The sequence below is a fragment of the Stegostoma tigrinum genome, chromosome 6 (genome assembly GCF_030684315.1).
Source record: "Stegostoma tigrinum isolate sSteTig4 chromosome 6, sSteTig4.hap1, whole genome shotgun sequence".
NCBI lineage: Eukaryota > Metazoa > Chordata > Chondrichthyes > Orectolobiformes > Stegostomatidae > Stegostoma > Stegostoma tigrinum.
The window spans coordinates 101,096,594-101,627,112 of NC_081359.1; the positions used below are offsets into that span (position 1 = coordinate 101,096,594).

General features: G+C 42.8%; 3 protein-coding genes and 1 pseudogene across 9 annotated transcripts; 1 reads left to right on the top strand and 3 right to left on the bottom strand.

The window, feature by feature from the left end:
• Window positions 1-55,333: 55,333 nt before the first annotated feature.
• Window positions 55,334-388,900, bottom strand: dhrsx (dehydrogenase/reductase (SDR family) X-linked). 6 transcript variants are annotated; one of them, XM_059646809.1, is made up of 9 exons: window positions 388,797-388,900; window positions 346,349-346,410; window positions 321,107-321,207; window positions 220,600-220,707; window positions 214,123-214,191; window positions 143,344-143,445; window positions 119,169-119,376; window positions 78,504-78,711; window positions 55,334-57,227 (listed from the first exon to the last, which is right to left on the bottom strand). In XM_059646809.1, the coding sequence occupies exons 2-9, from the start codon at window positions 346,408-346,410 to the stop codon at window positions 57,030-57,032; spliced, it is 1,056 nt and encodes a 351-aa protein (XP_059502792.1). In that variant the 5' UTR covers window positions 388,797-388,900; the 3' UTR covers window positions 55,334-57,029. The 6 variants fall into 6 exon arrangements, with proteins under 6 accessions (XP_059502792.1, XP_059502790.1, XP_059502789.1 ...); XM_059646807.1 differs by lacking the exon at window positions 388,797-388,900 and adding an exon at window positions 368,342-369,295; XM_059646806.1 differs by lacking the exons at window positions 346,349-346,410; window positions 388,797-388,900 and adding exons at window positions 352,194-352,299; window positions 368,342-369,295.
• LOC125453189 (E3 SUMO-protein ligase ZBED1-like) lies at window positions 288,256-321,208 on the bottom strand. 2 transcript variants are annotated; one of them, XM_048532418.2, is made up of 2 exons: window positions 321,107-321,208; window positions 288,256-290,930 (listed from the first exon to the last, which is right to left on the bottom strand). In XM_048532418.2, the coding sequence occupies exon 2, from the start codon at window positions 290,876-290,878 to the stop codon at window positions 288,887-288,889; it is 1,992 nt and encodes a 663-aa protein (XP_048388375.1). In that variant the 5' UTR covers window positions 290,879-290,930; window positions 321,107-321,208; the 3' UTR covers window positions 288,256-288,886. The 2 variants fall into 2 exon arrangements, with proteins under 2 accessions (XP_048388375.1, XP_048388374.1); XM_048532417.2 differs by lacking the exon at window positions 321,107-321,208 and adding an exon at window positions 318,316-318,429 and having other exon boundaries at window positions 288,257-290,930.
• Window positions 388,901-412,312: 23,412 nt separating the features above from the next.
• LOC125453586 (small ribosomal subunit protein uS9-like) lies at window positions 412,313-426,850 on the top strand (annotated as a pseudogene).
• A 4,135-nt stretch (window positions 426,851-430,985) lies between these two features.
• Window positions 430,986-484,726, bottom strand: LOC125453317 (CD99 antigen-like protein 2). The gene is made up of 10 exons (XM_048532722.2): window positions 484,511-484,726; window positions 473,296-473,355; window positions 470,438-470,497; window positions 466,669-466,728; window positions 459,701-459,760; window positions 450,663-450,719; window positions 449,699-449,776; window positions 446,832-446,933; window positions 440,721-440,775; window positions 430,986-433,089 (listed from the first exon to the last, which is right to left on the bottom strand). Exons 1-9 carry the CDS (start codon window positions 484,569-484,571, stop codon window positions 440,735-440,737), a joined length of 579 nt encoding a protein of 192 aa, XP_048388679.2. The 5' UTR covers window positions 484,572-484,726; the 3' UTR covers window positions 430,986-433,089; window positions 440,721-440,734.
• Window positions 484,727-530,519: the final 45,793 nt, after the last annotated feature.

The window sequence follows — 530,519 nt, forward strand, 5'->3', positions numbered from 1 at the left end:
GAATTGGAAGAAGTGGCTTTTACAGGACTATGGGGAAAGAACACTGGAGTGCGACCAACCTCAAAAAGGGCTGGCATAGATGCCATAGCTCATATTCACCCTGCACTGCATCATTCCTTGATTTTTCTTCATATAGTCATGGGACATGGGCATCACTGACTGGAACAGCCGCCTCTAGTTGCCTTGAGAAGGTGGTGGTGAGCTGCCTTTTAGAGCCACTGCAGTCCACATGCTGTAGATAGACCCACAATGTAATTGGAGGGAGGTGCAAGATCTTGTCACAACAACACTGCAGGGATAGCAATATATGTCCAAATCAGAATGGCAGCGTTATACTGTGAGCATTTGAACAGAAAGTGCAGAACTCTCTCAATACTGCGCAGTAACGTCAGCCTTGATCTTGTGAACCAGTCTCTGGGATGGTATAACAATCCCAAAACATTCTGATTCAGAGACAGAAGTACCATCCACAGCTTTTACATTGCCAACATGATGTTGTAATTTGAATTTACCTAAGAATAATCTGAACTAGAGAGCTAACCTAATAACCATCATGTAACCACTCTCAATTTTCATAAAAAATCCATCTGGTTCACTAATGCCTTTCAGTGAAGGAAATCTTTATCTGGCCTGGCCTACATGTGGCTTCAGCTCCACCCCAATGTGATTGATTCTTAACTGCCCTCTGGGCAATGGAGGATGGACATTAAATGCTGGCCTAGCCAATGATCCCCACATCTGATGAACAAATTGTTCAAATAGTAAATTCTTGGTTCCTGTTGGATAATGTGCAGCTCTATCAAGAGTTAAAGAAAGTAAAAGGTTTTAATATTTACGTATAATTCTCAGTGAATAGATCTTCTGCTTTTAGGCTCAATGACCTTCAGAGCTTATATTAACAATGTGCAATTGCAGTGAAAAATCCCACACAGAAACAATAGCCTGCGGTTTCTATCCAATAATTTTTAAAAAATTATACAAATTTATTCAATGGAGCACAACACCATTCTATATTCTTGTGCTGTCCTATACAGCAAGGAGTGGAAAACAATGTTCATGTATTTTAGAATGTAAAATAGTTCTTCAATGCATCTTCGCATTAGGGAGGCTTCACATCACTGTTGTGACCCAAGGGTTGCTGGTTTCATATAAATGATTAATGAGCTGGTTTCCATCCAGACTCAACTTTTGTTGAAAAAGGAGCCTTTGCCCTTACATCTATTCTATTTCCGAGACCTACTTTTGGGCATGTCAGAATAAGAACACATTTTAGCAAATAAATACACCACACAATGTAATACCAAGCCACAAGCTGCAATGAATTTGTCAGGGTCAATTCGTATTCTATGGCAGAGTTGGCTGATCCCAGCTGTTGAAGACAATGAGGAAATTCCATCACAATGGTTGATGCTGAGGACAACTTTGACCCCTTCCTTAAATAAGGACAGTATCAGGACCGTGACAAAATCACTCATTGCTCCAACCCCGAACCGAGGCTGCATTGTAAGGCTGTGAGTAACAGGTGGTAGCAGGAAGACATTGGTTCAGCACTGCAACACCATCAAGTCCATCTCCGACATTAGGAAAGGTCTCTCCTGAAATCTCCCTCCCACTGCTTTAAAGTACAATTAACAGGCAATTGACCTTGTTAAAGGCCCAGTCATCAGGGATTTCCCAATGTCCAGCTCATCTCTTGTTAGGTTCAAGGAAAAAACATTAGGATTGAGCCATGTCAGTGATGAGTTGGCAGCACTAGAGTAGGTAGGAAAACCTCCTTGTGGGGCTGGCAGCAGAGCTGATGGTGGTGCCATTTTCATGTATACAGGCAGCATGGGTTCAATTCCTGCACCAGTTGAATTCACGTTGAAGGACTCTCCTTCTCAAACTTGCCCCTTAGCTGAGCTGCGCTAACCTTCAGGTTAAACTCACCACTACAAAAAATCTTGAAGGAGTGAACAGTCCTGTGGTCTTCTGAGACGACGGTGACTTTAAAAAAACACTTTATTTATTCACTCTGCCTGAATTAATAAGGGGAGATGGACAGAGGGCAGGGGACCTTTACCTTGGTTGGTGCTGCTTGCCCTCTGGTTCATCATAGAATCCCTACAGTGTGGAAACAGGCCCTTCAACCCAACAAACCCACACCGACCCACACAGCATCCCACCCAGACGCATCCCCCTAATCTATACATCCCTGAACACTACGGGCAATTTAGCATGGCCAATCCACCTAACCTGCACATCTTTGGACTGTGAGAGGAAACCGGAGCACCCAGTAGAAACCCACGCACACACGGGGAGAATGTGCAAACTCCACACAGCAGTCACCTGAGGGTGGAGTCAAACCTGGGTCCCTGGCACTGTGAGGCAGCAGCGCCAACCACTGAACCACCATGCTCCCCATATTTTAAATTGTATGTCCTAGTTCTAGTCTCCTCCACAAGGGGAAACATCCTTTAAACATTCAACTTGCCAAGTGCTGTCAGGATGATATATGTTTTAACAAGATCACCTCCCATTTTTCTCAATGCCTATGGATATATGTCCAATCCACTCAATATTTCATCTTAAAATAACAGCTAATCTCACCAGTCCAGGAATCAGCTGAGTGAACTTTTTCTACATGGTTTCCAATGGAATAATATTCGCTCTTAAATGAAGCAACAAAGTACCCGTGAAATATCATCACTGTGGTAAGGTATTCAAGTATCAAAATGGATAATTCATGAGGAGAAGCAAGACTGACTTCATTAATTGCTTAACAAAAAGCCAAAAGAACTGCTGATGTTGGAAATCAGAAACAAAAACAGAAATTACTGGAAAAACCCATCAACGGAGAGAAATCAGAGTTAACATTTTTGGTCAAGTGACTCTTTAGAAATCAGAAGTTCTGAAGAAGGGTCACTGGATCCAAAACATTAATTCTGCTTTCTCTCCATAGATATGAACAGACTTGGTGAGTTTTTCCAGCAATTTATGTATTTTGTTGTATATGGATTGTTTCTCTGTTGCCCCTAAAACCCTAACTGATTTGAGCCTATGTTGGCTATGCTGCTACATTAATGCAACGTGTAACCATAATCTGAGAAAAAGTGACCAAAGTAATTGAATAATAAAAGCTGCATAGATTCTAAAATGTGAAGACTTCCTTTTCTTCAATCTCTATTATTATTTCCCGTCATAAGTCTTTATAACAGATACAGATTTTCACCATGGTGCAATAATCCTGTCTTAACATGGGAGAGATCTTTATATTGTTCTAAAATCATGTATTAGGGCCTGTTTGAAATCAGTTTCGCACTTCGGAGTCTGTATGTTTAGGGAGTGTTTCTGTAAAAGTAACAACTTATGTAGAAGTCCAGAGTGCCAGAGAGAGAGCACTGCAGGGATGTGAAAGACGAGTTTCTTAAGACGTGATGAGAATACTCACTAGACCCACAGAGAGAAAGTCCGCCATGAAACTCCACAAAACTGGCAATTAGCCAAAAGATATTAAGATTCAAGCCTTTGAATCAGCCCTACTTTACGGGATTTTATTCAGACGACAAATAACACCACTCATCAATACTGACTCTCAGTTCAAAGGTACTATTATTTTGAAATTCTCACATTTGTTTTCAAATTCCTCTCTATCTCTGTTACCTTCTCCTGTTCTACAGTCCTTCAACAGATCAGCACTCCACCAATTCTGTCCTCTTGCACTACCCTAGTTTTCACCACTCTGCCATTGGTAGGAGTGTTTTCAGCTGCCCAAGCCGTTAGCCCTGGAAATTCCTCCTAAAACTGAGATGCTGCTTGGCCTGCTGTGTTCATCCAGCCTCACATTTTATTATCTTGGAATCTCCAGCATCTGCAGTTCCCATTATCTCCTCCTAAAACCTGTCAGCTTTTACATTGTGATTACAATGGATGTAAACGGGACGATAAAAACGAGAAAGTCCCTCAGCCTGAATGGCCTAATCTTTTCTCCCCACACTAGCCTCCCCCAAATATCTCATCTAACTCTGTCAGCCTATCATTCTATTTCAATGCCCCTCACGTGTTTAGCCACCTTTTTTAGGTTATTTGTTGCAACTATTTCTTGTAAAATTGATATCCTCATTCTTAGAACATACTGGATAAATGATTTGTTTGCAACTTCCCTTTTGGCTTATTCCATCTGCCCTAATGTCCTCTGAAGTGGTTTAGTTCCAAAGTTTGCATAAAATAGCTCGTGTGAATAATCTTGAGTCATTTTACTGCATTAAAGATCGCGCATAAATGCAAATTGTTGTCAATTAAAGAAAACTGCAATGTTTTGATTCTTTATACAATGTTCATCAGCTACAAACCTCAGACAATTGAACTGTAGTCACATTCTCCAGTCAACCTTTCTCAATGTCATAATTTCCCATGAGAAAGTAGGCAAAGGAACTTGTCTCCTGGTATGGAAATTCCAGAATTTGAAATATAGTCCTCTACGTATGTAAAGCGGCAGGATTTTCTTATCAATGTAAAAGGAAAATTGGACAGCTTGCAATAGCATGGCTTTTCACAAGTAATTGCTGAGATTGTCACCTAAATCTTTTTAACACTTGTATTGCATTCCACCCTGCTAGATTAATGAAGCATTTAGAATAAATACACGAATTTCCCATTAGCATAGCCATGAGGGGTTTGCTATGAGTAAGGTAAACAGTTGTCTTCTTAAATACAACCAGGTTTTCACCTCAATGACTTTGTATGGTAGGAAATTCCACATGGTAATCATGCTCTGTATAAAGCTGCTTTCCTGTATGTTAATTGGATTCATTTGTAAAGAGCAAATCTTGAAATTATCCAGAACACAGCTTCAACAGCTTAGGTAAGGATTTGATCAAAGAAACAGAAACACTGAAAATACTCAGTAAGCCATGCAGTATCTATGGAGAAAGAAACAGAGTTAATTGTTTCAGATTGTTGACCATTCATTTGAGATGGAGCAGAGGTCACAGAAACAGGTTTTAGCCCCTCGAGTATGTTCTATCATTCAATGATAGTGTTACTTCTCTGTTATCTACCTCCATAACAGCGTTTGTTAGCTTTGGTTAACAAAAATCTGTCAAACTCAGATTTTAAAATTCACAGTTGATCAAATGCTGGAAAAGGTTAGGGTTGCAACAAGATGTAACACAGTCAAGGTATATTCCCATGACAGAGAATGGCAAGGAAAACAAATTCAAGAGCTCCCCGGATGATAAAAGAGGTAGCGATTAAGATGAAGGAGAAAAAGCTGTCTTATGATGGATGTCAGGTAAATAAGACAACTGAGAATCAGGCTGAATATAGAAAGTTTAGACAGGAAGTGTAAAAAGGAGAGAATCACAGAGAATATGACAAGAAACTGGCATGATATAAGGTGTGCAATTTATATGTAAAGATCTTTTAATGCAATTTATTTTGGATTTTTGGATTTAACTGCTGGTATATGGTTTTCTATATATCTAAAGAAGTTTAATGATTAGTTTGGAAATAGACCTGTACCCTGCATGATTTTTAAAATCAGTGTGAGAGACTTAGGGGCTAATAGGAATTTGTTTATATTGGGAGAGTGTATGAACAAAGTAAATAAACAGTGTATTGCATTGTCTTTCAAACAGAAGATATTGGAATTTGTGGGGGATTTAGGGGTGACACCCATGGCTTGAAAAAAGGGTTTGGGGTTTCAGTTGGGCAATTTTGTATAAGTCTTGGCTAAAGCTGAATGTGTAAAGCAGTTGCTCTTGAGAAAAAAAGGCAACCTAAGGTTGTTTAGAAATAGGTTACCTTGATGTAAGAAGCTAGTTTAAAGTTTCCAGGCCAGAAGTGTTTGGTTCAAACCCTGAAAGAGCTAACTGAAGCTGAGAAAATCTGAACTCAGTTGTATAAAAGTTCCACAAAAGTCTGTCTGATTCTCATGTCATGGAATTGAAAACAGTTATATTTAACCATATTAATGTGAAAGACAAGGGAATTCTCTCTGGTGTGGGTACGGCAAAAAGAATGTTTTTGAGACGAATGAGATTGTATTTGAATGTGTATTTCAAAATCTTTAACTTAAATTTAACTTTAAATACCTTGGTTTATTCTACTCCATTCTTTGCTTCTTCTACGTAATAAACATTTTTTAAAAACTTGAATCAACAGCATTATATGTTTGTGTCTGAATGAAAGTACACCTTAATTATCTATCAAGCCAGATTTCAACTGAGATCTGACTTGTCAGTAATAACATCAGCTAAGATTGCAACACTGACAATTCTTGCAACTGGGAATTTGGAAGTCTCCTACAGGTGTAAAAAGAGTAAAAACGGAGAAGTGGGACTAATTACAGACTAACACTCTGTATCTGTCTTTATCAAGGCAAAATCTATACCCTCTCATGCTTGTTGTTTTTATGAGCAGGGATAGCTTCTCAGACTTGGAGACTTTTTGGAGCTTCCCAGGATGTAGAGGAATTGTCTATCAGAAGTCCAAAAGTCCTGGGAAATCCCTGCAGAGCTAATGCATCAGGCCATCTGGTAAATGCCATAGTGCATCCTGGAGGCACATCCAGTCTGTGACAATCTGGAGATCAAAAGATCTGTATCAAATTTTCCCCAAATGAAAAGGAGATTTGAACCTAGTCTGTGTGGTTGCCAGACTTAATGTGTAATGGAGAATATTCTCGACATATTTGAACGTTTTTGGGCTTCTAGTTAATATTGCAGCAAACATCTCTAGTAGCATGCAAGAATTGCTGTTCATGTTTAACTTCTCTATCAAAATTACAAGAGTGTTTGCATATCAAAAATAAGAGGTAGCTGTATTAGAGGCTGTAAAATGTTCTGTTCTTTTGTAACCCTCCCTTTTTTCCAATGAATTGACATTCAGATAATAATCTGTCTTCCTTTTTTACTAAAAGTGATAGCCTCACATTTATCAATATTATACTTCATCTGCTACTCATTTGCCCACTCGCACAATTTGTCCAAATGAGGTACAAAATAGGCACAGGGCATAGGTAATGTTGTGAGTTTTGGAAATAAGATGAGAACTCTGTCTAGACCTCATGGAGAGAAACCTTTCATGAAAACAGGCAAAATTGACACTTAGATAATAGAATGTGAGGCTGGATGAACACAGCAGGCCAAGCAGCATCTCAGGAGCACAAAAGCTGACGTTTCGGGCCTAGACCCTTCATCAGAGAGGGGGATGGGGGGAGGGAACTGGAATAAATAGGGAGAGAGGGGGAGGCGGACCGAAGATGGAGAGTAAAGAAGATAGGTGGAGAGGGTGTAGGTGGGGAGGTAGGGAGGGGATAGGTCAGTCCAGGGAAGACGGACAGGTCAAGGAGGTGGGATGAGGTTAGTAGGTAGCTGGGGGTGCGGCTTGGGGTGGGAGGAAGGGATGGGTGAGAGGAAGAACCGGTTAGGGAGGCAGAGACAGGTTGGACTGGTTTTGGGATGCAGTGGGTGGGGGGGAAGAGCTGGGCTGGTTGTGTGGTGCAGTGGGGGGAGGGGATGAACTGGGCTGGCTTAGGGATGCAGTGGGGGAAGGGGAGATTTTGAAACTGGTGAAGTCCACATTGATACCATATGGCTGCAGGGTTCCCAGGCGGAATATGAGTTGCTGTTCCTGCAACCTTCGGGTGGCATCATTGTGGCAGTGCAGGAGGCCCATGATGGACATGTCATCAAGAGAATGGGAGGGGGAGTGGAAATGGTTTGCGACTGGGAGGTGCAGTTGTTTGTTGCGAACTGAGCGGAGGTGTTCTGCAAAGCGGTCCCCAAGCCTCCGCTTGGTTTCCCCAATGTAGAGAAAGCCGCACCGGGTACAGTGGATACAGTATACCACATTGGCAGATGTGCAGGTGAACCTCTGCTTAATGTGGAATGTCATCTTGGGGCCTGGGATGGGGGTGAGGGAGGAGGTGTGGGGACAAGTGTAGCATTTCCTGCGGTTGCAGGGGAAGGTGCCGGGTGTGGTGGGGTTGGAGGGCAGTGTGGAGCGAACAAGGGAGTCACAGAGAGAGTGGTCTCTCCGGAAAGCAGACAGGGGTGGGGATGGAAAAATGTCTTGGGTGGTGGGGTCGGATTGTAAATGGCGGAAGTGTCGGAGGATAATGCGTTGTATCCGGAGGTTGGTAGGGTGGTGTGTGAGAACGAGGGGGATCCTCTTGGGGCGGTTGTGGCGGGGGCGGGGTGTGAGGGATGTGTCGCGGGAAATGCGGGAGACGCGGTCAAGGGCGTTCTCAATCACCGTGGGGGGGAAGTTGCGGTCCTTAAAGAACTTGGACATCTGGGATGTGCGGGAGTGGAATGTCTTATCGTGGGAGCAGATGCGGCGGAGGCGGAGGAATTGGGAATAGGGGATGGAATTTTTGCAGGAGGGTGGGTGGGAGGAGGTGTATTCTAGGTAGCTGTGGGAGTCGGTGGGCTTGAAATGGACATCAGTTACAAGCTGGTTGCCTGAGATGGAGACTGAGAGGTCCAGGAAGGTGAGGGATGTGCTGGAGATGGCCCAGGTGAACTGAAGGTTGGGGTGGAAGGTGTTGGTGAAGTGGATGAACTGTTCGAGCTCCTCTGGGGAGCAAGAGGCAGCGCCAGAGGAGCTCGAACAGTTCATCCACTTCACCAACACCTTCCACCCCAACCTTCAGTTCACCTGGGCCATCTCCAGCACATCCCTCACCTTCCTGGACTTCTCAGTCTCCATCTCAGGCAACCAGCTTGTAACTGATGTCCATTTCAACCCCACCGACTCCCACAGCTACCTAGAATACACCTCCTCCCACCCACCCTCCTGCAAAAATTCCATCCCCTATTCCCAATTCCTCCGCCTCCGCCGCATCTGCTCCCACGATAAGACATTCCACTCCCGCACATCCCAGATGTCCAAGTTCTTTAAGGACCGCAACTTCCCCCCCACGGTGATTGAGAACGCCCTTGACCGCGTCTCCCGCATTTCCCGCGACACATCCCTCACACCCCGCCCCCGCCACAACCGCCCCAAGAGGATCCCCCTCGTTCTCACACACCACCCTACCAACCTCCGGATACAACGCATTATCCTCCGACACTTCCGCCATTTACAATCCGACCCCACCACCCAAGACATTTTTCCATCCCCACCCCTGTCTGCTTTCCGGAGAGACCACTCTCTCTGTGACTCCCTTGTTCGCTCCACACTGCCCTCCAACCCCACCACACCCGGCACCTTCCCCTGCAACCGCAGGAAATGCTACACTTGTCCCCACACCTCCTCCCTCACCCCCATCCCAGGCCCCAAGATGACATTCCACATTAAGCAGAGGTTCACCTGCACATCTGCCAATGTGGTATACTGTATCCACTGTACCCGGTGCGGCTTTCTCTACATTGGGGAAACCAAGCGGAGGCTTGGGGACCGCTTTGCAGAACACCTCCGCTCAGTTCGCAACAAACAACTGCACCTCCCAGTCGCAAACCATTTCCACTCCCCCTCCCATTCTCTTGATGACATGTCCATCATGGGCCTCCTGCACTGCCACAATGATGCCACCCGAAGGTTGCAGGAACAGCAACTCATATTCCGCCTGGGAACCCTGCAGCCATATGGTATCAATGTGGACTTCACCAGTTTCAAAATCTCCCCTTCCCCCACTGCATCCCTAAGCCAGCCCAGTTCATCCCCTCCCCCCACTGCACCACACAACCAGCCCAGCTCTTCCCCCCCACCCACTGCATCCCAAAACCAGTCCAACCTGTCTCTGCCTCCCTAACCGGTTCTTCCTCTCACCCATCCCTTCCTCCCACCCCAAGCCGCACCCCCAGCTACCTACTAACCTCATCCCACCTCCTTGACCTGTCCGTCTTCCCTGGACTGACCTATCCCCTCCCTACCTCCCCACCTACACCCTCTCCACCTATCTTCTTTACTCTCCATCTTCGGTCCGCCTCCCCCTCTCTCCCTATTTATTCCAGTTCCCTCCCCCCATCCCCCTCTCTGATGAAGGGTCTAGGCCCGAAACGTCAGCTTTTGTGCTCCTGAGATGCTGCTTGGCCTGCTGTGTTCATCCAGCCTCACATTCTATTATCTTGGAATCTCCAGCATCTGCAGTTCCCATTATCTCTGATAAAATTGACACTTAACTGGTTTGTGTTCAATTTCAGCCTGTGTTTCTGCTTTCTTAACACACAAAATACGAAACGTGAGTTAAATTGAAATTTGTAAATTGTTCCTAACAAATGTCAATAGGTTGCATGGCTATCATTTGTCCCTGGATATTCTTGCTGTTTAACAAATCCTTTTCAATAAGACATGTAGAATGTACTTAAGATTCTTATTTATATGCAAATATCAATGATTTCCAAAAAAAACCTTTTGAATTGTGATAAACGTCAAGAAGGAAAATGTGTGAAATACAAATCATAAAATGTGACAAGTTTCTGAACAATATCTTCAAATTAGAGTTTCCTTTGGTTTAACCCATTCGTGGGATGTGGGCATCACTGGCTACACCAACATTTAATATCTATTGGTACGATCGTAGAATCATAGAATCCCTACATTGTGGAAACAGGCCACCCGGCCCAACAAATCCACACGAACCCTCCAAAGAGCATCCCACCAAGACCCAGACCCCCACCACATCCCCCAAACCCTGCATTTCCCATGGTTAACCCAACTAATCTACACAACTTGGCCAATTTAGCATTGCCAATCCACCTAACCTGCACACCTTTGGACTGTGGGTGGAAACCGGAGCACCCAAGGGAAACCCATGCAGACACAGGGAGAAGGTGCAAAATCTACACAGACAGTCGCCCAAGAGAGGAATTGAACCCAGATGTCTGGTACTGTGTCATTCCTTGAGAAGCTGGCGGTGAATTACCTTGTTAAACCCACATAGTTTCCTGTAAGTTTCCTGATTGGATATACGCTGTGGAAAGGTAAGTCTATGATCAATAAGTCATCAAAGCGGTTCTTGATTGTCTAGAGTCTCCTAGTGGTAAATAGATGACAATCACTACTGGTTCTCAGAAGGACCTGATGTACCACTGACACATTGACTAACCAAAGGACCAATATGAGTCCCACTTTTGTATAGAGGCTGGGATGGTAGACTTTTATAAATGCCTTTAATGCAAGAAAAAGTGCTCCACATGTTGTTTAGGAACAAAATATGACTCTGTCCCATATTAGGCAGATAATTAAAAGTTTGGTCAAAGTGATGTGTAGAATTGGGTTTTATGATTATGTAAATAGGTCTGTGAGATTAGCAGGAATGTTACTGTCACCTCAAAGGTTAAATATTAGAGTTCTAATAATAAGTACATTCCAAAACCTCTTCTTCTATAACCCTACTATTGTGTACATTGTAATAATACACATACATTCATATTTCCTCAGTCTGGTTTGAGCTCTTATCAACACATGATGATACCATACATGCAACATTTATCAAATCTCTTAAAAAGGGGGGGGGAGAGGCAGAGAGTCTCATAGCCCAGACGGCTGAAGGCATGGCCACCAATTGTGGTGTGATGAAAATTGGGAGAATGGAACTTAATACTTAAATGTAGTATTCACTTACTTATAAGTGGAGCAGTTTAAACCTTGTTGAGGAGTGAGGGGGAAGGGAACCCAGCAACTCTCCATCACTTCAACACTGGAAAGCTTTGAGAGATGTAATAAGGCTGACATATGGTTGTGAGTTCACTGCTATAAGTGCTTACCATTCCTGTGCAATGTAAAGAAGCTCCTTCTGATTCTGAAAACTGTACAGGAGTCACCTGCAGAGATCCTGGGTACCAGACTGCATGGTAATAGGCTCAGTCCATGCTGTCTTTCCCCAAGTGATGCTTCTGTTATGTGGCTAATCAGAAGGCCCACTTAATTAAAACATTTATGCTATAAACTTTGTCACATAGTTGGAACCTCCCTCCCCAATTATTCTTACAAAAGACATTCATCAGTTCTTTTCCTGAGACTAGAGTAGTTGTGTTATAGAATCACTCCCAGGGTAGACAGGCCTGATCCACTCAGCAATTATAAAGTTAACCACTCAGTCTGCAGTCACTTTCTCTATATGGAGTCAACTAAAAGTGTATGAAAATAGCAGTAAAATGAGTAAGCATTGAACACAGACTATGTGTACAGTCATGATATTGTGGTCCTGTAAATAATATTACAAACAAACTTCAGATATCTGACCTCAAAAAATGCCTGACAGTCTCTGTTCGGTAATGTGGAGTAACTGGTAGACCATAGCTGACGTCAAGGTTTAACGATAGGAACTGAACTTATCTTTCAGATAAGGTCAGAAATCACACAACACCAGGTTAAACAGGTTTATTTGAAGACACAAGTTTTTGGAGACTTACTCCATCTTCAGGTGTTACTGAGAGAAGTAGTATCAGACGCAGAATTTATAAGATCAAAGGGTCAACCATTGATAAGGATGTACTAAACAAACACAAGATGCTGTTCAATCTTTAATCAGTTAGAAGGTTTTAATTGATTAATATGTATACGTAAATCCTCGAATTCCTTTCACCAGTCCAACACCGGCACCTCCACATCATGGCTTCTTTCAGGCAGTCACTTTATAGCTTTCTGGTCTCAATATTGAGTTCAACAGCTTCAAGCCAAAACCCCCATCCCAATTTTGTTTCTTTATCTTTCTTCATTTTGTTTTTCTGTCAACAGCACACACATCTCTGTTTCTTTGTTATATTTGTGCTTCATTTCCATTTCTTTTGGCCCTGAGGGATTAAGGTTTCTATCTCACTTATCTTCTATCCTGTCACAGACCTTCTTTTGGTCTTTAAATCCCACCCAGCCCTTGCTCAAAACCTATGAAATTTCTAACATTTCCCAGTCCTGTTGAAAATAACAGACCTGAAACATTTACTTTTTTTTTGCACTTTCTGTACAGGTGCTGCCCTAACCTGCTGAAATTTGTCCACACCATTTGCTGCTTTTATTTCAGATTTCCAGTATCTGGAGTATTCTGCTTTTCAACATAGTTATCCATGCATTTTCAGGACGTTAATGAACAGAGTATTAATTGCCACCTCCAGGAGTCTATTTCATATCACCACAATATCATTTGGGAACAATAAATCCCTTTAGCCCAAAGTCTTGCTTGAGGCCTATCAATTACTTATCAGCCTCTATATTCTGTGCCTACGAGATGAAGATTAATAACCTGCTGCATCTGGATTAACAATTGTCCCACCCCCCCAGCTGTTTATATGTTTGATCACACACCCAATCAATTTTCTTTTCTCCTCTGAAACCCATTGCCATTCTGTGATTTTGCCTTTGTAAATCAGAGTATACATTGTCTCTGAGACTGCCACCAATGTGCTTTTGCAGGGATGCTTCAAAGAATTTTGTATAATCGTTCCAAGCCTTGCCTCACCCTTTACTGATGGTCAAGTTTTTTTTCAGGCTAGGATTCATCACTGGCCGTCCCCTGATTCCAGGACGACATCTGCTCAAGTTTCTGCCTTAGGTCTTCCTGTGCGACGAGTTCCAAGTGTCGTTTGGTTCCCCTGATGTTTGAAATTCTCACAGTCCAATATTGGAAAATGGAGTTTATTTTGTTTATTATTGACCATGCTGCTTTGTAGAAACAAACACCTTTCAGTTTCTCATGCAGCACATCATATGATTCTCTCGTGCAGCCGTGATTGTGAACCCCGCCCTCTCCCCGAACACTTGTACGCTTATAAATACATTATCTGACCAGAGTGAACAAAACAGCTGGAGAATAAACATACATCAGTATTATTGCTCAATTTCTTATCAATCTAAACAATATATTTTCACCACTCTTAATTCAATATACCCTGGTATATTGATACCAGGAAAGAAAGCTTCCAATTTTGATTCTGAGTAGAATTTGAGAATTATGAATGCAGCATTAATACATTTCACACAGTCTTGCGATTAGATGTAAATTTCTTACCCCCATGAGATGTGAAGATGAAAAGTACAGCATCACCTAAAGACACAAGTGCTATGCAATCTGCAAGAGGTACTGCAGTAATTCTCCACAGTCTGGCGAAGAAGACACAGTCAGCCACAGTGGCCACTCGATTAAAGTTGATTTTGCAGGGATTTTGCCTGAATGTAGTACGTGGCTTCACCAGGGACTACCTCCATCATTCAGTGGAAAGGCTTGTGTGTTTCACTGATCCTTTGAACTATCATGTTGGTAGCTCTGCGTTCCTAAGAGACGCATTTATTTTGGCAAGGACTGAGGGGACAGTGCCAGACATAGTGTCATTCTTAAAAGTTCTCACCAGCAAAGCAAATGAAGAAAGGCAGTGTGCTTCACTCATTGTGAAAATAGAAGAAAGATGCCGTAGCGAAGTTGTGCGGTCATTGTGCTTTGACATATTACCAATATCTGGCTACTAGCCCATCAATTACGTGTAAATGATCATGGTTTCTACAAGATTCACACCTTAATAAAGTCACACACTAGACTAGTGTTCCAGGCACTGATATGTGAACCTGGGAATCCTTAGTCAAGAGTCTACAAATTGGCAAGAGATGCATGATAGCCCTTGGACAACTGGACATGGACAGAGGTGCATTTAGGCAGCAGGATCAGTGATTGAGCAGCCCTCTTCAGAATTCCCTCCACTCACTCCAAAGGAGAGAATGGATGGGAAAGAAATAGGCTTTACAGCCATATGATCACCATATTTGTGGTCAAAGGAAGAAAACTCTACACATTGTATCTTGAAATCTCAGAATGACAGAATTATTACAATTCAGAAGAACGCCATTCAGCCCATCATGCTTGCACCTGCTCTTTTAACTAGCATAGCTACCGAAAGCCAATCTCTTGCTTTATCCCATACCTTGACACACCATTTCCATCAAATAATCATCCAATGCCCTCTGGGATGCCTCAATTCAACCTATCTCCACTACATTTCCTGCATGAAAGAGATTTTTCTCGTATCACCCTTGCTTCCATTACACATAATTTTAAATCTATGTCCTCTTATTTTTGTTCTTTTGAATTTAATCACCTTCTTTCATGTTGGCCATGAAGACCTCATCCAAGAAAGAGAAAAAAATTCCAAATTTCCTTAACATTGTTATCTGAGTCAAGGGTCAGGGCATAAGCACTGAAGTCTATGGGTAAAGTATCATGAGCCTTTCATTTATGCAGTCACTGCTCTGACATTGCATTAAATTTCCTACTTTGGCTGACAAAGCCAATTGGAAGCTGCTGTCTAAGGAACCTTGGTGAATTACTGCAGTACCTCCTGAGGATTGCACAGCACTTGTCTCTTTAGGCGGTGCTGTACTGTTCATCTTCACATCTCATGGCGGTAAGAAATTCACATCTAATCTCAAGCCTGCAAGGGGCTTAATAATGTGGAAAGTATAGAGGGGATGTCAGAGGCAGGTTCTTTACGCAGAGAGTTGTGAGAGCATGGAATGCGTTGCCAGCAGCAGTTGTGGAAGCAAGGTCATTGGGGTCATTTAAGAGACTGCTGGACATGTATATGGTCACAGAAATTTGAGGGTGCATACATGAGGATCAATGGTCGGCACAACATTGTGGGCTGAAGGGCCTGTTCTGTGCTGTACTGTTCTATGTTCTATGTTCTATGTTCTAATGTTGCCCTCATAATTCTCAAAGTCTGCTCAGAATCAAAATTGGAAACTTCCTCTCTTACTGTAAATATACCAGGGAATTTTAAATTGAAAGTGGTGGAGATATGTCATTCATATTGATAAGAAATTGAATAATAATGCTGATGTTTGCTCATTCTGTAGCTCTTTTGTTCATTCTGGTCAGATAATGTATTTGTTTTACATTATCAGATACAGTAGAGTATCATTATACGGCATCTTGAGATCGCATGCTTTCTACTTTTGCTTATCATTTATCAGAAAATTCCTCGAATGGTCTATAACAGGAGGCCAATATAATTGAAATGAATAAGCGATAGGATGAGATAAATCATTAGACTAATTAAAAATTAGTCCTTGAGTGGTGCTTAAAATTATCTTTCAAAAGATTGTAGACTCAAAGTTACTGTTGGTCAATGTATTAAAAAGGAAAATGTTATGCATCTGGTTAGAAAGAAAGAAGTAGCAATTATACAGCATGCATACAGGACATTACAAAATACTTCACAGCCAATTAGTTACTTTGGGCATGCAATTGCTATTGCTGTCTAGGAAAATACACCAATCAATTTGCGCACAGCCAGATCCTACAAGCAGTATTTTTTTAAAAAATTACAATTTGCCCATAGATTTCAGTTTAGGGAAGAATGTTAGTCAAAACTACAGGTGGAAGCCCTAGTCTTTTTTTTCCAATATTTTATTGGATTTCATATATGCATTTGCATTTCCTTTTATTTGTATGGTCAGGCATTTATCTCTGATCCCCAATTACTTTTCAGGAAGTGGAGATAAGCAGCTTTGTAAGTACAATGGGGTGGCTTGTCAAGCTATTTCAGAGGACAGTTAAGATCCAATTATATGACTATAGAGTGTTTGAAGATAGAAAATTTCTCTCTGTATAAAACCTGAGTAATTTATTAAGTTTTCTTATAAAGTAAACCTGTTCTGAAGGAGAGTCACAACACTGTCTAAGTTCTTTGTCTCCTCAAGTCAGCCAAAATGTAGGAAGCGCCTTCTCATCTTCTAGGCAAGAATTGGTAAACAGCTGTTTCTTTTAGAGTCATAGAGTTCTTGTAGCACCGAAAGAGGCCCTTCAGCCCATTGTGTCCATAATGGCCATCAAGTACTAATCTATTCCAATTCCACAGATGCATTGTCTTTCCAATTTGTTGTCTTCAAATCCCAATGCATTGGTTTCAGTCTGCTTAAAGCAGCTGAACGATTGGTGGATGCTTACATTAGTCACTTTGGTAAAGCTGTCCTCTATTTAAAGTCTTCTTGAACTTACTGAGATGTTGGGCTACAGTCAGCAGTTTTTTTTCTTATTTCAGACGTGTGCATATTGCTGGATGGACCAGCATTTATTACCAATCTCTAATTGCCTTTGGGAAAATGGTGGTGAGCAGCCTTCTCGAACTTCAGTTGTTTTCTTGTGGTGTAGACTCACCCCCATTGCTGTAATGGGAAGAGGTCCAAGATTTTGACCCAACGACAGTGAGGGAATAATGATTCAGTTCCAAGTAAGTGTCATGTTAATGATACTGATTTAACAATCAATTGATGAAGACTGTGGCTTAGTTGTTTAAAGACATCAAAACTTATTTTAAAAAAAGTTCAGATCAACAGCCAATTTCTACAGGTGCTGGTTTCCAAGTTTAATGCACTTGAAAACAATGTACATATATAATAGAATAATGACTGGCTTGGAGGAGAACTTGCAGGTAGGGGTGTTCCCATGTATCTACTGTGCTTAACCTTCTAGGGGATAAGGGTCTCATGTTTTAAAGGCACTGTTAAGAAACCTTGGTGAGTTTTTGCAGTGCATCTTGCCAATGGTACACATTGTTGCCAGTGTCCATTAAATAAAAGGACTTTTCCATCGAAGAGAATTTATCACTTTCAAGAATTTGTTTATTGGTGGGAGGCTTTTGCTTCTTATTTATTTAATTGTCAATTCAAGGTGAGCCATCCTATTTCTGGCCCAGGCCCATTGGATGCCCTGTTTAGAACATAAGAACATAAGAACTAGGAGCAGGAGTAGGCCATTCGGCCCTTTGAGCCTGCTCTGCCATTCAATAAGATGATGGCTGATCTTTTTGTGTACTCAGATCCACTTAGCCACGTTCTCACCCTATCCCTTAATTCCTTTATTGTTCAAAACAAATCTACCTTAGCTTTAAAAACGATTACTGAAGTAGTGTCCAAGATAACAAAGTGTGGGGCTGGATGAACACAGCAGGCCAAGCAGCATCTTAGGAGCATAAAAGCTGATGTTTTGGGCCTAGACCCTTTCCTGAGGAAGGGTCTAGGCCCGAAATGTCAGCTTTTATGCTCGTAAGATGCTGCTTGTCCTTCTGTGTTCATCCAGCCCCACACTTTGTTATCATGAATTCTCCAGCATCTGCAGTTCCCATTATCTATTGAAGTAGTGTCAACTACTTCACTGGGCAAGTAATTCCATTGATTAACAACCCTCTGAGTGAAGAAGTTCCTTCTCAATTCAGTCCTAAATCTGTTCCCTCTAATCTTGAGGCTATGCCCTCTTGTCCTAGCTTCATTTGCCAGTGGCAACATCCTCTCTACTTCTTTCTTATCCATTCCCTTCATAATTTTGTATGTTTCTATAAGATCCCCCTTCAATCTTCTGAATTCCAATGAATATAGTCCCACTCTACTCAGTCTCTCCTCATAAGCCAACCCCGTCAACTCTGGAATCAACCTAATGAACCTCCTCTGCACCCCCTCCTTGCCAGTACATCCTTCCTCAAATAAGGAGACAAAACTGCACACAGTACTCCAGGTGTGGCCTCACCAGCACCTTGTACAGCTGCAACATAACCTCTCTGCTTTTAAACTCAATCCCTTTGGCAATAAAGGACAAAATTCCATTTGCCTTCCTAATTATTTGTTGTGCCTGCAGACCAACCTTCTGAGATTCATGGATAAGGACACCCAGGTCCCTCTGAATAGCAGCATGCTGCAACTTTTAACCATTCAAGTAATAATCCAATAATAATAATTTAACCTTCAGGCAAACAATTCATATGTGACATCAATGGTCTTTTTGCTCCAGCTCACTCTCCCACCCAGCTTTCTATCAGTATTACCAATTTCCTGTTTCAGTCTTGATGTGGAGGCGCCAGCATTGGATTGGGGTGAACAAAATCAGAAGTCACGCAACACCAGGTTACAGTCCAACAGGTTTATTTGAAATCACAAGCTTTCTAAGCGCTGCCCCTTCATCAGCTGTTGGACTATAAACTGGTGTCATATAATGTCAGCTCTTGTTTCAGTCTGCCAGTGCCACAAAATGTTCTTGACATTATGTTGGTTTACATAATATAAGAACTATTTGTGGGAGACATGATATTGAAAGAGTCCTAGTCATACAGCACAGAAACAGATCCTTCAGTCCAACTCATACACACCAACCAGATATCCAAAATAAATCTAGTCCCTTTTGCCAGAGTTTCACCCATATCCCTCTAAACCCTTCCTATTCATGTACCCATTCAGAAGCCTTTTAATTATAGTCAGTTCCATCACTTCCTCTGGCAGCCAGTTCCATACATGCACCACCCTCTGCATGAAAAATGTTGCCCTTCAGGTCCCTTCTAAATCTTTCCCTTCTCACCATAAATCTGTCTCCTTTAGTGATGGACTTCCACACCCTGAGAAAAAAGACTTTGACCATTCAAACCTATCTGTGCCTCTCATAATTTTAGTAATCTCTATAATATTATCCTTTACCATCCAATGATTCAGAGGAAATTGCCCCAGCCTCTCTCTATATCTCAAACCCTCCAATCCCGGCAAAATCCTTGTAAATCTTTTCTGCACCCTTTCAAGTTTAATAACATCTTTCCATTAGCAGGGTGACCAGAATTGTATACAGTATTCTAAAAGTGGCCTAACCAATGTCCTGTACAGCCATAGTAATGACATCCTGACTCCTATACTCAATGCACTGGCCAATAATAGCAAGTGTGCCAAATACTTTCTTCACTACCCTGTATACCTGAGACTCCACTTTCGAGGAACTATGCATCTGCACCCCTAAGTCTCTTTGTTCAGCAACACTCCCCAGGGCCTTACAATTAACTGTATAAGTCCTGCCCTGGTTTGCCTTAACAAACACCTCACATTTGTCTAAATTAAACTCTATCTGCTGCTCCTTTGCCAATTGGTCCAGGTGATCAAGGTCCCATTGTACTTTGAGTTAACTTCCTTCACTGCCCACTACACCTTCTAATTTGGTGTCATCTGCAAACTTACTAACCTTACCTCCCATATTCACATAGAAATGATGAAAAGCCAAGTTACCCTGGATTACATGTGCTTTTACCTCCCTTATGGAACCTCGTTGAAGACTTTGCTGAAATGCACATAAATTACATCAAATGCACTACCCTCATGAACATAACTCATCACATTTTCGACAAATTCCAGCTGATTTGTAAGGTGTGGCTTTTCTCTGGCAAAGCTACGCTAATTATACCTGAGCAAGCCTTGCTTCTCCATGTTGAGACCAAATCTCTGCTTCAGAATTTCCTCTAATATTTTCCCTATTACTGATGTGAGGTTCACTCATCTGCAATTTCCTTGTTTTATTGTCACGTGTACTCAAGTTTGGGAATACAGGAGTACAGTGAAAAGTGGACAAAATTGCCATTCTCCAGCACCATCTTGGTTACAAAATCAGAATCTCTAAAAAAAAGCAGAAATAAAAAAAACCAAAAGGTTAAAAAAACCATCCTGACCTCAAAGTTTAAGTCATATTCCAATAAAGGTGTTTTGAACCACAGATGTAGGCACCTGCTGTCTATGTAGGCTGACACTCCAGTGTAGCACTGCTGGTAGTGCCATCTTCCAGATGAGATATTAAACTGAAGCAATGTCTGCATTTAGGAGCCTTCATGTTACAACAAACTTTTTATTAACTGGTCCCCTTAGGACCAGGAGTCAATCAAATACTCCAGTTGATCATGAGGTCCACATAATTAATGTAAAAACATGCCTTAGTAATAGAAATGTAACGCAGGAGGCATACATATTACTGTTCTACTGTTATTTGCAGCATAAATCATTTAAATAATAATGCAACTTTGTTTTAATAATACTTGCCAACAGAGAGCCTTCAAAAAAGGAGGTAGAGACAAAACAGGGAATGGTAGACCAGTGAGCATCAGCAGTAGGGAAAATTCTCAAATCCACTGTCAAGGATTTTATAGCAGAGCATTTAGTAAACAGGATCAGATGGAGTCAGCATGGGTTTATGAAGGGGAAATCATGCTTGACAAATCTGTTGCAATTCTATGAAGATGTAACTAGTAGAGTTGACAAGGGAGAACCAGTCAATATAGTACACTTGGGCTTTCAGAAAGCATTTGACAAAGTTCCACATAAGAGATTAATGTGCAATATGAGGTTGGGGGAAGTGTATTGAGATAGACAGAAAACTGGTTGGCAGAGTGGAAACAAAAAGTAGGAATTAATAGGTCAATTTCAAATTGGCAGGTAGAAACTAATAGGGTACCACAGGGATCGGTGCTGGGAGCCCAGTTATTTATAATACATATTAATGATTTGGATGAGGGAACGAAATATAACATCACCAAATTTACAAATGATACTAATTTGGGTGAGAGGATGAACTGTGACGAGGATGCAGAGATTCTTCAGCATGATCTCAACAGGTTGGGTGAGTGCAGTATTATTTGGATAAACGTGAAGTTCTTTGATTCGGAAACAAAAACAAGAAGGCAGATTATATCCTGAATGGCTATAAATTGGGTGAGAGGAGTGTTTAGCAGGACCTGGGTGTCCCTGTGCACCAGATGCTAAAGGTAAGCATTCAGGTCCAGCAGGCGGTAAAGAAGGCAAATGGTATGTTGGCCTTCATTGCAACAAGTTTTGAGTACAGTAGCAGGCATGTGTTGTTGCAGTTATGCAGGGGATTGGTGAGACCACACCTAGAATATTGTGTGCAGTTTTGGTCTCCTTTGCTGAGGAAGGATGCTCTTGCTCTCGAGGGAGTGCAGCAAAGGTTTACCAGGCAGATTCCGGGGATGGTGGGTCTGATGTATGAGAAGAGATTGACTAGGTTGGGATTGTTTTCGCTGGAGTTCAGACGAATGAGGGAGGATCTCATAGAGGCTTATAAAATTCTAATAGGACCAGACAGGGTAGATGCAGGGAGTGTGTTCCCATTGGTGCGTGTCCAGAACCAGGGAACACAGTATGAGGATTCTGGGTAGACCATTTGGGACGGAGATGAAGAGACATTTCTTCACCCAAAGAGTGCTGAGCTTGTGGAATTCATTACCACGGGAAATAGCTGATGCCAAAGCATTGAAAGTATTAAAGAGGTGTCTAGATCTAGCAACTGGGGCAAATGGGGTCAAAGATGATGGGGAGAAAGCAGGATTAGGCTATTGAGTTGGATGATCAGCCATGATCATGAAGAGTGGTGAAACAGGCTTGAAGGGCCAAATGACCTCCTCCTGCACCTACCTTCTATGTTCCTTTGAGCCTTCTCACTTGCACCCTTAACTGGCTACTCAGACATTGTCGAGATCATGATTATACAGTAAACTTCCGGTATTTGAGGTATATAGTCTTCATTGATTTATGGGGAGCGCTGGTTCATAATGTGCCCATTAAAACAAGGTTTGCTATACTATTCTTGACGCAGGGTAGGGGAGACCCGCCCAATATGCTGGCTAATGTTTACCCTGTAATCAGCATTGTGAAAACAGATTATCAGATCATTATCATATTGTTTTGTGTGGCATTGCACTGCATCCAAATTTACTGTCCTCTTGACTGTAATCTGCACTTGGGCATCTGTAAATCATGAAAGGCTCTGTACAAATACGGTAAAATTCATTTTGTTTTCTTTCCTCCAAAACTAACATAATTTCTTCTGGATTACATCCATTTTGCATCTGTTAAGCAATTTGGGGCATTTAGAATCATGGAATTATACAGTACAGAAGACACCCTTTAGCTCATTGAATCTCTACTGTGCACTAGTCTCACTTTCCCACGCTAGGCCCATAGTCTTGAAAGTAATGACGCTTCAAGTGCTTATCTAAGTACATTTGAGTTCAGCAGGTAAAACACTATATATAATCCATTTTGTTGTTCTTGAAAGAGGTAAGCAATTCTGTAGTTTTGGAATCATTGCAGAAAATGAATTAGATTTGGAAAAGGCAGGATGCATTTTGATTTCCCATCAGTCAGTAGGCAGGGAGGAGAAAGAATATTTTCAACACAGGATGAATGGGAGAGGAAACATTGCAAGGAATAACGGACAGTGCAATGTGGAGGAAATACAGAGAAGCAACTCGTACAAAGAGGGAGAAATTGAAAGGGGTAGATGACAGAATAATCAGCCACACAAAATTGTTTGCAAAACTGCTCACAAGACAGAACCTGCTGGGGCTCAGCTGAAGAATTGTCGTGCATTTTCTGGAAGGTTATTTACATCTGTTTGCAAAATATGTCTTAATAAAGTTCATGCTACAGTGTGAAATGTTCCTGGCAATCTGAATTTTTTCGTGGAACAGACTGCTTCCCATAGCTGAGAATCCTCCCCCTCTACCCCTACTAATATACTTCTGGAACATGTTATTTCATAGAATGCATACTGTGAATACACACAGAGTTAACAAATACATATCCAGCCGTGATGTTATCACCATTTTGAAATAAAACGTGCACAAATAATGTGAAATGATATGGTTTGAACCTTGTACAAAAATACAGAAAAACAAACAAAGGAAGGTCACCACCACCTTCTCAAGGGCCACTAGGGATGAGTAATAAATACTGGCCCAGTCAGTGATGCCCATATTCCATGAGTTAATAAATAAAGCTGGTGAAAATACCAGGGATGGAGATGATTGGTGTTATATTTAATCCACTCTTTGTGGAATGAATGCCTACATTCCCCTGCAGCAGTTATTGGTCCTAAATCAAGGGGAGAGTGCAGGGAAGTGGAGTTGAAATGCCCATCAGCCATGATTTAAATGGTGGAGTGGACTTGATGGGCCAAATGGCCTTACTTCCACTCCTATGTCTTATGGTCTTATGGTCTAAATCAAATAAGTTTGAGAGTCCCTGTTTAGTTTCCATTAAGTGAATTTGGATATCTCAACTCTGTGAAATGGTCACTCAACCCAGAACATTAACTCTGATTTCTCTCCACAGATGCTGCCAGACCTGCTGAGCTTTTCCAGCAATTTCTGTTTTTGTTTCTGATTTACAGCATTCGCAAATCTTTCAGTAGGTATCTCAAAACTATTCCTACTTTCCCACTATTTACAAAGGCAGAAAAACATATTAAATCATTAATTCAGCCTCAATTGATGTATTGTGCCCAATTTTGCCAGAATAAAATGTAAGGGGAAAACCAACACTCATAGACATAAGGGGAAAGTGATGATTGGTTGGCGAGTGAACCATGTTTTGTTGGGATGGTGCCATAACAATGCAACCATTAATGTTGTTATAAGTGAACGCTTGTTTCTTTTTTAAACTGAACAGTTTGACTCTGATTCATCAGGCCCTGAGGATTGAACCAACAAATGGTTGCTGCCTGTTTTGTTGGGTTGAAAGAGGTGCAGTGTGTGTACATGTTTTTCCCGTCTGCAAAGAACAGTGCTCCTTTAATGTATGTACCTTCAGCTGCATGCCACACCGCAAACCCGACTAGCAAACTAATTTGATTGCCAGCGAAATGCCTCACACATTCAGGATTAACCAGCAAATGTTCAGTTGTGACATTGCATCTAATGTTGGGCACCGCTTTGCAAGTTGCACAAATTCAATCATTCACTTCCAGAAAATGCACAGAAGCAGGTCACAGTTACAAAGCAGCAAGAAAACAGGCGGGTACTTCCAAAAAGTGTATAATGCAACAGAGGAAAGTGCAATGGAAGAGATAAACAATGCATTCCTCCAGGAAATTGGTGATCCAACAGCTCAAGTATGACAGAACCTGTTAATGTCAATGATTATCTTAACAGTTTTAAATTCAATACAGGGAGAAGTGTCACTGTCTTGTTAGATTGTATACAATGGCTAAAAACAAAGATGCCACAGCCTATGAGTGTGAAACAGCATGATCCAGGTTGAAAATCTTCTAAAGATACATAGGAGCATGCAAAATATGAGAAGAAGCAGATCATTCAGCCTCCTGAAACTGCTGTGCCATTCAGTAAGATCATTAGTGATCTCTCTAAATTCCACATTCCTATCTACATTCAAAAATTCATGATTCAGCTGCCTCTTATGAATCTATCCACTTCTGTGTTAAAAATATTCAATGTCCTTGCTTTTGAGACGTAGAGTTTAAAGTCACACCATCCTCTGAGAGAAAAAAATTGTTCACTTTGATAAAAGTACAGTATGACTTGAACAGAGAGTGACTAGAATTCACAGAGCCATAGGAGGCCAAAGTTTTACCCAATATTTGAGATGTGCTAAATGACCTCTTTCCCTAAAACATAGTGTGCTTACTCATATGTTCAATTCCTCATATGATTTGGGGTAGCAACACATTAGCTTCTTAATTATGTGCTGTGCCCTTGCAGTAACGGTTTGTGACCCATGCACCAAAACACTTGAGTTCTTTTTCTCAAATTTTGCAATCATTTTTCATTTAAGTCTGCATTTTCCCATCAAAATAAACAATTTTATGGTTTCCCACATTATACTTCACCTTCCAAATTTTTGCCCCCTCACTAAACCTTTCTGTAGCCTACCTGTAACTTTTTGTGGCTTCCTAGCTCTTCTTCATGACATAGAAGCATCAAAACCAGAAGCAGACATAGGCCATTCAGCACTTAAAAGCCTGCTCTGCCATTCAACACAATCATGGTTGAATCCATATCATATTCACGTTTTCTTTCTTAATATTTTATGCCTTTAAAATCTAAAAATTGACAATACCACATTCTTTCCAGGCAGAGATAGTAGGAACTGTCAATGCTGGAGTCTGAGATAACAAGATGTGGAGCTGGATGAACATAGCAGGCCAGGCAGCATCAGAGGAGCAGGAAGGCTGACGTTTCAGGTCTTGTTTTTGGGTCATCAGATTTTGTTGGTTCTCCAAATTTCATGCCAGACCCTTAAAAAGAATAAAAAATTGATGAGTTTACTGACATGCCAACCAGATTTTGTTCATACTTTCAACTGGAAGAAAATCACAACTGTACAGGAGTGTTAGAAATAATTCCCAGTCTTATCATCAATGAGTGTCATGTTAAATGTAATTATATACATGAATGTACAAATGTTAACTAGGGAAAAAAATCTCGGAGATGATTTCTAAACCAATGGTTCTAAAAGGGCTAATGTTAGAGATTGCGTTAAGCTTCATTGAATCTGATATGTCTTAAAGACTTGGGTGGAAAAAGGCAGAACACCTTAGGTTTGTGGGGAATGAAGATCTATACCCAAAGCTCTACCAAAAGTCTTAGTAACCATGTCTAACTTACTAAAGCAACCATTATCTGATTGTTATCTTGCAAAGAATGTGTCTTTTTAAGACAAGAACCACTTTGCATTAAGACTTTATGACAATACTATGGCTTTAAGAGATAGTAGGAACTGCAGATGCTGGAGAATCTGAGATAACAAGGCGTAGAGCTGGATGAACACAGTAGGCCAAGATAATAAAATGTGAAGCTGGATGAACACAGCAGGCCAAGGAGCATCTCAGGAGCACAAAAGCTGACGTTTCGGGCCTAGACCCTTCATCAGAGAGGGTCTGATGAAGGGTCTAGGCCCGAAACGTCAGCTTTTGTGCTCCTGAGATGCTGCTTGGCCTGCTGTGTTCATCCAGCTTCACATTTTATTATCTTGGAATCTCCAGCATCTGCAGTTCCCATTATCTCTGATACAGTAGGCCAAGCAGCATCATAGGAGCAGGAAGGCTGCTGTTTCAGGCCTAGACCCTTCAAGGATTTTTTAATGTATTTTTTTTAAAGAAAAGGTTTTAAGACAGAGGTGAAGAGATGACTAATGGAAACTTGTAAAGTAAACAGCTTGTGAGATCTTGGTGTGTTTTAAAAGTTGGATTATTAGAAATAGCCTGAATGGGCATGATGAAGCTCCCACATAACCTGGATTTTTCATTTCTTTGTTTTTCAGTGGCAGTTGTTGCTGGGTATGTTGCTGCAGTACATGTCTCTCTGCTACACTGTCTCCGAGTTCTTTTGATGTTTGTTCCTCCTGGGTTGCTGGAGATACATGTGAGACAATTTGTTTTCTGAATTTTCTTTTGCCAATGTATGCTTATGGAATATTACTATATTGGAAGTTACTGTTTAGTGGTTAACTAATCTATTATTCTGTGAAATTTTCCAATGAAATTACAGCTAAACCATTTCTTTTCTTTTACTCTTTTCTTTCATTGCATTTTAACTCGGGCCATGTGGATAAATTGTGTTTTAGAGTCATTGTGTCATGGAGACGTCTTGCTTACCGCTGAGTAGTTTGGCCGATTGAATTGTATCTGGAATGCAGCACCTACACCTACCTTTAAAATAAGAAATGCTAAGGGCTAGGCTACCTTCTTAATATATTTGCAGGGCATCTGATCTGGTTCATAACACCTTACCGGTAGTTTTCTTCTTCCATTGTAAATGAAGTGGGCCCTTAAACTCATCAAAGGGAAAAGGAGGAGAAGCAAGAGCTTACCTCAACCATTAGTGGTTGGAATGACTAGACATATTACACGGCAAAATGAAATACAGACTACAACAACTCGATTAATATTTTCCATTTGTGATAAAAAATGATTTTTTTTCCAACACCATTTCATCCTGGAAAGTTCTAATGCAGCATAACAGCTTCTGGTTGAAAAAATATCTTTATAAGAATGTATGCTTTCATTTGATGTGGGTATCACTAGCTAAGCATTACTTGCCTGCCTTTAAACACCCTAAAGAAGACAGTGCTAAGGTGCTTTCCTGAATGTTTATAGATGTCTGGTGCCAGTACACACACACGCATGCACTCACACAGAGACAGACACTGACACACACGCGCACGCGCGCACACACACAGAGACACAGACACACACTCGCACACAGACACAGACTTGCACACAGACGCACACACAGACACACACAGACACAGACACACACACACCCTATCTCACACACACACACAGACTCACACTCGCACACTCTCTCACACACACAGACACAGACACAGACTCCCACACAGACACACAAACGTACGCAGACACAGACTTGCACACAGACACACACACACACACACACACACAGACACACACACACGTGCACACATACACACACTGACACACACAGACACACACTTGCACACAGACACACACTCGCACACAGACACACAGACATGCAAACACACACAAACACAGGCATGCACACAGACAGACACACAGACACACACACACTCAGGCATACACAGGCACAGGCACACACTTACATAAACACACAGACACACACAAGCTCACGCACACAGACACAGACACATAGACACAGACACACACACAGCCACATACACATGCAGAAAGTCACACACACACTCAAACACACACACACACACACACACACACACACACACACACACACACACACACACACACACACACACACACACACACAGCTAAAGGGATAAAAGTTCGATGATTTAGAGCTAGCGACACTGAAGGAGTGGCAATATATTTCCAGATCATAAATGTTGAGTGCCTTGGACGGAAAACTTGCAAATGGTGTTGTTTTCATGTACCTGTTGCCCTTGTCCCTCAAGCTAGCAAAGATTGCTGGTTTGAAAGGTGCTGGTGAAGGAGTCTTGGAGAGTTTGGTCAGTGTCTTTTATGGATAGTACTCCATGCTACCACTATACATCTCAACACCATACCCCTCTCTTTCTACATTACCTGTGGACTCATTTAGTGGTGAGAAATCATTTTATTTCTTTTTTGAATATACTCAGTGGTGGATGAATGTCAGTCAAGAGGTCTGCTTTTGACTAAATGGTACCAGGTTTCCTGAATATTACTGGAGCTGTGCTCATCCATCAGCTGGAGAGTAATGCATCACACACCTGACCAGTGCCTGGTAGGTTAGGAATCAAGAGGTGAGTTACATAGAAACATATAAGAAAGGAGTAGGATTAGGGCATTGGACCCATTGAATCTGCTCTCGAATCATGTGATCAACAAGCTCAATACCCGAATCCAACCCTCCCCCCCATATCCCTTAATGTCTTTAGCCACAAGAGCTATATTTAATGTAGCATATAACGCTGTAGCCTCAACCACTTTCCATGGCAGTAAAGTCCACAGGTTCACACTCTCTGAGTGAGAAGATTTCCTCTCATCTCAGTCCTAAAACTTTTAGCCCTTATCCTTAAGCTATGGTCCCTGGTTCTGCACTCCCACACCATCAGGGACTTTCTTCCCGCATCTACTGTCTAGTCATGTTAGACATTTATAGGTTTCTATGAGGACACACCCTCCCCTCCATTCTTCTAAATTCAACTGAATAAATTTCAAATGGACTCAGTCTCTCCTTGCACATCAGTTCTACCATCGAAGCGATCAATTTGGTAAATTTTCACTGTACTCCTTCTATAAGAAGAGCACCCTTCCTCAGATAAGGAGGCCAAACTTGCAATCAATATTCCAGGAGTTACTCATTGTAGAATTCCTAGTATCTGCAGAATTTACAGCAAAATCTCTCTGCCTTACAACCGATGCCCCACATTGCACAGCAGTTCAGTTTCTCATATTATCCTCTGTGAGGTGTATGGTTTGGCTTTAATTTCTAGCCAGACAAATTGAATTGTTCCGATATCTGTTTTCCTTGGGTTCTGAAATCATTTTCTTACAACTCAGTTACCAATTGTGAAAGAAGTGAAATTATCGTTAAGTTGTCAAAAGTGTTTAAAGTATTTTGCCTGGTTGTGTTTTGCATGCGTGTGTGTGTGAGAGAGAGAGAGACATTGCTTCTCTCAGAGAGTAAGCAATCAACCAGAAAGGAACGTTCACATCCAGCAATGCTCCATGAAAGCTATTATCGTTCTCTCATCGTGTCTGATGTGAATTTCAATTCTCTCATCACTGTGGAATACATTGCCCAGCTGTTTCCACAGACTGCACCAATCATCCCTCCTGCTTACTGCCATCATGACAATTGCTCTCTCCATTGTTAACTCTTAATGCAGTCACAATGGGATACGCTAGGTGCTCGTGGTTTGAATTTTAAATTTCATGCTCAGGTGAAAGTCACGGATGAACAGTGGGGCAGTGTTTGAAAGTGCAAGACAGGGAAATAATGGAAGAATTAAATAGGAAGAAGCAACAACAGGGAGCTACAGGGAGTTCCTGTGGTGATCTGCATTGGTGTTGAACAAGTAGCTCGAGTCATCTATTCCACCTTGACTTTCTCATGGGCACTCTGTGAATCTTTATACAGGACCCCGCTGCACTTCCAGAGCCTCCCAGGGGACTAGTGGGTGTTTGGGTGGTAAGTGGTCAGGATCCTTGTGTAGGGGAGGGACTGGGGGCCATAGTGGGGTAAAGCGGGAGTTTCAGAGATGAGATATGCAGGGAGGCCAAGGGGTGGAATTCAGAGGCCAAGTAGGGAATGACTAATAGGTCTCCAAGGAATGGAGGTTTTGTGGAGGAGCAGCTAGAGGAATTTGGAGTTGGAAGTGATTTCTGAGTTGTTGGAGTTACTCAAAGACCTTGAGAAGGACAGGTTTAGGTCAGAGGGCGATTCCAAGGCCTTCAAATCCTGCGGAGTTGCAGAATGTTTGACTGGTAGGTTTGAAGCAGCAAGTATACTGGACACCAAAGGTAAGTTGAAAGGCCCTTTCTTTAGCTGGTGGATCTCCTGAAGCCGAGTAAACAAGAGGCACAGGGACTCAGTATAGTACTCCAGTCATTAAACCTCTTCCTGACACTGGGTCGGCTGCCAACCCAAACACTGCACCCCATTACCATATCACACCCACCCTTCCTCCACTAAAACCAGAATGGGTAGGTTGGAGGTGATTCAGGTTGAGGATGCAGAGTTTTAACACCTCAGCCAACAGTTTTTCTGGGGTTCATATTCTGCTTGCAGAGTCTGAAGCAAGAGGCCAGGTTGGTAAAGTGCCAGGTGGGTAGGAGTAAGGTGCTAGGTAAGTAGGGTCTCGGGTAGGTAGGCAGCGAGGTAACAAGGAGGTGAGGTACCAAGTGGGGAATGCTACCAACACAGGAGTTGGCCATTCACTCCCTCATACTCGCAGCAGCTTACTGAAAGCACAATCCACATAGTCCTGGCTTGCCAATAATATTTACTTCGCTTTCAAATATTTAATCATCTTTGCTTTAAAAACTGTGATGGCGTTTGCTGATTCTGCTAAGTACTCAAAAGTCCTAAAAACTGTATGCATTAAAAAAATTCTTGCTTATCTAGGTAATGCAATACAAAATTAAATGCAACTGGCCACATATTAAATAAAGTAGGGGTCATGGGGGAGGGTGGTGACTGTGCCATGGAGCCACCAGTTCAAGGTTCGAGTCCCACGCCACACCACAGATAGCATATTTGCAACATGGGTAAACTGGTTGAGTATCAGCCTGCTAATCCTTCCAATCTGGTTTTAACAGGCAGAGCTTCCTGGTCAGCTATGCTCGATGCAAAGTGGTGCCCATCCATGACATAGCCTCTGGTGACAGAGGATGTGTGTTTCTCTGAGATGGAAAAAGGCCTGTCAACTCTTCAACATGACATTTGCCATTCAACATTCGACATTGACCAATCCAATATGTGAGCACCATATCTTGATTTTCTCCCAGCACACCTCGCTGCCTTTATGATCTAAAAATTGAAATGGCATGACATGTTGAGGGAAAGAAATCCAAGGAATCTGGCACGAGGCTGAGATGATGAGGAATTTCTTCTCCCAGAGGGTTTGGAAAATTCTTTGGCACAGAGCTATGGAGGGGGGAGTCGTTGTATACGTTTAAGGCTGAGACAGATAGATTCTGGTTCAGTCGGGGAATCAAGGGTTATGGGGAAAAGGGCAGGAGAGTGGACATAAGGAGTGTCAGAACAGCCATTGAACATAGAACAGCACAGCACAGTACAGGCCCTTTGGCCCACGATGTTGTGTTGAACTTTTACCCCAATCCGAAGGTCTATCTAAACCCCACCCCTACCTCATCCATATGCCTATCTAATAGCCGCTTAAGTGCTCCGAATGAGGCTGACTCCACTACCCTCTCCAGCAATGCATTCCACGCCCCGACCGCTCTCTGAGTAAAGAATCTACCTCTGATGCCTCTCCTATTTCTACTTCCACTCACTTTAAAACTATACCCCCTTGTAATAGCTACCTCCACCCTAGGAAAAAGTCTCTGGCTGTCTACTCTATCTATACCTCTGATCATTTTGTACAACTCTATCAAGTTTCATTTCATCCTTTGTCGTTATAAAGAGAAAAGCCATAGCTCTTTCAAGCTTTCCACGTAAGACCTTCCCTCCAATCCAGGCAATGTCCTGGTAAATCTCCTCTGCACCTTTTCCAATGCTTCCACATCTTTCCTGTAATGAGGTGACCAGAACTGAACACAATACTCCATATGTGGCCAAACCAGGCTTTTGTACAGCTGGAGCATAAGTTCACGGCTCTTGAACTCAATCCCTCTATTAATGAAAGCTAACACACCATATGCCTTCTTAACATCTAGGTGGCAGCTCTCAGGGAACTGTGGACATGAACTCCAAGATCTATCTGTTCCTCCGCACTGCCAGGATCTTTCTGTTAGCCCTGTATTCTGCTTTTAAGTTTGCCCTTCCAAGATGAAGCACCTCACACTTTTCAGGGTTAAACTCCATCTGCCACTTCTCAGCCCAGCTCTGCATCCTATCAATGTTCCTTTGTAACCTAGAACTCTGCACTACCCACTACTTGACCCGCCTTCGTATCATCCATGAATTTGCCTATCCATCCTTCCACTCCTTCATCCAAATCACTCACAAAAATCACAAATAGAAGAGGACCCAGAACAGATCCTTGTGGCACACCACTCGTAACTGAGCACCATGTTGAATATTTTCCATCACCTACCACCCTTAGTCTTCTAAGGGTCAGCCAATTCTGAATTCAATCTGCCACATTTCCCCATATCCCATGCCTCCTTACCTTCTGCATGAGCCTACCATGCGGAACCTTATCAAACGCCTTACATAAATACCACATCCACTGCTCCGCCTTCATCCACGTGTTTGGTCGCCTCTTCAAAGAATTGAATAAGGTTTATGAGGCATGATCTACCCCTTGCAATTCCATACTGACTATCACAAAACTGTGCCTATCCAAGTCATCGTAAATCCTATCTCTCGGAGCCCTTTCCAGTAATATGCCCACCACTGATATAAGGCTAACTAGCCTGTAATTTCCGGGGTTATCCCAATTCCCCTTTTTTTGAACAAGGGAATGATGTTTGCCTCTCTCCAATCTTCCGGCACTATACCCGTGGACAGTGAGGACAAAAAGATCATTGCCAAAGGCCCTGCAATCTCTTCCCTCGCTTCCCATGGAATCCTTGGATAAATCCCAGCAGGCCCAGGGGACTTCTCTATCTTTGACTTCCTCAAAATTTCTAGCACATCTTCCATACTAACTTCCACCTACTCTAGCCTACCAGCCTGTTTCACACTGTCCTCCTTTACAACTAGGTCCCTCTCATTTGTGAATATCGAAGTATTCATTAAGGACCTCTCCTTTCTCTTTCGGCTCCATGCACAAATTCCCTTTACAGTCCTTGATCAGCCCGACCCTTTCTCTGGTCATTCTCTTATTCTTCACGCGCATGTAAAAAGCCTTGGCATTTTCCTTGATCCTATCTGCCAAGGTTTTCTCATGCCCCATTATAGCTCTACGAAGCCCTTTCTTCAGCTCCTTCCTGGATAACTTGTATCCCTCTACAGCCTTTTCCAATCCTTGTTTCCTAAACGTTATGTAAGCATCCTTCTTTCTCTTAACCAGTCATTTGACCTATATTGAGAACCAAGGCTCCCTCACTCGACCGCAGCTTCTCTACCTGTGAGGAACAAACATATCAAGCACACACAGTATGCATTCCTTAAACAATCTCCGCATTTCAATAGTGCTCTTCCCTGACAGCATCTGTTCCCATTTTATGTTACCCAGTTCTTGTCTAACAGAATGGTAACTACCCTTCTCCCATTTATAAAACTTACCCTGCTGTATGTACCTACCCTTTTCCATGACTATTGTAAAAGTAACAGGGCTTTGATTGCTACTGCCAAAATGCTCTCCTACCAACAGGTCTAACACTTGGCACGATTCATTGCCAAGCACCAAATCCAAAGTGGCCTCTCCTTGTGTTGGTCTACCTACGTATTTTGTCAGGAATCCTTCCTGAATGCACTGGACAAAATCCATTCCATCTAAACTATTACAACTAAAACGTTTCCAATCAATATTTGGAAAGTTGAAATCACATGACTACAACCCTGTGATTTCTGCATCTTTCCAGTATCTGCCTCCCAATCTGCTCCTCTACTTCTCTGCAACTATTAGGGGGTCTGCAAAAAAAACTCCAACAAAACTCCAAAGAAGAGCACTATTGAAATGCGGAGATTGTTTAAGGAATGCATACTGTGTGTGCTTGATATGTTTGTTCCTCACAGGTAGAGAAGCTGCGGTCGAGTGAGGGAGCCTTGGTTCTCAATATAGCTCCTTTCTTGTTCCTGACCTCAATCCAAACTGACTCTGTAAACATATCATTCTTGAACTGCCTTTCAGTAGCTGCTATACTCTTCCTGACTAGCAATGCCACTCCCCCACCTCCTTTATTACGCTCCCTATTTCTTTTAAAGCATCTAAATCCCAGAACTTCCGACAACTATTCCTCTCCCTGAGTTATCCAAGTTTCTGTAATGGCCACAACATTTTAGTTCCAAGTACCGACCCATGCTCTAAGTTTATCCACCTTATTTCTGAGATTTCTAGTGTTGAAGTATACACACCTCAAACCATCCCTGTGTCCACAATTACACTCCATTGACGCATTTCTTTATTAACAATCTCACCCCGATCCTATTGAATGGCAAAGCAGGCTCGAGGGGACGAATAGTCTGCTCCCACACATATTTCTCATGGTTTTATGACCTAAACATCTGTTTGGTGTGCTTCCTGTGCAATTAGGTAAGAAAAAAATGTCAGAAAATTATTTCTAAACATCTTGGTTCTGAAGATGCTGCATGTTTAAAATCAGGTGATTCTTTACTCCTGCAAAGCTCAGTCCATCCAGGTGGTTTGTTGCTGAGTCCTGAGAGTCAGTAACAATATAATCTTCAGTCTGTGATAGAGATAATGGGAACTGCAGATGCTGGAGAATTCCAGGATAATAAAATGTGAGGCTGGATGAACACAGCAGGCCAAGCAGCATCTCAGGTGCTCCTGAGATGCTGCTTGGCCTGCTGTGTTCATCCAGCCTCACATTCTAATCTTCAGTCTGTGTTGCTTTAGCTGCTTTCAGCCATGGCAGGGCAGTGTAGGAAATACATTCCTGGGCACCTGGTCTAATTCAGGGACCTGCACACTCAGTCCAGTCTTTCTCCAGGCTGGCCTGTCCTGTTCAAAAGAACATGGTTCGCAACTCTGATGGAGGCAGAATCAGGCTCCATTGGGTTCGTCCACAAACACTGTCCAAGATGGGCAATTGTTACAGGGTCAGAGATCAGCTGGTGCCTGCAGTCTCCAAGAATTATTGGTGTTGAGCAGAAAACAGCAAAGAGACGAGAAAACAATATAATCAGGTCGAAAATAAAACCTTGAAAACGAAACAACAATAATAGAAAGAGAGCCATGTCGCAGAGGATTGGAAGAATTCTGAAGAAGGGCCCCAACCCAAAACATCAGCTTTCCTGCTCCTCTGATGCTGCTTGGCCTGCTGTGTCCATCCAGCTTCACACCGTGTTACCTCAGATTCTCTAGCATCAGCAGTTCCAACAGTCTCTAGAGAATTGGAAGACATTGATTTACGGTGGATGGCAATAGAACCAAAGGTGGCAGGAGGAAAAAGAACCCTTCATACAGCATGTGGTTAGGATCGGGAGCATGTCATCTGAGAATATGGTGGAGGCAGAGTCATTTATGCACTTCAAAAGGGGACTACATTACTGTCAGAAAAACATTTTGTGGTGCTACAGGAAACGGGTTGGAGTGTGGGATTAGTTACATTACTCTTGCAAAGAATGGGCAGTGATGAATATAGCCAAAATCTGTGCTTTAATTGTTCCATAATTCTGTGACATGAAATGCATAATATCTCTCACACGTACGAATATGCTGGAGAACTTCATATGAAAAAGGGAATGCTTTGCCCAAGCTTTTAAATTTTCCAGACACCTTCTAATATGGCTTGGTGTCAAATTTTGGTCATTCAGTCTTTGAAGCAACAAGTGAAATTTAACCACTTTTCGGCTGGTGTATGAATTCAGGTTGTTGTTGGCATTATTAGGCAAGAGGAAAGATGAGTTAAGAAAAAGACAAGAAAATAGTTAAGGGATTGTTAGAGGCCTTTGATGGAAGTCAAATGGGTTCGAGACTAAAATGCAAAAGTCATGATCCTGAAGCTGAAAACATCAGCTTCCAATCAATACATGTTATTATGTTAGATACATACACTATACCTATAAGCTTATGTTCACTATACACTGCTATATATTGTAACTATTATATAACTCCAATAAAGTTGGTATAAGAACGACCAACTTTAAATTTCAAGAATAACCTGCAATTAATAATAACAGTGACAACAATCACCTCATGTATAGATAATAAAATGTGAGGCTGGATGAACACAGCAGGCCAAGCAGCATCTCAGGAGCACAAAAGCTGACGTTTCGGGCCTAGACCCTTCATCTCTGATGAAGGGTCTAGGCCCGAAACGTCAGCTTTTGTGCTCCTGAGATGCTGCTTGGCCTGCTGTGTTCATCCAGCCTCACATTTTATTATCTTGGAATCTCCAGCATCTGCAGTTCCCATTATCTCATCACCTCATGTATGTCGCCATGCAATAAGGTGTTGAATGCAATCACATTGCTGGCTATGTGCAGCCAAAATTCTTGCGTTATTAAGCTGAGCGTGATTGAAACAGCAGGGAATAGGAGGATAAATGAAGTGATGGAAAGCAATCAGTGAAATAGTCCTCCCTAAGTTTAGATCTGGGATACATACTGTGTATGGCATTCTGCTGTGTCTTCTGCAAGAAGTTTACAAGATACTGCATACCCTCATATTTTATCCCCGTGGCCTCTGCGCTTATTCAATCCTTGCCTCTTAGACACTCTGAATTTCCTTTGCCATGGGTGGTATTTGCATTTTTAGTGGTTTGGACCCAACTTTCTGGAATTTCTCCCTCAATATCTTTGCTTCTTTAGAGATAATGGGAACTGCAGATGCTGGAGAATTCCAAGATAATAAAATGTGAGGCTGGATGAACACAGCAGGCCAAGCAGCATCTCAGGAGCACAAAAGCTGACGTTTCGGGCCTAGACCCTTCATCAGAGAGGGGGATGGGGGGAGGGAACTGGAATAAATAGGGAGAGAGGGGGAGGCGGACCGAAGATGGAGAGTAAAGAAGATAGGTGGAGAGAGTGTAGGTGGGGAGGTAGGGAGGGGATAGGTCAGTCCAGGGAAGTCGGACAGGTCAAGGAGGTGGGCTGCTCCCACGATAAGACATTCCACTCCCACACATCCCAGATGTCCAAGTTCTTCAAGGACCGCAACTTTCCCCCCACAGTGATCGAGAACGTCCTTGACCGCGTCTCCCGTATTTCCCGCAACACATCCCTCACACCCCGCCCCCGCCACAACCGCCCCAAGAGGATCCCCCTCGTTCTCACACACCACCCTACCAACCTCCGGATACAACGCATTATCCTCCGACACTTCCGCCATTTACAATCCGACCCCACCACCCAAGACATTTTTCCATCCCCTCCCCTGTCTGCTTTCCGGAGAGACCACTCTCTCCGTGACTCCCTTGTTCGCTCCACACTGCCCTCCAACCCCACCACACCCGGCACCTTCCCCTGCAACCGCAGGAAATGCTACACTTGTCCCCACACCTCCTCCTTCACCCCCATCCCAGGCCCCAAGATGACATTCCACATTAAGCAGAGGTTCACCTGCACATCTGCCAATGTGGTATACTGCATCCACTGTACCCGGTGCGGCTTCCTCTACATTGGGGAAACCAAGCGGAGGCTTGGGAACCGCTTTGCAGAACACCTCCGCTCAGTCCGCAACAAACAACTGCACCTCCCAGTCGCAAACCATTTCCACTCCCCCTCCCATTCTCTAGATGACATGTCCATCATGGGCCTCCTGCACTGCCACAATGATGCCACCCGAAGGTTGCAGGAACAGCAACTCATATTCCGCCTGGGAACCCTGCAGCCATATGGTATCAATGTGGACTTCACCAGTTTCAAAATCTCCCCTTCTCCTACTGCATCCCTAAACCAGCCCAATTCGTCCCCTCCCCCCACTGCACCACACAACCAGCCCAGCTCTTCCCCTCCACCCACTGCATCCCAAAACCAGTCCAACCTGTCTCTGCCTCCCTAACCGGTTCTTCCTCTCACCCATCCCTTCCTCCCACCCCAAGCCGCACCCCCAGCTACCTACTAACCTCATCCCACCTCCTTGACCTGTCCGTCTTCCCTGGACTGACCTATCCCCTCCCTACCTCCCCACCTACACTCTCTCCACCTATCTTCTTTACTCTCCATCTTCGGTCCGCCTCCCCCTCTCTCCCTATTTATTCCAGTTCCCTCCCCCCATCCCCCTCTCTGATGAAGGGTTTAGGCCCGAAACGTCAGCTTTTGTGCTCCTGAGATGCTGCTTGGCCTGCTGTGTTCATCCAGCCTCACATTTTATTATCTTTGCTTCTTTTTTGTCTTTTAACCTGTTTACTCAAATTTACATCTTTGATCACATTTTGTCCTAATATGGATCGCTGTTAAAGTTTGTCTAACTGCTCTCCTGAGAAGCATTTTAGGACAATTTGGTATGTGTATGATGCTATCTAAATGTAAGTTGTTCTTGTTGAGGGATGGTTTCTAAGGAATTGCTAGGAGGCTGGTCCCAGGCACTGAAGGATGTCATGAAACTGTGAGGATGACCATCAAAGTTCATAATTGGCATAAGAAATAAAATTGGATCAATGTCTCAGATGCAGAAAGGCCTGTACTTTTTTTTCTGTAAATACACCTCAGTTACTTTGCTGTTTATATTTTCAATTTTATTTAGGGATGCATCACAGTGCTGCAATCTGAACACGCATTCATTTTGTAGGGCCGAAGGGATATCAACCAATTTTAAAGAACTTTTCGCTTTCTATTTTTCCCCATTCATTTCTTCAAAACATTATCTCTGGTTGGGTCTGACCACCCTCAGTATCGTACCGATATCATCATCTTCAGATATAAACTGTAGTGATTGGAACGAGGTGGATCTTGTTGACTATCACATCCTTGATTGGAGTTGTTAGCCTGGGACCCATTTAAACAGGAGATTCATAATCTCAGTTTAGGGACTTGCACACAGAAATAAAGCATGACTTGATGGCAGGATATTGGCCTTTGTGCAGTTATTTTATGAACAAAGTTCGACTGGAAAATATTAGCATGGGAAATCTTAACTGATCTTCTTTCTTCCTGCTTAACTTCTCTATTACCCATTAGATTACCGTAGCTTTACTTATTTGCTCATGGGACTTGAGAATTGTTTCTTAAGCCCTTTAATACCCATCCCTAATTGTCCTTGAGAGGGTGGTTGTGAGCTGCCTTAATGTCAATAATATGGGAAGGGTGCCCACTGTTTGTTAAGGGAGAGCTTCTGGGTATCAACACAGCAATAGTGATGGTACAGCAATATATTTCCAAGTCTAGATGGTGAGTCCTAAGAATGGAACTTGCAGTTGGTGGCATTCCCTTACAACTCCAGTCCTTGTTTGTCTTGGTGATGCAGTTTGTGAAATTTGCATTACGATACAGCCTTTCACAACCATTGGTCATCCCAAACTTCACCTCAGCCAAAAAAGTACTTTTATAGAGTAGCCTTTGACATAGTATAGGAAATATGATAGCCAACTTGTATACAGCAATTCCTACCAACAGCAATGTAGTGTTGGCTGAGGAATAAGTATTAGCTAGACCAACAAGAATAATTCCCTTGCTTTTCATCAAAATGATACAATGCGATCTTTACATCCAAGGTAAGTTGACTTGATGAATGGTTTGTGATGCTGAGCGATGCCAACAGTGTGGGTTCAATTCCTGCACCAGCTAAGCCTACCATGAGGGATTCTCCTTTTCAAGCTCTCCCTTCACCTAAGTGGTGATCCACAGGTTAAACCACCATCAGCCACCTCCCTCTAATGAGCTTGCAGCTTTTATTATACTTCTAGTACTTTTATTATATCTACCTGAAAAAGTAGTAAGAACCGTGGTCTAATGTCTCATCTAACAGTGCAACACCTACCCAGCAGTTCACTAGAGAACTTGTCTGGATTTTTTTGTATTCAGCTTAAGGTCATAGAGTCATACAGCACAGAGACACACCCTTCGGTCCAACCAGTCTATACCAAATATAATCTCAAACTAAACTAGTGCCTGCTCCTGGCCAACATCCCTCTAAATTTTCTTATTCATGTACATATCTAAGTGTTGTTCAAACATTGTAACTGAGCCCGTGTCTACCACTTTCATGAGTATGAGATTTGGGAAATCATGTTGAGGTTGTAGAGGACACTGGTGAGGCCTCTCCTGGCGTACTGTGTGCATTTCTGGTCACCCTGTTATAACAAAGATGTTACTAAGCTAGAGAGGGTTCAGAAGGTGTTGCCAGGTACAGAGAGTTTGAGTTACAAAGAAAGGTTGGATAGGCTGGGAGATTTTTCCATGGAGCAGAGGAGGTTGAGAGGTAAGCTTACAGAAATCGTGAAATCATCAGGGGTACAGGTTGGGTTAATGGTATGTGTCGATTCCCTAAGGTGGGGGATTTCAAGACTAGGGGAGACATTTTTAGGGTGAGAGGAGAGAGATTTAAAAAAGATGAGAGGCAAATTTTTTACACAGAGAGTGTTTTGTGTCCTGTTAATTATTTAATAAAAGCAATCCTCAGTAAGTATTCCAACACTGATCTCATGGCAAAGCATAGTGTTAGGTATGAAACAGACACTTGCAATAATTTTTGCCAGTTTTTCATTTCCCCTCCTGAACACATTAATGAGCGACTGAGCTACAGATCCATGGACATGGCACTGTCCTTAACACAAATAGCCATTTTCACAGGGCAGTCTAGACAGCTCTTTCAGTCTACTTCATCATGTTGGTCTTTTAGTGGAAACATTGACCAAATCAAAATGTGTCTGAGGAGACAAGGGGCTGCATGACAGTGTTGGAAGGTAGATAGATGAGGTTCAGATCTATAAGAATAAATGAGTTTTGTTCAACTAAATATCTTGTTTCTCCTCTTTGCAAAAATGTAATATAAAATTCATAGCGCCATCAATCTCTTGATCTTTAATGCCTTTTTTTTTCTCCTCTATTCAGCTTCTAGCAAAGGCCATCTCAACAAAATGGTAGATAGGAATGAATGCAACAAAACACATTTAGCTGAAGGGCTGGCCAATGTTTGAAGCTAGGCTGCGGTACTCTGACTGTAAATCATTGATTTTTCACTTACAACAAAGAACCCAATGGAGGGAGACATAAAGACAGACAACAGCAGCAGGCTGAGCATCAAGCTGCAATATGCTTTCGAGGATCAATAGGTTGATCCACCTGATATCTTTAAGGTTGCAATTAAATTATCCACAGATGTTACATGCATGAGGGTTTTAAAGGGGATAGGTTGCACATCAATTCGCTGCATGCGTGAATGACAATAAGAAGTAGTAATTTCTGGTTTACTCCCAATGCCAAACTCAAACAAGGGAATAAACAAAAAAGTTAAGGGCGATAAATCAATGGCTGAAGAGCTGGTTAATGAAATGTGAGGCTGGATGAACACAGCAGGCCCAGCAGCATCTCAGGAGCACAAAAGCTGACGTTTCGGGCCTAGACCCTTTATCAGAAAAGGGGGATGGGGTGAGGGTTCTAGAATAAATAGGGAGAGAGGGGGAGGCAGACCGAAGATGGAGAGAAAAGAAGATAGGTGGAGAGAGTATAGGTGGGGAGGTAGGGAGGGAATAGGTCAGTCCAGGGAAGACGGACATGTCAAGGAGGTGGGATGAGGTTAGTCGGTAGGAAATGGAGGTGCGGCTTGGGGTGGAAGGAAGGGATGGGTGAGAGGAAGTACAGGTTAGGGAGGCAGAGACAAGTTGGACTGGTTTTGGGATGCAGTGGGGGGAGGGGAAGAGCTGGGCTGGTTGTGTGGTGCAGTGGGGGGAGGGGACGAACTGGGCTGGTTTAGGGATGCAGTAGGGGAAGGGGAGATTTTGAAGCTGGTGAAGTCCACATTGATACCATTAGGCTGCAGGGTTCCCAGGCGGAATATGAGTTGCTGTTCCTGCAACCTTCGGGTGGCATCACTGTGGCACTGCAGGAGGCCCATGATGGACATGTCATCTAAAGAATGGGAGGGGGAGTGGAAATGGTTTGCGACTGGGAGGTGCAGTTGTTTATTGTGAACCGAGCGGAGGTGTTCTGCAAAGCGGTCCCCAAGCTTCCGCTTGGTTTCCCCAATGTAGAGGAAGCCACACCAGGTACAGTGGATGCAGTATACCACATTGGCAGATGTGCAGATGAACGCCGCACCTCCATCTCCTACCTACTAATCTCATCCCGCCTCCTTGACCTGTCCATCTTCTCTGGACTGACCTATCCTCTCCCTACCTCCCCACCTATACTATCCTCTCCACCTATCTTCTTTTCTCTCCATCTTCGGTCCGCCTCCCCCTCTCTCCCTATTTATTCGAGAACCCTCACCCCATCCCCCTCTCTGATGAAGGTTCTAGGCCCGAAACGTCAGCTTTTGTGCTCCTGAGATGCTGCTGGGCCTGATGTGTTCATCCAGCCTCACATTTCATTATCTTGGATTCTCCAGCATCTGCAGTTCCCATTATCATTGAAGAGCTGGTGTATTGTCCAGGGATTCGGGATTTTTGGACAATTGGAACGTCTTTTGGCATAGAAATGACCTGTTCAAAAAGGATGGCCCAACCTAAACTGGAAAGGGACCAATATCTTAGTAGGGAGGTTTTGCTTATTCTATTAAGGGAGACTTTATGCTAATAGAGAAGGTGAGTTGAGGAATTCTAAGTAACAGTGTAAATGGAAGGATTGATGGGGTAGGTTCTGAATATGAGGAGAGTACATCGATTTGAAAAGAAAGTCAAGAGAGTCAGAGTATGTAGTAACTCTGAAGAACGAAATTACATTTATTTCAATGCAAGGGGTCTTACAGATAAGGCTGATGGAACTCGGGGCGTGCATGGGAGTATGGGATTAGGACATCATAGCTATTACAGAAACTTGGCTGAGAGATGTACAAGACTGACAGCTAAATGTTCCAGGTTTTTGATGCTATTGGAAGGATAGAAAAAAAGACAAGAAAAGAGAGAGTTGGTGTTTTTGATTAAGGAATACATTTCTGCTGTAACTAGGAACAATGTTTCAGAATAATCGTCCAATTAAAATATATGGGTAGAAATTATAAATAAAAAAGGAAAGTCACGTTGAAGGAATTGTATTATAGGCCCCTCCAACAGTAAGAGAGAAATTGAGAAACAAATATGTGGCGAGACCTCAGATATATGTAAGCAAAATAAGGTTTTAATAATGGGGAATTTTAATTTTCCAAACATTGACTGGGACTATCATAGTGTTAAAAGTTTGGATGCGAAAAATTTGTCAAATATGCTCAAGAAAATTTTCTTTATCAATATGTGTGGATGTTCCTACTAGAAAGTGAGCAAAACTAGACCTACTTTTGGGCAACAAGACAGTGTAAGTGACTGAAGTAAAATTGGGAGGACATGTCGGGTCTAGCAATCATAGTTCTATTAGTTTCAAAATGGTAACGGAAAAAGATAAGCCTTCCATAAAAGTTAAAGTTTTTTTTTAATTGGAGTAAGGCAAATTTTAATGGTATGAGACAAAAACTTTCAAAAGTTGATTGGAGTAGACTATTTGCAGGTAAAAGGACGTCTGGCAACTGGGAGGCATTGAAGAATGTGATGCCAAGAGTTCAGAGGCATTTCGTTCCTGTTAGAATGATGGATAAGACTCTTATTTTAAGGAAAATTGGATGAATAAAGATGTTGAGGTTCTAGTGAACAATAAAATCGAATTGTTTTTGGATATAGACAACTTGGTTCAATTGAATCTCTTAATCAATATAAGGAGTGTAGGGGCATTGTTAAGCGAGAAATCAGGAAGGCAAAAGAGAAATATGAGATAGCATTGGCAGGTAAGTTTAAGGATAATCCAAAGAGATTCTACAAATACATTAAGAGTAAGAAGGTAAGTAGAGACAGGGTAGGCCGTCTTAAAAATCAAGGAGGTTGTTTTTGTGTTGAACCCCAGGAGTTGGGAGAGATTCTAAAATGAATATTTTGCAACAGTTTTTACTGTGGAGAAAGAAATGGAGTCTAGAGAATGAAAAGAAATAAACTTTGAAGTTTGAAAAACAGTTCACACTACAGGAGACAAAGTTCGGGAGGCCTTAGAGAATATAAAAGTGGCTAAATCTCCAGAACATGATCTAATGTATCCCAGAATATTGTGAAAAGTAAGGAAGGAAATTATGAGGCCCTTTGCAGAAATATTTGCATCAGCTATAACTGCAGGTGAGGTGCCTGATGACTAGAGAGTGGCTGATGATGTATCTTTGTCTCAGAAAGGTTGTAAAGAGAATGCGGGAAACTATAGACCTGTGAGTCTAACTTTTGTTGTGGGTAAATTGCTGGAGGTGATTATAAAAAATAGGATTGATGGACATTTAGAGAGGCAAAAATGGATTAGGGATAGTCAGCATGGTTTTGTGAGAGGAAAATCATGTCTCACAAACATAAGTGAGTTTTTGAGGATGATACCAAAAAGATCGATATTAGCAGAGCAGTGGACATTGTTTATTTGGACTTTAAAGCCTTTGACAAGCTTCCGTATGGTAGACTATATTAGTAAAGTTAGGTCAAATGGGATTCAGGGTGAGCTTGCCATTTGGATACATAATAGGCTTAACAGCAGGATACAGAGAGTGATGGTGGAGGGTTGCATTTCGGAAAGGATGCCTGTAACCAGCGGTGTTCCACAGGGGTCCGTTTTCATTTGTCATTTATATAAATGATTTGGATGAGAATATGGAAGGCATAGTTAGTAAATTTGCAGATGACACCAAAAATGGTGACTTTGTAGACAGTTAAAAAGGTTTTCGAAGATTACAAAGGGATCTTGTTCAAATGGGCCAATGGGCTGACAAATGGAAATAGAGTTCAATCTAGATAAATGCGAGGTATTGGATTTTGGTACAACAAACAAGGTTGGGGCTTATACAATTAACGGTAGGTCCTTGGGGAGTGTTGGAGAACAGAGGGACCTAGGGGTGAAGATACATAATTCTTTAAAGTTTGCATCACAAGTCGACAGGATGGTTAAAAAGGCATTTGGAACTCTTGTCTTCATTGCTCAATCTTTTGAGTATAGGAGTTGGGATATTATACTGAGGTTGTATAGAACTTGGTGAAGCCTATTCTGGAATACTGTGTCCAGTTCTGGTCGCCCATTCATAGGAAGGATATTATCAAACTACAGAGGAGTCAGAACAGATTCACCAGGAGAAATAGTAGGAACTGCTGATGCTGGAATCTGAGATAACAAAGTCTGGAGCTGGATGAACACAATAAGCCAAGCAGCATCAGAGGAGTAGGAAAGCTGATGTTTTGGGTCTGGGCCCTTTTTCAGAATTTACCAGGATGTTCCTGGGTATAGAAGGTTTGAGTTATGAAGCAAGGCTGGATAGACTGGGATTTTCTTCATTGGAGTGTAGGAGGTTGAGAGGTGATCTGATAGATGTCTATAAAATAATGAGAGGAATAGATAGAGTTAATGGTAGTTGTCTTTTCCCTTACATGGGGAATTTCAAGACTAAGGGGCACATTTTTAGGGTGAGAGGAGAGGGATTTAAAAAAGACATTAGGGGAAAATTTTTACACAGAGGGTGGTTTGTGTGGTGGAAGTGAGTACAATGATAACATTTAAAAGACATTTGGATGGAAACATAAATAGGAAAGGTTTGGAGGGATATGTGCCAGGAGTAGGAAGTAGAACTAGTTTAGTTTGGAATTATGGTCAGCATGGACTGGTTGGACCAAAGGGTCTGTATCCATGCTGCAGGATTCTCTGACTCTATGAGATGGTAATTGTAAAGTCATGGACAAATAAAATAGAGCAAAAAGAAAAAGACATTTAATCAACCCATTCACAACCTTGAGTTGTCCCAAAGTGTTTTACAGCCACAAAAATACTTTTGAAGTGTAGTCACCATCCTGACTTGGAAATATATTGCTGTTCCTTCACTATCACTGTGAAAAATGTCCTCCCTAATGGCATTTTGAGTCTACTTACAGCACATAGATCAGAGTAGTTCAAGAAGAGAGCTCACATTCACCTTCTCAAGGGCAGCTAGGGATGACAGTAAATACTGGCCCAGTCAGCAACACTCACATCCCGCGAGCGAATTAAATAAAATGGCAGGAAATGTAGCAACTAATTTGTAAACTCCCACCAAAAACAATGTGATAACAGGTTGAGGGATAAATATTAGCTAAGTCATCAGGGAGAGCTGCCTTTTGGTTCTTCAAATTTGGATTATCGCATCCAACTAAAAGGGTACATATGACCTTGATTTGGCTTCTCATCTACAAAACAGCACCCCAAAGCCTGCAGAACTGCACTGGGATATCACACAGGATTGTGCATCAAAGTCCTCACAGCAATGCTTTAATATTACAACGCCCTGATTCAGAGGTGAGATTGCTACCTGCAGGTTCATGGGGAATGATCCAACATGCTGAGTGGATGCCTTCAATCTCAATGAATAACTCTTCATCGCAATGTCAAGCTGTTGAAAGGCAAACTTCAAAATCAAATGACAGGCACAGAGACTGGGGGAAAAAATTGCCCATTGCTTTGTATTTTTAAATGAATTTCTAAAATATGATTCAACTGAGCGTTAGAATATAAGTTAACACTGGAATATGAAAGTCTTTTCTGAAGTACCAAAACCATAATTATATTAAATACTGCAGATGCAACACCCCACAGAGAAAAGGGAGGTACACATTTTGAATAATCTGATGACTGGCCATTCCTAAAGCTCAGGTTTGATCTCTGAACCCAGGTGTCCTAATAGGGAGCACCACAGTGGTCAATTTGATGCTTAACACTGGACTAGCTTTAAGTCTATATTTTTAAATTTATTTCAAATTTCACCAGTTGTCAGGGTGGAACCTGAACTGCCATACCCCAACAGCATTAGTCTGGCTTTCTATATTGCCTAACCCAGTGTTAATGCCCCTATGGCACTATATTCCTCTAGTGGGAATTAAAGCAAACATATTATCCCAGGATACTACACTATTGAATATCTTTGCTTCCCTGAATTCCTCCCAACTGCATACAATCCATAGGCCGTGATGCTGAGCTTATATTTGTTAAGCACTACTTCAGTCTGGTGTTTCATTTGGCAGCATTGTCATTTTTAGGCATAGCAATTTAAGTAACAACCACGTAATTCAGGCTGACACTTTGATGCAATATGGGGAAAGCGCTGTATTGTCAAAGATGCCATTAATCATTCAAAGAATTAGATTTCTTCCCAAAGATGAGGAACATGCAGCCCTCAAATCGTAAAGGGAGGTTTAGAGTGACACTGCTACTTTAAGATTTTCATTTAGATGTAATTCACTTCAACTCTTATCATTGTGCCATTTTTGTGTCTTCTACACACCCAGCACAATAATGTGCCAACTTTCTGTGAAGGTCCATTATAAAATCCCGATCATTCATTTGTATTTTGGCACTATAGATTACCTCGTGGATTAGTGTTAGTAAGGGGAAATGTTATCACTGCCTATCATCAAACTTCACTGCGTCTTCATTGTGTTCATCCCATATCTCAGGAGATACTTTTAATAAAGACCAAAGCCATAGTATTGGGTGTGAGAAAGTAATTTATGGAGATATGATGGATAATGTTACAAAGACAAGTTTGAACAAGGGCACATTGGAACACAGACAAAAATAGACAATTATCCATCTCATTCTTTTTCTACAATCGTCATACAACACAATGAGAATGGAGTTATTGACTAATCTTAGCAATCATAAGCCAAAAGATGCAACTAAATCTTTAAGGTGGACAGCTTGGGTCCAAATTCACCTTCTCCCCATCCCCTCCAAAAGCATTCTACCTAGCATGTATCATGTCTCTAATTGTTCACATGTTATATCACAAAATGTTGTTCAAAAATCAGCTCAGTTATGATGCTTGCCTATGGCTGAGTGAATTATCTTGATTCATTATTTAGGTTCAGGCTTGAAAAATGGTCACTTCACTAAGGCAATGTAGGCACTTGTGGAACTAAGTGTGCATCAGAAAGTCAAAGGGACAATGGATTGTTTAAAAAAAAGCAGAATTGGTAAAACCTGTTCTAACTTTACCACTTTATCAGTATCTTTCTCTTAGCCCTTTTGATTTTGGCGGTGAATCTATCTTCTTGTCTTGGACCACTTCAGCTTCTCCAACCTTCTCAGCAGCTTTGTCCGCATAGTGCAGATTTTGCTATATGAAATGGTGAAGTGGTTTTACAGTCATAGAGATCTACAACACCAGAAAGAAAGCCCCTCAGCTCATCACATCCACACCAGAACATTGTGTTAAATATTTGAGTAAAGTTGGCCTTGAAGCTATCAGATTGCCATAAAAACCTAACTGGTTCACTAATGTTCTTCAGCGAAGGAAAACTACCAAATCTACGTGCTAATCATCCCTACATCTCTCTTCTCATAGCAATGTGGTTCTCCTTTAAAGGAGCCATTTAATTAAGGGCAAAAAGGGATAGACAATTAACAATGACATCACTGGGATTAGTATTTTTTGCTAAAATAAAAACAAGAGTTGAATTTTACATAATGCTTCATGAGCTCAGTATGTCCAAAAGTACTTCATATCCAATGAAGGGGAGTCTTTGATAGTGTAGGGAGCACAGCAACCATTGTGCACACAATAATGTGATACAGACCAGGTAATCTGTTTTAGGCATGTAGTTGAAAGATAAATATTGGCCAAAGTTCCGGAGAAAACTTCTCTCCTCTTCTTCAATACATGGCTATGGGGTCCCTGACTTTATTTAATATACAGCATTAAGCAAGGACTTATGGTAACATAAAAACTTTTGTAAATCACTGGTTAGATTGCAATGAGAGCATTGTGAACAATATGATCACTACAATTTAGGAAGGCCCTTGAGAAGTTGCAAAGGGGATTTACTTGAATAACACCAGCAAGGTGGAAAATTCAGCAATGTGGAAAGAAAAGCGAAACTGCGATTATTGTCTTTTGAGCACAAAGAAAACGGAAAGACTTGCGTTTATACAGCGCCTTTCATGAACATAATGTTTATTGAAGTCTCATCAACGGGGCAAAAGTAATCTTTTTCATGCATCCTCTTGCAAATTTTCCAAGGGCTACTTTTTGATTTTTTGGGCCAATTTTTATTTTTCATTTTTGGGGGTTCCATTCTCATTCTCATTAACCTAATCATTCGGTTGTATACTGATGTGGTAACAATACTATCTGTACTTGTGTTGCAATATGGGGGATTCTGACTCACATAAAAACAGAATTAGAAGAATTCATCAACATCCTCAATAATCATCACTGCTGCATGAAACTTAAAGCCACAACACACAAGGAAAACATTAATTTTCTAGACACCACGGAATTTAAACGTGCACAAGACAACTGACATATGTTAGCAACAATTTTTTTCATGGATAAATAACTGATGCACACACTTCGAGACAGAAAAAGCATTACCCTAAACACACTTTCTGCCAATACTTGAGGACACAGGTTGTATGATTGTCTCTAACACAGTCATTGCACCTCAAGTAATTCACAGTATTTGAGATACTTTGTGATGTGGTAACACACAAATGCAAATCTTTATGAAATACAACTGTTCAGTATTAATTTATCCAGTGACACAGTTCATTGCAATAGTGTCATGATATTTATCCTTGATTCTATAGCTGTTGAACTCCTGCTGCTTAAAGCTAGAGAGTTCGTATTGATTGGTAAGAAATTCATTACCTCAGTATTTCTTGTTCCTAGTGAGTTTTTTTTTGTTAAAATGTTTAACACTATTCACTGTCTTTGCTGGCCCCTTTACATTTTGTAGATTTTGCTCTCACAATCTACTCTCACTCTCCTTTGCATCCCATCTCTTTTTATCTCCTCACTCTCCTTCAAAGCTCCTTTCTTCCTATGAAGGCCCTCTCCCTTCATTTGCAGCTCCCCACTCCCTTTTGCAGCCCTCACGCTCTTTGCTGCCCCTCCTTTTGAGACACCTTTGTCCTAGTTTGGAGTCCCTCTCCGCATGCTAAATTCCACCCAGGTCCCCAGCCCCATGATGCCATCCGAGCCCCAATCTCCCTTCATTTCTTTGTCCAGATCTTGAATTCTATCAGTTACTCATCAGCCTGTGATCCTACTACCCCCAGCCACAGCAGCCTTGCTCACTGCCACTACCTACCTTCTTCCTGCTGCTCCAATCACCCTCTACCTCTCTTATATGATCATTGCTGATAGGCTCACGATGGATGGATCTATCAATGACAGAGCTTGTGAGAGAGATTGAGCTTGTGAATGGAGGAGGAGCTCGTCACAGATTCTGATGTTTCCTTGTCTGGTGTCAATTCTTTTCTCATTGGTTATGCTCATGAATTAATTTTGCTGCATGTTTTGGTAACTTGTGGGGAGAATATGCCCATGTCCCACTGTATTATGACAGTATGGTAATCAACATTGTAATGTTGGAAATGTGGAAGACTGCACGCAGTGAGTTCCCATAAACAACAACGACCAGATAACCTGCTCTCATGATGTTTACTGAGTGACAAATATCGGCCAGGACACTGGTGATAAGACTCCTGCTGTTTTTCAAAATAGTGCCATGGGATCTTCCACAAGCATTGGAGAGACCGGGTGGAGCCTTGGTTTTAATTTTCACCTGAAATTATGAGCCTTTGGATCGCTTAGTACTGCACTTCCAACCTAGATTGTTGCGTTCAAATCTCTGGCTTAAAGCTTAAAACCCACAACCTTCTGCCTCAGAGGTACTGAGAATGCTACCAACTGGACTAAAGCTCAATAAAGGCTAACAGAAGATGTAGGAAAGGGTGTTAAAATTATTTAGGGTTTTAATGGAGTTAGTAAAATGAAACTGTTTCTACTGACATGAGTCATAATTAGAGCACATAAGAACTAAGGGAAGCACCGACTTAAAACCTTAATTCTACTTCTCACGGATGCGGACTGATGTTTTAAGTATTTTCAACATTTTCTGTTCACTTCAGTTTTCCAGAACCTGCAGCATTTTAACACAAGATGGAAGGTGGTCACTGTACAAGCTGGGAGTGAAATAAGAGAAAAATGTTTAAATTGAGCAGTGCAATGTATGATTTGGATTGCATTATGCTTGAAAGCAGATTGAATAGTATGTAGGTAGTTCACCAGGGAATTGGTAAGAATGAGAAGGGGAAATCATTAAAGGGGTCTGGGGAACGATCCATGGAGTACTTTATAAAGGTGCTGGCACTAGGTGGAATCTTCCTTCTATTTAGTAACTGCTACACCAGGCAGCACATTAACCTATGGATCAATAATCCCTACTTGCAGCTATTCTGTGACAACCTCATCTTTTATTTTTATAACACTAGCATCAGCCACAAACTCTGCTTGAGCAGGTGTGATGCCGAGTTTACAGATAATAAAATATATTCAGTGCGAGAATTTACCTTGATAAAAGCAAAACAACAAATAATCTGCTTAGAACAGATGACCCATCAATTCAGAATAGTCTCAAATATTCCCCATATTATTTTACACTGCCAATTGCTTGAAGTCTCACTAAGCATCATGTCAGGCTTCCCTATCAAGCTTAAGGCTCATTGTGAGGTTAGAAACCATTGCAATAACCAGTCCATCAGCTAATTAGCTTTTTTTAAACCACTGACCTGGGAGAGGCAGCCACCATTGCTCCCCTTTTACCAAAGTTGGCCTCCCAATTGGGACAGCACAGTGGTTAGCACGACTATGTCACAGAGCCAGGGGCTCGGATTCAATTCTACCCTCGGGCCACTGTCTGTGCAGAGTTTGTACATCCTGCCAGCGTCTGTGTAGGTTTCCCCCCACAGTCCAAAGACATGCAGATTAGGTGGATTGACCATCTTAAATTACCTACAGTGTCCTGGGAAGTGCAGACTAGGTGGATTAGCTATGGGAATTGGCTGCCACATTTCTTACTTGGCTTGGGTTGTGCTGGGGTACTTGAAAGGCACTATATAAATGCAAGTCACTGTTCATTCTGCAGAGATACGAGCTAAAGAAGGTGTGCATTCATGTCCTACATTCTCTCCAATAACCTCCATGACAGCACTGTCAGAGATCAAATCATTTCCAAACTATGTACACTGAAATTAGGGGTAACAATGTAAACTTTTTTAGCACTCAACCATGTCATTGTGTTCAGGTACTTGGTGAAGTAGGTCCTTTGTGACCATGTCACTTGGGTCTACATAGAGTCATCTATAGAAGTGCTGTATGGAGTAACCTTAATCAAACAGTTCTTGCAGCAACTGTTATGCACCGAATCCAAAGATAAAAGCCGCCAACTGTCCTGGCATTGATCCCTGAGCATTCAGAAAAATTCTTATCTTTGGACTTGAGAAAGTAACACTGTTTCTCTCTTCACAGAAGCTGCCAGGCCTGCAGAGTTTGTCCAGCATTCACTATGTTTGTTTAAGATTTCAAATGTTTGCAGCATCTTGCATTTATTCAAATAATTTTGCAGTATGATTATCAATTAGAAAATAGGGAACCAATTTCTGCACAGCCTATGAACAACAATGAGGCAGAAGACCAGATAATACGTCCCGACTGGCATCAGTTCAGGAATGAGAATTGATCAGGGCACTGTGGCCTCACTTTTGTGTCTCATTTCAAAGATGATACCTCCACTAGCGCAGTACACCCACAGTACTGCACAGAAATGCATGACTATGTAATCGAAGAACAAGTGTTCTTTATCTGAAATACAGCTGGAAAACTGGGAACAGTTTGATCGAATTCAGAAGTACGCCTTGGGAATCAGTGATGCTGGAATTTGTCATGCTATTCCATTCTGCAAGATGTTACCAACATTCAGGAAAGGAAGCTCAAATAAGTCATTGATTGGGCTTTTTGATAAAGTGGTTAAATGGGACGTAAGGGGTAAAAAAGTGAAACTGAAAAATATTATGTCAGGTGATAAACTAATGGCACTTTATTTCCTTTGGTGTTAACCGCCTGTTCTGTTCTAACTATCAATTTATCAATTCTCAAAACTGTGTGATGACAAGATTTTTAATTGTGGTTCAGTTTCCTCATGTATTATTCAACATCTTTGATCATCAGACTGAGAGAAAGACAAGATAAAATGTAAGCTCTTATGGGTTGCCTTGATCAAATTACTGTATGACATTGTTTTATATATAAAAATACAGCATCCCACCTGGGTGAATGGTCAACATTCACAAAGGAAGTTTGAGGGAGGAGTAAAAAGGGAAGGAAAGAAAACTTGCATTTACATAGCACTTTTCGCAACTACAGAATCTCTCGGAGTGTTTTATAGTCAAGTAAGTGAATTTGACCTGCAGTTGTTAACTGTGCTCAGGATAGTACCATACAGCATTGCAATAATGATTGGGAAACCTGTTAGTGGAGATACAAATACTGGCCTCGATACAGGAGGAGGTGAACTCTCTTGCTCTTCTTTGAAATAATGTCATGTATATCTTGAGTCCACCTGAATAGGAAGACTAGACTGCTGCATGGGCCTAGATGATGTGCTACGGAATAGAATTTAATGGTTGTAGTGGCAGCCTGTAAAGTTCGTGGAAACACCACCGTGGTCAATTCAGAAGACCTGATGGGTCTTAATACAAACCTGGCAACTATCTAGCCAGCTAAAATAAAAGCAAAGTGCTGCGGATGCTAAAGATCTGAAATAGAAACCGAAAACAGTGGAGGAACTCAGCAGGTCTGGTTGCAGGGAGAGAGAAACAGAGTTATTCTTCCAACATGACTCGTCTTTGGTTTCTCTGTCCCTTGATGTTACTAGACACGATGAGTTTCCCCAGCCTATTATTACCTACCTAGTCAGCATTGGGATTCCTGGGTGCAGTGAGAGGAACTTTCTACCGAAGGCTAAATGTCCCATTCACTGTCAGCACCAGCAGTAGCTGGTGGTCACCACTGGTACTGACAGGTGTGTGGTCTGCACGACAGACAATCAATGGGGCCTCAGGATAAACATTATTGGTAGCTTTGCTGGTGCCAGATACGCGGCCCAATGAGGGAACGGAGGCGAATGTTGTGTGGGCTGTTTGGTGGGAAAGAGAGAGCTAGAGAGAGAAAAATTGATTTAAAGGGCAGAGGAAGGTTTAATCTAGATGCTTCTGTTACCACCTACGGAGTGCCCCAAAAGGTCAGATCCCTCTACCAGGCTCCACATACATCGCTCAAAGGTTTCCTGGCATAAGAACAGAAAATATTGGAGAAACTCAGCAGACCTGCAGTATTTATGGCAAGAGAAACAAAGTCTGATAGGACTTCTTCAGAACTCCCTTGCTCCTGTCGCCCTTGTCTTTCTCAACAGTAGGTTGCTTAAGAAGAATCGTTGATAAATTTAACAGCAAGACTTCACTGCAATTATGATTCCAAAAGACAGAAATTGCTGGAGAAGCTCAGCAGAGCAGGCAGCATCTATAGGAAGAAAGCAGAGTCAATGTTTCGAGCCCGGTGACTCTTTGTTGAATAAATTCTGATGAAGAGTCACCAGATTTGAAACATTAACTCTGCTTTCTTCCCACAGAAGCTGCCCGACCAGCAATTTTTGCTTTTGTTTTAGATCTTAGTGAGCACAGTTTTTTGTTTTATGATTCCAGAAGATCTTTATGTGGAGGAAAATCCAATTTTAACATTCAATGAACAAGTCTCTCCTCACTGTAATGACTGTTGATGCATTTAAGAAAACAGATCCCATTGGTAGGAACCCAGTTTTATAATCTTTATACTGATATTTAAATCCCTCCTTGGCTTTCCACACTCTCTACCTTTTTAAAAGTTTGTCTGTGCAATGTGGGGATCCTTACAAGGTTATGCCTAATTCTCCTGAGTTAGTTGCTGTCTTCTTGAGCAGTTGCAGTCCATGCGGTAACACAGTGGGGAGCTGGAGGAACACAGCAGGCCAGGCAGCAACAGAGAAGCAGGAACGTTAACGTTTCTGGTCAGGACCCGTCTTCAGAAATTGCTGAAGAAGGGTCCCAACTTGAAATGTGAACGTTCCTGCCCCTCTGATGCTGCCTGGAGTGCTGTATTCCTCCAGCTCCACATTGTGTTATCTCTGACTCCAGCATCAGCAGTTCTTACTATCTCATAGTGCAATCCATGTGGTGATGGGTACACCTATTGTGCTGTTAGGAAATGAGTCTAGGAGTTTGGCTAAACAATGAAGAAGTCAGCATAGAGTGTATACTACAGAGGAAATTTAACACCACTTCCTTGAGACTGTTTCCTTCATTGTTCCAAATAGTAGGGATTGCAGGTTTGAGTAATGTAATTGAAGCTTCCTTGATGGGTTCCTGCAGTGTATCTTGTCAATGGCGCATGCAAACAGCAAAGTGCACCATGGGTGGAGGAAATTAAAGTAGTGTGGATGGGGTACCTGTGAAATGGGGAAGTTTGTTCAGGACACTATTAAGCTTCTTAAATGTTGTTTGAGTTACATCCCAAGCAAGTGTCGAGTGTTCTCATGCCCTCCTGGCTTGTGCCTTACAGATTTTGGAAAGGCTTTGGGGAAGGAGAATTTACTCACTGCAGACGATCTATTCTCCTAACAACAGTGTTTGTAGAACTAGACCAATTTTAAAAAAATGTTCAGGGGGTTTGGGTGTCACTGGCTAAGGGAGCACTAATTGTCTAGAGGGCAGTTAAGAGTCAATCACATTGCTGTGGGTCTGAGTCACATGTAGGCCAGACCAGGGAAGAGTGGGTGGTTTCCTTTCTTATAGGCCATTGATGAATCAGATAGGTTCTAAAACATAATTGTACTGACATGACTCCAGATTTTCTAAATTGAATTCAGGTTTCACCATCTGCCTATTGCCCACACCCTCAGGGCATCAGATGGGGTTCTGGACTACTAGTCCAGGAACATTACTAACTACACCGCCACATCCCCTAATTAGTCACTTATCTTTAGAATTCTCTCCCAAAATCTGTCCACCTCTCTCTGCCCTCTTTTAAGAAATTCCTTAAAAGCAATTTTGTTGACTGAGCTTTTGGATTTGGCCTGTGCTAGTATTTCCTCTGCTGGTGACAATTTCATTTTAGTAGCATGTCTGTGAGGAATCTGGAAATTTTTTTTCTAGGTTAAACATGCTTAATTAGACTTAAATTATTGCAGTACGGGTTTCAGCCATCAGAAACTGATGAAGTAGCCAGATGGTAATGGAAATGTGCAAATCTGGAAACCTACATCTTGAAAAGATAGGAGGCAGACTGATGAGCAGCTCAGGCAGAAGGATGGGTCATTATTCTGGATAGGACTTTTTATCTCAACTGATGGTGTCTAACAAAAGGTATCTCCTTAGCATAAGCAAAATAATTAAATAGGCCACCAGTGGCCTCTACAGGTAATAATTAAGTACTGGAACACCGCAGTACCAAAGTGCATATGTGGATATATCTTTTTCTCTCTCTAAATCTGAACAGTTTGACATGTTTCGTATAATCATATATTATCAACTCGGAAATTTTGTCAATATACTGAATTGAACCAAACATCCAAAATAAGTTTTCGGTTTCCTGATGAACACAAACACCATGAGTAATTGAATTCATTGTGATTTTAGCTTCGGTTTTAAGCTTGCAGTTTCCCATGAGTAGGCTTGTTATTCCTGGTGCCAGCTTAATGAGAGGAAGTGACTGAACCACATAGCTCACACACTCAGCCTTTGTGTCACAGCCTCCTCCTTCCTTCAAACATTGGACTGGCGCCACTCCGGAATCCCAACAAGCTTGCAGCTTTGAGTCCAAAGTTTTTTTTGAAGGTCTGCATCATATGAAATGTCCGCAGATTTTGTCTTCTGGCCATTAGCAAGGTAGGAACCTCCCACTCCTTCCAAGTCTGGAGAAACTGCTGCGTATATCACAGTGGAAGCTCCCTGGGCTGCAGTCTGTAGGAAGAGAAGAAACAGTGAAAGGAATGAAAGCTGCCAAAAGTAATGAATCATTCGCTGTCAAATTATTAGTGTCTAAATGATCTTGTGGTGATGAACAAATGGACAGCGAGTTGCAGATGGCCTCAAGCTTCAGGACAGCTTGCATGGCACCACTGTTAGCAAAAATGGCAGCTGACTGTTAAACTCTCCGCTAATTTCAGGAAATTGTTGCATCCTCACATTCACAACCTGGTCAACTGGTCACAGAAAGTTAGAGCTGTTACTTAGCAGGGCAAGGGCTCTTTCAATGACAAGTTGGACATTCCAACAACAACACACTACCGACTCCAGTCTCTTAGTTTTGGTTTCTGGATTACTAATTCCAATGACATTACCACTATGTGACCACTTCCCTTAATTAGTCACTTACCTTTAGAATTCTCTCCCTAAACCTGTCCAACTCTTTCTCCTTTCCTTTAAGATGCTCCTTAAAACCGATTTTGTTGACTAAGCTTTTGCATTTGGTTTGTGCTAGTGTTGACCATAAGATATAGGAGCAGAATTAGGCCTTTTGGCCAATCGAGTCTGCGCCACCATTTGATCAGAACTGATATGTTTTTCAGACCCATTCTCCTGAATTCTCCCCTTAACCCTTGATCCCCTTATCATTCAAGAACCTCCCTACTTCTGCCTGAATTACACTCAAATACATAGCCATCTGCAGCAATGAGTTCTAAAAGTTCACCACTCTCTGACTGAAGAGATCTCTCGGCTCAGTTCTGAAGGGTTCTCTCTTCACTATGAGGTCATGCCCTTGGGTCTCCTACTAATGGAAACATCAAATGTAGCAGCATTACAATTGAGTAAAGGTAACTTCAAAGACACGAGGAGGAGCTAGGCAGGTTTGATTGGAAGGGGAGCCTAGCGGGGAAGACAGTGAAGCAGCAACGGCAGGGGATTCTGGGAGTAATTCGGTAGGCATAGCTGAAATTCATCCCAAGGAAGAAGAAACATACTAAGGGGAGGACAAGACTACCTTGGCTGACATGGGAAGTCATGGACATGGGAAGACCCATGACAAAGTCAGCATAAAAGCACAATAAAAAGCATATAATGTGGTGAATATTAGTGGGAAATCAGAGAATTGGGAAGATTTAAAAGCCAGCAGAGAGTATCTAAAAAGCAACAAGGAGTAAGAAGATGAAATATAAGGTTAAGCTAACTAGTAAAGTAAAAGCGGATTAAAAAAAAATTTTTTTGATATCAAAAAGGTAAGGGAGGTGCAAGAGTGGACATTGGGCTTCTAGAAAATGAGGCTGGAGAAGTCGTAATGGGGAACAAAAAAAAGACAGAGGAATTAAATCGGTACTTTACATCAATCTTCATGGTGGAAGACACCAGCAATATGCCTGAAAGAGAACAACTGGAACTGAGTTGTCTCATTCTTGAAGGGAGTAACTTGCTCTTGGAGGTTCTTGCAAGTTATATTTTTCTTTATTGTTATCTTTTATTTCTGTATCATTTTCTCCCTCTCTCTTGATCCAATACCTCTTTCCCTTTCTTTATTTCTCTTTGAGGCTGATTAGAATCTAATCAATCCTAATTCCTTCTTCATAGTACCTTTGTTTCCTTCTAAATTCCTAACTTCCAATTTTCTTATTGTTCATCAAGATTCCAGATAGCCTCTTACCCTTGTCTCTCTGTTACAGCTCCTACTGCTAGCAACTTACAGTGTAAGAATTTACATAAATGAGGTACGAGGAAGAGCAAAAGGCTAAATAATGACACTTGCTGTGAGATTATCCCAATCCAGCACATTCCATACCAAGAGCTAAAAGTTACACTTTTGTGAAACACAGTATAAATTCTCTGATTATGGTGCACTTAAAGAAGTATAGGCCAGAGAAAAGACACATTAATCCATGCCACCTTGGAGTATGACTTTCTGTCCTGCATAGGAAGAGTGAATTCATTTTTATACATGGCAAAAATCAAAACTTTATAAACACCATTGTAATTCTGACATGAAACCAGGTTGATAAACCTACCTGTTGTAAAGCCACTTTTCATGTAAACCACCAACTTCTGCAATAGATGGGGCAGGATTTATTGCCTACTCCTAATTGACCAGAGTCAACCGCATTGCTATGGATCTGAAGTCACATGTAGGCCAGACCAGCCAGATTTCCTTCCTTAAATGACTATTATGAGGGTCATAATTTTAAGGTGATTGGAGGAAGGTATAGGGAAGATGTCAGAGGTAGGTCCTTTACACAGAGAGTGCTGGGTGCGTGGAATGCGCTGCTGGCAGTTGTAGTGGAGTGAGATGCATTACACACATTGAAGCGACTCTTGGACAGGCACATGGAGGACAGTAAAATGTAGGGTATGCAGAGTAGTTTGATCTTAGAGTGCGATGATAGATTGGCACAACATCGTAGGCTGAAGGGTCTGCACTGTGCTGTACTGTTCTATGTTCTAAAAGGATATGACTGAACCAAATGGGGATTAAGGGCAAATGACAGTGGGACTTGTCAGTCGACTGGCTTTTAATTCTAGATTTAATTCAATTCAAATATCATCATCTGCCAAGGTGGGATTCAAACCCTTGTCTCCAGAACATTGACCTGGGGTTCTGGATTGCTAGACCAGTGATATTAGTGGAACACCACCACCTTCCAATATCAATATGTTGATGCGGTTAGGTGCAGAAAAGTGGAAGGAGGGTCCTGTTGAGCATAAACACTAACATAACCGAGTCAGGTTGAATGGTCTGTTTCTGTGCTGTACACCAGAATGTGGGGCCAAGTGAACAGAAATCCCTGCCATTGATAATGGAATGGAAGAGGAAAAGTCAAAATGTTGGAGTGGTTGGTCAGGGGTAAGGGTTAGATGGACACTGACAAATATCACTGACAGAAACTCTTGCTGACTCAATCAGTACTGGAAATAGAACAACCAGTTCTGTACTGTTTGACTGTTCGTCCCAAATGATGTCATCACAATGGTACTGGTGTTGCCTGGGCAACTTCTACAGTCTTCATTTCAGTCTGGCTCAGGGTAAAACCCCACTGTCTCTAACAAAGTAACTTTGAGCAGTCTCACCTCTACTCCAGCACAGCACAAAATGGCCAGGGACCTGATAATAATTGGTATTATGTTGATAATCTCAAGCAGAGGGGCGCATTGCAGAGTTAAAATGGCAATTTCACAAATCAGAATGATGCACTATGGTACACTAAAATGCATGAGCTTGGAAATAGGGTTCTTTGAATATTAATAAAGAAATGTTTAACAAGAATTTGCATTTATATGGCATCATTAACATATTAAATCTTCTAAAATATTTTACAGGGACAAAATTAAATGCTGAGCATCAGAAGGAACAGGGTAGAAAGAGGTTATGACATAGCCTTTCAACTCTCAGTAAAAACTAAACTCCAATATGAGATCTACTTAGATATTGTTGAATTAATTCTGACATCTCTCCTTAATTGAGGCTATTTGTTAAGATTAACATAACAGAGAGGGGACAAAAAAATGACCAAGAAAAGTGAAGAAATCTTTTTTGGTTACAAGTTACATTGAATTTGTTGGAAAGTTTCTCACCAGAGGGCCTGGCATAATTATTCATTCTATCCTATCAAACTTGCCTCACAAATTACCCATCTTAGTATTAAGTTGTGTCTTGCACCTGATTTCCTACCCCATTGTACTACATGTCACCCCCACAACAACTACCCACTCCCCCCAATAAATGGCATATGCCATGTGAATCCACCATCTTTGCAAGGCCACAGTGCACCCACACAAGTGTTGGCAAATCTTCGTTACCCCTCACCAGCAACCTTGTGGCACAGCAGCCACAAAACCGCGCTGCCCATGGCATACATGGACACTCTCTTACACAGACAATCCCATTCTCTCACCTTAGGTACCGTTTAGCCACCATCTGTCTTTAGATTGTCTTTAGCTACATGACATCAGAACACCCTCTTAAGTCAGTGCTACACTGTCCCCAATGCCCACTGAAGAACCAAAAAATGCAGTAGGACAGCATCACATACAATCAGTAAATGCAAACACAAATGTGAGATTTTATTTACACAAAGCGAAACGGAGCAAAAATGAAGACAATAGAAGCTGAATGTTACCCCAACAATACCAACGAGATTTCGGCATCATGGCCCATAGATTAACAGCATCAGGGTCGTACCTGGCACCAGGTATTCCCTGAGAGATTCCATGTTCCCCTCAACTCACACTATGCCAACAGCCTATTTCGACCATTCAAACCCATACCCAGTGTGGACGTCCACTAGACTGAACTTTATCTAACTGTCTGCACAGCCCCCGAAAGTCTAAATTATATCTTGATGATGTGCTCCTTGATGGTCTCCCTTTGGAGGCCATGCTGGTTCTCATGGTCAATGGCTCCCTCTGTCATAGCCCACCAAGCCTGCAGATGCTGTTCCACATTCTGTCTATTCGTCTTGATTTACCCTGTCACTGTCCTTGACCCCACTTCTTCAAGTTCCTCTGCTTTTCCCAGCCTCCTCAGCTTGGCATCACGACCATCCTCTGTCCCCAAAGGGCACCCCCCCCCCACCAAACCAAACCCCCTGCATAATCAATGGGCAAGCCCTACGACTGTAATTGCTCTAAATCTTGGCAAACCCCTCCTAGGCACATCTGACCATACCCGTGACGAGTGTCTTTGCAGCGTCCTGACTGACAACACATGAGTCCCCTAACTGCTGCTCTGGCCCTTCAGGGCTGACTGCTCCTCACTGCCCAGACACTATGGGGACAGATTCCCAGACGATGAACATCCCAAGCAGATGACTGACACCATTAAGCTCCTGCACTGCGTATGGACTGTGGCAGTGACTGACCACACCATGACCCTCTGACCATCTGTAGTCCCCCACTGTACAGAGGACTAGGGCCCACCAGGTTTCCGACATGGCCATGAGTTTGATGTGTTTACCATGCAGGCAGCTGACACATGCTGTAGGTGTTCGACTGATGTCTCAGCGTGCTGTATGTCAAGAGATGCCCACACCCCACTCACAGAAGTTCCATGCTGACAAGCAGTTGGTATATGTATGAACATAAGAGCACCTCAAAACAGCAGTACTGAGTGCCTTTAGCTCTAGCTGAATCGCCAATGTGCCAACAGGCATGGCAATGCAAAGCATGAATGTTGTGGGCATGCAGGTAGGCACTAAGTGAGTGAGCAAGCAGCCCCAAGATGCAGCCTGCTGCATTCCATGAGCTGGGAGCCTGTCCCTGTTGCAGCCTTTCAATGCTAGAGCTCTACATTCCACATCTGTGCTTCATGAGCAACCTGCCAGTGTAACTGAAAATGTCATGATGGTCATGGTGTGTTGGCAGATGTCAGATGAAGGATGCATTTGGCTGTTGAACGTTGCTCTTACCCTGGTGTTTTTTCCAGAGTAAAAATGTCAATCGTAATGTCAATAATTTCAAATGTAAAAATGTTTTCCCAGGGCAGAAATCTCAATTACTAGGGGACATATGTTTAAAGTTAAAGGGGATATGTTTAAAGGAGATGTGTCACGCAAGGCTTTTATACAGAAGGTGGCAAATGCCTGGAATGCACTGCCAGAGGAGGTGGTGGAGGCCGATATAAGAGCAACATTTAAGAGGCATCTTGACAGATAAATGAATAGAGGGATACAGGCCGTGTAGAGCAAAAGAGTTTTAGTTTAGAAAGGGGTCATGTGTTGGTGCATTCTTGGTGGGCTGAATGGCCTGTTCCTGTGCTGTACTGTTTTTTGTTCTCTTTGCTGTTTGTTGTTGAGGTCGCTTGGAGCTGGCAGCAAGTTGAATCTGCCAGGTACATGCTCTGGTTCCCTGGTCGTGTTTTGCCAACATCGAAATTTTTCCAAGAGTTTCCTAAGATGGGAGATTGTTAGGAAGTCAAGCTGCTCACCAAGAACTTCACTATGGTGCTTGTGAAAACCATGAAAAATGGAATGAGATCATCTCAACATGAGGACAGGCTTTGTCAATTTTTTTTTATTCATTTGTGGGATGTGGGTGTTGCTGGCTGGCCAGCATTTATTGCTCATCCCTAGTTGCCCTTGAGACGGTGGTGGTGAGCTGCCTTCTTGAACCACAGCAGTCCCCCTGCTGTGGGTTGACCCACAATGCCATTAGGGAGGGGATTCCAGAATCTTGACCCGGTGACAATGAAGGGACAGCGATATATTTTCAAATCAGGACGGTGAGTGGCTTGGAGGGGAGCTTGAAGGTGGTGATGTTCCCATATATCTGCTGTCCTTGTTTTTCTAGATGGAAGTGGTTGTAGGTTTGGAAGATGCTGTCTGAGGATCTTTGGTGAATTCCTGTACTGCACCTTGTCGATAGTATACACCGCTGCTACTGAAGTCGGTGGTGGAGGGAGTGGACGTTTGTGGATGTAATGCCAATCAAGTGGGCTGCTTTGTCCTAGATAGTGTCAAGCTTCTGGTGGACTAGGAGTTGCAGAGCCCCACCCGAGGCCCAACGAAGGATCATTGGGCCCCTGGACATCCCTCCTCTTCCTTAAGTTCCAAATGAATACATTTCTTGATTTCTTCTCTTCATGCTAGGACACTTGTGCTCCAGCTCCCTGCCTTTTTGCCATGTGGAACCTGACTCCTGACTAGCCAGGGGTAATGCAGAGTTACACGAATAGGGTGGAGGCACTAAGTCTGGTTGGGATGTTCTTCAGAGGGTCGGTGTGGATTCAATGGGCCAAATAGCCTGCTTCCACACTATAGGGATGCGAGGCCTTGGAACAGTTCCCTGGAATTAAAATGCTTCTTATCACCTGCCTTGCCTAGTACCCACTCATCCGAGTCAATTACACTTTGGCCTCAAATTCTTAAAACAATGAGTTAACAAAACTCTTGTCACTTGCTAATGACAGAAGGTAGGGTTGGCCTGACAGGAAACTGCATTCCTGCCACCGACTCACACTAATGTAATTTAGCATCGGTACGACAGCTGTAAAAATCAGGCCCCAGATGTTTAAAAACAATTTACTGATATCTAATTAGAAACTCATTTCAACCCTTCATTTCACAGTCAAGTGATGAAAAGCTTTCAATATTGGGCTGCAGGGAATAAGAGAGGAATGAAGCCTTAGTTCAGCGGCAGAAAAGCAAAATCTGCCATGCTACCAGGTAACAGCTTGTCATTCAAAGGGCATTTGTGCAAATATTAAAAAAGTCCCAAATTTTTACCATTGCACAGGACCAGACTTTGTAGTTCTGATGGATTGGAGATGACAAACATAGAACTTAGAACATAGAACAAGCCGTAAAATACCTTGCTCCAATATAAAGGACATATTCAGTTTCAAAGAAGGGGCTTTTCTCTCCGCAGATACTGCCAGACCTGCAGTTACCCTGTTTTCATTTCTTTTCATCCAGTACAAGATGTTGGATAAGTCATCTCATACCCTGCAAAGCTGTGGACCAACAGCTGCAATTTGGGATTAAACAGTGTCATTCTCTTTTGAACAGAATGGGAATGATGGGCTCAAGGGCCGCCTCTGTGCTGTAAATTTTCTATTTTAAGCCTGAGTGGCCTAAAACACTGCACACGTGGAAAGGACAGGGAACAACATGAATACTCAAAAATATCAGCGTTACCTTTCACGTTCCTTCCTTCGATTAATGAATATTTGTGGAATAACTACTTTAAACAGTCGTTGTTCGTTTATTGGACCGCACGTTACGCAGTCATTTTGCCTCCGAGTGCCCATGCTGACTCTATGGCTGGATTTTTGGGACTGAAAGTTGACGTGGCCGGAACTTTGTCCCACTGGCCAGTACGCTAGTTCCCTGCTTCTGCCCCACATCTGGGTCACCCACAAATATGTGAACCGGCTTATTCAGAGCAACTTGAGGGCTACATAAAGGCGAGCAGGTGGAAGTGTGCTGGGAGCATCCAGGTTCTGGTGGGTATTGGAGGCTAACTTAGGTGCATAGACACAGGAGCCTGGTGGCAAGTGAACAGTCCAGGACTTTTGTGAGGCTCAATGGCTCTCCATGCTTGGCAGGAGCAGTGGCAGTCGGTCTGTAGAAGGAATACCCCCCTCTCCCAGCTCCTCCTCCTACCTAGAGTGGTGGCCTTCAAAGTCTATACATCCATGCAATTCTGGTCTCCTCACTGTAGGAAGGATGTTGTGAAACTTGAAAATGTTCAGAAAAGATTTACAAGGATGTTGCCCGGTTTGGAGAGTTTGAGCTGTAGGGAGAGACTGGGGCAATGTTCCCTGGGGTGTCAGAGGCTGAGGGAAAATCTTCCTAGTTATTCTCACTCTGAAGACGTCTCTTTTTTAAATAAGTATCCAAATCCCTTTTGAAAGCTATCAATAAATCTGCTTTCACACTTATCAAGCAGCACATTCGTGATTGTAATAAGTTGTGTCTCAAACAAAATACTGACCTCACTTTTAGTTCTTCTGGCAGTCATGCTAAATCTGCATCTTCTGGTGACACTGATACTTGCATGATTTTGCTATTTGGGACTCCATATAGAACTTTCATTACATTTCAAAGCAATTCGTTTTAACTGAGACAGTTTTACAGATTTGTTTCTACAATTGGATGAATAGTTAATGCATTCATCTGAAATTTCTCTCTGCTTTATTATTGCCTATCTAAAGTAGATGGTGTAATAAAATGCACATAATTTAAAAATGATTGCATTAAGTTATTGCTCCATGAATATCCCAAGGGTCAAATGCAAATGTGATACAATATTTTCTTATACATATGTCTCCAACGGCATTCTTACAGCCTAGACATTTCCATAATAGATAGATGCAAGTAGAGCCACTGAATTTTGCAAAATATTTCTATTTGTTGCCTGCAAAGCAAGATGCCCTTGTCTGTCAACATACCTGGTCAACTATGGCAGTTCAAGCCACTATTAGATTGAGGTTGATTTGTTGACCAGCATGTGGTTTTCGCAGCATTGGTCATCCTGGGGTTCTTTCTGCATTAAGGATTTATGCAGGTACAGCTAGTTGAAAGTTGCCAAATATAATCTGAATCAACCTGGCAATACTAAACAATGAAGATTAAGATCAACCAGAAACTCTACTGCATTAAACAATGGCTCACACTGCATAAAGGTCCACAATTAGTTCATGTCCTGTGATGCGTGAATTGGAGTCTGAGGAAAGAGGCAGGGAGGAAGATAATAACTTGTGAAACGTGGCGGCTGCTCAGAAACAGATGGACATAAAGGCAAATGAGTGGGCTCGAACCAAAAAAGAAGTTTGGGATTAGAAGGGATGCTAAGCATATTTGAGAGAGAAAGATCGCTAAACAGGCATTACATTAAATCGATAATAAATAATATTTAACTGCTCTTTACTTCCTCACATTTTTTACATCATATTCCATCTGCCAAGTTTGTGTGCACTTGCTTATCCCCCTGCAGATTCTGTCATCCACACTGCCATACATTACATTTTGAAATGGCCAGTCCTGGCACTTAAACAATGTTTTGATATAAATTATCTTTAGGCAGAGGTTTTGAAGCAAAAGTAGAACGGATTCCATTTCTATCATAGCCTCAGGAATTATGAATTTGGCCATTTCCCAATGTGATGTTCCTGTCTTCTGACTGAATGCACATGCACATGTTGCTTTCCACCAGGGAACGCAAAGGTGGAAATAACTTGTAGCTGTATCTTCCTAATGCAGGCCCAGGTGGAATCAGAAGTGGGCAGATGCTCAGATAACAAGGTGTAGAGCTGGACGAACACAACAAGCCTAGCAGCATCAGAAGAGCAGGATGGCTGATGTTTCAGGCGATGACCCTTCTGCTTGGCCTGCTGTGTTCATCCAGCTTGACACTTTGTCATCTCAGATGCTCCAGCTATGTCCGGGCAGATGCTGATGCCTGCAGGTCAGAAAGGCCACCTCCACTCACTGGGACATCAGCCCAGTTCTCTTGACCCTTGTCCTTGGGTCTCAGCTCCTTCCTCTTTTTGCATCCTCCATACCTGTTTTCATTTACTCACAGGATATGGGCATCGCTGGCAAGGCCAACATTGAATGCCTGTTCCTATTGCCTTTGAGAAGGCGATGGTGAGTTGCCTTCTTGAACCACTGCAGTCCTTGAGCTGTAGGTACACTCACAAAATCAGTAGGGAGGGATTTCCATGACTTCGATCCAGTGACAGTGAAAGAACAGCAATACATTTCCAAGTCAACATGGTAAGTGGCTTGGAGGGGAACTCGAAAGTGGTGATGTATCTGCCGTCCTTATCCTTCTTGATGGAAGTGGTTGTGGGTTTTTGAAGTATTGTCTAAGAAGATTTGGTGAATTTCTGTAGTACATCTTGTAGATAGTGCACACTGCTGCTACTGAACATCAGTGGTGGAGGGAATAGATGTGGTACCAACAAAGTAGGCTGCTTTAAACTGGACGGTGCCAAGCATCCTAAGCATTGTTGGAGCTGCACCAATCCAGGAAAGTGGGAAGTATTCCATCGTGCTCTTACTTCTGCATTGTAGATATGGAACAGGATTTAGGGAGTCTAGAGGTATTTTAGCTAAAGGACTCCTAGTCCCTGCTCTGCTTTTACAGCTACTGTATTTATATGATGAGTTCCGTTCAGTTTCTAATTAAGGGTAACTACCAAGATGGTGACAGTGGAGGATCCAGTGTTGGCAATGTCAATGAAAATCATGGGCTGGTGGTTAAGTTGTCTCTTATTGGAGATGGTCATTGCCTGATATTTATGAGGTATGAACGTTACTTGCCACTTTCTAGATCAAACCTAGTATTGTCCAGGTCCTGCTGAATTTGGTAGATAGACTGTTTCAGTATCTGAGGAGTCGTGAATGGTGCTAAACATTGTGCAATCATTCCCACTTCTGACCTTGTGATGGAAAAAAGGTCTTTGATGAATCAAATGGTGATGATTGGGCGTAGGAAACAAAAGTTCTTGAGGTGCAGTGTTCATTTCCCCGTGTCTGAGCCAGGAGGCCCAGATTCAAGTCCCACCTGCCTTAGAGGCATGTAGTTATAGCTCTGAACTAGTTGATTAGAAAATATCAACCTCAATGAATGCCTACAGCGATATCCTGGAGTTGAAATGGCTGACATACAAGAACCACATCAACTTTCTTTGAGCCAGATATGATTCAAAGCATTGGCCAGCTTTTCCCTGATTCTCATTGGTCCAATTTAGCTTAGACTTCTTGATGTCAAGGGTAGTCACTCTCACCTCACCTCTGGAATTCAGCTCTTTAGTCCATGCTTGTACCAAGGCTGAAATGAGGTCAGGAGCTGTGTGACCCTGCAAAAGCCAAACAGGGCATCAGGGAGCAAGTAGTTATTAAACAAGTACACCTTTATTGTACAGATAAAAAGCCCTTTTGTCCATGTTTGAACCAAGGTTGCAATGAAGCAGCCCTGGTGGAACCCAACTTGATGTCACTGAGCAGGTTATTGCTGAGTAAGTGCTAACACCTTTGATTACACCTTTCGTCACTTGCCTGACGATCGAGAGTAGATTGGAACGTCTTTCATATTCCCAGGAAGTCCCAAAACAATTTGCAACTAGATAATTACATTTGAATTACAGCACAAAAAACAGATCATTCAGCTCAACTGGTCTATTGGCAAAACACATCATTAACCTAGCCACACAGGCAGATGAATGATCAGTTTAAGTAAAAGAAAGACTTGCATTTATATTGCAAACTACTAAAAGAACATATTTTGTAGGTTACTGTGTCCTTTTTTGGTTCAGAGGTTTATTCGCGGTATCGACAACTCAACTCAAGATTCCCAAATTATTGTTTGCGCATAATGTGTCCACTCAGCGTTCAAAAATAAACTTGTACTCAATTAAACTTTTCCTAACCTGTCAACATGTGCAAGGTTGTGTGGGAGATAATGGGAACTGCAGATGTTGGAGAATTCCAAGATAATAAAATGTGAGGCTGGATGAACACAGCAGGCCAAGCAGCATCTCAGGAGCACAAAAGCTGACGTTTCGGGCCTAGACCCTTCATCAGAGGCTTGTCTGAAAGTTGGTATGAGAAAAATGATCAGTTTTCTCCTTCTGGCCTCCAAGTATGGTTGATCAGCCTACTTTACTCTGAAGCACCCCCAGTGGAAAAAAAAAGACTGCAGAAGCTGAAAATCTGGGATGGGCCTAGGTTGGATGCTCTTTGGAGGTTCAATGGCACATGATGGGCTGAATGGCCACTATCTACACTGTAGAGATTCTATGATTCTTCAGAACTGATTATGGCGAGGAAAAGGTTGGTAAACATTTTCTGCTTGGAGACCCTGCAGCCTTCAGGACTCAATATCGAGTTCAATAATTTTTGGGCCTGACCACCCTCTTCTATGTCAATCACCCAATTCCTACACATCAGACCTTGACATCCCACTGGGCTGTTACCATGACCAACCCATCTTCAGTTACTAATGGTCCCCATCAGCAGCTACTGATTCTCCCAGGCTGACCTTTACCCACTTTTTGTCTGCCCAGTTGCTGTTCTCTTTTACTGGGTTCTATCCCATTTACCACTTACTCCTCCCTTGCCCTCTCACTCAATTTTCAGCATATGTGCCAACATTTTCCTGAAAAAGTGTCAATGGACCCGAAATATTAACTCTGCTTTCTCTCCAAAGATACCATGAGACCTTCTGAGTTTCTCCTGCAATGTCTGTTTTTGTAGCTAGCTAGTATTTGGGGGCACAGTCCCTATACCCTGGTCAGCGTTTGCTATCCACATGATACTTTCTGAATAGAGCAAACTTGTCTTCTTAAGACTCATTGATTGGCCAGGCTTGAGCTACATGGAGAGACTGGATAGGCTGGGACCTTTTTTTACTGGAGCCATGGAGGTTGAGGTTAAACCTTTTCAACGTTTATAAAATCATGACGGTTCTGGATAGGGTAAATGGGAGAGACCTTTTTCCTTAGGGTGGGGGATTTCAAGACTAAAAGGCATTTTTTTTATGGTGAAAGAAGAAAGATTAAAAAAAGGCATGAGGGACAATTTTTTTTACACAGAGGGCAATTTCTGTGTGGAATGAACTTCCAGAGGAAGTGGTGGGTACAGGGACAGTTGCAACGTTTAAAAGACATTTGGGTAAGTTCATGAATAAATGTTTGGAAGGATATGTGCCAAGCACAGGCAGGTGGGACTAGTTTAGTCTGAGATCGTGGCCGGCATGGATTAGTCGAACCGAAGGGTGCGTTCCTGTGCTGTATGTTTCTATGATTCTATGGCCAGTTGACGGAACCTGCCTTACCATCAGGTTTCTTTTTACCAATCTTACATAGGTATGGTTTAGATTTTACAGGTGTGATAAGAGGGGTGTAGAAGGTCTAGGGGAGTTGTATTGATGATTAGGGAGATTGCCGTAGCTGTATAAAGGGAGAATGTCAGATGGTGGAATTTTGAATTCAACAAGGAATTTGGAATTAAGGATCTGATGATCACTGTGACACCACTGACAATTGTCGGAAAAACCCATCTGAATTCAGTAATGCCCTTTAAAGAAGGAAACTACCTTCCTCACCACATGTGACTCAGGCCCACAGCAGTGTGTTGACTCTTAACTGCTCTCTGGGTGATTAGGAATGGGCAATAAATGCTGCCGATCCACATCCCGTGAGTGAATTTAAAAAAAAGCTGGAGGGCTTATCCATTGAGGCTGGAAGAGTAGAACTTAGGAATAAGGAAGGTACAATCACTATGATGGAGTTACACGATTTACCTCCAGTAACCAGCAGGAAATAGAGGAATGGACACGTAAGCAGATCATGGCAAGGTCTAGGTGCAACAGGGTTGTGGTCCTGCATGATTTTAATTTCACTAGTATCAGGTGAGACTCCCATACTGCCAGTGGCTTAGATGGTACAGAATTTGTTAGGTGTATGCAGAAGGGACTCTTGAAACCATGTGTCGATTCAGATATTAGACCTTGTACTGGGGAATGACCCTGGCCAGGTCACTGAAGTTTCAGTGGGGGCGGTGCCTTTTGGGAACAGTTATCATAATTTTAAAACAGTTATGGAAAATAATAAAACTGGCCCTTGGGTGAAAGTGCTAAATTGGGCAAAGGTTAATTACAACAGTATTAGGCAGGAACTGGAAACGTTGAAATGAGGGCAACTGTTTTAAGGTAAATCAACATCTGACATGTTGGGTTTTTAAAAACTAGTTGACCAGAGTTCAGGACCAGCATGTTTCTGTTAGGATGACGGATAAGGACGGCAAGATTTGGGTAACTTGGATGATGATAAATGCTGTAAGTTTAGTTAAAAAGAACAAAGAAGAATACATAACAAACAAAGAACAAAGAAAATTACAGCACAGGAACAGGCCCTTCGGTCCTCCAAGGCTGTGCCGATCCAGATCCTCCATCTAAATCTGTCGCCTATTTGCTAAGGATCTGTATCCCTCTGCTCTCTGCCCATTCATGTGTCTGTCTAGATACATCTTAAATGACGCTATCGTGCCCGCCTCTACCAACTCCGCTGGCAATGCGGCACCCACCACCCTCTGCGTAAAGGACTTTCCACGCATATCTCCCTTAAACTTTTTTCCTCTCACCTTAAAATCATGATCCCTAGTAATTGAGTCCCCCACTCTGGGAAAAGGCTTCTTGCTATCCACCCTGCCTATACCTCTCATGATTTTGAGGACCTCAATCAGATCCCTCCTCAACCTCCATCTTTCTAATGTAAATAATTCTAATCTACTCAACCTCTCTTCATAGCCAGTGCCCTCCATACCCGGCAACATCCTGGTGAACCTCCTTTTCACCATCTCCAAAGCCTCTACATCCTCTTCGTAATGTGGCAACCAGAACTGTACACAGTATTCCAACGCTTAGGAAACAGAAATCAAATCAGACCCTTGAGGAAATGCCCTTGGCAAATAGGGTTAAATAAGAACCCCAAGTCATTTTTACCATATATGAGGAGCAAGAGAGTATCTAGGGAAAAGGCAGGTCCACTCAAGGACAAAGGAGGGAAATTATGTGTGCAGCCAGAGGATGTGGGTGAAATCTACGGGTATTCACCAAGGAGGAAGACATGAATGATGTTAAGTTTAGAGAGGGGTTTGTTGTTATTGTGGGGCATGTCAATATTAAGGAGGAGGAAGTGTTGGATGTCTTGAAAAAACATTAAGGTAAATAAGTCTCCTGGATATGATGGAATCTGCCACAGCATATTGAAGGAGGCAAGGGAGGAAGTTGCAGGGGCCTTGACAGAGAGCTTTGTATCCTCTTTAGCCCCAAGCAAGGTCCAAAAAGATTACAGAATAGTGAATGGTGTTCCTTTGATCAAGCAGGTCAACTGGGAATTGGAATTGGTCCAGGAAATTATTGACCATTGAGCCTTTCATCGTGGTAGGGAAATCATTGAAGAAGATTCTTAAGGACGGGATTTATATACATAGAGTAGAATGGACTTATTAGGGATAGTCAGCATGGCTTTGTGCAGGGGAGGTCTTGCTTCGCAAACTTGATTGAGTTGTTTTAGGAAATGACAAAGATGATTGATGACGGTAAGGCAGTGGATGTTGTGTACATAGACTTTGCTAAAGCATTTGACAATGTCCTTCACGGTAGGCTGGTTCAGATTATCAAATTGTATGGAATCCATAATGAGTTGGAAAATTGGATACAAAATTGGTTTGGCCATAGAAGACAGAAGTTAGTTGTGGAATTTATTACTCTGACTGGAGGTCTGTGACCATTGGAATTCTATAGAGATCGGTGCTAGGACCTCTGTTGTTTGTAAGGTATATAAATGATTTTCATGAAAATATTTGTGGTCTGGTTAATCAGTTTGTAGGTGACATGAACACTGGAGTTGTGGATAGTCAGGAAGGATATCAAAAGATGCAACAGGTAGTGTAGGTAGTAGTACACTTCTGGCAGTACTGACTCGATGGGCCGTAGGGCGGCTTTTGCATTGTACGATTCTATGATGTAGATCAACTGGAAAGTTTGGCACAGAAATGGCAGCTAGAGTTTAATGCCGTCAAGCGTGAGGTGATGGATGTTTTAGCAGGTCAAATGCAAGCGAATTGGCCAGGGCTATAGGAGCACTGATATACAGAGGGATCTTGGAGTCTAAGAGCATAGCTTCTTGAAAGTGGCAACACAGGTAGATAAGCTAGTAAAGAAGGTTTTATCAGTCAGGGCATTGAGTATAAAAGTTGGAAAGTCATGCTTCAATTGTATAAAACTTTGGCCAGGCCACATTTGGAATGATGTGTGCAGTTCTGATTGCCACACTATAGGAAGGAAGTGGAGGCTTTACAGTAGGTGCAGAAGGGGTTTGCCAGGAAGTTGCCTGGACTGGAGTGCTATAAGGAGAGGCTGGACGAACTTGAAATGTTTTCACGAGAGCGTCACAGACTGAAGGGTGACCGGATAGAAGTGCAGTCATTCCTCCATATCTGCGACGGTTCCAATCCTTAGAAACCCCAAGAATGATGAAATCTGCAAGTGCGGAGCTCGTTAAAAATAGGTTAAAAACAGATTCAAATGGTTAAATATTTCATGGATACTCAAACTTTTGCCTGTAGATTTTGCTTTGTGCTATTACTTAATTTTTGGCACGGCTAGGAGAATTCATGATTTTGCGGAAACAGATAACTTATTGAATATAAAGTTAAGAAAGGCATGAATAGGATGGACAGTCAGAGTCTCTTCCCGAGAGTGTAAATGTCAAATACAAGGAGGCATAGGTTTAAAGTGTGAGGGGTATGTTTAAAGGAGATGTGTGATGCGAGTCTTTTACACAGAGAGTAGTAGGTATCGGGAACATGCTACTAGTGAAGGTGGTAGAAGTAGATACAATAGCAAATTTTAAAAGCCATTTAGACAGACAAATGAACAGGCAGAGAACACAGCAGTGAGGATCACGAGCAGGCAGATGGGATTAGTTTAGAATAGTATCATGTTTGGCGCAGACATGGTGGGCCAAATTCATTGTATGTCATGCAAGAAGAGGAGGAAGCTAGGTAAAGGCAGAGGGGTAGCACCCCTAATCAAAGATGGCATTGGTTCAATAGAAGTAGATGGTTTAGGAGGTCAGGTTTGATCAGAATGTTTTTGGGTGGAGTTCAGATATAGCAGAGGAAATAAAGCTACTTTTGGAACTGATCCACAGGCTGCCAAACAGTAATTACAATGTAGGATGAATCCTGCAAGAGAAATTGGATGCTTATGACAAAAGGAAAGCAATAATTGTGAGTGATCTTAATCTGCATATACACCGGAAAAATCAGATTGGTTATAGTAGCCTCAATGAGGAACTCAGACAATGATTTTGAGATGGTTCCCATGCTGATCTGTGTTCTATGTTCTAATTCACCAATCTCTAGCCCTCACATGACTAACAGAACACCAATCCCATCTCTGTCAACTTTTTGGTTTCCAAGCAATCAGCCAATAAGATGTTTTTGCTACAAATTTAACAATAACTTTGACTTCATTAATATACTTTTTATTCCCATCTAAAGCCACCCTTGAGAATTTTCAGCCTTTGAGATTTCTTTTTAACACTGGCTGAGTTACAGCACATTAATCACGTTACAGGCTTGGAAACAAGAAGGCGAGGCCTTAGGGGTTAAAAATCACTTAAACTTCAATTGCTGCAAAGAAACTTCATGCCAATCCCTAAATGCTAGTGGGATCACGGAAGTCCGCATTACAGACTGAGCATGGTCCTGACCACTTCTAGTTTGTTTGCCTCAGTTATCTGTTATGCAAATAGAGGCAATGGGTAAAGGAAAAGGTTGCTTACAGTATAGCACCCGTCACAATTACAAGATTTCCCAAGGAACTTTACAATCCAGTAGTGCTTTCAAAGTCGTGTAACTGTTGCAATGTAAGAAAAATGGTCGCAAACCTGCTCATAGCAAGCCGCAGTTTGATAATGACCAAATAATCTGTTTAAACAATGCTGATTGAGGGATAAGCATTGGCCAGAGCATTATAAGTGAGTCTCCTGTTCCTCTTTGAAACAACATCATGATATATTTTGCCCTTGAGAGAACAGAAGAGGCAGCAATTTAATTTGAAGTACCGTATCTCAGAGCATGCAGCACTCACTTAGTACCACCTTTGAGTGTCAGCCGTTTGAATTATGCATTGACAGATCCAATATGACTCAGGAAAGAATGCCAGCTACTGAACCACAGCTGCCACATAGCATGCTGAGGCTGATACGTAAAGAATGGTCAAATGGACAAGATACCAGAGGAAAAACAGCACAGCAGCAGTCAGATCCCAGCCAAAATTACTGCCTTCAGGAAAGGAAAGGAAAATATCAGAATGAAAAAGGCTAACCATGTGTTCTGCATGGGTTGTATTGCTTCAGGGTGGGTTACTGATGCCCTTAGTCGAACTGAAGCTCTAAGCTGTCATATAATGGTTACAATTCAGAGGACCAGAACTGGTAGCAACAACATTGAAAAAGATCCTGAAGGACATCCATCACTTAGAATTCAGGGCATGATCTCAGAATCTGTCATTCGTTCACCCGTCCTGCTCTTCGCAATTGACAAAGCTCTTTGAATACTCTTTATTGTGTAAGCGATAAGATGTCACAGATCTGTCATTTTATTTACTGCCGACAATAATGAATAGGAAAATGTGGCACACATTAAGAGATAAAAGGTCACATCACGAGGAGAAGCTGGAGTTTAAACACAGCTAATTAATACTGTCTGCTTCAAATGATCACAACAATATCATAATCTAACTCTTTGGTGCCTTTTGCACTAACCTGCAGAGAGTGATATTTAACAGTCTGGTGAATGTGAAACTTTACCATCAAAGCAAGGAAGGAATAAACAAGACTTTTGTGGGCATTGCAATCATACAATTGCAAGCTTTTATAACATTCTGATGTTTAGGTACTGTTTTCAGTTTAGAGTAAAATAGAGGAATGAATAGGGTCATGCAATCCATCTAAGTAAACTTAGATGGTGCTGTTCTTAAGGACAAGACGCGGTGGCAAACAGGTCATTTTAATTGGAAGAAGGTGCAAAGTGTTCACAGTCATAGACAATGGCAAAAGCATCTGGGCTGAAAGGGGACAGAATGTTCATCTCCAAAGTCCCAGGATTGTATTAAGAAAGCCAGGTTTTACAAATCTAATAATTTAAAAAAAATGTGCATGCTCAATGTCCTTTAGAAGGAAGTGGTGAGATGTCTTCATCAACTACTGTAATCCCGGAATTTCACTATCGGGGCAGTCTGCCCATTTCCCTAAATGTTGATGTAAAACATGGATTCTAATTAAAACATAACTAGTGTTAAACTATTTTGCCACTGCTTGTCCTTGACGTGTGTCATTTTAATAGGGATTGTCTTTCTGCAGTGTTTAATTCTTGCTCAGGATGACATATCTATTAAAATGTGAATGATTAATACATTTTTTTGACATAATCACAAATCCCGTAACCTGGAGGTGCAGTTTCAAACTAGAGGAAGGAATTTATGTAGAATGTCACAGCAAAGAAACAGCCCATTTGACTCAACAGGTCCATGACAGTGTTTATACTACACTCAAGCCTCCTCCTACAAATTCACACATCTCAACTTGTCAACAGAATATCTATTACTTTCTCCATTAAGTCTTTATCTAGCGTCATCTTGAAAGCATCCATGTGAGTCATGTAAGTCACTCCTTTTGGTAGTGAGCTCCACATCCTAGCAACTTGTCATTGTAAAGAAATTTCTCCTGAATTTTTTCTGGAATTGATTAGTGATTATCTAATATTTACAATGCATGGCCTAGTCCCCTGTGCAAATAGAAAATTCTTGTCTTTCCTACCAATCAAATTCTTTCCAAATCTTAATGAAGTCTATCAGGTATTCTCCTTTTCTAGAGAAAAGTGTGTGCTTTCTCGATGGGTATGATTTCTCCATTCTGATTGGACAGCATAGAAGGTTATTTATGAGTACAGCGGGACCTTGATGAAATGGGCCAATGGTATGGCAAATGGAATTTAATTTAGATAAATGTGGGGTGTTGCATTTTGTTAAGACAAACCAGGACAAGACTTATACAGGTAATGGTAGGGCTTTGGGAGTGTTGTCAAACAGAGAGTCCTAGGGGTGTGTATTTCCCTGAAAATGGAGTTGTTGGTAGGCAGAGTGGTGAAGAGGAATTTGGTATTCTTGCCTTCATTGGTCAGTGTGTTGAGTATAGGAGTTGGGACTCATGTTGTGCCTGTACAGGACATTTGTTAGGCGACTTTTGCAATACTGTGTTCAATTCTGGTCTCCCTGCTAAAGGAAAGATGTTGTGAAACTTGAAAAGGTTCAGAAAAGATTTACAAGGATGTTGCCAGTGTTGGAGGGTTTGAACAATAGGGAGAGGCCGAATAGGCTGGGTTTTTTCCCCTGGACCATCAGAGGCTGAGGGTTGACTTTATAGAGGTTAATCAGATCATGAGGGGCATGGATAGGGTGAACAGTCTAGGTCTTTTTCCCAGGGTAGAGGAGTCCAAAACTGGAGGGCATAGATTTAAGGTGAGAGGGGAAAGATTTAAAAGAGACCTAAGGGGTAACTTTTTCTCACAGAGGGTGGTGCGTGTCTGGAATGAGCTGCCAGAGGAAGTGGTAGAGACGAATACAATTACAACATTTAAAAGGCATCTGGATGGTTACATGAAGAGGAGGGGTTTAGAGAAATATGGGCCAAATGCTAGCAAATAAGCCTGGATTAATCTAAATCATTCAGGTTGGCATTGAGGAGTTTGACCATAGGATCTGTTTCTGTGCTGTACATCTCTGTGACTCTAAGTAAGAGCATGCTTCATCTCACTCTATTTTCTCACCCCTACAATTTCAGTCCTCTCTGAAAGCACACCTGAATGTGATTTTATATGGTCAATCGCAGTTGTATCCCCAGGTAACTCTCTATGAAATCCATCAGCTGTAGGATGAAAATATTCTGCCTGGTTTTTCGATTTATTTCAAACAGTTTCATTTTTGACCTGTCTGTTGGTTGTTGAAACTTCCCCATCAACAGCAATATAGCCTGGTTAATAAAATGTGAGGCTGGATGAACACAGCAGGCCCAGCAGCATCTCAGGGGCACAAAAGCTGACGTTTCGGGCCTAGACCCTTCATCAGAGAGGGGGGTGGGGTGAGGGTTCTGGAATAAAAACCCATTTGGACTGGCTTGTCGTAAAAAGTGACTGAGAACTGAATTCCTAAAGTACAATTTTTAATGAAAACATTCGATACCTTGAAGAACAGCCAGGATGTTAACGACTTGCACAGTTTGAAGAGCCAGCAGGTGTGCTTGTAGAGATCAGTGTTGACAACTCCTGGGTCCACTACGTTTGACGTCACATAGCTCCCCTCAGCTGTCAAGCGCTGCTGCAGTTCGTATGAGAAGAGGACAAGGGCAAGCTTGCTCTGGGCATATGCTCCATGGGGAGAATAATGGTGTCTGTATATTGAAAAATGAAAAATTCTTAAAGGTTGATGCTTCGGCATTGATTAGTTAATACAATACATTTCATGAATAAAAGTCAAACACATTACTTTCCTGCTACAATCGTAGCAACGCACATTATTTTTGCATTATTTTATTTTATGCAATCCTCCTCTGCACTCTCTTGAGTTGCATGGTCCCACTGGTATACTGAAACATGACACAGCAATTATATAAAAACCGAAAGAACAGTGGACGCGGTAAATCAGAAATAAAACAGAAATTTCTGGAAAAGCTAAGCAGGTCTGGCAGCATCTGTGAGGAGAAATCAGAGTCAACTGAGGAAGGGTCACCGGACCCAAAACGTTAACTCTGATTTCTCTTCACAGATGCTGCCAGGCCTCCTGAGCTTTTCCAACAATTTCTGCTTTTGTTTCGAACATTAATTGTATACAAATCCGCACTGCAATTGCTAGCAAAGTAATCCACCATGGAGAATGTCATAACCAACTCCAACCTGGTTCTCATTCAGCAATGTACTCCCAACATCACCACTGCACCCCTCCAACCCCAAGATTTATCAAGAAGAGTCACTACTGATTCTTTCTCTCTTATGCAAATAGAGTTGGATTGAAGCTGAAGCTAGCTGCAAGGCTGTAAATGCTTCAGATCATGAGGCTTAATGAGCATTATCTTAAAGTATTGTCACTTTTATTCTCTGTGCTTTTACATGATGCTGGCAAGGCAGGATTTGTTGCAGTTTCCTAATTGTGCTTAGTTGCGCCGATTGCTTGCTAGAGCCACTTCAGAGGGCAATTCAGAGTCAACCACATGTCTATGGATCTGGAGTCACCTGAAGATGTGACTGGATAAGAATGACAGATTTCCTTCATGGGAGGATAGGTTGTTCAAAAATCAACAAAGGTTTCATGGTCATCGTGATTGAGACTACCTTTCAATTCCATGTTTATTAATTGAAATTAAATTCCACCTGCTGCTGTGGTGGGATGTGAATCCACATTCTGACAAAATTAGGCCTCCAGCAGAATACCAATATGCCTCTAAGTCAGATACATGGGCTTTTGGGACATATCTTAAAAGATAGCTAGGGCTTTCATGATGCACTGCTTTACATAAACAGCAGTGGAAATTTGGAACATCCTTCTACAAAAGACAATTGAGCTTGGGTAGGTGAACAGAAAATTTTAAAATTGCAATTGTTAGATTTTTGCCCGACAAGTGCAGTAAGAGTTAGAAACTCCAGTGGGGAGGGATGGTAGAAGGGAGTTAAGACACAGATCATCAGTGAACTAACTAAAACGTGGAACAAGTTCTGGATGCTGAATGAATTACTGCTCCAATGTTCCTCAACTAATAAAGTAAAAACATAAATTATCAATACTACATTCGTGCCTTGCAATTAAATGTCTGAAAACTCTGCAGTTGGAAATCTTATTTTTAATGGGTACTGAGCCAGCTGACTGCAGTCTTTGTGATAAATCTTTATGCTGTGAATTAGTTTAACTGTCTCGGCCATCCTAAATTAAATCCTTAGACAATAAAGTCATAGCAAGTAAACTGATTTACATTTAAAATAGTCCAGCCTCCTTTGCATTGTGTGGTATGCACAATCTAAAGATTTCACACTACACAGATCTCCCCTCCCCGCAGTGCATCCCAAAACCAGTCCAGCTCATCCCCGCCTCCTTGACCTGTTCTTCATCTCGCCTATCCCCTCCTCCCACCTCAAGCCGCACCCCCATTTCTTACCTACTAACCTCATCCCGCCCCCTTGGCTTGTCCATCCTCCCCGGACTGACCTATCCCCTCCCCACCTCCCCACCTATACTCTCCTCTCCACTTATCTTCTCCTCTATCCATCTTCGATCCGCCTCCCCCTTCTCTCCCTATTTATTTCAGAACCCTCTCCCCATCCCCCTTTTCTGATGAAGGGTCTAGGCCCGAAACATCAGCTTTTGTGCTCCTAAGATGCTGCTTGGCCTGCTGTGTTCATCCAGCTCCACACTTTGTTATCTCAGATTATCCACCATCTGCAGTTCCCAATATCTCTGAACACAATTCAAACAACGTGGCTTTATATATCCTACTTCGCATGCTGTAGCCATGATGTGGAGGTTGGGCTGGGCTGGACAAAGTCAGAAGAAAGGTTTATTTGAAATCACAAACTTTTGTAGAGCTGCTCCTTTGTCAGGTGACATCATTTCACTCTGAAAGCTTGTGATTTTAAACACACCTGTTGGACCATAACCTGGCGTTGTGTGACTACTGACATTGTCCTCATGCTGTCGCGATTACTTGAACCTCCTCTCTTTAATCATCCATGCCCTAAAATAAAGCCAGTAAGTTCTAGACAAGCTCAGCGAGTCTGCCACCACCTCTGGGGAGGAAAAGAGTTAATGGGCTGTATTTTCGAGTCAGAGGTGGTGGGCCTGGAAGTATAAAGGCAAATTTATTAGACAGGGTGGCAGCTTTTCAGAACTTGCTTGTGCCCAATTGATGGATTGGACACAGAGTTTAGGAGTGCCTGCTGAAAGCCAACACCACCTTGCATCCGATCTAAGTCAGACCACACCTACACGCCCATCCGCTAACACCCCAGAACACTGCCACAAAATGCTTTCATGCAGACTTGTGTTCACTATTGTCCTTCTGGCGCTGTCATGGGAGAGAGATGCCAGCTTCTGATAGGCTGGCAGCTTTCACTGGCTGAAACCCCATCTCACTAGGAGTTGATTTCAGAGAAAGGCCCACCATTAGCCCCTAAACTGCCTGACTGGGAGAAGGTACAGGAGTCCTTCTGATCAGTCAGCTTGCGGGTCTCGGCAACTTTGAGTTAGTGAACGAAATGTCCAGAAATGGCTCGGTGTTTAGCACTGCTGCCCCATAGCGCCGGGGACCCGGGTTCGAGCCCAGCCTCGGGTGACTGTCTGTGTGGAGTTGGCACATTCTCCCCGCGTCTGCATGGTTTTCTTCTGGGTGCTCCAGTTTCTTGCCACAATCCAAAGATGTGTAGGCTAGGTGGATTGGTCATGCTAAATTGCCCGTGGTGTTCAGGGAGGTTTAGATTAGGTGGATTATAGGGGGATGGGTCAGGGCGGGATGCTCCTATGGTCAGTATGGATTTGTTGGGCCGCAGGGCCTGTTTCCACACTGTAGGGGTTCTATCCTATTCCATGAAGAAGATTCAACCCAATATTTCAGGGCAAAGACTTTTTCTTTTGTCAGCACTGGAAATGTTTTGAAATTTAACAGTTTTTAAGCAGTTGTAAAGTCAGGGGAAAGTGGAAGTTGAGGGGGGTGGTACAGGAGGTGGTGTCTGAAAAGCAAAAGGGGAGTTCTGTGCTTAGGTAGAAGGTGCTATTGATCAAATGGCAAAAGGAATGATAATAATGCTAAGGCTCAAAGGCAGTGGTACATATAAAAGGATGTACTTCAAAGAAGTGTAAATGACAACAGCAGAACATTACCAGCACTCACTGTCTGCAAAAACAAGGGTCACTGGTTACAATCTGAAACCGCTGAGTTCAACATCGAAGCAGGGCAGTTGTAAATTGCTTAATCAAAAAGAAAATGAGATGCTCTTTCTTGAGCTTGTATTGAGCAATTTTAGCATTGGCTAGTAGGGCAAAGTTGCCAGGGGATTGGATTAAAGAATTAAAGAGTTATTTGGCTGAAGGGTCAAGGTCATGTCTGTGGCCCGTGCAGATTTTATTTTCCATAGTATGTCAGTACCACTGGCAAGGTGAGCATTTATTGCTGATATAGCAAGGTGTAGAGCTGGAAGAACACAGGAGGCCAAGCAGCATCATAGGAGTGGGAAGGCTGACGTTTCGGGCCTAGACCCTTCTTCCGAAATTCTAGGCCCGAAACGTCAGCCTTCCTGCTCCTATGATGCTGCTTGGCCTGCTGTGTTCATCCAGCTCCACACCTTGTTATCTCAGATTCTCCAGCATCTGCAGTTCCTACGATCCCTGGAGCATTTATTGCTCATCCTCATTTGCTGCCAAAGATTTTATGACACAGCAACCACTCAGCACTTTTTTCTTCAAAGTAGAGGACACATACCATCGCTATTTGGTACATAATCTGAATATTGCAGAAAAAGAGAGATGGGTGGCCAAAGCTTTTCATCTTGCACTCATCAGGACAAGCACAAGAATGCCAATTTATAATTAAGTGCAACAATGTATATTATAGGAAAACGCTGACTTGCCAACAATTCTTGCACTTGTCCTGATGAGTGCAGGATGAAAAACTTTGGCCACAGATCTATTGCCCAGAAAAACGAGACAAGTTAAATCTCTAACTTTTGCCAGTTCTGATAAAAGATCATCATTGGCCTGAACCAATTACTTGGCTTCTCTCTGCTGTCTGACTGGCAAAGTATTTCCGGCAGTTTCTGGATTAACTTCAGAATTTCTGGTTTCTTGCTGCGTATCAGTCACACACACACACTGCCACATCCAGTGTCCACACACCATTATATGCAGCATTCAGCACTATGTTAGATATTAGATAGTTTCACAACACCAAACATGAGAGAACATTCACAGATTAATTAGCTTTGTTAGTGGAACAATTTACCAGTGTTGTTTGATGAGTTAGCTCTTATACTTGTAATTAGTGACAAAATAATTAACAATGAATGGAACTGATATGTTGGATTTTGCTACAAGAATCTAATCCAAGGATTTGGATGGGCCTCTGAGAAGAATTTAGAAGCAGTAATTTAGTCAGCAGGGTTTAGACATCCTAAATGGTGATTGATTGAACCTGGAAGGTATTATAGATTGATATTCCAAATTGGTTGCTAATTTATTGTTTTGTACTGGGTAAGATCCACCAATGCTACAGCTTGACATTTCCTCTGTCTCCTTGCTAAATATTCACCATTAACAATATTACCAGGATATGGGTAGGGTATTATGTTGGGCTCCTCCTGCACCCGAACAGACAACTTTGAAGTTTATTTCTCAGCAGTTTACTGCATCAGCAGACATGGTAAATTACCATAATTATGATGCCACTGATAGAAGTTGGGTGTTGTTTCGGACACTTTCCAAATATTACAACTTTTGGAAGATTTTAGTAATATAGCCTCAGGCCCAGGCACATAGATCAATGTAAATATGAACAAAAAGGGTAAGGGAATCTACTCACAGCATGAGGTATTCCCCAACCTGGAGCAACTTCACAAATTTAAATAATATTCAACAATTCCCAATACGTCAACGTCATATTCCTTATTAGCACCGACAGGACCTAGGTCTACCTTGCCACATGTCTTTTAAATTCATCCATACAATCTGGATATCACTATTGCCTACAGGACAGTTAAGAGTCAACCATGTTGCTGTGGGTCTGGAGTCATACGTTAGCCAGATGAGGTAAAAATGGGAGGTTCCCTTCCCTAAAGGTCATTAGTAAACCAGGTGGACTTTTATAACAATTGACAATTTTTCCACGGTCATTATTAGGCTCTTGATTCCAGAATTTGTTGAATTTAAACTCCACCATCCACCAATGATTCAAACCTGGGTCCCCAGAACATTAAAGATAAGAAACTGTGGAGCTGGATGAACACAGCAGGCCAAGCAGCATCTTGGGAACACAAAAGCTGACGTTTTGGGCCTGGACACTTCTTCAGAAATTCTAGGCCTGAAACGTCAACTTGTTATCTCGGATTCTCCAGCATCTGTAGTTCCCATTATCTCTCCCCAGAGCAATACCTGGGTCTCTGGATTAATAGTCTGTCAAAAAAATGACTAGGTCACTGCCTTCCCCAGGCAGTTTTTCTCAATCTTTCTCATACTCAGATTTGTCAGGCTATGATCTGAATTCGCATAGTGAATCAGTATAAATTTTGTACAATTAAATATCCTTCTCCAGGTTGTTGTTTCACTTTTGCAATCTGTGTGTCCTGTTCGGCCCCAAACTGAAATTTTATTCCTACATCTGTACAGACAGGACGCAGTGGTTTAGCAATAATACTACTGGACTAGTAATTCAGATCCTCAGGCTAATGCTCTAGGAACATGGTTTGAATCCTAGTACAGGAAATGGTGGAACTTGAATCCAGCAAAAAGAAATCTGGAATTAAAACTAGCCTAATAGTGACTGGGTAACAACTGCTGATTGTTGAAAAACCCATCTGATTTACAAATGTTCTTTAGACAGGAAAATCTGCCATTATTTTCTGGTCTACACATGACTCCAAATCTATAGCAATTAGCAACCCTCTCGATGATTCGCGATTGGCAGAAAGAAATGATCCAGCCTGCAATGCCCAGAAAAATAAAAAAGCATTTTAAAAAGATGCAATTAGTGGAAGGACTTCCTCCTGTCCTCTCCATCACTCAGAGTTTCAAGGTAATATAGTCTGGAAAGCAAGCTTTCACCCAGGTTTTTGATGCTACGTCTTCCTTGTCAGTCTGTCAACTTGTACCGACTGTAAACCTGAATTAATCCAAACTCCTGCTGTCACTTTCACCTGTGACCTCTACTGACTCCCAGTCCTATATAAAATTTATTTTAAAATTTCTTCCGTGAACTCAATTTTCTTTGCTAAAGGCGCTACACAAACACCAGTTGTTGTTATTGTCTCTCTGTGGGATTGTCCTAGTTTTCCTACTTAACAGGAATCAATGCAAATCAAAGGAGTTTATTGTGTGCAAAAGATTTTGAGATATCCACAAAAAGTAGGACAAATCCATCCTGGCTAATTACTACATTTTCATTATGTTCTTGATCATCAGCAAAGTGATGGAAGGGATTGTCGACTGTGCAGTCAAGTGGCACATATTTAACAACTACTTGCTCACTGATGCTCAGTTTTGGTTTTTCCAAGGCCACTCAGTTCCCAGCCTCATCACAGCCTTGGTAAAAACATGGACAAAAGAGATAAATTCCAAAGATGACTGGTCCCGACATTAAGGTAGCATTTGACTGAATGTGGTTTCAATGAGCAAAGTAAAATTCAGGCCAGTTGGAATTGGGAGCAATGTCCCCACTGGCTAGAGTCAAGCTAAACACAAAAGAAGTTGATACAGTGTGAGCTGGAGGAACACAGCAGGTCAGGCAGCATCAAACGAACAGCAGAGTCGATTTGCAGGTCTGGACCCTTCATCAGGACCTGATGAAGTGTCCAGACCCGAAATGTCAACTCTCCTGTTCCTCTGAAGTTGCCTGGCCTGCTGTGTTCCTCCAGCTCCACACTGTGTCGACTCTGACTCCAGCATCTGCAGTTCTTACTATCTCTAAACACAAAAGAAGATAGTCTGAGGCCAACCATCTCAGCCACTGCATATCATTGCAGGAATTCTTCAAAGTAGTTCCTAAACATTCTGCTGCTTCATTACAAACCTTGCCTGTCTCTTGAGGCATGAAAAAAGGGTGCTCATGAATGATTGCACAGTGTTCAGCATTATTCCCAGTCTCTCACATTGGCAAGAAATGGTGCTGCCAAATAATTGGTGAACAACGACAATTTCTAACAGGGTGGAAGCTAACCCTTTGACTGTCCACCATGTCTGCACCAAAAATCAGGGTTGTGGTGCAATACCTGCATTTGCTTGGATGAGCAAAGCTCTGACAACACTCAAGAATTTTGATAAAATCCAGGAAATGCATCTTGTCCGATCAGCATTTCATTCACTAACTTAGAACATCAGTCCTCCACTACAGGGGTAAGGTGGCAGCACTATGTAATGTATACAACTTGCACTGCCACAGTTTATCAGGAGTCCATCCACAGCATTTTCTAAACCTTAACTAGCATCATTTGGAAGAACAAACACAAAAGAAACATGGGTTCACCACCCTTTGCAATTTGCCTCCAAGTCACACAGCAAATTGACTTACAAATATAGTGCTAGATAACAAAGTGTAGAGCTCGATGAACATAGCAGGCCAAGCAGCATCTTAGGAGCACAAAAGCTGACGTTTCGGGCCTAGACCCTTCATCAGAAAGAGGGGATGGGGAGAGGGTTGTGAATTAAATAGGGAGGGAGGGGGAGGCAGACTGTAGATGGATAGAGGAGAAGATAGGTGAGAGAAGAGTATAGGTGGGGTGGTAGGGAGGGGATAGGTCAGTCTGGGACGGACGGACGGACAGGTCAAGGGGGCGGGATAAGGTTAGTAGGGAGGAAATGGAGGTGTGGCTTGAGGTGGGAGGAGGGGACAGGTGAGAGGAAGAACAGGTTAGGGAGGCGGGGACGAGCTGGGCTGGTTTTGGGATGCAGTAGGGGGAGAGGAGATTTTGAAGCCTGTGAAATCCACATTGATACCATTGGGCTGCAGGGTTCCCAAGCAGAATATGAGTTGCTGTTCCTGCAACCGTTGGGTGGCATCACTATGGCACTGCAGGAGGCCCAGGATAGACATGTCGTCTAATGGGAGGGGGAAGTTAAAATGGTTCGTGACTGGGAAGTGCAGTTTTTTATTGTGAACCGAGTGTAGGTGTTCTGCAAAGCAGTCCCCAAGCCTCCGCTTGGTTTCCCCAATGTAGAGGAAACCACACGGGTACAGTGGATGCAGTTGCTTCACAGTCAAATCCTGGAAATACCAACACTGTTAATGTACCTAAGCCACACAAATGCAGTAGTTCGAGGAGGCAGCTCACCATCACTTTTTCAGGGGCAATTAAGGAACTGCCAGCAAACGCTGGAGATACTCACTTCCCACAAACACATTTTTTAAACAAATTCACTATGAGTTGGGGCTGAACACCGCATTGTTTTTAATGAAGTGAACCCCTTCCCTCAAATTCTCCATTGTTTGGGAATTAAATTTTGTACTGAAATTTCAGTTGGGTGATTATGTAATGTACGGAACTGGCTCACTAAAGATACCGTCAAAGAAGCACTTGAATGCAAATTAGACAGATTCCTCTCAATAAATAAGATTTGGGAGTACAGTAAGTGATCTAAGGGCATGAAAGCGTTAGGCGTAGCAGGTCACTGCAGAGAAAGGACTGGTTCTGATGCTGATAAATTGGTAGAGATTATGGTGGATAGTCAGCATTTCCACTAGCATTGTGCTAATGGATGATGAAAGGGGCAGTACTAGTTCCATCAGGCAAATCCCTCAATTGGCATTATTGTGTAAACACACTTGGAAAGATTTAGCAGTACCTGAGCCCTGCACAACATCTCTACCCCTCATCTCTCAGCAGGAAGCCACAAGGATATGCTACGTGCATCGTTTCACCAAAGACTTTTCCCAGTAAGCTTACTTAGATGGCATCACTAGTCGGTGATCCAGCTGCTTTGATGCTTAAATGACTAAAGTTAAATCGCTCCCGAATTTTTAAACCATTGAGCAGATTGTCCATAAGCTGGCATGTTTTATGATTGTATTGGTATGCATTATAGCATTTATCAAAGTGAAATCACTTCCTGTACTTAAATACTGTTGTACTCTGTGAAAACATACTCTGAACTTGACTCTTCAGATCACGTTTTAGGTTTGTGACATTAAAGGAACAGAACCAAACATCAACATGAGTTGTGATAATTTTGCAAGAGAAAGCAGTTGAGCTATGAGAATTCCATTATGGAGTACATCCAAATCAGAACTGGGAATAAAGAAACTAGGAAATTGGGTTATTTGTTATAAATTTTTCAGATACACTCAGAAGTAAAATTTATCCCAGTCTGAAAAGAAAAGGAAGAACTCATAAGTGTCAAGGATAGAAGATTGGCTGGCTGGCTGGCAGAAAACAGATGGTACGCATAATTGTGTCTTTGTCTGATGAGCAGAATGTAAAAGTAGAGTCCTACAGAAGTCTGTTGGAGCCTCTACCTTTTTACAACTTACATCAATGACTTAGATTTGGGGAACAAAGGTATTTGACAGTAAGATAGGTGGATAGCATATTGTGAAATCATCAGGAAGTTAAAGACAGATATGGACTAGTAAATTGAGTGGGCAAGAATCTGACAGATAGAGTGTAATATGGGAAAATGTGTAGTTGTTTACTTTGGCAGAAAAAAAATAACCAGCAGAGTGTGGAGAGTGATGGCAGAATTGCAAGGTTTAGAGAACACTGTACTTACTGTACGACTGTGGCAAAGTCATTGGATAAGCAACTGAAGATGGTTGGGCCAAGGACACATCTCTGAGGAACTTCTGCAGTGATGTCCTGAGGCTGACTGACCTCCAACAATGACCAATATCTTCCTTTGTGCAAGGTATAATTCCATCAGTGGAGATTTTTCCCCTGATTCTCATTGATCTAATTTTGCTAGGAGTCCTTGATGCCATCCTCAGCCAAATGCTTTCAATGTCTAATGCAGGACACTACTGGGAGGTTTGCAAGTGGCAGACTGTATGAGTACAGTCAGTACTTTGCTTGTTGCGAACAAAGACCTGAGTGGCAACTTTTCATGCAGAGAGCAGTGCGTGTAAGGAATAAGCTGCCTGAGGAAGTAGTGGCAGCAGTACAATTACAACATTTACAAGGCATCTGAATGGGTAAGTGAATAGGGAAGCTTTAGAAGAATATGGGTCAAACGCAGGCAAATTGGACTAGATCTGTTTCCGTGCTATATGACTCCATGACTCGATGACATACCTCGAGTCATGCTGGCACCGATAGCAATCTGCTTTGTCTGACTGGTGCTCATCCTGCTTCTGCTTGATAAATGGGAAGAATAAAACAAAAAAAGATTGTCATTCAGCTCCCCACCTCTGTTTATATTAAACGGTTAAAAACAACATTCCACGAAGATAGTTGGAGGCAAATAATTTCAAATAACAAACAAACCATAAAATGAGGCTTTGGTCCCCAAAGACAACCGAGATGAATTTTCCTGGGCAGCAGTTAACAATATTCAGCCTGAATGCCTTCCTTGAAAGAAAGGAATTTTCAAGTTCCTAATGCAAAAGGAACGACTGGAAATGTACAGAGAAACAGAGGGACCTGTATAGCCATAGATTTCTCAAGATAGCAGGGCAGGTCGTTAAGATGGTCAAGAAGGCATATGTGATCCTTTGCTTTATTGAACAAAAACAAAGTTGCCGGAAATGCTCAGCAGATCTGGCAGCATCTGCGAAGGGAAAAAACAGTGTTAACGTTTTGGGTCTGGTGACCCTTCTTCAGAGAGAAGGGCTTCATGGACCCAGGCTTAGACTATAAGAACCGGGGTGGCATTACACCACAATTATATAAGACACCAGTTAGACTATGTCTACAGTATTACATACAGTTTTAGTCACAGAAAAGATGTGATCAGACGAGAATGTGTAGGAAAAAGATTTGAAGACTGTCGCTTGGAATGGAGAATTTTAGCAACGGGAAAGATCGGAAAGGCTGGATTTGTTTTTGTTTGAACGTAGGAACCTGATGGGGGAATTTATTTAAGTTATTCAAAATTAACAGGGCCTTAAAATGGTATGAATTAGGAGGAACCATGCTCCTTAACAAGCAAGCTAATAATAAATAAACATAGCTCCAGAGTAACACACATACAGTGAAAGGGAAATTGAGAACAGATTTCATTATCCAGACTGTAGTAAGGATCTGAAATTCATTACTAAATAGAGTCTTGCAGGTAAGAATCACCATTACATTAAAAAAAACACTTCAAAATACATTTGTGATTCCAACCGAGCCAGGGACCAAGAGTTGAAAAGTAAAAAGAGACCCAATCATCCTTTAATAACTGGTGAGGAAGTGATGGTTTGAACGGCTCCTCTATGTCCTAATTTTTTCTAGGTCTCTATTAGCAACAAAATATTATAATGTTTCTCATCAGCCGCAGTTCCTTGCTTGAAATGTTACAATTTACTGAATAATACATTAAAAGGCTTCAGAAAATTATCAACACAAAGACAGAATTGTGAATACTGAGAATAAATATTTCATGCTTCTGAAGTAAAATGGGCCAACAACCGCACAAGAAACAGACAAGTGAGAGTTAGAAAAATATTTGGCACACAAAACAGAACCCAAAGTTCTCCAAGGGCACTGTAATGATAATGGCGTCAAAAATGGTCACAGATGAAGGCCTAAGAGTGAAGCCATCGGAGGTAATGCTTGTTAGTTGGGTTTGCAAGAGACATGAAAAAAACTGTGTCTTTGAAGCATCAAAAGGAACAAAATTTCCTTTTCTACATGAAAGGCTTCACTGGAAATCAAAATATGGCAATTAAGCATGTGCAATGTAAGAGGGGTAGGTGCTGTGAGCACAGAGGGCATTCTGAACAAAATTCACAACTGCAAAGTGAATCATTAGTAAAGAGGAACAAACAGAGTGGGAGAGAGAACAGAGCCCTAGGGTTCAGCTGGCATGTTGCAAAAGTAGAATGATGAACTGTAAATTACAGGCATTAGATAAGGAAATTGCTGTTCTTCTTTGAATGAACACCATAGGATCCTTTACATCCTTCTTGGACGAGAAACAGAGCCTCCGTTTAATATCACATTCAAAAAATACATCCAACAGTGCAGCAAGCTTTCAGTATTAATGGCAGTCTGGATTATACACTGGAGTCTCTAGAGTGGGATCCACAATCTCCTGACAGACGTGAATGCTCCCCACTGAGACACGGCTGACCTTATTAACAGCGAGTCTCATGATGCCGCTGCCAATGGGTTAGATAGAGCAGGAGATAATTTACAACAGGGCTTACTGCCATCAAGTGTTCTCTACAGCATATACAGTAAACTGCAAAGCAGACAACAAAACCAAATCTATTTAATGAGTCTGTTTTAAACAATGTCTTTATAAGCTGTGACAAACTGAGCCCTTGAAAGACTGAAACTGCGTGGTGATAACACAAAGGACATCATTGAACTAGTAAACAGGAACCCCAAATTAATAAGACCATAAGAAGTAGGAACAGAAGTTGGTGATTCGGCTCAACAAGGATACTCTAATAATCCTCAATTCCACTTTCCTACCTTTGCCCAATAATCCTTGATCCCCTTGCTAATTATGATAGAATCCCTACAGTATGGAAACAGGCTATTCAGCCCAACATGTCCACACTGCCCCACCGAAGAGCATCCCATCCAGACTCATTCCCCTACCCTTGCATTTTCTCACATCTAACCCACCTAAACATTTGGCAATTTGGTATGGCCAGTCTGCCTACTTGCACATCTTTGGACTGAGGGAAGCAAAAACAGCACCCGGAGGAAACCCACGCAGACACGGAGAGAATGTGCAAACTCCCTACAGACACTATCCCAAGGATGGAATCAAACATGGGTCCCTGGTGCTGTGAGGTAGCAGTGCTAACCACTGAGCCACCGTGCCATGACTAAAAATCTGTCTGTCTGAATACACATAATGACCCAGTCTCTACAGCCCTCTGTGGTAAAGAATCCCACAGATTCACTACCTTCTGAGAGAAGAAATTCCTCTTCATCTCCAAGTTAAGTGAATGACCCACTGCCTATTGCCTCTGGTCCTGGATTCTCTCACAAGGGGAAACAAACTGCATGCATATCAAGTCCCCAAGAATTTTGATATGCTTCAATAAGGTCACCCCCCGATTTTCTGGGTCTAGGGTTATAGATTCAAATCCTACCACTGCAGATGATGGTATTTACATTTTATAAGAATCTAGAATTATAAGAAACCTCGTCTAATGGTGACCATGCAACCACTGCTGATTGTCATATAATCCCATTTGATCACCAATGTCCTTTAGGGAAGGTAATCTGCCATCCTTGCCTGGTCTGGCCTACATGTGACTCCAGACCCACAACAATGGTTGACTGTTAACTGCCCTCTGGGCAAACTGGAGATAAGTAATTCATGCTGGCTCTGCCAGCGATGCCCACATCCCATGAACAAACATTTTAAAAAAACTCCCTCCAATAAAAACAGGGCTATTTTTCCAGCAGGGAGCAGTGAAGGAAAGATATTCAGTGTTAGTAACATCAATCTACATCACTTATATGCTACGTATGATCGATGGGAAAATGAACCAATCATTGCCATGTTGTCTGGGAGTATAGTCTGATGAAATGTAACACATAGATAAAGTAATCTTATAAACAGTAAGCTCTTTCAGAGATAGTAGGAACTACAGAGGCTGGAGAATCTCAGATAACAAGGTGTAGAGCTGGATGAACACAGTAAGCAAAGCAGCATCATAGGAGCAGGAAGACTGCCATTTCAGGCCTAGACCCTTCTTCAGAAATGGTCAACTCTCCTGCTCAAATGATGCTGCTTGGCCAACAGTAAGCTGTTAGTGGTTTGTGCAGGAATACAGGGAATCACTATATCAGGAAATAATACTGTAGTCCTGTTTACAACCTAGATGGTCCTGAATTCAGTTTCTTTACTGGGAAACATTTTTTTTTAACTGTCCCAATGATTTTTCCTGTGAGTTGCTGAAGCTTAGAGCGAGAACAAGCAGAGTTGTTATCTCTGGTTTGTTAACCATGCTACATGCTAGCGAGGTGAGGAATAGGGAGAGAGAGCAGTTGAACACGTGACTACAGGGATGGTGCAGGAGGGAGGGATTCAGATACCTGGATAATTGGGGCTCATTCTGGGGCAGGTCAGACCTCTACAAGTGGGATAGTCTACACTTGAACCAGAGGGGTACCAATATCCTGGGTGGTAAATTTGCTAATGCTCTTCAGGAGGGTTTAAACTAATTCAGCAGGGGAGTGGGAACCTGAATTGTAGCTCCAGTGAACAGGAGGTTGAGGATAGTGAGGTCATGAATAAGGTTTCAAGGTTACAGGAGTGTACCAGCAGGCAGGAAGGTGGTTAGAAGTATGTCTACTTCAATGCCAGGAGCAGCCAGAATAAGGTGGGTGAACTTGCAGCATGGGTTAGTACCTGGGATTTCGATGTCGTGGCCATTTTGGAGACATGGACAGAGCAGGGACAGGAATGGTTGTTGCAGGTTCTGGGTTTTAGATGTTTCAGTAAGATTAGGGAAGGTGTTAAAAGAGGTGGAGGTGTGTCATTGTTAGTCAAGGACAGTATTACGGTGGCAGAAAAGATGTTTGATGAGGACTCGTCTACTGAGGTAGTATGGGCTGAGGTTAGAAACAAGAAAGGAGAGGTCACCCTGTTGGGACTTTTCTACAGGCCTCTGAAAAGTTCCAGAGATGCAGAGGAAAGGACTGCAAAGATGATTCTGCATAGGAGCGACAGTAGTTGTTATAGGAGACTTTAACTTTCCAAATATTGACTGGAGACACTATAGCTCGAGTACTTTAGATGGGTCAGTTTTTGTCCAATGTGTGCAGGAGGGCTTCCTGACACAGTATGTAGATAGGCCAACAAGAGGCGAGGCAACATTGGATTTGGTACTGGGTAATGAACTAGGCCAGGAGTCGGAATTGGAAGTAGGTCAGCACTTAGGTGATAGTGACCACAATTCGGTTACATTTACTTTAGCAATGGAAAGGGATAGGTATATGCCGCTGAGCAAGAGTTATAGCTGGGGGGAAAGGCAGTTATGAGGTGATTAGGTAAGATTTAGGATGTATAGGATGGGGAAGGGAACTGCAGGGGCTGGGCACAATTGAAATGTGGAGCTTGCTCAAGGAACAGCTGCTGTGTGTCCTTGATAAGTATGTACCTGTCAGGCAGGGAGGAAGTGGTCGAGCGAGGGAACCGTGGTTTACTAAAGAAGTTGAATCTCTTGTCAACAGGAAGAAGGAGGCTTATGTAAAGCTGAGGTGTGAAGGCTCAGTTAGGGCACTTGAGAGTTACAAGTTAGCCAGGAAGGACCTAAAGAGAGAACAAAGAAGAGCCAAGAGAGGGAGCATGAGAAGTCTGTGGCAGGTAGGATCAAGGAAAACCCTAAAGCTTTCTATAGGTATGTCAGGAATAAAAGAATGACTAGAGTAAGATTAGGGCCAGTCACGGACAATAGTGGGAATTTTGAGTGGAGTCCAAAGAGATAGGAGGGGTACTAAATGAATATTTTTTGTCAGAATTCACACATGAAAAAGACAATGTCATCGAGGAGAATACTGAGATACAGGCTATTAGACTAGCCGGGATTGAGGTTCATAAGGAGGAGGTGTTAGCAATTCTGCAAAGTGTGAAAATAGTTAAGACCCCTGGGCCAGATGGGATTTATCCTAAGATTCTCTGGGAAGCTAGGGAGGAGATTGCAGAGCCTTTGACTTTGACCTTTATGTCGACATTGTCTACAGGAAGAGTGCCAGAAGACTGGAGGATAGCAAATGTTGTCCCCTTGTTCAAGAAGGGGAGTAGAGACAACCCTGGTAATTATAGAAGACTGAACCTTACTTCGATTGTGGGTAAAGTGTTGGAAAAGGATTATAAGAGATTGGATTTATAATTATTGAGAAAGGAATAATTTGATTAGGGACAGTCAACACGGTTTTGTGAAGGGTAGGTCGTGCCTCACAAACCTTACTGAGTTCTTTGAGAAGGTGACAAAACAGGTGGATGAGGATAAAGCGGTTGATGTGGTATATATGGATTTCAGTAAAGCGTTTGATAAGGTTCCCCACATTAGGCTATTGCAGAAAATACGGAGGCATGGGATTGAGGATGATTTAGCTATTTGGATCCGACATTGGCTAGCTGTAAGAAGACAGAGGGTGGTGGTTGATGGGAAATGTTCATCCTGGAGTTCAGTTACTAGTGGTCTACCGCAAGGATCTCTTTTGGGGCCACCGCTGTTTGTCATTTTTATAAATGACCTGGATTAGGGCATAGAAGGATGGGTTAGTAAATTTGCGGAATGACACTAAAGTCGGTAGAGTTGTGGATAGTTCGGAAGGATGTTGCACGTTACAGAGGGACATAGATAAGCTGCAGAGCTAAGCTAAGAGGTGGCAAATTGAGTTAAATATGGAAAAGTGTGAGGTGATTCACTTTGGAAGGAGTAACAGGAATATTGAGTACTGGGCTAATGGTAAGATTCTTGGTAGTGTGGATGAGCAGAGAGATCTCAGTGTCCATGGGCATAGATTCCTGAAAGTTGCCACCCAGGTTGATAGGGTTGTTAAGAAGGTGTATGGTGTGTTCAGTTTTATTGGTAGTGGGATTGAGTTTCAGAGCCATGAGGTCACGTTGCAGCCGCAAAAAATTCTGGTGCGGCCGCACTCGGAGTATTGCATACAGTTATGGCCACCGCATTATAGGAAGGATGTGGAAACATTGGAAAGGGTGCAGAGGACATTTACCAGGATGCTGCCTGGTATGGAGGGAAAGTCTTATGAGGAAAGGCTTAGGGACTTGAGGCTGTTTTCATTAGAGAGAAGATGATTAAGAGGTGACTTAATAGAGGCATACAAGATGATCAGAGGATTAGATAAGGTGGACAGTGAGAGCCTTTTTCCTCAGATGGTGATGGTTAGCATGAGGGGACATAGCTTTAAATTGAGGGGTAATAGATATAGGACAGATGTCAGAGGTAGGCTCTTTACTCAGACAGTAGTAAGGGTGTTGAATGTCCTGCCTGCAGCAGTAGTAGACACGCCAAATTTAAGGGTATTTAAATGGTCATTGGATAAACGTTTGGATGATAATGGAATAGTGTAGGTTAGATGGGATTCAGATTGGTTTCACAGGTCGGCGCAACATCGAGGGTCGAAGGGCCTGTACTGCGCTGTAGTGATCTATGTTCTGTGTTCTAGTGGCTGAGAATTAATCCTTAATCTCTGGTGCGGGCATTGGCGATCCTGTCTAGAATGTTAATTTCTCTTAAAAGTGCAGAATGTCAGAGTCTGTACATCGGGCATTAGCTGGCGTAACACTGGGATGATGAACTAAGAAATTTTCAGCTGAGATCAATTAATACGACATAGTCTGGCAAGTGAGCATAGCACTTCAGTGTGTCGTTCAATATTATTTCTTCAGAAATGGGGGAGGGATGGGGGTTCTGAAATAAATAGGTAGAGAAGGGGAGGCAATCTTGGCCTGAAACGTCAGCCTTCCTGCTCCTCTGATGCTGCTGTGTTCATCCAGCTCTACACCTTGTTATCACACCTTCCAGAGACCTTGCAGAAGCCCTGCAGCTGTGCCTGAGGCCAAATTTGAACAGAAGATGAACTCTTATTTAAGTAATTGCTTTTTTCTCATAACTCTAATTGGTGTCAGATTGTGGCAACAAGATACTTTTGACTGTATCTTCAAGATATATGTGACAGCAAAATCAGTCATTCATTCATTCTATGGTCACAAAGTTCTTATTTACAACAACGACAAAAATAAAGTTGTTGGGAAAGCTCAGCAGGTCTGGCAGCATCTGTGAAGGAAAAAACAGAGTTAACGTTTCGGTCTGGTGACCAGTTCTGAGGAAGGGTCACCGGACCCGAAATGTTAACTCTGTTTTTTCCTGAACAGATGCTGCCAGGCCTGCTGAGTTTTTCCAGCAACTTTGTTTTTGTTCCTGATTTATAGCATCCACAATTCTTTTGATTCATATTTACAAGGCTCACTAGGTAAAGAGTTTTCTTCAAAGTTCCTTATTCTGTAATATTAGCTGCAGAAGTCAGCAATACTGCTCAAGATGGAAATGTTTGGATCAACTTCTTTCTCATGGGTTGTGTCAACTGACTGTTATATTGGCAGGGATTTGCAGAACACTCTGAAAGCTTGGGCCATGTGCAAAGAGCTGCCATCAGTCAGTGTCATTTTCAATTCCTGCAGACCAGCTCAGGTCTTATAATCCATCCACACAGTCAGTTTAAATTCAACTGATCAATCTTTCAGTAAGTGTTACAAGGTTTGTATGATTTCCACCACGAAAACCAATTATCTCTGAGGTTGCTGGCAAGGTGTTTCATGGAGATACCATGAGCAATTACATTTAACAGCTCACGGGCAATACCAGAGGCAATGTTTAAATCGAATTTGGAAAGCAAATTTGCACAAATTGAAATGGATTGTTCTTGAGTAAGTGAGATAATTCAACCAAGAGTGCGGGGCATGATCAGTGGAGAATTGAGGCCTAACTTTGTTACTCTAGCAGGAACAACAGCCATATAGACTATCAAGCCATTTATTGAGTTCAATTATCACTGGCTCTGAGCCATACGGGAAGAATTCAGCCTCCTTTCCCAGTTTGCACTGAGTTATCTGACCTCAGCTTGCTCCTTACAACCAGCCTCTGTATTCTCAAGGTCATGATCCTAGACCAGACTGCATTCAGAAATTTGCTGGAAGAGAGCAGAACGTCTATGTGGGAACATTCCAGGAGCACAGTAGTAGAGAGATCTTAGATAATCGGTCGCCAAAAGATTGATGCCATTTATCTAATGTGCCTGAGAGATACAGAAGGGAGACAAAAAGGGCAATGTAACAGAAGCTAGTAATTCTGAATCAAAAGGCCTTAAGTTGGCTTACACTCTTCACAAGGCAATATACACCAGCATTCCTTGCACCCAGCTTTAAAAGGTGGCTCTCCGAGCTTTGTTACCTTAGTATGAGCATAGAAAATAGAATAGGCCCTTGATAGCTATGTCCTAGCTGAACACCCTCTAAAGTCAGTGCTACCTGTCCCTTCTGTAGTCTGACGTCTTGAACTGCCTATTACGGGACCATCACATACAGGCAAGCAATGAAACAAATACAAACATGAGTTTTCATTTACAGACAATAAAAATGAACATAAACAGAACCAACTGAGGCTGAAGTTTGCTTTCAGAATGCAAGCTGTATTTTGGCATCAAGGCTAAAGAAAGAATCATTTACAATCATTGGCGCTCTGCTGCACCCAGGTCTCACCGGTTCAGAGCAGCAGTCACCTTCAGAGCATCTGGGAGATGATGATCTTCTATTCCTGTTGCCCTTATGGCCCATTCTAGCATCTGGCACAGTTCAATCACAGGGATGTATGCAGCGTGCAGTGACACTCTGCCTTGAAATGGACTCGGGGCTGATAAGCTCTGGTTCTTCTGTAGACCCCAAGCATCCTGAAGGGCCCTGAAATTGTGACCTCTCCTGGTGCCTGGTGCTTCTCAGACTCCACAGCAATCTGCTGCTGCTGCGCCAATGCCCTGCTTCTTCCCTGCTCCTCCTGCACCTACCTTCTCCTTTTGAGGAGGCTAAAAGACCAACATACCTGCAGTGGCCAAGTACAGGACTCTCAGTGGAAAACTTTGGTAACACAAGGACAGAAAGAGTTTCTTCAAACTCAGAAGCAATAGTGTGTGAGTCCAACAGCACCTTTGAAAGTTGCATAAATAATGTTTTGCTTTTGGTTAGCACTGGCCTTTGGTAATGTTTTTGCTGCTAACTTCAACATCGTTTCGATGTCCATGTTCAACCTGCACACTTTCAGACTTATTACTGGATTTCAGGGCCTGCAAAAATATACAAAAGGCTTTTGGACCAAATTTTATGTTCATTACATCTCATCTCAAATATCTGAAGTGTATTCTCATATAAGCCTCCTGGGTGACAGTAAACATTTTTAAAAATTCTTAGCATTAATGCAGTGGTTGTTACATCTCAATTTTCACATGAATGGAGACTTGATGGAAATAAAACTGCAGGGATAGAGAGTGTAATGGGACTGCCTGGACTGCTCCATGGAGAGCCAGCACAGACTCAATGATCTGTGACATCACAAGAGCCCACAGGCACTACAGATCTGAAGACATAATTTTGAAATTCAGGTGCCCGTTATATGTCTAGCATCCAGCAGAATCTTTCAAACAGCAAGAAGATGAATGGCCAGTTAATGTGCTTTTTATTGATTCTGGCTGAATGAGGAAGTTTGGCCAAGGAAGCTGGACATTCTCATTGTGAATTATGCCATGGGATCAATGACATCCAGCAGAACCAGTGTGAATGGTGTAGTATCTCATCAGCATTTAAAACAATTAGGACTGCTTCAGTGCAGCACTAAGATAATCAACCTAGATTATGCGCTGAAGCCTTGGAATGAGGCCAACTGAATTATCTATTGGGGCAACGTATCAAGAGTTGTCACATCTGAGGTACCTGAGGCCCATATCCATTAGGAATTGCAATGAGACTACCTACCTCATCTCACATTGGGCTTAATAGCCAGCATAAAGAGAACTTTCCATTAGTTTCTGAAGTACAACTTTATTAAATGCATTCTGTCCTATGCAATGAGCAGGAGAGTTTTATTACTGTCAGTAGAGTTGATTTCCTTCAAGCCACTGAAGCACATCTGTTCAGAGATAATGGGAACTGCAGATGCTGGAGAATTCCAAGATAATAAAATGTGAGGCTGGATGAACACAGCAGGCCAAGCAATGTGCTCCTGAGATGTTGCTTGGCCTGCTGTGTTCATCCAGCCTCACATTTTATTATCTTGAAGCACATCTGTTCATGTTGTTCTGGGTGTCTACTGAGTATTGGTTATTCTCTTAAGCCTTGTCAGCCATCAACAAGAGATTTCTGACCATTTAACAGCATTCACCCGGTTGCTTCTTTCAAAAGATTTTATGTCATTTAATCCTGACGGATGGAAAAATGTTAAGGGGCAAAATGTTGGGAGAAGGGTGCCAAGCAAACCGTTTCAAATCACAGAGATCATGAATAAGGATTTCAAAAGCTAGTTAACAAAATGTGAGGCTGGATGAACACAGCAGGCCAAGCAGCATCTCAGGAGCACAAAAGCTGACGTTTCGGGCCTAGACCCTTCATCAGAGAGCCCGAAACATCAGCTTTTGTGCTCCTGAGATGCTGCTTGGCCTGCTGTGTTCATCCAGCCTCACACTTTATTATCTTGGAATTCTCCAGCATCTGCAGCTCCCATTATCTCTGATAATATTTCAAAAGCTGGTCCCGTCTTGCTTGTAGGTGCTAAATGTTTTTGTGAGAAATCAATTTAGAAAAATTCCTAGCAAGCTTATCATAGATAGTTGATGAAATATAAATCTATTTGGCAGTGACTATATCTTCATTCTGAAACTTGAAGCTGCCTTTCTTGTTGCCCTCCACTTTGGCCACATTACTATGAAGTTTACTTATCTACACCTGTCACTCCTAGGACTATGGTTCTTTCTATGCCCTGAGTTTTCATGGTATAGGAATTATGGCTATCCTTGTTTAGTTATGGGATGTCAGCATTACTGACAAAAGGCTAGTATATTTGATCATCCTTAATTGTCCTTGGTGGTGCAGTAATCCACTTTCTTGAACTGCTGCAGTCCATGTGGTGGAGGAACATTTACAATGTTGTTTGGAAGGGATTGCCATGATATTGATCAATTGACACTAAAGGAACATTGATAGAGTCAGGATGGTGTGAGACTTGGAGTGGAATGTGTGGTGTCTGCTGCCTTTGTCCTTCAGGTTGCAGATTGGAAGGTGCTGTCAAAGGAGTCTTAGTGAGTTGTTATTCTCAGAAATAATCTGAATTACAAAACTGTTCTTGGTTTTTATTACGTTTGACAAGCAACCTTCTGCAACCCAAGAATAGAATTAACCAAGTATTACTGCATCATATATTTTTACCCTAGGTCATTAGCAACGTTGAACCTTCACCCATGATTTCCTCAAATAAAAATAATTACTGATTCGTGTACGAATAACGAAGTCTCATCATTGAAAGGCAACAGATATGATTATTTTGGTCAACCTGTTTTCTGACAAGCTGGGACACACACCCGAAGCACTATGGCTTAGTCATAAAGAACTACATACAGCACAGAAAAAAAGCCTTTCAGCCCATTAAGTCTGTGCCAGTAAAGAACAATCACCTAACTTTTCTAATCCCATTTTTCAGCACTTAGCCCGTAGCCTTGTATAACTTGACAAGTGATTAACCCAGAGTTTCTGTTTAAGTGGTAAGGATATTACAACTATGCCACAAAACCACCAAGAAGAAAGGCAATCAATTAATATCAACTCCAACTTTGAGGGAAGTGACAAACAAGCAAATAAGCCCTCATTGGGAGCTAAACCAACACAGATAATTCTGAAAATAACTGAGTGAATTGTGATAACCTGAAATGTCAACATTTTTTTCCACAGATACTGCCAGAGCTGGAATATTTCCAGCATTATCGGTTTTTATTTCAGATTTCCAACTTCTGCAGTATTTTATTTTTGTATTCAAATTGCTATAAATGGAAATTAAACAAAGTGGCTCAGCAGTGATAACATCTTGGGGGTAAAACTGCCGGATGTCAGCAGTGCTGGAGAATTGGAAGCAGTTTTTATACCACGTCAGTTTCCATTTGACTTGGACTTGTCAAGTTTTTCCAAGCCTTTCTTCATTAACACAAAATGAAAGTGACAATGAGTCTCCAAAAAGAGTACAGGCCATTCTTCTGTGAACTTCAGCAGAAAGAAGATGGGCTAATTTGCAACAGGGGTAAAGTCTTGCTTCAACTGCTGTGGAACACTGGTAACACTATAGCTGGAGTGTTGTGTGCAATCCTGGTCCCTTTCCCTAAAGAAGGATATACTTACCACAGAGAGGCTGCAAAAGAGGTTCACCAAATTGATTCCTGGCATGGTGGGACTGTCTTATGAGGAGACGTTGAAGAGATTGGGGCTGCTTTTTTTTCTGGAGTTCAGAAGAATGACAGGTGATCCCATTAGAAAATTATATACTTCTTAATGGAATAGACAAAGTAGATGCAGAAAGGAGATTTCTGTTTCTTGCCGCTAATAAGCACTATTTTCATCCTCATTATCTAGAAAGTCGCCCATAGTACGTTTCTTGGGCAATGAATGAATAAAACTTCAGCAACAAAAACAGAAATTGCTGCAAAAGCTCAGCAGGTCTGGCAGCATCCATGGAGAGAAATTGCAGTCAAAGTCTCAGGTCCAGTCACCCTTCCTCAGAATCCTTAGAAAATGTTAGCAAGTTTGGTATAGGTTGAAACCAACAGTCAAAGTACTACAATAGAAACTAATTATTCCTCACTCTACAAGAATCCGAGGTAATAAAATTCAAAAGGCCAGATGAGGAGATTTCACATAGCCCATGCAGTCAGCGCATTCATGTGCATAACGGGATCCAGCTCAACTTAAACAAAACAGAAACAGAATAAATACAAAAATTGTTAGCAACTGTGCATGCAGGATGGCACGGGTCAGTGAACCCAAAAGAATGGCACAGTTGCTTAGTGGTTAGTACTGCTGCCTCATAGCGCCAGGGATCCGGGTTCAATTCTAGCCTCGAGTGACTGGCTGTGTAGAGTTTGTACATTCTCCCCATGACTGGATTCTCTGCAGTTTCCTCATACTCTCCAAAATGTGTGGGTTAGATAGATTGGCCACGCTAAATTGCCCATAGTGTCCAGGGAATTGTAAGCTAGATGGATTCGCCATGGGAAATGCAGGGTTACAGGGATGGGGTGGATGTGGGTGAGATGCTCTTCAGCGAGCCAGTATGGGCTTGTTGGGACAAATGGCCTCTCTCCACACTGTAGGGATTGTATGAAGATGTTAGTATTGAGCAGGCCACTAAAACTCAAAGCCCAAATGTTGAAGGACAGGCTTTTTCACAAGATATATTATTTCAATTATTTTAAAATCAATGGCAATTTTGCTGAAAAGAACATAATTTATGAATGGATTGTTCTTTCCTGAAAACTTCACATTAAATACTGCAACCATACTTGGAAGCCCAGCAGGTAGCTACAGGAAACATACTCAAACAGTTTTAAAGTTTTTTCCACGAGTTTCCCCAACTTGTCTTCAAGATGTTCATGAATTGTGTATATTGGCTCCGCATTGGAAATATGTTTTACCTGTTTTAGCTATTCAGTAATATTTGAGGCAACTGGTATTATTAACTGAGGAGTGATTGTGGCTTATGCCACGTTTTTAACAAATGCGATGACAGTCAATCAAATTTGACATACCCTTTGCACACCTGAAACTTTCCAGTGCGGTGGGTAATGCAAATGTCCAATGTACAGCTGACTTAATTAGATCAATGGTTCAATACCTAGTAGTTACACAGAATCATAGCAAATGGAAGGTATTGAATAGCTTGTGCTGTTACTTACTAGTTCAATTGTCAATAGGATCCTTCAGGCATCACTGAAGACCACAGACAGCTATAAACAGCACTTAGGAAAGGACATTTTGCTCAATATTAAATCACAGTTCATTGCAGCCTGCACTCAATGGTACTAATAAACATTTCTTCAATATCCCTCTAGGAAGCTGCTTTGCGATCTATATTTAAACCTAACTGGCAAGGTTTACAGACAAGCGTTGTTACCCAGTGAAGAGGATCTGATGGAGTTTACTGCAACCTTAGTCAAACTAGATGACATTATCTCAAAGATGCAAAGGGGTGGCTCAACCATCTGCAAGCCTCTGAGGGGCCCTGTGTCACCCCTTTTTAGGAAAGCCTGCTGAATCAAGCTATTAAACTGGGCGGAACAGTTTCATTTATATTTGACATATCCTTTTCCATGTCACTTAATTAATAAATCACAATTTCTTTTCACATATTATTGTTAAATAAATATTAATAAAAAGGAAAACTAATTTGAAGTCTATAATGTACTAGTCAACTCACTGTTACCTTGTGTGTACAATTCTACGGGGAAGATACTTATGTAATAGTAACATCAAGAGTCCCCTAGTCCTGGCAGCGGTTATCAGTATCTGCCCTTGAGTCGGGAGCCTGGGCCTGGGGCCGCTGCTGAGTCCGACATCAGGGAGAGGCTGCAGGAATTGCGACTTTATCTCCCTGAAGCACCAGCGGACAGTGACAAGGAGGAGGAAGAGGGAGCAACTCCAAGCAGTCGGCAGTCTATATCCATGGACCCAGAACATGTGGAATCGGTGAAGAGGACCATGGCTGCAATCAAGATCCCAAGCCTGGGAGTCCCATCACGGGCCCAAGAATTCTCTAATGAACAATGGCAGTCTGTCATTCAACAAATAATAGAAACCAGGCGCTCAACATTGGCAGTAAACGAGGGGGGTCAGCAATGACCCTGGTTCTATTCTGCAGAATTCATATGATGACAAACCTGCAATTGTTATGCTGCCAGGCCTGAGTTTCTCCAGAAATCTGTTCCATTGTTACACCTGTCCTGGGAGTGTTTGATGGGGGAGATGCAGTGGAAGTTTTGCTTCAGTGTAAAATAGGTATCAAGCCCATGTGTATCTTTCCAGCATTACCAGCCTTGCAGTCTTGTGTAAACAAAGAATGTAAAACATTTGTTACATTTTTAATAAAATGCTGTTGAGACTATTTCTTAAAAAAAGAGGGGCGGCACGGTGGCTCAGTGGTTTGCACTGCAGCCTCACAGCACAAGGGACCCGGGTTCGATTCCAGCCTCGGGCGACTGTCTGTGTGGAGTTTGCACATTCTCCCCGTGTCTGCGTGGGTTTCCTCCGGCAGCTCCGGTTTCTTCCCACTGTCCAAAAATGTACAGGCTAGGTGGATTGGCCACGTTAAATTGCCCATAGTATTTAGGGGTATGTGGGTTATAGGGGGATGGGTCTGAGTGGGATCTATCAAGGGGCGGTGTGGACTTGTTGAGCCGAAGGGCCTGTTTCCACGCTGTAGGGAATCTGAATCTGAATCTAAACAGTGCCAAGGGGCAGAGGCTCCATCCACTGAAAGCTCCCAGCTGCTTCGGGGGTGGGGGGGGTGTGGTGGTGTGCAGGTCTTTATTGCTCAGCAGCGCCACCCAGGAGGCTGTGGTTGCTGCCAGCAGTGCACCCGCCTAATTGTTAATGGACTCACCTAGAACGAGTAAAGAAAATGAGTAAAACTGGCAAATAATGCATACTGGTCTCACTCGTCCTGCATTTCAAAATGGACGATCAGTACATTAATTTTAAGATATACCTGAATGTTTTTCTCCTCCTGACTTCTACCTCTGGGCAAGCAGAAGTAGGAAGAGGATTGTAGGATGTAAATTGAGGGAGCTGAGATTGACATCAAACACCTCTCCTTCCTGGTGCAAGGTCACTCGTACACCAACTAAATGCCTTTAAATAAGGGGCTCCCTAGAGTTAGCAAATAACCCTGACATGTTTTACTTTACACACTTCCTGCATAGTGAGTCTCTCACCCTGTGCCGAGCTTAGTCTCTGCTCACACATTTAAAAAGTCTCAACTGACATTAAGCACAGTCGGATTTTCAATCAGTACCTTATTAAGATGCAATTACCTCAGTGTCAAGCTTCTGGGCACAACAGCTAAGCTTAGGAATTTTGGAGTTCCTGGGGAAGCTTTGTTTACAAATATGTTTGTCTCTTTGCTTTCTGATTTTAGCATCCCCTGTTTGCAGTCAACAATCTGTGTTAACATTAATATACTGTCTGTCTGTGATGGCAATTGTCCTTGTTGATAAAATTGCATTCTGAAAGAACTAAGTAGTTATTGAATTTGAGAATACAGTCGACCCCATAAATTGACTGGGGTTAATTCATTAGCCTTCTAGGCTGGGGTGATTGGGGAAAGAAAAAATGTCAATGACCACTTTGACACATGTGGACGGCAGCTGAAGGTTGGCTGCTGTCTTGATTCCCATGATTCACCAGTGAAGTGCAGTCAGTTGAGGTACCAGAAAGTGAACACTGAGTGTGGAAACTGTTTCCAATGTATAGGAGTTTTAATGGGAAGAAATTAGATTTGACTTCGATCTAAGCTCAGCCAGAACCAGGGTTGGCATGGTGGCTCAGTGGTTAACACTGCCGTCTCACAGAGCCAGGGACCCGGGTTTAATTCCAGTCTCGGGTAACTGTCTGTGAGGAGTTTGCACATTCTCCCCATGTCTGCGTGGGTTTCCTCCAGGTGCTCCAGTTTCCTCCCACAACTCCAAAGATGTGCAGGCTAGGTGGATCGACTATGCTAAATTGTCTGTAGTGTTCAGGGGTGTGTGGGTTATTGGGTTATTGGGGGATGGGTCTGGGTGGGATGCTTCAAGGGGTGGTGTGGACTTGTTGGGCCGAAGGGCCTGTTTCCACACTGTAGGGAATCTAATCTAATCTAATCTAATAATACCATAAGAAATAGGAGCAGGAGTAGGTTGCTTGGCCTATCAAGCTTGCTCCACTGTTCAACAGGATCATGGCTGATCTAATACTACTCATGTCCACTGGCCTGCTGTTTCTTAATAATCCTTGATTCCCCATCTGATCAAGAATCTATCTCAGTATTAAACATTCACAAGATCTCTGCTCCCAAACCCTACTGTTTACTGAGGCACTAGGAAAGAGAACGATGGATGGATTTCGAAATGTCCTGCTCTCTCGCATCTGCCCAGATGTAATTGGTGAGCAGGCCTCAAAATACCCAAGGCATGGTTCTCACCTCAAATATTGAGATATTGAAGTCAGGGTAGAATCTCCAATGGGCGGTGAGTCAACCAGAGGGTGTTGATTTAAAATGACTGACTAAAGTAGAAAAAAAAAGGTTTCTCATACAACGACCAGATAGGATTGTGAAAGGTGCTGTTTGATATAGTGGTGGATACAGATTCAATTATAGCCTTGAAAAGATAAATACTGGAGAAAATGCTGCGGGGTGTGGAGAAAGAATAAAGCAAGTGAGTTTAACCGGGTTTTCTTTCAAAGGAATTGGTATAGATTTGATTATTTGAGTAACCTCTTTTTGTGTGATAACAGGCCATGGCGCTAAGTGATTGTTAATGGAAGATATATTGGCCTTAACCATAGTGGTATAATAAAAATCTGCTAATCCTCAATCTATGTCACATTAAGAATGTTGTAACTTCTATGAAAACCTTACCTCAGCGGGAAAGAAAATGTTGTGAAGACAACATACGGAAGTGACAGACAGATAGGTTGACTGAGTGGGCACAAATCTGGCAGAGTGAATATATGTGGGAAAATGTGAAGTAATTCATTTTGTCAGAAAGAATAAAAAAAAGCACAGTTTTACTTAAATGGAGAACAAATGCAGAATTCTGAGGTGTTCGGGTACATGAGTCACAAGTTAGAATGTAATCAAAAAGGCTAATCAAATGCTATCCTTTATGATGAGAGGAATTGAACATAAAAATAAGGGTGTTATATTTCAATTATAAAGGGAACTGGTCAGATTACATCTGAAACACTACGTACCGCTTTGATCTCCTTATTTAAGGAAGAATTGAAATGCATTGGAAGGGTTCGGAGGAGATATATTGGGTTAACACCCGGATGAGCGGGAGGTCTCTCATGAGGATAGGTTAGACAGGTTGGGATTGTCTCCACTGGAGTTTGGAACTGGAGGGTGGGTGACGTGATTGAGGTGTTTCAGGTCCTGCAAAATGTTCTTGACAATGTGGATATGGAAAGAATGTTTCCTCTTGTGGGTCAGTCAGCATGAAAAGTGCTGTTTAAAAATTAGGGTCACCATTTCAGGACTGAGATGAAGAGAATTTATTTTCTCTTAGAGGCCTGTGTGATGTTGGCACTCTCTGCTTCAGTGGATGATGGAGGCTGGATCATTGAATACTTTTCAGATAGAGGTGGATACATTCTTAGGAACATAGGAACAGGAGTAGACCATTCAACCTCTTGAGCACAGTCTACTATTCTAATAAGACCAAGGCTGATCTGTGGCCTAACTCCAAATACCCGTGTTTGGCTCATATACTTCTGCTTAACAAAAAAATTATCTATCTCAGATTTAAAATTAAATACTAATGCAACATCCATTGCCATTTGTGGATGAGAATTCTAAACATCTACCACCTTTGTTTGTAGAAGTGCTTCTCAACATCTATCCAGAACAGTCTGGTCCAAATTCTTGGTCTATGTCCGTGAGTTCTCGAATCCCCAGCAAGTGCAAACAGTTTACCTGTATCTACTCTGTCTTTTCCTGTTAATTTCTTTTAAGCAGGGGAGTCAAAGATTGTCTAACATAAATGGAAATGTGAATTCAAAACACAACAGCTGAGCCACAATGGTGTAGCAGGCTTGAAGGGCTGAATGGTCTATTCCTGCTCCCATATCACACATTTGCAAACATTAGTTTTAAAAGAGTGAATCACGACCTTAAGTGGAATGATAGTTCTTAACATTAACACTTTCTAAGCAACACTTTTCACTGTATTTTATAACAAGATACATGTGACAATAATTAAATAATTATTAATTGACAGTGCCAATAAAAATCTAGAGATTACATAGTCATTTATGAAACATGATCCCCAGCCAGAGACACAGTGGCCCAGATTTTCTTGTAAGATCAGGAAAATGAGATCTGGGTACATTTGTTCCTCTGAATTGCATATTGTGCCCTGTGTGTGATTTTACCCTGGATTGTTGCTTTCTTTCCGAACAGGATTTGCTTTGCAGTGCAGTTTATGGGATGATTTGGAGTGTGAGCTGACTGTCAGTGCAGAGGCAAGCTGTTTAGAAGGCCTTTCTCTAAGCTCAATCATATCTACCCAGCTGATCAATATTGCTTGTCGGTCTGTAAATCTCGTCTGAAGGCTCTTGTGGTGCAGTGGTAGCATCCGTACATCTGAGCCAGGAGGCACAGGTTCAAGTCCCAGCTGGCCCAATGGTGTTAATACCATCGCTGATCAGGTTGATTAAAAATATCGCTAAGCAGACTGAAGGACATGAGAAAACATGAAGTACACCTCACCTACATTCAGACTCCATGCCACTTCTATAATCCTTCAGATATTACCTGCAACCTCCATGTCCTCATGTATGCACCATAGCCACTGACTCTGTCCCTACAAAGTACAGTCCTCATGAGCCATTCAATAGCAATGAGAAATATTTTAAACGCAGGTATAAAAATAAGCCTGCAATAATGTAACAAAACTGTCTTTCCACAGTGCATCATTGATAGTCAACACAGACATAGGTCTATAGCATAGAACATAGAACATAGAACATAGAACAGTACAGCACAGAACAGGCCCTTCAGCCCACAATGTTGTGCCGACCATTGATCCTCATGGATGCACCCTCAAATTTCTGTGACCATATGCATGTCCAGCAGTCTCTTAAATGACCCCAATGACCTTGCTTCCACAACTGCTGCTGGCAACGCATTCCATGCTCTCACAACTCTCTGCGTAAAGAACCTGCCTCTGACATCCCCTCTATACTTTCCACCAACCAGCTTAAAACTATGACCCCTCGTGCTAGCCATTTCTGCCCTGGGAAATAGTCTCTGGCTATCGACTCTATCTATGCCTCTCATTATCTTGTATACCTCAATTAGGTCCCCTCTCCTCCTCCTTTTCTCCAATGAAAAGAGACCGAGCTCAGTCAACCTCTCTTCATAAGATAAGCCCTCCAGTCCAGGCAGCATCCTGGTAAACCTCCTCTGAACCCTCTCCAAAGCATCCACATCTTTCCTATAATAGGGCGCCCAGAACTGGACGCAGTATTCCAAGTGCGGTCTAACCAAAGTTTTATAGAGCTGCAACAAGATCTCACGACTCTTAAACTCAATCCCCCTGTTAATGAAAGCCAAAACACCATATGCTTTCTTAACAACCCTGTCCACTTGGGTGGCCATTTTAAGGGATCTATGTATCTGCACACCAAGATCCCTCTGTTCCTCCACGCTGCCAAGAATCCTATCCTTAATCCTGTACTCAGCTTTCAAATTCAACCTTCCAAAATGCATCACCTCGCATTTATCCAGGTTGAACTCCATCTGCCACCTCTCAGCCCATCTCTGCATCCTGTCAATGTCCCGCTGCAGCCTACAACAGCCCTCTACACTGTCAACGACACCTCCGACCTTTGTGTCGTCTGCAAACTTGCTGACCCATCCTTCAATTCCCTCGTCCAAGTCATTAATAAAAATTACAAACAGTAGAGGCCCAAGGACAGAGCCCTGTGGAACCCCACTCACCACTGACTTCCAGGCAGAATATTTTCCTTCTACTACCACTCGCTGTCTTCTGTTGGCCAGCCAATTCTGTATCCAAGCAGCTAAGTTCCCCTGTATCCCATTCCTCCTGACCTTCTGAATGAGCCTTCCATGGGGAACCTTATCAAATGCCTTACTGAAGTCCATATACACCACATCCACAGCTTGACCCTCATCAACCTTACTAGTCACATCCTCAAAAAACTCGATAAGGTTTGTAAGGCATGACCTACCCCTCACAAAGCCGTGTTGACTGTATTTGATCAAGCCATGCTCTTCCAGATGGTCATAAATCTTATCCCTCAGAATCCTTTCTAACACCTTGCAGACGACAGACGTGAGACTTACCGGTCTATAATTGCCGGGGATTTCCCTATTTCCTTTCTTGAAGAGAGGAATTACATTTGCCTCTCTCCAGTCCTCAGGTACGACTCCAGTGGAGAGCGAGGATGCAAAGATCTTCGCAAGTGGCGAAGCAATTGCATTTCTCGCTTCCCAAAGCAGCCGAGGACAAATCTGATCCGGATAGAAAAATACCCTTCAGCCTTTTGAGTTTGCACTAAGCAAAAACAGCCACCAACTATTCCAATCCCCTTTATAGCCTTGGCCCATAGCCTTGCATGCCTTGACATTGCACCTGTATATCTAAATGCATCTTAACTGTTATGAAGGTTTCTGCCCTTACCACCCTTACAGGCAGTGAGTTCCAGAATCCTCCCACCTGTGAATGAAAACCAGTTTCCTCACATTCCCTCTAAAACCCCTGCCCCCTTACTTGAAATCTATTCCTCCTGGTCATCAGTTCCTCCATCAAAAAGAAATCTTCCCTCCTGTCTATGTCCCCCTATAATTTTATATATTTTAATCATGTCTTCCCTCAGTCTCCTCTCCTCTAGGGAAAAAAAAGGCTATCCAATCTCTTGTCAGAACTAAACTCGCCAGCCCAGGCATATTGCTAAAACAGTTCTTACAGGAAAAAATGTTAATCCTTTATGTAACGATTCACTTCTGTCAGCAAATAGTCATACACTCAGAAACTACCTCAAAGGCTGATTATGTTATTATAGGATCATAAAATCCCTGTGGTGTAGAAGCAGGCTATTTGGTTCATCGAGTCCACTTGACAGCATTCCACATAGACCCACCCCATCCCTGTAACCTTGCATTTCCTATGACTAACCCACCTAGCTCACTCATCCCTGAGCACCATGATGCAACTTAGAATAGACAATCAGACATGGGGATAATGTGCAAACTCCACACAGATGGTTGCAAGAGGTTGGAACTGAACCCTGGGTCACCAGCACTGTGAGGCAGCAGTGCTAACCACTCAGGCACCGTGCTGCTCTCCGGCCTGATAAAACTGTCAGACATTTCCCTGACAGCTGTGTCAGCAGCACTGAATATGTTATTACATTTTTGGAATTCTGATACATATTTATAATGGCCACAATTATCAAAGTCTTATTGCAACTGTAAGAGCTGAGGTTAAAAGAATACATGTCCTGTTCATTTCAAAGAAATTGAGGAGAGTAGGTACTCAGAATTTTGGGAAACTCCTAATTTTGAGTAGTCAGTATTGAATGGATATTCTGTGCAATAAATTCCCAAAGCCAAACATAACAATAAGAGTTTACCATCACAAATTGCTACAATTTTTAAATGTATTATGGCATTTTCTCCAAAGATAAAAGGGCTGCATTGCATATTAAATGTACACAATGGTGGTTTATGTAATGGCTAACTTACCTTCACTGACAGCCCTACCATGAATTACCATATAAAAATGCGTTGAATTTCAATACAGTGTCTAACCATAATATTTTACACTTAATCTTTCAGAATATTGTACATATATTATAGGCTTCTCCAGTGCTCCTGAAGGAGGTGGCTTTTAAAACCCACACCAGCACACAACACCAGCGGATGACAGGAAAGTCAATTTCCAGTGGTCCTCACAATAGAGTTCTATACTCAGAAGAAATTCCTCTAAATTTTATACTTGAGGTTTTTCTAACCAACAAGGCGACACAAGAGTGGTACGGGAGAATGTTTCTTGACTGCATAAAAAGCAAATTCTGCAATTCGCAACCTGATTCCTAACTCTAATGGGAAACAATCCAAACCAATAAATCAGTGGACGTCTTTGAACATGAAGCTTACTTTCAATGTCATTGCACTGGCTCCATTCCCAACTTGAAGAGAACTATTGACAATATTGTCATGAATGAAAAAGCAAACCTACAACCTTTGAACAGAATGTCCTTCTTTTCACAGGCAGCACCTGCCATCTGTATTATTTTGGCCAGCCTAATCTTGACTATTTACACTGTAAGTTAAGAGACTATCAGGTGCATTAATTGTATGAAGTTAGACAGCAATAATTAAATTGTTGACTTCCTTCAGCTCCCATTGGGTCCTATTAGTCTCTGCAAATGGTGCCCATGTTTAGCATGTCTGGTCTAAGATAATTGTTTAGCTAACCATAACGGTCTACCATGAAAGTACTGTTTATGACTATGGTATATGCTTATGAAAGTGAAACTGTGCAAAAATTCCCCAAGGGCTAATATTTAAAGCTTATAAAAATCAATGCTGAGGAATCAGACAGTTTTGATTTTAGGCAACCAGTTATGACTGCAGTTAAGTGTAAATTGTTTCAGAGATAGTAGGAAATGCAGATGCTGGAGAATCTGAGATAACAAGGTGTACAGCTGGATGAACACTGCAGGCCAAGCAGCATCGGAGGAGCAGGAAGGCTGACATTTCGGGCCGAGACCCTTCTTCAGATCTAGGCCTGAAACGTCAGCCTTCTTGCTCCTCAGCCTGCTGTGCTCATCCAGCTCTACTCCTTGTTATCTCAGTTATGACTGCATGTGCCTTTAGTTGAAATACAGCAAGCAGGTTTCTCTCACACTGCTCCATTTATAAACGAGTCCTCACTATAGCATCCTTGCTCTGTTTTGCATTTTTTGCCCAGCCAGCTGAACCTCTCTTAAGTGAGATCAGTTCCAGATTATGGGAGCATTGTTATGGGCCTTGATCATGGATTTGGATTTTCCTTTACATAAGACCCATAATAGTAAATAAAAGGGAACTTGCTTCTTGCTTTTGTTTGAAAGCAATTTTTAACCCAGAGTCACTCAGTGTGACCACTTGACTTGGTTTGATTCGTTTGACTGCAGGTGATCAACATATTCCTTAAGGAGAAAGCCTTTTTGAAAAATATTTAGGAAAAGCAAAAAATTGTTTTGGAGATTCAGTTCCAATACCTGCTTTATCAACACTTCTTTTAATAGCTTCCATCTACAGAAACCAATGTGATATATCTCTTAGATATATTTCTATTTCCTATATTTCTCCAATAAACCAACATTCGACTCCACTACTCCTTTAGTCCTTCTGTCTCTGAGCTTCCAAGTTCTGAATTGCAATGTAGTGAACAATCAGGTGTATTTTCAACTGCCAGCTATTCAGCTGTGACAATTTCCAATTATTCCATTAAGCCTGAATTTCAACCTGTAACAAATTAGGGCATTTGAGTATCAATGTTATATTGCCTATTTTCACTCACTTTCTCTTTATATTTGAAGCTGGACGCAAGATTAAATTTCAGCGTTAATTAATCCGTTTTGTAATTTTAATTGCCTGCTCCAGTACCAGGCTGACCTCTCCATCCTTCACTGGTCTGATCAAATTGAGTGGAAGTCCAACCAACAACACCACATCTTTTAATAAGGAGCTTTACAAGCTTCTAGACTTTTGAGATTATTTCCAGGACATAACCATTGCAGGCATGGAGAAATAAGCAGAGGACTTGCCCTAACTATCAAATATTCTTCTTCTGGTTTTGGATTGTTGCTGTTACTTATGACGCTTGACTGCCTTTTGTTTCTCCACTTGTTCCCATTACATCTCACTATCAGCTTCTTGTTATTTATCTTTGCTGCCTCCATTCTATAACAGCCCATGCCTTTTATTCTTTCAGTTGTAGACTTGCTTGTCGCACCAGCGTGTTTGGTTGCAGATGTTTTGTCACCTTGCTAGGTAACATTGACAGTGCACTTCTGGTAAAGTGTTGGTGTTCTGTCCCGTTTGTTATTTATATGCCTCAGTTTTGCTTCATTTTGGGCAGTTCTGTAAGGTCCTAGCTTGGAGATGCACTTCTAAAGCAGCACTCCTGAGAAGAGGAAAATATAGTGAATTTGGATTATCTTAGAGTAAGGACTTAGTGATATCCCCAGACTTGGGCACTTTGGGATAAAACCCTGAGCAGGACTTGAAGCTAAGTTTGTTTTAACTCAAATGTATGATAGATCCAGAAATAAGCTATCAGAGGTTCCAGGAGTCAAAGTCATAGTTACCTTAAACCTGTTAAAGTTTAGAGGAAGGGTGTGAGAAAAATACAGGGTTGCTCTTGGGTACTGGAGAACTTTTCTCAGTTTGACAGCACCATATTAAAACAAAAACACAGCAGACTATTATCCATTAAGGTAGATTTCAATTTGGGATTGGATTTGTCTGGTAATAGCATCTTCTGAGTTCATAACCCAGTCTGGTATCTGGAGTCCTATTTCAGCTACTTCATACAAAATATTGGTCAGGCCACATTTGGTGTACTGTGTACAATTCTGGTGGCCATGCTATAGGAAGGATGTTATTAAACTGGAAAAAGTGTGATAAGGATTTACAAGGATTTTACTGAGATGGGAGGCTGGTGAATCATAAGGACAGGCTGGATAGGCTGGGACTTTTTTCCCTGGAGCATAGGAGGCTGAGGGGTGACCTTTTAGATGTTTACAAAATCATGAGGGACACAGATAAGGTGAATAGCCAAAGTCTCTTCGCTAGGGCAGGGGAGTTCACAGGCTGACAGTTATCTGACCTTCTCAAACCGTATTTCTTTTGCTTTCATGAGCTCAGATTTATTGGGCAAAACTTCTTTTTTAATCTCTGCAGGAAGAAATCCACTTACTGTCCCTTTTCCCTGGCATGTGTGGTTGCATTTTGTACGTTTTATGACCTATTCAGTTGGGTAAATATTTGTATTTTCGTATTAGAAACTGAGTGTGTTGACCAGCTTTCAATCTTAGTATAATGATTATTTGATAATAAAACAATAATTTTGTGTTTATTGAAACAAACTGGTTGGTGTACCTGTTTATTCTAAGACTAATTTAGAGAAAGCTTATTGAGGGAACCTGATTAAACAATTAAATTTATGCACTAACACATGGAGCAGTGAGGCCAGAGGACATTTGTCCCATTTCAGTGAAAACAGTTTCTCCCCCTCTCAGTTTCAACAGTGGCTTGAAAGCTGCTGCATCTCAAACCTTCTTCCATTTTCAAGGAAAGGTCAACAATGCAAAACTTTGTTTCTCTTGACAGAGGCTTCCTGAGCTGCTGAATATTTCCAGTATTTATGGCTATATCTCGGGTTTCTACATCCCTGGCATTTTGCTCTTGAACTAGAATGAAAATGGAGCAGAGAGGGTTAAGGATATGAAGCTTATTCCGATTTAAAGCTCGCAGTACAACTCCTGCCAGTAAATATGACAACAGCTGTCTTACATCATGTGTTACTGGGACAGAATACACAAGAGGGGTGCAGACTAGTCCCTACATCAAAACAGCTTTGTTCCTGTGGGTTTATACTGAATGTGGAGCACGTTTGCAGCTTTGTAAGACACGAACACAGACAGCCAATCTTCTTTTAAATTATAATCTGAAGTAATTTAATAGATGTCTCCTGCTCCTTACCATTTACTGAGGTCTAAGTAGAGAATTCAGATACCTGCACTTGTTGTCAGGAAAGGCAATGGCATATCAGAATGACACAGATGATTTTCATTTGAAACTAAAAGTAATGTACTAAAGCTAGGTGATTATATAAGTATTTCAAATCAACTGGCATGAAGTTGGGTTCACTTTATTTGGAGTGGATTATGTGGATTTTAAAGTGACGTCACTAACTTGGAATGGAATTGACAGTGCTGATGGAGTAATAGTGATAAAGTGGAAATGATATTCAGCCAGCAGCCCAGAACCTCAAGCTAATGTCCTGAGGGTTCAAATCCTACCATGACAGATGGTACAATTTGAATTCAATAAAATCTGGAATTAAACACTCGTCTCATGGTAACCATGTAACCACTATTGATGATTGTAAAAATCCATCTGATTCACTAATATGGGAATAAAATCTACCATCCTTACCTGGTCTGCTGTACCTGCAACTCCAGACTCATAGCTTTGACTGACACTAATTGCCCTCTGGCAATAGAGATGGGTAATAAATGCTGACCCAGACAGCAGCCCCAAATTTCATGAATGAATAAAAAAAGTTACAAATTGAAAGACTCAGGTAGTAGGGGGCCCAAGACAACAGTCATTGACAACAGTTGGCATTAATAGAGTCTTTAATACAGTGAACATAGTGCTTCACAGCAGCATGAGCTTAGAAATGTTGACTTACATAAGGAAACAGGACAGATGACTGAAAGGTTAGACAAAGACTTGGACTAGAAGAAAAGTCTTAATGGGGCAAAAAGAAATATAGAGGCAGACATTTAGGGAGATACTTCCAGAAGTAATCTAAAGACCAGACACTGAAGGGTGGAGATTTTAAAATGAGGTTTGTTCATGAAGCCAAGCTTGGATAGAAGCAGGCACCTTACAATGTTGTGGACTAGGAAAACTACAGAGATTGCGAGGAATGAGGAAATGGAGGAGTTTGAAAGCCAGGATGAGAATTTTAACATGTAGAACAGGGCCAGGATTTAATGTGGGTGACAGGGGCCTGACTCACTGTGAAGAACCATAACAGTCTCGTGTCAGTCATCTCCATGAGACTTGGTGCTATTTCATTCCAATCAGCCACTCAACTGGCCAATGCCGGACCTCCCTTTCGATTGAGACCACAGTGATGTAGAAATGCTGCCCCTGTGAGTTGCTGGTTAATCTGAGTCATCACCAGTATCCAGCACAGCCAGCTGGTGCTTCTACAGTGCAGACTAACAGGAGGATGACTGATGGGCCCCACAGAGAACTGACTGTAGGTGAATGAGCCCTGTGGAGGAGAGGGGGCCAGCAAAGTGAGAAAGTGGAAGTTGGAAGTAAAGACTGGGATCTGACTGCTGCCTGCCAACCATGTAAAAGTTCTCCTTGCTGAGATCCAGTAGGGTTTTCCAGGTGGCCTTCCCAGATGACAAGACCTGTGCCAGCCCATTGGTTCAATACCAGTGGCAGGGACAGGGGCAGGAGATCCTTGGGGGTTTCAACTGGTTTCTGGACATGAAGGTCACATGAAAGCCTTCCCACTTGGAATTAATCAGGTGGAGGCAGGAAGGCAGTGGGATCACTATCCTGCATCCTTCCTTCCGATCTCCTGACTCCAAAGTCACCCGAAGGGAAAGGGTGACATTCCATGCCAATGCTCGAACAGGGGATTTCTTTTCCTGGAAAGCCAATGCAGCTAGGTGATGAGTTAACAAGAAAGCCCAATGGCATGGTCAATTCAAATTAGGATGCTAGGTAATTGAGAGAGGAAGGATTAAAAATGAGAAGAGAAAGCTGAGGTTGTACATCAACAGCTTTGGAGATACTGAGCTTTTTACCCTCTTCCATTTTGTTCAAATTCCTCTGCTTTTATTTTGGAGAGCTCGGGAGATTCATTTTAAAAAATTCTGATTCATTTGTGTTTTGCAATTGCTTCACTGCGGTCTAAATATTCACGGAGAGATAGATTGAAATTGTTATTCTACAAGCACTTGCAGTTCCCCAACGCTCACAAAATGACACTCTGATTATTTGTGCTGTGACTTGAATACACTAAGACCTATGGGGTAACACTTGCAAAGCAACCACTATGAGAGCAAACACCTCCTGAGTGTAACATAATGGAATCAGCTTACACCTTATTAAAGTAGTAAGTGGCGCAGAGGCTGGGTGGAAATTATGGTATAATTTATCTTTCGTGTACTCTGTTCTGTCGTCCATTCTTGCTGTCAAGTCATTCCCTGTTCGGACATGAAAGACAGAACGCACACAGCTCCGTGACAAAGACTGTATTGTTGTTTTATAAGAGTGTGTGTAAAATATTAACTCATCTATATTCATCAAACGTCTCCAGTCTGCTTTACAGCTGCTCTGTTCAAGCTGTAACAGGTAAACAACATGCTGGTAGAAATCCTCCACAGTCACATTAAGAATTCTTGTGCAGCAATTTTGTAAATGCCTTTGCGTTGTTCTTTCCATTTGCTTTTTCTAGCAAACTAGAGGAGACATCTACCACTGGAAATAGTGACCATAAGAAACCATCAAAGATACATTCAGGAATATTGGAATGGGAGTCAGTCACTCAGCCTCTTGAACCTTGTCCACCCATTGCATTAGACAATGGCCAATCCGTTCCTTAATTCCATCTGCTTGCTTCTGTAACCTTGCCCAACAAAAATTCACTAATCTCAGTTTTCACATTCCCAACTGACCACTCTAGCCTCGACATCATTTAGTGATTTACATAAGGAAGGGATTTCTAACACCATTCCTAGGTCTAATCTTTTGCTATCCCATACATACAAACAAATAATTACATTGGGAGGAAATGATGCACTATGATGGACAGCTCTAAGTTTCAAGTGCACGCCTACTGAATCATCCACTGAAGTATATTCCAAATAAACCCATTCAGCAGCAAAGGCAGAAATACAAATGCACCGTATTCATACCTGCTTTGCAAATCATTGAAGTTTAGCTCGCCAATGTAATGGGTGGCTGAAGAAACAGTGATAATTCGAGCGTTACGATCATGGCTCCCAGATTCCCTCAGGGTATCCAGAAGAAGACGGGTCAGCAAGAAGTGTCCAAGGTAGTTCACACCAAAGTGCTCTTCAAATCCATCTGCAGTGCTTCTCTGAGGCACCAGCATCACTGCTGCTGAAACCGAAAGGTGAAACATGTTGAGTAACAAAAGAACTATCACAGGAATGTCATGTTTGGTCCATTCTTGGAAACTGGGCTGTGGATTTGGGGAAGGGGTGGTGGGTGGTAACAGAGGAGCTGGCCATGTAGCTCAGAGCACAGGGCAAGGTGCATCATGGACACTGTTTGTGTATTTAAGGTTAAGGGCAACATCCCCTCTAACCTCCTAGAATCCGCTCTGAGGGACCACGCACTGCATTTGGTGTGCTGACACCACTCAGCATTGATTCCCATTCCAGAGGTTGCTGTTGTACACGGACAGACAGAGGAATTACAAAGTAGTTGGAACACCAGCTGAGGGGAGAGGAATATTCCGGAATTGTTCATTCCCTCAGTGATTTTTTTTGCTTCTCCCAGGATAAATTATCCCTGATCAGGAGTAGGCCATTCATCCCAGTAAATTTAAGGCCATTCATTTATCCCAATGTCCCTTACCACACTCTTTCTGTATTCCCCATTGTCATTGGTATCCATATATCTATTGATTTCTGTCTTGTACATGCTCAATGTTTTAACTCCATAATCCTGTGGGGGAGGGAATTCTAAACATTCACCAATCTCAGAGTGAATAAATTCCAACTTATCTTGCTTTTAAATGCCTATGCTTCATTCAAAGATCATAACTCCTGGTTCTGGACTGAACTTTCAGGATAAACATCTTACCTACACACACCCTGAAATGTCCTCTAAGTATTCTCCATGTTTCAATAAGATCACTTCTCATTCATCAAAATTCTAGACACAATGGTGACCTTAGCTGTTTCAGGAATCAAAACTGTGCTTTTGGCATCTCTCTGCATTGCAAAGCAACGATCCGATCAACCGAGCTAATCCTCTACGGTTCGCTATGGCAAGTATATCCTACTTTAGATAAGAAGTCCAAATCTGTACACAATACTGCAGATGTGTTCTCACAATGGTGATACACAATGGCTATGCAGCAAGGTTCCTTTGCCTCAGAACTCGGATTATGTTATATGAAGACCAACTTACCATTAGCCTTCCCTCACTAATTATTGCACCTGCATACTAGCTTTTAATGGCTCATCAACCCAGGTCACTTTGGACAAAAAAATTCCCAACCTCTGGCCATCTAAGAAATATTCTCTCTTTCCTCTGGACCAAGGTGGATAACTTCATGCTTATTCATATTATAGCTGATCTGCCAAGTTCTTGCACAGTATTTGTCAAGAACCACTGAGCCATCTTCCCCACAAATTATATTCTCAACTACTTTTGCATATGCGAACTGTGAAATATTATATTTGTTTCCCACATCCAGATAATTATTATGGAACAAACCAGACACCTCTCAAAACATATTAAAAAGGTAGCCTCGACTCTCATTTTTCCTTACAATAAAGATAAATATGAGGTGCTGTGTTCCAGATGCAATTCATTTGGTCAAACAACTTGACATTAAGCAAAACACAATTTATTCAAATACCACAGTTAAAATACAACAAAAGAAACAGGAACTTGGAATAACTTAGTTCTAACAGAAAACTTATCAGAATAATACATAGAGTAACTGTTACTAATTAACTTTTCCAATATAGTAACATCCCATAACCACACCCTTGGAAAATTCAGAACACAGATTGTTGCACATGCAACTCCCGCAGAGAGTTTATGGCTGTAACCAAGCAAAGAAAAGAATAGCTTTCACTTCTTCAAGACCCCAACAGCAACTCCTGAAAGCTAAACCTGTCAGCCCTGGTTCTGAGGGTGGGAGCTTAACCACACCCGTTCAGGTTGCTTCTATTGTTTCAGCTTTGAAAAAGAAGCCCAAGGCTTCACAAGTTGGTTATGTTTCCATCTATCCCCCAATCTATCCCTAAAAGAAACCAGGACAAAACACACCTCTTGAAGTCACAGCATTATCGCATCATGTTTACAGACTGTGAACGGCTATGGCCCTAACACTGATTCTTACAATATCCCAATAGTAACTGCTTTACATGCTGAGAATGATCCATTTATCCCTGCTTCTTCATTCCCTTCCATCAATCAATCCTCAATTTATGCTAGTGATAATAAAGCATCATAGATCACTGTTCCCTTATTAGATGTCTAATGGGTTAGCCTAGTAGACACAGAGAAGTGTAAAATGAGGTGACAATTTGATATTCCTCTCACACCACTGCCCAAAATTAACTTCATTCCCCACCTTTTGATTCCAGCATATGGCAAACAATTTTAAGATTCTGGTCAGGATTTGGAGATTGAATATCAAAGGAGAACAAGTTTCAGATCTCCAATTTGCAAGTATAGGCTCCAAGCATCAGAGTTCTTTCAGAGAAATCCACAGGGTTTTTTTTTCATAATGTAATGTAAATGCAGGCAGAGAGGATGTTTGAAATATTTAGATTAGAAAGGATCCAAGTAAACATTACTGAAAATAGATAGGGATGATTGGATTTGTGGATGTGGCATTAGATGTAGAAATATTTAATTCATACTGTATTGTCTGCAACAAGTTGCATGGACATGGTAAGTGTGAAGTCATCACATTCATTTTAGAAAGCACTTGAAACGTTTGGACAGAATAAGAATTTTCTATTTATAAAGTTGCTAGCTCCTTGTGATTGTGATGTGTCATCAACAGCCATGAATCTTGAGCTGGCTTGGTTTATGGATGGAGAGAGGAATTTTCTGAACTATTTTAGGAAATAGATCCAGCATTTTGTTTATATTTTTTGCCTTTTCCAGGAGATAGTATGGTTTAGGAGTTGGTGAGTTGCAATCCCTTCCTTCATTTATTGATGTTGTAAATTAGAAACAGAATGTTAGGGTTAGCTTTACCATGGAAATGGGCCGCCATGGACATCATTTACAAACAGGAAGACTTTTACCCAAATGGTAACCCAGAATGCAAGGCTAATGTTCTGAGGATATGGGTCTAAGTCCCACCATGGCATATTTTACAATTTGAATCCAGTAAGTATCTAGAATGAAAACAAAATTAAAATTGAATAAAAGAAAAACTACTGCAATGGTGATCATGTGACCCGCTATTGATTGTAGTGAAGTCATGTGATTCTACAGTATTGTTCAGGAAACCTGCCATCCTTACCTAGTCTGGCCTATGTGACTCCGGACCCACAGCAACATGGCCGACTCTTAATTGCCCTCTGGGAAAACAGGGATGGGTAATAAATTCTAGCAGGACCAGTGACACCCAGATCCCATGAATGAATGAAGAGTTGTATACCAACTGCTTTCTACAGAGGAGGAAAGTCCATATCCATTACACTCTCACCCGATGACTAACCCCACGCCCATTCCCAGAGCCCCACAGCCACCGCCTTGGGAATGAAAGTATGGTGAATGGGCAGCCTTTTTAAATGACCAGGTCTGTCAAGTTGGCAAATATACCAGTTCAATCATTCCAAGAAATTCAGCTCTCAGTGTCTGGTCCTTGATGCATTGTGAGTAAATGTTGAAGATTACTTGATTGCTGTAATGTGGTTTGGGACATCCAGGGAACGTGAGGATTTTACAGAAATGCCAGTGCTTCTTTCTTTGCTTTCTAATCAAGAATGCCCAACTCAAAACTGGTCAGGTGATTATCTGAAGTCAATACTGCCACCAGCTAAATTGAAATAAACAAAGAATTATCGATCCACCTCTCAGAAGACAGAACTGATCAGACAAAGAAGCATTATCTCAGCCAATGTAGGTGCAGAGCTGGCAAACAGACCACGGTGGTGACAACTATGCCCTCACATGAACCAAGAAATACCCCAGCAATTCTCAACCAACTGCTTGGGAGTCAACCGAAGGGTGACACAGGTCAAAGCCTTCACTCTCTCCCTCTCTCTTTTCACAGCATGGTATCTACCTGACAATGTGGAAATTGCCAGGATGTAAGCAGGAAAAATCTAAACTAGTCAATTGCAGTCTACTCTCAATCATCAGCAAACTGTTAGAAGGGATGGGCTGAAGGGCTGTACTGTATGATTCCACAGATCATCTGTAACGTCAATATAGCAACAACAGGCTCAGTCTGAGTTATAGATTCTGAGTCACCCTAGGTAAAGCCCTACTGGAAGTGCCTTATTTTTAATCAATGTCTTCAGGGATGTAATTATCCACCTCCGAAGCAGGTGGGACTTGAACCTAGGCCTTCTACTAAAAGCTAGTGACACTAATACTGCAAAAGCTGTGTCCTGTTGGAAAAGGAAAGAGAGGACAGGATTGGGTTCAGTTGTGAACAGATTCACGATTTAAGTTTAGTGATGAAGAATGTCTGTTTGGTGAGTGAATGGACAGTTCCTACTGTTTAACTAAAGAGTAGGCATAAATGCATCAAAGCAAACCTTCAACTTTGTTAGTACAAACTATTGCCCAACTTATCTTTTTTTAACTCCTTTCCATCTTTTAACAGTTAGACAAAGCTGAAACTCACAAATCCTCCAGTATAACCGATAGACTTTGGCTACATTGTGCTAAACCATGTAGCTACATAGAAACAGTCATTTCTATCATTTGTATTATCGCTGCTGTTATAATGGCAAAAGTCTTTCTATGCTTGATTATTCCTATAACACTTTCACCATCTGCAAACTTAATATCATTCAGAGCTCAGGTGCTTATTCCTAGCTCACAGCAAGTCACCCATCATCCTTTCACTCACTAACCTTCTTCTTATTACATACATAACAATAAAGAGTAGGCCATTCAGCCCCTTGACCGTGCTCTTCCATTTGATAAGATCGGGCTGATCTGACAGCGGTCTCAATTCTGCTTTCTTGGCTACTGCTATAATCTTCGATTCCCTTGATAATCAAAACCTGTCCAACTCAGTTTTTAAAATATTCAGAATCCTTGCCTCCAGTGATTTCTGGTGAAGAGAATTTCAAATTCCTGCTTTTGTTGATCCTGATGAACAGACGCTGTCATAATTAACAACATTGTTGCTTTTAATCACTGTGCCTTCAGCTGTCAAAGCTTTGGAATTCTTTCCCTAAACCAAACCCTTGCTAATTCTTTATCCTCCTTTAACACACACCTTACTCTCAAGCTTTTGGCCATCTGCTCTATAATCGCCTTTTGTAGCTCAGTTTTATGCCCACCAGTGAAAGATCTTAGAATACTTTATCATATTAAAGATGCTGTTTAAATACATGTTTTGTGGTAAAAAGGTTCTGAATCATTCAGCTCTTCCCAGAAAATCTAATGGAATTCAATGCTCTGTGGGTGGCAAAACAATATTATACTGTATCTCCAGATCACTTAGCACCAAATGTAATATATAGTTATAAAATACTGATCAATTTCTTACTGGGTACAGAAATTGTAGGCCGAGAGAGGAAAGAAAACAGAAATGCTCAACAGGTCAGGCAGAGAGAAGTAAAGTTAGCACTTCAGGTCAATGAACTTTTTATTAGACTGGAAAATGTTAGACGTTCAATAGATTTGACTTCTGTTAAGTGTTGTGGCTGTGTATACCGGAGCCATCTGAGATGCTTTGTAAAGGTTTCTTCTGATCAGTATCAGTTTCAGATACCAACTGGAGAGGGATGTCCAGACAAAGACTTTGGCAGAAGAGAGGCTCAGTCTGAATAAACAGAGTGGGTTTATTAAATAGTACTTAACAGCTGGTTACATTACATCTGGGTTACATGAGAGTGTCTAGTGAGAGCTCAGGCTTTGTGAGAGTTCAGGCTTTATTTAACAATATGTATGCATTATTGTCTAGCTTTGTTGAACTTAGCAGTGAAAAACAGGTTAGTTTCCTCCAGCAGCAGTCTTTTATATCCTAATACAACTTGAACAACGTCAGAATATTATCATTGCCCATTTTAAAAGTTATAGTTAATGATTCTGTTGTTCAAATAGTCGTTTGGCAACAGAGAACTTGATTATTGTTAGAAAATGATACTTTTTTGACCATTTTTGTCATTTACTCACCAGGTCAATTTGTAAAAGAAAATCATGAAAGAAATATTCAAATTGTATGACAGGAGGGCATTGACTGGTCAGCATCCTTCATAAAATCCCTACATTGAGGAAGCAGGCCATTCAGCCCATCAAATCCACACCAAGCCTCCAAAGAGTATCTCACCCATTCGCAGCCACCTACCCCTATGCCCGTAACCTCATGTTTCTCATGGCCAATCCACCAAACCTGCACATCTTTGGACTATGGGAGGAAACCTATAATGACACGACAGAGTGTACAGACTCCACACAGACAGTCACCCAAGGGTGGGATCGAAGCCGGATCCCTGGCGCTGTGAGGCAGCAGTGCTAACCACTGAGTCACCGTGCAGCCCCAACGTTTGGTTGGAAACATTAATTAAATGCGACTTTTATCAGCATTACTCAGATTCTGCCACTGTCATCATCCCATTTGCCATTTAATCTTGAATACTTCAATCTTATTATAAGTATTAGCTTTTGAACTTTTCACTACTCCCTTTCCTTCTCACTTTCATCTTGGTTAAAACAGACTCCATCTCCAACTTCTTCCACATCCGATGTAACATGAAATGCTGACTTATTTTGTCCCCCCAACAGAATCTTCTCTTCCATCAGGGTTATCCAGCACTTCCGTTTCTTTTTTTTTCAGATTCCCATAATCCTCAATTGTAAGCTTTACGCTTCAGAATATCTTCTGTTCCATGCAATAGGGCATTTGCTTAGCAAAACCCTAGTGCATTTTTTTTTTACTTCAGGGCCAAGGTTCAGTAATTTAAAGAAAAACTATAAATAGTTCAGAAGAAAGAAAGAGGAAATAATAAATCAGAAAGTGGAGCTGAGATGATCACAACCCTAACAACCTGATGCTCTGAGAAGAGCATAATCTAATCATTGGGGGCGGCACGGTGGCTGAGTGGTTAGCACTGCAGCCTCACAGTGCCAGGGTCCTGGGTTCGATTCCAGTCTCAGGTGGCTGTCTGTGTGGAGTTTGCACATTCTCCCCCTGTCTGCGTGGGTTTCCTGCGGGTGCTCCGGTTTCCTCCCACAGTCCAAAGATGTGCAGGCTAGGTGGATTGGCCATGCTAAAATTGCCCGTAGTGTTCAGGTGTATGTGGGTTATATGGGGATGGGGATGGGGATGGGTGGGGTGCTTCAAAGGGCAGTGTGGACTTGTTGGGTTGAAGGGCCTGTTTCCACACTGTAGGGAATCTAATCTAATCACCACAGGGTAAGTAATTTTCAATTTTATGAATTCTGCTCTGCTTTAGATCCCATTACCTCAGCATGGGTTTTCACACTTTTTTAACATTCTTTTTTGGGATGTAACAGCCGCAGGCAAAGTAGGCATCAATTGTCCATCTCTGACAGCCTTTGAAAGGGTGGTGGTGAGCTACTTACTTGAACTGTCGTTGTCCAGACAGAGTGAGTAGCTTCATGGTATTGTATTCCTGTGGCAGGTTGATAGAACTGAGTGGCTTGCTGGGCTAACTTCATTGGGCAGTTAGGACTAAAACACAGAGCAGTGCATCTGGAATCACATGGAAGCCAGACTAGCTAAGGGTGGCAGATTCTACCGAATACATTGCCCACCACCCCCTGGGGTGAACCAGGTGCAACTTTTACAACAAACTATTAGGTTTCACCGTCATTGTTACCAAGGCAAGCATTTTTCTATTCCAGATTTATTACATTGACAGAGTTTAAATTAATTTGAAATTATGTCCACAGATCATTAGGTCAGGCTGCTGGATTACACGTCCAGTAATTTTACCACTTCGCAAAAGACAACTAGGCTCTTCTTCAACCTCCAGTTTCAAACAGAACCACTTCTGTTTATCTGAGCTTCCACCTTCCCAGCTCTATTTTTGAACACTACTGCCCAAACTCCAGGTTTAACGAAATCAGGAAGAATAAGAATCAGAGGAAGACTGATGGTTACAGTGCTCAGTGGCAAAGGAATCTGAAACATTAACTGTGTGCTACATGCTGCATAATTTGTGTTCTTAACCTTTGTGTGCGAGTCTGCAGTTGCACCTGGAAAGCTTCCTGATCTTTTTCTTGGTGTTACTTCAGTGAAAGGGGAAAGTTTGACAGTTATGCTAATGGCCTTGGTATACATTGGTTTGCCTTTAAGACATAATGGCAATCAATTAAATCTGATTAAGCTGCGTCATCTCTTCTATCCCTGTGGCTATTATGCTCCCTGCGTAGTGCTAAATCAATGCAGAAAATGAGCTTGAATAATGTTTAAATTACTAAATTTGCAAGCTACGATGTGTTCATGTATCCACCTGTGACAGGAATTCAAAATGTTACTATCGAGTTCAATCCCATTCTATGATAAGCCTGCAGTGCAGATGTAAATATGAATCACTTTACTAGGGAAAAAGAAAACTAAGCTAGTGGTGACCATGTAAGCAGCGTTGATTGTTGGCAAAATTTATCTGATTACTCCTACCCTTTAGGGAAGGAAATCTACACTCCTTACCTGAGATAATAGGAACTGCAGATGCTGGAGAATCCAAGATAATGAAATGTGAGGCTGGATGAACACAGCAGGCCAAGCAGCATCTCAGGAGCACAAAAGCTGACGTTTCAGGACTAGACCCTTCATCAGAGAGGGGGATTGGGTGAGGGTTCTGGAATAAATAGGGAGAGAGGGGGAGGCGGACAAAAGATGGAGAGAAAAGAAGATAGGTGGAGAGAGTATAGGTGGGGAGGTAGGGAGGGGATAGGTCAGTCCAGGGAAGACGGACAGGTCAAGGAGGTGGGATGAGGTTAGTAGGTAGATGGGGGTGCGGCTTGGGGTGGGAGGAAGGGATGGGTGAGAGGAAGAACCAGTTAGGGAGGCAGAGACAGGTTGGACTGGTTTTGGGATGCAGTGGGTGGGGGGGAAGAGCTGGGCTGGTTGTGTGGTGCAGTGGGGGGAGGGGACGAACTGGGCTGGTTTTGGGATGCGGTGGGGGAAGGGGAGATTTTGAAACTGGTGAAGTCCACATTGATACCATTAGGCTGCAGGGTTCCCACGCGGAATATGAGTTGCTGTTCCTGCAACCTTCGGGTGGCATCATTGTGACACCGCAGGAGGCCCATGATGGACATGTCATCTAAAGAATGGGAGGGGGAGTGGAAATGGTTTGCGACAGGTGGAGTTGTTTGTTGCGAACTGAGCGGAGGTGTTCTGCAAAGCGGTCTCCAAGCCTCCGCTTGGTTTCCCCAATGTAGAGGAAGCCACACCGGGTACAGTGGATGCAGTATACCACATTGGCAGATGTGCAGGTGAACCTCTGCTTAATGTGGAAAGTCATCTTGGGGCCTGGGATAGGGGTGAGGGAGGAGGTGTGGGGGCAAGTGTAGCATTTCCTGCGGTTGCAGGGGAAGGTACCGGGTGTGGTGGGGTTGGAGGGCAGTATGGAGCGAACAAGGGAGTCACGGAGAGAGTGGTCTCTCCGGAAAGCAGACAGGGGTGGGGATGGAAAAATGTCTTGGGTGGTGGGGTCGGATTGTAGATGGCGGAAGTGTTGGAGGATGATGCGTTGTATCCGGAGGTTGGTGGGGTGGTGTGTGAGAACGAGGGGGATCCTCTTGGGGCGGTTGTGGCGGGAGCGGGGTGTGAGGGATTTGATGCGGGAAATGTGGGAGACGCGGTCAAGGGCGTTCTCGATAACTGTGGGGGGAAGGTTGCAGTCCTTGAAGAACTTGGACATCTGGGATGTGCGGGAGTGGAATGTCTTATCGTGGGAGCAGATACGGCGGAGGCGGAGGCATTGGGAATAGGGGATGGAATTTTTGCAGGAGGGTGGGTGGGAGGAGGTGTATTCTAGGTAGCTGTGGGAGTCGGTGGGCTTGAAAAGGACATCAGTTACAAGCTGGTTGCCTGAGATGGAGACTGAGAGGTCCAAGAAGGTGAGGGATGTGCTGGAGATGGCTCAGGTGAACTGAAGGTTGGGGTGGAAGGTGTTGGTGAAGTGGATGAACTGTTCGAGCTCCTCTGGGGAGCAAGAGGCGGCGCCGATACAGTCATCAATGTACCGGAGGAAGAGGTGGGGTTTGGGGCCTGTGTAGGTGCGGAAGAGGGACTGTTCCACGTAAACTACAAAGACGCAGGCATAGCTGGGGCCCATGCGGGTGCCCATGGCCACCCCCTTAGTCTGTAGGAAGTGGGAGGAGTCAAAAGAGAAGTTGTTGAGGGTGAGGACGTGTACACCTCCTCCCACCCACCCTCCTGCAAAAATTCCATCCCCTATTCCCAATTCCTCCGCCTCCGCCGCATCTGCTCCCACGATAAGACATTCCACTCCTGCACATCCCAGATGTCCAAGTTCTTCAAGGACCGCAACTTTCCCCCCCACAGTTATCGAGAACGCCCTTGACCGCGTCTCCCGCATTTCCCGCTACACATCCCTCACACCCCGCCCCCGCCACAACCGCCCTAAGAGGATCCCCCTAGTCCTCACATACCACCCCACCAACCTCCGGATACAACGCATCATCCTCCGACACTTCCGCCATCTACAATCCGACCCCACCACCCAAGACATTTTTCCATCCCCACCCCTGTCTGCTTTCCGGAGAGACCACTCTCTCCGTGACTCCTTTGTTCGCTCCACACTGCCCTCCAACCCCACCACACCCGGCACCTTCCCCTGCAACTGCAGGAAATGCTACACTTGCCCCACACCTCCTCCCTCACCCCTATCCCAGGCCCCAAGATGACATTCCACATTAAGCAGAGGTTCACCTGCACATCTGCCAATGTGGTATACTGCATCCACTGTACCCAGTGTGGCTTCCTCTACATTGGGGAAACCAAGCGGAGGCTTGGAGACCGCTTTGCAGAACACCTCCGCTCAGTTCGCAACAAACAACTGCAACTCCCAGTCGCAAACCATTTCCACTCCCCCTCCCATTTTTTAGATGACATGTCCATCATGGGTCTCCTGCGGTGCCACAATGATGCCACCCGAAGGTTGCAGGAACAGCAACTCATATTCCGCCTGGGAACCCTGCAGCCTAATGGTATCAATGTGGACTTCACCAGTTTCAAAATCTCCCCTTCCCCCACCGCATCCCAAAACCAGCCCAGTTCGTCCCCTCCCCCCACTGCACCACACAACCAGCCCAGCTCTTCCCCTCCACCCACTGCATCCCAAAACCAGTCCAACCTGTCTCTGCCTCCCTAACCTGTTCTTCCTCTCACCCATCCCTTCCTCCCACCCCAAGCCGCACCCCCATCTACCTACTAACCTCATCCCACCTCCTTGACCTGTCCGTCTTCCCTGGACTGACCTATCCCCTCCCTACCTCCCCACCTATACTCTCTCCACCTATCTTCTTTTCTCTCCATCTTTTGTCCGCCTCCCCCTCTCTCCCTATTTATTCCAGAACCCTCACCCCATCCCCCTCTCTGATGAAGGGTCTAGGCCCGAAGCGTCAGCTTTTGTGCTCCTGAGATGCTGCTTGGCCTGCTGTGTTCATCCAGCCTCACATTTTATTATCTAACATCCTGATAAACCTCTTTTGCACTCTCTCCAAAGTCTCCGCATCCTTTCTAAAGTCTGGCAATCAGAACTGCACACGATACTCCAAATGTGGCCTAACTAATAGTTTATACAGCTGCAATAAATCTGGTCAACATTCATACAGAAAGCCTCAATTAATGAAGGCAAGCATGCTGTACGCCTTATTTACCACCTTAACCATTTGAGTTGCCACTTTCAGGGAGCTGTGAAATTGCACCCCAACATCCCTCTGTACATCAATACACCTAGGGTTATTATTTATAACCTATAAACATGCGGTGTTTACATCATCGCAACTTTAAGTTCAACACTAGCAATGTTAACTTCCAGCATTGAGACATTCATCAGTCTGTAGTGCTTGGAACCAGCCGGATCTTGTTGACTACGAGATCCTTGTCAACCCAAGTCAATCAGGAAGTACATAAAAAGTGATTTAGAATCTCCTCAGTTCAGGGGTCTGACTCTGTGCTGGCTGGGGACAATAAATAGTACTGTGCACAAGTAGATAAAGGATGACTTGGTGATGGATTACTGGTCTCTGTGCAGTTATTTCAAGTTCATATTCTAAAATATTAAGCATCCTCTTCAGCTTTTGCTTTACTCTCTGACAGCATAACTCTGTAGTAAGGATTTACACAACTGTGTTAAAAGATCATGAATTCAAGTCTATCTCCAGCCACTTGAGCACCAAATCTAAGCTGGTACTCAAGAAATGAAGAAGCTCCACACTGTTGGAGGTTACATCTTTCTGACAAGTTATTAAAACAAGGCTCTGTTCATCTGCTCAGATGGATGAACTAGATCCCAAAGGACAATTTTGAAGCAAGACAGTTCTTCAAAGTGTTTTGGCCAGCATTTACCTGTTAATATCACTGCAAATCAGATCATTTGTCTCATAGTTAGTGGTATATGGTGGCAGACCGCATTGAGAAGTAAGTTAGTGAGTCCTTGTGTGCAACGTTCTCTCAAATTTCTCCAGCCATTGTGCACATCTCTGCAGTCTGAATGCAGCAGGGGCTGCAGAAACTGTAAGTGAATGTGTTGGCATGGTTTTGGCATACCGATTGACATGCATGAACCTTCGGAATGGCTATATGGCCATGAAGCTTAGAGGGAACGTGACTGATTCATCAGTATGTGAAATCAGCCTTGATTCCAGAAATTGGCAGATTATTTTGCCAATGTTTTTGCTTGGGGATATTCAGCTGTTGTGCCACTTCTCGCCTCCTCTCAGTTTGATGGATGTCGCCAGTTTGGCGAAGATGGTCGTCAAAACAGCATTGAGCCCAATTTCAGTGCTTGCCTGCATGTGGGCTGCCAGCTGCACTGTCTTCCCAAGACATGTGTCGTCATGCAATGCAGAAGGTTCTAATTCTGCCTATCTTTGGGTGTCTTTGTGTCATTTACTGATCACCTCTGCTCTGAGACAGTGTTTCTTGGGGATAATACAGGGAGGTGTAGCCAGCCCTCCTAAGTGAATGTCTTGGAGGGCAGTCTCCATGCCTCTGAGTCAGCATGATGAAGGACTAAGTGATTTGTGTCCTGCCATCAAACTCTCATGAAGCAGGTGTCTTTGGTGGGAACATTCCTGAGCTTTGAATTACCATAGAATCCCATAGAAACAGGATTCAACCCAACAAGTCCACGCTGACTCTCCAGAAAGCATTCCACTCATATTCGCCCCCTTATGCTATTCCTGTAACCCTCAATCTTCCCATGGCTAATCTACCTAATCTGTGGGAGGAAACCAGAGCACCCGGAGAAAACCCACACAGACACAGGGAGAATGTGCAAACTCCACACAGTCACTCGAGGCTGGAATTGAACCTGGGTCCCTGGTGCTGTAAGGCTGCAGTGACAACCATTGAGCCACCGTATTACCTGAAGGCGACCCAGAACTCTATGCCCTACGGCAAGATAGTATGGATAATGGCCTGGTTGTGTTAAATGCAGTTTTCAAAGTAAGCTACCATATTTCCTACATCTCAGAAATTCTTAATCCATTGTAAAGTGCTTTGAGAAGCCCTGAGTGCATAAGGGCACTATCGAGATGCAAGACTTTCTTAGCCTTTAAGCAGATTATAGTAGAAACAGGGGAGCAGTTTACACTTGTCACATAAAGTCGACATCTGTAATTCATAGGGTGAATAATCTGATTGTAATGGTGAAAATTGCCTTTGTGTTAGAAGTGTTAAAATGAAAGTGAAGTGGGATTTTAATCAATAAGATTTTAGAGCTGATTAACCCGATTAAAAAAATTGAAGACAAACACACCGTAATTTCAAACTGTGATGGGGTAATGAAGACAAGTTGACTCTGTGTTTAATAAACAGTGCCACAAAATCATTAGTAATATGGCTTAATGCCTCATTGTAAATTCAATTAATAACATTTTCTGCACAGAATAACAGTAACAAACACTTTACTCCAGGGACTGCACATACAACAAACACTGACACGGCCTGGTGAGGTGATCGACCAGCTGGTTGCAGAATGAGGGTGTTTCTTGAAGTTATGTTTGTCATCTCTCACAATGATCAAAAGATAGCAAGCTGCAGTACAGAGATTGCCTGCTTTGTGATCACCAGAGAGCCAGTGTCTGTACCAGGCTGTGTCCAATGAATGTACTTAAATGATGGAGCAGATTGCTGGACTGGGCTAAACAAGGTAATTTTTTACAGTGAGTGTTTGCAGCAGAACAGAATCTGAAGCTGTGGAGCAAGTATGACAAAAACAGTTATACCTATTTCTATTTTATGTAGAATTAGGATAAGGCTGATTATTTTTTAGAAGACCATGTTTCTTAAAGAGGCAGGCTGAGTAATGGTGGTGGGATATGGCAGGGAAGGTTATGTTGAAATTCCAATTGTTCCTTAACAACAGTGTTTATTTGGTAGGTCAGTGGCTGGTGCAAGCAATGTTGTATGACAAATGCCAGACAACCCATTCAATAGTTGATGACTGCCTTCAATGTTTCGAAAAGCGTCTTGGCCCACACAAAGTGAATTCACTGTGGCTTCTTGATAATGCATTCCTCTGTGAATTCCGTTTTGTGAATGGCTGTTTGAAACATAATCTTCTTCATAGCACATGGACAACCGTGGAAGAGGACGTATCAACATGAGTGGCATAAGGCTAGTTATGTTTGTGTGCTCTTTCACTTTTTCTTGATCCTGGATATTTTCAGTTTCTCTGTGTTCAGCCTGCATTTGCAGGTAACCCCAATTTCTCTTTGTTCCTGGGTGTTTCCACTTGCTCCAACATCCAGGAGTACATTTGGTGTGAGTCGGAACAATGAACAGATGCCGTTTTTCACATTATCTCAGCCTAGTTCTGTCTTTCACTCATAAACGATGGCAGGACAATAAAATAGTAACGATTGCCAAAGGTCCAAACATGGTGCCCAGGTTCTGCACTGGTACATCAGAGTTTCTGTTCCAGCCAGTGGCATCATGGAATCACAGAATCCCTACAGTGTGGAAGCAGGCCACTTGGCCCACCGAGTCCTTACTAACCCTCCAAAGAGCATCCCACCCTCTACACTGACCCTGGAACCCTGCATTTCCCATGGTTATTCCACCTAGCCTGCACATTCCTTGACACCACATCACAATTTACCATGACCAATCCACTTAATCTGCACATCTTTGAAATATGGAAGGAAACCAGAGCACCTGGAGAAAACCCACGCAGACATGGGGAGAATGTGCAAACCCCACACAGACAGTCAACTGAGGATAGAACTGAACCCAGGTCCCGAGCGCTGCAAGGCTGCAGTGCTAAACACTGAGCCACAGTGTCTCAGGCAAGAGATAGATCCACAGTGGTTTTAAAATTCACTGGCATCCCTGTCAACACCATGCTTTGAGGCCCATGTTTTGAACGTAGCAGGTGGAAGAGCACAGTGATCTCCTCCTTTCTTACAGAGAGGGGTGCAAGGCACTGCTCCACAGTTTAAAATAAAGCAGGAGGACTCGAGATTCACCCTAAGTACGATCTCTGTGGATATGCAACCCTTCCTCCTGCTCTGTCATGCACATATGGCTTGTCCCCTTGGTCATCAATGATTGGGGTGAAACTCCTTCGAAAGCAATTAGAAACAGTGGACTAGCACAATTAACCACACGAACGTGCACTACCAATGTTTGGCTTGCAAGTTGAAGATCGTGATTCTAGCTGAGAAAAGGCATGTTTTGTCAAAGCCTTTCATCTTGCACTCATCTGGCATATCCACAAGAATACTAATTTAGGGGGAAAAGCAACATTTATGCTGAATGAGGGTTCTAATTGGTTGGCAGGCTTTCCCCTTAAATTTGTATTCTTGCAAATCCTGATTAGTGCCAGACAAAATACTTCGAAAAAATGTGCCTTTTCCAGTAATAGTCATGTTGGGGGCTGCCAAGCAAGTAGGTAGAGATCGGTTGTTGAAGAGAGAAAACAGACCAAGAAAGCAGACCACACTTAATCAGTGAAATAAAAGGACAAATTGGCAGCCAGCTTGTTGACAGTGAATAAGAACTTTAAAAATTATGGCTCCAGGGTCTTCAATTGTTATTGGAAAAGAGTTGCAGGAAGAGTTTCTCGCATGGAAAGAAATGCAAGTGCTGCTCAATGTCAAAATTAGGTCAAACAAACATGGGATCCATGTTAGCACTTTTTGGAGGTTTTGTATTTGTGAAGCCTAGTGGGTTCTCTCACTGCATCTTGTCATACTTGCCTCTTTAATTACAGACTATCTCCCTATGATATCTCTCACAACCAATTCTCATCACATACTGCTCCTGGAACAACTCAGCACTGAGCAGATATCTGCCAAAAGGCCAGTAATCCTTGCACTGCAAGCCCATGGTGCTTCTGGAAAAGTACCATCAGTCCAGTGTAGTCATTCGGGCCTCCTTTCAATATAAAGGAGAGAGCAACACAGCGACAGTTGCGGGACTGCGTGAACTCAAAGTCCTAAAGGAAATTGAAAATTTCCAACCCAACAGCCGCGGCAACGGTGAGGGGGAAATAGACCTGATGACTGACATCCAGGACATGATGCCGGTACTACAGAAGGCAAACGCGGGGCGACCGAAACCACCCAATAGGTATGCAGGCTGGAGGGAGTGGGAATTCGAAAAGTGGCAAAAGCTGGAATGTCAGGGAACGGGCATCCAGTACTTTAGAGATGACAAGATCTCTAACTCTTGGACTAAGGCTGGAGTACAACAAAAATCCTCTAGATTCATTAACAGCGTGCTCTTGCGGTGTAATCTATACCTGACGAGAACCACATTATCTAGAGGTAGGCCCCACAGAAACAAGCTATGCCGTAGGTGTGAGATGGCAAATGAGACCCTGCCACACATCTCAGGATACTGCCCATTCGTTAAGAACGCTCGAATCAAACGCCATAACAAGATCGCTGACCAGTTGCAGAAACACGTCAGTAAGTACGGCTGGACATCGTACGTGGAGCCCAGACTATTCGACAAACACGGCTCCCTATGGAAACCCGATCTCATATTTAAGAAAGACAAGAAGATCGCGGTCGTAGATGTCACAGCGCGGTACGAAAATGACAATAAAGCACTGGAAACAGTATGGCGAGAAAAAGTAGAAAAATATAAACACCTGAATGCCGAGATCACGGAATCTCTGATGAAGGGTCTAGGCCCGAAACATCAGCTTTTGTGCTCCTGAGATGCTGCTGGGCCTGCTGTGTTCATCCAGCTCCACATTTTATTATCTTGGAATTCTCCAGCATCTGCAGTTCCCATTATCAAAGAGCTCAGAGATGCAGCCTGGTCCAGTCTATGAACTGGGTGCATGTCCTTGGGCACAAAATGTCTTTGCAGCAGCCCGAGATGCAACGCTGAAGTGCAGAAGTGGATTGGAGATGTGCCACAAGGTTCCTAAGAGGCTGGTACATGTCAAATGCCAATGTCTATGGACATGTGGTGCATGCGGCCCATGCCCATGGATTGTGCCTGGAGACTTTGATGCCTAATTTATAATATGGAAGTCACCACCCTATTCAGCGGTGAGCTAAATCTCCCAGGTCCTCGTTCTGGGTTCTTTTTCAGATTTTCCCCAATGTCGAGCTTGTTTAACAAGATGGGAGGCTGAATATTCACCAGGTGTTTTGGGCCATTTACAAGGAGGTTTAACAAGTGTCAGTCACCATCAATGTTTAACTCGCTGCTGCTTTTGACCACTGCTCATGAAAAGCATAAAATTCTGGTGTTAGTTACTCCCATTTAGTTGATTGGAAATCTGTGTGGATTACTTAATATTTGCACTATTCCAAAATTACACATCACTACACATTCTTAACCTGGTGAATACTAACAGTCATAAGACTGAGAAAGAGCTCTCGGGTTTGTTTCAGTCCGTAACAGATTTGGTAAGGAGTAAGGGGTGCATGGTGGTTCAGCAGTTAACACTGTTGTCTTACAGCACCAGGTGTCCAGTTTCGATTCCAGCCTTGGGGCGACTATGTGGAGCTACACATTCTGCCCAAGTCTGCGTGACCAAAGTACTTCATGGTTGTCAGACTATTTTCTTTACACTGCATATACCTGTCACATGACTGCAATGGTTCTTGTTATTAATTTCACCTTCAAACTTTCAAGAATCAATTTGTATGTGAAAAGGAAGTTGGTGAAAGAATACGAAATTAACAAGAAGCCAGGTCAATAAGTAAGGAATCTTAAGGGACTGACAGATTGTTTTGAGTTTTGGATAGCACTGAATGCAAGAGACAAATTAATAGCTTTGAAAGTAATCCCCTGATATTATTCCAAAATATCAATTTCTTTTCTCGTTATTCCACCAACCATAAACTTCGATGAAATAGCTTTTAGCTGCAACTCGGTGAATGGCTATGTGTGAAGACAGCAGCAACTGAATGTTCTGGGAGCTCAGATTTTAAATTTGTCTGCAAAGTGAGGCCAACAGTGCGACTTCAATTCTGGTGCCGGCAGAGGTGGCCATGAAGGGCTCACATTCTCAACCTGTCCTTGGCTTTGGCACCGTGACCTTTAGGTGAAACGACGACCATTCATCTCTCTCATATGAGAATGCAGCCCTATTGTCCTCTGGCACGACAGGAACTTTTCCTTACTTTTACCCAGAAATGAGTGCAAACAAAATCAAGATTGTGTCCTTGACTTATGTGTCTGTTCTGACTCCATCATCATCTTTGTCTTTCTACTGGGTAGCCTAGTCACCAACACATTGGAACATCCAAAACCCGCTCTTAATGCCTTCAAATTTCACAACACACTGTGTCCCTTTTACAGAGCTATTCAATTTATCCTCCACCTTGCTATATGCCTATCGGTTTAACATTTTCCTTTCTAGACATACAGATATATAATCTGCAATGGATATACTTGCAGTATAGAAAAAGTGCAATGCAAGTACCTGACCTACCTCAGAATAAGGGGCTGCATGTTTAAGACTGAGATGAAGAGGAACTGAGCGTATCTGTAGAGTTCTTTACTGACAGCCGTTGAGGTTGGGCCATTAAGTATAATATAGGCTAAGATAAACAGATTTTTAATCAGTAAGGGAATCAAGGTTATGTGAATAGGTAGGAAAGTGGAGCTGAGGATGATCAGAGCAGCCATGATCACCTTGAATGGCAAAGCAGACGTAATGGGCTGAATGGCAATTCTGCTCATAAACCATAGAGTCCTAGAGAGTGACACGGCAACAGACCCCTTGATCCAACTCATCCGTGGCTACCAGATATCCTAAACAAATCTAGTCCCATTTACCAACATTTGGTCCTTATCCCCCTAAACCTTTCCTATTCATATACCCATCCAGATGCCTTTTAAATGTTGTAATCGTGTCAGACTCCACCACTTCCTCTGGGTGCTCATTTCATACACGCATCACCTTCTGTATGAAAATGTTGCCCCTTAGGTCCCTTTTAAATCTTTCCGCTCTCACCTTAAACCTATGTCCTCTAGTTTTGGACTCCCTCACTTTGGGTAAAAGACCTTGTCTATTTACTCTATCCATGCCCCTCATGATTTTATAAACCTCTGTAAGGTCACCCCTCAGCCTCTGACATTCTAGGGAAAATAGCCCCAACATATTCAGCCTCTCCTTAAAGCTCAAACCCTCCAATCCTGGCAATGTCCTTGTACATCGTTTCTGAATACTTTCTAGTTTCACAACGTCCTTCCCATAGCAGGGAGACCAGAATTGCACACAATACTCCAAGAGTGGTCAACCCAATGCCCTGTACAGCCTCAAAATGATCTCCCAACTCCTATACTCAATGTATTGGCCAATAAAGGCAAGCATACCAAACGACTTCTTCACTATCTACCTGCGACTCAACTTTAAAGGAACTGTGAACCTGTATGCCAAGGTCTCTTTGTTCACCAACAGTCCCCAGGCCTTACCATTAAGTGTATAAGTCCTGCCCTGATTTGCCTTTCCAAAATGCAGCACCTTACATTTATCAAACTTAAACTCCATCTGCCACTCCTCGGCCCATTGACCCATCTGATCAAGATCCATTGTACTCTGAGGTAACCTTCCTCGCTGTCCACTACACCCCCAATTTTTCTGTCATCTGCAAACTTATTAACCATACCTCATATATTCGGATCCAAATAATTTATATAAATGACAAAAAGCAGTGGACCCAGGACCAATTCTTGTGGCACACCGCTAGTGACAGGCCTCCAGCCTGAAAAGTAACACTCCGCCACCCTTTGTCTTCTACGTTTGAACCAGTTCTGTAGTTAAATAGCTCGTTCTCCTTGTATTCCTGTGTGATCTAACTTTGCTAACCAGTCTAGCATGAAAATTCTACTATGTTGAATGCCTTACTGAAGTCCATAAGGTGGACATAGTCCACTGCTCTGCCCTCATCAATCCTCTTTATTAGTTATTCAAAAAAGTCAATGAAGTTAGTCTGAAATAATTTCCCAAACACAAAGCTATGTTAACTATCCCTGATCAGTTTTTGCCTTTCCAAATACATGTAAATCCGAATCTTTCAGATTCTCTCCAACAACCTACCCATCACCAATATCAGGCTCACCAGTCAACAGTTCCTGCTTTTCTCTTATTACCTTTCTTAAATACTGGCACCATGTTAGCCAAACTCCGGTCTTCTGGCACCTCACCTGTGGCTATCGATGATACAAATATCTCAGCAAGGGGCCCAGGAAACATTTCCCTCGCTTCCCACAAAGTTCTTGGGTTCAACTGGTCAGGTCCTGGGGACTTGTCTACCTTTATGTGTTTAAAGACGTTCAGCACCTCCTCCTCTGAAATATGGACACTTTTCATGACATCGCTATTTATTACCCCACATTCTCTACCTTCCATATCCATCTCCACAGTAAACCCTGATGTGAAATGCTTGTTTAGTTTCGCCCCCATCTCCTGCAGTTCCATGCATGGGTGGCCTTGCTGGTCTTTAAGTGTCCCTATTCTCTTCCTAGTTACTCTTTTGTCCTTAATGTATTTGTAGAATCCCTTTGACATTGAGGGACATGGGGATAGTGGAGAAAAATAGGCTCATGAACAGCCCAAGTCTCTCTGGATGCTTGATGACATGAATGGCTTACTCCTGTCCCTATTTTCTATGTTTAAATGTACAATTCATTTTTGAACTTTATTAAATCTTCTTTCACCTGTCTTTGAGACAGAAAGAACAATTTCAAACAAACACTAAAAGAGATCACATCAATTTTGACCCCTTTATTACACATTCTGCAAATATCCCTTCCTCCCTCAAATTGCTTAGTTTATTATTTAAAAATTTTATCTGCTTGTGCTTTAACCTTCGCTTTTATAATATTGCTATATTGCAGCATATTTTACTTTTCTTTTATCTCTCCAACTCAGCTGTCTCGTCCCTCTGTTAATTCACTCTGAATGTCTTCCTTTCAGATGTTCTTTCTTCCAAACATCTTGGAACAGCAATTTAAAAAAAATAAGAATTTACATCAGGAATAATCCCAGATTACCACACCTCCGTGTTCAGTATTAAACTAAAAGACATAAAGCAAAAAATACATGAATTTCAGTTTAAAGCTACATGACTCTCCCTGCCCCCAACATATTTATTTTTCATTTCGGACTTTGTTCTAACTTTTAGCTTGACTTTTACATTAAGTTTCAAGAAAATCTGGCCAGTCTGGATGGAGGCATACAGAAAAGTAAGGCATCGCTTTGATACTTGGTCTACACTAGGATCAGTAGAAACAGAAAGAATTTGCAACGATATAGCGTATTTCATGACCTCAGGATGTTCACCTGCCTTTTCCAGTGAGCCTTGTTTTGATGTGTAGTCATTGTCACAATTCAGGGAAACACACAGCAAGGTTCCACAAACTGCAATGACATGATGGCTAGATCATCAATTTCAGCGCTGTTCATTGAGAGATAAATAATGACTTGTAGTAGTCTTATTATTCTTTCAGCGGCATGGAGTCTTACTGTGTGACCATGAGACATAGAAGCAGAAGCAGATCATTCAGCCCATTGGGTCTGCTCTGCCATTCAATGAGATTGTGACTGATCTGAACATCCTCAGCTCCACTATCCTGCCTTCGCCACTTGATTCCCTCACTGATTAAAGTCGATCTATCACAGCCTTGAATATAATTAATTACTCATACTCTACAGCCTCTGCAGTAAAGAATTCCAGAGAGAATGAATTCCTCTGCATCACCTCCTAACTGGGAAGTCCCTTATTCTGAGATCAGTGGTTAGCATTGGTGCCTCACAGCGGCAGGGACACACGTTCGATTCCAGCCTTGCGTGATTGTCTGTGTGGGATTTATGCATTCTCCCCATGTCTGTGTGGGTTTCCTCTGGGTGCTGTGGTTCCCTCCCACAGTCCAAAGATGTGCCTGTTAAGATTGGCCTTGCTAAATTGTCCATAGTGCCAGGGATGCACAGGTTAGGTGGATTAGCCATAGGAAATGCAGAGTTACAGAGATAGGGTAATGGGGTGGGTCTGATGGGATGCTCTTCAGAGGGATGGTGTGGTCTCGTTGGGTTGAATGGCCTGCTTCCACACTGTAGGGACTCTATAGCTCAATGAGATGATGACATCTGGTGCTCTCTGAAAGACCTGTGGGCTTTCCCAGAAGGGGAAATAACCTTGCCCATTTTTGATGAAGGGACTAGGCTCGAAACGTCAGCCTTCTTGTTCCTATGATACTGCTTGGCCTGCTGTGTTCATCTAGCTCTACAAATCATTACCAAAGTCACTGATCTGTATCAAAAAGGCAGTCATCGACGTACCAACTTTTTGGTGAGGGCGGGGCATCCCATCTGAAAGATGGCACTTCGCACATTGCAGCACTCTGTCACTCCTGCACTGAACTGCCAGCCTGGATTATTCGTTCAAGTCTCTGGAAGGAACTTGAACCCAAAGTTATCTGAGTTGAGGAGGTGAAAATGCTACAAATGAGCCAAAGTTGCCACAATAAACCAGTTGGTAAGGCAACCAAATCTGCATCGAATACTTCTGTGCTCTTCAGTTGGCAAGCACCGCACCCCCTTTCCCCCATTTCAGTCAACAATTTATATCCAACATCTTTTCCCAACTCTGATATATCAATGAGAAACTCATCAGACTACAAAATATTTCACAGCTCAGTACAACATGGAAAAGATTCTTGTACTTTCAAATGTTCCTCACCACCAACAATGTAGCACAATTTGAATATTTAGCAAGCATATTTTCAAATCAGTAAATCAAAGATATAAGGTACTTATAATATCTTCAATAGAATAATTAAACTTCTGAGTTTGCTTCCTGGCTGCTGTTTGATGGCAGGGGATTTGTGGATTTTTCCAAACTATTTGTGTTAAAAAAATGACCATTGTGTAGGCTTCTGTTGACTTATCCCTGAACGGATAGTGAGATCAAGGTGGCAGAAGAAAAGAAAGGAAATTAATACATTCTGTCCTTCCCAAAGATAGGGCAATAATTGGCAATGGGTACATTAATAGAATCGGTAAGAATAGATAAAATTCAGATAGAATGAGATCAGAAAAAAAGGAACAAATGTTCATGCAGGGTGACAAAAGGAAACTGCAAAGTACAGCAGATATTTTCAATTTTGATGCAAAATTGTCTTTTCTGATGTTAAACGTATGACTAAAATTATAGTCTTATCTATGTCCCCTGATGTTTCAGCCATGTGTACCATTTCTGAAATATTAAAAAAAACATTCAATTAAGTCACCCCACCTTTGCCTGAACTTGCCAAAATTATAAATGCATGATTTTTAAAATGGCTCGCGTTGAGCAGTGAAGTGTCTCTTTTGTAAACAGCTCAGTTGCTGCTGCAGTACCCATATTATAACAAGGGCATGTTCTGGACTCTTTCAAAGTTTAAAATAACAGTTCTACATACGGACAAGCAGATCCTTTACAGGTAACCCGAAGACTATGAACTATCAATCTGTAGTGTGAGCAAAAATAATTTAAACTCACCGTTATCTACCAAAACATGCAGTAAGAGGTTCTTTGCTTTGAAGTTTTGGGCAAACTGCTGTATGGACTGCATCGAAGCAAGCTCTAGGAACATAAACTCCACTGGGGGAAAAAAAGGGAAAAAAAATCCATTATTAAATTGCTGCTAATTATAATTCTAACCATGGATACAAGGAACTTTTCACAAGCGAATACATTTGATTTTGTTTGTGTTATCAACCGCTCCAAAGACCGAACATATCAAAGTCACCAAACCTACTGCTCTCTCGACTCGAAACGTTAGCTTGCTCTCTCTCCATGGATGTTGCCTGATCTACTGCGATTTCCAACATTTTCTGTTTTCTATACTGTCAAATACTGATTTATTTTTGCTTAGATTATGGGGCAAGTGTTTTGATCACCATCCAACATCTAAAATAAACTACTCCCACACAATAAGATGATAAGATAATAATCAGCAGTTTCTGTTTAGGGTAGATTTGGGGCTAGACGCTCCAACTTTTTATCATTTATCAATGAACAGCATCATGCCAGTCAAGACCTGCAAAATGCAAGTTTGTCACATGTTGGAGAAGCATATCACATTACCTAAGTAGAATGGGATGAAACTTCAGCAGTCTTCTAGTGTTGACTAACAAAATCTTGGCTCGTGCTTTGAAACAGTGTCACAGAATCTTTAATGGGAAAATGAGTCCTTGGTTAATGAATAATCCAAAGGTAGCATCTGCAACAGTGTAGCGCTCACTCAGTACTGTACTGGAATGACAGCCTTGATGTATGCTCACGTCCTAGAATGAGACTTGATCCCATAACCTTCTGATTTGCAGGTGAGAGAGTTACCAACTGAACCGTGGCTGATACCTTAAGGAAATATACATGTGCAGAGGACACTTCCATACTCTTTCATGCTGGCACACGGACAAACACACATTAGCATTTAAGGTTCTTTTAGTCTCAAATTCTATCGCACTTTAAGCAGTGAATTACGAAGCTGGCAAATAGTGCTGAACTTGACATCACCCAAATGCAAATGGTTATGAAATGACAATATTAGACAATGGCCGAAGGTGTAGCATTTACTTGCTTAGGCTGTGTAGAGCAGAACATAAATATTATTTCTACCACTAGAAAATCAGTATATTGTGTTCACAGATTGGGCCACAAAATGCTCCCGAGTTGAGGCAGCAGTTAACTTGGCTTCCTCGTACTATTACAAAGTGTTAGAAACAGGCTGTGCTAAGAAAAAATGCTAAAGAATTTATTTTTAAAAAACAGAAATCTCCAGTGGCTTTGTTCAAAATTAATCAGATGATAAGCTGCTTTGCATTGACAAGAGCACAATGCCAAGTAACCACACAGATTATTCAGAGGCTGAAGCAAAGCTGTAATTAATCTGGCCTGTTTAATTTACAGTTGATGATTGTTGGGTATTTGCAAAACAGAAATATCCAGTGCCAGCTTTTCTTTCCCTTCATTTTTTTTAACATATTTCACTTTTTGAAGTGTGGCAAAAAATGTGAGCTGTAAGACTTTAACTCAAGGTTATATTTTTAGGAAAAGGGTTTGGACTTTTCATCATATTTTTAAAATATCTCTACGCTTCTCATCCAATGACTTCTCTTTGTCGTTTAAAGGTTGCTCGTTGTCAGAATTTGGGTACAGATGATTTTGCAAATTAATGTGAACTCAGGTTGACTCTCCACAGATGTAGCCTTACGTGGATGTGTTTACCTTTTCTATATTTTTACCACTATAGTGCAGATTTGTAACACTTGGTAACATTCTGCTAGTAATGGTATTTCACTCACTGCAAGTTCTCATCTAAGGAGGACATGTAACTTGAAAAGGTTCTGCTCCTCTTTCCAACAGCATTTCCATTTGGCTTTTTATTTCACCTTTTTAATCTTCATTACTTTCTGTTTTCTTTCTCTTTATCCTTGATCCATTAAAATCTGTCACAGCCCAAACATTTTTCAGTTCTGATGGAGAATCATCAATCTGATACATTAACTCTGCTTCTTTCTTCATGAAGATTACCTGACTGCTAAGCATTTTCCGTTTTTACATCAGATTTCCAGAACCTGCAGTATATTGTTTGTGTTGTGCCAAACACGGTTATGTTACTGGACTGGTACTCTATAAAATGGAGATTCTCATTCTACCGTTTAAGAATTCAAATATATTTAAATGAATAAATGAATAAAAACAGTCAGTTAGCTGGCCATAAAAAAAACTCACCTGGTTCAGTTGAGCCCTTCTGGCATCCTAATTGTGTAACTCCAGCCTCACAGCTGATGTGGTTATAGAGTCACAGTGCCCTAAAACAGACTCTTCATTCCAACTCAAACATGCTGACCAGGTTTCCCAAACTGAACTAGTCCCATTTGTTAGCATTTGACCCATTTCCCTCTAAACGCTTCCTACCCATGTACCTCTCCAAATGACTTTAAATGTTGTAATTGGACCCAGCTCTACCACTTCCGCTGGCAGCTTGTTACATAAACGAGCTTCTGTGCTCCTAAGATGCTGCTTGGCCTGCTGTGTTCATCCAGCTCCACACTTTGTTATCTCGGATTCTCCAGCATCTGCAGCTCCCATTATCTTTGCGTGAAAGTTGCCTCTCAAGGCCCCTTTCACCTTAGACCTATACCCCCTAGTTTTGGACTCCACTACCCTAGAGAAAAGACCATGGCTATCTACCTTATCTATACCCCTCATGATTTTATAAACCTCTATAAGGTTATCCCTCAGCCCCCTATGCTCTAGGGATAAAAAGGCCCAGCCTGTCCAGTGTCCACTTATAACGCAAACCTTCAAGTCCTTATTACATCCTCGTAGATCTATTTTTCACCCCTTCCAGTTTAATAACATCCTTCCTATATCAGGGCAACCGGAATGGCACGCAGTACTCCAAATGTGGCCTTACTAAAGTCAGAAAGTCAAAAAGATATGTAGCACAGAAACAGACACTTCAGTACAACTCGTCTACGCTGATCAGCTGTCCTCGTAAATCTAATCCCACTCGCCAGCAATTGCCCCATAGCCCTCTAAACCCTTCCTATTAATTTACCCATCCAGATATCTTTTAAATGCTGTAATTGTATCAACCTCCACCACTTTCTCTGGTTGCTCATTCCATAGATTCACCACCCTCTGCATGAAAAAGTTGCCCTTTAAGTCCCTTTTATATCTTTCCCTCTCATCTTAAAACCTAGCACTCTAGTTCTGGTCTCCCCCACCCCGTGGTAAAGACATTGTCTATTTACCCTACCCATGCCCCTCATGATTTTATAAACCTCTACAAGGCCACCTCTCAGCTTTGAAACTCCAGGAAAAATAGCCCCAACCCATTCAGCATCTCCCTATAGTTCAAACCCTCCAACCCCAGCAACATCCTCGTAAATCTTTTCTGAAAACTTTCTATTTTCACAACCTCTTTCCTATACCAGGGAGACCAGAATTACTAATGTCATGTACCGCTCTAACATCCCGGCTACAGCATTTAATACTCTGACCAATGAAGGAAAGCATGCCAAATGCCTTCTTCACCACTCTGTCTACATGTAACACCACTATCAAGGAGCTATGTACATGAACTGTTAGGTCTCCATTTTTGACGACACTCCCAGGGCTGTACTATTAATTGTGCAAGTCCAGCCCTGGTTTGTTTTACCAAATGCAAACCTCATATTTATCTCAATTAAACTCCATCTGCCATTCCTTGGCCCACTGACGCAGTTGATCAAGATCTGTAGTGCTTTTAGAAAACTTTCTTCGCTGTCCACTATGCCACCAATTAAGATGTCATTCACAACCTTACTAACCCTCTCTCCTAAATTTTCATCAAAACTGTTCCTATAAATGACAAAGAACAGTGGTCCCCGCAGCAACCTTTGCAGCACCCCGCCGGTCACAGGCCTCCACTGTGGAAAAAAAAACCCTCAACCACCACGTTCCATCTCCTACCGTCAAGCCAATTTAGTAACCAATTGGCTGGCTCTCCATGGCATCTATTTGATCCAACCTTACTAACCAGTCTACCATACAGACCCTTGTCAAAGGCCTTGCTAAAATCCATGCAGACAATGTCTACCATTCTGCCTTCATCTGTCTTCTTGGTTACCTCTTCAAAAAACTCAACCAAATTTCCCAGGCACAAAGCCATACTGACTATCCCTGATTAGTCCTTGCCTTTCCAAATGCACATCAATCCTGTGTCTCAGAATCCTCTCCAACAACTTGTCTATCACTGATCAGTCTGTAGTTCCCCGGCTTTTCCTTGCAACCTTTCTTAAATAATGGCACAACATCAGTCATCGTCCACCTCACCTACAGCTGTTGATGGTACAAATATCTCTGTCAGGAGCCTCTCAATTTCTTCCCTAGACTCCCACAACATCAGGGCGGCACGGTGGCTCAGTGGTTAGCACTGCAGCCTCAAAGCACCAGGGACTGGGTTCAATCCCAGCCTCGGATGACTGCCTGTGTAGAGTTTGCATGTTCTCCCCGTGTCTGCAGGGTTTCCTCCGGGGGCTCCGGTTTCCTCCCACAGTCCAAAGATGTGCAGGCTAGGTGGATCAGCTAAGCTAAATTGCCCGTAGTGTTCAGGGATGTGTGGGTTATAGGAGGATGGGTCTGGGTGGGATGTTCAAAAGGGCGGTGCGGACTCGTTGGGCCGAAGGGCCTGTTTCCACACTGTAGGAGAATCCTGCAAGACATTTCATCAGGTCCTGGGATTTATCTATTTATATGCATTTTCAGGCCTCCAGCACCTCCTCTTTCATTATATGGACTCTTTTCAAGACATCACTATTTATTTCTGAAGAAAAATCGGAGTTAATGTTTCAGATCAGTGGCCCTCCCTCTGACTTTTCTTCATAAATGCTGCCAGACCTACTGAGCTTTCCCAGGTAAGTTGCGCTGCACCAGGACTCGCTTCCCCTCGCTCTGCACCAGGACTTGCTTCCCCTCACACTGCTCCAGGATTCGCTTCCCCTCGCACTGCACCGGGACTCGCTTCCCCTCACGCTGCTCCAGGATCCGTTTCCCCTCATACTGCACTGGGACTCATTTCCCCTCGCTCTGTTCCAGAACTTTTTTCCTCTCGCTCTGCACTGGACTAGCTTCCCCTCACTCTGTTCCAGGACTTGCTTCCCCTCATACTACACCGGGACTCACTTCCCCTCGCACTACACCAGGACTCACTTCCCCTAACGCTGCACAAAAACACCATTCCCCCTCCTCTCTTGCCTACCCTTCTATCCTTCCTAGGGAATCTGTATCCCAGAACACTGAGCTGCCAGTCTTGCCCCTCTCTCAGCCATGTTTCTGTAATAGTTATGATCCCAATCCCATGTTCCCATCCATGCCCTGAGTTAATCTGCCTTACCTATCAGGCCTCTTGCATTGGAATGAATGCCGTTCAATTCATCAGTCTTCCCTCCTACCCTGCAGTGCTCTTGTCTGCTTTGCCTGTTTAACTTGTTCTCTTTTAACTAATGAACCAGCCTCAATCTTCTCTCTTAATGCTTAGGGTCCTACACCTTTGCCAGACTAATTCAAACTCACAAATAGCTCTAGCAAATCTCCCCACCAGGATCCTGTTCTCCCTCTAGTTCAGGTGCAATCTGTCCCAGAAGCGATCCTAATGATCCACAAATCTCAACCTCTGCATCAGCTCCTCAGCTACGCTTGCCTAAACTGCCCCCTAAGCAATTCAGAAGCAATGAAAAATGAACAAACAAAATAGAAATAAACTTATAACAATACATGGACAGAAAACAGCTACTTTCTCTTCAGTTTTCACCTCTTACTTGCTGCCCTGACTGCATGAGCTATTTCACTATGTTAAAGGAGAGATATACAAAGCGATGGTACTGCTCTATCTGATGCAGAGTTCCCATGCAAACATAGATCATTATTCTCAGTGAGCAGTTTGACTGTAGACATAACACCATTAACAAGACCAGCACAGACACAAAAAATTCCTTCTGTGTCATATATTTTCCATAATTTCTGATCTGACTCGCAGTCTCCACATGGTAGTTGCTAGTGGTGCAGGGTGTGAGATGGGAACTCAGGATGGGGTCTCTGGTTGATATCTCAGCATCTTCTAGCTCTGAGATCAACGCACAGATCTCAATGGAAATATGCCAATTATACACAGGCTGAGGATACATGCCCTGGAACCTTGCAATCCATCTCTTTTGATGCCAAATCACAGGCAATAGATTTGCCCAGTAGGCTAGTGAAAGAGTTCTGATCAGCATATCTATGACAGTCCTTTCAATTATATAATCTAATCATAGTGGCTAGTTATTTCATTCCAAAATTCCTATGGAAGTTCTGAAGAAGGGTCACAGGACCTGAAACGTTAACTCTGATTTTTTTCTTCAAAGATGTTGCCAGACCTGCTGGGCTTTTCCAGCAACTTCTGTTTTTGTTCCTGATTTACAGCATCTGCAGCTCTTTCTGTTTTTACTTTGACAAACTACAGTGACCTTGTTCAAGAACTCTGGCCAGGTCCACCACTGACAAGTAATAATTACACGAGGTTGTGTGTCCTATGCTTTGCTTTGCTTGATTTGTATTAGTAGCTGTAGTTCAGTTTGTTAATCAGTTGTAACCAGAATAAAGGATAACTGAATTAACTGACTAACCAGACTGAGTGATTTCTATCGGTATTGAGATACAACATCACCTCTAAAATATTAACAATTGGACTATAAGATGTAAATTCTTTTATCGCCAGGGTAACAGCAGATACAGAGCTATTGGACAGATTCGTGATTAAGGATTTACTCCTGTAAAGGATAATTGTAAAACTCTCTTTAATTGTACATATTTAACAATCAAAAATGTGATACCAAAATTACTGCTGGCTCAATTTAGTTTATTTTATCCCTTAATTATAGGTCAAAATGCTGATTTTCGTGGTTGGGAATTAAGGCTGGAGCTTAAGTTACAGGATTGAAAATGACTCTCTGTTATTACGAAGTGAATCTTAATGCCTGAAACACTCAATTCTTAACTGAATGCTTTTAGCCACCTGGTCAATTAAAGAATTGTTGGCTCTGGATGGTTCAATAGACTGCATGGCTGTAATATTCCAATTTCAGAAGGATGAATAATATTTCTAATATTTCAGAGTTTCAGTGGCATTGATTATTTGTTGTTCCATTATTTGTATTCTCTATCATTCACAAGATCCTTCATGGGAGTTGGGGTTTCATTTCTTGTAAGAACATACAAGCTGGAAGAAGACAGCCCCTTGAGCTGTTCAGGAATATCATAGGATCACAAGATACAGTAGTATAATTAGGCCATTCAGCCCATTGAGTTCTCTTCCACCATTCAATAATGACTGATATACTTCTGAATCCCATTCTCTTGAACCCCTTACTTGTCAAGAAAGTATCTATCTCTTCTCAATACTTGGTCTCCACAGTCTTCTGTGGCAACAAGTTTCATAGATTCACCACCATCTGGTTGAAGAAATTCCTCCTCAACTCAGCTCTAAAGAGTCATCACTTCACTCTGAGGCTACATCTTCAGGTTCTGGCTTCTCCTACAAGTGGAAACATCTTTACCACGTCCACTTTATCCAGGCCTCCCAATAGAACATAGCACATTATAGCGCAGTACAGGCCCTTTAGCCCTCGATGCTGCGCTGACCTGTGAAACCAATCTGAAGCCCATCTAACCTACACTATTCCTTTATCATCCAAATGTTTATCCAATGACCATCCAAATGCCCTTAAATTTGGCGAGTCTACTACTGTTGCAGGCAGGGCATTCAACACCCTTACTACTGTCTGAGTAAAGAGCCTACCTCTGACATGTGTCCTATATCAGTTACCCCTCAATTTAAAGCTATGTCCCCTCGTGCTAACCATCACCATCCGAGGAAAAAGGCTCTCACTGTCCACCCTATCTAATCTTCTGATCATCTTGTATGCCTCTATTAAGTCACCTCTTAACCTTCTTCTCTCTAATGAAAACAGCCTCAAGTCCCTAAGCCTTTCCTCATAAGACCTTCTCTCCATACCAGGCAACATCCTGGTAAACCTCCTCTGCACCCTTTCCAATGCTTCCACATCCTTCCTATAATGCGGTGACCAGAACTGTATGCAAAACTCCACGTGCGGCTGCACCAGAGTTTTCTACAGCTGCAACATGACCTCATGGCTCTGAAACTCAACCCCTCTACCAATAAAGCCTAACATACTGTACGCCTTCTTAACAACCCTATCAACCTGGGTGGCAACTTTCAGGGATCTATGCCCATGGACACTGAGATCTCTCTGCTCATCCACCCTACCAAGAATCTCACCATTAGCCCAGTATTCAATATTCCTGTTACTCCTTCCAAAGTGAATCACCTCACATTTTTCCGCATTAAACACCATTTGCCACCTCTCAGCCCAGCTCTGCAGCTTATCTATGTCCCTCTGTAACGTGCAACATCGTTCCGCACTATCCACAACTCCACCCACCTTAGTGTCATCCGCAAATTTACTAATCCATCCTTCTATGCCCTAATCCAGGTCATTTATAAAAATGATAAACAGCAGTGGCCCCAAAACAGATCCTTGCTCTAGAATTTCACTTTCCAGAATTGCTAACACCTCCTCCTTATGAACCTCAATAACGACTAGTCTAATAGCCCGTATCTCAGTATTCTCCTCAACAGCATTATCTTTTTCATGTGTGAATTCTGATGAAAAATATTCATTTAGGGCCTCTCCTATCTCTTCAGACTCCATGCTCAACTTCACACTACTGTCGTTAATGGCCCTAACCTTACTCTGTAAGTATTCAATATTCTGTATAATATTCTGTAAGTTTCAATGAGATTCCCCCCTTATCCTTCTAAACTCTATCAAATACAGACCAGAGTCCTCAACCGCTCTTCATGTGAAATGTCCTTCATCCAGAGATCTTTCTTGCAAACCTCCTCTGCACTCCTTCCAATGCTAGCACATCCTTCCTTAAAAATAAGGCCCAAAACTGCTCACAATTCTCCAAAAGCAGCCTGACCAGAGCCACACACAACCTCAGCATTACACCTCCCATCTTGTATTCTAGCCTTCTTGAAATTAATGTTAAGATTGCATTTGCCTTCCTTGCCTTAAGAGAATCCTAAGCTAGGACTTTGTACTTCAGATTTCTGAAGCCTTTCCCCATTTAGAAAATAGTCCATGCCTCTATTCTTTCTACCAAAGTGCATGACCTCACACTTTCCCACATTGTATTCCATCTGCCACTTATTTGCCTACTCTCCTAACTGGTTCAAGTCCTTCTGCAGCCTCCCCGCTTCCTCAACACTACCTGCCCGTCCACCTATCTTTGTGTCGTATGCAAAGATCGCAAGGGTGTCCTCAGTTCCTTCGTCCAGATTATTAACGTATAACCTGAATATTTGTGGAAGCAATACTGACCCCTGTGAACCTGCACTTGTCATCACCTGCCATCCAGCTTAGTGTTGGAAACTGAGACTGCAGACAGCATTCAAGTGTGGTCTCACCAAAACTTTTGACAAATACAGCAAGACTTTCCTATCCTTCAGCTCCAAAACCTTTGCAATAATGGCAAGTATGCCATTTGTCTTTTGAATTGCTTGTACTGGCAGCAGGCTGACTTTCTGTGTTCTTTGTATTTGTACACCCAAGTCCCTCTGAACATCAGCAGTTCCAAATTTCACACCTTTTAACAAATGTTGTATTCTTCCATTCTCACTTACAAAGTGTATAAATCCACACCTCCCAACACGATATACCACCTGCCACATTGTCGCAATAACCAATCAATGTGTAGCTGAGTTGCACAACACAAGGATGAAATAGGTGTATGCGGACTTCCTGATCGCCACTTACAGGGCTCTCAAATCCTGCAATCAATGAAGGCTACGAATTTACCCTGCAGCTTTAAACATATGAAGATTTCACTGCCCCCAAAACTGATAAATTGGTAATGCCTATTTCTGTTAAAGCTAATCGTGAACCATCTGTCCGCAGCTGAAATGAACAAGGAACTAGCTATAAAGCACACAACAGGAATTTTCTCCTAGTTATATAAGGTAAGATTTGTTTATCCACAGAATTCACTCCAATAGAAACAGGTTATTTTATCCAAAAGCTCCTTGCTGCGTTGACATGCCAAGCAAGTCATGGCCTATTTTCACAGTTTCCCCTCAGAATCACTTTCGCCAAAAGCTTCTTTCCAGTTTGACAATGTTTTCTTTTGTCATGCTGATTCATGCTGAGGTACAATTCCATGTGAGGAATGGCCATTTGGGCAAAGTCTGCCCCATGTCACGTACCAGAGCCCTATCCCCATACACTAAATACAAAATATGAAATCAGTCATGTTTTGTCTGTAGTGAGGATTGGTTAGGTCAGTAGGCTGGATGGCTGGTTTGCAATGGAGATGAATGCCAACTACACAAGTTCAATTCCTGGGCCAGCTGAGGTCACCATGAAGGCCCTGTGTTCTCAAACCCGTTCCTCACCTGAAGAGAGGAGGCTGTCAGGTTAAACCTAACACTAGTTGTCTCTCCCTAATGAGGGAGCAGCCTGTGGGACTATGGTGATCTTGACTTTCATCTCACAATGATAAAGACAGAGGCAAGTTATGGTCAAAGCAGCTATGATTCAAAATGAATGGTACAACACATCAATTTCTGTTTGTGTGGCACCGTCCTAACTTGGGAATAAATTGCCATTCTTCCAGAGTCATTGTTCAAACTCCTTAACAACATTTTAAGTCTACAATGGACTGCGACAGTTCAAAAAGGCAGCTTATTGCTACCCTCTGAAGGCAACTACAAATGGGCAACAAATACGGGCTCAGCCAGTGATTGCCCATGTCTCCTGAGTAAATGAAAAATATCATTAATGTAACAAACACCCCAACAGTGGCTCAGCAACACCACTACTGGCTGAACTGGTCAAGTCTGATAGGGCATACCTGCTGGATTGGATCTGCACCAGGTGGTAAAATAAAGGGAAAAATATACTTGAGCTTCTTCTCAACACACAACTGACCTCAGATGCATTTGGTCAGTAGATTATCCGTGAGTGTTCACAATTCTGTTCTCACAGAGATCAAGTCCTGTCTTTACATTGAGTAGAGTTTCTATCATGTCGTGTGGCGCTATCAGTGTGTCAAATGGGATAGATCTCAAACAGACCGAGAAGGTCAAAAATGGGCATCCATGAGATGCTATGGGCTATCAGTAATAAGAAAATTGTACTCCAACACTACCTGAAACCTCGTGACTTTGTGTATCATCCAAGACACATTAGTGTCAAGCTAGGAGAATCAACCATGGTCCAATGAAGAGTGCAGAAGGATATGTCAGGACTTGCCAGTATGCGAACTGAACCCACATTGTTATCACACTGCATTGCAAATCATCCGTCCAGTCAACTAAGCTAAAAGTGAGGAGTTAGTTTGAAGCTACAGAAATGGTATGAACAGGATTCCACAACCAATGGATCAGATCTAAGCTCTGCAGTCCTGTCAGAACCAGTCCTGAATGGCGGTGGACAATCAAACATTTCGGATCAAGTGACCCTTCCTCAGAAGTGATCCTTCCTCTGGGGGTCACTCGACCTGCAACATTAACTCTGATTTCTCTCCACAGATGCTGCCAGACCTGCTGAGCTTTTCCAGCAGTTTCTGTTTTTGTTTCTGACTTGCATCTGCAGTTCTTTCAGTTTCTATTTGGTCTTTAAAACAGCTCTTTTTTGGCTTAAGATAATCAGCTGCTGTTCTTTTGCAGATTATGAGATAACTGTAAAATTTGAACCATTTTTTAAAAAATTTAACATTTGAAGCTATTGTAACAAAATTCTGAAGATAATTGTTTTGGAAAATGTTTAGAAATTACCATTACCATCATTTGCATGCAGCACGTTGCCACACCCATAGAAATTAGCTTCAGGGGTTAATTACCTGGGTTTAACACAGACAGTAAGATTAGTTGAGATAATAAGGTACAGAGCTGGATGAACACAGCAGGCCAAGCAGCATCAGAGGAGCAGGAAAGCTGACGTTTCGGGCCTAGGCCCTTCTTCAGAAAACTGCTATCTCTGAAACAGTAAGATTAGTTGTAAGGTGTAACCAACATTTTACTAATAGCTGGGATAGGCATAGTAGCTTTCTCCCATGTAGTGTCATTTGATGATCATCTAAAGTCTGCATTTGTCTTTCCAATCTCACCTTTTTTACAGCAGGTGTCACACCATGAGTTAACACCTACAGTTAAACAACAGATGAGGACCGCTAAATTAGGATAGCCATCAGTGGGTATGTGATGTCAGTAATCTTCTTCACACCAGTCCTGAAATCTCATAAGAATACAACTATTCATTAATGTTTTACAATTTGTTGTACAAATCCATTTTCACTTTTTTTTCCAAGGTACTCAGTAGTCTGTTTGGTCCAAATCGGAGAAGCTGTCTGAAGATCTTAGAGGACAAAGTATTCATGTCAGATAGCTTATGTAGATAGTGAGTATAAAGGAAACCACTCTTTCAAGGTTCAGTGCAGCAGTCACAAATGATCAGAAATCTAAAAAGTATTACTGCCAGTATTGTTTCTCGCTAGTCCTACACACAGGCATCTCCTCAGCATGGTCTGTGCATGAAGAACTTGTATAAGCTCATATGGAGCCCCATTTTAATTTGAGTGTTTCAACTTAAAAATAATCAGCAGCAAAGCTTTAGTCTGAAACAAGATAAAGATTATTTTTATTGCAAAGCTACTGGTCAAGTTATTCAAGTAAAAGAGATAAGGTTATCAGCTTAAAAAAATCAAATGCGAAGATTAAAAATAGGTCGGGATAATATAAAGATGAAAATAAAATCAGTCTCTGAAATTGTTGTAAGCCTTTGATTTTGAAGTTTTTCTTTCCAAAGTGAAGTGATTGGAACTGAATATCAGATTTGGCCATTGAAGTGCCATCTATAGTTGAATAGTCAGGGGTTGCTCTGTACAGATGGACTCAGCAGCATCGGGGGAATGGGAGAGAGAGGTAGAGAGAGAGGGAGGTAGAGAGAGAGAGAGAGAGAGAGAGAGAGACAAAGAGAGATGGATGGATGGAGAAGATTTTGTGTTCCTCGCTAGCTCTGCAGTTAGGATATTTGGACATTGCCTATACATTTTTGGCAGAGCAGCAGTTGATTTCTGAATACCTTCCTCCTTATGTTCACTATGGCCAAGAATCTTTTGTGCTGATGTATTTCATAGAATCTCTACAGTGTGGAAACAGGCCCTTCAGCCCAACAAGTCCACACTGACCCTTGGAGCATTTTACCCAGACCTATCCCCCGATAACCCACCTAAGCTACATGTCCTTGAACACTCTGGGCAATGTAGCATGGCCAATCCACCTAGCCTGCACATCTTTGGACTGTGGGAGGAAACCGGAGCACCCAGAGGAAACCCACACAGACGCGGGGAGAATGTGCAAACTCGACACAGGCAGTCGCCCGAAAGTGGAATTGAACCTGGGTTCCTGGCGCTGTGAGGCAGCAGTGCTAACCACTGAGCCACCGTGCCGCCTTTAAATGATGTCTCAGACTTCTCCCTGGGAAATCTGCATGAAATGTTTTTCTCGACCTGTCTTTGTTACAACCAAATCAAAATGGCTGCTGCACTAACGTTAATTGAACCATTGTTCCATAAGGTAAAGAAATTAGTTACTTTTGAGATAATAGGAACTGCAGATGCTGGATAATCTGGCATAACAAAGTGTAGAGCTGGACGAACACAGCAGGCCAAGCAGCATCAGAGGAGCAGGAAAGCTGACGTGTCAGGCCGAGACCCTTCTTCAGAAATGAAGAAAGATCTATGCCCAAAATAATCAGCTTTCCTCCTCCTCTGATGCTGCTTTTCCTGCTGTGTTCATCCAGCTCTACATCTTGTTATCTTAATTACTTTTGACTCCCTCCACTGTATTTTGCAGAAGCTTTACTTTTTTCCATCTTTAGAAAGACCCATTGTGTAGGCTAAGGGTCACTCAAGCCTCTAAATTTCTTCCTTTCTGATTGATACTGACAGAAGTCGAGCAGGGGGTTTAAAACAAGCTAAATTTGAAGATGATAAAGTGTGAAGCCGGATGAACACAGCAGGCCAAGCAGCATCTCAGGAGCACAAAAGCTGACGTTTCGGGCCTAGACCCTTCATCAGAGAGGGGGATGGGGTGAGGGTTCTGGAATAAATAGGGAGAGAGGGGGAGGCGGACCGAAGATGGAGAGAAAAGAAGATAGGTGGAGAGTAGAGTATAGGTGGGGAGGTAGGGAGGGGATAGGTCAGTCCAGGGAAGACGGACAGGTCAAGGAGGTGGGATGAGGTTAGTAGGTAGGAGATGGAGGTGCGGCTTGGGGTGGGCGGAAGGGATGGGTGAGAGGAAGAACAGGTTACAGAGGCAGAGACAGGCTGGACTGGTTTTGGGATGCAGTGGGGGGAGGGGAAGAGTTGGGCTGGTTGTGTGGTGCAGTGGGGGTAGGGGATGAACTGGGCTGGTTTTGGGATGCAGTGGGGGAAGGGGAGATTTTGAAGCTGGTGAAGTCCACATTGATACCATTGGGCTGCAGGGTTCCCAAGCGAAATATGAGTTTCTGTTCCTGCAACCTTCGGGTGACATCATTGTGGCAGTGCAGGACGCCCATGATGGACATGTCATCTAAAGAATGGGAGGGGGAGTTGAAATGGTTCGTGACTGGGAGGTGCAGTTGTTTGTTGCGAACCGAGAGGAGGTGTTCTGCAAAGCGGTCCCCAAGCCTCTGCTTGGTTTCCCCAGTGTAGAGGAAGCCACACCGGGTGCAATGAGTACTGTATACCACGTTGGCAGATGTGCAGGTGAACCTCTGCTTAATATGGAAAGTCATCTTGGGGCCTGGGATAGGGGTGAGGGAGGAGGTGTGGGGGCAAGTGTAGCGCTTCCTGCGGTTGCAGGGGAGAGTGACTCCCCTCCGTGACTCCCTTGTTCGTTCCACACTGCCCTCCAACCCCACCACACCCGGCACCTTCCCCTGCAACCGCAGGAAGTGCTACACTTGCCCCCACACCTCCTCCCTCACCCCTATCCCAGGCCCCAAGATGACTTTCCATATTAAGCAGAGGTTCACCTGCACATCTGCCAACGTGGTATACCGTATCCATTGTACCCGGTGTGGCTTCCTCTACACTGGGGAAACCAAGCGGAGGCTTGGGGACTGCTTTGCAGAACACCTCCGCTCGGTTCGCAATAAACAACTGCACCTCCCAGTCGCGAACCATTTCAACTCCCCCTCCCATTCCTCAGACGACATGTCCATCATGGGCCTCCTGCAGTGCCAGAATGATGTCACCCGAAGGTTGCAGGAACAGCAATTCATATTCCACTTGGGAACCCTGCAGCCCAATGGTATCAATGTGGACTTCACCAGCTTCAAAATCTCCCCTTCCCCCACTGCATCCCAAAACCAGCCCAGCTCTTTCCCTCCCCCCACTGCATCCCAAAACCAGCCCAGCCTGTCTCTGCGTCCCTAACCTGTTCTTCCTCTCACCCATCCCTTCCTCCCACCCCAAGCCGCACCTCCACTTCCTACTTACTAAAGTCATCCCACCTCCTTGACCTGTCCATCTTCCCTGGACTGACCTATCCTCTCCCTACCTCCCCACCTATACTCTACTCTCCACCTATCTTCTTTTCTCTCCATCTTCGGTCCGCCTCCCCCTCTCTCCCTATTTATTCCAGAACTCTCACCCCATCCCCCTCTCTGATGAAGGGTCTAGGCCCGAAACGTCAGCTTTTGTGCTCCTGAGATGCTGCTTGGCCTGCTGTGTTCATTCAGCTTCACACTTTATTATCTTGGATTCTCCAGCATCTGCAGTTCCCATTATCACTGATAAATTTGAAGATGTTTGTCTGTCACAACATCTTGAAAGGGCTTTTAAAACTTAATAGTGCTATTTTCTAAAAGTTACAGGTTTTTAAACAGAAATGTTTTTTCACCAGTTTTTTACTTAAAATTCTACAATATTACAATGGCATGACCATGACATTAGTTTGCTCTCATGTTCTAATTTATCTCTTCCTTTAAGTTTTTATTTATTCATTCATTGGTGATGGGGATTTTTAGCATTTGTTGCCCATCCGTAACTGCCCATGAACTGAGTGGCTCAGTAGGTTTGACAGGGCAGTTAAAAGTCAACCACACTGCCATGGGTCTGAAGTCTCATCTTGATAAAGATAGAAGATTTTCTTCACTTATGAACATGCGTGAACAAGATGGGTTTTATGGCTACGTGATCACCATTAGACTCGCTGATTATTCCAGACTTTTTAAAATTTGAATTCCAATATCTGTCATGGCAGGATTTGAACTTATATCTACAGTAGCTTGTTCTGGACGTCTGAAATACTAATCCAGTGACAATATCACTGCAGCACTGCCTCCCTTCCATCCTTCGTTGACTTGTAAGAGTTTCCCAATCTCCTGGTGTACCATTCATTTACTGGCGGAGCGGAGCACAGTGATGCCTGGAAGGTGTATTCAATTATTCAAATCTATCAAATGCATAGGGCTGAATTTCTGGGCGATGATGGACCAGACAGAGAAGCAGACAGTTTCCCATCTACAGTATAATATTTAAAAATGTGAAGCTGTAAATTTTGAAAGAAAGAGCAGAAGACCAGCACATTATTTAAGTGGAGAAAAATTGTAGAACGATACAACACAGAGTGACTTGGGGGCGCTTGTACACAGACAGAAGAAGCCAGCACACAGGGGCAGCAGGTAATCAGAAAGGTTAATGAAATGTTGGCCCTTATTTCAGAGGGGTTGGAGTATAAGAGTAGGGAAGTTTTACTGTGAGTGTACAAGTGCTGAGACCACATTTAGAGATCTGTGAGCATTTTTGGTCTCCTTATTTAAGGAAAGGTATCATTTCATTGGAAGTAATTCAGAGAAGGCCCAGAATGGAGACGTTATCTTAGGAGCAAAGGTTAAACAGGTTGTTACTCTACTCCCTGGAGTTCAGGAGAATGAGAGATGATCTCATTGAAACATATCAAATTTTTAACAGGCTTGACAGGAATGCTGAGTGGATGTTTTCCCTCATGGGAGAGTCTAGGTTCAGAGAGAACAGTCTCAGAACTTTTGGATGCCCATTTAAGACTGAGTAGAGGAGGATTTATTTTGTCTCAAAAGGTTGTGTCTCTTTGGAACTCCTTGCCACAGACAGCTGTGGGGGCAATGTGTATATTTAGAGCTGAGATCGAAAGATTCTTGATCAGTCAGAGAATCAAGGATTATAGAGAAAGGTTAGAAAGTGGGCATGAGGAATGTTAGATAGCCATTATCATACTGAATGGTGAGCAGGCTTGAGGGGGTGAACGGCCTACTCCTGTTCCTGCTTCTTATGGCCTTATCCTATTGCAAACTGTCTCCCAGAGACAGGATAGGATCAGGGAAATGCAGTAGCAAGTCTGTTCAACTAGAACTACAACTGTTCATCTATTCACTCACATTCAGAAGATAGTTGCTTAACCTTTTTCAAGGGCCTATAGTGATGGTCTTTGCAGAGGCCAGTACAGTGTGTTTTAAAATCCAAAATCCCAGGTTTTTACTACACAACAGTTTTACTGCACCTAAACATAAACAACATTAATCTTATTAACTAAGTTCTATTTCAAATTGTCAGGTATATTGGAAACATAAAGTATAATAAACTCAGTTACATATAATCTAAACCAAACTTGTTTAATTCACTTGGCTCCTATATTCATTGGACACACATTCCAAAAGTTGAATCAAATAATAATAAAAAATAGAAAGATTAACCACTTGAACTGTGCTTTTTTTTATTCATTCATGAGATGTGGGCGTTGCCAGCTGGGCATGTCTTACCTATTCCTAGTTACCCTTGAGAAGGTGGTGGTGAGCTGTCTTCTTGAACTGCTGCAGGCCATTTGCTGTAGGAACACTCACAATACCCTTAGGGAGGGAATTTCAGGATTTTGACTCTGCAACAATGAAGGAATGGTGATATATTTCCAATTCAGGATGGCAAGTGGCTTGGAGTGGAACTTGTGGGTGGTGGTGTTTCCATGTATCTGCTACTACATTTTGCAGGTATCTTTCAGGCCTCTTTGATCCAAGCATAACAATTGGTTATATTCCTGGTAGGATTGTGAGGATTGTGGTGGAACAGTTTCCTTATCATAACTAGTTCATATTTAACCAATGGTGTAATGACAGAACAGTCTGCAGGACTGTATGCAGAGCTGCGAAATGTCTCGTGAAACAAACTCCACCTGCAACAAACAAATTACCCTCTTGAGAGAATTCTCAAGAATGTGGAGCTCATTGCCACAGAGGGCTGTGGAGGCCAAGTCACTGAGTATCTTGAAGACAGGGATAGATAGGTTCTTGATTAGTAGCAGCTTTAGAGGTTCAGGGAGAAAGTAGGAGAATGGGATTAAGAAACATGTCAGCCATGACTGAATGGTGGAGCAGACTCAATAGGCTGAATGCCCTAACTCTGCTTCTAAATCTTACGGTCGAAATAGTCTTAAGATTTGGATAGCACGAAAATATGTAATTTAGCAGTTCAGGATACAGTTTCGATCCTTAAAGAGGTGAACCAGGTACTCTCCATATAAAGACTGAAAGTACAGCATAATCTCATTTGGTAAGCTCTCAACCCAAATACAGACAATTATAGAGAATGGGATAGTCACAGAAGGACGACAGAGATATTGCATGCCTCTAGCCATGAGATAACATAGCAGCAACAACTCATGTTTCTGTAGCACTTTTCACTTAGGAAAGCATCTCAAGTTGCTTCATGACGGGAAAGAACAGCCACCGAATATACAATAAATACTGAACTAATGATGACAATAAAGCTAAAGGCTAGACCATTTAAGTCACTATAAAGTGACAAAATAAGAATTTTATATTTAAGTTGTTCAGGAACTAGAAGCCGATTGATGTTCATGACAGTGAGAGGCAGAGATCTGATGCAGGCTAGAAGATAGGCTGCAGAAGTTCAGATATGCTGAAATTACATGAATGGGAGGTTGGCCAGGAGAGCATCAGATTAATTGAGCTTGCTTGTGAGAAAGGCATCTGGACAATTGGGTTGGGGTGGGGTGCAGTGGGGGGGGGAAGAGAGGAAGAGAGAGAGAGAGAGAAAGGTTGAATATAGGCAGGTAAATGGTACCAGAGTAAAAACTGATGGAAAAATTATCGGGTCAAGCAGCTCACAGATATATTAGAGGTGGGCATCAAAGAAATAGGTTCAGCCATACCTCTCTCTTCTATGTACAGGTCGACCTATTACAGCAGGGAAACAAATTATAATTTACGGAGTACAATACCAGCCAAGTGAGAAAGAGAATGGGGAAGCTCATAAGAATGGGTACGATTAATATTAGAATATACCACAAAGTACAAAGAATAAGGTGAACTATTATTTTATGACAAGTCATGAAGATGCATCTGTACTTCCCTAACCACAGTTAAATCCCTGAAAGCCATCTGCTAAAACAACCTGGTGCCAACATGCCTGGAAAAGGAGGATGCTGTAAACAGTTTCAGATTACTGAGATTGTTGATCCTGGGCTCCAAGCGAACTTCAATTTAATTGGAGAAAACGCAAAGGAATAGCTTGGGCTCATGAACAACGGTGAGCTTAACCCCCTTCGAAATCACAGCTTACCAGAAACAAAGAAAGTGAGAATTCACCTGACCTCCTCAGTGGGATTCCAGAATCATGTTACTATGTCTTCAGTACAACATTAACATTTTTTAATCAATTCTCTTACAAATTTCAGCCTGATGGAGTATCTACAATTGCAGAGTCGACACTGTGTAAGAACAGACCTATTCTGCAAGACTAGGATTCGATAGCCTAATCATATTCTGACATACCCTCTTCCAGAATTAAGCTACGAAATACAATTTAGCCAGTCAAACATTAGTCTAACTTAGCATTTTACGAGATTAGAAGGTGGCTGAGAAAATTATGAGTTTAATGTTTGAAAAACTGCTTTAAAATTGTAGATAAGGTTGATGTGAATTTGGGAGAAGTGCTCAGAATGATGAGAGTCTAAGAGACGGTAGTTGGGAGATAAATTGGTCTATTAGTGAAAGTATCAAGAAACGAAGGACACTAATATATGGTAAATGACAAAAGAGCCATTGGCAAAATGAGGTTTAAAGACTCAATTCTGAAAAGTCATAATGATTACATTTTAAAGGAAAGTTATACACAGACACATTTATAAAATGCCATACATTACAATAAAGGATTGGGCGCAGACTTGCCATTACAATTAGCAATGGCAGGGGCAGGAGGATGGAATGATGTGAAGTGTCAAAAATACCCCAAGAAATGGGTTGGGAGAGGGCTTAGGAGTTAGCTGCGGTGAAGAACTTAGGGCTTGCAGGTGTGAGAGAAGCCAATGGTTGGGATCTGGAATGCATTGGTCTGGTGGAAGAAGATTTAATCACAGTCATAGAATCCTGTCTCTGACCGCTGACTAAATATGAACAGCGTAGCCTAAGGGAGTACCTCCTGATATACAGTGTTCAGGTGATTTTCCTGCTCCTTAATGTGCCACAGTGTCTGCAGCTTGGCCTCCAATTCAACAACTCTGAATCAAAATTCCGGCAGCACAAATATTCACTGCGGATATGTTTGCCTGGTCTTCAATAAAAAAAATTGGATACAGAATTGAAGTAAAATTATTTGCAAGGTTAGGAAGGGGACTCAGGCCAGCTCGATTGATCTTGCTGAGAGTCAGCATGAACACAACAGGTCGAATAGTCTCTTTCTATGCTTCTTCGATGAAATTTCTATACAGAGAATGTGCAGAATTAAGACACAGATGAAGCCCTTTCTTCCTGTGCCCATGAGAAATTATCTCTCTTAATCCTTCTCAATCTGATCAACCAGACCTCCACCAAAGTTTCTCCTCCACCAACCAACTAGACGAGGTTGCTCTGATTTGGTATCATACCTATCTTTTCTGGTAGCTACTCAGGTAAACATCGTCTTCTCACTTCAGCACCATTACTTCTGTCATTAGCCAAGGATCGATTCTTTGTCACCTCCTAGGTGATGTGCTGCAGCCACAGAATGTGGGAGCTTCTGGAAGTTGATGTGATCTAAGGCAAACACATCTACAGAAAGTGCTAAAGCTGCAAGAATTTTGGTTTAAAGTTATCAGATTAGAGGCCAAACTGCACATTAAGGAGCAGGAAATTCACCTGGACACTTTATTCAGGATACAGGAGGGTATGACTGCAATTGGGTATGACTGCAATTTAAATAGATAAGGGAACCCAGAGATCAGGAGTGCAGGCGCTTCATTTTCTTTGCAGAATGACGCTTTCTCAGTTTGTTTGGATAAGGGTGTGGGCTTAAGGATAAGTGAGCAACTGGCCGTGGCATCGTGGTACAGGAAGCCATTCAAGTGGGTGAAGTAAGAAGTTTAAAAAGTGGTAGTACGGGATGGCACTGTCAGGGGAAATTTACACTGTTCTGTGCAGCAAAGGATGTGAGTCCAGACAGATGTTGCCTGCCTGCTGAAAGGGTTTGAGACAGGTGGGCTGGGCAGGGGCTGGAGAGTAGCACTTGTAGTGGAATCGGAGGATCTAGCAGTTGTGGTCCATGTCATAACAATGACATAAGTAGAACTACGAAAGAGGTTCTACTGAGGAATTACAAGAAATTAGGAGATATCTTAAAACGTCAGAAGCTTAAAAGTAATGAACTCTGGTTTGCTGCCTGAGCCACAAGCAAACTGTCACAGGATGTTCCCCATAACTCTTAATTTCCCTACTGATCAAAAATCTAATTACCTCAGCCTTAAATATACAAAAGGACTTGTCCCATGGCTCTTGGTGTCAAGGAGTTCCAAAGACTCTCAACTCTCTGAGAAAAGAAATTTCTCCTCATTTCAGTCTTAAATTGGCTCAGTCTTAAACTTTATGCTGAGATTATGCATTCTGGTCTTGTGCTTTCTTATGAGGGACATCAACCCATTTAAGAATTCTACAAATTTCAATGAAATCACGTCTCATTCTTCTAAATTCTCAGTGAGTAGAGTGTTAAGCTGTTTAGCTTTCGCTCAGATCAAAGAAGTGAATGCATGGTTCAAAGACTTGTGGATTCCAGTTCATGGGGCACTAACACTGATATTGGGTAACACAATCTGCATTAACGGTCCACACCTTGCTTGGATGGGTGTTCTTGCCAGCTATTGCAGCAGTGCTATCTTTGATTAGGAGTGCTACCCCTCTGCCTTTACTTAGATTCCTCTTCTCAACCTGATTAGCAAGGACCATTGTCACCACATAAATTCTAAGTGTGCTATTCAACAGGTCCAGTCAGCAATTAAATTGCTCCCAGTTGCATTATTTGGGAGATAACTTTTGTCCAGATCACATAACACAGCAGTCACTTTGTTTCCTGATAACAATATAGAAGACAAAACGATATACAAAACTCTACATCAGGGAGAGAGGGCTAAAAGAAAGTCATCTATGGCCATCAGCCTGTGGTATTCAACCAAGCTGTAAAACGACCACAACTGCAGTTCCATGAAACAGAATTAGAACCTTCCATCTCTCCTTCCTATCTTGTTCTATCTTCAGGCTTAATCTGTGACCCAACTTGCGTCATCAACGGCAGGAATTATCACAACTGCTGAGACATCAGTGTAATTTCAAAGTCTTTACTTCAGACAATGTATCAACTAGACTGTGAAACACCAAGCCTGCACTGAAATAGACACTGAGCTAGATTCAATGTTTACAAGTATTGTTTTAAAATCCCTCTGTCCCTATAATTGTGTCTGCATTGGAGGGTGCGACTGAAATAGTGCATGAGATGTAACTTCTCTTTAGCAATGTCCAGACCAAAGGTGTGAAAAATAAAGTAACCTTATTTTTAACCTTTTTGAAAACAAAAGACTTCCAAGAGGCATTTGATATGGTGACGCACAACAGGCTTGTGAGGAAAGTTAAAGCTCACAGAACAGAGGCAGTTCTGTGAAAGAAAATAAGCACTGGGAACGTTTTCCTGAAATATACAAGTGATTTAGACCTTGGTGTGCAGGAGGCCAGTTTCAAAGTTTGTAGTCAATACAAAACTTGGGAGCGTTGTAAACTGTGCACCTACGAAAGGATATTAAATAGTTGAGGGAAAGGCTGGATAGTTGGCAGGTGAAGTGATACATTTTGGTGCAAAGAACAAGGAGAGACAGTTTAGAATAAAGGGTATGCAGGAGTGCAGACACCTGGGTGTATATTTGCACAAATCATGAAAGATGGCAGGACCAGCGGGGAGAGCAATCAGTGTGTTGTGTTTTAGTTTTACAACTAGAGGCAGAGAGCACAGGCATAGGGAGGTTTTCATGGATTTATGTAGGACACTGGTTGGACCTCAACTGGGCTACTGTGTACATTTGTGGGCACCACGTTATCAGAAGAATATGACCTCAGTGAAGCTACGGCAGAGGAAATTGACAAGAAACATTCCAGGAATGAGAAACTTCAGCTATGAGAATAGATTGAAGAAGTTGGGGTTGCTTTCATTGGAGATGAGCAGGCTAAGGGAAGATTTGATGGAACTTTTGAAAATCATGAGGGATTTGGTCAGATTAGATAGGGAGAAACAGTTCCTACCTGTAAGAATCAATACTCATGAATCAGTAAGAATCAGATTTGAAGTGTTTCCTAACAGAGGCAAATGTCTGGAAGTGTGGTGGAGGCAAGTTCAACTGAAGCATTCAAGAGGGTATTAGATGATTATTTCAATAGGTACAATGTGCAGGTTGAGTATAGGGAAAAGGCAGGAGATTGGTACTAAGACAAATGCTCAGAAGGCAGGCATGATGGCCAATTGGCTTTCTGCTGCACTGTAACAATTCTGTGCATGCTGCTGAGATACTTAAAATTGACTTACTCTCTCCAAGGGTAGAAAAAAAAACACATCCACATTCAAATACATTGATCACTGACAAATTTCAGGAAACACCTTTAAATTTTCCATGACATTCTTCAATAATTTTTGTTTCTTTATTTAACCTACTTTTCTAATCAACCTGTACAGAGATGTAGTTACACGCCTCTGGAGCAGGTGGGACTTGAACTAAGGCCTCCTGGTTCAGGAATAGGGACACTACCACTGTGGCACAAGAAGGCTATAAAGACACGGCAGGACAAGCTACCAGCCCAGATCAGCACATTCCACCTGTTGCTAGTGATATAGAACAGAGAACATAGAACATAGAACATTACAGCGCAGAACAGGCCCTTCAGCCCTCGATGTGGCGCCGACCTGTGAACTAATCCAAGCCAATTCCCCTACACTATACCATCATCATTCATATGCTTATCCAAGGACTGTTTAAATGCTCTTAACGTGGCTGAGTTAACTGACACCCAGCTCTACCTCACTAGTACATCTCCCACACAAGATAAGCACAAATTTCCTCCAGTTACTGAAAGGATTGACGCCATATTTCGTGGGTACCTGTGCAAGCTCTTTTCCTTTGATACCAATTCCAATCCTCTCATTGGTTGCTTTCCTCATAACATTGGCATTCAACTTGACCCTAAGTTGATCATATAAGCTCATATCCTCTGTCTGCCTACCTCTACTTCAATAAAATCACGTCATTACTCTAGTCTCAGCTCAAAAGTGGATGAAATAATTACTTCTTTTATCTTCTAAACTTATTAATTTCAATGGTCTCCTGGATGGCCTCCCACTTTGCACCCTCTGTGAACTTCACCCCTGAGCCAGAAAGCTGTGGGCTCACATCCCACATTCCCTGACAGGAAGCAAAGAGTAGTGATAAACGGGTCCCTTTTGGAATGGCAGGCGGTGACCAGTGGGGTACCACAAGGTTCGGTGCTGGGACCACAGCTGTTTACAATATACATTAATGATATAGACGAAGGCATTAAAAGTAATATTAGCAAATTTGCTGATGGCACAAAGCTGGGTGGCAGGGTGAAATGTGAGGAAGATGTTATGAGAATACAGGGTGACTTGGACAGGCTAGGTGAGTGGACGGATGCAATGCAGATGCAGTTTAATGTGGATAAATGTGCGGTTATACACTTTGGTGGCAAGAAAAGGAAGGCAGATTACTATCTCAATGGAGTTCATTTAGGTAAAGGGGAAGCACAACGAGATCTAGGTGTTCTTGTACATCAGTCAATGAAAGCAAGCATGCAGGTACAGCAGGCAGTGAAGAAAGCTAATGGCATGCTGGCCTTCATAACAAGAGGAATTGAGTATAAGAGCAAAGGGTCCTTCTAGAGCTGTACAGGGCCCTGGTGAGACCGCACCTGGAGTATTGTGTGCAGTTTTGGTCTCCAAATTTGAGGAAGGACATTCTGGCTATTGAGGAAGTGTGGCATAGGTTCACAAGGTCAATTCCCAGAATGGCGGGACTATCATATGTTGAAAGATTGGAGTGACTGGGCTTGTATACACTTGAGTTCAGAAGGATGAGAGGGGATCTGATTGAGACGTATAAGATTATTAATAGATTGGACACTCTGGAGGCAGGAAGCATATTTCTGCTGATGGGTGAGTCCAGAACCAGAGGACACAGTTTAAAAATAAGGGGTAAGCTATTTAGAACAGAGTTGAGGAAAAACTTCTTGACCCAGAGAGTGGTGAATATATGGAATGCTCTTCCCCAGAAGGCAGTGGAGGCCAACTCTCTGGATAATTTCAAGAAAGAGAAGGATAGAGCTCTTAAAGATAGTATAATCAAGGGTTTGGGGATAAGGCAGGAACAGGATACTGATTGTGGATGATTAGCCATGATCATAATGAATGGTGGTACTGGTTCGAAGGGCCAAATAGCCTACTCCAGCACCTATTGTCTATTGTCTGAGCATGCACAACTGACTCTATTGTGCAACACCCAGGGTATGTCACACTGCCAGAATGTTATCTCCTCTGTGGATCCAGCGACTTGATATTCTAAAGCAAAGCAGGGGCATTATCCCTCGTTGCCTGGCCAATATTTACGCCATAATGAACATCATAAAATTATCTAGTCAGTATCACATTGCTGTCAGAGCTAATTTTCCACAAATTAGTGTTTTTTAACCTTACAGTAGTAACTCAACTTTGAACATCTTGACTTCCAAAGCACTTGTCTTACTTGCAAAGTGCTTGGGAAAGGTGCTACATAACTGCAAGTCTTTTTTTTGGTTTTTATTTGCATGCAGTGGTAACTGCAGTAGTATTTTGGGCTTGTGCACTCCATATATAGCATCTCATTCCACAAGATAAACCTTAAGGCTGCATACTGTTTAACAAGGGACAACAGAAGGCACATTAGATTCATCCAAAAATAAAACAGCATTTCAAGCAGGATGGATTAACACCTTGTGGGCCATTTTGGATTATTTTATAAATATATTATGCTAACATTTTTATCAAATTTGTTTGACTTCTCTATACCATTTTAATTGTGAACAAATGTATTCAATGCATGACCTATACAAAGTAGTCTAGGTTTTTGATCTTTCCAGTCCTTAGTCTCCTGCTTGATCTGCTACATTTATTCTTGTACGGGAAGTGGGCATTACTGGCGAGGCTAGTATTTGCTTTCTGTGCCTAGCTGTCCCTGAACTGAGTGACTTGCTAGGCCATTTCAGAGGACAATCCAGAATCAACCACACAGCTGTGGTTCTGGAGTCACAGTTAGGCCAGATCAGGTAAGCATGGCAGAGTTCCTTCCTTAAAGGGTATTAGTGAATCAGATGGGCTTTTTAAAGACAATCGACAACTGTGGCATCATTGCCATTAGACGAGATTTCAATTCAACTTTTTCTTGATAAAATTCAAATTTCATCATCTCCCATGATGGGACTCAAAGCTATGTCCCCAAAAACTAGCCTAGGACTCTTACCAGTCCAATGATAGTAACATCACACCAACACCTACTTCTAATTAGCCAAACCTGAAAATCTTCACTAGCACTGTCCCATGGTTTTTTTCAATCACTCATGAGGTGCAGGTATCGCTGGTTAGTCATTTATTCCCCATCCTTAGTTGCCCTTGAGAAGGTAATGATGAACTGGCTTCTTAAACTGTCACAATCCATATGCTGTAGGTGGACCACAATGCCATGAGTGGGAGAATTTGAGGATTTTAGCTCAGCAATGACAAAGGATTGGCAATATACTTCCATGTAAGGAGAATGCATTGGAGGGCAACTCTGAAGTGGAAATGTTCCCATGTATCTGCTGCCACTGTCATTATACCTGGAAGTGGTCATTGGTTTGGAAGGTACTATCCAAGGATTTTTGGCAAATTTCTGCAAAGTACTTTGTAGATGGTACACACTGCTGCTACAGAGTATTAGTTGTGGAGGGGGATGTTGTTTGTGGATGTGGTGTCTATCAAACTGGCTATTTTATCCTGGATGGTGTCAAGCTTCTTGAATGTTATGGAAGGTGCACCCATCCAGACCAGTGGGGAGAATTCCATCACACTCTTGACTTGTGCCTTGTAGATGGTGGACAGGCTATGGAAAGTCAGGAAGTGGTTACTTGCTGCAGTATTCCTAGCTTCTGACCTGCTTTTATACTCACAGTATTTATAAAGTGAGTCTAGTTGAGTTTCTTGTCATTAGTAACCCCCAGGATGATGAAAGTGGAGGATTCAGTGATTACAAGAGTGGTGGTAATGTCTGTGTGTAGTAGTTAGATTGTCTCTTATTGGAGATGGTCATTGCCTGGCGTTTGTGTGGCACGAATGTTAATTCAGACTAAGCCTGGACTAGTTGTATTTGAACATGGATTGTTTTCAATACCTGAGGAGGTATGAGCTGTACTGAACAGTTTGCAATTATCAGAGCACATCCCTACTTCCAAACTGACTTTGGAGGGAAGGTCATTGATAAAACAGCTGAAGATGTTTGGGTCTCAGACGCAGCCTTGTGAAACTGATGTGGAAATATCCTGACGCTGAGATGACTGATCTCCAGGAACCATAACCACCATAACCATCTTCCAATGTGCCAGGTATGATTCCAAGCAGCAGGTAAATTTTCTCCAGATCTTCCCATTGATTCCAGTTTTACAATGATTCCTCGATGCCACATTCTGTAACATGCGGCCTTGATGTCAAGCACTGTAACTCTCACCTCACTTCTGGAATTCAGTTCTACTGTCCAGGTTTGAACCAAGGCTGTGATTGTTATACACATGCAATCATACTAAAGGAGTGTCTACCACATACATGTCTGAAAATTAGGCATAGTATTCTCTCAACATTATCATTGAAAGACTGTGGGATCACTCACACGACAGGCTGATACCTGGATATTACTATATCGCATCCAATATGCAAGCTGTGAAGGCATTTTTACATCTAAACTTAGGATGCTACAATTGTGATTTGCCTTACTTAGCTGGCTGTTGAGCACTGCCTTTCCTCTGCATGCATCTTTCATGCAAACCACATGACTGACACAGTGAAACTCAGCTTTAATGAACTTACTCCCAATGCCAGGTTTGCAGCACTCTGCAAGGACCTCAGCGTTGGCATTTTACCCTGCTACCTGACGATCTAAATAGATCTCAGGCAATGAAGATGAAACGCTTTGAGTTGCTTTACGCTATGCTGGTAGGTTGTCCAAATATCTCAACTACAAAGAATTGATAAAGAATTACAGCCAGACAGGCTTTGAACTTTATTTTGAGACTAACTCCGTGCTTTTGTGTGTAGGCATGCACACACAGACAGGAACATAGATGGTCAACTATTACTGACAATGCCTCCTCCATTTGGGCATCGCTCTGCATAAAACGTCATGTAGTAATGTGCATATGGTACTAAGTTTCAGCCAACATGTTTCCAGAACAGGATAATTTGCTTCTACACTCATTGTTCTCATATCACAAAACTAAAGGCACTTGCTCCTGTGACTCTTGCATCTTCCCAAATGTTGCTGTAATTTTTTTCCAACAAATCATCACCTGTTTCTCCTGTTTGTTTGTTTTAAATGTTTGTTTTAGATCTGGTGATCTTGCATTTGTCTTGACACGAGCAAGACAAAAAGTTTTCACACATATGTCTCTCATTTCAGCAGTACTTGAAACTTTTGGCGGTACTGATCTACTGGAGAAGGCTGGAACTATCTCCCTGGGTAATGTACAATTCCAAGAAATCACTGTAGTTTGTTTTGTTTTGTCGTGCAATTCATCATGTTAATTGTGGCATCAACATTTCTGCTGTCAGGTTTAACCTGTTTGGCTGCCCACTCTAATGAAAATGAATGCATTCATATTGTGTTTAATAGATATTAGGTTTATCTTCTGGTTACCTTCACAGATTGTCCCCAGCCTACCTGTACTTTTCTGTCAGTCCCAACATTGTTTGTGTCGAAATTGGTTCATTACTCAACAAATCAATTGTTCAGGCGCGGTGCACTACAGACCTCTTCCACTAAGATGCACTTACCAACACTGCCCATGATTTAGAATGCAGTTTATCCCCTGGTAACACTGACATAATTTCATTCTGTGCATAAAATTCTCTAGTGACCTGGCTAATCTGTTTGAAGCAGTCAATAGCAAATCCCACTAAGGAAACCCACCAAATTATGCAATCTTGCAAAGTAATTCCACACACTCCAGTTTTGTTGGGGTTATAATAACTTTCTTCGAGGTTCAATCACTGACGCTACCTTGTTTACCTGCATTGATACGATGTCCTTCAGACTACCATCAAAGACCATCTCACAAATCACTGTTTTAGGCTCTGAATCTGAAGCAGCCTTCTGGTCTCGCTCTGGTCCAGATTTCCTACAGTCAGGATCGGCTTCCCCAGCTGCAACCTTTCATACTTTTGAATACAGGAACATATCAGGCTGCAGGCCAGTTTTCAGTGAAGAATTCTCCATGTTTCAGTGGTTGAGTATGGAACTGACATCCTTAGGCAGAAGCCATCGGCTTCGATTTACTCAACAGCAAGTTTGATAAGATTTAAGAAAATAACCTTTCAGGATACCGTATATGTGTAACTTGAGAAATGTTGTAAGTTTAGCAGTCACTGAGGAAAAAAGAATGTGTTTGGACTGCGACTCACAAAACTCTCTAGCACCAGGTTTTTGACTCAGTCTGTTACAGACTGATAGAAGGACATAGTTTACAATTAAATATTGTCAGTATACCAAGCGATGACCATGATTATTAAACTAAACTACATGAACCTGGGCTAAAAATTGTTACAGAGATAGTAGGAACTGCCGATGCTGGAGAATCTGAGATAACAAGGCGTAGAGCTGGATGAACACAGCAGGCCAAGCAGCATCAGACAGTTTTCTTTTCTCTGAATCCCTGTGTTCTTACTTCTTTTATTATTTATGGGACATGGGTATCACTAGCAAACATTTATTGCTGATCCCTTGAGATGACAGTGAGCTGTCTTCTTGAACCGCTACTGTCCACGTGCTGTAGGTAGAGCCACAACTAAGGAGGGAGTTCCAGGATTTTGAGCCAGCGACACAAAGCAACAGCGAAGTAACACCAAGTTAATATTGTGACAGTATTATAGCTTTAAGAGGTGCATTTTATCCTGGTAATTTTTAGCAAAGAAATGCTGAGATAGAGGCACTGAGCGGCCTGCTCAAAGCCAATAAAGTAAACAGCTTGTGAAGTCTTGGGGGTCAGAGATAATGGGAACTGCAGATGCTGGAGAATCCAAGATAACAAAGTGTGAAGCTAGATAAAGGGTCTAGGCCCGAAACGTCAGCTTTTGTGCTCCTGAGATGCTGTTTGGCCTGCTGTGTTCATCCAACTTCACACTTTGTTATCTTGTGAAGTCTTGGGTTTTTTTTAAAGTTGGAACAATAGAAGCAGCCTGAATAGGTGGGGTCAAGCTCCCACAGAACTAGGATTTTTAATTTTAATTTTTTGCAATTGCTGAATTCTTGAAGCTGGATGTTTAAGCTCTTTCTCCTCCCTCTGTTACAGTTAAAAGCTGGGATTGTCTTCCTGCTGCTAGAATTACTTGCGAGACAACCTGTTTTCCTGAATTTGCCATTGATAAGGTGTATCTATGGGATGTTACTACATTGGAACTGTCAATTAGCAGTAATTAATAGATATTATTTTATTCAATATCTTGATGGAATTACAGCTAAGCTAATTCCTCTATTTTTGTCTGCATTTTAACTATAATGTAAAAGTAAAGTGTTCTACTTAAATTGAGTAGTTTGTCCAATTGAATTGCATCTGAAATGCAATGCCTTGCACTTATATTTAAAACAAGAAAAAGTTAGGGTCGAGGCTACCGTTTCTATTTTTATATATTTTGAAGGGGTTTGGCCTGGTCCAATACAAGATGGCGAGTCAATTGGAAGAGAACTTACAGGCAGTGGTATTCACATCTTTGTCTTTTTAGAGACTAATGGTCATAGTTTGCAAGGTGCTGTCTGAGGAGCCTTGGAGAATCTCTAATGTGTATCTTTTAGATGATGATGTACTAAGTGAATATTTGAGGATGTAGTGCCAAACAAGTGGGCTGCTTTGTCCTGGATGTTGTTAAGCTTCTTGAGTGTTGTTTGAGCTGTACTCATCCAGAAAAGTAGAGAATACTCCATCACACTCCTGAGTTGTGCCTTGTGGATGGGAGGCAGGCTTTGGGGAATCAAGAGGTGAGGTACTCACCACAAATGTAGGAACAGAAGTAGAATTTTCAGTCCATGGAATCTGCTCCACCATTCAATGAGAACATGGCCGGTTTGATAATCCTCAACTCCACTTCCCTGCCTTCTCCTATTTGATTCCCTTACTGAGTAAACATCTGTCAATGTCAGCCATGAATATACTTAATCATCCAGCCTCAATAGTGCTCTGTGGTAAAGAATTCCATAGATTCACTATGCTCTAAGAGAAGAAATTTCTTCTCATTTCTGTCTTAAATGTGTGACGCCTTATTCTGAAATAATACCCTCTGGCCCGAAACTTTTCCAAAAGGGGAAACATCTACCTTATCAACAGCTTCTAAGAGACTTGTGCATTTCAACAAGGTCACCTCTCAAATGTCTAACTTCCAATGTCCAAACTACTCAACCTCTCCTCATAAGATAGTCTCTGCCTACCTCTTTTTGATTTTTTCATTCATGGGGTTGAGGACGTTGCTGGTTAGGCAGCATTTATTACCCATCCCTAATTGCTCAGAGGCCAGTTAAGAGTCACCACATTGCTGTGGGTCTGGAGTCACATGTAGGCCAGACCAGGTAAGGATGGCAGTTTCCTTCCTTCGAGGACATTAGTCAAACAAATGGGTTTTGCTAACAATCAACAATGGATTCACGTTCATCATTAGACTCTTAATTCCTGACATTTATTGAATTCAAATTCCACTATCTGCAATGGCAGGATACAAACATGCCAGTCAAATTCAGTCCCCAGAACACTATTGGGTCTCTGGATTAACAGTACAGCGATAATACCACTAGGCCAATGCCTTCCTCTGGTATCAGCCTGGTGAACTTTCTTTGTATTGCCTCCAATTTCAACATACCTTTCCTTAAATAAAGGTCTCCAAACTGTTCTTCATATTCCAATACAGTGAGAAGGTGTTTAGCATGCTTGCCTTCATACTTAAGACCACTGAATAGGGGAATTGGATCATTATGTTGACGTTGTAAAGGGCATTGGCAACTTTTGGAGTACTGTGTAGGAACTGGACAGGAAAGGTTTTGAGAGATATAGGCCAAAATACAGGCAGGTGGGATTAGTTTAGTTTTGGAAACTTGGTCGGCACTATCGGGATGTACCGAAGGATCTGTTTCCGTGCTGTATAACTCTATGACTCTACCGTGTAAAGGGTAGATGTTTCCACTCTATCATGCCATGTATAGTTTTAACAAAACTTCCCTACTTTTAAACTCTAATCCCTTTGAAATAAAGGCCAATATTCCATCTGTCTTCCCTATTACCTGCTGAGCTTGGATGCTAGCTTTATGCAATTCATAGACAGGGTCCTCCAGAGCCCTCTGTTCAGTAGTTTTCTGTAGTTTTTCTCCATTAAAATAATATTAAGCTTCTCTATTCTTCCTGCCAAATTACATAATCTCCCATTTCCCCACATTATATTCCATCTATCAAATTTTTGCCCACTCATTTAACCTGGCTGTACCCCTCTGCAGACTCTGTGTCCACCTCACCACTTGCCTTCTCTCCCATTATTGTGTTATCCACAAACTTGGCCATAGTACATTTGTTACCTTCGTACAAGTCATTCATACATATTGTAAATAACTGCACATCTTACCCCAATTCTCTGTCTTTTATTAGAACATAGAGACATAGAACATAGAACAGTACAGAACTGTACAGGGCCTTCGGCCCCCAATGTTGTGCCAACCTATATTTCTACTAAAATCAATCTTTCCTGCATACCCTACATTTTACTATCCTCCACGTGCCTATCCGACAGTCGCTTAAAAGTCTCCAAAGTATCTGACTCCACTATCACTGCCAGCAGCGCATTCCACATGCCCACCACTCTCTGTGTGAAGAACCTACCTCTGACATCTCCCCTATACCTTCCTCCAATCACCTTAAAATTACACCCCCTCGTAATTACCTAACCAATTCTCTATCTATGCTAATACACTACTTCCATACCACTGAATTTGTGTTTATTAAGTAGTTTAACATGTGGTAATTTATCAAACATTATCATAAAATCCAAATATATTACATCCACTGTTTCCCCTTGATCTATCCTGCTGATTAACTTGTCAAAGAAATCTAATAAATTTATTAGGCATGCTAATTCTGCGAGATCATATTGAATATTTCTAAATGTCCTGCTATTACATTATAATTCCTAGCCCCAGACCTAGTTTCAAAGTCATAGTATTTATACGGCTGGTCTACTTTAGTATCTATCAATGGTAACATTTTAGTTTTGCGTCTTCAAATTGTAGCCTGGTTAAGTGTGTTTAGTAAGCTACCATGTAGTGTTCCATTTATGTTTGTTTACACTGAAGCTCCTATGGATGATTGCCTGAATAACCTCCATACCGATGACCCTGATTGCAATTCTGAGGTATGAGGTAATAGATTATATAGGCTCTATCCATTTGCAGTACAACTGAGTGTCTAATTAGCAACTCCCGATGAGGCTGTTGGATCCCACTCAGAGAATGACCAGAGGCTTGTTTTAAACCTTTAGTTTTGTTTAGATGGAAGGAAGCTGCCTATTTCACAAACGCTCAACACAGGAACAAAAATCACAGTTCCGCTGCTGATTCATGAAAGGATCCTGCCCCACTCCAAACTTCATACCGCGCTATGCAAATCCAAAGCATACAATAAATATCAGAGAGGAAAAGATAAGCTACTCCATCCTTAATGCTTCATGCATCTTGATTAACACATTACATGTTTACCTGGCCCCATTTAAACTCCTATGAGAGATGGAAAACCAAATAAAAATCCAAAGCCAATTCATCGTGCATCACCAGAAGGCAAAGGGGCATACAACAATCCAATTCAATGCTTCTCAAATATTTTCAGTAGATCATCTTTTTTAAATGAATCAGTAATTAAAGACCGCACTTTTCCCATATAAATTATAGTATAACACAATAATCGAAACACAAAACATTTTCAAGTAAAGAGTGGATTAATAATACATTTAAGACAACAGGTTCTCAAGTTCGTTATCGGTGAAATGGATTTTACTGCTTCCAATGTGCACTCTGTCTGTCCTTGGTGCACTGTTTGACAGCACCACCTCATAAATCATTCTACATAAAAGCCAACGTTTTTTTTCGTTTTTCAGGAAAAGGTGGATAGATTTGCAGCTTGTGGTTCAAAGCACCCGTAAAAATCCCATCTAATTAAAAACTGAACTTGATTTACTCCATCTGGTGAAGCAATGGCCCTGCAGAGCGTTGAGACAGAGCTGGCTGAAGGATTGTCTGAGATTAGTCTGGCAGCTTTGTGCTAGAGTGACAGTGCATCAGTTCAAATGGCTGTGAACCATCTTCACACGAGCCACATCCAATTGGCCTTTTAACCCAAAAGCTTAGCACTTTAAGTAGCACATGTGGCCCTGAGCATGTGGATGGTAGCAAGTGGGGATGCAAGCACTGACTACATGTTCACATTAGCTATCCATACTACCAATATTACTCAATGAGCCCTTTCACCTTACTGAATGGACTCTCTGGAATGCTTATACAACTATCTGTTTGTGAACTTACATCCCTTTGTTAATTGTACCATTTTAAGGAATTCTACTCATTTTGAGCTGGAATTCAACTCATTTTGGGCCCAAATTCCACTCATTTAGAGCTGCGAGCATACTTTTCGAAACAAATGGGTTTTTCAAAGAATTAAAATGACATCCTGCAGCGGGAGTTTTTCCATTTTGTTAAAATGTGGTATCAAAGCCAACCCCATCACTGGAATAACTCCATAATGCCATAAGACATAAGAGTAGAATTAGGCTGTTCGGCCCATCGATTCTGGTCTACCATTCAATCAAGGCTGATATGTTCCTCAACCCTGTTCTCTTACGTTCAGACCATAACCCTTGATCCCCTTACCAATCAAGAACCTGTCTATATGTGTCTTAAAATTCCGTCCAATTGCGCACCAATTTGAACACAGAACAGTACAGCAGAGGAATGGGCCCTGCAGCTCACCAATGCTGCACAAATTAGCTCATTAAGAGCTGACAAATGAACACAGGCAATTTTTTCATCAAATCACAGGCCTCCAAACTGGCCCCCAAGGTCACCAGAAGCTGCCAGCCAATCAAAGGCTTAAGATTTGCCAGTTGAGCCTGGTCCGCAGGGAATCCAATGGCGAGAAAGCATCTTCTAACTTCTTGCTGGATGGAGTTTGTGAGGAAAGGAGACCAGGGTGGCTTTCAGAAGGCACTCCTTGACTGCACATTCATGTCAATGATTCTTCCCAGATTGGGACAATTAGAGGCAGCCTAATCCCTCGTCAGGAAAATAGCTACTTCTACCACTCGCTCGGATGGCAGCTGCCTGGGGAGGTGCCAGACTGAAACCTTTAATGGCCATTAGTTGACCAATGAAGATGCTTAATTGGTGACAAGTCAAGAAGACTGCCCATGGACCTCCTTGTTCAAAATTCAATTAATGAGATGGCGAGCAATGGGCAGCTAGCTCCCCACAGCCAAATCACAGATAATTTTGCCTATCATAACCTTTCACAACTTCAGGAGCCAGTATTTCACACCTTTCGTATTTGCTTGTCAGAGAATGATGAGCCTGTTGAATTCTCTGCTACCAAAAGCGGTTAAATCCAAAATATTGGATGCTTTTAAGAAGGAGTTAGATGTAGTTCTTTTTAAGGCAAGTTGAGCAGAAGGATCTGCTTCTATGACTCAATGGTATGGGGGAGAAAGTGGGAACAGGGCACCGAGTTGGATGATCAGCCATGATCATAGGGAATGGCGGAGCAGGCTCAAAAGCTTGTGAAATAACTCCACAGAAGATGGTATCCCTTTACAAAGTCACCCCTTATTTATACTCCCACAGATCATTGTGGTGACAGTTGAGGCTTTTCACTGTATTTTATTGTATTATTCACTGTAAAATGCAAGTGACAATAATAAATCATTCATTCAGAGCCAGTTGTCACAGTGAACAAGATGTTAAACTCTCTTGTTTCTATCTGAGAGCCAGGGATCCCTGCTTGAACCAGGTTAACATCCCCAATCAGGGAACTCTTATCGCATGAGGTCAACCTGACTGACCTCATTCCAATCACTACAGGCTGTAATAGCCCATTCTTATTCTCTAGGTTTTAAAAACCTGATGAAAGGACAGTCTGCACTGGCTTTGTGAACAGTCTCAGCAATGCTGTTTTACTTTGACCCCTGGGAAGGTGGAGACAGCATAATTATCAGCATCATTGTATAAAGCTTTGCCTTGACTATGCCACTGAGTGTCAAAATTGACTATTAGGAATTTACATTCCAGAGGATGGGACAGAACAGCAAGAACAGTTTTGTGCCCTGTAACTCAGAATTTGCAGCAAGAAAGGCCGGAGAGCAAAATGTTGATTGGCATCATGATCAGTGTCAAGAAGTTAATGACTAACCTTGATTTATAATGATTCAAGAACAACATTGGAGAAAGTCTTCCAATGATTGCTGCAGGTAAAACTCGTGCTTTAATGCAGCCTGTTATTTACACCCATCACCCGCTATTTCCGCAAACATCAAATAATTCAGTAACTGTCTTATTTATTGATGAGCCTCGGTCACTATATGAATATTTCACCACATTGCCACAGACAAGGAAAAATACATTTGCAAAATACTGTTGACTTAAACTTTTATATTTAAATGTGGAAGTTTACCTGCATTAAAATCATGAACAGAAATGAGACAAGGAATATTTGCATTCATAAAGCACCATTTGTAACTTCACGATGTCCCAAGTGTCTTACAACAAATTAAGTCTATTGAAGTACAATGTAGGAATAAGTTATGCACAAAATGCTGCCTCAAACTACATGTGATCATCTTGCGATCTTGGTGGAAGGAATATATATTAATTACTGCTGAGAAAGGATACGTTTCGTTGAAGATTTTCATTTTGACCTCAGCAGGAGAATTCATAAGAATGCTAAAGTAAAGGGAAAACAACATTAAACTGCATAAGAGAGTGCTGATGGGTTGGCGTGTAGACTCTGTTTGGCAGATGTGCTCCATGCAGAATGCACAAATTAATGATCACTGACAGTTAACTGCCAAGCTTTGTTTAAATTTAAAACAAATACAGTTACTCTGATTGGTCAAAACATTTGAAATATTTGAAACAGAGAACGGCTATCACACTACTTCCTTGCCCACATTTTTGTACTTGTTCCAACTTAGGCAACAATGTTGGCTTTGCCAATGACACCCACATCCCATGTACAAATAAAACAAAAATTACCCTTGAGAAAATGAGCTGCCTTCTTGAGCCGCTGCAGTCCATTGAACATAAGTATGCCTACCAGCAGTTAGGAAGGGAGTTCCAGGATGCTGATTCCCATTGTTTCTGAATTTCACATTGATTCACTGCACTATGTCCAGCTTAAAAGAAGAAATGTAATTCCTGCTTAGAGTGGACTCACTTCCTTAAGATGTACAGGTTGCTGAAGAAGAGGTTTCATCAGCTCAACACATGGGTCAGTCTCTCACTGACAGTGAGATGTGGCATGTGTATAACGTCACAGATCGTAAAGCACCAGGCCATTTTAAGGAAAAGTCAGTTGACACTGTGGACATTTCAGTGTTGTTTCTCATTGACGCAAACATGCAAGTATTTACATTGAACAGCACATTTCTTTCACTCTTGTAACAAACACACTTCATGCTTATGGCTGTCTGATCATTCTGGCATTGGGAATGATAACAGTTCCACTAAGTTAAAAAACAGTCACCCTGTACAGGTTCACATTCTACGTAACAAAGGCAGAAGGCTTTTTGATAAGCTTGGATTCAAAATGAAAGATCCCACCAGGGCAAATGCTTCAGTGATGACTGCTGCAGATTATATATGCCAGCAATCTTCCTTACTTTACTACGCTTCAGGGGTTTAAGGGGTACTGTCACACTCCACATTTCAACATGTCAATTCTGATAGAATTCTAAAATTTGACACTGTTGTCATTTGTTACCATCACAGTGCTATCATTCCAGATAAGTGTTCACTGTCACTGACCCCAGCTAGAATATTGCTCCAGAAAGCCGCCTCATCGCCACTGATATTCCAGCCGCTGCCATAGGCAGAAGACTGTCACAACCTTCAAGGACTGACAGACCACCCAAATTAACTCTCAACGATCAAAGGATCATGCTCTCAATTGCTGGAGGTACCTTTTCAAAAATGTCAATAAAATTCGTCTGACAAATCCGCGCTGACTACACCTGATCAATTATTTTATTGACTGATCCTGTCCTTTCCCAATTGCTGATGTGAAATTAACTGGTTTGTAATTACCTGGCCTGTATGATTCTACGATTCTATGCTCCCTGCCCCCTTCTTTGACAAAAGAACCACATGAGTATTCCTCCAGTCATCTGGCACTTCACCTGTGGCCAGAGAAGTTTTAGATAACTAGGGCCCCAAGCAAGCTCTTCATTTGTCTCTCATAGCAGCTTTGGATACAGCTCATCAGGCTCCAGAGATTTATGTGCCTTCATGCCCATTAAAACATAGAATACCTGCTCTTTATTAATCTTAACATGTTCCAGAACATCACCAACCCAACTGAAATCCCTGGCTACAATATCTTCCTCCTTTGTGAAGATAAATAAAAAATATTCATTTAAGACCACATCCACGTCCACTGGCTCCATACACGGGTTGCCTCTTTGGTCTCTAATGGTCCCACTCTTTTCCCTGGTAATTCTTCTACACCTAAAATACTAATAAAATGCCTTGAAGTTTTTCTTAATCCTATCTGCCAAATATATTTCATTGCCCCTCTTTGCCCTCCTAATTTCTTTTTTAAGCACCCACTGAACTCTCAATATTTGAAGCCCCCCACCCCCCAACCTAACATATGTTTCCTGTGTTTTCTTTAACAAACTCCTGATATTTCTTGACATTCAGGACTCCCTGGACTTGATGTTCTTGTCTTTCACTCTTAGAGGAGCATGCTGGCTCTAAATTCCACTACACTACTTTTAAAAGACTCCCACTTTCCCAATGTCGACTTACCTGAAAGTAACTGCTCCCAGGCTATGTTCGCCAGATCCTGTCTAATGATATCAGAAATTGCCACCCCTGAACCCTCCCACCACCCCAATTTTGACACAATTCTGCAATACCCTTATCGCTTTCCATAATGACTTTGAAACTTAAAGTGTTATGATCACTATACCCAAAATGCACCTTTACTGAAACTTCAACCACTTAACATGCTTCATTCCCAAGGATTAGGTCCAGCACTGCCCGATGTCGTGTAGGACTATCTATGTACTGGCACAAAAAGCTGTCCTGGATACACTTTTTAAAAATCCACCGTCTAATCTTCTCAGTCTGAGGCGAGCCCCATTTATAGCAAAGTTGAAATCCCCTATAATTACGACCCTGTTCTTCTCATAACTTTCTGTGACTTTCCCACATACCTCCTTCTCTTTCTCCCTCTGCTTGTTGGGGGGCCTGCAGTATAATCCCAACAAAGTGATTGTCCCTTTTTTTATTAATAAGCTCTATCCAGATGGCCTCGCTTGAAGAATCTTCTAGGACATCCTCCTTCATTACTGCATTGATGGTTTCCTGGTGGTCATCCAATGCTTTTCTGCCTGTGTAGCCCTTACTTATGGAGTGGCCAGCTCACCAAATGTGAAATCCATGATAATTTCAGCCATGGATGCTCCATACTGAATCCATAGCTGCACAGCTCCAGCCTATCTATGCAGTCATTCAGGAGCTGCAGGTGAACACATTTCAGGTATACATTCTTGTACAGATTATAGAAGCAGCATTTCACAGGGCCAGGTCCTCCTGCCATTGTGAATCTTACCAACTACAAGCTATAGACTTGGAAAAAATTTCTCAACCTTAACTACTACTCAATAAATCAGATCTCTCTACCTCTCTCTCAAACTACAAATCATTTCAACAGGCACTTTACACTCTGTTTTCCTCCCAGCACTACTCTCTCAGTTCCAAAAGCTGGTTCCAAAGATTGTAAAATACAATTGCCCCTCATTCTTATCGAACCCAGCAAATATAGTCCTAATTGATTCAATCTCTCCTCATACGTCAGTCCTGCTATCCCAGAAATTAGTCTACAGTCTAACTCTAATATTATCACAGAGCTTCTTTGCATGCTATTGCACAAAGATGCAGAAGAGGTACGGACAAGTGCACAGCAAACAGCATTTGACAAGATAAAAGTGTAAAGGTGAAGCTTCTCCACCAGTCCTTACAGAATTCAACACTCAACAGATGATTTTGAAAATATGACAGAAGCTGTACTTTCATAGTGGACTGACGGAAGTGAATGACCAATTGCTTACACACCACACCACTGTCAGAAACTGAATGCAAAATATACACTGGACAGCCGGAAGCGCGAGCTTGCATCTTTGCATGTGAGCATTGGCACATATAACTCTGCAGTAGAAAATTCACTCTCCACATAGATCACCAAGTGCTAACCACATAGATGGCCACATTGACTTGACGTATCAGCAGCTGATCAGATTGTCTATACAAGTATAACTTCACGTCGACGATCTCACAGGTTTGTGCAACTGAGTGACTAACAAGCTGAGCTAAATTTACCATCACAGGCAGCAAAGCAATATCAGGGATCAGCAACTGCATAATTGCAACTACTTCACAAGCATTCACGAATCCTGGTTTACAGACAGAATGCTGCAGAACATATGCCAATACATAAAAACTGTTAGCCTCATGAAATAAAGGAAGAACCAGTCTTGTAGTACAAGCTAAGAAATGAGTTTAGATTTGATGACAACTGGATGCTCATAGAACTCAAGCAGTTATCTAAAAAGTCCGACAACAATGTGTATTGCATCTTGCCCATGATGGGCATCCAAGTCTTAAGAAGGATCAACAATCTTGTGATAACAAAGTGTGGAGCTGGCTGAACACAACAGGCCAAGCAGCATCTCAGGAGCACAAAAGCTGACATTTCAGGCCTAGATCCTTCATCAGAAAAGCGGAATGGGGAGAGGGTTCTGAAATAAATAGGGAGAGAGGGGGAGGCGAATTGAAGATAGAGGAGAAGATAGGTGGAGAGGAGAGTATAGGTGAGGAGGTAGGGAGGGATAGGTCAGTCCGAGGAGGACAGACAGGTCAAGGGGGCGGGATGAAGTTAGTAGATAGGAAATGGAGGTGCGGTTTGAGGTGGGAGGGGGGATAGGTGAGAGGAAGAACAGGTTAGGGAGGCGGGGACGAGCTGGGCTGGTTTTGGGATGCAGTGGGGGGAGGTAAGATTTTGAAGCTTGTGAAATCCACATTGATACCATTGGGCTGCAGGGTTCCCAATTGGAATATGAGTTGCTGTTCCTGCAACCTACGGATGGCATCATTATGGCACTGCAGGAGGCCCAGGATGGACATGTCTTCTAAGGAATGGAGGGGGAGTTGAAAGCAGGCTACTGGCAGGTACAGATTGAAGAGAAGTTGGATAAGGCACTGCACAGGAGTTCATTACAAACCACATAGCTTGGACAGTGAAAAACGTGTTCAACCCTGTGAAACATCACCAGAAGCAATCTTGTCACCAAAATACCATGGCTAAATCTCCAAACAGATCTTTTTGGAGAAGTGCAAGGAACAATGTGTAAAGGATGATGGTGACATGCTGGTCATATCACTGAATCAGTAAACCAGAGGCTCAGGCTAATGCTGTGGGGTCATGGATTAAATTCAATTAACAAATCTAGAATATAAAGCTGGACTCAGCGATGCTCACCATTATAACCATCCTTGATTATTGTGATACTCATTCCATCTACTAAAGCCCTTTAGTGAGAGAAATATGTTGCCGTTATGCACTCTGGCCTACATGACTCCAGACCTACAGCAACACAGTATACTCTCACCTGCACACTGAAATGGCCGAGCAATCCACTCACTCAGTTCAAGGGAAATTGGGGATGAGTGACAAATGTTGGGAGATGCCCACACCAGCTCTTTGCCAACGCTGATCAGTTAGACGACAATACAACGTGAACCACATGATGCTTGATAGCCAGCAGATTTTAAAATTACAAGGACAGCGATTATGAGGATACATTTTTTTCCAATGAATGACTATAGTGTTGATCATTTGCCTCAACAAGGCTGTCAAGGAAACCACAATCTTGCGTCTGAAAGTTCTCAACACCAGTAAAAACAATCCTCATATCTCAAAGGCTATTATTGTAATTGGAGAAAATAGACACTCTGAACCCTAAGAAATGACACATGTTTGTTGATTAGAATAATTTAATTTAAAATAAGGCCTTTTACTTGACAGGGAAGAAATGATGCAATATTTAATTATTCAGCTTTCGGTAATATGCATCTATTGACTTTCTGTGCTGAGAGTCAAACCTGGACGTAGTGACTGGGAAACCTGACTTAAAACAAGAATCTGCAAGCATGAGAACAGACATCTTAGAAACACTGTAAATAAAGTTCTTATACACAGAGAAATGATGTTCCATCTTTACATATCTCCAAGGCATAAATTCCAACATCAAGGTCAATTTGGAGGGAAGAGGAGCAACACGATATCGGTGTAAGCAAGACCCATGGATGAAACAGGCATCATGCCCTTTGTATATGCAAATAAGGAGATGAAGCTTGCAATTTCAGGCCATCACTGCAAATTTGGGCTTCCCCAGGAATAAAGGACCTACATGGGAGAAAACTAGCAGTTCTTAAAAGGATTACTGTGCACCATTATCAAAATATAATTTGTGATACAAAATCTCCCTCTACTCTCTCAAAATTGAGATGAAAAAATGTTTTTGCAGGAGAAAAACTAATTAATTCCCATGTATTTCATTTATACAACTCCTGACTGAAAGAAGCACAGGATTCATGTGATCGTGATAAATCCAACACACTGCCCTTGTAGGTTTAAAAAAAAAGTCTTGACTTAGCTGTGGCATGGCGGAATAAATCTTTTTATCCCAGACCTAAGGAGAAAAGAAAGCTGTAGCCATTTGAAAATAAAGAGAAAAGGCAGGGAACAACAAAGGCCATTGATTAATGAATGTGACATGTTTAGAAAGAGAACACTCTGGATTACACAGCCTGGAGATAACAACATTTCAGGTTCTGGAAATTGCCTTATATTTTGGTAATACCCATTCATATATCAAAATTTGGGCCAAGGACAATGTCTAAGCCATTTGAAATATCATTCAGAAATCACCATTATATTTTCTCAATTCTGAAAATAATTTTGCCCAAAGCATTAGGACATTTTTTTGAAAAATCATTCTAAGAGGCAAAGTAGGTGGTTACCCTGTCAATCATTGCCATATGTTTGTAACAACATTAGGTTACCAACTGAAGATATCAAAGCGTGGGGCTGGATGAACACAGCAGGCCAAGCAGCATCTTAGGAGCACAAAAGTAGATGTTTCAGGCTAGGCCCTTCATCAGAAAAGGGGGATGGGGAGAGGACTCTGAAATAAATAGGGAGAGAGGGGGAGGCGGACTGAAGATGGATAGAGAGAAGATAGGTGGAGAGGAGAGTATGGGTGTGGAGGTAGGGAGGGGATAGGTCAGTCTGGGGAGGACGGACTGGTCAAGGGGGCGGGATGAGGTTAGGAGGTAGGAAATGGAGGTGTGGTTTGAGGTGGGAGGAGGGGATAGGTGAGAGGAAGAACAGTTTAGGGAGGCGAGGATGGGCTGGGCTGGTTTTGGGATGCAGTGGGGGGAGGGGAGATTTTGAAGCTGGTGAAATCCACATTGATACCATTGGGCTGCAGGGTTCCCAAGCGGAATATGAGTTGCTGTTCCTGCAACCTACGGATGGCATCATTATGGCACTGCAGGAGGCCCATGATGGACATGTCGTGTAAGGAATGGGAGGGGGAGTTGAAATGGTTCGCAACTGGGAGGTGTAGTCGTTTATTGCGAACTGAGCGGAGGTGTTCTGCAAAGCGGTCTCCAAGCCTCCGCTTGGTTTCCCCAGTGTAGAGGCAGCCACACCATGTACAGTGGATGCAGTATACCACATTGGCAGATGTGCAGGTGAACTTCTGCTTTATGTGGAAAGTCATCTTGGGGCCTGGGATGGGGGTGAGGGAGGAGGTGTGGGGGCAAGTGTAGCACTTCCTGCGGTTGCAGAGGAAGATGCTGTGTGTGGTGGGGTTAGAGGGGAGTAGTTACCAACTGCCCAGGTTTACCCTGGAATCTTCAGAAATATTCAGAGAAATCATTGAGGCATTAAAACAATTGTTTTTTTTCATTTACTTTCAAGATTTTTGTTCATTAACTGTTAAAGCATTGGTGGTTGGGCAGGAAAAGGCTGTTTGACAAGATGGAGTGCTGGAGTTTGGAAGGTTATTTGACAAAACTTTCACACCCAACCAGAAATGGCTACCTTACTGTGCTGCAGCATTAATTATTGGTATTTTGGGATAAGAAACATGGTGTTGTACATGTAAATGTGTTAGCTCTCCTGAGCTGATTTATCTACTTTTTAACTCAGTTTAGTTCATGCAAAGTCAGACTTGCACACTGTGAAGGAGAATGTTCAGAAAAGATTTACCAGGATGGTGCTGGGAACGGAGGGTTTGAGTTATAAAAGTAGGCTGGATAGGGTGGGAATTCTCACTGCAATGTGGGAAGTTGAGGGAAGACCTTATAGAGATTTCTAAAATCACGAGAGGCATAGATAAGGTGCATAACAAAAGTCATTTCCCTATAGAGGGGAATTTCAAAACTAAGGGGAAAATTTTTAAGATGACAGGAGAAAGTTTTAAAAAGGACATATGGCAAAGTTTTTACACAGAGTGGTTTGTGTATAGAATGAACTCCCAGGGGAAGTGGTGGATGCAGGTACAGTTACAACATTTAAAAGACATTTGGATAAACACATGAATAGAAATGGTTTGGTGGCATATGGGGCAAATGTAGGCAAATGGGACTAGTTTAGTTTCGGGACATGGTCAGTGTGGAGATGTTGGACCTAAGGGTCTGTTTCCAAGCTGTGTGACTCTATGAGTCTATGAATCTCCCCTAAACTGCCTCCATTATAATTCCTCAAGTGAGGAAACCAAAACAACACAATACTCCAGGTACAATATCTGTTGCAACAACATTTCCTTACTTTTCTACTTTAATCCTTTGGCAATAAATGCCAAAATTCTACTTGCCTTCTTTCTTACCTGTTGTAAATGCATATTCGTTTTATCTAATTCATACAAGAGGATCTCAGATCCATCTGCATTGAAGTACTCTGATGTTTCTCCGCCATGTAAATTTTGCAACTTACGTGGAATGCCCTGCCTGCAACAGTAATAGACTCGCCAAGTCTCAGAGTATTAAATGGTCATTGGATAAACATATGGATGATAATGGAATAGTGCAGATTAGGTGGGCTCCAGCTTGGTTTCACAGGTCGGCGCAACATCAAGGGCCAAAGGGTCTGTACTGCGCTGTAGTGTTCTGTGTTCTACTTGTCCACCTAGTTTAGTGTCATCTGCAAATGTGGCTAAGGTACATTCTACTTTTGCATCTAAGTCATTAATACAGATTGTAAATAGTTGGGGACTAAGGACTGAACCAACTGTCATCCCATCAGTTACATCTTGCCAATCATAAAAAGACATATTCATCCTGACTAAGATAATAAAATGTGAGGCTGGATGGACACAGAAGGCCCAGCAGCACCTCAGGAGCACAAAAGCTGACATTTCCGGCCTAGACCCTTCATCAGAGAGGGGGATGGGGAGAGGGAACTGGAATAAATAGGGGGAGAGGGGGAGGCGGACTGAAGATGGAGAGAAAAGAAGATAGGTGGAGAGGAGAGTATAGGTGGGGAGGTAGGGAGGGGATAGGTCAGTCCAGGGAAGACGGACAGGTCAAGGAGGTGGGATGAGGTTAGTAGGCAGGAAATGGAGGTGCGCCTTGGGGTGGGAGGAAGGGATGGGTGAGAGGAAGAACAGGTTAGGGAGGCAGAGACAGGCTGGACTGGTTTTGGGATGCAGTGGGGGGAGGGGAAGAGCTGGGGTGGTTTTGGGATGCGGTGGGGGAAGGGGAGATTTTGAAGCTGGTGAAGTCCACATTGATACCATTGGGCTGCAGGGTTCCCAAGCGGAATATGAGTTGCTGTTCCTGCAACCTTCGGGTGGCATCATTGTGGCAGTGCAGGAGGCCCATGATGGACATGTCATCTAGAGAATGGGAGGGGGAGTGGAAATGGTTTGCGACTGGGAGGTGCAGTTGTTTATTGAGAACCTAGCGGAGGTGTTCTTCAAAGCAGTCCCCAAGCCTCCGCTTGGTTTCCCCAATGTAGAGGAAGCCACACCGGGTACAGTGGATGCAGTATACCACATTGGCAGATGTGCAGGTGAACCTCTGCTTAATATGGAAAGTCATCTTGGGGCCTGGGATCGGGGTGAGGGAGGAGGTGTGGGGGCAAGTGTAGCATTTCCTGAGGTTGCAGGGGAAGGTGCCGGGTGTGGTGGGCTTGGAGGACAGTGTGGAGCAAATAAGGGAGTCACGGAGAGAGTGGTCTCTCCGGAAAGCAGACAAGGGTGGGGATGGAAAAATGTCTTGGGTGGTGGGGTTGGATTGTAGATGGCGAAAGTGTCGGAGGATGCTGAGTTGTATCTGGAGGTTGGTGGGGTGGTGTGTGAGAACGAGGGGGATCCTCTTTGGGCGGTTGTCCCAGGGGCGGGGTGTGAGGGATGTGTTGCGGGAAATGCGGGAGACGCGGTCAAGGGCGTTCTCGACCACTGTGGGGGGAAAGTTGCGGTCCTTGAAGAACTTGGACATCTGGGATGTGCGGAAGTGGAATGCCTCATCGTGGGAGCAGATGCGGCGGACGCGGAGGAATTGGGAATAGGGGATGGAATTTTTGCAGGAGGGTGGGTGGGAGGAGGTGTATTCTAGGTAGCTGTGGGAATCGGTGGGCTTGAAATGGACATCAGTAACAAGCTGGTTGCCTGATATGGAGACAGAGGTCCAGGAAGGTGAGGGATGTGCTGGAGATGGCCCAGGTGAACTGAAGGTTGGGGTGGAAGGTGTTGGTGAAGTGGATGAACTGTTCGAGCTCCTCTGGGGAGCAAGAGGCGGCGCCGATACAGTCATCAATGTAACGGAGGAAGAGGTGAGGTTTCAGGCCTGTGTAGGTGCGGAAAAGGGAATGTTCCACGTAACCTACAAAGAGGCAGGCATAGCTGGGGCCCATGGCCAACCAGCTTGTTACTGATGTCCATTTCAAGCCCACCAATTCCCACAGCTACCTAGAATGCACCTCCTCCCACCCAACTTCCTGCAAATATTCCATCCCCTATTCCCAATTCCTCCGCCTCCGCCACATCTGCTCCCACGTTGAGGCATTCCACTTCCGCACATCCCAGATGTCCAAGTTCTTCAAGGACCGCAACTTTCCCCCCACAGTGGTCGAGAACGCCCTTGACCGCGTCTCCCGCATTTCCCGCAACACATCTCTCACACCCCGCCCCCGCCACAACCGCCCAAAGAGGATCCCCCTCGTTCTCACACACCACCCCACCAACCTCCGGATACAACGCATCATCCTCCGACACTTCCGCCATCTACAATCCGACCCCACCGCCCAAGACATTTTTCCATCCCCACCCCTGTCTGCTTTCCAGAGAGACCACTCTCTCCGTGACTCCCTTGTTTGCTCCACACTGCCCTCCAAGCCCATCACACCTGGCACCGTTCCCTGCAACCACAGAAAATGCTACACTTGCCCCCACACCTCCTCCCTCAACCCTATCCCACGCCCCAAGGTGACTTTCCATATTAAGCAAAGGTTCACCTGCACATCTGCCAATGTGGTATACTGCATCCACTGTACCCGGTGTGGCTTCCTCTACATTGGGGAAACCAAGCGGAGGCTTGGGGACCGCTTTGCAGAACACCTCCGCTCGGTTCGCAGTAAACAACTGCACCTCCCAGTCGCAAACCATTTCCACTCCCCCTCCCATTCTTTAGATGACATGTCCATCATCGGCCTCCTGCAGTGCCACAATGATGCCACCCGAAGGTTGCAGGAACAGCAACTCATATTCCGCTTGGGAACCCTGTAGCCCAATGGTATCAATGTGGACTTCACCAGCTTCAAAATCTCCCCTTCCCCCACCGCATCCCAAAACCAGCCCAGTTCGTCCCCTCCCCCCACTGCACCACACAACCAGCCCAGCTCTTCCCCTCCACCCACTGCATCCCAAAACCAGTCCAACCTGTCTCTGTCTCCCTAACGTGTTCTTCCTCTCACCCATCCCTTCCTCCCACCCCAAGCCGCACCTCCATCTCCTACCTACTAACCTCATCCCACCTCCTTGACCTGTCCGTGTTCCCTGGACTGACCTATCCCCTCCCTACCTCCCCACCTCCCCACCTATACTCTCCTCTACACCTATCTTCTTTTCTCTCCATCTTCGGTCCGCCTCCCCCTCTCTCCCTATTTATTCCAGAACCCTCACCCCATCCCCCTCTCTGAAGAAGGGTCTAGGCCTGAAACGTCAGCTTTTGTGCTCCTGGGGTGCTGCTGGGCCTTCTGTGTTCATCCAGCCTCACATTTTATTATCTTGGATTCTCCAGCATCTGCAGTTCCCATTGTCACATTTATCTTGACTCTTTGCTTTTCATTGGTTAGCCAATGCTCTGTCCAAACTATTAAATTACCCTAATCCCCTGTAATCTTTTCTTGTATATTTTTAACCCTTTTTGTGCAGTGCCTTATCAAGTACATTTTTAAATGTTATTTAAAATAAAACAAATCTTGCTTGAAAAATATTTCTTAATACGTCTAAGAATGCCAAGAGGCAGATTAGCTAATACTGTTGAAGGTAGGTTTATCACAAAAATAAGCATTTTTAATTACAATTAATCTACGGTGTCGTGAGTCATTTGATTTTAAATTACTGAACCTAACTTTTAAATCCGTGATGTGGAGGAGCTGGTGTTGGATCGGGGTGAACAAAGTCAGAAGTCACATGACACGAGGTTAATAGTCCAACAGGTTTATTGGAAATCACAAGCTATCGGAGTGTAGCTCCTTCGTCAGGTAAAGTAGATTTCACCTGACGAAGCAGCGGCGCTTCAAAGGCTTATGATTTCAAATAAACTCATGGAACTATAACCTGGTGTGACATAACTTTGTTTTTAGGTCATGTTCAAAGTCCTTTAAATAGGCACCATTAGCAGAGTCTCTGAATGATGTTTTTTTTTTCTATTCATTTGTGAGATGTGGGTGTCGCTATCTGGCCAGCATTTCTTGCCCATCCCTAGTTGCCCTTGAGAGCTGCCTTCTTGAAATGCAGCAGTCCACCTGCTGTGGGGTGACCCACAATGCCATTAGGGAGGGAATTTCAGGATTTTGACCCAGCGACAATGAAGGAATGGCGATATATTTCCAAGTCAGGATGGTGAGTGGTTTGGAGGTGAACTTGAAGGTGGTGGTGTTCCCATATCTCTGATGTCCTTGTCCTTCTAGATGGAAGTGGTCGAGCGTTTGGCAGGTGCTGTCTGAGGATCTTTGTGAATTTCGGCAGAGCATCATGTACATGCAGCTGCTACTGAGTGTCAGTGGTGGAGGAAGTGGATGCTTGTGAATGTAGTGCCAAACAAGTGGGTTGCTTTATCTTGGTTGGTGTCAAGCTTCTTGAGTGTTTTTCCTAGCTTCTGACCTGCTCTTGTAGTCACTGCATTTATATGGTGAATCCAGTTGAGTTTCTGGTCAATGATAACCTCCAGGATATTGATAGTGGAGGATTCAGTGAAGGTAACACCATTGAATGTCAAGGGGCGGTGGTTAGGTTGTCTCTTATTGGCGATGGTCGTAGCTGGCATTTGTGTGGTGCAAATGTCACTTGTCAACCCAAATCTGGATATTGACCAGATCTTGTTGCAGTTAAACACAGGCTGCTTCAGTATCTGAGGAGACATAAATGGTGCTGAACATTGTGCAATCATCAGCAAACATTCCCACATCTGACCTTATGATGGAAGGAAGGATGGTCAACCATGACCATCTTCCTATGTGTTAGGTATGACTCCGAACATCGCAGAGTTTGTCCCCAATACCCACTGATTCCAGTTTTGCTAGGACTCCTTGACACCACACTCAGTGGAATGCAGCCTGATGTCAAGGGCTGTCACACTCACCTCACCTCTGAAATTCAGCTGTTTTGTCCATGTTTGACTCATGGTTGTAATGAGATCAGGAGCTGAGTGGTCCTGGCAGAACCCAAACTGGGCATCACTGAGCAGGTTATTGCTGAGCAGGTGCTACTTGATAGCACCGTTGATGACACCTTCCATCACTTTACTGACGATTTACAGTAGACTGATGGGGCAGTAATTGGATGGGTTAGATTTGTCCTGCTTTTTGTGTACCATATAAACTTGGGTAATTTTCCACATTTTCGGATAAATACCAAGTATTGTAACTGTATTGGAACAGTTTGGCTAAGGGATTGGCAAGTTCTTGAGCACAAGTCTTCAGTACTATTGCTGGAATGTTGTCAGGGCCCATAGCCTTTGCAGTATTTGATCTAGAGTTTGACCAGTTTAATGAATGACAGTATTAGCTTCTACAGCAATACATTGTTATACCAGCACAAAAGATTGCAAAACCTCAAATTACACTGAACCAAACTTGTCTTAAAAGTTTGGAATCGTTAGCAGTCCTTTTGGAAAAAAAATCATTTTAGAGCTACATGTAAAGAACAGGTGAATAGGCTAATTTAGATGGCTCAATTAAAAGAGCCAGCAAAGGCAAAGTAAGGCAAATGGTCTCCTTTTGTCCTACAAGATTCTATGATGCCAACAGGAAATGTCACAAATGAGACTTCTGCTCTACATTGACAATTGCCCTTTAACTGCAGTAGATTCATCCCATGCAGTACTAGCAGCTAGCTTATGAACATTAAAAGATCACTGACTTCTTAGAAATGAATATAAATTGTTACATTACAGCATTCAATAGCCAAGATTTACAGTATAATTATCTGAGCTATTTCCTGTTGAACTTTCTAAAGGTTGGAAGGCCAATACAAATAACTAATCCAAAGAGCACAAATGAACTGCAATTACCAGGTCTGACCTGCTTTTCACACATCAATACTGCATATTCTCAGTCAAATGAAGACAATTGTGAAGGTCATTGAGAGCAAAGAATGGTCACCAGTGTAAAGCAACAATACTACGTTTGAACAATAAGAGTGGGTATTGTCAGGCTTTATTTGGCTGTCATTGGGCAATGGAGTGAAATCCTGTAGAATTTCTCTCTCTCTGCGATAAATTGAATACAATGTACAACTTGGCAGATTTGACATGCCCCGTGAGCTAGCTTCATGGATTTTTTCTGCTCATGTCAATGCATACAATGGCAGTGAGTCACAAACATTAATTCAAGTCAAGAGGGTCTGAAAATGTTGTGTGGAGTTGGAAGGCTTCTCAAGGTTTATAGTTTTTAAAGTGAGAGGAAAGGAATTTAAAAAAGACGAGGCGCAAATTTTTTACACAGAGAATGGTTCACATGTGGAATGAACTTTCTCAGGAGGTGTTCGAAGTGGGCACAGTTATAACATTAAAAAGACACTTAGATAAGTACATGAATAGGAAAAGTTTGATGGGATATAAGGAGCCAGCAGATGGGACTAGTTTAGTGTGGGATGATGTTCAGCATGGACTGGTTGGGCCGAAGGGTCTGCTTCCATGCAATATGGCTCTATGACACGAGCAATAACTCAGATTGCCATATGTTTCATAGAAAGATAAAACTTGAATTTATTTGACAAAAACTTATTGTAGCACTCTTAATGAAGTAAAACATTCCAGGGCCCTTCACATATTATCATCTCTTGTTTCCCTAAAGCCTGTCCATTCTCTACTACACAAAAGTTAAGTGTGATGGAGTACTTCCCACTTGCCTGGACAAGTACCGTTCCAACAACACTCAAAAAACTTGACATCATCTGGGAGAATGCAGCATGTTTAATTGCTACCCCATCTATCACCTTCAACATTCAGTCCCTTCACAAATGATTTACAGCAGTAAATACCATCCATAAGATCCTCTGCAATAATTCAGCATCGCTCTTCTGCCAACACCTTCAAAACATGCAATCTCTACCTTTCGGAAGGACAAAGACAACAGATCCATGAGAATACCCCCTTCTATAAATTCCTCTTAAGCCACACCCTATGCTGTCGTGGAACTTTATCACTCTTCCTTCAAAATCACTGGGTCAAAATCCTGGAACTCCATTCCCAATTGATCTGTGGGTGCCCCTATATCCTGAGTTCACCACTCCCTTCTCAAGGACAAGTAAGGTTGGGCAATAAGTACTGGCCCAGCTAGCGACTCACACAAACATTTTTTTTTTAAATCCACTGTATTTTGATAATGAGCCAGTGAGGAAATATTGGGTAACTGATCAGAAGCTTTGGGCAAGAAGCAGATATTAGAAAATATTATAGAAAGAGAGGTATAAAAAGGTGGGATTTCATAGCTTAGGGCATCAGCAACTGAAACATGATCATCTTCAGTAAGTGCATGATTAAAATCAGGAAGAATCAAAGTAGTGTATATGCTTCAGAGAGCTGTAGAACTGGAGGAAAGACAGGGTAATGGAGGGTCAAGGCCGTGGAAGGTTTTGAAACAGGGAAGAGAATTTTAAAACAAAGGCTCTATTCAGCTACTAATAAATATGTAAGTGAGCACACCAGTGACGATTGAACACGACTTGGTGCAAGTACAGGCCGCAGAGCTTTGAATAAGTTCAACTTTACAGAGGATGAAAGATAGGAATTCAGCCTGGAATTTGACCTTTGAAGTAGTCAAATCTAGAGGTAAGAGACAACACAGAGTGGAGCTGGAGGAACACATCAGGCCAGGCAGCATCAGAGCAGCAGGAAAGCTGACGTGTTGGGTAAGAGGGTTTTGGCCTTTCATGACCTCAGATCTCACAACCAATAAACAACTGTAGAAGTGTAGTCACTGTGGTAATATAGAAAATGTGGCAGGCAAATCCTGCACAGCGAAGTTCCACAAAAAGCGATGTGATAATGGCCAGGTCATCCAATTTAGCCTGCTGCTTGCAGAACAAATATTGGCCAGGACAACTGCAATGCACTATCTGAAGATAAAATCGTGACATCTTTGAATTCCATCTGAGAGGGAGACAGGCTTAGATTTAACATGTCATCTGAAAGATGGCATCTCTGACAGTGCGGCACGCCCTCTGTACTAATTGGAATGTAAGCCCAGACACTAACAAAAACAAACGGGTGAAGGTGTTAGCAGATGACGATTGATGTGGCATGTTATTTTGCTCATAACTATTTTGTGCTCACTGGTATCTTAAATTGCTGCAGTGTGCAGGCATTTCCTCATATCAGGTCAAAATATGACAGCATGACACAAGTGAACAGAATACTGATGAGCAACCGCAATTAAAGAAGGATCCTAGGAAGGCAATAAACTAACTATGGCTAACCATGGAACTTAAGGACAGCGTCAAACTGAAAGAAAAACATAAAACATGGTAAAGGTTAACAGTAAGACAGAGGATTGAAAGAGTTCTAACAGCCAAAATAATGATAAAGAGGGAGAAAATAAACCTTGAGTGTAAATTGGCAACTCGTATCAAAACAAGCAGCAAGAGCCTAATTAAATAAATTAAAAGGAATAGAAAGGCCAAAATGAACATCAGGTTTTACAGGATGAGAATGGGGAAGACATAAGGGGAAAACCAGGGAATGGCAGTGGTGGTGAATAAATACTTTGCGTCAATCTTCACAGGAGAAAACGTTCCAAAAATGCCAAATAACAAACGGGCAAAAGAAGGTGACGAGTACAATGGTGATCAAGAGACAAACAGCACAAGGAAAACTAATAGGTTTCAAGGTTGATAAATCTCTTGGACCTAATGGTTAGCATCTTGGGATATTACAGGAAGTAGGTCATAGAAGCAAGTAGTAGAAAAGCCCATGGATTAGAAAACTGCGAATATAACAGCCTTATTTAAAAAGGGATGGAGAGAACAAAAAAAGTAACTACAGGCCAGTCAGCTTAAAATCTGACATTGGGCAAATGATGGAGTCTATTACGATGGATATAATAGCTAGCAGGGTGTTTAGAAATACAGCACATCATCAGAGTCAGCAATGACATCTTGAAAGTGAAAGCATGTCTGACAAATTTATTGGAAGTCTTTAATGAGAACAGATAAAGGGGAACCAGAACTTGTAATATATTTAGCTTTTCACAAGGCATTCAATAAAGGCATGTAAGGCTACTTAATAACAGACCATGGTGTTGGAAATAGTACATTAACATGGATAGAAGATTAGCTAACAATTAGAAGACAGAGAATTAGGATGGGGGGGGGGGGAGCATTTTCAGGATGACAAGTTCAGTGTCTCAGGAACCAGTGCTGGGGCCACACTTATTCACAGTTCACCATTAATGACTTGGGTGAGAAACTGAATATCCGATCACCAAGTTTGAGGATGACACAAAAATAGGTGGGAAAACAAGTGCTGAGGATGTCACAAAAGAGTCTATAGAGGGATAAAGACAGGTTAAGGAAGTGACCAAAAACTTGCCAGGTAGAAATAAAGTGGGAAAATGTGAGGTTATGCACGTTGGCATGAAGTATTTTCCCATGAGGAGAGGTTGGATAGTTTAGAAAGGAAGAGGTGACCTTATTGAAACATATAATATTCTCAGGAAATTTGCCAGGGTAGACATTGAAAGTTGTTTCCCTCTGTAGGAGATTCTTCAATCAGAGGGCATTATCTCAGAGTATAGGGTCACCCAGTTAGGACAAATTTCTTTTCTGAATACATTGAATTCCTTGCCTCTGATGGCAAGAGACAGCTTTTTAATCAGTAAGCGAATTATAGGGAAAAGGTCGGAAAGTGAAGTCAAAGATCATCAGATCACCCTTGATCACATCGAAAGGTGAAGCAGATTTGATGGGCTAAATGACCGACTTCTTTTTCTAGGTATTATTATATATTGATCCAATTAAATCTGTGCCAATTCCTGAGTGTCTTTGGGACCATGAGAACCAGCACATTCACAGTCCAGACAGATGAATGCAGAATCAAATAGCCATGCAGCATAGTGACTCAGTGGTCAGCACTGCTACCTCACTGCGCTAGGGGCCTAGGTTCAATTCCACCCTTGGACAGCTATCTATGTGGAGTCTGAACATTTTCCATGTCTGTGGGGGTTTCTTCCAGGTGCTCCAGGAGTACTAAATTAGGTTTGAGGGTGGGTCTGGGTGGGATACTCTTTCGAGGGTCAGTGCAGACTCAATGGGCCGAGTGGCCTGCTTCCACACTTTAGGGAATCATTGAAGTTTCCAATGTCATGAAAGGTCTTGACGCCTCTGCTGATAGCTTTTATGAATTCAGTGCAGCAAATCGCCACAAGACCGTTTGAGGAAGAAGAGTTCAAGGTTGGTGAACAAAGGGAATGTTGGCATTGACAGGGCTGATGGATTCAGGTTGCTTCGTTTTGAACAACCGTACTAATTTAATCAAATGCACATGAACATAAATACTTATTGCAACTCAATGTATATTCATCCACATTTACTCTTCACCCTGAGTGGCTGCACATCTTTATCCTGAGAGGATCGTCACGTGCCAAGGCACATTTGCTCTTCTCAATCTGTACCTGGATATTTTTCTAATCAACCTGTTGGGAGATGTTATTACACACTCCCAGAGCAGGTGAGAATTGAACTCATGCCTCCTGGCACAGAGGTAAGGACACTGCCACAGCACTATAAGGAGTCCCTTAAGACTGCAGCTATGAACACTCCTTGAAAGAATCTCTCCATAAACCCACAACAACGAGTTCAGTTCCATGCTGGGCAATCATTCCATTAATAAGTACTAACTCAGGGCATGATTACATAATCACGGGTGGCATTTGACATAAAATGTTAAACTTAGCCCACTCTGCACTTATAGATTGTTATAAAATACTTCATGGCATTAGCTAAAGTACAGAATTCTCCCTGGTGTCCTGGTCATATCCCTCATATGTTTTCATATCATGAAAACAGCTTATCCATTCATTTGCCTCTGTTGTTTGGAGAAATTTGCAGGACACAAATTAGCTGCCACATTTCCCTACATTACAACAGTGACTATGCTTTAGGAAGTACTTAATTGGCTGTAAAACAATATGGGGTATCCTGTGAAAAGCACTTTCAAATGCAGCTCCCTGCTTCGTTAAGAGCAAAGGCAAGGATACATTAAGTTTCCATATTTTGTGCGTTACAAAGATCAATAGCATTTTGCAATCATCTTACAACATTCTTGATGTTGCATTTATACGATCATTAATTCAAGCTGGCCAGAAGTCCAACTGCTTGCTCCTCTTATTATTTCACCTCTAGGTGAGCTACTGAAATGCAACAACCTCATCAAATTAGCTTTCTGTATATGCGTGCTGGCTGAAAACAAAACTCTTCACTGATAGGGAGAAAGATGGTTTAAAGTTACAATGTCTGAGAAATGGACCTCAGGGAGTTGTATCAACAGATGTGCACATTGACTGAGTGCAGGCCTATAATACACACAGAGAAGTATATTAGAAAGCATGCGATGTCAGCCGATATAATGAGTCTCTTTAGACAACAATTTCACTGCAACTGCACCAGTGGTCAGATATACAAAAGTATTCTTGAGACAATTTAAGAGCTAACAATTCTGTCAAATTTCTGTAAGGCTCAATGGATTGATATATCCTGTGGATTACAATCCGATGGAACACTTTGACCTCGATACTAGAACACAAATTCACAAAGACTATATTTGTATATATTTTTAATCAACCCACTCAGACACGTTATCACACACCTCGAGAGCAGTGGACTTGAATTTGACTTGAACATTCTAGCCCAGAGGCAGTAACACTATTACTGTGCCACAATAGCCCACTTAAACTAACTTCATATGCTTTAATAAAATCACAGAATGGCTCAGTATTGATGGAAGTCAGTGGAGCATTGATAGTGACCCCAGCCCAGGTCCACAGTGTTGCAGAAATGTGTATTTATACTGATTAGAAAACATCTAGAAGGAAAGCAGCCCCTCATCTTAAGAAAATATCCCAGAGACATTCATGCCATAAAAATGCCAGGCAATGACCATCACCAGTTAGAAACAATGTATCCAATGCACCTTGATGTTCACTGTTCTTACCAACATTGAATTCCTCACTATCAGCATCCTGGGGGTTACCATTGACCAGAAGCTCAACTGGACTCATCTTATAAACACAGTGGCTACAACAGCAGGTCAGAGGCTAAGAATCCTGCAGTGACTAACTCACTTTCTGACTCACCAAGGCCTGCTCACCACCTAAATGGCACAAGTCAAGAGTGAAATTGAATACTCCCCACTTGCCTGGATGAGCACAGCTCCAGCATCATTCAAGAAAGTTGACACCATCCTGGACAAAACAGCCCACTTGACTGGCACCACAACCACAAAAATATCTACACCCTCTATAACTGATGCTCAATAGCAGCAGTGCGTACAATCTACAAAATGCTGTAGAAATTTGCAAAAGACATCTTCCAAGCTCACAAGCATTTCCATCTAGAAGGGCAAAGGCAACAGACTGACGGGAACACCATCACCTGGAATTTCCCCTCCTAATCACTCACCATCCACACTCAGAAATATATTGTGCTCTATCATTGTCGTAACCTTGCAATTCCCTCCCTAACAGCACTGTTGTCCTACCCTACAGCACATGTACTGCAGCAGTTCAAGAAAGCAACTCACCAGCACATTACAAGAGCAACTATGGGCAGGCAATAAATGTTGGCGAGCCAATGATCAACATGTTCCATGAGTGAATTTTAAAAATTGGTTTCATCAAATCAAATATTCATTACTCTTCTTCCTAATTCCTAAAAACAACTGAATATGACTCCACAAAATCTCTTTTCAGTTTAATTGTATTTATTAAGGGTCTCACAAACACTTATTGTAATTCACCATCATAATAAAATTAGAAGAGTTCTTGTGCAGCACTGGCAATGTCCCTACCTCTAAGCCAGGAGGTCCAAGTTTAAGTCCCACATCCTTCATAGGTTTGTCATGAGTCATTTGAGTATGTGGAGTCAGATAGCAAATTTACTGAGGCAGGTCACAGATTAGCATATAACTAAATGGGAGAACATGCTAAAAGGATTTAGTGGTTCAGGAACATACAAGTTTATAGGAGTAGGCCACTCAACCTGCTTTGTCATTCACTAAAATAATGACTAAACTGATTATTCCAATTATTTTTGCCCAGCCCCAATAATCTTTCAACCCTTGTTGATCAAGAATCTATTTACCTCTGCATTAAAAATAATTCAAAGACTGTGCTTCCAATCACTTTTGAGGAAGAGAGCTCTGAAGATTTTCAACTTTTGATGAAACAAAAAAACTTCTCGTCTATCCCTTAAAGTGGCGACCACTTATTTTTAAACAGTGTCCTCTATTTCCACGAAGGATCATTCAGCACATTGTTCCCTGCCTTCCTATCATCCCAATCATATTCCTATTACTGCTTCTAGTTGGATCTTAAATCAAATCCAGTGTCTGAGACTCAATACACACTTCCTGCCATCTGATGTATTTCTTAAATTTAACAAAAAAATTCCTGCCAATTGTTTTCATTTGATCTTCGCAACCAGAAATGTGTCGCTCCCTTGACCTGATACTCATAAGTGGATACAGACTGGCTTCTTGAAGTCAAAGTACGGAATATGTTCCATCTTCAGAGTGAGACGAGAACTTGGGGCCAAAACTGCAAGATAGTCATGAAAAAAATCTCGTATGTAGTTCTGGTAAACATTCTCTACCATTCTTTACTCAGAGAACAGTTAGAATATGCAGGACACTACCACAATAGTAATTGAGTTGCATCGTATTTAAATAAATACACGATGGAGAATGAAGCAATTGATGGGGTTAGAAGAACCGGAGAAGGCAGGTGCAAAACATAACCACCTGCATTGTTCTGACAGACTGAATAGTCTGCTTCTGTGCAAGAAAAACTGTCTAATATGATTTATTACCTAAACTAACATCAGCCAAGAAGTCAAATATGTGCCCTGCTGTCAGGCTACCAAAGCTGGCTGCCCTTGTCTGACAATCAGTGCCGGGATCTTCCAGATCTAGTTCTGCTGTTTCATTTCTACATTCCTTGTGATTATCGCTGGCATTCTCAGTTCAGTACCTATCAGCTCAATGTCACACGTCAAGCTGAACTTGCATTCAGCCCTGTTCTGCGCTACTGAACAATGCAGTTTAATGCACAGTGTTATCATGATGATTAAAGGCAGTTTAATTTGCAACATAACCCTCTAATCAGACTGAAGCATTAAGAAACCTCAGAGAAGGCTTGTAATTCACGAATGTTCGGTGGAATGTTACAAAATCTATAACTATCCCACAATAAGAGCAAGGATAGATTTGCCCACTATGCAATAGATTAAAAATGCAATGAAAATATATTTCTGACCTCTTCCACACAATTTTAATAACTTTCTTCCTCATGGTTGGTTTTATTCTCCTTACAATGAAGAGAATAACATGGGTGATTTATAGCCTTTCATTTCCTACTTTTGATTTATGTATAGCAGTGGTCCTTTCCAACATCCTTAAAGGCGAATGATCTGTTAAGGAAATGGATGACGCACTTTATTACATTTTGTTCAAAAATGCGTAGCCTGTCTGATGCTACCGTCACATTTACAGCCTCCAGTGAATCGCACTCACAAGAGACAGACCAATAAAAACTCGAAGTCTATAGCGTCGCTGGGAGAAAGACAATGAAAGGCAAGCAAAACACACAACCTCTGGCTGAAACACAAAGACAATGTCTCCTTCAAGGGACCTTCAAGTTGAAAGCAAGCAAATATACTTTTGGGTTGTGGAGAAAACAAGATAAAATGATGGCACACAACTAGAGTGGACCAACATCTTCATCTCACAAATCAGAAGACTAACTCTTCGAGATTAAGAGACGTGATATAAAATTCACGAGATAACATTTTTATCAACTATAAAGTGATACAGACAATTGCCTTATGAAACTCATTAGGGACTAACTTAATCACTAATAGGCCATATTAGCTACCCTTGATCCTGTAGCTACCCTTTCTTTTATTTGTGCACAAAGCATGGGCATGACTTAGCCCACCATTTCTTGCTCAAACCTAACTTCCTTCAAGAAGACAGTGTTGAGCTGCCTTCTCGTGGGTGCAGTTTATGGTGCTGTTGTGAAGGAGATGCAGCATTTTTATCTAGCAACAGTGAAGGAAGTGCAATAGAATTCTCAGTCAGGATGGTGTGTGACTTGGAAGGGAACTTGCACATGGTTAAGGGTCCATGTATCTGCTACCCTTGACCTGCTAAGTGGTAAATTTGGAAGGTGCTGTTGAAAGAACATTAATAGGTTGCTGCAGTGTATCTTGCCAATGGGGAAGGGAACGAATGCTTAAAATGGTGCAATAGGTGCCAAACAAGTGGGGTGTTTTGTCCTTGGTGGTGTCAAGCTTCTTTCTTTCAACTAATGACTACAAAGAAAGGCAACAGTGTGATGCTCAATTTCTTAATGACCATAAACCACTTTCTCCATTTGATTTTCTGCCTGCTTCTATTCCAAACTCCAAGCTTTCACATTTGTTAGGTCTGTATTTTGGGTTGTTGAAGAATGAACTCTGCCCATTGGCTTTGTAGATTTGAGATGTTATTGGGATAGCATCCCATTGATTTCTATACTTCTATAAGTTAATGTCCTTTATCTGCCTACACATAGGTATGCAGACACTGCCTTAAAATTTCCTGCCCAACTAGAATTAGGTGTAAAACTTTGTAACTCCTTATCTTCCCACACATAGGTATGCGGACGCTGCCTTAAGCTTCCTGCCTGAATAGAATTAGAGATAAACTGTGCAAATCTTTATCTTCCTGCATGGGGGTATGTGGAAACTGTCTCAAATAAGGTTAAGTGAGGAGCATTTGTAAAGGTGTGAGACTTCTGAAGTATGTAACTTCGGTCTCTGACAAAAGGGCCAGGGCACTGACTTTTGTTCATGCCAGACATTTCAGCAGCTTGAAATTACATTCTGCCACTTCTGCAACTTGAAATCGCCTCCTGTCATTAGCAATCACTCCGCAAATGATCAATAATATATCCTGCTTTCTTTATGTTTTCGACGTAGTAATTGTTTTGTATCATGTCATTGTCTCTTGTCATGATTGTTTCATGTATCATGTCATTGTGAGATATAAAATTGCTTTATGTATTATGCACTTGATAAGGTACAAAAAGCAGGGACTGTCCGCTGCTCGGGGAGAATTACGAGACTCGGCACTCTGTGCCGGGTTGAGTACAGTGATCCTCCACAGCTTGTACTTGATTTATAATAAAGGATTTGTGTTTTTCTAAACAGGTCAGTGTCTTGTTATTGCAGCAAGTCTGTGAGGGTCTCCGACTAACAGACTGACATCATTAAAACTGCCACAGCAACATTGTGGGCTGAAGGGCCCACTCCTGTGCTGTACTGTTCTATGTTAACAGATAATTGGCAAAACCTGCAAAAACTATCTGAGGAAAAATCTTTTTGATGTCGCAAGTATTTAGGGTCTGGAATGCACTGCTGGACATTGTGGTAAAGACAGGTTGAATGCAGGCAGTCAAAAATGAATCAGACTGAAATTTGAAAAGGAACAATGTGCAGAGTTAGAGGAGACAACTGGCTAAAGGCACTAAATAAAGTGCTCACTCAGAGACCTGGTGTAGAGACAATGTGCTGAAAGGACTCTTCTGCAATGCAATAATTCTGTGATTTCATGATTACACTTCTCTAATCTCCCTAATCCTGTCATCTGATTTACAGATTCAGATTTTCCTAGTCATATGATTCTATTGTTGGGACATAGTGATGAAAGCACAGAAGCCCAGGTCCAGATGCCACATGAGAAGTGCAAAAGCCAGCAAAGGGATGAACTAAGTCTCCACTGCACTGGATCTCCAGACTATGGGTCACTTATACAAAACACCATCAATGATGCTCTGTCACAGATAGATACAATGACGCGATGCTTTAGCATTTAAGCTACTTGACATCAAAATGATTATTTTCCTCATCTTTAGATTAATATTTTGGAAGGAAGATCATATTCAGCTGCCATTTTCCATTATTGAAGCAGAATCATATCAACCGAACTTCATACAAACTGATCATAAATCAATTTATAACAAAACCACTTTTACATGATTTTATTAAATGTGAATGGAACATTGTTCGTTCCATCATATTTGATACAAAAGTTGCGTGTAGAACAATATTCAGGAAGTACAATTACTTACTGTGTGCAGTAACTTAATAGCTAGAGACTGAGTCTCTTAACAGTGATGAATGTGATTTTGCATGGTATAGTCAAGGATTGAGTGCAGTATTTGAAAAAATAAAGCCAGTGGTAACTTCAGGGGCTGTGAAGCTGTTTCCTACAAACAAGCTGCAGATCGCAAACAGCGTCAAAAACCCGGGTCTCAAACCAGTTCCCTAAGCAACAAGTGAAAGAAAAATGCCAGAAAATGTGGAACAGAAGCAAGTAGCAAATAACTGAACTCATTCCAATTCTAAGCGCTGTGTATACTGCAGAGATCATTCTGCTGTCTGCCAGATGAACCAAGGATTTAACAATTGCAAAATTTTAAAGTATTCCCCAGGGAGATGATGGCCTATGAAAAACAGCATGTCTTCAGACTCCCTTTGCTAGGTTGTGTAAGAGGCTTAATTTCACTGAAAAACCTTGAGTTGACATGTCACGCTACCTATTACAGATAATCGGACAAGATATAATCTCCCTTGCAAAGAGTTTTTTGATATGCAATTCTGATTGTGTAACAATATCACAAAAATCATTTGTGACGAGGATGAAAATCCAAATAATGGGATTTACAGACAAATCTGTCTGCTTGATGGCAAGGCAGCTTAAAAAGCTTATGTCTGAATGCATGTATCATTTGGAAAAAAAAACTCATGAGATGATCGCACAAATAGAAACAGGTAAATGTGATCTGATAGCAATTGCAGAGACATGGCTGCATGATGAAATAGATTAGGACATGAATGTTGCTCAGTGCAAGACAATTAGAAAGGCTAGGAAGCTTTGAATGAAGCAGAGATATGGCTCTATTAATTGATGGTAGAGCAGAACAGAGAAGGATGATCTAAGTTCAGTAAATCAAGGTGTAGTAGTGGTTGGGGAGAATTGAGAAAAATTAAATTCAATAAGACAACTGTGGGAGTTGTGCAGAAGTCTCAAAACCATAACCACACAGAAGGCATGGATAAAAGACTGGCTGACTGGCAGAATGCAGAGATCAGGTATAAAGAGATCAATTTCAGGACGGCAGCTGGTGACTAGTGGAGTTCCGCTGAGATCCACGTAAAGGCCAATAGTAGGTGCATCTACTAGCTCATTGCTGCTTCTTTTAAGTCACTAGTATTAAATTACTCAGGACCCAGGCATTTGTCAGCCTGTAGCTACAACAATTTACATGTTGTCACATATCCGATCATTGTAGTTTTTCCTGAGTTCCTTCCTCCTTCCCTTTGATTTCCATGGTTAATAGCTGCTGCTGGGATCTTACTTGTATACTCTGTAGCAATGTCAGATGCAAAATGCCTGGTTAATTCATTAAATATCTCTTTATTCTCCATTATATTTTCTCCAGTCTCACTTTCTATAAGAACTACTCATTTTCCACAACTTGTTACTTTTACTAATAATTATAGAAACACTTGATATCTGTTTTTTTATATTTTGGACTAGCTTTCTCATGTAATTTTCACCTCTTTATTAATTTATTCATCTTTCTTTGTTAGTTTATATATTCTGTCCAATAATCTGAGCTGCCACCTGTCTTTGCACAATTATACATGTTTTCCCTTAAATTTGGTACCAGCTGTCATGAGATAATGGGAACTGCAGATGCTGGAGAATTCCAAGATAATAAAATGTGAGGCTGGATGAACACAGCAGGCCAAGCAGCATCTCAGGAGCACAAAAGCTGACGTTTCGGGCCTAGACACTTCATCAGAGAGGGGGATGGGGAGAGGGAGCTGGAATAAATAGGGAGAGAGGGGGAAGCGGACCGAAGATGGAGTGTAAAGAAGATAGGTGGAGAGAGTATAGGTGGGGAGGTAGGGAGGGGATAGGTCAGTCCAGGGAAGACGGACAGGTCAAGGAGGTGGGATGAGGTTAGTAGGTAGCTGGGGGTGCGGCTTGGTGTGGGAGGAAGGGATGGGTGAGAGGAAGAACCGGTTAGGGAGGCAGAGACAGGTTGGACTGGTTTTGGGATGCAGTGGGTAGGGGAGAAGAGCTGGGCTGGTTGTGTGGTGCAGTGGGGGGAGGGGACGAACTAGGCTGGTCTAGGGATGCAGTAGGGGAAGGGGAGATTTTGAAACTGGTGAAGTCCACATTGATACCATATGGCTGCAGGGTTCCCAGGCGGAATATGAGTTGCTGTTCCTGCAACCTTCGGATGGCATCATTGTGGCAGTGCAGGAGGCCCATGATGGACACGTCATCTAGAGAATGGGAGGGGGAGTGGAAATGGTTTGCGACTGGGAGGTGCAGTTGTTTGTTGCGAACTGAGCGGAGGTGTTCTGCAAAGCGGTCTCCAAGCCTCCGCTTGGTTTCCCCAATGTAGAGGTAGCCGCACCGGGCACAATGGATGCAGTATACCACATTGGCAGATGTGCAGGTGAACCTCTGCTTAATGTGGAATGTCATCTTGGGGCCTGCGATAGGGCTGAGGGAGGAGGTGTGGGGACAAGTGTAGCATTTCCTGCGGTTGCAGGGGAAGGTGCCGGGTGTCCAGCTCCCTCTCCCCATCCCCCTCTCTGATGAAGGGTCTAGGCCCGAAACGTCAGCTTTTGTGCTCCTGAGATGCTGCTTGGCCTGCTGTGTTCATCCAGCCTCACATTTTATTACCAGCTGTCATGAGTTGTTTTCACTCCTTCATCACACAACAATGAAGTCCATCAGGACCAGTTGATTTACAGCTATTTCTGGGATGTTACTTATGTTCTGTACAGTGAAGACCAATGCAAAAAAACTTAAAACAGAAACAGAAATTGAGGGAGAACCTCAGCAGGTCTGGCAGCATCTGTGGAAAGAAATCAAAATTAAATTTTTTGGGTCCAGTGACCCATCTTCAAAACGCAAAATAACCTGTTCAATTCATCTGCTAACTCCTTACTTTCCATTATTAATTCTCAACACGTACGAGCATTCACTTTGTTAATGCTTTTGCCAAGGGAACTCAGCTCTTTTGATATTTCTCGCCAGATTTCTCTCATGCTCTATTTTATTCCTCCTTATTGATGTTTTAGTCAATCTTTGCTTTTTTATTTTTGCTTTCGCCAGCTCTGGACAAAGAAAAACAACTAAACCTATTATGTTAAAATGAGCAGTAGTGCTTTTGCAGATATCTCATCATCTCACAATGGAAACTCAGATGGATCAAATAAAGCTACATTGTTAGCTCAATGACCTTCTAATTGTCCCACCGAGATATGCCATGAATACCTGATTGCCTGTCTTCATTCACATGACTGAAATCTAAGCTTGTCAAATTGTTTAAGTATCCAATTCCAATATTCAATGTTGGTTGCAATTTGTTCCTCCACAAGGAGAACTGGACACTCCATCTCTGGTCTAAGTTGCTCGCTGGGAAAAAGGCTATATTTTAACCTGCAAGGAAGAACACAACTGATCCCAACTCACTGAGGAAACTATTGTTGGTAACTGACATTGAGGAAGTTGTAACTCACACAAACTACATTTTAGCACCTCTGATTTTACAAAAATATATAACTTGTCACTTATTTCTTCTTCTGTCTTCCTTAATTTCCAAAGTGCATGCGTGTGTAATGGAATAACAAAGCAATTCCCCAGGGTTATGTATGTTTTGTTAATAGAAGTCTACCTTTCATTCCATCTTAAAGGGTCTTGCTGTGCATTTAGTTCAAGAATTCGAATCCAAAAACTGATGTTTGGGGAACCGGTGTTTGGCCTACCTCAATGATGGATGGGAATCAAAAAAGCAAGAAGTAAAACAAGCAACACCTCACTGCCCAAGGCTTGAGAGGAAAAGCAATCATAATTTAAATTTATCCAATTATTATTTCGACCCATGACACAAGATTAACATGATGAACCAAGTGCAAGTTATCGGTGAAGTAAATCCCATTCTTTTAAAAGCGAGGTTTGTGATTTTTCTTAGAAAAGGGTGGAATTGCAAAATGCTACCTGTAAATCTAAGTAAACATTTCAGATCCCCAAACAGGAAACAGACAATTTGATGACTCAGTCAAAATAAACCACTAGCCCCGCTGGTATGATACATGAATGGGCAATAAAACTGACCTCACTCTTAAATGTTAGAATCTTCTAACTTTGAAAAGGAAGTAGCCATAATAGAACATCTTTAATTTGATCAAAGAGCTGCAAAGAATTATGATCAATGGTGTTTTGTTTTATTCTGCCCATTTCCTTTTGTTTTATTTGTTTATGGGATGTGGGCATCACAGACTCGAACAGCATTTTTTTCAACCACCTCTAATTTACCTTCTTTTCAGTGGTTCACTAGATCAGTTCAGCAGGCAATGTAGTACCCTGTGGATCTAGAATCACTTGTTAGCCAGACCAGGTAAGGTTGGTATCAGTGATAATGGGAACTGCAGATGCTGGAGAATCCAAGATAACAAAGTGTGGAGCTGGATGAACACAGCAGGCCAAGCAGCATCTCAGGAGCACAAAAGCTGACGTGTCGGGCCTAGACACTTCATCAGAGAGGGGGGTGGGGAGAGGGAACTGGAATAAATAGGGAGAGAGGAGGAGGCGAACCAAAGATGGAGAGAAAACAAGAGAGGAGAGTATAGGTGGGGAGGTAGGGAGGGGATAGGTCAGTCCAGGGAAGATGGACAGGTCAAGGAGGCGGGATGAGGTGGTAGGTAGGAAATGGAGGTGCGACTTGAGGTGGGAGGAAGGGATGGGTGAGAGGAAGAACAGGTTAGGGAAGCAGAGACAGGCTGGGCTGGTTTTGGGATGCAGTGGGGGGAGGGGATGAGCTGGGCTGGTTGTGTGGTGCAGTGGGGGGAGGGGACGAACTGGGCTGGTTTTGGGATGCAGTAGGGGAAGGGGAAGTTTTGAAGCTTGTGAAGTCCACGTTGATACGATTGGGCTGCAGGATTCCCAAGCGGAATATGAGTTGCTGTTCCTGCAGCCTTCGGGTGGCATCATTGTGGCACTGCAGGAGGCCCATGATGGACATGTCGTCTGGGAATGGGAGGGGGAGTTGAAATGGTTCGCGACTGTGAGGTGCAGTTGTTTGTTGCGAACCGAGCGGAGGTGTTCTGCAAAGCTTTGTCCAGTCGCAAACCATTTCAACTCTTCCTGGACAAAGCTTTGCAGAACACCTCCGCTCGGTTCGCAACAAACAACTGCACCTCACAGTCGCGAACCATTTCAACTCCCCCTCCCATTCCCAGATGACATGTCCATCATGGGCCTCCTGCAGTGCCACAATGATACCACCCGAAGGCTACAGGAACAGCAACTCATATTCCGCTTGGGAATCCTGCAGCCCAATGGTATCAACGTGGACTTCACAAGCTTCAAAATCTCCACTTCCCCTACTGCATCCAAAAATCAGCCCAGCTCTTCCCCACCCCCCACTGCATCACAAAACCAGCCCAGCTCATCCCCTCCCCTCACTGCATCCCAAAACCATCCCAGCCTGTCTCTGCTTCCCTAACCTGTTCTTCCTCTCACCCATCCCTTCCTCCCACCTCAAGCTCCACTTCCATTTCCTACCTACCACCTGATCCCGCCTCCTTGACCTGTCCATCTTCCCTGGACTGACCTATCCCCTCCCTACCTCCCCACCTATACTCTCCTCTCCACCTATCTTGTTTTTCTCTCCATCTTCGGTCTGCCTCCCCCCTCTCCCTATTTATTCCAGTTCCCTCTCCCCATCCCCCTCTCTGATAAAGGGTCGAGGCCCGACACGTCAGCTTTTGTGCTCCTGAGATGCTGCTTGGCCTGCTGTGTTCATCTTGCTCCACACTTTGTTATCCAGGTAAGGTTGGTAGATTCTTTTTCTTAAAGGACAATAGTAATCAATAATCACACTAAGCTGTAAAACCTAACAATCATTTAAATCATTATCATCTCCAGAAAAATCGAAAGCATCAACAGAAATTGTTTGAAAATTGAGGAGTTTTAAAAAACTGAGGCAAATTCATTCAGGATTTAGTAGATTTTAACAGCACTGTGAGGTGCCATGTTGGCACAGTGCAAGGTACAAGGCTGTGGCAGCTGTAATATGCATCACTGCCAACTATAAATATATGGAATTACATTGAACATACAATACAGAAACCGGCCATTCAGTCCGACCAACTCTGATACTCATGATCCATCGGAGTGTCTGTCCAACCTTCTTCATCTATTTCAATCAATAGCACCCTCTAATTCCCTAATTGCCTCCATGCTGTCCACTTCAACCTCTCCAAGTGGCAGCAAGTTCCACATTTAACTATTATCTGGGTAAAGAATTGGAATTTCTTATGTGATTTCTTAGTGTCTGTCCTATATTGATGGTTTTTAATTTTGGTCGGCCCCCTTAAATGGAAGCATTCTTTTTGTGTGTCTAATCTATTAAAAAGCTTCATACTTTTAAAGACTTTATCAGGTTGCTCAGCAGTCTTCCTTTCTCAGGTGTAAAAGATCCAGCTGTTACTCCTTTCCAGTTAGGTGTAACCTCGTAGTTCTACTATCTTTCTCCAATTTCTGAAAACTCTGCAGTGTTTCCATGTTTGTAACATTTTGTAGAAATAATTTGTCATAGTTCACAAAAGGCCACAAGGATTTCTTTCCATGAGAGAGAGATAATTAGTTACTTCACTTGAAGGGCACCATGTCTCACCAAGCATGAGGAAAATCAAGGAGACAAGTGTCCATGAGTTGGCAACCAGCCATGTTAAATGTGGTCTGATTAAGCTGACACCAGCAGAGGAGTACATAATCTAAACATGCTAAAAGGAAAATAATTAGTCATTTGGTAGTAGAGAACTTAAGTCAATTTCTCATTATCTCTTCCTTTTAGAAGTTCGCATTTCTGAGAAAGGTCACATTTTGTTGAAGTTTTTCATCTTGCACTCATCTGGGCATTCCATAAGAACATACTTTCAGAGGAGAGCAAAAATGGATACTGCATAAATACAGGTACACTTAGGCACAATACATGTTGGTTTTCTGCTTGAATTTGCATTGTTGAGAAATGTCCTGATGAGTACAAGATGAAAAGCTATGACAAAAATGTGTCCTATTCAGCAATACTCAAGAGGAAGAATTATTTTCCCAATGGTCCTCACAGTTTTCTGTTCCATTCTTTAAAATTTCAGGAACACAATAATGATGCCTGTATTCATGAACTAATCACAATCAATAAACAGTAAGAAAATGACTACAGTTTCTTAAAATGTGGAGTGCTAAAGATTTATTACTGTCCTCACTGCAGATGTAGGACTTTCTGCCTTTTTGAGCCTGCTAATCGCTCAAATACTCTGTCAAAAATGTCAATACGTGTTTCAGTCAGGTGAAACATCAGCCAATACTAACCCTCTTGAGCCAGTTAAGAATGTAGCATAATTTATTGAGGGAATCTGGGTGCTCCTCACCTCGTCATAAGACAGCCAATTTAAGAACAAAAAGCATTGTTACTGATCTTTTTACTCATACATTGCTTCATGATGCAGTTGAGCTTCTTACTCTCATTAACTGTAACCATTTTTGCAAAGGTTGTGCCAATTCTCTTAAGAAAACAGCATTTTCTACTGTCCCTTGTTCTTTCTAAATGAAAATCTACTGAACGAGTTAAGAGGTTACAAACAACCCAGATATTTCCTGGAGAAAGGGATAAATGTTACCTTTCTCATTCCCAGTTTCCTGGACAATTCTGCTTACGGACAGTTGTCCCTGATTTTTATGATTTCCAGCTGAAACAAAAAAGAAATGCAAAATTGTTACTAGGCTGCCCTGAAAGACAAAGGACGTGTGCCAGCCACTAGCAGCTGTGCACTGGCAAGGGAGAACAAGCTGGTCAGTGATTGTCATTCTTTCTTTCATTGGCTGCTTAGCTATCTGTACACACACAAACATAAGGAGAATACAAACATGAACAGCATCTGAACAGCCATGATAACCATCTCTTTGATATCAGAGAAGGAACGGCTGACTACCTTTGTTTACCAGAGAAGACAACAAGATCTTTTGACACGGGCAATTCATTTGCAAATGTCTTAAGATGGCCTTTACAAGTGCTCATTTGGTTCATTCCTAACTGTTCTTACAAACAAAAGTGTCAGGAGCACACCCCTTGCGCCTTCTCCACCACTTAACAAGGTCACTGATGAAACTCAGCAGGTCCAGCAGCATCTGTGCAGACAGTATCAGAGTTAACACCCCAAGTCAGGCATGACCTACTTTTGGAACTGACGAGAAAGATGGAAAAGGTATGAGTTTCGGAGAGGAGTGAGAAGGGGCATGTGAAACAGAAGGGAAAATTAAGCTAATGTTAGAAGGCAAGGGAGATTTGAAGTCACTGGTTTATTTTTATTCAGTCACAAATGTGGGCATCGCAGGCCAGGCCAGCATTTACTGCCCATCCCAAATGCCCGGGTTCAACAACATTGCTGAGAGTATGGAGTCACATGTAGGCCAGATGAGGTATGCATGGCAGTTTCCTTCCCTAAAGAACATTAGGGTCACAGAACAAATGACAAAGGAAATGGGAGCTGTCGTAGAGAACAGAGACGGGTGCAGTGTAGGTACAAAGGTAAACGTAAATTTGCCATAGTCTTACCAGTTGACAGAGATATTCATCAGCGAAAGATGACTCCTGGTAGTTTGACCTGGGAGTCACCACATCACAAGTGAGGGGACAGGCTGAGCAGGAGAGTCCTTCATGGTAACCTCAGCCAGTGTGGGAATTGAACCTACATTATTGGCATTACTCTACACTGCAAACCAGCCATCCAGCCAGCTGAGATCTATATATGCCATAGTTGGTCAGAAGACCAGTCAGAAACTACGATTGCCAATTAAAATTGGTAAAAGTAATTTCAAATGACAGAATAAGTGTGAATAGATAGATTGAATGTATGAGTTTGGTATATCTTCTGTGAGAGGGTGTGGAGTGTTACTGAAGCTAAAATGGCTTATGGTTTGCTGCAGTATAAACATCTCTGTCTTGCAGTGACAATATAACTTGATGCACCTCAACACCAATCTCAGTGAACAAACACACTGGTTCTGAATAAATCAACCTGCTTATAGATCCCTGCTAGCAGTCTGCTAAGTGACATAGTGATGGGTCTACTTGTCAAAAATATTGGGTACTCCTCAGGAAGATAGAGAAATTTCACTTTTGGCAAAAAATTTATTTGGCCTTGCTTTCAATATTCTCAGCTAATGATAAAGTGAAATCAGGAGATGGGAAAACTTGAGCTTTGCAATACTAATATTCACAGGATTGCTCAGGGCACAGTTAAGCATAATGATCATGCTGCAATGCAGCTGAACACACTCACTTCAATCCTCAGTAAATTACATCCAAGAAAAAAGTTATTATTTTAAATTAAAAATTCATTTCACAAACCTATCATCACCTTGACATCGCAACGAGGGATACGCAATAAATGTCGGTCTGACTTATTGGGTAAATTAAACCTCTGTGACATGTAATGAAGACATATCCATGCTTGCATTCTTTATAGGTATTTCTCAAACCCAATCTTAGTGTCACCTAATCATAACCGCTCAATTTACATTACTGTTTTTTTCTAATTTGCACAACTTTTTAAAACATTCAATTATAGCATGTTAGCATCATTGGCAAGATCAGTATACATTGCCTATTCCTAACTGTTTTGAGAAGCTGGAGGAGAGATGCCTTCTTGAACTGTTGCAGTCTGCATGGTGTAAACATACCACAGTGTTGTTCTGAACAGAAGTCCAGGATTTGCCTCATCAAAACAAAAGCACAGTAATACAGTTTATGAGGAAATCCTCCAGTTATATCCTTTTCTTCATACTGAGCAGTGTCCTCTGCGAAAACTAACATTTAGTTCCAAAAGTTGTGGGGTAGCAACATTCAATTTGCCCAGCAATAGGGGAGAGGCTTTTTGCAAGATTTTCTTTCGGTCACTTAGGACAGTTCAGGGCTCATTGAAAAGCAGTTTCAGATTTAGAATTACTTGGAGAAAAAAAGCAGAGTAAGGCAGACTCTAATTCAGGAATGCTGATCTTTAGTTGTCCTATACAAAGACAACTGAACCGCACAGTATCTGATTAGGGACCACTCATCTTTTATTTTTAATGGACATAAGATCAGATTCAGGAACTATGCAATGACAATAAAGCCACAAAATTACACCATTTTGAAGAAATAACAACATTGACTATAAAAGTCAGAACAGTAATATAACTAACAATACATGGACACCTTATTTCTAACTCTCCGAATTGGCATACGTAAACATGATAAGATAGTGCGATTAAGACCCCACAGTGCACATCAAATTAACAAATGCAATCAAGCCAGACCCCACTGATTTCTCTGATTCTCCCCCCATGACATTAATGAAAGGGGAAATTGTGTTTAACTAATTTTCCGGAGTTTTCTGAAGAAGTAACAGAGAGAGTCAATGTAGTTAACATTGTTGATGTGGTGTACATGGGCTTTCAGTAGGCACTTAATATAGTGCCACACAACAGACGTGTGAGTAAAATAAAAGGGTCAGCAGCAATGTGGATATAAAACTGACTGAATGATGGAAACAGAAAGAATGGTTAATGGATATTTTTCAGGTTGGAGGGCAGTTTGCAGTGGAATTCCCCAGAGATCAATATTGGGATCCTAACTTTCCTGATGCATGTTATTGATCTGAGTCTTGCTGTGCAGGGCACAATTTCAGCAAGTGCAGATGATACGGAACTTCTCACCATGTCTGCATGGCTTTTAGCCAGGTGCTCCAGTTTCCTTCCACCGTCCTAAGTCCTGCAAGTTAGGTGGATTGGCCATGCTAAATTATCCATAGTGTTCAGAGATATGTAGGTTAGGTGTGTTAGCCATAGGAAATGCAAGGTTATAGGGTGAGGGAATGGGTCTGAGTGGGATGGCCTTTGGGGGGTCAGTGTGAGCACGATGGGCCAAATGGCTTGTTTCCACACTGTAGGGATTCGACGGAATAATTCCACCATCTGCTATGCCTGGATTTGAATCCCGGTCCCCAGATATTATGTGGGTCTCTGTATTAGCATCTACTGTTAATATCACTAAGCCTTCATCTCCCCCTGATTTTTGCACGATGAAAATCACGTGCTACTGCAGTGCACATTTTTGAAGTTGTTCTCCATTTAAATATTGGACTGCCTTTTCATTCTTTCTACCAAAGAGAATGACCTATCACTTTTCTCTATTAAATTCCGTTTGCCAAGTTTCTACAAGTTGTATTTCTTCCTAACCTTCAGCAGTTAGGGATGGTATTAAATACTGGCTCAACTAGCGACGCCCACTTCCCATGAATTAATTTTTAAAAAGCTCCCACCTGCTGCAAAGTTTTCCACCAGCTCAGGAGAAGATGGGGACAGAGTGACAAAGTCACTGATCTAGTTATCCTGAAGCCCGTGCTATTGCTCTCGGGCATGGGTGCACATTCCATCACAGCTGCCTACCCAGAATTTAAATTCAGTTCAGAAAATCTGGAATTGGAAGTTTGACTCAATAATATCAACATCTTGGAATTCACCACGTATTTAGTTGGGCCAGTTTCATGAATATTGTGCTTACTAAAGCAGGCCAGAGGCTGAGGGTTTTGTGACAAGTAAATTGCTTTCTCAAAGCTTCTCCAACATCTATAAGGCACAGGTCAGGAGTATGATGGAATAATCCCCGCTTGTTTGGAAGGTACAAATTCAACAATGCCCAAGAAGCTTGACGCCATCCAGGATAAAGCAGTCCACTTGCTTGGCACCCAATGGGGAGGCGATGGCCTCGTGGTATAAGTGCTGGACTGTTAATCCAGATAGCATTATGGGGATCCAGGTTTGAATCCTGCCACCACAGATGGTGGAATTTGAATTCAATAAATATCAGGAATTAAGAGTGTAATGATGACCGTGATTCCATTGTTAATTGTTGGAAAAAACCATCTGGATCACTAATGTCCTTTAGAGAAGGAAACTGCCATTCTGACCTGATCTGGCCTAAATGTGACTCCAGACCCACAGCATTATGGTTGACTCTTAACTGCCCTCTGGGCAATTAGGGATGGGCAATAAATACTGCCTAGCCAGTATCCTGCCTAACCTTATCTCATGAATGAATGAAAAAAACACTTTAAGCATTCAGTCTTTCTGACAATGGGAGCAGAATGTACCATCTGGGAGATGCTACAGCAACTCTCCTGGAAGGACAAAACAAAAGGCATCATAACACCATTATCACAATTCCCCTTTTTCATATCTCACATATGGGGGCAAATACAAGATGAGTCTAATGGCCCCCTTCTGTAATCTATCATTTCCACGGTTCTACAGAGGGAAATAATGGCCAAGCAGCAATGCCATTATGTTAGCATTTTATAAGAGTAGAAAAATCTGATACTGGAAGTTGGCATCAGTAAAAGTAAACGTGAAGCCACCGTGAAACACTTTGCCTGATGAAGGAGCAGCTCTCCAAAAGCTTGTGATTTCAAATAAACTTGTTGGATTATAACCTGGTGTCATCTGACTTCTGACTTTGTCCACCTCAGTCCAACACTGGCAGTTCCACAACATGAAATCATCATGCATTGTTATAAAAACCCATCTGGTTCAGTGTTGCAAATCTGTTGTCCTTGTCTGATCTGGTCTACATGTGACTCCAGCAATGTGGCTGACTCTTATAAACATAGAACATTACAGCACAGTACAGGCCCTTCGGCCCTCGATGTTGTGCCAACCTGTCATACCGATCTCAAGCCCATCTAACCTACACTATTCCATGTACACCCATATGCTTATCCAATGATGACTTAAATGTACCCAAAGTTGGTGAATCTACTACCATTGCAGGCAAAGCATTCCATTCCCTTGCTACTCTCTGAGTAAAGAAACTACATCTGACATCTGTCCTATATGTTTCACCCCTCAATATAAAGCTATGCACCCTCGTGCTCGCTGTCACCATCCTAGGAAAAAGGCTCTCCCTATCCACCCTATCTAACCCTCTGATTATTTTATATGTTTCAATTAAGTCACCTCACAACCTTCTTCTCTCTAATGAAAACAGCCTCAAGTCCCTCAGCCGTTCCTCATAAGACCTTCCCTCCATACCAGGCAACATCCTAGTAAATCTCCTCTGCACCCTTTCCAAAGCTTCCACATCCTTCTTATAATGCAGTGACCAGAACTGTACACAATACTCCAAGTGCGGCCACACCAGAGTTTTATACAGCTTCACCATAACCTCTTGGTTCCGGAACTCGATCCCTCTATTAATAAAAGCTAAAACACTGTATGCCTTCTTAACAGCCCTCTCAACCTGGGTGGCAACTTTCAAGGATCTGTGTACATGGACACCGAGATCTCTCTGCTCATCTACACTACTAAGAATCTTACCATTAGCCCTGTACTTTGCATTCCAGTTACTCCTACCAAAGTGCATCACCTCACACTTGTCTGCATTAAACTCCATTTGCCACCTCTCAGCCCAGCTCTGCAGCTTATCTATGTCTCTCTGTAACCTACAGCATCCTTCGTCACTATCCACAACTCCACAGACCTTAGTGTCGTCTGCAAATTTACTAACCCATCCTTCTACGCCCTCATCCAGGTCATTTATAAAAATGACAAACAGCAGTGGACCCAACATCGACCCTTGCAGTACACCACTAGTAACTGGTCTCCAGGATGAACATTTCCCATCAACTACCACCCTCTGTCTTCTTTCAGAAAGCCAATTTCCGATCCAAACTGCTATATCTCCCACAATTCCATTCCTCCGCATTTTGTACAATAAGTACACCTTTAGAAATGGCCTAGCAAGCCACTCATTTTAAGGGCAACGAGAGATGGGCAAAAAAATGCTGCCACTGTCAGAAACATCCAGATCCCATCAAAGAATAAAGAAAAGAAATACCATTCTGGTTCTGAAAATATAATATTAGTCTTTCACCATCACTGGCTTGGTAACCTACACATAATGGTAGGTAGTGATTCAAGTAGCTTACCAATGATATTGCATGCTGGGACTGAATGAAAAAAACTCGCATAAATTCTACAGAGCTGCGGTCTTCAGACTTATGCAGGAATCTCAAATGATTTGGCTTTAGTCTCACATATTATCATTCAAAGGAAATTACCTATAATCACATGCATGCCCAGTCTTGATAGATGTTTTGCGGTTTCATACCCGATCCCTTTGGCACCACCAGTCACTATGGCAACCTTCCCTTTTTGCGGAGCAAGAACTGCAACGAAAAAAAAAGGATTTCTTAATGCCTCAGCTTTTCTTGTGCTGATCAATTACAAAAGCCTTTTTGTAATGGTTATGCTATTGGACTTATAATAAAAAAAACTTGGATTGATCATCCTGAGAATGGGAGTTCAAATTTATATGTCATTTTGACAGGTTCAGTTTAAAAGATATTAGCATTAAATAAAAGTGGTAGCAGTCAAATTGTTAAAAGTTTGACTAGTTTCATCAGACCAGCAGGAATGGAGAACCACTAATTAGATGAGAATTTTAGTGCAAAAGAAGCCCATTTGTGTCAGAAAACCCAAATGAAACTAACACTTGATCATTCTACATTAGACTTCACCCACATATCAATGAAAAACAATAATCTCTGTAGGTGAAATTAAGAATTGATTTATTTGATTTTGTTTCATTGATTTCTTGTCACATGTACCTATATACAGTGAAGAGTTTTGTTTATGAGAAGTACAGGCAGATCATAGTAGGCAAGGATATACAAGCCATAGGGTAAAAATAAAACTAGACAGAACTTAAATTTAGGAAATGTTTAGAGTTCGATTTGCAGTAGGGAGCTTGCCAGGAGTGGCACAGTATCGGCGCCATCTTGAATGAACTGGCTTCACTTCTGTGCCAAGTCCACAGAGGAACAATCATCTGGAACAAAAACAGAAGTTGATGGAAAAGCTCAGCAGGTCCAGCAGCATCTGCGAAGGAAAAAAGAGAGTTAACGTTTCAGGTCCAGTGACCCTTCCTCAGATGGCTGGACCCAGACCCTGACCCATTGGACCCAAAACGTTAACTCTGTTTTTTCCTTCACAGATGCTGCCAGACCTGCTGAGCTTTTCCAGCAACTTTGTTTTTGTTCCTGATTTACAGCATCCGCAGTTCTTTCGGTTTTTATTCGGAACAATGATCTGTGTCGGTTACATTGAACAATGCATTTGCACCTTAGATCGAGCCAAATCGATGTTGACCTTGAACCCTCTATAGCATCCTCTTTCTTGAGTACTGCAATGCTCTCCTTGATCAAAAATGACAACCCACCTCCCTTTTTCTCTTTCCTATCTTTTTCTGAGTGCCTTGTAGCCTGAAATATTGAACATGCAGGCTTGCCCTTCCTTAAACCAAATCTCCATTATTACCAATACATCATAATTCCACAAGGTAATCTAACAACCACTCTCCTGTGCCAACTCTGTCTGCTCCGTCTCTCTTGCGTTGTTTCATCCGGTCTCAATTCTCTCTCTCGTGCTGTTCTATCTGATGTCCACTCTGTCTGTCGTGTCATTTTTCATGTATCCAGCTCCCTCTCTCGTGTCCTGCTCCCTCTCTCTTTACACTATGCTACCTGGTGTCCAGTCTCTCTCCTCACACACAGCATTATCCACTCCCATAATTCTGTTATTCTACTGGGTTGACTATACCGAGACATATAACAATAACCCAAAGAATGTACGTTCAAATCGACTTTTGAAAAGTTAAATTCAGCTTCAAAAAAATCAGCACCAAAGGAAAATGATAGTTAAATTGTTACAAAAATACAACTGGTTTCATCAGGCCAACAGTTGTGGTATCCAATAAAACAGAAGTAAATTTACTGCAAGAGAAGCTCATTTGACCCACCAAGCCCATACCAAACGAAAATTCGCCAATGATTATTCTGCAAAGGACTTCACTCTTACCAATTATTTTGAGGAATAATAGAACTCCCAATCCATCATGGAGGGAAACAAAATCATGCAGAATTATTAAAATTTCCACAAAATTTCCTGTGTTCAGGAAGGATTTCTGACTCAATATGTAGATAAGCTAACTCGAGGGGACGCCATATTAGAAATGGTGCTTGGCAACGAACCAGGTCAGGTGTCAGCTCTCTCAGCGGGAGAGCATTTTGGTGACAGTGACCACAACTCCCTGACCTTTACTATAGTCGTGGAGGGGGGCTGGGGCAGAAAATGTGGGAAAGTACTTAATTGGGGTGGGGGAATTACAATGCTATTAGGCAAGAACTATGGAGGACCAATTTGGATCAGGTGTTCGCAGGGAAAGGCACAAATGAAATGTGGAGGTTATTCAGGGAGCAGTTGCTACAGGTACTGGATAGGACAAACCTATAATAAAAACTGAGGCAAGGAAAGGATGGTAAGGTGAAGGAACCTTAGATGACAAGACACGTGGAACACCTAATTAAGAGGAAGAAGGAAGCTTACTTAGGTTTGAGGAAGCAAGGATTGGACAGGGCTCTGCAGGGTTACAAGGTAGTCAGGAAGGAACTGAAAAATGGACTTAGGAGAGCTAAAAGGGTGTAAGAGAAAACCTTGGCGGGTAAGATCAAGGAAAACCCAAAACTTTCTATACTTATGTGAGGAACAAGAGGATGGCCAGAGTGAGGGTCAGGCCAATCAGGATTAGTGGAGGGAACTTGTGTGCGGAGTCAGATGAGGTAGGGAGATCCTTAATGAATACTTTGCTTCAATATTCGCCAGTAAGAGAGGCCTTGACCTTTGTGAGGACAGCATGACACAGGCAGATATGCTTGAACAGGTTGTTGTTCGGAAGGAGGATGTGCTAGAAATCTTGGAAAACATGATGATAGATAAATACCCTGGGCCTGATGGGATATGCCCAAGGTTATAACAGGAAGCGAGGGAGGAGAATGCTGCCCCTTTGGCAATGATCTTTGCATCTTCACTGTCCATTGGAGTAGTGCCAGAAGATCGGTGTGTGGCAAATGTCATTCCCTTGTCCGAGAAAGGGAATAGGGATAATCCTGGAAATTATAGACCAGTCAGACGTACTTCCGTGGTGGGCAAATTATTGGAAAGGATTCTGAGAAATAGTATTTATGATTATTTGGTAAGCACAGTTTGATTAGAAATAGATGGCATTTCTTTGTGAGAGGCAGGTCATGCCTCACAAGTCTTAATGAATTCTTTGAGGATGTGATAGAACACATCGATGAAGGTAGAGTAGTGGATGTGGTGTATATGGATTTTAGCAAGGCATTTGATAAGGTTCCACATGGTAGGCTCATTCAGAAAGTAAGGAGGCATGGGGTTCAGGGAAATTTGGCTGCCTGGATACAAAACTGGCTGTCTAATAGAATACAGAGGGTGGTAGTAGATGGAAAGTATTCAGCCTGGAGCTCGGTGACCAGTGGCATGCCGCAGGGATCTGTTCTGGGACCGCTGCTCTTTGTGATCTTTATAAATGACTTAGCTGAGGAAGTGGAAGGGTGGGTTAGTAAGTTTGCAGATGACATAAAGATTGGTGGAGTTGTGGACAGTGTGGAGGGCTGTTGTAGGTTGCAACGAGACATTGATAGGGTGCAGAGCTGGGCAAAGAAGTGGCAGATGGAATTCAACCTGGAAAAATGTGAAGGGACTCATTTTGGAAGGCTGAATTTGAATGCAGAATACAGGGTTTATGGCAGGATTCTCGGCAGTGTGGAGGAACAGAGGGGTCTTGGAGTCCACGTCCACAGATCTCTTGAAGTGGCCACCTCATTACATGAAAGATATGGAAGCTTTAGGGACAGTGACGAGGAGATTTACCAGGATGCTGCCTGGACTGGAGGGCTGGTCTTTTGAGGAAAGGCTGAGGGAGCTCAGGCTTTTTTCACTGGAGCAAAGAAGGACGCGAGGTGAATTGATAGAGGTGTACAAGATGGTGAGAGGCATAGATAGAGTGGATAGTCAGAGACTTTTTTCCCAGGGCAGAAATGACTATTACGAGGGGGCATAATTTTAAGGTGAGTGGAGGAAGGTATAGGGGAGATGTCAGAGGTAGATTCTTCACATAGAGAGTAGTGGGCATGTGGAATGTACTACTGGCAGTGGTAGTAGAGTCAGGTACTTCAGAGATTTTTAACTGACTCTTGGATAGGCACATGGGGGATAGTAAAATGTAGGGTATGCAGAGTAGATTGATCTTTGTAGGATAATAGATCGACATAACATAGTGGGCTGTACTATGCTGTACAGTTCTATGTTCTATAACATTCAATGCTGCTTTGGAAAATCCTATAAGTCAGGCATTGAGATGTCTTTTACGTCTAAGTACATAAAGTTGCAAACTGATGAAGAAAATTTTTTCAGTCTGTCCTTTCTGCAGCAAAGTAAGGAAGGATCTTGACAAGACATACAGATCAATGCATTCTACTAAAGATGCCAATCAAAAATTCAAAGCTATGACTTCAAAGTCCAAATCCTTACCCCAAATTATAACAGTTTATTCATATTTTCAAACAGGAACTCAAGGATGACGGACCAACTTGGTACTGATAAACTATTCGCGGCTGTAACTGACCTTAATTGATTCAATTTTTCTAGCTAATCCATTCTCTCTGCTTTGTCAGTTCACATGAACCATTGCTTTAGATCCGGCTTCTATTTTTGTAATTTGTACAATCCATCACACACTGCAACAGAATAAATTTGAACTGAATACAATGAAACAAGTTCTCATCTCACGTAGCAAAATAAAACCATCAAAAGTCATTTTGAAGTGAAGACATATAATGGAATCAGGTCCTATGATATCACGGACAAACAGTTGGTAGCAAGGCTGGATGTTTAAAGTGAAATTCAGACATCCTAGGCAATGCAAGCTTACATTCAAAGCAACATTGAATCAGTCTATCAATAGTCCATAAATCCTGCAAACTCAGTTTCTGAAATCTCAAAGTATCCATGCACTTACAGAAAACTTTTAATCCTTCATCCTGTCCCCTTTCACTTTCTCTCCTGTCTCTTGGTTTTCATTGAGAAGTGGTCTGATGTGTGCCAGAAGTTATTTTACACCTTAACTGAAGATTTATTCATGGCTGTGGAAAGGACCAGGGCAGCTATCAGGAATTCTCGTTTAGGTCAAATGATTACACTGAAAAACGTGGTGTTTAGGCATCAGATAGTTGCTCATTGGCATCAACACATCAAAGCTCTCAATGATATCTAGAAGCTTTCAATTAAGACATCAAAAGCTCTCAATGTCATCAACATGAAGCGTCAGGCAAGATCTCAAAGCCATCATTGAAGTTCCAAAAGCACCCATTGACAGGCTTGAAATGTAATCAGCAACACACACATTGAAAAAAATCGAGAGGAAAGAATAGCGAGGAAATTAATAGCAAGTAAAATGGTAATTTACTAGTGTTTTCTTTGCAAAAACTCATTCTACATTTCATGGCATAAAAACCTATCAAACTAAAAACAATAACTGTAAAAAAATTATAAATATATTAAGTTACAAAACCTTTGACAACTATAAAACAAGATTAGATTCCTGAAAGTGATAACCACAAAAGCAATGATGGCAATAAAAATAACAAAAACCATACTACAACATCTGAACCCAGATCTACATCAGTTCTGATCTACATGCTTCCCACTACTATTGAGAGAGAGAAAGAGAATCTCGTGGGATACAGCAGTCATTGCTGAGATCTTTCTCTGCTTTGCAGCAGGAAGGACTGGCTGGAACAATTTTATCCATCAGTTTTTAAACTTTGTCCTGCTTAGATGTGAAAAGTAAAGGCACATCACGATGCCTGACCTGTGGGAATTTGCAAAGCAGCATTGAAACCCATGGAAATTTTAATAACGTTGCTTGATTTTGTTTCTCTCCAGCATAGATCAGGAGGTTAAAATAGTATCAGAGATAATGGGAACTGCAGATGCTGGAGAATCCAAGATAATAAAATGTGAGGCTGGATGAACACAGCAGGCCAAGCAGCATCTCAGGAGCACAAAAGCTGACGTTTCGGGCCTAGACCCTTCATCAGAGAGGGGGATGGGGTGAGGGTTCTGGAATAAATAGGGAGAGACGGACCGAAGATGGAGAGAAAAGAAGATAGGTGGAGAGAGTATAGGGGGGAGGTAGGGAGGGGATAGGTCAGTCCAGGGAAGACGGACAGGTCAAGGAGGTGGGATGAGGTTAGTAGGTAGATGGGGGTGCGGCTTGGGATGGGAGGAAGGGATGAGTGAGAGGAAGAACAGGTTAGGGAGGCAGAGACAGGTTGGACTGGTTTTGGGATGCAGTGGGTGGAGGGGAAGAGCTGGGCTGGTTGTGTGGTGTGGTGGGGGGAGGGGACGAACTGGGCTGGTTTAGGGATGCGGTGGGGGAAGGGGAGATTTTGAAACTGGTGAAGTCTGCAGCCTAATGGTATCAATGTGGACTTCACCAGCACAAATAATGGTGGGGTGCGATTACAGGACCAATTGTTGGCAAGAATCCAAGTTGAGAAGCAATAAGGAAAGAAGAAAGTTGGAAGGGGAGGAGAAGAAAATACAGAGGCATGTAGGGAGTACAGAGAACAATCAGGGGAAGTCAAGAGGCAGAGAGATTTCCAGGGGGGTTAATCCAGGTGGAGAACTGGGAGAAGAATCCAGGGGATATCATGGGGGGAGAGAGTTAAAGATCAGGCAGAGGGCAGGAAATATGAGAGACAGGGAGTGCGATTGTCAGAGAGGTTGGGAGGGAGGGATCATGGGAGAGGGAGAGATCATTGGGAGAGACTTGCAGGGGAGAGAGGAAGAGAGGGCGGGAGAGGTCAGCAGCAGAGAAATGCAGGGTGATAGAGCATTCAGGGGGAATTGTTTAGGGAGTGGAGAGGGAGAGTGGGAAATTTTAAGTTTGAAGGAGGGAAGAAAGGGATCAAGAGAAACTCTATCTAGGGGAAGTCAATCCCATGGGATGGAATCTCAATCCATATGCTGGGAGATTTGGAGAACCTAATCATTTTAGGAGGATTCAATCTTGTCAGAGGAACGAAAACAAAGTTGCTGGAAAAGCTCAGCAGGTCTGGCAGCATCTGTGAAGGAAAAAACAGAGTTAATGTTTCATATCCGGTGACCACTCCTTTGTCAGAAGAACTCCCCTGCTCCTCATTCCTCCCCACCTCTGGCAGCTACAAAGGCATCACTCTCCTTATACTCCAGTGGTCAGATGACAGGGTTGCCCTTATCATGATTCATCACTCTGCATCTGGTTGGCCTGCTAATAGAAACCAATTTGCAAAATCTCTTATCTCAATCCAATTCTGTTGAATAATCAGCAGTCTCCTCTCACACAGTATAAATGTGGGTTTTCTGTTTAATATTGATATCCATGTGAATTGCCCTGATGAATGTAAGACTTCAACAAAATCTGCCCTTTCTTTCACCAATGCTCAAATTCCCAAATGAATAATGAACAGAAATGAAATAAACAAAATACTAACCTCTCTGATTAAAATCATTAAGTAAACTTTTTATCAGTTTTCTGATGCACAGTATTGAAGGCATATTAGTTCACAAGCTTTTTTTCTTAAGAACCAACTCACATTTCAACACTTGCAAATCTCCACTGAAATTGTCTTGTGTAATTCTTGAAATTTTATGCACAAGAACTAAAATGAGGTGATAAACATTTCCTCAAATGATTTTTTGATGATTGAATACGTGCAATCATTGCCCCAAATTGGCTTTTCCTTCTGAGAGGCTCACGCTATGGCCAGCTGATTTACCGTGGGGACATAATGGCGTAAAGATAATGGATCCATTCACACAGAGTGAGGTTTCACTAGGTATATGTAAATATAGTTACCTACATACAGACACCATAAAATTGAGAAAGGGCAAACATATGTCTGAACCCACACTACGTGATATACGCACTGCCTGTTAAACAGTCCACGATGCACATAACTTATCAACTGAGACGAAGAAAGATCTATGGCACAATATCTGATGTACGGAACTTAAATCAAATTTTGTCTTACTTCTTCATTCAATCAGCTCTGCTGTAAGTGAAGAGAAATCAAATATCACTGACCACAAAAACTTGAATGCTGTGACATTACATTCAATGCCAACTAATGACAATGATGCCACTTGGAATTTTAAATTATAGGTATGGGATTACTTATACTTGCTATTGATATCAACTGGTAGCTCAAAGGTTGTCTCTCAGTTCAAAGGGAATCAAATAATGACTGGAAGAATACTTTTAAGAGCAAATTAAAGAAGGGAACGATGTCAAAGGATATTGAAAGGTGACGTTAGATGTCAAAAATTTCTGGTAGGTAGCACTGGTTAATATTTCCCGTTGCTCATTAGGTTTGAAGTTACTTGCAATCTCTCCATTAATTCTTGAGATTGGCTTAAACAACATGAACCAAATCCCAAACCACAGTGATTTTTGTCCATGAGGAAACCTGCTTCTCGTGACGTTGCGAGCATTTCTGAAGTATCTGAAGCTTTTTTTCCTTTCAGATAGCCACACAGACCTAAGGTTTGTTTTCTTCTGTCCTGGAGTTATGCACCCTGAGATGGTTAAACAGTCCAATGTTGGATCTGCAGTTGAGTCGGATTTTGTATGATGAGGTGGGTGGATGGAATGCTTAGATTTCTGTGTAGATGATATTGGCTGATGATAATGGATTAGGTTAGGCAATGGTCCATTGAGCGATGGTATCTAAGAGATATGTATTGATTAGGATACCAAAGAGAACTTTCCCGCTCTTCAGAGAAACATTGCCATTGGATAGTTACAGAGTGTTGACAGAGTTACAATTTTAAGTCTCATCTGAAGGAAGGCATCTTCAATAGTGCAAGACCCCCTCAGTATTGAACTGGAGCATCAACTTAGATTTCTATGTTCAAATTTCCACAATAGTACTTCAGCCAATAACATTGAAACCCTGGGGCAAGAAATAACTGAGCTACAGCTAATATATCTCCATCATGAGTGTGCAACCTGTTATTGCTTTTTTCATGCCTGATTAAACATATTTTGAAGCTAATTAAACAGGTTGCTTTTTTGAAATAACTTTTGGGCAACATGGTAGCTCAGTGGTTAGCACTGCTGCCTCACAGTACCAGAGACCAAGGTTCAATTCCAGCCTTGGGTGACTGCCAGTGTGGAGTTTTAATACCTTCTCCAGTCCATGTAGGTTTCCTCTCACAGTCTAATGATGGGCAGGGTAGGTGGATTTGTCATGGTAAATTCGCCATAGTGTTCCAGGATGTGCAAGCGAGGTGCATCGGCCACGGGAAATGTGGGGTTACGGAGATGGAATGGATCTGGGTGGGATACATTTTGGAGGCTAGGCAAAGACTCGATATGGCCTCTTTCCCCACAGTGGGGTTCCTATGACTTTTTATCAGCATTGTACTTGTAAGAAAGTATGAGTCAATTAACAACATTAAAACGCTATCATTGTCTTAATTTCCATTATTTTTGGCATTTGAGTGGCATTCTGACTCATAAAACATTGCATTTTTGGCTGAGCTTTAAAAATAGGTCTTCCTGTTATAAAGGTTACTGATCCCTGGCCTGGGGAATATCGAAGAAATTTTCTTAGCAGTGAAAACTGTCAGAGGATATGCCTACTTCTTCAACCGGGAACCCAACCCTCCTTCCACTGACCCCTTCACCCGCTTCCAACACAAATCCTCTTCCTGGACACCACCCCCAGGCCTCCTACCCTCCCTCGACCTCTTCATCACCAACTGCCGTCGAGACATCAACCGCCTCAACCTCTCCACCCCTCTCACCCACTCCAACCTCTCCCCCGCAGAACGGGCAGCCCTCCGCTCCCTCCGCTCCAACCCCAACCTCACCATCAAACCCGCAGACAAGGGTGGTGCAGTGGTAGTATGGCGCACTGACCTCTACATCGCCGAGGCCAGACGCCAACTCTCCGACACCACCTCCTACCGCCTCCTCGATCATGACCCCACACCCGAGCACCAAACCATCATCTCCAACACCATTCATGACCTCATCACCTCAGGGAACCTCCCACCCACAGCCTCCAACCTCATTGTTCCCCAACCCCGCACGGCCCGTTTCTATCTCCTTCCCAAAATCCACAAACCTGCCTGCCCTGGTCGACCCATCGTCTCAGCCTGCTCCTGCCCCACCGAACTCATCTCCACCTATCTGGACTCCATTTTCTCCCCTTTGGTCCAGGAACTCCCCACCTATGTCCGTGACACCACCCACGCCCTCCACCTCCTCCAGGACTTCCAATTCCCTGGCCCCCAACACCTCATATTCACCATGGACGTCCAGTCCCTGTACACCTGCATTCTGCATGGAGATGGCCTCAAGGCCCTCCGCTTCTTCCTGTCACCTACACAGGCCCCAAACCCCACCTCTTCCTCCGGTACATTGATGACTGTATCGGCGCCGCCTCTTGCTCCCCAGAGGAGCTCGAACAGTTCATCCACTTCACCAACACCTTCCACCCCAACCTTCAGTTCACCTGGGCCATCTCCAGCACATCCCTCACCTTCCTGGACCTCTCAGTCTCCATCTCAGGCAACCAGCTTGTAACTGATGTCCATTTCAAGCCCACCGACTCCCACAGCTACCTAGAATACACCTCCTCCCACCCACCCTCCTGCAAAAATTCCATCCCCTATTCCCAATTCCTCCGCCTCCGCCGCATCTGCTCCCACGATAAGACATTCCACTCCCGCACATCCCAGATGTCCAAGTTCTTTAAGGACCGCAACTTTCCCCCCACGGTGATTGAGAACGCCCTTGACCGCGTCTCCCGCATTTCCCGCGACACATCCCTCACACCCCGCCCCCGCCACAACCGCCCCAAGAGGATCCCCCTCGTTCTCACACACCACCCTACCAACCTCCGGATACAACGCATTATCCTCCGACACTTCCGCTATTTACAATCCGACCCCACCACCCAAGACATTTTTCCATCCCCTCCCCTGTCTGCTTTCCGGAGAGACCACTCTCTCCGTGACTCCCTTGTTCGCTCCACACTGCCCTCCAACCCCACCACACCCGGCACCTTCCCCTGCAACTGCAGGAAATGCTACACTTGTCCCCACACCTCCTCCCTCACCCCCATCCCAGGCCCCAAGATGACATTCCACATTAAGCAGAGGTTCACCTGCACATCTGCCAATGTGGTATACTGCATCCACTGTACCCGGTGTGGCTTCCTCTACATTGGGGAAACCAAGCGGAGGCTTGGGGACCGCTTTGCAGAACACCTCCGCTCAGTTCGCAACAAACAACTGCACCTCCCAGTCGCAAACCATTTCCACTCCCCCTCCCATTCTCTTGATGACATGTCCATCATGGGCCTCCTGCACTGCCACAATGATGCCACCCGAAGGTTGCAGGAACAGCAACTCATATTCCGCCTGGGAACCCTGCAGCCATATGGTATCAATGTGGACTTCACCAGTTTCAAAATCTCCCCTTCCCCTACTGCATCCCTAAACCAGCCCAGTTCATCCCCTCCCCCCACTGCACCACACAACCAGCCCAGCTCTTCCCCCCCACCCACTGCATCCCAAAACCAGTCCAACCTGTCTCTGCCTCCCTAACCGGTTCTTCCTCTCACCCATCCCTTCCTCCCACCCCAAGCCGCACCCCCCGCTACCTACTAACCTCATCCCACCTCCTTGACCTGTCCGTCTTCCCTGGACTGACCTATCCCCTCCCTACCTCCCCACCTAAACCCTCTCCACCTATCTTCTTCACTCTCCATCTTCGGTCCGCCTCCCCCTCTCTCCCTATTTATTCCAGTTCCCTCCCCCCATCCCCCTCTCTGATGAAGGGTCTAGGCCCGAAACGTCAGCTTTTGTGCTCCTGAGATGCTGCTTGGCCTGCTGTGTTCATCCAGCCTCACATTTTATTATCTAAGTTTTAAAGGTTTCGTTTTAAGCTTGGGTAGCTCAAAGCTACAAGCATGAATCATGAGGAAGTCACAGACATGTACTATTATAGGATTAAACAATATCCTGGTGCCCAATCAATCGTCTAATAACAGGCTGCATTTGGTTACAAAGCTGGAACATTGCAGGGTGCGTGAACCATAATGGTTTGCACATTGCCCCTGTGGATGGAGCGAAGCATCACCAGACCAGTAATTTTCAATGTGTGATTCCCAATATAGAAGTAATACTTGTGGGTTAGGGAAGCATGTCAGCTTCCAGTGATAAAAAGAAACTAATGAATGTGGGAAATCACAGAAGAACAACCTGCAAAATTTACAGAAATTCATGTTGCTCAGAAAGAAAATACAAAACAGACACATAGACATAAGGATATGAAATATCAAAGCAGGAGTAAGCTATTATTAATAGACTGGGACATTTTCACTGTAGTATAAGTGATTGAGGGGTGGCGGGACTGACATATGTGGAGAGATTCCAAGATAATAAAATGTGAGGCTGAACGAACACAGCAGGCCAAGCAGCATCTCAGGAGCACAAAAGCTGACGTTTCGGGCCTAGACCCTTCATCAGAGAGGATATGTGGAGAGATTGATTAGTTTAGGATTGTTTTTGTTGAAGCTCAGACTGATGAGGGGGGATCTCGTAGAGACTTATAAAATTCTAACAGGGCTAGACACAGGGTAGATGCAGAGAGGATGTTCCCAATGGTGGGCGTGTCCAGAATGAGGGCTCACGTCTGAGGATTTGGGGTCGACCATTTAGGATGGAGATGAGGAGGCATTTCTTCAACCGAAGGGCGGTGAGCAGTACTTGATGCCAAAGCATTGAATGTATTCAAGAGGCGGCTAGATGCAGCACTTGGGGCAAAAGAGATCAAAGGTTTTGGGGAGAAAGCAGGATGAGTGGAGGATTTCTAGGCTCGGGGCATATTTTTAAGGTGAAAGGAGAAAGATTTTAAAAAGGCATCAAGGACATTTTTTTTTACACAGACAGTGGTTCATATGTGTAATGAACTTCAAGAGGAAGTGGCATTTGAATAAGCAGATAAATAAGAAATGTTTGGAAGGATATAGGCCAAGCACAGGTAGATGGGACTAGTTTGGAATTATGGTCAGCATGGATTGTTGGACCGAATGGTTTGTTTCCATGTTGTATGACTCTATATTTCCCTTCAATTCTGCTCTACCATTCAATAAGATCAGAGCTGATCCGATCTTGATCCCAGTTCCATTTTCCCGCCTCATAATCCTTGACTCCACTATAATCCAAAAATCTGTCCACTTCAGCCACGCCTCAGCTTTAGATAATTTCAATGATTCTGAGAAAAGAATTTCCTTTGTATCTCCATCTTAAGTAGGTAAGCCATTATTCTGAAACTATGACCTCCAGGCCTGGATTGCCCTTCAGGGAAAATATCATAACAGCATTTAGCTACTCTGTCAAGAGCCCTCAAAACCTCATAAATTCAATTCTCATTCCTCTAAACTGTGAAATACATTCCAACCTTCCCTTGTAAGACAATCCCTTCATTCCAGAAATGTTAAGTCAACCTAAAAAGCACTTCCTTAACTTTCAAATGACAACTGGCCTGCTTCATTCATTTCTTTACTGTGTATGTATTTTTGTTAAATTTTATCTGCCTTGTTCTTTATTATTTATCAAAACATCACAAGTATTTCAATTTTTTCCTTTTCCAGAAACCTTGAGAAAAATTCTGAAAAATCATCTAAGAAATATGGCAGAAAAAACAAACAAGAATAGTTAAAAAAGGAGTCCACCTTGGACCAATGGTAGCTCTCCTGTGCCATAGTCAAAATCCATTCCACACCTGTAATCTAGGGAAGGATCTTGTAGTACAGCAGTAGCATCCCTATTGGCCAAAAGATCACGTTCAAGTCTCACCTGCCCCAGGTCTGAGGAGATGATTAACAGGGAGTGCTGCAGTGCCTAAGGTGCTCTCTTTCAGATGCGGTGGACCTGAAAAGAAGACACATACATATGGGCTAAGATAACAAAGTGTGAAGCTAGATGAACACAGCAGGCCAAGAAGCATCTCAGGAGCACAAAAGCTGACGTTTCAAGACCCTTCAAGGGTCTAGGCCCGAAACATCAGCTTTTGTGCTCCTGAGATGCTGCTTGGGCCTGTTGTGTTCATCCAGCCTCACATTTTATTATCTTGGATTCTCCAGCATCTGCAGTTCCCATTATCTCACATACATATGGGCTCTTGCTATGTGGAAACTAACTGTTCTCAGGATGTGACCGGCACAATGTAAAATGTAAATCATCACTACAGGTGGTCTGCAGGGCTTCCACTCCTCAGTCTATTTGAAATTTGAGTTGTACTCAAGTCAGAAGACCATACAGTGCAATATACAGCATTTCATAAGTACAAGCAAACATACACATGTTGGATCTTTAAAATTACTATTAATACAGGATCGTGTTCACAAGTACAAGCATTCATGAGTCAGACAATCATAAATCGGAAACCATCTGTATATTTTGGAACTGCTGAACAAATCCTTTTAATTCCCTAGGCTTCTCTCCTCCTTTCCTGCCTCCTGCTTGGAACAGGGCCATATTTGCCCTCTGGTACCCAAGTAATGCAAAGTATTAGTGGAATCATAGAATAGTCATGGGAAGTGGCCATTTGACCCATTATGTCCTTGTTGGCTTTCTGCAAGAACAATTACCTGATCCTACTCGCCACATTCTTTCTGCAAACCTGTATATTCTTCTCTTCAGATAATTGCCTATTTCGCTTGGCAATATTAATGCCATGATGTGATTTGAACTCTTGTTCTCTGGATTGCAGGCCAGTAGTTAAACCACCACTATAGTGAATCAAACCATGTGATACCTATGTGTTTTGAAATAACAAGGGCTAACTCTGTACAAATTCAAGAGTTAGTGGAATCAAAGTGAATTATTTGGCATCTTTATCCTGAGACCGTGAACTCTCGTTCTGAATTCCTAAGTCCAGTCAGGCATCTTTCTAGCATCTTCCTTGAAGCCAGTTTTTAAGATTTTTACATATTGAATAGATCTCAATAGACATTTTTGTCCAGCACTGAATTAAATATTAATCTTCCTATCTACACCTGGGCAGGGACCAAAGTCTAGGCAGAAAATTCCACAGAAGATAATCCAAGCCAACTTTCCCACTACCTGGAGACAATATTGCAACTATAACACACTGACTACCATCCTACTTTGTTCATACATATGGGAAATTTGCTGAGCTAGTTTGTCTCAGTATTTGATCACATCAAGAAAAGCTTGAAATCTTAAAATCATTCAAGACCAGGTTTCCCTATTAGCAAACCAATTAAAAATCATTCTACTTGTCCTTAAATTAAAATTAAACCCCTTAAATAAATGTCCACAAAATTATTGGAAGGATTGATTTGCAAAGCTACTGCCCCTTAAAATAATGTGTCCTATCATAATGAATACAGGTATGGTACCTTAGAGATTAGGTCACTGAAATTATAATCCAGGAATGATTGAACTCATTAAATAAATAAGTGGAGAATAAAAAGCTGATGTGAGTAATAACTATGTGATTAAGTAACTGTGAAACTATTGATTGTGTTAAAAATCCATGTGCTTCACTGGTGTTATTTCGGGTCAAAAATACACTACATTTATCTGTCTCTCTCTAGACCCAAGCAAGACAGTTGACTCTTAATGGCCCTCTGAAGTGATCTAGCAAGACCCATAGTTGTGCCAAATCACTACATCTGTAGAAGTTCAAAAAGGCAGCTCATCTCCAGGCTTAGGGATGGGTAATAAATAAAATGAAAATTAAGCATTGCATAGTTGGGCTCAAGAACTCTTGAAACACTTTCAAAATACTTGATATAATCACACAAAATGTACAAAAAGGTGAAACTTCATTCAGTCTCCTGTAATTGCTTGACAGTCCCACTACAAGGAGACATTGAACTTCAGTCTCAATTTCTGAGATCATTCATTGCTTAATTTAACAAAACAGTAAAAGGAACTTGTAGTGGAATCGCTTAAAGGGCAAGATCCCACATGCTTGACTCCCAGTTTGGAGGCTGTAAGTTGATCTCAGTCAGAAAGGTGACTGAGGCTCTACCACTGGTGTCAACATCCTCAAAAGAAGAAATCAGCTCACAATGGTTATCCTTTGCTGCAAAGTGCAGCTGGATGTCTGCCCGGTGAAGACAGGTTTGGTCGTGTGGTCCCAGTGGTGAGTAATTAGTTTGCCTCACTGCCCAATTAGACCCAAGTTCAGCATTCTGAAACTTCTTCCCCAGCTTTGGCAATTTAATAATCCATACTACTGAGAGTCTGAAACTTGGCTACAGCCTAGGCTAGAATATGGAGGCTCATGACCTGTGCCTGTGTGACTAGTTGCAGCTAGGAGCAACTGCCTGGTGACTTGGTAACTTAGACGGCAACAAGATGGCTTCTCGATGCAAGTTAGCACAACAAAAATGGCTTCTAGCCCAGGAACTGTAAATTCTGCTAGAGCTGCATAAATAACTAACCCTCAGACTGTTGCAAAGGAAGATTAGCAGACAATGCCCGCTTTAGAATACAGAGGTAGCTTAATAAGATAATGCAGTACTAACCGTTCTAAGTGACCTTCGGGTGCAACTGTTGTGGCACTATGTGGCGAGATAAAAAGTAACCCAAGCGTTGTGACATAAGTTGTTTACCAGTTAATATCATTGGATTAAGTAACTGTCAATGAAGCAATATCATGTATTTATTGGTAATTGTTTGAATGTACTATGCAATCATGCCATCGGCCCTGCTTTAAGAAAAGTATAAAAATGTCTCTGTAATGTGTGTGCAGCTCCTCCGAGGTGTTTCTGGATGGTCTGTACCCGGCCATATGAAGAAATAAAGAGTAAAGTCTTAAACAGCCAGACCGATTGTGAGTGCTCATTGACCGATCGCGGAATCGAGAGACCCCACCAAGGGTCGAGATTTTCACTAACTCAGCAATTTGCCGAAATGAACATAGTGAGGATGCAAGTGGAAGGAACAGTGCATATGTGGAGCTTAACAGAGCCATAAGAGGGCACTTCAAAAGAATAAGGGACAATGCTATGGCTTTACGAGGTAAATTTTATGCTGTTATAGTTTGAAGAAATGTTTTAAGGCAGATGCGACAAGCAATCTACTCAGAGCTACTAGAGTAAACAGTCTGTGAGGTCTTGGAGGAAGGGTCACCGGACCCGAAATGTTAATTCTGGTTTTAACTTCACAAATGCTGCCAGACCTGCTAAGCTTGTCCAGAAACTTTGTTTTTGTGCTGAAGAGATCTTGGGTTTTCTTTTAAATGTTGGAACAACAGAAGCAGCCTGAATGGGTGGGGTCAAATTCCCAAAGAACCAGGACGTTTAGTTTTCATTTTTCAGTAGCAGTTGCTGGTGGGTTTTGAAGCTGCTGTGCATCATTTCCTGCTACTTTCTCTCTCAGAGTCTTCTCTTGGTATTTTACTTCCTGGGCTGGAGAATTATCTATGAGACAAAGATAGTAGGAACTGCCGATGCTGGAGAATCTGAGATAACAAGGTGCAGAAACACAAAACGTCAGCTTTCCTGCTCCTCTGATGCTGCTTTGCCTGCTGTGTTCATCCAGCTCTACACCTAGTTATCTGTGAGGCAATCTATTTTTCTGAACTTGTCTTTTGCCAAGAATATGTTTATGGGATATTACTGTACTGGAGCAGCTACTGCTAAGTAGTTAAATAATCAATTATTCTATTAAGTTTTCCAATAGAGTTAAGTTATGCCTATTTCTTCTTCCATTTGTTATATTCTAACTATAGTATATGAATAAAGTGTGTTTTGCTTCAAATTTGGCAGTTTGACCAATCAAATTACATGCAGAACACAACACCTGGCAATTGCCTTTAAAATAAGAAAAAAGTAAGGCTATCTTCTTCATATATTTAGAGGAAGTTTGATCTGGTCCATAACATTTACATAGCACCTTTAAAAGTAGAAAAAATGGTCTAAGCTTCACATTAATATTAACGTGAAGAAATGAAAGCTAAGCTAACCAGGGAACTATTAAAAAGAATGACCTAGAGTTTGGTCAAATGGATGGATTTTAAGGAAATTGTTGAAAAGGAAATGGAGAACGCGAAGAGACAGAATTCCAGAGTGTGAGGCCTTGGTGGCTGAAGGGCAGGGATGCAAAAGTCAGAGGAGATAAATGTTCTGAGATCTTTACTGAAAAATCAAAAGAGAAACTGCACAGGGTTGCTGGAAGAATAGACTCAATGTATCACCTTAACCTTTCCTATTCAATTCTTCTTTAGTGTGATGATACCGTAGACTGATATTTATTAACCCTCATCAGCACATTCTTTACATCAAACCCTCTGGCATTATGTAGTTGCTGATTAAAAAGCCTTTCCAAACCGTGGAAGAGAAACTTGTACATAAGAGTCAGAACTAAGAGTATTGTATATTTGCGTGGATAAAGCAGATCGATTATTTAGGACAGGGCTGTGTTATTCAAGTTTTTTTTCCATGCCCCACCACCGCTACCCACCCCCAACATAAATACATGGCAATTGCTCCAAATGGATCTTGCCTGCTCTCACCAACTTAAATGATCCACCCTTGACATACCACTGTAATTACTAAATTTTGCAATACTAGAATTTACGAAAATAAACTAGATTTTCAGTCTCCTCAACATGATTAAGAACAACGTAGATAAGACTCTAGCCATGTTTATCGGTCCCTAACATCAAACTGCAGAGAAATCTAAAGCAGCTTAAAAATAAATTATTCGTCAGATGAATGTTGTCATTCCTTCATGATGTAACTTACAAAAATAATCAAGTTAGGCAATTGTTTTCTGAATCAATCAAGGCTCAATTTGGCCTCTTCAAAAGAATTATTTCTGCAACAGTGGAAATGCCCTTCTGCGTCAAATAACAGTTTATAACTGACCTCTATACAATCCTGCAGAAAGCCTCATTAACAAATATATATCCTTTGAAACACAGACTTCTCAAATAATTTGTCTAGCAACACTCAAACGCCCACTTACCAAGCTCAAAGGTTCTGGCATCACAGTAAATAAGAACATGCTGAAGACAGTTGCCTATCAGAGGGATAACTGTGCAGACAGAGCCAAACAATGTAAAAAATGACATAGTGCCTGTAAACACTAATTGAGAAGATTACAAAAGCACACTAAAATACTGACATGGATCTTCAAAAGTATTTGCAACAATGACACAAATGAACACAATTTCTCAAAGAATATCCATGACATTCCCATCCCTATTAAACATATTGTAGCTACAAAGTACCATTAATTATAATAATGAGTAAACAATTTCACAATCTGGGATATCATTCGTATCACATAAATTTAATATTCACACAAACTGATATCACACTCTACTCTTCTTTCTTTCTTCTCTCCACTAAGGGCAACACAGTAGTTAGCACTGCTGCCTCACAGAGCCAGGGACCCAGGTTCAATTCCACCCTCGGGCGACTGTCTATGTGGAGTTTGCACATTCTCCCTGAGCCTGCGTGGGTTTCCTCCGGGTGCTCCAGCTTCGTCCCATAGCCCAAAGCTGAGCAGGCTAGGCGGACTGGCTATTCTAAATTGGCCGTAGTTTATAGGGATAGGTAGATTGGGTGGGTTATAGGAGATAGGTCTGGTTGGGATGCTCTGGTGTGGACTTGTTGGGTCCGAGCAGCTATTTCCACATTGTAGAGGTTCTATTCTATGATCTATGAAAGAAGACTTCCAAGCTGTCTAGATAAGCTGGAGCCAGTTGCCATCTTGAATTTGAAGAAACTAGGGGATAGATTTTCCACCTTTTTCAGATAACTGGCCCAGCCTTACTCACTGCTATCTGACTTGATAAGAGAGGGCAATATGTTATAATGTTCTGTTATTCAGAATCATACAACGTAACACAATGTATCAGAATGAACCATAGGAATAAAACTACAAATTCTGAGGCCATGCATGGCTAGAGTTATTGGTGAATATTTAATCTAAGTCAGTGACATTGCTTAAAATAGTTTTTGATCACTCTAAGTACTGTAGAAAACTTCCTATATCATTACAGGTATGATGTTAGAAATCCAGCTTGCTCTCTGAGGAAGGGTCTAGGCCCGAAACAACAGCTTTTGTGCTCCTGAGATGCTGCTGGGCCTGCTGTGTTCATCCAGCCTCACATTTTATTATCAAAAACCAGGGTTGTCCACCAAGCATAAATGTTTATATGTTACCATTTATTTTGTTATCTAATGAATGAAATGATTTACTGGGGCAATTCAGTTAGGTGTCACACTTGCTTTTATTTGTTTGTGAAATGTGGACATCTTTGACTAGGGCGGCAGTTATTGCCCAGAGGGGAGTTAAGAATCAACTGCATTGCTGTGGGTCTCAAGTCAGAATAGATTAAGGATGACAGATTTCCTTCACTAAGGGATATTAATGACACACACACACAGGTTTTTACAACAATCGACAACAGTAATATGGTCAGTGTTTGGTAAGCTTTTTATTCCATATCCTGTTGAATTCAAATTTCACCAAATGCCATGGTGGGATTTTGAAGTAATGTCACCAGAATATTAGCTTGGGGTTCTGGAACACTGACATTATCATTCAACCTCTCTGTCACAGATTCATGTCACATTAGTTACAGGCAATGCATGCCAATATTTTCCTGCATTCCTTGACACCACCCAACCTCACCTACTGTCTATGTGGAGTTTGCACGTTGTCCCCATGTCTGCCTGGTTTTCTTCTGGGTGCTCTGGTTTTCTCCCACTGTCCAAAGACCTGCAGGTTAGTTGGATTGGCCCTGTCAAATTGCCCATACTGTCCAGGGATATGCAGGTTAGGTGGATTAGCCATGGGATAGGGTGGGTCTTGATAAGACACCCTTCAGTGGGGTGGTATGGACTTGATGGTCCAAATGGCAAAATGGTTCCAACTCAAGAATGGCATGTCACCTGGAAAGGAACTTGGAGATGCTGGTTAGGGTGAGAGTTAGGGTTAGGGTTCCCATTCATTTGCTGCCTTTGGTGGTCCTCCTTGGTGGTAGAGTTTGTGAATTTGGAAAGTAGCTTTAAAAGAGGTTTAGCTAGTAGCTGCAGTACATCTTGTGGATGGTACACACTAGCATTTTACTGATGGTGGAATGAGTGAATATTTACAGTGGTGGCTGCAGTGCAAATCAAGCAGACTGCTTTATCCTGTGTAGTGTCAAGGTTCTTGAATAATGTTGACACTACACCCATGTAGGCAATTGGAGGGTATTCCATCACTCTCCTAACTTATGTCTTGTAGATGATGGACACGCACTAGACTTCCTAAAGTCAATTCGTACTTCCACACATCTGAAATGCTTCTGTCTATTTCATTTTGTTATAATGTCCTCCCTTTTTCCTTAATGAGATGTGACATGAAGTAATTCCACAGAGGTCAGTATCCCATCAAGGCCCAGGTTAACAATCTTAATTAAGAATCTTGTAATTAACAATATCGACCTGGTTCCAATCACTACATGAGTAAAACTGTTGTTCCCCATCTCTAATTGCCCTTAAGCTGAGTACTTCTTCAGCCATTTCAGGGAGCACTTAAGTATCAACTATCTTTCTGTGGGTTCCAAGTTATGTAAAGGCTAGACCAGGTAATGTTTTGTTTCCAAAAATACATTGATGAACCAGATACATTTTTTACAACAACTGATGATTCCTGGTGATGTGATAATGGGAGCTGCAGATGCTGGAGAATCCAAGATAACAAAGTATGAAGCTGGATAAACACAGCAGGCCAAGCAGCATCTCAGGAGCTCAAAACCTCCTGAGATGCTGCTTGGCCTGCTGTGTTCATCTAGTTTCACACTTTGTTATCTACGATGATTCCTGGTGACCATTACTGAGACTAGCTTTAAAAAATATTTTTAATCAAGCTACTCAGACATGTTATAACAAGAGGTGGGACCCGAACTTAAGCATCTGGCCCAGAAGTAAAGATGCTACCATTTTGCCACAAAATCCCAAATTTCTTTTTAATCAACTTATTTGGACATGTTATTAGTTTTTTTTTAATCCCAGATTTATTAAGTTAATTTAAATTTCACTAACTGCCATGTTGGGATTTGAACCTATGCATCATGGAACTACTCTGGACCTCTGGGATTACATATACGATGACATTCTTGCATTCTTACCCTCTCCCAAAGCCTGTAACTATCTCTGTTCAGCATATCTTACCAAGTTCTGTATCGTATACAAACATAATAATTCTGCACCTACCCAAGTCTGCATTATCCAGAAAAACTTAAAAGACTAATGGACTTTAGGGAGCACGGTTGTGATCGTCCCAGTTTGAAAAACATGCATCCTAGACCACCCCCTGCTTCTTTTCAGAGTCAATTTCCTAGTCACACTGTCACTTTCCCCTTAAGAAATTGCAAGTGTATGGCATTTTGCTAAATGCCTTCCGAGAGTCCTTGTATACATCTACTGTATTACTTTAAATACCATTCTCTCTTACCTCATCAAAGAATTTGATCTCAGTCAAACATGAAGTACCTTTAACAAATCAATGCTGGCTTTCACTAATTAACTTTGTCTCTCTAAATGAGAGCTTATTTTGTCCAATACAGTGTATTAGCAACTTATTTGTAACTTCCCTTTATGCTTTCAATTTCCACTTCATCCATTTAACAAAGAGGGGCATGCATTAATATAGCAACCACAGCATTTCCTGAAACATTTTATAGCCAATGATTTAATTCTGAACTGTAGTCATTGCTTTCCTTATATGGAAATAATGTGTACCTTTGTGACGTTTCTTTTCTTTCCTTTCACCTTTAACAGATTTGAAAAGATAGCATCATAAATATGTCTGACAATTAATTTAATTTATTAACATTCATCTTAAAGTGCTACACTAAATCATATACCAGCCTGCAGAGAATTTTGCAAGACTCCTGAGTTTGTCTAAACTTGTCTAGTTTGCTCAAAATGCAGCCCAAAATTCTAATTGAACAAAATATTGCAAATTGTTTTGATACCATTTTGTTCTATTTTCTAGTTCTTACTCTGTTTAACAGATTACTGGGATAATAGTAGCAAGGGTGGAAAGGGTTGTATCCCGTTGGATTGAATCATTACTCTTTCTGAGATTTTGTTGTACAAGCTTTCGAAGTCTTTTCCCTTACAATTTCTACAGGTTAAAAAAAAGTTTAATTATATGACAGTGATTACTTTCCACCACCCCTGCTGTGGTAAAAATTCTGCTCTTAACCAATCAAACTTTTTTGTTGCATATTATAGATCATTAAAGCCAAATAGCTAATTTGTTTAATAATCTATACAGGCCCACTCTTACAGAATAATGTCTTTGGTCCTGAAATTCACTCTCACCAATGTTATCAGCCTCTTTACAATCAAAAGATAGAATCTGAGAGGACGGTGTATACCACATTAGCTGTGGTGCTTTTGTTCTGCAACAAATTAAAGTAATAATTTACATTCTTTCGGCTACCATCGAAAAAGTGAAAGTCAACACTTAAACAGCTGTAAGTATACTTTCTTGGAACACACCATATTTTATTGGTCTAAAAAGTACAATACAACTGCTGGGAAACCTCAGATAACAAAGTGTGGGGCTGGATAAACACAGCAGGCCAAGCAGTATCTTAGGAGCACAAAAGCTGACGTTTCGGGCCTAGACCCTTCATCAGAAAAGGGGGTTGGGGAGAGGGTTCTGAAATAAATAGGGAGAGAGGGGGAGGCGGACTGAAGATGGATAGAGGAGAAGATAGGTGGAGAGGAGAGTAGGGGTGTGGAGGTAGGGAGGGGATAGGTCAGTCTGGGGAGGACAGACTGGTCAAGGGGGCGGGATGAGGTTAGGAGGTAGGAAATGGAGGTGCGGCTTGAGGTGGGAGGAGGGGATAGATGAGAGGAAGAACAGGTTAGGCAGGCGGGGACGAGCTGGGCTGGTTTTGGGATGCAGTGGGGGGAGGGGAGATTTTGAAGCTGGTGAAATCCACACTGATAGCATTGGGCTGCAGGGTTCCCAAGCGGAATATGAGTTGCTGTACCTGCAACCTACGGGTGGCATCATTATGGCAGTGCAGGAGGCCCAGGATGGACATGTCGTGTAAGGAATGGGAGGGGGAGTGGAAACGGTTCGTGACTGGGAGGTGCAGTTGTTTACTGCAAACCGAGTGTAGGTGTTCTGCAAAGCGATCCCCAAGCCTCCGCTTGGTTTCCCCAATGTAGTAGAAGCCACACCGTGTACAGCAGATGCAGTATACCAGTTCCAAAAATTCCACGTGCTCAAAACTACATTGTTAACAACAGCACTAAGTCCTAAGCCTTGGGTAGCATGGTGGCTCAGTGGCTGGTACTGCTGCCTAACAATGCCAGGGACCCAGGTTTAACTACAGCCTCAGGTAACTGTCTATGTGGAATTTACACATTCTCCCCATGTCTACGTGGGTTTCTTTCAGGTGTTCTGGTTTCCTCTTATAGTCTAAAGATGTGCAGGTTAGGTGGACTGACCTTGTTAAATTGTCCATAGTGTCCAGGGACATGCAGGGTCGGTGGTCTGACCATGGGAAATATAGGTTTACAGGGATAGGGTAGAGGGATGAGTCTGGGTGGGATGTTCTTCAGTGGGTAGGTGTGAACTCAATGAGTCAAATGGCCTGTTTTCAGACTACAGGGTTTCTATGATTTTGGAATTCCCTTCATAAACCTTTTGCATTATAAAATTAACCTGACTTTTCGATCAGTTGTCTGAGCAGCTCCTTAGATGTCAAATTTTGGTTAATAACACTCTTAGAATGCATGTTGGAATGTTTTATTATGTTATTACATAAATACAGTCAGTTGTAATTTTATAAAGGTTACAGGGGAACATGCTTAACATAAGAGTAATAGAAATAGCAGTGGGAGTGACCCATGTAACCTTCGAGCAAGCTCCACTATTCAATATGATCATTATCCACCTCAACTATACTTCCCTAGACTAGCCACACATCTTTCAATTCTGTCTGTATCCAAAAATCAATTAATCTAAGTTCTTTTTGAAATCAGAGTACAAAATTCCAAAGATTTCAAATCTTTTGAGTGAAGAAATTTCTCCTCATCTCGGTACCCAGTCCTTCCACTCTCTGGATAGTCAGACACACGTCATACTCCAGAAGATGAACTATGGGATCCTCTCAGAAATCCTAACAGCAGGAGTCTGGAAACTTGCCCAAGAAGTCTAAACTTCCATTCGGATTCCCCTGCTCCTGAAGATATATGACTCTGAGTTAAAGACAAAATCTTCAGACAGTTCTGATTCATTCAGTTGAATAGTGACACAGAAAATATTAGACTGGAAAAATCTTAGTCCAAATCATGGATGACTACACAACTGAACTCTCAATCGCTCAATCCGACATTCAACTCCACATTTGAACTGTGCCGACCTTCCTCGAAAACTACATCGCCTAAGACTTCTAAGTACCCAACTGACACCAGCTCCACAACTGACCACACAACCCCTTCCTTACCCACATATCTCCTACCATCCTGACCCAACCCGGCTACAGTTCACTCCACAGACCCAATGCCCACTGTAATCCTGCTCATCTACCACCCTACTGGCCTATTACTCTGACCTTTCTTACCTCCCGTCTAAACCCCTTATAAATTACCCTCTCTCAAAGAAGCTTCAGGACATTTAACTTTATTTACGGGATAGAGCAGCTAGTGTTTTGAAAGGGAGCAGACAATCTGTCAGTGTTACAAAGAAGCAGCTCCACTACAGCTACACTCAGCTGCTATGAGGCAGCAACTGTTCAGCAATAATCTGCTCAGTGATGCCCAGTTTGGGATCTGCCAGGGCCACTCAGCTCCTGACCTCACTACAGCCTTAGTTCAAACATGGACAAAACAAAGCTGAATTTCAGAGGTGAGGCGAAAATGACAGCCATTGACAACCAGGCTGCATTCAACCGAGTGTGGCATCAAGGAGCCCTAGCAGAACTGGAATCAGTGGGTATCAGGGGTCAATCTGTCTGGTGGTTGGAGTCATACCTAACACATAGGAAGATGGTTGCGGTTATTGGAGGTCAATCATCTCAGCTCCAGGGCATCTCTACAGGAATTCACTCGGGTAGTGTCCTAGGCCCAGCCATCTTCAGCTGCTTCATCAACGACCTCCCCTACATTATAAGGTCAGAAGTGGGGATATTCGTCGATGATTGTACAACGTTCAGCACCATTCATGACTCCTCAGATACTGAAGTAGTCCATGTTCAAATGCAACAAGATCCAGGCTTGGCCTGACACATGGCAAGTAACATTCGCGCGAGACAAAGGCCAGGCTATGACATCACCAATAAGAGACAATCTAACCACCATCCCTTGACATTCAATGGTGTTACCATCAGTGACTCCCCACTACCAACATCCTGGGGGTTATCATTGACCAGAAACTCAACTGGACTCACTACATAAACACAGTGGCTACACGATCAGGTCAGAAGCTAGGAATACTGCGGCAAGTAACGCACCTCCTGACTCCCCAAAACCTGTCCACCATCTAAAAGGTGCAAATCAGAGTGTGACGGAATACTCCTCACTTGGCTGGATGGGAACATCTCCAGCAACATTTAAGAAGCTTGACGCCATTCAGGAAAAAGCAGTCTGCTTATTGGCACTACATCCACAAACATTTACTCCCTCCAACACAAACGCTTAGCAACAGCAGAGTGTACTATCTACAAGGTGCCCGCAGAAATTCACCAAAGATCCTCAGGCAGCACCTTCCAAACCCACGAACACTTTCATCTAGGACAAGGGCAGCATATACATGGGAACACCCCCCCTTCAAGTTCCCCTCCAAGGAACTCACCATCCTGACTTGGAAACATAGCAACATTCCTTCACTATCACTGGGTCAAAATCCAGGAACTCCCTGCCTAATGGCATTGTGGGTCAAACTACAGCAGGTAGACTGCAGCAGTTCAAAAAGGCAGTTCAACCACCACCTTCTCAAAGGCAACTAGGGACTGGCAATAAATGCTGGACAGCCAGTGATGTCCACATTCCACAAATGAATTTTTAAAAACTCTGCATTTCTGGAGAAGCCAGGATCAGAGCTCCTGGTCACAAATTCCAACATGCAGGAGGGCAGTACAAGAGGAGTGGCAACTCGATGGTGATGGTCAGTCTTCAGAAGATTCCTGGCCTTATTTTGAGATTATGACCCCTTGCTCAAGGCTCCCCACCCAGTGGAAACATCCTGACAACACACAGCCCATCAGGTAATTTGCAACGGTAATTGTAAAATCAATCAGCTCTCTTTCATGGCCCTGAATGGATAAAGCTGAGGGGTACCATTCCACATCAAGAATGGGCAGCACAAGGAGGTAAGCCTCCAGGATCTACCACAATCAGATTGCAGATTAAAACCCATGCTGTTGCTGTCATTCTGTACCACAGACTAACCATCTAGCCATCATCCTCATAACCCCTCCCCCATGGCCTATCAAACTTCTCAAGAGCTTTGTACATTGAGGTCACCTGCCATTGCTCTTAATTTCAGTAATATCGGTGCAGTCTTCTCAATCTCTCCTCTTGGTAAAATCCTATCATCAAAGGAATATGTCCAATGAACCTTTGTCACAGTCCCTGCAGAGTAATATATCCTTCCTTGGATAACAGCACCAAAATTGTCACCATATTCGATGACTAGGAAGGGTTTAGAGGAATATGGGCCAAATGATAGCAAATGGGTCGATTAATTTGGGATATATGGTCAGCAATGATGAGTTGGACTGAAGGGCCTGTTTCCATGCTGTACAACTAACAAAGAAACTAAGAAACCTACAGCACAGGAACAGGCCCTTCGGCCCTCCAAGCCTGCGCCGATCAAGATCCTCTGTCTAACCTTTCATCTATTTTCTAAGGGTCTGTGTCCATTTGCTCCCTGTACATCCATGTACCTGTCCAAATATACCTTAAAAGACGCTAACGCGTCTGCGTCTTCCACCTCCGCTGGCTACGCGTTCCAGGCACCCACCACCCTCTGTAAAAAGAACTTTCCACGCATATCTCCCTTAAACTTTCCTCCTCTCACTTTAAACTCATGACCCCTAGTAATTGAGTCCCCCACTCTGGGAAAAAGCTTTTTGCTGTCCACCCTGTCTATACCCCTCATGATTTTGTAGACTTCAATCAGGTCAATCTCCGTCTTTCTAATGAAACTAATCCTAATCTATTCAATCTCCCTTCATAGCTAGCACCCTCCATACCGGGCAACATCCTGGTGAACTTCCTCTGCACCCTCTCCAAAGCATCCACATCCTTTTGGTAATGTAGCGACCAGAACTGTACACAGTACTCCAAGTGTGGCCGAACCAAAGTCCTATACAACTGCAACATGGCCTGCCAACTCTTGTACTCAATACTCCACCCGATGAAGGAAACTCTCTGGCTTAATGTGGTCTCACCTACATAAATTACATGAAAGCTCTATTACTCAAATCCAATTCCAGTTGTAACAACAGCGAACATATTTTTCACTTTCCTAACTGCTCACTGTAGCTGCATGTTATGATTCTTGTATACCCAATCCCATTTGAACCAACACTTCCCAGTAATGTAAGGTACACAACTTCTGGTCAAGTCAAAAATGCTCATGCAGGCCACACACAGGTGAATCTCTTTCAGTGGAAAATGAAACATTTTCAAAGGGTCTCACACTGAAGCAAATTGCAGCACATGCCAAAGAAATGTAAAGGGTTTGGTACTTTATAATCTCGCCCCATTTTGAAAATATTCTGTTTCCCTATTTGATCTTTAATAATTGAGAATTTCACATTTCCCTCACATTATATTCCACTGACCATTTGGTTGCCCACTCATTGGTTTTCAACCAACTGTATACATCTGTCATCCCCTCCCCCCACTGCACCACACAACCAGCCCAGCTCTTCCCCTCCACCCACTGCATCCCAAAACCAGTCCAACCTGTCTCTGCCTCCCTAACCGGTTCTTCCTCTCACCCATCCCTTCCTCCCACACCAAGCCGCACCCCCAGCTACCTACTAACCTCATCCCACCTCCTTGACCTGTCCGTCTTCCCTGGACTGACCTATCCCCTCCCTACCTCCCCACCTACACTCTCTCCACCTATCTTCTTTACTCTCCATCTTCGGTCCGCCTCCCCCTCTCTCCCTATTTATTCCAGTTCCCTCCCCCCATCCCCCTCTCTGATGAAGAGTCTAGGCCCGAAACGTCAGCTTTTGTGCTCCTGAGATGCTGCTTGGCCTGCTGTGTTCATCCAGCCTCACATTTTATTATCTTGGAATCTCCAGCATCTGCAGTTCCCATTATCTCTGTATACATCTCGGTGTCTTTGAATCTTCCTCAGCTTACTTTCCCACATAATGTTTTATTAAACAGCAATTCTGGGTACGTTACACTTAGTCCCTCCATCTGCGGCCATTAGATCAAAACTATTAACTTCTTCCTCTGCTCAAATTCATTCATTTTGTTGTGAATGTTTCATACATTCAGATATAATGCCTTCAGCTGTATCTTTTGTTTCCAGATGTCTCACTGAAGTCTTTGAAGCTGAAGGCAATGCACTTGTGGAAAGGACAGATTGTATATTAGGACTCATGCATTCAGAGTCATCTGTATTTTTTCACTCCTGAGCTCCCAGCTGAGATGGAACCTTGTAACTCATGGATTAGATGCCAAAATGTTTTACTGGAGCTGAGAGAAATCTGGTTTCACAGAAGGATTTTCATGCAGCTTATACTTGTTGTATTCAGTATTTACATAATTCCCAACCTTGGCAAATTCTTGATCTCTTTAAGCACAGTTTGCTAAAACAGCAGCTACTTCAAGTGCATCAACAATTGGAATAAGGATTTGCTGTACAAGCCTGAAAGATGCGTCTTTGCGCAAGCACCAAAGATTTGTACATGCTTTGGGGCTTTAAGTTGAACTCATACAAATGGTTTTCCATTCCAAATCCTTAAACAGATCTTCCATGCACTGAAAGATGATCTCAAACTGAAAAGACTGATGGGCAAATAGCAAGAGTAGCAACAAAAAAAAGTAGCAAGAATTTGTCAGACAACTGAAAAGTGATTCTTAATAACAGGGATGAGTTTATTGCATGCATTGTGATGTTCAAAGTAAATATGGGCAACAATGGAATGCCAAGGAATGAAAGTTTTCTGAGAATTATTTTCACAATAGCACTAAATTGAATTTCTCTTTAATTACTGACTTGCCTTTGGCTGTCAATCATCTATTAATAATTGCATGTACATAGATTCTGACTTTTTAAAAAATGTACTTTGCCTGGAATTTGGTGAAATGGTCACTTAAGGTTCAATAACATGAACAATTCTACAATCTTGTGTGGGAGATAGAGTTCTACTGTTTACAAAAGTCCAATCTTTGTGAATTGTTAATACTTTTGAAGCATTCTCATTTTCTCAGAAGCTGATGGGCCAGTACCAAAATACAATGAGAAATTAATACACTTTAAAGCATGCATGTTACGTATTTATACAAATACTGTAGTCAAAGATGAAATGGTTGCTTTGAGCAAACTAAGCTAAGACTGAACAAATGCTGATGTTGATCATACTTTTATCCATGTAGGCATCATTGCAAACTTATCACTCATGTCTTTTGCCCTGAAGCAGTGTTAATGGACAACTTTTTCAACCACTGTTACTGGTTCAATGAAATTTGGGGATTTGCTAGGTAATATCAGAGTTTGGTTAAACTATTAGTTAGTTTTCTCAGTGATATTACACCAAACTGGACCAGACCGGTAAGGAGGACAGATTTCTATCTACTAAAAGACCGTCAGTAAACTGGTTGGGTTTTAAGAACAATCCAACAGTTTATAGTCTTTATTAATGTTACCAAGATTTTTAAATGGAATTCAATTGGTGAAGCTGTCATTGTAGAATTGTCAATTTGTATTATCTAATTGGAAGATTACTATACACAAATAGTTCTGTATTGTGCATGAGCAAAAGTATTTTCTGTTGCTACATTCTGCAATCATGTAAGGCCTTATGTAAATGTAAGCCTTACTTTATTAATACAGCATTTTCAGGGAAGATGAATATCATTTCTTTTTCTCAGCCTTTCTTTTTAATAAGACCAAACTTTCAAAGAATAATCAGCATTATTCCTTTCCAAAGTTTTCACAGGCCTCCAATAGGTATCAGTTTCACATAATAAGCATTACATATATTCTGAAAAGATATATTTAAATGCTACCTATTAAAACTTCAAGGGGCTTGGAGTTCAAGAGTAAGAAAGTCTTACTGCAAATGTACAAAGTGTACAAAATGGACAAAGATCACATCTGGAGAATTGTGCACAGTTTTGGAGGCAGTTCAGAGAAGGTTTACTGGGATGATCACCAGTATGGAAGGATTATCTTATGAGCAAAGGCTAAACCGTTCGGGACTGTACTCACTGGGGTTTTCAAGAATGAGAAGTGATCTCATTGAAACATACATGATTCTTAGGGGGCTTCATAGGATAAATTCTCAGAGGATATTTCCCCTCATGAATGTGTCAAAAACCAGAGGGCACAGTTCCAGAATAAAAGGGGATGCCAATTTATGGTACAGATGAGGAGGCATTTCTTCTCTCAGAGGATTGAAAGTCTTTGGGACACCTTGCTACAAAGAGCTGTAGGGGCAGAATTTTTCTGTATATTTACAGTTGGGATAGATACATTTTGATCAGAAGAATCAAGGGTTATTGGGAAAACGCAGGAAAGTGAATATAAGAAATGTCAGAGCAGCCATGATCCTGCTGAATGGTGAAGCAGACTCAAGGGGCCAAACAGCCTAACGTTGTTCTTATTTCTTATGCCTTTATAACCTCCCAACTGTGTGGTTTATATAAAGTCTCCAACCTCTTAAAATCTGCATTTTTATCATATGCTTTGCAATCACCAGATGTTTTATAGTACTTTTTCAGCCACTTAAGTATTTTTGATGTGTCCTTGTTGTAACATAGGATATGTGGCAGCCAATTTGCACAGATCCAACTCCCACAAACACAACATGATAATGGAACAAAAACAGAAGTTGTTGGAAAAGCTCAGCAGGTCTGGCAGTATCTGTGAAGAAAATATCAGAGTTAACTTTTCGGGTTCGGTGACGCTTCGTCAAAACTGACCCAAAACCGGACCTGAAACATCAACTTTGATTTTTCCTTTACAAATACTGCCGGATCTGCTGAGCTTTTCCAGCAACTTCTGTTTTTGTTCCTCATTTCCAGCATCTGCAGTTCTTTTGGATTTTATTCACTATCTGATAATGGCCAGATAATATGCAAAAGTAATGTTAATTGAGGGATATATAATGGCGAGGACAGCAGGGTGAATGCCCCCTGCACAGCTTCAAATTTTGGCCTGGGATCTTTTACCTGCGGTGGCAGGTACAGTTTCTCTTCTGAAGAACGGCACCTCTAACAGTGGCATCCCGACTCCTCAGTGTCACATTGCAGAGTCAGCCTTGTTTCTTGCACTCAACTCTTGGAATGTACTTGAACTTTGAATCTTGTGACTTGGAGGAAACAGCACCACCAACTGGGACAAGGCTACCATGTATTAGAGAACGTTTCTGCATGGCTGGGACAGCGTATGTTGTTATGTTACAGAAGAAAAGGGAGGTCATGAGACCCATAAGGCCTATTCTGGCTCATGGAAAGGACCACCTAACCAGTCTGTAAAACTGCACCTAGGCACAATCAAGGAAATTAATGTAAAGTATAAACAACACCTCCAACATGATTTCCCTATTCCAGTGTAGCTAAACATGCAGGTTTAAGACTTTTATTTCACTTTCAAATTTCTCTGCAACTGCAGGCAAGGATAAATTCACAAACACTCTACCACCCAGCAGAAACTTGGGGACACCACCACCTGCAGGTTCCTCTCAAACCTACTCACTATCCTTTCTTATATTGCATTCCTTCAGTGTACCTTATCAAAATCTTGAAACCCCTGCCCTATCATCATTAATAACACAGTGTGGAACTGAAGAAACACAGAAGATGCTAATAAAACACAGTCGGTCACATAATACCAATGGACAGAAGAACATAACTACCATTTAAGGTTGATGACCTTGCCCAAGAACTCTCTTTATTTCAGATTTTCAACATCAGTCGTATTTTTCCTTTGTGGTTAGTGAATTTTTCCAGGACTTCCCATTTGAAGAACTTCTGCTGTTCTTGCCAAGCAGATTTCTATTTGTCTCTTTTATGTTTGCCATCATTTTTATTGCTACTATTATTGACAAGTTCTCACCTCAACAAAAACACTAGCAGCAAAAATAATGGGTAGAAAGGTAAAATCACCAAAGCCCTACCAGGCCATGGGTCTGCTCTCTCATTAGAGAGACAGAGCAAGAGAGAGAGATGGTGGTTTAACCCGAGGGTCAGGGAGAGTTTGAGAAGGACAATCCTTCACAATAACCGCAGCCAATGCAGGAATTGAACACACTCTGCTGGCATCACTTTGCTTCGCAAACTAGCCATCCAGCCACCTGAGTTAAACTACCCGAGTGAAGTAGTGGGATAATATTTTGTAAAATGTATGACTCTGAAGGAGTTAATAGTCATGTTATATTGGCTCCACCCACTCTGCAATGTTACACAGTCTGTGGACGGAGACAAGGTCATTCCACTTTAGCTTTCGCAGGAAGCAGAAGAAGTATCCGTACCAGCTCCTGAAAGTCCTTGTAACAACACTGTAGTGATTGTAACTAGGTCAGCCAGCTGGACCTCATGGAATGTGAGCTCCCTGCTTGGGGCTGTTAATGTGGCCCAATCAGGGAGCCCGGGCTGACAGATTAAAAAAAGAGGCGTGTCAAAGATTCTGGCACTCTGCTAGCTGGCTCTGAAGAGACAGTACTAAAGTCAGAGACTATACATGTATAAATAAATGTGACTGAGTAAAGGGATACCATCCTCTGTGGAGTTCTTTCATATGCCTGACCAAAAACAGTGGTGTTCATCGCTGTCGTGCAATTAAACTTCTTGTTACCTAAAAGCAACGTCCCCTTGCATAGATACTCTACGATGCTGTATCTGCAATCACTAATCACTAGATGGACTTAAGACAGAGGAGGACTGGTAAAAGTGAACTACCAAAAAGAAGACTTTGCCAGTGTCTGATGGATGTGGCAAACAGCAGAAGGTACCAATCGTGATCATCTAAGAACATATAACACATAGCGAGATCTTTGAATAAAATATTAACCAATGCTGCCTGATTGTGGAGGAAGATCGAAGCAATATGAGATACAGTTTCAATTTCCAGCATTGCTGGCCTTCCCAGGCATCCATCAATGGGCTTTTCAAAGATGACCACGTTTCATTGGTAGCAGCTACCTCACTTTCCTGCTGAGGACGGAAGACGACTGAAGATTTTCAATTTGTCGCCCGGATGTCAACCGGCATTGTGGAAATTTTACGACAAACACAAACAACCATACAGCACAGGAAAGGCCCTTTGGCCCTCCAAGCCTTCACTGACCCATTTTGCCCTTCCAAGCTAAAACTGTCTTCACTTACAAGATCCATATCTCTCTATTCCCTTGCTATTCACGTACTCGCCCAAGTGCCTCTTGAATGCTTCTGTTGTGTCTACTTCCACCAATTCCTCTGGCAACGCATTCTAGGCTCTCGTCACCCTTTGTGTGAAAAACCTGCCTCTCACACCTCTTTTAAACATTCCCCTTGCACATAAATCTATGCCTCCTAATAATTGACCCCTCCACCCTGAGAAAAAGCCTCATACTTTCCAGTCTATCCATATCATTCTCAATCTTATAAACTTCTATTCGATCGCCCCCTCAACATCCTGCATTCCAGTGAAAACAAATCCAGTCTGTTCTTCATAGTTAAAATGCTCCATTCCAGGCAAAATCCCAGGAAACCTTTTCTGGACCCTCTTCAAAGCATCCACATCCTTCTGATAGTGGTGTGACCAGAACTGTACACAATATTCCATGTGTGGCCAAAGTAAAGTTTGGAAAAGCTGTAGCATAACTTGTCTATCCTTATATTTAATGCCCCCTCCAATGAAGGCAAGCATGCCATAAGCCTTTTTTGCTACCTTATCTATCTGCACTGCCACCTTCAGTGATCTGTGGACCTGCACACACAGATCCCTCTGCATATCAATGCTCCCAAGAGTTCTGCCATTCATTGTATAAGTTCCACCTCTACTTGACCTTCCAAAACACATCGCCTCTCATTGGTCCAAGTTTGTTTCAGATTGTGAAAAATGAAATAATCTGGTTTCCTTAATAGGCAACCAAGGCACATATTAAAGTAAACACTATCTGTTTTCTCCACTGCTATCCCTCCATGTCAAGAAAGGCAGACTTCATTGATCTGATATTTTGGGCCTGTGAAATAATCCATTAACAAAACATAAAATTCATACAGGGGGAACACAGCACAGCGCACAGAAGAGTATAACATACGAACAGACCCCTTGGCCTGCCATTTCTGTGCTTTGATGCCATTCTAAACTAATCCCATCTGTCTACACATGGTCCTACACGGTCCTCTATTCCCTGCCTTTCCAAAGTCTATCTAAATGCCTCTAAAAAGTTGCTGTCATATCTGCTTCAACCACCTCACCTGTAATGTGTTCCAGGCACCTACTATGCTCTGCATAAAAAAACTTTCCTCACACATTTCCTTTAAACTTTCCCCCTTTCATCTTAATCCTTTGTTCCTTTGCATTTGACATTTCCACCCAGTGAAATTGACTCCAATGATTCACAGTATCCAGATCCCTCATAATTTTATATACTTCTATCAGGTCGCCCTCAGCCTCTCATGCTCTAGCAAAAACAATCCGAGTTTGTCCAACCTTTCCTTACAGTTGATGCACTCCAATCCAGGCAACACCTTGGTAAAGCTCTTTTTTACCTTCTCCAAAGTCTCCACATGCTTCCTACAGTGTGGTGAGCAGAAAAGCAAAAGACACTCCAAATGTGGCATGACTAAAATTTTATATAGCTACAACATGACCTGCCAACTTTTATAATCGATGCTCCAATGAAGGAAGGCAAGTATGCTGTATGCCTTCTTTACAGCCTTTTCCACTTGTGTTCCACTTGGATGCATAGACATGCACTCCACTATCCTTCTGTATTCTCAATGCTCCTCAGGGTCCTGCCATTACCGTAAACTTTCCTATTGCATTTAACCTCCCAAAATGCATCACCTCACACTTGCCCAGATTAAACTTCATCTGCCATTTCTCCGCCAACTTTCTTTGATTTTTATAATACTGAATCCTTTGACAACCTTCCTCACGATCTACAACTCTACCAATTTTCATGTCATCTGCAAAATTACACCTACATTTTCATCCAAATCATTTATACTTGTTACAAACAACAGAAATAGTTAATGCAAGATCAGTTTTGTATGGTGTTACTAAATAATAAAAGGAATGAGTAATTAGATGTATGACTTTTGTAGCTGCACTAAAAATATATTGTATATCCTCTTAGAATGTATTTGGCATTGAAAAGGAAGCATTATGGCCCAAATATAGCTTTGGCCTGACAACATTCAGAGACAAGCAAGCTGTTTGGGGACGGGTCAAACGTTGTCAAAGTGGTAAAGTAGCAGATTCCCTTCCCTCAAAAGACATTGGTGAACTAAAAACAGAAATTGCCGGAATAGCTCAGTAGGTCTGGCACATCTGTAGAGTGAAAGCAGAGTTAATATTCAGAACTGGTGAACTAGTTGGGTTTTATTCGAATCCGACAGCACATTAGCATCTACTACTTGGATATAGAGTCATACAACATGGAAACAGATCCTTTGATCCAACCAGTTCATGCCAACCATGTTCCCAATCCAAACTAGTCTCATTTATTTGTGTTTGATTCATACTCCCCAGAGCCTTCCTACTCATGTATTATCCAAAAGCCCCTTAAAGCATTGTAACTGTACCTGTATCCACCACTTCTTCTGACGTTTCGTTCCACGAACTACACTGTGTAAAAAAGTTGTCCTTCATGTCCTTTTTAAAATCTTTCTCCTCTCATCTTAAAATTACGCCCCTAGTTTTGAACTCCCCCACCCCAAGAAAAATACCCTAGCTATTTCACCTTTTCTATGTCCCTTGTGATTTTATAAACCTCTTAAGGTCATTGCTCAACCTCCTAAACTCCAGTAAAAAAAGTCCCAGCCTATCCAGCCTATTTTTATAATCACACCCTCCATTCCCAGCAACATCCTGGTAAGTCTTTTCTGAACCTTCTTAAGTTCAATAATATCCTTCTTGCAGCAGGACAACCAGAACAGTAGACAGTACTCCAACGTCCTGTACAATCTCAATATGACATCCCAACTTCTTCATTCAAAGCCACAAAATCTCCTCTCAATACCCCTGACAGGAGAGTCTCCGAGAACAAATAAATATTCTTTTAAATCTTCACTAACCCTGCTTAACATAAGATTTATTCTTAGTGCCCAAAATCTGACTGCCACTTCTACTTTCCTCTACGAGATTATTCCCTTCAATAGTACACAAAGCAAAATACCTGTTTGAGAGCGGAATAGCCACAGGAGACTTTTGAACTGCCTTATTACCTTTCCTGACAGTAACCCATCTATCTAACTGATCCTGCTTCTAAAATCATCCTCAGCATTAAAAATTTTGGCTAGTCAATTCCCCTGGCTTGTGTTGCACTATAGCTACAAAGTTTCAAAAACTTTATGATTGCCTCTAACTTTCTACAGCTCCAGGCAATAAGAATTCAGTGAGCTTTCTTTTATTCAAAGATCAGTAGCACGCTGGGAGGCTATCTTGAATTATGCATCCTAATCCTAACATGGATTCCCTTGATGGCGACTTTGATCCAAACACTTCCAGCAACTTCAGAGAATCTGCAAACAGGAGTGACAGATGCATCAATCCCCTGTAGAGATGAAAAGCCAGGCAAATCAGAGCCTATAAATATTTAGAGGCATACCCTTTAGGGAAATGATCCTGACATAATGAGATAGGTCTTATGGTTAATATTAAATGCATAAAATTTGGGATTGTGGAAATTACCTTAAAAGGAAGTATTTTTCTCTTTATGCCACGTCATTCTAAGATATAACTTTAAAATGGAGAGTTCAAACTGAGCCGGACAGCCTGAAGGTTCATTAGAAACAAAAACAACTTACATTTATGTAGTCCCTTTACTGGAACAAAGCATCTTAAAGTGCTTCAACATGGCATTATAAACAACATTGGACTCTAAACCATAAAGTGATGTTGGAGCAAATGAACAAAGCTTTATTAAACTTTTTAAATGTATCCTAAAGAAGGCGAGAGAAAGGGAGAGGTTTGTTTTGATCTCATTGGGAGAAACTGTAAACCAAAGCTACTAAATGACCCTTAAAAAAGGAGCTGGCAGCAAGATTTCAACTGTCACAGTTTTTGCATCAAATGAAATAGAACCAATGCAAATCAAACATAAATTGTGTGGAAATATCTATTTACTGTTATTGGATCAAAATCGTAGAACTCCCTAATGGCATCTTGACTCTACCTACAACACTTGGAATTCAACAGTTCAAGAAGGCAGCTCAACACCTTCTCAAGGGGTAACTAGGAATGAACAATAATTGCTGGCCCAAACAGTGATTCCTATGAACAAAAAAATTAAATGGGAAATTTACAATTCAAATAAAATGATAAAGTTCACTTCAAACAATCAATACAAAGTTACATCTTATACAATCATTAGCACACCTATAATCAATACAGATATGTGGTACTATGGAGCTGAGCAGTTTCATGACACTGGTCTTAATTCACAGAAGGCAGTTTAGGAGACTTTTTTTCAACAATTGCTTTCATCTCCTAATTTCACGCGGACTACTTCTATCAACATTTCTTCAAGTCCTCTCTTCCAGGGTCATGACAGTCCTGGTGGCGTAGCCTTTTTAACTGATGAAACAATAATACCCCATTTTAGCGCAGTTCGGACACATCTAGAAAACATACAGCTGCTTAGTATCTCTGAACTATTAGAAGTGGCACGGTGGCTCAGTGGTTATCACTACTACCTCATTGTGCAAGAAACCTGGGTTCGATTCCACCCTCAGGCGACTGTCTGTGTGGAGTTTGCACATTCTCCCCTTGTCTGCATGGGTTCCTTCCAGGTGCTCCAGTTTCCTCCCACAGTCCAAATATTTGCAGGTTAGGTGCATTGGTCATGCTAAATTGTCAGGGGTGTAAATTAGGTGGATTAGACATAGGAGATGCCAGGTTACAGGGAAAGGCAAGGGGAATAAGTGTGGGTAGGATGCTCTTTGGAGGGGTGGTGTCAACTTATTGGGCCGAATGGCCTGTTTCCACACTGTAGGGATTCTATTCATACAACTTTCTCTTTGAGTCTGCATTTGTCTACTGGTCACTAGCTGCCTTATCTTATTTACAGCAGTAGTTCCCTTGCCCATCTTCACGACATCTGGCCAAAGGCCTTTACTTCTTGCCTGTTAATACTGATTCCAGACCATAGGTTGCCAGATCACATGGAACAGTATTTCTTATTAACTATGAAAATTGTAATTGATCCCTTTACAACTGATGCCAACTCTTTAATCCATCATAAACAGTCGTCGAGGCCATTAACAATTCCCTAACCTCTAAAGAAAACACACAACCATTAAATGATGCACCACATGCACATACTCAAATGCAGTGTGATAATCAAAAATGTTACTGTCACAATGTCTAGCCAGCTGCTTGTACTAAAGATGGCACTCCTCAACCACACACAAAAAGGTGAATAAACTCTCCATTGGCAAACTTGCCTGGTTTTGTACGTGCTTATTATATTATGAAAGTCAGTTGAAAATGTGCAGCCATCCCTCCACTCAAGATCATTATTCCTACCGTGATTCCTCCCAGGTAGACTCACCACTTCAGCCCCAACTGTAGCTAGATTCATGCAATCATGTCAGTGGGAAAAATGTGTATATATGTGAATTGACGATGACACTGGAAAATTTGATGGCGTTAGCCACGGCACTGTGTAGGTACTGAATTCACACATGCACAGAAACTTGGTTGCATTGAGAAAACACGCCACTTAATTAAATAACAAATGTACTGAACCATACTCCTTCTGGGTGAAAGATTATCAGGAGGTCATGCGCTCAAGGGAGAGATTACCCAAGGTCAAGCCCTTAGCAGCTCAAAGCACGGCTGCTATTTACGAAGAAATTCAAATCAGGGTTGCTGACGAGTCTAGGACTAGAGAACTGTATGTATCACACAGGGTTGTCAAGCTGCAAAGGATGACAGAGAAAGGGAGCGATGAGACCTTGGGAGGATTTTGAAACAAAAGGAGAGAAAATTTTAAAAATGAGGTGTTGCTCAATCAGGAGTCAATTTAGATCAGCAAGACGGGAGCAAAGGCTGAACAGGAGCTGGAGTGAGCTCAGACACAGGCACAAGTTGTTTTAGACAACCTAAGGTTTTAGAAGCAGAACTTATGGGAAGTCAGCCAGGAAGACATTAGTAAATAGTCATGTTTAGAGGTAACTGAGGTGTGTGAGTGATAATCAATGGGCAGTCACAGTCCACCACGATTGCTTGGTTAACTTCAGGAGCCAGGTTTGTTCCCCAAGCATGGGCACAAGTTTTTCTCTCCTCCTACAGTTAAGATTTCTAACACTTGTGCACTAGAGTGAACGGAGGCCACACTGGTCAGTTTTTCTGTCTTTCTTTGCCCTTTCCAAAATTTACACTTCACATAAAATTGCACCTCAAGATTGGACTTCATTCAATTACATTTGAATGGTATTTGGAAACTATCAATTCCAGCTACGTTAAAGGATTGGTACTAACTGATTCTGCTTCATAGCAATTTGACCCGTGAGCACTGAGTTATACCAACATTAGTCCAGCCGAGTGAAGCTCTGCAAATGTACAGTGTATAATTGAACACATGTAAAGAGCTCCCATCAGGACACAGGCAAAACCTTTACAGTTAGTGGACAGCAGAATGAAAGTCACTGTTACAGCGCACTTATCCTTACAAAATAATGCAAACATTCTCAGAGCAAACCCTTATATGATGCACTAGAATCAGCCTTTAAAAAAGATGCATTGGACCTAACCTTCACACATAACACTGTACAACTGTCTTAGCTTAGAATTCAATCAGAAACTGTAAATACTTAACAGGATCCTGCTGAAGCAGTGAGATGGTCTTACCATCACACATCAGAACAGTTTCTATAGAATAGAGAGAGACAAAGGAAGATCAAGAGCTGAGCTTGACATTTTAAAAAGCTGAACTTTCTTCAAATTCGACGTACTTTCTTCTCTGCTCCAAAAGAGGTCAGAGCCCAGACCCAAAATAGCCTTTAGTGTACAGATTTTACCACAGTCTTGTCAAAGAAAACCACAGGGGGCGCGCCGAGTGAACTGATGCAATGATCTGGGAACTGTCAAGTCCTATGAAGAACCTGTCAGTAATTTAACCCACACAAAGGATGAAAAATACTGAAACGGATACCACCAGCAATGAAGCTTTCACAATTCAGCAGCAACATGTTGGAACCTAAAAGCCAGAAGTTGTAAGCCATTTAGCTATTTACCCCAGCACTGCCATTCAATAAGATCATGGCTGATCTAGTTGAAGTCTCAACATCACTTTCCTGTCTGCAATGTCCCCTGCCTCTGGTGCTTCTATCCCAGGAAACAATTTGTTATTGAAAATACATGGAATTTCCATCATTGTTGGCAGTCATCTAATAGCCAAAACTGCTTAAAGGGCAGCAGGGAAGGTCAGCTTGACATTTCCACTGCTCATTAATAATTAGTAGACAAATGAAGAGTGAATCTCTACTGGCAGTGAAACGTTCTAGAGCTCTAATTTAATTTTCAAATGTTAACATACATTCAACAAAACAGCATTCTTGTCCTCAAAAATAAAAATTGATAATAAATTAATTGTTCTGTTTCAAACAATAAATTGGCCTTTGAAGAATGGTAAAGATATTAAGTCATACAGCGGAGGATCATTGCATACCTGAAACAACTTGGATTCATCAGGGGACACAAACTTGGAACCAGTAGATAAAATGTACAGAAACTAAACCACCCTACGTGATAGCACAGTGGTTAGCACTGCTGCCTCTCAGTGCCGTGGGCACGAGTTTGATTCCAGCTTGGGGCAACTGTTTGTGTGGAGTTTGCACATTCTCTCTGTGCTCCCCCGCCCTGGCCCCGTGTGGGTTTCCACCAGGTCCTCCAGTTTCAACCCACAATCCAAAGAAGTGTAGGCCTTGCTAGATTGCACCATAGTGTGCAGGTTAGGTGGATTAGCCATGGTAAATGCTGAGCTATGGGGATAGAGTGGGTTGCTGTTCGGAGGGCCAAATAACCTCTTTCTGCACTGTAGGAATTCTATGATTCTTTAAAAGCCATGAGGTGAGTAGTTCAGTGCAATGGAGAAAAAAGGGTGGAAGAAACTGCTTGCTGCCTAGCCACGGCTGTCCAATAACACAAAGTCAAAACAATCTAGAGACAGTTAGGCTGTGTTGTGACTCAAGACAAAATGTCTTTAACAGTGAATGCACTTTTATTTTAATAGTCTCCAAAACAGTTAAGAATAGGAAACTTGTTCGCAAGCTTGGAAATAAAACACCAAAAGCAGAGCCTTGTGGAAGACATGAATACGAGGAACTTGTGCTCAATTATAAGTGAGCTGAGGTAGAAACTTATGCAATTATCTCAAAAGGAGACATTCACTAAAGAAAATGGCAATGAGTCAATGTAGAAATTGACCAAAATTAAACCAATTACAGCCGTGCCAGCTCAACTAGAAAATCTGAAGTGAAAATAGGAGTGGCGCTTAAGGGCATGTAAGGTTGCTGATGAGGGTAACATTTATTTCTGATATTTGTAATAATTGTGTATAACGTAACATCATTTGCAGGTACTTTTCCCTTAGTGTGCTGTAAATGTTTATGTTCTTTTGCTAGCCTCTTGTGAATATGTGCAGTAACTGACCTACATGGTCAAAAACATAGCAAAACTAAAATTTAAGGTCAATCAAGCTAAGTTTCATTCTAAGATCAGAACTGACCAGTACCTACACAGGCCCCAAACACCACCTCTTCCTCCGTTACATTGATGACTGTATCGGCGCCGCCGCTTGCTCCCCAGAGGAGCTCGAACAGTTCATCCACTTCACCAACACCTTCCACCCCAACCTTCAGTTCACCTGGGCCATCTCCAGCACATCCCTCACCTTCCTGGACCTCTCAGTCTCCATCTCAGGCAACCAGATTGTAACTGATGTCCATTTCAAGCCCACCAACTCCCACAGCTACCTAGAATACACCTCCTCCCACCCACCCTCCTGCAAAAATTCCATCCCCTATTCCCATTTCCTCCACCTCCGCCGCATCTGCTCCCACGATGAGGCATTCCACTCCCGCACATCCCAGATGTCCAAGCTCTTCAAGGACCGCAACTGTCCCCCCCACAGTGGTCGAGAACTCCCTTGACCGCGTCTCCTGCATTTCCCACAACACATCCCTCACACCCCACCCCCACCACAACCGCCTAAAGAGGATCCCCCTTGTTCTCACACACAACCCCACCAACCTCCAGATACAACGCATCATCCTCCGACACTTCCGCCATCTACAATCCGACCCCACCACCCAAGACGTTTTTCCATCCCCACCATTGTCTGCTTTCCGGAGAGACCACTCTCTCCGTGACTCCCTTGTTCGCTCCACACTGCCCTCCAGCCCCACCACACCCAGCACCTTCCCCTGCAACCGCAGGAAATGCTACACCTGCCCCCACACCTCCTCCCTCACCCCTATCCCACGCCCCAAGATGACTTTCCATATTAAGCAGAGGTTCACCTGCACATCTGCCAATGTGGTATACTGCATCCATTGTACCCGGTGTGGCTTCCTCTACGTTGGGGAAACCAAGCGGAGGCTTGGGGACCTCTTTGCAGAACACCTCTGCTCGGTTCGCAATAAACAACTACACCTCCCGGTTGCGAACCATTTCCACTCCACCTCCCATTCTTTAGATGACATGTCCATCATGGGCCTCCTGCAGTGCCACAATGATGCCACCCGAAGGTTGCAGGAACAGCAACTCATATTCCGCTTGGGAACCCTGCGGCCCAATGGTATCAATGTGGACTTCACCAGCTTCAAAATCTCCCTTTCCCCCACCGCATCCCAAAACCAGCCCAGTTCATCCCCTTCCCACACTGCACCACACAACCAGCCCAGCTCTTCCCCTCCACCCACTGCATCCCAAAACCAGTCCAGCCTGTCTCTGCCTCCCTAACCTGTTCTTCCTCTCACCCATCCCTTCCTCCCACCCCAAGCCGCACTTCCATCTCCTACCTACTAACCTCATCCCACCTCCTTGACCTGTCCGTCTTCCCTGGACTGATCTATCCCCTCCCTACCTCCCCACCTATACTCTCTCCACCGATCTTCTTTTCTCTCCATCTTCGGTCCGCCTCCCCTCTCTCCCTATTTATTCCAGAACCCTCACCCCATCCCCCTCTCTGATGAAGGGTCTAGGCCCGAAACGTCAGCTTTTGTGCTCCTGAGATGCTGTTTGGCCTGCTGTGTTCATCCAGCCTCACATTTTATTATCTTGGATTCTCCAGCATCTGCAGTTCCCATTATCACAGTATTATCAAGAGCTGGGTTTATTTCAAGTTATCATACCCTTATTTCCACATTATGTCCCTTTTCCAATCCTTGAGCTTATCATTTTAGCCATAAGCTATTTACATTATTTTACACCCACTTTGTCCTCCTCAGTTCCTTGTGCCAACGGCATCAACCTTCAACTTGTTCTCTACTGTTTGTCAGGGCATGCAGAATGTACGGTCAGTATATTCCTCTCCTCTAACATCAGCAGACTGAGATTTTTGTTTCTCAATCTCTGCGAATCAGTTATGGACTAAGGTCTTCATTCGTGTCTGACTTTTTTAAAATCTTTCTAGTGCTCCAGGGAGAGTTAAACTACCATCTGCTCCTGCTTGAAAGAATGAAGCTAAATCAAAAACATCTGTAAAAAATTCTCATCAGCTGTATTCTCTACTCCTATAACAACACAACTGAAGAATGAGGGAATGGATCATATCTACGAATGGCCAATGAGAAGAATGATGGATATTCTGGTGAAGAAATTATGATTATCCTGCTAACATTACAGGAATGTTACTTCCTCTAAGTAGCGATTCCTATTGCACACAGACTTCAGTGTGAATGTTCCCACTCGTAGGCTTACAGAAATTAGTCCTTCTTATAGGTCAACAGCGTTATTAAGATTTGTTATAAACTCGTCTGTAGTTTTCTGATATCTCACTTGCAGTTTCAATAACATTAGACATTTGTGCTACATTGGCATTAGGAAAAATGTCTTGATTTTGCACTTCACATAAAGGAGTTATTGCATTAGGTTGCTGTTATCATCTTGTTGGTGTCTTCAGTGGAGTGAACTGACAGATTTGCATCTTTGTTACAAGTGGCATTGATCCCTCTCAGCAAAGGCATCACAGCTTGACCTCCTCTACGCTGTTTTGAAAAGGTTAAGCAGCTTTGGAGATCTCTTTCTGCAACAGATCATCAATGTCACCAGCACATTATCATTCTCATCCACTGCCTCCTGTAAGACTAAATAAAGGTCCAGAATGCACACTTGCAGCTGAATCTTTATCCCTGATGCAGAGCCTGCTAAAGCGTGGATGGCACTCAGCATTAATCCATGAGCAAGTCTCACGTGTGTGATATTTATTCCTGCCACAATGCAGACATGGAACAGCAGCAGGGACTATATCTTCTTTGCGCAGGTCCTGTTTTCTTGCTGGCACATAGAACTCAATAACTGAAGTGTGATCAACTAACTTCAAGGTCAAGTCCCGGGAAGCCTCCTTATCACCCCTCAGGAATAGCCTGCCTGCTGCTGACCTGTTCCACTTTGTCCAATGTAGGGCCAGCCTTCTGGGTACTGCGAGAATTCCAACTAGCAGCTTCACCTAGCATGCCCAAGCAAATGCAGTCGCAACTAAGCGCCTCGGGCAATATCCAGTTCTATTGCTAATCTGTAGGAGGTGCAGATCATTTATAAAGGAAACAGCATTCTTTCCTTTGGCTGGCTGTGTTGACTCAGTTGTGAACGGTCCAATCACAGTGTTGCACCAAAAACTAAAATAAAAATCAAAAGCTTTGATGGCTTTCATTTTTGATAAGCTCTTCACCTGTCTCTTGCCTTATGAAACTGGCCGCAGCACTGCCGCCAATTGTAAGTAACAGCACACTGAAACAATCCCAGCCCAATTTCTCCAAAGGCCTAGAGATGGCAGAATTGGCCAAAACAGTTCATCCTGGACATGGTTTGTCAAGGCCCAACATGTGGTGAAAGGACTGGGAAAGGGATAAGACATCCTCTGTATATTTCTCCATACATATCTGCACACATATTTGGCTGTCACAAGGCTCTGATAAAAATTCAGCATTCTGGCTCCTGCTATGACCATTCCGTGATAGTGCTTTGCACAGTTGACTGCTTTGTGGCTTTACAACCTTTCTTGGCGTCAACAATGCTATCATGCATTATTACTATGATTGGGATCTGTACGTCTTCAATAAATTAGATTTGGAAACTATACTGTAATAAACTAAGAAATATTTCTTAGTTTATTACAGTATAGTTTCCAAATCTAATATTTCTTAGTTTATTTGTATTATTTACAAGGTAAACTACTGCAGGACTTCATCAGGCCCATCTGACATTGCTGATGACACTAACAATTAGCAGAATAGCTATTAACCCCTTATAAGTTGCACTAAACCATCAATACCTGAACTATAGCAGTTCACCACCACCTTGTCAAAGGCAATTACGGATGTGCAACAAGTGCTGCCCAACCATGCTTAAACAAATTTTGAGGAGGGCGCAGAACACATGCTGACATATTTGCTCTTCACCAAGGCCTTGTTCACTAGTTGTCGGCTCCACTAAGGTCTTCCAGTTTGTATGATTCAGTATCAAGCTGCCCGTTCATCCACAGGGTTAAAGAGAAGCTAAGAATTAATTTATACCATTACAAACACACCATCTGGAGATGGCAGCGCTGTGACCAATCAAAGCAGTTATTCACAGTTTCATTATCAACTAATTAGAATGCTGAATCAAAACAATACCGAATATTATGCAGAGAAAAGATTACACTTGCTAATAGCTGTGTGGTAGCATAATTTACAGATAAAACAGTCAGTGCCTCAGTATCATAACGAGTTACAACAGCTATTTTTCTTACCTTGTTCATAAGGAAAGGAAAAAAACTGTTGAGGCTTTTTTTGTAAGTGTGAAATTGTGAGGTTGCATTGCTTTATGAATAGGGAGATGTTTACTCGTGCAGAGGTTCCATCACTGCCGATGAGGTACTAGTCATTTCTTCTTTCAAAGTTGTTCTTTCCTCTGGCTACATTTACCCCACTCCCCTTGTGTAAGGGGTGAAGACCCACAAGCCTAATCCCTACGTACAAGCATTGTCAAGGAGTGCCAGCAGCTATTCCAGCAAACAGATGATGTCTGTCGTGCCTTGGCGAAAATTCACAAAGGGGAGGAGGTCGCTGGATAGTGACTGGAGAGGAATTGTTCCTATACAGAGTGAGACAGAGAAGTAGTGGAGATCTAAAAGGAGCAAGAGTAAACAACAAGTAGAAAACAAGCTTTGAAGCGCTGTAGATTTTCTCAGAGCCAGGCAGATGCTATCAATTATGGAATCAATAGCAATGCACAGTTGAAAGAGCTTCTGCATGTTGAAGCCAACTTTCTTTTTGATCTTCCCAAATACAATGCAGAAGCAAAGTTTTTATGAAAGAAACGAGATTAAAAGAGCAGGACTATAATCAGGGGCTCTACAGGAAAAACTGTTATAGCCAATGTAACAGCTTCTGGAGATTGCAGGTTGCCTTTTCAGTGACACAAGTAGCACAATTTTCTACTCCTCCTGCAGAGGTGACCCTGCATTGCAATCTTCTTTTTTGACTGTTTACAATTACCCATCTTGAAACAAGATGAGACGGTCGGATCTATGGTACTTTTCTCCCTTCTAGTTTGCTATTTTCTCCACCAATTATTCAGGACTCTTCAGTTACAATGAACTCCCTCATTGCAATACAGTCTAAAAGGAAATTCTGTGATAAATTCACTCCTACCCCTTAAAGTGGCATTATTATCATCATCACTATATCCAACTATCAACATTCTTGGGGGTTACCACTGATGAGAACTTAAGTAGATTCCCCATATAAATGCAGCTGCTGCAAGAGCAGATCGAGGGTTAGAAATTCTGCACTAAGTAATTAACTACCTGAGTCCATAAAACCTGTACACCATGTACAAGGAAAAGTCAGGCATCTGATGAAATACTCTTCACTTGTCTGAATGAGTGAAGTTTCAAAAACACTTAACAAATGGACATCATCCAGGACAAGGCAGTCTGCCCTGATTCATGCCATATCCACATTCACTCTCTTCACCGATGACGCTCAGTAGCACAATGTGTACCATCAACAGGATGCACTGCATAAATTAAACAAGGTTCCTACACAGCCCCTTCCAAACTCAAAATCATTGACATTTAGAAAATCAAGCCCAGCAGATACATGGGAACACCACCACCTGCAAGTTCCCTCCAAGGCACCATCTTAACTGTTCCTTCAGTGTCACTGGCTCAAAACCCTGGAACCTCCCTTTCCTAATGGCATTGCGAGTGCACCCACACCAAACAATCTGTAGCAGCTCAAGGTGGCAGCTCATCACTTCACTCTCATGGAACAAGTAAGGGTTGGCAATAAATACTGGCCCAACCAGTGAAACCCACATCCCATGAGTGAATTGAAACAGTCAATTTTTAACAAGGATCACACTTCCTCATTAAATAGAAACTCGAAGCAGAAGTAAGTTGTTTTAGTCTTGCACACTTGCTTCACCATCGAATATGACTGTGGCTAATCCTCATCTCAATGTCATATTCCCACTTTCTTCAGCATATCTCTACATGTCTTTTAAATCTGAATATATTCGAGAAAAAGATAGACACATTTTTTAAGAAATTTGGCCACCACAGAATTCCACAGGTTCACTGCCCCAAATGAAGAAATCCATCCTCATCTCAGATCCAAGTGGCCCACCCCACATCTTGAGACTGCTTCTCATTTTAAACACCTCATCAGGTAAAAACATCCTCCCCGCATCTAGTCTATCGTGCCCTGTTACTTCATACATTTTAATCAAATCCCCACTCATCTGTCTAAACTCTAGTGAATCCAGACCTAGTCAAACCAATGCCTCTTCATAGCTCAGTCCTGCCTTCCCCAGTGGATCCTTTTGAATCTCTACTGCACTCCCTCTATGGCAATTATATCCTTTTCTGAAGCAGGGAGTCCAAAACTGCATGTGATATTCCAGGTGTGGTCTCACTAATGTCCTGTATAACTGTAGTAAGATATCCTTACTCTGAACTCAAAGCATCTTTCAATGAATGCCAAGATACAACTCGCTTTCATAATTGTTTGCTGCACTTGCCTGTCTATTTTCATTGTTCGGTGTACAAGGCCACCCAGATCTCTTTACAAGTCCACAATTCCCACTATATCACTAATTAAATAATACTCTTCCGCTCTGTTTTTCACATCAAACTGTATAACTTCACAATACTGCATTTGCCACATGCTAGCCCATCCAGCCAACTTGTCAATATCAACCCGAAGCCTCCTTGCATCCTCATCACAACTCAAAACACATTCCCTCCCTGACAAATTATATAAGGCTGCCTGTTCAAACTTAACAACTAATTACAATTGACGACAAAATGTGAGGCTGGATGAACACAGCAGGCCAAGCAGCATCTCAGGAGCACAAAAGCTGGCGTTTCGGGCCTAGACCCTTCATCAGGCTCTCTGATGAAGGGTCTAGGCCCGAAACACCAGCTTTTGTGCTCCTGAGATGCTGCTTGGCCTGCTGTGTTCATCCAGCCTCACATTTTGTCGTCTTGGAGTCTCCAGCATCTGCAGTTCCCATTATCTCTGAAACTAATTACAATTACTGTCTTTATTGTGTTAGAATATTCCTAAATATTTCAAATTCTGACATCAGGCACCAGGACAGGTGAACTAAAACAGACGAAGGGAAATGCAAATGCGTAGGCTATCTGAGGCAAAGAGTAGAGCAATGCAAACCACAGACATAATTGGAACACAGCAGAGATCTTGAAGTGTCATCATTCTGGAGGAACAGAATGTGGATAGGGTGGGGCTAAGGTTATTGGAGAATCTGAAAACAGGGCTGAGAACTTGATAAACCAAAACTCTGCTGGACCAGGAGTCAATGTCATCCAGTGAGCAACATTCTGGATTGCAGAGAGACAAACCCTTCCTGCAAATAATTGGACAAAGCATTGCTAAATGTGTCGAGCACTCACAGGCCTTCTTTTCCGATATAGCAACTAGTGACCAAAGCCCAACATCAAAGCATCTCTTTATATTCATTCTGAAGTAAGGTCATGTATTACGGTGAAATTTCTAGTGTGAGGCAAGTTTCTGCTGTAATCCCATTTAACTTTTTGCATTCTATTTGGAAGTGAGTGCCACTAGCTTGGCCAGCATTTAGTAATCATCCTTAGTTAGTCTTGAGAAGGCAGTGGTGAACTCTCTGCTTACTCAACTGAAGCGTGTGCAGGGCAGAGGTCATCAACAAACAGGTGGTATTGAGAAAAGAGAAAGACTTTAATCAGGTTGCACTCGACGGCAGAGGGAGTTCACACTTCTATACGACTAACCCAAAACCACTGCCGGAAATCTAACAAATCTAACAAAGAAAAACTTCAGATCTGCTCACTAAGTTGGAACATTATGTTTCTAATTCCTTATATATTCTTTTAAAACTGAAAACTTCATTTACTTCAATTATTTAACTGAGCATCTAATAGTTTCTCTTTTCTCCAATATTCAAGATTGAAAATCTTCAATTCTTCTGCTGTTTCTATTTTACTACTGAGTGCAAGTTGAGGAACATTAGGTTTAATCCAAGTTTCAGACTTTAAAGACTGACACTAAAACCTGCTGAAGCCCACTTGAACAATGATGCCCATTGGCTGTCCCCAAAATTCTTTTCTCATCATCCATTAAAGGTTTGTATTTGATTTTTTTGTTTATTTACTAACCCTTAATTTATTCCATTCAGTTTGGGTGGACTCATTACTAATCACTTGGAAAGACACATTGATGCTGATGATGACCGAAAGGTTGGGAACCACGCATTTATAAAATTTCATTTTGTGAAATAAAACTTAAATATGTAAAAAGAGTGACTTCTGTTCTCCTTTATCAATTGGTTACCAGAACTCTAAACCTGACACACTCTCATCGGGTTGTGAGGTCCACAATGAAAATGTGCTATGTGCAGCAGGCCGGTGTCTGATACATGCTCACATTCCATTTCTGCTCTTCTGACATGGTCTGCCACATCAGGATCTTGCTGTATGCATAACAGAAAGCTCTGTGCAGGAGGTCTTGCAACCCAGACCCCTCTGAGCCAGACACTCCCACTCCAAGATTCAATCACCAAGGAAGATACATTCATAACATGGCCAAAGAAGCAAAGAATCAACTTAGAAATCCTTCTAACATACACAAGTGGCAGGGAGTCAGTTAACTCAGTTAGCTGCATGGCTGATTTGTGATGCAGAATGATGCCAACAGCATGGATTCAACTCCCACATTGGCTAATGTTGCTATGAAGGTCTCTCCTTCTGGACCTCTCCCCAAGCTTGAGATAATAGTGACCATCTATTTAATCCAACACCAGCTGCCTTCTCCCGCCAGTAAGACAGTGGCAATGTGGTCCACTGGACTATGATAACTACTACATCTGCTGCTCCTGATGTGGCCTCCTCTCAATCGGTGAGACCAAAGACCAAGTGGAGGCTCAGAGACTGCTTTGCAGAGCACCTGCGCTCTGTTCGCGACAAACGTCAACACCTTTCAGTCCTGAACCGTTTCAATACCCCCTCCCACTCCCTGAGCGACATGCGCATCCTGGGCTTCCTCCAGTGTCATAACACCAGCACCCGGAAACGAGAGGAGCAGAACCTCATGTTCCTCCTTAGGAGCCTACAACCCAATGGTCTCAGTGCGGACTTTACTTGTTTCAAAATCTCTCCACTCCCGGTCTTATCCCATGGCCAGCCCTCCCTCTCATCCCCGCCTCCTTTACCTGACACAACCTGTCCATCTTCTCTCCCACCTATCCATCCCTGCCACCTCAGTGACCACTCCCCACCACTACCTACCTGCAACAACCTCTCAGCATCCTACTCACCCCAGTCCCACCCCTCCTCTATTTATTTCAGCTCCCTTCCCATTCCCCTTCCCCCTCCCCGATTTCTGAAGAAGGGTCCCAACCCAAAACATCAGCTTTCCAGCTCCTCTGATGTTGCCTGGCCTGCTGTGCTCCTCCAGCTCCACACTGTTATCTCTGACTCCAGCATCAGCAGTTCTTACTATCTCTATAATAACTTTACCTTAATTTCAGAAAGTAAGCATGCAGGTGCAGCAGGCAGTAAAGAAGGTAGCAAGAAGATTCGAATACAAGATCAAAGATGCTCTCCTGCAAGCATACAGGTCACTGATGAAGCCATGTCTAGAATATAGTATACAGTTCTGGTCTCTTTGTCTGAGGAATGATTTCTACGTTACAGAGGGAGTGCAGTATATTGATTCCTGAGAAAGCAGGACTAAGGTGAGGCAATTGAGTCAGTTAGGATTGGACCCACTAGAGTTTAGAAGATTCTGGGGGAGGGGCCACATGGTGGAGAAAGAGGGAAGATCTCTTAGAAACCTATAAAATTCTAGTAGAACTAGACAGGTTGGATTTGGAATAATGTTCCTGATGGTGGGGCGTCCAGACCAGGGGTCTTGGTTTAACGATATGAGGTAAACCTTCTCGGCCTGGTGTGATAAATTTCTTCACCCAGAGTGTGTTGAGCCTGTGGAATTCACTGCCACAAAGTGGTGGGGGTCAAAATATTGTGTGTTATTAAGGAGGTGGTAGATCTACCTCTTGTGGCTAAAGGGATCAAGGGACAGGGGAAAGGCAGGATTAAAGTATTGAGCTTGACGATTAACCATGAACATGCTAATGACACAGCAGTCACAAGAAATCAAATGGCCTATGCCTGCTCCTGTCTTCCATGTTTCTATGGGTAAGAGGGAGATTCCTGATCAGTGGTGCAATGGAAAGAAATTGGGACCTCTACTTATCATCACGATCCACCAATCCAGATCACAACATCTTTGTAAATGTGTATATTGCCACAGGAATTGTTTTATTTCTTTTAGTGTTCAATAAACATGGGTTTTTTTTTAAGAAGTACATAGTCAGTCACTTCATGTATTTGCAAGAGGCTGCCAATCATAACTAAAAAACAAAAATAAAATTTACGTTCCGTCAAGCTGGCTCTGAGATAAAAATTAACCCTTATGATCAGATGGAATTATACAAAGTTATCAGCCTCTTCCCCTCCCAAGTCTATCATTTTATCTTTAAACTATTTGCATTACTCATACTTCCCCTCCCCCTATCCCCCACTCCTCCTCAGACTGTGTCAATGACATCAACCTCCAACTTTGTCCTTTACTCTTCTTGAAGGGCTTGGAGTTTGTACATTTGCTACATTCCTCTTCTTGGAAGGTTCTGATTTCAGATGACTGAGATTTTTGTTCCTTAATCTCTGCAGATAGGTGATGGATCATGCTTTTTCCCCCTCCTTCTTTCTAGCACTCTGGGGAAGGGTTAAGCTGTTAGATGCTCCTACTTGAAACAATGAAGCTCAATCAGCTTCAAGCACCAATATATCTTCTACTCCTGCAACAATTAGAGAATGAAGTAATGGATCATCCATGTATGAATCCAGTAAACACAAACAAAGAATATTCCAATGAGGAAATTATGATTTTCCTTCTAATATTACAGGATTTTCTCCTTCTCTAGGTAGTGGTTCTTCTGACACAATCTGTTCAGTACAACTCTGCTCCTCAGCAAGCAATTACATCTGAAACTGAGAGTAGTCAACAGTGAAGAAACTTGCAAACCTATAAAAACCAAAAGAACTGCGGATGCTGTAAATCAGGAACAAAAACAAAGTTGCTGGACAAGCTCAGCAGGTTGGGCAGCATCTGTGAAGGAGAAAACAGAGTTAACATTTCGAGTCTAGTGACCCTTGCTCAGAAAACCGGACCCAAAACATTAATGCTGTTTTCTCCTTCACAGATGCTGCCAGACCTGCTGAGCTCTTCCAGCAAATTTGTTTTTGTTACAAAACATATAAATTAGTTGCTCTTGTATGCCTATGGCATTATTAAGATGTTATAAGCTCATCTGTCGTTTTCTAATCCTGCACATTGTTTGCAGATTAAGCATTTGTACCACAGCAGCTACCTTGGCAACAGGATGAACTTCTACATTTAGTACTTCTCCATATAAAGGAGTATGAAAAGTAAAAACGAACTAATAAAGGCTTTAAATTGCCTTCCTATATCTTCTTTTCCATGACCATGACATGGGTTTTAACATGCTTTTTTTTTACAGCCTATCGGCCAATGCTATTGTGATTTTCTTTCTTTACATGCTGCACATGGGGGACCAGTGGAGCAAAGGATATGCAGAGGTCTTCAGTGTACTGCGTTCTATAAAACCGGTGTCAACTGTGAAGATATAAATCGAACCGCCTCTCAAATAGACACAACACAATTTATTTTGTGCTATGGTCTCAATATTGCTAATGCCATCAATCTTATGTGACACCTGTGGTTTTCAAACTTTTTTCGTTGAAGGATCACATTTCATATGATCTCTTTAAACAGAGAGCCCTCCAACTAAATATGACTTGTCAGTGCACATTCATCACACTGTACTGTATGTAATAGTGTCAGCTGTGGTGCAGACACACACACAAACACACACCCCCCAACAACCCAAAACTTTCAAGCTCAAGTCCTACTCCACGATTCAGTACTACAGTCAAATTATCATAGCCAGTGTTGTAGAGAGATATACCATTGAAGGTGGTATCGTTCAGATGAAAGGTGTTTTTCAGTTTCTATCACCGTCTAATACAGGGAGTTCCAAATGACTATAAGACATAGGAGCAGAAGTTCTTCTTTCACCACACTGAGTCTGCTCTGCTATTTAATGAGATCACACCTGATGTGATAATCCTCAAGTACACCATCTTGCCTCTTCCCCATAACTCTTAATTCATTCTCCGAATAAAAGTCTATCTCAGCCTTGTGCATACTTAGTGACTCAGCCTCAAGAACCCTCTGCAGTAAAGAACTCCACAGATTAAGTATCCTTGAGAAACTTCTCCTCATCTGCCTTCAAATCAGTGATCCATTACTCTAAGATAGAAACAAAGTGCAGGACGAAATCAGCAAGCCTAGCAGTATTTGTGGACAGAAAGCAGAGTTAACATTTTGGGTCCAGTCACCCACCTTCAGAACTGATTCTGAGATGATATTCTCTAGTCCTAGACTATCCCAGAAGGGCACCAACCTCTCAGCATCTACTCTGTCAAATGCCCCATCCCTTAAAAGTTTTGTATATGCCAATAAAGGTTGTGCCTCATTCGCCTAAACTTTAATGAGAACAGGCCCAACCCACTCACCTTCTCCTCAAAAAACACCCCTCCGTGCGAAGGATCAATTCAGTGAACTTTTTCTGGACTACGTCCAATGCCAGTATATTTTTCTTCAGATAATGGGTCCAAACTGATCACAGTGTTCCAGCTGTGGTTTGACTAGTGCCTTATATAGTTTTAGCAAGGCCTCCTATTTTTACATTCTATTCCCTTTGAAATAAAGGCTAACATTGCATTTGCCTTGCCCGTCAACACTAAACTTGAATGCTAACCTTTAGTGGTTTACGTGTGAGGACCACAAATCCCTCGGCGCTACAGTTTTCTGCAGTCTCCACTTAAATAATATTCAGCTCCTCCACTCCTCCTGCTAAGATGCATAAGCTCATTATTTTCACACATTCTACTTCATCTGCCAATATCTTGTTCACTCATTTAGCCCATCTATATTCCTCTACCATTTAGGACTGTCATGAGCATAAATTTCTTCATCCAGAGACTGGTGAGCCTGTGGAAATTCATGAGCGCAGAAAGTGGTTTAGGTCAAAACATTGGATATTCTCAAGAGGGAAATAGATATATTGTTCCCCTCAGGCTAAAAGTAATCTTTTAACAAAAGATATGGAGCAAAAGCAAGAACTGGATACTGAATTGTACGATCCATTATGATCACATTGTATAGTGGATCAGGCTTGAAAGGGCTACTTCTATTCCTATTTTCTATTATTCTACTTTCTCTATCCACCTTGTCAAGACCATTCAGTATTATATATCAAATCACACCTTGCTCTTCTAAAGTCAAGTGAAAACAAGTCCATCATGTACAATATTTCTTCGTAAGCTAACTCACTCACTCTAGGTATCAATGTAGTAAAACTATTCTTAACCATCACCAAAGCATTTACATCCTTCCATAAATAAAAAAGCCAAACTGTACACAGTATTTATAACGTATTCTGACCAATGCCTCGTATAATTGAAGTTATCCTTCCTAACTTTATGCATGCATCAGCGGGATACTTCTGCACCTTTGAATTCTGCAGTTGTTCGCTATTTGAGTAATAATTTTTTTTATTCTTGCCAAAAGTGAACAACTTCACATTTTCTCATAATATTTCATCTCACACATGTTTATCCACTTGCTGAATCTATCTGCACAGGTTCACATTCTTTCTATGTCATATTCACACAGTGCTTTCCTATGTGTCAGTGGCAAATTTAACCACCATGCCTTGATCTCCTCCGCCACGTCATTGCCATAAACTGTAAAAACACCAAGTGCCCATTGCAGTCCCCTGTGGAACCATGTTTGTTACTTCATGTTGATCTGAAAAAGACCCATTTATGCACACTTCCTGCTATGTGCCATCCAGTCATCGTGTCTCCCTTAACCTCTACTCCATGAAGGTCCCACTTTGAGCAACAACGTTTTATTCTGAGTCTTGTTAAATGCCATCTAGCAATCCGAGTACATCCAAAGGTTCTTTTAATTATAAATTGAAATTCAAAATAAAATTGGTCAAACAGGTTTTCTCTTTGACAAAATCAAATCCAAAGACAGCTTGTCGCAAGACATTTAAAAATTTAACTTCACAACAAAGAGTGGGGGAATAACATACCTTGACCTATTTTGAAAAGGAAATGCCAGAAGTGAAGGAAAAAAAATGAAAAATACCTCTGCTTACCAACATGAGAGAAACAAAAAAATCAAATTCACCTTTTCGCTTTGGCAACAATACAAACATCTTTAGAATGCCTCAATTGAAGCTGCCACTACCATATTCTCAGGCACCACATTCTAACCCATGAGATAACAAGATGTAGAGCTGGATGAACATAGCAGGCCAAGCAGCATCACAGGAGCAGGAAGGCTGACGTTTCGGGCCTATTCTGAAGAAGGGTCTAGGTCAAAAGCTTCAGCCTTCCGGCTCCTCTGATGCTGCTTGGCCTGCTGTGTTCATCCAGCTCCACACCTTGTTATCTCAGATTCTCCAGCATCTGCCGTTCCTATTATCTCTCAAACATTCTAACCCTTAACCAATTGATGCATGAAAAGCTTTTTCTTCAAATCTTTTGACTATTCAGTTTAAAGTAGTCCTACTTGTTCTTGATTCTTTCACACATCCAAATTTTTTGTCTCGTTTTAATTGTGCCCTGATGTCTCATGACTCTGAATACTTCAATCAAATCTCTTCTTGGTCTTCAATTCTCCCAGGAAAACACTACCAGCATCGCTAATCTATCTTCATAAGTAAAGTTTCTCAGCCTTGCAACAATTACAGTGAATCTCTTCTGCACTGGCTCGACTGCCTTCACAGCTCTGCTAAAATATATTGCCCAAAATTTGATACAATACTAGTTACGGCCGAACTAGTGTCTAACATAGGTTCAACAAAATTTCCTTGCTTTTGTACTGTATACCACTATTAATAATGCCTAGGATATATTATGTGCTTTATAACCTATTCTTTCAATCTGTTAACTTTGCCTCAGATTATCATTTCTAGATGTTCCCCAGCTACCAAAGTTAAACTGAGTGGTCTGTGTTTGTTTGGCTTATCCTTGTACTCTTTTCTAAACATGTGTGTAATATTTACAATGCTCCAGTCCTCTGGCACCACCAGAGACTAAAGGTGGAAAAATTATTATCAGTACTTTCATAATTTCCATTCTCACTTCCTTGTGTCATTGGATGCATCGGATTTGATTCCAGTTAAAATACAAACAGCCTACCTCCTAATTTGTGATAACAAAAAGTGTGGAGCTGGATGAACACAGCAGGCCAAGCAGCATCTTAGGAGCACAAAAGCTGACGTTTCGGGCCTAGACCCTTCATCAAATTTCTGATTCATCTCTGAAGGAGGGTCTAGGCCTGAAACGTCTGCTTTTGTCCTCCTGAGGTGCTGCTTGGCCTGCTGTGTTCATCCAGCTTCACACTTTGTTATCTTGGATTCTTCAGCATCTGCAATTCTCATTATCAGTGATACAATTTTACCTCCTAAATTTGTTTATTTTTTTCTCATGACCCTCTTTATTAAAGACAGATGCAAAATATTTATTTCACATGTCAGCCAAATTTTCTGCCTCCATCCCCTTATTGGTCTCTAATTGTCCCCGATCTTTCTTCAACATCGTTTTATTATTATTGCACCTTTAATATTAGCTGCCAACCTCTTTTCATTCATCCTCTTTTGTTTCTTTTACTTGCTCTTTCACCACCCTTAACCCATCTATATTCAGCCTGGGTTCTCAATTGTATTTTTATATCTCTATTGTCATCTAGAGATCCCTGGATTTATTTTGGTACCTTTCACTCTATCATACTTGACTATTTCTTTCTTCCTTGCAGTTCAACTCCCATTTTTTTCTGCTTACCTGGAATTCCAATTTATTCAGCTCAGATCCATTCATATACCCACTTAAGGATTTTCCCCCAAAGATGCTCTCTCCCTGGATTGTCCATTATCTTTTTTTCTGTGACAAGTCCAAATCTTACAACACAAATATCACTTATCACCCAAATATTCTCCCTTTACTTGAGATTTTATCTACTAGGTCCTGATTTCATATAACTAGGTCTAGTAGTGCTTCTTTTCTTAACTGGGCTGAAAACACTTGAAAAATTCTCCTGAACAGAATCGAGAAATTCTTGCCCCTCTGACTTTTGCACTACTAATGTCCCAGTCTATAGTCAGATAATTGAAATCATTGCAACTGCTCTAACATTTTTTCATCTCCCTATAACTACTTTGAAAATTTATTCCTCTCTATGTTATTGATTAGTAGAACGCACTCAAGGGGTCATACGGCCTACTTCTATTTATTTTGTCATTGTGTAGCATATCAGTGCTATAAAAGCAGATGGAGAAATGTCACACAAGCAAATGTTATCCAAATATTACCTCCAAGCTGTAATTTCTGGCTCACTGCATTTAACCAAAAATAGAGCTGTCAACTTTCAGTAGCAGGTCTAGGACCAGACAGGTGGAAGTTAAGTGAAGGTGAGAATGGAGTAAGAGCACACACTCTGCTGAGATAATGAAGATGAATTAATTTTCTTTATAATTCATATGTTTTAGAATAGGTTTAGGTTGGAGGTTACTTTGGAGGATTTAAGTTAAATGAACACATTTGATTGAGAAACTGATAAGGCGGCTGAACTGAATATAATCCAGAAAGACTTGGGAGTTAATTCCAGTTGAAAACTAACCTATATTTGGCATCAAGGTCAAAGGGGAAGTGTAAACAATGGGTGACTAATTTCTGGACTACTTGGTAGAACCAGGACAGCTACGCAGAAGAAACTAAATGCTGCCAATTCTGGGCAAGAGGATCTTTAACCCCATTAGAGATGTCTGTTTTATGAACCCAGCTGATGCTGATACTACACAAGTCAGATTCCAGAGAGAAACATTGTTGGATGGCCTAAAGTTTCATTTTTTCAATGTGTTTATTTTGGTGGTCAGCCACTGAATATATTCAAAAGAGATGTCAATATACTTGTAGTAAAGGATCATTAAGTTTATTGTAACAAAATAAAAAGCACAAACCATGTTACACTGTACAAAACTTTTTTGAAATGGTCTTACTATAAACATCAGATATAAAGTTTCAACCTTATTACCCAAAAAAAAGCCTTACAGAATCTCAATATTCAGTGAAAAGTACACTATTTCTACTTTAAAGTTCTTTAGTCAGTTAGCACAGCTATTATCAGTTCCTTTTTGGCAGATATCTGTATTCACTCCATGTGTTTCTTTAGATATGTCTCTTAAACAAATTGCTAACACAGGAGACTTATTTATTAACAAGGATTCCTTAAACTCCACTTTCACAGCCTGTTTCCAGACTTTTGCCAACATTAAACCACTGAACTTATTTGCTCCTGCCCTGTTTCTCTCTGAAAGAAACTGGCACACTCACTTCTGGATAATTCTAACTTTCTATAAGAAGGGGTTTCTGTCTGTTTCTTTATGTCATAGGAAAATTCATTGCTAGGCAACAGACCAATCTTTTTTCTCTCTTTCATGCTTTTTCTAAAGCACTGGACTACTCACCTCAGAAGGTTTAAAGCCTCACTTGAAGGCATCTGAAAAATTTCTAGACATCCCTCATTAGGGTAAAAGATGACAAATAGGTGCAGAACTGCAAATTATTGTGGCCCGTTCGCCACAAATCCAAATATGCTTTACATTTTTGATAACAAGTTCACAAGTCCTCTATTAACATACAAACAGCAGAATGCATACCAGCAAACACACAGCTGATATAAACCAACACTGCAATCAAATAGCTCCTCTCTAGCCAAGCTGTGCCAGTGCAGAACATTCAACATTACCAACAAATTTAACATATTTAATAATCTACTTACTTAATGGCAATACCTTATTCAGGCCTCTCAATATTCTGTATACTTCAATGAAATCCCCTATCATTCTTCTAAATTCCATCGACTACAGACCTAGAGTCCTCAACCACTCCTCATTGCCAAGCCCTTCAAGGCTGAGATTATTCTTGCAAACCTTCCTCAGACCACCTCCAATGCCAGCACTTCCTTCCTTAGTTATGGGGCCCAAACTGCTCATAATATTCCAAATGTGATCCGACCAGAGCTTTATGCAACCTCAGTAGTACATCTCTGCTCTTGCATTCTAGCCCTCTTCAAATGAATACTAACATTCCATTTTCCTTCCTAACTGCCAACTGAACCCACGTTATTCTTAAGAGGATCCTGACTCACAAGCCCTTTTGTGCTTCACATTTCCAAAGGCTTTCCCCATGTAGAAAATCACTATGCCTCTATTCTTACTACCATAGCGCATAACCTCACATTTTCCCACACTGTATTCTGCTGCCACTTCCTTGCCCAATCCTCTAGCCTATACAAGTCCTTCTGCAGCCTCCCACTTTCTCAACACTACCTACACCTCCATTTTTGTGTGATCTGCAAACTTAGCAACAATATGCTCAATTCCTTCATCCAGATCATTAATGCATACCATGAATAGCTTGGTCCCAATACAGACCCTGCAGAACTCCATTAGTCACCAGTTGTCATCCTGAAAAAGACCCCTTCACCTCTACTCTCTATCTTGGGCCAGTCAGCTAACCCTCTCTATCATGCCAGTATCTTACCCCTCATGCCATGGGCTCTTATCTTATTTAGCAGCCTCATGTCAAAGGCCTTCTGGAAATTTAAATAGATCACATCTACTGGCTCTCTGTTGTCTATCTTGTTTGTTACCTCCTCAAAAGAATTCTAACAGATTTGTCAGGCATGAACTCCCTTTGACGAAGCCATGCTGACTCAGCAATATTTTACCACGCGCATCGAAGTAGTCCGCAATCTCAAAAATAAAAATGAACTCTCAAATCTTACCAATGACCAAGATCAGGCTAACTCGCCTGTAATTCCCTGTCTTCTGCCTCTTTCACTTCTTAAACGGGGCTGTTACATTAGCTATTATTACACTCCCTGAGTCCTACCTCCTCAAGTGTCTCCTTCAGAAACTCGAGGGTGTAGTCGATCTGGTCTGGGTCATAAATCTAACTTCAGACCTTTCAACTTTCCCAGCACCATCTTGTTAGTTTCAACAGACCACAGGGCTCCAGATTTCACTGCACCTTGGTCTAAATATGGATTAGAGCCAGCTGAATTTAGGGCGAGGCAAAAGCGACTGCTCTTAGCATCAAGGCCACATTCAAATAAGGTAAAACTGAAATCCATGAGGAAAGTTTAGGAAACAAATCAACTCAACTCCATGACATCAGCACAACACATCTGCTGGGTACACTGTCCCAGGTTCAAACAACTTCAACTCATTTAACCTTAGCCTTCTACCCAAGCTCAGGTTCAGAGTAGAGCTATTGGCTACACAGTCTTATGCATCATTTACAATTTGTCAAGTAATAAAGCAATCTATGCATATAATTATCACAAGCAAGGCTTCAACTGAGAATTGGAAAGCAACAGTCATGCCACACAATGGCCAAGCAATAACCATTTCAACAGGAGAAATTTTGTTTGGCCTAGTCAATGGCAGTGTTATTGCCAGGTCCCTCACTGTCAACGTGAGGATCACAACTGGTTAGAAACTTAAATGATCCATATAAACGTTTTGGTTACGGGACAAGTCAGATTGGCTATTCTGTGCTGAGTGGTTCAACATCAGGATCTAGCCACAAACTACAAGAAATAAGTCAGAAATGGAATATTCTGCACTTGCCTGAATCAGTACAGTTGGAGCAATCAAGAAGCATGATTTCCCACAGTCTAATTAGTCTGCTGGATAATATCTAATTCACTGGCCTAATCAAATGTGAGTGCAGTTTCTATAGAGTGATAATCATTGGAACAGTTCACCGTTGCTACACCCCCTTTGTTTCTCAAACTGAAAACTTCTTCAGGGACCAGACAGGATAGGGGTGGTCATGGAGACAGCAACACCTCCCAAGTTTGCCTTCAAGTTATAAATCAACCCAACATGTGCCTTTACTGACATTCCTTCAATAACACTTGTTCAAAAATCCTGGCAGTTCTTTGCATGAGCAGCTTCATCAGGTTGCAGTGCTTCAAGATGGCCCCAAACTTCACCTTTCGAGGACAACCAATATGTGCTGACCTGCCAGTGTCACATCCTAATGGTGAAAGAAAAAAAATTGCATCTGGATCTAAAGATACCAAACACCACCTTTGGCAAATACATTAAACAGTACTTGTTCATTAAATAAAGTGCAAAGCCATTATTTATCTTTCAACCAACATCACAAAAACAGATTATCTAGTCAGCACCATACGGCTGTTTATGGAAGATTGGTGGATACATCTTAGTAGTGCTGCTCGCCCGAGTGTGACAAAAATTCATCAAGTGGTTAATCGACTGTGGTAACATGTTTTTAAGCATTCTGAGATCATGAAAGGCACCATATGAAAGTAATTTTTTCTCTAATAATAGCACTTGCAACAACATCAAAGCCAACAAAGAACCAGCACAGTATTTCAACCTTCATGCAGGGATTGCAGCTTTTGGATAACGCAGTTAATAAATTGCTCCACTTCAATGGTTTCAAAGTCAAGACATCATCACCATTAATCATCGGATCTAAAATAACTCAACAGAAGACCAGATAAATATTAATTTCATATCTTCTGTTCTCAATCAATGTGAAACAAATTATGTTTGTAAAACAACTTACCATAGATAAATTCAGGTTCTTTTAAAAATTCCAACCGTGTGACACACGCAAATGCACAAATTCTTACAATATGATAATTGAGAGATTATTATATTTTAGAGTGAATGAAGGTGGTCATGTGACCTGTTCTGCAGTCTGTCCAACAACAAGCTGGGTTAATCGTATTAAAATAAGGCTAAGAGAGCTTCACTGAGAAGGAGTAGCAAGTTATTTATATCTGGAGACCATGTCAGCAGTCTCACTGTGGGCTTTGAGTCGCAAATACCAAAAAGGCTTTGTTGATAAGTTATGCTGCCAGTTGTCAATATACTTCAAAGGATAAAGGCAGTTGAGATTAAAAATGGTTAATTAGCATTTCTATCTAGATATAAGGCTAATGTGTTTCACCTTGCCATGGAGAAAGAGAGCAAGGAAGTCATGAACTCAGACATTTACAGCACAAGAAGCCTTTCGTCCCATCATGTTTGCATCAATCAACTGAGAACTGAGCACGACAAACCCAACTTACCAGGCTTCGGCACACAGTCATAGAGGGTGTGGCAATACAAGTCAATTCCCAAATGCTGCGTAAATATTACAAGAGTTTCTGATTCAATTTGCAAACTCTCCTAAAGCCCCTTGAGATGTTTTATGAGGTAAAACATGTTCCATGATGTTCCTGTTTTACAGCAGCCAATTTGAGCACAGTGCCAGGGTCCAGGGCTCAATTCCAGCCTGTGTGGACTTTGCACATTCTCCCGTGACTGCATGGTTTTTCCCTGCATGCTCTAGTTTCCTCCTACAGTACACATATGTGTAGATTAGGTGGATTGGCCATACTAAATTGGCCAGTGTCCAGGGATGTCTAGGTTAGATGGATTAGCCACGGGAAATGTAGGGTTACAAGGACAGGATGGAGGGTGGTGAGTATGGGCGAGATACTCTTTGGAGAGTCGCTGTGGGATTCTGGGCCAAATGAGCTGTTTCCACTCTATAGTTATTCTGTGATCCACCCTTTCAAACAAAGAGATCCAGAATCCCACCATGCTCTGGGTGGTAAAAGTTCTCAATTCTCCTCTTAGCTTTGCACCTCTGAACATAAATCTATATTCTCTGGTTATTAACCAGTCGAGTGATGGAAAAAGCACCTTCCCAGCCACCTTATGTTTGTCAATCTTACATACTTTGATCAGGTGTCTTCTTAATCTTCATTGCCCCAAGCCCGTTCAACATTTCCTCATAACTCAAACCCTCCAACCAAGGCAACATCCTGATAAAGCTTCTTTGAACTCTCTATAGTGCAATCACACCCTCCCTATAAATGTGAACATCAGAACTACACACAGAACTACAGCTTTTGCCAAACCAACATTTGATGCAGTTCCAGCACAATCTCCCTGCTCACGTATACTATCCTTGACAATAAAGGCAAGTATCCCACTGCTTTCTCAGCCACTTTATCTGCCTGCCGTGCTACTTTTAAGGATTTGTGGATATGCATATCAAGCTTCCTCTGATCTTCAGTACTTTCCACAGTCGTACCACACACTGTACAATTAATGCGCACTATGGGCATGTTTCTGGGTTGAACTCATTTTGTCACCAGTCTGCCCAACAGATCAATCCACTGATATCATCATTCAGTTTACTGCTATCGTCCTCACTATTTACTCACTTCTCATGTCCTGTCATCGGTGATCTTCTTCACCATAGCCCCTTGAGTTAAGTCCACATCATTAAAGTACACCATAAGCTAGGGACCTAGCCTTGTCAAACACCACTGAAAAAGAATTCTAGTCACGATACATCCATCTACCAAAGTCCATGTAGACCACAAAAAAGGCACTATCCTCATCAACTGTAAAACTTCAAGTACAACACAATGATGTCTTGCTGGAATTGTACAAGGCCTTGGATGAGGCCAGATCTGGGTAACTGTGTGCAATTTTGACCTCCTTATCTGAAAGCTATGGAGGCAGTACAACAGAGATTTACCAGAGTCAATCCTGGGATGGCAGGATTGTAATATGAAGAGAGACTGGATCAGTTAGGACTATGTTCATTCGAGAATGAGGGAGAGGCTCATAAGAACCTATAAAATTTTAAAAGGACTAAACAGGAAGAGTGTTCAAATGACCAGGGAAGTCCAGAACCAAGGGTGAGTTTATAGACACAGGTAGGCCATTTAAGGCTGAGATTAGGAAAAATTTCTACACCCAAAAAGTGGTGAGCCTATGGAATTCACGATCACAGAGTAGTTGAGGCCAAAACATTGAGTGTTTACAAAAATAAGTTAGACATAGTTCTTATGGTTAAAGGGGTCAAAGGAAATAGGAGCAAGTGGAAATAGGGATGGCCAGCCATAATCCTTTTGAACGGCCTACTCCTTTTCTTATTTTCAATGTTTAACACCCTGTTAACCTGCTCAAAAAAATTTGCTTGTGCTCAAGTTACAGGCTTCCCTATTTGCCAGCCAATATCACAGATATTGTTAGCAGGGGGAAAAGACTTCCAGACATTGCAAGCTACCAGAAATGAATACAGGAGAATGGCAGGCTCTCGATAAAATGACATTTCATGCAGCATTCTACGGATTCCAGGAGATTTGTTCTGGCATGATTGGAGTGATAAACAGATTCTGGAACAGGCTTTAGTGCTGGTGAAGGATTTAAGGAATTCTCTAAAAATGGAGCAGTGTGTGTCCTGGAGACAGTCACTCACAGTTAAGTCTTGATATAATGGTCACGTGGGAACCCAGTGAAAGCTGGGAGCTACTGTGACTGTTACTGCATTGTAATTCCATGGAGAGCACACTGGTTGAGTAGTACAAAAGGGTAACGTTCCTTTCTGTACTTCAAAGAGTAGGGTGCATACAAAAGGAAATAATGTTTAATCAAGAATGATTTTTAGGTATTTATTACAGCAAAAGCTTTAAAATCCGAAATCTTGCCACGTCGTTTTTTTTTAAGGTTATCAGTATTCCTAATGGTCAAAGTATTGTACCTGTTTAGCAGCTTCAGATAAAACATGTAAGGCTGGAGCATTCTGACACGTAACCTGAATTTTTAAGATTGCACAAAATAAAACTATTGCTCATTCAATGTTTAAAATTGTGATCTGGGATTTCAGATGCCACTTAAACCACAATGTGTTTCATTGCCTATGCATGTTCACAGGCACAAACATTCACCGTTACAAATACATCATTTCAGCAAAGAACACCAGCTTGATCAGTCCAGTACAAGGGGTTATAGCCACTGGGTGAATCATTGACGATGAATTGTTTGTGCTACAAATTGAAGTACAAAAATAAATGAGTTCCACTCCAAAGCTTGTATGATATGTTATCAATTGCACAGTGTAACTCAATCATGAAGTAATATATTTTAGATCACTGAAGTTGCTTTGATGGTGTGACGCAGCATAACTGCAGTCAAGCAGAGTTTTATAAATATTCTGAATTTAATTTATGAAAAACTTTATAAGACTGATGATGTGGAGAAATAGGATTTCAACATCAAAATAACACTGGTGTTTGACTGCCAAAGCGAGAAAGCTTTTCCAAGGCACAATCGCCTCCTTCTGCCATTCAGTGAAGAAGCACAGACGCAGGTACATACATCCAGGGGCTCCAAATAGTAACTGAGCTTTAATACAAGAACACTGTAGTAATTTTGAACAATTGGAAATGTGGTTTTTGTGCTGTGAAACAGCAGAAGCTGTTAAACAATTCTGCACATGGCATACATAGTGGAAACAAGACAATAAGCATTACTGCATTCTGTCACTATGGCAAGATATCCCAAGACATAGATTTCAATTTGTGATCCCTTAAATGACAAGCAAGACAATAACAAATTGTGTTTAAAGTTTATTTTATACAGTCCTTCATGGGTTGCTTCCTTAAAAGCTTCAACAATCTACAATTCTTTCCAATGCCTCCCCAGTCAATTTCCAGAATGTAACCCTTGAAATATTGAGCATCATTTGCAGCCCACACAGCTTAACTTAAAGTTATATTTAACGATAGTTATGCCATGAAAACTGGTATAGGAGCACAGTTAAGGGAATCATAGAATAATATTCAATTCACCTTTACTGTAAGAACTAAAAATGTAAGACTTATTAAGCTGCATTTAGGTACAGGCCAATGTTAATTGTCTGTAACATTCTGGACCAGGAAGAAAAATGACATCAATCCTCGCAACCTAGGTTACGTAAATAGAATTTCTTTTAAATCTGTATAGATGATCATCTACTATTGTATTTTTATGTTTACATATTATCCCACATATCATAAATACAATCACAGTTTTGGAATCTGTTGCAAGAACAAAATATAAGTTGTCTGATTCAGACAGCCAGTTCAATAAAAAGAAATGAAAATTCTTTTGTTTCAAATTGATACTAAATCATGACTTGGATTACCCATCAGTTTCTTCCATTTCATTTTTAAATGTGGTCATTTAACCCTCAATATCGAGCTGTTAGTCCAGTTCTCACTCATAATCATCATCCGCAACCACCTCCCGATCAACTCTGGTGTTCTCATACAGGAACAGGAGTCGATCGACCTCTGCCGGGGCCAGCTGGTTTCGCTTGGCATTCACCAGATTCCCTGCCACACTGAACAGGCGCTCAGAGGGGAGGCTGGTAGCTGGAATGCACCAGTACTTCTGCAGCAGTTTGCTCAAGGTTGGAAATAAAGCCACACGGTCAGACCACCAGATAAGTGGATCTTCATTCAGTTCCAGCACCTTCTGTGATTTGAAGTTGTTCAGCTCTTCCACAACCTGGGCACGCCACCCATCTTGGCCCTCATCTCTGCTGCCCGCCTGCCCGAAGATCTCTGCCAACATGAAGTTGATGCTCCCAGTGCTGTAGGGCTGCACTGATACTGTTCGTTTTTTCAGGGGAGGCTCTTCGAGGGCCAAACCTCCCTCTGCTCTTGCAAAGCTCTCACTGCCCTTCTCCAAGAGGACAGTAGCTTCCTCCAAGACCTTGCTCTCGACCTGTTTCTGTTGTGCAGCTGAAAGGAACGGAACTTTTTTGTACCTTGGATCAAGAAATGTCGCGGAGTGGAGAAACAGCTCCAGCTCTTGGGACAACCCATATGCTTCAGACAACTCTTTGGCAATGGTCTCTTTCACAGCACTGAGCACATGAGAATCCGAATCATCAACTTTCAGCGTTGAATTCAAGAGGACATGCAGCAGAGGTTTGACCATGCTAATGATTGGGTACTTTGACTTGCCCATCATCTCAGTAGCCTGTTGAAATGGCTGCAGCAACTCCACCAACCCATCTATGGTGTTCCATTCGCTGGCTTCCAACATCAATTGGTAATTCATGCTGTCCTCAAAAAGCACAGCAGCAATTGCTGTTTGCTGCTCCCTCAGCCGCTGTAACATAAAGAGGGTGGTTACCCAAGTACTACAGTCATTGACCAGTTGATGTTGTAACAAATACTGTTGCTTTTGCTTCTCACGCAGCATGTATGCTGCTCTTGGTGTCACTTTAAAGTACTCAACCAGTTTATCGCACTTCAGAAGAAGGATGCGGAGTTTAGGGAGTTGGAATGCTCGGTTTATTGCCAGATTGATTGCATGACCAAAACATGGCATGTGCACGGGGAGATTCAGAAGGGAGCAAGCATTCACTACATTTTCACTGTCGCTACTGGTAGTAGCGCCCAACACATTTTTGCTGATTCCCCATTCTCTGAAGGACTCAACAAGCGCATGGGCCAAGTTCTCTGTGGTATACTCATCCACCACTTCGAACGTGGTGAGACACTTGGAAGTGAACTTTAGGGTGTTGGTGCCACTGCCCAAGCCACCTAAGAAGTGAGCAGTCAAAGACATGTAGTATCGGTTTCGAGCGTGCACAGTCCAGAGATCAGCAGTCACCCCACACCACATTGCCGCAGCCAATTCCTTCTCCACAGCAGTCCGGACAGCATGGTACCGCTCTGGGATAGTTTTGGTTGAGAAATATTTCCTGTTAGGGAGCTCGTACCTTGGGTCAGCCATTTTAAGCAGCTTCTTGAAAGTTTGCTCCTCTACCACAGAGAGGGGATACAGGCCTTCGCAGATGAAGTTGGTAACCATCAAGGTCAATTCTTGGTGCCGTTTGCTATCTTGGCTGTAGCAGCTCTTGAAGATTGGATCTTGGTGGCTCGGGTATGTGCTTTCAGATTCAGATTTCAAAACACTGGAGGTGAACGGCTCCCTAGCTTGCTCAGCATTGCTCTTTACAACTTGGTGGAATTCACTGGGATGATTCTTTTCAAGGTGGTAGGCAAGGTTGGAGGTGTTTCCTGAATAGGCAATTTGAGCCCTACAAACTCTGCAATAGATCTTCTTCCACTGAAGTATGCATCCTTCAGCATCAGTATCAAAGCCAAAATACTTCCAAACTTTACTTTTTGCTCTCGGGTGGCAGACCAACTTTAGGTCGGAGTTAGAACCTTCTGGGGTTTTGTGCTCCATGGTTCCTCAGTTGTAATTCTACACACTGGGCCTTCATCCATTTACTGATAACCTAATAATCAAACAGAAGAGACAACATGGTATTCAATTTTTTGCTTGTTATGAAAAGAACACATCATTTCAAGGATTTAGAGACTGTGGTTGAACAGGAAATAACTTACCTGATCAATTCTTAAGTGAAAGGAAATGACAATACTGCAAAATACAAAGGTAGGGCAACTCAAAAGGACAACTTGTGAGCTGACATGTTGATACGGAAACAGAATTTGCCAAGCAATCATGCTGGCTGATGGGTTAAGACAGGCACACAATGCAAAAGCCTGAAACGTTTAACATCTGGGTAGGATTGTATCCTGTTTACACACCAGTAGTTATTATCCTTGGCAACAGCAAGATGCCATGACTGTCACTGAAGATCTTCACAGTCAAAGTCTTTGCATTTACAAAAGAGAAATGAATGCCTTCAATCCAATAACCACTCAAAATGAACAATTATTTCTGTTCAAACTTTTAACACCTGTTCAAAAAGACCAACTGTATTTTGAAACGCTTCTGACTTTCTTGGTCTGCATTTACACAAGAACAGCATTTACTTGCACATAAGCAGAGTGACTGTGGCCAATATGAACACATTATCTTCAAAAGAAAAGTGAAAATCCAGTGGGAATAATAGGTAGTATTGACCCATTTCTCCCAAAAGCAGATCTTTGAGGAGTAGCTACATTCTCAGACAATTCAAACAGTGAGTGAATTCAGTCATCTTGCACAGCCTAATGAAACTGTTGCATATGCACTACCTTGTGGAAGTAACTTCACCATACCTGAGCAAAGCAACACGCTCATAAGAAAAATATGCTAACCACAACTTACAAAACAAGGAGTTGTTTAAATGTAGCGCTAGCTGTACAAATATAGCCCGGTAATATAATAAGATGATTTCCCCATTAACAGAAGCTACAGTCAGGATCACAGCTCTACATTGCAAAATGCAGCATTGATAAAGCCAGCTTCCTCAGTATGAGCTTGCTACATGTGCAGATCAGCAAAGAGGAACCAATAGCATGCCATACAGTTAATACCATAATAATTAAGTGTTTTTGCAGAATTATACCTAGACGTTACAGTGTGAAAACAGGCTTTCTAACCAACTAATATGTGCTGCTGTTTGCACTCTACATTACCATAGCTTTTCAACATATTTTACTTTTCCTTTTTCACTATTGACATTGGCTCATGTAACTTTGGAAGTATCTAAACTGCAACTACAAGTAAAGTACTATGCATGCTGGAAACTTGATTAAAAACAGAAAAGTCTGACACGAGGTCGCTGACCTGAAATAAATGCTTATTTCTCCATTAATGCAGACTTGCTGAGATGCTTCCAGTGCTTATACCTTAACTATTCCATGTGGTGGCACGTCTCACACTCCTAACAACTCTTGGGGGTTTATCCTTTAGGTTGTACTTTAAAAAAAACCCTTTCCATTTCTGGATTAAACAGCCATTGCAACATAATTTCCCAGTGTCCACTTACTCATAGTAAGTGTGTGCTTCAGAGCTTCAAGATCATCAATAGCCTGGTGGAAACTGTTAGGAAATGCTGCTAAGTCAAACTGTCCAAAGAAAGCTAGGATAATAAAATGTGAGGCTGGATGAACACAGCAGGCACAGCAGCATGTCAGGAGCACAAAAGCTGACGTTCCGGGCCTGGACCCTTCATCAGAGAGGGGGTTGGGGTGAAGTTTCTGGAATAAATAGGGAGAGAGGGGGAGGCGGACTGAAGATGGAGAGAAAAGAAGATAGGTGGAGAGGAGAGTATAGGTGGGGAGGTAGGGAGGGGATAGGTCAGTCCAGAGAAGACGGACAGGTCAAGGAGGCGGGATGAGGTTGGTAGGTAGGAAATGGAGGTGCGGCTTGGGGCGGGAGGAAGGGATGGGTGAGAGGAAGAACAGGTTAGGGAAGCAGAGACAGGTTGGACTGGTTTTGGGATGCAATGGGTGGAGGGGAAGAGCTGGGCTGGTTGTGTGGTGCAGTGGGGGGCGGGGACGAACTGGGCTGGTTTTGGGATGCGGTGGGGGAAGGGGAGATTTTGAAGCTGGTGAATTCAACATTGATACCATTGGGCTGCAGGGTTCCCAAGCGGCATATGGGTTGCTGTTCCTGCAACCTTCGGGTGGCATCATTGTGGCACTGCAGGAGGCCCATGATGGGCATATCATCTAAAGAATGGGACGGGGAGTGGAAATGGTTTGCGACTGGGAGGTGCAGTTGTTTATTGCAAACCGAGCGGAGGTGTTCTGCAAAGCAGTCCCCAAGCCTCCGCTTGGTTTCCCCAATGTACAGGGAGCCACACCGGGTACAATGGATGCAGTATACCACATTGGCAGATGTGCAGGTGAACCTCTGCTTAATATGGAATGTCATCTTGGGGCCTGGGATAGGGGTGAGGGAGGTGGTGTGGGGGCAAGTGTAGCATTTCCTGAGGTTGCAGGGGAAGGTGCCGGGTGTGGTGGGGTTGGAGGGCAGTGTGGAGCGAACAAGGGAGTCACGGAGAGAGTGGTCTCTCCAGAAAGCAGACAATGGTGGGGATGGAAAAATGTCTTGGGTGGTGGGGTCAGATTATAGATGGCGGAAGTGTCGGAGGATGATGCGTTGTATCTGGAGGTTGGTGGGGTGTTGTGTGAGAACGAGGGGGATCCTCTTTGGGCGGTTGTGGCGGGGGCGGGGTGTGAGGGATGTGTTGCGGGAAATGCGGGAGACGCAGTCAAGGGCGTTCTCGACCACTGTGGGGGGAAAGTTGCAGTCCTTGAAGAACTTGGACATCTGGGATGTGCGGGAGTGGAATGTCTTATCGTGGGAGCAGATGCGGCAGAGGCGGAGGAATTGGGAATAGGGGATGGAATTTTTGCAGAAGGGTGGGTGGGAGGAGGTGTATTCTAAGTAGCTGTGGGAGTCGGTGGGCTTGAAATGGACATCAGTTACAAGCTGGTTGCCTGAGATAGAGACAGAGGTCCAGGAAGGTGAGGAATGTGCTGGAGATGGCCCAGGTGAACTGAAGGTTGGGGTGGAATGTGTTGGTGAAGTGGATGAACTGTTCGAGCTCCTCTGGGAAGCAAGAGGCGGCGCCGATACAGTCATCAATGTAACGGAGGAAGAGGTGGGGTTTGGGGCCTGTGTAGGTGTGGAAGAGGGACTGTTTCACCACATGTGCAGAACACTGCATTCTGGATAATTAAGTGGCTCAACAGCTATTAAGTCTGTTCTTTAACAACAACCTGTCTGGGTTCCCAGTTCATTGCAAGCAGTTTATTTGGAGGAAAGAAAATCTGAAGCAAACCAGTTTGCACATTTTTTCAGCTCAATCCTCTGATGGTTTAGGAATACACAGCAGACAGATTCTAAGTTCATTCTCAGGACCAAGCAATCTCATCGTGGGTGTGACATGAGGTCCAATCAATGTCCCTGGGACTAACTAGGGTGAATGGACAGTTCAGCCAATTTCCTTTTCAATTATGATACCCCAATGACCTGTGTTGGTAACATTCCCGTAGGATAAAGTTAAGCTTGGTTGTCATACATTCCTTGTGAGAGTAAACCTATCAATATTTACTGCCCCAGCTGAGGCGTGAATCTCAGGCAATCTTGTAAAAAGGTAACCCAGAAGTCAGCATGTTGAGGAGATGAAGGAAAATCAGACTGTACAGGAAACAATAGGATGCTATTTAGCATCTCGAGTTTCTTCGGTTAATCCACGTTTACAGTTGACTGTGATCTAACTCTAACGTACAAGTGTTTGTTCCCTTGCTCGTTATACCAATCTCAGATTTAAAGATCAACAGGGAGTCCAAGGGTCTGGGGTAGCCAGGAAAGTAGAGTGGAGGCCAAAACGGGATCAGCCACAATCTTATCAAAAGGCAAAGCAACCGAGGGACTAAATGACCTATGCCTACCCATAATTTGTGTAATCTCTCCTGGACTGCAGGTATCATTCTGGTAAATACATATTGCACTTCCTCCAACCCAAATGCCACGTAGTGTGCTTACAGTGCTCCAGATTAGCTCTAACTAGGCTGTATATGGCTGACCCAAGACTTCTACCTTCTTGCATGCCAATCCACTAGATATAAATTCCATAAATCTTTTCAATTACTTTTCATACCTATCCATGGCAAAGAACAAAAAAGTTAAAAAGAATTTCTCACCGGTAATTCATGGTGACCATGAAAACGTGTGTCCCTGGTGCTAAGAATTTCTACTTTCACATTAAACAGAGTTATGACTTTCTGGCTTTCCAATCCATTCAGTAAATCTTGATGCTTTTGCTCAATGCATTTAGCAAATTGATGGACCAGAAATGTAATTTTTCATTTCAATTTTAACAGTCCACACACCATTTAACATCAGATTAGCTGCAGATTATTACATTGCTAACCCTTGAATAACACACAAAATCGGCTTATTGTCATTGGTCTGCACAAAATATTAAAAGCAAGGACAAATACTCAACTCTAAGACTGTATTCCACTGCAAAGTTCTTTCTGAAAGGGATCATTGGGAGCGATACTTGGAAAGGTGTTTTGACAACTTTTCATCATGAAAATCATTATAGGCTCAATCATTAAAATTTTCCTGTTAATAAAAGGAGCCATGCAAAAGTACACATTACAGCATATCACAAAACATTCCATGTTGTCACTGGAGGAGCAGGCTAGAATCCTCAATAATTTATTAATTTCCCCTTTGCGCCTACTTCAACAGTCATTAATCTGCTTAAAACAGTTAATCGAGTTAAAATAACAAGAAGCAATTTTGCACAGTCACATTAATCACAGTGATACCAGTGGACATTACATACTAAATTTTATTTAATACCAGTCAAATTCTCATGGTGATCCACACAGGGAGTCAAGGCCATGAGCCATATGCAGTTGAAGTGCGATTAGAATGATACAACCATGACAGAAGGAAGCAAGTCAATCCCATTTGTTTCCAAAATAATTCATTTCATCTTCAGTAGTTCAACTGGCTGGATGGCTGGTTTGCAATGCAACAGCTGAGGTGACCATGAAGGACTCTGCTTCTCAACATCTCCCCTCACCTGAGATGTAGTGGCCCTCAGGTTAAACCACCACCAGTTATCTCTCTAATGACAGGACAGCCCTCTGGTCCACTAGTATCATGGTGGTTATAACTTTTACCCTTCCTTAAATAATGCTTTCATTAACTATAGCTAAATGGAAATGCATAAAAAATCTAAGAGGCAGAGAAGTAGAGATGCTTGGAGAATATGAAGATGAGAAAATATACAACTGAACTAGAATTAAATTAATGGAAGAGTGAAAGTATAACATAAAAGTGTCAGCAGGAGACTTTAATTATACGTATGGACATAGCAATTCAGAATAAAAACATAAAGCAAAAGTATTAGATTAAAAGTAGAGAATTGAGATCAAGCAAAACAGGTAACGTTTTTAAATGATTTATAGAAAAATAATCATACAAGTCAAGGTGAAGTTGCCATAGTCCTAGTGCACTACAGGGTTACTCTCTCATTAGAATGATATGACAGGTGGCAGCTAAACCTGAGGGTCAGTATGCCTCATGCAGAGGGAAGAGGTTGAGAAGCAGAATTCTTCATGTTAACCTCAGCTAATGCAGGAATTGAACCAATGCTATTTTCACCATTCTGCATTGCAAAGCAGCCATCCAATGAACTGAAGAAACTAACCGACAGACATGGTAAAATACAGAAATAGTGTTACTGAACCCAAAACATTGTGTAGAATATTCTTAATTCAGTTCAAATTTGTTTGATTTGACCAATACTGAGATCAGCCACCCGAAGTGCTTCACCTAAGTGTTATATAGTTCAAAAGACAAAATCTATCAATTAAAAAAGCCATTCTTCCGCAGTAGTTTATGGTTTAAACAAAGTACTGCACAAACAGGCTTTCAAAAATTAACAGAAGTCCTCCTATCAAAGTGGATGCGTCACAGTGAGGGAACTGCATGCTCAGCAACATATAGAGAAAAACGGAGCAAGATTGAATGCAAAAACACATTCACTACAGAAACAATTTATTTTTAATCACCGAAAATAGTCTTCATTACACCATGAACCTTTTCTACAAGTTTGTTGGAGCCATTTTTGCAACAACATTTAAGATGCTGACTACGCTGCCTGTCAGAGATTTGCATGTGATTTCATCACACCACAGCACGGTGAACAAGTTTGAAAAGGCAAAAGGCTATTCGGCCTGTCAGGCCACTTCCACGGATATATATTTTACATGCAAGTACAGCACACAAACAGACTATAAATGATGCTCTGCAACAGTGGTCTCCTCCCACTATTCGACTTGATAATCTTTACACCGTTCTGTTACCCTACCTCATCAAATCTGAAGAACTGTGGCCCCATAAAAACACAAGCAGTGCTTTCAATACTCCCACAACCTCTAATGATTTGATTACAGATATCTATTTAGCTTCTTCAGGATTGTGAAATTATCACAATTTATTGCTCACTTCACGAAATGGTAGGAGCAGAATTGCACTCCCACTCAAGGCATACCAATGGTTCCCTGTACATTAACTATACGACATCAAATGCGCTGCCCTGTGTTTCAATCAGGTAATTCCACACTTGGAAAGATAACAGAATCAAGATTTAAATCCATTCTGATCATTCAGTATAGTAAAGAAATACCTGAACTGCCAACTAGTTCATATCAAGTGCCACAAAAGGAGCCACATAATTGCCTCAGTGTAGGAATTAGGGAGAAGAGTAACAATGACTCCCATTCCTCCCATTCGAATAGTGTAGGTTAGATGGGCTTCAGATTGGTTTCACAGGTTGGTGCAACATCAAGGGTCAAAGGGCCTGTACTGCGCTGTAGTGTTCTATGTTCCCAGTTGCTGTATGAACAAGGGGAACCCTCAAAATGTTGCATAAAAATAATTTGCAGCAGGGTTTTGTAAACAACTGGCAAAATTTGTTTTTTTCTTTGAAGAGTAGCAACAGGTATAAAAATGGGTGAGATGCACCAGCGTGAACCAGAAAGACCACCCAATCTCGCATCTAACAGGGTCTCAAAGTGCTCGCCCAGTGGGCTTTTCACTGGGTCATGCTGGATAGCAGTGTCCTGTCCTGCCTAAATCTGCCAATTAATCAGAGGCAACTACTGACGGACACAGCACCACTTCAAAGGCCATAGCTACTGCAACATAGCATTGCTGAAATCCAGCAGTAGCGGGTGCAGTAGGTAACCTTCTGTACAGGGCTGCATGGTCTGACTGCGGGGAGAAGGATGTTGAAAGAAGAGCAGGAATACGGCTTTATGTGACCACTCCTCTGCCCTCTATCCATGCCTTCAGTTACCCTTGGATTGAGCATATTGAGGCCACGTCCTCTAACACAGCAGGCAAGCCAGCACTCCTGCCTCACCCACCCCTCCCCCAGGAACAGATTTAATCAGGACATTGCCATAAATAGGCCCTTAAGCTGTTGTGAACTGACCACTTCTCAACTGGTGGCGAGAACTTCATTCCTGGAACGGAAGGAAGGCGTTGGGTATCACCACGCCCCCAACACCAACCATCTCAATTGACTTTGCCTTCTGCCAAAGTGTCACCACTTCTCAGGAAGGGAAATTATCATCTAATGCCCGAAAAATTACTGAAAGCAAGCAAAATCCTCCCATGTACTAACTTGCAATTAAATTTGGTTCAATAAAATGAAGGCTAAAGTTCCACACTAACTCCACATTCTCTCTCTTTCCTCAAAGCCGCTAGATAAATTAAAATACTAGGGGACACTGGCTGAAGGTCATCTACCCAAAGAGTTAACTCTGAATCATTATAACTCTCTCTACAAATGTTGTCTTGAAGAGTATTTTGGTTCTTTTTATTTCAAAATCCTCTTGGCTCAATGCAATGAATGAATTCAAAAACTCTACATTAATTGTAACAAAAGAATGTAGATTGCACAAAATGATCTTATACAAAGCTGTAAAAAGATTTCTATGGATTCTATTTCCGTATTATTAACTACATGACCTACTGTTTGGGAGAAGGGGCATGGTCTCTCTTATAATGCTTCTGTAATTCTTTGATAGAATTTTGTACAGGTCCTACAGACAAAAGCAACTAGTTTCACTAAAATGATATGCAATGCAGGCCACAGGCAAGTTATAGAGTCATAGAGTTAAACATCAGGGAAACAGACTCTTCATTTAACTCGTCCACATGAAACCGATATCCTAAACTGACCTAGACCCCATTTACCAGCATTTGGCCCAGATCCCTCTAAACTCTTCCTATTCATGTAGCCATCCAGAGGTCTTTTAAAATGTTGTAATTAAACCTCCTCCACTACTCCCCCTCTGACGGCTCATTCCATACACACAATACGCTGTGCATGAAAATGTTGCTCCTAGGTCCCTTTTAAATCTTTCCCCTCTCATCTCAAACCTATGTCCTTTAGTTTTGGATTCCCTAACCTGGGGAAAAGATCTTGAATATTCATCCAATCCCTGTCTCTCATGATTTTACAAACCTCTATCAGGTCAGCCCTCAAGCTCTGGCATTCCAGGGGAAAAAAATCCCAGCCTATTCAGTCTCTCCTACTAGCTTAAACCCTTCATCCCCAGCAACAAGCCTATAAATCTTTTCTGAAACCTTTCAAGTTTCACTACATTTTTCCCCATAGAAGGGAGATCAGAATTGTATGCCGTATTCTACAAGTGGCTTCACCAATGTCCTATACAGCGACAACATGACGCCCAAACTCAATGCACTGATCAATAAAGATAAACACACACCTTCTTCAGCATCCGGTCTACCTGCAATTCCACACTCCTGCATAGGAAGGGTTTGTCCTGTACAGCTGCAACATTACGTCCCAACTCGTACACTCAAAGCCTTAACCATTGAAGGCAAACATGCCAAACGCCTTCTTCACCACTCTGTTCACTCATGACTCCACTTTCAAGGACCTATCCACTGCATTCCAAGTTCTCTTTGCTCAGCAACATTCTCCCAGTTTCCTACCATTAACTGTATAAGTTCTGCCCTGGTTTGCCTTACCAAAATGCAACACCTCACATTTATTTAAATTGAACTGCATCTGCCACACCTCGGCCCATTGGCCCGTCTGATCAAAGTCATGTTGTACTCTGAGATAACCTAATTCATTGTCCACTACACCAATTTTGGTGTCATCTGCAAACTTACCAACTATACTTCCTATATTCATATCCAAATCATTTATATAAAAGAAGAAAAGCAGTGGACCCAGCACCAATCCTTGCATCACACCACTGGTCACAAGCCTCCAGTCTGAAAAACAACCTTTTTCCACTACCCTGTCTCCTATGATCAAGTCAATTTTGTATCCAATTAGCTAGCCTTGCTAAGCAGTCTATCATATGGAACATTATTGAACACCTTGCTGAAGTCCATACAGATGTCAACCACTCTGCCTTCATTAATCTTCTTGGTCATCTCTTCAAAAACTCAATTAAGTTTGAGAGATATGATTTCCATACACAAAGCCATGTTGACTAGCCCTAATCAGTCCTTGCCTTTTCAAATGCATGTAAATCCCATTCCTTGGAATCCCTTCCAACAACTTACCCACCACTGACATCAGGCTCACCAGTCTATAATTCTCTGGCTTTTTCTAACCACTTTTCTTAAATAACAGCACAATATTAGACACCCCTGCCTGACTTCCGGCACCTCACTCGTGGCTTTCAACGATACAAATATCTCAACAAGGACCCCAGCAATTTCTTCCCTAGCATTCCACAAAGTTCAGTGATACATCTGATCAAGACCCAGGGATTTAGCTGCCTTTATGCGCTTTAAGACATCCATCACCTAGCTTTCCTGCTCCTCTGATGCTGCTTGGCCTGCTGTGTTCATCCAGCTCTACACCTTGTTATCCCTTTTAAAATGCAGTCACTTTTCAAGACATCACTATTTATTTCTCTAAGTTCCCTAACTTACATGTCCTTCTCCACAGTAAATATTGACATGAAGTATTTGTTTAGTATCTCACTCATCTCACGTGTTTCCACACAGACAGCCCCGTTGATCTTCAAGGGGCCCTATTCTCTCTCCAGTTACTCTTCTGCCATTGATGTATTTGTAGAATGTCTTTGGATTCTCCTTAACCCTATTTGCTAAAGCTATCTCATGTCCTCTTTTTGCCCTCCTGATTTCCCCCTTAAGTTTACTCCTCCCACCCTTACACTTGTCGAAGGACTCACTTGATCCCAGTTGACAGATGCCTTCTTTTCTTAACCATAGCCTCAATTTTTCTAGTCATCCAACACTCGCTACACCTACCAGCCTTGCAATTCGCTCTTATAGGAGCATGATCAGATCCATAATTTGGGTACGTCATAAAAAACTTTGTCTCATGAAAAGTAAACAAACTAGCTAATTAAGCACCTTGAATCATTTTATTATGTAGGAGGTGCACTGAAAATGCACATCGTTAATTTTCCATCAAGCGACTACAAACCCAAAGCTGTGGCTACCAAGTTTGGTGTCATCCTGACCAATGAATTGAAGTAGGTTGTGTCTCTACTGATGGCTTATATGATCAATATAGAGTAAACTTGGTCTTAAACTTGCCTGTTATGAACCGGCACTCTCAATAAATGAGCAAAAATTATATACCTCAAATAGAGCAAAGTTTACTGCATTATTCTGTCCAATTATTATAGTTTTTAATTTATTTATTTCAATGTAAATATACATTTTGTTCAATCAAATGGCCACTTGAAATATCAACAGTTGATTCAATTTCGAGTGAATTGCTCCTCAAATACCATGATCTACTGTAATGTCTGAAAAGTCAGTTGAGGGTGCAAGCAAAAAGGTTCTTTCCTGCTAGGTTTTATTTAAGGCAAAGTTACATTATGATTTAAGCACTGCAAATAAATTACAGCAGTGATGTGTATACCCCTGCATTGTGTTTCCATTACTTAATGTGTTTTTATATTGATTATTTGGACCTCTTGATTATCCAGAATATTTGATCAACTGGCACACTCCTGGTCCCATAGGTGCCATTAACAGAAGTTTGTTGTACTTATGCATCATATATCTCACGCAGGCAAGACCTCTTACTGCAGAGCAGATTAAGTGGGAGAGTCAAGTTCATGACTAGATCAATAAGGCAAATGTTCTGCTCTAAGCTGACTCCAAAGATTTGGGATTCAGGCATGTTTTGTTTACTCCTGTTTCCCAATTCAAAATTTCAAGTCAATGCAATTTGCTGATGTTACAATATTAAAAGTTGGAGTGTGGAGAATTAAGAGTAATGACTTTGCATTAACAAAGCATTTTTGGTTTGGAACCTTAATCATTTTAAAATTCAATAATCACTTTTTTGTCATATTCTGTGCATAGCAAGACGTCATGTAACCCCTGTGTAGTGATGTTAAGGACAATTATTTGACAGGTCTGAAGATATATCTCTGCTCCATTTTGAGTCTTTTAATTTCCTTCTCAAAGACAATAGGGGTCTAAATAGGATCATAGAGATATCCAGCATGGAAACAAATCCTTTGGTCCAACTCATCCATGTTGCCCAGATATCCTAAATAAATCTAGTCCCAGTTGCCAGCACTAGGCCTATATCACTCTAAATCCTTTCTATTCATACAGCTATCCAGACGTCTTTTAAATGTTAGAATTACACCAGTCTCCACCACTTCCCCGACAGCTCATTCCATACACGCACCACTATCTGCATGAAAAAGTTGCCCCTTGGGTTCCTTTTAAATCTTTTCCTTTGCTTCCCACCTTAAACCTATGCCCTCTAGTTTAGGGCTCCCCACCTCAGGGAAAAGACCTTGTCTATTTACCCTAACCATGCCCCTCATGATTTTATAAATCTCTGTAAGGTCAGCCCTCAGCCTCCAAAACTCCAGGGAAAATAGCCTCAGTCTATTCAGCATCTGTCTATAGCTCAAACCTTCCAATACTGGCAACATCCTTGTTAATCTTTTCTGAACCCTTTCAAGTTTCACAACATCCTTCCTATAGCAGGGAGACCAGAACTGCACACAGTATTCCAAGCATGGCCTAACCAATGTCCTTTATAGTCATAACATGACCTCCCAACTCCTTATACTCAATGCAATGACCACCAAAGGCAAGCATACCAAACGCCTTGTACATTATCCCAATGCAATGTCTCTCAGCCATACAGAATGGGAACAGCCCTTCAGTCCAACCAGTCTATGCCAACCAATCTAAACCAGTTCCACCCGCCTGCACTTGACCCATACCCCACCAAAGACGACGACTTCTCATCTGTAGGACATCACCGCAAACAGCACTCCTTCACAACTGCAATAAGGGTTAATGTAGGTTGCATCTTAGGGTGAGACTTGAACCAATAATCTTTCATCACTGAGGCAGAATGAGGCTAAATGGAGTATAAAGAAATGATTTGCTAGCTGTCTTACTGCTGTAAAATTGGAAGCAATTCTAAATTTCATTCTATTTTTGATAAACGACAAATTTAAGCAGTACCAAATTTCACAAGCTGACATATTTGCTTTGAAAAAACTTGGACATAGATGACAAAATATATCCTTTGAGGTGCACTATCAGCTATTGCCACAAAGCAAACAGCAAAAGACCATCAACTGAGATAGCACTTCCTTAAGGTAGCTTATATGGAAAGTTTACAAATCTACACCAGAAATCATACCAATTTTCGCTTTATGAATACCAATCACACTTGTTAAATTTCTATGAAAATTTAATGCAAAAGAGTAACAGTTGACATGATAGCTATACACAGGTGGTGGTGGAAATAATGGAAAAAGTTCCTTGGGAAGTATCAGAGAACAGTATCAGGAAATTCAAGACAGAAATGGATTGATGTTTGCCAGACAAAACAATTAAAATATAGGTTGTTAATAGCATTTTTCAAACTCTATAATCAACCAAATTATGCTTTCCTGCACAATACATTACAACAGTCCCGTGACATTTGCCAAATCCTTGACAAGACTATCAGCATCTAATTACTTGATAGATGCATTTTTGTGAGGATAAGAATTTAGCACAGTTTGATTACTGTGGGCTTCTTATTTTAGCAAAACTGATATTTGGAACTGTTTCAAATTCATTTAGAATTATCACCCTACTGTTAACCTTCTTGTTTCCTCTATCCCCTATCTCTCCACAAATCATCTATTTTATCAAAGATACTAAATTTTCTTTTTAAACTCAGGAGATGTGGGCATCACTGGATAAGCATTTATTACACTTTCATTATGGGTCAAGAAGGTGGAATTGAGCTGTCCTCCTGAACAACTGCAGCCATTAGAGCACAAGGGCAACTACAGTGTTGTAAATGAGTTCCAGCCATTTTCCTCCGCTACAAATCAAGATGCAGGTGGAATTAGAGAATGAAAATGGAGCACTGTATTTGCAGACAGGTGGGGTAGGCAAGAAATGTTCAAAATGAGCAATTAGTAATAAATGTTCAGCACTATTTGCTACTCCTCAAGTAAGGTCACATTCCTGAAGTAGCTTCAGCAAGACATAATCAATATCCAGGCTTGGGCTGACAAGTGACACGACAATGACAATCTCCAATAAGCAAGAATCTAACCATCATCTTTTAACATTCAGTGACACTATTATCAATGAGTTCCCTACAGTCAATATGCTGCAGTTACCTCTAACCAGGAAGTGAACTGGATCAGCTGTATATTAACACAACAGCCACACAAGCAGGTAAAAGGTTAGGAATTCTGTGACAAATAACTCACTTCCTATCTCACTACAATCTACAAGTCAGCAGTATAATGGAATACTCTCCACTTAGCTGGATGCATGCAGTTCCAACCACACACAAGAAACTCAACATTATCCAGAAGTGGCTGATTAGCCTCCGACCCACCACCTTCAATATTCACACCATGGACCTACAAAGTAGCACAGTACCATCTACAACTTGCATTGCAGCAAACAACTTGAGTTCCTCAAACAACATTATCAAATACGTGAGAAGGAAATAGAAACATGCATGGAAACACCAACAACTGCAAATTCCCCAATTGGACATAACATTCTGACTTGGAAATATTTCAACATTCCTCCACTGTTACTGAGTCAAAATCCTGGAATCCATTCAAGTACCATGAGTTTCCTTACACCTCAGAGCCTGCAACAGATCAAGGTGGCAGCTCAATCACACCTTCTCCAAAGCAACTAGGGATGTGCAATAAATACAGGCATACCACACGCACGTCCAATGAATAAATGAAAATAGACACAATAAGGGAGAAGCTATGTTGAGAGTTAAAACTCAGCATAGTTTTGGATATCATCAAGTTCATAAGGATGTCAATCTTTCCTTCCAGCTTTTAAACAATGTGAGCTCTATCCATCACCATTGCCTTAATTAATTATTTTGTGTTCCCAGCGAAAGTTATGTGACCAACTTCATGAATAAAAGAAACCTGTAAACCAGCAAGATAACTCCTCTTCCTTCAAAAAGGTTCTAATAATATGGTACTTGAGAAATTAACTCTTTCTGGGAGCAGAGAATAGTGCTTCTGGAGGAGTGAAGGTGCAGCAAGAATTGAGATTGAACTGTCACCCCACACACACACACACACACACACACACACACACACACACACACACACACACACACACACACACACACAAGACAGCAGTGTATTGTTCATCAGAAAGTAGTCATTTGGGATCTGCAAATTTTTTTTCATCTCATCTGACCAAAACATGCATGCACATTCATCAATGGCAGACTTGAAAACAGGATTAGAATAATCAAGTGGTTGGTTTCTCCAGCACAATCTTGATGGACCGAAGGGCCTTTTCCAGTGCTGAAGAATTCCATGTACTACCTGCACTTTTCCAATATATACAGGATACAGCTATTCATTGACTGGTAATCAATCTTCAGAATGTTTCCTGACCACAATTTCTGATTCTTTAGAAGTGTCAGCATAGGCAACATCAGCTGATTGACCTAAATGATTCTATATAGCATCACTGAACAGTTCCAGCATTATCTGGTTTTAAAACTGATTTTCAACATGGCAACAAGTTGTTTTTGTTGAAAAGTTTCTTCAGCTTTCTCTTGTTGTGTTGGCCTTTATTGCTGTGACAGAATACACAACATGCACACAAGATTTAAATGCGGTAACTTTAAGTTATCCAACAGTTCCATTTATTACAGCACAGATTTAACTCATTTGAAATTATATTCAGAGGGATGACTTTGTGCTTTTCCCAACAACTTTGAAGTATGAGCGCTTCGAGCAGCAGCAGTAACTTGTGGGGATGAATTAAGAGCAACGCCTAACATTTTCATCAGTTTCAGAATGTTTTCCAGTGAATGCTGCAAGCAAATCATTAAACAAACCTAACGGCAACTCTGGCAAGCACTGAGAATGATAACAATCAAATGATAAAAGACATATATAGGCTGGCAGAACGGGTAGACAAATGACAGACGGAACTTAATATAACGATGCATTTCTGCATGAGGGAGAAACAATGTACATTTAATGGAGCAATTATGAATAGACTGAAGAGCATCAGACAGACTCAGGAGTTTGTGTGCATAATTATTTCAAGATGGCATATCATCGAGAGAGGATAATCAGCAAAAGCATATCCCCTCTTGGGCTCCATGACTAGAGATAACGAATACAAAAGCAAAGAGGTGGCACTGCGCCTTTAATACAGTTCTAGTGAGGCCATAACTAGAGCCAAATTTTGATTAGCATATTTTAGGAAGCTGAGAGTATCCTTCAGTAAGTGCACAGTTAATTCAATAGAACTCTTCAGGGACAAAGGATTTCAGCAACATTGGTTAGAGAAATTGTAGCTGAACTCCTTGGAATAAAGGAGGTTGGTAAGGGTCATACAATAATAAAATACTTAGACAAAGTGGAGAAAAAAAAACTGCTCCCATTGGTCTATAGTTCAAGGACCGTGGGGAGATGAAGATTCAAAAGGGAATGGAAGGAAGATGTTGTTTTATGCAGCAAGTGGTAATGATTGGGTACTTACAATCAAGGCTAATGGAAGCAGAGTTCAGTGTGGTGAAAAGTATGTGATCTACATTCACATAAACAATTATCGATGAGAGTTTGAATTTTAAAGCAGTAGTATATGGTTCACTTATTTTTGTGAAGAGCTCTTTTAATAAAAATCATAAAGCCAGAGAGAGTCCTTGCAAAGCAAAAATCTAGTATGTGCCAGAGAGCCGGAACCCCCTGGAGTATTAGCAGAAGATTGTTTTTACTGCGATGGCTTATGACAAGTAGGATAAACATTGAATGCCATTCATTTGTTTTTGATTCAAAGTAATCCAGGGTTGATTTCAGCTTAGAAAAACAAAAGAATGAAACCTTTTAAGGCATTTCAGAAAATGACCTGGCTGATGTCAGAAACTAACAGTTTCTCTATTCGAAAGGAGTACACAATAAGCAAGGTATGAACAATTACCTCAATGTGAAAGATTAGTTATGAAGCATCTTGATGACTCTATAACATTAAATATGCATCATTTAGTCAAATAGGCACACAAATATATTTTCTTCAAACATTTACAAAGTTTTCACCATGGAACTATTTCAGCATCTGAGAAACAGTTAGAAAATGCTTGAATTTTGCTCTGTAGCCTCATATATCACTCCCAAAAGAATTTATTATCACTTATTCACTAGGTTGATTCCAGAGTTGATGAGGTTGGCTTTTGAGGACAGACTAAGTAGATTGGGATTATATTCATTAATTCAGAAGATTGAGGGGATTCCTTAAGAAACATATAAAATTATGAAGGGTAGATAGGTAAGATAGAAGTAGAGAGGATGTTTCCACTGGCAAGTGAAGCTCGGGCAGGAGGGCATAGCCTCAAGCTCAGAGGGAACAGATTTAGGACTGAATTGAGAAGGAACTTCTTCACTCAGAGGGTTGTTAATCGATGGGATTCTTTGCCCAGTGAAGTAGTCGAGAGGTCGGGTAAGTGAATCTGAGTCCACGAAAGGATCAGCCATTATCTTATTGAATGGCGGAGCAGGCTCGAAGGGCCGGAAGACCTACTCCTGCTCCGTGTTCTTATGTTCTTAAAATCTATCACTGGTTGTTTCCTCAGAGTACGAAGAACCATGCAGGTAACAAAAACAATTGAACGATATCTAAACACACTATCTGGATAAGCAGACCGCACATCGGAGTAGTTGAGATGACAAACAGTGATCAGGGCATTCTGCAATAGCTTTTACTGATCAAATGCACTACATATTTTAAGTCAGTACAGTCAGCTTCGTCAAACTCTGGCATGAACTTTTCCAAATTAAATTCTGGCAACTGATGAAGCACCACCTTGAGGAGGAATTCTGGATTTGCATCAGGTCCCCTATAATCCTAACAGGAATGACATAAACCTTACAATTGGGGATCAGAGCAACACATTTCAAACACTTTTCAATCCAGTTTGAAGATCAGTGTCAAAATAACAAGGTTAGTATTGAGGTTGAACTAGCAAGTGGATTCCAGTGAGTGGGAAAACACACAGGTACATATTTTGTATAATAATGGCAGTGTTTGGTAACAGCGCTTAAAGCTATTACAGGGTAAATCAAATAGCGATTACTGTTTCCACAAATGTGCACTCAACATGGAAATTCAAAGGCTGCTGTCAGAGATACCCTGGTTCTCAACGGCGGAAAAGTGTGAAATCCCTCATCAATAGATTTGGCACCAAAACTCAAGAGCTCAAGTCCCCCATACTCTGGATGTTTGTCATAACATGTTTGGGTGATTAAAATACCTACTGCCAGACTGGAGACACAATGTGGACCAACAACTGCAAAGTGAAAAGCTTCATCTCATATACACAAGAACACATTTCCATTAAACAAGCCATGTATTAATTACATCACTGCTGATACATACAATGGTTAAAAGCAGAAGCAGTTCCGATTTTGGATTGTTAAAGAACAGGAGGAGGCAGCTGGAAACAAGGAACAGGAATGGCTAACTCAGCCTGCTCGCTATTAAGTGCAATCATGGCTGATCAATTATTTTGATAACTTTTATCATGCCATCCTCAGATCCCCGTATGCCACTGGTATACAGGAATGTATCAATCTCTAGCTTAAACATTCATAAAGACTGATCTTGCTTAGCCCTCTGTGGTAGAAAATTCCAAAGGTTCACAATCGTGAGTGAAACAATTTCTCATATTAGAGATAAGTGACAGCCCCTTATTTTTAAATTGTGTCGCACAATTGTCCTATAATCCCCAACCAGAGGAAATATTTTAACTGCATTTATCCTACTTATCTCTAAGTATTTTGTAAGTTTCAATGTGATCCCCCTCATTGTTCAAAACTCTAGAGAACAGGGGTCTAGTTTTCCAAATTTCTCTCCATAGGACATCCCTGGAATAAGTCTGGTGAACCTTTATTGCAGCCTCTCTATGGAAATATCTTTCCTTAGATAAGGAAGCCAAAGCTGCATGCAGTACTTCAGGTGCAGTTGAAATAAGCTCTGTACAACCGATGTAAAACTTCACTGCACCTACACTTAAATCCTCTTGCAATAAAGACTAACATTTCATTAGACTTCCCAATGGCTTGCTGCACCTGAATGTTAGCCCTCAGTGATTTACTGACAACGACCTTTGTACATCTACACTTTCCAACTTCTTACTGCTTACAAACCCAACAATTCTTTTAGGCCTTACAAAATGAACAATCCACAGTGCCACTCCCAAATACTCTTATTTTTTTCTTCTTTTATAGACATTCATATGATTCAATTTTCAAAACCTATGGGGGTATTGCATGCCAATTTCCATTCACTTTCCGTTAAAAAAAGACAGATACAATAATTTACTTCATAATTTTGGTAGCGAACTTAGTGCTCAGCGGAAACACTTTATTAGAAGAAGTCCATTAACGCTATTGTTTTGAAAAACACACTTAAGTCCTTACTTAACCCAAGGTCTTTTTTAATGCTTATTAATTTTAATCACATAATATTATATTTGAAAGCTAACTCACTATCAATGATTAACACTACTTTCCACTACAGGAAACGTCCTTTCAACATTCAACTGGGCAAGTACCCTCAGGATCTTGTGTTTCAATTAAGTCACCTCTGACTCTTCTAAACTCCAGGTGCTACAGCCCGAGCCTTTCCTCATAAGGCAATCCATTCATTCCAGGCATTAGTCGAGTAAACCTTCTTTGAACTGCTTTCAATGCATTTAACATCTTTCCGTAAGGACAGTGAGCAATACTGTAACAAATTAAGATACAGTCTCACCAATGTCCTGTGTAACCAAAGCTTAACTTCCCCACATTTGCATTCAATTCCCTCCGTAATAAAATATAACACTGTTAGCTTTCCAGGTCACTTCTTGCACCAATATTCTAATCTTCTGTAATTCATTACTAAGGCACCAAGATCGCAACGCATTTCAGAGCTCCATAATCTCTCACCATTTAGATAGTATACTTCTTTTTCACATTTTTCCAACACTTGCAGGAGCAAGAAAGGTAGAACAAACAAATCCAGAGCTTCCTGATCATCAAAGAGATGGAGAATTGGAAGCAGAAAAACAGCGACTGTGACAGCTATCAGCTGCATAATATAAATGGGAATTAGCCTCAGCACAGAAACTTTGAACGAGAGAAGTAAAGAGGTTCTGAGGAGAGACTAGGAATTAACATAAAGGGGAATCTAGTTGTCCATTGGCTTTTGAATAGTAAAAGTAGGACTGGAGTTATTAATGGAACAAAAGGGTGATCTATGCATGAGGGGCAGGATGAGATAAGTGAGTACTAAACATCTGGTTTTATCAAGGAGAACAATGCTGTTTAAGTCATGTGATATTTGACACACTTGACACTTTTTCCCTTATTAATTTAAAAACTATTAGATTAGGTGGCTCACTAGGGCCAATTAGCTGCAACCAAGATACTGAAGAAAGTAAGAGTAGAAAATTGCAGGGGCACTGGCATTTTTCAATCCTCGTTGGATGCAGGGTGGTATCAGAGGACTGGAGAACTGCAAATGTGACATCCTTCTTCAAATAAAAGACCATATGGATAAGCCCAGCAACCAGAGGGTAGTCAGTTTAATCTCACGAGTGACAACCTTTTAGAAACTGTTACAAAATAGGGACAAGACATTTAGCACTAAGATGAAGAGGAATTTCTTCAGCAAGAGGATAGGGAATAGAGTCATAGAGTTGTACAGGACGGAAACGGACCCTTTGGTCCAACATGTCCATGCTGACCAGATGGTCTAAATTAATATTAATGTTAAAATTAATATGGGGAGGCAACGACCTCGTGATATTATCACTGGACTGTTAATTCAAAGACCAGATAACGTTCTGGGGACCCAGGTTCGAATACTGCCACAGCAGAGGGTGGAATTTGAACTCAATTAAAAATATCTGGAATTAAGAATCTAATGATGACAATGAATCCAAGGTTGATTGTCAGAAAACCCCATTTAGTTCACTAATGTCCTTTAGGGAAGGAAACTGCCATCCTTACCTGGTTGGGCCTGTATGTGACTCCAGACCCACAGCAATGTGATTGACTCTGAACTGCCCTCTGGGCAATTTGGGATGGACAATAAATTCTGCCTAGTCAGCGAAGTCCTCAAACCATGAGTGAATTAAGGAAAAAATATATAGTCCCATTTGGCTCATATCCCTGTAAAAGGGTCTAGGCCCGAAACGATCAGCTTTTGTGCTCCTAAGACAATGCTTGGCCTGCTGTGCTCATCCAGCCCCACACTTTGTTATCTTGGATTCTCCACCATCTGCAGTTCCCATTATCCCTGTAAACCCTTCCTATTCATGTACCCATCCAGATGCTTTTTAAATGTTTTAATAGTACCAGCCTCTCACACTTCCTCTGGCAGCTTATTCTATACACACACTAACCTCTGCATGAAAAAGTTGCCCCTAGGTCCCTTTTAAATCTATCCCCTCTAGCTCTGGACAACCCTACCCTCTGAAAATACCTTGGCTCTTCACCCAATCCACACCCCTCATGATTTTATAAACCTCTGTAAGGTCAGCCCTCATCCCCCCAAAGCTCCAGGGAAAATACTCCCAGTCTATTCAGGCTCTCCCCATAGCTCAAACCCTCCAACCCATGTAATATCCTTTTAAATCTGTTCTGAACTCTTTCAAGTTTAGCAAGATCGTTCCTATAGCAGGAAGACCAGAATTGAACATAGTATTCCAATGTCCTGTACAGTACATCACAGCATCCCGAATCCTACACTCAATGCACTAACTAATAAAGATAAGTGAACCAAACACTTTCTTCACCATTCTGTCTACCTGCGACTTCGCTTTCAAGGAAGTATGAACCTCTACCCAAGATCTCTTTGTTCAACAACACTCGTAAGTGTGTAAGTGCTGCCCTGATTTGTCTTTCCAGAATGCAACACCTCACATGTATCTAAACTGAGCTCCATCCACCACACCTCGTCCAATCTGATCAAGGTCCCACTGTACTCTGAAATAACCTTCTTTACTTTCCACTGTACCACCAATCTTGGTACTATCTGCAATCTTATTAATCAGACCTCCTATGTTCACATCCAAATCATTTATATAAATGACAAAAAGAAGTGGGCCCAGCACCGATCCTTGCAGCACATCACTGGTCAAAGGTCTAGAGTCCAAACAACAATTCCCCACCATCATCCTCTGTCTCCTATCTTCAAGTGAATTTTGTACCCAAATGGCTAGTCCACCCTGGCTTCCAGTGATCTCACCTTGCCGACCAGTCTATTATGCAGGTGTCGAAAGCCCTGCTGAAGCCTCCATAACCAACTTCCTTTGAAATTATCCACCCCACAATCACCAAGCATGTTCAAGACAACATGGCGTCCAAACTGGCTGGACAACAGCCATGATGAGAATTTGTATTGCAAACTAGAGGAAAATTTATAGTGGGGTTTCTCATCGGTCAGTGTTTGAAAATTTGTGAAATACGCAATACTTTGAAACATGGTGAACTATGAGCAGATAGTAAGAAGATATAGATGGAACCGGCCATCAACTGGCAGATAAAATTTAATGCAGAGCAATGTGAGGTAATTAATTTTGGACAGAAAAACTGGAAGAGACAAAGAATATAATTCAAAAGGGGATGCAGAAACAATGGAGGTGGGTGGACAAGTGTACGTATCATTAAAGTGGCAGGTCGAATGGACAGCGGTTTAAAAAGCAGATAGGATCTTTGGTTTTATAAAAAGGGTCATAAAGTACTAAAGCAATAAATTTATGACAAACTTGTATTAAACAATAGTTTGGCTTTGGCTGGAGTATTGTGCCCAGTTCCAGACGCCACATTTTAGGCAGGATGTGATGGCATTAGAGGGAACTTATAGTCTTCTGGGTGCAGAAAATATTCACAAGAATGATTCTGGCAATGAGAAACTTTAGTTACATAGCTAAGCTGGAGAAGGTAGGATTGTTCTCCTTGGGGAAGGTCCACAGGAGGTTAGCTAAAGGTATTCAAAATCATGAGTAGTCTGGGCTGAGTATATAGGAGAAGCTGTTCCCATTGATGGAAGGATGGAAAACAGAAGACAGTGATTACTGCTGACTACCAAAAACCCATTGATCACCTGAGAAAAACATTTATATACAGTAATTGCTAAGGGCCTGGAATGCACTGACTGGGTGCCTAGACTCTCATACATTTAAAGCACAGGAGACCACCATTCAGCTCACTGCGTCTACATCGGTCAAAGATCTGAATATATTACTCCCATTTTCCAGCTTTCGGACCATAACACTGGAGACATTGGCAAAACAAGTGAATAATTAAAAACCACTTAAATGTTACAAGAGTTTTTGACTCTACTGCACTTGCAGGCAGTGAGCTCCAGGCTATCATCTTAGCGTTCTAGCTCTTAACTTAGATCCATGTTCCTTAGTTATTCACCCCTCTACTAGTAGAAATGGTGCCTTCCTACCTATCCTATCTGTGCCCCTCAAAACCTTTACTCCAATGAAAATAATCCCAGCCAATCCAAACTTTCCTCATAGCTCAGAACCTCCAGCCCATGCAACATCCTGGTAAATCTCCTCTGTAATCTCTCCAGTGCAGAAGGGGAGGTGATGGCCAATGATATTATACATGACGGTATTAGTCCAGAGACCCAGGTAATGTTCTGGGAACCCATGCACAAATCCTGCCACAGCAGACTGTGAAATATGATACTTTTAAAAATTCTGTACTTAGCAGTCTCCTTATCCGGAAAACCTGGTTTATCAACATTCTTTAGGGAAGGAAAGTACCATTCTCACCTGTCTCGAGAGCCACAGCAATCTGGGTGCCCTCTCGGCAATTAGTGATGGGCAATAAATGCTGAACTAGCCAGCAACACCCACATCTCACATCCAATAATAAAGAAAAACATATCCTTCCTTCAAATGTGATGACTAGGACTGCATGCAGCACTCCAGTTATGGCCTAACCAGCGTTCTATATATACAGTTCCAGCAGAAGCCTCTTGCTCTTGTAATCTATGTCTTATCTGACATAATATCCCCATTACAAAACCAGAAATTGCTGGAAAAGCTTGCTAATTCTGGCAACATCTGTGCAAAGGAAGCAGTCATTTCAGATCCAGTGATAGTAGAAACACCAGATGCTGAAGAACCTGAGATAACAAGGTGTAGAGCTGGAGGAACACAGCAGGCCAAGTAGCATCAGAGGAGCAGGAAGGCCGACGTTTCGGGCCTAGACCATACTTCAGAAATGGGGGGAGGGGAAGGGGGTTCTGAAATAAATAGGGACAGAGGGCAAGTTGGATAGAGGAGAAGATAGGTGGAGAGGAGACAGACAGGTAAGAGAGGCGGGGATGGGCTCAGTAGAAGTGAGCATTGGTGGGGAGTTAGAGAGGAGATAGGCCAGTCCAGGGAGGACGGACAGGTCGAGCAGACAGGATGAGGTTGGTAGGAGGGGATAGATGGGAGTAAGGACAGGTTAGGGAGGCGGGGACAAGCTGGTTTTGGGATGCAGTAGGGGGAGGGGAGATTTTGAAGCTTGTGAAGTCCACGTTGATACCATTAGGCTGCAGGGTACCCAAGCGGAATATGAGGTGCTGTTCCTGCAAGTGTTGGATGGCATCATTGTGGCAGTGCAGGAGGCCCAGGATGGACATGTCATCTGAGGAACAGGAGGGGGAGTTGAAAAGGTTCGGAACTGGGAGGTGCAGCTGTTTAGTGCTAACTGAACAAAAGCATTCTGCAAAGCGGTCCCAAGCCTCCACTTGGTTTCCCCAATGTAGAGGAGGCCACAATGGGAACAGGTGATACAGTACACCACTTTGGCAGATGTGCAGTTGAACATTTGTTTGATGTGGAAACTCTTCTTGGGGCCTGGCATGGCAGGAAGAGGGGTGGGAGGAGGTGTATTCTTGGTAGCTGTGGGAGTCAGTGGGCTTGAAATGAATATCGGTTTCCAGGAGGTTGCCAGGGATGGAAATAGAAGTGTCCAGGAAGGAGAGAGAGTTATCAGAGATGCTCCAGGTGAACTTAAGTTTGGGGTGGAGTGTATTGGTGAAGTCGATGAACTGTTCGAGCTCCTTGTGGGAGCACGAGGTGGCGCCGATACAGTCATCAATGTAACGGCGAAAGAGGTATCAATGTGGGCTTCACAAGCTTCAAAATCTCCCCTCCCCCTACCGCATCCCAAAACCAGCCCAGCTTGACCCCGCCTCCCACACCTGTCCTTCCTCCCACCTATCCCCTCCTCTTACCAACTTCATCCCGTCCCCTTGACCTGTCCGTCCTCCCTGGACTGACCTATCTCCTAACTCCCCACCTACACTCACCTTTACTGTCCATCCCCACCTCTTTCACCTGTCTGTCTCCTCTCCACCTATCTTCTCCTCTATCCAACTCCTCATCTTTCCCCATTTATTTCAGAATCCCCTTCCCCTCCGCCATTTCTGAAGTAGGGTCTAGGCCTGAAATGTCAGCATTCCTGCTCCTCTGATGCTGCTTGGCCTGCTGTGTTCACCCAGCTCTACACCTTGTTATTTCAGATCCAGTGACCTTTCTTCGGTACTTAGCTGATGCAAGACCTGCTGAGTTTCTCCAGCAATTCCTATTTCTGTTTCAAATTTCTAGCATCTGCAGTTCTTTGTTTTTATTAAAGTATCCACACTGTCTTCATTACCACCATATCTTCGTATCCTGCTCTCTCCAGATAGACCCTCTGATCTTCAGTTCTTCCCAGGGTCCAGAGTTCTACTAATGAAGTCATAGAGTACCTACAGTGTGGAAACAGGCCCTTCAGCCCATCAAGTCCACACCGAACCTCAGAGCATCTCACCCATACCCACCCCCTCGTAACCCACCTAATCTACACATCCCTGAACACTACGGGCAATGTAGCATAGCCAATCCACCTAACCTGCACATCTTTGGAATCCCTTGCTAACTACTTCACACTTTTCCAGGGTGAATTTCATCTGTGATAACAAGGTGTAGAGCTGAATGAACACAGCAGGCCAAGCAACATCATAGGAACAGGACAGCTGAAGTTTGTGGCCTAGTCCATCTGTTACTGCTCTGCCCAGCTAACCCTTACATTCAAATCCTCCTGCCATTTATGGCTATTCATAAGAACAGAACAATTAGGCGTAGGAGTTGGCAATTCAGCCCCTCTAGCCTGTTCAGTCACTTGATATGATCATGGCTGATCTCATCTCACCCTCAACTCCACTTTCCTGCCTGCTCTTTATAACCTTTCAACCCATTACTAATTAAAATTCTGTCTATCTCCTCCTTAAACTTTAATATCCCAGCATCTGCCACTGTCTAGATTAATTCCACAGATTCAAGACCCTTTGAGAGAAGTAATTTCTTCTCCTGTTTTAAATTTGCTAGCCCTTATCCTAAAAGTATGACTTCTCATTCTAGACCGCCCCATATGAAGAAACGTCCTTTCTTCATCCAAAAATCAAAAGAACTTTAGGTGCTACAAATCAGGAACAAAAACTGAAGTTGCTGGAACCCTTGGCAAGTCAGGCAGCATCTGTGAAGAAAAAAATCAGAGTTAATGTTTCAGGTCCAGTGACCCATCCTCAGTTAATTCTGATTTTTTTTTCCACAGATGCTGCCAATCCTGCTGAGCTTTTCCAACAACTTGTTTCTGTTCCTTTCTTCATCTGCTTTGTCAATCATCTTTAGCATCTTATATACCTCAATGAGATCTCCTCTCGTTCTTCTCAACTCCAGACAGCAGAGGTCTAAACCGCTTGATCTCTCTTCGTAAGACAAACCCTCATGTCTGCAATCAATCTAGTGACCTGTCTCCTCAAATACCCTAATAATTTTCAGATCATCTGCAAACTTCTTGATCATACTCCCTAAATTTAGGTGTAAACCATTAATATAAACCACAAACAGCAAGGGCCCCAGCACTGAGCCCTGTGGAACCCCACTGGAAACATACCTCCACCATTAGCCTTTGATTCCTGCCTTTGCTAATTTTTGATCCAATGTGCAACTTTGCCTTGGATCCAAATGTGAGTTCTGATTTCTCACTCTGCACTTTTGCCACTGTATTCTGCACTTTGTTCGGCCACCCTGATGCACTTTGTATGGTACAATCTGCCTGTGTACCTCACAACAACACTTTTCATTGTATCTCAGTATATGTGACAACAATAAAGCAATCAATTACATTTTAAGGGGATCCAGATGGGTATATGAATAGAAAGGCTGGACTAATGGGACTTGGAGGCATAAAGGTCTGCAGATGCTGTAAGGTAGAATCAATAAATGTGGAGCTGGATAAGCACAGCTGATCAGACTACCTCCAAGGAGTAGGAAAGTCAATGTTTCAGGTCAAAACTGTTCATCAGGAGTGACAAAGTGTTTTGGCCCAAAACATTGACTTTCCTGCTCCTTGGATGCTGTCTAACCAGCTGTGCTTTTCCAGTTCCACATTTTCCGATGTTGGCAAATGGGACTAGGTCAAATTGGGAAGTTTGGGTGACATGGACAATTTGGACCAAAGGGTCTAGTTCCATGCTGTATAATTCCTCGACTCTATAATAGTGATGCAGATGGAGCATGCAGAAAGTTAAAGGAATAATTAAATTAATACACAGAGATACAGATGGGTAAACATACAGAATAAAAGGTGGAATGTAGAAAGACAGATATGTGGAGAGGTACGGATGAACTACAGAGATGGTTAACGAATATACAGACACACTGAACAGAGCGTATGGATCTACAAAGGGCGGGGGGAGGCAGCCAGGACACTGGAACGGAGTTTCCCGGTGAACAGACAATGCTGGGATTTTAATGTCAGCCACCAGGACAATTTAATCGCGGTCTCTCTAACCTGGCAGCAAAAAGTTGCGTCCGAGCAGCTGGGAGAGCAACACCTTCACCCCCACGGCGTAGGTCCACAGAAACGCGGAGAGGGGCGACATTACAGCAACCGAGCGAGAGCAGTCGAGGAGGGTACAGCACGAGAACCGTCCCCCAGCGTGGAACACACTGAGCCGCACAGACGTTCCGCCGCACTAACAGTCCCACCTCCAATTCCTCCTACAACACAGCTCAAACCAACGCATTATAACAATCTTATAACAAAGTGTGGAGCTGGATGAACGCAAATCCCCTCCCCCCCACTGCATCCCAAAACCAGTCTCTGTGATAATGGGAACTGCAGATGCTGGAGAATCCAAGATAGCAAAGTGTGAAGCTGGATGAACACAGCAGGCCAAGCAGCATCTCAGGAGCACAAAAGCTGACGTTTCGGGCCTAGACCCTTCATCAGCCTGTCTCTGCCTCCCTAACCTGTTCTTCCTCTCACCCATCCCTTCCTCCCACCCCAAGCTGCACCTCCTTGACCTGTCCATCTTCCCTGGACTGACCTATCCCCTCCCTACCTCCCCACCTATACTCTCCTCTCCACCTATCTTCTTTTCTCTCCATCTTCAGTCCACCTCCCCCTCTCTCCCTATTTATTCCAGTTCCCTCCCCCCATCCCCCTCTCTGATGAAGGGTCTAGGCCCGAAACATCAGCTTTTGTGCTCCTGAGATGCTGCTTGGCCTGCTGTGTTCATCCAGCTTCACACTTTGTTATCTTGGATTCTCCAGCATCTGCAGTTCCCATTAGCACTCACACTCAAACCAACACATACCGAGCAGTGGCTGCACTCACCCAGGCATTGTATGTATGTGTGTGTACATTTATTTACAAATTACATATATCAATGGAAAGCATTGTGGATGCTGGAGATCTGAAATAAAAACAGACATTTCTGGACAAACTCAGCAGGTCTGGCAGCATCTGTGGAGAGGAAAGCAGAGGTAACTGAATTAGATGTGACTGAAAAATTTGCATTGGCCTTCCACAATCACATGATCCTGAGGCCCCAAAGCACTTTACAGCCAATGAAGCACTTTTGAAGTTTGAACGCTATTATAGGGAGCTAGAGGTCTTTTGGTGCAGTGTTAGTGTCCCTGAATCTGAGTCAGACTCTCTGCGTTCAAGTCTCACCAAAAGAAGGTTCATTCTCAGTGCCTTCAAAGTAGCTTGTGTATCAAGCTGCAGACCCTCCCGACATATGCCATCTATAGGCAGTAAAACTGGAAGACTGTTAGTCAGCTGTAAGATAGGAAGACAAAGTGGAGCCTCTGCTGGCTCTGCACTGCAGCATAAAAGTCAAAGTGCATCTGCTACAGCAACTCAGACTCCTTGAGGAGACAGGTTGCCTGATCAAGAGCCAGTGCAGATCACATTAATGGCTAACAGCCCAAGTTTGGATCTGTCTCAGATACATTTGGGACCTGAACAGTTTGCAGTTCTGCGGGTTGGACCAGTCTTTGAGTTTGCAAAATGTAGGGTACATCGCAGTCAATCAAGGCACAAGCTCACACAAAAACATGCTAGTTTACATTGGCTAATTCGCCTATCTTTGCAATGCTAGTTTAAAATATTGTGAGGACTCTGGGAAGAACATCTCTGCTATAATTTGAAATGGTGCTGAGGATTCTTTTACATCCACCAGATGACATCGGCTGGATCTTAGTTAAGTCTCATCTGAAAGAGATATATATTTATGTGGAGGAGAGGTTTCATTTAGCGAGGAATGAAATTAAAATACAGAGCGCTGTGTATTGTCATATCCCTATATCATGAAAAGGAAATAGAGGTGTTGGAACAGATGTTAAATAAATATATATATTTATAAAGGTGAAAGCAGAAATGAGAAGTTATAACTATCATAGAAATTCTAAGCAGGCTGTGGCTCTACTTAAGAGAAAAAAGACTTCATCAAATGTTGATTATTTCACCTACACACACACACAGATCTTCAACTGGTTTTTGCACTGGAACTTGGTGCAATTAAAAACCTGAGAGACAACGACAAATTCTAAATGGGAATCAAGACTTGTGGGAAATGCAAGCAACATCACATTTGTCTCAACTAAATCAAATTGAAGAATCTTTACTGTGGGTCTGATTTTAACTCACTCAGAACCTACTCACAGAGTCTGATCATTAACATAAATTAGGATAATTAACTCAACACGATATCACATTCAAAAAGCAAAATAGAGAGAGAAAGAAAGATGAGATGAATAGAGAGAGGCAAAACAGAAGGGAAAAGTGAAAAAAAACTTTTTTATGTTATGATGTTCAATGGACAAGTCCAAACTTTTGATGATATGGTATTTATCACATTAAGGTCAACTATTTAGTGCCTTCCAAGCATTACAGTGACAAGCTTTGAGGCATGATATTAGCATAGCAAAGCTTTTGGAAGAGCTGATCAATTAGGATTTATATATGTGTGGTATTAAAAAGATTTTCAACATGTAACTTGTCAGAGCACAAATTCATGGATTTTATATTACTTTAATAGTGAATCCTTGTTCAGTCTATTAGTACATAATATGTACATCCACCCATATTTTGCAGCAAAAAAATAGTGAAGCAACAAGTGCTCGCTATTATTAAAGTGTAAAATTGGACAATGATTTCTGATGCCTATACCAAAGTAGTTGAAAGCAAAATTTAGGATGTTGCTCTGATCCTCCAAAATCTATAATGACACCAGTATCCCACCAGAATTCCCATTATTGATGCACTTAAATTGACAGGAACCTGTTGTACTTACAGATATCCGCTAAACAGGGGATTGGGACTGACTGGATTGTCCCCGTAAAGAACCGGCATGGACCAATAGGCCAAATTACCTCCTTCTGCATCATTGTGACTCTATGAGTAAACATAAGGGAAACAGTTAGGAATTATCCAATTCAAAAGTACATTTTAAAGGTATGATAAATCTTAACCATTCTGGCCTTGTAAACAAACTTTTAACAGTGTAGAATTGCATTCCTTCAGTTTATAATTATTTGCGATGAACAGAAGTACTAGGACTAGGAGTAAGCAATTCAGCTCTTTAAGCCTGCTCCACTGTTTAATACAACCATAGCTGATCTCATTTCAGCCTGAATTGCAATTTCCTGCCTGGTCCCATAACTCTTCAACTCATTACTAATTAATAATCAGTCTATCTCCTCTCTAAACTTACTCATTGTCCCGGTATTGACCGCAGCCTACAGCAGCGAATACCACAGATTCAAGACCTTTTGAGAGAACTAATTTCTCCTACTGTTTTAAATCTAGTAGCCCTTCTCCTAAAATAATGACTTGTCATTCTAGATTGCCACAAATGAAGAAACACCTTTTCTACATCTGCTTTGTCAACCCGCTTTTTGATCGTTTTTACCTCAATTAGATCTCATCTCATTTTCATAAATGCCAAGAAATATGGGCATAAATTGCTCAATTTTTCTTCATAACGTAAACCCCTCATCTCCAGAATCAATCTAGTAGGCCTGCTCTAAACTACCTCCAATGCAACTACATCCCTCTTCAAGTAAGGGGTTGAAGATTACCAGCTGCAGTCTGACTAATGTCTTGTACAGTTACAACAACACCTCCTTACTCTTACACTCTACATCTTTAGCAATTAATGCCAAAATTCTTTTGCCTTTCTTATTACCTGCTGTACCAGTAAAATAGTTTTCTGTGTGAGCCATGCCCAAGGACACCCAGATCGCTTTGAAGCACTGAAGCACTATGAAGTTTCTCTACCTTTAGATAATACAAAGGCTTTAAATATCATGTCATTCTCTTACTCACAGCAATTTTTCCCTCAAGATCCTGAAAGTTTTGATTATATTCCAGCCCTACACTTCTCTTTGTGAGGCAACATCCACTCCACATCGACCTTGTCAAAATCCCTCAGGATCTCATCTGTTTCAATCATGTTGTCTATTGGTCTTCTGTCTGTGCACCATTCCCATAAGTGTTTTCTTGCCTTTATTATTTCTCATCTCCATTCAAACTATTTCCACATCCTGAACTTAGGCTCTCGACTCTATTGTGTTCCTGCTATCAATATCTAACAGAGCCAACCTTCCATTTTTTCCTAGCTACCTGTCCTTCCTGTATGTCTTATATCCTTCAAGATCCCCGTCTCTGTCATCCGATGACAAAACATTCGCTAAACCTTTTCACTTTGCACTCATCATGACAATTCACAAGAATTATCAATGTAAAGGGTAGACAACATTCATACTGTACAAGAGAGGGAGAGTTAGACACTGGTCAATGGTGGACACTGTGTTGTGAGAATATTACTGAATCTATACAACTAATGTATCCCTTTGGAAATCTTTCAGTTATAGATAATTCTTTTCTGCATAGGTTTGTATGTAACATTTATTGCGTAGATTTTTTTTCACTGTGCGGAAGCTACCAGTGTAGAACATTTCTACTACATTTTACTGTATACAATAGTATTGCATAAATTGTGTGACCTTCTGTCAAGGTTGACATTCAAGTTTCCCTACACTGAATGGGTAAATATTTCACCGTGTAGTTTTATATGGTTGTTCAGTGTAAAACCCATTCTACAGAGGATCCTCATAGCCATCAAATAACATTTATCTTATCAATCTAAGCTGATTTGAAACTACATTTTCAAGGTAAGGCCAGTATATAAACCATTACACAGCCCAGAAATGTTTGGAAGGATATGGGCCAGGAGCAGGCAGGCAGGCAGGACCAGTTTAATTTGGAATTATGCTCAGCATGGACTGAAGGGCCTGTTTCTGTGCTGTATGACTCTATGACTCCATTCCAAAAATGTGCCCGAGGTTTTTCACCAATTAGATGCTGGTGTTAGATCAAACAAGGAAATAATTTTTGTAAGTATCTGTTGGATCCACACAACTTCTGATTATATCCTTCCATCCCTTTTCTTCCCAAATATGTATCTGAGCAACTTATGAGCTCATTTGTATAAACCTCAGTGGTTTTCCCCGGTGATCTATCCCCTTTGGAAGAAAATGTTCTATTTGACTCATTTGTTTATTCTGAACTTCTAAACTTCATTTGGTATCCCCTGGTTTTTGTCAATTTCCTAATTCTCTTCAAAATTCCTTCAATTCCAAAGAAGAATTAAAACTTCGACGCCAACTGCCAAAACCATTACCCGGTATATCATTGATAATGGGAACTGCAGATGCTGGAGAATCCAAGATACCTGCTGTGTTCATCCAGCTTCACACTTTGTTAACCCGGTATATCATTCATGTCTTCATTACCCATCTTCCATATTTAACAACAGTTCAGAATAAAAACCGAAAGAACTACAGATGCTGTAAATCAGGAATAAAAACAAAGTTACTGGAAAGGCTGAGCAGGTCTGGCAGCATCGGTGAAGGAAAAAACAGAGTTAACGTTTCGGGTCTGGTGACCTCAGAACAGTCCTGAGGAAGGGTCACCAGATCCAACATGTTAACTCCGTTTTTCCCTTCACAGATGCTGCCAAACCTGCTGAGCTTTTCCAGCAACTTTGTTTTTGTTCCTGAAACAACAATTCAGGCTGAGCCACAGGGCAGGTTGAGCAAGTGCATGGAACTTTTGGGACCAAGGTGTCTAAATAGCAAAGAGCACAACCGTACAGTAACAAAATTAATCTTAAGCAAAAGTTGCTGGTTCAGCTTCCATTGCCGTTTTCGATGAAATTCTGATCACACTTCAACAGGGATGTGAAGACTTTGGAGAGGGAACTGAAAAAAATTTACAAGATTGGTCCCTTAGATGAGGGTCTTCAGTTACTTGCATTGACTGGAGAAGCTTGTGTTGTTCATCTTACAGAAGTTTGAGAGCAGACTTGATCATGTTGGAGCATGCCAAAAGCAGTGCCAGGCAGACCTAAAACTGAGGTGTTAACCCGATGAAGGTACAACACAGGACTACTTGTATGACAAACCACAAAATTAGATGCATTGGACAGAGATCCCACATCTAGCAAATCAGATGAAAGTTCTGCAATCCTGGGACAACCAATCCTGAACAGTGTTGGACAATTAAATAGCCAACAGGAAAATGACACTTCAAGGTGATAGAGCAATCTGAGAGTGGTCCCTTGCCTCTGTTCTCAACTGATAAGGCTGCAGACAAAGCTAATGTTTGAGTTACAAGAGTTTATCTCAACCATCTTATGGATACCCCAAGAGCTACCTCTTACAGCTGTCAGATAAGCCCATTAACTTCCATTCAATCAGTTCTGCCTGAAACGAGCTACTTAAATATAATGTTATGAAGAACAAGTCAAGGAGGAGGAGACGAGCTGGGCTGGTTTTGGGATGAAGTAGGGGGCGGGGACGAGCTGGGCTGGTTTTGGGATGCAGTGGGCGAAGGGGAGATTTTGAAGCTTGTGAAGTCAACATTGATACCATGGGGCTGCAGAGTTCCCAAGCAGAATATGAGTTGCTTATCCTGCAACCTTCGGGTGGCATCATTGTGGCACTGCAGGAGTCCCATGATGGACATGTCATCTAAAGAATGGGAGGGGGAGTGGAAATGGTTTGCGACTGGGAGGTGCAGTTGTTTATTGTGAACCGAGCGGAGGTGTTCTGCAAAGCGGTCCCGAAGCCTCCGCTTGGTTTCCCCAATGTAGAGGGAGCCACACCGGGTACAGTGGATGCAGTATAGCAAATTGGCAGATGTGCAGGTGAACATCTGCTTGATATGGAAAGTCACCTTGGGGCCTGGGATGGGGGTGAGGGAGGAGGTGTGGGGGCAAGTGTAGCACTTCCTGCGGTTGCAGGGGAAGGTGCTGCGTGTGGTGGGGCTGGAGGGGAGTGTGGAGCGGACAAAGGAGTCACGGAGAGAGTGGTCTCTCCGGAAAGCAGACAGGGGTGGGGATGGAAAAATGTCTTGGGTGGTGGGGTCGGATTGTAGATGGCGGAAGTGTCGGAGGATGATGCGTTGTATCCGGAGGTTGGTGGGATGGTATGTGAGGACTAGGGGGATTTTCTTTGGGCGGTTATTGCAGGGGCGGAGTGTGAGGGATGTGTTGCGTGAAATGCGGGAGACATAGTCGAGGGAGTTCTCGACCCCTGGAGGAGGGATGTTGCGGTCCTTGAAGAACACGGACATGTAGGATGTGCAGGAGTGGAATGCCTCATCCTGGGAGCAGATGCAGTGGAAGCGAAGGAATTGGGAATAGGGGATGCAACTGCACCTCCCAGTCGCGAACCATTTTAACTCCCCCTCCCATTCCTCAGACGACATGTCCATCATGGGCCTCCTGCAGTGCCACAATGATGCCACCCGAAGGTTGCAGGAACAGCAACTCATATTCCGCTTGGGAACCCTGCAGCCCAATGGTATCAATGTGGACTTCACAAGCTTCAAAATCTCCCCTTCCCCCACTGCATCTCAAAACCCAGCCCAGCTTGTCCCCGCCTCCCTAACCTGTTCTTCCTTTCACCTATGCCCTCCTCCCACCTCAAGTCGCACCTCTATTTCCCACCTACCAACCTTATCCCGCCTCCTTGACCTGTCCGTCCTCCCTGGACAGACTTATCCCCTCCCCAACTCCCCACCTGTACTCTCCTCTCCACTTATCTTCTCCTCTATCCATCTTCGATCCGCCTCCACCTCTCTCCCTATTTATTCCAGAACTCTCTCCCCATCCCCCTCTCTGATGAAGGGTCTAGACCCGAAACGTCAGCTTTTGTGCTCCAAAGATGCTGCTTGGCCTGCTGTGTTCATCCAGCTTCACACTTTGTTATCTTGGATTCTCCAGCATCTGCAGTTCCCATTATCTCTGCAGACAACTTCACTGTTTTTCTCTTGAATGAATACATAAGGACATTGTTTCAGTTTCAACTTTGACTGGAGTGTTACTAGTGGAGCTGAACACTGATTTGTACCTGTCTTCATTCCATTGGCACCATGCCATGAAGGTCTCAGTCATAGAGTCACAGAATCATTATGCAAGAACTCTTCTGTTCAACTTGTCCATGCCAAGTTTCCCAAACTAACCTAGTTCCACTTGTCTGCATTGAGCCCATATCCTCTAAGCTTTTCCTACTCATGTACCTGTCCGAATATCATAAAGTCAGAAATTGTACAGCATGGAGACAGGCCCTTTGGTCCCACTCATCCAATCCAACCTGATATCCTAAATTAATCTAGTCCCATTTTCCAGAGGCAACTTAATAGAGACATACAAGATGATCAGAGGATTAGATAGGGTGGATAATGAGGAGCCTTTTTCCTCGGATGGTGATGGCTAGCACAAGGGGACATCGCTTTAAACTGAGGGGTGAGAGATATAGGACAGCTGTCAGAGGTAGGTTCTTTACTCAGAGAGTAGTGAGGGCGTGGAATGCCTTGCCTACAACAGTAGTAGACTTGCCAACTTTAAGGGCATTTAAATGGTCATTGAATAAACATATGGATGATGATGGAATAGTGTAGGTTAGTGGGCTTCAGATTGGTTTCACAGGACAGCGTAACATCGAGGGCTGAAGGCCCTGTACTGCACTGTAATGTTCTATATTCTATGTTCTATATCCCGTTAAGCCCTTCCTATTCTTGTAGCCATCCAGATGCCTTTTAAATGTTGTAATTGTACCAGCCTCCACCACTTCCTCTGGCAAATCATTCCATACACACACCACCCTCTCCATGAAAAAACTGCCCCTTAGGTCCCTTTTCAATCTTACCCCTCTCACTTTAAACCTAGTGTTGGACTCCCTTGTCTCAGGAAAATGACTTTGGTTATTCACCAATCATGGTCTTATAAACCTCTATAAAGTCAACCCTCAGCCTCCAATACTCCAGGGAAAATATCCCCGGACTATTCAGTCTCTCCCTACAGTTCAAACCCTCCAACACCAGCAATGACCTTGTAAATCTTTTCTGAACCTTTTCAAGTTTAGCAATATCTGCCCTTCAGCAAAGTGACTAGAATTTATCACAGTGTTCCAAAAGTGGTCTAACCAATGTCCTGTACAGCCACAACCTGACATCACAACTCCTATACTCAATGCACTACCAGAAAAGTCAAAGAACTATCCCCTAGTTATTCCCTCGGTGCTCACAAATCAAATAAAAGAAAAGGAATAATGATAAAGTAACATCAAACAGCATACAAAACCTCTCAAAATCGACATTGAACTATCAAAGTCATTGTTACCAGTTACCTCTACTGCAACAGCTGAAGAATTCAGAGATTGATCTGCATATCTGTATTGTTTACTTTTTCCTTATTGAATTCATCTCTTCTTTCCAACCTGTGTGTTTGTGTGTTGTGATATTAATTCTTTTTTAAGTTTAGTAATTAATAAAAAAAAGTCATTCTTTGTTAACCCAAGAAAGTTGAGTTAAACTGGCTCCTATTAAAATACAGGTTCAGTGGGGTCTGAGTGAAATGCATCCACATCAAAGGGATCCTTTATAAATTAACCCTATATATTGTGAACAACTGATGGGTTGAGTGAATACAGAAGGAGAGCCAGTTCATCCCTCCTCATCCAGGGACATTACAGTTGGGATATCCCATCTGGAATGCAATAAATTAAAAAACCTTGCCTGATGTCACGTCATAGCAATCAAATAAGAGATAACACTAAAATGGTGATATTTCAGATACATATGATACATATTCTGTCCATTTGTACCAGGATTTGAGGTCCTCTACATTCAGATGTTTTCCTCAAGCTTTATTAGGAGGAGCAGAATGTCTTTCTGGACCCTCAATAAAAGAAGGAATTAGCTTAATAGTTGCCCGTACAAAAAAGATCTGAAACCTCACATCAGAATCAGTCCTCTGCCCGACCAGCTGTAACTCCCTGTTATTTGTGTAGTAGACAGTCAACGAACCTCCCCTACAACCAGCTCATGAACAGCATCAAGGCTCTCAACAATGGGGAACTATCTATTCCATACACACTTCAAACTTCAGTGCAAGTTGGGCCATATATTTTCATGAACAAAAATGTGGCAGCCTCATTTCTGGCATTTGTAACCACAATAATGGTAATGATATCAAAGCACAGTGCATCAATACAACATTAGGACAAATTAATGTCTGTATTGAGTAAACCATCAGGGAATTAAATCAGATCAAGGACTTTTAACTCACCAAAACTGCTGAGGAAGAAAAAGAGGAAGAACAAAAACAAATCGTCCGACACTTCCGCCATTTACAATCCGACCCCACCACCCAAGACATTTTTCCATCCCCTCCCCTGTCAGCTTTCCGGAGAGACCACTCTCTCCGTGACTCCCTTGTTCGCTCCACACTGCCCTCCAACCCCACCACACCCGGCACCTTCCCCTGCAACCGCAGGAAATGCTACACTTGTCCCCACACCTCCTCCCTCACCCCCATCCCAGGCCCCAAGATGACATTCCACATTAAGCAGACGTTCACCTGCACATCTGCCAATGTGGTATACTGCATCCACTGTACCCGGTGCGGCTTCCTCTACATTGGGGAAACCAAGCGGAGGCTTGGGGACCGCTTTGCAGAACACCTCCGCTCAGTCCGCAACAAACAACTGCACCTCCCAGTCGCCAACCATTTCCACTCCCCCTCCCATTCTCTAGAGGACATGTCCATCATGGGCCTCCTGCAGTGCCACAATGATGCCACCCGAAGGTTGCAGGAACAGCAACTCATATTCCGCCTGGGAACCCTGCAGCCATATGGTATCAATGTGGACTTCACCAGTTTCAAAATCTCCCCTTCTCCTACGGCATCCCTAAACCAGCCCAGTTCGTCCCCTCCCCCCACTGCACCACACAACCAGCCCAGCTCTTCCCCCCCACCCACTGCATCCCAAAGCCAGTCCAACCTGTCTCTGCCTCCCTAACCGGTTCTTGCTCTCACCCATCCCTTCCTCCCACCCCAAGCCGCACCCCCAGCTGCCTACTAACCTCATCCCACCTCCTTGACCTGTCCGTCTTCCCTGGACTGACCTATCCCCTCCCTACCTCCCCACCTACACTCTCTCCACCTATCTTCTTTACTCTCCATCTTCGGTCCGCCTCCCCCTCTCTCCCTATTTATTCCAGTTCCCTCTCCCCATCCCCCTCTCTGATGGAGGGTCTAGGCCCGAAACGTCAGCTTTTGTGCTCCTGAGATGCTGCTTGGCCTGCTGTGTTCATCCAGCCTCACATTTTATTAACCTGTCAAATTTGTGATCCTTGCACTATGGAACACTGAGTGGGGAAGGGGGCAGGGGATTAGGATTGGTTATCCACACTAAGTGAGGAGATAGTTATCATGGGAAAGAAACTGGAACATTTGCCTGTTGCAAATCAAGTGAGATTTATCATGCCCAGCAAAAAGGAACAGCTGCTTTTTGGAGACAAGAGACACAGAGAAATGAGAAAGAAACAAAACATTTACTAATGTGTGAAGAGACAGCAGTTACTGCTCTGTGAGGAGCAGGGTAAAGTTTGTTTTTGTTAGCAACCAAACAGAAGGGTGGTTGTGATGAATGTTCATGAGATATTACTATGTTTTGAAAATTTCAGTCTTCAAGTGGACAGCCCCATTTATGTTTAATTTGTATGTCATATTGTGAGGGTTAAGTAGTGAAGGAAGTCATTTCATGTTTGAATTTTGAATAGCACCAGTGTGTTTGGAAAAATGTATTTAAATAAGGTTCAAAACACCCTCAATATGAATAATTCAGTGCTTCAGAGAATGAAGACTAGAAGGGATGAACAAAAATTGCATTGGTGCCAAGCAACAAGGTGTCTTAGAGAAATAGACTCAGGAAACATTACTTTTTCTAAAGAGTGAAGCATCCAGGAGGTGAGAATGTGTGCAGATCAGTGTTAGAGAGTACAGATATGTGGTAGCAAAAGAGATGTTAGCTTAGCAACTTCCAAAACAGTTGAAAAGGAGTCATGAATAATTTAACGTCAGTAAGACAAAGCTCAACAGAAAGCTGTGGAAAAGGAATTTAAGGAATCCATGTTTAGTAATAAGTGAACTATGGTAGCAGTTTGTTTAAGGGTCCCTGGAAGATACAATAACTAAATTAGATAACCTTGACTGAATGCTTAACTGGAAATAAACAAAATTCAACCATGTCAACTAAACAAAGAACTTTAAAGTGGAAACAAGATGACTCTTCACTGATGTTAGATGATCTGTAACATTGTTATTGAGGGAAAAAAAATTGAATCTTTACTTTTGGTATTTGTAATAACACTGTTTCAATTCATTATTACATTGTGTAAAATGTTTCATGATTGTTTTTTTCTTTGTGTGTGCTTGTTGTTCTTTTGTTAAAAGTACATTGGCAGCCCCTTGTGAATATGTTCAATGATTGACTACCAGCGTGACAAAATTGCAACAATATAAATTATGGTCGATCGAGTTAAGTCTCACTCAGGAGTCTGGCTTGCCCAGTTTTGCCATCAGCTGAGATTTAATATAGAAAATAATATTTTTCTGTTCAGAAGGAAGAGGATAGTACTGATGAGACTTTTGAAGATTTAAAGTACAGGAGGCACCATAGGACATGGGAAAAGAAATGGGCCAATCAGACTCCACCTATTAATCAATGGCTAATCTAATCATCCTCAACTCCACTTTCTTGCCTTTTCCATTATAACCCTTGATTCCCATACCAATTAACCGTCTAGCTATCTCAGCTTTGAATTTATTAACACAGTCTTGATAACTTCCTACAGTAAAGAATTAGGAAGAATCACTACCCTTTATGAGACAAAATTCCTCCCCACCTCTCCCTTAAGTGGATGTAAACTTACGCTAAGGTTATATCTTCTGGTCCTACGGGCCCAAACTACTCAACCTTTCCTTGGAAGAAAATCCCTCTGTGCACAGGATCTACTTGATAAACTTTCTCTGGACTGCCTCCATTGTCAATATATTTTACCTTAGGAAAAGGGAGCAAAACTATTCCTTCACTAAAGCTGAATCAGAATTTCTGGAACCAGCATATTGGTGTAGAGTTCAAGAAATCGGTACACCACCTCATTCTCAGTTGCAAGTAGGGAGGGGCAATTAATGCTCTCCTTGTCAAGGATACTCTTATCCCATGAAAAAAAATATATTCCTCACTTCAATGAGAAGAAAACATCATAAAATATTTAGAGCATGGTGGACTTTCAGATTTGAAATCAGTGTGGTCATGAGTAACCAATCTCTCTGGAAACCTGTCCCCAGCTCAACTTTGCAACGTCACAATGAGTGTGGAATGCTTAGATGGTTACATCATTGCAAATGAGGTTCAAAGGGCTTTTGTTGTTGCATATGTTTATGTATCTCTTCCTCAACACAAGATACATAGTGGGGCATTCCACATAAGAGAAATATTAAGTTTCTTCCTTGTGGCAGGTTTCCCTGAAAAGCTAGAATCAAGGATATACTATGGATATCAGTGAAATAATTCCACAAGTAAGTTACACAGTTCAGTGAGAATAAAAGTCACATTGATGCTTAAAATGCAAATGGAGGCATAAGGCTCACAATATATTAACTAAACCTTTGTTGGAAGAATCCAAATGAGTCACACTGTTCCGTATATTTCTCAACGTCAGGTATTGACTCAATATTTCCTTGTGTGTTGTTTCAGTAATTTTACGTTCATTTGTTTACATGTTACTTTGCCTTATCAGATCTTCCAGGCAGGGAAGGTGAATTTGCATATTATCTATCCCCAAACTCTCAAGAAGAGATGAAACCTTTTAGATGAAAGGAGAATTCTGGATCAATTCCAAGGACAATGATTAAAAATGTTTTAATGATGGAGAAGTGAGTGGAGGGAAGAAGATATTTATGAATGACATGCCAGAGAGTTGAAGATTTGATCACATGCCTCCTCAACTCTCCACCCCATTATGTAATGTTAGACCATATTCTGCTCTAGACTATTCATATCTCTGAGTGAGATAACCAATTGGTGACATGGCCAAATGGGGTTGAGGGTGTTTATCTGAAGCTGTTCTTAATAAATTCCAACTATGTGGAAAGCACTGCCACAACACCAACTACCTTCCCTTTGTTTAAGTAGTTGAACAACAATGGCCAATTTCTGATAATACAAAAATGTTGTACATCCCCTCCTTTCACCAAACCATTATGGCAGATCCTTCAGCTCTTGGAATTGCATTCCTCAATCTCTTTGTTAATTGTATTTTCACTCTATTGCTAAGGTTAAGGATATGCAGGTGAAGTGTACTGAGTGATTCCTGAGCTCATATTCTATCAGTCTTGTGGCTCAGTGATAGTGTCCCTAACTCAAGGCCAGGAAGCCTGCATTCAAATCTCACCCTCACCAGTGGTGTGTCATAGTATATGTGGAGCACATATTAGGGGTTCTTGTGCTGCAGTGGTAATGTCCCTACCTCTGTTCCAGGAAGCCAAGATTCAAGACCCACCTGCTCCAGAGGTGTGCAATAATATCCCTGAACAGGTCGATTAAAAATATCTAAAATGGAGTGAAGAGGAGGATGCTATGTTAAAATACTATCACACAACATAGTTAATAGACCCTTTCTGCACAGAGCACATAACCAAGAACTAAGGTTCAGGAAGCAACACTATATCTGGAGCATAAATAGCAGCTCTTGTGGCACAGTAATAGTGTTTCTACTTCTGAGCCAGGAGCTCTGGATTCAAGTTCCACCTGTTCCAGAGACTAGAATTTAACGCAGTGTTCCAAAAGTGGTCTAACCAATGTCCTGTACAGCCACAACCTGATATCACAACTCCTATACTCAATGCACTACCAGTAAATTCAAAGAACTATCCCTTAGTTATTCTCTTGGTGCTCACAAATCAAATAAAAGAAAAGGAATAATGATAAAGTAACTTCAAACAACTTACAAAACCTCTCAAAATCTATGTGGTATCAATGTGGGCTTCACAAGCTTCAAAATCTCCCCTCCCCCACCGCATCCCAAAACCAGCCCAGCTCGTCCCCGCCTCCCTAACCTGTCCTTCCTCCCATCTATCCACTCCTCCCACCTCAAGCCCCATCCCTATCTCCTACCTACTAACCTCATCCCACCCCCTTGACCAGTCCGTCCTCCCTGGACAAACCTATCCCCTCCCTACCTCCCCACCTACATTCACCTTTACTTGCTCCAACCCCTCCTCCTTGACCTGTCAGTCTCCTCTCCACCCATCTTTTCCTCTATCCATCTTCTATCCACCTCCCCTTCTCTCCCTATTTATTTCAGACTCCCCTTCCCCTCCCCTATTTCTGAAGAAGGGTCTAGACTCAAAACATTAGCCGTCCCATTCCTCTGATGCTACTTGGCCTGCTGTGTTCATTCAGCTCTACACCTTGTTGTCTCAGATTCTCCAGCATCACCAGTTCCTACTATCTCTGATTGAATGAAATCACTGCTTATTCTTCTAATCTCCAGCATGTTGAGTCCCCCATTAAGCCTTTGCTCATAAGACAATCTCTCCAAACTGAGATCGTCCTATTGAACCTTCTCTGAAGTGCCTTCAATGAAATTGTATTTTTCTTTAAAGTGCTCACAGTACTCCAAATGTGGTCTCACCAGGACTTTGTATAGTTGGAGTTGGACTTCTCAACTCTTCTATTCCAACCCCTTTGAAATAAGGGCCAACATTCCATTAGCCCTCCCAGTTATCTGCTGCATTTGTGTGCTAGCTTTCTGGGTTTCTAGGAAGGATATTATTAAGTTGTAGAAGGTTCAGAAGAGATTTACTAGGATGTCGCTGGGTATGGAAGGTTTGAGTTATGAAGAAAGGCTGGATAGGCTGGGACATATTTTCCCAGTAGGAAAGTAGGAGGTTGAAAGGTGAGCCTCCATAAAATCATGAGGGGTATAGATAGGGTTAATGGTAGGTATCTTTTCCCTCGGGTGGGGGATTTCAAGACTATGGGACACATTTTTAAGGTGAGAGGAAAGAGTCTTAAAAAAGACATGAGAAGCAATTTTTTTTACACCAAGGGCAGTTCTCGTATGGAATAAACTTCCTGAGGAAGTGGTAGATTTGGACACAGTTACAATGTTTAAAAGATACTTTGACAAGTACATGGAACGAAATGGTTTGGGGGAGATACAGGCCAGGAGCAGGCAGGTGGGACTAACTAGTTTGGGGTTATGTTCGGCCTGGACTGGTTGGACCGAAGGGTTTCCATGCTGTATGACTCTATAAGTACTCCCAAGTCACTTTGAGTTGCAGTTTTCTGCAGTTTTTCTCCATCTAAATAATACTCTTGTTCTTTCATTTTCCCTTCTAAGTCATTAATATATATCATAAACAGTCCCAACACTGAGCACTGAACCCTGTGGAACCCCACTGGTTACAGGTCACCAACCAGAAAAAGAAATTCCTTAATAACAAGGTGTAGAGCTGCATGAACACAGCAGGCCAAGCAGCATCAGAGGAGCAGGAAGGCTAACGCTTTGGGCCTAGGCCCTTCTTCAGAAACATTTCCTTTCTGAAGACGGGTCTAGGCCTGAAACGTCAGCCTTCCTGCTCCTCTGATGCTGCTTGGTCTGCTGTGTTCATCCAGCTCCACACCGTGTTATCTCAGATTCTCCAGCATCTGCAGTTCCTACTATCAAATAAGTTCCTTAATCCAGTTCCTGTTTCCTGCCCATTAGTCAATTCTCTATCCAAACAAATACACTACCCCCAAAACCATGGACTCTTGTCTTATGACTTAACCTTTTGTGAGGCTCCTTGTTGAATGCCTTCTAGAAGTCCAAATAGACACGTGTGTACGATCCCCGCTATTGAGATTTCCTTGGAAAACTGTGGTAAATTAGTCAGACATAACGTCCTTTTCATGATGTCATGTTAATCTGCTTGATTAAATTATGATTTTCCAAACATCCTCCTGTTGCTTCCTTATTAGTAAATTCCAAATTTTTTCCAGTCAAAAGATGTTTGGCTAATTGGCCTGTAGTTAACCTGTTTCTTGCTACCTTAGGGCGAAGGCAGACAGACATAATGTTGTATTCTGTACATAAATCTAATGTTCAATAAAATTTATAATAATAATTATTATGTAAAAGGATTGGCATCTAGTTCCATACTTCACCATCTGGCCTCGGAATAAATTTACACTCTTCTCCCTGAGTGATATTTCTTCAGTCCTTTTGCACTTTTGAAATATCCTTGAGCAGATCTCTCATCAAGATCTTGATCACTCCTCCTTATCTCTCTTCCTCACTGAGAGTGGTTTTCTGTCATACGCAGTGGTGTCACACATTTCTCTACATTATTGCTGCGGTGTTAATGTTATGCTCTCGAGGACTACGAAGAATAAATTTTGTATAGCTGATTGGGGACCGTGAGAATGATCACAGGCCACCATCAAACTGCTTAGCCTCAACAATAGAAGTGTATACCATGCAATTTTTCCTACCAGCACTAAAAAAGGAGCTTTAATTTGACACCTGAGCATGAAGAGACTAGAACGAAAGGCGATGAGATCCCTGGGAGACCGCTCTGAGACAACTTTAGCTTGCCATGACAATCCGTATTTACGTCCTGCATTTAACATTCTAAAATAAGACACCTCACCAACATATTATCAGAGATTTAAAAGATTTCTTTTCAAAATCTTGACAAAGAGATGGATTTTAATTTGGTATTAAAGGAACAAAGAGAGAGGTGGTGAAGGTATGGAGTTGGGTTTTAGATTAGTGTGATTCCTTTGAATAGTGGAGTAGGCTCATTGACTAAATGACCTTCTTTTGTTTCTATGCAACAGAGGAACTTCCTCAGCCTAGAGATAATGGGAACTGCAGACGCTGGAGAATCTGAGATAACAAAGTGTGAAGCTGGAGGAACACAGCAGGCCAAGCAGCAACTTCCTGAGCCTAGATAGCAGAAGGTATGAGTGAAGGGAGAAGGGAGTTCATTTGACAGGCAGTGGCAATGTTTGGCTGGTATTGTCACTTGATCAGATATCTAGAGACCCAGGAAATGTTCTGTGTTCAAATGCCATCACGGCAGATGGTGGAACTTGAATTGAATGAGATCTGGAATTAAAAGGATTAATTAAATTAAATGATGACCACATCTCCAGTTACTAGTGGTGTACCGCAAGGGTCGGTGTTGGGTCCACTGCTGTTTGTCATTTTTATAAATGACCTGGATGAGGGCGTAGAAGGATGGGTTAGGAAATTTGCAGACGACACTAAGGTCAGTGGAGTTGTGGATAGTGACGAAGGATGCTGTAGGTTGCAGAGAGACATAGATAAGCTGCAGAGCTGGGCTGAGAGGTGGCAAATGGAGTTTATTGCGGACAAGTCTGAGGTGATGCACTTTGGTAGGAGTAACCGGAAGGCAAAGTACAGGGCTAATGATAAGACTCTTAGTAGTGTAGATGAGCAGAGAGATCTCGGTGTCCATGTACACAGATCCTTGAAAGTTGCCACCCAGGTTGACAGGGCTGTTAAGAAGGCATACAGTGTTTTAGCTTTTATTAATAGTGGGATTGAGTTCCAGAACCATGAGGTTATGCTGCAGCTGTACAAAACTCTGGTGCGGCCGCACTTGAAGTTTTGTGTACAGTTCTGGTCACCGCATTATAAGAAGGATGTGGAAGCTTTGGAAAGGGTGCAGAGGAGATTTACTAGGATGTTGCCTGGTATGGAGGGACGGTCTTATGAGGAAAGGCTGAGGGACTTGAGGCTGTTTTCATTAGAGAGAAAAAGGTTGAGAGGTGACTTAATTGAGACATATAAGATAATCAGAGCGTTAGATAGGGTGGATAGGGAGGGCCTTTTTCCTAGGATGGTGACGGCGAGCACGAGGGGGCATAGCTTTAAATTGAGGGGTGAAAGATATAGAACAGATGTCAGAGAGGTAGTTTCTTTACTCAGAGAATAGTAAGGGTATGGAACGCTTTGCCTGCAATGGTAGTAGATTCACCACCTTTAAGTACATTTAAGTCATCATTGGACAAGCATATGGACGTACATGGAATAGTGTAGGTTAGATGGGCTTCAGGTTGGTATGACAGATCGGCACAACATCGAGGGCCGAAGGGCTTGTACTGTGCTGTAATGTTCTATGTTCTATGTTGTATGTTCTATGATTGTTCTGAAAACCCAACTTGTTCAGTAATGTCCTTTGGGGAATGAAAACTACTGTCCTTATCTGGTCTGGCCTACATGTGACTCCAGAACCACAGCAATGTGGCTGACTCTTAAGTGCCCCCTGCAATGACCTTAGCAAGCCATGCAGTAGTATCAACCCACTAAAAATAGAGAGGGGAATGAAAAGGAACACTTGATATTGACTCAGGCACTGGAAGCAACAATGGCAAACTGAGATCTGTCAACCTTTTATGTTTTAGCAGAGGATGAGGAGATAAGTGGAGGGACAAAACACTATGAAACCACTATCACTTGTGACTTTGGTTCACATTATTTCAGTGCCGTGGTAGGGTGGCAGCCAAATCATAAGAATTACAAAATAGCAGTTGCTACGGTAAAATGAGGGTTATCCTCCAGCATTGATCCTACACTGTGCTGGAAGGCTTCCGAAACAAGCTTGTGATGGAGCCCAAATTAGACCACGAACAGGGAGTCTCAGGAGCAGAGAAGCAAACAAAGCTGAGTGGCAATGCAACTGTGATTGCTACTCATTAAAAGCTCTGGCCAATCAACTCTACTTCTCTCTTCACAGATGACTATTCTCAGCACTTTCAGTTTTTTTTTGGAGCAGATTTCAGTTATTTTGCAATGACAATCTCTTCTTCTGATCTAAGTGATCCACTTTGAGAGTATTGAATAAAGCTTTGCATTTATGCATGTATTTTTCATTTTAATTCCAATCGTTGACCTTTGCTTTTACACATGTAATTTTAAAATTAAATATGCACATAATAAAGCTACCCCAACAAGCCAGAGAACACAGATACCGTCTGTGTCAACTTTCCAATGCCTAAGCCTTTTTTAAAATTTGTTTACATGATGTCGGCATCACTGGCTAGGCAAGCATTTATCGCCATCCCTTATGGTTAAGGGTCCATCACATTGTTGTGGGCCTGGAGTTGCATGTACGTAGGTAAGGATGACAGTTTCTTTCCCTGAAGGATATTAGTGAATGAGATGGATTTTAAATTTAAAATATTCACTATTAGACTAGTATTTTAATTCCAGACTTTTATTGCGTTCAAATTGCACCATCTGCTCTCGTGGCATTCAAACCCATGATCCCTAGATCATTGGGCTGGGTTCTGGATTATTAATCCAGCAATACTACCATTGCACCACTACCTCTCCTGTCATCCTTCAAGGCACAAGAAGAAATCCATGAAATAAAATTATTAAAGAACGTAGAATAAAAATTAAAATTATTCTATAAGTACCTTTATTAGTCTGTACATTGTGTGTAAAAGTTGGGATGTCATCCTGCAGCTATACAGAACATTGGATAGGCCAGTTTTGGAATACTGCATTCAAGTCTGGTCTCCCTGCTACAGGAAAGATGTTGTGAAATATGAATGGGTTCAGAAAAGAGTGTTGCCAGTCTTGGAGATTTGAGCTATCAGGAGAGGCTGGCTAGACTGCGGCCTCTTTCCCTGAAGTATTGGAGGTTGAGGAATGACATAGAAACATAAAAAATAGGCGCGGGATTGGCCTTTTGGCCATTTGAGCCTGCACCACCATTCAATATGATCATGGCTGATCATGTAATCTCAGTATCCCATTCCCACTTTCTCTCCATTCACCTTAATCCTTTCGGCCCCAACAACTTCCTGTAGGAGAGAATTCCACAAGTTCACAACTCTCTGAGTGAAAATATTCTTCCTCATGTCAGTCCCGAATAGATTACCACTTATTCTTATACTTAGACCCCTAGCTCTGGAATTCCCCACCTAGGGAAATCGCCTCACTAAGGCCCTGTATAACTGCAGCAAGACATCCTTGCTCCGATACTCAAATCCTCTCACTATGAAGGCCAGCGTGTCATTAGCTTTCCTCACCTCCAACTGAACCTCTATGCCAACCTTCAGCAATTGTTCCACCATGACACCCAAGTTTGATTTCATCGCACCTTTTCCTAGGCTGCCACTATTCAGATAATAATCTGCCTTTCTTTTCTAGTGACATAAAGGATGTAATAACTGATCATTTGGAAAGCGACGACAGAATTGGTCCTGGTCAGCATGGATTCACTAAATAGAAATCATGCTTGATAAATCTTGTGGAATTTTTTGAGGATGCAACCAGTCGAGTGGACAAGGGTGAATCAGTAGATGTTGTGTATCTGGACTTTCAAAAGGCTTTTGCCAAGGTTCTACAGAGGAGATTAGTAAGGTAATTAAAGCTCATGGTTTTGGACATCATGTATTGACATGGATAGAGAACTCACTGGCAGACAGAAAGCGAAGAGTTGGAATAAGTGGAACCTTTTCAGAGCAGCAGGCAGTGATGAGTTGGATACTACAGGGTTCAGAGCTGGGCACCTAACTGTTCACAATATAACTCATAGAGATTTATAAAATCATGAGGAGAATGCGTACGGTGGAATAGCCAAGATCTTTTTCCCAGGGTATGGGGAGTCCAAAACTGGGGAGCATAGGTTTAAGGTGTGTGGGGAAAGATTTAAAAGGGACCTAAGGGGGCAACCTCTTCACATGTGTACAGAATGCGCTGCCAGAGGTAGTGATATAAACCGGTACAGTTACAACATTTAAAAGGCATCTGGATGGGTATATGAATAGGAAGGGTTTAGAGGGTTATGGGCCAAATTCTGGCAAATGGGGCTGGGTTAATTTCGGATATCTAGTTAGCATGGACAAGTTAGACTGAAAGGTCTGGTTCCTTGCTGTACGTGCTTATGATTCTAAGCACTTAAATAATGAAATGTGGGATGGAAATACAAACATCAGATGATAGGCAAGATAGTTACACAGGCAACAAATGTGAAATGTCAGGAATGTTATAGAATTAGTTTGCTTCAATATATATCAGGGAAACAGGCCCCGTGGATGTGGCATCAGGAGATGAGATTAGAATTGATGAAACTGCTTTTAAAATAGAGGGAAATAACAGATACAGTAAGCTACTGAAATTCATTGAGAATAAAGCTTCTGGTCCGAATGGATTACATCCAATAATTTTAGAATAATCAAGGGAGGAGATAACAGAGACCTGATTACACATATTTAATGATTCAACAACAACTTATATTTGTCTTCAACAAAATGAAACGTTTCAAGCCTTTCCACAGAAGCATTATAAAACAAAATATGACACCAAGAGAGGAAAGGAGGAAAAGAACCAGTCAAACACAGGTTCATAGGAAGAGGGGTAGGCCATTCAGCCCACATGAGCCTGTTACAGCATTCAAAGACTGGTTAGCAAGCTTAGATCACAAGGAATACAGGGAGAAGTAGCCATATAGATACAGAACTGACTCAAAGGTAGAAAGTAGTGGTGGAAGGTTGTTTTTCGGGCTGGAGGTCTATGACCAGTGGTGAGCCACAAGGATCAATGCTGGGTACACTGCTTTTGCTCATTTATATAAATGATTTGGATGTTTACTTAGGAGGTATGGTTCATAAGCTTGAAGATGAAACCAAAGTTGGAGGTGTGGTGGACAGCCAAGAAAGTTATGTCAGTTACAACTGGACCTTGATCAGATGGACCAATGGGCTGAGGAGTGGCAGATGGAGTTTAATTTAGATCATTTTGGTACATTTTGGAAAGGCAAATCAGGACTGAACTTTTACACTTAATGGTAAGGTCCTGGGGAGTGGTGCTGAACAAAGAGACTTTGGATTGCAGGTTCCTAGTACCTTGAAAGTGGAATCACAGGTAGACGGGTTAGTGAAGACGGCATTTGGTACGTTTGCCTTTATTGGTCAATGCATTGAGCATAGGAGTTGGGGGCTCATGTTGCAGCTGTGCAGGACATTGGTTAGGCCACTTTTGGAATACTGTGTTCAATTCTGTTCTCCCTGCTATAGGAAGGATGTTGTGAAACTTGAAAGGGTTCAGAAAAGATTTACAAGGATGTTGCCAGGGTTGGAGGGTTTGAACTTGAGGGAGAGGCTGAATAGGCTGGGGCTACTTTCCCTGGAGCATCAGAGGCTGAGGATTTTTATAAAATCATGAGGGGCAATGGATAGGGTAAATAGTCACGGTCTTTTTGCCAAGGTGAGGGAGTCCAAAACCAGACTGCATAGGTTTAAGATGAGAGAGGAAAGATTTAAAAGGGACCTAAGGGGCAACTTTTTCATGCAAAGGGTGTTGCGTGTATGGAATGAGCTGCCAGACGAAGTGTTGGAGGCTGGTACACTTACAACATCTATAAGGCATCTGAATCGGCATATGAATAGTTAGGGTTTAGAGGGATATGGGCCAAATGCTGGCAAATGGGACTAGATTAGTTTAGGATGTCTGATCAACATGGACGAGTTGGCCTGAAGGTTCTGTTTCCATGCTGTACAGCTCTATGACTCTGTCAGATCATGGCTGATCTATGGCCTAATCGCATAAGCATGCCTTTGGCCTTTATGCCTTAATGCATTTGCTTAACAAAAAAATTATCTCTCTCAGCTTTAAATTAACATCTAATCCAGCATCCACTGCCATCTGTGGAAGAGATTTCCAAACATCTACCAGCGTTTGAGTTTAGAAATTTTTCCTCACATCTTTTCTGAATTGTCTGGTCCTAATTTTTGGAGTAAATAATTTCAAGCATAATTTCACTTTTATAAATTTTGTTGACTCTGCTCAATTATAGAGTTATTTTCTCAGCAGCCAGTTATCACGTCTGTTATGACATATTCCAGTATTGTCCCTACTACTCATACCATACCAATTAATTTGAAGTTCTCAATTTTCTTTCTTCTTCCCTTCTTAAACAATGGGGATACAGTTGCTATTTTCCAGTCTGCAGGAATCATAGAATCCCTAAAGTGTGGATCAGGCCATTCAGCCCATCAAGTCAACACCAACCAATTATAAGAGCATTCCAGCCAGCCCCACCACCCCCACCCTATACTGGTAACCCTGCATTTCCCATGGCTAACGCACATAACCTACACATCCCTGGCCATTATGGGAAATTTAGCATGGCCAATCCAACTAAACTTCACATCTTTTGACTGTGGGAGGAAACTGGAGCACCCGGGGGAAACCCACACAGACAGAAGGAGAATGTGTAAATTCCACACAGTCATCTGAGGGTGGGACTGTGCCTGGGTCCCTGGCACTGTGAGGCAACAGTGCTAATGATTGAGCCAGGATGCTATCCCAGAATGCTTCCACTATCTTTGGAATTTCAGATGATAACCATCAATGCATCCCCTGTCTCTGTATCCAACTCTTTTTTTCAATACTCTGGGAAGTAGTTCATCAAATCCACATTGGATTGAAAGATGATTACAACTGAAATATCAAAAAGGGAATCAATGGAAAGGGATTATTAATTGAAGTGGTTACACAGTGTAACAGAAAATATAGGGAGAAATAAATGGGTTGGGAAAGAAAAAATACACAGCACTAATGGATAGTTTGAAGCTACATGCAGATTGAGAGCACCAGATTGGTCCAGAGACTCTTGAAAATTGGTTCTTAGAAGTTTTTTTCAGGTCAGTTTAGAGCAGCATGTTGTAGGGAGCAGGCTTTCCTAGACCTGGTAATGTGCAATGAGACAGAATTTATTCATAAGCTTATGGTGAAGGAGCCCCTAGAAGACAGTGATCACAACATGATGGAATTTTACGTCAATTTTGAAAGGGAGTAGTGAGGGCCCATGGCTAGTGTTTTAAACTTAAATAAAAACAATTATGAGAGAATAGTGCACAGCTTGCTAGGATGAACTTGGAAGCTGAGCGAAAAGATGAGACAGTTGTAGTGGTGAATCTTTAAAGAAGATATTTAATGACTCAGCAAATGTTTAGCTCAGTGGGAAAGATTATTAAGGGTATATCATCAGTGGCTAAATAATGAATTTAAGGAAAATATTAAATTGGAAGAAACATTGCACAAATCTGCAAAGATTTATGGTAGGTCACATGATTAGAATGACTTTAAGAAGGAGCAAAAATTGATTAAAAAGATAAAGTGGCAGAAAGCACAATATGATAGAAAGCTAGCTTATAATATAAACACAGACAGTAAGAGTTTCTACAAGTGTGTGAATAGGAAAAGAGTAATTAAAATCAGTGTTGACCAGCTAGAGACTGAATGTGGGAAATTGATAGTGGAAATCGAAGAAATAGCAGAGGCTTTGGACAGGTATTTGGTGTTTATCTTTATGGTGGAACATTTTGAAAGCTTCAAAACATGCACTTTGAAAGTTCTCAAATGTGAAACCCTCTCAAAAGCATCTAGGATTCATGAAAGCACTACATAAATTTTCTTCTTTAAAGGGAATTCTTGTAAAGGGAATTCTGCCCTTAAGGAAGCCAAGGAAATCCCAGACATAACAATGATATGGCAGGCCTGCTGACTTTCCATATTGCAATGAGTCTCGGTGAGATTGTATCTGGAATTCGGGCTGAAATCTGATGGGTTTTCAGAGTTAGAGGCTTTTCTCACGGAATAGAGCATCCTCCATATGTAGCGGTCTGAATTTTAAGGAGTTGAAGTGCTCTAAAATGTCATCCTTGTCAAGCTTCTCAGCTGCTCCCAGCAGCAAAGACAGTGGAGCTGTTCTGTTTGACACTCACTGACCTCAAACATGAAGAACAGCTACTCGCTAAAAAATGCCTGTAGAGCAATAACCCCAACATGAACCAGCAATATGGACAAGAAGGAAAGAATGAGCAATTAAAACCTTCAGTAAATGATCATAATTGCTATTAGGATCAAAAGATGTTGTCAATGATATAATCATTCAGCACATATTTTCACAGTAAATATGTTTCTCCCACATTATGGTTATCTTAAGTATTTGCTTTGGTTCTCACCTGAATCTACATCTATAATAATCAGGCAGGCAGTCTTTCAAAAAGCCTTGCATCTACAATGGCTTATTTTCTGCATGGGCCGAGGACACCTGGTGGACTTGAGATTTTATTATTTAGCATTTTTCAGTTGCTTTGATTACGGCTTACTCTCATAATTCAGGCTGACATTATGTTCGTGCAGAACTGATGGAGTACTGTGCCACTGAGAAGCCATCTTTCAGATCAGCTGATCCACCAAAGATTGTTTGTCCTCTTGAATGGACACAGAAGATCCCACAGCACCCACTGAAGAAATACCATTAGATGGTGAAGAAAGGAGTGATATTTTGGAAACTTAAGTTAGAGTCACAATTATTTTGGCCGTGATGTGGTTTCAGTTGTTATGCTGAAGAAATTTACAAAAATGTGGGAGGAATAGGTCATGCAAATATTTCAGTATGAGGATAAGAATATTAAATTGCAGGCATCGGGGAACCAGGTCAGTGCGCACATGTATAACAAGTGCTTATAGTTACAAGATAGGACATAGGTAGTCTACTAGGAATTAAATGTAAGGATCTTCTAATCTGTGCAAGTTACAAGTTGTTAATAGCAGCTATACTCTAGAGAGTGTGGGGGAAGGATGTTTGTTAAAATTAACCTTAAAGGATAAGTTTCATTGATTGGAATCTTTCCAATAGAAAACACCAGTCACACAGAAGGATGATTAATGTTAACACCCCCTTTCAGCTTTTTCTTCCCATCTTCCAGGTTTCCCTCAGCTCCTTTCTTTGATAAGCAACACAGAAGGTTTAGTTTTCAAAGGCTATTGAACTCAAATGTGGCATGGCGATGAATAAATAAAAGTTAATGCATTGCTGCAATGAAGTAATTGTCATGCTGCAAGTTAATCCTGAGACAGTAACTCCACAAAGTATTACTCTCAATAGTGTGTCTCATTATTTAAATAAAATTATTCATTTTTAAATTAGAGTCATTAAAGTTACAGCACAGAGAAAAAGCTCCTTTGGCCTATCAAAAACAACTGCCAACCTACCGTAATTCCATTTTCTAATACTTGGCCTATAGCCTTGCGAACTTAAACAGGTTTATTTGAACACACCAGCTTTGGAGTCTGAATCCAGGTTAAGACACAAACAGATTCCGAACAAGGCCTCACACATGAAATGCATAGTCTGACCTACAATGTCACCTCTTGTATACATTGATCAAACCTTTAGTTATCTTGGGGCAGTGAGTTAAATGAAATTCCGGGATTTGTATTTTAACAAATCAAACCTGCATCTGCTTCCCAACTGATTAAAAATTTAACAGGACAGAGTCAGCCAGTCATTTTAGGTTTGTTCAATATATTTGCATCAGTTGTATGATCTTTTGACCTTTCACTTATAAATTTTGTGTCTTGATGCCACTCTCACTACACCTAATGGAGGAGCAATGCTCCAAAAGCTAGTGTTTTCAAATAAACCTGTTGAACTATAACCTATTGTCAAGTAATTTTTGACCGTGTCCAACCCAATACAACACTGGTCCGCACATCTAAATACACCATAAATGTTATAAGGGTTTCTTCCTCTGGTTGAAAAGAATTTCCTCACATCCCCTCCAACTCTATCCCTTCCCTTAAAACTCTGCCTCCTGATAACTGATCCCTCCATAAGGAGGAAATCTTTCTTCCATTGTGGCCCTCATAATTTTATACATGTCACTCATGTTCCCCTGCTCAGCCTCCTCTGCTTAAAAATTAAAAATGATTTTCCAAATGAACTGAGAAACTTGAGCAAGTTTAGTAAAATTATCTTAATGATCATCTTACAGTGGGCTAATGTACATAGGCATACACAGATGAGGAAGGTTTGTCTACTTAACTTTACTTTTCTCTCCATAGGTGTTGCCAGACCTACTGAGCATTTTCAACATTTTTTGTGCTTCAGATGTCCAGCAACTTACCAGTATTCTCATATCCAGTCCTCTGTCTTTAGCTGGTAAATTCTAATAAGCACAGCTGTTGGGATAAGATGACTCATTTTACCTACAAGTTAGTGAGAGGCTGGGGTGAGAAGTAGCCAAAGCTCCTGCTCCAAATAAACTTGACTGTAAAATATTCTTGAGTCAACACTTACAGATGAAGAAGAGCCTTTGGAAAGCAATCATTGCTTGTGGAGCCAAAGCTTGCTGTTGGCATCTGATTTCAAAAGTAGAGTAGTGTGGAGGAAAAATTACAAGGAAAGAGAAATCAATTAAAAGCAATAAATTATTCTTACAAATTAGTTGTGGATTTCATTTCTGAAATTTTACAGTACATTTAACTAACTAATGACAAAACCCAACAATGAGTCCCAGGGGCACACTTGTTGAATATATAATATTGAGTCATACAGATACAGATAAAAATCTCAACAGGTTGACAGTTTTGTTTCTCACATTGCATCGAATTGTGACAGCATTGATAAGACCAGCAGTATTCGCCCATTCCTTACTGCCTTTGTGGGTTGGTGGTGAGCTGCCATCTTTAACTGATGTTGTTTTGCAAGTAATTAAGAGTTTCATCATTCTGAGTCTATGAAGAATGACGAATTCAGGTTGGACATCTATACCCAGTTGTAGTCCAGTGACCCGTTGCTGAAATCTTTGCATATAGTCAATCACAAAGACAGAAGTGGGTTCCACAATTACACAAGTCAGGGTCAAATGGCATGCATGATACCACTGTCTTGAAGATTGGCCAATGGGAATAACCAAGCTTGCATCAGGCAGATGCAGGTCCTGGAAATGGCAAGTCAGGTGTATCAAAACCTGGAGTCACATGCTGTCACTCTATAACAGTGGCTCACCGGTTAGCGCCGCTGCTTCACAGCATCAGGGACCAGTGATCAATTCCACCCTCAGGCAACTGTCTGTGCGGAGTTTGCACATTCTCTCTGTGCTTGTGTGGTTTCCTCCTACAGTCCAAAGATGTGCAGGGTAGATTGGCTGTGCCAAATTACCCATTGTTTTCAGGGATGTGTAGATTAAATGAGTGAAAGGGAGATGAGTCTGAGTGGCATCCTCTGAGGGTCAGTGTGGGATGTGTTCGGTTGAAGGGCCTGTTTCCACACTGTAGGGATACTAAGTGAACATGTTATATTGTACTGAGCAGCAACTTTACTGGTCTCAAAATTGATCTTCTTTGTTTGTCCACTTGCAAGCTTGGAAGATTAACACTTTACACAGTTAAATAAATCTGAGACCCAAATGTCCATGTCAAAAAATTGAACCTATTAAAATTGCTGGAGAAACCCAGCAGGTCTGCTACATTTACAGAGAGGGTTATGCTGAGTTTCTCCAGCAACATTCTGATTTTGCTTCAGATTTCCAGCATCCACAGTTTTTCTTTTATTCATATACACTTTTTTATGCACTAAATAATTCAAAATAGAGCATAGAACAGTACAGCACATGAACAGGCCCTTTGGCCCGCCATGTCTGTGCTAACCGTGATGGCATTCTAAACTAATCCCATTCTACCTGCATGTGGTCTATTTCCTTCTGTTGCCTAAATAAAAATCGAAAGAACTGTGGATTCTGGAAATTAGAAACAAAAACAGAAATTGCTGGAAAAGCTCAGCAGATCTGGCAGAATCTATGGAGAAAAATCAGAGTTAATATTTTGGGTCCAGTTACCCATCCTCAGAACTAATGGTAACTAGGAAATTTTTTTTTTATGCAGAAGATAGTGTGGGAAGAGGGGCTAAGGAGTAAACAATAGGTGGAGATAGAGCCCAAAATGACAGAAGACCAGTTGGATAGACAAAGGAGTGGGCAATCAGTCAACAAAATGAATAGCTACTAATGGGGACTATTATTGGCTAACAATGGGTAGCATGTCTTAGCAGACCATGTGATCTCATGGTTTGGTGTGTGGAAGCTAGCTACGGACATGGAAGAAGTTGCCTCAAGCCCTGCTATTCTCTGCCTCTTCATGTGTTGTCGAAATGCCTCTTAAACATGGCTACGGTATCTGCTTCTACCGCCTGTCCTGCTAGCATGCTTCGGGCACCACCTTCTCACCTTATACCTTTTACCCCTAGCGTTTGACGTTTTCACCCTGACTATCCACCTTTTCCAAGCCTCTCATAACTTTAAATGCTTCTATCAGATCTCCGCCTCAGTCCCTGCCACTCTAGCGTAAACAACCCTAGATATAGCCACTGACTCCTTATCAAAAATACACTCCAATCAAGGCAACATCTTGGTCAACCTCTTTTGCACCCTCTCCAAAGCCTCCACATTAATAGTATCTTAGCTGGCACAGACATGGTGGGCTGAAGGCCTGTTCCTGTACTGTATTCTTCTATTTTCTATGCTCACAACCTTCCTATAATGTGGTGACCAGATCTACACACAATGCTCCAGATGTGGCCTAAGTAAAGTTTTATACATCTGCAATATGACTTGCCAACTTTTATACTCAACACCTCAACCAATGAAAGTAAGTATGCTGTATGCCTAAGTTAACACCTTATTCACTTGTATTGTCATTTTCAGGGAGTTATGGACTTGGACCCCAAGATCCCTGTATATCAGTGCTCCGAAGGGTCCTACCATTTACTGTATGATTTCCTTTTGCTTGTGACCTCCCAAAATTTGTGTCCCAAAATGTATCACCTCTCACTTCTCTGTACTAAACTTCATCTGTCATTTCTCCATTCAACTTTCTAACTGATCTATATCCTGTGGTATCCTTTGACAAACTTCTTCACTATCCACAACTCCAACAATTTTGGTGTCATCTACAAACTTTCTAATCTGACCACTTATTTTTTCATTCAAATCATTTATACATTACAAACAAACAATAATGATTCCAGCACTGATCCTTGTGGAACATATTGGTTAAGGACCTGCAATCAGGAAAATACCTCTCCACTCCTCTCTGTCTTCCTTGGCCAAGCCAATTTTGTATCCAAATTACCAACTCACTGCGAATCCTATGTGATTTAATATTTTGGATTGGCATACTATGAGGGGCCTTGTCAAATGCGTTAGTAATGTTCACATAGACATCACCCACTGCCCTACCCTGATCAATCATATCAAAATACATACATTTTGATGTGCAGTTATTGTTGCAATGTGGCTGCTAATATGCACTCGGCTACATTCGTGAACCACAATGAGTTGAGGCCATCATTATTTTTCCTTCATCTTCTCATTCATTTGGAACTGTGAGTTCCACAGATGGAATACAATGTGGGGACATGTGAGGTTATGCACTATGGTAGGATGAATAGAGGCATAGACTATTTTAGAAACAGGGAAAGGTTTTGAAAAACTGAAGCACAAAGGGGCTTGGGAGTCCTAGATCAGGATTCTCTTAAAGTTAACATGCAGGTAGATTTGGAAGTTAGGAGAACAAATGCAGTGTAGGTATTCATTTCAAGACAGCTAGAATACAAGAGCACAAATGTACTGCTGAGGCTCTGGTCAGACCATATTTGGAATATTGTGAGCAGTTTTGAGCTCTATATCTAAGGAAGAATGTGCTGGCCTTGGTGAGGGGAAGGGGTGGTCCAGAGGAGGTTTACAAGAATGATCCTGGGATGAAGAGCTTGTCATATGAAGAGTGGTTGAAGGCCCTGGGTCTGTTCTCAATGACAGAGGATCTGATTGAAATTTACATACACTGGGAGGTCTGGTGTGGTTGAATGTGGAGATTTTTCCACTCGTAGGAGAGAATAGGACCAAAGGATACAGCTTCAGAGTGAACAGACTGCTTGAGTGAACAGATACAGCTGAGATGAGAGGGAGTTTCTTCAACCAGAAGGTGGTGAATGTGGAACTCATTGCCGTAGAAGACTGTGAAGGTCAATTTATTGAGTGTCTTTAAGTGAGTTAAATGGGATCTTGATTAGAAAGGAGATCAAGGGTTATTGGGAGAAGGCCAGAGAATGTGATTGAGAAACATGGTCAAATAGCAACCACACTCAATCGTTCTTAGCTGAGAATCAACATTTTAACTTTGAACAGCAGCTTGTGTTAAAAAGAGAGAAAAAAAATACTGCTGGGATCTAGTCTGGGAAGATAATGCTGATTAAGCATTGTTCGAAGAACACAACTGATGAACCAGCAGTGGCAATTCCATTCCGTTCAGGAATTGGCAATTGGTTAGATATTGAATTGATCAATCCAGGGAGACAGGTGCTGGCCAACTAAACACTGATAATATTGTAAAAGAAACAGAAAGTAGAAGGGTGAATTCATTTTAATCTGGCTTTCAGCAGGAGGCAGTGTTGTTTTTGAAGCTGCAGGACTGGGCTTTTTTGGCTTAGGTCTCCCTAATCATTCTCCTGTTACTGACTTTTTGAAAGTCCTGAGAAAAGAACTCCAGTCTATAAGAAATCAAGAAAAGTTTCTGAATATCTGTGAAGTTGTTTTCATTGACTGGTGATTTCAGAATTCAAGCAAGATACAATCCTACTTGCCAGTGATACAACCCATCAGACTTCATAAAGGCTTGATTTTCATCATGAAAAGGTCGTGGAACTGGCAACTTGCAATTCTTCTGTTTGTTAAAAAAAATTATCCCTTAAATGTGTCTGTCTAAGAATCAGGTTATGTGCTTGTGGGGTGGTGGGGGTCGTGGTTAGTGATCAAAGAAAATTGCGCTTTGATCATAAATATTCATCAGATTTCCATGTAGTTCATCTGTAATCTGCTAAAGTTACATTATTAATAATAAATCATTCATTTTCATTTAAGTGATAAACTCAGTGTCCAAAGATTGGTTATTTGTAAAGTCTGGTTAGAAACACATGTACAATTTTGAGGGTTATCTAATGTTTTAATTTCGCTGTGTCGTGAATCCAGTGTTAACGAGTCTGACTTGGTCTGGCTTGTTATCCCTGTGTCATACAATTTCTCTTCGAGAAAGTGCCAAGGGATATTTTACAGCATCATCTAAAAGATGGCACCTTCAACAGTGTGGCATTGCCTCAGCATTGTCTCAGGAAGTCAGTCCTGATTTGATCCCAGAGCTCTGTCACTCAGAAATGAAAATATTATCCACAGTCATAACAGTTACTTTCAATTTTCCCATTCTTATACAACGTCCAAGGCTTTTCAACCAAACCTACGATGGCATTTAGTCCCTACTTTCTGACCTTTGGAAAGAAGCAACATGTCCATTGAACCTAGCTATTCAATTGTGCATGACCTACAATATTCTGCTGAATCTCATTCTTTCATTATTTAAAGTATCACAATTAAATCTCCCTATAATCTATAATCTTCTGTTGTTTTCTACTCTATTGCAGCAACTGGAAATTTTTCAAATTGCGTTCAATCCAATGTCTCTCATTTCAACCATTTATAGCTGCTGTTAAGAGGGGAGCAAATGAGGTTTAATCTTGTGCCTTGTAACAGGGTTTCTTACTACTTGTAATATTACATTTCATTGGCTTGTCAAAACTTGTGATGTTGTAATTATTGTCACTACAACTTTACAAAACTTTGTCACAAACTACTAGTGACTTGTGCATCTATAATTCTTCATCACTCAAAACACTTCAATTCAGAGCCCTGCATTCTCTCTCTCTCGATATATATATGTATAATATATGTGTATATAAAATGTGTGTATATATATATATATTTATATATAATTTATATATATATATATATGTATATATATAAACCTATACTGTCTATTTTATATATTTATATAAATATGTACTGCTATTTATCTTATTTATAAGCATTATCTGTCATGATTGCTATTTCCCAGGAGCATGGCCTAGGAATCTTGTCCAAATCTAAACAAAATTCTAGCATAAATATTTGCATCAACTGCTAGTTTCTATATAACTCCTCCAATGCTTTTATTCAAGTAATTTGTATAGGTAATTTATGAATCCCAGTGGTTGTGACACCGATCCCTATGGACTTCACTACTCACTCATTTTCCCTCAGGATCTGTGTCATTACTACCTTCTTTCAAGGAGATTGCATTTCTTTGTCCAGCACTGGATCTGCTCTTCAATCTCACAATGTTCTTTCTTCCTCATGTATCACGTAATGTCTTGTCAGTGGCTTTCTGGAAACGCAAGTATGCAATGTTGAGCAAGATACCAACATCTATGAGCCTAATAGTACTTGAACTGCTGGTGGGATAATGACTTTAATTTCCAGAAACCATGCTGAAATTTTCTAACAACTCCTTCTGCATTCAGTCCGTCATAATGATCTGTACGCACTGATATATCTGATGATTACTCCCAGCAACATACATCTTACTGAAGTCAAGTTAATGGCTATAATCTGACCTGCTGCCATTTCTGACAATTTATATTTGTGATATCTTGCAGTCCATGAAGCGATCCCTGACTCGATCAAGCTGTTACATGTTTGAGAACATCTTCTAGTTCTTCGAGCACTGACAGATAAATGTCATTTGGACCAGCCCTGTGTCATTTGAAACCGACAATTTCCTCCAGGATACGTCTTCAATTATAATAATAGTGCAGCAGTATTACACTATGCTACATTAATGTATTGAGGATAGTTTGTTGGAATGACAGCTGTTGTGAAATACAAGCGCAACGTATAAATTAGAAGCAAGGCTAGGTCCCTTGAGGTTTATCTGCAATGCAATAAGATCATGGCCAAACAAATTGCTTCACATTCCCAACAATCCTGTAATCTTTTCACCCCCTTATTTATCAAGAATTTATCTATGTCTGTCTCAAAAAGATTCAAAAGCTCTGCTTGACTTTCAAGAAAGAGAAGACCAAAACCTCATGACCGTCGATGAGGAAACAGTTCTCCTCATCTCTGTCTTAAGTGGACAATCTGTTTTGTTGAACAGAGGCCCTAATTCTCAAGTCTCTTACATGAGGAAATATTCTGTCTGCATTACTGTGTAAGTTCCATCAGAGTCTTACATGTCTCAATCAATATTTCTTGCTGTTCTAAACTCCAGTGAACACAAATCTGGTCTGCCCAAGCTTTCCTTATAAAACGACCTGTGTATGTTCCAGGTAGTAGTCAAATAAGCCTTCTCCGAACTGGTTTTAATGCATTTACACACATTTTTAAATAAGCAAACCAAAACTGCATACAGTACTCTAGATATACTCTCACCAATACCCTGTGTAAATGAAGCATAAATCTCCTACTTTTATTTCAGTTTGCCTCACAAAAAACTATAACACTCTATTATCTTTTCTACTTACTTGCTTTATGTGCATACTAACCATCTGCAATTCTTCCACGAGAACACTGAGATCCTACTATATTTTTATTCTTCACATCAAAATGGAAAATTTCACATTTTCACATCTAATGCTCCATTTTCCCACTCACACAGCCTTGCTTTGACATTGCTTTCTTATGTCCTCTTCCGAACTTACTTTCCTACCTACCTTTGTGGTGGACATTTGAATAGGCATTTAAATCTGTTACCATTCACTTGAATCTACTCTAGCAATTCTTCACCAGTTTTGTGAAGGTCTGTATCAATCTTTGACTCCAAACATGCGCCTTCAGTTTCACTCTTTCCAAACTAGGTGATGTGTGGACTTTGGCCTTTTACTCTTCAATGTAATTCCTCTGCTTCTTTTGCAAAGAAATCCTTTGAAATATTAACTAATGAATAATGACATTTTGAGCCTCGGTGGTTGGTCACTACTGTTGGGTTGTTTTTTTATCTCTTTGTCCAAGTGTTGGGTCATAGAAATCACTTCCAACTACTTTCAAAGAACGGAATCAAACCAACTCCAAGTTAGGGCAATTGAGAAAACATGAAGCAGGTACAAGAAGCAACAATTAAAACTATGGTACAATTGACAGCACTGAGAGAGTGGCATTGGAGCGACGGAACCATCCAGATAGATTAACAATCTTGCATAGTTTCATGAGATGTTTGCTTTGCTGGCTAAGCCACCAGTTATTGCCTAGATAAGCTAATGGCCCATGTGGCACAGGTACACTCATTGTATTTTGACCTAAGAGGATCATCTGCCATAGAGTCACTTGAGTAAGACAGCAAACTTTGAAGGCTGCACTGTTATGAGCATTCTCCACATCAAATCATCATTATTTTTGATACCATCACTAGCACCTGGGAACAGTAGCTAGCTTTCACATTTGTATTGAATAAGTGACTCCTCTGGAAAATGTATTCTGGCATGACTGCAATGGCTCATTCGATAAAACCTTGTAAAATTTATTGCACCTCTCAATCTTGTGCATGTGCATTTCTACATTCTCAAAAAGGGTCAGTTAAGTGGTTCAAAGGACATGTGAGCAGAGGCTTGTCTATGTGATGGCAAATGAAGCAAACACTCATTGTGACTAAAATTTGACCATTAATATTAATCAAAACCAACAGCAAATAATTTGGAGATGATGGGAACTGCAGATGCTGGAGAATTCCAAGATAATAAAATGTGAGGCTGGATGAACACAGCTGGCCAAGCAGCATCTCAGGAGCACAAAAGCTGACGTTTCGGGCCTAGACCCTTCATCAGAGAGGGGGATGGGGAGAGGGAACTGGAATAAATAGGGAGAGAGGGGGAGGCGGACCGAAGATGGAGAGAAAAGAAGATAGGTGGAGAGAGTATAGGTGGGGAGGTAGGGAGGGGATAGGTCAGTCCAGGGAACACGGACAGGTCAAGAAGGTGGGATGAGGTTAGTAGGTAGATGGGGGTGCAGCTTGGGGTGGGAGGAAGGGATGAGTGAGAGGAAGAACAGGTTAGGGAGGCAGAGACAGGTTGGACTGGTTTTGGGATGCAGTGGGTGGGGGGGAAGAGCTGGGCTGGTTGTGTGGTGCAGTGGGGGGTGGGGACGAACTGGGCTGGTTTAGGGATGCAGTAGGGGAAGGGGAGATTTTGAAACTGGTGAAGTCCACATTGATACCATTGGGCTGCAGGGTTCCCAGGCGGAATATGAGTTGCTGTTCCTGCAACCTTCGGGTCGCATCATTGTGGCACTGCAGGAGGCCCATGACGGACATGTCATCTAGAGAATGGGAGGGGGAGTGGAAATGGTTTGCGACTGGGAGGTGCAGTTGTTTGTTGCGAACTGAGCGGAGGTGTTCTGCAAAGCGGTCTCCAAGCCTCCGCTTGGTTTCCCCAATGTAGAGGAAGCCACACCGGGTACAATGGATGCAGTATACCACATTGGCAGATGTGCAGGTGAACGTCTGCTTAATGTGGAATGTCATCTTGGGGCCTGGGATAGGGGTGAGGGAGGAGGTGTGGGGGCAAGTGTAGCATTTCCTGCGGTTGCAGGGGAAGGTGCCGGGTGTGGTGGGGTTGGAGGGCAGTGCCTTTGTTGTGTGTTTTCTGGTTTTATTAGTGATTGTATTTCTGGCCTGCACAGAAATTGTCTCCCAGTACCTATACTGTAAGTTTATTGGCATTATAAATGTCTTATAAAGCTCCCGGGAGGTCTGTTAATATTGTGCAAACTATAAAGTTGGTTTCACACCTCTGACTTCTGGTGTAGAGCTAGCATGATGAAAGTTACAGCTATGAGGGAAGATTGGATAAGTTAGATAAAAACTCAAAGAACTGCAAATGCTGGAAATCCAAAATGAAAACTGAAATTGCTGGAAAAGCTCAGCAGGTCTAGCAGCATCTGTGGAGAGAAATTGGAATTAATGTTCTGAGTCCAAAGACCCTTCCTCAGAACAGGATCACTGGACCTGAAACATTAACTCTGCTTTCTCTCACTCTCTAGAGAGACAGAGAGCCGGCGGGGGCGGGCGGTGGGGGGGGGGGGGGGGGGGGGGGCGGCGGTGGGGGATGCTTAGCTGATCTGTAGCATCTCTCAAGAGAAAACAGAGTTAATATTTCAGGTCCAGAGACCCTATCCTGAGGAAGGGTCACTGGACTCAGAACATAATTCCAAATTCTCTCCACAGATGCTACCAGACCTGCTGAGCTTTTCCAGCATTTTCTATCATTGGACAAGTTAGAATTGTTTTCCTTTCAATAGAGTATATGAGGGGTAATTTAGTTGAGATGTTGAAAATAATGAGGGAAATATTTTCTAAAGTGGTGAATTCAACTGTCGGGGACACAGATTTAAGGAAATGAATGGAAGATTAAAAGGGTATTTGGAATTTGATGCCCAGTACCATTTGAGGTAGAAACTCTCAACTTGTTTCAAAGTAACCAGGTTTTTGACTGACCATAATCTGCAAGGTGTCGGACCAGGTGCTGGAAAGTGGGATTAGAATAAGTGGCTAGCTTATTCAGCCAGCATAGACAAGATGTTTCCATGGTTCTAGTTGGCTCTGTAATTTTCATACTTTTACGAAATGGGATCTATGCCCAGAATGATTGGGAAGAGATCTCGGGAAAGGTATAGAAGTGTATTAAATCATGAGGAGTATGGATAATATAAATAGACAAGGTCTTTTTCCTGGGGTGGGGAAGTCCAAAACTAGAGGGCATAGCTTAAGGAGAGGGGAGAAAGTATAAAACGGGCCTCAGGGGCAACCTTTTTCCTGTAGCGGTGGTGGGTGTATGGAATGAGCTGCCAGAGGAAATGGTGGAAGTTGGTACAATGGCAACATTTAAAAGGTATCCAGACAGTTATATAAGCAGGAAGGGTTTGGAGGGATATCGGTCAAAAGTTGATAATTGGGACTAGATTAATTTAGGATATCTGGTCAGCATGGAAAAGATGAACTGAAGGGTCTGTTTCTAAGCTGTGCAACTCTATGTTCGATAACTGAATTCTGAAGCGGGTCAGGGATCCAGGTCTGAAAGAGAATTAACAATTACAGTTTTATATGTCAATGCCCTTTATAAAACCTAATCAAGCAAACCTCAATTTTCTGAAGTTCTATTTTTAAATGTAAAGCCCAGGGCAGCATACCTATTAGGAGTTAGTTAAAAAGAAAAACATTTCAAATTAGAGCAGTAGAACATGAACTCTTTCAACTGGCAGGCTTAAATTCAGCAATCACAGGCCGGTTCAAAATTACATTTTCAGAGCTTGCCCTTGTAATGATGAATTTCCTTTCAAATTTCAAACATTTTAAAACAAATTCTAAAGATGCAGGAATTGCAGCCAAGAACAGTATTTATGTTGCCTTCATAGCTGAAGGCAGCAGGCTTTATCCTTCACCAGTTGCAGTTGAAGTGATGAAGATGCTCCCACAAAGTCACGAGATAGAGAGCATCAGAAGTTTGACCCATGATAAACAGTGCTGATGTATATCTACGTTGTGTAGTCCTATGATTTGGGCAGGAATCTGGAAGGGATCATGTCCCCTGCGCCTGCTGCCCTTGACTTAAAGGTGGTGGGAGTTGCATTCTTGTGAGTAAGCCTTCACAAATGGCTGCAGTGAACCCTCTAGATTGTGCTCACTGCAGTCATAGGACACTGATGGGCTACAGCGTGGACATATCGGCCAATGATCATGTGCCAATCAGGTGGGCTACTTTGCCTGACGTAGTGTCATGTTTCTACAACATTGTGGTAAATTCAGCATTGCAGGCACATTCCTGCTTGTAGGTAATGGTGATCTCTGGGATATCGGGAGATATCCCAGGCTCTGATTTCTACATATAGCCATGGAATTTTTCTGACTGGTCCAATTCAGTTTCTGGTCAGGGCTGATCGAGCTGTTGATAATGATGACTTAGTGATAGTCTTGTCATTGATTACCAAGGGGGAAATGATCAGACATTTCATTGTTCAGTATAACTGCCTGACATTTGCATTTTACTTACCATTTATCCATTCAGACCTGCATGTGGAGATGAACTGTCTTCACTGTCTGGGAAATTGCTAATACAGAGAATCATCACAGAACAAGTGTCATTTAAGATGGAGGGAAGGCCATTGATAAAGTTGAACATAGGTTGAGCTTAGTTCAGTCTACACTCTCACACAGGTGTCATTGCAGCAGCTTCTAACCACAACCAGCTCTCCACTGGAAAATTTCCCTAAAATGGAGTTTGATAATACAGCATGCAACATTTCGATTGAAATGCTGCCTTGTTCTCGAAGTCAGTCAGTCTCACATCATCCCTGATATTTAACTTTCATGTCCATTTTAGACCATGCCATGAGTGAGTTCGGGAACAATGTGCTCGCTTATGCAACTCCGATAAGCATCATTGGTGAGTAAGTGCTGATAATTATTCTAGTACTTTGCTGTTATTTGTAAGCAAATTGACAAAGTTGAATTTGTCCATAATTTTCTTGGCGGCAAATATTTTGGCAATGTTGCCAATGCTGACATTTTGGATTGAGGTAGTTTTTGATTGCAGGTCTTAAGGTAACAAACAGATGTTGTTAGGGATAATGGACTTTACTGCATTCAGCACCCTCACATGTTTCTTGATGTCATGTGGAATTAATCAAATGTGCTGAAGACTGGCACCTGCACAGGTAAAGAAATGAGAAGGATACTAAGGAGGGTCATCAGCTTAAAACTTCAGGATGAACCCAAGTGTATCAGGCTTTTCTCTTGCATGCTGTTCCTGGGGTTAGACATCATTCAGTTTGGAATCTTCAATGGTTCTCCTCCTTCTGTTAACTGCTTAATGATCCAGCACTATTCATTACTCAGAACGTAATACAGAACTTTAATAATAGCATAACTCTACAGCATGCTGCATTGCAGTTTAACCTTGTTTCCAGGCACGCCTAGTGTTACTTCTAGAATTCTCTTTGTATTGCTGAAACAACATGTTATCAAAAATTTCTTAACTTGTACTTATCAGGATTCCAAATTTCAAGTGATCATGACAATTTATACTATTGGAGAAAAGGCAGCTGATTGGTTGATAAATTGACTTTCATTGTCCAAATTGTTGCCTCGGAGAAAGTAAATGTATGTTCGGTCCTGAGTATATTAACAGTTACACAGCCAATCAATTTAAAAATATCAGTTGAGCTTGTAATGTGACTCATTTATGGTTGCAAAAGTGACATGCGCTTATTCACTGGGACCTGGGATCTGCTAACAAAGAGAAAATGATCAAGTCCTGTGCCATTTTTGAATTAGCTGAAAGCATGGCAACTCTAGTGTTGTAAGAGATAATGGGAACTGCAGATGCTGGAGAATATAAGCTTTTTCAATGTCACTTGTCTCAACAAATCTTGCCAAGTTAGCTGTGATCAGTAAATTCTTCGCCTGCAGTGTAAATTGTTGTGATCATTTAAATTTGTCACTCTTGCATTTGGCCTGATGAGTGGGAGACAAATTGCTTCAAGAGCATGTCACTATTTTCAGTAATATTCACTGCCAATTTTCATCTACATCTAACTTTACCAAGGTTGGTCACCTGACTTGATGATGTTGAAAAAAGTCAGGGATATACTGACTCACAGTGCCTCAAGGATGACCAAATTTGAGCGATTTGATCTGTTCTGAATCTCTCCCACGTAGTTGAGTGGCAGTAACATGTGATATGTTGGAGAGCATTCCCAATTTAAAGATAAAGTTATTGGACTCCACCAGAACTCTGAAACAATGATGTTTCAGACCTTGTGGAGCTGGAGGAACACAGCAGGTCAGACAGCTTCAGAGGAGCAGGAAAACTGATGTTTCAGTTTGGGATCCTTCTTCAGAATTGTTATCTGGTATCTCTGACTCCAGCATCAGCAGTTCTTACTATCGATGAATGTTTTATACAGATGCACCTACAATAGGTACATTGTTGCTTATTCTCTCATATTGGTTGAAACCACCTGCTGGAATCTCAGACAAACCCTTGGGCCTGAGAAGGATAAAGTGTGATTTTCTGTTTATTCATTCATGGGACATAGGTGTTGCTCCCTGGGCCAGAATCATCAATAAGATCATATGACACAGGAACAGAATTAAGGGCATTCCGTCCATCTAGCCTGCTCCACCATTCAATCATGGCTGAGAAGTTTGTCAACTCCATTCTCCCGCTTTCTCACCATAACCCCTGATCCTCTTGACAATCAAGAACTTATCTATCTCTGTCTTAAATGTACCCAATGACCTGCCTCCACAGCCTTCTGTGGCAGTGAATTTCATAGATTCACCACTCTCTGGCTGAAGAAATTTCTCCTTGTCTTCATTCTAAAAGGTCTTCCCTTTACACTAAGGCTGTGCCTTGGGTCCTAGTCTCTCCTGCCAACACCTTCCCAATGTCCACTCTGTCCAGGCCATTCAGTATTCTGAAAGTTTCAATTAGATCCCCCCGCCCAATCCTTCTAAACTCCATCAAGTATAGATCCAGAGTCCTCAAACGTTCCTCATATGTTAAGCCTTTCATTCCTGGGATCATTCTCATGAAATTCCTCTGATCCACTCCAGGACCAGTACATACGTCCTGAGGTGTGTGGATCAAAATTGCTCACAATACTCTCAATGTGGTCTTTCCAGAGCCCTATAAAGCCTCAGAAGTACATCCCTGCTTTTACATTCAAAATAAGTGTCAACATTGCATTTGCCTTTCTAACTACTGACTCAATCTGCAAGTTTACTTTGAGAAAATCCTGTACAAGGAATCCCAAGGCCCTTCAGATTTCTTAATGTTTTACCTATTTAGAAAATAGGCTACGCCTCTATTCTTCTTACCAAAGTGTATGACCTCACACTTTCCCACATTGTACCCCATCTGCCACTTCTTTGCCCACTCCCTTAACCTGTCTAAATTCTTCTGCAGCCTCCCTGCGTCCTTAATACTACCTGTCCCTCTACCGATCTTTGTATCATCTGCAAACCTAGCCAGAATGCCCTCAGTTCCTTCGTTTAGATCATTAATGTATAAAGTGAAAAGTTGTGGTCCCAAAACTGGCTCTTGTGGAATATCATTAGGCACTAGATGTCATTCTTCTGCAAGACAGACAATCTTCTATCCATTCTAGTACCTTACCTCTAACACCATGGGCCCTTATCTTATTCAGCACCCTCCTGTGCAGCACTTTATCAAAGGCCTTCATGAAGCCCAAGTAGATAACATCCATTGGCTCTCCTTGGTCTACCCTGTTCGTTACTTTATCAAAGAATTCTAGCAGATTTGTCAGACATAACCTTCCCTTGATGAAACCATTCTGTCTTTGCCTTATTCTACCAAGCACTTCCAAGTATTCAGAAATCTCATCCGACACAACGGTGTCCAAAATCTTACCAAAGACCGAGTTCATCCCTAGTTGACCTTGAGAAGGCAGTGGTCAGCTACTGTCTTGAACCACTGATTGCCAGTTGGTGTAGATGACTCATAATGCCATCAGCGAGGGAGTTTCCACTTGCCTAGGTGATTGCAGCCGCAGCAATACTCAAGACGTTTGATGTTGTCCAGGAGGGCTCTTGGAGACAGACTGTGATGTTCATCTTTTTAACTTTATGTCTTTCTGATGTATGGTCAAACTGTGTATCACTGTAAGGTAACTTTTTTCCTTCATTTCTGATTCTGCAACTATGGATTGTTCCTCAGTACCTAAGATGGCTCCGTATTTCAGTGACATTGTCACACTGTAACTAATCTTGTAACTGAACAAGCTGTACCTGGGTAGTTTTGTACCTAAGATGGCACTGTAAAGTGGTGACTTAGCAACTTTTCACTGTACTCATCTTAGTACATGTGAAAATAAAGTTAATTCAATTCAATGTGCTTCAATTCAACAAAGCAACCCACTTGGTTGACATCACATCCACAAACATTCACTCCCTCTATCACTAATGCGTAACAGCAGCAGTGTGTACAATCTACGAGATGCACTGCGACAACTCACCAGTATTCCATACACTACACTTGCCAAATCTACAACCACTACCATGTAGTAGGACAGAGCAGTAGATACATAGGCACAGCACTACCTACATGTCCTTCTCCAAGCCAATGACTCACAAATATATTGCCACTCCTTCAAGGTCACTGGGTCAAAATCTGGAAACCTACTCCACCACAACACTTTAATTTGTTTTAATCATTCATGGGAAGTGAGCATTGCTGACTGGGCCAGCATCTGTTACCAATCCCTAGTTGCCCTTGAGAAGATATTGGTGAACTGCCTCTTGAACCACTGAAGTCCATCTGGTTTAGGTAGACCCACAATGTTAGTGACATTGAAGTGCTCCTACACAGTAACATACTGCTCCCTTGCCACCCTCAGTGCTTCCTCCAACTGGTATTCAACACAGATTCATCAGCAACAAAGGAAGAGAGAATATAGATATCAGCAGGAAGTCTGATCCGAAACCATGAGATTTCGTAGGATCCAAGTTTAATGCTGAGCACTTCAAGCTTCCTCCCAACTGTAATCCACTTTGCTACCATCTCTGCTGGGGCTGTCTTGCCTGTGGTACATGATTTATCAGGATGGTTAATGTGGGACATTGTGAGTAAGGTATGATTCCACACGCGTGACTAAGGCAAGTTGTTGTTTGACTTGTTTGTGAGACTGCTCTCCCAATGTTGGCAGGAACTCCCAGGGTTTGTTGACCCAGTGCTGTGTTTCCCATTATTGTTTCCAATGCCTTAGTCAATGCCAGGAAGTTTCCTTCCCTAAAGGATGTTAGTGAACCAGATGGGGGTTTGTTTATGACAATTGACAATTTGTTGGTCATCATTAAACTGTAATTTTCGTATTTTTATTTAATTCCAATGCCACCATCTGTCATGTTGTGTTCAAACCCAGACTCCCATAAATTACCTATGCCTCCAAATTACTAGTATATGGATTATACCTTTGAGATATCACCTCTGCATAGAAGGTGTGCGTCCAAAATAAATGTACCTACATCAAATGGACAGCAATGGTCAAGAGTGCAGCTCACCACTGCCTTCCTGAAGGTAATTATGGATGGGCAATGAATGCTGACCTAGCTAGCAAAGTCCACACCCCATGAATGATCAATAAAATTAACGGCCATGATCTTACTGAATGGAAGCATGAGGGCCTATACTTTCTGCCAATTCATATTCAGTTCCCTGCAGGTTCAGTAGGTGGCTGAGTCATTCCTGGTCACGGAATATGATGGACATGTATTGTGCAAAGTTTATTCTGTGTGTTAGCTACCTTTCTCGATTTGTCTTTGTGGTGCTCAACATGGAACAATATTAGTAGCTGAGAAATTGTGGTAAATGCTGAACAGTAGCAGGTTTCCCCACCTGTGTTAGATCTGAAGCTACCAGAGTTAGCAGGATCCGGAGTCAATGGTGAGGACTTCAATTCCCGCGTTTAACTTTACCCTCGCTGTGAATGAGACAGGAGATGATCCAGAAATGGTGGTGGAACAGTCCAAGATATTGGCTGATTGATGTGATTCAGCGATTGTGACTGGGTCGTTATGCAAATATGAATTTGAAGCAGAAGCAGGCCACTCAGCCCTTCCGGTCTGCTTCATCATTCAATAAGATTGTAGCCAATCTCATTACTCCATACACCTGCCTACAGTAACATTCCACTCCTCGTCTGTCTGTCTGTCAGTCTATCTTGAAATATACTCTGTCTCCTTCTACCATTTTAAAGGAAGACAGGTCCAAAGACTCACGACCCTCTGTGAGAAAAAGTCCCATCTTTGTGTTGTGGACAACCCCTTATTTTTAAACAATAACCTAATTTCTAGATTTTCCCATAAGTGATTCTCCCATTCTTTCCAAATGCACCCGGTCATGACCCTTCACATCTCATATTGTTCAACTTGTCACCTGTCACTCTTCCAAGCTTCAGTCAATGCAAGCCTGGCCTGTTCAGCTTTTCCTCATCAGGTAAACCCTCTCTCCGAAGCATTAACACACTTCCTTAAACAAGATGTTATAACAAGGTGGATGAACACAGCAGGCCAGACAGCATCAGGGAAGCAGGAAAACTGGTGTTTCGAGTCTGGACCCTTCCTCAGAAATGACCAACCCTGTACACAGTACACTAGATGTGGTCTGAGCAATGCTCTGCTTTGCTGACGTGCAGACTTTCGACTTCCTCTTTGGCTCTGAGATGAAGTTCTGACCACGTATTAGCTTCATCACCAGGACTACCTACTTGCATTTCCATTCCATTGCCTGTCACTCCCTCTGCTCAGCTCACCTGGTACTGAAATCCTCAAACACCCTCTGCTTCGGTCTAAGTGATAATGGGAACTGCAGATGCTGGAGAATCCAAGATAACAAAATGTGAGGCTGGATGAACACAGCAGGCCAAGCAGCATCTCAGGAGCACAAAAGCTGACGTTTCTGGCCTAGACCCTTCATCAGAGAGGGGGATGGGGTGAGGGTTGTGGAATAAATAGGGAGAGAGGGGGAGGTGGACCGAAGATGGAGAGAAAAGAAGATAGGTGGAGAGGAGAGTATAGGTGGGGAGGTAGGGAGGGGATAGGTCAGTCCAGGGAAGAGGACAGGTCAAGGAGGTGGGATGAGGTTAGTAGGTAGGAGATGGAGGTGCGGCTTGGGGTGGGAGGAAGGGATGGGTGAGAGGAAGAACAGGTTAGGGAGGCAGAGACAGGCTGGACTGGTTTTGGGATGCAGTGGGTGGAGGGGAAGAGCTGGGCTGGTTGTGTGGTGCAGTGGGGGGAGGGGACCAACTGGGCTGGTTTTGGGATGCGGCCTCCACCTATCTTCTTTTCTCTCCATCTTCGGTCCGCCTCCCCCTCCCCATTTATTCCAGAACCCTCACCCCATCCCCCTCTCTGATGAAGGGTCTAGGCTCGAAACGTCAGCTTCTCTGCTTCGGTCTAAATCTGGCCATTGCAATGGTGTTGCAGGCTAAACCCCCTCCTAATTCACACCGGCCGTAAACTAGCTAATCTACATTGATTTGCAGCCCAGCAACACTCAGGTTTTAAAATTCTCTGCCGTGTTTCGAATGGCCTGATCCAACCTTATTTAACACACACACACAAAGTTTCTGGATAAGCTCAGCAGGTCTGGCAGCATCTATGAAGGAAAAAAAACAGAATTAACGTTTCGGTCCGGTGACCCTTCCTCAGACTGATGCTGCCAGACCTGCTGGGCTTTTCCAGCAACTTTGTTTTTGTTCCTGATTTACAGCATCCGCAGTTCTTTCGGTTTTTACTTAGCTCATATAACCTCCTGTAGTATTACAACCGTCCACGATCTCTTTGCAGTCTATAGATGGTGGCCTCTTCTACAGAAGTTGATTTTAATAACTACCACGGTCCTGAGCGCTGGAATTCCCCTTCCTTTATTTCAAAATCCGTGCCTCTTTATTTAAGTTTTTTTTTGGTCCCTCAAATCTCTGAAAACACACCGGTGAACCTTGAGACGGTTTACACTGTCACTTTGACTCCAATCTCGACAGAGTAGCCCATGCAGAATAGAATCTGTACTGCAATCCGTGTATCACAAGTGATGTAAAAGTCAAACACAACAACCCCATGTAAAACAGTCTGTGCAAAATAGCCCTGAAGAACAGAATATGCAAAACAGCCTCATGTACAACAGTCGTTGCAAATTCCCCCTATGTGAGGAAAATGAGAATGAGCAGAGTGCAGTTCAACACGCTGACCTTGTCTTTGCTTTTCTCGGGAGTAACAACAGAATTTGCTTTAAATGCTTCACCAATATACGCTAATAAACTACGGTTGTTTTGCTTGGTTTGAAACAGAAACGAAAACTGGTCATGCAATTACAATTTGAGATTTCAATTTAAGCCAGTGTGAAATCGTGACGCCCAGAGGGTTGAGGGGAATGATTCCAAGAGACGACTTGCATTCTGTTGTCCTGAACATGGCGTACTATCGAATTGCCGCTGGTGTTAAGGGGGAGAATCGTTATTTGTTAGACCTGTGACTATTTGTGTTTCAACTCCTTTAAATTATATAGAAGACTTCTGTTTTTCTTTAAATTAAAGGTCTTGTTGTATTCGTGTACAAGACGGACTTTCCCAAGAATGGTGTTAATTTAGATTCGACAGCTGACAACATGCCCAAGTCAATGCAACCTTTATAATGGCCATTTCTTCTCTCATAAACTGAGAAACTACTTGTTGCATCTCGTGTTTGTGAAGTTACTCCAAGTAGCTTGTTCCTTATTGAACACGACAACCTATTTTGTTTGCCCGGGTAGATACAATTCTAAAAATCAGCTTTAGCATTTTTTCAGAGATAATGGGAACTGCAGGTGCTGGAGAATCCGAGCTAACAAAGTGTGGAGCTGGATGTTTGGCCTGCTACGTTTATTTAACATTTTTTCATGTGTGTTAAGTCCCTTTCGCTGCAACACCGTATCTGGTCAGCGCAGGTTGTTGGCAACGTGATTTGCAGCAATCCCACCTCCATTAGCAAACAAGGATTGTTATGGGAGGGGGGAGGGGACAATCTTTTTTTTCGAAAGGGAGGGGATGTGCTGGGAATTATTCGAGGGCGTTTTATAATCCTAAAAAGAGTCAAGTGACGGACTGAGCGAGGTTGCGTCTTGGAGAGTTCATGAATGAATGGTTTTGCATTAGTTTACGTGCATGAATGTTGCTGTTTATGGACAACTCAAACCCACTCTGCACAATGAAACTTCCCCTTTCTCCGAATCGCCGAACGCCATGAGTTTTCACGAATCTGCCATGGGATCACGGTTTTAAAACGCGGATGAGTATTGTAGATGAACGTGAGATACCCTTATCACTGCCTGTGTGTGTGTGTGTGTCTTTTTTTTCTTTACCAAACCAAGCCTGGATGCTCAAAAATGCACTCACACACGGGCAAAGACAAAAAAAAATCAATTCGTGACGAACCGGGATTTGTAAAGATCAAGACAAACAATAAAGAGGCGGTGGAGGGAAACGTGAGGGACATATTAAATCTGCGGCCTTTCAGCTGCTTCACTGTTTAGTCCTGAGCAGACCTGAGCTTCCACAATACTTTTTTTTGTTGTTGGGACCGAAGACTGGAGACTCAATTTGTGCAAAAAGTTGATCTGGATGCAGTGTTAGGTTTTATTAAAGAAATTGTTTGTAAGGGCTGAGTCTTTGAAGTACCATTGCAACCTCCTTTATTTGCGAGCTTCAACGAGACATCTGTTTTACAATCAACCTGTTCAAAAGATATTAGGACACACAGGACTTTAACCTAGGCCTCCTGCTCTAGAGATAGGTAGACTACCACAAGTGCCCTAACTTCTGCCATGTAGGATATTTTCCAGTCAACCTGTTCAAAAGGTGTTACTACTCATCCCTGGAGGAGACATGAATTGAATCTAGGACTTCCAACTCCAAGAGTAGGGAGATTACTGCTGCACTACAAGTCACACTCATAGAAACATGTCTAGCTTCAGCCTTACACTGAGATCCAGAGAATACTGGCCACCTGCAAATTTAAGAAGGATCCCCAGATATATTCTGAATGCCACGCCCCAACCCACTATCAATACAACACACAAAAAAAGACAACAGAAATTGCTGGAAAAGCTCAGGAGGTCTGGCAGCATCTTTGGAGAGCATTCAAAGTTCTGAGGAAGGAGTCACTGGACCCGAAACGTTAATTTTGATTTCTCTCCATAGATGCTGCCAGGCCTGCTGATTTTCCCCCACTAACTTCCGTTTTAGTTTCAGATTCCCTGCATCTGATACAATTGCAACATTTAAAAGGCACCTGGATGAGTGCACGAATAGGAAGGGTTTAGAGGGATATGGGCCAAATGCTGGCAAATGGTGCTGGATTAATTTAGGATATCTGGTCGGCCACGGACGAGCTGCACTGAAGGGTCAGTTTACATGCTGTACAGCTGTATGAGTCTATCCGCAGTTCTTTCGGTTTTTATTTAACGTAAACATAAATTGCTCCAAGGAAACTTCCTGGTCTTCTGAGAAAGTGGCAAGTTCGTCTCACTCTCTCAGTGACAAACCTTACAATAACATTTTACATACTCTGAGGCTGGCAACATTCTGAATGCAGGGTGTGACAAATCATTTATCAAAACCTGAGGATGGGGCGGAGGGCGGGGGGAATGGTGTCTGTTGCACATGATGTGCCAATGTAACCTCGTCTACTAACATCAAACGGTTGTTTGGTCTCGTTGTCCAAAACAAGGACTGTTTACGTCTCGTTGTTTAGACTATGTATATTTTGGTTTAAAAAATGGGTTAGTGGGAAGGATGGAGTGAGATGGTTGTGGGCGCTGGGGAGGGGGGGTCGTGGATGTGGAGGGGGGGGGGGTTTCGGTTAGTGTGGAAAACCTACTCACCGTTCCTTCAGTTTCTTCCCTGGCTGCTCAATGTCAGTTCGTCCTTAGCGTGCTTCGCCTTCTGAATCAGATGCCGTGATCACAATCCACATCACGGCAGATGTACCAGAGGATCACGTAAAGAATTAGCAGGATGGCGAAAATAAACAGCGCGACCAGAATAGCCTTTGTAACCGGAGAGATCAAAGACTGCATGACATCCAGAACTCCTGGATCTGAGCGTATCCGACTTCAGGAGGCAGCGGTAAATATACGAAAAAAAATCACGAGCAGCTTCTGACAAGATAGCCTAATGGATACCGATAGGTTCAAAGCGCACTAGACACCCAGACGAAATATCTGCAACAAGGTTTTTTTTTCTTTTTAGTGGCAATCAGGCAAGGGTTTCTTTCTTAAAATGAAATAAACAATACAGGTAGATCCCTCGCCGCTATCCAGGAATCGATCAATTCCAAATTAGCACATCCAATACTGACATGGTCGTATTTAAGAAATCACCACAGAAAAGACACATTCAAGATACAGCAAAACAGAGATCCGCTCTTCAGTCAGTGTACGGTCAAAGAAATCAAACTATCCCAGTCTTTCAGATGTACACGGAGGTGGGAATTTAAATATATATATATATGTATGTATATGTGTATATATATATAAAACTTACAAGCGAACGCCCGCAAGCGTTTGGGACTCACTTCCCTTGTGTCTCTTTCTCTCACACACACTCTCGAAGGTGGAATGTGTCAAGCAGAACCCAGAGGTGGATAAAAACAAAAGTTGTGATTCCTTATGCTTGTCGGGTCAGTCACTCAACGTGGAGAAGTGTGTGTGTGTGTGTGTGTGTGTGTGTGAAATACATTGGTATTCCAGAAAGGAGACCTTCCGAAACGCGCTGTTGATTGCAAATGATTAAGGTTCTCTCTCTCTCTCTAACTCGATCTCTCCGCTATGCCGTTTGATTGTACGCCTGTAATTTTTGTCTGTGTTTATTTAAATATCTTATATATAGGGTGGATTTCACCTCACTCCCCCCCCCCCCTCCAATACACAGACACAAAACACCTCCCCCTTCCTCAATGATCCTCAGAGGATTTACTGCAAAGTGGAAGATAAACCGAGCCACGCTGGAATTTCGACAATCCATTTCACGCCTCAGTGCGTTCGCTACAGTCCCAGGCCGGTTGGCTTCACTCTTGTATCCTATAAACGCCTTGGGGAGGACGGACATTTATAGAGGGGACCCTCACCCCCCTCTCACCCCGAACACCTCAGACTGTAAAATCTCGTCTAGAAGGCTCGATGGCGCGCTTCTTTCGCCTCCTTGACACAGCCGCATCGGTTTTGCTAAGCTGACCTGTGGTCTCGGGTTCATGGGAGCGGGTCTCGCATTTTACTTTTTCTCCCTCTCCCCTCTGCGAGTCAAGTGGGTTTATTTTTTTTTATCATCCCCTCGCATACCCTTGGCTGCCTACCTGAACGGTGGCTGTGAAATTACCGTCTCGAAACCAGTCACCCCCACCCCCACCTCCACGAGGAAACTTTAATGGTGAAATTGTTTGGATCAATTTCATTCTTTTGGCGTGTGTGTGTGTGTGTTTTTGTTGTTGTCGCTGGGGTTGCGGGGGGAGGTGGTTGGGAGCAGATTTTATAATGAGACGCCGTCGCTCAGTGAAGTCGCTGCTTTCTGTTTGGCCACAGACACGCTTTGAACCAGAGATGGGTTTTTTTTTCACACCGTTTGTTTCTGAGCGCTCAGGGGTGTTCCTCACAGGAGGACGGGTTAGGCAGCTTCTCCGCTCGGAGCATTTTGTGCCATCGTCATTGGAATGGGAACCACAAGGTGGAAGCAGGTTGCAGGGTTACGAGCTGTACTTAAGACGGCAGCTTATGAAGAAATGGCAAACGCACAAATCCATGCATGGGTCACTCGACCCGAAACCTTAACTCAGATTTCCCTCCACGGAAGATTGTCAGACCCGCTAACCTTCCGCCCCCCCAAACAATGTTTATTTTTGTTTCTGATTTACAGCGACTGCGATTCTTTCATATTTTTAGACGGCAATTGTGCTTTTTATTTCAAGCCGTTCCTGGGATTTCCCTTTATTGACCTGTCGCTTTATCGTCCCCGTTTTTGCTCTCCTAATTTCATTGAATCATAGAATCGCGACGGTGCGGAAATATGCCATTCGGCCCATCGAGTCTGCACCGACCGTCCAAAGAGCCGTCCCAGCCATCACAACCTCATCCCGTCCCTGTAATCCTACAGTTCCCATGGCTCATCCACCAAACCTGCACGTCCCTGGACCCTACTGGCAATTTCCCGTTGCTAAACCACCTAATCTACAAATACCTGGACATTAGCAGGTAATTTACCACGGACAGTCCACCCAAAATGCAAATCTCTAGATACTAGGGGCAATTTCCCATGGCTAATCCACCTAGCTTGCACATCCCTGGACTCTATGGGCAATTTAGTATGGCCAATCCACCTAAACAACACATCTTTGGACTGTGGGAGGCAATTTAATATTTTAACCAACACATCTTTACGCAGGGAGTTGTGAGAGCATGGAATGCGTTGCCAGCAGCAGTTGTGGAAGCAAGGTCATTGGGGTCATTTAAGAGACTGCTGGACATGCATATGGTCACAGAAATTTGAGGGTGCATCCATGAGGATCAATGGTCGGCACAACATTGTGGGCTGAAGGGCCTGTTCTGTGCTGTACTGTTCTATGTTCTATGTTCTATGTTCTATTTACACTGGCACACAGAAGTATGGTCACCTACATTTAATATTGATCAATTCATTTGGATTTAAACGTCTAGACCTAAGATGAAGTTTTCCTCTTCATGCATTCATGGGAGGTGAGAGTCGCTGGCTAGGTCAGCACTTAGTGTCCTTCCCTAATTGAAGAGGTACTGGTGAGCCCTCTTCTAATACTACTGTAGCTCAATGCAGATATCCTACATATACTGTAAGGAAATTCCAGATTTTTAAACAAGTGGCATTGAAGGAACAATAATAATAGTTCCAAGGCAGGATGATGTGGCTTTGGATGAAGATCTTGTATGTGGTGGTGCTCCCATTTACCTGCAGCCCTTGTCCCTGGTGGTGAAGATCACTGTTTGGAAAGTGCTGTCTAAGGAGCCTCGGTGAATTTCTGCATTGCATCTTGAGGATGGTGCACACTGCTGCCACTGTGCACCAGTGGTGGAAGCAGTGATTGTTGAAAGTGATATACAGGATGCATTCCAAGCAGGCTGCTTTTACTTGGGTGGTGTAGAGCTTCTTGAGTGTCATTGGAGCTATACTCATCCAGGCCAGTTGGAAGCAAATCATCATTCTCTTGACTTGTGCCTTGTAGATAGTGTCATGACTTTAGTGGGCCAGGAAGGTTAGCAATCAAGGGCTAGCCACACTCAGGTATGCAGACAATAATCACCTATTCTAAAGTCAACCATTCTGCCCTCATTACTTATATTTGCTTCATATATTCCTATGTCCACTCCTATACAGAACCCACCAACACAAGTATGTTATGATTTAATCACACATTGCTTCAGAGGCTGCACATTAGGACAGTGAGGATTGTAATGCCATAGAGTTAAAAAGGCAGCTGCTTTAAAGCTAACATGTACACAGAGGAACTTACCAAGTAATAGTGAACAAAAGGAAAAGAGATGTTTTTATAGGGAGAGCACGTTTTAAGACCACATGATTTCTCAAAGGCTGTACAGCTCCTTCCAACAGTAAATATGATAACGATTGGATGTTCCTGTGTTGTCATGCTGGTTGAAGGTGATCAGGACCATGGAGAAAATGCCTTGCTCTTCTTTGAAATAGCGCCAGTTACATATTTATTTAAACAGGCAGCTGGGATTAATCAATCAAATTAAGGTGTCAGATTTTAGTAGTAATCTTCTTCTGTCTCAGTTAGAAGTGTGATTCCACAGATTTGAGTAAATAATCAAGGTTGAAACTCTAGTGCAGTGTGGAGAGACCGCTGCACTATCAGATGTGCCATCCTTTGGATGGATGCAATGTTAAACTGATGCACTGCCTGTCCTGTTGGGTAAGTGTAAAGATTCCATGACACTATTTGGAAAAGTGTCCTGGCTAACATACATCCATTGATCATTTATCTCATGATAATTTGTGGGAATCTTTTTTATTTGTTTATTCACAGGATGTGGATATTGCTGGTGAGATCAGCACTCATTGGCCATCCATACTTGCCCTGAGGGCAGTTGAGAGTCAACCACATTGCTGTTGGTATGGACTGGTATATAGGCAAGGATGCCAGTTTTCTTCCCTAAAGGACATTAGTGAACCTGCTGGAGTTTTCCTGACAATCAACAATGGTTTGGTCGTCATTATTAGACTTTTACTTGAAGATTTTTTAAAAATTAAAATACCACCATCTGCTATGGTAAGATTTGAACCCAGGTCCCATCACCTCAGTCTCCAGTTAGTTGTCTGATGATAATACACCTAGGTCATCCACTCTCCTTGCTTTGTGTAAATTTGCTGCTGTGTTTCCTCAAAGGTTGATTACATTCAGAAGTATTTTGTTGACTGTAAAGTGTCATATGACATCCTGAGGTTATGAAAGGTAAGTAAATTCAAATTCAGGAGCTGGATGAACACAGCAGGCCAAGCAGCATTTATGGTCCTAAGATGCTACTTGGCCTGCTGTGTTCATCCAGCTCCACACTTTGTTATCGCGGATTCTCCAGCATCTGCAGCTCCCATTATCTCTAAATTCAAATTATTCCTTCTATCTGTAACAGTACATATTACAACACCCCAATCCCCAGCTCTGAGTAAACTAGAGTAGATCATAAAGAGACATACAGACTCAGAGCTTATCCTGACCTGGAAGTATAATGTTGTTCCTTCTTTGTTGTTTGGTGAAAATTCTGGAACTCCCTTCTTAAAAACATATAATGTGTGACCCTACATCCAAGGACCGAAGAAAGCAACTCATTACAACCTTCTAAAGGGAAAGTTGGTGATGCTGGCCTAGTTGTGATGCCCTTATCCCCAATGTATAAATAACAGGTCAATTGAGATTATTTGGTTTAAACAAACAGATGGCAAAGATACATAACTCACAAATGCTGCAGCAACCTCCCATCCATGGACTCCATTTACATTTCTTGTTGCTGCAGAAAGGCTGCCAGCATCTTGAAAGGCCCCTCTCACCCCAAAAATGTTCTCTTCTGTCAGGTAGATGATACAGAAGCTTGAACACACACACCAGCAGATTCAAAACAGCTTCCTTCTGCTGTTATTAGACTGATGAATGAACCTCTCTAACTTCAAACAATGTTGATCTTGCTTGTGTACTTCATGTGCAACCATACCCTTGTCTGCCTCACTTTGTCCAAGAACCCTGTGTCCTTGTTTCCTATGATCTGCTGGTACTGCTCGCAAAACAAAGCTTTTCGCTCTACTTAGGTATATGTGACTACAATAAATCAAATCAAAGCAACAAGTGAGGTATTGCTTTTCAACATGAAGTTATTTTTCTGTAAACATCTGCTCTACAATGTGTAGCATTTATACAACAGGTTAAATTGTTGCCAGTCTAGCTCCTCAATACACTGTCTAGGCACATTTGTCAGTCTAACTTTGGAATGGTGCTCTTAACTGGACAGGGCAAAGAAATAAAAAATATGGGATGGATCATGACGTTTGAGTTTGTTATATCAAATATGTTTTTCATACCATCATATACCATTCATAAACTTTACGAATATTCATGCCAATCTTGGGACTTTACCCTGTGTCCCTACTAAACAGTCAAAGTCACTCAGCACACACCAGTGGTCTGAAGGACCTGTGTATTTATAAACACAAATTGGAGTTTACAGCAATAAGCAGATATGAGCACGAATGTCTGATTTCACAGAACTGCCAGAGATACTAGCAGCTTTTTGTTAATATAATATGAGTAAGGTTATCACAGTATGAAATTTAATTCTCAACCTAAAATGTGTTGAAAGGCTGGAATGTGGGTCAATGCTTGGAGCAGGAACACAGCTTTATGTCGACCTGACAAATCAGCTGATTCTGCTGTATGAGCTTAGTGCACCACACTGCTTTCCTCAATGACACTGATTTTTGGTGGGGTGTCAAAATTAAACAGAGCATTGGAGAAGCACTGGAGATCACTGAGGAACAGAGGATCAGAAGCAGGCCATTCAGTCCCTTGAGACTGTTCCAGTATTCAAAGTGATCACAGCAGATCTGCAACCCAAATCCATATATCTGCCTTTTCTTCAAATCTCTCAATACCTTTGGCTAACAATCTATCAGTCTTACATTCACAATATCAATCTCACATTTACAGTTAACAGTTTAATTCAGCATTACCCGTCATTGGTGGAAAAGACATCAACCACTTTTTGTGCGTCCACATATTTCATAATTTCTCTCCTTTTAGGTGAGGCTTTAATTTCTAGATTGTGTCCCCTAGTCCTACACTCCCTATATTACATTACATTCCCTTCACATTCATACAAGCTACAAATTGACTACAGCTTTTAATAGTAGCTGTGGTGATCATTTAATCCACTAATGTCTTTCAGCTGGGACAAATAATACTTCAGGTAGCAATGTTAATTTTCCAACTTAAAAAGGAATAACCTATTTTCTTTTAAAATGCTGTCAATCTGAAAGCAATGACAACACATCTGGCTTTGCAGAATCTGAAAATAGAGAAAAACAAACTTTGTGTAAATACTTCTTTTGGAACTGGATAGGAGTCTACGCAAAAATAATTAACCCATAGTTTTCCTGTCCTGCTACTGTTTTTAGTAACAGGTTGAATTTTGGTAACAACTTTAACATCTCTGGCTCTTCACTGGAATGTAATCAACAGATCGTCATATAAAAACAATGAAGGTCAAAATGAAGAAGCTACTGAAAATAACACGATGAAAGAGTTTATTTTAAGAGGAATATTAAGCAGTGAAAGGAAGAGTGGAGAGATACAGAGGTTTACGGAGAGGGGTCGAAAGCTTTGGGCCGAGGGGCCTTATGAAATGGCCTCCAGTAGTTAAACGAGATGTGAGGGGAATTTGTATCACAACAGAATTGGAGACCTACAGGGCAGCACAGTGGCTCAGTGGTCAGCACTGCTGCCTCACAGCACCAGGGACCCAGGTTTGAGTCCAGCCTCGGGCAACTGTCAGTGTGGTGTTTGCGCATTCTCCCAGTGTCTGTGGGGGTTTGCTCTGAATGCTCTGGTTTCGTCCCACAGTCCAAAGATATGCAGGCTAGGTGGATTAACCGTGCTAAATTGCCCATGATGTTAAGGCATGTTTAGGTTAGGTGGGTCAGACATGGGGTAATCAGGGGTAGGGGAATGGATATGTGTGGGATGCTCTTTGGAGAGGTGGTGTGGAGTTGTTAAGCTGAATGGCCTGTTTCCACACTGTAGGGGGTTCTATGACACTGAACTCTTGTATCAAAGCAGAATACTGCACACACATGAACTCTGAAACCAACAAAGGGAATGTAGCAGAAATTAAGCAGATCTGGCAGCATCTGTGGAGACAGGAACAGAGTTAACTTTTCAGGTCCAGATATGACTTCTTCAGAACTAAAAGGTGGTGGAAATTTTTTTTACATATACTTTTGACGGAGATGGAGGATGAATAAGGGGGCAGATGTTGTAGAGGCCCGGTGAGAAAGACGAAGGGATTGTTAATGGTGATGAAAGAGAAACAGACCATCAAAAACTAAGAGCAGGAGCAAGCAGTTCAACCTCTAGAGCCTGCCCTACCATTTAATATGATCATGGCTGATCTCATCACAGCCTCAACTCCATTTTCCGGCCCATTCCCAAAAACTTTTAACTCATTGCTGATTAAAAATCTTTTTTCTCTCTCTCCTTAAATTAGTCAGTGTCGCAGCATTCACTGCACTCTGGAGCATTGAATTCTATAGATTCACAATTCTTTTGAGAGAAGCAATTTCTCTGCATCTCTATTTAAATCTGCCGCCTTCAGCCGAAAACTATGACCTCCATTCTAGATTGTCCCACGAGAGTAAACATCCACCCTGCTTTGTCAATCCACTTTAGCATCTTATGTGTCTCAATTAGATGTTATCTCCTCCTTTTAAACCCCAGAGAGTAGAGGCCTAAATGGTTCAATCTCTCCTTATAAAACAAGCCTTTCATTCCAAGAATTAATCTTGTGAAACATCTCTAAAAAGACATGTAAAATTGATGTAAATTAAGGTGCGAAGGGAGATGTCGTTCCTCTCTACCAAAAGCAAAGTAAACAAGACACGAACAACTCAAGGCTAGGAAGGAGGAATGGGAGACAGAATGTAAGAAAAATGGAGTCACGTTTGAAATTATTGAATTCATTATTGAGACTTCATGGTTGTTAAGTACTTAAGCAGAAAATGAAGTGTTGCCAGGGAAGAAATCAGAAGTCATATGACACAACATGAAAACGAGGCAGCACTCCGAAAGCTTGTGATTTCAAGTAAAACTATTAAACACTATCCTGGTGTCATGTGACTGTGCCCACCCCAATTCAACACCGGCACCTCTGCTCAGGACAGAAATGTTAGCATGAAAGCAACTGGGAGGTCAGGATCATTTCTATGGATAGTGTCGAGGTGTTCTGCAAGACAGTCACCCCTTTGGTCTCACCATTGTTAAAACAACCATATTGTGAGCAGTGAACGCAATGGATTAAATTGAAGTAAGTACATGTGAAACACTGCTTCATCTGGAAGGTGTGTTTGTGGACTTCCAGTTAATGAGGAAGGCAGGAGAAGGTGAATTTGCAAATGTTATATCTGCTGCAGTTGCGTGGAAATTTGTCATGGGAAAGTGTTCATTGTGACCAGGGAGCCACGGAGGGAATGGTCCCTGGGGAATTCTGACAGTGGAAGAGATGGGACAAGTTGGAGGGGGATGGGGAAGGAGGGAAGTGGATATGTTTTTGAGGAAGGGTCACCGGACCCGAAATGTTAACTCTGTTTTCTCCTCCGCAAATGCTGCCAGACCTGCTGAATTATTCCAGCAACTTTGTTTTTGTTCCTGATCTACAGCATCCACAGTTCTTTTGGTTCATATTTCTAAAGGGTCATTCCTTTACTTTGAGCCTCCGCTCTCAGGTCCTTTTCACCTCTACTAGTGCGAACATCTTCTCCCTGGCCACACTATCCACATCTTTCAGTATTCTGTAATTTTCAAAGAGATCTCCTCTCATCCTTCAAAGCTCCACTGAATACAGACCCGGAGCCCTCAAGTGCTCCTCAAATGATGAGCCCATTTTTTCTGGGATCATTTTTGTGAACATCCTCTGGACCCCCTCCAAGTCCAACACTTCCTTCCTTAAATTCAGGGCCCAAAACTGCTCACAATATTCCAGATGCAGTCTGACCTGAGGCTTATACAGCCTCATGGTACATTCCTGCTTTTTTGAAATGAATGCTAACATTGCATTTGCCTTCATAAATGCCAATTGAGTTTGCATGTTCACCTTCAAAGAGTTCTGAACTGGGACCTTTTGTGCTTCAGATTTCTGAAGCTTTTGCCCATTTAGAAAGTAGTCTATGCCTTTATTCTTTTTATCAAAGTGCATAGCCTTACATTGTCCTACATTTATTCCATCTGCAATATCTTTGCCCTTTCTCTGAGCCTATCCAGTAACCTTGGTACCTTTGCCTAGTTTGCTAATGCATATCATGAATTGTTGTGCTCCCAACATGGACCTCCAATAGTCAACAGCTCCCATTTTGTAAAAGACCCCTTTTTCTCCACTCTGTGCCTTCTTCCAGTCAGCCAATCATGTAACCATGCTAGTACCTTGCCCCGAACACCATGAGCTCTTACCTTATTTAGCAGACTCCTGTGAGTCACCTTACCAACAGCCTTCCATAAAACCAAATAGATCACATCCAGTCACTCATCTTGTCTGATGAAGGGTCTAGGCCCGAAACGTCAGCTTTTGTGCTCCTGAGATGTTGCTTGGCCTGCTGTGTTCATCCAGCCTCACATTTTATTATCTTGGAATCTCCAGCATCTGCAGTTCCCATTATCTCATCTCTATCACTCATCTTGTCTAACTTGTTTCTATGGCCTCAAAGAGTTCTAACATAATTGTCAGGCATGATGTCTCCTTGACAAAGATCTTCTGACTAAGCCCTATTTTACTGTGCACTACCAAGTATTCTGCAATCTCACCCTTCATATTGGATTCTAAAATCTTAGCAACAATCGAGGTCAAGCTAACTGGCCTGTGGTTTCATGACTTTTGCCTCCTCTCCTCAACCTGCAATGTCACATTCACCATTTTCCAGTCCCCTGGGGCCTCCTTGACTTCAGCGATTCCTGGAAGGTCACCACCATTGCCTGCACAATCTCCTCCGCTATCTCCGATAAAGTCCTGGGGTGTGGTCATTCAGTTTGGGTGTTTTATCCACCTTCAGACCTTTCAGCTTCACCAGCACCTTCTCCTTAGCGATAGCCATCACACTCCCTTGAAGTTCTAATATGCTGCTGGTATCTTCTACTGTGCACACTGATGCAAAGTATCTATTCAGTTCCTCTCCCATTACAACTTCTCCAGCCTCATTTTCCAGTGGTCCAATATCCACTTGCGTCTTTCTCTCTTGCCCTTTTTCACATATGAATATAGTCTTGCAACAAAAACAAAGTTGCTGGAAAAGCTCAGCAGGTCAGGTGGCATCTGTGGAGGAGAAAACAGAGTTAATGTTTCAGGTCCAGTGACCCTTGTTATCTTCTTTTATATTGCTAGCTAGTTTACCCTCATATTTCATCTTCTTTACCCTTATTGCTTTTTTAGTTATCCTCTGATGGTTTTTAAAGGCTTCCCAATCCTCTGGCTTCCGATTTATCCTCACTACATGGTGTGGGGGCTTTTTCCTTTTGCTTTTGTGCTGTCCCTGACTTCCCTTGTTAGCTATGGTTGCTTCATATTCCGTTTAATATATTTCTTCTTCCTTGGGATAAATTGCTTTCAGAAACTCTTGCCATTTCATGTTTTGCCTGTTGGCTCCCCTGCATATCAAGATTAGTCAACTCCTCCCTCATGTTTTTCTGTTACTTGTACTCAATTGTGATACCATTACATCTGATACAATCTTCTCCCTCGCTGTAGAGTGAATCCTACCGTATTATGGTCGCTGGTCCCAAATGGTTCATTCACCTTAAGCTCCCTCATCAAGTCTGCCTCATTACACACCACTAAATCCAGAATTACCAGTTCCTTAGTGGGATCGACTTCAAGTTGCTCCAAAAAAACTCATTTCATAGACTTTCCACAAATTCCTTTTCTTGGGATCAGCTAACAACCTAATTTTTCCAATCCATTTGCATATTGAAGTCTTCCGTGATTCTTGAAATAGTGAAAGCCAAAAGAACTGTGGATGCTGTAATTCAGGAACAGAAACAAAGTTACTGGAAAAGCTCAGCAAGTTCAGCAGCATCTGTGAAGGAAAAAACAAGAGTTAACGTTTCAGGTCCCATTTCTGTTTTCAGCAGCAGCAAGAGCGGGAGCTCGGACCAGGGGCCTGTTAGGAGGCGGGTGAGGCAGTGATTTTAAATCCTTAAAAGCTTACCTCGAACATCGGAGCCGTCCATTTCTGTTTTCAGCAGCAACACTTCAGAGAGCAGAGGCTTCTGGGAAAGGAGGGACTTTTTTTTTAATCCCCTCAGCTATATAAGTGATTGTTTTCTAAACCCGAGACCCTACCCGTGTCGGGCTTCCCGCCCTCCACCTCCTCTAACCTTATACACCAGGGACAAATCAAGGTAAGCTTCTCTTTTTTTTACTTTCTGTTTAGGGGATTAGCAGGGATGGCAGTGCAGGTAGAGGAATGTTCCTCCTGCATGATGTATGAGGTGAGGGGCGCCATTAGTGTCCCATCCAAATACGTCTGCAGGAAGTGCACCCAACTCTTGCTCCTCCAAGGGAACTGGAGCGGGAGCTGTATGCACTTCGGATCATTCGGGAGGCAGAGTCTGTGATAGACAAGAGATATGTGGAAGTAGTTACTCCTAAGCGTGAAGAAAGCTGGGTAACTGTAGGAAGGGGGAAAAGGCAGTCAGTGCAGGGATCCCCTGTGGTCGTTCCCCTGAAAAACAAGTATACCATTTTGGATACTGTTGGGGGGGAAAACTTACCAGGGGCATGCAGTAGAGTGCAGGGCTCTGGCACAGGGTCCGACTTCCTTGCACAGAAGGGAAGGTGGGATAGGACAAGAGTGTTAGTCATTGGGGACTCAATAGCTAGAGGGACTGATGGAAGGTTTGTTGGGAATGAAAGAGACTCAAAGTTGGTGTGTTACCTCCCAGGTGCCAGGGTCCGTGATGTCTCGGATTGTGTCTTTGGGGTCCTGAAGGGAGAGGGCAACCAGCCCCAAGCCATGGTCCACGTAGGCACCAACAACATGGGTAGAAAGAGGGTTAGGGATATCAGGCAGGATTTCAGGGAGCTAGGGTGGAAGTTGAGAGCTAGAACAAACAGAGTGGTTATCTCTGGTTTGTTACCCGTGCCACGTGCTAGCGAGGCAAAGAACAGGGAGAGATTTCAGCTGAACACATGGCTGCAGGGATGGTGCAGGGGGGAGGGCTTCAGGTACATGGACAATTGGGGCTCATTCTGGGGAAGGTCGGACCTCTACAAACAGGACGGTCTCCACTTGTACCAGAGGGGTTCTAATATCCTGAGTGGGAAATTTGCTGGTGCTATGTGGGTGGATTTAAACTAGTTCAGCAGGGGGATGGGGAACTGTGGTGTAGTTCCAGTCCACAGGAGGCTGAGACTAGGGAGCACATGGGCAGGATCTCACTGCCACAAGAGTGTGCTGGCAGACAGCAAGCTGTTTGAAGTGTGTCTACTTCAACACCAGGAGTATCCAGAATAAGGTAGGTGAGCTTGCAGCTTGGATAGGTACCTGGGACTTCGATGTTGTAGCCTTTTGGAGACATGGATAGAGCAGGGTTAGGAAGGGATCTTGCAGGTTCCAGGATTTAGATCTTTCATTAAGGTCAGGGAAGGTGGTAAAAGAGGGGGAAGTGTGGCTTTGTTAGTCAGGGACAGTATAATGGTGGCTGAAAGCACTTTTGACGAGGACTCGTCTACTGAGGTGGTATGGGCTGAGGTCAGAAACAGGAGAGGAGAGGTCACACTGCTGAGAGTTTTTTTATAGGTGTCCACAAAGCTCCAGGGATGTGGAGGAGAAGATTGGCAAAATGATTCTGGGCAGGAGTGAAAGGAACAGAGTGGTCATTATGGGAGACTTTAACTTCCCCAACATTGGCTGGAAATGCGATAACTCTAGTATGTGGGATGGATCAGTTTTTGTCCAATGTGTGCAGATGGTTTTGTGACTCAGTATGTTGAAGGGCCAGCAAGAGGGGAGCCCACACTGGATCTGGTACTTCGTAATGAACCAGGCCAGGTGTTTGATTTAGTGGAAGGTGAGCACTTTGGAGAGAGGGACCATAATTCGGTTACGTTTAGTTTGGCAATGGAAAGGGATAGGAACATGCCACAGGGCAAGAGTTATAATTGGGGGAAGGGCAATTATAATGTGATTAGGCAAGACTTAGGAGGCATAAAAAGGGGTAGCAAAATGCAGGGGATGGGGACAATTGAAATGTGGGGCTGGTTTAAGGAACAGATATTGCGTGTCCTTGATAGGTATGTCCCTGTCAGGCAGGGGGGAAGTGATAAGGTAAGGGAACCGTGGTTTACTAAAGAAATTGTATCGCTTGTTAAGGAGAAGAGGCAGGCTTATGTGACGATGAGACAAGATGGCTCAGATGAGGCGATGGAGAGTTACACATTAGCTAGGAAGGATTTAAAGAGAGAGTTAAGAAGAGCAAGGAGGGGACATGAGCAAACATTAGCAGGTAGAATAAAGGAGAACCCTAAAGCTTTCTACAGGTATGTGTGGAATAAGAGGATGAGTAGGGTAGGAACAGGGCCAGTCAAAGATGGAAGTGGGAAGTTGTGTGTGGACACTGCAGGGATCGGAGTGGTGCTAAATGAATATTTCTCATCTGTTTTCACTCAGGAAAAGGAGAATATTGTAGAGGAGAAGACTGAGTTATGGGGTACGAGAATTAAAAGGATTGAGGTTAGTAAGGAGGAGGTGTTATCAATTCTAGAAGGTGTGAAGGTAGATAAATCCTCTGGGCCAGATGGGATTTTTCCAAGGATTCTCTGGGAACCTAGCGGGGAGATGGTGGAGTCTTTGGCCTTGATCTTTGAGTCCTCATCTTCTACAGGTTTAGTACCAGAGGACTGGAGGGTTGCAAATGTTGTGCCCTTGTTCAAGAAGGGCAGTAGAGATGATCCAGGTAATTATAGACCAGTGAGCCTTATGTCTGGTGTAGAAAAAGTTTCGGAAAGGGTTATAAGCGATAGGATTTATAATCATCTAGCAAGCAGCAATTTGATTGAAGATAGTCAGCATGGATTCATCAAGGGCAGGTCGTGTCTCACAAACCTCATTGAGTTTTTTTGAGAAGGTGACCAAGCATGTGGATGAGGGTAGTGCAGTTGACGTGGCGTACTTGGGCTTCAGTAAAACCTTTGATAAGGTTCCACATGGTAGGCTATTAGAGAAAATACGGAGGCATGGGATTGAGGGAGATTTAGCAGTTTGGATTAGAAACTGGCTTTCTGTAAGAAGGCAACGAGTGGTGATTGATGGAAAATATTCAGCCTGGAGTCCAGTTACTAGTGGTGTGCCTCAAGGATCTGTTTTGGGACCACTGCTATTTGTCATTTTCATAAATGACTTGGATGCAAGCATAGGTGGATGGATTAGTAAGTTTGCAGGTGACACTAAAGTCGGTGGAGTGGTGGACAGTGTGGAAGAATGTCACAGGTTGCAGGGAGACTTGGATAAACTGCAGAATTGGGTTGAAAGGTGTAAAATGGAGTTCAATGTGGATAAATGTGAGGTGATCGCTTTGGGAAGAATCAGAGGGAGGCAGAATACTGAGTCAATGGAAAGATTCTTGGTAGTGTGGATGTGCAGAGGGATCTTGGTGTCCATGTACATAGTTCCCTGAAAGTTGCCACCCAGGTTGAAGGTGCTGTTAAGAAGGCTTACGGTGTGTTAGGTTTTATTGGTAGAGGGATTGAGTTCCGGAGCCGCGATGTCATGCTGCAACTGTACAAAACACTAGTGCGGCCTCACTTGAAATATTGCATGCAGCTCTGGTCACCCCATTACAGGAAGGATGTGGAAGCATTGGAAAAGGTGCAGAGGAGATTTACCAGGATATTGCCTGGTCTGAAGCGAAGGTCTTATGAAGAAAGGTTCAGGGACTTGGGTCTGCTCTCAGTGAAGAGAAGAAGGCTAAGAGGGGATTTAATAGAGACATACAAGATGATCAAAGGATTAGATAGGGTGGACAGTGAGAGTCGTTTTCCAAGGATGATGACGTCAGCTTGCACGAGGGGGCATAGCCACAAATTGAGGGGTGATAGATTTAAGACAGATGTCAGAGGCAGGATCTTTACTCAGAGAGTGGTAAGGGCGTGGAACGCCCTGCCTGCCAATGTAATTAACTCAGCCACATTAGGGGCATTTAAACAGTCCTTGGATAAGCTTATGGATGATGATGGGATAGTGTAGGGGGATGAGTTTAGATTAGTTCACACGTCGGCGCAACATCAAGGGCTGAAGGGCCTGTTCTGGGTTGTATTGTTCTGTGTTCTATGTCCAGTGACCCTTCCTCAGAACTGATGGTGCCTGGGAAAATGTCAGTTTATATGCAGAAGATAGGGAGGTGGATGGGGTAGGGAGTAAATGATAGGATAGAGCCCGAGGAAAGAGAAAGACAGTTGGACAAACAAAGGAGTTGCAAACAATCAGGCTGGGAGGTTGAATAGTTGCTAATGGGGACTGTTAGTGACTAACAACAGAGGGTATGTAATGGCAGGCTATGTGGTAACCATGCCTGTTGTGTGGGGTGGGGAGCTGGCTCATGGGAGAGTTTAGGCCCTAAAATTATCAAACTCAATATTCAGCCCAGCAGGCTGTAGGGTCCCCAAGCAGAAAATGAGGTTTTGTTCCTCCACCTTACATTGGGCTTCACTGGAACACTGCAGCAAGCCAGAAATTGAGATGTTGGACAGAGCGCAGGGTGGTGCGTTGAAGTGGCAGGCAACAGGTAGTTCAGGGTCTTTTTTGCGAGCAGAACGCAGATATTCTGCAAAGCGGTCACCAAGCCTATGCTTAGTTTCCTCAATGTAGAGGAGATCACATTGTGAGCAGCGAATGCAGTAGATTAGATTCTGGGAAGTACAGGTGAAGTGTTGCTTCACCTGGATGGTATGTTTGGGCCCTTGGATACTGGTGACCGCTTGGCAGAACATCTACGTTCGGCTTGCAAAAAGACCCTGAACTACCTGTTGCCTGCCACTTCAATGCACTACCCTGCTCCCTGGCCAACATCTCTATCTCTGGCTTGCTGCAGTGTTCCAGTGACGCCCAACGCAAGCTGGAGGAACAATACCTCATTTTCCACTTGGGAACGCTGCAGCCCTGCAGACTCAATAGTGAGTTCAATAATTTTCGGGCCTAATCTCTCCCATGTTCCAGCCCCCCATGCCACACACCAGGCCTTGTTACCACATAGCCTGTCATTACACAACCCCTGTTGTTAGTCACTAACAGTCCCCATTAATAACTACTCACCTCCCAGCCTGATCGTAACTCCTTTATCTGTCCAACTGTCTTTCTCTCCCTTTGAGTCCTATTATATCGATTACTCCTTGCCCTACCCACCTCCCTAATTTCTGCATATGAACTGACATTTTCCCATCAGCCCTCAGTTCTGAGGAAGGCTCACCGGACCTGAAACGTTAACTCTGTTTTCTCCTTCACAGATGCTGCCAGACCTGCTGAGCTTTTCCAGCAACTTTGTTGTTATTCTTGAAATGTTGTGTTTCTTACATACCTAATCTCCTAATTTATTTTCTGCCCCATATTCTGACTGCTGCCAGGATGGCTGTATGTAACTTGCGTCCCAGTCTTTTCTCCTTTGCAGTTCCTGCGACTCTATATCACTTCTTGCTAAATGGTTTAATTTCATTTTTTACTAACAAGGCAACCCCGCCCCTCTGTCCATCTGTCTGTCCTTTCAACAGTACATACATCCTTGGGTATTTTTCTTCCCTTACAACCAGGCCTCTGTGATACCCACAACCTTGTAACTGCCAATTTCAACCTGCGCTATACAATTGCCTTGTGTTCTATACTGCGTGCATTTAAATACAACATTCTTAGTCTTGTGTTGGCTGTCCCCCTTATCGGCTGTGCCTGAAGTTAGATTGCTGACAATTTCAATTTTCTCCGTTCTGTTGTCCTTGAAATGTTGATAATCTCATTCCTGAGCCCTCTCTGTCTTTGGTGTGTTCCATAGTTTTCCGTGTGACTGAACTCACCTCCCCACTATTTAGTTTAAAGCCTCATCATGATATGATTAGCCAGGACTCTGGCCCCAACATTTTTCTGTTTATTCAGTCGCGAAACGAGGGCATCGCTGGCTAGGCAACATTTATTGTCCATCCCCAATTCCCTGCAGGACAGTTAAGAGTCAACCACATTGCTGTGGGTCTGGAGTCACATGTAGGCCAGACCAGGTAAGGATGGCAATTTCCTTCCCTAAAGGACATTAGTGAACCAGGTGGGGTTTTCCTGACGATCGAGAATGGATTCACGGTCATCATTAGATTATTAATTCCAGATATTTATTGAATTTGAATTCCACTATCTGCCGTGGCAGGATTCAAACCCAGGTCCCCATAACATTATCTGGATCTCTGGATTAACAGTCCGGCAATAATACCACTAGACCATCGCTTGGAGTCTGTCCTACTGGAACAGCTCCCTCCTTTCCCAGTACTGGTACCGATGCCCCATGAATTCAAATCTGTTTCCTCTGCACCAATCTTTGAGCCATGGATTGATTTCTTTAAGGTTGTTGACCCTGTGCCAACTAGCTCACGACTGAAGTGGTAAACCAGAGATTATTACCTTTTTGGTTCTGCTTTTTAATTTCACCCCTAGCTACTCATATTGTCTTAACAGAACATCTTTCTACTTAGGTTGCTGGTATCTACATGGATCATGTAAGCAACTGCATCTTTCACCTCCCACTCCAAGTTCCTGTCCAGCCCAAGTGCAATAACCTGAACTGAGGCACGACATAAGCAACACAGTCTTTGGGATTGTCAATCCTGCTCTCAGAGGACAGCGTCTATTCTGATGATTATATTATCCTCAATTATAACTATGTTTCTCTTTCTCCCTGCTCGTGAATGGCTCCCTGTACCATGATGCTATGGTCAGCTGCTCATTTTCCTTGTAGCACCACTCACCACATGCCCCCACCTCATCCACACAGGAAACAGGAATCTCAAACCTGTTAGACAAGCTCAAAGAATGAGGATCCTTCAGCACTACCTCCTGAATCCCTCTACCTGCCTCACTTGTAGTCACACCCGACTGACCCTGACCAAATTTGCAGTAGTTAAGCAAAAAGGAGCAACTGCCTCCTGAAACAGACAGACCCGGCAACTGTTCCCCTCCCTGGTCTCAGTATTCAGAGCTCAAACTCCAGCTCACCAACTCTGAGCCAGAGTTACTCAAACAACCAACACTTGCTACAGATGGGGCCACTATGAACCACCACGGATTCCATCCGCTTCCACATCATATATGTACAGCACATGGCCCTGCGTCTCTATTTTATTTACTTCGTTCTTCATTTGTTTGTTTTTAAATTTCCTACCGGTCTTATAGTTTGCAATCTGTAAATATTGCTCCTATTTACCTTCAATCTGAAAGTAACCTATAACAGTTAGTCAAATTAGCAGCTATTACCAACTAATGAATTTAAGATTTTCCTGTGATGTCGCACTTCATTATGTGCTGGGCCCCTATCTTGGGCTTCAGTTGATTCTGTTAAAAAACAACCTTACAAACAATGAGCCAAAGAGTCTAGCAAAATGCATCTCTTCCTTTCTGAATTCTCACGCTCTTTCCAAAGTCTTCAAACTACATTCTCACTTGGGCTAAGATAATAAAATGTGAGGCTGGATGGACACAGCAGGCCAAGCAGCATCTCAGGAGCACAAAAGCTGATGTTTCGGGCCTAGACCCTTCATCAGAGAGCCTCTCTGATGAAGGGTCTAGGCCCGAAACGTCAGCTTTTGTGCTCCTGAGATGCTGCTTGGCCTGCTGTGTCCATCCAGCCTCACATTTTATTATCTTGGAATTCTCCATCATCTGTAGTTCCCATTATCTCTCTTCTCACTTGGGCTATGACTCACTTCCATGTGATCCCTCCTTCCTGACTGTGCGCAGCTTACTGATAACACACTAGTAAAGCATTGTTCTATTCTAACTCAGCATTTCACATAAAATTCATATTTTACTTGTAAACATTGATAAACAACAAACAGGAGAAGAACATGAATAAAACTTTTCGAGAGAAGTCTTAGATAACAAAGTGTGGAGCTGGATGAACACAGCAGGCCAAACAGCATCAGAGGACCAGGAAGGCTGACGTTTCGGGCCTAGACCCAAGGCCTGCTGTGTTCATCCAGCTCTACGCCTTGTTATCTCAGATTCTCCAGTGTCTGCAGTTCCTACTATCTCAGAAAAGTCTTAATTGGGTTAGAGGAAGTACTTTCAATATAAATCACATCTTTACAATATAAACAGAACAACTATTTTCCATGTGTCTTATCTAAGAAGTGTTATATAGCAGAACAGCACAAAACTTCAATAGCACATCAATCATTCGTCTATAACGGCCAATTCCCCCTCTTTTGTGCATACTTCCTGAGAGACTGCTTGCAACCCTTTGAATGGAATAGCTAGGTTTCCCCTTTCATAGACCTTAAAACTGATGCATATGGAATCAATGAATTGCAAATTCACACATAAGGCTCATTGCTATAATACCAGAAACTGAAAGCGAACAGCCAATACTGTAATTTTGTGTTTTGGGATTTATTTTTCATGAAAAGTCATTTCTCTTGCAGTAAGCACGTAAACAGAGATGTTAGCAGTCTTTTTCATCTCGGTGGTAGAGGTGGTAATGATATTGACGCTTACTTCACATACTTGCTCCCAGCTTGGGCTTTACACCCGAGGATGACTAAAACTCTGAATTCCATCTGTCAACATGCATACATTAACCCAAATGCGGGGAGATGGTGGTGTACTGACAATGTTATTGAACTAGTAATGCAGAGGGCCAGGCTTAATGCTCTGAGAATGCAGGTTCAAATCCCACCACAAATGGAATTTGTATTCAATTCAAAAATCTCAAGCTGAAAGCTACAGGGTTGGGTGGTTGATCGCCGTATGCTACATTTTAATTAAGAATATCCATGACAGCTAATATCATTTGTCATAAAAACCTACCTGATTCGCTAATATCCCATTGCAAAGGATATCTGCTGTCCTTACCTGGTCTGGCCTATGTCGGTCTGCAGACCCTCACCAATGTGGCAGACTCTTACCTGCCTCCGAAATGGCCTGAGTGATCCATTCACTTCAACGTATGATTACAGATGGGCAACAAGTGCTGACTTTGTCATGAAAACCGAAAGAATTGTGGATGCTGTAAATCAGAAAGAAAAACAGGAATTGCTGCAAAAGCTTAACAGGTCTGACAGTATTTGGACAGAAATCAGGGTTAACATTTCAAGTCGAGTGATCCTTCTTCTGGACAGAACCTTCAGAGGCCTGCTGAGCTTTTCCAGCAATTTCTGACTTTACCAGTGTTGCCCACTTCCCACAAAAGAATAGAGAACAAAATTTTAAACAGCTAACTTTCAGCATAAAACTCTTTTCCCCAAATACTTTTTGCTCATTGTATATGAATCTTAATACATTTAAAGCATTTCATGGAATCCTGTATCTGTATCCATTTCTTGGACTGAGCAAGCCAGCAATCTATGACTAGTAACATTTATGGAAAGGACAAGTTCAAGAGTTGCTCAATGGCAACACTTTGATCATGCCTAGCACTGGAGACGGTGCTTATTGAAAAGTTTTTGATAAGTCACAGTCCACTGAAGAGGAGTTCAAAGGCTACAAACTGTGGGACAGATGAAGATCCCATATTCAGAGTGCTGTGGTTATCTTTGCTGTTGGGAAAGCTGTTGAACTCCACAGATGCTATGCAAAAGACTCAATGAAGTGTAAACACTAGCTGACTGGCTTTTCATTGTCAGAACGTGGGAATAGGTTATAGGAATTAGTAGGCATCCGAGTTTCTGAGTCAGGACTTAGAAAAGGTGATTTCAGAGTTGATGGAGTAGGTAGTTGTTAGCTTTGTGTTGTGAGGATGAGGGAGCCATAATGAGACTCAGTAGGAGCCTAAAAACATTAATATCAATGCAGTTAGGGATTGGGTTGAAAATTCTGGAAGCAACATTTAATGGATGTCACCAAAAATAGATTGCAGCTCAGGGAGATCAAAAGGCGACTTTTGGTTTGGTGAAGCTTGCTATCAGTGAAAACCTAGAGTTATGGAATCACAGAGTTATAGAGATGTACTACATGGAAACAGACCCTTCGGTCTAATTCATCCATGCTGACCAGATATCCCAAATTAATCTAGTCCCATTTGCCAGCATTTGGCCCATATGCCTCTAAGCGCTTCCTTTTCGTGTAGCCATCCAGGCAACTTCTAAAAGTTGCAATTATAACAGCCTCCACTACTTCCTCTGGCTGCTCATTTCTTAAATGCAACCCTCTCTGCATAAAAATGTTGCCTCCTAGGTCCATGTTAAATCTTCATAAAAACCAAAAGAACTGTGGATGCTGTATAACAGGAACAAAAACAAAGTTGCTGGAAAAGCTCAGCAGGTCTGGCAGCATCTGTGAAGGAAAAATCAGAGTTAACGTTTGGGGTCCGGTGTTAAGACAGTCCATCAAAGAGTAGCTCTCAAAAGAGAGTTTCGAAACCAGATCAGCAATAGTAAAGAATTGTAATCCCCTGTGAAGTGCCATGAAATTCAATAATCTGCCATATCATTGATGTCTGGAGGAAACTGCTGCAAAATCTTGGGGACCTGCCTTGATTACATTTGCTGTAGGGTGCCTGATCATCTAATACCTCATTTTGATTCTGAGTGTTACAAAAGAAGATTATTGTAAATTGTATTCCTGTTCTCACACGGAAAGGTAAAGTTTATCATTGTTTATTCAAAACAGTGAAATTTTGTGGCTTTATTCTCTTTGTAAGACCCCTGGATCTCTGAACTGAGGAAGGGCTACCCGACCCAAAACGTTAACTCTGATTTTTTTCTTCACTGATGCTGCTGAGCTTTTCCAGCAACTTCTGTTTTTGTTCCTGATTTAGAGCATCCACAGTTCTTTCTGTTTTCTTGGATAAATTAGCTAGATTAAGGTTTTTGCTGGTTTGGTAAGAAAAAGAGAAACGGAATAAATTGGCTGAGCAGTTTAGTGGAACTCTTGATCCAAACGGTGACACATGAAACATTTTCCTTTCCTTCCCTGTCAGGTGTTCTCTGGCCTGCTTTGCATTTCTTGAATCTGTTTGACACATATGAACGAGGGTCACCTTATCCGTTAGCAGTCATTTTAATGAGAAAGCTATCAGTGGTAACAAAGCGGGGAATCCACATTCTATAATAGCAATTTTTATTATGATTTTCAATGAATTGAGTGATAATGTGAAGCGCTAATGGAGACAACACAGAAGTACATTGGCCTAGTTAATGTGCAATCTGGTATATTCCTAATTTTATGTGCTGGATTTGAAACTATTATTCAAAGCGGTGAACCAGAGAACAGAATCAAAATATGCCACAAAAATCAACCTTCTTTGTTATCCATAAATACATAAACAGTCTCACTAATTCAGTCATTGCCAACTGAAAAGGCATAAATTAAGGATTGCTACTGCAAGACTGCCACAAATCTCTCTCTACTAGTGTTGCCTACTGAACACAACCAAAGCAGGAGTGAGGAATTTTGCTGAATCACATTGACCCATATGAAGGGAACATTTTCTATCCATTAACAAATTTATCAAATCCTTCTCTATGCTCATTCCATCTTTATTTCTGAGTGGATTTCAAGACAAGGTGAGAGGAGAGAGACTTAAACAAGACATGGGGACAAATTTTTTACACGGGGTAATGGTAGATGTGGGAGCAATTACAACGTTTAAAAGACATTTGGATAAGCACGTGAATAGGAAAGGTTTGGAAGGATATGGGCCAGGAGCGGGCACCTGGGACTTGTTTAGTTTGGGATTTTGTTCGGCAATGACTGGCTGGATCCAAGGGCTTGTTTCTGTGCTGTATGATTCTATGACTACTGTGAGAGGAGGAATTTCATTCCCAGGGAAGTAACTAGTTTGTACCTTATTCTGTGTTAAAAGATCACCTGTAACCTGAATATTTGAATGGGAGGAGCATTAAAATTGGCTTTAGTGGTGCCAAGTTAGGGAGGGGAGACATTGATCAGAGTTTGCATTTCTGCACAGTCCCCTCACTCTGCTGAATAATGCTTATAGACAGGCTCCACAGTCAACTTGCCTGCTGACAATAACCTTTCATCCAGCCATTCTATTCCTACTATTATGTTTCCAGCTACTGGATAAGCTGGATTCCTGAATGAAATGTGGCTTGATAGATCTTGTGATTCATTGGTTACTTTGCTGATCAGTCACTGAACATATTCCCATGAGGCTGTAAATGTACATTTAACAGAAGAATATAATTTACAAAACAAAAGAGAAAAAAAGCTGTACATATGAGACAATTGGAAAGGCCTTACCAACCATAGAATAAAGAAAAATTCAACATATTTGCTCAGGAACATACTCTACAGACACTCTGTTTGTGAGGGGCAGGTCATGCCTCACAAACCTTATCGAGTTCTTTGAGGATGTGGAGGCTATCTACCTGCTGAAGAACTTCTTTATCAGGCAAGTTTGAGCAAAAACTAAATAAAACTGGGAAAAGAAGAAAGGGAAACAGAAAAAGGAAAAGAAAAAAACAGAACAAGCAGTCAAGCCTGGGTACAGGAGCCCAGATGCTGCCTACTCCACCACCACCATCTTGATATCTAGATACTTTGAAAACTGATGGAATCTCAAGTATTTCCTTTCAATGATTTTCTGAACATAAACAAGATGTCTCTCCCCCCATACACACAGAAAAATTAACTCATTGACTTTTTTTCCAACACTTTGAGACTGCCAAAACGACCAACGATTTCTTTCCAGCTCTAATGGTGTGTGTCCATTCAGCCCAAGGTGGCTCTTTGCAACAGTAGGTCCATAAGACCATAACTCCATAAGACATAGGAGCGGAAGTAAGGCCATTCGGCCCATCCAGTCCACTCCGCCATTTAATAATGGTGGATGGGCATTTCAACTCCACTTCCCTGCACTCTCCCCGTAGCCCTTGATTCCTTGTGAGATCAAGAATTTATCAATCTCCACCTTGTAGACATTTAACGTCCCGGCCTCCACTGCGCTCCATGGCAATGAATTCCACAGGCCCACCACTCTCTGGCTGAAGAAATGTCTCCTCATTTCTGTTTTAAATTTACCCCCTCTAATTCTAAGGCTGTGCCCGCATGTCCTAGTCTCCTTGCCTAACGGAAACAACTTCCCAGCGTCCACCCTTTCTAAGCCATACATTATCTTGTCAGTTTCGATTAGTTCTCCCCACAACATTCTAAACTCGAGTGAGTGCAATCCCAGGATCCTCAGCCGTTCATCGTATATTAAATCTACCATTCCAGGGATCATCCGTGTGAATCTCCGCTGGACACGCCTCAGTGTTAGTTTGTCCTTCTTGAGGTGTGGGGCCCAAAATTGGACACAGTATTTTAAATGGGGCCTAACTCGAGCTTTATAAAGCCTCAGAAGCACATCGCTGCTTTTATATTCCAACCCTCTTGAGATAAACAACAACATTACATTCGCTTTCTTAATCACGGACTCTACCTGCAAGTTAACCTTTAGAGAATCCTGGACCAACACTCCCAGATCCCTTTGTACTTCTGCTTTACAAATTTTCTCACCATTAGAAAATAGTCCATGCCTGTATTCTTTTTTTCAAAGTGCAAAACCTCACATTTGCTCATGCTGGTTCCAACTTCCCCAACTTTTCCCAAGAGCCCTGCTTTTTGCTTCCCTCTAGATAACTGTTTGATTCCTTTTTTAAAAGCCATGATTCAATCTTCTTCCAACACATTCCCTGGCAGTGCATTCCAGATCCTAACCAGAGAAATTTTTTTTATTCCTCTGTTTTACCTCTGCTTTTATTACTGATCATCCTAAATTTGTCACCATTTGTCCTCAATACTTCCAGCAATGTGAACTGTTTCTCCCTGGCCAGTCCACTAGTGATTTTGAGTACATCAAGCAAATCTCCTGTTCACATTCTCTAAGAAGACATTCTCAAACCTACCAGTCCATCCTTCGAACTGAAATATGTCAATATACTAGTAAATCTTTTCTTCGCCTCTCCAATGTCTTTGTTTTTTCCTAATGTATGGAGATATTTGACATCCTCAATCTTCAATGTTGAAGCGGCAAATTTTTTTAGTTGGACTCAAGATTTATGTCTCTACTACCAGAAGGTGATATCTACTCCAAAGTTACTCATTCTTTGTGTAATGAATCTCTACCTGTGTACAATATTAAGCTAAAGTCAGAAGTCACACGACACCAGGCCCGAAATGTTAGCTTTCCTGCTCCTCTGATGCTGCTTGGCCTGCTGTGTTCAGCCGGCCCTACACCTTGGTATCTCAGATTCTCCAGCATCGGCAGTTCCTACTGTTTCTGGAACATAGCCCCTTCATCAGGTGAAGTCAGGCTATGTTCCAAAAGACTGTGATTTCAGACAAACCTGTTGGACTGTAACTGGTGTTGTGAGACTTCTGACTTTGTCCAACACTGGCATCTCCACACAATGAATATTAAGATAGGGGAAGATTGGTCAGTACAACGGGAAAGAATGTAATAACTTGTATCAAGTCAGATATACATCTAGCAAAGCAGCCACAGTAGAGATTAATGGCTAGTGTAAATTGTCACTTACCAAAGCTTCAGGGAACCAGCTTGATCCCAGAAGTTAATTTCTTATCGAAAGCGAACAGGGGTGCCAATTCTCTTAAACACACACACTTGACCATTCACAGCATGAATGTTAATAAATCCACCATGCCAGACGAAGCAGCTGCACACTTTCCAAATATTGGCACTTGCAATATTCTTCAGAAGTTTGCTTAATGTGAAAATTGAATTGAAAGAAGAAAGAAAAGGAGCTGCTGCCCCAGAGCATTGCAAAGGTTAACACTTAGGAATCAGCTAACCATGGGCTCAGCTATTCAGAAACATTGCAGAATAATTAGGATGAAGTGTGCAAGAAATGGTAGCAACTGAGCTGCTTCTTGACGTGAAGTGAATTTATAAGAAATTCACTCTGAAACACATGAGGTTTTGGGCATTCGTCAATGTCATAGACTGTAAAAATATTCAAAGTCTCATTTGAAAAATCTAACAGTGCTATGTAAAAATAAAAGGAAAAAAGCATGCATACTTCGAGTCTAAAAAAGATACAAAAGTCCTAGGTATGCACAAGAGGCCAAATATCATTAGTAGCGGTCAAGTAGATACGAGTTCAACTCAAAATACTAGCACTGCTTATCGGTGTTTTGTTCCCAAGCTACAAGCTATACAGAGTTATTTTATCAAGATATAGCACTATACCCAAACTCGCATCATAGTAGGCTCCCTGTTGTTCAAGCCCAACTGTAAATGATTCCACCTGTTGGCCCTCTGGGCCAGCTGAAGAATCTGATGCAGGATTAACATGGGCACCCACAGACCTGGTGGTTCATGTTATTATTGTTGGTGCTTAGAAAGGCCTCTTCAGCTGTGGCATCCCTGAAAATCATCCCGATTTGGATATTACGAGTTTGGCCTGGATGGTCCCCAGAACTTGCTGAAACAAATTTCAGATGGAATGGGAATAATTTATTACCACCAAATTTAGGCTATGAAACATTGGAAAACCCTTCTTTGTGGTATAGAGTAATGGCATTTATTTCACTGCAAAATAAATTTTTTTAAGTTGGAAAAATAAACATTCATATTAGGAACACATGACATTACCAATAATATTACTAGGAATATTTAATTTAATTTCAGAGATTGGCCAAGCAGACTTAAACATCTTGAAGAAAACAATTTTTAAGATACAAACTCCATCAGTTCCAGTTGCTGTTCCTCCCCCTTTATCAACAGCTTATATATTTTTAAAAAAATCTTCAACTCCAAGATAAGAATCTCTTAGACTTAAAGTTTGTTTCTCTCTCCTCAGATGCTACCAGGCCTGCTGAGATTCTCCAGCACTTTCCGTCTTTAATTCAAATTTCTAGCATCTGCAGTACTTTCCTTTAATCCCATTTAAGATACAGAATAGCTTCCAAATTTGATATTAGATCAGAAAATGAACAAGTGCACACACTTCCATATGCAATCTAGAATGTTGCAAATAACAAAGTATAAGGTAAGCAAAAGACGCCAAAGAAAAAGTGTTGATTGGTCTTGATACTGAGGGCGCCACAGCGGCTCAGTGGTTAGCACTGCAGCCTCTCAGTGCCAGGGACCCAGGTTCGATTCCAGCCTCGGGTAACTGTGCAGAGTTTGCACATTCTCCCCGTGTCTGCGTGGGTTTCCTCCGGGTGCTCCGGTTTCCTCCCACAGTCCAAAGATGTGCAGGTTAGGTGGATTAGCCATGCTAAATTGCCTGTAGTGTTCAGGGGTGTGTGGGTTAACGGGGGGATGGGTCTGGGTGGGATGCTCCAAGAGGCAGTGTGGACTTGTTAGGCCAAAGGGCCTGTTTCCATGCTGTAGGGAATCTAATAATTAACTGAAACTCAGAACAATTAAAACACTTCAAAGAGCAAGATTTAAACAAAAAAAAATCAACATCCAAGTTAAATCATTGATAGTTGTTTAAAAGCCCTCTACACATTAGTGGGAAAATGTCATGATTTAAAGCCAATTCAAACAGACTGAATGCTTGTCTGTGCTAATGGGAACTACAGATGCTGGAGAATCCAAGATAACAAAGTGTGGAGCTGGATGAACACAGCAGGCCAAGCAGCATCTCAGGAGCACAAAAGCTTGTCAGAATTGTTAATGAATCTTTTGTCAGGTTTATTACAGTCAATGGAAGGTTGAGGAAGATCTTGAAAAAGCAATCAGATTTTAAGTGAAGCAGAAATCTGAAAGCAACACTGGTCGACTCTAAAAGAAGAGGACCAAACTTTTCACAGGAGATGAACATAATTTATTCATTTCTGAAGGTAAAATAAGAATGAAAAGACACACGTTTGCACCCGGCAAACATCAAATGATATGTCAACACAGTAAATCTATAAAATCTAGTTAATGTCAATGGAAGAGCAACTTTTTCTCTACTTATTCATGGGATAAGGGCATCGATGGCTTGGCAGCATTTATTGCCCATCCCTAATTGCCCAGAGGGCAGTTAAGAGTCAACCACATTGCTGTGGGTCTGGGGTCACATGTAAACCAGGCCAGGTAAGGATGGCAGTTTTCTTCCCTAAAGGATATTGGCAAACCCAATGGGTTTTTCCAACAACTGTCAGTTGACAATTGATGCACTCTCCGGAAGACACCACTCTCTCCGTGACTCCCTTGTCCGCTCCACACAGCCCTCCAACCCCACCACACCCGGCACCTTCCCCTGCCACTGCAGGAAGTACTACACCTGCCCCCACACCTCCTCCCTCACCCCCATCCCAGGCCCCAAGATGACCTTCCATATCAAGCAGATGTTCACCTGCACATCTGCCAATGTGGTAGATTGTATCCATTGTATTCGGTGTGGCTTCTTCTACATTGGGGAAACCAAGCAGAGGCTTGGGGACCACTTTGCAGAACACCTCCACTCCTTCGCAACAAACAACTGCACCTCCCAGTCGCGAACCATTTTAACACCCCCTCCCATTCCTCAGATGACATGTCCATCATGGGCCTCCTGCAGTGCCACAATGATGCCACCCGAAGGTTGCAAGAACAGCAACTCATATTCCGTTTGGGAACCCTGCAGCCCAATGGTATCAATGTTGACTTCACAAGCTTCAAAATCTCCCCTTCCCCCACTGCATCCCAAAACCAGCCCAGCCTGTCTCCGCTTCTCTAACCTGTTCTTCCTCTCACCCATCCCTTCCTCCCACTTCGAGCCGCACCTCCATTTCCTACCTACCACCTCATCCTGCCTCCTTGACCTGTCCGTCTTCCCTGGACTGACCTATCCCCTCCCTACCTCCTCACCTATACTCTCCTCTCTACCTGTCTTCTTTTCTCTCCATCTTCGGTCCGCCTCCCCCTCTCTCCCTATTTATTCCAGTTCCCTCTCCCCATCCCCCTCTCTGATGAAGGGTCTAGGCCCGAAACATCAGCTTTTGTGCTCCTGAGATGCTGCTTGGCCTGCTGTGCTCATCCAGCTCCACACTTTGTTATCTTGGATTCTCCAGCATCTGCAGTTCCCATTATCTCTCATTAGTGAACCAGTTGGGTTTTGCCCCAACAATCGGCAATGCATTCATAGTCATCATTAGTCTCTTAATTCCAGATATTTATTGAAATCAAATTGCACCATCTGCCATGGTGGGAGTCAAATCCTGTTTCCCAGAACATTATCTGGCCTCTGGATTAACAGTGCAGCAATAATACCACTGGGCCATCGCCTTCCTATGCAATAGATAAACTCACAACCATTGGATCAGACTTAAGCTCTACCACGCCCAATTGTGAATGGTGGTGGACAATTAATAATCTCAAACAGGATGAGAAGGCTACACTGATATCTCTATCCTCAGTGATGGGAGAGCCCCATCATATTGCTGCAAAATGTAAGCCTGAAGCACTTGCAACAATCCTCATCGAGAGTGACAAGTGGATGACCCATGCCGGCCTCCTCCTGAACCTCCCAACAATGCAAATGCCAGTCTTCCACCAAGTTGATTTGCTCCATATAGTATCAAGAAACAGCTGAAGTAGCGTGTGCTGAAATGACCATGAGATCTGATAAAAGTTCAGCAACTGTACTGAAGACTTATGCTCCAGAACTAGACATGAATGTTACTAAAATGTTGCAGTGCAGCTGCAACACTGGTGACTAGCTGATAAAGTGGAAAATTGCTGAGGAATGTCCTGTACACAAAAAGCAGGAATGACCTACCCAGCAAGTATGTTGCATCAGACTACTCTTGATCATCAGCAAAATGATGGAAGGAGCCATCAATAATCCTGTCATGTAAATTGCAAAGAAATAACCTGCTCAATGATTTTTTTCTGAAGAAGGGTCTAGGCCCAAAACGTCAGCCTTCCTGGTCCTCTGATGCTGCTTGGCCTGCTGTGTTCATCCAGATCGATACCTTGTTATCTCAGATTCTCCAGCATCTGCAGTTCCTACTATCTCTGAATCAACGTCGTCCAGTTTGAGTTCATCAGGATCACTCAATTTCTGACCACAGTATGCCATTGGTAAAATATGGACAAAAGATCTAAACTCCAAATTGATTTGAGAGATGCTGCCGTTGACCCCATGGCTGCGTTTGACTGAGCTCATCAGCAAGCAGTAGTCATCAAACTAAAAACAATAAGAGTCAAGGAAAAAATGCTCCACACCTTGAACTCAAGCCTAGCTCAAAGAAAGGTGGTTGTGGCTGTTGGAAATCAATCATCTCAGTGCAAGGACATCGCTGAATGAGTTTCGTAGGCTGGTGCTCTAGAGCCCAGCATGTTCAGCTACTTCTCACTGATATTCCCTCCTTCTTAAGGCCAGAAGTAGGGGATCTTTACTGATATTTACACAATGTGCAGTGCCACTTACATCTCCTAAAACACTGAGGCATTCTGTAGATATGCAAGTCCTGGACATTATCTAAGTTTGGACTGTCCAGTGATGCATGATATTCATGCTACACAAGTGCCAGGCAATAAGCATCTCCAACAAGAGAGAATCTAACCATAGAAAACTCAACCTTTAATGGCACTGTTATCACTCAATGCCCCACCATCAACATCCTGGAGTTGATCAGAAAATGAACTGGACTAGCCATATGAATATAACGGCTATGAGAGCAGGTCAGAGGCTATGAATCCTGCAGCAACTAACTTACTTCCCATTTGTAACTCCATTTAAGGAAATTCACTTCAGCAGATTACTATTTAGGTTTGCCTTGGCCCTGGAAATTTTTTTAGTGGACAGCCGGTTCAATATGTTACAAGGAGTCAAATGCCACATGTTTCACTGAACACTGGCTGTGGCCAACCAGCTTGGAGTCAGTACCCTGAACTGAGGAAATTCTAAATCCCCCTTTTTTTTATTGGCCAGCCTGGGCTTCCTGATTGGCACTTTAACAACCCCAATCAAAGATCTCATAGTCAACAAGATGAACCTGGTTCCAATCACTACACATGCAAAGCTGGGCTTTGTATAGGAGCAACAAATTGCATCTGCTATCGGTTTTTTTTCTGGTTTGGGTATATTTTGCTAACTAGCAATAGTGTTGCCTGGAGTGACATCATGTAATTGTTGCTGAGCTGCTACTACAGCTTCTTATTTATGTTTATCTTCTAGTAATACACTAGCAGTATAACCTTTTTGTTGCCCAAAATTTCTCTCCTAAGGCTTTAATTGATATGGTAGCAATGAGTAACTTGATGAGCCTCTCTGATAGTTCCTCTTCAGCAAAGTCACAGTCAAGCCATTTTGTGGTGGGACCCTTTGTTCAACTGGGGTTGCTGTCAGTATGACATGAATTGGAGTCTGTTGAGTCTGAAGTTAATTCTAAATGAACTGGTCTTTGAGAATTTTCCAGAATTACTCTGGATATTTCTGATTGTCCTCAAAAAGAGGCAAATCGCTCCTTGTTGATGGCAATGTATTCATCACTTGATCTGTAAAATAGAACTTTGCTTATTATTTGAACAGTTGTAATTCTGTGAAAGTGACACTGAATGCCTGATTCATATTTAAGTATTTTCCCTTCACTTAACTTTGTAGGTATCTTGTCTTTTTAAAAGTCAAGTACAGCACAGTGTTTGTTTATCTCTTTTACTGCTTTTCTTTTTCCTTTTATTTTCCTTTTTTTTTTCCTTGTTTCTCTTTATTTTATCGTGCTGTTGTCCCTTTTATGACTGAAAGATTTCTGCCTGTAGATGGTGCATGTGCCAAAGAATGACAATGGCACATGAGCAGCTAATTAATTTTTGCACCAATGTGGAGAAAGTAAATTGTGGAACAGATCAAGTTGCAGTCACATTTAAATCTCTGTAATGTAGAAAAGTGCTTTTAAAACATTTTAAAGCTGTATTTTCTTATACAGAGCTATGCAGCTACACTTTTGAAACCTCTTGACTGCTGCTTACTTTTAAATCAGATCAGCATTGCGAGAGGTAAAGCTTCAGTACAGGTCTGTAGTCTATAGTTGTGTTTGTAACTTCAGCCATTTTTATTTAAATGAATCTTAGAATCTTATTTTATTTCCACAAAACCTGTATTCTTACCAGACATAAATTAGCTTTGTCCTCTTGCTCCTCAATGCCCTATGAACAGATCTGTACAATTGTCTGAGAAAACCAGTTGTAGAGCTGGATGAACACAGCAGGTGAACCAGCATCAAAGGAGCAGGAAGGCTGACATTTCGGGCCTAGACCCTTCTTCAGAAAAAATTGTTTAGTGTACAATTGTCTATTGTGATATTTGCCTTTGAGAGGGATTTGTCTGTCCCAGTTGTCTTAGAGACATGATGTAAACTTAGTGCTGAGTGTCTACTCCATGGAAAGCAGAGTAAATAGCCTTGGTAATAAAAATGTGAGGCTGGATGAACACAGCAGGCCAAGCAGCATCTCAGGAGCGCAAAAGCTGACGTTTCGGGCCTACACCCTTCATCAGAGAGGGGGATGGGGAGAGGGAACTGGAATAACTAGGGAGAGAGGGGGAGGCGGACCGAAGATGGAGAGTAAAGAAGATAGGTGGAGAGGTAGGGAGGGGATAGGTCAGTCCAGGGAAGACGAACAGGTCAAGGAGGTGGGATGAGGTTAGTAGGTAGATGGGGGTGCGGCTTGGTGTGGGAGGAAGGGATGGGTGAGAGGAAGAACCGGTTAGGGAGGCAGAGACAGGATGGACTGGTTTTGGGATGCAGTGGGTGGGGGGGAAGAGCTGGGCTGGTTGTGTGGTGCAGTGGGGGGAGGGGACGAACTGGGCTGGTTTAGGGATGCAGTAGGGGAAGGGGAGATTTTGAAACTGGTGAAGTCCACATTGATACCATATGGCTGCAGGGTTCCCAGGCGGAATATGAGTTGCTGTTCCTGCAACCTTCGGGTCGCGTCATTGTGGCAGTGCAGGAGGCCCATGATGGACATGTCATCTAGAGAATGGGAGGGGGAGTGGAAATGGTTTGCGACTGGGAGGTGCAGTTGTTTGTTGCGAACTGATCGGAGGTGTTCTGCAAAGCGGTCTCCGAGCCTCCGCTTGGTTTCCCCAAAGTAGAGGAAGCCGCACCGGGTACAGTGGATGCAGTATACCACATTGGCAGATGTGCAGGTGAACCTCTGCTTAATGTGGAATGTCATCTTGGGGCCTGGGATAGGGGTGAGGGAGGAGGTGTGGGGGCAAGTGTAGCATTTCCTGCGGTTGCAGGGGAAGGTGCCGGGAGTGGTGGGGTTGGAGGGCAGCGTGGAGCAAACAAGGGAGTCACGGAGAGAGTGGTCTCTCCGAAGGCAGACAGGGGTGGGGATGGAAAAATGTCTTGGGTGGTGGGGTCGGATTGTAAATGGCAGAAGTGTCGGAGGATGATGCGTTGTATCTGGAGGTTGGTAGGGTGGTGTGTGAGAACAAGGGGGATCCTCTTAGGGCGGTTGTGGCGGGGGGGGGGGGGTGTGAGGGATGTGTTGCGGGAAATACGGGAGACGCGGTCAAGGGCGTTCTCGATCACTGTGGGGGGAAAGTTGCGGTCCTTAAAGAACTTGGACATCTGGGATGTGCAGGAGTGGAATGTCTTATCGTGGGAACAGACGTGGAGGAATTGGGAATAGGGGATGGAATTTTTGCAGGAGGGTGGGTGGGAGGAGGTGTATTCTAGATAGCTGTGGGAGTCGGTGGGCTTGAAATGGACATCAGTTACAAGCTGGTTGCCTGAGATGGAGACTGAGAGGTCCAGGAAGGTGAGGGATGTGCTGGAGATGGCCCAGGTGAACTGAAGGTTGGGGTGGAAGGTGTTGGTGAAGTGGATGAATTGTTCGAGCTCCTCTGGGGAGCAAGAGGCGGCGCCGATACAGTCATCAATGTACCGGAGGAAGAGGTGGGGTTTGGGGCCTGTGTAGGTGCGGAAGAGACCTGCATTCTGCATGCAGATGGCCTCAAGGCCCTCCGCTTCTTCCTGTCCCGCAGATACGACCAGTCCCCCTCCATCGACACTCTCATCCGCCTAGCTGAACTCGTCCTCACCCTCAACAACTTCTCTTTTGACTCCTCCCACTTCCTACAGACTAAGGGGGTGGCCATGGGCACCCGCATGACCCCCAGCTATGCCTGCCTCTTTGTAGGTTTCGTGGAACAGTCCCTCTTCCGCACCTACACAGGCCCCAAACCCCACCTCTTCCTCCGGTACATTGATGACTGTATCGGCGCCGCCTCTTGCTCCCCAGAGGAGCTCGAACAGTTCATCCACTTCACCAACACCTTCCACCCCAACCTTCAGTTCACCTGGGCCATCTCCAGCACATCCCTCACCTTCCTGGACCTCTCAGTCTCCATCTCAGGCAACCAGCTTGTAACTGATGTCCATTTCAAGCCCACCGACTCCCACAGCTATCTAGAATACACCTCCTCCCACCCACCCTCCTGCAAAAATTCCATCCCCTATTCTCAATTCCTCCGCCTCCGCCGCATCTGCTCCCACGATAAGACATTCCACTCCCGCACATCCCAGATGTCCAAGTTCTTTAAGGACCGCAACTTTCCCCCCACAGTGATCGAGAACGCCCTTGACTGCGTCTCCCGTATTTCCCGCAACACATCCCTCACACCCCCCCGCACCCCCCCGCCACAACCGCCCTAAGAGGATCCCCCTCGTTCTCACACACCACCCTACCAACCTCCGGATACAACGCATCATCCTCCGACACTTTCGCCATTTACAATCTGACCCCACCACCCAAGACATTTTTCCATCCCCACCCCTGTCTGCCTTCGGAGAGACCACTCTCTCCGTGACTCCCTTGTTTGCTCCACGCTGCCCTCCAACCCCACCACTCCCGGCACCTTCCCCTGCAACCGCAGGAAATGCTACACTTGCCCCCACACCTCCTCCCTCACCCCTATCCCAGGCCCCAAGATGACATTCCACATTAAGCAGAGGTTCACCTGCACATCTGCCAATGTGGTATACTGCATCCACTGTACCCGGTGCGGCTTCCTCTACATTGGGGAAACCAAGCGGAGGCTTGGAGACCGCTTTGCAGAACACCTCCGCTCAGTTCGCAACAAACAACTGCACCTCCCAGTCGCAAACCATTTCCACTCCCCCTTCCATTCTCTAGATGGCATGTCCATCATGGGCCTCCTGCACTGCCACAATGATGCGACCCGAAGGTTGCAGGAACAGCAACTCATATTCCGCCTGGGAACCCTGCAGCCTAATGGTATCAATGTGGACTTCACCAGTTTCAAAATCTCCCCTTCCCCTACTGCATCCCTAAACCAGCCCAGTTCGTCCCCTCCCCTCACTGCACCACACAACCAGCCCAGCTCTTCCCGCCACCCCCCCCCCCCCCCACCCACTGCATCCCAAAACCAGTCCAACCTGTCTCTGCCTCCCTAACCGGTTCTTCCTCTCACCCATCCCTTCCTCCCACCCCAAGCCGCACCCCCATCTACCTACTAACCTCATCCCACCTCCTTGACCTGTCCGTCTTCCCTGGACTGACCTATCCCCTCCCTACCTCTCCACCTATCTTCTTTACTCTCCATCTTCGGTCCGCCTCCCCCTCTCTCCCTATTTATTCCAGAACCCTCTCCCCATCCCCCTCTCTGATGAAGGGTGTAGGCCCGAAACGTCAGCTTTTGTGCTCCTGAGATGCTGCTTGGCCTGCTGTGTTCATCCAGCCTCACATTTTATTATCTTGGAATTCTCCAGCATCTGCAGTTCCCATTATCTCTAAATAACCTTGGGTTTTTTTTCAATTAGACAAAAGTGGGCGCAGTCAGGATCGCACAGACCCAAGGTTTTAATTTTGTTTCCAGTTGTTGAGTTGGTGTTTCTGGAGTAAAAGCCGCTGGAAGTTACCAGGGTTGAAGGGTTTGAGCTATAGGGAGAGGCTGGGTAGATGGGCTGTTTTCCCTGGAGCATCGGAGGCTGAGAGGTAAACTGATAGAGGCTTATAAAATCATGAGGGGCATGGATATGGTAAATAAACAAGTTCTTTTCCCTGGGGCGGGGGAGTCCAAAACTAGAGGGTTTAGGTTTATGGTGAGAAAGGAAAGATATATAAAAAGGACCCAAGGGGAAACTTTTTAATGCAGAGGTTGGTGTGTGTGTGTATAGAATGAGCTGACAGAGGAAATAAGAACATAAGAACCAGGAGCAGGAGTAGGCCCTCAAACCTGCCCTGCCATTTAATAAGATCGTGGCTGATCTTTTTGAGACTCAGCTCCACTTACCCGTCCACTCACCATAACCCCTAATTCCTTTACTGTTCAAACATTCATCTAGCCTTGCCTTAAAAACATTCAGAGAGGTAGCTTCAACCACTTCACTGGGTAGGGAATTCCACAAATTCACAACCCTTTGGGTGAAGAAGTTCCTCCTGACCTCAGTCCTACATCTGCTTCCCTTTATTTTGAGACAATGCCCTCGAGTCTTAGTCTCAACTGCTAACGGAAGCAACCTCCCTGCCTCCACTCACTTTATCTATTCCCTTCATAAACTTATAGGTTTCTATAAGATTTCCCCTCATTCTTTTGAATTCCAATGAGTATAATCCCAGTCTACTCAGTGTCTCCTCATAATCCAACGCCTTCAACTCTGGAATCAACCGAGTGAATCTCCTCTGCACCCCCTCCAGTGCTAGTATGTCTCTTCTCAAGTAAGGAGACCAAAACTGCACACAGTACTCCAGATATGGCCTCATCAAGACTCTCCACAGCTGCAGCGTAGCCTCCCTGTTTTTAAACTCCATCCCTCTGGTAATGTCAGACAAAATTCCGTTTGCCTTTTTACTTTCGTATAATCTTACTTTTAGAAATTCATGCGCAAGGACACTCGAGTCCCTCTGCACAGCAGTGTGCTGCAATTTTTTACCATTTAAAACGTAGTCCATTTTCCTGTTATTCCTACCAAAAGTGATGACCTCACACTTGTCAACATTGTACTCCATCTTCCAGATGTTTGCCCACTCAATTAGACCACCTATATTCCTCTATAGACTTTCGGTGTATTCTGCACACTTTGTTCGACCACTCACCTTATTGTTATTTGTAAATTTTGGCACACCACACTTTGTTCCCCAACTCCAAATCATCGATGTAAGTTTTAAACAATTGTGGTCCCAACATTAACCCCTGAGGCATACCACTAGCTACTGACTGCCAACCAGTTTACCCTTACTCTTTGCTTTCTACTGGTCAACCAATCCTCTATCCATGCCAATACATTACCTGTAATACCATGCAACTTTATCTTATGTAGCAGCCTTTGGTGTGGCATCTTGTAAATTGCTTTCTGGAAATCCAGATACACCAAATTCACAGGTTTCCCCATTGTCCACCGTGCAAGTAATGCCCTCAAAGAATTCCACCAAATTAGTTAAACATGACCTACCCTTCATGAACCCATGATACCAAGGTATGGAGTGGGACAAACACAGCAGGCCAATCAGCGTCCCAGGAGCAGAAAAGCTGACATTTCCAGCCTAAACCCATGCTGGGTGTTTCCAATGGGAAAATTTGTATCCATATGTCTTGCTATTTCTTCTTTAATGATAGATTCAAGCATTTTCGCCATTACCGAAGTTAAGCTAACTGGCCTATAGTTACATGCTTTTTAACTACTTCCTTTTTTAAATAGTGGTGTCACATTGGCTGTTTTCCAATCTGCAGGAACCACCCCAGAGTCCAGTGAATTTTGGTAAATAATTACTAGTGCATTTGCTATTTTCCCCATCACCTCTTTTAATACCTTGGGATGCATTTCATCAGGGCCAGGAGGCTTGCCTACCTTTAGCCCCATTAGCTTGCCCAGCACCGCCTCCTTAGTGATGATGATAGTTTCTGGGTCCTCACCTGCTATAACTTTCTTGCCATTAGTTTTTGGCATGTTATTTGTGAATTCCACTGTGAAGACTGACAGGAAATAACTGTTTAATGTCTCAGCTGTTTCCTCATTCCCAGTTATTAAATTGGCCTTCTCATCCTCTACAGGACCAATGTTTACCGTTGCCACTCTTTTACGATTTACATATTTATAGAAACTTTTGCTGCCTGTTTTTATATTCTGAGCTAGTTTAATCTCATAACCTATCTTATTTTCTTTATAACTTTTTTTGTGGCTTTCTGTTGGCATTTAAAGATTTCCCAGTCTACTAGTTTCCCACTGCTCTTAGATTTTTATATGTGTTTTTTTTCAATCTGATACTTTCCTTTTTTTCCTTAGGCATCCATGGCTGACTCTCTCTTTTCCTGCAGTTCTTCCTTCTCGCTGGAATATAATTCTGCTGAGCACTGAGAAAAATCATTTTGAAAGTCCTCCACTGTTCCTCAATTGATGCACCATAAAGTTTTTGCTCCCATTCTACCCTAGCTAACTCCTCCGTCATTCCTTCATGGCCTCCTTTGTTTAAGCACAGGACATAGGTAATGGATTTAACCTTCTCACGCTCCATCTATATTTTAAATTTGACCATGCTGTGATCACTCCTTCTGAGAGGATCCCTAATTGTGAGATCATTAATTATCCCTGTCGCATTACACTGGACTAGATATAGGATAGCTTGCTCCCTCGTAGGCTCCATTGTATATTGTTCAAGGAAATTATTGGGGATTCATCCTATGAACCCTCCTCAAGGCTGCCATGACTGATCTGGTTGACCAATCGATATGTAGATTAAAATCCCCCATGCCAATTTCTGTACCATTTTTACATGCATTAGCTATTTCTATATTTATTGCCTGCCCCACCACAATGTCACTATTTGGTGGCCTATAGATCACACCTATCAGTGACTTCTTCTACCTCTATTCCTAATGTCCACCCAAATGGATTCGATGTTTTGCTCAGTACATCCTATATCATCTCTCACTACCGCCCTGATATCATCCTTAAAAATCACAGCAACACCACCTCCCTTATCTTCCTGTCTGTCCTTCTGAACAGTTTGATACACCTGGATATTGAACTCCCAGTCATGACCATCCTATAACCATGTCTCTGTGATAACCACTCAATCAGACCCATTTGCCATGATTTGCACTGCCAACTCATCCACCTTGTTTCAAATGCTCCGAGCATTCAGATAAAGTGGCCTAATGCCAGTGTTTACACCTTCTTTTTGGGTCCTATCACCTCCATTACTAACAGCTCTTGAGTTCTCCTTCCCTATAACTTTTTTCCTAATTTTCAATGGAGTTGAAGCTTCCTCGTCACCTGCTAACCTGCTGCTTTGCCTTACATTAATTGTCATTGTCCCTCTATGCTCGCTTCTCCCTCCCCCCGCCTACTAGGTTAAAGTCCCATTAACCACCCTACTTACCCTTTTCGCCAGAACACTGGACCCAGCCCTATTCAGGTGGAGTCCATCCCATTGGTATAGATCCCCCCCGTCCCAGACTTGATGTCAGTGCCCCATGAAAAGGAAACCCTCTTTCCCACACCACTCTTTTAGCCACGTGTTTACTTCCCTGATCCACGTCTCCCTATGCCAATTTGCACGTGGCTCAGGCAGCAATCCAGAGATTATGACTCCTGAAGACCTGGTTTTTAATTTTGTTCCCAGCTTTTCATAATCCCGAAACAGGTCTTCTTCCCTAGTGCTGCCTGTGTTGTTGGCACCTACGTGGACCACAGCCACTGGATCCTCCCCCTCCTTCTCTAGTATCCTCTCAAGCCGGTCAGAGATGTCTCGCACCCTGGCACCGGGTAGGCAACACACCGTACAGGATTCTGTACCCTGCTCACAAAGGATAATGCCTATCCCCCGATGATAGAATCCCTGTAACTACAATCTGTCTTTTAGCTCCCCCCCCCCCCCACTCTTGAATGGCCTCCTGGGCCATGGCGCCATGGTCAGCTGACTCATCCTTCCTGCTGCCCTGTTCGTCATCCACGCGGGGAGCAAGTGCCTCTTACCTGTGGGACTTAGTTAACTCGCAAATTTATTGGGCGGAAACTTACCTTTCCAGGCTGCCCTCGCGCTTTCTCCCGGACTCTCGCTGCTGAAATAACTCAAATGGTGGAGGCTGGTACAATTACAACATTTAAAAGGCATCTGGATAGGTACATGAATAGGAAGGGTTTAGTGGGAAATGGGCCAAATGCTGGCGAATAGGACTAGATTCATATAGGATATCCGGTCAGCGTGGGTGAGTTGGACCTAAAGGATCTGTTTCTGTGCTGTATATCTCTATGACTCTACATTTCAATCAGATGAGCTTCTCAAATCCGAAGCATAGGGACCCAGCCACTCCTACCTATCCTCGTAATATAATCTCCCTATTACAGTTAGTGGTTGCGGGAATGTTTTCTGTGCTGCTTCTAAGGCATCTCCTTTCTTAAATAAGGAGACTAAAACCACTCCAGATTTGGCCTCACCAAGACTCAATTCAACTGTACAAAAAACATCGCCGCTACTTCTCAATTTTGGGCTGGAGCAAAGAACAGAAGTATCCCAGTAGAGGGAGCCATTGATACATCTAATAAATTATAGATTATAAAAAACACAAGGAAGGAATGAATGCATTTTACCATTACTTATCCTTATAATAACTGCTTTGCCTAATGATGGTTATTAATTGGCTCGGATTGTAGTAGTTGTGGGCATAATTGCTAGTTCAGAAACATGAGCACAATATCCAAGGTTACCAGGACAGTGCTAAGGGAGAGCTGCAAAGGCGGAGGTGCTGTATTTTTTAGTTGCCCTCTTGGGTAAATCCCACAGTAATTTTCCAAAGACATCCTGGCCACATCAATAAATTGGATATTTTGATCGTTCTGTTTGTAGGAGTCTGCTGTGCTCCTGCATTTAGAACATAGAACAGTACAGCACAGTACAGGCCCTTCGGCCCACAAAGATGTACTGAACTTTTAACCTAAACCTAAGATCTATCTAACCTCCACCGCTACCTTATACTATCATCCATATGCCTATCTAATATATTTCCTACATTGCATTAATTGCTACACATCCAAATTTTCCTTGGCTGTAAAGAGATTTAGGATGTCCAGAGACCATGAAAGACACCACACCAATTCTTAAACTGTGTGTAGTCCCAGAACCTTCAGAGTTAAGCCACAGCTATATTAGCTGGAATCAGTTGGAGAGAGGGAGGGAGAAATGTAATCAGAGAGAAGGGTCAGCCAGAATTTGTCCCTGGTTACAATATAATGAGCCATGCTAACAGCACTTGTCATTTGTGACCATGGATTTCAGCCGACATCTTAGGAGAGGGGATAGCCTAGTCGTAACGCTGCTGGATTGTCATCACGATGTGACCAAAGTGGAGAAGAACACTTCACAATGCTTCCTGCAGCAAACACCTCAAGGCACTGGAGCAGTACCACCAACACAGCCTGAGCAAGATCCTGCAAATCTGTTGGGAAGAAAGATGCACCAACACCAGCATCCTCGACCAGGCTGACATCCCCAGCATCGAGGCACTGACCACCATTAATCAGTTGCGATGGGCTGGAGGCATTATCTGCATGACCAACACGAGACTCCCCCAGCCAGTGCTCTACTGCCAGCTTCCAAACAGCAGGCCAGCCCCAGGGGGACAGAGGAAGAGTTTCAGTGATACCCTCAAGGCCTCACTGGCAAAGTGCATAATCTTCACAGACACCTGGGAATCACTGTCCCCAAGACCATCCAAAGTGGAAAAGGAGAAGGCGTTGAGCGCCCCCAGACTCACCTTCAGGAAAAAGCGGAAACGAGGTGAAAACAACAAAAGGAGCACACTGCCAGAACAATGATCCCAGTAATTGGCTACTGGGGGGGTGCAAGAGGGAATGTAGAGTAACTGGGTGAGCTCTGATCAAATTGGTTGGTAAAGTAGACATGAGAGATCTGGTGCCCTGTCATACTCCTAGTTTGAATATCTGTAGGTCTGTCCGTAATGGATCGTTTCACTTCCTAGGAATTTAGACATCTGTGTAGCAGTCACACAGTGCTTTTCGCAAACAAACCATCAGCAGATTTCCATAGCGATGGTTACTGCTATGATACCTGGTCTCTTAGCAGATCTGGAAAGGAATCATTTAGCTGAAGAAAGTAAAATCTGTGGAAAAGGGCACGAGATTGGCAAAAACTGGGTAGCTCCTTGAAAGGTTGTGAGTTTAGGATCAAAAAGGCAGATGGTCCCTTCCTCCGCTGCATAATTCAAAATCAGTTCCCATTCAACATCCTCATCCATTCATTCCAACCATGTGGTACTCAGGAATAAGCACTGACTCTGCATGATTCTCTCCTCCATGGCTTGGATACAATGATTTAACCTAATTAGCCAGATGGAGATCATCCCACTATGACAATGACCTTGTGAAATGGCAATCATTTCCAATCATCTATCCTTTACATGCTCCTGATCCAGCAATAACGCGCTTACAAAATTCCTAAACCCGCTTTCAAACACTTCTTTGGATGCACTCTCCACTTATTTCAGCAACCTCCACTGATCCCACAACTTGGATTTTTATAGAATTTGTTTGTGTAATGAGGGAATTGCTGAGATTGTCAGCATTATTGTCTGTCCGTCTTCAGAAAGTGGCAGTGAGCTGTCTTGTTGAAACAGTGTGGACCTTGCAGATGTAGGTTAGAGATACACCCAACAGGGCAGGGGCCTTCAGGATTCTGATGCAACAACAATGAGGTGACAACAATACAATTCCACATCAGGATGTTGTACAATTCAGAGCAGGATTTCAAAGAGGTGCGGTTCCCTTGCATCTATTCCCCCTGTCCTTATGGACAGGAGAGTTCAAAAATTTGGCAAGTGTTGTCAATAGAGCCCTTGGTGAGTTACAAAGTACATCTTGTAGATGTTACACATGTCTACCAGTTTGTATTGATGATGAATGGACAAAATTTTTAAGGTGATGGAAGGATGGATGACACGTAAGTGAAGTGACCTGCTTTGTCCTGGGTGGTGTAGAACCTTTATGAGTGTTGCTGAAGTTGTATGCATCCAGGCACCTGGAAATTATCCCATGACACACCTGGCTTGTGTCCTGTAGATGGTGGTCAGGCTTTGAGGGTGCAAGTGAGTTACTCATCTCAAATTCCTAGCCTTTGACCTGCTTTTGTAGCCATAGCATTTATATAAGCTGTTATAATTCAGTTTCTGGTCAATGGTAACTCCCAGATTGTTGATAATAGGAGAGTCAGTGATGGTAACTTCAAGGAGAGATGGCTAGAGATGGCCATTGCCTGCCATTCGTATTGGGCAAATGTTACTTTTCTCATTTTAGCCCAGTGCCATTGACTAGAGATTTCTGCATTTGGACATGGCCTGCTTTCTGAGGAGTTGCGATTGGTGCTGAATATTGTGCAGTCATCAGTGAAAATCCATACTTTTGACTGTAGGATGGAAGGAAAGTCATTAAGGAAGCAGCTTGGCAGAGACTGGAAGATGTCTGTGAAAGGTCCTTTGCAATCAGTCCATGTTTATGGACGATAGGAAACAGCAACAGATGTTGCCCACTGCAAACAAAGAAATAGTCTAATCAAAGTGAAAGGAAGGCATAAGGAACAGATTGAGCCAAGACCTTGGCAGTACAACGTGTTGGAACCAGTTTGAATGATTGATTTATTGTCATGTGTAGCAGAGTCATTGAAAATCTTTGTTTATGAGCAGTATGGCAGATCATAATAAGTGAAAATGTACAGATCAGAGGTTGTAAAGGCATACAGGTTATATTGCACAGGACATGTGCTTGGTGAGACCAATGATAGCAAGATCAGCATTATTTGAGATTAGAGAGTTCATTCATCAGTCTAACAACAGCTGGGAAGAAGTTGCTTCTGAACCTATTGGTGTGTGTATCTTCTGCCTGACAGAAGAGGTTGTAGGAGACCATTTCCAGGGTGCAATGGGTCATTAATGATGTTGGCTGCCTTTTCAAGGCAGCAAGCAGTGTAAATGGTGTCCATGGATGGACAGTGATAATGGGAACTGCAGAAAACCACACAACCAGCCCAGCTCTTCCCCTCCACCCACTGCATCCCAAAACCAGTCCAACCTGTCTCTGCCTCCCTAACCTGTTCTTCCTCTCACACATCCCTTCCTCCCACCCCAAGCTGCACCTCCATCTCCTACCTACTAACCTCATCCCACCTCCTTGACCTGTCCATCTTCCCTGGACTGACCTATCCCCTCCCTACCTCCCCACCTATACTCTACTCTCCACCTATCTTCTTTTCTCTCCATCTTCGGTCCGCCTCCCCCTCTCTCCCTATTTATTCCAGAACCCTCACCCCTTACCCCTCTCTGATGAAGGATCTAGGCCCGAAACGTCAGCTTTTGTGCTTCTGAGATGCTGCTTGGCCTGCTGTGTTCATCCAGCCTCACATTTTATTATCCATGGATGGACAGTTGGCTTCCGTGAGCGCACGCCACCTTCTGTAGTTTATTATGGTCCTGGGCAGAGCAGTTGCCATACCAGGCCATTATGCACCCGGACAGTGTGTTTTTAATGGTGCTTCTGTAGAAGTTGGTGAGAGTCCTGATAGACATGCAAAATTTCCTGAGCTGCCTGCGAAAGAAGAGGCGTTGTTGTGCATTCTTGACCATTGCATCTACATGGGAATTCCAGGACATGTTGTCGGTTATCATCACTCCTAGGAATTTGGCCCACACCACCCTCTCAACCTCAGTTCCAAAGATGTAGATGGGAGTGTGTTCTGCTCCTTTCTTTCTGAAGTCAATGGTCAGTGCTTTAGTTTTGCCATGTTGAGAGGGAGGTTGTTCTCATTGCATCACATCACCCACCCCTCTATCGCTCTTCTGTATTTTGAAACATCGTTGCTAGATGTCTATCCTACTACAGCGGTGTCATCAGTGAACTTATAGATGGCTTTCCAGTGTTGGGCAAGGAAAGATTTGCTGGAGTGGATATTGGAGATTGTGTGAAAGTTGGTGGTCATGTAGCTCCAATCTGTGCTATCCATCAATCTATTTCTGAACCATTGGCAGCATGTTACCAGAAATATGTAGATGCAGCCTCCAAGAAAGAGATTAAGGACATCTTCAGACAATATAACAGGATCTTGCTGGTTGCGGACCTACTCCATTGTGAGGCCAAGAAATTTGGTGGACCTGGTGCCCATGTACATTACCAAAACTCTAACCGTTAAATCTTTCAATTGATTGGGACTAACAAATATATAGATACTGTGTGAAAAGAAGACATTTGGCCAACACGACCAATCGTGATTCTTGAATATCCCCAACTTTTGGTTCAACAATTGATAACCGTGCCCACAGTTGGTAAAAGCCTGAATACATGAATTTCCACTGTAAAAATCTCCACTCTGCTTCAACACACTCCTTAAATCCTATTTGTCTTTGGGGCACTTCTACTGATGCCTTCCTTTGAAGCTCACTTTTGAATTTTGATTGATAACATCCTTTGAGACATATTACGATGATAATGTCACTGTGGTAACGATCTAGAGCCCCCGGCTAATATCCAGGGGACATTGGTTTGAATCCCACTGTTGGCGGATGGTGGAGTTTGAACTAGATAAAAAAATTCTGTAATTAAAATGGTGACCATGTAACTGTTGTTGATTGTTATAAAAATGTCCATGTGGCTCACTAAAATGTCCGTTCGAGAAGGAAACCCAATGTCCTTAGCTATTCTTGCCTACAATTAACTCTCTATCCACAGTCATGTGGCTGACTTTAATTGCCCCCTGACCTCATCAGCAGCAGTCACAGACCATGAATGAATCTCAAAATGTTCTTGTTGTAAATGGATCTCTCTCATCTTCTCACTACTTGATGGCTGTGTATGGTGGCAGAGTAGGACACTCTGGTCAGAGCTCCTCTGCTCGCCAGGTCCTTTACCCCTTTTTTCTCCTTTCCCCCTCCCACAACATCCTGGAGTATGGAGTTGCGGAGCATTGAAGCAACTGCAGGCCAAGACCCACGGAGGGTGGGAGAGAGCAGCAAGGCCTAACAGTCAGGGAGCTGCAGGCACGCGCCATCAGTCCCAGAACACGGTGAGCAGTGAGCCCTGGAGCAGAAGCCCCATGCAGCACATGGGGTGCAGCTCTCAGGTAGGGAGCCTTGGACAGAGACTAGTGTGACGGGACAATCCTTACCTTAGGTCACTGTAATGTTAACCCCTTAATATATTCCTACTTTAGCTCAGATAGAATCCCTACAGTGTGGGAACAGGCCCTTCAGCCCAACAACCCTTGAAGCACACTGCCCAGACCCATCTCCCTATAACCCACCTAATCTACACGTCCCTGAACACTATGACCAATCCACATAACCTGCACATCTTTGGACTGTGAGAGGAAACCGGAGCACCCAGAGAAACCCACCCGGGGAGAACGTGCAAACTCCACACAGACAGTCACTCAAGGCTGGAATTGAACCCAGGTCCCTGGCGCTGTGAGGCAGCAGTGCTAACCACTGAGCCACCGAGCCACCCTTATTTTCAAGTCTGTAATTAAGCAACTATTTTTGTCCATCAGCTGTATCCAAGAATTGTCTCTAGGTACCTGTACCTAAGGTGTTGCTGTAAGAAGGCCTATTATAGGAAAGATGTGGATGCTTTGGAGAGGGTTCAGAGGAGGTTTACCAGGATGCTGCCTGGACTGGAGGGCTTATCTTATGAAGAGAGGTTGACTGAGCTCGGTCTCTTTTCATTGGAGAAAAGGAGGAGGAGAGGGGACCTAATTGAGGTATACAAGATAATGAGAGGCATAGATAGAGTTGATAGCCAGAGACTATTTCCCAGGGCAGAAATGGCTAGCACGAGGGGTCATAGTTTTAAGCTGGTTGGTGGAAAGTATAGAGGGGATGTCAGAGGCAGGTTCTTTACGCAGAGAGTTGTGAGAGCATGGAATGCGTTGCCAGCAGCAGTTGTGGAAGCAAGGTCATTGGGGTCATTTAAGAGACTGCTGGACATGCATATGGTCACAGAAATTTGAGGGTGCATACATGAGGATCAATGGTCGGCACAACATTGTGGGCTGAAGGGCCTGTTCTGTGCTGTACTGTTCTATGTTCTATGTTCTTAAGGCAGATATTATGAAAGCTTTTCACTGGACTCCTACAATGGGGCAAACATGATAATAAAAGGACATTACATTGTAGGTTTTATCATAATGAACCCAACAATGTACATTAGCAGGTAACTAATTTTTCTGAAGATTTTTCTGAAGAAGGGTCTAGGCCCGAAACATCGGCCTTCCTGCTCCTCTGATGCTGCTCGGCCTGCTGTGTTCATCCAGCTCCACACCTTGTTATCTCAGATTCTCCAGCATCTGCAGCTCCTACCATCTCTAATGTACATTAGTAGGTTGCTAATGACATGTGTGATCCAACTGGGAACTTGTGTAGATAGAGGGCAGTTGTGCAGCCTTGTTTTCCCTATGGAAAAGATCTACCCACCTTCAATATGAGGTTTTGTAAAATGGCCCTGAAGGGCTTTGTTCATGAATTGTGAAGATGTGGCCCGTAAACCACTCACCAAGACCTCTCAGCACAGGAAGTAGATGTCATGGCAACCCATCTGCACTGTGGTCTAGTTGGAGGAATTGAAAACCTTCTATAATTAATAGGAGAGCAGGCAGCAAATGACCCATGGTCTCTGATTATAATGACTTTCTGGATTATGGAATAATTTAAGAGTTTTGAAGAAGAGCCATAACAAATTCAAAATGTAAACTCTCGCTCTTCACAAATGCTGAGTATTCACCAGAGTTCTCTGCACTTGTTTCAGAGTCTTAGCAGTATTTTGCTATAATTAACTCAACCGCCTTCATTTGTATTGGGTATGATTCCACTCAGTGGAGACATTTCCCCCTGAATCCCACTCATTCCAGTTTTACTTGGGCTCCTTGCTAATACACTCAGCCAAATGTCGCTTTCAACTCAAGGGCCGTCATTCTCACCTCTAGAACTCCGAAGGAAAGGCTTGCATTTTTATCATGACTTTCTGATGTCCCAAACTGCATGACACCCATGAGCTATACTGCTATGATGTACACATAAATGTTGTGGAGGTACACACAGGCTGCTTTAGTATCTGAATGGTGCTGAACGTTCCCGCTCCTAGACTCTGCAACCTAACAGGACAAAACAGAAGCATGGGAAAGAGTTTGCACACCATCCTGACTTGGAAAAATATCGCAGCTCCTTCTCTGGTACTAGGCATAAATCCGGAACTCCTTCTCCGTCACTACACCACATAGAATCATAGAGTCATGCAGCGTGGAAACAGACCCTTTGGGCCATCTAGTCCATGCTGATCATGCGCCCAGACTAATCTTGTCCCAACTACCTGTGCTTGGCCCACATCCTTCCAAATCATTCCTACTCACAAACTTACCTGAATGCCTTTTAATTGTTATAACTATATCCACATTCACTGCTTCCTGTGGCAGTACCTTCCACACATGACCCACTCTCTATGTTAAAAGGTGGCCTTTGTGTCCTTTTTAAATCTTTCTCCTCTCAACCTTAAAAATATGGCCCCTAGTTTAAAATTCCCCCACCCTAGGGAAAAGACCCTTGTCATTCATCTCATCAATGCCCCTCATGACTTTATCAACCTCAAGAAAGTCACCCCTCAACCTCCTACTCTCCAGTGAATAAAGTTCCAGTCTTTCCAATCTATGTTTTTTATCTCAAACCCTCCATTCCCGACAACATCCTGGTAAATCTTTTCTGAACCTTCTCCAGTTTAATAATATCCTCCTTTAAACAGTTGGACTGCAGCAGTTTGAGAAAGAAGCTCAGTACACCCACCATTTCTAGGGTAATTAGGGAAGGGCAACAAATACTGGCCCAGTCGGTGATGGCCACATTCCATGAATGAATCAAATAAAATAGCAGCTAATAGCGAGGTTCCATGTGCTGCAATAAGGATAACCTTGTTTTTGTGACATAGGTTGAGTGACAGATAATCATTGGAGACCTCACCGGGTTGAATTCTCAAACAAAAACATAAAAATCAAAGCAGTGCCATGGGCTGATTTTTGCCGATTGAGAGGGCTGTACTGCGGCTTGATTTGGCAACTCATCTAAAAGGCTAGCCACTCTCCACTCCCTTCAATATTAGGTTGAATCCTCCATCTGGATATGGTGCACAAGATTTTGGACAAACTCAGTCACTTTCTGACCTGACGCAAAGAATGCTACCCTTTAAGGATATCTGGGAAACGCAGAGTGCCAAATTCACATTGTCAGACTTTACAAATATGGCCAGAACTGAATCTGAATACAACCACATGTTCTGGCAAAATAAAAACCGAAAGAACTGCAGATGCTGTAAATCAGGAGCAAAAACAGAAGTTGCTGGAAAAGTTCAGCAGGTCCAGCAGCGTCTGTGAAGAAAAATATCAAAGCTGACATTTCAGGTCTGAGGAAGAGTCACCAGACCCAAAATGTTAACTCTGATCTTTTTTCTTCACAGCTGCTGCCAGACCTGCTGAGCCTTTCCAGCAACTTCAGTTTTTGCACATGTATGGGCAAATGAACCCATTCTGTCAGGAAGCAGAGAATGATCACATCTGGAAGATGGAGCTGTTTGGCTTCATATCCATTCTTGGTACCATATTTAGGTATAAAACAATTTGAGTGATTTCCAGAACATTGCTAAAGTTATTACATTAGGTTCACAAGGCACACTTCAGCTTGACATATTGAATAAACTTTTGCTTCACCAGTCTGAAGAATAACAGCACAGAAATTGGCCAGTTAGCAGTTAAACAAAACTGTTCTTAAAACCTAAACCATCTTGCCATTTTTGAAAGCAATCATTTTGGTATTTTTCCTATTCAGCAGGGACAGGTACATGGACAGTGCCAGAGACTCAAACAGCATAGAAACAGACCCTTCAGTCTGACCAGTGTGTGCTGATCGTAATCCCAAACTAAACTAGCCCTACCTGCCTGCACCTGGTCCATGTCCCTCCAAATATTATTTATTCATGTACTTATCTAAATGTCTTTTAAGCATTTAATTACACATGCATCCATCACTTCCTCTGGAAGTTTATTCTACACACGAACCACTCTCTGTGTACAAAAAAATTGCCCCCATGTCTGTTTTAAATCTTTCTCCTCTCAACTTAAAAATATGCCCTGTAACCTTGAAATCCCCCACCATAGGGAAAAGAAACCTGCCATTCACCTTATCTATACCCCTGAAGGTTTTATAAACCACTACCAGGTTACCTCTCAACCACCTACGGTTCAGTGAGAAAAGGTTTCAAGGGAAATGGGCCAAACACAGGAATTGGGACTAGTTCATTTTCAGGAACCCGGTGAGCATGCCTGAGTCGGGCTGAAGGGCCAGTATCCACTGTGTTGTATATCCGTGTAAGATAGCAGCATTCATTGCTTGTTCCTCATTGCCCTTGTGTGTCCTTGCACACCACCTTCCCACATGATTAAATGCCCTCCCTGCTGTTAAACATGCCACAATTGTAAAAATACCAGACCCCTTGGAAATGGGAGTAATGTCAAGCCTTGAATTGGTACTCCAGTATAATTATTTCTCCTGTTCTAAACTGGAAGTCAATCAGATTGAGGGGTTGTTGTCTCTCTCTGGAGAGACAGAGCTGCCTTCTTGCCTCACAGCAGTCCATCTGGTTCTGTTACCCCCTGCAGTGCTGTAAGGAGGCGAGTTTTAGCAGTTTAATTGGCAGCAAGAGAAAGCCAATATATTTCCAGATCAAGATGCCGCTATGCTGTTCCAACATAAATGTACCAATAAAGCATCTCATTCAAAAGAAAAAAATTCCTGTCACACAAGAACTGATGAAAAAAATAGCCTGAGTTCTACAGTGGAAACTAAAATAAGAAAACAAAAGTAGGAACCAGGAGGCCAAGCATATACATCTCTGACTCCTACCATCTGCTGCACTAGAATCATACACCCTATTGTGTGGAAACAGACCACTTGGCCCATCAAGTCCACACCAACCCTCTGAAGAGTAGCCAACCCACCCTAATCCTGGGAATCTCAGGGCCAACACACCTAACCTTTGGACTATGGGAGAAAACCATAGCAAACCCACACAGAGAATGTGCAAACTCCACACAATGACCTATGGCTGGAATTGAACCTGGGTCTCCAGCACTCAGAGGCAGCAGTGCCAACCACTGAGCCGCAGTGGTTCAAACAAACTACAACGTCAAGGGCCTAATTCACCTTATCCTGTCAAGACGGTAAGATTGGCAGCAGTTGAATGCACATTTTGTTTTCAAAAAATATGTTGTAAATTCACTAATGGGTTGTGGGCAGCAACTGCTAGGGCCAGCAATTTCCCGACTGATCTCGATAGATAATGTCTATCTCCATCCCTTCAGCACCCCTCAGCCTCACTGCCTCCACATCCTCTCTCCTTGCACAGGCCAGCTCCTCCCTGTCCCCCTCAGGCTTAGTTGAGATTGTGGACCTGACCACCCATCCAGCCCACAGCTTTTACTGACAGATAGCTAGCTTGTGAATCCGGCTAGGAAATCAGAGAAAACAAAAATCCTACTGAGCTCCCAATGATGAGTGCACTCAGGTCTTTACATTCCTCCTCTTCCCAAGTCGGGGGTGGGAGGGGTTGGTAGATCTTATGACTCTTTCCTTTTGGCACATTTGGCAGCAGAGATGGAGGATGATGAGCGAAAACTTCAGAGTCCTCACATCTACAACTGTAGTGTCTCCCACCCGCCCTCCTCCTCTAACCTAGTTAATAAGGTAAGGTTCATTCTAAACTTTCTCTATTGAACATAAGTTTGTTATTAATTTGTTATTATTACTTGAAGTGAGCTTTCTGCTTTAGTATTGAGTGGGTGTTCAGATAAGTGGGGTATGGATGCTAGGGCAGTTGCTTGCTCCTCCTGCAAAATGTGGCAGTTGGGAGATGTGGCACACGTCTCCGCTGGCTACATCTGCGGGAAGTGCACCCAGCTACAGCTCCTTGAAAACCGTGTTAGGGAAATGGAGCTGGAGCTGGATGAACTACGGATCATTCGGGAGGCAGAGGGGGTAATTGAGAGGAGTTATCGGGAGTTGGTCACTCCTAAGGCTCAGGACGAGGATAGATGGGTTACAGTTAGGGGGAGGAAAGGGGACAGACAGACAGTGCAGAGATCCCCTGTGGGCATTCCCCTCAGCAATAAGTATACCGTTTTGGATACTGCTGGGGGGGTTGACCTACCAGAGGAAAGCCATAGTAGTCAGTTCTCTGGCACTGAGCCTGACACTGTGGCAAAGAAGGGAAGGGGGCAGAATAGAAAAGTACTCGTGGTAGGGGACTCGATAGTTAGGGGAATCGACAGGAGATTTTGTGGGCAAGATCGGGATTCCCGGAAGGTATGTTGCCTCCCTGGTGCCAGGGTCCGGGACGTCTCCGATCGGGTGTATAAAGTTCTGAAAGGGGAGGGTGAACAGCCAGAAATCGTGTTACATATTGGCACAAATGATATAGCCAGAAATAGGTTTGAGGATATAAAAAGTGATTTCAGGGAGTTAGGATGGAAGCTGCAGAGCAGGACGAACAGAGTAGTGTTCTCTGGTTTACTACCGGTGCCACGAGATAGCGAGGTGAGGAACAGGGAGCGGGCGCAGCTGAACACGTGGCTACGCAGCTGGTGTAGGAGGGAGGGTTTCAGATATGTTGATAATTGGGATGCCTTCTGGGGAAGGTGGGACCTGTACAAGAAGGACGGGTTGCATCTGAACTGGAAGGGGACCAATGTCCTGGGTGGAAGGTTTGCTCGAGTAGTTCGAGAGGGTTTAAACTAGTATGGCAGGGGGGTGGGAACCTGAGCTGTATACCAGAGGTGAGCGTTGATGCAGGTGAGGCAGTAGCAAGAGGTAGACCAGCTAGTGGGAAGGATTTTCCTGGGAAGGAACCAAGGGATCGGTTAAAGTGTGTTTGCTTTAACGCAAGGAGTATCAGGAATAAAAGTGATGAACTTAGAGCATGGATCAGTACCTGGTGCTATGATGTTGTGGCCATAACAGAGACATGGGTTTCTCATGGGCTGGAATGGTTGCTGGATATTCCAGGGTTTAGAACATTTAAAAAGAATAGGGAGGGGGCAAAAAGAGGAGGGGGTGTAGCACTACTAATCAGAGAGGGTATCACAGCTACAGAAGCTTCCATTGTCGAGGAAGATCTGCCTACTGAGTCAGTATGGGTGGAAATTAGGAACAGCAAGGGAGTAGTCACCTCGTTAGGGGTTTACTACAGGCCCCCCAATAGCAGCAGGGAGATTGTAGAAAGCATAGGTCGACAGATTTTGGAAAAGTGTGGACGCAGTAGGGTTGTTGTAATGGGTGACTTTAACTTTCCTAATATTGATTGGAACCTCCTTCGAGCAGAAGATTTGAATGGAGCTGTTTTTGTAAGGTGTGTTCAGGAGGGTTTCCTAACGCAGTACGTTGACAGGCCGACGAGGGGAGAGGCCATTCTAGACTTGGTGCTCGGAAACGAGCCGGGGCAGGTATCAGATCTTGTGGTGGGAGAGCATTTTGGTGATAGTGACCATAACACTCTCTCATTCTACATAGCTATGGAGAAGGAGAGGATTAGGCAGAATGGGAGGATATTTAATTGGGGAAGAGGAAACTATGATGCGATTAGACACGAGTTAGGAAGCATGGACTGGGAGCAGTTGTTCCATGGTAAGGGAACTATAGACATGTGGAGATGGTTTAAGGAACAGTTGTTGGGAGTGATGAGTAAATATGTCCCTCTGAGACAGGCAAGACGGGGTAAGATAAAGGAACCTTGGATGACGAGAGCGGTGGAGCTTCTAGTGAAAAGGAAGAAGGTAGCTTACATAAGGTGGAGGAAGCTAGGGTCAAGTTCAGCTAGAGAGGATTACATGCAGGCAAGGAAGGAGCTCAAAAATGGTCTGAGGAGAGCCAGGAGGGGGCACGAGAAAGGCTTGGCAGAAGGAATCCGGGAAAACACAAAGGCATTTTACACTTACGTGAGGAATAAGAGAATGGTCAAAGAAAGAGTAGGGCCGATCAGGGATAGCATAGGGAACTTGTGTGTGGAGCCTGAGGAGGTAGGGGAAGCCCTAAATGAGTTTTTTGCTTCTGTCTTTACGAAAGAAACGACCTGTGTAGTGAATGAAACCTTTGAAGAGCAGGTGTGCATGCTGGAATGGATAGAGATAGAGGAAGCTGATGTACTGAAAATTTTGTCAAACATTAAGATTGACAAGTCGCCAGGCCCGGATCAGATTTGTCCTCGGCTGCTTTGGGAAGCGAGAAATGCAATTGCTTCGCCACTTGCGAAGATCTTTGCATCCTCGCTCTCCACTGGAGTCGTACCTGAGGACTGGAGAGAGGCAAATGTAATTCCTCTCTTCAAGAAAGGAAATAGGGAAATCCCCGGCAATTATAGACCGGTAAGTCTCACGTCTGTCGTCTGCAAGGTGTTAGAAAGGATTCTGAGGGATAAGATTTATGACCATCTGGAAGAGCATGGCTTGATCAAATACAGTCAACACGGCTTTGTGAGGGGTAGGTCATGCCTTACAAACCTTATCGAGTTTTTTGAGGATTTGACTAGTAAGGTTGATGAGGGTCAAGCTGTGGATGTGGTGTATATGGACTTCAGTAAGGCATTTGATAAGGTTCCCCATGGAAGGCTCATTCAGAAGGTCAGGAGGAATGGGATACAGGGGAACTTAGCTGCTTGGATACAGAATTGGCTGGCCAACAGAAGACAGCGAGTGGTAGTAGAAGGAAAATATTCTGCCTGGAAGTCAGTGGTGAGTGGGGTTCCACAGGGCTCTGTCCTTGGGCCTCTACTGTTTGTAATTTTTATTAATGACTTGGACGAGGGAATTGAAGGATGGGTCAGCAAGTTTGCAGACGACACAAAGGTCGGAGGTGTCGTTGACAGTGTAGAGGGCTGTTGTAGGCTGCAGCGGGACATTGACAGGATGCAGAGATGGGCTGAGAGGTGGCAGATGGAGTTCAACCTGGATAAATGCGAGGTGATGCATTTTGGAAGGTCGAATTTGAAAGCTGAGTACAGGATTAAGGATAGGATTCTTGGCAGCGTGGAGGAACAGAGGGATCTTGGTGTGCAGATACATAGATCCCTTAAAATGGCCACCCAAGTGGACAGGGTTGTTAAGAAAGCATATGGTGTTTTGGCTTTCATTAACAGGGGGATTGAGTTTAAGAGTCGTGAGATCTTGTTGCAGCTCTATAAAACTTTGGTTAGACCGCACTTGGAATACTGCGTCCAGTTCTGGGCGCCCTATTATAGGAAAGATGTGGATGCTTTGGAGAGGGTTCAGAGGAGGTTTACCAGGATGCTGCCTGGACTGGAGGGCTTATCTTATGAAGAGAGGTTGACTGAGCTCGGTCTCTTTTCATTGGAGAAAAGGAGGAGGAGAGGGGACCTAATTGAGGTATACAAGATAATGAGAGGCATAGATAGAGTCGATAGCCAGAGACTATTTCCCAGGGCAGAAATGGCTAGCACGAGGGGTCATAGTTTTAAGCTGGTTGGTGGAAAGTATAGAGGGGATGTCAGAGGCAGGTTCTTTACGCAGAGAGTTGTGAGAGCATGGAATGCGTTGCCAGCAGCAGTTGTGGAAGCAAGGTCATTGGGGTCATTTAAGAGACTGCTGGACATGCATATGGTCACAGAAATTTGAGGGTGCATCCATGAGGATCAATGGTCGGCACAACATTGTGGGCTGAAGGGCCTGTTCTGTGCTGTACTGTTCTATGTTCTATGTTCTATGTTCTATCTCAACCAAGCCGTTCAGCAAACATCCCATCATCAACTGATGTCTTTCAGTCGATGATGGATGACTACTTTTTTAGATTCCCTACAGTGTGGGAAAAGGCCCTTTGGCCCAACAAGTCCACACTGACCCTCAGAGTGTCCCATCCAAACCCACCTCCCTATAACCCACCTATTCTGCACATCCCTGAACACTATGGGCAATTTAACATGGCCAACCCACACAGCCTGCACATCTTTGGACTGTGGGACGACACCGGAGCACCCGGAAGAAACCCACGCAGACACGGGGAGAATCTGCAAACTCCACACAGACAGTCACCTGAGGGTGGAATCAAACCCGGGTCCCTGCCACTGTGAGGCTGGTATTAACCCAGCTGGGTCTATTGGCACATGGGGGTGCTTAGCCTGTGTTAATCTAACCACCACCCCATTAACATGAGGAGGGACCCACCATTAAAAGACATTCATTGTGCAATTGAAGGATATGGCTGCAGTGATTGCAATGATCTCAGCCAGCTGGACATCATAGAATATGAGTTACCTCAGACTGTCAACCTTTTCCAAAAAAAGGGCGATTTGATGATGGATATCAGCCTCTGGCTGTTGAGTGGCATCATGATGGGCGGGGAAGGGGGTTATCAGCTGAGAGACGATCCCCTTACTGCTGACCCTATCTCCCTATGACCCACACATTGCACAAACCCTTCCTGCTATTGACTTCCCTCCATCCTAGGTCTCTCCTCAATCCTAGGCCCCAGGTTACAGTTGTTCCAGCAACAGTAACCACGCTGTAAGAGGGGTGGTATTGATGAGCATCTGAGTGACCGGCAGTTCTCAAGGGAAAGAATATGTTCTACTTCTCTGTATGTCCACTGCTATGCGTATGTAGACTTATTCCCAATGGGGTCAATGCAAACTTACTAAAATTCATTGTGGGTGTCCCTGGTTAACCCCAGCAACAAATGCATTTATTGGCCAGACAGCATTTATAACTCAACCACATTACTGAGAGTCTGGAGTCACATGTGGGTCAGACCAGGTAAAGATGGCAGATTTCCTTCCCTAAAGTATTCAGATGGGATTTTCCCCAAAAATCAACAATGATTTCAATGATTGGATCATAAGAATCATAAGATTCCTAATCCCAGATTTCTATCGAATTCAAATTCGTGGCTGAATTTGAACCCGGCCCCCAGAATGTTACTAGGATTATCTCTGGATTAATAGTCTAGTAATACACTAGACCATCGCCTCCCCTTAAACTGATTTGACTTGTTACTTGCACATTGAGGTATCAGTCAGTGCCCACATGATGACTGAATCTGCTTGTACCTTATCACTAAGTGAATATCCTCACCTCTTTGTGCATTCCTTTACTTTATATCTGTATATAGTAAGTTCTCAAATAGAGCATTCTAGCATGGTGTCCAAGACATCTCTCTTCATACACTCCTTCTGGAGTAGGGTTTTCTCGCTTGCTGATGTCTTAACTCTTTACTGAAAATATGCAAAATTTTAAATTTCTTTTATTCTGACCATTTTTTTAAAACTACTATGTCAATGTCAAACTCAGTTGATTTAATTTTGCTGATGGGTTTGATTCCGTATGAATAAGGGATCTGGATGGGTACATGAATACGGAGGATTTAGAGGGATATGGGCCAAAAGCTGGCAAATGGGACTAGATTTATATAGGATGTCTGGTTGTCTTGGATGAGTTGGACTGAAGGGCCTGTTTCCATGCTGGGCAATGCAATGGCTCAATAAACAAATTATTTGGTGTTATTCCATTTTCCGAAAGAAAATGCGGGATGGGCAAAAAAAACACACCCACATCTTATGAAAGAATTTTTAAAGATTGCCAGAGCATGTAATCAGCCTTACTCCGTACAGGACCATTGCCAATTAGAAAGAGAGAGACAAACACACAATTGGTTATATATTAGGAAGAAAGGGGCACTATTCCACATGGCTGGGGGCAAGGTGAGGAGATCGATCTCCACAAAACGCAGCAGCACTATCAGAATTGCAAGTCTTCTCAATGTGGGGTAGGCCAAAGATATACGAGGAAATGTTCCTGCTATTTGTGCCCTGCTCAATGTTTGTTGTGTCAAGATTCAGGATTCAAACGTGTTGCTTCCTTGAGTAACGCTCGCTGGCTAGACTCACACCCGATGGCTGCCAAGCTCCCTGAGTAGCAGATGGTGTCTGCCACTTGTGAAGGTTGTACCACAGCATAGCATGGCACTTCAGGAAGGGAGAAGAGAACATTTTGGGAAAAGTCACAAACCCTGGGAAAGTGAGACATTCTGCAGCTTTTGCGAAGTGCATGTGTATCATAAGAACAAGACAAATTATAAACCATTCAAAATCTCCTGGTAAAAATAAGGGTTTAACACCTTGCCTCTGAATTTGGTTGTTATCAATGTAAAATGAAACTGTATTTACATGATGTGATATGAAATTTTACAGATAGAACACTGATTCCATTCTACATCAGGGTCCACTGTAATTCCTTTAACGATTTAACAGTGTGGAACATGGCAAAATGGATTTATTCATGCTCAGAGCTGGAGACACCATTCTCAAATTTGGCAATCTAAGGAAATAATTAGCAACACAGACTGAGCAATACAAACAAAAGTGAAAGACTAATGCCAAGAGTGCGAGAAGTTGAATCAGTAGGGAGCGATTATGTGCTGTCAAACATATGTTCTTTTAAAGCAGGGTACCTGGTCATTTACCATAACGAGCCTTTGGCATTGAGCTCCCTGACCATATTACAAGGATTGCAGACACTATATATACACAATTCCTCTTCATCAGCCTTGCAGTTCTCTGGCTTAAGACAGGTGCAAACCACAGCAGTGCAATCTCATTGTGGCTCAAGCAAGGAAGTAGGTCCTGACTCCACCCCAGTTGGAACAGGGATCAATCTGCATTCTGCTGGCACCTATTGGGTTCACATTGACCATCCAGCCCTTCCAGGTGAGTGCAGCAGCACACTTTGATGAGTCCGCTGTAGCCTGGAGCTTCAGACAGTGAATGGTAGAGGCTCCAATGACCAGGAATCTCTCCCACTCATGCCTCCTGCCATTGGAGCATGTTGCCATTGGACGGATTTAGGGAGTTGACACTCCACCTGTTCGGCTGCATTATGGAATCACCTTCTGCAGCCATTAAGTCCTGAGGGGGGAGTGGCACTTGAACGCTGAGCTTTTGGGTCAGAGGCACTCACTATACCATAAGACATCCAAAATTGCTGCAATCCCTTCTGTAATACATTTTAAATATACTTCAATTCCCAGAATTTTACAAAAAGCACCAGCAATATGCATATATTTCTTCAGGAATATTAAATATTTGAGCACGAGATTGATCTAATCAGAGAGACAGGAAGACAGTGCTTTTTGAGATATAGTACAAACAATCCCTGCTTTTTCTCAAGATTGCTATACAGAGATGCTGTTGGAAAGTAAGCTAGACTGGATTATCTGTTCAGTGTAATTGCGGACTAGGCTATGGTCACCTAAATAGAATGGCATACATCCCATTAAAACTCAGAGGAAGAATGGTGACATGTCGTTCTCGCTGAGAATACATCTTCCCATTTGGCTGCACCCATTCTTCCTGCCAATTGTCTAATTACTATTGTGAGATCTGAACTCCCGACTTTGTGTTGTTAGTTCCAGCCTCATGCATTACTAGTCCAGTAACAAAACAATTATATCATTATTAGGCTTCTGCACCCATGCATGCCCTCCCACCTCTGTCAGTTTATTTCTTCTTCAGTGTTTATTTGGCATCCCCTAGGTGAATACAAAATAAGATCTTTGATTTTATTTTCTTTTATTCACTCACAGAATGAGGGTGTCACTGGCTAGGCCAGCATTTATTGCCCCTCCCTCATTGCCCAGAGAGCAGTTAGAGTCAACCACATTTCCATTAGAGAGCCATGTGGATGGTTTCTCCCTCTGACAATCAGCAACGGGTTCATGGTCATTGTTGGACTCTTAATTATAGATTTTTATTGAATTCAAATTCCACCATCTGCCATGGCAGGATTTGAAGTCAGCTCCCCAGAATGTTACGCTGGTCTATGGATGGACAGTTCAGCAATAATACAACAAGGCAGTCACATCCCTGGCAAATTACATGTTCTGACTAATATCTGGGTGAAGAAATTTCTGTTGAACTCCTCATCAATTTACTGGTCACTATCCTACATTGAAATGCTAAACAAGTGGAAACATCTCTATGGTGCTTGTCCCATCAAAACATTTCATTATTTTAAAAGGTTTCACTGCTCAATGTTTTCTTCCCTAGGAAAAAAAGACACAAATGGTTCAATTTTACTGCAATAAATTGAAGATCTCGGATTTGCTATCAGCCTTGTAAAATAATTCTGCATCGCCCCTACTTCCACTATTATTTTTTGTATATGTAAAGACAAGTATTGATTGTGTCACTTTTAAAAGTGGTCTAAGCTAGGTGGAAAATTAGGGGCAGTACTATGATTCTGCAGTTAGCACCGCTGCCTCACAATGCCAGGGACTCAGGTTCAATTCCAACCTTTGGTGACACGTTCATCCTGCGTCAGGATGGGTTCCCTCCAGGTGTTCCGGTTTCCTCCCAATCCAAAGATGTGTGAGTTAGGTGGATTGGCCATGCTAAATTGCCCATAGGGACCAGGGATGTACAGGCTAGATGGGTTGCCAGGGGAGATGTGAGGTTATAGGGTAAGGGCAGAGGCTGGGTGGGATGCCCTTTGGAGGGTTGGTATGGACTCAATGAGCAAATGGCCTGCTCCCACACACTGTATGGATTCTATGACAATCCAATAAAATTTCAAACTGATCCTCGCGTTGGAGAGACTTTCTTCTAAAGAGGCTGAGCTGTACTTAATGGAGTAAGGTTCTTTGGAGCCTTGACAAAGGGGTGCAGAGATTTTTTCCCTACAATTCAGAACAGTTACACGTTCACCTTTAGACCAGATTCTTTGAATTCCAGAATTCTACAGATTTTCACTGACAAGGTGGAATCAAACCAGTTTCATCAGAACATTAGAGATAACAGGTCAAGGAGGTGGGATGAGGTTAGTAGGTAGGAGATGGGGGTGCGGCTTGGGGTGGGAGGAAGGGATGGGTGAGAGGAAGAACAGGTTAGGGAAGCAGAGACAGGTTGGACTGGTTTTGGGATGCAGTGGGGGGAGGGGACGAACTGGGCTGGTTTAGGGATGCGGTGGGGGGAGGGGAGATTTTGAAGCTGGTGAAGTCCACATTGATACCATTAGGCTGCAGTGTTCCCACCTCCTTGACCTGTCCGTCTTCCCTGGACTGACCTATCCCCTCCCCACCTCCCCACCTATACTCTCTCCACCGATCTTCTTTTCTCTCCATCTTCGGTCCGCCTCCCCCTCTCTCCCTATTTATTCCAGAACCCTCACCCCATCCCCCTCTCTGATGAAGGGTCTAGGCCCGAAACGTCAGCTTTTGTGCTCCTGAGGTGCTGCTGGGCCTGCTGTGTTCATCCAGCCTCACATTTTATTATCATCAGAGCATTAGTCTTGACTCAGGATCAACAGCCCAGTGACATTACCGCTATGCCAACACAATGTGTGGGCATTATTGTTATTAGATAAGGTCATAAAATTATAGACTCATACAGCCTAGAAGGCTTCCATTCAGCCCACTGAGTGTGCAACCAAGACATCCCACAGTCCTGATTTTACACCATGTCCCTCCATTATTCCCTCCTATGTATTGATCATTACATTCCCTACAGCGTGGAAACAGGCCCTTCAGCCCAACAAGTCCACACCGCCCCTTGAAGCATCCCACCCAGACCCATCCCCCTATAACCCACACACCCTTGAACACTATGGGCAATTTAGCATGGCCGATCTACCTAGCTTGCACATCTTTGGACTGTGGGAGGAAACCGGAGAACCTGGAGGAATCCCATGCAGACATGCGGAGAATGTGCAAACTCCGCACAGACAGTTGCCCAAGGCTGGAATCGAACCCGAGTCCCTGGCACTGTGAGGCTGCAGTGCTAACCACTGAGCCACCATGCCACGTTTGAATAGTAATGGATCCTTATCCACCACTTGGTCATTCCAAATTAACACCTGTTGCATGAAAAGTGTCCCCTCATGTCAGTTCAGCATACCTTCTGCAGTCATTTAATCTGTGCCGTTTGGGTGTTTAATCCTTCAAAAACTGAAAACAATTTCTTTTTGGTTACTGCACAGAACAATGTAATAACCACTACCTGTTGCATATTCTTACAAACAAAAATGACACAATAAAAGGATTAAAATTCAAACCCACTTTATTCAAATCCACTTTATTTTACATATTACAAGCCGTTCATGGTCAGTCTTAATGAAGACAACAAATTCCACATTGACTTGCATTCAGTTAATGCTAAAGTAATTCCCAATTACAAACAATCCCATAAATAGGTATCAATACATTATTGACTTGAAAAGTAACTATCACTGCAGCTATAAGCTGTGAAATAGGAAATTGTTTACGAAATATTTCACTCTGCCCAAGGCTGCCGGCACTTATGGCAAGTTTAACTGAGCAAATATAGTGAAGTCAGACAGTTCCTATCTCAAAGCACTTGGAATTTGATTTCTCAAGTCAATGATACGAAGCCATTTGGAGGGTTTATAAAATGATGGATAGATCTTATCACTGTACTCCATCTCCTCTGGCACAATCAAGTCATTTAATAAAGATCCCTCTCCACCTGCCCATCCACTCCACATAAAGCTCCAGAATACTTCCCTCCATAATCTCTCTTTCCCTCATTAGTTTGCAACCTCTAAAATGAGCTGGAAGAGAAAATAAGCAGTTAATCTTAAAAAAGGACCGCATACAGTAAATGCCAAGGTTCCTTAAGTTATGCAGCTGCAAATCTTATAAAGCCTAACACTGAGTGACATTTATGAATATTCACCCATCAAAAAAAAAGACAAAACACATGGTCCTCCATAAAACAAAAGTCTTCCTGCAATTGTAAAAGCATTTAAGACAACCATACGATATTGTTCAGTCTGCTATTTTGAAAGAAGTAGTGATGTTCTGTTCTGAATCCCAATTTCTTCTATACAAGTTTTGGTGACTGCATCCTGAATTGTCTAAGTTCATTTCCTAGGAATTTCTTAAACTCCCATCTCCTTACAAAAGAACTCATTGAAACTCTTTCACAAGCTTTTAGTTGCCTGTCTGAATATCTCACGTGTCTTAAGTCACTTCCACCTGACAATGCTTCTTTGTTGAACCTCCCATGTTACAAGTGCAATTTCAAGCCAAGTCGAAATGCGCCTTCACTCTTAAAGAGGCAAAATGAAACGATTGACTTAACGTCTTACATGCTGGTTAGTGAGCAGTAACTCCTAAGGAGGTTTCTGGATTGTTTCCAGAGATGAGGGGTTTCTCTTATGAAGAGAAATTGAACAGTTTAAGCCTATACTCTCTACAGTTTTTGTCCTCTAGTAGAATGAGAGATCTAATTGAGATACATTAGATGCTGAAAAAGACTGAGCAAGTAGACATAAGGGAGTGAGTCCCTGTGTGAGGCAATCTAGAATGACAGGGTATAGTTTTAGGTTAAGGGGTAACAGATTTCAAACAGAGATGAAAAGGAATTACTTCTCTCAGAGGACAGTGCATCTGTGATGAATGCTGGGATATTGGGTAAATTTAAGGAGGAGAAAGACAGAGTTTTAATTAGTAACAGGTTGAAGGGTTATGGAGATTGGGCAGTAAAGTGGAATTGAAGTCAAAATGGAATCGACCATGATTGTAGGGGCTAAATTGCCCATTCTTGCCTCCTAGTTCTTATCTTCTAAGGTTTAGTTCCTTGACATTGTAGCTACGGCAATGAGCAACCTCAACCTAAAACCAGGATCTAAAGCTTTTGAACCCATCAGTCTGCACTCAACTCATTTCAATAACTTTCATCATTATCTATTTCACAAAGTGTACCACTCACTGACGTAACTTTTATAAAATTGTGTTATTAAATACCAGTATTTCAAAATGAACATCCCTTAAAATTTCCAAGTGTTTGTGAATACAATAACTGGAAGACAATGATAATGTTCTGAACTGATGTTTGGTAGCCTGAGCAGCTAACCATTCTATAAATTGTTTTATGGATAATATCATTTGGAAATGAAAACTTTTGAAACAAAAAAAATCCACATCATCAAGCCAGGCCTGCTAACACATTCCAATCCATCGAAATAGCAAGGTTTTAAACAATGTTAAAATCAAGTCAGAACTTGAAAGTGTCCAAGCAAAGGAGCCTGAAATAATATCCGATATGTCTGAAGTTGGACAGCAACCATCAGCTTCCTATATCTTTACGATGACCATTTCAACTTCCCTCCAAAAGGTGGCTTGGCAGAAGACAGGTTAAGCTGGAGTGATGGGGGGAGGACATAAAAGAACATAGAAAAATAAGACATCAATTCTTAGCAGCATTATAGATATCTAATTATAGCACGGAACATAGGCATTACTGCCAGGGTCAGGATTTGTGGACCACCCCTAATTGATCTTGAACTGAATAACTCGCTAGGCTATTTCGGAGGGCTGTTTAGAGACAACCGCATTGCTGTGAGTCTAAAAGTCACAGGTAGACAAAACCAAGTAAGGATGGCAGATTTCCCTTGTTAAAGGACATGATGAACTCAACGGCTTTTTGCATCTATCAACAGACCTGCTGAGCTTCCTCAGCAACTTTGTTTTTGTTCCTAACTTACAACATCTGCAGTTCTTTTGGTTTTTATTAAGAATCATAAATAGTTGTCTCAACAAGAATAACTGTTTGAAGGCAAACTGGAGCTGAAGGGTTCTTTACTGAGAGGCCCAATGGGACCTTGATCAGATGGGCTAATGAGCCGAGGAGAGGTATATGGTGTTTAACTTCGATAAATGTAAGGTGTTGCCATTTTGGTAAGGCAAATCAGGGCAGGATCTTTACAGTTAATGATAGGGCCTTGGGGAGTGTTCCTGAACGAAGAGACCTGGAGGTGCGGATGCATTGCTCTTTGGAAGTGAAGTCGCAGGTGGACAGGGTGGTGAAGAAGGCAGACGACACGTTTGCGTTCATTGGTCAGAAGATTGAGTAAAGAAGTTGGGATGCCATGTTGTGGCTGTACAGGACATTAGTGGAGTCACTTTTCCAGTACTGCATACAATTCCAGTTGCCCTTCTATGGAAAAAATGTTGCTAACTTGAAAGGGTAAGAAAAAGATTTACAAGGATGTTGCTGAGACTGGAGGGTTGGAGTTGTAGGGAAAGGCTGGATAGGCTGGGACTTTTTTCCTTGGAGTGTCAGAAGCTGAAGAGCGACCTTATAGAGGTTTATAAAATCATGAGGGGCTTGGATAGGGTGAATAGACAAGGTATTTTACCTGGGGAGGCAGAAGGGTGGGGGGAGTCCTAAATTACAGGGCATAGGTTTACGGTAAGAAGGAAAGATTTTAAAAAGGACCTAAGGGGTAGCTTTTTCACGCAGAGGGTGGTGTGTGTATAGATGAAGCTGCCACAGGAAGTGGTGGAGGCTGATACAATTACAACATTTAAAAAGCATCTGAATAGGTATATGAATAGGAAGGATTTAGAAGGATATGGGCCAAATGCTGCCAAATGGGATTATCTTAATTTAGGATATCTGGTCAGCATGGATGAGTTGGATTGAGGGGTCTTTTTCTGTGTTGTATGACCCTATGACTCTCTAAGAATTTCTGGCTGACAACAAGAGGGAACAGGTCTGAGGACTGGTGACCAGTTACTGATAACAAGGACTTTTTGCTTTCCATCAGCCATGTAATTTGTTTGCAGGAAGCAGTTTGGGAATGGGAACAAAAAACAGAGAAGGAATTTGATCTTAACCAGCTTAGGAGTGGTCTTTCTGTTCACCGCAGTTGTAACTCACTTTTAACTGGACTTCACCAGCTTCAAAATCTCCCCTTCGCCCACTGCATCCCAAAACCAGCCCAGTTCATCCCCTCCCCCCACTGCACCACACAACCAGCCCAGCTCTTCTCCTCCCCCCACTGCATCCCAAAACCAGTCCAACCTGTCTCTGCCTCCCTAACCTGTTCTTCCTCTCACCCATCCCTTCCTCCCACCCCAAGCCGCACCTCCATTTCCTACCTACTAACCGCATCCCACCTCCTTGACCTGTCCGTCTTCCCTGGACTGACCTATCCCCTCCCTACCTCCCCACCTATACTCTACTCTCCACCTATCTTCTTTTCTCTCCATCTTCGGTCCACCTCCCCCTCTCTCCCTATTTATTCCAGGACCCTCACCCCATCCCCCTTTCTGATGAAGGGTCTAGGCCCAAAACGTCAGCTTTTGTGCTCCTGAGATGCTGCTTGGCCTGCTGTGTTCATCCAGCTTCACACTTTATTATCTTGGATTCTCCAGCACGTGCAGTTCCCATTATCACTTTAACTAGAAGCGAAGCAGTTTATCTTCACTTCAGCAGTGGGTGTAAGCTCTAACTTTTAATGGGTATGCCAGTGATACTTCACAAGTGAACCAGCCACTCTGTGCCTTCGCAAATACAGTAGGAGCAATTGGGAAAGCGAAGGCAGAAAGAAAGTTACAGATTAGTAAGACCGGCTCAGCAGAACTTGGGAGCAAATATTTTTCTTATTGCTATGTGTAAGGGGAGAGTTTTTAAAAGGAATTGTGTTTTAATGAGGAGTGTTACATGTAAATGGTTTAGAATGGTTTACCAGTAGCCAGAGTCTAATTACTTATAATAAATAATAATTCCTGTGATAGTACAGAAAAGTGGTCCACGCTTTTTAAAATCAACCTTGATCTGAAAATTAAGTTAATATGAGGAATAGTATGTGCTTATTTAAAAATCTATCACAGCCCTGGCAACAGTGGGGGTCAATTTCCAGTGCACTAACCTCAGGGAGTCATCATATGAAAACCTCAGAGGTCCTGGAGTCTAGGACCAATGATAGTTCAGTCAGTATTTACAGTCGCAGTTAATATTTCCTGCTGCTCCTGAAAATGCAATACCTGTTGCCCATTCCCTAAAGTGGTTGGCTATTGTCAGAGTCAGTGCAGCATTTCTTCACTATTAGAAGTGCTGTCTTTTCATTGTAAAAGATCCCATTTTCAAGTCAAACAAAGGAACTTCCCCGGTACTCTGGCTAACATTGTTCCCTTAACCAAAACAACTGAGAGAGTTTAATCATAACAATACAGGAACAGAAATAAGCCTTTTGCCTCATCCACTCTGCTCTGCTACTCGATTACAGCTGATATGTTTCTCAGCTGGATTGTTTGTGGGAGCTTGCTGTGTGGAAACTGGCTGTTAGATGTCCTACATTCCAATAATGACAATTCGTGAAATAAAAGCAGAACACTGTGCTGCCCAGGAAATGTGAAATAAAAACAGGAATTGCTGGAGAAACTCAGCAGCATCTGTGGAGACAGGAACAGAGCTAACGTTTCGAGTCTGGCATGAACCTTCTGTGAGGCTATTCCCTAGGACAGTAGCTCACCAATAGGGAGTGTCTATAGTCGCTGGCTGTTCAGCACCTACACAGGTCTCTCACTACTGGGAAAACCATCGCCTCTGAGCAACCTAAAAGTCCATCTGGACATGTGCAAGGTCAGACAGTCTAATGCTCTTGGGTCACAGGTTCAAATCCCGCTACAGGATTTTAAATTCTTTGAAATAATACCTGCGATATAAATTTAGTGGTGAGCAAGTAACTCTCATCAATTGTTACAAAAACCCAGCTAATGTCCTTTTAGGAGAGGAAATCGGCCGCTCCTGCCTGGCCTGGCGTACATCTGACTCCAGACTCACAGCAAGGTGATTGCCTCTTTGTCACCCTGTGAAATGGCCTAGCAAGCCACTTTATTACAAGGACAGAGGGTTGGGCAACAAACGCTGGCCCTTCCAGTGATGCCCACATCCCTCATTAAAAAGAATGGTCAAAAAATCAAGCCATTTTTTAAAAGAAGTGGTTGCCACTAGATGGCAGGCTCAGTTTCTCAGATGTTACTTGCTGTAGTTTCTATTGGCTGTGGCTCAGTCAGAGGCATGCTCACCACCACACCTCCCCACCACCCTGTACCCGCTGAATCACAACTGAACACTCAAGTTCCACTCCAGAGCCTGAAGCAGAGAAATCACAGCTGAGGCAGCACTGAAATACCGAGGGAGCTCAGCACTGCCAGAGGTGCCTGCCTTTCAAGAACAAACATTTAAAAAAACCCTACCAGCTCCATTAGCTGGGCAAATCTATTGCAACATTTTAGAAAAGAGCAGGGTGAGTTTTCCACCAAAATTCATCCCTCAAAACAACCATCCTAGTAAATCTGGCATTATCACGTTGCTGGTTGTGGGAGCTTGCTGTGCTGATATTGGCTGCCTTGTTTTCTGCACTGCCGCAGTGATTACACCTCAATCGTGCTTCGTGGGCTGTACAGCTCGACAGGCACACCACGAGAGCCGCTACATAAATGCAAGACTTGCAATCTTCTTGTTTTTAGGACTGGCTGTGACCACAAGTGGGTTGAGGGACACAGCAGGCCAGGCAGCCTCAGAGGAGCAGGGGATTTGACATTTCAGGTTGGGACAAGAGAGACCTGATGAAGGGTCCCAACCTGAAACGTCAACTCCCAGGCTCCTCGGCCTGGCCTGCTGTGTCCCTCCAGCTCCATACCATATTGACTCTGACTCCAGTTCTTGCTATCTCTAAATGATGGCTTGAGTGCTTGTCTCACAATGTGCATGGATTTTATGGACTTCATGTCTTAGCCCCATCACTGGTTGCTCCAGGTCTCGCTACACGCTCATTTACTCATCAAAACACAGTGTTGTCTGTTAATGTCAATATGCAGCCAGGCATTGTTACATTTCTTTTAAATGTCTGTGCTGCAGCTTTGCTGCTTAGCACAGTTCTCCTGACAGCTTGTAATGTTTACTGTACATACAATCTTTCCAACATTCCATTAATGTTGACCATGAAACGTCTACAGATATTCCAAAGATTGTGGGAGGTTCTAATGCAGCCTTTTTCTTTCTACTGCCAAAACAAAACCTTCAGGTTGTGTAGGAAAGGTTTTTGATATTTAAACTGGTTCATTTATTTCCTCAGTGTGATTGGAATGCCAGAATCTGCAATCCTGCAGTGTCTCTACCCCAAGTCAGGTCTACAATGTTGTGGTGCCATCCCAAACACATTCTCCAACTACTGCCCTGCTGTAGCATCATCTCTCAGGTCATTAGATTAGAGATTAGAGTCCCTACAGTGTGGAAACAGGCCCTTCGGCCCAACAAGTCCACACTGACCCTCATAGCATCCCACCCAGATCCATTCCCCTGTGACCCACCTAATCTACACATCCCTGGACACTATAGGCAATTTAGCATGGCCAATCCACATAGCCTGCACATCTTTGGACTGTGGGAGGAAACCAGAGCACCCGGAGGAAACCCACACAGACACAGGGAGAATGTGCAAACTCCACACAGACAGTCGCCCGAGGCTGGAATTGAACCCGGGTCCCTGGCGCTGTGAGACTGCAGTGTTAACCACTGAGCCATCGTGCCACCCCAAAAAGCATTGCTTTTTCAGTCTCCCATCATTGCTGAATCCCACAACAGCAACAGAAACTGAACTGGGTCAGCCGTCATATCAACCTTGGGTACAAGAGCAGGACAAGAGGCGAGGAATCTATCAGTGAGTAATCCACAAGCAGACTCTCCCAAGCCTGTCCAACATCTATGAGGCACAAGTCAGGAGTGTGAGGGAATAAATCTCCATTTGTCTGGATGGGTACAGCTCCAGCAACACTCTGGAAACTCAACATCTTTGATTGGCGCCCCATCCATCACCTTCAAAATGCCATCCCTCTGACATGCGTACCATCTACAAATTGTACTGCAGTAACTCTCCGAGGCTCCTTTGACCCTAGCTTTCAAACCTTGTGAGCAAAACCATATATATAAGGACAAGATGCATGGGCACACCGCTCCTGCACGTTCACACTCACTGTCCTGATTTGGGAGCATATCATCATTCCTTGCTGGGTCAAAATCCTGGAATGCCCTCCCTAACAGCATTGTGGGTGTTGTGGCTAGTTGGCTCGCAGAGCTGGTTCATTGTTCTGCAGACGTTTCATTACCCTGCTGGGTAACACCCTTAGTGCAGCCTCTGATGAAGCGCTGTTGTGTTTTTCTGGAGTCCATTGAGCTGGATTACCCTACTTCCAGTTTTTCTTGGCAGTAGAGTGTATACAGGATCGCGCTCTATGTGTTTGTTGATGGCTTTCTTCGTGGAGAACCTTTTGTGAGTCTACCTATCCTATACAAACTACGGTGATTCCCAAAGGAAGTTCACACCCACCATGCTAATGATGACCTCTCAAGGCTACTTAAAGGGCAAAAAGTGAAAATAAAATTTTCCAGGACTGCAACCAAACTGAATGTTGCTGGTCTAAGTGAGCATTGACATCTTCAGAATTGGGTTAAAGAAAAAGGACTCGTGGAAAGCAGGTAAGGGACTGGTAAAATTAATCGCCAGTTAAGGTTGTGAATTTCTGGAAGATGTTGGCATCACATTGAAGAATGACGTGCACTTACCCACCCCCAATCCTTTCGCAGAAGGCCAACCTTTACACACACATTCTAAAGAACAGCAGGAGCAGCGAAGTACCAACACACATCTCAACAGGAAGAGTGGGATCCAGGGATTAAAAGCAGAAAATGCTCAGCAAGGCAGGCAGAACTCTCTCAATGCAGCCATCACCAACTGAGACCCCAGGCAGAATCTTACAGGGGCCCTAAGGTGTCAAAAGTAGGAGGCAACCCTGTTTCTGTGGGTGGAGGGGCCCAGCTGCATGGTATTAGCAAGGAGAGTGCACGGGTGGCACATTAAGTGGTTATCCAGCCCATGTTGAGAACGTCACAGCCTCTCCTGAAGAGTTGACGCTGTAACTGGAGGTTGTCAGTTTGTCGATCGCTGGGTGTCCTGGAACTTTTTCACCCCAGGGTTCGGGAGCAGCAGACCCAGTCACATAGACTCCCAGCGAAGGGGATCATGGACACCAGGATGTGCTGTTGCCATGTGAGCAGCTTCCTGGCTGGAATACAAAGTGGAAAACACCAGCAACATTCAGCGCCTAGGAAGAAAGAAGCAACCACCCTTTCATATCGATGAGATTTTTCCGTCCAATTTTCTACTTGGTCATTAAGTTTCACATTCCTGGATCAAAGGCTTCGCTGTAAATCTTTCTGTTTGCCTCAACCTCTGAGTCCAATAGATCACTGTGAACTCTCTTTCTGCTTCTTTACCCACTTTGTTCCTGACTCCCTTTTGCCTGACACCAGCACCAATGGGGAAGACAGTGGTATTATCACGGGCTAATTGTCCAGGAGGCCTGGGTGCATCCTCTGGGTACAAAGGTTCAAATCTCACCAGGCTAGGTTGTGAAATTTATCTTCAAAGCAATAAATTAGAAGCTAATCTCAGTGATGGTGACCATCATTGGCGGTTGTGCAAATCCGCCTGGGTCGCTGATGTTCTTAGGGAAAGGAATTGGATATCCTTACCTGATCTGGTCGACATACACTTCCTAAGCTACAATGTATTTGATACTTAAATGCCTCTGGAATGGTATAACAAGCCTCAGTTCTAGGGCAATTAGGGACAAGTAAAAAGACACAGGCCTTGTCAGTACATCCATGACAGAGGGACAGAGAAAAATAACTTCTCTCACTCCTGCCCTCCAATCTACAATTCTATTTTAATGCTGTTTTATTGTACTGCCTTAAAAGCTGCTCCACTCAACCTGACGTTTTCCATTTCTGATTGAGAGATCAGCAACCTGAAATGGCAACTTTGCTTTCCTCTCCACAAATGCTGCCTGGCCTGCTGAACATTTCCAGCATTCACTGTTTCCACATCAAAAGAGGGTATTGGGGGCAAATCAAAATTAGTCACTATGTGTTCAATCGGAACAGGTTTCCGGCACAAATGTTTGTCACTTGAATACATACCATTGAGCATCCTTTCACTGGTCTGACACATTCATGTACTGTTCGGTGAACATTTCTGTTAATAGAAACAGAATCGATTAATGACTAAAACCAATGCATTTCCTGTCTCACCTCAGTAGGCCATTCATAGAACATAACAGCACAGTACAGGACCTTCGGCCCTCGATGTTGTGCCAACCTGTCATACCGATCTGAAGCCCATCTAACCTACACTATTCCAATGTACGTCCATATGCTTGTCCAGTGATGGCTTAAATGTACTTAAAGTTGGCGAATCTACTACCGTTGCAGACAAAGCGTTCCATTCCCTTACTACTCTGAGTAAAGAAACTACCTCTGACATCTGTCCTATATCTTTCACCCCTCAATATAAAGCTATGCCCCCTCGTGCTCGCTGTCACCATCCTAGGAAAAAGGGTCTCCCTATCCACCCTATATAACCCTCTGATTATTTTATACGTCTCAATTAAGTCACCTCTCAACCTTCTTCTCTCTAACGAAAACAGCCTCAAGTCCCTCAGCCTTTCCTTGGAAGAACTTCCCTCCATACCAGGCAACATCCTAGTAAATCTCCTCTGCACCCCTTCCAAAGCTTCCACATCCTTCTTATAATGCGGTGACCAGAACTGTACGCAATACTCCAAGTGCGGCCACACCAGAGTTTTGTACAGCTTCACCATAACCTCTTGGTTCTGGAACTCGGTCCCTCTATTAATAAAAGCTAAAACACTGTATGCCTTCTTAACAGCCCTGTCAACCTGGGTGGCAACTTTCAAGGATCTGTGTACATGGACACCGAGATCTCTCTGCTCATCTACACTACTAAGAATCTTACCATTAGTCCTGTACTTTGCCTTTCGGTTACTCCTACCAAAGTGTATCACCTCACACTTGTCTGCATTAAACTCCATTTGCCACCTCTCACCCCAGCTCTGCAGCTTATCTATGTCTCTCTGCAACCTACAGCATCCTTCGTCACTATCCACAACTCCACCGACCTTAGTGTCGTCTGCAAATTTACTAACCCGTCCTTCTACGCTCTCATCCAGGTCATTTATAAAAATGACAAACGGCAGTGGACCCAACACCGACCCTTGCGGTACACCACTAGTAACTGGTCTCCAGGATGAACATTTCCCATCAACTACCACCCTCTGTCTTCTTTCAGCAAGCCAAATTCCGATCCAAACTGCTATATCTCCCACAATCCCATTTCTCCGCATTTTGTACAATAGCCTATTGTGGGGAACCTTATTGAACGCCTTGCTGAAATCCGTATACACCACATCAACCGGTTTACTCTCATCTACCTGTTTGGTCACCTTCTCAAAGATCTCAATAAGGTTTGTGAGGCACGACCTATACGTCACAAAATTGTGCTGACTATCCCTAATCAATTTATTCTTTTCTATATGATTATAAACCCTATCCCTTATAGCCTTTTCCAACACTTTACCAACAACTGAGGTAAGGCCCACTGGTCTATAATTATCAGGGTTGTCTCTACTCCCCTTCTTGAACAGGGGAACCACATTTGCTATCCTCCAGTCATATGGCACTATTCCTGTAGACAATGACGAGTTAAAGATCAACGCCAAAGGCTCGGCAATCTCCTCCCTGGCTTCCCAGAGGATCCGAGGATAAATCCCATCCGGCCCAGGGGACTTATCTACCTTCGCACTCTGTAGGATTTCTAATACCTCTTCCTTGTGAACCTCAATCCCACCTAGTCTAGTAGCCTAGTATCTCAGTATTCAACCAAATAGATTTTGCATTCTGGTAACTTTTTTCTCAGTTACCATCTCCCTGCAGTGATCATCCAGTGTCATATCATCCAGTACCTAAGGGAGTTGGTTAGCACAGTTGGCTGGTCTCTGATGCAGTGAGATGCCAGTTGTGTAGGTTCGATTCATGCACTAACTGGGATTACCACGCACCCAGAGTAGTGTGTATAGTTTTAGTCTCATTCCTTGAGAAAGGACGTACTGGCACTGCAGGGGGTGCAGAGGAGATTTACTCAGTTGATTCTGGAGATGTCAAGGCTGGCTTGAGGACACTGGGGCTATACTCTGTGAAATTTAGAAGAACAAGGGGGGAATCTTGCAGAGACACATAACATTTTGAAGGGATTCGATAAGATAGAAGCAGGGAGGTTGTTTCCACTGGCAGGTCAAACTAGGGTGAGGGGGCATAGCCTCAAAATAAGAGGGAGCAGACTTAGGACTGAATTGAGGAAGAACTTCTTCACCTAAAAGTTGCCCAGTGAAACAGTTATGGCTACCTTAGTGGGGTGCTGGAGGAACACAACAGGCCAGGCAGCACCAGAGCTGCAGGAAAGCTGACGTTTCAGGCCAGGACCCTTCTGAAGAAGGGTCCCGAAGTGAAACGTCAGTTTTCCTGCTCCTCTGATGCTGCCTGGCCTGCTGTGTTCCTCCAGTTCTACACTGTGTTATCTCAGACTCCAGCATCGGCAGTTCTTCCTATCTCCAAGGCAACCTTGGTGAATGTTTTTAAAGCAAAGATAGATAGCTTTTTGAACAGTAATGGAATTAAGGGTTATGGTGAGCGGGCGGGTAAGTGGAGCTGAGACCATGAAAGGATCAGCCATGATCTTCTTGGATGGCAGAACAGGTTCGATGGGCCAGATGGCCTACTCCTGCTCCTGTTAGTTATGTTCTTATGTAAGGATGCACCTTCTCAACCTCTCCCCTCCCCTGACCAATGGTGGCCTTCAGCTTAAAACATCACTACTTGTCGTTAATTCTTTCTCTCTCTTTAAAATGAGAGTGGTCCAGTGGGACTACAATGAGTTTGCAAAAACAAAATCAAAGTTGCTGGAAAAGCTCAGCAGGTCTGGTAGCATCTGTGGAGCAGAAAACAGTTAACGTTTCGGGTCCGGTGAACCTTCCTCAGAACTGATGGTGGCTAGGAGAACATAGAACATAGAACATAGAACAAAACAGCGCAGTACAGGTCCTTCGGCCCTCGATGTTGTGCCGACTTGTGAACTAATCTAAGCCCCTTCCCACTACGCTATCCCATCATCATCCATCTGCTTATCCAACGACTGTTTAAATGTCCCTAATGTGGCTGAGTTAACTACATTGGCAGGCAGGGCGTTCCACGCCCTTACCACTCTCCGAGTAAAGATCCTGCCTCTGACATCTGTCTTAAATCTATCACCCCTCAATTTGTAGCTATGCCCCCTCGTACAAGCTGACATCATCATCCTTGGAAAAAGACTCTCACTGTCCACCCTATCTAATCCTCTGATCATCAGTTCATATGCATAAAAACGTCACTTTATATGCAGAAAATAGGGAGATGGGTGGGTAGGGAGTAAACGATATGATAGAGCCCAAAGAGAGAGAAAGACAGGTGGACAGACAAAGGAGTTGCTAACGATCAGGCTGGGAGGGTGAATAGTTGTTAATGGGGACTACTAATGATTAACAACAGGGCGTGTGTAGTGGCAGACTATGTGATAACAAGGCCTGGTGTGTGGGGTAGGGGGCTGGGACATGGGGGAGTTTAGGCACTAAAATAATTTAACTCAATATTGAGTCTGGAGGGCCGCAGGATCCCCAAGCGGAAAATGAGATGTTGTTCCTCCAGCTTGTGCTGGGCTTCACTGGAACACTGCAGGAATCCAGAGACAGAGATGTTGGCCAGGGGCAGGGTGGTGCATTGAAGAGGCAGGCAACAGGTAGTTCAGGGTCTTTTTTGCAAGCAGAACATAGATGTTCTGCAAAGTGGTCACCAAGTCTACGCTTCATTTCCCCAATTTAGAGGAGACCACGTTGTGAGCAGCGAATGCAGTAGACTAGATTCTTGGAAGTACAGGTGAAGTGTTGCTTCACCTGGAAGGTATGTTTGGGCCCTTGAATACTGGGGAGAGAGGAGGTAAATGGGCAGGTGTTGCACCTTTGCCAGGGGAAGGTGCCATAGGGCTATGAGGTGGTGTTGGGGGTGAAGGAGGTATGGACGAGGGTGTCCCGGAGGGAACGGTCCCTGCAGAAGGCTGACAAGGGAGGGGAGGGGAATATGTGTCTGGTGGTGGCGGAAATGGCGTCTGATGATCTTCTGGATGTGGATGCTGGTGGGATGGTAGGTGAGGATAAGGGACCCCTATCGCTGTTGTGGGAGGGAAGAGAAGGGGTGAGGGCAGAACTGCGGGAAATGGGTCATACCTGATTGAGGGCCCTGTCAACAACGGAGCTGGGGAATCCTCGGTTGAGGAAGAATGTGGACATTTTGGAGGCTCCCTTGTCAAAGTTGGCCTCATCTGAACAGATGTGACAGAGACAGAGGATCTGAGAGAATGGGATGGAGTCTTTACAGGAAGAGGGGTGTGAGGATGTGGGAGTCAATGGGCTTGTAATGGATATTAGTGGCGCAATGAGTTGTATTTATTTTATAGCATGTTGTTGACATTCAATCTTTACCATATTTAAATTTCTTAATAAAATTATTAATTGCTTCACTGTCAGAAATTTGAATGAAATCAGTGATAAAAACTTTTTATTTGCAAACAATATTTATGACCCTATGACTTTTATCACCAAAAATATGCTAATCTAACACTGCACCCTTAAAGAATCAGCACAGAAAGGAGCCAATTTTCTGATGGCATCTCTTTCAAAGAACTGCCACTTTATTCCCAAATGTAGAATTGCTACATGGATTCCTCTGATGACAAGACGTACAAAAAGCAAGTAGAATGGGCCTACATTTGAAAGAATTAGAGCATCGCTGAAGCAAAGAGAGTTTTTGTTGAAGCTTTCCACTGTTCAGACACAAAAACAATTCCCAAGAGATAGGAATATAGACGGAAAACTTCTTTCCTTTTCACCTGTGTAGTGTCAAGGAACATTTCGATACATTGAAGTCTACCGTTACAAAGCCACTATGTAAGCACGGTGGCTCAGTGGTTAGCACTGCAGCCTCACAGCAGCAGGGTCCTGGGCTCGATTCCACCCTCAGGTGACTGTCTGTGTGGAGCTTGCACATTCTCCCTGTATCTGTATGGGTTTCCTCCTGTGCTCTGGTTTCCCCTCACAGTCCAAAGATGTACCAGCTGGGTGGATTGGCCATGCTAAATTGCCTATAGTGTCCAAGGATGTGTAGATTAGGTGGGTCACAGGGGAATGGATCTGGGTGGGATGCTATGAGGGTCAGTGTGGACTTGTTGGGCCAAAGGGCCTGTTTCCACCCCAAAGGAATTCTATGAAATAACTAGTAGCGATCCTGCTTCATGATGTAGTCTGTATATTTGATTTCATTTTATTTATTGTTGTCATGTGCAAAGTATAGTGAAGAGTTTTGTTGTGTGAGCAGTATGCGCAGATCATAACGTACAAGGACATGCAGATCAGAGGGTATTTAGATAGAGAAAAGCAAACAAGGTTACAGCTGCACAGTAATTTTTACAGACTTCGAATTAAAGTTTTAAAGTACAGAACTATTGTCAGAAATGTGAGAATAAGATCAGCTGTAAACAGCTCACAAAGAGTCACCCTGAGTTGGCACCATCTCGAACCAACATTCCTCAGGTTAGGGGAAGAGGTTGAGAAGGACAGTTCTTCTTAGTTTTGGCCTCGTTATTTAAGAAAGGATATAAAACGCTTTAGAAATAATTCAAAGAAGGTTCACATGACTGACAGAAGAAAGGTGACAGGATTGGTTTGTTTCCATTAGAGCTTGGAAGATCAAGACAGGATTCAATAAGGAGAGATCCTGAGAGGACTTTACAGGGTGGACACTGAAAGGCTGTTTCACTTTGTGGAGGGCGTAGAAATAGGGATCACAGTTTGAAAATAGGGTTCTTCCATCTCAGACAGATATGCAAGAAGATTTTCTCTCAGAGGGTCATGGGTCTTTGGAATGCTCTCCCCTAGACAGAAGCAGAAGTGGGACCATTGAAAATTTTAGCAGCAGTAGACAGCATCTTTACGAATGAGAGACCCAAAGGTTAATCAGGGTAGGTGTGAACGTGGTGTGATCAGATTAGCTGTGATCATACAGAATGGTGCAGAAGGCCCAAGAGGACCACTTCTGCTCCTAGTCCAGATGGCTGTATGTACCATACACGGAGCCATATAGTATTCTTACCTAGCAAACTGAAACACAACTTCTTCACTTGTTCAGATGTTCCACCTATTAAAGCCATCACAAGGTCAGTGATGACGTCAATCACTGTTGGAGGGTCCTGAGCTGAAGAGATTTAAAACAAGAGAAGCCAGTTGATACCATGGTGTTTATAAAGCTACATATTTACACTACGACGTTCACTATGTTGCATACACGTCAGAACACAATACATTTCAATTCACATTGACATCAATGAATGCAATGATAGCAGGGTGCTTTACAAAAAAATCCAAAAGTATTCAGGTCTGGTAGCGTAGGCATAGGCCATTCGACCCTTCGGTTCTGTTTTGTCATCAAATCACACCATGGCTGACATGCATTTTAATCCAATGAATGAGCATTTGCTCCATATTCTTGCCTATTGGGGCAATAGGATTTGGAGGTGTTGAACTCGATATTAAGTCCAGAAGGTTGTTTGGCGCCTTGACTGAAGATGAGACATTCTTCCTTCACAGTTTGCACTGTGATTCGCTGGAGCACTGCAACATGCCGAGGATAGACAAGTGGGCACGTGAGCAGGATGCTGTGTTAAAATGACCGGCTATGGGAAAGTCATGGTCCTGCCTGCACATGGACCGGAGGTTTCCGCAAAGCAGTCACCCAGTCTGTGTTTGGTTTCTCCAATGTAGAGTAGGCCACGTTAGGTGCAGCAAATACAGTACACAAGATTGGAGGAGGTACAGGTGAAATGCTACTTCACCTGGAAAGACTTGTTTTCGGTGTCCATCTCAGCTTTGGGGTAGCGGGTTGATCTACATTTCCTCTAACACCTGTCCAGAAAAGTTCCCCTGTCTTCACTCCAAGCGGACAAACTCACCAGAGGAATTTATCTTCCTGTACCACCCACTATTAAAACCCATTATCATTGCAAATACTGCAGTGTCATCAGCCCCAAGCATCAAAACCCAAGGAAATAAAACATTGCAAAATTCTCACAGGTCTATTAGCATCTGAAGAGAGAAAATTTAGATGAATATTTTGGAGATCATGTCTTAATCCAAAATTGAAGTGGGGGAATGGGGAAGCTATTTTAACAGATTGGAAAGTGAGCAGAAGAGGGAAAGGACAAATAGCCAAAAGGCTTCAGAAGCCAACTACTGTGATACAGAAGCAGCTATAGTATTGGGGAATGATAAAGGCTTGAGTTCTTACAGCACCTCTCATGACCACACAATCATTCAAACTGCTTTACAGCCAATGAAAGACTTTGGAAGTCCTTTACAAGCATATGAGGACAAATTCAATGGTTTCCCCACTTTCCTCACTTCATTTTTTTGTTTGTTATAAAGGTTGAGTATTCACTGATTAAGTGTGTACTTACTAGACTGCATGTGGACAATAAACACTTAGCCAGACAGAGTTTCTCGAGTTATGTACTGTGAGCAAAAGGTTAGTTTTATTGCACTAAAACTCACCCAGGTAATCGGGATTAATAATGTAAAAATAAGCCCATCACACACACACACACACACACACACACACAAACACAAACACACCAGAGAAAGGGAGGTTTACGTTGACCAACGCCTTCTTTGATAAAGTGCATGTGATCTTTACACCCAAAGGCAGCAGTCAGGGCCTTAGTCCAATGTTTCATTCAAACAAGGGCTCCTCTGACAGGACAGCGCTCCCTCAGTACTATATTAGATTTTTGGTTCTGGGTTTGAACTCAGAACCTTTTGACTCGGTGATAAAATTTCTACCAGTGGAGCTGTGGTTGACACAGTTCAGATAGACAGGGAGCTACAAACGTCGGGGAAAAGGGGATTAATGATGGTTAGGATGATACAGGAAGCAAATGAAAGCAAACATTTGTTCCAGGTTAGCCTTCTCAAAGTGAATGGCAGCGAACCAAACATTAATTCATTTTCTATCTTCAGGTACTTGTTTAAAAATAGTTCATTCAGTCAATATGAGCAGCACTGGCTAGGCCAGCATTTATCGCCCATCCCCTATTGCCTTGAGAAGGAGGTGGTGAGCTGTTTTCCTAAACTGCTGAAGGGAAAGAATTCTAGGATTTTGACCTAGCGACATTGAAGGAACGGTGATATATTTCCAAGCCAAGGGTAATGAGTGGCTCTAAGGGGAACTTTGTGGTGGTACTCTTGATTTTCAAAAAGGTAGAGGCCTTAGATTTGGATGATGTTGCTTATCTAGTCTTGGTGAGTTCAGTCTGCCACAATCGCTGATATATCGACCATGTTTATAGAATATAGCATGGAAGCAGGCCATTCAGCCCATCAAGTCCATACCAACCCTCAAAAGATATGTAACTCTAACCCACCCAGCCTGCACACTACAGGGCGGTTTAGCATGACCGATCCACCTAACCTGCACATCTTTGGACTATGGGAGGAAATGGAGGCGCCCGGAGGAAACCCACGCAGACACGGGGAGAATGTGCAAACTCCACCCAGACAGTCGCCCAAGGCCGGAATCGGACCCGGGTCCCTGGCGCTGTGAGGCTACAGTGCAAACCACTGAGCCATGTATCAGCGACATTTTATCTTCTCAAATTTCAGAGACTTTCCATTGTCAGTCTTTTTGGTTCACCGTTCACCTTGGTTTATTGAACAGCAACAGCAGCCACTAATTCTGTTGGTCTTTATTGAGAACATGACTCAGAAAACTGGCCTAATGAGTCATGGAAGAGTATGTTCATAACAAACTACCAAGCCTGGGTATGAGTCTGTGACATTGTTGTCGCTCATTAAGGGTATCACCTAAATCAGTTTAATTTCTGCCATTACTCACTACAATTTGTTTCAGCAATCTATGCTGTTTGACATCCTCATGTGAACACAAATATGACTGAAAGAAAGAAATACCTTTAGATTTGGTCTTCTCTGGTTTATAATCACTGTTTACAACATCTTGAAGATCTGAATCATCAAAACTGCTACCAGCTGTTATATTAAGAGAAAACAGATTAAATACACCTGTAAAATGTCAGGCTTTCATTCCCAAACATGCCTTGGCCACTGTATTTATATAGTTCTGGTTTCTCGTCAATGCTAACCTTGAGGATGTTGATAACAGGGATGTGTCTTCGTGATTGGCTGTGGCTAGGGCATGTAGGATTGAGGGGGCACGGAGGTGGCAAAGGAGATGAGGAAACAGGAGATGGGGGATGTGGGCTTCAGTTCATAGATCACAGAATAGATCTTAGAACGCCTATGGAAGCAGGTCATTCGGCCCATCAAGTCCACACCAACCCTCCAAGAAGGATCCCACCCAGACCCACTGCACAACCCCACCCACCGTAGCACTGAAATTCTGCATTTCCCACGGACAATCTACCTAACCTGCACATCTTTGGACAGTGGGAAGAAACCAGAGCACCCAGAGGAAACTCACGCAAACATGCGCAGAATGTGTAAACTCCACACAAACACAGACAGTCGGCCGAGGGTGGAATTCAACCCGATTCCTGGTGCTGTGAGGCAGCAGTACTAACCACGAAGCCAGCGTGCCACCAAATGAGTTGAGCAGTTAGGGAAGAGTGCTTAACAACCATTTGTACAGTGGGGCTGAAGTTTTAGACAGTTCAGACGGGCCACTTAACGCATCTGATCTGCCCTTCACCCACCTCGGGACTGCTTACCTAGATGGAGGGTACGACTTATTCACAAGTGGAGGTTTCCCAACTTGAGCTTTGTGTCACGAAGGTAGAAACCTAACCCCTGATAATCTCACACTTAGCTTCTTTCAGTTTGTCTCGTTGCGCGCAAGATACCTGCTCCGTTTTCATGTCAACACATCCTTCGAGAAAGGTAGCCCAGCAATACACACCTGCTGGCTTTATGGGATCACCATTGAGAGCATCACTCAGGTCAAAATCATCATTACCTGGAAAATAAGTGATTACAGTTATTATAATTTCCTAAATTCTTGTCTAAGTACTCAGACACTTACATACTCTGTGGGTGTAACACTATATTTTGCATTCTGTTCTACTACCCTGATGTACTTATGTAAGGTATGATTTATAACCCGAAAGAACTGCGGATGCCTTAAATCAGGAACAAAAGCAAAGTTGCTGAAAAGGTCTGGCAGCAACTGTGTAGGAGAAAACAGAGCAAACGTTTCAGGTTCAGTGGCCATTCCTCAGAAGGCATGGTTTGCCTGGATAGCATGCAAAACAACACTTTTCACTGTATCTTGGTACATGTGACAATAATAAATCAAATCAAAACAAATAGTTTTTTGGGGGCTGTTATTCTCGGATGTAATGGATTGCAATTAAATTGGGGTGCAGTCCAGCCACAATAATGGTATCCAAACTCAGAATCAGAGTTCAGAAATGATTGGGACTTTGAAAGTATCTAATCAAAACGATACGAATTGCCACTTCTAATGTTTTGTGGGGGGTGATGCGCAGGTGTTGGAGGGTCAAACTTTCTACTGTGATTTGATAGAAGGAAGCGCCTTGTTGGAACACATCACAGGACAGCTAATGGACAACCACTTTGGTGTGGTTCTGGAGCCACCTGCTGGATAAAGTAAGCAAGGACAGCAAATTTCCTCCCGTGAAAGGCAACAAGTGAGCGAACCAGATATAACAAGGTGCAGAGCTGGGTGAACACAGCAGGCCACGTGGCATCAGAGGAGCAGGAAAGCTGACTGGAACCTTGTTATCTCAGATTCTCCAGCATCAGCAGTTCCTACTATCTCTTAATAGCTTTTTGATAGCAATGGACAGCAGTGGTTCAAGAAGGCTCAGACAGTGATACCCATGAATGAATTCAGTAAACAAAAAACAGTTCCATGAGCATTTCATTCTACATTTATCAGTTCATTTAAGTTTCCACAGCTGCCATGGCAGGATTCGAACTTACATCCTCTGGGTTATTCTCTGTGTCTAACGATGCTGCCATGTGGAGCAGTTTCTGAGCCAGGGAGACCGAAGTAATCCAAGTTTGAGCTCAGATTAGCCAGCTTTGCCCTCAGTTGATGTTACTACCACTGGTGTAACTGTGCCAGGAGTAATGGCCAGCCAGAGAGGGAGTAGCATCAAAGAAGGCCATTCAGCGCTTTGTACCCATTCCTGCTCCCTGAAAAGACCTACCTAATCATTTCTGCTCCTTGTGCTATCCCACAACGCTTCAAATGTTTTCCCTTTCAGTACTTATCCATTTCGCTTTTGCAAATCACTATTAAATCTACTTCTGCTCTTCTTTCAGCCAGCACATTCCAGATCGTAATCACGTGCTGCATTTGTTCTACAAATGTCACCCTGTCTCTGTGCCCTCCAGTTACTGACTTCTGCGAAAGCCATTTGAACACCTTGATCAGTGGCCTTTTCACCTTCTCTGCTCTAAGGAGAGCAACCCAAGTTCTTCGGTCTCACCATTTAATGATGGGGTGCCATTCCTATAAGCCTCCTGTGTAAGCCCACTGTGACAATTGACAGTAGGCAATCGGTGCAGGAGTAGGCCATATGCTTGAACATCCTTTCTGAAATGTGGTGCCTAGAATTAAGCAGCGCTGGTTAAACAGCTTGCTAGTTGCAGAATCACTTCTCGGGTCGAGTTATTCCCTTCTGAATCGCAAATTCTCTTACGGACAGAGCTTGGATTTAGAAATGTAGAAAAGAGGAGGAAGTATGGGCTATTCAGCCCTTTAAGCCTGCTCTGTCATTCAATATTGTCGCTGATCATCCCACTCACTATCCTTTTTCCATATTCTTTGATCCTATTATCCCTAACAATTATAACTAACTCCCGCTTGAAAATGTTCAGCGTTTTGGCTTTATGGGCTCTGGTTAAATAAATTTCTCCTCATCTCAATCCCTGTGTCCTTAGATTTTGATCCACTGGTTCCAAACTTCCCTGGTGTGGGAAAGAAGGGTTCCATTTCATGGGGCATTGGCATCAGTTTTGGAACCGGGGGGATCTGTACCGTTGGGACGGTCTCCACCTGAACCGATCTGGAACCAGTGTTCTAGCGAAAAGGATAAATAGGGTGGTCAGTAGGACTTTAAACTAGTGAGTCGGGGGGGGAAGGGAAAGTGAAAGAGACAGGGAGTATGGAGTTAAATGGAAACATAAGCAACAGGATAGCATGTATACAGGTGGGTTTAAGCTCGAGGCAGACTAGAAATACAGCACAAAGGAAGGATAGCTTAAGACATCTTGGGATTTCCAACCTCTCTAATAATGATAAGAAAGCTAGCATTAAGACACTTTATCTAAATGCTCGTAGTATTTGCAACAAAGTAGATGAATTAACAGCACAAATCACCTTGAATGATTATGATGTGGTAGGCATCACAGAGACGTGGTTGCACGGAGCTCAGGACTGGCAGTTAAACATCCAAGGATTCACAACATATCGAAAAGACAGGGAGGTGGGCAGAGGGGGTGGGGTTGCCTTGTTAATTAAGAATGGAATTAAATCTACGGCACTAAATGGCATAGGGTCAGAAGATGTGGAGTCTGTGTGGGTGGAATTGAGGAACCACAAAGGCAAAAAAACTATAATGGAAGTTATGTACAGACCTCCTAACAGTGATCAGGACCAGGGGCGCAAGATGCACCAAGAAATAAATAGGGCATGTCAGAAAGGCAAGGTCGCTGTGATCATGGGGGACATCAATATGCAGGCGGTCTGGGTGAATAATGTTGCTGGTGGATCCAAAGAAAGAATTCATGGAATGTTTGCAGGATGGCTTTTAGGAACAGCTTCTGATGGAGTCCACAGGGAGCAGGCTATTCTGGACTTAGTGCTACATAATGGGCCTGACGTCATAAAAGACCTTAAAGTAAGGGAACACTTAGGAGGCAGCGATCATAATATGGTAGAGTCCAGTCTGCAGTTTGAAAGAGAGAAGGCAAAATCGGGTGTAATGGTGTTACAGTTAAATAAAGGTAATTACAGGGGCATGAGAGAGGAATTGACGAAAATCGACTGGAAGCAGAGCCTAGCGGGGAAGACAGTAGAACAACAATGGCAGGGGTTTCTGGGTGTAATTGAGGACACAGTACAGAGGTTCATTCCAAAGAAAAGAAAGATTATCCAGGGTGGGAGAGATAATGGGAACTGCAGATGCTGGAGATTCCAAGATAATAAAATGTGAGGCTGGATGAACACAGCAGGCCAAGCAGCATCTCAGGAGCACAAAAGCTGACGTTTCGGGCCTAGACCCTTCATCAGAGAGGGGGATGGGGGGAGGGAACTGGAATAAATAGAGAGAGAGGGGGAGGCGGACCGAAGATGGAGAGTAAAGAAGATAGGTGGAGAGGGTGTAGGTGGGGAGGTAGGGAGGGGATAGGTCAGTCCAGGGAAGACGGACAGGTCAAGGAGGTGGGATGAGGTTAGTAGGTAGCTGGGGGTGCGGCTTGGGGTGGGAGGAAGGGATGGGTGAGAGGAAGAACCGGTTAGGGAGGCAGAGACAGGTTGGACTGGTTTTGGGATGCAGTGGGTGGGGGGGGAAGAGCTGGGCTGGTTGTGTGGTGCAGTGGGGGGAGGGGATGAACTGGGCTGGTTTAGGGATGCAGTAGGGGAAGGGGAGATTTTGAAACTGGTGAAGTCCACATTGATACCATATGGCTGCAGGGTTCCCAGGCGGAATATGAGTTGCTGTTCCTGCAACCTTCGGGTGGCATCATTGTGGCAGTGCAGGAAGCCCATGATGGACATGTCATCAAGAGAATGGGAGGGGGAGTGGAAATGGTTTGCGACTGGGAGGTGCAGTTGTTTGTTGCGAACTGAGCGGAGGTGTTCTGCAAAGCGGTCCCCAAGCCTCCGCTTGGTTTCCCCAATGTAGAGGAAGCCGCACCGGGTACAGTGGATGCAGTATACCACATTGGCAGATGTGCAGGTGAACCTCTGCTTAATGTGGAATGTCATCTTGGGGCCTGGGATGGGGGTGAGGGAGGAGGTGTGGGGACAAGTGTAGCATTTCCTGCGGTTGCAGGGGAAGGTGCCGGGTGTGGTGGGGTTGGAGGGCAGTGTGGAGCGAACAAGGGAGTCACGGAGAGAGTGGTCTCTCCGGAAAGCAGACAGGGGAGGGGATGGAAAAATGTCTTGGGTGGTGGGGTCGGATTGTAAATGGCGGAAGTGTCGGAGGATAATGCGTTGTATCCGGAGGTTGGTAGGGTCGTTCTCACACACCACCCTACCAACCTCCGGATACAACGCATTATCCTCCGACACTTCCGCCATTTACAATCCGACCCCACCACCCAAGACATTTTTCCATCCCCTCCCCTGTCTGCTTTCCGGAGAGACCACTCTCTCCGTGACTCCCTTGTTCGCTCCACACTGCCCTCCAACCCCACCACACCCGGCACCTTCCCCTGCAACCGCAGGAAATGCTACACTTGTCCCCACACCTCCTCCCTCACCCCCATCCCAGGCCCCAAGATGACATTCCACATTAAGCAGAGGTTCACCTGCACATCTGCCAATGTGGTATACTGCATCCACTGTACCCGGTGCGGCTTCCTCTACATTGGGGAAACCAAGCGGAGGCTTGGGGACCGCTTTGCAGAACACCTCCGCTCAGTTCGCAACAAACAACTGCACCTCCCAGTCGCAAACCATTTCCACTCCCCCTCCCATTCTCTTGATGACATGTCCATCATGGGCCTCCTGCACTGCCACAATTATGCCACCCGAAGGTTGCAGGAACAGCAACTCATATTCCGCCTGGGAACCCTGCAGCCATATGGTATCAATGTGGACTTCACCAGTTTCAAAATCTCCCCTTCCCCTACTGCATCCCTAAACCAGCCCAGTTCATCCCCTCCCCCCACTGCACCACACAACCAGCCCAGCTCTTCCCCCCCACCCACTGCATCCCAAAACCAGTCCAACCTGTCTCTGCCTCCCTAACCGGTTCTTCCTCTCACCCATCCCTTCCTCCCACCCTAAGCCGCACCCCCAGCTACCTACTAACCTCATCCCACCTCCTTGACCTGTCCGTCTTCCCTGGACTGACCTATCCCCTCCCTACCTCCCCACCTACACCCTCTCCACCTATCTTCTTTACTCTCCATCTTCGGTCCGCCTCCCCCTCTCTCCCTATTTATTCCAGTTCCCTCCCCCCATCCCCCTCTCTGATGAAGGGTCTAGGCCCGAAACGTCAGCTTTTGTGCTCCTGAGATGCTGCTTGGCCTGCTGTGTTCATCCAGCCTCACATTTTATTATCCAGGGTGGGATTAGACAGCCATGGCTGACAAAGGAAGTCAGGAAATATATCAAAGAAAAAGAGACAGCCTATAAAGTGGCCAAGAGCACTGGGGAATCAGAAGATTGGGAAGGCTACAAAAACAAACAGAGGATAACAAAGAGAGCAATGAGGAAGGAGAGGATCAAATATGAAGGTAGGCTAGCTAGTAATATTAGAAATTATAGTAAAAGCTTCTTTCAATACATAAGAAACAAACGAGAGGCAAAAGTAGATATTGGGCCGCTCCAAATTGATGCTGGAAGGCTAGTGATGGGAGATAAGGAAATAGCTGAAGAACTTAATAAGTACTTTGTGTCAGTCTTCACAGTGGAAGACATGAGTAGTATGCCAACAATTAGGGAGAGCCAGGGGGCAGAGTTGAGTACGTAGGCATTACAAAAGAGAAAGTGCTAGAAAAGCTAAAGGGTCTAAAAATTAATAAATCTCCTGGCCCCGATGGGCTACATTCTAGAGTTCTAAGGGAGGTGGCTGAGGAAATAGTGGAGGCTTTGGTCGCGATCTTTCAAAAGTCACTGGAGTCAGGAAAAGTCCCAGATGATTGGAAAATTGCTGTTGTAACTCCCTTGTTTAAGAAAGGATCAAGGCAAAAGATGGAAAATTATAGGCCAATTACCCTAATTTCGGTAGTTAGTAAAATTCTAGAATCCATTGTCAAGGATGAGATTTCTAAATTCCTGGAAGTGCAGGGTCAAATTAAAACAAGTCAGCATGGTTTTAGTAAGGGGAGGTCGTGCCTGACAAACCTGTTAGAATTCTTTGAAGAGGTAAAAAGTATGTTAGACCAGGGAAACCCAGTAGATGTTAACTATCTAGACTTCCAAAAGGCCTTTGATACAGTGCCTCACGGGAAGCTGCTGAGCAAGGTGAGGGCCCATGGTGTTCGAGGTGAGCTATTGGCTTGGATTGAAGATTGGCTGTCTGACAGAAGGCAGAGAGTTGGGATAAAAGGCTCTTTTTCGGAATGGCAACAGGTGATGAGTGGTGTCCCGCAGCGTTCCGCGTTGGGGCCGTAGCTGTTCACCTTATATGTTAATGATCTGGATGAAGGGACTGGGGGCATTCTGGCGACGTTTGCCGATGATACGAAGATGGTGGACAGGCAGGTAGTACTGAGGAGGTGGGGAAGCTGCAGAAAGATTTAGACAGTTTCGGAGAGTGGTCCAAGAAATGGCTGATGAAATTCAATGTGAGTAAATGTGAGGTTTTGCACTTTGGTAAAAAGAATACAGGCATGGACTATTTTCTAAATGGTGAGAAAATTCGCAAATCAGAAGTGCAAAGGGATCTTCCAATTTTGGGCCCCACACCTCAGGAAGGACATACTAGCCCTGGGGCGTGTCCAGCGGAGATTCATATGGATGATCCCTGGAATGGTAGGTTTAACGTATGATGAACGGCTAAGAATCCTGGGATTGTACTCATTAGAGTTTAGAAGGTTGAGGGGAGATCTAATAGAAACTTACAAGATAATGTATGGTTTAGAAGGGGTGGACGCTGGGAAGTGGTTTCCTTTAGGTGGGGAGACTAGGACCCGTGGATACAGCCTTAGAATTAGAGGGGGTAAATTTAAAACTGAAATGAGACGACATTTCTTCAGCCAGAGAGTGGTGGGCTTGTGGAATTCATTGCCGCAGAGTGCAGTGGAGGCCGGGATGTTGGATGCCTTCAAGGCAGAGATCGACAAATTCTTGATCTCAAAAGGAATCAAGGGCTACGGGGAGAGTGCAGGGAAGAGGTGTTGAAATGCCCATCAGCCATGATTTAAATGGCGGAGTGGACTTGATGGGCTGAATGGCCTTACTTCCACTCCTATGTCTTATGGTCTTATGGCAACTGGAATGTCTTTCCTGCATTTATAGAACAGGTGCTGGAAAGTGGGACTTTAAATAGTTTTTAGCTTTCTGAGCCAATGGGCTGAATGGCTTCTTTCTGTGCCGCATTTTTTCTATGGTTCTATGACATGAGCAGAGAGCTCAAAGGAAATTTAGGCATCAACCTTTCTTTCTTTCTTACCTTATCATGGAAGCACTGTTATTCTGAACAATTTATTTCTTTTTTTTTCTAATTTATTACTATTAATTTGCACTTACAAATTTCTGTAATGCTGGACTTTTTGTCTATTCCCCCACCCCCCCACAAGGAATGTGTAATCAGGAATATGCACCTGGGTAACTTTGTGACTAAGGTGGCAGCATAAGCGGCTACTCTTCACTGTATTTGAGAGAGTATATGTGACAATAAAGCTAATTCCAACTCATTAAAAAGAAAAAAAAAATTGCAAACGTACAGGGAAGCAGACAGACTAATTAGACAATATTTTCAAAGACTTGGCTCAAGCACAAAGAGTTGAATGACCTCCTTATGTACAGCTCGACTCAAGGTTACCTTCTCGGGCAAAATGGTTAGTGCAGATAAATCACAGCAGGGCAGCTGGATGCTTCAGGTTGTCTGACAGGGGGAGGTGTATGGAGTGTTTTACTGCTTTTTTCTGCCTCATCTGGATACTCTCCCTGACTGGAACATCTATTGGTGAGTTCTAGCCTCAAAAGAACTTCTCTCCTCGATCTAACCTCGATCTAAGATGGCAGCAACAGGGACAGCAACCACATCGCGCTCTGAGTAAAGCCTCCACACAGCTAAGTCACATCAATTTAAAATGGAGAAGAAGAACAAAAAACAAAAGAGCATTATAGCATAGGAACAAGCCCTCCGGCCCACCAAGACTGCGCCAACACGTGATGCCTTTCTAAACTAAACCCTTCTACCTCTATGGAATCCATACCCCTTTATTCCCTGACTATTCCCATATTTGACAAAATGCCTCTTAAGTGTTACTATTGTTTCTGCCTCGCCCAACTCCCTCGGCAACACATTCCAGGCACTTACCACTCGATGTAAGAAGTTGCCTCTCATATCTCCTTTAAAACTTACACCTATGTCACCCATTGGCATTTCTACCCTGGGGAAACAATACAGTCTGACTACCCGTTCTATCCACGCCTCTCATAATTTTGTAAACTTCCATCAGGTTATCCCCTCATCCTTTGAAATTCAAGTGGAAAGAAACCAAGTTGATGCAATCTCTCCTCATAGCTAATACCCTCCAAACCAGGCAACATGCCAGGAAACTGAACTTTCTGTACAGATCACAGTAATTAAGGAGAGGCTGTGGTAATGCCACTAGACTGGTAACCAGCGCCCCGACTAATATTCTGGGGACAAAAAAAATAGAAATTGCCGTAAAATCTCAGCAGGTCTGGCAGCATCTGTGGAAAGAAATCAGAGTTAACGTTGCGTCCAGTGACCCTTCTTCAGAACTGCCAAGCTGGATGTCCATATGACCAGTTAATTGTTGTCAATACTCAATGTCCTCTCGCAAGGTAATCTGCCATTCTTACCTGGTTGACCCACATGTGACTCCAGGCCCACAGCGATGTAGCTGGCTTTAAAATGGCTCAAGCCAAATAAGGGAAGGACAATAAATGCTGACCCAGCCAGAGGCAACCACATCCCGTGAATGAATTTTTTTTAAACTACATATCAAACTATCATGCCAATTAAAAACATCAGAGTGTTAGTAATAACTTAGTTACAAACGAATCTTTGTGTAAACACATTCCTCATCAATACATACTTGGGGGTTTAGTGGGATCATCTTTGAGAGCATCGCTAAGATCAAAGCCATCACTGTAATCTGGAAAATAAACAGATGCAGTTATTTCAACTTACTGACTTAAACTGTCTGTTAGAAACAGCAAGGCGTGGAGCTGGATGAACGCAGCAGGCCAAGCAGCATCTTGGCCCGAAACATCAACTTTCTTGGTCCTATGATGCTGCTTGGCCTGCTGTGTTCATCCAGCTCCAAACCTTGTTATCTTGGATTCTCCAGCATTTGCAGTTCCCATTATCTCTGTTAGAAACAGCAGTTCAGCAGCAGTTTAAGATATGTCTTAACATCTGAGACCGGCTCAGATTCAATTTCAGATATTCATCCAAATAAAAGCTGATGGTCAAACAATAAGCTCGTCAGCAAGTTGCCACCTTAAGTCAGAGTTATAGGGTCATACAGCACAAAAGAAACCCTTCAGCCCATTGAATGGATAGCACTGCTGCCTCACAGCACCAGGGACCCACGTTTGATTCCACCCTCGGGCAACTGTCTGTGTGGAGTTTGCACATTCTCCTTGTGTCTGCGTGGGTTTCCTCCGGGTGCTCCTGTTTCCTCAGAGTTCAAAGATGTGCAGGCTAGGTGGATCGGCCATGCTAAATTGCCCTTTGTGTCTGGTGGGTGTGCAGGCTAGAGGGAGTAGCCACGGAAAATGCAAGGTTACAGAGTTAGGGGAGGGGAGTGGGTCTGGGTGGGATCCTCTTCAGAACGGCCATGTGGGCTTGATGGGCAGAATGGCCTATTTCCACACTGTAGGAATTCTTTGATTCAATGCCAACCTGCTGAAATTATTCTATGAACCCACATTCAATACTGTAATTTAAAAAGTCCATGGCTGCAAGATGTCAATTATAAAAACCTTAAACAGATGAGATAGGTGGGTTATGTTTTATAAGTTGATTCACCTACCAAACCAGCTAAAAATTGTTTTCCAATGATGATGAGACTCGATGAAATGTATCTGGAGCCCTGTAAGATGCTTCTTTGTAAAATATTCAACACTGTATTGATTACTACTTTACTGCTGTCATTATGAATTTTTATGACCATTGCTGTACAATTATTTCCTTCTCAACTCCTCAAGCACCCATTAGTTATGACAATGCCACGATTTTTTGCCCCTCAGGAATCTGATCACAAAGAAATTTTAGGAGGGTGGGACTTAATGGGCAGGTCAGGCTGCAGAAAAGGCATTTAACACCCACTCAAGGGGCAAGTTTCCTGCTCCTCTGATGCTGCCTGGGCTACTGCATTCATCCAGCTCCACACCTTGTTATCATATTTATGAGCAGATAGATAAATGCGCATGCTCGGAAATACGAGACATGCATAGCTCCTGACTCATCAGGGAGCCTGTACCACAAGCCATAATATGGCCCACTGCCAAACTTACTCATAAGCACAGCATTGCCAGTGGCTGTACACCATAGGCCTCAACCTAGTCAAAATCAGATTGACATCCCACTGTTAATTTTAGCCAGTTTGCAATAAGTAGGTGTACAAATTGAAGCAATTCTTTACTTGCTTCAATGAAGCAAAAACTTCATCGGTTTTTATGAACGGGCATCTGAAATCAGGATGGAAAATGCTGGTGAAATTCATCAGGTCTGGCAGCATTTGTGCAGTGAGGAAGACAGTTAATGTTGAGTCCGGTATGAACCTTCATAAAACAGAATCATGGAATCCCTGCAGTGTGAAAGCAGGCTATTCAGCCCATCGAGTCCACACCATCCACTGTATGGCATCCCACCCAGACCCAACTGTTATTTTTCATACAATTTAGGTATGGCTTTTGTGCATCTGAAGTTAATTATTAGCTTGTAAATATTTCTGTAGCCATTGTGACTTCCTTGAAAAGAGTTTAAGGGAGCTTCTTTGGTAGCATTAATGGATTTTTATTTACCTTAGGAGGCTTTACAATTTTGCAAAGTCTTTAAGGTCTGTTAGAAATATCTAAATCTGGGGAAAACATCCATTGCTCCTTTGAGTTTTACTTTGCTCAGCAATTCTGTGAAATCCTTGGTTGCAGCTGGTTATACAGAGCTGTGCTCCTCAGGAAAATATAGTAAAACTAAATTACATTTGAGTAAAGAGTTAGTGATAGTCCTAAACCAGACATGTTGGAATAATAGAGATAATGGGAACTGCAGATGCTGGAGAATCCAAGATAATAAAGTGTGAAGCTGGATGAACACAGCAGGCCAAGCAGCATCTCAGGAGCACAAAAGCTGACGTTTCGGGCCTAGACCCTTCATCAGAGAGGCCCGAAACGTCAGCTTTTGTGCTCCTAAGATGCTGCTTGGCCTGCTGTGTTCATCCAGCTTCACACTTTATTATATACAGGCCCCAAACCCCACCTCTTCCTCCGTTACATTGATGACTGTATCGGCGCCGCCTCTTGCTCCCCAGAGGAGCTCGAACAGTTCATCCACTTCACCAACACCTTCCACCCCAACCTTCAGTTCACCTGGGCCATCTCCAGCACATCCCTCACCTTCCTGGACCTCTGTCTCCATCTCAGGCAACCAGCTTGTAACTGATGTCCATTTCAAGCCCACCGACTCCCACAGCTACCTAGAATACACCTCCTCCCACCCACCCCCCTGCAAAATTCCATCCCCTATTCCCAATTCCTCCGCCTCCGCCGCATCTGCTCCCACGATAAGACATTCCACTCCCGCACATCCCAGATGTCCAAGTTCTTTAAGGACCGCAACTTTCCCCCCACGGTGATCGAGAACGCCCTTGACCGCGTCTCCCGCATTTCCCGCGACACGTCCCTCACACCCCGCCCCCGCCACAACCGCCCCAAGAGGATCCCCCTCGTTCTCACACACCACCCTACCAACCTCCGGATACAACGCATTATCCTCCGACACTTCCGCCATTTACAATCCGACCCCACCACCCAAGACATTTTTCCATCCACTCCCCTGTCTGCTTTCCGGAGAGGCCACTCTCTCCGTGACTCCCTTGTTCGCTCCACACTGCCCTCCAACCCCACCACACCCGGCACCTTCCCCTGCAACCGCAGGAAATGCTACACTTGTCCCCACACCTCCTCCCTCACCCCCATCCCAGGCCCCAAGATGACATTCCACATTAAGCAGAGGTTCACCTGCACATCTGCCAATGTGGTATACTGCATCCACTGTACCCGGTGCGGCTTCCTCTACATTGGGGAAACCAAGCGGAGGCTTGGGGACCGCTTTGCAGAACACCTCCGCTCAGTTCGCAACAAACAACTGCACCTCCCAGTTGCAAACCATTTCCACTCCCCCTCCCATTCTCTTGATGACATGTCCATCATGGGCCTCCTGCACTGCCACAATGATGCCACCCGAAGGTTGCAGGAACAGCAACTCATATTCCGCCTGGGAACCCTGCAGCCATATGGTATCAATGTGGACTTCACCAGTTTCAAAATCTCCCCTTCCCCTACTGCATCCCTAAACCAGCCCAGTTCATCCCCTCCCCCCACTGCACCACACAACCAGCCCAGCTGTTCCCCCCCACCCACTGCATCCCAAAACCAGTCCAACCTGTCTCTGCCTCCCTAACCGGTTCTTCCTCTCACCCATCCCTTCCTCCCACCCCAAGCCGCACCCCCAGCTACCTACTAACCTCATCCCACCTCCTTGACCTGTCCGTCTTCCCTGGACTGACCTATCCCCTCCCCCCCTCCCCACCTACACTCTCTCCACCTATCTTCTTTACTCTCCATCTTCGGTCCGCCTCCCCCTCTCTCCCTATTTATTCCAGTTCCCTCCCCCCATCCCCGTCTCTGATGAAGGATCTAGGCCCGAAACGTCAGCTTTTGTGCTCCTGAGATGCTGCTTGGCCTGCTGTGTTCATCCAGCCTCACATTTTATTATCTTGGAATCTCCAGCATCTGCAGTTCCCATTATCTCTCACACTTTATTATGTTGGAATAATACCCTGAAATGCAAGTACATTTAATCTCAGCTGTATGGTAGCTCCAGGGAGAAGCAGTAAGCATTTCCAATCTAGCGGTTAAAATATCTCAGGTGTGAGTGCTGTAAAAGGAATATCGTCACAGTATCATGGAACCCGTATAGCGTGGAAACAGGCTATTCGGCCCAACAAGTCTGCATCAACCCTCCAAACAGCATCCCACCCAGATCCATCTCCCTACTGTTTCCCTGTAACTCTGCATTTCCCATGGCTAATCCACCTAATTTACACACACTCCAACACTGCAGGCAATTTAGCACAGTTAATCCACCTAACCTGCACATCTTTGGAATGGTACGAACTGCAGATGCTGGAGAATCTGAGATAACACGGTGTAGAGCTGGATGAACACAGCAGGCGAAGCAGCATCAGAGGAGCAGGAAAGCAGAAGCTCCAGCTTCTCTGACGCTGCTTGGCCTGCTGTGTTCATCCAGCTCTATGCCTTGTTATCGCATCTTTGGAATACTTTTGGGTACTGGACAAAGGAACTCTTTCCGGAGCTCATAAAAGGAGTGTTTTGAGATTAGTGGGATTATAATTTTGCTGGGGGTTGAACTATCTTTGAATTTGTGTAATAAGTAATAGCTTGTTTCATTATATTTTATCTTCATTTCTATTCATTAATATTCGGTTTTATTGTTAAAACATAACCATCAAAATAGTATCAGAGATAATACTAACTGCAGATGCTGGGAATCCAAGATAACAAGGTGTAGAGCTGGATGAACACAGCAGGCCAAGCAGCATCTTAGGAGCTGAAAAGCTGATGTGTCGGGCCTAGACCCTTCAGCAGATCCCAGAAAGGCCACATTGTTCTGAACAAGATATGAGCTATCAAGCCAAGTTTCAGTCTGGAATCTGCCTTGTCCAGTATTAACATCAGATGGAATTATAACACTTAGTATTTGTAAGTTGCACTGATGTGATGCAGCATGTAGGAAGTTATCTCAGAAAAGAAACTATCAGCATCTGAATTTTGAGTGAATTTGCAACCATCAGCACTCACTTCGTTCATTCACGTGTCTTTCCGAAGTCAAGTCATAGATCATAGAATCCCTGCAGTGTGGAATCAGGCCCTTCGGCCCAACAAGTCCACACTGACCCTCAGAGCTTTCCACCCAGACCCATTCCCCATAAACCACCTAACCTACACATCCCTGGACGCTATGGTGCAATTTAGCCCAGCCAATCCACCTATCCTGCACATCTTCGGATTGTGGGAGGAAACTGGAGCAAACCCACGCAGACACTTTGCTCATTGTCAGCTGATGCTTCATCTTGAGCTTTACCCTTAGTCTGTTTTTCTTCCCCATCAATAGCAGTTCGCCACTGCCTTGCCCTCTGAGTAGCAGGGCAAGTCGCCAATCCCAATTCCACCAAGCCTAAAATCTGAGTCAAACCTGTGAAGTTGGCATTACCCTGCCATGCACATTCGCCATTCCAGTTAACCAGTGAAAGGGAACCTTACTAAAACAGACAAGATTCTTAAGGGACGTGACAGGGCAGATCCTGAGAGGTTGTTTCCCCTTGTGGGAGAGCCTAGGATCAGAGGGCATAATCTCAGGGAAAATACTTCTCACATCTAAGACTGAGGTGAGGAGGAATTGTTTCTCTCACAGGATAGTGAATCTGTAGAATTCTTTCCTGCACAGCGACTGCACTACTAAGTATATTGAAGGCTGAGATTGACAGATTTTTGTTCACTAAAGGAATCAAGGGTCATGGGCAAAATGTAGAAAAGTGGAGCTGGGGGTTATCAGATCAGACCATGTTCTGAATGAATGGCACAGCAGGGTCAATGGGCCGAATGGCCTTCTTCAGCTCCGATAGTCCCCTCAGCACTGGATTATCCAAATATTAACTTCCCAACCAGCTGACAAAATGTTTTCAGTTTATAGCGAGATGATGCTTGCAGTATAATTTGACCAACAAAGGAAAAATGTGGTGCTATTTAACCGCACCAAGAGTTCCAAAGAATCATCATCATACTGGACTCAAAACAATATTTCTCTCCCCACAGATGCTGCCAGGCCTGCTGAGTTTCTCCAGCATTCACTGTTTCCATTTCAGATTGCTCGCATCTGCAACAATTTGTTTCTATCTGAGTGAATAATGCATCGAGCGACAAGATTTTCTTCAATACACATTTGATTAAAAGCAACTAAACAAATGAACCAATTGACCAAAAATAAGTCATATCAGACTCAAAACAGTAACTCTGTTTCTCTGTCCACAGATCTGCTGAGATTCTGCAGCAGTTTATTTTTAATTAAACGCAACAACTGATGGACAGCCGCCTCTAAAGGGCCGATCTGACAAAGACCAAAACAGAAGGAAACTTAAATTTAAAATAAATTTCATTTTCAGGCCTTGGGGTGCAGGGTCACTCTAGCTCTTCTAGCTTGCAGAAATCCTCAGGTGCATTGACAGATACTGCATGCTTCTACTCTCTCTCTAAAGATACCCAGGTACAGATATAACCTCAGGGGCAGGTGTGTGAGCTGAAGCAACTCCTCAAGCACATGCTGGCCTGACCTGTCAGTGGTCACCTTGGCCAGGCACTCATTATACAAGGGAGAAAGAAAACAGAAGTTGCTGGAAAAGCTCAGCGAGTCTGGCAGCATCTGTGAAGGGAGAAATAAGAGTTGACATTTCAGGTCCAGCGACCCTTCCTCAGAACTGAAGAAGGGGCACCAAACCCAAAACATTATCTCTAATTCTTTTTCTTCACAGGTGCTGCCAGACCTGTTGAGCTTTTCCAGCAACTTCTGTTTTTGTTCCTGATTTACATCGTCCGCTGCCCTGTCGGTTTTCATTATACAAGGGTCTAGCTAATTCCCAGCAAGCCATGCTTCCTTGACTGACCCCAGGATCTTGTCTTCCTTCTTGGTCAGACATTGGTGGAGCTACCAAATTCCATCTGAACCCGAAAATCAAAATCACAGCTTATTGCTACATACCCCCGGGTTTAGCTGGATTGTCTCCGAAAGCATCACTCAGATCAAACCCGTCATCATTCCCTGAAAGAGAAAACGTACTGTCACTTTAAAGGCACTATAGAAAAGCAAGTTGTTGTTGTAGGTTAATGCAGTAAAACAGCCCCAAGGAATTCACAGGATTGTAGTCAAACAGTTTTCTTTTATAACAACAAAAAACTTACTCCGACTTCTACATCCAACACCTTGGAGCAGGATAAATGAGAACTAAGAGACAGTCACCAGAAGGAGGGAGGGCACGAAGGAGGGGGAAGAGGGAGAGTGAGAGAACGAGCACGAGAACTCAAGATAAAATAAGTTCCTGTCTCTTCTCCTTACAATAAAGAAGATAATCGTAAGGAAATTGAGGCAGCGGTCAAAAAATAGGGACTGGATGTCCATGGTGAAATTGAAGTGTTATGGGCCAGGGAATTGGAAGTTCTGGAGGAGGTGGAGGGCATGGGTGGTGTCACGGATGTAGGTGGGGGTCAAGGATCTAGGCCCGCAACGTCAGCTTTTGTGCTCCTGAGATGCTGGTTGGCCTGCTGTGTTCATCCAGCTCCACACTTTGCTATCATAAGGGAATTGTGACGTGATTGTTTAGCAGTTGTTGTTAGGTACTGTGTTTTAGCTACAGCAATTTTAAAAGAATTGCTAAACTAGCACAGGGGAAGAAACATGTCATTCTCACAGGACCAAGAGATGATTTGTGAATTAGAGTAAAGAATTTCTATTTCCTTCTAGCTCCAATTTTTCATTTGTAATACAAGAGTAAGGTTAAAGTATATAAAGTTACAGTTATTAACTTAAAATTGTAAGTCAAGGTATAGCAGGGCAGGTTGGCCAAGTGGAATAACTGTCCTGTGGTACGTACAGAGGGATTGTGGGTGTCTCCCATGACCTCGACAATCCCGTGTTCAGAAAGTGTTACCAACTGCACAAGCCTGACCTCTGGAGTTCTGAGTCTCAGCAGTGACTAGAATCATTGAGGTACATCCGTCAGGCCGAGAACTATGGGGATTGACAAGCAGCCAATGAGTGACCACCAGGCACAGTTATAGTATCCCGACAGTGCAGAAGGAAGCTATTTGGCCCATCAAGTCCACACTGACCGACCAGCCCCTTCTTGTACCCCTCCATCCCTGTAACCCTACATTTCATACAACCCCTACAGTGTGGAAGCAAGCCATTCAGCTCATTCACTTCACACTAACGTCCGAAAAGCATCCAACTCAGACACCCACCCAACCCTATCCCTGTAACCCTGCATTTCCCACGGCTAATCCAGTAAACCTACACATCCCTGGGCACTATGTGTCATTTAGCATTGCCAATTCACTTCACCTGCACACATTTGCACTGTGGGAGGAAAACCACGCAGACACGGGAAGAATGACCAAACTGCATACTGACAGTCGCCCAAGGCTGGAATTGAACGTGGGTTCCTGGCGCTGTGAAGCAGAGGTGCTAACTACTGCAGATCAGGAGGAAAAGGTAGGTAGTGCAGGAGCCCCCAGAGGTTCTGCTCATTCACCAGTTTCCATCCTGAATGTCAGAGAGAGACGGATCGTTGAAGGAGTTAAAAAAACCACAGAGAGCACAGCCGCACAGGAAACAGAACAGAAGGGCAGTTCTGGGAGGAGGAACAGTCAGGCGGCTCTCAGCTGTCAAAGCGATTCCAGGACGGTTAGTTGCCTTCAAGGTGTTAGAGTCAGGGATATCGCAGAACTGCTGCGGGGTTCTCTCCTGGGGTCAGGCAAGCTGCCACAGGACATGGGCCACATTGGTACCACTCATGTAGGTAGGAGGGATCGATGTCATCCTGCAAACAGAATATTGTGGGGGGTGGGGGGTTCAGCTGGACCAAATTTTAGTTAGCAGGGCCCCAAAGTAGCAACCTCCGGATTAATCTCAGTGCCATTTGCAAGTGAATACAAAGATAAGAAATGAATTTCTGGCTAGGAGGAGGGTGCAGGAGCAAGGGCCTCAGATTCCTGAGGCATTGGGACTGGCAATGGGGGAGATGGCTCCTGCACAGGCCAGATGGGGGGCACCTGAACACAGCTGGGACTCAGTTCCTTGCAGAAGAGTAAGTTAATAGGTTGAGTCAGAGTAAGGGAGAAAGTAATGAAGCTTAAAAGAGGGTTACGCTGCTTGAATGTCAACGGAGAGTTTAGTTCATACGATCATGAGTTACGAAGCGATTGTCTTGTGGGATTAAGATGCTGCGCTGATAATGGAGCTCTGGCTTCAGGATCTGCATGTTCATTATGTCTGCTTACAGAAAATGTAGGAAAGAGAAAAGGAGGAGGAGTGGTGTTCTATTTGATTAAAGGAGAGCATGACAGTTGCTGAGAAACAAAATGCCTCAAACGGGTCAAGGACAGAATCAATTTGGATACAGCCAAGGAATAAGAAATGTACATCGTTCAGTGCAATCTATAGACTAACAGTGAGTAGATTGTAGAGCAGATAATCCACAGGGAAATATCAGAGGAGTATAAATATTGGAATTAGATTTAGATTTTACTGTCACATGTACTTGAGTACAGGAATACATGCATTCAGTGTAAACTGTACAAAGTCAACATTCCCTGGCACCATCTTGGATACAAAACCAGATTTTACAGAGAAACAACTGCAGAAATAAAATAAAGCCACAAGGTAAGAAAAACGTCCAGATCTTAAGGTCTAAGTTTTATCTCCATTAAAGTGTTTGGAACCAGGCGAAGCAGGCACGTGGGCCGAGCCACGGCCTGGAGTTAGGCCTGGGCCTGTAACTCTCCTGTCCATCACTGAGAGGCGCTGTGTTCTTGCCGCCACAGATGCTGACTCCAATCGCTGGAGGAGCTTTGCCGCCGCTACTGCTGCTGGGCCTGAACACGGGGAGGTCAGGTATTTATAATGAGGGGCTATCATTATCAGGATATCAACTGGATGCAAGTGCAGGAGACAGCATGGGGTGAGCATTTTTAGATTGTGTTCTTCCAGCAAAATGTATCCAGTCCGACAATAAAAAAGGAGGCATTGCTCAGGCTGGTTCCTGGGAATGGAGTGGGCCAAGTACATCGTATGAGAGCCGTGAAGCATTTCGGTTTCAGTGATCATAGGATTGTTGTAAAGTTTAGGATAATGGGAGAAAATAACATCGGTCAAACCAGACAGAGTTGATTGGCAGAAAGACAAGTTCAATGGAGCAAGAACAGAGTTTGTCTGGGTAGACTGGAACCAAACACTGGTACGGGGTCAAAAACAAAACAGGAGCTGAACAATTCACTCTCTTCAAGGAGGAGATAGTTGGGCAGAGATGGTTGTCACATAAGGGCAAACAAATCCCAAGCCCCTTATAAAACAGAAGAGATTGGAATCACATTAAAGAACAACTGAAAGTGTGAATGCAACCAGATGTCAGATTGTAAAAAAAATTGAGAAGAAAGAGTTAACATTTCAGGTCCAGCGACCCTTCCTCAGAACTGAAGAAGGGTCACCAAACCCAAAACGCTATCTCTAATTTTTTTTCTTCACAGATGCTGCCAGACCTGCTGAGCATTTCCAGCAACTTCTGTTTTTGTTCCTGATTTACATCGTCCACTGCCCTGTCGGTTTTCATTATACAAGGGTCTAGCTAATTCCCAGCAAGCCATGCTTCCTTGACTGACCCCAGGATCTTGTCTTCCTTCTTGGTCAGACATTGGTGGAGCTACCAAATTCCATCTGAACCCGAAAATCAAAATCACAGCTTATTGCTACATACCCCCGGGTTTAGCTGGATTGTCTCTGAAAGCATCACTCAGATCAAACCCGTCATCATTTCCTGAAAGAGAAAACGTACTGTCACTTTAAAGGCACTATAGAAAAGCAAGTTGTTGTTGTAGGTTAATGCAGTAAACCAGCCCCAGGGAATTCACAGGATTGTAGTCAAACAGTTTTCTTTTATAACAACAAAAAACTTACTCCGACTTCTACATCCAACACCTTGGAGCAGGATAAATGAGAACTAAGAGACAGTCACCAGAAGGAGGGAGGGCACGAAGGAGGGGGAAGAGGGAGAGTGAGAGAACGAGCACGAGAACTCAAGATAAAATAAGTTCCTGTCTCTTCTCCTTACAATAAAGAAGATAATCGTAAGGAAATTGAGGCAGCGGTCAAAAAATAGGGACTGGATGTCCATGGTGAAATTGAAGTGTTATGGGCCAGGGAATTGGAAGTTCTGGAGGAGGTGGAGGGCGTGGGTGGTGTCACGGATGTAGGTGGGGGTCAAGGATCTCGGCCCGCAACGTCAGCTTTTGTGCTCCTGAGATGCTGGTTGGCCTACTCTGTTCATCCAGCTCCACACTTTGCTATCATAAGGGAGTTGTGACGTGATTGTTTAGCAGTTGTTAGGTACTGTGTTTTAGCTACAGCAATTTTAAAAGAATTGCTAAACTAGCACAGGGGAAGAAACATGTCATTCTCACAGGACCAAGAGATGATTTGTGAATTAGAGTAAAGAATTTCTATTTCCTTCTAGCTCCAATTTTTCATTTGTAATACAAGAGTAAGGTTAAAGTATATAAAGTTACAGTTATTAACTTAAAATTGTAAGTCAAGGTATAGCAGGGCAGGTTGGCCAAGTGGAATAACTGTCCTGTGGTACGTACAGAGGGATTGTGGGTGTCTCCCATGACCTCGACAATCCCGTGTTCAGAAAGTGTTACCAACTGCACAAGCCTGACCTCTGGAGTTCTGAGTCTCAGCAGTGACTAGAATCATTGAGGTACATCCGTCAGGCCGAGAACTATGGGGATTGACAAGCAGCCAATGAGTGACCACCAGGCACAGTTATGGAATCCCGACAGTGCAGAAGGAAGCTATTTGGCCCATCAAGTCCACACTGACCGACCAGCCCCTTCTTGTACCCCTCCATCCCTGTAACCCTACATTTCATACAACCCCTACAGTGTGGAAGCAAGCCATTCAGCTCATTCACTTCACACTAACGTCCGAAAAGCATCCAACTCAGACACCCACCCAACCCTATCCCTGTAACCCTGCATTTCCCACGGCTAATCCAGTAAACCTACACATCCCTGGGCACTATGTGTCATTTAGCATTGCCAATTCACTTCACCTGCACACATTTGCACTGTCGGAGGAAAACCACGCAGACACGGGAAGAATGACCAAACTGCACACTGACAGTCGCCCAAGGCTGGAATTGAACGTGGGTTCCTGGCGCTGTGAAGCAGAGGTGCTAACTACTGCAGATCAGGAGGAACAGGTAGGTAGTGCAGGAGCCCCCAGAAGTTCTGCTCATTCACCAGTTTCCATCCTGAATGTCAGAGAGAGACGGATCATTGAAGGAGTTAAAAAAACCACAGAGAGCACAGCCGCACAGGAAACAGAACGGAAGGGCAGTTCTGGGAGGAGGAACAGTCAGGCGACTCTCAGCTGTCAAAGCGATTCCAGAACGGTTCGTTGCCTTCAAGGTGTTAGAGTCAGGGATATCGCAGAACTGCTGCGGGGTTCTCTCCTGGGGTCAGGTAAACTGCCACAGGACATGGGCCACATTGGTACCACTCATGTAGGTAGGAGGGATCGATGTCATTTTGCAAACAGAATATTGTGGGGGGGTGGGGGGGGAAGGGGTGTGGGGGGTTCAGCTGGACCAAATTTTAGTTAGCAGGGCCCCAAAGTAGCAACCTCCGGATTAATCTCAGTGCCATTTGCAAGTGAATACAAAGATAAGAAATGAATTTCTGGCTAGGAGGAGGGTGCAGGAGCAAGGGCCTCAGATTCCTGAGGCATTGGGTCTGGCAATGGGGGAGATGGCTCCTGCACAGGCCAGATGGGGGGCACCTGAACACAGCTGGGACTCAGTTCCTTGCAGAAGAGAATAGAAAGTTAATAGGTTGAGTCAGAGTAAGGGAGAAAGTAATGAAGCTTAAAAGAGGGTTACGCTGCTCGAATGTCAACGGAGAGTATAGTTCATACGATCATGAGTTACGAAGCGATTGTCTTGTGGGATTAAGATGCTGCGCTGATAATGGAGCTCTGGCTTCAGGATCTGCATGTTCATTATGTCTGCTTACAGAAAATGTAGGAAAGAGAAAAGGAGGAGGAGTGGTGTTCTATTTGATTAAAGGAGAGCATGACAGTTGCTGAGAAACAAAATGCCTCAAACGGGTCAAGGACAGAATCAATTTGGATACAGCCAAGGAATAAGAAATGTACATCGTTCAGTGCAATCTATAGACTAACAGTGAGTAGATTGTAGAGCAGATAATCCACAAGGAAATATCAGAGGAGTATAAATATTGGAATTAGATTTAGATTTTACTGTCACATGTACTCGAGTATTGGAATACTTGCTAGATAACAAAGTGTGAAGCTGGATGAACACAGCAGGTCAAGCAGCATCTCAGGAGCACAAAAGCTGATGTTTCAGGCCTAGTACTCCTAAGATGCTGCTCGGCCTGCTGTGTTCATCCACACTTTTTTATCTCGGATTCTCCAGCATCTGCAGTTCCCATTATCTCTGACAGGAATACATGCATTCAGTGTAAAGTGTAGGTGGAGCTGCCAAATTCCTTCTGAACCCTAAAATCAAAATCACAGCTCATTGTTACATACCCCGGGGTTCAGCTGGATCCTCTTTGAAAGCATCACTCAGATCAAACCCGTCATCATCCTCTGAAACAGAAAATGTACTGTCACTTTAAAGGCACTACAGAAAAGCAAGTTGTTGTTGTTGTAAGTTTATGTAGTAAGCTTCCCCATCTGATGCACTGACTAACTTTTAGAATTTAAATATCGTGGAAAGAGAACCACAGAGACAGTTTGTTTTTAACAACTGAGTATCAGAGCCACCACATCTGTGTGTTTTCTATCAACTCTTAGTGTGTGACCATCACTGTCAAGTCCAATATTTAGTGCCCATTCTTAGTTGCCCTGAGAGTGAATGGTAGTACATCTTGTTCTGAAGCAGGGGAATCCACTATCATCCCCATCCTCAATCATGGGGGAGCCCTAACCTTAAGATCGGCATTTGGAACAATTTTCAGCCAGAAGTGCCAACTAGATGATCTCTCTCGGCGTCCTCCAGCAGACGCTAGCATCATAGCTGATAGTCATTACCCAATTTGATTCACTCCACCTGCCTCAGCTAACACATGCACTCCGAGCTCTCATGTACCTCTTCACTGCTCACAGTCCTTCTATTTATTGTGCATTCCCCTGCCTTGTTTACTTTCCCTGAAGTCAAAACAACACACTCCTCCAGACTGAATTCAATTTATAACATTTTTGGCCACTTAAGCCTTTGCACAGCGGTGAATGCAGCTTCATAACTACTTTTTGGATAACCTGCAAACAGCTGCATCACGCCAACAATATCAAGCTCCACAAATGCACCTGAATATGCCACAGTGGACAGTAGAAGAAAAAGATGCAAAGCAATTTCATAGCTCCATCTATGCAGGTCATTAACAACCAATAACTTCAGTCAACCAGTCTGGGCATGTCTTGGTGACTTTTCTTGACACTTGTTGGAAGATTGATGAACAATTGCAAGATGCAAGACAGAATCTCATTCTATATTGGCTGGGGATACAATGTTTAGTATTGCCTGTAGTGCCAGTTAAATGTCAGGGTGTTTTAGTAAGCAGCATGCGTGACTGTGGCAAAGCAAACACAAGAGTCATGACTCCGATCTTTTTCTGCAGACCGTTTTTGCACAAACCAACACTCATCTGCAAAGAACCCACATTAGTCATGTTCACCACCACAGATCAAAGCTTATCATGTTATATCAGGAGTAGGCAATGTAGACCTTCTTCCATGGTGAGCAGAATTTGCTATTTAGTTCGAATCACAGAGACATATAGCATGGAAAAGGCCCTCCAGTCCAACTCATCCATGCCAACCAGATATCCTAAATTCATCTCATCCCACTTGTCAGCATTTGGGCCATATCCCTCTAAACCCTCCCTTTCCTGTACCCATCCAGATGTCTTTTAAAGTTGTAATTGTGCCAACCTCTACCACTTCCTCTGACAGCTCATTCCATACACGCACCAAAAGTTGAAAAAAGTTAAATCAAACTTATTACATTCTCTCCAAAGCCCCTTATGTCCTTACTCCCTGCTTCCTTTGTCAAATTCTTCGGTTTGGTTGTGCACCTACAGGAATAACACGAAACAGAAGAAAAATGGTTGGGAAAACAAGGGAGGGGATAAACCAAAATAGTGTGGGAGGGGGAGAAAATGCACTCCAGTTCTCAAGGTGCCCGCTTCTCTCCCGAGGTTTTGAGGGCATCCCAGCCTAAACACAGCCATGGCACAGAGGCAGGATTTGGGAACTATGACCCTGTCCCCTCTACAGCCTGCTGTCTCGACCTGTCGGAAAACCATTTCTTTAAAAATAAACCACCAGCACATTATTCGTTTGACAAATTAAACAAACGTTTTGCAAACAAACTCACCGGGGTGGCGTAACATCAACTAAAGACATGGAGAATAGGAAGAGATGGAGGGGACTAAATAAAGTGGAGGTGCAGGGGAAGAAAAGCCAGTCCAGCCCACTGTGGTATCCACCCATGAACACAACTCTGTCCATTACTCAAACCGGCCTTCCATCCATTGTAGATAACAAGGTGTAGAGCTGGATGGACACAGCAGGCCAGGCAGCATCAGAGGAGCAGGAAAGCTGACGTTTCGGGTCTGGATCCTTCTTCAAAAAACTTCTCAGCATCTGCAGTTCCCCCTGTCTCTCTTCTATCCATCTGGACCACCTGCTGTCTCAGGAAAGCAAGCAACATAATCAAAGATTCCTCCCGCCCTGGTTATACTCTCTTCCACCATCTTCCATCAGGCAGAAGATATCAAAGTTTGAATACACGTACGAACAGATTCAAGAACAGCATCTTCCCGGCTGTTATCAGACTTTTGAATGGACCACTCAAATGTTAACGTTGATCTCTCTCCCTTCACCTTCTACGTGGCTGTATCACTATATTCTGCACTCTGTTCTGCTACCCTGATGCACTTTGTATGTTACGATCTGCCTGCATAGCACAAGAAAACAGCACTTTTCACTCTATCTCGGTACATGTGACAACAATAAATCAATCAACCTCTCTGACAGGATTCTGAGACACTGCATGCTCCCTCCCCTGGGCCAGGCTAATAATAATGTGGCACTGGATGAGCCATTCGCCCCAAGGCTGAGTAGGATAAGTGCAATTCCCAACCTCACCTCCCCCAGCCAGAGTCGACAGGGGACGAGGTACTCACTGGTCTATAGGATGGGGCATTCAATAACACAATCCCCTAAATGGTCATCTAGTAGGTATATCCCACCCATGAGGGGTTCTTTCTCGAGTGCCAGGTGCACTGCTTGTTCGGTTCTAAAGGACACAAACCACCTTCTCATGCATCTAAGGTGTGGCACCAACGGTTACCAGGCTAATGATGGCTGCCATCGCTTTCATGCATACCTCTACGGTCACGCCAGGGTGACCATAACTTTTCAACCCATGGTTTTTGGTCAGCAGGCGAAAAGGTAATGGATGTGCTGGACCAGCAGGGTCTGAAGATGCCACTATGACACCCCCTAGCCCCGTGACTGCAGCGTTGGAACCATTGTGGGCTCTTTCAGTGGCAAAAACATCCAGTTCTCAACAGAATCCCCAATAAGTACCGGAATTCCAACAACTCTGGAGCTGGTGCATTTAATCCTAAAGAGGGTCTTGTGGTGCAATGGTAGTGGTTCTACTTCTGAGCCAGGAGACCTGGATTTAAGTCCCACTAGCTCCTGAGATGTGGGTAATTGGTGGAGTAGCTGATAGTGAGGGGGACTGCCAGAGATTACAGCAGAATATAGATAGACTGGAGAGTTGGGCAGATAAATGGCAGATGGTGTTCAATCCGGGCAAATGTGAGGTGATGCATTTTGGATGATCAAATTCAAGAGCGAACTATACAGTAAATGGAAAAGTCCTAGGGAAGATTGATGAACAGAGAGATCTGGGTATTCAGGTCCATTGTTCCCTGAAGGTGACAACGCAGGTCTATACGGTGGTCAAGGCGGCATATGGCATGCTTTCCTTCATTGGGCGGGGTATTGAGTACAAGACTTGGCAGGTCATGTTGCAGTTGTATAGGACTTTGGTTCGGCCACATGTGGAGTACTGTGTACAGATCTGGTCGCCACATTACCAAAAGGATGTGGATGCTTTGGAGAGGGTGCAGAGGAGGTTCACCAGGATATTTGGTATGGAGGGTGCTAGCTATGAATAGAGATTGAGTAGATTAGGATTATTTTCATTAGAAAGACAGAGACTGAGGGGGGACCTGATTGAGGTCTACAAAATCATGAGGGGTATAGACAGGGTGGATAGCAGCAAGCTTTTTCCCAGAGTGGGGGACTCGATTACTAGGGGTCATGAGTTCAAAGTGAGAGGAGGAAAGTTTAAGGGAGATATGCGTGGAAAGTTCTTTACACAGAGGGTGGTGAGTGCCTGGAACGCGTTGCCAGCAGAGGTGGTAGATGCAGACACGTTAGAGTCTTTTAAGATATATTTGGACAGGTACATGGATGGGCAGGGAGCAAATGGACACAGACCATTAGAAAATAGATGGCAGGTTAGACAGAGGATCTCGATCGGCGCAGGCTTGGAAGGCCAAAGGGCCTGTTCCTGTGCTGTAATTTTCTTTGTTCTTTAATAATATCTCCGAATAGGTCGATATAGAAAATATCTCCTGGGTTGATCATTAAATGGACCTACATTTCTATCACTAATCAGTATTCCCAGTTGCCAAAATATTACCCGTTTCTAAACTTTGGCTACTAGACTGTGTTAGTCTGTTCCCTTAATGCTCATGCTAAGGGTTAGGGATTTAAAGAAGGATATGGTGGGTTTAAGCATTGCACTTGTTGCTCATTACACCTTCTGTAGATTTGCAAATGAATGGAAATTCTTAGCTCCTGCCTTTAAGGATAGAACTAGAATTAGGATTAGATTTTATTGTCACATGATATCAGGTAGGAACCAAACAGCAGGAACTGTCCTTCAAATGTTAAACACTTTTTCGATGTGACATCTGAAGTATTCTGCGTGTGCATCAGGCCGTGGAAAATAATTCTAAAATTATAGTTTCTTTATTTTCAGCCACACCGAAAACATGACAAATATGTAAGAAATTATTTGTTCCAATGCTTAAAACCAGCAACCAAATGCTTCTTATTTGGAAACTGTATTTAAGTACAGAATGAACAAGGGAAATAAAAATAAACTGCAGATGCTGGAAATCAGAAAAAAAAACAGAAATTGCTGGAAAAGCTCAGCAGGTCTGGTAGCCTCTCTGGAGAGAAATCAGAGTTAACTTTTCAGGTCCAGGGACCCATCCCCAGAAATGATGGTAGCTCGGAACATGTTTTTTATGCAGAAGATTGAGTCAGGGTGGAGGACGGTAAGGAGTAATCCATAAATGGTGATAGAGCCCAAACAGAGAGCGAATACTTGGACAAAGAAGTGGATGAACAAAGAAGCTTGGAACATTGACTAGTTCAAAATTGGCAAAATGATCCACACTGTCATTGCCGAAAGTAGTCTGCTTTATTTGTTTGCCCTATCATCGCATCTTTGCTTTCTTGGAGAACAGTATGGAGTGTTGGAAGAATTTTGCAGATTGTTTGAAAAAAAAGACGTGTGCCAAATTTAATTTTGTTTTCTTAAAACTTATCTGTGGGTGTCCAATGCAATTCATTTGATGTAGGTACAGCCACAGTGCTGTTCGGGAGGGAATGCTCCTGCTTTGACCAAGGAGGGGTGGGCTTGAACCTAGGGCCTTCAGAGGCAAGAGTTTGACCAACTGAGCACGGAGGAAGGTGGTTGTGGCTGTTGGACATTCATCAGCGTAGTCTGAGCACATCTCAGCAGGAGCCCCTCAGTGTAGACATCTTCTAAATCAACCAGTTCCGCCATGTAATTATACATCTCTAGAGCAGGTAGGACTCGAACCCAGGCCTTTTCCCCAGAGGTAGGGCTATTACAGCTCCTCAGGGTTTTTTTAAAATTACCTATTTTTCCCAAACAACCTGTTCAGAGATGTTATTATGTTTTTCTTTGTTCATTGGAAGAGGGCATCACTGGCTAGGCAGCATTTACTACCCATCCCTAATTGCCCAGAGGGCAGTTAAGAGTCATCCACATTACTGTGGATCTGGAGTCACATGTAGGCCAGACCAGGTAAAGATGGCAGATGCACGTTAGCTCAGAGGTTAGCACTGCTGTCTCACAGCACCAGGCACCTGGGTTCGATTTCCCCCTTGGGCAACTGCGTGCAAACTCCACACACATTCTCCCCATGTCCGTGTGTGTTTCCACTGGGTGCTCCAGTTTCCTCCCACAATCTGAAGACGTGCAGGCTACGTGGAATGGCTAGGCGGAATGGCTAGGCTAAATTGCCAGTGGTGAGCCGGGATGTGTAGATTAGTTGGTTTTGGGGGATGGGTCTGGGTGGGATGCCCTGAAGGTTGGTGTGGACTCGTTGGGCCAAAGGGCCCCATTTCCACACTGTAGGGACTCTTATATAAAGAAGTTTCCTTCCCTAAAGGACATTAGTGAAGCAGATAGGTTTTCCCCAACAATTGACAATTGATTAACAGTCATCATTAGACTCTTAATTCCAGATATTTTATTCAGTTCAAAATTCCACCATTTGCCATGGCAGAATTTGAACCCAGGTCCCCATAGCATTAGGGAAGTCAAGGTGTAGAGCTGGATAAACACAGCAGGCCAAGCAACATCAGAGGAGCAGGAAGGCCGATGTTTCGGGTTGGGTCTCTGGATTAACAGTCCAGCAACAATACCAGTAGGCCATCACCTCCTTACTATACAGCTCTCCAGCAAGTGAGGCTTGAACCCAAGTCTCCAGCTCATCAGGGTAGTGTCCTAGGCCGAACCGTCTTCGGCCACTTCACCAATCATCCCTCCATATAAAAAGCCACTGTCCACAATTCTTTAGCGAGAAAATCAGGCGCCCTGTGGAGGCTAGCATGTCCACACTTCTTAATCTAGTTAAGTGTGCAGGATACACATAATGGGACAGAAAGTACAGCATGACAGCAATGCAACAGAACTACATAGCGTGCCTATACTTCAATGAAAATCGGTAAAAGTTGAAAGCGTGATGGGTGGGGAACAGCAAAGATGAGTCATAGGCAGAAAATAGAGTGGAAAAGAAATCTGACTCTATGTTAATGTTTGCATGCATTTCGTCTGGGGTTTCAGCTGAACATTTCCCCTACTTCCTACACCAAGGTGCAACAAAAGCAACAGCGCTTCAAACTAGTAACAATTTAACTGGAAAAGGATGACAAATTTCAAAACAAAGTTGTTTCTGCCACACCAATGCATGAATAGTCTTTGGTTGGAAAATTAAAATGAAAAGCCATGGCCTTCAATTGATCAAGAACTAGGGGATCCAGATTGGAAATGATTTGCAAAAGTAGCAAATATGATGGAAGAAGAAACTTTCTCGCAGTGAGCAGTTCATGTCTGGAATGCACTGCCAGAAAGTTTGGTGGAGATGACTATATGGCATAGAAGATGGCATTGGATTGTTATTTTAATAGAAATAAAGTGGAAGGTTATGTGGGAAAGGCATGAAAAATGACACTATTTAGGATACTCAGAGAGCCAGTACCAATCAAACAGGGTGAATAGTGTCTTTCTGCAGTGTGATTTAATAGTGAATTTGGTGCCATCATATTGCTGACAGTATCGTAGAAATTATTAGGAGTAACCAGGGCAAGATATTGACCCAGACCTCGGCATTGAGATCAGATTCAGTGCCCCAGGCTTGCTCTGCATCACCAACAGCAAGCTGTCACAACAGGAGAGGTCTCCATCTTCGGTCCGCCTCCCCCGTCTCCCTATTTATTCCAGTTCCCTCTCCGATGAAGGGTCTAGGCCCGAACCATCAGCTTTTGTGCAGCTGAGATGCTGCTTGGCCTGCTGTGCTCATCCAGCTCCACACTTTGTTATCTTGGATTCTCCAGCATCTGTAGTTCCCATTATCACTCACACAACAGGAGAGGTGACAGTCTAATGGTAGGATTGCTAGGCTATTAATATTATTGAATATTACAAGGTTATTTTCTGGGGACCCAGGTTCAAATCCTGCCAAGGCAGATGGTTGAATATGAACTCAACATTTTTTTAAGAAAAGTCTGGAGTTCAGAGTCTCAGATGACCATGAATCCATTGTCAGGAAACCCCCATCTGGTTCACTAATGCCCGTTAGGGAAGGAAACTGTCACCCTTGCCTGCTCTGGCCTACATGTGACTCCAAACCCACAGCAATGTGATTAACATAAGGCTAAGGTGGCAGCAGAGTAAGATGCTCCAGTTGGAGCTCCTCTGCTCATCAGCTCCTTTTCTTCTTCTCTTTGCAGTACTTACCCTGACCCCCAACAACTTTTAGCAAACCCTACCTCAAGAAAGACGTGCCGCCAATGGAGACTGGGCAGGAGCTGAGCGCATGGGCCAAGTCCGACAGCAGCTGCTGAATGAGTACAGGCCAAATTGCACAGCAGGGAGTGGGGCAAGCGAGGGCCGGGCCCCGGAGCAGGGAGCAGGGCAAGCGCGGGCCGGGCTCCGGAGCGGGGAGCAGAGTGAGTGTGGGCTGGGACTTGGAGCAGCAGCAGAGCAGGTCCTGGACGGAGGTCAGCACTTGGAGACAGCATTGCCTCATGTTGGGATGCCAGCCGGCACAGACTCATGTTAGAAAAAGACTAGAACTTTGAAAATTTCAGTGCTTTATAGTCACTTTTATTATATTCCCATGCTTACCTGTATTTTCATTTATTCTGTAACAACACTGTCTGTATCCTGGGCACCCTGTAGCTAAGATGGTGCTAATGGGCGACATTACAAACTTTTCATTGTACGCATTGAGTCCATGTGACAACAAAGGCTGTTCTAAAGATTCAAACTGCCTGTAATGCCCACACCCTGGGAACTAATATAACATACTAACATTTAGCACAATGCGCAATATGGGGTAAATGAGAGAAATAGCTTCCTGTCAGAAAAAAAGACTAAAAGGACAAAAAGAAACAACAGAACTGCAGATGCTAGAAATCGCAAACAAAACAGAAATTGCTGCCACATCTGCTGAGATTTTACAGCAACTGTGGAAAGAAATCAGGGCGGACAATGGTGGTGCTGCTGTACTGATCTCTACATTGCTGAGGCTGAGCACCAGGTCTCAGATATTTCCTCCTATCTCCCCTTGGACCATCACCCCTCCATGGCACACCAGGCTCCTGTGTCCACTACAGTCATCAGCTTCATTTCATCTGGTGATGTCTCCCTCTGTCACAGCCTCCAAGCTCAGTATCCCAACCCCACACAGTTTGCTTCTACATCCTTTCTAAAATCTACAAACAGGACTGCCCAGGTTGACACACACTTTCTGCCTGCTGTTGCTCCTCGGAACTCTCCTCATTCCACCGCGACTCGATATTTTTCTCCCCTTGTCCTGTCCCTTCCTACTTACATCCGTGGTTCCTCTGACACTTTATGTCAGTTTCAGAACTTCTACTTTGTGGACTCTAGCCACCTCCTCTTTGCCACGGATGTGCAATCCCTTTTACACATCCATCCCCCGTCAGGATGGACGTGTCATCTAAGAAATGGGAGGGGGAGTTAAAATGGTTCGTGAATGGGAGATGCAGTTGTTTATTGCAACCCGAGTGAGGTGTTCTGCAAAGTGGTCCCCAATTCTCCGCTTGGTTTCCCCAATGTAGAGGTTGCCACACCGTGTACAGTGGATGCAGTATACCACGTTGGCGGATGTGCAGGTGAACATCTGCTTGATGTGGAAAGTCATCTTCGGGCCTGGGATGAGGGTAAGGGAGGAGGTGTGGGGGCAGGTGTAGCACTTCCTGCGGTTGCAGGGGTAGGTGCCGGGTGTGGTGGGATAGGAGGGGAGTGTGGAATGGACAAGCAAGTCACGGAGAGAGTGGTCTCTCCAGAAAGCAGACAAGGGTGGGGTTGGAAAAATGTCTTTAGTGGTGGGGTCGGATTGTAGATGGCGGAAATGTCGGAGGATTATGCGTTGCATCCGGAGGTTGGTGGGGTGGTATGTGAGGACTAGGGGGATTCTCTTTTGGTGGTTATTGCAGGGGCGGGGTGTGAGGGATCTGTTGCCGGAAACGCGGGAGACACGGTCGAGGGCGTTCTCAACCACTGTGGAGGGGACGTTGCGGTCCTTGAAGAACGAGGACGTCTGGGATGTACGGCAGTGGAATGCCTCATATTGGGAGCAGATGCAGCGGAGGTGAAGGACTTGAGAATAGGGGATGGAATTTTTGCAAGAAGGTGGGTGGGAGGTGGTGTATTCTAGGTAGCTGTGGGAGTCGGTGGGCTTGAAATGGACATTGGTTTGTAGGTGGTTGCCTGAGATGGAGACAGAGGGGTCCAGGAAGGTGAGGGATGTGTTGGAGATGGTCCAGGTGAACTTACAGTTAGGGTGGAAGGTGTTGGTGAAGTGAATGAACTGTTCGAGCTCCTCTTGGGAGCAAGAGGCGGCGCCGATACAATCATCAATGTAACGGAGGAAGAGCTGGGGTTTGGGGCCAGTGTAGGTGCGAAAGAGGGATTGTTCCACATAACCTACAAAGAGGCAGGCATAGCTTGGGCCCACGCGGGTACCCATGGCCACCCCCTTTGTCTGCAGGAAGTGGGAGGAATCAAATTGTTGAGGGTGAGGACAAGTTCGGCTAGGCGGAGGAGTGTGTTGGTGGAGGGGGACTGGTCGGGTCTGCAGGACAGGAAGAAGCGTGAGGTTTGTGGATTTTGGGAAGGAGATAGAAGTGGGTGGTTTGGGGTTGGGGAACAATGAGGTTGGAGGCTGTGGGTGGGAGGTCACCTGAGGTGATGAGGTTGTGGATGGTTTGGTGCTCAGGGTCATGATTCTCTCCCCTCCCCCCACCGCATCCCAAAACCAGCCCAGATCGTCCCCACCTCCCTAGCCTATACTTTCTCCCGTTTGTCCCCTAGTGCCACCTCAAGCCGCATCTCCATTTCCTACCTACTAACCTCATCCCGCCCCCTTGACCTGACCATCCTCCCGGGACTGACCTATCCCCTCCCTACCTCCCCACCCATACTCTCCTGTCCACCTATCTTCTCCTCCATCCATCTTCGGTCCGCCTCCCCCTCTCTCCCTATTTATTCCAGTTCCCTCTCCCCATCCCCCTCTCTGATGAAGGGTCTAGGCCCGAAACATCAGCTTTTGTGCTCCTGAGATGCTGCTTGGCCTGCTGTGTTCATCCAGCCTCACGCTTTGAAACTGGCAAAACTCAAGGACGTAACAATCTGACACATTAACTACTTCCCTGCTGGGTATTTCTAGACATCTCTGTGCGGACAGTCACTTGCTAAAACCACTGAATACTTTTCAAGCTGCCTTTTGTACTGACAGACCCTTTGAACAAAATAAAAAGCCTTTATCCAGTAGAGAGCCGACAACAGAGGAAGAGACCTATGGGCTGTGCTGGTAGAGGAGGTATTCAACACGCAATGTCCTGAACCAAGTTGCAGCCAATGCCTTTCAAAGCTGCTGCCTATAAATTACAATCGAATCCGAACCGGAATCCTTCTCTGCTTTCTTAGATCCGGCCCACTGACAGCTTGCCTCAATTTCACACCTTTAAGAATTTCAATCAAGTTATTTCTAAAAACAAACGTTTGCTTCTGCACCGAGTCAGCTGGAAAATACTCGCTAGCGACTTGAACACGACCACAGTGCGGGAGGGAGGATTAAAAAGCTCTTACCGTACGTTCTGACCAAAACAAATGTCAGGCAGACCAAGAGGAAATTTTTCACAAGCAACATTTTACACGAAACAAAACCAGGAAACTCAAAAATGCACGACGCGGAAATGCTTCCGTGAACGTTAACTCAAAAAGAACTGTTGGCAGACGAGCCAGGCAGCGTGCGGTTAATTTCTGCAAGAAATCTGCTCAGACTGTGACTCACCAAGCTCCTGGCTTTCAACATAACTGACAGCTCGACTTTCCACCAATCGGCTGCTTAACCCGAAACCTAAGAGTGGCGACGTCCCAATTAAATAAAACCATGAAAAGTCCCGGTAGAAATTCACTGTGTGGAGATTCGCCTCGCAGCAAGTGTCTAGTCTAGCGACCTGGGCTATTGACAGGGAAAGACGGGGTAAAATAAGCCCGGAGATAGTAAGAGCTGCAGATGCTGGAGCCAAAGAATACACAGTGTGGAGTTGGAGGAACACAGCAGGTCAGACCACATCAGAGGGGTAGGAAAGAAGGCTTGAAACGTCAGCCTTCCTGCTCGGCCTGCTGTGTTCATCCAGCTCTACACCTTGGTCTGTCAGATTCTCCAGCATCTGCAGTTCCTACAATCTCTGTTTCAAAATTAGCCTGGTTGGGCAGTTGGGATCAAGGTTCTAGAAATTAGGACCAAACCACTAACGAGAGATGTGGGGAAGCCCTTCTACTAGTCTGAAAATACCTGATCTCATCTGATCTGGATGTAGAAGTGAGGTGTTGGACTGGGGTGGACACAGTCGGAAGTCACACCACACCAGGTTATAGTCCAACAGGTTTACTTGAGACCACAAGCTTTGAGTGCTGCTGCTTTGTTAGGCGGTCACCAAGATTTCCCCTGACGAAGGAGCAGCTCTTTGAAAGATTATAATTTCAAATAAGCCTGTTGGACTATAACCTGGTGTGGGGTTATAACTCACTTGGAAATAGTGGATGCTGGAGTCAGAGACAATCCAACCCTAAACATCAGCTTTCCTGCTCCTCTGGTGCTGCCTGACCTGCTGTGTTCTTCCAGCTCTACACTGTGTTAACCTGGTGTGGTGTGACTTCTGACTTCATCTGATCTCAGAAGCTAAGCAGACTCAAGCCTGTTTGAATCTGGATGGGAGACTGCCTGGAAATTCAGGTGGGGTGACATAGTGGCTCAATGGTTAGCACTGCCTCACAGCTGGATTTGATTCCAGCCTTGGAAGACTGTCTGTATGGAGTTTGTCCATTCTCCCTCAGTGTGGATTCCTTCCTGGTACTCCAGTTTCCTTCCACAGTTGAAAGATGTGTGGATTGGCCATGCTAAGTTGCCCTGTAGTGTTTGGGGATGTGCAGGCTGGGTGGATTAGCCATTTGGAAATGCAGGGTTATGGGGTAGGTGGGATGCTGTTTGGTGGGTCAGTGTGAACTTGATGGGATGAATGGCCTGCTTCCAAACAGTAGGGGTTTCCGTGATTCTAGGTGCAGCATGAGGATCTTGTGGCACAGTGGTAGCATCCCTAACTGGGCCAGGCAATCCAGGTTAATTTGTTCCGTGTATAATAACATCTCTGAACGAGTTGGTTAGAAAACACAGAGTGGGAGATGATTGGAACTCATTTTCACAAATGACAGTGGTCACCATTTGGATCAGATGTTGACTTTAAACCTGAGATTGGTTAAATTTTTGTGAAGCAAAGTTATTAGGGGATATGGGCCAAAGGCAGGTGTGTGGAGTTCAGCTTTCGGTTAGCCATGAATTCGTTGAATGTTGGAACAGACCCAAGGGGCTGAGTGGCCTACTCCTGTCCCCTTATTAATCCTGAACACACTTTACTTTGACTTTTTCTACTGGGGGAAGCAAATTTAGAAATCTTTGGGTTCAGGTGGTGTTAACTCTGCAAACTGAGTTATTTGGAGTTAAAACAGGGAATTTGGGGAAATGGAGAGCTTGTTTTGGTGATGGGGTATTTAAAGTACACCATAGCTGTTGATCACCTAATTTTTAAATTAGATGTTAATTTGTTCTGTTCTGAAACAAACACGGAGAATGCTGGCTCTGAAGAAATCATTCCAGGCTCGAAACATTAACTGTTTCTTTCTCCATAGATGCAGCCAGACCTGATTTTCTCCAGCCTTCTCCGTGCTGATTTCAGATTTCCAGCTTCTGCTATATTTAATTTTAAACATGATTGTTTGGAAAAAGTGAGTTTTGCTGGTTAGGCCAATATTTGTCATCCATTCCTCAATGAGCTTGAGGAGACAGGGGGTGAGCTGTCTTGTTGAAACCCTTGCAGTTCTCGGGGCATGGGAACACCTACAGTTACATTGGGAAGTCCATGATTTGGACCCAGCGTGGCTGAAAGATCAGCAGCATTGTTCTGAGTCAGAATGATAAGTGGTTTAAGAGATACCTGAGCTGATAGGGTTCCTATGCACTTGCAACTCTTCTTCTATGTAGCGGAGGTCACAGGTTGAGAATGTGGAATTGAATGAGACTTAACAATTGGGAAACATTGGGACAATTAGTAGTTATTGCACAGGAGGTCTACATAACCATAGGGAGAGAAATGCCGTCATCATCATCCATTCAGAAATGGGCACATGGCAGCAGCATACAATTGCAGCAACAACTGACATCTGTCCTGCAATATGGAAAATCTCCTGGGTATGTCCTGCCCACAGTAAACAGGACAAATCCAATCCGGCTAATTACTGCCCCATCAGTCTACTCTTGATTGTCAATAAAGAATTGGAGGGGTTTATTGAGAACATTGTTCAAACAGTGGTTGCCCCGCAATAACCTACTCACCGACCCCAGTTTGTGTTCCTCCAGGGCCACTCAATTCCTAACCTCATTATAGTCTTGGTCCACACATTGGTAAAAGATCTGAACTCAAGAGGTGAGGTGAGAGTGACTGTCTTTGACGTCAAGGCCTACATTTGACTGAATGTGACAACAAGGAGCCATAGCAAAACTGGGATCTCTCCGCTAGTTGGAGTCATACTTGGCACATAGGGCTATGGTTGATGAAGGTTTATTACCTCAGTCCCAAGACATCTCTAAAGGAGTTTCTTAGGGTAGTGTCCTGGACCCTACAGTTTCAAGCTGCTTCATCAGTGAAGTGAACTTCCCTCCATCATGAGAAAGGACGTTACCACCACCAGGGCCTCAATGGGTGTCTGTGATGACGGACAGGACTAAACAGTAGAGCTGGGGCTCAACAGGAAATTAAGAGAGTATAGGTGCAGTGTAGGAAGTTGTGGAGGAACGGTGGCTCAATGGTTAGCACTACTGCCTCATTGCACCAACGATCCAGGCTCGATTCCAGCCTCAGTCTGTGTGGAGTTTGCACATTCTCCTAATTTCTGTATGGGTTTCCTCCCACAGCCCAAAGATGCCCAGGACAGGTGCTTTGGCTATGCTATAGTGCCAAGGGATGTTTAGGTTAGCTGAGTTAGACACAGGAAATATGGTGGTAGGGGTCTGGATGGGATGTTCTTCAGAGGGGCGGTGTGGACTTGTTGGGCTGAATGGCCTGTTTCCACACTGTGTAGGGGTTCTATGAATTCTATGATAAACAGCATTACTGGGCTGGCCAGGGCAGCCAGGAATAAAAGGACCTGGAGATTTAGGGCATAGCCTGCATTACCTTCCATAATCATGTGACTCACTGTTACACTGAGAAAAAGAGCAACAGCATTAATTAGGCACAGGTTGAAGTCATTTAATCTTAGCAGCTTGTGTGTGAAATGCAAGCAGTACCTCTGAATGCAAGCAATATCTGAATACTCTCCCATTCCTGAAGAAGGACCCGAAATGTCAGCTTTCCTGCTCCTCTGATGCTGCTTGGCCTGCTGTGCTCATGCAGCTCCACAACTCGTTATCTCAGATTCTCCAGCAACTGGCAGTTCCAACTATCTCTCAGTATCCGAATGAATAGTGTGCAAATGATGGTCACCAGTAATCTTGCTGTGAAGCAGTCATAATCCCAGGTGTTCTTAAAAGTCTCATCTGTGCACCACGATTCACAAAGCTGATCCAAGATCTCATGGGTTTTACAAGGGCACAGAACATGAAATAAAACACAGCAAACTTTTTATTAACCAGCACGTATGGGGCCAGGAGTGTGCCATTTGATCAAATAGTCCAGATATTCAAGCTGTCCACATACTCATTGTAAAAACATACACTAAGTCATAAAAACATAATGGAGGGGTGTACACGTCACTGTTATACTTTTTTAACAACATAAATCATTTAAATAACAATGCATTAAAAAAAACTTGCCAGCAGAGATCCTTCTCACTGACAACAGCCGAGTGGAATTATTGCTGGACTGCTAGTTCAGAAATGCAGGTATTCTTCTGACTTCCCAGGTTCAAATCCTACCAAAGCAGATGGTGGAATTTGAATTCAAGACATACCTGGAATTAAAAGTTTAATGATGACCATGAATCCATTGCCGATTGTTCGAAAAATCCATCTGGTTTACTCATGCCCCTCAGGAAAGGAAAATGCCATACCTGCCTGGTCCAGCGTACATGTGACTCCATACCCATAGCAATGTGGTTGTCTCTTAACTGCCTTCTGGGCAATTAGGGACGGACAATAAATGCTGTCCAGACAGCAAAGCCCTCATCTCGTGAATGAATAAAAAAAACCTCAACTGACCACATGGACATTGTAGTATTTGAGGAGAAATTGACTCAAAATGGAATCAACTGTTAATATTTCAAGTGGCAATTCGATTGAATAACAACTATATCTACATTGAAGTAAATAAATTTCAATTTGTAATCATTGGAAAAATAATAGAGTAATCTTTGTGGTATTTGAGAAATAAAATTTTTGCCAGTTTATCGAAAGTGCCAGTTCATAATTTATAACAAAGTTTGTTGCATTCACCAACATGCTCTTAATATACAATGCTGCCGTTCTAGGATGGTGTATGGCTAAAGTAAGAAAGGTCTCATTGCACACACATTCCAATCTCCTCAGAGATAACAAGAGCTCACTCAGAGATAACTCCTGTTATTTCTTTATGGCTTAACTGCTGATGCATTCCTGAGAAGTTCAATGTCCCACATACAGCCATTCTACATAGCCCCCACTTTAGAATGCAGCTGACTTCATCAATTTAAAAGAGTCCATTCCATCAATGTGCAAGTCATCTGTAATCATCAGTACAGTGTCTTGGGAATCTACACCAAATACCCTGAGAACTGCCAGGATGCCCATATCTGTGTGAACTCTCATATTTTAAAACAAGAAATTAAGACAGAACTCTAGCCACCCTTCAGGCAGTTGTAAAGAGTGTGTTATTAGTCAGTTACAGGTCTATTGACAGAGTTTACTCAGAAGCTCACCCACCACTCTGACCTCAGACATTCCATCGGCTTTCTACTCGCCATTGTGGCCCATGGGTACATGTATAGGAAAGGGTTACGGTGTTTGATTTCAAGAGGCAAGGTAGATTGAAGAAGGCAGGATGCAGGGGACAGATCAGTTCCATGCTAAAAGGTCAATGAGAATGTGATGTAAGTAACCAAGTTGTTTAATGATGGAGGTAAAAAGGGAAAGATGATGGGGACAGAGAGGGGAACAGTCTTGGGTGGTACAATTTGCCAAGAACCAAGGTTTATAAAAACGTTTTCCCCGACTTGTGCCGCTAGTGCAGAAACATGATAAAATATCACCAGTTACTTAAAGATTCTTCTTTGTTGCACATTTTGCCAGGAAAACATGACATCTTGCAATATTGCCACTGTCCAACCATTATCAATCCCATATAGTAAGGCACATTAATCAGTAAAACATCACTAACTCTGGTGCTGGTTGATCTCTTTCAAAATGGTGCATTCTGATTGTTCGCTGCATTCAGAATCTGAATGATCGGTATTAATGGGTTACTGACCATAAGACCATGAGATATAGAATCAGAATTAGGCCATTTGGCCTTTTGGGTCTGCTCCACCATTTGATCATGGATGATATGTTTCTTATCTCATTCTCCTGCATTGTTCCTGTAACCCTTGATCCATTTACTGATCAAAAACCTCGCTATCTGTATCTTAAATACACTCAATGACTTGGTCTCCACAGCTGTCCGTGGCAATGACTTCCACAGATTCTCACCCTCTGACCAAAGAAATTCCTCCTCATCTCAGTTCTAAAGGACTGTCCCTTCACTCCAAGCCTGTGCCCTTGGATCTTAGTCTCTCCTACTAGCAGAGATATTTTCTCTGTGTCCACTCTATCTAGGCCTCTCAGTAGTCTGGAAGTTTTAATCAGATCATCCCTCATCCTTTTGAATTCCATCAAGTACAAACCCGAAGTCCTCAAATGCTTCTTATATGACAAGGTCTAATCAGTGCCAGCACGCCCTTCCTTTAGATATAGGGCTCAAAACTGCTTGCGATATTCCAAATATTTATACAGCCTCAGCCAAACATCTTTGCTGTTGCATTCTAACCCTCTTGAAATGAAAGCCGATATTTTATTTGCTTCCCTAGCTGCCTCCTGAACCTACATTTTAACCCTATGAGAATCCTGAACTAGGATTCCTAAATCACTTTGTATTTCAGATTTCCAAAGCTTTTCCTTATTTAGAAAAAGATAATCTACACGTCTATTCTTCCTACCTAATTGCATAACCTCACAGTTCCACAAATTATATTCAACCTGCCACTTTACCCACTCTTCCAGCCTATCCAAGTCCTTCTGCAGCCTTCCTGCTTCCATAACACTACCTGACCCTCCATCTCTCTTTGTGCCATCTGCAAACTTAACTACAATGTTCTCATACATTGACAATCTGGACAAATGGACTATCATGACAGTTATGGTCCCAACACTGACCTCTTCAGAACCGTACTATTCACAGCTAGCTAGTTTACCATCGTACTACCTTCATGACACATGATTAGATGAATGGATAACAAGGAAGATGCTCTGTTATTCAATCGTAAACAGAGGTTCATAAAAATCAAAGAATCTCAACAGTGTGGAAGCAGGCCATTCAGCATAGTTACAGAATCCTGACAGGGCAGAAGGAGGTCATTTGGACCATCAAGTCCACACCAACCTCCAAACAGCAACCCACTAAACATCCACCCTATCCCTGTAATTCCTATAGCTAATCCATCTGGAATGGACTCTACAACATTTTAGTATGGCCAATCCACCTAACCTGCACATCTTTGGATTGTCGGAGCAAACCAGAGTACCCAGAGGAAACTCTTGCAGACCACAGGGAGAATGTGCAAATTCCACACAGTCACCTGAGGGTGGAATTGAACCAAGGTCCCTGGATCTGTGAGGCAGTAGTACTCACCACTAGGCCATCATGCCACTCATGGAGCCCTGAATAGTTTGCATCAAATTTATTAATTATTGAGCACAATCTCTCTGACCTTCTGCTGAGGCGGGGATGGCAGGCAGGCAGATAAATCATTGAAGGGGGAGAATGTACTATGGCCCTTGGGGAAATGGATGCGGCTGCAAAGAAGATAAGAAATGAAGGAAAAATTTGAGAATGTTGAGATGAATGGACGGATTCGAATATTTGACTGGCCTCCTTGTGCGTCTCCTTTGAAATATAAATTTCATCAATCACCGGAGTTGAATTTTGAGTGGCGTTTCACCTCACCTTAGCCAAAAGCAGATGTTGAAATGAAGACCGTGTAGGAGCTGAAGAAGAAGGAGCACATTGACGAGGTGGATATCATAAGGTAGATAAATGGCTACTGGTTTGTGAGACTGTGAAACAAGGAAAGCTGTTTACAGATGGTGACTGTATAAAAAAATGCATCATCAAAGTTTCAAAACAGCTGTATGGTTATTTTGGAAGCAGTAATGAAATTATGCACAAATTAAAGAGCTATTTTATTTACAAAGACTGTGAGGGGTGGAAGAGTGAAAATGGTCACAAGTTCCTACACAGCCAGATGCCTGAGGATATAAATTCAGCTCTTGTGTGAGGAGGTGTTCTTTAGTATAAAATTCGGAAGAACGAAGTTGAGAATCTAAGTGGACAATATGGGTTTACAATCTTGCTCAAAACTGAATGACTCAATCAAAAATAAATCCAATGGTAAAAAAACCTCTCTGATGAAGGGTCTAGGCCCAAAACGTTCGCTTTTGTGCTCCTTAAGATGCTGCTTGTCCTGCTGTGTTTATCCAGCTTCAGACTTTGTTATCTCGGATTCTTCAGCATCTGCAGTTCCCATTATCACTTGTAAAAACTGCACTTATGTTTCATATTAGGCCTGGAGTTAATCAAATCACATTAATGATGTTAATTAAATGACATCATTTTTTAAACCTTTACTGAAGCTGTAGTTAAGAAAATTTTCCTAGCTTCCCAGCTAACCTCTTCAAAATGTTGTTAATGATTTTCATTCCCTGGTATTAATATATTTACACTGTTGAGAATCTTTTAACTAGGTGTCTTAAAGCATTGGCAGTTCCTACTATATCTGTAACAATATACATAACTCTTTATTTTATTATTGACTAATATAAGAATTTATTTTTGTTTACTTTTTACTACTTACATATGTTTAACCAACACAACCTAACACACCCTGCTGGGGTGGTCTCAGAGCATTACTTAACTGCCTTTAATTAAAAGCCATTGATTGCTTCCCTTTTGCAGGCAGAACAAATCAAAAATTTGTCTCCATCATTTCAAAGGATTTAAGGTGTGCTGCTCAAGTTGAATCTATTTGATCAATTGCCAAGGCAGCTTGTGACTTGGTAAAATTGAACTGATGAAACAACATTAGGCCTCTTTGTATGTAAAGTTTTTCTGTGAGTGTTTGCATGTCAAATAAAAAGTGTAATGTATCCTATTGTAGGGTTCGAGTTGTTTAGCCAACCTCTGCACTTTGGAAGACAGGGAAGTCCGGGTGGGGCAGGTTTAGTTTATTTCAGTTTAACACTAGCACATTGTTTTCTAGGTCACGTGCCTGTTATTCTGCCAATGATAAATTTGTATTCGTGCTTTAGGCAACTCTTCTGAACAAAGTTACTGTTTTGCAGTACATCTGTGGTTACTTACCCGACTTTACAGGGAGGAAGGCGGCAGATTTCGATTGTCTTCTGTCATTAATAATCTCCGCCCAGGCTGAAGTAAAGGATTACCAATGACTCATACTTCTCATCATTGTTCAGCAAAGAATGCTTGGTAACATGGGGGAGGGGCTTCTAACAAAACCACAAATTATAGGAGCAGAAGTGGGCCATTCAGTCCATCAGAATTTCTCTGCCATTCAATGGGATTATGGCTGATTTAATAATCCTCAATTTGATTTTCCTGCCTTTTCCTCATAACCTTTAAGTCCCTCACTGACTAAAAATCTGTCTACCTGAACCTTGAATGTACTTAATGACCCATCTTCAATAGTCCTCTGCAGTAAAGAATTTCATAGACTCACTACCCCCTGAGAGAAAAGATTCCTCCTTGCCTCTGTTTTAAATTGATAATTCCTTATTCTGAAATTATGCCCTCTGGTCCTAGACCCTGCCACAAGGGAAATCAGCCTTCCTGCATCTACTCTGTCAAGTCTCCGAAGAATCTTATGTGTTTCAATAAGGTTGTCTCTCATTCTTCTAAATTCCAATGAGCACAGGCCCAACCTCCTGAACAAAGTGTAGAGCTGGATGAGCACAGCAGGCCAAGCAGCATCATAGGAGCGGGAAAGCTGACGTTTCAGGCCTGGACCCTTCCTGCTTCTATGATGATGCTTGGCCTGCTGTGTTCATCCAGCTCTACACCTTGTTATCTCAGATTCTCCAGCATCTGCAGTTCCTACTGTCTCTCAACCTACTGAACATCTCTTCATAAGACAGTTCTTCCATGCCTGGAATCAGCTGAGTGAATTTCCTCTGGACTGCCTTCAGTGCCAGTATATCTTTCCTTAGATAAGGAACCAAAAATTGTTCACAGTATTCCAGCAGTGGTCTGACCAGTATCTTGTATGATTTTTGCAAAACTCCCCTGCTTTTATCTTCATTTCCCTTTGAAATAAAAGTCAACATTCCATTTGCCTTCCCTATTGCCTACTGAACTTGGATACTAAGTTATTTTGTGATTAATGGAGAACTCACAAATCCCTCTGTTCCATAGCTTTCTGCAGTCTTTCTCTTTTTAAATTATATTCAGCCCTTCTATTCTTCCTGCCAAAGTGCATACCTTCACAATTTCCCATGTTACACTCCACCTGTTAAGTTTTTCCCCATTTGTTTAACCTGTCTCAATCCCTTTTGGTGTTATTTTCACCATAAGTTCTCCCACCTGCTTTTATGTAATCCACAAACTTGGATAAGGTACATTCACTTTTCTCATTCAAGTCATTAATGTAATTGTAAACAAATGTAGCCCGGATACTGATCCCTGTCACAGTCTTCCAGTTACAGTTGCTCTCCTGAAAATATCCTCTTCATCCCAACTCTATTATAGCATGGCATGGAACAAGGATGGGATTAGACTGTGTTTTGTACTGTCCATATTTAAACAGTCTCCTGAACACTGGCTATTAAAATATTATCTTAATACAAAAGACACCAGACAAATCTTTAATTACCCTTGATCAAGAAACCATTTGTGGTTCACAGTCTATTTCTCGAGATTACTCAATTCCTAAATAGAAATCAATTTGCCCTGTCTGAATTATATTAACATTTTATTCATGAATAGGAGGTGAACAGAGGGATAGAAACCACATATGTGTAATGAGTTGTGGGTCTAAGTAAGCATTAGAAATTGGTGCAGAATTCATGGGCAAAGGGCTTGTTCTTGTGTTGTATTGTACTGAAAAAAGTTTATAGGACCGAACACCTATCAGCAAATGCACTAGGCACTGGATAAAAGAATGTTGAAAGCAAGCTGAATGGTACTTGTGCATTTCTTTAGATGAAACAGACAGATTTAGTATGGAATTCAGAATTATAACTTCATATGCTTTACTTTCTTTCAAAGACCCCATGTACTCCCATGTTAACCATGGTGGTCTTCAATGAACAAAACTATTTGTGATTAATGGAGAACTCACATGCAATTTTCAATAGTGAACTTTCAATAGAGAATTAAACATACACTTGAAATTAAAGATCAAGAACAGAAGTTGCTGGAAAAGCTCAGCAGGTCTGGCAGCATTTGTGAAGAGAAACCAGAGTTAACGTTTCAGGTCCAGTGACCCTTTGTCAGAACATCAGACCCAAAACATTAACTCTGATTTTTTCTTCACAAATGCTGCCAGACCTGCAGTGCTTTTCCAGCAACTTCTGTTTTTGTCCCTGATTTACAGCATCCGCAGTTTGATTGGTTGAAATTAAAAGATAATGGGAAGAGCAGGCAGTAAGTATCAGCATTAATGGAATATATTCTCAAACAGAAGGCGAAATGTGCTTTATGACTGCACTGGCTACACTTTATGGAAGTTTCAGTGGTGCAACGTCCTGATCTCCAGTTTCAAGTTTCTGCCAGAACATGTTGACCACAGAAACAGCATTCACAATACAGTTCAACAGGTTGATCAGTATGTGAATCCTTCCATAGTTTTCTAAAAGGGAAAAGGTGTTCGTGAATATACGTGAAGAATATCCCCATATCAGCAAATCACTAACTTTGAAGACAGGTCATGAAACCATCCGTTCAATTTCAATGGAAGGAAGACAAGGCAGGGATTTAATTTGTTCAATAGGGGAAAGGAGAAGGATGACTCCATGTTTGGGAGCTTGCCTTCAGTTTGTAATCTTTGCTGTCTGGAAAGCATTGTTTGTGTCGTGTTGGTGAAAAATCCGTATTATAGAGGGGGAGGTGTTGGACAGCTTAAAATGCATAAAGGTGGATAAATTCCCAGGACCCGACCAGGCGTACCCTCAAACTCTGTGGGAAGCCAGGGATGTGATTGTTGGTTATAAAACCAAAAGAACTGCGGATGCTGTAAATCAGGAACAAAAACAAAGTTGCTGGAAAAAAGTGTAGAGCTGAATGAACACAGCAGGCCGAGCAGCATCTTAGGAACACAAAAGCTGATGTTTTGGGCCTAGACCCTTCATCAGAAAAGCTCAGCAGGTCTGGCAGCATCTGTGGAAGAGAAAACAGGGTTATAGTTTCGGGTCCAGTGACCCTTCCTCAGAACACACGCACGTTATTGCTGGGTCCCTTGCTGAGATATTTGTACCATCAATAGCCACAGTTGAGGTGCCGGAAGTCTGGAGGTTGGCTGATATAGTGCCACAATTTAAGAAAGATAGTAAGGAAAAGCCAGGGAACAATAGACCAGTGAGCCTGATGTCAGCGATGGGCAAATTGTTGGAGGGAATCCTGAGAGAAAGGGTTTACATGTTTTTGGAAAGGCAAGGACTGATTAGAGATAGTCAATAAGGCTTTGTGTGGGGAAATCACGTCTCACTAACTCGATTGAGTTTGATGAAGAAGTAACAAAGAGGATTGATGAGGGCAGAGCAATGGATATGATATATATGGATTTCAGTAAGGCTTTCAGCAAAATTCCTCATGGTAGATGTCTAGCAAGATTAGATCCCATGGAATACAGGAAGAACTAGCCATTTGGATCTAGAACTGGCAGAAGGTAGAAGACAGAGGTTGGTGGTGGAGGGTTGCTTTTCAGACTGGAGGCTTGTGACCAGTGGTGTGCCACAAGGATTGGTGCTGGGTTTACTGCTCTTCTTGATTTATAACATATTTATTATTACAGAAATGTTTCAGATGCAAACATAGGAGGTATGGTTAGTAATTTTGCAAGTGACACCAAAATTGGAGGTGTATTGCACAGTGATGAAGGTTACCTCAGAGTACAATAGGACCTTGATTAGATGGGCTAATGGGTTAAGGAGTGGCAGATGGAGTCTAATTCGGATAAATGTGAGATGCTGCATTTTGGAAAGGCAAATCAGGGCAGGAATTATACACTTAATAGTGAGGTCCTGGGGAGTGTTTCTGAACAAAGAGTCCTTGAGGTGCAGGTTCATTGTTCCTTGAAAATCGGGTCACAGGTAGATAGGATAGTGAAGAAGGCATTTGGTACACTTGCCTTTATTGGTCAGCACATTGAGTATAAGAGTTGGGAGGTCATATTGCAGTTGTATAGGACATTGGTTAGGCCACTTTTGGAATATTGTGTTCAATTCTGGTCTCCCTGCTGTAGGAAGGATGTTGTGAAACTTGAAAGGGCTCAGAAAAGATTTACAAGGATGTTGCCCGGTTGGAGAGTTTGAGCTACAGGGAGTGGCTGGATAGACTGGGGCTATTTTCCCTGGATTGTCAGAGACTCAGGGATGATCTTATGGAGGTTTATAAAATCATGAGGGGCATGGATAGGGTAAATAGACAAGGTATTTTCCACAAGGTGGAGGAGTCCAAAACTAGAGGGTATAGGTTTAAGCTAAGAGGGAAAAGATTTAAAAGGGAGCTAAGGGGAAACTTTTTCACAGAGAGTGGTGTGTGTATGAAATGAGCTGCCAGAGGAAGTGGTGGAGGCTGATACAATTATGACATTTAAAATGCATCTGGAGGGATATATGAATAGGAAGGGTTTAGAGGGATATGAGCCAAATACTGGTAAATGGAACTAGATTAATTTAGGATGGCTTGTCAGCATGGACAAATTGGACTGAAGAGTCTGTTTTTGTGCTGCGTATCTCTACCACACAATGGAAGATCACATTTATGTTCACTGTGCTTGGTGGCGGTGACAGGATGTGACGACCTCTTGGTCCTGAGTAGGAGATGAAAGAAAGACAGTCCTGTCACATATATTTATGCATATCATCTTTCACATCCACTCCATGTCCCAAAGTGTTTCACAGTCAATTAAATGTATTTGAACTAATGCGGAAAATGTAGCAGCCAATTTCTGCACAGCAAACTGCCACAAACTTCAACATCCTGAGATGCTGCTTGGCCTGCTGTGCTCATCCAGCTTCACACTTTGTTATCTTGGATTCTCCAGCATCTGCAGTTCCCATTATCACTAATGAATACCTAACCTGTTTTTGTTGTGCTGTTTGTTGGCGATAAATGTGGTTGAGGACATTGGGATAACGCAGGCGCTCTGTGTGAAATATTGTTTTGGGATTCTTCTGCATTCACCTGACAAGCAAAGAAGCTAGGGCTCCAGTTTAGAGTCATTCCAAAGATGGTACCTCCAACAGTACAGCACTGCTCTGATAATGCAATGGAATACATGTTCTAGTCTCTAGAAACAGGGCTGCAACCTCCAAGAGCTCCCGTTCAGCTTAAAAAAGTGTGACCCACTGATCTACAACTTGGTTTCTGCATGGACTTTCACACCAGGATGGAAATGCAAAGATTCACTCAAAGAAGTAGGGAGGACTTTCAGCCCAGTGGTTATGTGCTGCCATACTAGCCCTTGGGGAGATGGTGATAGTTGAGAACCTCAAGCCAGAGTTCTGGGGTTATGTGTTCAAATCCCTCTGTGATAGCTGGAGAAATTGAAGTTCAGTAAAAATCTGGAGTGGAATGCTGGACCAATGGCAACTATGTAGCCATTGAAAACAAAGCTGGTTCATTAATGTCCTTTAGGGAAGGAAATCTGCCGTCCATACCTGGTCAGGCCTACATGTGACTCCCAACAAGGGAGCGATAATGCCACTGGACGAGTAGGAATCCAGGACCCCAGTCTAATACTTTGTTCAAATGTCATCACAGCAGAAGCTAAAAATGATTTCAATTAAAAAATATCAGCCAGTTGTCATTAGAAACCTAATTCACTCATATGCATTCCTCAGGGACAATCAGGAATGGGCATTGCTAACTAGCAACACCATCACTCCATGAACAAATAAACAAAAAGCAAACCACTCAGTTGCAGGGCAATTGAGGACAAACAATGAATGCTGGCATAGCCAGTGATGCACATATTTCATGAACAAAGAAAAAAGAAACATTTTGCAATCATTACAATAAAATCTGAAATTCAACATCAAAGATGTGCAAAGAAAGATCCCACAATAGCAATGTGAGACTGTCCAGATATCAGGTTTGTTGTCATTTTACTGCAACAAAGATATTGTATAGGTTCATACTCCTGAGGGTTACCGTTGACCTGAAACTGAACTGGACTAGCCATATAAACACTGTGGCTACAAGAGAAGGTCAGAGGCTTGGAATCCTGGGGTGAGTGACTGACGAAAGCCTGTCCATTACCCTCAAGACACGAGTCAGGAATGTGGTGGAATAGTCCTCACAAACATTCATTCGCTCCAACACTGATTCAGTAGCAACAATGTTTACCATTTAAAGGTTGCATTGCAGAAACTCTCCAAGGCTCCTCAGGCAGCACCTTCCAAACCCACGACCACTTCCACTGAGAAAGACAAGGGCAGCAGATACTTGGAAACACCACTAACTGCAAGATCCTCTCTGAGCTACTCACCATCCTGGAATCAGATTGCCATTCCATCTCCGTTGTTGGGTCAAAATCCTGAATCTCTCATTGTAACAGTACTGTGTCTGTATCTTCTTGCAGCAGTTCAACAGGGCAGCTCACTACCATCTTCTCAAAGGGAATAAATGCTGAACTAGATAGTGATGCTTACGTCGGATAAATGATTAAAAAGAACTTTTGTTACTGGCGTTAAGTATGGATCAGGCCATCAGTTGAATGTTCTCAATTCTTCAAATTACTTTAAGATCATTTAGACCCACCTGAGAAGGGAGTGACATTTATTTAACACTGCATCTGACAATGCAACCACTGCCATTATCACACCAGAGGGGGATTCGAACCTTCAAATGTTTGACTCAAAGCCAAGATTGCTGCTAATTGAGTTACTGCTCATAACTGAGGAAGCAGAGTAGTATGTTATAGTAGGAATTAGACATGTACACGTCTGTGGAGGGACGATGACTGCATATCTACTCACCATGTGGGAAGATCGCCCATATTTCCTCATGAGTGGAGTGGGTGGGGAGTCGCCTTGAGTCAGATAAAAACCTGATTTAGTTCAATCTCATTTCCTTCATCATCACTGAATCAACCTCCTGGAATTCCCTACCATTATGAAGAAGCACTCTACCAGTGGTAGTGCCACTTTACTTGACTTGCATTGGCATTTAGCCAAAGGGCAAAAAAAGAGGCTATGGATTTGACATGTTAGCTACAGATCTGGTCAGAGCTATGAGAGCTCTTAGAAAGGCAGATGCCAGAAACTGGCCCATTTATTCCATTATTTGTATTAATTCCTATACTACAACAATGGATGCACTTTGAAAGTATTTAATTTGTATTATAAAGCACTTTGGAATCTCCTAATGTTACAAAAGGCAATATATAACTGTCAACACTGGCTGAATTAAACAAATACCATCAGATGTATTTGTTAATGTGTCTTGTCAGTTTCCTCGGTAACCAGCTGCTGGGAGGCACCAGAATAGTTTCCATCTGTTGACGCAGCACCAGTTGTGCCGGAGGGAAGTGATTTATCTGTTTTTGGTATTCCATATCCCAACTGGGAGGCTTCATTTTACAACAACAAGCGTAAACTTGAATGCTCGCATTCTTAGGCTCGTTGCGTTGATGATCAATGCAGAGTGTGACTGGACCTCATTCTTAAAGTAGGAGAGACTCTCTCCTCATGGCTTTTTATTCCAGTGCTGGTGCATTTTGTGATTCTGTGCCAGGGCTGAGTTTTGGTAGCAGTCTGGCCTCAGAGTCACAAGATTCTAGGCTCAAATCCGATTCCAGAGAAGTAAACACAACATTGCATGCTGGTGCATGTAGGCAATGGGGTTTTTCAGAATATTACTGAATTAGCAAACACAGCATGAAGAACCACTTGGCAAAAAGCTGTTTCTCTCTTTTGTGGAAAAAAAAATTGCAATCCCTAGCATTCCTTGACCAAGGCAAGACAGAGGTAGCCATGAAGGAGAATTTTGAGAATGGGGAGTCTTTGCAGTACCTTTTATCTGTGCGAACCCCTGATAGGACTTAATGAACTGCACCTCTTGTATAAATTGTGTTTCCACTGGACCCATCTTGAATGTCTTGGTTAGATTAACTGCCTCCAATCCTTCTTGCAGGTGCCATCCTAGGCTACAAATACCAAGTGGGGAAACATGCCCACATGAAGTCATCTTGATGAATAATATGTATTCATAATATATTGCTTAATAAGTAGGTTCATTATGTTAGAGACACATCACAAAGTCACGGAACTGTTACAGTGCTAAATGAGGCCATTCAGCCCACAAAGCTTGTACTAATTCGGTTACCTAGTGACAATCCCTGCCTTTTCCCCTTATTCCTGCACACGACTCATTTCCAAATAATCATCCAATTCCCTCTTGAATGCCTCAGTTGGACCCTCCTCCTACACATTTCCAGGCAGTGCATTCCATACCCTAACTATTCAGTGTGAAAAAGCACTTTTTTATCACATCGCCTTTATTTCATTTGTATATCACATCCAATCCATGCCGTTTAGTTCTTTTTTACTTTATGAGCAAAAACATTGTCTGCCTATCAACTCTATCCAGCCCCCTGTATATATGGCTGTTTCTTGTGAATCTATCATGCCCAATGTAGGATTAAATAGACATCAGACAAAATATTTTAGCTAATTGTTATTAAAATGAAGAGCAACTACTTGCACTTTCTCTGGTGAATACACGGGAACTCATAGGGCTGGTTAGCTTCTCCAAGGAGCAGTCCTTTATATCCTGATGGGTGGAGCTTATTTTATAAAGCCAGTTAATCCTTTCAGGTGTTAATTGTTTTATACAACAGCATTTAGCATGAAGTCAGCAGAAAGATGATTAATGCTAAATCGTTGGACTGAGAGCTTCCTAAATGAGTACGAATATACAGACGTACAAAGTAGGAGCAAAAGGAAGCCCCTCAGCCTCTCTAGTCTGCTCCACCATTCAATAAAATCACAGCTGATCCAAATCTTCTACATTCCCTGATAACATTTCACTGGCTTAAAAAATATTCAGATTCAGCTTGCACTGTCTTTTGAGAGAGTTCCAAAGACTCTCAATCCTCTGCGAGAGAAAGTTTCTCCTCATCTCCATCTTAAACAGGCAACCCAATCGTTTCAATTGTGACCCCCTAGTTGTAGATTATTCCACTGTAGGACAGATCATCTTCACATCCACTCATTCAAGAAACTTCAGAATGTTATATGTTCCAATCGAGTTCCCTCTTTTAAATCCAACAGAGACTAGCCTGTTCAACCTTGCACCATACAACAAACAATGATTCCAGGTATTAAAAGGAGTATGGAAGAACACAGCAAGCCAGGCAGCATCTGCAAGACAGGAGCAATCAATGTTTTGGATATTACCTTTCTTCAGTCCTGAACTGCCTGCTATATACTCACATCCTTTCTTAAATAAGGAGAATAATCCTGTACATAGTTCACAAAAGTTGCCTGTACAATTGAATCAAAACCTCATCTTGCATTAAATTCCCATCACAATAATTTCTAAAATCTTATCAATTTTCCTACTTGCTTGCTGTACCTGCACATGAACATATCGCAATTAATGCACTATAACACACAGAGCCCTCTGTACCTGCAATCTCTGACTATTTTAAACAACAAACTTCTTTTCATTCTTCCTGTCAAACTGGATAACTTCATACTTTTCAACATTATACATGTTATGAAAAGATTCTTTTCTGTTTAGTACTGCTTAGAAAATGTTAAAATTGAACGAGTATGAAAAGTCCTGCTCAGCAGCAGCAGCATGTATCATGTACAAGATGAACAAAAGAACAAAAAATAGAGAAGGATGGCACACGAACAGGCCCTTCGGCCCTCCAAGCCTGTGCCCATCATCATGCCCAGACTAAACTAAATAACAAACCTTCTGCCCTTATTCAGTCTGTGTCCCTCTATTCCTTCCCTATTCGTGTAACCATCCAGGTGCCTCTTAAAAGTCCCCAACATGCCTGCTTCCATCACCTCCTCTGGCAGTGTGTTTCAGGTTCTTACCACTCTCTGCATGTAAAACTTTCCTCACATATCTCCCTTAAACTTTCCCCCTTTCATCTTGAACCTGTGCCCCTTGTAATTGAAACTTCAAACCTGGGAAAAAGCCTCTGGTTACCCATCCTATCTGTGCCTCTCATAATTTTGTTGATCTCTATCAGGTCTCCTCTGAACTATTGTCTTTCCATTGAAAACAGTCCAAGTCTTTTTAACCCTTCCTCATAGCCAATGCCCTCAAGATCAGGCGACATCCTGGTGAACCTTCTCTGCACTCTCTCCAAGGCTACCACATCCTTCTGGTAGTGTGGTGACCAAACCTGCACACAATACTCCAAATGTGGCCTAACAAAGGTTTTGTATAGCTGCGACATGTTTTACCAACTCTTGTGCACCATGCCCCAGCCAATGAAGGCAAGAATGCTATAAGCACCGCAGAAATTCACCAAAGCTCATTGAACAGCACTTTCTAACTCCATGACCGTTTCCATCTAGGAAGACATAGACAACAGGTACATGGAAGCACCATCAACTGTGAGTTCCCCACCAAGCCACTCACTTGAAAATATATCACAATTCGTTCAAGTTGCTGGTCAAAATCCTGGAATTTTCTCCCTAATGGTATTGGGGGTCAACCTACAGCAAATGGACTGTAGGCATTTAAGAAAGCAGCTTATCACTACCTTCATGGGGGTGATTAAGGATGGGCAACAAATGCTGACCTAGGAATAAACAAAATAAAAAGAAAATGGCCTTTTAGTTAATAGATGAGAGTTTTGCTAGCTCCAATAGGAGTCGACACTTTCTGGAGGTATTGATAGGTGTTCACACCGATCCAAAGAGCATCCCATCCAGACCCACACCCTGCCCCGTCTTTATACCTCCACATTTCTCATGGTTAATCCATCTAGCCTGCACATCCCTGGATACAATGGGCAATTTAGCATGGCCAATCCATCTAACCTGTACATGTTGGACTGTGAGAGGAAACTGGAGCACGCAGAGGAATTCCACACAGACAAGGGGAGAATGTACAAACTCCCCACAGAGAGGTGCCCGAGGATGGAATTGAACCAGGGTCCCTGGCATGTGATGCAGCAGTGTAACCTCTGAGCTACCATGCCAACTCCTTTGTGCCCAGTGAAGCTGTTTCCAGTCTCAGAGAGATTGGTAAACAGTGGGTATGGACTTAGGATAGTTGATACAAGAACCAGAGGCGATGTGAGAAAATATTTAACACAGTGAGTTGTTGTGATCTGGACTATGCTGCCTGAAAGGACAGTGGAAGCAGATTCTGAAAGAAAGTTGAATAATTACTTGAAGAGAAGAAATTAACAGGGCTCTGTAGAGAGAATGAAGATTTGGGATTGATTGGAAAGCTCATCCAAACATATCACTCTGATATTAAAACTATTGAGCTCTGCCCATTCTCTTTCGCTCAGGGGACATGGCAATCTTAGGGTTGTCAAAGGAAATATGAAGTCAGTTATACACAAGATGACGTGCCATTGCTCAGTGGATCGCACTGTCACCTCTCAGTGAGGTGACTCCAATCCAGAGATTTGAGCAGAATCATTTAGCCTAATGCATCAGAGCAGAAGGAGTACAGAACTGTCAGATGTGCATACTCTATGCGTGGACCTTTGAAGGTGGCCCATTGTGAGAATAATCAAACACATATGGGAGAGTGGACTTCATGAATAGAGGTACTTGTAGAATAAAGTTAATGTTAAATTTGTAAATATATAGCCTGACAAGAGTGATGTAAGATTATATGTCAATCCAAACGACTGAAGATAGTTCCATGTCAAAGAATTATGGAAGACCTTCTTTTGTAAATTATTAGTAGATAAAGCTTCAATGTATGATCATGTTTATCTGTATCCTAACTTCTGTAACGTCAGTCAGGCCCACATCTGGACATAACTAGGCAGCAATCATGGGCAGTTATAACAGAATATTCGATACAAAAAGAACAAAGTTATGTTGAAATTGCATAACACTTTGGTAATAGCACAAGCAGAGCATTGCATCCAGCTTGAGCCACTTCAGGGTGACTTGTTTATGGCTGGTGCAGCTGTCTTTGTTTTCTGCTGAGCTTTCAGTCCAATTGCCATGATTCATACTCAATGGATGCATGCAATGGGGAACATCTGTCAGTAGCAAGGAACTAAGAAAGCAAGCAGATGATCTCCCTCTTGTTTGCCCACGTGGGCACATATTAATGATATGCATTCATAGATGGACTTTGTGCTTCCCAACCCTTCTCCTCCATGTCTGATCCTATTTTAAGTGCAAACCTGGAATAAGAAATTAATTAGCTATTTCCCAAATAGAGGGCCTTGCCCTGAATTACAATTTGTCGACTGTGGTTTGGAGGTAGTTTAGCACCTGTGGATTTATCAGGATTAATTTAATGCACAGAGTTTAAACAAAGACAACTGCTTTAAAATAAGGGGCAAAGGGATTTTTGCACCGACTCAGTTAACCACTGTGCTGCACAATTAAATTAAGATCTTTGGGTGAGTTGCAAACAAATTATGTCATCAAAAGTTCCAGGCTCAAAATTGCCTAACACTCTCTTACATACCTCTAGCAGGCTTCTCAAGGTAATTACCCCAGAGTCGACATACACCACCGCAGACCATTATTCTCTGTTAGAAAGTGGGGGAGGGAGAGAGAGAGAGAAAGAGAGAATCTGTTTAGCATAGCCAAAGAGCCACTAGTCCACAAGTGTGGCTCAAGGTGAGAAGGCAGGTCATCTATGAATAACAACAGCCATTACAGGGATTGAGCCCATCCTATTGGCTCTATTCTGTGCGAAACACTAAAAATTCTTTCATAGTCACTGGAAGGGCCCAGGTATACGTCAGGACAAACTGGGAGCCAACTGATTTGGACCTTTCGATTGGATCTTTAAGAGGCAAAGTCTTGAACTACCAGTGAATGGCCTGAATTTCAAAAAAATGTCCAGTAATTTTTATTGCAAATGGCAACACTGGTTTCCCGATAACAGTCTTGTCTGTGAGGTTTGGATACAAGTCTGGGTCCAGGATTTGAGCACACTCATCTAGGTAAACATTCCAATTCTGTACTGAAGGAACACTTCAGTGTCAGAGGTTCTGCCAATTAGCTGAGGTATTAAAACAAGGTCCTGACTACCCTGTCAGTTGGACAAAAGGGATCCCAATCCACCATTTCAAAGTTCATCACGGAGGTTACCCCTGGTATCCTGTTCACGCTTCATCTTTCCCTCTGTGCATGCCGGAGGGTGGTCAGCTCAGTTGGCTGGTTTATGTGGAGAGTGCTGCCAAAAGAATAGGTTCAATTCGCACACTGGCTGAGGTTACCATGAAAGGTTGTCTTTCTCAACCTTTCAAGACGTGGTGAACCTCAGGTTAAACTTACCACCAGTTGTCTTTCTTTCCCTAATGATTTGAGATTAACTTTTTGGTCCAGTAGGACTGTAATGTGTTGCCACTGTTGGAGGGTTTGATCTATAGGCAGAAGCTGAATAAGCTGGGGCTATTTTCTGTGAAGAGTCGGAGGCTGAGAGCTAACCTTATAGAAGTTTATAACATCATGAGGGCTATGGATAGGCTGTATAGCCAAGGTCTTTTCCCCAGAGTAGGGGAGTCTAAAACCACAGGGCATAGGTTTAAGGTGAGAGGTGAAAGATTAAAAAGGGACCTAAAGGGCAAATCTTTAAAACGAAGGTGGTGCGTGTATGGAATGATTTGCCAGAGGAAGTGGTGGAGGCTGGTACAATTACAACATTTAAAAGGCATCTGGATGGGTACATGAATAGGAAGGGTTTGTACTGTATGGCTGCAACATTACTCATATACTCAATGCCTTAACCAATGAAGGCAAGCGTGCCAAACACCTTCTTCACCACCCTCTTTACCCATGAGTCCACTTTCCAGGGACTATGCACCTGCACCCCCCAGGTCCCTTTGTTCAGCAATACTCCCCAGGGCCCTACCATTAACTGTGTAAGTCCTGCCCTGGTTTGCCTTACCAAAATGCAACACCTCACAATTATCTAAATTCAACTCCATCTGCTTCTTCTGGCCCCTTTGTTCATTTGATCAAGGTCCTGTTGTGCACTGAGATCACCTCCTTCTCTGTCGACTACATCAGTTACTTTGGTGTCATCTGCAAACTTACTGACCATGCTACCTATATTCATAACCAAATCATTTATATAAATGATGAAATGCAGTGGGCCCAGCACATATCCTTTGTTGTACACACTGGGTGAAAGTGTTTACTGATTCACCCAGATCCTTCTGCACTGTGTATTTTAAGAATATATTCTCCAGTCCAAGGTGACAACCATACAACGCTATTGTGTCTAAAAACTACAATATGTGGCCAAGGTCTGAAACCATTGATGGAGATTTAACATTGTTAACACTGAAGGTCCAATAACCAAACATTTACAGGACTTTCCTTGATTATCCCTTGACCTCACCTTTATGGCAGCGGCCCAGCCACTCCAGTGTTCACACTCATTACTTAAAGCAAACGTTACTCTCACTAGGAATTACAAGATTGCACATGTACCAATATTGTAACTTCATTCATCAGTTGGGCTTCAGTTCGAGGCCAGGCTGATTTTGCTTATTCCTTCTCAAAGCTTGCTGATTACTCTTGTGTTTTTGTTTGTTTGCTGACCGTGGGCGTTTTGAAAAGTTTGACCCCAGTACTCCCAAAATTAGGGATTATCTAACCATGAGGAACCAACACTGAAAGCAGACTTTTCTGAAGCGTCAGCTGGTAGAACTGCAGCCATTCCACTCACAGTGCAACACTGAGTCTTTGACAGACTCCAGTAACAATGCAATGTAAGCTGTTCCAAAGCTCTGCTATCACCATCTTAATTCACACCACATCCTAATACTTGCGTGCATTGACTATATTGGCTCTGGACTGACAACATTAATATTCGCGTGCTCATGTTCAACTTCCTCCAACTTCCTTCGAGATGGTAGCACTGGTGGTAGGCTCGTCAGCTCCAGGCCAGCCACATTCCTTTTCTCCTTCTCTCTCCTTCTCATCATGTTTACTTACCTCTGGAGTTCTGGAGACAGACAGGCGGTGGTGATGATGACATCGCGAGGAGCATGGCAACAACTGAGGGCCCAGAGCGGTGTTGGCTGGAATTCTGGTGCAGGGAAGAGGCTGTGGGCCTGAGCCCAAGGTGGTTAGAGTGAGGCCAAACTGTCGGCGAGGGAGGTCCCCTGGCATTTGTGGAGTTGAGAGCAGGAAGACTGAGGTTTCCCAGAGAGCAGGCCAAAACGGAGGTGACCAAGCCCTTGCAAGGAGTATTCTTAAGAACGACCGTCGAACTTTCACCTTTATTTGCTTATTTTTCCACTCAATACTAGGAAGGACTGTAATGTGAACTTTTAACTTTATTTCTTTATTTTTCTACTTACGTCAAGAGGGATGGTAATGTTTACTTTTAACTTTGTTTCTCTGCATTACTGTTTGTGCCTAAGATTTTGTACCTTGGTACCAAAGATGGTGCTGTGTGTGGTGGAAATTTTAAAAAAAACATTTGGATAGGTACATGGATGGGAAGGGTTTAGACGGATAGGGACCAAATGCGAGCAATTGGATCTAAATGAGTGGGGACCATGGTCAGCATGGACCAGTCTGGGCCAAAGGGCCTGTTTCCATGCTGTATTACTGTATGACTCTATGACTCTCATGTACACTTTTCACTGTACTACTGTACTTCTGTCCTTGAGTACACGTGACAAGAAAGCTTAAATCAAATCAATCTCTTGTCTGTTTCTTTCATCGTAACCAGCATCAGTGATAAAACTCCTGAGGCCTGCGCTCTTCCAACTCTTAGCTCTTTTCACACATCCAGTTTGAGCTGCCTCGATCTGAGTGACCCTGCTTTCGGCTGCCTAGACTCGAAACTCTTGAATTCCCCTCATAAACTTCATTTTCCCGGCCTCTCCCTTCCACAGGAACAAATTCCATAAATCCTACCTCATATGCCTTGTTATTTCCTTCCACATTGCAGATACTACATAAAAGCAGATAGTTGTACGACTTGAAGAGTGAAGTAGGATATTTACAAAACCTAACCTGACAGAAAGACAGACTGAATCAATATCTCATCCTATCCCTCAACCATTGCCACTGCATACCTGCTTTGCGTAACTTGAATAAGGGATGTAACTTCAAACGATTTAATGGGATTTATTTTCAGTAATACCACTGCAAAAATAGCCTAGCTGATCTGGAGGCGATCCTCCAGTCGTTTAATTAAATGGTCTAATTATTCTGTAATGTTATTGTAATGTCATGTACATGGGGAAATATTACTCTGGTCACTTAAACATGTTAACATTGTAAATAGGTTTATGAAACTTTCCTCTGGCCACTACTTCTGGTAAATTTGTGAAAAGATTGTTTTCAAAAACAGCAGTTCTTCCCTCGCAGTGAACAGTTAATTATTTGCACAGAAATGTATTTTGTGGTGGAAGAGATGGTAACAATTAATATTACATTCTTAAATTGCATTTAGGGAAATAATTTAAGGAAGGCTGAACTAATGAATATAAGCATGGAAGAAATTGATCTTCAGGGGAAGAGCTCTGATACGAAGAGCCAGCAAATTCTGGTCACAGTGGGAAGACAGAGGGTAGACATATGGGTTGGAAGGCAGGAATGGCCTATGCTAAATCATGGAATTATAGAATCCCTACAGTGAGGAAGCAGGCCATTCTGCCCATCAAGTTCACACCAAATGTCCAAAGAGCATCCCATTCAGACCCATCCCCATACCCAATTGCTGTAACCCTGCATTTCCCATGGCTACAAAAACAAAGTTGCTGGAAGAGCTCAGCAGGTCGGGCAGCACCTGTGAGGGAAAAAACAGAGTTAACATTTCAGATCCGGCAACCTTCCCCAGAACACACAGTTCTGAGGAAGGGTCACCTGACCTGAAATATTAACTCTGTTTTTGCCTTCACAGATGTTGCCAGACCTGCTGAGCTTTACCAGTAACAAAGTGTGAAGCTGGATGAACACTGCAGGCCAAGCAGCATCTCAGGAGCACAAAAGCTGACGTTTCGGGCATAGACCCTTCATCAGAGAGGGGGATGGGGAGAGGGTTCTGGAATAAATAGGGAGAGAGGGGGAGCTGGACGGAAGATGGAGAGAAAAAAAGATAGGTGGAGAGGACAGTATAGGTGGGGAGGTAGGGAGGGGTTAGGTCAGTCCAGGGAAGTCGGACAGGTCAAGGAGGTGGGATGAGGTAGTAGGTAGGAAATGGAGGTGCGGCTTTAGGTGGGAGGAAGGGATGGGTGAGAGGAAGAACAGGTTAGGGAGGCAGGGAGAAGCTGGGCTGGTTTTGGGATGCAGTGGGGGGAGAGGACGAGCTGGGCTGGTTTCTTTGCTGTTTCTATTTCCTTCCCAAAATCCACAAACCTGCCTGCCCTGGTCGACCTATTGTCTCAGCCTGTTCCTGCCCAACGGAACTCATCTCCACCTATCTGGACTCCATTTTCTCCTCTTTGGTCCAGGAACTCCCCACCTACATCTGTGACACCATCCATGCCCTCCACCTCCTCCAGGACTTCCAATTCCCTTGGCCCTAACGCCTTATTTTCACCATGGACATCCAGTCCCTATACACCTGCGTTCCTCATGCAGATGGCCTCAAGGCCCTCCGCTTCTTCCTGTCCCGCAGGCCCAACCAGCCCCCCTCCACCGACACCCTCATCCGCCTAGCCGAACTCGTCCTCACCCTCAACAATTCCTCTTTCGATTCCTCCCACTTCCTACAAACAAAGAGGGTGGCCATGGGTACCCGCATGGGCCCCAGCTATGCCTGCCTCTTTGTAGGTTACATGGAACAGTTCCACTTCCACACCTACACAGGGCCCAAACCCCACCTCTTCCTCCGTTACATTGATGACTGTATCGGCGCCGCCTCTTGCTCCCCAGAAGAGCTCGAACAGTTCATCCACTTCACCAACACCTTCCACCCCAACCTCCAGTTCACCTGGGCCATCTCCAGCACATCCCTCACCTTCCTGGACCTCTCTGTCTCCATCTCAGGTAACAGCTAGAAACTTATGTCCATTTCAAGCCCACCGACTCCCACAGCTACCTAGAATACACCTCCTCCCACCCACCCTCCTGCAAAAATTCCATCCCCTATTCCCAAGTCCTCTGCCTCCGCCGCATCTGCTCCCAGGATGAGGCATTCCACTCCTGCACATCCCAGATGTCCACGTTCTTCAAGGACCGCAACTTTCCCCCTGCAGTGGTCAAGAACGCCCTTGACCACGTCTCCTGCATTTCACGCAACGCATCCCTCACACCCCGCCCCCGCCACAACCGCCAGAAGAGGTTCCCTCTCATTCTCACATACCACCCCACCAACCTCCGGATACAACGCATCATCCTCCGACTCCACCACCCAAGACATTTTTCCATCACCCATCCTTGTCTGCCTTCCGGACAGACCACTCTCTCTGCGACTCCCTTGTCTGCTCCACACTCCCCTCCAACCCCACCACACCCGGCACCTTCTCCTGCAACTTGTCCCACACCTCCTCCCTCACCCCCATCCCAGGCCCCAAGATGACTTTCCATATTAAGCAGATGTTCACCTGCACATCTGCCAATGTGGTATACTGTATCCACTGTACCCGATGTGGCATCCTCTACATTGGGGAAACCAAGCGGAGGCTTGGGGACCGCTTTGCAGAACACCTCTGTTTGGTTTGCCATAAACAACTGCACCTCCCAGTTGCGAACCATTTTCACTCCCCCTCCCACTCTTTAGATGACATGTCCATCATGCCACAATGATGCCACCCGAAGGTCGCAGGAACAGCAACTCATATTCCGCTTGGGAACCCTGCAGCCCAATGCTATTAATGAGGACTTCACAAGCTTCAAAATCTCCCCTCCCCCCCCTGCATCCCACAACCAGCCCAGCTCCTCCCCTCCCCCCACTGCATCCCAAAACCAGCCCAGCTTCTCCCCGCCTCCCTAACCTGTTCTTCCTCTCACTCATCCCTTCCTCCCACCCCAAGCCGCACCTCCATTTCCTACCTACTAACCTCATCCCACCTCCTTGACCTGTCCATCTTCCCTGGACTGACCTATCCCCTTCTAACTCCCCACCTATACTCTCCTCTCCACCTATCTTCTCCTCTATCCATCTTCGGTCCGCCTCCCCCTCTCTCCCTATTTATTCCAGAACCCTGTCCCCATCCCCCTCTCTGATGAAGGGTCTAGCCCCGAAACGTCAGCTTTTCTGCTCCTGAGATGCTGCTTGGCCTGCTGTGTTCATCCAGCCTCACATTTTATTATCTTGGATTCTCCAGCATCTGCAGTTCCCATTATCTCTGAGCTTTACCAGTACCTTTGATTTTGTTCCTGATTCACATCATCCACAGTTCTTTCGGTTTTTAGTTCCCATGACTAACTCACGTAGCCTGCACATCCCTGGACACGATGGGCAATTTAGCATGGCTAATCCACCTAAACTGCATATCTTTGGACCTTCCATCACCCACTCTCTATATTGAAGTAATTTCCAGTGTGAATCACTAAATGAGTAGGAATCCTGCTTTATCCCTTTCCTTCCCTAGCCCAGTGCAGTGGAGGTGAAATTACCCACTTCCAACGTTACTGTTGCTGAAGTCAGTGATCTTCACACACATATTTGAAACTTGGGCTTATCTCAAAGTATGTTTTAGATAATATTTTAATTGTGCTATGGCTGTACAGCCTAACATAACTAGCTCCAGTATGAAGTTATTTATTTCTAAGCGATGTTGTATAATTTCTGCGACTTAGTAATACTTGATACTGCAATTAGCTAATCTAGTGAAACTCGGAATGAGACTGTTCATTGTGGTAAAACTCACACCCAAATCCAGCTTTAAGATTCCTCACTTTTTACCTCCCCTGAGGTGGCTACTTCTTTTTGTTGGCATCATATTCCATGGATGTTGGGCACTCTCAGGTTACTCATCGATAAGTCCAGTATTCCTTTGTGAATCTTGACTGCACCATTGGCAGACTATTGACTACTAGGGGCACTTTGTCTATTGCATCGAGTTCTTATATAAGCACTCACAATGCCAGTTGCTGGGTAGTGACGGTAGGGGTGTTGGTTATTGAGGCAACAGTGCAAGTTGAATTCCTGCACCGTTTGAGGTTACCACGAAGGACTCTCGTTTTCAACCTCTCCCCTTGGCTGAGGTGCGGTGATCCCCAAGTTAAATGACCACAGTCATCTCTCATATAGAGCAGGACTATGGTGACCTTACCTTTACTTGGCTAGATAATGACCGGGAGCAAGAACTTGGTTCACGTTCCCTTCCTTAATACATGGGGTCTGGCACAACTTATTTTGTTCCCTGTTGTCACCCTGACTGAGCCCAGCCTTCTCAACAGGAACTGGGTAGTGACGGTAGGGGTGTTGGTTATTGAGGCAACAGTGCAAGTTGAATTCCTGCACCGTTTGAGGTTACCACGAAGGACTCTCGTTTTCAACCTCTCCCCTTGGCTGAGGTGCGGTGATCCCCAAGTTAAATGACCACAGTCATCTCTCATATAGAGCAGGACTATGGTGACCTTACCTTTACTTGGCTAGATAATGACCGGGAGCAAGAACTTGGTTCACGTTCCCTTCCTTAATACATGGGGTCTGGCACAACTTATTTTGTTCCCTGTTGTCACCCTGACTGAGCCCAGCCTTCTCAACAGGAACTTACAGGTAAGATGTAGAAGCGTTGGAAAAGGTGCAGAGGAGATTCACCAGGATGTTGCCTGGAAAGGACAGAAGGTCTTACGAGTAAAGGTTGAGACAGCTAGGGCTTTTCTCTTTAGAATGACGACAGGTGATTTGATAGAGGTGTACAAAATGATCAGAGGTATAGATAGAGTAGAAAGCCAGAGGCTTTTTCCTAAGGTGATGGTATTTATTACCGGGGGCATAGTTTTAAAGTGAGTGGAGGTAGATGTAGGGGAGACATCAGAGGCAGGTTCTTTACTCAGAGAGTGGTCAGGGCATGGAATGCATTGCCAGAGAGGGTAGTGAAGTCGGCCTCATTAGGGGCATTTAAGCAGCTATTAGATAGGCAATTTTGGATGATAGTATAAGGTAGGGGTGGAGGTTAGATAGGCCTTAGGATTAAGGTAAAAGTTTAACACAACATCGTGGGCCGAAGGGCCTGTACTGTGCTGCACTGTTCTATGTTCTAACACAGAAGGCAGGTTAATCTTAGGATGGATTGATTGTTTGTTCAGCAAAATAACAGATCAAATTAAATTCCGTACCAAAATTATTGTTCAATTTCCTACGAAGTTCCTTTTCATTTGCTGAAAGCCGTGACTCCTGTTGGAGTAACAAATACCAATTGCACATAACGCAAATGTACATTTTGTTTAAGATAACAAAGTGCGGAGCTGGATGAACACAGCAGGCCAAGCAGCATCTCAGGAGCACAAAAGCTGACGTTTCGGGCCTAGACACTTCATCAGAGAGGGGGATGGTGAGAGGGTTCTGGAATAAATAGGGAGAGGGGGGAGGCGGACTGAAGATGGAGAGAAAAGAAGGTAGGTGGAGAGGAGAGTATAGGTGGGGTGGTAGGGAGGGGATAGGTCAGTCCAGGGAAGATGGACAGAGGTGTGGACTTCCCTCCAACCCCAACACACTCGGCACCTTCCCCTGTAACCACAGGAAGTGCTAAAATTGCCCCCACACCTCCTCCCTCACCCCTATCCCAGGCCCCAACATGACTTTCCATCTCAAGCAGATGTTCACCTGCACATCTGCCAATGTGGTATATTGTATCCACTGTACCCGATGCGGCTTCCTCTACATTGGGGAAACCAAACGGAAGCTTGGGGACTGCTTTGCAGAACACCTCCGCTCAGTTCGCAACAAACAACTGCACCTCCCAGTCGCGAGCCATTTCAACTCCCCCTCCCATTCCTCAGGCGACACGTCCATCATGGGCCTCCTGCACTGCCACAATGATGCCACCCGAAGGTTGCAGGAACAGCAACTCATATTCCGCTTGGGAACCCTGCAGCCCAATGGTATCAATGTGGACTTCACCAGCTTCAAAATCTCCCCTTCCCCCACCGCATCCCAAAACCAGCCCAGTTCGTCCCCTCCCCACACTGCACCACACAACCAGCCCAGCTCTTCCCCTCCACCCACTGCATCCCAAAACCAGTCCAACCTGTCTCTGCCTCCCTAACCTGTTCTTCCTCTCACCCATCCCTTCCTCCCACCCCAAGCCGCACCCCCATCTACCTACTAACCTCATCCCACCTCCTTGACCTGTCCGTCTTCCCTGGACTGACCTATCCCCTCCCTACCTCCCCACCTATACTCTCCTCTCCACCTATCTTCTTTTCTCTCCATCTTCGGTCCGCCTCCCCTCTCTCCCTATTTATTCCAGAACTCTCACCCCATCCCCCTCTCTGATGAAGAGTCTTGGCCCGAAACATCAGCTTTTGTGCTCCTGAGATGCTGCTTGGCCTGCTGTGTTCATCCAGCCTCATATTTTATTATCTTGGATTCTCCAGCATCTGCAGTTCCCATTATCACTGCCCAGGCACAGAATCTTGGTACAAAGCAAAAAAAAGCAAAGTTAAAACTTTAAGCATTACAGTCCTTATTACTATAAAGCAGAAAAACAAATTAACAAGCTGAGCTCATAATCCTCACTAGGACTCAATTTCTGAGAGTGCTGTGCTCAGTTGTGACCCATATCCCAAAGTCCTGGTAGAGAGCAATTGATCCAATGAGACCTAGTATGCTCCTTGGCTTTCCTAGAACATTGGCATTTAGCTCAACAGCCTCACAGGAACAACAGAAGAGAAAGTTTAGGAAACTAATTTGCTATTAGTACATTGGGTAATGTGCAGGGTGAGTATTGTACACTCATCTTTTGGGTACACAGGGTCACAGTGGTAATGGACCAGTTACACAGAGTTTTAGGCTTATGTTTTGGGGACATGGATTCAAATCCCACCATGGGCAATTTAAAAACAATTTAAAAATGTGAAATTGAAAGCTAGTCTTAATCACTGTGACCGTGACAATGTTGTGGAAATCCATCTGGCTCACAAATGGCCTTTGGGGGAGGAAATCAACCATCCTTACCTGGACTGGCTCACTCTTGACTTCATGTCTGGGATTTCTCACATCTGTCTTCTCAGATGTAGAAAGTGAAGGGAAGATTTTGACCAAGCAATGAGTCAGCGCTGCCCCAATGTGTTAGCCTACATTAGGCTTAAATCTCTGGTGTGGGATTTGAACTCATAAATGCTCATCCAGTAGAAGGTGAATTTGGATGAGTAACAGTTGCTGACTTCAACAGCAGTGCTACTATCCACGAAAGCAAAAAACAATAGAACCTATTAACCTTGGGAATTGGTTGAACCGCTCTGGTTTTTCATCTGCATTAACTTATATCCTTGCATAAACAAATGAAACACAACTTTACTGAACACTTATTTTCACTTTCAGTTTTTGCTGCTTTGCCTTTTTCTTCTTTCATGAAGTTGTTCATAGGGTGCCAATAAGATTTTATTCCATGAACTGCTACCCCCTGCTGTGTTCTGCATTATAATTGTTGTCCTCTAAGAGCTGCAACTGCTTCTCAATTTCCCTCAGGACAGAAGCCAAAGCAGAAGTGGAACGCTCGCGTGGTGCTGCATCCGGGAATTCATCTTCTTCATCTCCAGCTTCCACATGCCCCTCAGTGACAAGTTGTTGTATATCAGCTGTAGGGAGGTCTTCAAAGGGGGACTCAAGCAGCACTTCAACATCCCCATTCTTCAAATCCAACTTGTTTTGCAAGATCAACACAATGTTCTTTGATTTTTGGGAGCTCCTTTGATGGATCAATGCCTTTAAAATCTTGAAAAAGAGTCTGGGAGAAGCTTCCACCAAACTGCATGCAAGCAGTCCTTACTGCCATCACCCAGGCCTCCATGATAATGTCAATTGCGTTCTTGATGTTAAATACTTATTAACACTTATTACATGGTTAGCATTTCAGTCATCTCAATGGGCTAATGGAAAATAGGAGCAGGCTTGGAAAAAGAGCAGAATGGCTCAACAACTAGCAATGAGATACTTGATTCCAACATGTGCTCTGATAGTCAAAATGGAAGTCGCACTGTTGAGGCCCTTTAACTTTCAAAAAAAGTGAAAATTAATGGGTTATTTTTAGATAATCTCTGCTTTGCACATAAGAATGAACCTGACCTTACAGTCACTTGCCATTTCAGTGCATCATCTTGTCTCATGCTAACATTTCCATCTTCAGCCTGCTATAATGGTCCAGAGAAAGCCCAACACAAACTGAACCAACAGTGCCTTATTTTCCACCTAAGCACTTTACAGCACTTTTGGACTCAAGACTGAGTTCAAAAAATTCAGAGAATTAACTCATCCATTTTTATGACACCCTCCATCCAACCCCACCCTGCTCTGAAAAGCTGGCCTACAGTCAATGCGATAGTTATGTTTCTGCTCAACACTGTATTATAGAAAATCGTGCTGTAGATATAACAGGGCCTATGGAAAGGTGGGGTTAGGAGCAGACCACCAAAAAATATCACTCAAAATTGCTCAAAAGCCATTTAAAAGCCAGACACAAATGATAGCACAGTTTAAATAAATGTTGAATTCATATCTAATAATGAAATAAAAGTAAATTGTCAAGACAACTTAATGGGGGAGGAGATTTTGAGATTGCTTTGCTGTTAATGCAGCAGCTGAGGGTATTCATCATTATCATCATCACCAGAAGCTTCCACAAAACTGAACGCAAGCAGTCCTTACAGAGACCATCCCAGACTTCCACGATAATGTCAAATGCATTCTCGATGTTAAAGCTCTATGAAAATTGAAGAACACTGTCCTTATCACCCTCAGAGGCTACAATCAGCCTCTTAAATGTGGGCCTTTAATAGTAAGCTTTAAAAGCTGCTATCACCCTGGTCCATGGTTTGAAGGAGGAAGTTTTGTTTGGGGGGTAGAGTAACACTTTGGTGCTTTCAGAAAGCCCACCAATGGTAGGAGGATGGTTTGGCACATTATCCAGGATGAGCAGCACCAATGGAATTGTGGTATAGCGAACACAAGTTCACATTTCAGAAATAACGTTCCCCTATTCATCAATTGCATTATAGCCAATTCGCGCTACCAGATCCACATTATAGCAGAGCCAACTGTATTTCTCACCATTCACATCTACCATTAACACTATTTTGCATTGACATCATTCATCCACGATCATTAGCACTCCATTAGTCATTTACTCTGGGCACACCATCCGTTACATTTGATCCTCCACTCCCTTTGTCAACAGCCATAAAGCCATCATTTTCCAAGTCCCTCCAGTTTCAAAGCTGAGTCAAATTGGACGTGAGTTGTTAACTCTGTTTTTTCTTCACACATGCTACCAGACCTACTGAGTTTCTCCTACATTTATCACAACATTGAAAATTGCTTCCGCTAAGAATGAATGTCACTGGATTTACCACCAGTGAACTTATTATGCATTTTTAGTTACTTACTGAATCTTAACTTGACTAAATTAATATTCTTTTCTCTGTAGTATGTATCTTTTGCATCCCTGGTTTATGCATGTGTATGTGTTTACATATGTTTTGCAGAACATGGGACCCAGTTTTATATTTTAATACTTTTATCTGGATGGGTTTTAGTGAATAAAACTAATGTCTTACTTATTTAACTCAATTAATCATGTCTGGTTAAGTGTACATTGTCCACATGAATTCAAATACTTTGCAATATCTTTGACAGTCAAACAAGGGGTGAAAGAAAGAGCGGGATGTGTTTTTATTTCAGATCTCCAATATCCAGTTTACTTTTATATAAATGTCAAAAAATAAATTGGCTTGAGAGCAGGTGTCTGAGACAATCTCCTTTATTACTAACGCAACCATTGAATGGCAATGGTTCACATCCTTACTGCTGACTTCTTAATCAATAAAAAGACTTGCATTTAAGTAACATATTTAACGATTATCACTCCTTTCAAAATGCTTTGCAACTGATGATGTGCTTTTGATCTGGCCTCCCTGTTGTGAAACTTGCAAGGATGCAGAAAAGATTTACAAGGGTGTTGCTGGGGTTAAAGGGTTTGAGTTATAGGGAGAGGCTGAAGAGGCTAAGGCTTTTTACTGTGAAGCGTTGGAGGCTGAAGGGTGACCTTATTTTGGAATTATAAGATCATGAGGGGCATGGATCTTTTTCCCAAGGTAGGCAAGTCCAAAACTGCAGGGCATAGGTTCAAGGTGACAAATGGAAGATTTAAAAGAGGCCGATGGAACAACTTTTTCACACAGAGGGTGGTACTTGTATGGAATGAGCTGCCAGAGGAAGTGGTGCAGGCTGGTACAATTATAACATTTAAAAGACATCTGGATGGGTACATGAATAGGAAGGGTATAGAGGGGTATGGGCCACATGCTGGCAAATGGCAGTAGATTATTTAGGATGTCTGGTTGGCATGGATGAGTTGGACTGAAGGGTCTATTTTGATGCTGTACAACTGTATGACTCTGAGTGTAGACATTGTTACAATGTAAGAAATATGATCAGTGATTTGCAGTCAACAAATTTCTACGCTGTGATCATGATCATAGATTGATTTTGACTGAGGAGAGGAAAGGATAAATATTGGCCAGGACACCAGAGATAATTCCCTTTCTCTGCTTTAAAATATTACCATTGAATCTTTTACACCTAAGAGGGCAAATAAATCAGCATCCAAGAAGTATCCCCTGAGATTGCATAACTCTCTTAGCACTGCACTGGAGAGTCAACTTTTATTTTTGTGCCTCATTCTGAAGTGGAACCCAGAAGCTTATAAGTCATAGTCAAGAGTTTCAACTGCGTGAGGGGAGGTGGTGCTGCAGTGACAATGTCATTTATGTAATAATCCAGAGTCTCAGGCTCTGGGTACGTGGCTCAAATCCCACCACAACAGATGGTGAAAGTTGCATTTCGCATAATCTGTAGCAGTCATTATTTGCTTTTCCTTCACTGAGATGTTATTAACTCTGAGTTAGATCCAGACACTTTGGACGGTTGCAACTCCTATGTCTGAATAGTTTGTGAGGAAACTATAGCTTGCCGAGCTATAAAACTGACTCTGCAACTACTAACGTTGACACTCCAATACACATCTACCAAACTACTCCTTACACATCTGGCACTTGTGCCCCTCACTAAGCTAACACCCTCTTCCCCCTTCATTCACCTTAAACATTTACCTTCTGTCAGCATCTGTTAAAGTGCACTCAGGGCCTTATATCTTGGAATATGGCAGCTGGTGTTGAGGAAAAGAGAGCATAGTTTTGGCACCAATACACCTCACTCTTGGCTGTGAGGATTAACTTCCCCGAGTACTGCATCCAGTTCTGGTCACCCTGTTACAGGAAGGATATAGTATGCCGGAGAAGGGTCAGAAAAGATTTACCAGGGCGTTGTCATGATTGGAGGGCTTGAGTTAGAAAAATAGGCTGATCAACATTCCTCACATTCACTTCCCTGCCCTTTCCCCAGAAACTTTGATTCCTATACTAATCAAGAATCTATTTCAGCCTTAAATGTACACAAGTTCTCTGACCCCACAGCTCTCTGTGGAAAGGAATTCCAAAGATACTCAACCCTCTGAAAGGAGAAATTCCTCCTCATCTCAGCTTTTATTTGATGTCCCTTTACTCTGAGACAATGCCCTCTGGTGCTGGACTCTCCCTTGAGGGTAAATATCTTGTCAGCTTATACCTGGCCAAACTCTTTAAGAATCCTGCATGTTTCAATGAAATCACCTTTTGCTCTCCTGAACGCCAGTGAAGAAAGTCCCAGCTGGAGAATCTGAGATAACAAGGTGTAAAGCTGGAAGCACACAGCAAGCCAAGCAGCTTTAGAGGTGCAGGAAAGCTGACATTTTGGGTCTGGGCCCTTCTTCAGAAAGGTCTTTTTTCTGAAGAAGGGTCTGGACCCAAAACGTCAGCTTTCCTGCTCCTCTGATGCTGTTTGGCTTGCTGTGTTCTTCCAGCTCTACAACTTGTTAGCTGAGTAAAGTCCCAATCTGTTTAGCCTTTGCTTCAGACAATCCCTCCAGTACAGGATCATCTTCAAATTTGTTTTCTGGTCTACCTCCAACGAAATGATAGCTTTCCTTAAGTAAGGGACCTAGAATTGTTCATGTACTCCAGATGTGGCCTCACCAGCTTGTACAAATGTAATGATTCTTTCCTGCACTTATTCTCCAATTCCTTTGAAGTAAGAGCCAATATTCCTTTCGCCTTCCTGATTACCTGTTGCACCTTTCTATGTTTCGAATATATTTGGATTTCTAAAAGGGGTTTTATGAGATGCCACGTGTATGTTTACTTATTAAGTTAAGAAGCCAGGGTATTGGAGGTAACATATTAGCATGGGTAAAGGAATGGTTAACTGATAGAGAGTTTGGATAAGGGAGCATTTTCAGGAGATAATGGGAACTGCAGATGCTGGAGAATCCAAGATAATAAAGCGTGAAGCTGGATGAACACAGCAGGCCAAGCAGCATCTCAGGAGCATGGAGAGAAAAAAAGTGCGGTGGGGGAAGGGGAGATTTTGAAGCTGGTGAAGTCCACATTGATATCACTGGGCTGCAGGGTTCCCAAGCGGAATATGAGTTGCTGTTCCTGCAACCTTCGGGTGGCATCATTGTGGCACTGCAGGAGGCCCATGATGGACATGTCATCTAAAGAATGGGAGGGGGAATTAAAATGGTTCGCGGCTGGGAGGTGCAGTTGTTTATTGCGAACCGAGCATAGGTGTTCTGCAAAGCGGTCCCCAAGCCTCCGCTTGGTTTCCCCAATGTAAAGGAAGCCACACCGGGTACAATGGATACAGTATACCACATTGGCAGATGTGCAGGTGGACCTCTGCTTAATACTTCAAAATCTCCCCTTCCCCTATCGCATCCCAAAACCAGCCCAGTTCTTCCCCTCCCCCCACTGCATCCCAAAACCAGCCCAGCCTGTCTCTGCCTCCCTAACCTGTTCTTCCTCTCACCCATCCCTTCCTCCCACCTCAAGCCGCACCTCCATTTCCTACCCACTAACCTCATCCCACCTCCTTGACCTGTCCGTCTTCCCTGGACTGACCTATCCCCTCCCTCCCTCCCCACCTATACTCTCTTCTCCACCTATCTTCTTTTCTCTCCCTATTTATACCAGAACCCTCACCCCATCCCCCTCTCTGATGAAGGGTCTAGGCCCGAAACATCAGCTTTTGTGCTCCTGAGATGCTGCTTGGCCAGCTGTGTTCATCCAGCTTCACACTTTATTATCTAGCATTTTCAGGATGGCAGCTTCTAGCTGGTGGAGTGCCACAGGTATCAGTGCTGGACCCACAATTATTAATAATGTTTGTTAATGATCTGGACGAGGAAAGTGACTGTTCTGTAGCCAAGATTGCATTTGTCACAAAAATAGGTGGGAAGATGAGTAGTGAGAGAATTTGCAGTTGGTTGTAAACAAGTTTAGTGAATGGGCAAAAGCTTAACAGGTGGAGCACAATATGGGAAAATGTGGCAGGATAAAAATAAGAGCTGAATATTATTTAAATGGAGAATGGGCACAGAAAGCTCCAGCATATGGCGATTGGGGGATCCTCATGCATAAGTCACAAAAAAAAAGACCTACAAGTTCAGTGTGTAATAATGAAGTCAAACTGAATGCTGGCTTGTATTCCAAAGGGAATGGAGGGTAAAAATAGGAAGGTTTTGTTAAAATTATACAAGGCACAGTCAGGCCATACCTGGAATACTGTGAACAGTTTTGGTGCTCTATCTAATGAAAGATCTACTGATTTTAGAGGCAGTCCAGAGAAGGTTCACGAGGCTGATACCACATATGGAGGATTCTTCTCATGCAGGAAGAGGCTTATGATTTGTACCCATTGGAGTTGAGAATAATGAAAGGAGACTTTTTAAAAATGTATCAGATTCTAAGGGGGGCTTGACAGGGTAGATCCTGAGAACTGTCTTCCTTGAGAAAAAATCTAGGACCAGGGGTCATAATCTCTGTGCAAGCAGCACCCAGTTAAGACAGATAAGGAACATTTTCTTCTCTCAAAGGGCAATGAATCTATGGGATTCGTAATCACTAAAAGCTGTGGAGGCTGTGACAATAAGTGTGTTCAAAGCTGAGTTAGACAGAGTTTTAATCAGTGTCAAAGCAAGCGTCATGAAGAAAAAGCAGGAAGCTTGAATGACAATTATCAATCAGTTAGATTGATAGCAGAGAAGACTTCAGCTGAATATTAGATATTAAATGCTCGTCAATTGCAACAACAATATAACGATTATGGTGAAATCCATCTGATTCAGTTTAGAGAAGGAAATCTGCTACTCCTACCTGTTCTGGCCTATGTGTGGTTCCAGACCCATAGCAATTAGGTTGACTCTTACCTGCTCTCTGAAATGACCCTAGCAAGTCACTCAGTTGTATCAAACTGCTACAAAGCCTGAAAAGAATGAAAACAATCAACCTTGGAACCAACAATGCAAAACAGACCCCTGCGGACCCTGCAGGTGTCTCCTCACTGACATCAAGGGCCTTGTGCCTTGGGAACAGTTGTCCTACAGTCTGGTCAAGTAACAACATTATGTAGTGATACTCATGGAAATGTCCCACTAGTAGGTGAGACACAGCAGGGCCGGTGGCAGAATGAGAAGGAGTTGCTCTGAGAGTCCTCCATATGTTTCCTGGACCCCACAAATTCTCAATGCATCAGGTCAAACTTCGGCAAGGAAACCACCTGCTGATTACTACCTGAGGAACCACTTATGGTGTCAAGGGCACAGAATATACTCTGGGCAGGGTCTTGAATTTCCATGACCAAGTGTGACTTAGTAGCACTACTATTGACAGAGCTGGTTGAATCCTGAAGAACATTACTGCTAGACTGGGTCTGTGGCAGGTGGTGAGGGGACTAATAAGACGGAAGTATTTACTTGCCCAATTCCTCATCGATCTTTCTGCCACAGATACATCTGTCCATGCTGTCTGAATCAGGGTGAGCATATACTTTCCTGGAGGAGACAAAGTCCCATCTTCACATTGAGGATACGCTCTGTGTGTTGTGCAGCACTACCGTCATGCTAATTGGAACAGAATTCAAACAACAGACTGGGCTGAGCAATCCCACAGCAACTGATAAGGTCTAAGCCCTGCAAGTCCTTCTACATCCAGTTACGAAAGGTGGACATTTAAACAACTAAGAGAAAATGGAGTGTAGGCAAATATCCCCATTCTCAATGGCAAGGGAATGCAGCACAATGTCAAGAATGAATTAGTCACATAATTTACAGTCTGAAGAGCTAAGTAGATGATCCATTCTTAACCTACTCCTGAGGTTCCCAGCATCACAGATAACAGTCTTTAGCAAATTTGATTCATTCATTCATGTGATATCAATAAATAGCTCAAACCATTTAACACTGAGAAGGTAACAGTCCCTGGTAATATTTCAGCAACAGTAGTGAAGACTTGTGTGCCACAACTAGCCATAACCTTAGCCAAGCTGTTCCAGTACAGCTACAACACTGGCATCTACCTGCCATTGTGGAAAATTGTTCAAATTAATCCTGTGTGGAAAAGCAGGACAAATCCAACACAATGAATTAGCAACCAATCAGCCACTCTCAATTATCAGTAGAGTGAATAAAACTGTAATTGATTGTGCCTGCTCAGTAACACCCAATTTGGGTTCCACCAGGACCACTCGGCTTCTGACTCCATTACAGCTGAGCTCCAGAGTTGAGACTCAAATGACTGCCCTTGACATCAACGCAGCATTTGAATGAGTGTGGCTTCAAGACATTCCAGCAAATGTAGAGTCAATCAAAATGAGGAGAATACTCTCTGCTGGTTCCATCATGCCTAGCATGAAGGAAAATGTGGTTGTTGAGGTCAGCCATCTCAACTCCAAGGTCATCTCTGCAGGAGTTCCTCAGGGTAGTTTCCTTCAGCTACTTCATCAATAATATTCCTTCCGTTGCAACTGTAAATTAGGGATGTTCAACAAAAGTTACACAATGTTCAACACCATTTGCAAATTCTCAGATACAGAAGCAATCCTTGTCCAAATACAGATGGACCTGGACAAAATTGTATCAGTGATAATGGGAACTGCAGATGCTGGAGAATCCAAGATAACAAAGTGTGGAGCTGGATGAACACAGCAGGCCAAGCAGCATCTCAGGAGCACAAGATGGACCTGGACAAAATCTTTGCTTTTGCTGGTAAATGGTAAATAACTTAGATACCATCCAAATGCCAAGCAAGGACTGTCTGCAACAAAACAGAATCTCAACATCACTCTTTGTTCAATGGCATTATCATCAATGAATTATTTAGAGCAAGGAAGGCTGCGACGGGGCCTGATTGAGGTGTAAAAGATTGAGGGGCACGGATAGGGCAGACAGAAAACAACTGTTCCCCTGAGTTAAAGGTTCAACAAAGGACCATAACTTTAAAGTGAAAGGCTGAAGGCTTAGAGGGAATTTAAGGAATTATTTTCATCTAAAGGGTGATGAGAATCTGGATTGAACTGCCTGGGAAGGTCGTTGAGGCAGGAAACCTCAAAACCTTTAAAACTTAGTTGAAATGTCATAAGATTCAAGGCTTCAGACCAATTGGGGAAAATGGGACTAAGCGTAGATTTGTTGTTGGTGTAGACTTGCTGAACCAAAAGGTCTCTTGCGCTATGCAATTCTATGACTCTTTGAGAAGAAATGTTAGGTAATTATTAGTAAAGATGTCATGAAGGCAATCATAAAGAATCATATAAAAATGTGGTCATATGATGTGCACAGCAGGGTGGAGTTGAGAATATTTCCAACTTAATAAAGTATTAATTTGAACCTTTTGTCAGGTTCTCAGTCAATACTGATAACTTTAATTCTGGGCAATGTTATAAAGTGAGAGATATCAACTAGCCATCATCATAATCACACCCCAACTTTTCCGTTCCATGGAAGTCAATTAAACTTGAATGAAGTTCTTTAACTGCTGCCTTATGGGTTTTATTTGTTCAGGTACCACGCAGTTACTGATAACTGAGCTATAAATTCAGGAAAATCTGGGATCTGATCATTTGCCTATGTTAAGTCAGCCAAGATCAAACAGGATAATTTTGATGGGTGGGGATTGCAACAATTAAACTCATTGTATTGGTGTCGGAGTTGGGGATTCATTCTACAAAATCCTGCCAGCCATGCTGCGAAATGGTAACTACCATACGGATGGAACTACAGAAGATGTTCAGGATAAAGAATCATCAACTTAACTTAATTGACTGTAAAACCCACTTTGGAACATTTTGAGATTTTGAAAGGCACTATCTAAATGCAAGCCTTTCTTTTGAAATGCTAATCTCTATTTTCTCTTCAAGTGAATGACTTTTTATTTCCAAGTATTTAAAAAGGGCTAACATGATGAAATTGTGTGGATGTGTTGGGTAGACTAGGCCTGTATTCTGTACAATGGAGAAGATTATAGGGTTATCTGATTGAGGTATTTAAGACGATTAAAGGATTTGAAAAGGTAGATAGAGATAAAGTGTTTCCTCTGAGTTGGATGGGAGGTGGAAGAGAATCTAAAAGTGTTCTCAACTTGAATATTGGAGCTAGGATGATTAGGCTGATGTGACAGAGCATTCCCTCACATAAAGGAAAGTCAAAATCTAGAGCTCTCTCTATCAAAACATCTGGTGCATTTAAGGGTCAATTGAAAAGATCAAAACTGAGATAGAGAGACACTTAAATAAACACATGAATAATGGCCGTTAAGGAAGGAAATATGCTGTCCTGACCTGGTCTGGCTGACACATGACTTCAAGTCCATAGAAACATAATTGGCTCCTAACTATACTCTGAAATGGCTGAGCAAGCTATTCAATTCAAGGGAAAACTAGGGATGGATTACAATGGCTGACCTTGACAGTGGTGCTTATATCATGTGAAGGAATGAGTAAACTCATACTTGCACACAGGAACCAGTCTTAACTTTAACTGACTTATCAAAGGCTATGACAGAGTTAATGAAAGACAAACACTGGTAATCAACAATGTTTTGTCGGATCATGACCAAGCTGAACTGTTACCGCTGTTCTCACTCTACAGATGCTACTGGACTTTTGCTTTGTTTTTATCTCATATCATCTCAGCATCTTTGCTTTACCATTGTTAGACAAGGGGATCCTCAAAATTATGTAACCAAGGCAGGAAAATAGGGTTAAGACAGAGAATAGCCATCAACTAATTAATGGTGGAATAGGCTTGATTTGGATGGGATTGAGTGTGGGGTAGGACAAAACTTATATTTTAGAATTCCTGCAAACTTCCTTCTTCCTTTTACCTGTATACCAGTGGTTCGCAAAGTGCAGAGGCCTGTGAGAGAACAGCATGTGAATTGATCCAAAATTTAACTCTGGGACATACAAAACCAATGCTAAAGCAAGATCAGGCCAGAACCTTTACCTGCATAACATGGGGCATGCCACTCCAGACAGAAAACAGTCCCAATCTTCTTCAATCTATCCGCATACCTGAAATGTCTCATCCCTGGCTTCTTCACCATTTATGTTCACATCCTTCCTGCGATGCAGTGCTCAAAACTGTACATAATGAACTCTAACAAGTGTCTTATACAAGTTCAACATTGCCTCCTTGCTCTAATTAAGGTACCCTGTCTCTGAAATGCATTTGCATTGAGCAGTTATTTCAGTAGACGGTTAAGACCAGCTTCTGTGTACATAGCATAAGTTTACTCATTCTTTCACATAAAGGGGGCATCATTTTCAAGGTCAGCATTTATAATCCATCCCTATTTTCCTCTGAACTGAATGGCTTACCAGACCATTTCAGTGGATTGCTAGGAGCCAATCACATTGCTGTGGATGTGAAGTCATATGTCAAACAAACCAGGTAAGGACAGTATATTTCCTTCCTTAAAAGGCATTATTCTTGATCCAGAATGGTTTTGACAACAACAGATGATCTCAGTTAGAGTCACCATTACTGAGACCAGCTTTCAATTCCAGATCTTTGTTAATTAGATGCAAATTCCACCAGCAGCCCTGATGGGACTTGAACTCCATTCACCAAAGCAAAACTCTTGATCTCTGGATTAATGAATCTGATGATATTATCATTGCACTATTATCTCCTCCAAGTTATTAAGTCATGAACATTAAAATTTACATGTTATTTGAAATATTCCAATATTAAATCATCACAATGATCATCTTCTGAGAAATGAAAGTTTATTTTACAACTACATTCATCAACCAAATTCAACAGTATAATAGAACTTACTAATGGAACTATATTATTGTAGCTTGCACTCAAGGTGAGACGATGGGGCAATGGCAATGTCACCAGACAATCCAGAGGCTCAGACTCTTGGCGGCAAGAGTTCAAATCTGATCAGAAGAGCTGGTGGAGTTTACAACCATACAATCTTACTTTGTTGTAAAAATGTAGGGGTGTTTTGTTCTGATGCAGTAATCTTTGGAGGCAGGAGATAATTGAAATCCATCACTGAAATGTGTTTGTTCTGGCAGTTTGGAAAAAGCATAAGACCATAGATTATAAGAAATAGGAACAGGCATTCATCCTCTTAAGCCTGTTCTGTGATTCAAAAAGATCGTGGCTGATCCATAATCCCACACGTAAACCTTCCCCATAACTCGATTCCCCTAATGATCAAGAATCTATTTACCTCCACCTTAAATTTTCACCAGGACTTGCCTTCACTGTACCCTTCAAAGGAAAATAGGGATGGATTACAAATGCTGACCTTGAAAATGATGCCCCCTTTATGTGAAAGTATGAGTAAACTTATGCTATGTACACAGAAGCTAGTCTTAACTGTCTACTGAAATAACTGCTCACTGCAAATACATTTCAGAGACAGGGTACCTTAATTAAAGCAAGGAGGCAATGTTGAACTTGTATAAGACACTTGTTAGAGTTCAACCGGTGTATTATGTACGGTTTTAAGTACTGCATCGCAGGTAGGATGTGAACATAAATGGTGAAGAAGCCAGGGATGAGACATTTCAGGTATGAGGATAGATTGAAGAAGATTGGGACTGTTTTCTCTCTGGAGTGGCATGCCCCATGCTATGCAGGTAAAGATTCTGGCCTGATCTTGCCTGTGGCAAGGAGTTTCAAAGACTCAACCCTCTGAGAGACAAAATTTCTCCTTATTTCATTCTTAAATCAGCACCCCTTTATTCTCTGACAATGCCTTCAGTTCTGGATCAGCCTTTATCTTGTTAAACCTCCTAAGAATAAAGATTTCAACAAGATCAACTCCCAATCTTCTAAACACCAGTGAGTAGAGTTCCAAACTGTTAGCTTTCACTCATAAGACAATCTCGCCATGCTGGTGATCATCTTAGTGAATATTCTCTCAATTGCATTCAACAAAATAACATATATTCTGAATAAGGGGACCAAAGCTGCTCACAGTACTCCAGAGAATTTCTTCATCTAAAACTCAAATCCCTTGAAATAAAGGACATTTCACTAGTCTTCCTGACTACCTACTATAATTATGTCTTAGCCGCCTGTGTTTTGTGGATAAGTCCTAAGTTACCTTTTTTTATTGCAATTATTCTCCGTTTAAATGAAACTCCCTCCGACCAAAACTGTTCACAGAACTCCAAAGACTTCTCACGTTTTAAACTCCAATCCTTTGAAATAAAGGCCAACACTCCATTAACCTTCCGGACCACCTGCTATGTTTGATTAGATTCCCTACAGTGCGGGAACAGGTCCTTCGGCCCAACAAGTCCACACTGCCCCTTAAAGCATCCCACCCAGACCCACCCCCCTATAACCCACACACCCCTGAACACTATGGGCAATTTAGCATGACCGATCCACCTAGCCTGCATGTCTTTGGACT

Coding starts and splice junctions, on each gene's coding strand:
- dhrsx (XM_059646806.1), bottom strand. CDS start 352,270: ATGAGGAAGAAAGAACATTGTGAGATTGAAGAGCAGATCCAGTGCTGG. Junction 321,208..352,193: donor TGCAATCTCCTTGAAAGAAG/GTAGTAATGACA, acceptor GTTTACTCATAG/AGTCACAATGATGCAGAAGG. Junction 214,192..220,599: donor GGGCATGCATGTGATTATAG/GTAATTTCCTTT, acceptor TTTTTGTTTCAG/CTGGAAATCATAAAAATCAG.
- LOC125453317 (XM_048532722.2), bottom strand. CDS start 484,571: ATGTTGCTTGTGAAAAATTTCCTCTTGGTCTGCCTGACATTTGTTTTG. Junction 470,498..473,295: donor GGATCCAGCTGAACCCCGGG/GTATGTAACAAT, acceptor TTTCTCTTTCAG/GAAATGATGACGGGTTTGAT. Junction 450,720..459,700: donor TGATCCCACTAAACCCCCAA/GTATGTATTGAT, acceptor CTTATTTTCCAG/GTAATGATGATTTTGACCTG.
- LOC125453189 (XM_048532418.2), bottom strand. CDS start 290,878: ATGGAGCACAAAACCCCAGAAGGTTCTAACTCCGACCTAAAGTTGGTC.